Source organism: Notamacropus eugenii, chromosome 3 (assembly GCF_028372415.1).
Source record: "Notamacropus eugenii isolate mMacEug1 chromosome 3, mMacEug1.pri_v2, whole genome shotgun sequence".
Taxonomy (NCBI): Eukaryota; Metazoa; Chordata; class Mammalia; order Diprotodontia; family Macropodidae; genus Notamacropus; species Notamacropus eugenii.
Window position 1 is genome coordinate 369,769,213 of NC_092874.1, and position 452,834 is coordinate 370,222,046.

Below are 452,834 nucleotides of genomic sequence, written 5' to 3' on the forward strand. Positions count from 1 at the left end.
ACTCTGGTGAATAGAGTTTAAGAAAAACCGTGACACTATGAATAGGTCCACTACACATCTGTTAACTAATTTCAACTGGGTCTTCTCTTGTTGCAAGGCAATCCTTTCACATCTTCATACTGTCTCACTACAGCACCTTTTCTGAACTTTTTCATCCCTTCTCAAACCTCCTATGGTTCTTTTGCCCCTTATCTCCACTAAGAACTTCATCTCAAATATTTCACAGGAAAAAATGATTTCATTTTCCAGGAGCTCTAATTTGAAAAGATATATGAACTGATTTGGAATGGCATGAGCAGAATGAGTAAAACAAGATGTATGATTGCTTTGTTCAGTCATATCAGACTCTTCGTGACCTCATGGTCACATGACCCCACTCTTCATGAATTCTCCAAAGTGTTTTCTTGACAGAGATATGGGAGTGGTTTGCCATTTCCTTCTCCAGTGTGCCCCCATTTTACAGGAATAAGGACAAATAAGGGTTAATTGAATTTCTCAAGTCACACAGCTGGTAAGTATCTGAAGCAGAATTTTAACTCAGATCTTCCCAATTCCAGGCTCAGTGCTCTATCCACTGTACAAATACAGTGACCACACCAATGTAAATGGAAAGAATAATCAAACGAAACTGAATTCTGTGAAATTGTAATGACCAAGCTTGATCCTGGATAATAGTTGAGGAAATACACTTCACCCTCTTTCCAGAGGTGGAGAGTAATGGGGATATTGCATGTATTTTCAGAGACTGACAACATTTAGACTAGTTTTATTTTTCCTTTCTTTTTTTTTGATCTTTGTTGAAAGGGAAAATTCAATGGCTAGAGGAGGAAGGAGGGATATTTATTCAGAAATGAATGCCATGTGAAAACAAAAAGTATCATTAATAAAATAAGATTTTTTAAAATGAGAGAAGAAGCAAAACTATGAAATGGGCACCTCAATTACACTGGGAGTACCAGAAAGAAAGTTAAAATTGCCCATCAAAAATTCCACAGGTAAAAATACTTTGGGGCTTTGCTTTGCTTTCAGGCAAAGTTTGCATTATCATATAATGCCAGAAAAGCAATCTTTGAGTTCAAGATGCTTAACCATTTTATGAGAAGAAAATATACCTTCATTTTTGAAATACACTGCTTTGCTACAAGAAACATTTTTCGGAAATTCTAATAGGGGTTTAAATATCTGGACCTCTTAGTTACAACAAAAAAAGCAATTTATTCATGATATCATAGGATTCAGAAGGGGAAGGAAATTTAAAGATCATCTAATCAAACTCCCCTCTTCCTCATTTTACAAGTATGGAAACTGAGCTTTAGATAGGTTAGGTTACTTGCCCAAGATCGTTAAGAGAACAGATTTGAGATCTGAATCCATGATTTCCTGACTCCAAACCCTCTGTCTCCAGATGTTATGGTTAAGAAACTAAAAAACCTTGGCAAACAAAAAATAATTTAATATTTTAAAAGTAAGGAATATTGCCAAAATGAGGAAAATCTTAATTTATAAGATATCAGAAATTGGAATTCAAATTAAAGATAATAGTTCCTAAAATATCTCTACATTACTTACTGATATTTCAAAAATTATTTCAGAATGTTGCCTAGTAATTTTATCTGAAACGTTCTTCCATAAGAATTAGAAAGTCCTCCTTGTATTCTGAGCAAGCAAAAAAGGGAAGTATAAGCTAAGGAGAAAATTTGTCTTCAATAGGAATCTATCTTAAATATAGGTTAAAAGAAAAATGAAAATGAAGGGGCTAGTTACCCCTTTATAGTCTCTATAAAAGTTGCATTTTGTGCCAGTTAAGTTGAAGAAACATAAACTGCCATAATGAATGAAATGAAACTGGTTCAATTCAAAAAACTATAAATAGGGGACAGTTAACTGGCAGCTGGGTGATGCAGCAGACAGAGCACTATCCCTGGAGTCAGGAAGACCTTGAGTTCAAAAAACTAGCCTCAGACACTTATGAGATGTGTGATCCTGGGCAAGTCACTTAGTCCTGACTGCCTCAAAAAAAACCCTAAAAGCTATAAATATAGTCAAACATTGCATATTACATATAAATTTTAAAATACAATCATATAAGTGAATGGAAAGCAAAACATTTATACAACATTTATACTGATGCCTTGCCACTTCTTTTTCTATAAAAATAGAAACTGACAAAATAGATTTTTATATAAAAAAATTTGAATTTTTTCACTTTATCATGTTCATAACTCTTTCAGTGGATCAGTAAATAATCACTTATTAATCACCTATTATGTGCCACACATTACACTGGGGTGCAAAGAAAAGGTTTTTTCAAATAGTACTTACCCTCAAGAATATCACCACCTAATGGGGAAACAACATGCAAATAACTAGGTTCAAATAAGCAATACACAGAATAAATTTGAAATGATCAACAGAACTAATAGAATTAAGAGGAATGGAGAAAGGTTTTCTGTAGAAGATTAATTTTAGCTGGCACTTGGAAGCCAGGAGACAGAGATGAGGAGGGTGAACCATTCCATGCATGGGGAATAGTAAGTGAAAATGCTTCAAGTCGGGAGATGGCTAGTGTTATCAGATTTGTTTTTTACCATCTTTTTTTTGAAACAGATATATGATTTTCAATCCAACTAAGACAATTTTAGTATAAATACTACATTTCTCAAGAGAAAATTAGGAAACTTTCATTTCCATATTATTTCTATCTTTGCTAATACACAACATATTATGGCAGGCAATTAGTTGCCTATTTCAGTATGTAAATTTAACTGTTTTTCCTTTCATAGTGTGATTATCCTCTTCAAAGTATGTGCACTATTGAGGTCCACATCAATATTTGAAACAAAACTAAATTATTCAAAATCTACAAATTAAAAATTATAAAAATAGTAGATCAATTTGAATGTCTCAAAAATCACCCACTCAGTTTGTAAAACTTTAGTCCTGATTTATTTTCATTTTCATTTAGGATTGCTGTTGCTTCAAAATTAAGTCTGCATTCTAGGAGCCAGTTGAACTATGATTATGGAAATGGAGGTCTGAATTTATAGGGTTAACTTTCTGAGTCGTGACTGCTTGTAACTGTCAAATTCTCTCCAAGATAAATAATGAAAGCTTTAGGAAGAAAAAGCACCCACGAAGCTGTGAAGAATGGTTGAACGTAGGTGTTGAGGGCATTCATTTTTCTCCAATAGCTGAATAAGAGCACAATATTCATGCAATCTTGTTCATTCACTGCTACGTGATCTGCACCATGATGGAGGACTGCAGCAGACCTTTGAAAGATGGTGCTTTTAAAGCTGAGCAAAAGGCAGAGCTGTAACAGTAATCAGCACTATATTTCAGAAACAAAAACAAAAACAAAATTCAGCCTTGAAGATGTATACATATCCTGTGGTTAATATTATCCACTGAGACAAGCTGTGCTGCTCATGGATTACACTTGAAATACTTCCGTAAAAAATTATATTCATTTGTTTTATTCAGCAGATAGATTTTCAATTCTTCTATCTTTCTTAAACAATACCTGTGGTTAAATGTACTATTATAATCTCTAAAAAAAAGTCCAGTATATAATAATTAGCCTTAGAAAAGATGAATGTGATCTATCCATACCATAGCAAGAGCTCCACTGTACATTAAAATTACACATGTCCAATTGTAAAACATTTACCAAATTAAAAAAAAGGTAATAGTCTAATAAGGCTTACTTTGAAATAATGAACTGTTACAAGGGATTCTTATCTGTAGAGGATGAAAAATAAAATCTATTATTTTTAAATAGAAAAGGGAGAAAAGAAAAAGAGAATGGTGGAAAGAAAAGAAGATATCAAGAAAGAAAGACTTTCCTTTCTTTAAATAAATTTCAGTCTTTTCTATTCCTCTTGGGACACTTACCATTTTCATAATAAGCACACCTAGAATCATAATTGTCTTTACAGTTCATCTTTGTTCAGTGTCCTTATGGGACCCTTCCAATGTCATTGTTCATTTAAATGCTATTTTTTAAACAAACAACTTTTAAAACCCACAAAATAATTACAATTTCTTTGCGGCATGAATAAAATAATAACAGTTTCATCATGGCAAGAAAGCAAAGCGTGACTAAAAATAATGAAGTTAATTTCTTCTGCTTTATGAACTTAAATCTCAAGAATTTATAAATTATGTTATGTATACCTATGTCATCTTACTCACTAATTTATATTAAGACAAGTGAGTTGTCAATCAACAAGCATTTTTTAAGAACTTCCTATATGTCAAACGCAGTACAAGGCACTGAGCATAAAAAAAAAAATAAAATTATACCTGTCTTCAAAGAGCTTGCATTCTGTTATATGCATTTATATATTAAGAAAGGGTAAGGGTTAACAGAGCTACTCAGCATCCCCCAAGTTCCAGTAGTCTGATTCCTGACATTGGACTTGAAAGGCCTTGTGAGAGGAAGAATTTGGAGGAGTCTTTGAGCACAGCTTCTGTGGAGCTAACCAGTGGCTAACAAGAAACTGAGAAGTCTGGACTGGGTACCTTTCAGGTTTTGTTCTGAAACCTTAAATACATTACGCATGGATGAATTTGGCTTCACTCATGAGCTCCCCCTTGGGTTCGGATTTGATTTTTTTTTCTTTATTTCATTTACTTGTCCTTAACGGAATGAATCATTGACTACACAAGGGTTCTCTTATAATGAAGATAAAATAATAAAAATCCTTTTTTCTTAGATTGAATAGAATTTTAGTCTGACATTTCTGGATAGTTTTTAAAGGAAATTTCCCTTACATTACCTTTTTAAAAGATGTTCATATTTAATATTTTTTAAAAAACACATGCTTATTCATTAAATTTTTGTCATGAATTTTTTCCTAAGAAATTATTTTCTATTTTTTAAATTTTGCTTTTGTTTCACTTTATATACTTTTTGATCTTTTATATCCTGTTTTAAAATATTCTGCCTTATGTTTTACTTTAGTCTCACCTAAGAATGAGGGCAGCTAGTTAACACAGTGGATAAAGTACTGAGCCTGGATTCAGGAAGACTTGTTTTCCTGATTTCAAATCTGGCCTCAGACACCTACTAGCTATGTGATCCTGGACAAATCACTTAACTCTGTTCACTTCAGTTCCTCTATAAAATGAGCTGAAGAAGGAAATAGCAAAGCACTCCAGTATCTTTGCCAAGAAAACCTCAAATTGGGTCACAAAGTTGGACATGACTGAAAATTGAACAATGAATGGGTGAGCTCCTTTCTCATTATCAATCTGCTACATTCATAATGAATATGTTCCTGTTCCTACACTATGTTCCTCTATGATGCTGCTAATTATTGTTTTAAGTATGTATTGATGAGGTAACATGAATATGAAATCAATCTTTGTTTTTTGGGTGTTGTCTGGTTACATACATATTACTGGTATGTCAGCATAGTTGCTGTTGATACTTTCTTGGGATCCTATGCATGTCAAGTAACATCACTAATTTGTGTCCTCACTTTGTTTTATCTGCTATATATTGTGATTAAAGCATTGCCTCATTATATTTAAATATAAATCTAACATTTGCTTAGTTGCTTTTCAGTTATATCCAGCTGTTCCTGACCCCATTTGGAGTTTTCTTGGTAAAGATACTAGAGTGGTGTGCAATTTCCTTCACCAGCTCATTTTACAGATGAGGAAACTGAGGCAAACAGGGTGAAGTGACTCTCTAAAGGTCATATAGCTATTAAGTGGTGTGAGGTCATATTTGAACTCAGTTCTTGACTCCAGACCCAGCACTCCAAGCACTTCTCCATCTAGCTGTCCTATGTGCTAACATATTTGGTGTTAATTTATTTCCATTGATTTTCTGAATGCTGTAAGCATGGAACAAACTCTGGAAAAACATGAGGAGGCTAATTTTGTTGAAACAAATTGTCATATTATAGATGTTGAAACTGACATAAGTCTTCTGCTATTAGGAAAGACATAAAGAGTAACAATAAGGACATTAGAAGAGTATTGAGAAGAAAAGTGAAAGATTTGGGGAATAACAAGATAAATTATAGTAAAGTTAAGATTGAGGAGAGCATTCAGTAAGTGTTTTATGAATAACCCAAAGATAGTAGCTGACAACTAATTTTCAAGCTTGTTCTCCACCACCACCCCGGGAAGGAGAAATTGGTCAATAAAATAAAAGTTATAATGACCAAAGGCGACTTGCCAACAGAGAGATAAAGAAAATTATTTAAGTCAGAAAAAGAAAGTTCACCTGTACAAAGTTCACCTGGAAAAGTACACTTCTCTGTGTATAAGTCTAAAGACCTTCCTCCATTTGAACTTTGTAGAAAACATCCTCCATAACAGTAGTGGCAAACTACCCAACTAAATATACATCTTTCATCTTATCCCTCATTTGTTCCCAATAATAAATGTACTATTTAATAAAGTTATTTTGTGGTTTGCCTCTATCAAGAGCTTATATCTGATATGTATATGCATGAGAGATTCTTGTTAGTGGAAAGTTTTAAATGCTATTTGGTTTCATTGAGTCAACATTTTTCCCATAATAACCAGATAAAAATTCTCTATACCTCTTAGTCAATTGTGTCATTAAAATTTTCGTCTGTTGTAGAGTATCATCTGCAAAAGTCTTCTGGGGGAGGGGGTGGGGGGTGAAGTCAAGATGACAGAGTAAAAGATAGGATTTGATTGAACTCTTCCCCAAACCCCTCCAAACAGCTGTTTAAAAAATGACTCTAACCAAATTTTAGAGCTGCAAAACCCACAAAATGATGGAATGAAACAAATCTCTAGCCCAAGACAGCCTGGAAGGTCAACAAGGAGGGTTTATCGCACTGGGCTGGAAGTGGAAAGCAGTCCATGCTGGCACAGACAGGGCCAGAGCAGGCTTCAGGGGACTGAATCACTGGCAGCTATGGCAGTTTCCAAACTTTTCATCCCACATATTCCAAAAACAGCATAGAAATCAGTGGGAAAACAATATCAGACCTGGGTGAGAGAGGAGTGTGGTCTGGTACCAGCCCTGGAGAAGTAGAGATTGTGACGGCAGGGGCTGCTTTTGAAACTCCTGGGTCACCGACTGTGTGGGGATTGAAGGGCTGATCAGAAGATGATTGCAAGGATCTATTTGCTGGAACTGAGGCAGGATTCTGTTACTTTGCCCTGCTTGGATCAGGGTGGTGGTCCTGGGATGAGGAAGAGTACTGATATGGTGGACCTTGTGGTGCAGTGGAAAGGGAATCCTCCCCACAGTTCCAACACAGAAGAGAATGCTTGTCATTCACAGACCAGAACACAGTCCAAGAAAGGAGTAAACACCTCTCCTTTGATCATACTACCTTGGAAGAACTGAAAATTTACAGGTCCCTAGAAGTATCTCTGAAAATAGCTGCACAAAACCCCTGAAATTAGGGACAGCAAACCACCCCTCCCCCACTGGAAACAGAGTTCTACCTTGACAACGAATTAGAAAGTCAAGTATTTGGATGGGGAAATGAGCAGACAGTGAAAAAAAAACTCAGACCATAGACTCTTACTTTGGTGACAAAGAATATCAAAACACACAACCAGAAGAAGACAACAAAGTCAAAGCTCCTAAATCCAAAGCTTCCAAGAAAAATATGAATTGGTCTTAGGCCATGGAAGAGCTCAAAAAGGATTTTGAAAATCTTGTAAGAAAAGTAGAGAAAAAATTGGGAAGAGAAATGAGAGTGACATAAGAAAATCATGAAAAATCAAGTCAACAGCTTGCTAAACGAGACCCAAAAAAACAGTGAAGAAAATAACACCTTAAAAATACACTAACACACATAGCAAAAGAGGTCCAAAAGGGCAATGAGGAGAAGAAAGCCTTAAAAGGCAGAATTGGCCAAATGAAAAATGAGGTCCAAAAGCTCACTGAAGAAGATAATTCTTTAAAAATTAGAATGGAGCAAATACAAGCTAATGACTGTATGAGGAATTAAGAAATTATAAAACATAACCAAAAAGTGAAAAAATAGAAGACAATGTGAAATATCTCATTGGAAAAGCAACTGACCTGGAAAATGGATCCAGAAAAGATAATTTTAAAATAATTGGACTATCTCAAAGCCACAATCAAAAAAAGAGCCTAGAAATCATCTTTCAAGAAATTATCATGAAAAACTGCCCTGATATTCTAGAAACAGAGGGCAAAACAAATATTGAAAGAATCAACTGATCACCTCCTGAAAGAGATACAAAAAGAGAAACTCCTAGGAATACTGTAGCCAAATTCTAGAGTTCCCAGGTCAAGAAGAAAATATTGCAAGCAGCTAGAAAGAAACAATTCGAGTATTGTGGAAATACAATCAGGATAACACAAGATCTGGCAGCTTCCACATTAAGGGATGGAAGGGCTTGGAATACGATATTCCAGAACTAGGATTAAAACTAAGAATCACCTACCCAGCAAAACTGAGTATAATACTTCAGGGCAAAAATGGTCATTCGATGATATAGAGGACTTTCAAGCACTCTTGATGAAAAGACCAGAACTGAATAGAAAATCTGATTTTGAAACACAAGAATCAAGAGAAGCATGAAGAGGTAAACAGGAAAGAGAAATCATAAGGTACTTTCTAAAGCTGAACTCATTTCTACATGGAAAGAAAACATTTATAACTCTTGAGATTTTTCTCAGTATTTGGGTAGTTGGAGGGATTATACACACACACACATGTATATATAGACAGAGAGCAGAGGGTGAGTTGAATAAGAAAGGAGGATATCTAAAAAATAAAATTAAGGGTAAGAGAGGAATATATTGGGAGGAGAAAGGGAAAAATGGAATGGGGCAAATTATCTCTCATAAAAGAGGCAAGAAAAAGCTTTTGCAATGGAGGAGACAAGGGAGGAGGTGAGAGAAAAAGTGAAGCTTACTCTCTTCACATTTGCCTTAAGGAGGGAATAACATGCTCACTCAATTTGGTATGAAAAATCTATCTTATACTACAGGAAAGTGGGGGAGAAGGGGACAAGTGGGGTGGGGAACAATAGAAGGGAGGGCAAATGGGAGGAGGGAATAATTAGAAGTAAACACTTTGGGAGAGGGATAAGGTCAAAAGAGAGAATAGAATAAATGAGGGGCAGGATAGGATGGAGGGAAATAGTTAGTCTTACACAACAGGACTATTATGGAAGTTCTTTGCAAAACTACACATATATAACCTATATTGAATTGTTTGCCTTCTCAGTGGGGATGGGGTGGGGGAGGAAGAGAAAGAAGTTGGAACTCAAAGTATTAGGAAGGAATGTTGAGAAATGTTTTTCCATACAACTGGGAAATAAGAAATATAGATTATGGGATATAGAAATCTATCTTGCCCTACAAGAAAAAAGAGAAGATGGGGATAAGGGAAGGGAGAGGTGTGATAGAAGGGAGGGCATATTGAGGGGAGGGGTAATCAGAATGCAAGGGGGAGGGGGAGGGGAGAGATAGGGAGAAAATTTGGAATTCAAAATTTTGTGGAAATGAATGTTGAAAACTAAAAATAAATTTAAAAATTTTTTATCAACAAAGAAAAAAGAGAGAAGTGATGAAAAACGAAACATGCATTTTTGGACATGGCCAGTACAAGATTTCGTTTTCCTTGAATAGACTTAATTGTTATAAAGTTTCTATTTTTTCTTTTATTTTTTCCAGGGGATGTGGTTCGTTAAAAAAGAAAAAAATGTTTGGCAATTGAAAAAGATTAATTTTAAAAAGAAATTGGGGTCCTGTGGTCAGAGGACCTGGGTTCAAATATCCAAGTGTCAGCTAGTTGGTACAGTAAACAGAGTACTGAACCTAGAGGCAGGAAGAGCTGAGTTCAAATCTAGCCCAAGATACTTATTAGCTATGCAAGCATAAGCAATTCACTTAGCCTCTAACTCAGTTTCCTCATCTTTAAAATCAGATAATAGCATCCTCCTCCCAAAGTTATTGTGAGGATAAAATGAGATAATATTTGTAAAGTGCTTCACAAACCTTAAGTCATTAAATAAATGCTAACCATTATACCGAGCATATTTCCTTTGGCACTTAAAAAAAAAGATATTCCAGAACCAGAGAGGAAAATTGATACTGAAAGAATCTCTCAATCACCTCCTGAAGGAAATTCCAAAACTGGAAACACAATCAGAATAACACAAACAACTTCTACATTAAGAGATTGCAGGGCATGGAATATGATACTCCAGAGGTCAATGGAGCTAGGATTAAAACCAAGAATCACCTACCCAGCAAAACTGAGCACATTGTATATTCAATGAAATAAAGAACTTTCAAGCATTCTTGATGAAAGGTCCAGAGCTGAATAGAAAACTTGACTTTCAAATACAAAAATCAAGAGAAGCACGAAAAGGTACACAGGAAAGAGAAATCATAAGGGATTTATTTAAGTAAAACTGTGTGTGTATGTATGTATGTGTATGTATTTATGCATGTGTATATATACATATATATGTATATATACATACATACACATATGTATGTATATATGTATATAGACAGAGAGCACAAGGTAAGTTGAATATGAAGGGATGATATTTGAAAATATAATTAAGGGGTGAGAGAGGAATATATTGGGAGAGGGAGAAAGGGAGAGATAGAAATTATCTCACATAAAAGAGGCAAGAAAAAGCATTTACAATGGAGGAGAAGAGGGGTGAGGTGAGAGGGAATGAGTGAACCTTAGTCTCATCATATTTGGCTTAAGGAGGGAATGACATACACACTCAATTGGGTATCTTACCCTGCAGGAAAGTAGGGGGAAGGTGATAGGAGGGGAGGATGATAGGAGGACAGATTGGGGGAGGGAGTAGTCAGAAGCAAGCACTGTTGAAAAGAGACAGGGTCAAAGAAGAGAACAGAATAAATGGGGGTGGGATACGATGGAAGAAAATATAGTTACTCTTTCATAACATGACTTATTATGGAAGTGTTTTGTAGAACTACACATGTATAACCTATATTGAATTGCTTACCTTCTCAGTGAAGGTGGCTGGAAAAGGAAAAAGGGAGAGAATTTAGAACTCAAAGTTTTAAAAACAAATGTTAAAAATTGTTTTTACATGCAACTGGGAAGCAAAATGTACAGGCAATGGAGTATAGAAATCTATCCTGCTCCACAAGACAGTAAGGGAGAGGGAGATAAGAAGTGGGGTGGGGTGATAGAGGGGAGGGCAGACTGGGGGAAGGGGTAATCAGAATGCAATTCATCTTGGGGTGAGGGTAAGGGGAGAAATGGGGGAAAATTTGGAGCTCCAAGTCTTATGTTGACAAATAAATAAACTAATACAAAAAAACTTATTGTCCTTTTCTCATATTTTCATCAATATTACCTTAAGTATACACATAACTCATTCATACAAGCACTTTATAGGAGAAAGGAAAAAAGGAGCATGAATATATAATTAATTAACATCTTTCCAGTCATATTTTTTGGTATTGCTACTACCTATGGCCTTTTTCATTCTTTTAGATGCTTCCCCTCTCTCTTCAAGATATCTTAAAAATTAATCCCTAAGTGCCTTTGAAGTTATGTTGCCTTCAGTATGGTTTTCTTATATACATATATATATATATACATGTATATGGAGAGAGAGAGAGAGAAATACACAAACACATACAAACATAAATACAAATGCATAGTCTTGTCAATGACTTTTGCCATTTTTATTTTCTTGAATTTCATGTCCATTTCTACTGATAGCACAACTGCTATTGAGGTATAAGAATTAAATATTTCCTGTTTATTAATAGTAAAAATAGAACACTACAAAAATTCTAGCAAACCTGTTCCATTTCATATCTACCTGTTATCTTTCCAGTTTCATCTTACAAATGTTTTCAATATTGTCTGGCTTAGCTGGGTCATGTGCTGAATACTCTTAAGGTTCAATTTCACCTTTGCTGCTTTTTGCTAATATATGAGACAATATTGTTCATAATCTCTCATCATCATTCCCATAATATTTTGCAAATCAACTTGTATTCTAAATAAGTTTTGTCCTCGGCTCCTTGCCATAAAAGGCAAAGTGCTTGCTGAATAAAGCAGTTTCTTGGTTTTAATAACCTCTTCTTTGTGGTGCTTATTTTACATACATTTAGCTTCCTTGAGAAATAGCAATAATAAGAGTCAATGTCTTTACATGGCTACTATACCAACACTAACAACCAGTGACACTGTATTTCTAAAGATCATCTTAAATGGGTTAATATAGCACTGGAGCCACAACACCTTACCAAAGGAAAGAAGTCTTAGCGATTTGTTGCATTGCTTAAATGAGATAGGTATAAAAAGCAATCAATCAATTAATTTAAAAAATTATTATGTTCTAGGCAATGAGAATATAAAGAAAAAAAGTAAAGGTTCTTCATTCAAGGAATTTACATTCTACAAAGGAAATCAACATTTACAGTATGTAAACATATAAGTATTTATAAAGTAAAACAGAAATACACACATGTATATTGATGAAGTTATAATGTCACAGTATAGTTGTTAGATTCAAGTTGCACTGGGGTTATAATCTTCATCTAGTTTAATTTAATTCCACTTAACTGAACCTTTAGTGAAAAGAGAAAGATTAGATATTAATGCCCATAATTACCAATTTCAGATATAATACACAGGCAAAAGAGAAGGAAAAGATACTGGAGGAGGAGAATTGGGTGACAAATGAAGGGAGAGAAAAAAGAGAAAAAATAGAGGAGGAAAAAAGAAACATGGTAGGGAATCCAATTCACTTCAACCAAGTTACTAAGTACTTGCTTCATGCAGAACATAGGACTAAGCAGAAGCAAGAAGCTTAGATAAGATGTGGTACCTACCTTCATAAGAGCTTAGAGACTAGCAGAAGATTATGACTCACAAAAAAACTAATACCACTTGCTAATACATGGCAGGTACCATGTACTTGAAAGTATTTATATACTTATAAAGGGCTATAATAACGATTTACATGAAATTTTATGACATACAAAACACTTTACATATATTATTAGCTCACTTGATCCTCATAACACTTCTGTAATGTAAGTAGAGTATTATTTTATAACTTTGTAGACATGGAAACTCAGAGTTGAAATTACTTGCCCAAGTATACTATTCATAAGTAGCAGATCCATTTCTCTAGAATCTATTTCTGGTTTTCTTTGCATTATACCATGCTGCCATAATGGTCTGAAGAGTTAAATGATATTACCACCTGGTAGAACCAAAGGGATGATATTCCAGGGATAAAGGCAAGTATATGTAAAGACATAGAACCAGGCATTCACACTGCGATCAGCAAGTAAAGTTGTCCAGTTTGGTTTAAGCATAAAGTACATGGAGAGAAAATTTGAGTAAGCCTGGCTTGGTAGATTTTGAAAGACCCTGAGTGTGAAGCAAAGGAAAATGGACTTTACTCAGCAAACAATAAAGAACCCCTGAATATTTTTAGCATAAGGAAGATAACTCTGACAGTGTTAAACCACAAGCATGACTAAAGAGAGGAATGAGTGGAGGCGAAAAGTCTGTTAGGAAGATATTTCAAAAGTTCAATTTGGCAGTAATGGAGGCCTACAATAGGACAGTGGCATTTAGAATAGAAAGGAAGAAATAGACCCCAGAAACATACCAGTGGTAAAACTAACAGAACTTGATAACTGAATGAGTATGAGTGGAAAGAAAAGGGAAGAGAGTTAAAGACAGTTCTAAACTTACAATCATGAGAGACCAGCTGAATTTTGCTTCCACAGAAAAATGCAAAAACATAAAACATGTTATAAGGAAAAGCAAATAAATCCATTGGATAGGTAGGTGAGACCTAAGAGGTCAACTAGCCTAAACTCTGCGTTTTGTAGGTGAGGAGACAGGGGCAAAAAAAGGTTAAATAGTTTGCCTAGTATCATACAGGCTATAAACAACAGTCCTAGGATTCACACTCAGAACTTGGAATGGCAAATAAATTTCCTCATGCTGCAGTTAATGATTTTTCCTAAGGTCATAAAAGTAATAAGAAAGAGAGTTCAAATTCATTCTGAAACCCAATGCGCTTTCCATTATATTTCTTCTTTCAATATATGCTCAGCTAGATTATGGTTAAAGATATAGATAGATAGATAGATAGACAGACAGACACACAGACAGACAGACAGACAGACAGACAGATAGATAGATAGATAGATAGATAGATAGATAGATAGATAGATAGATATTTTTGTACTCGTCCTTGAAACATCACAAAAAGAAGTTGGATGGACTAGAGAAATAAGCAGGTGATATTTTCTTCAGATATTGATTGAGATTCTCATAGCTCAATTTGGGGCATATTGAATTTGAGATGGCAGGTGAACATCCAAGTAGAGATATAATGTAGATAATTAGAGATGTAAGCTGAGGTTAGGAATTGAAGAGTCAATTAGCACAACTGTCATTAAGATACAAGAATAAAATATTTCCTGTTTATTAATAATGAAAATAGAACACCACAAAAATTCTAGTAAATCTGTTCTACTTCACATCTATCTGTTATCCTTCCAGTTTCATCTATAAATGTTCTTGGGGTATAAGGTATATTCAGGGGGAACTAGTATGTCTTCTGTGAGGGTTACCAAAGCCTTTTCGGCACTGTTTTCCAACTTTTGTGTCCACCTGATTCACCCAACTCTCATCTGTGACTCTAAGAAGCTGTAGCATGTACAGTATCCACAGACCAGTAAACCATTTTAGCAGATAGGCTAAACTGGTTTGAGAGTAACTGAGGGGTCTCAAACCCTTCAGTGAGCTAGGGGGGTATCTACCCCAGGTAAGCAAAGACTTCCTCTGGTGGAATAGGTAGAGGAGAACAATTTTTTCCAATAGGTGGCTGAAGCAGGCCACAACTTAGAGCTTGGTTGGATATCAAAGACACCAAAGTCATCCACTCCATCTCAAGCCACCACCTGTTGTCTTAACTTTGTCTTGCTACTGGACTCTGATGACTCTGGAAGAGAGAGTAAGGCCAAAAAATTCCCACAACTCTGCCTCACTTGAGTCCAATTTATGCACAAATCAAAAGATAACACCCATATCATTTTGTTGCCAAAGTCCTTTGGTAAACAGGCAAATTATGAAGCTGAAAGTGCAGATACACTGAGAGCTGTAGTCACAACTCTGCGCACAGGCAGCCCAGGTTACAGGGTCATCTCGCTGGAAGCAGCAGTGGGATTTGGCATCCCTCTGAGTATCTAAGCAGCCTTTTAGGGGCTACACTGCTCATCTCCTGGTGGGAAGAAGGGAATAGAAAAGGTGACCTAAAAATTATCTGCTTCACCCAATCCTGGGCTGCTTATCACAGCAGGCAGAGATCCCTTCCTGGGGTCAAAGCACAAAAAAAAAATGTACAATAAATTTTGCAAAGATGATTCCACTCAGCGTTAGGTAATAGAATATGGGCATACATATAGAAAACACAGAATTTAGCAGATCTGAAAGATAAACAGCTCTTGTTGTAAGAGAAATCAGCAGGTATCACATCCAAATAACAGACCTGAGTGAAACAAAGTTGGTAAATGAAGGCCTGTTTACCAAAGTCAAAGCTGGATGCATGTTTTTCTGGAGTGGCCACAGTGAAGGAGAGTGCCATGAAACTGGTGTAGCTTTTGCAGTCAAAATTAATCTATTCAACAAGCTTCTATGCCTACCAAGAGGAGTGAATAGACTCATGACAAAGAAATTGCCATTTGCAGAAAAGTGCCATGCCACCATCATCAGTGCATATGTTCCCACCATGAAGAGCCCTGATAAAGTCAAAGAAAATTTTTATGAAGACCTGGAGATCCTCATCATCAATGTGCCAAAAGAGGACAAGCTTATAATTCTGGGTGACTTTTATGCAAAAGTAGGCACAGACAACAAGACATGGTAGTGAGTCCTTGAGAGAAATGGAGTCAGAAACAGGAACAATAATCACTTACTACTGAAGACTTAGTAGCTTATGATCTCTTCATTATCAACACTGTTTTCTGTTTGCCTAAATGCAATAAGACTTTATGGATGCCTCATTGTAGCAAACATTAACATTTAATAGACTATGCCATTGTAAGGAGAAGAGACAGACAGGATGTAAGAGTGATGAAGACAATGTGTGGCACAAAGTGATGTACTGGCCATAGACTTATCCCCTCCAAGTTAAATATTTGCATTCAAAAGTGCTGGCGCCAAGGAAAGATAACTACTGGAAGACAATGTCAACAGATTAAAGTGCTTCTCTGAGTGGGAAAAAGTTCATTGCTAACTTGGAGGGAAAGTTGAGTCAACATATGGTTGGCAACAGTGGAGTAGAAAAAGGGTAGGCACCTTTCAGAGATTTGGTATACAGCACTGCATTTACTCATCTGGGCCAGAACACTTACAAACATCAAGATTGGTTTGATAAAAATGATGGAGAAATTCAGAAACTCCTAAATGAAAAATGAGAACTCTACAGGGTCTACCAGCAAGATAGTTCATCCATCTCTAAAAAAGAACTATTTAGCTCTATCTAAAGTAAAGTACAAGCAAAGCTTGGAGAGATGCAGGATTCTTGGCTTTGTAAGAAGGCAGATGAAAGTCAGTTTTATACTGATAGTAACAATCCAAAGTGCATTTGTGATGCCCTAAAGGCTATTCATGGGCCAAAGACATATGGTGCTTCTCAACAACTCAGTGCTGATGGAGCTATATTGATTACTGATAAGTACATGATCCTGGAGAGATAGGTTAAACATAGCGTTCTCAGCAGAATGTCATCAATCAATGCTGAGCCCATTGACCACAGATATCTCAGGTAGAAATCAACCCCAGCTCTACAAAGGTAAAAGAAACACATTGAGCTGTGACAAACTGGATGGGGAAGGGGTGGGATAGTTCTCTCAGCCACTGCTGGCAAGCTATTTAACTTGAAAAGGCTACAAGCCAAAACTAAAGTGGAAGAGAATTGGTGAGCAACTCTTTGTTCACAAATGCATTCAATGTAGCCTCTGACACTGAGATACTACAAAGTATGGATGAGAGCAGCTAGGTGGTACAGTGAATAAAAGCCCTGGAATCAGGAGGACCTGAGTTTAAATCTAGCCTCAGATACTTGACACTTACTAGCTGTGTGACCCTGGGCAAGTCACTTAACTCTGATTGCCTTGCCAAAATATATCAATTCTCTGCTTCTTGTGCTAATTTTGGTTTAACAGCCCAAAGAAAACAAAGGTTCTCCACCAACTAGCACCACACCATCTATACCCTTTGTCAGCAAAATTCTTAGGGGAAAATATGCACAGTGGAAGTATATTTTAAAATTTCTTTTTAGTTTTTCTAGAAACACTGAGAAATAATATTTCTACAATCTAAAACTTTTCTAACCTTTCCCTTCAGGAAAATGGGAGGAACAAAGGCTAGGGACTTCCTTTGAAATGGAGTAATAGTAATAATCAAATTTAAATCTTGTCTCAGATTATTATTGCCTTCACACACACCTGAATGATTGGCACTGGGACCCAACCTAGAGACAGTATTTTCTCTTTTGAAATTCAAGATTAAGATATTAATCACAGGAAGAAATTTTTAGTGGGAAGTTGTCCAGGAAGAAATTGAATGGTGACTATTCTGGAATGTTAACCCCAAAATGTATTTTAATATATTATGATCTTATCATTGTTCAAGACTCCTAAAAATACTATAATACAAACCTTTATGCCCTATGTACTATTTGATCCAGTGACACTGGTTTCTTTGCTATTCCACAAACAGGGCACTCCATATCTCGGCTCTGGGCATTTTCTATGTTAGCACCCCATGTTTGCAATGCTCTCCTCCTTCATCTCCACCTCTTGACTTCCCTGGCTTCCTTCAGATCTCAGCTAAAATCTCACCTTCTATAAGAAACTTTTTGCAACCTCTCCTAATCCTATCACCTTCCCTCTTCTATTATTTCCTATTTATCCTATAAATAGTTTGTACAGAATTCCTTGTGTGTTGTCTTCCCTCTTAGATTGTGAGCTCCTCAAGGGCAGGGAATATCATTTACATCTCTGTATCCCTAGTCCTTAGCACAGTGTCTCACACATAATAGGGGCTTAACTGGTTGGTTGGTTGATTGGCTGATTAGGACTAAATAAATATTTATTGACTGACTAACATCTAACCTGATCTGTTTATAACTTCTCACAGATGACACCCAGCTATCTGCACGCCTTTTTACCAGTTGTGCCCAGTGTCTGGAATGCATCCCCTCTTTACCTTGATCCTTTAGAATACCTAGCTTCCACCAAAACTGAAGCAAAGTGCCCCCTTCTATGCCATGTGAAGCCTTTCCTGATCTTCCCAGTTGCTACTCAGAAAACTACATTGTATTTATTCTGCATCTATTTTGTACATAGGTATATATTACCTGTTTTCTCCCCTGATAGAATGTTGAGGCAGATACTAATTTATTCATTTTTTCTTTGTATCCTCATTGCCTGACACACTATGATGGAGTCAAGGTACAGTGTATCTGACTGTGGTTGATCAGACAAATATAAGCTTGCAACATTCTACCATGGGTTGGGGACAAATAGTCCTTATGAACATTTGGAGAGAAGATGTCTCTATATTTTCATATCTCACATTTCTTTTGAGCTACTGCAATTACTCATAGAGCACAGTGCCTTCTTTGATGAGGGCACAGATGATCATACCAGATGATCCTTTTTAAGTATCTCCCATGTCTTACAACTGATCTCCAAGTTCTTCAGAGAGACCTTGAGAGTGTCCTGGTATCACCTCTTATGATCACCATATAAGCACCTCCCTTGCATGAGTTCCCTGTAAAATAATCTTTTAGGCAAGTGGACATTTGGGATTCAAACAACATGGCTAGCTCATTGGAGTTGCTCTTTGTAGCAGAGTTTAAATGGTTGGCAGTTTATTTCCACAATACTCAAATTGTTTCTTTCTAGCTGCTTGCACTGTTTTCTCCTTGACCTGGAGATTTGGCTATAATATTCCTAGGAGTTTTTCTTTTTGTATCTCTTTCAAGAGGTAATTAGTGGATTCTTTCAATATTTATTTTACCCTCTGGTTCTAGAACATCAGGGCAGTTTTCCTTGATAATTTCATGCAAGATGATGTCTAGGCACTTTTTTTGATCAAGGCTTTCAGACAGTCCCATAATTTTCAAATTGTCTCTCCTGGATCTATTTTCCAGGTTAATTGTTTTTCCAATGAGATATTTCACATTGTCTTCAATTTTTTCATTCTTTTTGGTTTTGCTTTGTAATTTCTTGGTTTCTCATAAAGTCATTAGCTTCCATCTGCTCTATTCTAATTTTTAAAGAACTGTTTTCTTCAGTGAGTTTTTGAACCTCCTTTTCCATTTGGCTAATTCTGCTTTTTAAAGCATTCTTCTCCTCATTGGCTTTTTGGATCTCTTTTGCCATTTAGCTTAGTCTACTTTTAAAGATGTTGTTTTCTTCCACATTTTTTGGGTCTCCTTTAGCAAGCTGTTGACTTGCTTTTCATGATTATCTTGCATTGCTCTCATTTCTCTTCTCAATTTTTCCTCCACCTCTCTAACTTGATTTTCAAAATCCTTTTTGAGCTCTTCCATGGCCTGAGATCATTGAATATTTGGGGGGGGGGGGGTTGGATGTAGAAGCTTTGACTTTTATGTCTTCCTCTGATGATATGCTTTGTTCTTCCTCATCTGAAAGGATGGAAGAAAATACCTGTTCACCAAAAAAGTAACCTTCTACAGTTTTATTTTTTCCCCTTTTTTGGGCATTTTCCCAGTCAGTTATTTGACTTTTGAGTCCTTTGTCAAGAGGAGGGTACACTCTAGGGACCTGTAAGTTCTCAGTTCCTCCAAGGTGGCACAATCAAGGAAGATACTCCTCTCCTGGCCTGTGCACTGGTCTGGGAGCAACCAAAACCTTTTCTGCCCAGGATCTGCAAGCAGAATTCCCTCTCCACAACCACCTCCAGCTCTACCATGCCAGCACTCCTCCTCACCCCAGGGCCATCACTCAGGGCTGAGATCCAGATCAACAGATCAATTTCCCCAGGATCTTTAGGTGGAGGGTTCCAAAAATGGCCACTACAGTGGCTGCTGCTGGCAGGGCCAGACCATGTTCTCTTCTCACCCAGGTGAAAGAGCTTTCTCACTGACCTCTGAAGCTGTCTTTGGCGTTTGTGGGGTGAGCAATCTGGGAACCATGACTGCTGCCAAGGATTCCGCGCCCTGAAGCCTGCTCTGGTCCTGTACCTACTACATCACATGGCCCACACTGGGCTGGGCTCCACTCCAAGCCTGTTTGGATAGACCTTTCCTGTCAGTCTTCCAGTCTGTCTTGGGCTGGAAATCTCTTTCACTCTGTCATTTTGTGGCCTTCTGCTGCTCTAGAATTTGTTTAATCATTTTTTACAGGTATTTTATGGGCTATGGGGAAGAGCTTTTAGAGGTCCATCCTTCTACTCCGCCATCTTGGCTCTCCCCATGGTTGACAGTTTAGCTAGAGAAAGTACCCCATTGTGTTACCTTATTTTGCCAGCTGATCTTCAGAATCTTCCTAAGACAATTCAAATGCAAGTAATTCATTTTCCTGGCATGGTGCTGGTAGATGGTCCAGGTTTCATAGGCATAAAACAATGAGGACAGCACAGTAGCTCTGTAGTCCTTCAGTTTGGTGGGCAATCTAATATCTCTTCTCTCGCACATTTTCCTTCAGAGCCTCCCAAATAATGAACTAGCTCTGGCAATGTGTGCATCCACCTCATCATCTATGTGCATCCCTGGAAAGTATACTGCCAAGGTAAGTGAACTTATCTACAGCATTCAAAATTTCTCCATTTGCTATAACCGATGATTCTGAGTATAGATGGTGTGGTGCTAGCTGGTGGAGAACCTTTGTTTTCTTGGTGTTGTTAGACCAAAATTAGCACAAGAAGCAGAAAATTGATATTTGTTGGCAAGGCAATCAGAATTAAGTGACTTGCCCAGGGTCACACAGAAAGTAAGTGTCAAGTGTCTGAGGCTAGATTTAAACTCAGGTCCTCCTGATTCCAGGGCTTTTATTCACTGTACCACCTAGGTACTCTCATCCATATTTTGTTGCATCTCAGTGTCAGAGGCTATATTGAATGCATTTGCTCACCAATTCTCTTCCACTTTAATTTTGGCTTTAGTTTGCCAGCAGTGGCTGAGTGAACTATCCCACCTCCTCCCCATCCAGATTGTCACAGCTCAATGTATTTCCTTTACCTTTGTAGAGCTGGGGGGGAGAGAATTGAGGGAGTGGTAGGATACAATGAAGATTTTTTAAAGAAAAGTAAAACTTGGACATGTTTGTAAATCGCTTGGGGAGGACCAGTAGATAGGAAAATATTGAAGGTTGGGATAGTGGGGAATGATCAAGAAGGCAATCTGGTAGGGAAGATGGGAGGAAATTAAATCGAGGCTACAAAAGAAAGTTTTGGTCTTAAAGAGAAGGACCACCTCTTCAACAGACAGGGAGTATGGGGGGAGGGGGAAGGAGAGAATAGAGGATGATGTCAAGGGCTTGTAAGACATAAAAAAGATAAGTGACCAAGAATGGCTTTTATTCCTCAGTAAAACATGAATCAAGGTACTCTACTGGAAGTGATGGGTGAAGAGATGCTGTGGGATGCTTGAAGAGAGGCTTGAAAAAGTTGCTGTAAGAATAGGATCAGTTAAGGAGAGATGCAAGGATGATCTTGATCCAATGAGGATCCAATTAAGATTAGATTACATAAATTTGTATTGTACTCAGCACTTTGTGAATTCACTTTGTGAATTCCTCCATCTCCATTCAGCTATGACTGGTACAGTAGAGAGAGCATAGGGCTTGGAGTCAGATTTGAATTCAGGCCTTAAAAACTTACTAGCTGTGTGACTTTGTCAGTTAAATGTCTGCCTCAGTTTCCTCAAGTATAAAATAGGGGTAATAATATTACCTACCTTCCAGTGTTGGTGTGAGGATTAAATGAGATAATATTTGTAAAGCTTTTAATACAATGCCTAGCACATAATAGGCATTTAATAAATGCTTTGTTTGCATATTTCATTAATCACCACAGGATCAGGAACTTGTCTTGAGACCTCTGACACACAAAGAGAAGACCTCTGCCCTGCTCCAACCACCCACCTGTGTTTCAAACTCCCCCCCTCTATCATCCATTTTTCTGCACTTGAGTAACACATATCTGTCCCTGGCTTTGCATGTCACCTGTCTTCTACGTCTGGTCCTCACATGTCTGTCCCCGACATGTTCTTCCTCTTGGTTCTGGCCAGGCCTCCACATGGAGGCCCCTGAATGTTCCTTCTCTTGCTCTGCTTTCTGTCCCTTCCCCCCATATGTCCTTGAACTGTATACTGGCCCCCTCCCTCCATGGGCACTTGGTCCCCTTCCTGCCTCCCTTCCCCACTTCCCCAGGTCTACAGAATGGTACACTTATATATAGCAAAAACTATCTGTATAGGGAATGCAGGCAAGGAGTTGGATACAAGTAGTTTGAAATTCTGACTCTTACAAGCTATGGTGGAATCATTAAATTATATATATTGAAAATATACTATTTTCTAATTCAGCAAAGGAAATAGATGTCCAGTTGGGTTTTTACTGTATGAAAGGAGAAAAAGAACCCCTGAGTCAAGAGGGTTAACCATCCCTTCCATATACCTGAAAATCACCTATAGCAACCCTGGTGGGTTGCAGAATGATCTCAGTCTCCATAATGGGAAGAATCATCCATGGGTCATAGTACCCCTGACGTATATGATGGCAAACCCAACACCTGGGAGGATCGATAGTTTTGAGGTGATATAAAGCATAACCTACCTCACCATGACGATTACTCACAACATTGAGACTTTTCCAGTCCTCATATGAGGAGTGGACAAGAGAAGCCTAACTTGAATAGAATACAGAAGAGCAGTGATGACAGGGTGAATATTGTATCATGGTCAATACTTAGTCCTTAGTATAAAAGGCAAACTTCATGTGGGAACAATGTATCAAGGACTCCTTTTCCCCAATCTTGATTGCTGTTAGAGTGGTCAGTAGCACTTGGAACAGGCCTTCCCAAATTGGCTAGGTTCCATTGGTTTAAAAGAAAAGAAAGGAAAACAAAAGACCCTGTAACTGTGTTCTGAGTGAAGGAAAGAAAGGAGGAGCATAAGAACAGAGACAGACTATATCAAACCTGGAATACTGGAATGTTCTTTCCCTACTTCTTCCTTATAAAGTGGGAGTAAAAAAAGAGAAAGAAAGAAAAAGGTAAAAAAAAAATAGAACAGAGGATATTACAGAAAATAAAAATAATAAATGTGGAAGGGATGTGGGAAAAATAGGACACTAATGCAATATTGGTGGAGTTGTGAACTGATCCAACAATTCTGGAAAGTAATATGAAACTATGCCCAAAGGGAAATCAAATTGTGATCCAGCAATGTATCCCAAAGAGATTTAAAAAGAAGAAGGACCTATTTGCATACAAATATCTATAGCAGCTCTTTTTTGTGGTAGCAAAGAATTGGAAATTGAGGGAATGCCTATCCATTGGGGAATGGCTGGACAAGTTGTGGTATGGATGCAATATAATATTATGGTGCTATAAGAAATTATAAGCAGGCAGATTTCAGAAAAACCTGAAAAGACTTACATGAACTGATGCAAAGTGAAGTGAGCAGAACCAAGAGAAGAAAGTATACAGTAACCACAACGTTGTATAAAGATCAACTATGAATGATTTAGCTTTTCTCAGCAATATAACGATCCATAACAATTCTAGAGAAATTATAAGGAAAAATGCTATTCACCTCCAGAGAAAGAACTGATGGAGTCTGAATGCAGATCAAAGCATACTATATTTCAAATTCTTTATTTTTTCCATGTTTTTTTTTCCTTTTGGTCTATTTCTTCTTTCACAACATGAGTAATATGGGAATGTTTTACATGATTGCACACATATAACCTCTATTAATTTACTTATCAGCTCAGGGAGGGAAGGAGAAAATTTAGAACTCAAAAAAATTTTAAATGAACGTTAAAAATTGTCTTTACATATAATTGGAGGGGAAAATAAAATACTTTTTAAAAAGAAAGCAAATGGGGGGGGCAGAGCCAAGATGGCGAAGTAGAAACACACAAATACGCTAGCTCCGAACCCACAGCCCATGAAATATCTGTAGTAAAGAGCCACCAATAAATTCAGGAGCAAGAGAAGCCACCTAATAGTGGAGCGGATAAGATTTCTGTTCCAGAGGGACCTGCAAACCTCTTGCAAAAGGTCCTTCGCACTACGGCCGTGGAGCCCAGCCCAGCCCTGAACCGGCCCCAGCACCGAGAGGAACAGATCCGAGCAGACTTCAGGGACTGGATCTCCAGCGGCCGCGCGGGTCCCTCCACCCACAGGTGATGGGGGTCGGTGAGAAGATCTCTTTGGTGGGTCGAGAGGGGAGTGGGGTGCCCCCATACTCAGGCCCCCTCGGGAGGCAACAGCGGAGGCGGGAGCAGACCAGGGCTCCCCAAGCAGGCAGGAGCCCAGATCCATTGTTGAAGGTCTCTGCATAAACCCCCTGAGGGAACTGAGCCCCGTGTGGCGACCCTGCCCCCACCTGAGCACCTGAACATAATCTCACACTGAATAGCAGCCCTGCCCCTGACCAAAGCCCTGAGACTGGGAAGCAGCATTTGAGTCTCAGACCTCAAACACTGGCTGGGAGGATCAGGAGGCAAGGTGGGTGTGAGGAGAATATTCAGAGCTCAAGTCACTGGCTGGGAAAATGCCCAGAAAAGGGAAAAAAACCAAGACTATAGAGGGTTACTTTCTTGGTGAGCAGGTTTCTCCTCCCCTCCCTTCTGATGAGGAAGAGTGATGCTCACCATCGGGGGAAGACACGGAAGTCAGTGCTTCTACATCCCAGCCCACTCAATGGGATCAGTTCTGGGAAAAGGTCTTAAAGAGCCCAAAAAATTTTCAAAATCATGTTAGAGAGGTGGAGGAAAAACTGGGAAGAGCAATAAAAGACTTGCAAGCAAAGTATGAACAACAGATCAGCACCCTGCTAAAGGAGACCTGAAAAAATGCAGAAGAAAATAACACCCTGAAAAATAGGCTAACTCAATTGGCAAAGGAGGTTCAAGAAGCCAATGAGGAGAAGAATGCTTTCAAAAGCAGAATTAGTCAAATGGAAAAGGAGATTCAAAAGCTCACTGAAGAAAATAGTTCTTTCAAAATTAGAATGGAACAGATGGAGGCTAATGACTTTATGAGAAACCAAGAAATCACAAAACAAAACCAAAAGAATGACAAAATGGAAGATAATGTGAAATATCTCATTGGAAAAACAACTGACCTGGAAAACAGATCCAGGAGAGACAATTTAAAAATTATGGGCCTACCTGAAAGCCATGATCAAAAAAAGAGCATAGACATCATCTTTCATGAAATTATCAAGGAAAACTGCCCTGATATTCTAGAACCAGAAGGCAAAATAAATATTGAAAGAATCCACCAATCACAACCTGAAAAAGATCCAAAAAGAGAAATTCCTAGGAATATTGTGGCCAAATTCCAGAATTCCCAGGTCAAGGAGAAAATATTGCAAGCAGCTAGAAAGAAACAATTCAAGTACTGTGGAAATACAATCAGGATAACACAAGATCTAGCAGCTTCTACATGAAGGGATCGAAGGGCATGGAATAGGATATTCCAGAAGTCAGAGGAACTAAGACTAAAACCAAGAATCACCTACCCAGCAAAACTGAGTATAATACTTCAGGGGAAAAATTGGTCTTTCAATGAAATAGAGGACTTTCAAGCATTCTTGATGAAAAGACCAGAGCTGAAAAGAAAATTTGACTTTCAAACACAAGAATGAAGAGAAGCATGAGAAGGTAAACAGCAAGGAGAAGTCATAAGGGACTTATAAAAGTTGAACTGTTTACATTCCTACATGGAAAGACAATATTAGTAACTCTTGAAACTATTCAGTATCTGGGTACTTGGTGGGATTACACACACACACATGCACACGCACACACTCATAGAGACAGAGTGCGCAGAGTGAATTGAATAGGATGGGATCATATCTTAAAAAAAAAATGAAATCAAGCAGTGAGAGAGAAATATATGGGAGGAGAAAGGGAGAAATGGAATGGGGCAAATTATCTCTCATAAAAAGAGGCAAGCAAAAGATTTTTTAGTGGAGGGAAAAAGAGGGGAGGTGAGAGAAAAACATGAAGTTTACTCTCATCACATTCCACTAAAGGAAGGAATAAAATGCACACTCATTTTGGTATGAAAACCTATCTTACAATACAGGAAGGTGGGGGACAAGGGGATAAACAGGGTGGGGGGGACGATGGAAGGGAGGGCATGGGGAGGAGGGTACAATTTGAGGTCGACACTCACAGGGAGGGACAGGATCAAAACAGAGAATAGAAGTAATTGGAAGCAGGATAGGATGGAGGGAAATATAGTTAGTCTTATATAACATGACTATTATGGAAGTCATTTGCAAAACTACACAGATTTGGCCGATATTGAATTGTTTGCCTTCCAAAGGGAGGGGGAGGGGAGGGAGGGAGGGAAAGAAGTTGCAGTTTTAGGAATAACTGTCAAGTACTCTTCTTGCCGCTAGGAAATAAGAAATACAGGTAAAGGGGGATAGAAAGTTATTTGGCCCAACAGGACAGAGGAAAGGATAGAGACAAGGGCAGAGAGGAATGATGGAGAAGAGAGCGGAGTGGAAATGGGGGCAATTAGAATGCTCGGTGTTTTGGGGTGGGGGGAGGGGACAAGGGGGGAGAAAATTTGGAACCCAAAATTCTGTGAAAATGAATGTTAAAAGTGTAATAAATAAAAAGAAAAAAAAAGAAAGCAAATAGGATAGAGGGAAATACACAACTAGTGATAACTATGAATAGGAATGGGATGAACTCACCAACAAAAGGATTATAGAATGGATTAGAAAGCAGAACTCAACAATATTTTGTTTATAAAAAATATACTTGAAGCAGAAATATGCACAGAGTTAAAAGAAAGGGTAAAGTGGATCATGTTTTAGTTCTTGAAGTAAAAAAGGCAGTGGTAGCAATCTCAGTCAAAACATCAGCAAAAGTTAACTTGATCAAAAGAGATTAAACAGAAAAAACTACATTTTACTGAAAGGTTACATAAGCAATGAATTACTATTAATACTAAATATAGCACACCAAATAGCATAGCAAAAGAAAAGTTGAATTATGGGAAGAAATGGACAGTAAAACTATAATAATGAGAGATTTAAATTTATTCCTTTCTGATCTAAATGAATCTAGGCTAATTAATTAGCCTAGAGAAATAAATGAATAAATATATAAATAAGAAGTTAAGGACTTGAACAGAATTTTAGAAAAATTGGAAAGAAAGAAAAATTTAGAAAGACTTCTAGAGATTACTGAATGAGAAAGAAAGGAGTATGCATATTTTGCAGGCATACATGAAATATTTACAAAATTTGACCATGAATTTGTGTATAAAAACCTAAAATAACTGTAGAAAAGCAGAAATATTAAATGTATCTTTCACGGACCACAATACTAAAAACTACATTCCATAGTGAAATACTGGAGAAATTATTAAAATTAATTGCAGATTGAATAACAATGCCAAAGAATGGGTGGATCCCAAAACAAAGCATAGAGTCAATCAATAATTTCATTGAAGTTAATGACAACCACAAGAAAACATAGCAAAATTTGAAGGATACAGTTCTAGGGGAAATTTTATATCTCTAAACACTTTCAGCAACAAGAAAGAGAAAAATCCAATCATGAAAATGGGCATGTAACTAAACAACCTAGAAAATCAACAAATTAATAACCCTCAATTAAAGACCAAAATAAAAATAATGAAAATCAATGAAGTGAATAAAAACTTAAAAGAAAAAAATACTGAATTAAAATTATGAGTCATTTTTCAATGAACAATAAAATAGATGAACCACTAGATAATGATTAAAAAGAAGGAAAACTAAATGGCCAGTAGGAAAAATTAAAAGGTAAATTTACAACCAATGAAGAAAAAGAAAATATTAGAAACTATTTTACCCAAACATATGCCAATAAAATTGATCATCTTTGTGAAACGGATGAGTATTTATAAAAAACATGAAATACCCACCAGCTTAACAAAATAAGAAATAGAAGATTTAAATGTCCAATCTCATAAAACAAAATTCAATAAGTCATAAATGAACTTCAAGTGGAAAAAAACCTATAACCTATAATGGCTTTATCAAACACTGCAAAAAGTTAATTCCAATATTATATGAACTGAAATAAAGGAAAAGGTCCTACAAAATGCCTAGTGATAGCAATATAGATTGATACAGAGAGTCAAAACAGAAGAAAACTGTAGATCAATATCCCTGATAAATATCTATATAATTTTCAAATATTTAAATAAGTTGTTATTGATGTCGTCTGTTTTTATATCAGTATAATTTCTCCTGTTTCCCCTCCCAGACAACCATCTCATATAACAAATACTATTTCTAAGACAAAAAAAAAATAAAGTGCAAAGAATCAGCATAACTAATTAGTACATAAAAAGACCAAAAATATGGGCAATGCACAATGTAGAGTTCTCATATCATCAGAGGAGTGGAGTATGGGTTTTTTCAAATGAATATGTATTCATTTGAAACATGTTTGCTCTTTATATTTTTTCAACATTAACTCTGAATTTTTTTTTGCAACTGTTCTTTTCATGTTTTAGTTTTTATGGGGGAAGGGGTGCTGGTCTGCTTATTTGACTCTAATATATTTCCATGTTTCTCTGATTTTATCACATTTGTCATTTCTTATAGTAAAATAATATTCTATTACATTCATAAACCATAATCAATTTAGCCATTCTCCAGTCAATGGGTATCTACTTTGTTTACAATTCTTTGCTAACACAAAAAGTGCTACTATAAATATCCCAGTAAAGCAGGGGGAAGAGGATAAGAGAAAGGGGGGAATAATAGAAGGGATGGCAGATTGGGGGAAGGGATAATCAGAAGCAAAAGCTTTGGTAGAGGGACAAAGATAGGCTAAATTGGTCTGAGTAACTGAGGGGTTTCAAACCCTTCGGTGAGTTGGGGGGTAATTACCCCCAGGTAAGCAAAGACTTCCTCTGATGGAATAGGCAGAAGAGAATAATTTGTTCCAATGGCCACAAAGGTGGCTGAAGCAGGCTACAACTTAGAGCTTGGTTGGCCATCAAAGACACCAAAGTAATCCACTGTATCCCAAGCCACCACCAGTTGTCTTAACTTTGTCTTACTCCTGGACTCTGATGAGTCTGGAAGAGAGAGTAAAGCCAACAAATTCCCACAACTCTGCCTCACTTGAATTCAATTTATGCACAAATCAAAGGATAACACCCATACCATTTTGTTACCTTTGGCAAACAGGCAAGTTATGAAGGGAGGAGATGGGGAGAAAATTTGAAATCCAAAATTTTGTGGAAGTGAATGTTGAAAACTAAAAATATATAAATTTAGTTAGAAAACAAGTACATATCCTGGTGCATATGGGGACTTTCCTCTTAGAAAGTAATCTAGCAAAAACTAGCTATAGACTAACACCTCACTGTTGACCAAAATAAGTTCTAAATGGATACATGATGAACATAAAGATTGACATCATAAACAAATTAGAGGAATAAGGAAAAATTACTCGTTAGATTTCTAGAAAGAGGAAGAGTTCATGAACAAACAAGAGACAGAGAAAATCCCAGAAATTAAAATGAACAATTTTGATTACATAAAATTTATAAAGGTTGTGCACAAACAAAACCAATGCAGCTAAAATTAGAAGAGGAGCAGGCAACTGGGAGAAAAAAATCTTTGCAGCAAGTTTCTCAGATAAAAGTCTCATTTCTAGGATATATAAAAAGAACTAATTCAAATGTATAATAATCAGAACTATCCTCCAATTGATCAATGGATATTAAAAAAAGTACTTTTGAGAGGAAGAAACCCAAGATATCAAGTTATTTTATATTTCCATTTACCCTTTCACCCTGTCCCTCCTCAAAAATATTTTGCTTCTGACCACCACCTCCTAATCCACCCAGCTCCTTCTTCTCTTATCCCTTTTCCCTCCTATTTCCCTGTAGGGTAAAATAGATTTCTATAGCCAACTGAGTGCATATGTTATTCCCTCTTTGAGCCAATTCCAGTGAGAATAAGATTCAAGTATTTTGTGGCACCCCTATCTTCCCTTCCACTGTAAAAGCTCTTTTGCACCTTTTTTATGTGAAATAATTTACTCCATTCTACCTCTCCCTTCTCCTTTCTTCCAGTGCATCTCTCTCAGTCCTCAATTTAATTTTTTTCAAATATCATCCCATCATAATCAACTCACATCTGTACTCTCTATATATGTATATGCTTTCTAAGTGCCTTAATAATGAAAAAGTTCTTAGGAGTTACAAGGATCATCTTCCCATGTAGGAATTTAAACCATTTAACATTATGAGTTTTCTTCCCTGTTTTTCGTTTTATGCTTCTCTTGAGTCTCGTATTTGAAAGTTAGATTTTGTATCCAGCTCTCATCTTTTCATCAGGAATGCTTGAAAATCCTCTGTTTCATTAAATATTCCTTTTTCCCACAAAGCAATTATACTCAGTTTTACTGGATAGATGACTGAAGTATTTTTTCCTTGACCTGGGAGCTCTGGAATTTGGCTAGAATATTCCTGAGAGTTTTCATTTTGCAATCTCATTCAGGATTCATTCTGTAGATTCTTTCCATTTCTATTTTACCTCTGGTTCTAGGATGTCAGGGCAGTTTTCTGTGATAATTTCTTGAAACATAATGTCTAGGCAATTTTTTTGACCATGGTTTTCAGGTAATCCAAAAATTCTTAAATTATTTCTCCTAAATCTATTTTTCAAATCAATTGGTTTTCCAATGACATATTTCACATTTTCTTATTTTTTCATTCTTTTGATTTTGTTTTATTGTTTCTTGATGTCCCATGAAATCATCAGCTTCTACTTGCCCAATTCTAACTTTTAAGGAATGATTTTCTTTGGTGTACCTCCTTTTCCATTTGGCCAATTCTAATTTTTAAGGAGTTTTCTTCAATGGATCTTTGTGCCTCTTATTCCATTTGGCCTATTATTTTTTAAGGTGTTAGTTTCAGTATTTTTTGTGTCTTTAATTAAGTAAACCTAATTCTCTTACTTAATTACCACCTCTTTGGTCTCCCCCAACTCAAATCATGTTGCTTTCCAGGGGCTGATTATTCCAGGTTCAAGGTACTTGTAACGGTAATTTAAATGGGAAGATCTTTCCCATTCATTAACAGACCTGATGACAGATAGAAAGACAAAGGAACCCCAGGTCTGGAGTTACCTGCCTGGATCACTTGGAAAAGAATTCATGGACTCAAGCATTCTTGAAGTCAAGGTGGTAAAGATTTATTACACTTTTCAGCAGGCAAGAGTTCTTAGGGTACCTGCAACCTTAGAGGGGTACAGCTAAAGTTTATATAGGATATTCTATATAGTAAAACACATGCCAAAAATGCTATCTAGGTGATTCAGAGTGGTATCAGGGAATGGTTAAGGAGTGATCAGTTCTTAAAGTATCTACTTTAGTATCTACTACACAGATATTGTACCCAGAGTTCATTGGGAAATAGACCAAGGGGAGGCTACATGGAGTTGTGGTTTTAGACCTGAAACCTCACTAAGTTAACTAACAGTCAGGACTGACTAAGTAATAGCCAGACTGCTCTCATCAATGTCTCATTAGACATAATATGTATGCCTAAGTTTAGGATACATATGATTGGTCAGTGAGTAGTAAATGTCATTATCATCCAGTACACAGTCAGTTCAGGCAGTACACAGCTGGTTCACACTAATAAATTCTATAGATGCAGCTGGTTACTGTATCAGGAAGGGAGATCTAGGGCAGGCTGTGTCCTTGGGCTGGGGAGAAACTGCCTAGGATAGCATTTTGAGGCTAGGAAGAAATGTTACTTTTAAAGAGAAATGTGATTTTAGAATTGGGGTCCAAGCACAAGCCCCTAAACACCCCATCAGGCCATGTGACCTGCCTGGGTCACACGGAAGTCTGAGTCACATGGAACCTCTGGCGGGAGGAGTTTGCCAGATGGATAGAACAGAAAGAGGCAGAGCTAAAGCAAAGTTGAGAGGAAGTTATTCAGAGAGCAGTCAGAGCCAGGAAGGATGCCATCAAATAGGCTGCTGACTAGCGTGAGTGAAAGCGATTGTGATTTGTTTAAAGGAGCTGGTCTGTGGGAAGCCTAACAGGGAGAAGGCTTAGGGATGGTGTTGCTTCTGCATTGTTATTGTGTATAGATTTTTGTTACTTTGACAGATTTGGCTTTCTGGTGCCTGAACAAATGTTTTGATTCTGTCTTCCATGTGGAGAGTCTATTGTATTTCATGATTCAGAATTGCTCAGGCTTATCCATGGCCGCCATAGGTGCTATGAACATCACATTGGTGCTACAGCACTCTATATATCAGTATTCCTAACTATAGCTCATGAGCCTCTACCTTAAATTATCAGTCAGTTCATTCAATTATCTCAAAACAGAGGAATTTACTTAAATGGAATAGTGAATGAATTTTTAACTTGATGTCTATGAACTTGTCTTTTTTATTACTTTGAGTGATAGGGCCCAAATCATCTAACACAGAGGAAACTTGCTTCTTTCTTTCCCAATCACACCCCTGAAAGCTGGTTAAGCAGTTCAATTGACTAAAGCCCACAAAAGCATAATGAGAAGACTTCAAACTAAGAAATCAGAAAATTGAAACTGGAAAAATGAAACATTTTTTTCTGTGAGCATTTAACAAAGGTATATGAACAGTTATATACCTGTTTGCCTGGGGTGTTCTCTCTACTCATAACCCCCACTAAACCTGACCACTCAAAGTAAGAGAAAATCTAGATAAAGCATTTTTATAAAGGCTTAACATGTTCCAGACACTCTACTAAGCACTGAGGATACAAATACAAGAAGCAAGATAGGAACTTACATTCTAATGGGTGAGGACAACATGTAATAGGGATCTGGAAAGTGAGGAAGGACATGGTGGCCAGGAAGTGGAAGAGGCCTAATTCTTTGCAAGATAAGTAGAAAGCTCATTTGTCAGAGTCTGGTGTCCTGTGGGGCAGAGTCCAAGGTTAGAGGGTGGGGAAGGTACAGGAAATAAGGCTGATGAACAGAGTATAGGTTGCATAATTTCAAAATGATAGCCCACAAGTGATGTGGAGACCTGCAAAGACACAAATTGCTATATTGTATAGCCGAAAACTTCTATACTTACCTACCTGCCTTGGCTATTCCATATCCTAGCTGATTTATATGTAGCAGAGGAAGTGTGTGAAAATTTTTAATCTGCCTCAATTATGAAACTCCTCATACAAATACTACAGAATAAAACAGTTTACTGGTTCATTTGCATGTATTTTAAATATTAGTTTTCAACAAAAATGACACAAGTAATTATAATAGCAGAGTAGGAAAGAGAATTTTCATTTCAGAGCAACAGACTTAGATTGTCTTCCTTTGGGAAAATATTGTCCATTTATTTCTTTCATGAAAAATTTTATGCTTATTCCTAAATGAAGGTACTTACTGTTCTTTTACATAGAAAACACTAGTGAGCTCATTTATCTATAAGGAACAGAAATTTCTGTATTCTTATTTTTAGTTACTTAAAATTTTTCCTTTCCTCTGCTAACTTGCTACCTAAACACACACACACACACACACACACACACACACACACACACACACACACACACTTGGGTACAGAAATACATTTCACTTAATAGAGAAGAAACAGGAGAGAAAGAGGAGAAAGGGGGACAGAATTTAGAGGGATGATAGATTAAAAGAAGGACTAGTCCTAAGCAAAACAAACTCTATGCATGTACAAAAACATTTATAACTCTTTTTGATGTGTCAAAGAATGGGCATTTGTGGGGGGCAACCATAAATTGAGAAACTCATGGTATACAAATGAGATAGAAAACTATTATGGTATAACAAATGATGAAGAGAATGGTTTCAAAGAAACCTGGGAAGATTTATATGAACTTCGGAGTGAAATGAATAGAACCAGAAGAACAATTCCTATAATGACAATAATATGGTAAAGACAAACTTCAAAAGAATTAGGAACTCTGATTAATATGAGGGACCAATCAAGATTTCAGAGAACTAAAGATGAGATATGCCACTCACCTACTGATAGAGAAATCAAGAACTGACTGAGCACAATGAGGCTTACTTTTTGAGATGACCAACATGGAATATATTTTGCTTGACTATACGTTTGCGACAGGGGTTTTGCCTTTCTTTCATTCTCAATTAGGGGTGAGGTTGAGGTGGGTGGGAGAGAAGGTGAATTTCTGTTTAAAAAAATATCCATAATTACAAAAAGAAAAAATACTCTTGAAAATAAGTATTATACTTTCAATACTTCTTAAAAAATAAAGTGAAGAGGTATTATAAATAGGAAAGTCACCATATATACTCTAGAGATCCTTATCCTAACTCATACTCATATTGGCAAGTAAGATCCCCAGAGTACAGTCTCACTTGTTCCCCTCACTTACCCACCTCACGATTCTAAGAGTACATCCCTGAAGTGTAAGAGTATCTTTCTGATATTATAGGCTTGAGGCCTCATTCCCATGTGCTGAAGTCAATATCAAACACTAGTTATCTATTGAAAATTATCTAAGCAGTGCCAGTTATTATCTCCTCAATATCTTTAATACTATGAATTAGTGACTCTGCATCTAACATTTAACCAATTGACAGCAATTAATTTTTATAGTAGGGTTATTTGCTCAGAAGATATAGCAAGAATATAAGTACAAGTACCACACTCTCCCCAGAACAACTGGAGACACTGTGTCCCCTAAACTTGATACCTGGATAAAGTGAGCTCAGACTTAAAAGTATTTGCTACAAAGCATTTGCCCCACCAAATTCACTTCTAAATTCAGCATAGCTGATGAATGAAGTTACTCACTTATTTGAAGAAATTAGGGTTTCAATAGTGATTCACAGCTAGGCAGGTTCCATCCAAAAAAGAAATGTAACTCTTGTCCCGTAGCCTTGGAACCAGCTAGTCATACTGCTGGTAAAGATTCTGAGGCCCAAAAGGGTAAAGGGACTTGACCAAACACACATCTTGTAAGCAGACAGAGCCTCTGAGTCTACAGCCGATTAAATTTCCCGCTTTACCTCAGATACAGTGCAACCATGACTCATGGTCCCAAGAAGCATCTGAAGCATACTCCAAAAGTATCGGATGCCAGATAAGTTAACAGGAGTTTTTGCTCCAAGACCATCCACAGGTTCCTACAAGGATACTGAAGGAGTATCTCTCACTCATCATCTTCCTGAGAAACAAACTCAAGTATGCCCTGACTAGAGATGAAGTAAAGATCTGCATGTAGCGATTCATCAAGATTGATGGCAAAGTCCACACTGATGTTACATACTCTTCTGGCTTTATGGATGTCATTAGCATTGAGAATACGGGTGAACATTTCCATCTAGTTTAAGACACAAAGGGATGCTTTGCTGTTCATCATATTACAGCAGAGGAAGCTAAATATAAATTGTGCAAAATGAGAAAAATCTTTGTGGGTACAAAAGATATTCCCCATCTGGTGACTCATGATGACTATCCATTACCCAAATCTCTCATCAAAGTGAGTGATACAGTTCAGATTGATTTAGAAGCTGGCAAGATCACTGATTTTTATCAAGTTTGATACAGGTAACCTATGTATGGTGATCAGTGGAGGTAAATTAGGTTGAATTGGTGTGATCACAAACAGGGAGAAACACCCTGGCTCTTTTGATACTGTCCATGCAAAAGATACCAATGGCAATAGCTTTGCCACTAGGCTCTCAAACATTTTTGTTACTGGCAAAGGTAATACGCCTTGGATCTCTCTTCCCCAAGGAAAGGATATCTGCCTTACAACTGCTGAAGAAAGAGACAAGAGATTGGCAGCTAAGCACAACAGTGGCTAAATGATCGCAGATAAGAATTTGTAGAGTTTCAATCAAATTGAGATGTTACAGTTTTTAACAAAAAATGTGATTACCCTACAAAAGTATAGAATACACAAAATAAGAAATAGGTAGCTTAAACAGCTTGGTCTTATCAAGTGAAATTGAACAAGCCATAAATGCCTTTCTCTTCTTTCCCTGGATTAAGGTACTATGGGTATGAATGTTGCACAAAATGTTAGAAGATGTAGCTATATTGGTTTGGCTTAACTGCTTTTCTTTGTTACATAGGACAGCTCACTGATTGGAGGATGGGGAGAGGACATATCCCAAAATGGCTGATGTGAAAACAAAAGATATCAATAAAACTTCAGGAAAAAAAAATTTAACTACCTGAGTATACAAGTGACAGCTAGCAAAGTAGCCCCAGAGCATATACTGTCATGGACTCAAGGCTCTTGTCCAACCTGGTAGCCCTCCTCTGGAAGTTCTTCAACTTCGTAACATTCAGCTTAAACTGTGGTGCACAGAGCTGAACACAATACTCAGAGGAAGTCTGATGGGACAGAATACAGTGAGACTTCTCTAATCTCTATTCCCTCTTTTTTTAATTTTATTTTTAATTTCTGGAATAGAACAAGCATTTCTATGACATAGTAAAATAAAAAAGATGATTGCATATAAAACTACTATGCACAACTTTCATTTCCCATATATGTGTCTTGTAAATTCTTTTTCTTACCTCCCCCTAAAGACAGCTACCATTAGACACAAAAAGGTACATATATATACATATACACACATATATATGAATGTATGTGTGTAAAATTATTCTATACATCCTACTTTTTATCAGTTCTTTCTCTAGATATAGATAGCATTTTTCTTCATATGTCCTTTATAGTTAATTTAGGTATTTATAACATTCAAAGCAAATTAGTTGCTCAAAGTCATTCTTAAAACAATAGTGTTCTCTTGGTTCTTCTCATTTCACTCTTCATTATTTCATGCAAATCCTTCTATGTGTTTCTAAAATCACTGAGCTCATCATTTCTTATAGTACAATAGTATTCCATCACAGTCATATACCACAATTTGTTTAGCCATTCCCCAACTGATTGGCATCCAGTTCTTTGTCACCACAAAGACAGCTGCTATAAACACTTTAGAATACATAGGTTTTTTCCTTTTTTCCCTAATTATCTTTGGAAATAGATCAAGTAGTGATATTGCTGGGCCAAAGGGTATAGGTAGTTTAATAACTCTTTGGGAATAATTCCAGATTGCTCTCCAAAATGGCTGGATCATTTCAAAGTTCCACCAACAATTTCTTCTTAATGTAGACCAAGATTAAATTAGGCTTTTTTTGGCTTCCACATCACACTCTTGATATACCTTGTGATCGCCTAATTTTCTAAATATTTACAGTAATAATTTACATCTTTATAAGAATGTCAATTGTATTTACTTATTGATAATTCCTCATTATATAGTCATCATAATATTCAAATTGTTAATAACTACTCAAAAATACTAAATTTGTACCCTTAATTTCAATTTTCTCTTCTTTGTCAAATCTTCTAAAGATTAATAAAGTAGCCCTGTGTTTTAACATTTTCATTATCATTGAATTTCCTAACATAAGAAAAAATAAATGGTTAATAATTAATGCTATATAATACAGTAACTAATACACTGTTGTATTGTTGGCAAGAATTCATTGTCAGCCTTAATTAAATGACAAGCGTTTTTGAAATTTGTTTCATTCTCGAATTAATTCTATTCCAAATTTCTGTACCAGCAAGATCATTTCCTCTATATAGTTCCATCTGTTCAGTGAAAATTTGTTACAAGGAACCATAGTAACGCCTATTATTTCATAACACATTGAAGGAATGGGTTTCAAATGTCTCTGACAAAGACAAGGCACATACAAAAAGGAGATGCTATAATCCACTGGAAGAGATAATTCTCAGAGAAACTCAATGGATATTTCATGACAGTGACTGATGGAATGTCATAATAGGAAATTAGGAAGTTAAGAAATCATTGGAATGTCTTTTAAAAGAGAGATTTTCAAAACTATACTGAATCTTATTATTTTTTGCACTTTAATAATCTTCTCTTTCCTTATTCTAAACTTTAAAAGATATCAATAAACATGAGCATTTCCAAGAACAGAAAAAAGAGGATTGAAGATAAAACCATGAATCTCTTTTATGTACAGCTTGAGTTTGGGGGTTTGTGTAGATTTGGGGGTTTGGGGACTTTGGGTATATAAACAATTCAACATGGTAGTTTCAAAGCTGTGCTGTTTGTCTATATCTCCCTCTGAATTGTCTTCGTCCTCTTTTGTGCATTTTAAGTGCTTCAATGACTATCTTTTTTCTTTCCTTGTTTGTTCAGGTTTTGGAAGAAATCACAATCATTAGTCCCTCTAACTTACCCAAATCCTCTTCCCAAATTTAAGGGGGAAAACCCTCCGATACGACAAATAACCATACTGATAAGCAAAACAAACCCACACATTGTCCAAGACTGAAGATCTCTTCCTTATTCGACAACTAACAATCCATCATCTCTTGTTAGGAGGTGGAAAGCATGTACACTTCATCATCAGGCCTTTACAATCATAGTTAGTCTTTGCGTTGATTAAAGTTCATAAGTCTTTCACCGCTGTTTTTCTTTACATTATCATAGCCATGATATAAATTGTTTTGCTGCTTCTGCTCACCTCAGTTTGGATCAATTCCCACAAGATTTCACTCAGTCCACCCCTTTCTTCATTTCTTATAGTAAAATATCATTCCATCACATTCACATACCATTATGTGTTCAATCATTCACCAGTTTATGAGCATCTCCTTAGTTTCCAGTGCTTTGACGTAAGAAAATGTGCTGCTATAAATATATTTGTTCATATGGATCATTTAACTCTTTCTTTGAACTCTTTGGGACATATTCCTAGTAGCGACATTGCTAGATCAAAGTATATATAAAGTTTAGGGACTTCTGGAATATAGTTCCAAAATGTTTATCAAAATGACTGGACCAATTCAAAGCTGCAATAGTACATTATTGTGCCTGTCTTCCTACAATCCCTTGAAAAATTATCATTCTCCTTTTTTGTCTGATACTGTGAAGTAAAACATCAGAGTTATTTTAATTTGGATTTCTCTTATTACTAATAACATGGAACATTTTTTTCACATAGTTGATGGCAGTTTGGATTTCTTCCCTTGAAAAATGTTTATTTATATCCTTTGACCATCTACCAACTGGGAAATATCTCTTGCTCTTATATATTTGTATCAATTCCCTATATATCTTGGATATCAGACTTTTATCAGAGAAATTTTCTGCAAAGATTTCTCCCCTAATTTCCTGCTTTCCTTCTCATTTTAACAGGACTGCTTTTGTGCAAAAACTTATCAATTTTATTTTATCAAAATGCACAATTTTTCTCTACTCTGAAACTCTCTGTCCCTTGTTTTATCCATCTCTCCTCCCTATCCAGGGCTGAGAAAGGTATCTCCTTACCTATTTTTCTAATTTGTTTATGATGTGACCTTTTATATGTAGATCATACATCTCTTTGGAGCTTATTGTGGAATATCATACAAAATATTAATCTAAATCTATTTCTGCAAGACTGCTCTCCAGATTTCCCAACAATTTTTTTGTAGAATAGTATGAACTTACTCCTAAATTTTGTGACTACGTTCACTTGCTTCCTTACGCTATGTATCTGTTCCACTATCAACATTTCTATTTTTAACCAGCACCAAATATTTTGATGATTACTGCTTTATTATATAGTTTGAAATCTGATAATGCTAGAACTAATTGCTCCTTTTTTCATTATTTCCCTTAAGATTCCTGACCTTTTGTTCCACCAGATGACTACTTGCTATCATTTTTTTCTAGCTTTGTGATGGGAGCAATATTTCCTTGAGCCTGGGCTCAGCATGTAGCCTGGGCTAACTATTCCTAAGGCCCTACCAAATGCAAGTTAACCTAGTTCTTTTCCTTAAGAGGTATCAAAACTTTCTTTAATGTTTGATTGGCTCAAGGCACTGGCTCAGGTTCTTGGTGTAGCTTCCTGTTAAAGTATCAAAGGCCACAAGCCCTATGAATCTTCTGACAACGGACTAACAGTATCATTAACACTGAAAAGCTCTGCTAGGTTGAATTCTTGGTGAATGTACTTCAAATAAATCTTTTCCTAATTGTTAAATGACAAAGATCTCTTAATTGCCAAATCCAATGGCTTTTACTCAGGCTTTATCCTCCTCCACCTCTCTGAAATTGAGCACATTCTCCTCCTTCATAATCTCTTCTGATTCTCCTCCAACCTATCTGACCTCTCTTCAGTATCCTTTCCTGGTCCCTCATCTAGATTACACCCTCTAACCATAGGTTTCTCTCAGGGTTGTGTCCTGGGCCCTCTTCTCTTCTTTCTCTATACCTACTTCAGTTGATGATCTCATCTGCCCCATGGATTTAATTATCATCTTTATGTTGCTGATACCTTTCCTGGTACCTTTGCTGGTACCTTTCCTGCCCCAATTTCTCTCTTGAACTCCAATCTCACTTCTCTGCCTTTCTGACATCTCAAACTGGATGGACAGATATCACAAACTCAGTATGTCCAAAAGAGAACTCATACAGCTTTCCCCCTAAATCCTCCTCACTTCTAACTTCTCTATTAATGGAGAGGGCAACACTATCCTCCCAGTCCGTCGAGCTTGCATTCTAGGAGTCATACCTGACTGCTCACTATCTTATCCTCTCCACACCCACACCCGCACCCACACCCATCCAAGCTATAGCCAAGGCCTATTGATTTCTCCTTTGCAATTTCTCTCCTCTGACACTGCCATTACTATGGTACAAGCCCTTACCACCTCATGCCTAGACTATTGTAATAGCCTGCTGATGAGTCTGCCTGCCTCAAGTCTTTTCACACTCCAGTCCATTCTCCATTCAGCCACCAAAGTGGTTTTCCTAAAGTATAGGTATGACCATGTCACCTCCCTACTCAATGAACTCCAGGGACTTCTTATTGCCTCCAGGATCAAATACAAAATCCTCTATTTGACATTCAGAGCCCTTCCTTTCCAGTTTCTTTATATCTTACTCCCCACCAAGTACTCTTCCAATTCAAAGACAGTGGCCTCCTGAATGTTCCATGAATAAGACACTATCTCTGAGCTCTGGGCATTTTCTTTGGCTGCCCCATGCCTGGAATACTCTCCTACCTCATCTTTGCCTACTGCCTTCCCTGGCTTCTTTTAAATCCCAACTAAAGTCTCCACTAGGGCAGTTAGGAGGCACAGCAGATAGAGTTACCAGACCTGGAGTCAGGAAGACCCACGTTCAAATCCAGTCTCTGGCTGTGGGCAAATCCCTTAATCCCATTTTGCCTCAATTTCCTCCTCTGTAAAATGAACTGGAGAAGGGAATGGGAAGGGAACCACTCCAGTATCTTTGCCAAGAAAACCCCAAATGAGGTCATGAAGAGTAAGAACATGACTGAACAACAACAAAATCTTAACCTCTGCAGGAAGCCTTTCCTAACCTCTTTTAATTCTAGTACCTTTCCTCTCTTATTTTCCATTTATTCTGTATATAGCTTATCTGTAAATAATCATTTGCTTTTTGTCTCCCCCATCAGATCAAGACTATGTTTTGCCTCTTTTTGTATTCTAACATTTAGCAGAGTATCTGGAATACAGTAGGTGTTTAATAAATGTTTACTGCCTAATTGAGATTCCAACATCAAACCTAAAGTATCAAAGGGCCTAAATCAGGCCCAGCCCACAAGTTTTATAAAGTTAACTCTTCAGTGGTTTAATTGGCATGGCACTAAATAAATTAATGTAAGATTGCCATGTTTTATCATATTTTATGGGTCAACCATGAGCAATTATAATCTCTCCATTTTAGTATATCCTTATTTTTGTAGACTGTTTTGTAACCTTAATCCTATAACTTTTATAAACCTATAACTGTATTTGTATAATTCCTATGTATGAGTATATAGATTCAAATGTTTTATACATTCCATTGTTGTTTTGAATGGAATGTCTCTTCTCTTTTGATATTCATAATTTGGTTTTCCTTTTTTAAAATAAGACTAGCTAACAGTTTATGTTTGTTATTATGGCTCTGTATCCACCCCCGAATCCCTCTCCCCTCCCCCCCCAAAAAAACAGAAACAATTTTAATTTTTCATTTCATTGGATTTTGAGGTTTGTTTTTTGCTTGCAATGTTGTTAATCTATTCTCTGATTTTCAGACTGTCCCTTTTGATGTTTATTTAGAGTTTTTAGATTTTTTTTCTTTTCTAATTCTTTCAATTGCATGCTCAATTTATCGACCTGTTCTTTCTCATTTTTTTATTACAATGTTTAGAGGAAGAAATTTTCTCCTAAGCATTGCTTTGGCTGCATCCCAAAAACTGTTAAACACTGTATTGTTGTCATTTTATTTAATGACATTATTGTAATAATTTGTTCTTTCACCAATTTTTCAGAATAAACTATATAGTCTCCATCTCAGTTTGAATCATTTCTTTAAAGGATCCTTAATGGTTTTATTGGAATTATGGTCAGTAAAGAATGTGTTTAACATGTCAGCTTTTTTGCATTTGTTTGTGAAGTTCTGATGCCTCACCATGTGATAATGTGAACCAGAACTAACCCAATTTTTTGGATACTCAGATCAATGATGTTTTAAATTTGGGCTAACACATACCTTATGGCTTGACCCTGTTCTACTCAGTCCCAGAGAAATGGTTAATTCTTTGTGGACAGGGATCATAACCTCTAAGATTCTAAGGACAATACTGTTCATCTGTCTATAGCTGTCTTGTTGTTAGACTGCTAAATAGTACCAGGGTTTGGAAAAGGCATAATTTCAGCTTGGCCAAAGTTATTTATACCGAACAGTATTGTTCTATGTCCACTATAAATTTATAGTATACAACTTCAACTGGGCCCTCACTGCTATTAGGCAATTTTTCTATGAGTCCCTAATTAATTCACTATTCCATTCACCAGTGTTGCTTCCTAACCTTTTTATCCTTCCTCAAACTTCTTAAGGTTCCTTCTCCCCTCACTCTCTCAGCTGAGAACCTTGCCTTATATTTTACTGAAAAAATTGAGACCTTTCACCAAGAACTTCCTCTTCTCCCCTTCTACTTAATTCTCATCATTCAGATACCTTCTACCACTATCTGCTCCTTTACTTCTGTCTCAAATAAAGAAGAGGCCCTTCTCCTTGCCAAGTCAAACTTTACCTAAACAATAGATCCCATTCCATCATCTCTTCCAATAGACTTCCCCCTCTGTCATCCCCCAATCTTTCATTTATCTTTAATCTCTCCCTATCTACATGCTGTTTTCCTACTGTACTCTCTATAAACATACTCATGTCTGCCCATCCTCCAAAAAACCCTTACTTGACTCTTCTATCCCCACTAAAATCCCAAGTCTCTCCTCTATTTTTTGGCCAAACTTCAGAAGGCTGTTTATCAGATGTGCTTCCATTGCATTTCCTCTCACTTTCTTCTTGACCCTCTACAGTTTGAATTTCAGCTTCATCATTCACCTGAACCTGCTCTCTCCAAAATTACCAATGATCTCATAAATGCCATATCCAACGTCCTTTTTGTCATCCTTCTTGATTTTTCTGCAGACTTTGATATTATCAGTCATGCTCTTCTCCTTGATACTCTCTTCTAAGCTTTCAGGACACTATTTTCCTGGTTCTCCTCCTACCTATCTGATCCCTCCCTCTTGGTCTCCTTTTTTTGCATCTTCATTCAGGTCACCGCTGTTATCCATGGGGTTCTGTACTGTTTCACTTGGTGATCTCATAAGTTCCCAAGGATTCAATTATCATCTCTATGCTGATGATTCACAAATTTACTTATGCAGCTTTAACCACTCTGCTGACCACCCATCTTACATCTCCAACTGCTTATTCAACAGAATGAGAATTGGATGCCCTGTAGATATTTTAAACTCAACATGTCCAAAATGTAACTCATTAACTTTCCAAAAAAACATATCTATTCCAAACTTCCCTATTACTGTTGAGGACACCACCATCCTCCCAGTCCCCAGGCTCACAATCTAGATGTCATTCTCTATTCTCCACTATCTTTCACACCCCACAAATGCAGCCATCTGTTGCCAAGGTGTGTCAGTTTCACTTTGCCACAGCTTTTGAATGCCATCAGCTTGAAGTAGAACCACATCTCATATCTGAACTACTACAATAGCCTACCAGTTGGTCAACTTGCCACAAGTCTCTCCCCACTCCAATACACTCTCTATTCAGTCACCAAAGTTATTTTCCTAAAGCACAAGTTTGACCATGTCGCCTTTATACTCAATAAACACCAGTGACTCCCTATCACCCAAGCCACCAAAGTTATTTTCTTAAAGCACAAGCTTGACCATGTCACCCTTACACGCAATAAACACCAGTGGTTTCCTATTGCCTCCAGGATCAAATATAAAATATTCAGTTTATTATTCAAAGCCTTTCATAATCTACACCCACCTTTCCAGGCTTCTTACACCTTACCACTCCCACCTCCATCCCATGCATTTCTTCAATCCAGTGACACTGGTTTTCTTGTTTTTCCACAGACAAAACACACCATCTCTCAAATCTAGGCATGGCTAGGACATGCTAGGACAGCTAGGACTGGCCGTCCCCCATGACTAAAATGCTCTTTCTCCTAATGTCCACCTTCTAGCTTCCCTGGCTCCCTTCAAGTCCCAGCTAAAATCTCACCTTCTATAAGAAGTCTTTCACACTCCCTCTTAATTCTAGTACCTTCCCTTTGTTGATTATTGCTTTGTTTATATGTAATTTCTTGCATGTTATCTCCCTAAATCTATTGTGAGCTCTTAGAAAACAGGGACTTTCTTTTTGCCTTTCTTTGTATTCCTAGCACTTAGCATAGTACCTTGCACATAGTAGGCATTTAATAAATGCTTATTGACTAACTGCATAAGATATTGTATTAGTTACTGTTCTATTATTCTAGAAATAATAAATTCTTTATTATTTATTCAGAGAGATATCTTTTGGGGGGATTTGAAGATATTCATATGTTACTTTTGACATTAGAAATTAAAATAAGAAATCCAAAATGATCCCAGATCATCTCCTCCTTCAGAATTATTTTAAGGAATCCAGTTGTTCAAATAAAGAAATATGCTGAGACTACTTTCAGAGATTTTTGTAGGATATCCAATAATATACATACATATTGTAGTGTGACAACAGTTACCTGAATAATTGAGAAAGGAGACCGTGAATATGAGGAGATGGGTTCTGATAGAAAAGATTTTTGAATTGAATTAGTCATTATAACTCTGAAGTAACTAAAATATTGAGCTGAAGTTTAAAAAATCAGCACATCTGCAAATTGATAAAACCTGAACCTGTCTCAGTAACTATGGCAACTCCACCAAATGTTGATAAAAAGGAAGCAAAGCATTAACTTTTAATACTTATATAAGACAGCTGAAACAGTTTTTGCCTGAATGACTTTTGGACCCCTTCCCCCACACACACACATATGTATGCATATACGTGTATGTATATACGTATACATACACATACATATATATGTATATTTCCTTAAATACCTTTTAAAGGAGTAATGAATTATTTCATTCTCAGGCCAGAAGAAAGCAAGAAAAAGAGGACAGAAAGACAAAACACAAAGCAGAGAACAGGACAAAGAGGGGAGAGGAATTAGATAAGGAAAGATCCATCATCTGATTGATGTAAAACACCAGCCTTCACCTTTGTCAAACAAACCTAAACTAGTCTCTAACCTGGGGTGGCTGGAACTGAACAAAGCAGGTTACAGATGGGAGAGTCATGGATCAAAGGGACGTTTAATTTCAAAGTGAGAAAAACACCTGTAAGCAGAAGTTCACCTGCTTGCAAGAAAAAGGGGCTTGAGGCTTATGGCAGGGGTAGGGTATTTAACTGAAAACCGCTAGAAGTGGGATCCAACACAGTCTTTCTTAGGTCTTGAACAAACAGTTCCCATGGCAAGCCCATGTGTGCAGGCATCTTTGGGACAATACAGGCATTCCTGGGTCCTGTGAGAACAGTCTCCAAGTTATTAGAATCCTGGAGCCTGGTAATTGTCTCAGGTCTTTAGGGTCATTGAGCCTTGTGAACATTCAGAGGAGTACAGAACCAGGGTTAGCATGGTGGTAACAGGAGTGCAGCCCCTAGTTCTGTTTGTTTAGTGGTTGCAAGCATAGGAAATGTTAGAGTGTCAGGAGATTTGACTGACAAGTTTCTGTTGCAGTATGTTGGCTTCTTCAGGCTCTCAGGTCCCTGAGAAATAGACAAGCTAGTAAAATCATAAATCCCTCAGGTCAAATCAATACATTTTGCCACAGGGTGGGATGATCCAAAGGGTGGGTGTAAAGGATTGTTGTTATGGCAAGTTCAGGGCACAGCTTGCTTGCTGGGCCTTACCTCTGGAAAGTAGGATGACCCCTTAAATAGATGAGAATTTAATACCAGAAAGTGGTAAAGTCCATAAGCATTTATGAAGCATTTACTATGTGTCAGGAGTTGTGCTAAGTAAGCTCTGGAGATACAAGGAAAGGTATGTTTAGGCCCTGCCCTCAAAAATCTCACATTCTAACTGGGGAAAAAACATTGCAAACAACTATTTACCGAGAAGATATATAGAGGGTAATTTGGAGGCAATCTTCGACAGACGGCACTAGTATGGAGAGAGTGGACACTAGGAAAGGCTCTTTGCAGAAAGTTAAGATTTGAGTTGAGTCTTGAAGCAAGCCAGGAAGCAGACTTAAGGAGGAAGAGCATTCCAGACATGGGGGACAGCCAGGGAAAAGGCATGGAGTCAAAAATGCAATGTCATGTGCAAGGAAAAGCAATGTTAGAGTTACTGGATACAATGTATGTGAAAGCTGGTATAAGAAGGTTGGAGAGAGAAGAAGGGATTAAGTCATAAAAGGCCTTAAAAACTAATCAAAAGATTTTGTATTTGATTCTGGAGGTAAAAAGGAGACATTTTATTTATTGTCTTACCTTTTGTTCTAGGAAGATCAATTCAGCAATTGAGTGGAGGATAACCTGGAATGAGAAGAGATTTGAGGAGTGATACCATGTTAGTTTGAGAGCTGAAAGGACAGAAAGTTTTTTATCCCCATGGCTCTCTCTGACAGGTGAGACCAAGCACTTAATTGACAATCACAGGCCTGGAAAAGTGATCACTAACTATGGTCATATTATTCCCTATGGTTTCACAAAATCATTTTTAAAAATGTGTTAGATGATATTTCAACTAGAACAAGTGAAATTCAGGCTTCATACATCTAAACTATCAACAGTCATATTTTAAAAAAAATACTACAAGCTGTGAGCTGATCCAACCGTTCTGGAGAACAATTTAGAACTATGCCGAAAGGGCCACAAAAAATGTGCAAACCCTTTGACTCAGCAATATCATTTCTAGGGTTGTATTCCAAAGAAATCATAAAAATGGGAAAAGGTCCCACATGTACAAAAATATTTATAGCAGCTCTTTTTGTGGTGGCCAAGAACTAGAAATCAAGGGAATATTCATCAATTGGGGAATGACTGAAAAAGTTGTGGTATATGAATGTAATGAAATACTATTGTGCTATAAGAAATGATGAACAGTCAGACATCAGAAAAACCTGACAAGACTTATATGAACTGATGCTGATTGAAATGAGCAGAACCAGGAGAACATTATACATAGTAACAGCCGCAGTGAGTGAGGACTGTTTCTGATAGACTAAGCCCTTCACAGCAATGCAAGGACCTAAAACATTCCCAAAAGACTCGAGGCAAAATGTCATCCACATCCAGAGAAAGAACTATGGAATGAGAACGCAGAATGAAGCAGACTATTTCACTTATGTTATGTTTTGTTTTGGTTTTTCTCACAGTTTCTCCCATTCGTTTTAATTCTCCTATGCAACATGACTAATGTGAAAATGTGTTTAATAAGAATGTATACGTAGAACCCATATAAGATTGCATGCATATAAGATTATCCTCAGGGAGGAAGGGTAGAGGGAGGAGGAGAAAATTTGCAACTTATGGAATTGATTGCTGAAAACTGAAAACAAATTAATTAAATTTTTTTTAAAAAATGCTCCAAAACACTAATAATTAAAGAAATGCAAATCAAAGGTGATTAAAAAAAGGACAAGTGACAAATATTGTAGACTGTGAGAAAATAGGTATATTAATATGAATTGGTTTAGCCATTCTGGAAAACAATCTAGAATTGAGCAACTTGGAATATGCCCCCAAAGTCACTAAACTGTGCATACTTTACCAAGTAATACTTCTTCTAGGCCTATCCCTCAAAGTGAACAAAGAATGAGGAAAAGGACCCATAGTGTGAAAATATTTACATGGCTTCCTTTCTGTAGAGGCAAAGAACTGGACACTATTGACTCAACAAATAGTAGTATACCAATGTAATGGAGCAGTATTATGCAGAAACTATCAAAGGGATGGGTATAGGGAAATCTGGAAAGATTTGACAGTAAATTATATTAGCCATCTCCTGACAGAGATATGATGGATTCAAGATGCAAAATAAGACAGATATTTTTGGACATGAAAAATGTGGGAATTTTTTTTTTTTTTGCTTTACTATGAATATCTGTTACAAGTTTATTTTTTTCCTTCTAACCTTGGGTCTAAGGAAGGGAGAGAAAATAAATGCTTGGTAATTGTAAAAATGAAATTTTTCTAAAAAGCTATTTAAGGTTCCTGTTCACACTCTAGTACTTGACATCTTTAATATGATAAAATTTGGCAAAGGGTTTCATTTGGCGGCATGCTGGAACCAGCTTATACCAGCTCCTGAGAGCTAACTGTTAAATTTTCAGTGTGTGCATTTATGTATTAAAAATCAGCAAATGCTACAAATCAGGATTTGATTTATTTTGTTGGTTGTCTAGACTTCAGAAAGTAATGGAGAAAATGTTAATAATTCACATTAAACTTAAAGGTGATTTCTGCCTACATTTTTTTCCTCAGAGAGTTCAGTATTTACCAATTGAGGGTAACATGCAGGCCTCAACCATGTGAAGACTACTCCCAGCAGAAAGGGTGGATGAGAACAATTTGTTCTAATGGCCATGAAAGCTACTGAGGCAGACACCGTGTAGCACTTAGAGCTTGGTAAGACATTAAAGATGTCAAAGTCATCCAATGCATCCCAGGCGATCATCAGTCATCTAGACTTTTGTCTTGCCACTGGAAGAGACTGGCAGAGAAAGTAAGGTTCATGACTCTGTGAAACTCTGCATCACTTAAATCCAATTCATTTGCAAGTCAAGACATCACCCTATGATGTCAATAGTCCTCTTGGAAATAAAGGATAAACAACAACCACCACCAATTTGTTCACTTTGTGTCCTTGAATTTCTGCTATAAATTCAACTATTAGCTACAGCAGAAACTTTAAGTGGAATATCTAAGTCTAACCTTAAGGTTATGGACAAGTTTTTAAAGGCTTAATTTTATACATATTTTCAGTATTTTTAATCTAAGCAACAATTACTTGATTTTTGGGCTAAAAAATTAGAAAAAAAATCTGCAGTTAATCAATCAAAAAGCATTTATTAAGCACTTGCAATAGAAAAAAATAAAGGTAAATAAAAATGTAGGAGTTACACAAATAGAAAAAGAAACTGTCTGCAAAACCATGAATATCTGATGTATAACTTTCATAAAAGTACATTGCCAATTCAACATCAGAGTTTCAAAGCTGTGCTGATTATGTCTCTCTGTGAATTTCCTTTTGTTTTCTTACATGATTTTTAAAAAATGTTTCAATGACTCTCTTTTCTTTCTTTTCTTTTTTTGGTATAACTATTACTAGCTCCCATCTTCCCTTCAAACTCACTCCATTGTAACAAATAAGTATCATCAAGCAAATCAAACTCACACATTGGTTTTGCAAGGTGAAAAAGTTTTGTCTCATTCTGCTTCTTGAGTTCATCACCTTTCTGTAAGGTTATGAGCAGCATGCTTCATCATTGGTCCTCTGGAGTAGTGCTTGATCATTGCACTGACTAGATTTTTTTAAGTCTTTTAAAGTTGTTTTCTTTACAATGTGGCTATTTTAGTACCGATTGTTCTCCTGGTTCTGCCCACCTCACTTCGCATCAGTTCATACACATCTTTCCAGGTTTCACTGAATCCATCACTTCAATTTTTATAGCAAAATTATACTGTATTAGTTTCATATACCATAATTTGTTCTGCCATTCTCCAATTGATGGGCATCCCCTTAGTTCCTAATTCTTTCTTACATCAAAAGTGCTATCACTAATATTAATAAATATATGGGTTCTTTTCATCTTCAATTTCTTTAAGGTAAACACCTAGTACTGGTAGAACTAGGTCAAAAGATATTAACATTAATAATAATAGCTAACATTTATATAGCACTTGCTATGTGCCAAGTACAGTGCTTTACAACTGCTATTTCATTTGATCCTCACAGCAACTTTCAAAGGAAGATGCTATTATTATCTCTATTTTACAGCTGAAGAAACTGAGGCACACATGGGTTATGTGATTTGCCCAAAGTTATGCAGCTATTATCTGCAGTCATATTTGAACTCAGGTCTCCCTAACTTAGGCCCAGTGCTTGGTCCATTGAGCCACCTGGCTGACTTTAGGTATATAGTTCCAAAGTGCTCTAGACAATGGTATAACTCCAGCAAACATGCATAGTGTGCTTGTCCTCCGACAGCTTCTCTCCCAATTGTCATCTTCGATAATATGATGGCTATATGGTATTTTTTACATATCTTTCTAACACCTGCAAGCCAAAATATAAATAAATTATTGATTTCTAAAAGTCTACAACTATTTAAAAGTGAACCAGTGAGCCTTTCATTGGCTCTTTTAGGTATTGACAGATAAGGAAAAATGTTATATAGATTGATACTTAACTTTAGCAATATTTTAGAAAAACATGCATTTGGCATTTGAACGATGTGGCCAGCCCATCTGAGTTGGGCTCTCTACAACAGAGTTTGAATGCTTGGCAGTTCAGCTCCAGAAAAGACCTCAAGTGTCCAGAAACTTATCTTAACAGCTGATCTTGAAGATCTTCATAAAACAATTCAAATGGAAGTGATTCCGTTTCCTGGCATGACAATGGTATACTGTCAAAGTTTCACAGGCATACAACAGTTGCAGTCAGCACAATAGCTCTGCAGACTGGAATAGAATTAGCACTAGGCACTTTGCCACCTGAGGGGAGTCTAATGGCATTCAGTTATAAGTTCAGTTAGAGAGGGATTGACTTCAACCAGAGGCATATGGTCAATGGCTTCAATATTGATTGAGGACTGTCTCTTAAGGACACTGAAAATATTAAGCGCATCTCTCCAGGATCCTGTCTTTATCACTAATCAATGTGGCTTCATCAGCACTAAGTAGTTGAAATGCACCATAGGTTTTTAGCCCATAGATAGCCTTTAGGGCATTGTAAAAATAAGGGATTGTTATTATCAATGTAAAACCGAATTTCACCTGCTTTCTTACTGAGCCAAGAATCCTGCATCTCCCTAAGCTTTGCTTGCACTTCACTTTTGATGGAGTTAAACACTGCTTTCTTTTTTTTAATTTATTTTTTTTGCGTTGTTTTTTGTTTTTTTAATTTTATTTTTCACTTTTTGACACAGTTCCTATCACATAAAACAATTCCAACTTTTGGTCAGGTGATACTTCTTTTTAAAGCATTTACAATATAGACCACAAAAGAATTTTTTTTAAACGTTAACCAACTGAGACACAAATAATATTTATGTATCCTAATTTCACAAGCCCTTGACCTAATTGTCTCCACAGTATTACTAAGAATTAAAGGACCCTAACTTATTGTTGTTGTTCTAAAGTCCTAAGCCTAATAGCTTAATTTTAGCTTTAACCTTGCATGTTCCCTTACCAACAATCTATAATTTAACAGATCTTATATTAAGCTTACAAACTTTTTGACTATAGGAAATTGCCACTAAGAGCAGGGACATTGCAGGCAACCAATATCTCTCCAACTTCATGTCAATTCCAGGTAGGAGTAGACTGTCAACCTGCATTCAGTCAGGCTTAAAGTCTACCAGGTGTCAGTGGGGAAACTGAGTCAAGAGAATCCTACCTACTGAGATAGTTTTAGCAGGGTATGACCAAAAGGCATGCTACAGCTTTTTGGAGCTACAGGTGAGAGTTTGGTAAATCATTAAGAAGGATACCAAAGGCAGAAAGTAGCCCTGAAAAGGCTTTGGCAGCCCTCATACCAGAAGTGCTAGTCTTCTCTGAACACTCCCACACCCCTACTCTGGTGTCCTTACAGGCTTCATAGGACCTATAAACCTTTCAAATTCACAAAGTTAAAGGGCCAACCAGAGATCCAGGCTCAAGTTCACACCATTGCAGCCCAGAAACTAGCTACCATATGGATATAATCTTCATGATATTACGGTAGAAAAGAGTCTCACCACTTCCTGGAGTCACATTTTGCCACCTGGAGAGCCAAAGTAGAGGGCCAGCCAGAATTTGTTTCTTCTTTTAAGAGATGCTGCACCCCTCCCCAACTGCCATCATGAGGAGGGTGGAATGGGGGTGTGTGTCCAAGGAAACATTCAAGATTTTTCATGCTATATCAAAATGCCAAGACTTTTCAGCAATAAGTCATCATGTTGCCAGTAGAAGCCCCAAAGTTCTAACTAGTTATCCAGAACTAGGCAGAGAATAACTACATGTTCTATGAAATGGCACTCCTTTCAACTATATTCAAGAACTACAAAATAAGTGCTATATTAAGTCCTTGGAGGCAAAGTTGGTACTGAAAGGGAAGTTGAGGAAAGAAATACTACAAAAGATAGCACCTGAAATGAGATTTTTAAAAGATGAGTGGGAATTCAATAGGCAAAGAGTATCCAAGTATAGGAGACATCATGAGGAAAGGCAGAAGACAAGAAAGCATGAATTGTTTCTCAAGACAGAAAGTAGTACAGTTGGGCTAAAGGACAGTGGAGAAGGGAGAAGGGGAAGGGGAAGAATATTCTGGAAGAAATCTGGAAAGATAAGTTATCAGTGGATTATTGAGGATCCTTGAATGCTAGGCAGAGGACTTTGGCCTTTACTTAGTAGTCAATAGTATATTTGTGAGCAGAGTAGTGACACTGCAAGATCTATGCAACAAGAAGATAATTATAGTTGTTGTATGAATTAGGAGGAAATTGGAATACCTCTTAACAATATTCCAAGCAGGAAGTCTGTACAGGTTAGTAATGGAAACAGAGAAGATGAAGTAAGAGATTTTACAGATGTAAAATGGTCAGGATGAAATAACTGATTAGATATTAAAAGTAAGAGAAAAGAGGCAAAGTTAACATCAAAACTTTAACTATAGTAGTGTCACTGATAGTTTAAGAGAAAGGGTAATAAGTTTGGATTTGAGGTACTGGTGGGTGATCCAGATGAAAATATCTTAGTAGTTGGAGATATGGGTCTGGACTTCAGAGAAGTCAAGGCTAGAGATACATATTTGGGAATCATCTTAATAAAGGCAGTATTTAAATTCTGGGGAACAAATGAGATTTCCATGGAACTTGGGATAATATTCACCATAAAAGATTCAGGAAGAGTACCAGGAGACACTGAAGGATACAAAGAAGTAGTGTTTAGAGAAGTATAAGAAGACCAAGGAGTAACTGCTGTCTCTGAAGCCTAAGAAAAAAAAAGAGAAACCAAGAAGAAGAAATAATGGTTGAAAGCGTCAAAAATTACAACCAGAAAATGGAGTAGATAAGGCAAGTTAGCTGATATTGCTGGACCAAAGAAGGGACAGGAAAGAAAAGTAAAACATAAGAAGCTAGGGCAGCTAGCTGGTGCAGTGGATAGAGCACCAGTGCAGGAGTCAGGAGGACCTGAGTTCAAATCTTACCTCAGACACTTGACACTCACTAGCTATGTGAGCTTGGGCAAGTCACTTACCCCCAATTTTCCTTATCCTGGGTCATCTTCAGTCATCTTGATGAATATCTGGTCACTGGATTCAGATGGCTCTGGAGGAGAAATGAGGCTGATGACCTGCACAGCCCTCCCTCACTCAAAACAAAGTCAAGTGCAAGTCATGTCATTATTTCTCTGATGGCATGGTCTTCTTCAGCTATGAAGGATGAACACACACTAGTGACATCAGTCAAGGTCTTCTGCTCTCAGATACTTATAGAGCTAGGGGATCTCTTCAATATATCTCTTCTATGACAAAGCTTCATTTCATCTTTTACTCCTTTCACTAATTACCCTGGAGCTACTGATTCTTGATTTACTTCGGTGTAATCCTGCTCCTTTATGTTCACTTCCTGATTCTGTGAATCTCTGATTTTGAAATGTCTCCTTCCTTCTATAGTCATATTGCTAGAGTTAAAAGCTTTGCAGTGTCTCTCACACAATGGCTTTGATTGATTCAGGAAGGTGTAGAGGCCATGTACCCATTCAGTTCTTCAACCAAGAAATATTCTTACCTAATAAAGGCGATTATTTTTAAATGAGTAGGATAATAAATGGAGCCCACCCTAATAATGATTTTTTTTTAAAGAGCCACTGGAATTAGTGTTTGTGGTGAAGGGTAGAGTGGAGCCATTGATTTTTGAGAAAACAATTTCAGTAGAACCTCTCTTATACTATATTTATACTTACTTTGGTGAATCCTCTGTTCAATGTGTTCACTGTTTTGCCTGATCATTCCTGCTATGTATGTACTAATCAATCATTCTGAACAAGCTCCAAGATTATATTAGAGCTCTGAGTTTATTCAGGCCAAGTTCATTCTTTTCAATAATCATCTCTTTTTGACTTATGACTCATCCAGGGATTCCCCTAAGAACATCAGATTTTAGATCTCATCTAGGTCACTACAAAAAAAGAGAGAGTTCTCAGCAACCATGAAAGCACCCAGGTCAACGAAGCATAAAATACAGAATAAGCTTTAACTGCATAGCAAACAGAAAAGACTTGAACTCAAAACCATATACAGTCAAAACAACTCCCATTTCTGGTAGACCCCCACCTCCTAGAGCTATATAGTGTTCTAATTTATAGTATTCTCTGACTGAATTTCCTCTTCCCTTTCTTGTCAAAAAGAGGAAATAACACAGAGATGAATATATATATATATACATATATATATATATATATATACAACTCCCTTCTTGTGAGCCATATTTCACAAGACTTATGAAATCTTATAGACTCATAATACACATGTTGTGTGCTCAAGAAAAGCATTCAGGATATCTAAAGTCAAGAAATAAACTTAAAAGAAATAGGAAATGGGAAGGCAGGAAGGGGAAGAAGGGAGAGGAACCAAGGATCTTGAGTGTCATGTCTCTGGGAGGAAAGTAGTCCTATAACTATTTAGGATCAAACGAGATTTTCTATATATGCAAAGTACCTTGTAAACCTTTAAAGCACTATATAAATGTTAGCTGTTGTTGTTGTTATAGGTCATGGTATGGGTCTTTAAAAAAAGTTCATCATCTAGCCAATGAATTGTTAATCAGTGAACTTGCATAGGAGCTGCGGGTGCTTTACTATCTTTTTTTTTTTTGTGGAGAACTAATCTGAAACCAAAATCTGATGTTCCCTGAGGAAAACCTAGGAGAAAGTATGAATTTAAAAGAGTAATATTACTAAGAACCTGCAAATTGAAAGTAGTTCATATGAATCCTGAAGTTTTGTAAATCCCAGATCTGTTGCTATGTTTGAATTTTCAAGGTCTACAATAGCAAAGCATGAGTTGGGACAGATTTCAAAATTGTATCAGAGTTGGGTCACAATTGGGAAGAGGTGATCATCTGGGACTTCCCCCTTTCTTTTCCCATAACAATTCTTGACTTGTTGATCAGAGCTATAGTACCACAATCAATGTCATCTCTGGCTCATCTTCTTACCCCTTCATGGTCATAAAACTACAGTTACCACACTTCTTTACAATTTAATCCTGGCATTCTCAAGGTAATCAAGCACATTCTAGGAAACTAACTTTACTTAGATAAGCCTCATACACCAATGTACACATAGCATATAGTATTTTATGTGTATATAATTATACATAGATATTATAAAAGATTTTTTAAAATATTCTGTTTTACTCAGGTGGTTTTTTTTTCAAATGTATCATTAATAAAATCATATATCATAAAAACATGCATATGAACTATCTTAAAAGAGGGTGAGGTATGCTTACTTCAGCAGCACTATACTAAAATTGGAATGATACAGAGAGGATAGTAAAAGAGGATGAGGCAACTGGCATTGTATAACATTGAATTGTTTCTACTGGGGACGTCTTTAATTCTTTGTCTAATTTCTTCCTTATCTAATCAATCAATCAACACTGCATAGGAGCTAAGGTAGAAAGTAAATACCTATTATATGTCAAGAGTTGTACTGAACACAGTGTATACAAAGATAAAAGTGAAGCAATCCTTGACCTCAAAGAGCTTATATCTTCATGAAAAAATGGGTACATAAATAGATATACACAAAGTAGATACAAGATAACGTTAGAGGCATTCCAGTAAGGCTAGACCATCGTATTGGTGAAGGGAGTAATGTCAGTCACATACTCAAAAAGCATGAATTAAGTGTTAATATGTGTCAAGCACTGAGCTAACCTTTGGGGATACAAAAAGTAAATTATTCATGCCCTCAAGAAACTTCTATATCAGTTGGAGAGACAACATGTAAATAAATGCATAGGAGTAACATAGAGAGTAAATAGAAAATAACCTTAGAAGAAAAGGCTCCACAAGTTAGGAAAATTAGAAGCTTCCTGGAGAAAATTCTCCTTAGCATTATTTGAGCTATATCTTGAGATTAGCCAGGGAATCTAAGAAGCAGAAGTGAAGGACAGTATTCCTGGCATTGGGGAATGATGAATACAACAAGCAGACTAGTATGACCTTACCAGAACGTAGAGAGAATAGTAGTGTATGAGAAGACTGGAAAGGTTTAGGTTATTAAGAGCTTTAAGTGTCAAACAGAGAATTTTCTATTTGATCTAAATGATAACAGGAAACCACTGGAATTTACTCATTAGAGGGTGAAATAGTAAAACCTGAACTTCAGAAAAATCAATTTTTTTCACCTAAGTAGAAGATGGATTGGAGTGGGGACATACTGGAAGAAGGAGAACCAATTAGGAAGCAATTACAAATAGTCCAGATAAGATACATACATGTAAGGTGCTAGTAACTAGAGAGAATAGAAAAGGTCTCGTACAAAAAATGGCATTTGAGCTAAGTCATGAAAAATATCAGGGCCAATGCAAAATATGGTGATGAGAAAATGGAATAGATAAGGCAAGTTAGCTGATATTGATGGACCAAAGAAGGGACAGGAAAGAAAAGTAAAACATAAGAAGCTAGGGCAGTTAGGTGGTGCAATGGATAGAGCACCAGTGCAGGTATCAAATCTGAGTTCAAATCTCACCTCAGACACTTGACATTCACTAGCTGTGTGACCTTGGGCAAGTCACTTAACCTCAGCTGCCTCATCCTGGGTCATCTCCAGCCATCCTGATGAATATCTGGTCACTGGATTCAGATGGCTCTGGAGGAGAAGTGAGGCTGGTGACCTGCACAGCCCTCCTTCACTCAAAACAAAGTCAAGTGCAAGTCATGTCATTATTTCTCTGATGGCGTGGTCTTCTTCAGCTATGATGAACACACACACATACACATACACACACACACACACACACACACACACACACACACACACACACACACAAAGGTAGACATTTGAGAGAGGCCAAGTTGTGAAAAATCTTATATTTGATCCTGGAGCCAAGAGAAAGTCACTGGAATTACTGAGCTGGGGAGGGGAAACAGAGAGGGTGACATGATCAGACTTGTCCTTTAGAAAAATAAAAAGAAATGTGGAAAATAGATTAGGCTAGGGAGACTTGAAACAATGAGACCAATTAGAAAGCTATTATAATAGACCAGGTATAAGGTGATACAGGTCTCGACTAGGATGGCAGCTATATGAATAGAAAGAAAGGGACCTTTGAGAGACACTGGGAAGGTAGAAACAAGATTCTTATTGAATATGTAGGTGACTGAAAATGAGTCAGTCATCAAGAAGGCTTAAGCCGCAAATCTGGAAGAGTGGGAAGGTTCTCTACTCCAAAGTAACAGAAAAGTTCAGGTGAGAAAGGTTTTGGGGGAGAAATATTCTTTGGGACATTTTAAATTTGAAATGCCTAAGGGATATCCAGTTCTAAATATCTAATAGAGAATTGGAAATGTGAGAATGGAGCTTAGGAGGGATATTAAGCCTGATTATATAAACCTCGGAATTATCTGGAGTCACAAGACCTAGATTCAAATCTCACTCAGATACCTACCAGCTATGTGACCTGTGACAAGTCACTGCTAAGTTTCCTCAAATGTAAAATGGTGATAACAATATCACTTACATCCCCGGATTGCTATGAGGATCAAAGAAGATAACTGTACAGAGCTTAGTACAGCACCTGGCACATAGCAGATACTATGTCGTAATGATGGAATCCTAATAAGTTGGAATATATAATCATTGGGCCACCAGTCCCAATATTCTAACTCCTTATAGGCCCCAGAGAACAGCAGGCCCACTGCACCTACCTAGCTACCACACCCCATTCAATATCCTACTTCTTCATACATGTCTCACTGCTCACCAGAACAATAGGTCTGTCCATGAACCTCATTATTTCTCACAGAACAGCAGGAGTGTACATGTGACGGGATCCCAGTCACTACCCCCAGACCCATTCCTCATATTTCCCACGGAAACAGCAGGTGTGTCCATGCACTCAACCACAGCCACATCCTTCTAGTCTCACACAGGACCAAAATGGCCAGTCAATCAGAAAGCAGCACCATCAGGATGCTCAAGAGGATGTTGACCCCAGAACAATAGAAGGGACTTTCCCTAAATAGGCATCTGTGCAGTAATAGTAAAGAATTGACGTAGAATGAACTTATGATTTAGAGAAGCTTATTATAATATCATTATTATACATGCATAACCCCCCAAATGGGTTTTTCTGTATCCATTGTAGGTAATCACATGCACAGTTCCATTGTGGCTGGAACCCCTTCCCTATTACCTAATTCCTTAACAAACCACTCCTGCCTTTTTAATATTGATAATTTGTGTTATGTAATTGCATCTTTACCCTATAAAGAACCAGCTGAGTTACTGGTTCCTCTTGGAATTTAGGCCACTTTTTTAGAAGCATCAATCTCAATAAATGCCTGTACTTGGATTAGAGGTGGTCTGACCCTGAATTCTTTGAGATGGTTCCACCACAAAGCATCTTGAAACCACAACAGTTTTTGGCATTTCTAGGTGGATAGAATCTAAACTGCAATAGTAGTATGTAGGTATTATTACTATTAGCACAGAAATAACTGAATCCATGAGAACTGATGAGATCACTGATGGAGAGAGCATAGAGAATAAAAGAGAAAAGTGCCCAAGGGATAAAACTTGGGGGGGGGGCAAGAATTAGATAGAATGATAAGGACAAAGATCAATCAAAGAAAACTAAGGAAAGGTCTGACAGGTAGGAGAAGAGCAGGAGAGATTAGAAATCATGAAAACCCAGAGAGAAGAAAGCATCCAGTAGCAGAAGAAAGTGATCAACAGTGGCAAATGCTGCAGAGAGGTCAAGAATAAGGATTGAGAAACCATCTGCAGAGACCATGGGGAGGAGAAATAGGAATAACGATCATTTCACTACAATCTGACAGACCAAAAATGTAGAAATCCATCAGTTACCTGATGGCCTAATATTAGAAAGTCTCCAACTCTTAAAGTGGATGGTCTCATCCACTGTTGTAACAACTGTTTGCTGTCCTTGGAAAAAAGACACTAAAGTTTTGTCTAAAAAGACTGCATTTAAAATTATAAAAGTACTCAGTCTTTTCCCCTTGCCTTCTGCCCTTGAACAGGGAATATTTTCTTATCCAAATCATAAATCCTGTCATTTGCATTCTAAATACTTCTATTTTCTCCCTTGACTGACAATCCCCTTCCCCCTTCTCTTATCTCTCACTTTCTGGTGAGATACCTTACTTTCCTATCCTGAATTGCCACAGAATGCTACTGATTGGCTACTCCAAGCAGACCTGAAAGATTCTAAAAACCAAATTTGTAATCCAGTAATTTGAATATGCTATTAGTGACAGCAAATTCCTTAGCTCCCTAATAAAACAGTCTACTTTCAGTTTGGCCTCCTATATTGGACCCATAGTCCTTGGACCCCTACTGACAAAGTATGCCTCTCACAGGAGACTGAGAGAATTTCCTGACAAGACCTTATATACACAACTCTAGAAAGCCACATTTTGAGATTCTAAGGGGAAGTCTTATGAGGAGGAAAAAAGCCATAGAGAATGATTTCTGAGAAATTCCTAAGATTGAGCCTGGTCTATGTAAACCCATGGATTACATTTTGTTTCACAGATAACATACAGGAGGCACTGGAATTTTCAGATTCCAGCTTCTAACAGGTTCCCTCTTGATATGGTCAGACAGGCAGACAACTTTGGAGGGGTTAATATTGTTTTATTCTAGTCTAGTCTTCTCAAAGGGTTGTGAGAGAACCAGCTCCTACAGCATTCCCTAATCACTATTCTCAAAGGTCAAGGAAGAAGGTGGGGAACACCTCTTGATGGGTTCAATGTGGACAGGCACACTTGTGCACTTCCCTAAATCTCCTCAAGCCTCAATGGAGACCAGTTGAGGCACACACAGGTTCCCCTATGGGTTCTCCATAGGTTTCCCCCTACTCACTGACCAGTGCCCACTTACTTTTATAGGGCAACAGCAAAGAAGGCATCTTGCCAACATTAAGTTCACAGTAAACTTTAGCAATATCATCATTTTGTGCAAGTGTAGCAAATATAAATTAAATTATTCTCATATCTCATGGTGGAGCCTTAATAGGACTGTCTGTCACTATGATTCTAAGAACTACTAACCTTGGAACTATGTATTCTGGGAGTTATCAAACACCTGGAAATTAGTCATTTCCAAGGCCATGGATCCTGGGAAATTAACTCTAAGAAGGATAACAAAATCCTCCTTACATATACAACTCCATTACCAAAATGTCACAAATTTCAGACATTTATCTATAGATTTGTTATGCTCAATAATCACTCCTGAAGAGTAAAATTTAGCTCTACAGTAGTCACAGAAATAAAAAGAGAAGACTTCTTTATAGGCATAAGGCCAAGGTCGAATGAGAGATGGAACAATTCACAAAATATTATTCTGAGAGAGTTAAGAGGACCAAGGGAATAGACAACATTTATACATACAAGAACATTTCCCTTAAGTAATAATTAGAGTAACATATTCCATGTTAGAATTGTGGCTCCAAGGGCCACATACATGTTGAATGTTCCAGAGTAAGAAATGAAAAGTTAATTGTATAAAAGCTGATGTATTCTTTATCAGCATAAAAGAAACTAAGGCAAGGTCAGGCAAAAAGGTCAAGTGGGGCTTGACCTCATCACCACTAGTTCCATTCCAACTATACTTGTGCCAATATATTAGGAGACACCCTGTTTTCCAGAGCTAAGGCCCTGTGCCACAGATAAGCAAGCTTGGCATAAACACAATCTTTTGCACTCACCCTTTGGATGATCCTCAACCTCAGCAAAATCACATAATTATTGTATTGCTTTGACCAGCACCAGGTGTTCTCTGAGCTCAGATAAGCCCCAGACAAGCTCAGACAAGCAGCCATGTTCTGATCATGAAGCCCTGCTAAGAATCAAATGTGTCTCCTTGTTGCTATTATCCCCTCATTGTCAGTACTACAACTCACTGAGTAGCCATTAGTATAAGCACTGAGATCTCCCCACAGTGCCTCAGGATCCCCTCTAGGGGCAGAGCCTTGGCACGTGTCTAATTTGCCTCTTGGCTGGCAAGCCATTTCCCTCACTTTGAAATTAAACTTCTGCTTGATTCCTGACTCTTCTTTCTCTAGCCTGCTCTGTTCAGCTCCAGCCAACCACAGGTTAGAGACTGGTGCAATCCAGTTGACATTTATAGAAAAGCTTATGTTTTCTAGATGGTAAAGTGGATAGAGCACTAGGCCTGGAGTCAGGGAGATTCAGCTCAAATTTGGTCTCAGATACTTACTTAGTTGTGTGACACTGGGCAAGTCACCACACTTTGCCTCAGTTTGCTCAACTATAAAATGGAGATAATAATAGCACCTCCTTCCCAGGGCTGTTGTGAGGATCAAAGGAGATAATAATTGTAAAATGTTTACACAGTGCCTGACACACAAGTACTATATAACTGTTAGCTATTATTATCAGCATAAGGGAAACTGAGGCAGCGGTGGGGGGAGCCAGGGAGGGCAACTGGGGCCTGACCTCATCACCTATTCCAGCTAGACTCATAGGATCTCCTATAGAGGTAAAGACTGAGAAGTTAGAGTGCAACAAGGTCCAGGATAGGTTCTCAATTTACCAGTATTTTCCAATCTTTTTATGATATCTGAGGATACCTTTAAACCTGACAGAACTCAGGTTTGGTGGTTTGAGTGATAAAGACTAACAATACCTGAGATACTCTATCAAGGTGAGCCTGAGACTCCCTAAGGAAGTTGTCCATATATAAACCGGAAAATGGTCACTCTGGCTCTGTCTAGTCAACACTCATGGGAGAGCACTGATTGGAACTAATTCCAGCCTCTTCAAGATTCTAGCAGGATACATGCTAACCTGTACACTTTGACCATTCATGAAGAATGTGTAGGGATCTAGAGAGAACAGAGGCATCAGTGAATATTAACTTTTGAGCACTAACTTCTCAACCTCTAGACTAGATCCTGAGGTATTCTACTTTGATGATTCCCTGGTACCAGAAGAATAGAAAGAGATTAAAGCTGAAACTCAAGAAGAGTACCGGCATATTCTCACTTCATGAGTGGGTTGCAGGATGTGCTCAACATTAAGTCCAAAGAATACCAGTTTAGGACAGTGCATGGCACATAGTAAGTATTTAAAAAATACTTGTTATAATAAATAAATGTCAGGCTATTGCTAAGAAAATCAAAGATAATATACATGGAAAAGAAGTGCAAGTATGTACTGATAACAATACACTGACATATTTGACAAGTGCCACTTTGGATCCTGTCTATCAGAGATGTGTAGCAGAACTGGCCAGTTATTTCAGCATACATGACAGGCCGGGAAAGAATAACTGGATGCAGATGCTTTGTCCAGATTGCCATTTGACACAGGAGCTGCATTAATGCCAAAAAGTTTGAGAGCTATCTATGATACCCAAGGACCTGGAATAGAACCAAGCAGAAACATAGTTGATATCACTTCTAGGCCCATACCCCAAAAAGATAAAAGAAAAAGATATGTACAATTTAGAGCAGTTCTTTTTTTTTGCAATAGTCCAAAACTGTAAACTAAGGGTGTATCAAGCTATGAGGAATGCCTAATGACCAAAAACTAGATCAATTTGTGTCAGGTAAACCAGAATAAATAGCTACACACGTATCCAAGTGACAACACTAGAGATTGGCCATGTACAATGTGTCTTGTGTCTCTTGCTGTCCATTAATTACCGAATATGTATTATTTTGCTTTTATGTTCATTTGACTGCATGCTGCATTGTGTTCAAATTATAGTAACATTTGCTTTGTTCATTTTTTGTATACATGCCAATATATAGCTAAACTTTTTTTTATATAGACCTATTGATAGTGTTATTTTACAGCCATCTAGCCTTGCTTTGTTAGTCATGTTTTGTTGTTATTTATGGTGAATTGCAGAATAATCAGAATATATATGTACTTTGGGGCTTTGTATGCATGTACTGTGTCTGTATATAACTTAGGCCACCCTCATCAGGTGCTCCATATGGTCACATCTATCGTATGTATGGTCAACGTATGCTTATTTTTTGTTTTCAACAGCAACGGTGGTTACATGGGACACACCAGGAAAATCACCCTTGTTTTTAAAGCGCTGATATTTATTTTTATGCTAGTTTCAGGGGTCAAGTTTATCCCTAGCTCCAACATGTCACTACAGCCTGGTTATTAATCTTTCACTCTACAATGAAACCAAATTGTCTTTGCTACTGTTTCTCACACAACTAAAATACAAAAAACATAATAAAGCATAACACCATCCATTAAGCAGAGAGGAACAGATTTATGCTGAAAACTTCCTTCTGTATTGAAATAGAGACAAGTTTACTTTTATTTTGCACTGTGCCTGAAAACTTGTTTGCCAACTCTATTCAATTGTTGTACTGTATCTTTCCATGAAAAGGCATTTTGAAAATTTCACCCCTTCAATTAATGAAATTAAAGTAACTACTAAGAAACAATTATTTAAAAATCCTCATGACATGCAAGGATTTTTTTTAAAATAATGACACTCATTTAATCACATTGCTCAAGAGCAAAAAGGTTTTTTGAATCTTAATAGAATTCTAAGATATTCTTTATTCCATTTTCATCTTTTTAAAATTAATATTTTCGTGAACGTCTCCTCATTTGCCCAATGATTTGTAACTGCATGTCATTAAAATAATTTTATAATTAGGTTGTATTCTGTTCACTATAATTATTCCCAATTTTATCATTAAAATTAATGCTTTCAGTATATGCCCGTACAATAGTACAGTTATGTAACTTGGGGGCGAGGGGAGGTTCGTGCTCCACAACGTTTCATGGGTAGAGGTACTGGATTAAAAATAACCTGGATACTCCATTACATCATCACCGCCCTCCAGTCTCCAAGGTAGCAAAACGGCCCCACAGCACCTCCAGAGGAGGAAGTTCAGGAAACGGCGGCGTTGGACATTCCACACCGCCCCCACCGGCCTCAACGGTTCCTCTCGCCGCTAACGTTCCACCACGCACGCGCACGCCCTCGCCTAGCTGACGAGAAAACGGCGTCTCCTAAAGGGAACCGCCCCAAAGTCTAGCCCCGCCTTGTCCCCGCCCACTCCCACTTAACCGACATGCTCCTCCCAGTCCAACCCCTGACCCTAGTCTAGGGTACGTCATAGTTCCTCCCCCCTCCCGCAACTTGCTTCCCTACGGGCCTGGTAGCTTCGCAACAGGCCTCTGATTGGTCAATTGTGAGGAGCCGGGAGAGCGGATGAGGATATGAGTGTTAGGGGTTGGGCAAAGCTTGGAAACCTCCAGTGGGTTCCACCCCTTCCGGACAGAGCGCGTGATGAGTGGTTGTTGCTCGTGTCCAATCAACGCCCGGTTATTGGATTCAAATCAAGAGCCCTGGGGGAAGGGAGCTGCTAGCAGTTACTTGTCGCTTCCTCCGCTGCTTGGGTTCCTCTGGTGTCTGCCGAGGTGCTGCTGCTTGCCTCCAGCTTATCTCTCGGGGACCCTGCGCTGCCGTCAGCATGGCCCACAAGCAGATCTACTACTCAGACAAGTATTTCGATGAGCACTATGAGTACCGGTGAGGAGCCCCTTGGCGAAGGCTGGCGGGCGGGGCGGGGGCGCGTGCAGAGCGGGGATGGAGGGCCTCGCCCGGCCGGCCCCTCCACTTTCTTTTCCTCTCGGCGCTTCCCTCCTTTGTCTGGAAGTCGCCTGTTCAGACAGGGCGCTGGGAGCGTCCGGAGCAGCCCGGCTCCCGCGTGCTCGGCCCGGCCTGTGAGACGGGCTTCAACGGACGCTGAGGGCCCGAGGAGGAATCCCTGCCCGGCCGAGTTAACCTGGGGAGATGGGGGTGGGGCAGGCCGAGGAGAGAGGACGGGCGCCGCAGGTGTGCTGGCCCAGAGGCCTGGCGGGTGAACTCTAAAGTTGGGAGAGAAGGAAAGTGCGGCCCTAGCCAGGCCTTTTAACCTCCAGTTCTAATTCACGTGATTTTTAATCAGTTGTATCGATTACCACTGGAACGTCGATTCCCACTTTACACGCCTCTGAGAAGCGTGTCATAGGACTATAGAACTATAGGTCTGGGGCTGGAAGAGAACTTGGAGATTAAAGAATCCATTCATTTTACAAATTGGGAAATTGAGGCCAAGAGATGACTGTCTTATTGTGCTCTGTAAACTAGGCGACTGGGAGGGGGGAGGAGAAAGGGGGAGGACACCTCCCTCTCTTGAACAATAGAAGTACTTTTGAGCGTTAAAGCCATTTTAGTGTGGGTAGTGGGTAGGAAGGACCTCAGAAAAACTTGAGTCCAAATCCTCCTTCAGACATGCTTTTTGAGCCTAAGTTTCTTCATTTTTAAAATGCGGGAGTTGGACTCGTTTGCCTCCTAGATCTGTTCCAGCTCTGAATCTGTTTCCCTGGGAACTGAATTAAGCTATGGCAGTTTGGGCTACAGCTTCTATTTTATAGTTTTTCTCATCTTAACCCAAATCAAGATAAGCTCTACTAGTTTGTCATGAGTTGAATTAGGAGTTTCTTTACGTTTTGTTTGAATTACTTGATTTTTACTGAAATAATCAACCAGCATTTCCTAAGAACCTACTTTGTGCCAGGGAAAACTGGCCCTGCCCTTAAAAGAACCTACTTTCTTCGAGGAGCTTTCAAACTGGGCTCCCCGAAGGCAACATGTACATAAATGGATGTAATCAAGATTAGATACAAGGTAATTTTTGAGGGCATTAGGAAAGATTTCATGTAAAAAGGGATCTTTTAAGGAAACTAAAAATTCTGAGGAATTTTAATGAGGGGAACATCCAGGTAGGAAGGAAAATCTTAATCTCCTGATATTTACAAAAATCGCTCTGCCATGTTTCAGGGGTTGCTATAACAGGTACCTCAGAAAAATTACTAGTGACTGGTCTGTAAATTCATAACTAATGTGAAAGAAATCAGGGTCATGCTTTCTGCTGACCCAGAAAGCCTTTGCATTTTCACCTCCTTCACACCTAACTCAAATCAATCGATCAGGCAGCTCTATTATTCAGAAACATGACAGACATGTTGCCTGGAGAATAGCTACTACCTTTCATTCAAACTTTGTAAATCTAAGTAAAAAAGCAGAAATTAAAAACTTTTTAAAAGGTCTAAGTTAAATTCTATGTTCTCATGATTATTGAGTTTTAACTAACAGGAGCTACTGAGCCTTCACAGCTTCTAATATCAGTATATAGCAATATAATGACACATTGAAAAGAAGTAATTCTACCAAGAACTTTACTTTTTTTTTGGTCCCCGTCAGTGATTTCATTGGTGTAGGGAACTTCCTGGCAAGGAATTTTCTACTAATGCATATTAGTGATTCTAGTAACTTTGTGTTTTAGAGAGTTAACTGGGCTATTTCCCTAAAGGAGCTCACATGTTATTTCTTCCCGTAATAAACATAACAATAGGTCATTTTAACTTGCAAGAATATTGTATTTAGTTTCCATTATCACTCCTGGTGAATTGGGACTTAGATCTTAAATTGGTGGAAACTGCCTTGTTTATTTTGTAGACTAATCCAGAGTACTGTTGAGTACTGTTTTTGTTCTATTTAAATTTTAGTTTGAATTTTGCCTATGTGCCTGCAACTGCTAAGGCTACAAATGTCCATGCCAAAAACTTCTTGAAATACTTAGTAAAATTATCATTTTGTTAAATTAGCATTAGGTGACTTGAAACTGGTTACCAAAGAGGTTCATACCCAGTATAAATTACTTAGGTGTTCTCAAAGTACTTTGATCAAGTATTTGCAGAAGTTTCCGAGTTTGGTGTATTTGCATACATGCATACACAGACACCTGTAAAATTTTACTATGCATCTGTGATGATGTGTATATACAGTCAAACCCTAAATTTTTAAGGAAATAGCTACTGAAATTTAAAATCTGTAAACTAGGGTTTCAGCCTTGTATTTATTAGTCAGACTTTTTGTTAAGTACCTACTATGAACTAGTCAAAATTACTTTTCCAAACAAAGGGAAAACTGACATCTAAGGACTGCTAACATACCACTGATTAGTAGACATTGCTAAGCATTTATGGTTCTCAACTATACTAAAAATAGTTTATTCCTGTTAGACTAGTTAGGTAAATGAGTTAGCAAAACATGTATTATTAGGATTGCAGATTGAAAATTGTAAAGGCTACTGATGATTATCAGTGCTGACTTTATTATGATGATCTTATAGTTAGATATTTCTTTTGGGAGAATGACTTCAGAAGCTAGTCAGAATATTCTGTGGAAACTGGAATTCCCCTTAAAAGTTCAACCTGACTTTTGCATTCTGGGAAATTGATATTATGAAAGATAACAAAAGACTTCGTTTTATTCTAGAGCAAATAAAAAGTAATCATCATGGCTGCCACATGACTAGGCAGAGCCAGGTACTTAGGGACTCTCAGAATAAATAGTCTTTCTGATTAAAGTGGCAACAGAGAGTGAACAGCAGAAGGAAAGTATGGTTTGCTTAAAAGTATTTTATTTTATGATTACTATGATTACTCATGGTATATTAGAAAAGCACAGGAATTGAGTCTGATCCACTGTAACAAGATACTTTTCCAACTGTGTAAATCTTAAAGGCTAGTACTTGGCTTAGAAGAATTGTAAAAGGGACTGAAAAGTAATGGGTAAAATAAGAGTAAAGTATTTTCTTCTTCCTACCTGGTCTTACCCTTCCCTCCCCATTAATTCTGAACCCCTGGTTGTCATTATTCAAACCCCATTCTCTCCCCTACCCCTCACTACCTTCTCTCTTATTCCTAACTCCTCCCTCTTTCTAAATCCCCCACCCTTCCCCCAAGTGCCACTTTAAAGCTATCCATGCCTTCCTACATTAGTGCTGGAATGTCTACCCCATAAGTAACCAACATACCTTCATCTTAAATCTTTCCCTTCACCACATCATCGATTTTCTTGCTCTCAGTGGCTTCTTCTTGATGACAAAGCCTTCCCTGGCCATCCTTTCCAACATTCTCACTTATTTCCTCCACATACTGGTCAAGATAAGGGGAGTTGGAATACTCCTGGCTGCCACTTCAAGGCACTCCCTCTACCATTATCATTCAGTAACTTCTCTGAGATTCACAAAATCAATATCAGCCAGTTAAAATTCTGGTGGCTGCTGTCAGCTGAACTCCAGCATACTTCCCTTCTTTCCCCAGTGAGTCTAGAGCCTGGTGCATAGTCTTTCTCTCATATCCAGCTCCTACACTATTATTAGGATCAGCATACATGTTTGTGCTCCCTCAAACACGCTAACCTCCCAGTTTCTAAACTTGGTCATTTCCTAAGACCTACTCCTACTTCAGGTATACATAGAGATAATCATATGCTTAATCTTGCTATTATCATACATTCCATGTTCATGAACTCTGAAATTCTCTCTCTGATCACAATCTTTTGTTATTTCATCTCTGACTTTTTCTTGGAGTCCCAAACCCTGTCTTTGTTTTCACCATGACCCCCAATCCCTTGACCCCTCAATTCTTTATTTATTTTTAATTTTCAACATTTTCTCCCCCTCCCCAAGATGGTATGCAGTCTGATATAGGCTCCACACATACATTCCTATGAAACACTTTTTCACATTAATCATGTTGCATAGAAGAATTAAAACGAATCACCCCTCATTTCTTTCCTAGACCTTCACCTCTGCACTGAAGTTCTCTGCCCCCTGTTTCTCTCACTGGTCTTGCTCCTCTTCAGTCTTATCAGTCTAATATTCAAGCATCCTGAAATATAAATCCCAGTGTTAGTCACTTCTGCGATATAAGCAGTATTGGAATATTATTGCCTCAGTCACTTGTTGAATTGAGCAATGTGTAATTACTAAGTAGCCATGTTCAAGGTACGGTATGTGTTGTTTTAATAATACAAGTTCATCAGACACTCAAGTCTTGGTATGAAACCAGAAGTTTTGGTGAAGACTTCTATTTCTTTCCCTGTGTCTTTCAGATGCCATGAGAGCCTAAAGTTAGACTTAGTCCAACCTCTTCATTTTGTAGATAAGACTGTGGGTCCCCACTCCAAAATTGCTTCCTAGCAGTACCTCCCCAAACTTTTATCTATGAAGTTGATTGTTTCAATACGCATTTAAGATTTTACATTCTCCCTTTTTAAATGTTATTAGCTTCAAATCTGTGTCCTGTTACGTCAGGTTCATTTTGGTTTTGGATCTTAACTCTGGCTTCCAGTATAGTATGTTAGCTATTCCTCCTGAGTTCAATATCATATGCAAGTCTGCTAATGCTACTTTAAACCTTTATCCAGGGCATTGATTAAAAAAATGTTAAGCAGCACAAGGACTAAGCATAGACCTACTCCCTGGGGCATTCTTTTGGAGACCTATTTTCATGTTTACCTTAATGATTTCTTGACCTGAGCCATTCACCACAAGTTCTATAGTTATTTAAATTTACTATCATCTAGCTCATATGTCTTGGTATTTTCTTATAATTCTAAATCACAGGGTACTACTTTATATCCTCTTAAGAACTGAGTGGCAGTGTGAAACAGTAGAAAGATCAATGGGTTTGGGATAAGACTAGTTCAAAACCCAACTTTGCTATTTATCATATCTGATCGAGCCACTTAATTTCTTTGGGTCTAAGTTTCTTCACATGTAAAATGAGAGCAGAACACTTCTGGGCTCCCTTTTAATTCTTAAAATTATAATCCTATGTTCTTAGATTGCTTATGAAGATGATAAGGAATTTTCCAGTCCCTACCTCAAATATCCTATAAATTGTTGATTAAGTCACAACCTGAATTAATTGAATTATATTTCTTTAAAATACTTGGAATCACTTGGACACATCTTAAACAAGAGGTCTGAATTTTATTTTTGTTCTTTTACTCTTAATCTGTGACTTTGGTTAAAATTCATGTGATTTTTTGTACCTTAGTTACCCAACTAAGCTTCCAACTCAGAAAATGGTTATTACACATATTTATTGTTTTTCTTTAATAGGCATGTTATGTTACCTAGAGAACTTTCTAAACAAGTACCAAAAACCCATCTGATGTCTGAAGAGGAGTGGAGGAGACTGGGTGTCCAGCAGAGTCTTGGATGGGTTCATTATATGATTCATGAGCCAGGTATGTTTTGTCATTGAAATACAAACTTTAAATGTTCTCAGTTTTGCTTAGCAGTCAGCATCTTTTATTCATCAACTAGAATAATAGTGAATACATTTATTTGGAATAATTTATCCCCTTATTATCAGAATTGCCTTCTGGAGTTTTAGTCAGGAACAATGAGGAACCAAAAAGAAGAACTTCAGAGTTCATTTATGTTAAAAGGCATTGCTCTTCTTGACCAATAAAATAGTACACATAAATTTTATTCTTTAGGGAATAAAAGAGCTAGGATGTGCCAGTAGGGCTGTCATGCTGTTTTCCTCTTGTAATAAGCATTTAGTACTGTAGACAGGAAGCAGCTCAGTTAATAGAGCAATGGGCCTAGAGTCAGGTTGAGTTCAAATCCAACCTCATACACTTTTAATCTCTATTTACCTGAATCGTGAATCTCCCTGCCTTGTTGTGACAAAAGGAGATGCACTGGAGAAGGAAATGGCAAACCACTCCGGTATCTTTGCCAATAATGGACAGTATGGTCTGTGAGGTCACAAAAGAGTCAGACACAACTGAACAACAACTAGTAGACAAGTTTTTTCTATATCTAGAAGTTTTTTTTCCCCAGTAGATAAATATCCTTTTCATTTTAAATCATACATTTTAAGTTGATGATTTATGTTTTATAATAGAGAAGATGACATTTAACCTATGAACATTTTTTTAATTGTTTCTATATTAAGATTTTTTTTATTTTAAAACAAGTTTTAAGAGTTAAGTTCTTTACTCTTAAGACATATTAGCAATATGTTGGAACTAGAATGGGTGTTGTGTACATGTACATGTACACACATGTTTGTATTGTAAGGGGAAAAATAGCTCAGTGTGAGACTCAAAGAAATCTACCCTTGACCATATGCTGTTCTCATTTTCTCTCAGTTCTTTTATTTTGAAATATATGTGGGTGTGTGCATTTCATGAATACTTAGAATAATTATTGAACTGTAATTAACAAAAATCCCTCCTTTGTAGTCTTTTCAGTGCTTATAAATATTAGATTTAAAATGTATAACTTAGTGTATATTGTGAACCCTGAATCGTACATTTCAAAAAAAAGTGATAAAGTGTAGTAGAAAGACTTGGTTTACCTTGAAGGGTATACTACTTCTATTCCCTGTTCTTTTAGTGACGTAAGTAACAGCATCAACTAGAACAGAACTGCCATGTATCAACACTGTATGACCCATATTTAACTTTCTTTGTTCTGTAGAGAAATGTTTTTTAAAGAAAATTGATTTCTAAATTATGAATTCTTTATTTAGCTTTACATGGGTTTGAGGAACCAAAAAAGTTATTGCTGTTGACTCTTTACCTTCTAGGTATGAATTAGTCCAGGCAGGGAATGTCTTTATTTTGGTACTTCATTTAGGAAATAGAAAGTAAATACAAGTAGAAGGGTCATGATAAAGGAACTAGACAGTTCCATCCCCCAAATTTTCCTACTTCCATATATAATGTAGCTAGCTGAAACAGCTGCAGATAGACTGCCTTCCTTCTATGAAAGACAGTGGAGTATTGTCCTTTTTCCTTCTGAGTCGCTAGAATGGAATAGGTAGTATGGTATAGCAGAAAGAATAGCATGTCTGGAGTAAAAAAAAAAAATGAGTGATTTTTACTACTTTTTGACTTGTCTGTGCTTCAGGTTCTTTATCTCTCAAATGAAAGGATTGGATGGACTAGATAATTCCTTAAGCTGACTTCTGCTCTAAATCCTATAATCTAACACTCTCTGCTTGAGGGCACAATCAGACCAAACTGTTTCCTAACATGGTTTCTTGGTTGTCCTACCTTTTTACCCTCAGATAACTGAAATAACACTTGGGAATCATGTTTCTTAAGTTAAGCCTCAGAAAAACAACTTTTATCCCTTTTTCTGTTGTCATTCCATAATGAATTTTGAGAAGAATTTGATCACTCAGACATTTTGTAAAGTTCATTTAATGATCCTATGGAGTGCATAATTGTGTTATTGATAGGTTTTTAAAAATAATTTTGCTTTTCTGTTTAGCCCATATTCCAGTGATGATGATGAAAATTGACTGTGCTTCCTATACACTTTGACAATAATCTTGTTATTTTTTCCTCCACAGAGCCACATATTCTGCTTTTTAGAAGACCTCTACCAAAAGAACAACAAAAATGAAGTTTATTTGGGTTCTTCAACTTAAATTTTTTTCAAACTATGTATATGTGTATATATGGTAGTATTCAGTGAATACTTGAAAAAATGTACAAATCATTCATCCATACCTGTGCATGAGCTGTATTCTTCACAGCAACAGAGCTCAGTTAAACGCCACTGCAAGTAGGCCGCTTTAAGATGTTTAAGATACAATTTTTCTCTAGTCAATTTTCTCTTTAATATAAGTGCCTATTTGACTTCTCCTTGAATTACATTTGTTTAATAAAGTTCATATGTTACATATATGTCTGAGTACTTGGTAATTGGGGTAGGTGTTTATGTTCAAATTTTCCATTGTTAATTTATAAATATGATGTACAGTTCTTTCAGTTGTTTCAGAAATTTATAATTCAAGGAAATAAACTCTTTAAAAACAATGTAGAAAAAAGTTAAATGAATGTTAAACTGCATGATACAGTAGAACTAGCATTAATTTGAACAATTAGTAACATCTATTAAAACTGCCACAGAGGCTAGTTGTTTTTTTTCCCCTAAAAGGCAGTGAAACAGTCCTCAAGACAGAATTAGCCTGGTGGGGGAGTAAAGGTCAAATGACACAGTTTCCCAATTGCCTAAATGTAAAACCATAGCACGGGAATAAAGGCTTCTCGGGCTTGTTGAACTTCTGTGGGAATTTTGTGACTGAGCATGCTGCTGTGATACATAAAGGTCGTGGGTTTAGCAGGGATGTAGAGGGGAAGTTGCCATCAATTGAATCCACATCTTAACTAATTATTCTTTCCATGGTATTGTTAAAGTAAACTTTTGTTAAATATCAAATGGTCTACAGTGTCTCTTTTCATTCCATTCCTAAACTTGAACCAACTGACTATCTTGGAGTCAGGCTTGGCCTAGAACATTGGTTCTGGTAACATTAGATCAGAGTAACCTCATGGATAAAGGGAAAAGGATATGCTGCAACTGATGAGAAAGCTATGAATCTTCTCAATGGACTAAGGAGATTCCCCTCCATTGACTTGTAATTTAGCCCATTATAAAATAATAATGTCCACTGTCAGGACATTTGTGTTACTTAAAAGAGCTGGATCATACCATCCTAAGGAGAAAGAAAGTAAACTGGGAAGTAAACTGGAGACCAATGTAAGTGTTCCCTTATCCTTTAAAGATTGCCATGAAGGCAAAGGGGCAGTATTAATGAGGGTGGAGCATGTAATCTGACCCAAAGTCCTACTGGAAAGTTAAGCCACAGTGAAGAGCTATGAGGGGCCAGACCAAAGCTTACTATCCCTTTCCCTTCACAAGGAGCGACTTTCTGGATAGGGGTGTTAATTGGGTAGGCTAGACTGGCTTTCATCACCAAGGAACTTTCAGGGTTTCAGGATAACTTTAACTTGATGAATAAGACTAGGAAAATGGTGAAGGTATGCTCTGATGAGGTCAATTTAGATCTCTAGTATACTATTAGCTTGGTTATCTCACAAATGACTTGAAAAACCAATAAAAAAGGTTCTAGATAATTATCTTTTTTGTTTCAGGGAATTGGGCATGTTCAGTCATTTTTCAGTTACACCTGACTACATCCCTTTCTGGGGTTTTCTTGGCAAAAACAGTGGCGTGGTTTGCCATTTCCTTCCACCTCTCATTTTACAGATAAGGAACTGAGGCAAACAAGGCCAAGTGACTTGCCCAAGGTCACAGTGTCAGTCCAGATTTTAAGATTAGTCTTCCTGATTGCAAACGCAGTGTTCCATCCCCTTTGCCACCTAACTGCCACTGATTTGGGCATACCTGACATCATAAACAATTATCTTGCCAGCCAGTTCCTCTGTGACAATTAGCAATGGAGAGAAATCCCTAATAGAGATGGATTTGATGAACTGATTCCCCCTACCCTATGACCAAACGGGGTCAGACACGATTTGATTCCATCTTCTGGGTAAAGTCTCACCCAGTAAGCTTTTAGTCTTGGGCTCCCCATCATCCTACCACATAGATATGGGGTGAGCCAACAGATTTAAGTGAAGGATCAGGACAGCTAAAGTGACTATAAGCAGATGTCAGGGCAAAATAAGATAAAGAGCTCAGGATATGGCTCTAGAAATAGGAGGTTGAAAAAGAAAAATGACCAGTCTGTGGAGGTGTTAATACTACTTGAAACATCCAGGATGGCACAGTAAGGGCCTTTCAATCCTACCCCAAGTCAAGGGCATCCCCCAAACTCCTGGTCCCTTTATTGAAAATCAGCTAGGTTACAATGTTATGCCAGAAGGTACCACCCTCCTTGTCCCTCCCTGCCACCTTCACCCCAAACAGGTCCATTGGCTTTTCATAGGGTAACAGACCATGGAGGAAAGGGACAAACTTGGATACCTGTATGGTTGGTTAAAACAGCTTCTGCTAGTTGTAGATGGGGCCAAAATGAAAACTGAGGTTTCTTGGAACGTACAAAATAAGGACCTGAGTGAAAACTCCCTACTGACTGAGATGGAAGCCATAGTACACAATGGAGAAAACACAGCATCACAAGGATGAGATCTACATAATGTGCTGAATACACTTATTTAATGGCAAGAAGCCATATGTCTCACAAGTAAATTTTCGTTGCTTGCCTTTTGATAACTGCAGCCTATTGCTACAGTCATTTGGGTACTTTTCCCCCCTTTTCCATTCCCCTTTATTCCATAAAGTTACACACACACACACACACGGAGAAGGATGCAGAGACAGACTGTGTATGTGTGTGCACACATAGATAGTAGGCACAAGAGGGCATGAAGTTAGACAAGAGGAAATCCTTGCTTTACTACACTCATGTGTCTAACAAAGAAGGCAGCACTTCTCAGTTTAGTGTACAGAAAACTGGCGTGAACAGAAGCCAAAAAACTTTTGCAGAGATACAATAGCTATTCCTGCCAAAAACATGAGAAAACATAGGAATAATTGGATCTTTCATTAATATAGGTAATATCTATCTTTTAAAAAAGCCAGCACTGTCCCTCCTTATTTACTATTTATTGATTTGATTTTCTATCTTCTTTTTAATCAAATTAGCTAAAAATTCATTTAGTTTTTTCATGAACCAACTTTTAGTTTTATTTATTATTTCTTTGGGTTTTTTGTTTCCAATTCATCTATTTCCCCTCTAATTTTTTAATATCTCTTCTCATGCTTATTTTAGGTTTATCTATTTGTCGACTCTGTAATTTTAAGAATATGATTTCCCCCCAACAACTGTTTTAGCTCTATCCCAGAAAATTTGGTAATGTTGCTTCATTATCATTTTTCACATAGTTATTCATTGTACGATTTGTTCTTTGACCCACTCATTTAAAGGTTACAATGTTAATTTTCCATTTTGGTCTGTATCTCTTGTTTGTGGTCCTTAAATCAATTTCTATTTTTATTGCTATAAGGTCTATAAAGAATGTATTAACTATTTCTCCCTTTTTATGCTTGTTTGCAATAGCTCTGTGCCTCTGAACATGGTCAACTTTTGTACAAGTTTCATGTGGTGTTAAGAAATATGCATATTCTTTTAACCCTAGTTTCTCTAGCAATTTGTTCAGTTCCTTCTGACACCTTTTTGTTACTTTCTATATCTTCTTGAAGCTGAGATAATGTTTCCCTTGTGAATTTAGATACTAAGGTATTTGGAGTGCATAAATTTATTATTACTATTTGTCTGTGGTTCCTTTTGACATAATATAGTTTCTTTGTTTATTGAATGTTTGGTTTTGCTTTGTCAGATAGCATGGTTGCAATTCCTACCTTTTTGGATTCACTTGATGCATAATATGTTTTTTTCTATCCTCTCAGTTTTATTTTGTGTATGTCTTTGGGTTTTTTTTTTAATGTTTCTTGTAAGTACCCATATGGTTTTGTTTTTTTATCCCATCTGTCACCTTGTTTTCATTTTACTAGATTGTTTAATCCACACATTCAAAGTTATGAGTTAGGTTTATATTTTCTTTCATCTTTAATATCAGTGTATTTTTTTAAGTTGTGATTTTTCTCCTTTTCTGAGGTAGAGACAGTATTATGTTCCTTTAGTTATTTAATTTTAATCTTTTTTTTTTTAATGTAGCCCTGTTCCCATTGGCAGTCTTCCCTTCATCCCTGATCCCTTCCTCTCATTTGTTATATCTTTTTCCCTGGTATTTTGTTTATTAGTTTGTTTTTTTCTCTCTCCTATTTTTATCTGATTATATAATTCACACACACACACACACACACACACACACACACACACATTTTTCTCCCTCTACTTAGTCAAGTAGATGCCTCTTTCTTTTCCCCTTCAACTAGTTCTGTTCATTACAAATGCTGTCTTTGAGATCAGTGTTTTGCTTGCATAGTAAGTATATTTTCTTTTAATGTTACTGGGTTTTTGCTTCTCTTCTAGATTTTTCTCTACTTCTGTGTATTCCCAATTTATCATCTCTCTTTTGTTTTTTTGGTGAGACTTGCAATCGCAGATTCCAGTTTTTCTTTTTACCCATTATTTTTGCTGTGTAGGCTATAAATTCTGCTCTCATAATTCTCATTTCTCTTTTGAACCACTCAGGAACAGTGTGTTGTGGTTCCGTGTTCTCAAATTCCACAAGTCCTCTGTCTCATCAAGTATTAGATCTTTTTGCTTTATTTTGCAGTGTTTATTTGTAGATGCCTTAACTCATTTACTAGATCTAGAGGCCACATTTCCTTCTGTTGTTATGTTTATTTCTGTCTTGGAGTTGTCTTTTTCTGAAATCTTTAGCAATTTTAATCTCTTTTTTTTCCTCCTTATTTTTTCTACTACTCCCTTTAGGATTCCCTCCCCTCTGATTGTGGTTTCCTTGGGGGGGTGGTTTCCTTGAGGACTGGATCTCAAAGTGTCTCAGCCTCCTCTCATGATTGGCAATTCAATGTTCAGCCAAGATCTCTGCTCCAACTAACTTTTGATGGTCAGAAGTAACCCTGGCTAGATGCTGTGCTCTTTCCCTTCAGTTTGGTGGAATATTTTACTACTAATAATAATAATCTCTGGGAGATCCAGCACAGAGCAAGCACTCTATATATATACATATAATGAGAGTGTTTTGATTTACTTTTTTTCCCCAGCCCATATATATATATATATATATATATATATATATATATATATATATATATATATATATATATATATATATACATATAATGAGAGCGTTTTGATTTACGTTTTTTCCCCAGCCTTGCTCTCTTCACCCAGCCTATATCCTGATTACTAGGTCTTAACTTTTTAAAAATCTCCTTTCTAATGATCAGCCTTTCCTATTTAAAGGTTGTTTTGCATGTGATTCTTCTTTTTCCACCTCTATCCTTCCTCTCAGCACTCAACCCTCTTTAGGTTCCCTTTGCCTTTCCTTGTCTCTATTTCTCTGTTGAATAATATATATTTCTTTTATAAATAACATTTATTGGTATCTTTTTTTACATCCCCTACCTTTCTCAACATATCTTCTCCCCAATACCTCTCAGATATCTAGCTCTTATAATAAGTTGAGCAAAATTTAATAATATATTGAAAAAGTAGCATTATATGTATGCACTGTTCCACATTTTTATTCCCTCAATGCTATTCTTATTCTCATTACTTCTTATATAATAATAATGTTTAATTACATTTATTTACCATAATGTTGTTTAGTCATTCCTCAATTGATGGGCATCTCCTTTGTTGCCAGCTCTTTGCTAGCAGGGCTCTGTTTCTCCTAACTCTGTGTCTCAGTTTCAGCCTTTTAGCTGGCTTGTGTCAAAATCTCACACAGTCCAGTTAAAACCTCAAAATACTTAACAGAAAAAATTCATGCTCCTAGAATTCTCATTGAGGGTCCAGATCACTCTTCCAGCCTTTAGAGGAAACAGAATCTGTCCCAGAAAGGGCTATTACAACTGTATTACGAAGTTTTGGGTTTTTTCCCTATTGATTCATATCTCTAAGCTCATTTCCTGGCTTGGTACTTTTTGCCAGACTCTTCCATCTATCCTCCACCCCATCCCCATGCTCTTGATTGGACTGACCAGAACATGGTGGCCATCTGGATTCTGCTTCTCCCACTCTCTCAGCTGAAAACTTTATCTTATATTTTACAGAAAACATTGAGATTATTCTCCATGACCTCCCTTTTCTCTCCTTTTCTTCTCTCTTATCATTCATATGTCTTTGACCACTATTTCCTTCTCTCTGGTCTCACATGATGAGGCAACCTTACTCCTTACCAAGCAAGTCTAACACCTACCTGCCCAGATGATCCTATCTATCCCATCCCCTCCAACAGATTGCCCCTCTATCACTTATTTATATCACTTATTTTATCTCTCCTTGTTTACTATTTCTCTACTGCCTATAAACATGCCCATGTCTCCTCCATCCTCAAAAAACCTTCATTTAATTCATACATCCCCACTATCATCCTATTCCTCTTGTGAGTGTTGGAGATAAAATACACTGTCATGAACACCTCTCAGTCTGAAAGAAGGGAACTGCAGATGTGGCAGATGTTGCTGCCCTGGTTACTCTGTCTCTATGGAACTAGCTCTCCCTTCTCTCTTTGTTCTTGAGAGCCCTTCAATTCTAATGATGTTGTCTGAGGTGAAAAGTTCTGCCCCATTGCTGTTGGGGGTGGAGAAGGAGGGAAGAAATTTAAATCACAGGGAACTTTATGACCAGTCAATTGATTGTTAGTTCTTCATAACTTTAATGCTATCCAAAAGTGGACTTGGCTGCCTCCACAGAGCAGAGGTAGTAAGTTCCCACCAGGAAAAGACAACCGCTTTTCAGTTGTGTTGTTCAGGGAATTTGAGGAAATTCTATGGTATTTAGAGTATGGCTGGTTCCATGCAACTGAAATTTTGTGGCATGATTCTGAGTTTTTTAAGGCAGATGGAAGTTAAGTAATTTCCTAAGTCACAGACAGAGTCAGAGGTGAATCTGACCCCAGATTGAGCCTAACACTATTCAGTGGACTGCTCAGCTTTTATTAGTACTCTCATGGATTTGTGATTCTGTGATTTGACTTTTGCCTCAGAGATGCTATTGGTGACCCATTCATTTCTGCCTGGTCAGTGGGAACTGTATTTTTCATCATTATTAGTGATAGTGATTGGACCTATGGTTTAATTGATACAGGAAACTCTCAAGTGAAAAAATTTCCTCTACTAATGAAAGTTCTAACCTTTTCTGCAACTTCTTTAGCCTTATAGTTGACTGAGGCATTGAGAGATTAAGTGATGTAACTAGGTAACTAGGGTCACACAACCAGTATGTGTCAGAGGTGGGACTTGGATTCAGGTCTTCTTGGGGTGATTCTTATTCACTGCTCCATGCTACCTGTTATTATGATGAACAATAAGTAAAAATTCGATTGCTACATAAGACTAAAGGATTAAAACTGCTGCATTTCCCCTATGATCCCGCATTATGCAAAGAAGACATGATCGATTAACACTTGCTTTTCAAAAATCTGTGTCCTGATGTCTTCTCTCTTTTAAGTTCTAATTCTGCGAGAGACAGCAAAAGTTAAATTTCCACAGAAACTATAGTTAGTTGATGAAGTCATTAAAAATAAGTCACATAATAAGGCCAGCAGACTGCAGGGGGACTCAACCAATTGGGAGACAGACAGTGGTTTTCATAAAGTTTTTGATAAAAGGAACCAAGTCTACAGCTAGCTGGAACTGACCAAGAAAAATGATCTAGAATAACCTGGAGAAAGCTTTTCTGAAGAAAAGCACTTGCTTAGTGAACCTCATGCATATAATGCATAAAATTATCCCTCCATTTTCTGATCATGGGTCCTATGTTAAAGCATATTTGGAAGGGGGGATCATACCAAGGGTGGTTACATAATGGCCATGTAGAAAAGATGGTGACCTAATGGAGACCAGACCAATCTGTCTCCTGGTGGGAGGATCTGTCTTGAACTAAAATATAGTTCATCTCATTCTGTATTCAGTGGTCTTCCTTACTAAGGAGAAGGTTGAACCCTGGCCAAAGGTGTTCAATTCATCCGAACTCTGCTGCAATAAATTTTCCTTGATACCTTATCGGTGTCAAGCATGTCTCTAACAATTCTAACTGATGAAGGAACATTCTGATTTCCTTTGTGTAATGCTGTCTGACACAGTTGATGTGTTGTATCAAATTTTGCTGAAAGGTTTTCCCCTTCTTTCTTTTTTGTCACATGGAATAGGTTGCTAAGTAGGGGAGGGATATAGTGTCCCAAAAATCTTGGTGCAATTTAAGCTTTAATAGCAATTTTAAAGCTTTAATAACTTCAAAATGGCATTTTTAAATTAATTACCATAATTGTTAAATAAATAACATTTTTAAGCTTTAAAAGCTTAAAATGGTAATGTTTTACTATTAAACTATCACTAATAAGTAATAATACTTTAAAACCACTTTCTACTTAAGCTTTAATAGCTCAAAACTATAAATATATAATATATATAAAACATCCCCAAACCTTGGACACTTTGGACACCCTGCATTTGGAAAATGATGGGAAAGTAAAAATAAAATGATCAATATTTTTTAAAAAATTGATTTCTGAGGTCAAAGAAACCTCCGCGGTTTTTAAAGTGGGTGAGCAGCACTAGCCAGGGGTCCGTGGTTCTTACGAAGTAACTACTCTGTAAGTGACAAACGGCAAAGGGCCCACGTGAGCCCAGCCCACGTGCGCCCAGCCTCTGGAGGAGGGCGCATGCGCACAGAGAGCCGGGGGAAAGAGAAGCGCGGCGTCGAGGCGTGAGTCGCGCTTCTGTGACGCACTTTCCTCGCGTCGGTGGAGAAAAGGGAAGCACAGGCGGAGGAGGAGGAAGGAGGAGGAGGGAAGGTGTCTTTGCTCCTCTGCGGGTTCCCCTGGGGAGCAGCCTTCCCACACCCCTCCTCCGCCATGGCCTCGGAGGGGAAAAGGGAGCCCGATGACGAGGTAAGGGTGGCCGAGAGGGCATTTGGCTGCCCGTTAGCCCCGGGAGCCCGGGCCTCCCGAGAGAGCTGACGCTCGGCAGGCTTGGGTCCCAACGTTCCGCTTGTCCGGCCCCGCCAGGGCTGCCTGCCGGGCAGGAGGAAGCGGCCTGCGCCCTCCCGCTGCGGCCCTCGCCCCCCACGGCTTCTCGAGCCCGGCCCCCTGGGGTGCGGGGCTGACGCCGGTCTCTCTGCTGCCCCACGGGGTGGGCGTTTCTGTTTCTCCCCCGGACCTAGAGGTACTCTTTGGCTCCTACGCGGCTTTATTTCCTTACTTATGTTTATTCTCAATTAAAAACAAAAACTTCGAAGTAGCCGTGGCCCTAAGTCTTGTAAGGGCGTGCTGAGGCTGTCCCCGGCCCTTTAACAATCTTATATTTTTGACCGATAAGAACCTGAATCGGTGACGCATCTGAATACTTAGCTGTGTCATCCTAATGACTTTATTCGAAGACCGGGATGATAACAGTAAACGTCAGGTACGTTACATACAGCCTGAGGCCGGGAGTCGACCCCAAATGGAACGCCTTCCCCATGGATCGTAGCAGAAAGAACAGTCATGGCTGGGCCCTGCCTGGTGCATGGAGAGCTGGCCCTCGGTCCAAAGGTGTTGTAACTGTTACGTGGCCAGATCGTTTAACCTTCCAGTGCTCCGACCCACTCTGATCCAGAGCAGAAGTTCAGGGGAGGGGACAACCCACCGTGGGTAGATGGACTGTGCTCATTAAGGGGAAATGAAGTCAGACATTTCCTAAGAACGAGCGAATTCTACAAGGATTTGGAGCCTCAGAGAGAAAAAAATCATTAATTTAGAAAAATTCCCCAAAGTTGTCTTTTTTCAGCCTTGAAAAATGTGCTTGAGAGGAACTCTAACCACCAGTTGGAGCTCTGGATTTTGTGTTTTGTTGGTGTGGTTTTTTTGGGGGGAAGGGGGGTATAGCTTAGCTAAAAGATGATTAAATTGATTAAAATATTTTCCCTATAATGATATTTATAGAACTCAGCAACAACCGTTGTAGAAAAACTCTTGGAACAAGGAAATAAGCAATCCTAGAAGTTGTACTGTTTATGGAATTGCATAGGAGATTATCGTGCTAGAATAGGAATTTTAATGGTTCAGATACGTCCATATTTAAGGGAAAAACGTTAATTTAGAGTTCTCACAAGCATGCCACTTATATTCAGCCGATATTGTGATCCTTTATTAAAGGACATTAACAAATCATTAAGCAGAAAGTTAATATTTTGCTTTATTTACAACATTATGTTTTAAATTTTTACATGTGTTTTTTATTAATTTGTCATGTGTACTTTTAACTTTCAGAGTGAACTATCATTCCTTCTTAGTCATTCTTTACAACCCAAAATGAGAGATGAATATGTCTTTCCCCAGATTTGAAAATGAAATATAGAGAAAGTCCTGGCTGATCAAGTCATAGCAGATTGAAAACAAGTCTTTTAAGTTGCATTTCCCTGATCCTTCTTCTCTCACTTTATTGAATCACAATCAAAATGTTAACTTTTTTCCCATGAACTCTTAACTGATACTGATATTTCAAAATTATACTTAAAAAGTACAGGAGGGGGAAAACTTTGGTCACTAGTGTGTTTTAATTGTTTCAAAAATATGAGAAACTTCTTCTTTAGCAACGCAGTGAGCGTCAACGGTACCTTTGCGGTGTTTGATCTCTTTGAGGGTTTTTTGTATGTGTGTTTTTTTCAGTTGATTTCAGAATGCATGTAGCCAAAACCCCCTTTTTTTCCTCAGGGCAGCATCAAGTTATCAGCAGATGTCAAACCGTTTGTCCCAAAATATGCTGTGCTAAATGTGGCATGGTCAGAATCCTCAGACGCATGTGTCTTCCCTAACTTCGCAACTACATGCTATCCATTTGTTCAGGAACTACCTGTGACTGAGTATGTATCTTTCTAAATGTCATGCCTTATAGAGGAAATTTTATATCTTGACTTCTATTAAGCTTCCAAATTTGCTTCCAATAACTTAGTGATAGGCTTTGTGTGAGGGTAGATTGAAACAGATCTGGGATATATTACAATACCATGTCGTTATGTGTGGTGTGACATTACAGTGTTATACCCTGAAGGACTAAGGCTTCAGCTGTGTATTTTGTTTCAGTGGAACAGTGAGCTGTGATTTTAACTGCAGTGGAGAAGAGAAGGAAGGCAAGCAGAAGAGACCCTTGAGATTAGCCAGTTCTTGGGATGTTTTGGTTGCAGAATAACTCAATTCTGCATAGTCTTTAAAAGTGATCACATGTAATGGAGAGACCTAATGTTTCATGGGATGTTGAAGAACCTCAGAGTATTTTCATGATTTATTTTCACATCTTGTTGCTGAGTAGTTTTTACTTAGCACTTCACCAAAATCTAGTTGTATGAGAATTTAATGCTATCTCCTTGGGTTTCATTAGTGAAAGAGATGTTCTATTTTGGTTTTAATTCAGTGGGTATTGGTTTTAGATGTCCTTCTGGTCTTTATCCCTCCTATCCCTTTACTTTGTTGAGAATTTCCTTATCATACAGATAAGTATCAGAAGTATCATAAAAATATCTTTTTTCACTTAAATTTCTTCATCTTTCAAATGGATTGATAAATTAAAACTCAGTACAGTTAAATGGTTTATCCCAAGATTATACATCTAGTTTTTGCCAGCACTGAAATTATCCTTACTAAGTTCAGTGTGTGTTGCCAATTAAACAGCCACTTTGGGCAAGTTAATTAGCCTTAGACTTTTGATTTTCTTCTAAGAGAATACGGTTAATGAACTCCCAAGATTTGGAGATTTTCGTCAGTACAGTAATCCCTAGTTTAGAAAGAGTATTTTATTCTTGAAGATCAGAATGCATTAGAAATAATGTTCTTATTTTGCTGAATAGAATGGACCACAAAAACCTATAATATAGCTAATGTAGTTGTAGTGTTAATGTAATTGTAAAGCTAATATAATACCAGTTAAATAGTAGGAATTTTTTCTACCATGAGAGTTGTGGGGCAGGGGTAGGTGTAATTTTTCTGGGAGCCCCTGCAGAGAACTCTTTCTGAGTCAAGTGGAGGCAGTAGTGAGTTTTTTTGTTGGGGATTACCAGTAGTTGTGAGAAGAAACTTAGAAAATTTTTTGCATTGTTAAACTATAATACATATTTTGATTTTAAAATATTTTGTTGTTTATAGTTACACAAATTTAGAATGAATAGAAAAGAAGCTACAGTCCTTTAAAACTACTTTTTAAAAACTTATAAGATAGGCTTATACAACTTTAATCACCCAGATTGACTGTGGCACTTAAATTCAATAAAATAATTGCCAACTTCTCTCTTAATGCTAGATTTATAAGGTTATTGTCTGGGTCAGTTTTTAATATATGACTCATTCATGTTCATTGATTGCTCTGCTCTGTTGTGGACCCATGCAATGTATGAATCATTTTTCCTCTATTCTCTCCACTCTGATCATTGTTACAGTGGAAAGGGCAGAATTTTTTATCTAAAAATACAGATTTTTCAAAATTTTTATCTTGTTTGAAATTTTCCTTTCATTAAGATCATATTCAAATATATCCTTGTGGTAAAGAGGTGTTCCTTAAGCCTTGAAGACAATGCCAGTGGTCCACATGCTCTGACTGGTTCTACCAAACTGAAGTCAGTGAGTACAGGCCTGCATTCTAAGACCAGCCTAGCTAAGTTTGGAGAGGTTTGTTGCTAGATTGGCTATAGGATGGGGAATTTTCCAGCCATAGCATTTCTTGAAAAAGATCTCTGAGCTTGCAAAGGGATTGTTATCCGTGCCAGTGAAGTAAATACCAACACCCAACAAAATCAGTTTCAAAGTACTGATATCAGAACTTTGTATTTGAAGATTTGAAATAATAGGATAAAAGTTAATATATTTAATAATGGAATAATATTAAAAGCTGTGTATTTGCCAAATTACCTGTAAAGAAATTGAAATCATTTCTGTTTGTGCATTTATTGATGTGATGTCATCTCATGGGGGGTTTGGTATAGGATTGGTCTCAGTTTTAAGTTCATGTGGGGACTATTCTATGTTATAGAGGTCTGAGGCAATGTGTATTGAGGTTCCCATCTGAACTATTGTGGAGGAGGGAAGCATCTATTTAAACAAAGCATAACATTCAGCAGAGCATCTAAGTCTGAGAAATCAAATGGATGAGTCCATATGTGGGACACAGTGAACTTGAGCACTATTTTCTCCTTATTCACTTTACCTCTTATTATTAGTTCAAGGTCTCTCTCTCTCCCTCTTCCACTCTTCCTCTCCTCTCCCTTTCAAATTAACTAACAAAAGAAAGGTTTTTAGAAAGACAACCTTAACCAGCAAAAAGGAACATAGACTGAAAACACTAAATCAAAGAGTTAGACAGGAACCTTACCTCCTCCTTTTCTTCCACTTCCCACTCCATTTGAGGACAAAGGGGAACAAACAACAGTGTTTTGAAAAATGCCTCATTGCAGTCAAGTATGTCATCAGTAAGTTGAGTGCAACTCATATCACATCAGCCACTGTGTGGGAATACAGAGATGAGCGTTAGTGTACCTACTCTTGTAGGTAATTTTAATGATAAAATTATCATTGAGACTCAATTAACAACGTGTAACTGTTAAAACCCACAGTGTCTGCAATGAAACCATTTTCTGTGGGCCAGGGCATGGAAATAACCACCATATGTAGAACCGGATTTTGAAAGTGGTATTTATTAAAATGGGATTCTAATTGTGTTTTGATAATAATCAATAACATCATTAAAAAATATGCTATAAATAATTTTCATCTTCCAGACCATGGCTTTGTTGATCTAGTCACAGAATCTCAGAACTGAGAAGTCAGGTGTCTTGGAGGTCATTTTTGCTTGAACAGGAAGTCTCTAATTTCTGAGAATTAGTCATCTCATTTTTTGCTTGAAGACTTCCAGTGATGGGGAACCTATCTCCCACCTTGAGAAAGTTCTAATTGATGTAAAGTTTTTGCTTGCATTAAACCTAGATCTATTTAAAAACCATTCCATTGCTTCGAGTTCTGCTCTGTGTGGCCAAGTAAAACAATTTAATCTCTCTCTTCCATATAACAGCTTTTCAAATACTTTGATACATTTGTCATAACAAAGCTTCTTGCCTTCTGGAACTCATCCTGTGGATTAACTGGCTATCCTAGCTTTGTGTCATTTTTGAATTTAATCAGTTTACTTTAAGTCTTCATCCAAGTCATTGTTACAAATGCTGAACAACAACTTAGGGCCAAGAAACATATTCCTGGGACGTTCTAAGTTGATATCAGCATATTAATGACCACTTTTGAATCTAATTATTTGGACACAAAAATAGCATGTGGAACTTTGTCAGAATATGGCATTCTCCCTGAACATATCTCCCTTCCTTTAGTAAGTCTGTCTATAGAGGGAATTATGTTGATTTTGAATGATCTGTTCTTAAATCATTGGCGTACTGTAATTACCACTTCCCTTTCTCAATACGTTAAGTATTGAGACCTTAAAATTGTCTTCTCCATCTTTCACGTGTACCATTTCTTTCAAGTTTTTTTTTTCTTTTTGCATTCATCCTGTTATCTTCATCTTTTTACTTAATCTATTCCTGGCCCTCATCAACACTTGGTTTTATTTTATTTTATTATTTTTTTTTTTTTTACCAAACTTGAGTACAATGTATAATTTATATAAGCACAAATGTAGCTTTCCTCATCCAGGACTTAGTATGAGAGTTATTTCCACTTTAGAATTGTCAATGTTAGGATTGCAGCAGAACTATTAACCATTTTAGAGTATGGACTTTGATTTTGAGAAATATATTTGAGATTTTAAGTAATTTGAAAGGATGAGTTTTGATAAGGAAAGAGAAGAGTTAAGAACAGAACCTTAGGGAATATATTGAGGGGTCAAGAAGTGGGGGCTTTCACAATAAAATTTTCATAGTTTGGTGTTGGGAAGTATTAGGGTTTGAAGAAATTGGGAGTGGAAATTAGATTGTCAGGAAGGCAGTGGATGTAGGAAAATGGGAACAGCTTAGTTAAATGATGAATTTTTGAAAGTTGTGTAAAAGCAGAAACTAAGTAGTCTCTAGAGGAAAAGGATGGTGTGTGTGTATTATCAAACTTTTTATTCCTTTCAAAATCTGTTGTGTGTTTGAATGGATGGAATCTAACAGATAGTTGGAGTTTTTTAATTTTAAAGAAGAGATATCACTTCCTCTAAGACTGGAGAGATAGAGCTAGAATGCAACTTAGAAATCTGGCACAGATAAATAAATGTTAAGAGTCTAAACTGCATAGGTCTGACAGGTCATTGTCCTTCCCACTATATGGTTGTGACCAAATTCTTTTTGTTCTTTTGTCCTTTTCTCATATATTCAGCTTTTTCTCATCTTCAGAACACCCCACTCTAACCTGAACTTTTTTTTTAAACTTCATAATATCTACCAAAACTAAACCAGGACATATAAAAGTGAAAGATTTCGGTAAAGGAATGCCTGTGATACTTTCCTTTTCTCCTAAACAAGCAGCACTTCTTTTTGATTCATGTGTTGAATTCATGTTGAAACTCTTAGTAGGTTATCAGTTTGGGTAGGGAAGAGGATGAATTGCAAAAGAAGTGGACCTTACCCTTAAAGAGTGCTTTAAAGTATGTTAAGAAGTGTTTTAAAAGACCTCAAATAAGCATGTCACATTATAGGGCGACATGATTAAGTGCCAAAATGAATGGTTCATACTGTAAGTAGTTTTTGTTAATTCACTCATTTTAGGAAGACTCAGTCACAGCTCTCTTCTTTGTCCATCTCTTGCAAACCGTTTACAGTTTCTAGCCATGTATTTATAATAGTATTGTTAAACTACCAAAAAATGACTTGTAGAGCTTTTGAACTTTATTATGGAATTTTTACTTGGGTTTCTAATAAATTCCTGGCTAATGATAATATTATTTTATTGATTTGTTTTCAGAAATCCTCTGCTATGGTTAACTCATAGGAATTTTTTTTTTTTGCACCTGTCTATATGATTGTCACTTACTATAAAGAAAAATTATAATCTTGGCATCTAAATGATGTGTTTTACTCACCTGCTTGCCAGATTTAGTTTGCTTGTTTATTCTGCTGTAACTTTTGACTCATTTTGGCCAAATTTGCTCTATTACTAAAAGGTAGGTATTGATATATAAATTGAAAGTGTCATTTAGTCTATCATCTTGAGACAAAAATGGCATCCAGGGAAAATTTTCAGTGACTTTTCTTCTACTGGCTCTCAGTGAAGTATCCGTAAGATACTGTCATGTGTGTAGAGCACCTACTGGGTGAAGGTTAGTCAACCATTTTAAAACAAATGGTTAGTGTTGACTTGTACTAAGTGCTAGTGTTCCTTTTTGGCAAAAATAGCCCTTTTGCATGTTGCTTGGTGTTGTTTTGTTTCTATACACATTACAGTCCGTAGTTCACACACCATATATGTATAGTACAATATAGAGTTGGAGCAGGAGAGGGTTATGTGAAGGAGTGGATAATTTAGGAGAGCCCTCAACTCTCATATTTACTGTTAAAAAAGAAAACTCAGGAGAACCATAGAGCTGGGATATTTGGGGGAGTCCGTGGTGGATACTTGTTCTTGCACCTTAGATTTGCCCCTCTTTTCTTGGTAGCAAACCTTGGGCTTCCAGCGTTTCTCCCATACTCAATATGACATACCTGGACATTTTCCTGGCTAAAGCAGAATTTATTATAGCAAAATCTTGTTTTGAGACAACTATGATTCTCATAGAATCGTATAATAATGATGATTGTGTGCTAATATAATCTTTTGTGGAATATTAAATATGCCTCTATTTAATGGTGTTTTTTATTTCATAATTTATTAGAATCTATGAAATAGTTGCATAATTTATTAAGGTGCCTTGCTCCCCTGAAAAATATTCCAAGAACAGATCTGTCATTTAAAAGCACATAATGTCTAAAGAGAATTATGAGTTAAGTAATTTTTTTTGGTAAGTTCATTTGAAAGAAAAACATTTCCTCCATAGGAAAATGTTGCATATGTGGAATTGACTAAATATATACAGTATACAGGAAAAGAATGATTCTTTGCAAAATAAGAAATACTAAAATGTTTATGAAGCAGTTAGCATGTTGACTAGGACTATTTAACTGCTGGAATTTAAAATTTTCTAGAGATTTCAGAAATTTAGAACTCTTAAATAAAAAGATCATAATTATTTCCTGTTTATTAAGTATTCATCTCTGCTTGCTTTATTATGTAAAATCTTCAATTAAAGTATACAATTTTTATTTAGACAGAAGGCATATACCGAAGATGTCTCTCTTGGATCTTCTTCACCTTTCTCACCTCAGTATTCATCTCCTGAAATTGCTGTTGATCACCAGTGCACCTCTTCTCATTCATCTGTGTCTTCACAAAGTATTTGTTCAGTACCTGGCTCACAGTATGATTATAACCAACCTAAATGTTATAGTAATGTGCGAATAGTTAAATCCAGAAATGAACAAATTTGTTCTCTCCCACAAGAAATTAAAAGCCTGTTTAAGGTTAGTAGAGGCTGTATTTTTATTATGTTTTTTTAGTTTGTAATTATAGTATTTATAAATAATTATCTGGTAAGTACTACTTATAACACATGCATTGTTTATCCCTTTTTTTGAGTATTTTAAATTGGGCATTAGGTTAATCTTTAATTTTCTTAAAAACAATTTATTGCAATCTTTTAAAATGACTTTTCTTGATAGTGTATAGTTTTAAATATTTTTATAGAAGCATTTTTCTGATTTCATGTCACTTTATTCTTTCCTGCAGAAAAGAACTACATGTGATGAGCAAAAATTAAACAATAAAGGGACTGAAGGAAATTCATCCTCTGATATAAAACCAGCTAAAGGCTTCCATCAGATTTCTACCCACACTGAAGGTGGTTCAAAGTCAGGTAAAAGTAATTGCTTTGGGACCACCAATATTAAGCCAAAATACAAGTACCAGAATAACAAATAACAAAGAATAACCTAGACTAATGGCCCTTGCTCCTTGAAGGTGTGTGAAGTTTGGTAGTTCTTTTTCAGTTGAGCAGTGTCATGCTTCTTTCCTTTCCTGATGCCATTTCCTGTTACAGGGACTGTACTGGAGTGAATGACAGAACTTACTGTTTGTCATACTAGTAAGTAATATGAGGAAGCATTCTCGGTCATCCTCGCAATTACTGATGGAAGAGTTGTTGCTGTAACTGTTTTCGTGACTGATTTGGCTGGTGTAGAGCACTCTGGACTGAACTGCATTGCAGATTTGACCATGGGACCAAAGTATCACATTTCCTAATTTTCCAGCTAGATAATGGGACTTTGGAAAGTATGGCAAAGAATGTAGGTAGTGATTGAAAGTAATGTTTTAGTTGTTTTATTTGAATTCTCAAGTCTATTAGAAACTAGATGGTTTTAGGAATATACATATGCTTACAGACTAGCATTTTGTCTGACTTGTGATTTCATTGGAATAGGAAGTTTCTGGGGAAGAATTTCTTTGCCATAAATCAAATCTGCATTTTTTTCTTCACCTTATTGTCTTAAGAGAGTTGCCTGCTGCACTGAGAGTGGCTTGTCTGCAGTCATCTAATCCTTGTGTGGCTGAGGGGAGATTTCCATCAAGGTCTGCCTGACTCAGGGACCAGACCTTCTTCAGTCCCCAACTCTTTGCCTTTCAGTAAACTTTACCTTCTGTTCAGTATGAAATATATTCTAGAATTTCCTATGTGAGAAGTAAAGATTTCATAAAGAACCTTATTCCATTCACAACATTTTTTAAATCGTTAAGCTTTTTATTTACCTGGCACATAGTAGATACTTAATAAATACTTGTTCCATTCCCCCTACAGTACTTAAATATAAAATTTATAAAATGAAAGGCTTATATTATGAAGTTATTAGATGTCTTTCAGAACATAGTCAAATTAGTTAGAATATCCATTCTTTTCAACTAATAATTTTATTCTTAATATGGTTTTTGAAAAAGAAATACTTGCATATCATGATCAGCCTCTACTTTGTTTATTGCTTTGGGTTTGACTGATAATCCTAATTCAAAGAGTTAAGTTGTGAATGAAATTAAAGTCTTGTGAGCATAGTAAAGAAGGGATATTTTTCTCCAGTTGTTTAAAAAAAAAAAACAACTTGATTGGTAGGGAATTAATTTGGATTTTCTGTCTATTATGGAGATTGGTGAGCTCATTTCCCACTTTGTTAAAGCTGATTTTTCTAGCTCACTATGAAGAAGATTTCATATCTAAACCTTAATCATTTAATTTCAATCATTGAGAATTATTCCTCCAAATTGCAGTTTTTTCAGATGCCTCAAAACCTCCCTTTCCCACTATAACCTTGTATCATCACTATTCTGTGAAGATATAATGAGCTCACTTTTGAGGGTTAAGTTTAATTTGATAAACATTCCATCTCTGCCTTTAGAAATAGCTATCATAGGAGAGGCAGAGCCAAGGTTGCAAAGGCAGGAGCTCGTTTTAGCTCTCCCAAATTCCCTTCAAATAACTTTATAGTAACACTTCAAAACAAATTCTGGAGTAGCAGAACTAACAAAAACTTGGGGTGAAACAATTTTCCAGCCCAAGACAACTTAGAAGGTCAGTAGGAAAGATCTGTCTTACCTAGGTGACAGTAGAGTGCAGTGTAGTACAGTGCAGGATGTGTCCCCAAAAGCCAGCAGCAGGTCTGAGAGGCGGTGACTGCATCAGGAGCAGTTCCTTCTGAAACTCTCAGCCCTTAGGTGGTAAGGGGGTGGGGTGGGACATCTGATTGGTTGGGAGATTAGGTAGGACTCTTTGCTGGCCCTGGATGCAGGACTCTGCTGCAGTGCTCATACACAGTTCTGGGGAAGTGGGGACCTGGTCACAGTTGCAGGCTGGAAAAGAGTGATTATAGTCACTCACAGACCTGTGCACAGGCCAGTAAAGCAGTGACCACACCTCATTACATCATACTACCTTGGAAGAACCAAAAATTTGTCAACCCCCAGAACTAACTCTGAAAACAGCAGCATGAAAAACCTGAAGCTTGTGATAGTGCCCCTCTACCCCAAGAGCAGAGTTGAGCTTTAACTTAAAAATCAGGAAATAGGCTGAGAAAAAGAAAGCAAACAACAAAAAGGAACTTGGCCATAGAAAGTTACTACGATGACAGGAAAGATCTCTTCACAAATTCAGAAGAAGACAAGTCAAAACAGCTGCATGCAAAGCCCTAAAGGAAAAATGTGAATTTGTTATAGACCCAAAAAGAATTTCTGGAAGAGCTCAAAAAAGAATTTTCAGAATAAGAGAAGTAATGAAAAAATTGGGAGGAAGAATGAGAAAGGTACAAGAAAATTATGACAAAGGAATCAACAGCTTAGTAACGGAAGCGCAAAAAAATACTGAAGAAAACAACACTAAAAAATAGAATTGATCAGATGGTAAAAGAGGCACAAAAAAAATCTACTGAAGAGAAGAGCCCCTCTGTTAAAAAGTAGAATTGGCCAAATGGAAAAAGAGAAAAAAGCTCATTCCGGATTCACCAGGATATAGAAAGATTTGAAGGTACTAAATGTTTCATTAAGGATAGTTATTTATGAGGCCTAGTCATGATGGGAATAGTGTAAGGGGAACAAAGAGAGAAAGAAAGACCGACACATCGACAGAAACCTTTGGGTTTGTTCTCTAAAGCGAGCAAGCCTTACAGAGAAAACAGCACATGGGAAATGAGAGAGAAAGGGTGAACATCCAGTCTCTTTCTTAGTAACCCATTCCCAATATCCATTTTACTTGCACATCATATCTTAGGGCTAAGATGTCTCATGCAGTTGTCTGGTTTCTCAAATCATCTTTTAATACAGTCATCTAGTTTCTGAAACCCTCTCCTCTTGGGCATTCTGAAAATGGCCTTTTCTCTTTTTTCAGAGTAGCTTTTCCTAGCAGAGCTACTTCTTTGGTTCATGTTCCTTACAGAGATTCTTGGATGTTTCTGTTAAAATCTTTTGCAAAACAGATCTCAGTGTGATTCAATGCAGCCACTTAAATTTTGCTTTGCCATTAACTAGATCGTGTATTGAAAACTAGCTCAAACCTTATGGTTCTAATTCTATTAACCCATAGGTAACTAGAAACTTTGGAGAATTTAAGTTTTTAAGTTCCCCCTTTTTATCTAGTTTTATCTATGCTTTATCTAAATCTTTTCATAGGCTGAAGGAAGAATCTAAAAAAAAAAAAAAAATCTGAGGATCTGACTTGCAAATGAGCCCTTCTGGTTAAAGAGTTGATGTTTATTTGTTTACCAGAGTAAAGATGAAGGAAGAAAGGTAGCCTAACAGTACCAGATCTCAAATTGTATTACAAAGTGGTAATCATCAAAACAGTTTGTTACTGGCTAAGAAATAAAATGTCTGATTAGTGGAATACATTGTGCTGTGACATGTAAGGAGTGTAACTTCAGTATTACGAAAATTAATCAGAATTGTTTGAAGAAGCTGTAGTTTTCAAATCTTTGCTACTTTAATATTGAATTTTGACTGAACATAATTAAATCTTTTTTGAACCGATTTTAGACTTAATTTTAGTCCTATAATTACAGAGGTTTATCATAAACGTGCAGAAAGGAAACCTAAAACCAGCCGGAAAAATGTGTCTTCTTCCATACCTGAATTTGAACTTAAACTGTTGGATTTTCCTAAACTGCAAGGCTCTGAGAACAGTGATATGCCAGAAGTACAAAAGCAACCCAAGTGGGGACCTTTGAGCCCCTCTGCTAGTGATATATCCCTCATTAGAGAAGTGGTGAAACCTACATTATCAAAGGTTAGTTAAGGTTTTGTTGTTCATGCTTTTAAGTTTGTTGTCAAAATGTCTTATATCGTTGATGTGAACATAAACCTTTTTCAAGTTAATCATCTCCTAAAACTTATTACTGCAACTTTAAGAAGCTGAAAAAATAGAAAATTCAAATTGTTCCCCTCATTTTTAGCCTCTGTATCATTTTAGGATTCCTCCCCCCCCCCCCCATTATTGTTGTTTAAAATATAAAAATTCAGAGATACTGTTTATAGGCTTATTTATGGCATTGAACATTTTTTTTTGTATAAGAATGTTCATACTGACAAAGGTTGGGAACTACTGTTTTAGAATATACATGCTATAATCTTATTTGAGATAATGAATTATTTCTCTGTTTACCTTTTGTGGAAATAAAAAGTTAGTTATGCTTCCTTGTTCAGCATTTGCAATCCAAAGGTAAAGCTGATCCTTAAAAAGAATGCTAGCAATAAAGTTGACCACTTTACATTACAGAAACTAAATATTCAAGCTTAGTCATTGTAAATTACAAAGCACTCAGTTTCTTTTTTTGTTATTTGTGTTTGAATCCTTGTAGCTATGTGTATGGTTTGCATCATTATAGTTATGTATATTGCTAGCTTCACTCAGCAGTATCACAACCCAAGAGTGTGATTTAATTGATTTTCTGTCTCTCATAATAAGAAAAATACCCTTGTTTGCTTTTTAGGAAGAATTAATTGTGAAAGCTGAAGCAGGTATATCTGAGCCTGAGAATGACACCAATTCCCCCTCTTCTACAAGAGGTAAGAGCGCCTATAGAGTATTTTAAAAGATTTGAGTGATAAAAGTCCAGATTTAAGTTGCTAATCAGCTAACTTTGATTATTTTCCAGAGTACTTAAAGGGTACTGAGGAATTTTTAAACAGTTGTTAAGAGTATAATAAAAAATGATAAAGCATGAAAATGATTTCCTGGGCTTAAGTGAGCAAAGGAAATGTTGCAAACATAGGGATTTGTAGCAGGAGAGAAGAGGGGAAACTTGAAAAATGAAATATTTTGAAATTATGTGTGAGATTGAATGGAATAAAATGCTATTTTATTAATCCTGACTGGATTCTTATGTAGGAATAAAACATTCTGAGAGGAGTTTAATATAATTATTTTCTGTATGTAGAATGAGAATAAAATTTAATATTTCTTAAAAGAGCAAAAATAAGAGTATTCAAAATACGTTGCATTTTCAAATTAGTCTTTTTATAACTGAACATTAAAATTACCCTTATTTTAGATTTGTTAGACTTTAAAAGAAAAACTATTCACTTAAATGATAATTTAAGGTGAAAAGTACAAGAATACTGCCAGCATACTTTTAAATAACGTAAAACAATCTGTCTTTTGCCTTGTGCGGTAGCCACAAGCATCTGACAGATGTTGGCTTATAAAGGTCACCTGCTGATATTTTGACGGATGTCCTTTTGTTTTGTCTGTACGTAGAGTTTCACAGGTACCTAAGAAGTAGTATTGCTGTATTTATACCTGTGTTCTGAAAAGAGATAAATGACCAGTTATTGTGATAGCTGAGGTTTAGTGATCTTTGGCTTCTCGTGTTAAAGGTACACATCAAGATTAGTAGGGACCCAATTTGATCTTTAGCTTTTCAATTTTGTGCCTTTGCTGTGTGGATTTATGGGCTATTATTTTGTAATTGAGTCCATTGTTTGTCCTTTTTTCCTGAAGAGAAAAGCATTGTACCACTGGTAAGTTTGATATGCATGCAATAAGGAGGAAAAAAGTTTAGTGAAGGCTTGGTTTCTAAGGACAGATTTTGAATAGCAGCCCAAATTTGATTATGTTTTGAGGAATTATTTTATGTATTGCATGTTGAACAAACAACTAGAAGTTTTTTTTATTTAGGATTTTATTTTTCCCCAGTTACATGTAAAAACCATTTTTAATATTCATCTTCAAAACTTTGAGTTCCAAATTCTCTCCCTTCTTCCCTCTCCACCCCCATCATTGAGAAGGCAAGCAACTTGATATAGCTTATACATGTGTAGTCACGCAAAACATATTTCCATATTAGTCATGTTGTGAAAGAAAACGTAGGCCAAAAAATCCTCAAGAAAAATAAAGTAAAAAATATGCTTCAATCTGTATTCAGACACCATCAGTTTTGTCTCTGGGGACAGATGGCATTTTTCATTATATGTCCTTCAGACTTGTCTTAGATCATTGTATTGTTGAGAATAGGTAATAACTAAAGGGTGTGTGTGCATGGTTTTATAGCCCTTTGGACATAGCTCCAAATTGCTCCCCAGAATGGTTGAATCAACTCCACCAACAGTGCATTAATGACCCGTTTTTCACACATCCCCCTCCACCTTTTCCTTTTCTGCCCTATTAGCCAATCTAGTATCTCAGAATTGTTTTTAAGTTGCATTTCTCCAATCAGTAGTGGGGAGTTGGATCACTTTTTTACATGGCTGTAGATAGTTTTGATTACTTCGTCTGAAAACTTTATACCTTTTGAGTATTTATCAATTGGGGAATGGCTCTTATTTTTATAAATTTGACTCATTTCTCTGTATCTTTGAGAAATGAGACCCTTATTAGGTAAGCTTCAGAATTTTTTTCACAGTTATCATTGCTAACTGTATTTCCCTCCATCCTATTCCCCTCCTTGCCTCCCCTATTTATTCTGTTCTTTCTCCTTTCACCCTGTCCCTCCTCAAAACTGTTTTGCTTCTGACTGCCCCCTCCCTACCCTGCCCTCCCTTTAACCCTACATACAACCCTTTCCTTCTTCCCTTCCTCACCTGTTTTCCTGTAGGGTAAGAAATTTCTCTACCCAATTGAGTGTTTGTGTTATTCCCTCTTTGAGCCAGTTCTGATGAGAGTAAGGTTCACTCACTCCTTCCTCCCCACTTTCCCCCTCAGAACATTGTAAAAGTTTTTTCTTGCCTCTTTTATGAGAGAAATTTTACCCCATTCTGTCTCTCCCTTTCTACCAATATATTCCTCTTTCTCATCCCTTAATTTTATTTTTTTAGATACCATCCCTTCATATTCAACTTAGATCTGTCCCCTCTGTCTGTATATACTCCTAACTGCTCCAGTAATGAGAAAGTTTTTATGAATTACAAGTATCATCTTTGCATGTAGGAATATAAACTGTTTAACCTTATTAAGTCCCTTATGATTTCCCTTTTCTGTTTCCCTTTTTATGTTTCTCTTAAGTCTTGTATCTGAAAGTCAGATTTTGTGTTCAGCTCTGGTCTTTTCATCAGGAGTGCTTCAAAGTCTTCTGTTTCACTAAATGTCCATTTTTCCCCCTGAAAGATTATATTCAGTTTTGCTGGGTAGGTGATTCTTGGTTGTAATCCTACCTCCTTTGCCCTCTGGAATGTAATATTCCAAGCCCTCTCATCCTTCAATGTAGAAGCTGCTAAATCTTGTGTTATCCTGACTGTGACTCCACCATACTTGAATTATTTCTTTCTGGCTGCTTGCAGGATTTTCTCCTTGACCTAGGAGCTCTGGAATTTGACTATAATATTCTTGGGAGTTTTTATTTTGGGATCTCTTTCAGGGGGTGATCAGTGGATTCTTTCAATTTTACCCTCTGATTCTAGAACATCAGGGCAGTTTTCTGCAATAATTTCTTAATGATGATATCTAGGCTATTTTTTTGGTATCATTTTTTTCAGGTAGTCCAGTAATTTTTAAATTTTTCTCTCCTGGATCTATTTTTCGAGTCACTTTTTCCAGTGAGATATTTCACATTGTCTGCTATTTTTTCATTCTTTTGGTTTTGTTTTATTGTTTCTTATTTTCTCATAAAGTCATTAGCTTCCATTTGTTCAGTTCTAATTTTTGAAGCATTATTTCCTTTGGTGAGCTTCCGTACCTCCTTTTCCGTCTGTCCAGTCCTACTTTTTAAGGAGTTTTTCCTTCCCTAAATGTTTGTACCTCTTTTTCCAATTGGCAAATCAGTTAGAACATTCAAACATTGTTGTTTCAAATTTTTCAATAATTAAAATTATTTTTGAGCAGAGCTGTCTTGGACACCAATGGGTTATGTTGTTCGGTCAGCAACCACTGAAGCATCAGCCCTTAAAAATGTTACTTCACTGACAAACACAAAGAAAAGTGATTCATCTGTAACCCCTAAGAAGATTACTGCATCACTATCGTCACCTGAAGTTCTAACTGCCAATGCTTACAACAAAGGAAAACAAATAGCTCGGAATCCTAAAAAGGTATGCAAAATATGTTCCCATTCCTTCTTCGTTGATTCTGTCCATAAATATTCCCTAATGAATCTTTATTGAAAAATTGCTTATAATTCTTATATTAAATGATGTTGCTTAACATGTAAATGCTTTGGATCTGTATATAATCCATTAAGTAACTACTAACAGTTAAAAACTTATAGAACATAGGGCGTTTTTAAGGCATGTGTCTTAAACACTACATTATCAGGGAATTCCACAGTATTTTTGCTTTTAGTGTGGGAAAGGTTTACTGTGTTGTACTTTGGAAAATCTATAGAATTTTTGGAAAATCAATAAAATTTTATTTAGACGTTATAGCTTTATGAAGTGGCAACTTTATATGGGTGAGACTAATACCACCAATAGTAAAGAGTGATGATTCACCAGCACCTATGGAATCAAGAAAAAGCTATCAGTTTGTCGTTCTTTTCCACGTCTTGGCCCAGAGTCCTGTTGTGTCAGATTATTTCAGAGTCTCCACTCCTGCTGGTGTTCTTCCACCAATTTCTTTAAGTTTCAGCTTTGCAACTGCAGTTTTTTCTGAACCCTAGAGGCTTTCTAATGGATCATGGAAATAACATTGCTGAATTTCTAGTTGGCGTTATTTATGGTTGGAACTATAGTCCTGGGATATCTTGTATTAGCTCTTCTCTCTAAAAAGCAAAAATTCTTCTCTATAACAGATAGATAAAGTCAAAGTGATAGGATCAATTTCTGCTGAGGTTCCCCCTCCTGCTGTGTAGATTAAGCTAGTTCTTTTCCTAAGAGACAAGGAAGCTGTCTCTAGGATTTGGTTGACCTAAGAGATGAAGGCTCAAGCAGAGTTACTGCTGATGGAAGTTCCTGGAATCCTCAGGCTGTGTCCATGTGACTTCCTGTTTACCTAAGGGCACAAAAGTTAAAGGCCTTCAGGCTTATGATTATCCTAAAGCATCTTAATACACAGAAAAGTTCATAATTTTTGTGGGTTTTACTTTATATCCTGCTTCTTTATGAAAGCTATTGTTTCAATTAATTCTTCAATTGAATCACTACAGTTCTCTGAGTGAAATTTGCAAAAGACAGTAATTTGGTTTTCTTTTTGCCTTTATGTGTACCCTTAATTTGTTATTGTAGTTGTTTTTTATTTAATTTAATAAATGAAATTTAATTTAATAACTAACATTTATATAGCTATATCAAATTATAGTGGGCCATTTTACCCATGATCTTATTGAAAAGTTCACTAGCATTTCTCCCTTACATATAATGCTAACTGAGTTTTTACCACTTTTTGGAGAGGTCCATTTTTTATACTATTTAATTTTTTTTTTTGGCATAGATAGGTATATATTATTGAAAGCTTTTTTTCTCTATCTCTTGATAAAAGCATATTTGCAGTTATAGTTTTACTGATATTGAACTAACTCTGCAGTATTGGTATAAATCCAACGCAGTCATTGTGTATAATCTTTTTAATGTTTCTGTAATCTTTTTTTGCTAACATTTAATTATTTTCCATTGATAATTTATTAGAGATATTGGTGTATAATTTTCTTTCCCTGCTTTATTGCTCCCTGACTTAGGTGTCAGAACCATATTTGTCTCATAAAAGGAACTTGGTAGAATTCCTTTTTTTCCTAGGTTTGCAGGCTGTTTATGTAACATTAGCATGAATCATTCTTTGAATATTTTATTTAATTCATCTGTAAATTCATCTGCTACTGGATTTTTCCTTTTTGGAAGTTCATTGACAGCTTGTTCAATTTCTTTATCACAGATCAAGTTATTTAAATTCCTTTAGTCTGTTAATGTGGATATTTTGTATTTTTGTTAATATTAATGCATTTCATTTAAGTTACTAGTTTTGTTGGCATATATTATGTAAAGTTAAATAAAAATAATTTTTAGTAATTTCTTTTACTTTCCCTTCATTTGTTGTGAATTATTTTCATTTTTGATACTAATTTGGTTTCATTCTCTTTTAAATCAAATTAGCTGTGTTTTAATCAGATTAGCTAAGGTTTATATTTTGTTAATATTATTAAGAAACTGCTAGGTTTTTTTTCTACTTTTTTATCTCTGATTTACAGAATTTTTATTATTGTGTTTAATTTGAATTTTTTCTTTGTTGGTTTGTTTAGATGTAGGTCGGGTTAGTCACTGTGTTCTTTCTCTCATTTGTCAGTAAAAGTGTTGAGATATAATCTTTCCCTTAAGGACTGCTTTGACTGAATCCCAAATGTTTTTTGTTGTCTTGTGATTTTCTTTGATGAAACTATTCTTTGTATTATTTATTCTCTTATGCATCAGTTCTTTAAGATTAAATTTAGACTTAATTTGTTATAATCCTTTCTTCAAATGATATTTATTGTTTATAATTTTTATTGTATTGTGGTTAAAGATTTCTGCTTCATTCATTTTTATGAGCTTTTTATGACCTACCACATGGTCCGATTTTATGAAGATCCTTGCACAGCTGTATATTTCATTTCCAGAAGTTATCCTCTACTCACTGTTTTCCCTCCCCCATATCCAAGCTATTACTAACATCTGTCGATTTTATCTCTACCACATCTCTCATATATGCCCCCTTCTCCCTTCTGACACTGCCCACCACTCTAGCTAATTCAAGCCCTCATCACCTCCTACCTGGACTATTGCAGTGGCCTGCTGGTCAGTCTGCCTGCTTAAGTCTTCCCCCACTCCTTCATTTAGCCAACAAAGTGATTTTTGTAAAGCATATGTTTGACCATTGATTGGCTTCCTATTGCCTCCAAGATCAAATAAAAAGTTCTTTCTAGCATTCACAGCCCCTTTACAACCCAGCCTCTTACTACCTTTCCAGTCTTTTTATATTTCTCTCCCCACCATGTACTTTTCAATCCAGTGACACTGGCTTCCTGGCTTTCATAAGAAATAGAGCATCTCTTGGCTCCTGACATTTTCTCATATTGTATCCACCGTGAAGGGGGAATGCTCTTTCCTCCTAAACTCTACTTAAATACTTATGAAGAAATGTTTTCTGTCCTGGGAGATTGTTAGTTCCTCGAGTACTAGCTAGGGCTTTCTTTTGCTTCTATTTATATCCCTAGTGCTTAGCACAGTGCCTAGCACACATCAGGCATTTAATAATTGTTTGTTGATTGATCGAATAATTAATTGCCATTGTTTTATTGTACTTGATTTTTCCAAGATTCTACTTGGATTCTTCTTTCTTATTTATCTTTTTGTTGGATTCCTCTGTTTCTGAAAGGGGTTCATTATGGTCTCCACTTCTAAAATGCTGTTTCATCACTTAATTAACTTTTCCTTTAAATTAGGAGTTCTTCATCTTTTTTTGAGTCACAGATTGCTTTGGCAGTCTGAATTGAGATTTAGCAGTAGATCGTGGCTATCCACTTGTGTACTCTTGAAGTAGGCAGGCTTTATTTGGTCTTGTACCCTCTGTAGAATGGATACCACTGGTATTGAAGTTCTGGAGGATGTGGTGGGGTCTAAGCCTTGCAGGCTCTGACATAAGCTTCCTCTTCTGGTGGCCTTATATATTGGCTCAGTAGTGTCTTTATTTTGGACGTAGGGAGAGGCAGTTGGGTTCAAGTGACTTGCCCAGGGTCACAGAGCTAGTACTTACCTGAGGTCGCATTTGAACTCAGGTCCTCCTAAGTCCAGGATTGGTGCTCTATCTGCTGTGCCTCAGCATTATTTCTTACCCCTAAATAATCCTCAACTGAGTTTTGAATCTGTTGTTGATGTGACCTAGACAGACATCTGTTGAATGTTGGTTATTGTTATTCTCAGGCTTTCTTCAAAGCCCCCATCCCCACTCCACTCCCACCCCTGCCTCATATGCTCCCAGGCACTGGGTTGACTCTTGCCAGCCTTGTACCTTCTTATCTCCTAGTGCTCTAAAGTATTCCCGGCTCTGCTTCTTTATCTCAAGGCATAGTGACCCATCCAGGATGGCCCAGTCTTCTTCCCTTCTCAGTTCCAGGCCAACATCCAGATGTGGCTTCAGGTCTTGGATATAAAAATTCACATCAGCTTTTCTGTCTCTTGCCTTGCCCCACTCAACGGAGTACCTGTAAACTTCAGTCCCCTTTTAGCAGAAGTTGGGCTAGCTTCTGATCCTCCTAAAGTATTCTCACTCAGATTTCAGACCTCCTTACCAGCCTAGGTGCTATGAACTTGGTTGATGATTCTTAGATATGTTCATCTCCTGAACTACAAACCTTCATCACTAACTGTCTTTTAGACATTTCCAATTGGATGTGCCATAAGTATTTCAAATTCAGTGTCTCCAAAACAGAACTAGTAATCTTTTCTCCCTAAACCAGGGCTCTTAACCTAGAATCTCTGAAAATTTTTTTAATTTGATAAATATTTCAATTTAATTGGTTTACTTTGTAATCTTATGTATTTTATAAACAATATTCTGAGACGGGAACCATTGACTTCACCAGACTGCCACCTAAGTCTATTACATGAAAAAATTTAAAAGCTTTGTATTAAAGTCACTTGTTCTCTAAATTTTGCTATTTCCATTAAGGGAACCAATATCTTTCCAATTACTCATGTTTATACCTTTGTTCTCATCCTCAGGTCCTCATTCTTACTCATCCCACATATCTAACCAATTACCAAATTATGTAATTTCTGTATCTACAACCTCTCCCAAATCCTACTTTCCACTAACATGGCTACTTAATCAATTATTTCATGTACCTTTAGAATGACCTCAAAAATGGTGGAATAAAAAGCAAGGACTTGCTTGAGCTGTCCCCCAAACTTCTCCAAATACCTGTAAAAAATGACTAAATAAATTCTAGAGGAGCAGAACCCACAAAAGGACAGAGAGATACAAATTTCCAGCTCAAGACAACCTGGAAGTTCAGCAGTAAAGGTCTGTTTCACCATATGAGACAGGAGTTCAGTCTAGCTCAAAATGTGCCAGCATAGACCTGGCCCCAGCAGGCCTTAGGGGACTGAATCACTGACTGCTGTGATAGTTTCCAGACTTCTCAACCCACAAATACCAAAGACAACTTAGAAGATCAGTAGGAAAGGTCTGTCAGGCCTGGTTGAGAGAAGAGTGTGGTCTGGCCCCAGCCTTGAGGAGGCAGAAGCAGAAACAGGGGCTGCTCTTGGAGTTCCTGCCCCAGACGGTATGGGAATTGAGGGGATGATCAAAGAGTTAGTACAGAGATCTCTTTGCTGGTACTGAGGCAGGATTCTCTTGCTTTGCCCTGCTTGGATCTGGGTCACAGTTCTGGGTGGTGGTTCTAGGGTAAGGAGGAGCATTGGCATGGTGGAGCTTGTGGCTGCAGTAGAAATGAAATCCCCCTCACAGTTGCAAGGCAGAAAAGAATGTGATCACTCACAGACCAGAGCACAGGCCAGGAGAGGAGTAGACACCTCAATTTTGATCATACCACCTTGGAAGAACTGAAAATTTATAGATCCATAAAAGTATCTCAGAAAACAGTTGCACAAAACTCCTGAAGTTTGGGATAACTTACACACTGGAAACAGAATCCTACCTTAACAAAAGTCAGGTAATTGGCTGAGAAAATGAGAAATGAGTACACAGCAGGGGGAATAGGGGAAATGAGACTATAGAATTTTACTTTGGTGGCAAAGAAGATCAAAACATACAACTAGAAGAGGACAGTAAAGTCAAAGCTTCTACATCCAAAGCCTCCAGGAAAAATAGAAATTGTTCATAGGCCATAGAAGAGCCCTAAAAGGATATGAAAATCAAGTAAGAGAAGTAGAGCAAAAGTTGGGAAGAGAAATGAGAGTGATGCAAGAAAATCATGAAAAACAGTCAACAGTTTGCTAAATGAGATGCAAAAGAATGCTGAAGAAAATAACACCTTAAAAAATAGACTACCGAAGAGGTCCAAAAAGCCAATGAGTTAGATGAATGCTTTAAAAAGCAGAATTAGCCAAATGGAAAAGGAGGTCCAAAAGCTCACTGAAGAAAATAATTCTTTAAAAATTAGAATGGAGCAAATGGAAGCTAATGACTCCATGAAAAATGAAGAAATTATGAAACAGAACCAAAAGAATGAAAATATAAATGACAGTGTGGAATATCTCATTGGAAAAACAACTGACTTGGAAAATACATTCAGGAGAGACAATTTTAAAATTATTGGACTACTTTGAAAACTATGATCAAAAAAAAAGAGCATAGGCATCATCTTTCAAGAAATTATCAAGTAAAACTGCCCTGATATTCTAGAACCAGAGTAGAAAATAAATGTTGAAGAAATCTACTAATTACCTCTTGAAAGAGATCCCAAAAGGAAAACTCCTAGGAATATTGTAGCAAAATTCCAGAGTTACCAGGTCAAGAAGAAAATACTGCAAGCAGCCAGAAATATACAATTCAAGTATTGTGGAAAGGGCTTGGAATATGGTATTCCAGAGGCCAAAGGAGCTAAGGTTAAAACCACGAATCACCTACCCAGCAAAACTGAGAGTAATTCTTCAGGGGGGGGGAAATATGGATATTCAATGAAATAGAGGACTTTTAAGCATTCTTGATGAAAAGACCAGAGCTGAATAGAAAATAGGATTTTCAAATATAAGACTCAAGAAGCATGAAAAGGTAAACAAGAAAGAGAAATCATGGGAACTTATTAAAGTTGAACTGTTTACATTCTTACATGGAAAGATGATATTTGTAACATGAGACCATTCTCAGTATTAGGGTAGTTCGAAGGAAAGCGCACATACACACGACAGAGTGAATTGAATATGAAAAAATGATACTTAAAAAATAAAATTAGGGGGTGAGAGAGAAGAATGTACTAGGAGAAAGACAAAGGGAGAAGTAGAATGGGGTAAATTATCACATAAAAGAGGCAAGAAAAAGCTTTTACAGTGGAGGGAAAGAGGAAGGATGTGAGAGGGAATGAGTGAAATTTAGTTTCACTGGATTTGGCTTAAGGAGAGGATAACATACACACTCAATTGGGTATGAAAATCCATCTTACCCTACAGGAAAGTAGGGGGAGAAGGGAATGGGAAGGAGGAATGACAGAAGGGAGGGTGAATGGGAGGAGGGGATAATTACAAGCAAACCCTTTTGAGGAGGAACAGGATCAAAGGAGAGAACCCGAATAAATGGGAGGTAAGATAGGATGGAGGGAAATAAAATATAGGCTTTCACAGCATGACTATTAGAAAAGTGTTTTTGCATGACTACACATGTATAATCTATATTGAATTGCTTGCCTTCTCAATGAGGGTGGGTGGGAAAGCAGGAAGGGAGAGAATTTGGAGCTTAAAAGTTTTAAAAATGAATGTTAAAAATTGTTTTTACATGCAACTGGGAAATAAGAAAAACAGGCAATGTGGTACAGAAATCTGTCTTGCCCTACAGGAAAATGGAAGGGAAGGAGATAAGAAAACGGAGAGAAGGGTGATAGAAGGGAGGACAGATGAGGAAAGGGGTAATCAGAATGCATGCTCTCTTAGGGTGGGGGGAGGAGAAAGATGGAGAGAAAATTTGGAACTCAAAATCTTATGGAAGTATATGTTGAAAACTAAAAATAAATGAATATAAATTTTTTTAAAAAGTGACCTAATTGGTTTCCCTGCCTCAGTTGTCTTACCATTTAAATCCATCCTCTGTATAACTGCCAAAGCAAATCTAAAATATAGATATGACTTTGTCACCCTTACTTGGTATGCTCCAGTGGCTTTTCTCTTTTAGGATCAATTATAAACTTGATTTGGAATTTTAAATGCTTTACAGCTTAGGCCCATCATAGCTTTCCAGTCTTATTTCACATTATTCCCCTCTACACTTTCTGTGGTCTAGTTGCTATTCTTCTCACAAAGTATTTCCAGTTTTGTCTCTGTGATTGTCCCCATGCTTACAATGCTCTTTTTCCTCCCCTCTTTCCTTCAAAACTCAACTTAGACATCACTTTTCATAAGAAATCTTACATGATTGCCCCTCTAAGATTGCCTTGTATCTAATTTTCTTGTTCGTCTTCCTATATGGACAAGTTATCTTCTGTTGTATATAGTTAGTGTAAACTCTTTGAAGGCAGGGGCCACGTTGCTTTTGTTCTTCTATCTGAGTGCCTAGCACAATTTCTGGTGCACAACAGAGCTTAATAGATGGTTATTCTCTTGACTTGACAGTGTGTGCAACATTCCATAACTCAGTAGAAATTGCCATCTTTTTTTCCAAAGCCACAATTATTAAAATTGAGAATTTGACTGCTGTTTTAGTTTTTTGTTTATATTTTTATAGTCATCGTGTATTTTTTGTCCCATTTTATATAGAACATTCCATATTTTCCAGAATTCCTCATTTTCACTATTTCTTGTAGCAGAAGAATATCATATTTTATTCTTATAGTACTATTTATTCAGCTATTTCCCCAATTGATGAATTTTGCTACCACAAAAGTGCTGTTATGGTGAGACCATTCTATACAAGATATTCAAAGAGTTCTCAGTACACATTTTAGGCTTAAGCCACACTAAGATTTTTGGGACACGTGGTATTTGACCTTTTTAGGTATATTCCTGCTAACAGGATTTTTTCATCTTTACAGTTCACCAGTTGTGAAGTGAAACCTGATAGTTGCTTTTTATACTTATTTCTCTTGTTTTTAGTGGTTTGTGGCAGTCTTTTATATGATAGTTGAAAGTTTTTCAGTTTTTGTAAATTATTCATGTCATTTGATAGATTTTCTAGATATATTCTTTATATACTTAAATTTTTTTTACATCAAGAACTAAGTAAATTTATTTAATGCATTTTTAGTATTCTGATCTTTATTAATTTTCTCCATATCTTATTAGTCTTAATTTTAACATATTTCCCAATGAAAAATCTGGAGAATCAATACCGAAGTACCTTTGAAATTTTATATTTTCTCCAGAATGAGGTTGATTTTTGTTTATGCTTGATCAGATCTAGCCATTAATCTTAAGTGCCATTTCCATTCCTTCTTGTAACATATGGTGCATAAAGGCAATAGAGTCCAGATGAGGTTTTGCAATTACTTAATGGCAGTGGAAGTAAACTGCTATAAAAACTTGAGCAAATATGTTTTGTGTATCTACAGATTCTCTTGAAATAGTCCAGTTACCTGATCTCATGGCAGATCCTCTTGAGAACTGTATTTTGCTGTTTTGATAAAGCCCAGTCTTGTTCTTGTGTGCTATACCATTTTGCTTTGCAAGGTGGAGTAACTCTTATATAATTGCTTATCATCTCTAAAATTTTCACCGACCTTGTCTTTGAATGCATTGATGACATCCTTGATAAAAACTTGAGAACAAGCAGGTCAGTTTTTATGTAGCAAAACATATTATTTTGACCCTCTGAATGTCTGATAGTTGTGTCGTTATTTTCAGTCGTGTCCAATTTTTTGTGACCTTACTGGGTTTTCTTGGCAAAGATAGAGGAGGAGTTTGCCATTTCCTTCTACAGCTCATTTTACAGATGAGGAAACTGAGGCAAACTGTTAAGTGACTTGCCCAAGGTCATACTGCTAATACGTGTCTAAGGGTAGATTTGAACTCAGGAAGAGAAGTCTTCCTTACTCCCAAGCTCAGTCCTCTATTTACTGTGTCACCTAGCTGACTCAGTTAATAGTTGTAGAAAAAAATAAAATTCTGGAATATTTAATGTTTTGGTTTTAAGAAAAGCAGGTGGGTTGAGTAGACCAAAACAGCTTTGAAGGCTGTCCTTAAGTTGTCTTCTTGTTTATCAAAATAATTCTTTTGTGAAAAGGAAACAAATTACTATTGATTGATTGATTTTTTGGTTTGATTATAGGATTAAACTCCCTTCTTTAGGAAAAGCTAGTCCTAAGGTAAGCTAGTCTAGGTTACCTGTAGATTTCGTGAGTAGATAGATTGATAAGACCTTCTCATTCAGTAGCAGATAATTTAGAGGAGCAAAATAATTGTAGGATCATAAGGTTTCAGCTTTTTAAAAGCTAAATTCCTGTTTCTGATTTCTAGTAGAAAGGGGGGTTGACCAGAGAACTAAGTTCTCCTTTCTGTTAGCTGAAAAAAGGTTAGCAGAGGTTAAGCTTCTTTTAGTAGTTAACCTCCCTTTTTTTCTTGAGCTAGAGTCTAAAATGAGTAATGAAATATTCTAAGGAAGATGAGAGAGTGGAATGTGTAACTGCTAACTACTGACCACATTGCAAAAAGGCATTGTCTATAAGGCAAGGACTTCTGGGATAGAATTAAGAAAACCTGGGAGAAGCTAACTAGTCAGGTGACCTGCCTTGTCCAATTGAATTATGTTCAAAATAAGTGTCATTTTTTATTTTTCTCTTTTTTTGTTATAAATATCAGCTCTGCAAATCACTCCTTGTCACTGATACCTGAAGAGTAAGGTAACTTGGTTTGATATGCAAATGCTAGGCTCAGTAACTGTACTCAGTTTCCTTCTTATTTGAGGTAATTAATTTTAACCATCTTATGATATATACTAGAATTTTACCTGGATTAAACATCAGACACATTGGTTCACAAGCTCTATTTGTACATGTGTGGGGAGAGGGGGCAAGGAAGAAGATAGTATGGAAAGAGGAGTAGTAAAAAAAAAATGGATATTTTTAGTATATGTCTTTAATTTCTGAATTTACCCCTCCTCAGTGAACTATACCTATAATTTAAAAAAAAAAAAAAAAGAAGTGGTCTTTTAAAATTGACTACATCAACCAATGTTTCACACCCTTGGATCTCTGCCTTTGTTACTGTTGTTGTTTTTAAAGGAAGAAGCATTAATGGAAAAAATGCTGGCCTTGAGTTAGGATGACTTGAGTTCAAATACAACTTGAGATACTTTCCAGCTCTATAACAATGGGCAAAGACACTGAGCCTCTTTTTGCCTCAATTTTTCTTATCTGTAAAGTGAGCATAATAATAGCCCCTACTTTGCAGGATTGTCTGCCTTGCTGACCAGTTCTCCTTTTCTTTGTTTCTCATGTACAACACTCCATTTCCCTTCTTACCTTGAGGAGGGGTGGAAAGGAGAAGGGACATTTCCAGTCATCCTGATCTGTATCTTGCCACTGGATGAAGATGACTCTGGAAGAGAAAGTGAGGCTGGTGACTTTGCACAGTCCTCCTTCAATTAAATCCAATTCATTTGCAAGTCATGGCTTCACCTTCCTGAGGTCATGGTCCTCTTCTAGAACAAAGGACAAATAGCAACCTGTGAATGTCATAAACTGCCCCACTGGGGATCCAACTGACCAGTTCCAGTTGGACAACATAGCTATTCCTTCCTTCATTCCACCTTATTTCCCCTCCTTCCGTCCACCCTTTTAGGTTCTCTGTCCAAAGGAATGTAAATTTTGATCGCTGAAATCTCACAAGATATCTTGGGGTTTACAGGCTAGGTTTCTTTCTTAAGGACTGTGCCTTAAATCCAAACCACTCTGGCTCTCAATTGATTGGCCAGCAGTAGGTCCCAGCCCAAGCCTCACTTGTTTGTTTGGCTCTGATTGCTCAGAGTGAATGTAAATAGCAAATGTTTCTGTCTTGGTCAGGAACCCTGATGGTCTTCCACCCAAATTGATTTTTTTTTTTTAACTGGGTTAAAGAGGCTATTCTTTGTCTCATTTCTTACCTAGCCTTCGTCACTGAATGGGCATTGCCTCAGTCAAACTAATACCTGGGAAAAGACCTTAACTTAAAAAGGCCAAGGTCTCCAGCTGCATCCAGGACCATCTTCAGTCAGATGGCTCCAGAGGAAAAAGTGAGACGGGTGACTTTGCACAGTACTCCCTCACTTAAATTCAATTCACTTGCAAGTCATGGCATCACCCTACTGATGTCATGGTCTTCTTCGAGAATGAAAGACAAACAACAACAATCTTACTGTTGTACTGGCTGTTCCATATGTAATAAAGGTACTCCTTCCTCTTCTTTACCTCCACTTCGTAGATTTCCTCCCTTCCTTTCAGACACAGCTCTGTTTTGCATAAAATTTTTCTTGATTCCATCAGCTTCTAGTGCCCTTCTGCTTAAATTTTCTATTTTTTTTGTTTTTTAAATGTTCATTTATTTATTTTTAGTTTTCAACATTCATTTCCACAAAATGTTGAGTTCCAAATTTTCTCCCCATCTCTCCCCTCCCCTAACCAGTAACGCCTTGCATTCTGATTACCCCTCCCCTCAATATGCCCTCCCTTCTATCATACCCCCTCCCTTTCCTTATCCCCATCTTCTTTCTTTTCTTGTAGGGCAGAATAAATTTCTATACCCCATTACCCGTATTTGTTATTTCCCAGTTGTATGGAAAAACGTTTCTCAACATTCCTTCCTAGTACTTTGAATTCCAACTTCTCTCCCTTCCTCCCTCCCCACCCATCTCCACTGAGAAGGCAAGCAATTCAATACTTGCTATATATGTGTCATTTTGCAAAAGACTTCCATAATAAGCATGTTGTGTTAGACTAGCTATATTTCCCTCCATCCTACCTTGTCCCCCCCTTTATTCTGTTCTCTCATTTGACCTTGTCCCTTCCCAAAAGTGTTTACTTACTCCCTTCTCCCATTTGTCATCACTTCTATCATCCCCCTCACCCTATTTGTACCTTTCTCCCCTACTTTACTGCTTATTCTTACCTCTTTTATGAGCGATAATTTCCCAATATATTCCTCTCCCTTAATTTTATTTTTTTAAATATCCATTTTTATTCAACTCATTCTGTGCTTTGTCTATATGTGTGTATATATATAAGTGTGTGTGTGTAGGTGTTTCAAGAGTTACAAATGTTATCTTTCCATATAGGAATGTAAGCAGTTCAACTTTAGAAAGTCCTTTATGATTTCTCTTCCTTGTTTACCTTTCATGTTTCTCTTGATTCTTGTGTTTGAAAGTCATATTTTCTATTCAGTTCTGGTCTTTTCATTAAGGATGCTTGAAAGTCCTCTATATCATTGAATGACCATTTTTTTCCTTGAAGTATTATACTCAGTCTTGCTGGGTAGGTGATTCTTGGTTTCAGTTCCAGTTCCTTTGACTTCTGGAAGATCCTGTTCCAAGCCCTTCAGTTCCTTAATGTAGAAGCTGCCAGATCCTGTGTTATCCTGATTGTATGTCCACAATATTCAAATTGTTCCTTTCTAGCTGCTTGCAATGTTTTCTCCTTGACCTGGAAACCCGGAAATTTGACCACAATTATTCCTACGAATTTCTCTTTTCGGGTCTCTTTCAGGAGGTAATCAGTGGATTCTTTCAATATTTATTTTGCTCTCTCATTTCTAGAATGTCAGGGCAGTTTTCCTTGATAATTTCATGAAAGATAATGTGTAGGCTCTTTTTTTGATCATGGTTTTCAGGTAGTCCCATAATTTTTAAATTATCTCTCCTGGATCTATTTTCCAGGTCAGTTGTTTTTCCAATGAGATATTTCACATTATCTTCTATTTTTTTATTCTTTGGTTTTGTTTTGTAATTTCTTGATTGATCATAAAATCATTAGCTTCTCTCAGCTCCACTCTCATTTTTTGAAGAACAATTTTCTTCACTGAGCTTTTGAACCTCCTTTTCCATTTGGCTAATTCTGCTTTTTAAAGCCTTCTTCTCCTCATTGGCTTTATAGACCTCTTTTTCCAATTGAGTTAGCCTCTTTTTAAAGGTGTTATTTTCTTCAGCATTTTTTTGGGTCCCCTTTAGCAAACCATTGACTCGCTTTTCAAGCTCTTCCATGGCCTGAGCCCATTGCATATTCATTTTGGAGGTAATAGATGCAGAAGCCTTGACTTCCTGTGACAGTATGCCTTGTTCTTCCTTATCAGAAAGGATGGAAGGAAATACCTGTTCACCAAGAAAATAACCTTTTATGGTCTTATTTTTTTCCCCTTTTTTGGGCATTTTCTCAGCCAGTTACTTGACTTTTGAATCCTTTGTCAAGAGGAGGGTCTTAGTGCTTCCTCACCCTCACCCTAGGAGGGTGCTCAGGGCTGAGATTCAGATCAGCTCCTCAGTACCCCCAGGGGCTTTAGGTGGGGGCAGGGCTGCCACTCAGGGCTGAGGTTCTGATCAGGTGCTCAATTCCTCCAGGGTCTTTAGGCAAAATGCTTCACAGATTAATGCTGCTGGTACCACTGCAGCCTGGGGCTTGTGCTTGTGGGGGTCAGGGGACCCTGCTCCCCTCTTGTCCAGTTGGGAAAGCCTTCTCACTGACCTTTGAAGCTTTCTTTGGCACTTGTGTGTTGAGGGATCTGAGACCCTTCCTGCTGGGGATTCTGCCTGCGAGGCCTGTTTTCGTCTTGTTCCTCCCAGTGCCACATGGCCAGGGCTAGGCTCCACTCTGCTCAGTGTCCTGTGGAATAGACCTTTCCTGTCGGCCTTCCAGGTTACCTTTGACTGGAAATCTCTTTCTGTGGCTTCTGCTGCTCTCGAATTTGTTGAGAGTCATTTTTTACAGGTATTTTATGGACTGTGGGGGAAGAGCTAGAGTATGTGCATCTTTCTACTCTGCCATCTTGGCCTGCTGAGTTTTCTAAAAAGCAATATTTTTTCCACTTATTTTGTTTTTCATAGACAAAAACCAACAATGTATGTGAAATTGACCAGGAAGAAATGAGAAAGAACAAGAAAAAGAAAAAGAAGCCTAAAGCAAATTATGAAACAGCTGTGGTCCAAGAGCCACCAAGGATTGAAGTATGTTTTTTATTATTAAGTTTCTATATTGTCTTTAAATATATTTATGTTTGTAGAAACTGAGGTTTATATTTATTTCGTAATTGAAGTTGTTTTTCTTTGATTTTCTAGTTTCAAAGTAAATAGAATTATGTGTATTTTTTCTTTAAACAAAACTACTTATATTAACACTTAATCATCATTTACTCAGTTACAACCTTTTTCAGGTACTGTATAATCTTCTTGATTATCCATGCAGTTTTTTTGCTATTTACCTATTCATACTTTCCAGATTACTTAAAATAGAAAGCCAACTATAGAGAATGAATTTAGCATAAAGTTCTGTTGTCATTGGTTGTCCCTGAGGGGATTCAGGAAAAGACTTTGCTTACTGTGCCTTGTGACAGTTGGAGCGCTTGTTTGTATAGATTATACTGATGTTTTTAAGGACAGTGGAGGTTATTTAATGTCTTTGTTTCCTGAGGCTTAAGAAGCCCAACCCATGAAGAATTGGTGTGGGAGGATTTAGTTTAATTCCTACTAACCTTATAGGAAAGCCTTTCTGACCTAGCTTGCCTGCTGTTGCCATGGTGAATGTGGAAGTGGAATGTTGTGGAGCTTTTATCTGAACTAGTATGTTTTTAAGTTTAGGAATTGTATCCTGCTTATCCTTGGTCACTAGTAGGGTTGTTTTTATTGCATTTTATAGTCTTTAAGTTCCTCATATTCTTACCCCAAAGTTGATTCCATAGACCTGAGTTAATCTTAGGTTAGGTCAGTGGTTCCCATGTAGTAGAACAGATTTGTGAATATAGACCAAGAGGTTCATACTAAAACTTCTTTAATGATGTCTTAATCACTAAATAATTGCCCAGTCCTGTTACAAAAATATTTTCCCCTACAACCTTTGTAAAATGTGTTTTATATGGAAAGCTTTGCATTAGTGTCAGCTTCTAATTGTTCTGACAGTAGGGGATGAGAAGTGACCAGCTCTTGAGGAGAAGTTTTGTGGTCCAGGTGCCGCCTGTCTCTCCAGGCATTCCTTTTGCCATGCTTAGTCTTTCAAGCTTTTCCCTTGAGGTATAAAGAGGGATCTCTACAAAATCCAATGGAGTCTACCATCTTGAAACTTGCAAGACTAAGCATGGTAGAAGGAATGCCTGGAGAGACAGGTGGCACCTGGACCACAGAAGCTTAGGAGGCAGAATTTCCAAGAAGGCAAACCCCAGCTAGCCAAGCTGAAGTGCTTGTCAGAGCCAACACCTGAAGAAGGGACAGGATCTAAATTTTCCATGACTTGAGAGTAGTAAATGCCGGCACTGTAATCTAGTCAGACATTTGAGAAAAAAGCAACTTTATGGTTGACAGCTTTGGAGTTTCCTTAATGGCCTTGCCAAAGACTTGACATTTTGGTTGTCCACACATGCCCAGGCTCCTAAGACTCTTTGCTTCCATCCAACCCTAAAATTAACCCCTCCCTTCTTCAGTGTATAGGATATGACTCAAAAGCCCTAGAAAGAAAAGGGACTATAAGAGGATTTATTTTTTTCTCCACGGGTGGTTTAGGAAAGAGGTTGGCTGACACTAATTCACAAATTTGTTCTACTACATGGAAACCACTGATCTAAGCTAATATTAACTCAGGTCTGTGGAATCAACTTTGGGGTAAGACTGAGGAACTGACTAGAACACATGCTGGCATTTACTACCTTCAAGTTACGGAAAATGCTTTCTTTCTAAGCTTGGGTGCATTGGTTAGTGAAAAAAAATTTAATGTAATCAAAAGAGATGTGCTGATAGAGGAGTGCCTGCAGTTTTTTCAAGACATTGGTCTGATATCAGCCCAATTTCAGATTTCCCAGTAAGAGGGTGATTGAGGATTTCTCTAGTACCTGTGGCTCTCCTTATCTTGGGGTTCCCTCAGTGACTGGAATGGGAGAGAGTGAGGAGAGGGTCAGCTTGCCTAAGGAGGCAAGGTAGCATCTAAGAAACTATTTCTCCATAACTGTTTCACTTCTGTGCCATGACATACAAATTCTTCCCCATTGGTGTAGTTATGGCCTAGCCAATTTGCACCGTTTTTAATCTATGCTCTTAAAATGATATTTTTTTGATGAGGGTCTGAATATCCAGGTAGGTATATTTCTTACTTTCCTGAGCCTTTGGTTTCTCCCCTCCCCAAGTTACCATAAAAGTTTTATGGGGGAAGCCTTGAGGAGTCCCTTTTTTCTGCCATGTTCAACCACCCTTTGTTACTGGATGGCTAGCTGTAATGAGGAATTCAAGTAGCTTATTGTGGCCATCAAAACCCTCAGGGTTAATAGGGAGTGAGAAGTTAAAACAACTGCAGCTTTTGAAGTATCATTTAGTTCATGTCATATCTTAGCAAGTCTTATTTGGGAAGGCCAACTAGGTGTCAGGGTCAAAAAGCATTTTAAAGTCTTTGAAGTCTCACCACATAGACTGAGAAGGAATGGTCAGGCTGATAGGAAGGGAACCAAGAGAAGTCAGTGTTACCAAAATCCAGAGAGACTGTCCAGAAGAGAAGGTGATCAGCAGTGTCAGATGCTGCAAAAGTCAGGAAGGACCAGAATTGAGAAAAAGGTCATTGAAATTGGCAATTAAGAGATCAGAAAGGCAATAGCAAGCCAGTGAGAGTTTTTCATTGGTGGTTTTGAGGTTAGGGGTTCTGCAGACCTCGAAATACCGATATGCCGGTCCTACTCGAATGAATTTGACATGAGCCTTCTTAAAGCCAAAGAAAAACAATGTTTATTAAAGATTTGCCACATTGGATTGACTCTTAAGGAGCCTAAGCATTTGTAACGCTTATATTAACAAGGGGCCAGATAGAATCTCAGCTAGACAGAATCTGAGCACCTTCATGGAGGTGAGATGGAACTTAAATACAGAAAAGACTGTGGGAAGAATCCTGGTGCCACCAAGCAGTCTTAGGTCCCAGGGATGGTCTAGAGAGGGGAGGTAGATCAAAGCCAGGGAGGATCCTGATGGGAGTGGCTGGTAGTCCAGACAGTCCACAATCCTGGTTGGTTGACCTGGACCTCGAAAGAATGCTAAGTAAGTAGCCAGTAATAGGATCAAAGGGAAGAATATCAAAAGAAGGCTAAATTGAGTAAGGGGAATCCAAGGAGCCCCCAACGCCAGGCTTTGGATAGGGGCCTGTCAGACAAATGGGACCAAAACCCTCCCTGTCCAAGGGACAAAGGTCTTCATTTGGGCTTTTATACGCCGTCAGTTTGACATGTTCATTCTTTGTTTGGGTGCCTTGTGTGGGGGATGGATAGAAGAAGTAAAAAGACTGAAGGGAGCAAGACTAGTGAGGAGGTTTTTATAGTAAGTAGCACACAGGAGGTGATAAAAGTCTGAATTAGGGTATTGACTGTGTGAGGAAGGAAAGATGGAGCTCTGGGTACCATATTCATTAATGAATGATCAGAATGTTGGCTGATGATCACAATAGGGATCTAAAATGGAGCAGTATTGTAGTGGAAAGATTTCTTTGAAAATAAGCTTTTATTTAAAAAAATTTTTTTTTAAATTAGCTTTTATTAATATCTTTTGTTTTCTTTATATCACCATAGTTTCCCAGTATCCTCCTCCATCCCTAGGGCCATCCCGTATAACAAATAGTGTTTTTAAGACAAAAAAAAAAAGAAGAGGAAGAAGTCAGAAAAACTGATCAGTACATCAAAAACATCTGAAAATACATGTAATACACACATTCTGGTTCTTTCCATTTACATTGTTGTAGTCATTGTGCATTTTGTTTCCTTGATTCTGTTTACTTTCCTCTGCATCATTTGATGTGGATCTTTCTATGTTTCTCCATATTCATGACGTTAATCATTTCTCACAGCACAATGATATTCCGTTATATTCACGTACCACAATTTCTTTAGCCTTTGTTTCCAAATTTTAGCTGTCACAAACAGTGCTGCTATAAATATTTTGGCATGTATGGGTGCTTTCTTCTTATCAGGCTTCCTATCGCAGCCCTTGATATATTAACCTATTAGTGGAATTGCTGAGTTAAATAGTATGGACGTTTTAGGCACTTCATTTGAGTAATTCCAGATTGCTTTCTGAAATAGTCCTCGTGATTCACAGCTCTACAAACAGTGCACTAATGTACTTAATCTTACCACAGACCCACCAACATTTCTCGTAATTTGCAAAATCAGAAACCTAGGTTGAAAAGTCACTTCTAGGACTGCTAGCTATATGACCTTGGGTTTAATATCTGAATTTGAGTTTCTTTATCTCCAAAGTGGTGACATTATCTATAGGGTTTGCCTTGTGGGTATGATGAGTAGATCAAATGAGATGACATTTAAAATGCCATTCAAAACTTAAAACCCTATATAAATATCAGCGATTTTGTGGACAAGGTGAAGTAATCTGATGTGAGCTTCAAAGGTAGAAAGGTTTACTTAGTGATGGTATCAGAGGGAGAGTTTAGAAATTGATAGTATGTAAACTCATGTTCCTATTTTTGCGAGTCATAGGAAGTGAGAGAAGTAGCTGACATTGGATTAGGTAGCAAGGGAAGTCGTATTTTCAGGGGAAAGCCAATTTTAGTTAGTATCAGAAGATTGAAAGTGTATGAGAACTAGAGATAGAGAGTGAAGGCAAATTTGATAAATATAGGTTTATCGTAAAAGGTACAATGAAAGAAGGTAGGATAAGAACTAGAGAGAAGAAAGGCAGGGGTTAAGTCAAACGGAAATAAGAATACAACGAAAGGCTCTAGTTGGAAAGACTTCAGCTTGTGGTTCTAAATCGCAGGGATTAAATGAGTAAGAGAAAGACATGTGCTATCCCTTGGATACATGAAGCGCAAGTACTAAATGAGAAGAAACCTGTAGACTCTATAAGCCTCAAAGTTCTCACTGTAATATTAACTTAATGATGCACCATTGATGATGTCCCAGTGGTGGCAGTTCCTCTATTGAACCACATAAGGGAAGGAGGGAGGAGGTCTAGGCTGGGCAAAGACTGAAGCAAGCTTTGTTTTTTAAATAGGTATCTCTGGTATTTTCCTATAAATTCCTCTCACATTTTAACATGCTTACATTTAGATTTGAACCAAGTTTTATATGATAGAAATAAATATGGTTTTTAAAAGTATTTTTGAATATGCTTCTTGCCAAGAGTAAAAACTAATCTCACTCACATACTAGTATTCTTGATGGTGTGAATTATCTTGTTGCACTTCAGTAAAATTACTTACAATTTTTCTTCTAAAATTAACATTAAAGCATTTTGTATTTCTATATATGGTTTATGCCTTTATTGTATAGCACTGTAGATTTGGAATAATTTTAACCTTAGTATAAAAACCATTGAGAACTGCTGTTAGTTGAGTAAAGGAAAGAAAACATGGCAAAGAAAATGATTTATTTCTGAATATGTACATTGTATTTTTAAAAATTTTTCTACAAATAGATAAAATTCTATGTGATTTATTTAGGATATTGAAGAGTTTCCTAATCTGGCAGTTGCTTCTGAAAGAAAAAACAAATTGGAGCCATCAAAATGTGTATTTAAACACCAACCAGAGGTAATATTTTAAAAGAGGTAAAATGTAATTCCTGCTGGTATGCCTTTTGTGGTTTAAGTAAACACTTCAGTGGAACAGCTTAGAAATTTTAGTATTGGACTTTGTCTCTTAAAACATTTTTGTCCACTTCTTAATGAGGATAAGTTGGTTGGAAAATCAAATTCTTTGTCACGTTTTATTTTATTTTTCTAATTAAAGCACTTTGTCTATTTTGTAATATCCCATCAACCAAAGTTTCTAGGAAACTTTAATTTAAAAGCATGTTATACATTGTAAATGAAAGAATCATCAAAATGAAACCAAACTGAGTAATTGAAAAACAAGTGGTGATCTTGGAGAACTGATGAAATATACCTCCCTCTTCATTGCAGAAGAGGTGGAATGTGTTAATTTTGTCAGATGCAGTCGCTGTCTTAGGTGTTGTTGCTTAATCTTTTCTGTCAAAAGAAGAGAGAGGGGTCAGTTGAGAGGTATAAGTAGAGTGGTCCTCTGCTTCTGCTTCCCTCCCTTCCCCTGCCTGTAATATAATGACTAAAGGCATCAACAAAATGTTTATTATACATAACATTTCAAAAGCTATTGAAGTTTGAGGGTAAGCTTTGATAGCTTAGAAAGCCATTCAGAGCAAAAGAAATTTAGGTAAACTAAAGAGAGATTTGGTTTTGTCCAGGAGTCTGAAGAACTTGTTAACCATACACTGAGTTCTGAAAGAAGAAATGGTCCACAGTCATCAAAATTTTACTCTAAACAGCAGCCAGAGGTGAGCTTAACAACCACAAAATCTCTTCAATAGGTTAATTTGTTTTCTGGAATGAAGTTGAGCCCTTCCCATGTTTGTTTGGTTTTTTTTTAATTTGAATTTACATTTTAATTGGGTAGATTTATTTATATTTACATGTATCTTTATACCATTTCAGTATTACTCTGCTTATTGAGGTAGAATTCCTCACATTTGTTGCATTCAGTATGGTATTCTAGACAGCTTTGCGTTTTTATGGACTTTCTTGCAAATAAAACCTTTTGGGTGTCATTTTGCAGTCTTATCAGTTAGTCAGCCCACGTTTATTAACTGTCTGCCAGACAATGAAGTATGCTAGGTTCCGGGGATACAAAGGAAAAATGAAGCTGTCTCTTCTCTTTAACGAGTTTGCATTCTTTTAGAGGAGACAACATACATACAGAATAAATATAAAGTAGTTGGAGGGGAATCCCTAATACTTAGAGAAGAGGAAAATCAGGAATGGTTTCATGTAAAAGGTGGGAGTGGAGCAGCAATGTAAAAGAAGTGCAGGATTCTATTGGGGTAAGGAGGAGGTGTTTTTCCAGCATGGAGGATGACCAGTGCAAAGGCATGAAGACAGTGGCATATGAGAAAAGGCCTGTTTATCTTAAAGGAGAATCAGCTTGGCAGCTATGTGGAGAATGGCTTTGAATAGGGAGAGACTTGAGGCTGGGTATCTATTAAAAGGCTGTTTGAATTATTTAGTTGACAGATAATGAGTGCCTGACCTAAGGCTGTATGAACCAGAGAGGGTGTTGGATGAAAGAAGGAGTACAGATGTAGAAAGGGCAAATTTGGCTGAAGGGAAAGTAGAGTCAAAGATAATGACATGGTTAGGAACTTAAAAGACTCAAAGAATGGTGGTGCCCTCAACAAAAAAAGAAGTTTGGTTGAGGGGGGTAGGTTATGGGGAAATCAGTTAATTTTTTAGATACATTGAGTTTGAAATTGAAATATCCAGTTTGAAATATTTGATAGGCAGTTGGTGAGTTGGAACTGGCACTCAGAAGACAGGCAGAAAACTGCCACAAACTTGCTATGTTATTTTGTAGTCATTTTAACATCTCTTTGCCTCAGTTTCCTCATCTGTAGAAGTAGTGGGATTGAATTTTCTAGCTTTTAACTTTCAGTCATTCTGTGATTATATATAAGGATTACAAGTTTTGGTTAGTAGGTTGCAGAAGTGGCCCAAAATATTACTTAAAATGTTTTAATAGCATTAAGATTATGGTTAAAACTTTCAGTAGAGAGATATCTGAATGTATTATACTTGATATGTATGAATACGTACATATATCTATGTATATATTTATATATACATACACATAAATGTTGTTTTTATGTAGGCTGTGTATACATGTATGCATAAAGAAAATACCTATTTTTACTTTATTTTTAGACTTCTACAAAAAAGTTTGGGAAGAAGAGTCAGGTTCCAGTGAAGTTGGATTTGGGAGGAATGCTGGCTGCATTGGAAAAAAAGCAGCATTCACAGAATTCAAAACAGTCTTCCAAACCTGTTGTGGTTTCTGGTAAGATAAGTCAGTTATCTTCCTTTTTCTTCATTATCTGTTTGCTTCAGAAAGGAAAGGTTGAAAACAATTTAATGTTATGTTTTGTGGGCAATTTGTTTTTTATAATAAATTAATTAATTAGGATTATTTGAATAATGGTTTTCAAGGAGTCCTAAAAGAAACTGATTTTATTATATGTAAAGGAATAAAGTCATTAACTCAATCAAGTCATAAATGGTGAAGCTGGAAATATTTATATTTATACAAATCCCTCTTATGAGTAAAGGGAATTTTGAAAGAAGTATTTTTAGGAGAAGCATAATGAATTCAGTTTGGGACATGTTCAATTTGAGATGCCTCTACAGTTCCAGATGTCAGAAAGGCAGTTTAAGATACACTGGAGGTCACATTAGCATTGGATAAATAGATTCAAGAACCTTTACATGGAAATGTTAAATGAACCCACTGAAGTTGATGATAAGCAAAATAGTTTAGGGGGAGAAAAGAGATCCTAGGACAGTCATAAGGGAAACCCATGGTAGTGTGTTTGACCTGGATGAAGATCCAATAAAGAAGAGTGAGGAAGAGCTATTAGACAGGTGGGAGGAGAACCGGGAAAGAACCATGTCACAAAAATCTAGAGAGGAGAGAGTATTGAGAAGAGTTGCAGAAAGAAGATTGAAAAAAGGCCAGTAGATTAGATGATTAAGAGATCATTGGTAATTTTGGAGAGAAGAGAGCTGTTTCAGTTGAATGATGTGGTCAGAAACCCCATTGCAAAGGGTTTAGAAGAGAGTGAGAGGAGAGGAAGACAAGCACTGGTTGTAGAGAGCTTTCTCAGGTGGTTTAGCTGAGATGGGGAAGAAAGGTAGAGGATAATAGCAAAGAGGGCTGAATCAGGTGAGGGTTGTTTGAGGATGAGGAAGACATGGTCTAATTTGTAGGCTGCAGGGAAACAACTAGTACCTAGAAAGAGATTGAACATAAGTGAGAGAGTGGGAACAATCTTTTGGAAAAGAAGGATAAAATGGGATCAAGGGTGTATATAGAGGGGTTTGTCTTTGCAAGGAGACATGCCACTTTTTCATATGAGGTTAGAGTCAAGGAGGCGATAGGGAAGGCATCTGAGTAGTGTGAGATGAGGGCAGAAGAGTGAGGTCTTCCTTGAATGGCCTCATTTTTTTAGGTGAATTATGAGGTAGGGTCCCCAGCTGAGGAGGGGAGGGATATGTGAAATGGGAGATTTCAGAATGTTTGGAATAGCTGTTGTGATAAGTTCAATAGTGAATTGAATTGATTAAGAAGGTATAAGAGGATTGCCTTTCTACAGTGAGGGCCCCATTGAGATTATGTAACATTTGTGGCAGTCCCAGTTAAGATGGCCTCATGATTTTCTCCACTTCTGTTCAGTTGATTAGGAGGCAAGGCTGCAGATGGTGGGAGACCCTTACAAGGTCTTCCATATCAGAAATGACATTAGCATCCTCTAGCATTTAGGTAGTACACTGGATTGAGTGCCTGGCCTGGAGGCAGGAAGATGCAGCTTCATGTACTTATTAGCTGTGTGTTCCTGGGCAATGCACTTAACCATTCTTTGCCTCAGTTTCCTTATCTCTAAAATGGGATTAGTAATAGTACCTACCTCATAGAGTTGATATGAAGATCAAATGACGTAACAATTGTAGAGTGATTAGCCCAGTGCCTGGCACATATAAAGTGCTAGATAAATGTTAGCTGTTAGCTCATAATTTTGTGCCTCTTTTGAAAGGGTAAGAAGAAAAGAAGGGCAGGCGAATGACTTAAAACTGTTTACACAGAGCATTAATGTCAGGCACAGTCATGTTCTTTGCTCTTCTTTGAAAAGAGGGGAGCAGGGACCAAAGAAAGGAAAAAGTATAAGAGAAAAAATGGACAGAAAAATAATTAAAAATCATAATTGTGAAAGGGATTGAAGAGACATATAATAGAATGGATTAGAAAAAGAATCAGAAGATAACACCTGAGAGAGATTTCTCATAGAGTTGAAATGAGTGGCTATAGGAGCAAGTAATCATGATTTCACTTAAGGCAACAATATTTCTAAGATAAAAAGATATAACCAAAGAAATTACATTACGCTTAAAAGTACTTAACTTACATACACCTAAAAATATAGTATCTAAATACTAAATTGAATTGGAAGTGAAACTATAATAGCAGAGGGCTAGGGAACCTTAATGTACCCCTTTCAGATCTAACCAAAAGATTAACAGGAAAGGACTGTATTACAATTTTAGAAAAGTTAAGGATGATAAGTCTATTTTTGTTATTGGGGCAGCTAGGGGTCACAGTGGATAGAGCACAGGACATGGAGTCTGGAAGACTCACGTTTGTGAGTTCTAATCTGGCCTCAGACACTTACTAGCTGTGTGACCCTGGTCAAGTCACTTCATCCTGTTTGCCTCAGTTTCCTCATCTGTAAAATGAGCTGGAGGAAGAAATGGCAAACCACTCTAGTATCTTTGCCAAGAAAATCCCAGTTGGGGTTCATAAAGAATTGAATACAACTGAAATGACTTACAGAATAAAGAACTTAAAAGTAACTGGAGACTCAGTGATATATTTCTAAAGAACCACTGGGTCAAAGATCAAATTATAGGAATACTAGAAAATTTCATCAAAGAAAATTATTATAATGAGACAAAATATAAAAACTTTTACGGTATGTAGCTAAAGGAGTTTTGACTGGAATTTTTTTCTCTCTTAACACTTTCCTTAAAAGAAAGAAAGAATAAGTCATTTGAACAACAAATCAAAAATCCTTTACTCAATTAAAAAAATAAACAAGAAGAGATCAGAAACTCTTTTCCAGTTAAGTGCTAATAAAACTAATAACTGAGGGAAAATACTTAGAAAATATGAAATACTCAAATTGACAAAAGGTGAAATAGGCTATTAAGGAATCCAGTTTCACAAACAGTAATTGAATACGCCATAAAGGAAATCCTAAAGGGGAAAAGCCACAGACACAAGATGGATTTACGAATTAATTCTGTCATCCAAAGAACAATTAATTACAATGTTAGATAAACGGTTTGCAATGAGACTAGAAGACATTCTTCCAAATGTGTTACAGATATGGTCTCAAGAGCCAGCTAGGTGGTGCAGTGGATAGAACACACCAGCCCTGGAGTCAGGAGTGCCTGAGTCCAAATCCAGCCTCATACACTTAACAAGTCACTTAATCCTGATTGTCTTGCAAAACAAATATACTAGTTGTCACACACAGCAGAGAAAATGCCATACATGTTACAACCCTCTCAGTACCAGAACTTCCTTCCTAGTACCTGCACTCCTGATTGGTGAATGCCTCTTCTGCACCTATGTTTTAGGAAATCCCCAGACACATTATAGTCTTTAGCTTCTTCAACCACAGCATGCACTTGGCCATCATACCCATAAGTGTATGCATGTATGTGTGTTTATATCTCTTTCTTCTTCCTTCTCCCCTCCAGTTCAAGATCCAGGAATCTTGAACAAATGAACTTTGAACAAATGAACTTCAATGGGATGCATCAATCTAATCCTCTCTCATCCCTTTCAATATGCCTATAAGTAGATACGTGTGCACATGTGTATAAATTATATCTCTAACTGTCTGTCTCTGCCTGCATATATAATAGAAGAGATCACATTTGTTGTTAGACATTCAGAGCATTTATTAAGTGTTTAATATGAGCCAAGAACTTTACTAAGAGCTGGGAATACAAGTATGACCCGTTACGATAATCCCTACCTTCAAATTAATTATGATGACACTTACAGGGTTACTGGAAGCAGGGGAGAATTCATTTAAGAGCAAGACTGGAGAAGTCCAGAGAGTGAGTAGAGTCAGAAATGAAATAAACATTGTTGAGTATACACACATACATGTACAATCTAATACATATAAACATGTATAAATGTTATTTGACATTGGCATATGAACATACACACATACATGTCATTACACACATGCAAAATAAACCATGTGGGATGTAAGCTATATGTCTATAATATACATGTAGATGTGTAATAAGGCCTTACATGTTTATAGGAATGTGTTCAGCTATGTATATGTATGTGTACTATGCAGATATGTGCATGTGCGTTGTTTAAGCATGTATAGATATGCGTTGTATACAGATATGCATATAAACACATATGTATGGAAGTTACTTGAGTGCAAAAAATACCTTTGCTCTTGTATTTTAATACCCAGTACTTAACATAGTGGTGCTTACTGAGAACTTAATAAGTGCTTTTCAGTTCATTCACAAAACAAACAAACAAATATAGTCTCCATACCTAAAGCAAGGAGAGAGAACTCAGAGAAAGAAAATTGCAGATCAGTATCTTAGTGAACAGTGATGCAGACTTTTTAAATAGGATCCTCACAAAGAGGCTATGGCAACATATTTAAAAGATTATACAGTATGAACAGACTGGAGTTATACCAGAAGTGCAGGATTGATTCAACATGATAAACAAGTAGTCCAAAAGAATGAAGATGAAATAAACCATTCCTCTCCTGATAGAGAATGAAATGAAGAAAGGGACATTAATTTTCACAGATGTCAGATAAGGACTTTTTTTTTCTGTTCTGGTCTATAATGGTATATGTTGAGGGCTTTATTTTTCATGTTTTTGTTTTGTTTTTTAATTTGCTCACTGACATTGGGTAGTAAGAAGATAGATTAATTTTTAAGTGATTTTTAAAGAAAATTTATGGGCTCTTATAGTTAAAATTGGAAAAACGGATTAATCATCAAAGTATACTTACAATCTAATGTCACCAATGTGATTTCATAATAAAGAAAAAGTTTTGTTTTTTTTCCTAAAGCAGTGTTTTGAATTATTTATGTGAAGGCTAGAACTTTTTAAAAGTCTTATGGTCTCCGGCACTTACTATTGAAATAATGTATACTACTCTTTCATGTAAATTTCCATTAAGTTGGTGCAGTACCAGTACTTTCCAAAGAATTAGCTACATCAGTGAAAAATCACCGGTTAAATCAAGTGATGTCTCCTCATAATCCATTGGATTCCAGTTCTCCATTAATAAAGAAAGGCAAGCAAAGGGAAGTCCCAAAGCCCAAAAAGCCGACATCCCTGAAGAAGGTATGTTATGTATTTTACTTGATGCAAAACATTAAAAATTGGGGAAAGATTTTCCAACTCATCTGTTTAAATGTCTTCACTATTTCATTCTTGTTTACCATTCTTATTTGGTAGGGATTCAGTTTTAAGGACATCATCTTTTAATAACTCAAATATGTTAATTGGCAATCCAAAAGAATTTATCATGTGAGTTCAAAGTACTTCCTCAATATATAAAATTATATGTATAGGGGAAATTATTTCACCTACTTAAGGGGAAAATTCTTAGAACTATTTTTGATTGAAATATCCTGATCTGTATCTTGCCACTGAACGGAGATGAGGAAAAGAAAGTGAGGCTGGTGACTTTGCACAGACTTCTCGCACTTAAATCCAGTTCACTTGCAATTCATGGCATCACTTTCCCCTGATGTCATGGTCTTCTTTGAGAACAAAGGACAAACAGCAAGACCATACCAGTGATTGTGCCTTAAATATACTTTTCTGGCATAGAAAATAGAAGTAGAAAACATTTATTTTTTTATTTGTTTTGTTTTACATTCCCTCTTTAATGCTCTCTTAACATTACTCTTTAGTTGAAAGCTGGCTCATTTTCATATACTCCAGTAATAATAATGACTACTATTTATATAAATCTTTAAGGCTTACAAAATGCTTTACAAATATTATTTTACCTTCTCCTTACAATAACCATGGAAAATTGTTATTACCCCATTTTGTAAATAGGTCAATCAACAGTTGGTGACTTGCCAAAGGTCACAGCTAGGAAGTGTTTGGGGCCAGATTTGAACTCAAGTCTTTCTGGCCTTAGAACCAGCTTTCTATCTATTGCATCACCTAGCTGCTTAAGTAGAATGGAATGCTGACAACTACCAGAAATATCAGTAGGCGTGAACAGTGGATACATATGTTATATCTACTGGGTACAGTATGAAATACGTTATGAATTATGTAATTGAACAGCAAAAGCATATAATTTGTTTCTTTGTGTATTGGCAGCATTATTACTTTGGCAGCTGTTTTCCCCATGGGAACTATTCTTTTTGAAAAACTATTCCATGTATGTATGTCACCAACTATTGTTGAATTTTATTTTAAAGATCATTTTGAAAGAGCGAGAAGAGAGAAAACAGAAACATCTATTAGAACAGCTTTCAGTTTCAGCATTTACTCAGAAGATTGAGCAAGATTTGGCGAATAATGTTAATAATAAATCACCTGACCAGGTTGCCCAGCCAGGTACTGATTTCTCCTTGTTTGGGTTTGTTAAATCTTAAAAATAAATAACAGTAACAGTAATGATAGATGGGATGTGGCCTTTGCTTGATACTGTTATGGACAAATAATAAAGCTAACACACGTGTAGCTCTTACATATGTGCCAGACGCTGTGCTAAGTGTTTTATTCATTTTGTCTTCACAGCCTCCTTGGGAAATGGTTAAAATTCATCCATTACTCTAAAATATGAGTGCCATAAAAAGAATTAGAAGTATAATTTGAACTTCCTTCAGTTCAAGACAGTATAATTTTTTTTTTAAGACCCAAACATTCTAGATCCTGTGTTACTTATGAAAAGTGATTATTTTAGTGTATTCAGCTTAGTGTTGATAATTTTCAAATGTCAGTATTTCTGTTCCTGTAAGTATCCCGTGAGAGGGTTTTATTAATGCTTGACTTAGGATTCCTCTCTATTCAGATAGTCACCACCTTAGTTTAGGTCCCCATCACCTCTCACCTGGACTATTAAAAATGGCTTGCTAATTGATCTCTTAACTTCAGATCTCTCCCTATTCCAGTTCATCATCTTCACAGCCACCAAAGTGAAATTCCATATGCAGAGGTTTGATTGTCGCTTCACTTCTCACCAGTGGTTCTCTATTGTCTCTCATGAGATCAAATAGAAACCCATATTTGACTTTTAAAGTTCCTCACAGCTCTACGTCTCTACACTTTATGGATAGTCCCACTGATTTTCTCTCTCCATTCCTCTCACATGACACTTCATCTCCTGTCTTTGTGCTGACTGTTCCCCACGTCTTAATTGCACTTCATATAACTCCTCTCTTCCTTTAAGATATAGCTTCAGGTCCACCTTCTCCTCAAAGCCTTTCCTGATTTCCCTAACTGCTAAACAGGTCAAGTCAAGCATTTATTAATGCTTCTCTATACCAGGCACTGTGCTAAAAACTTATCCCCTGTCTCCCTAATTAACTTGTATTTGTATTTATTCTACACATATATGTATATATACACACACACTCACACACATACACACTCACACTCACACTCACTCTCTCTCGTTCCTTCCAACAATTGAATATAAACTCCTTGACATCGAGTTGTCTTTTTTTGTGTGTTTGTTTCCCTAGTCTATCACAATACCTGGCATATTGTAGGAATTTAATATATGTTTGTTGATTGTTTGACTCCGTTAATTGTAATTGATATGTGGAATTTTCTCTTGTCTCTTAAGCATCCTAATGGAGATAGAGACTACACTTATTATTTCATTGATGTTAGTATTATTTGGTTAGTATTATTTTAGGACAAATTATAATTTGGATATTATAAAATAACACCAGCACCACAACAGTGATGATGGTGATGATGATAGATAACTTTTTTATAGTATTTTAAGAGTTTCAAATGCATATCTTAATTTGGTTTTCACAGTCCTATTTTATAGTTAAAGATACTAAGGCTTACAGAATAATTCTTTTAGTGTCACACAGTAAGTATGTGTCTAAAACATGATTCAAACTCATATTTTCCTGATTTTAGATGAGAAAATTCTCTCTGTCAGAGAAGACTAACATCTTCTCTCTAGTCACTTACGCATACATTTAGTGACTTAACCAGGGTCACACAGGCAGTATGTATCAGAAGGGAGACTTGAACCTCTATCTTCCTGGCTCTAAGACCACATCTCTATCCATAAGTCCTGCTGCCACTCAGAGTCCAAACAAGACAAAAGTTGACCTTAAAGTCAGTTTAGAATTTTAGAAATAAGACATGGTAAATTAAATCTTAAGCCAAAATATTCTCCCTTGTGAGGAATATATGTTGCTTCCAAACCCTTATTATTTCTGTTGTTGTTATTGATAACAGTCCAGACCTGTGGTCTCATTGGTGTCCAGTGATCCAGATTGGCACCTTGTCTATGATTTAAAGTTCTGGAGGTGCCGAGAAGTTATGTGATCTGTCTGTAATCACGTTGGCTAGGATCTGTCACAGACAGAGCTTGAACTTAGGACTTTCTGACTTAAGCTTAGCTCTCTATCCATTACTCAATGGCAATTGTAAGGGTTACAAAGCATTATATACATAATTTGATTTGATTCTTAAAAAATCCTATGAGGAAGATCTGTTTCAGCTTTTATAATCCTCATGTCACAAGTAAGAAACTGAAGCTCAGAAAGGTTAATGCTAGTCAAGTGCTAACATGTAGGAGGCAGGATCCAGATGTTAGCCTTATCACTAAATGATTATTATTCTAGTTTTTCCAGAACATTGATTAGCTATTTGAGTTAGAGTATATTTATGTTTTAGAAGTGTGTACTGTATAAGGTAACAAAAGTAAACCAACTGAAGTATAATGTATAATATAACCGTCTATCTTGGAGGTAGGTGGTTTTTGGAATTATTTAGGGCTTTATGATTTACAAGGCATCACAACAACCCTGTAAGGTAGGTCATACTTTATCCCCATTTTACATCAGTGAGTAAACAGAAGCTCAGAAAGTTAAAACATAGTATATTTCATATATTTAAGGAAGTTGGGTTTTGAAGAAGGGCGTTTGAGCATATTAAATTGCACAAAACTTTTGTTTTAGATTTTGAGCAGCTAGAAGAAACAGAAGAATCAGTCCCTGACTCTTCTACTGTTGAAGTGGAAAAAACATCAGAAGAATCCCTAAATGAAATCCGACAGGATGTGGAAGTTTGCCGGGTTGTTACACAACCAGTTTCTCCTTTCCCAAAGATCCATAGTAGGAGATTTAGAGAGTGAGTATATGGAAGCCTACGTACTACCATTAATTTATATTGAGGTCTCTATAGAAGCATTTAACATAGTGGAAATTCCACATTACCATGTGGAAACGAAATTAACTGTAATATATCTCTTCAGGTTTTATCTGCCATTGTAAATGATTGCCTTTTTGTAATACTCTGATGTTATAAACAGCTATAGTTAAATGCAAATGCTGTTTTGCCATGATACAAGTTAGCTTTTTGGCACAAGAACTTAGCTAATTTGCTATTTTGACAAACGTTATTATAATATGTGTTGAGGGAAAGGCTTAGCTGTCTTGTCTCCATTTGTGTAAACTAAAACTTACATCCTGTAATAGGATATATCCTATATATCCTGCTATTTCTTTGGTGTGGGGATTCTGTGGTGAAGAAACTTACATTAGAGTTGGCTAGAGTGGTGAGAAATTTAGTGACTTCCCCAGGGTCACCTAGTCACTTTGTGTCAGAGGCAGGCTTTGAACACAGATCTTATGTTTTTGAGGGCTCCTCTCTGCAGATGCTTAATAGTTTATGGTAAAGATGTCCTTTAGCCAGACTTGAGGGTGAGGATGGGGGTGACACAGAATGATACATGAGTCCTAATGAGAGTGGCGTTGAGTCTTTTCCAATATTTCTTAGATGAAAAAGCTTCTGTGGCATCATTCTTCTCAATCTTCGCTTCCTCTCTATAAACTTGACTTGCTATGGAACAAGACATCTATTAGGATATACAGGGGTTTCAAAGTCTAGAAGTTAAGTCTTGACACCTAAAGCAGGAAATAATCTGAGAGGATGGTGATGAAAGACAGAGGAAGTTATAGTTGGAGGAGAGGGAGAGCGCCTTAATCAGCAGGAATACTAAATTTCTAATTAATACTTACTGAAGTACAATTTTCTGAACAACCTGCATGTATATAATCCAGTCAAAGTTTAATTTTTAAAATCATGTGATACTTCTTTTAGTTACTGCAGTCAAATACTTAGTAAAGAAGTTGATGATTGTGTGATGGATCTTCTAAAAGAACTTGTTCGTTTTCAAGATCGTATGTATCAGAAAGATCCAGTAAAGGCAAAGACCAAACGCCGACTTGTGATGGGACTCAGAGAAGTGCTCAAACATCTGAAACTCAAAAAACTAAAGTGTGTTATTATTTCTCCAAACTGTGAAAAGAGCAAATCAAAAGGTATGTACTGCTGCCCATTTTAACAAACTTAGAAACATGAATTCCTTGTACCTGTGGTTGTCTGTGTGGCTCCAGTATTAACTGTGGTCACATAATGAATCTTCTTTTATATAAATCAGATTTACTCAGCTGGGCCCAGGTTTCCTAGAGCGCTCAGCAATAGGCAAGAGACTATAGGTATAGCCACTGACAAATTTCCAGCCTCATGTAGTTTTGACCCAAGGTTCCCCTTGTCCTTTTTTTAACATTCGTTTAAAAAAAAAATTAATAGATTTTATTTTTTCCCCAATTTGCATGTTGAAACAATTTTTAAACTTTTTTTTTAAGTTTTGAGTTTCAGATTCTATCCATCCCTCTTTCCCTACCCTCCCCCCTCCATGATACAGTAAACAGTTATATGTGGGTACACATGCAATTATGTAAAAACATTTCTGTATTAGTCATTTTGTACAAGAAGACTCAAATGAAAGAAAAAGTGGAAAATAGCATGCTTCAGTCTATTCAAACAATAACAGTTCTTTTTCTGGAGGCAGATAGTATGCTTCATCATTAGTTCTTTACAACTATCTTAGATCATTGTGTTGCTGAGCATAGCTAACTCATTTACAGTTCTTCATTGAACAGTATTGCTGTTACTGTGTACCTTCTCCTAGTTTGGCTCACTTTACATCAGTTTATGTAAGTCTTTCCAGGTTTTTCTGAAATCATCCTGCTTGTCATTTTTTAAGACATTCCAACAATATTCAGTTACAATCATATACCACAACTTGTTTAGCCATTCCCCAATTGATGGGCATCCCTTCAATTTCCAATTCTTATCTACCACAAAAAGAGCTGCTATAAATATTTTTATAAAAGGAGGTTTTTCCCTTTAAAAAAAAATGTCTTTGGGATACAGACTTTGCAATGGTGTTGCTGAATCTATGCCTTTTGGGCATAGTTCCAAATTGCTCTCCAGAATGATTGAATCAGTTCACAACCCCACCAACAGTTTAGTGTTCCAGATTTCCCACATTCCCTCCAACATTTATCATTTTCCTTTTTTTTTTTTTGGTCACATCAGCCAATCTGATGGAGTTATTTTAAATACAGTTTCTTTCCCCATTCTCTTCTTGTAGGATTTTGTTCGGAGTATATAGAAATGTTGATGGTTTATATGGATTCATTTTATTCTTCAACCTTGCTGAAGTTACTATTTTAGTTATCTGCAGAAACCAATGGTTTTAATTCCTCTTTATCTACGGTTGCTCTTTTGACTTCTTTTTCTGATGTTATTGCCATACATAGCATTTCTACTACAATATAAAGTAGTGGTGATAATGGACATTCTGGCTTTAACCCCACATTTTAATAGAAAGGTGTCTATTTCCCTATTACATATAATGCTGGCTCTTAGTATAGATAGGTATTACTTAACATATTAATGAAAAGTTCACTTATTCCTGTGTTAACTATTTGTCCACACATATACTATCCCCAGCCCCCAAGAATGAGTGTTGTATTTTGTAAAAAAAAAAAAAAAAAAAATCTGTATCTTTTGATGTGGTGTTCTTGTTATTGATAATTGTGATGATAGTATTCTTACTGAACATTTAGTCCAGTGCTGTCAAACTCAAATAGAAACAGATCCTAGCAGGTCAGATTTTGACTTAGAAAACCATAAATTAACATTATCTTTGTTGTATTGTGAGGCAACTAGTGGCTCATTGTCCCTTTGACTATTTGACAGGATGTTTGATAGAAATTTGATAGAATGAAACTATGGCAATATATCTAGTCCTAGGTTTGTTTTTTTTCTCCTTTGAATGATCATTTATAGCTTGTTTAGAGTCCCTTTTCTGAGATTGGGTTATTTCAATCCTCTTATTTCTTGTGTTTTATTAATATGAGCATTTTTTAAAAATGCATTTATTTCATTTATACATATAATTGGGTAAAATAATTTCTTTTACTGCTTCTTTGTTGTGAATTCATCTTTTCATTATTAATAGTGATTTGGTTTTTCCTTTGTCCTTTTTTAAAAATCAAATTAGCAAACGATTTATTTTTTTTATTAGTTTTATTATTATTTATTATTAGTATCTGGGTTGTTTTTAAAACAACTTGTAGTTTTATTAATTCAACTTTTTTTGCCTTAAATTTTGTGTTAATTTCTTCAATTTTCAAAATTCCCATTTTGAGAAATAGTTGCAGTTTCAAAATTTGTTACTATCCAGTTTTTGTTGCATTACCAGTTGTTCCTTCTCTTTTTTATTGATGAAAATATTTGAAGATACAAATACTAACCTAAGGAATGCTTTGGGTACACCCTCCAAAATTTTGTTATTATATCTTATTGTCATTATTAAGCACAATCAGCATTCAAACCTGTAATTATTCTGAAGACCTGCATTCATTTGTTCAGGATGGCTTAAGTTCTTGACTTAAACTTCACAGTATAGAATAAAATATTTTTTACTCTGATGGCAGAATATGTTAGTAAATCCCCACTACACTTCAACTATAATAATTTCTTTATTCCAAATTAGCAATAACTCGCTTCATTTTAAAAACACTCAAAAAGGCCATGATTTTTTACTGAGCTTCCTAGCACTGGAGATGTTAAAATAAACATCCATGTTTTAAATGGCTTAGATACAGTGGATTTTTTGGAATCTTTATATATCAAGTATTTGTAGTGGAAGCATAGTTGCAGAGGAGGTATAGAAATTCTTTTGGTGAAATAACCGGGCTAGTTTTATTCCCCTTACTAAATATTGGGTATTTAGGTATACCTAAATATTGCCATAATAGCAATATTCTTCCCCTGAATAAGTGGAGAATATTCTAATTTTTAGTTGTTCCTATTCCCTGCGCTGTCCGCATTCCCTCAGGCACCCATACCTACTACAATGGCTATGTAGAATGATTCTGTTTTATTATAATAAAAATTCCTAAGTGGGAAGAGGTCACAGGACCTCCCATACCTCACATAAGTATGCAACATAACAACTTCAGTTTTTCTTCCTTTGAAGTAAATTTATATCTACTAAGCTCGCCTAATCTCAGAAGAAATAGGATAATCTGATCAAATCTTATAATACCTTCTAAGAGGCGCTATCCAATTGTTTTCTGGAACTAAAATTTGATTATTCAGACCACTGTTATTCCAAAGGCTGTATGACCTGCTTCCAAGGGACGGGATATGCGATCAGGCTATCAGAACATGGAGTGATGGGTTACATGTCTTTTCCTTTGAAATCCATCCCTCTTTTAAACTTTTAAACTTAATTATTTCTATCCAAGGCACCAGCATCTTTAAGTACACTCAAGTTTACAACCTCAGTATGATTTTAACTATTCACCTTCCTTTATCCCACATATTCACTTGTCAAGTCTTGCTGCCTACCTCCAGAATATTTGACCATCTGTTTGTTTCTTTCTGCTCATTCAGTCACCACTCTGGTTCAGATTTTTATCACCTCTTGCTTAGGTTATTGTGATTGTCTCCTAATTTGTGTTACTGCATCCGATCTCTTCTCTTTCCAGTTCCATCCTTCACATAGCTTGCCAATTGATTTTCTTATGTAACGAGTCTCACTATGTCACTCCCCTACTCAGTAAATTCCCTTGGCTCACAGTTGATTTGAGGCTCAAATATGACTTCAAATTTATATCATCCTTTTAGATTGTATAGTTTTGATATAAATTTTGGAATGTATATAATTATTAGTACAGTAGTTTATGCACACAATTTATAAGTTAAATTTATATATTTTGGGGACAGTGTAGAAAAAATTTTTTTTACTAAGTTTCATCATCAAAAAAGGTTAGTGTAAAATCTCAGAATCATGAACTTTCTTATCTTATATGTAAATTTAAAAGACTTGCTATTATTACCTCATGCCTGGACTGTTACAGTGACCTGGTTAGTCTCCTTGTCTCACTTGTCTCAAGTCTGTCTTTACTCCAGTTTAATCCTCCACTCAGTTGTCAGATTAATATTCCAAAAACACAGGTCTGATCACAGTACACCCACCCACACCCACACACACACACAATCCTCATTAAATCAACTCCACTGGCTCTATGTTACCTCCAGGATCAAATACAGAATCCTATATTTTGCCTTTAAATCCTTTCATAACTAACCCCTTTCTACCTGGTTTGCTCTACCATGTCCTGCAATCTAGTAGCACTGGCCTTCTTGCTCTTCTTGCAAATGACACTCCATCTCCTAACTCCTTGTCTTTTTACTGACCATCCCCTTGCCTGGAATTATCTTCCTCAGATCTATCTCCTGGCTTCCTTCAAGTCTCTCAGCTAAAGTCCCAGTTTCTGCAAGAACTCTTTCTCAGCCTTCCTTAGTTTCTTCCCTATGAGACTGTCCCCAGTTCAGTTTAGTAAACATTAAGCATCTACTATGTGCCAGGAACTATGCCACACATTGGGGATACAAATAAGAACAAGAAAGATAATCTCTGCCCTCAAGGAGATGAAGACCACACACAAAAAGAAGCTGAAAGTGGGGAGGTTATTGGGAGGGGTGGAGGGCATGTTGTTCCATGGAGTTGAAACCGAGTAGAGTGGCAGGTGGAAAGTGGACTGAGCTGAAAGTCCCAAATGCTGCCCTCTGTAAAGGAAAGCTCTAGGAGGAAGTGAGTGCTCTGCCCTCCCCGATTCATCTCATATATCTTGTTTGCATACTCCATTAAACTGTGAGCTCCTTGAGAGCAGGGAATATTTTTTGCCCTTTTTTCTCCATTGTTTGGCATAGTGTCTGACACATAGTAGGCATTTAATAAAGGCCAGTTAACTGACTCATTATAGGATATGAGTAGGTCAATAACGTTCCAACTTTTTGTAGTTTTATCTGGGACTTGGAAGACTTTTTTGGTTTGTTTTTTGACTGAATTAAAGTGAATAGATTTATAAAGCATACCTCTCCTTCTAAATAGAAATGAATAACATTAAGCCATAAAATTTTTAAAGGATACTGGTTGATTTGGTGTAATGTGTGTTTAGATGACATAAATTTGAAAATTATTGCTATTTTCGTTTCATTTTCACTTAATACAAAAATTGATTGGCTTGAAGAGTATTTTTTGTTACCAAATCTTATTACATTTTAATACTTCTCCACCACTTCTACATTCTTTTCTCTAGGTGGGTTGGATGAGACATTGCATACCATTATTGACTATGCCTGTGAACAGAATGTCCCATTTGTGTTTGCTCTCAACCGAAAAGCTCTAGGGCGGAGTGTAAACAAAGTAGTACCGGTCAGTGTGGTGGGAATTTTCAGCTATGATGGTGCACAGGTGAGCTGAACTGAGCGTGTGCTCTAGTTTTCTTTTCTTCTTTGTCTTAACACTGTAATCAGCCATCTCTTTACACAGCTTATTCTCACTTTAGAACAAGGATTCTTAACCCTTTTAGTGACATGAATCTTTTTGGTGAAGCCTATAGATCCTTCTCAGAATAATGTTTTTAAGTAATTGTTGAAAATGTTCAACTTTAGTTAGAGGTTAGTGGAAATAAGTTCATGGACCTCCTGAAATTAATTCATGGGCTCCAAGTTTATAAGCCTTGTAAAGATTCTAGTCTTTCTGAAATTTAATATTAATTCATTTGATTTATAAAGTACTCACCATTTTTTTTTTCAAACTTCTTCTCATTTGTTTTTATTATCTCCAAAAGGTAGCTAGGGAGCATGTGTTAATCATTTGTAAATGATAATGGAGAAACTTGGAGAAACAGCAGTAAAGGGGAGTGAGGCTCTTCCAAGTCTGATCTTACCTAATAGGCTGGTGGGTAAGCCAAAATTGGCATCACCTTCCTTCTTCTACTCCCTTTAAGTTAGTTATTGTATTATTTACTGTTACTAGAGGGGCTTACGTATGTAGTGTTTTGCAAACCTCAGTGTTCTGTAAATCTGTTAGGTGCAGCAGCTGCTACTACTACTCTTCTTCTTCTTACTACTCTTTTAAACAAAAGAACTTGAATATCCTTTTATCTTTGAGAAAAGGTACACTTTATTATTTGTTTTGGTGGAAAATACTTTTTAAAAGATTTCATTGACAGCTTTGCAAATGAAGTTTGGAGTGTGTAGTATAGAATTTTTGGTTAATTTAGGGTGATATTTTTGGTAAGTCTCTAGTTGAATTTTCCAGGGATGTGTCCTTTCCTCATTATTGTTTAACATTTTTAACAGTGACTTGGTTAAATGATTCACTTACAAACTTTGCTAATGACTTAAAGTCAAGAGGGGTCAGGCCAGTTCAATAAGACAGCTTCTGTTTACTAAGTGATAATGCAATAATACTGAAATAAGGTGAAGAAGGACTGGACCAGGGTGGTGGCAGTGTCAGGAAAAGGAGCATTTATAAGAGATGTTAAGAAAGAAGAGATGACAAAACTCGACAGCTGATTGAATACGGGATTTGGAGTAGTGAGAGAGAATGAAGAATTAGGGATGACATATTTAGGATAATAAATCTGGCAGGCTGGTGATGCCTTTGTCCATAATAAGAAAAGTTGAAGAAGGGGTGGTTTGAGGGGGTTGGGAATTATAATGAGTATACTGTTGAACATTAGTTTAAGATGTTTATGAGATGTCCAGTTTGAGATATCCAATAGGCAGTTGGAAATGTGATATTAGAAGTCAGGACAGAGGTTAGGGCTGAATAAATAGATCTGGGTTCATCTGAATAGAGAAGATAACTAAGTCCATGAAGGTTGACTAGATTACTCAGTGAAGTAGTATATTGAGAAGAGGGCCCAGGACAGAGACTTGGTGGATGCCTATAGGTTAGTGCAGGGATGGGAAATCTGCTTGAGACCTTCCATGTTCTGGGGTGCGACCTTTTGACTAAGTCCAAGTTTTATAGAGCAAATCCTTTTATTAAGGGGATTTGCTCTGTGAAGTTTAGATTTGATCAAAGGGCCACATGTGACCTCCAGGCCGCAGGTTCTCCACTCCTGGTAGTGAATGTTCTATGGATGAAGATCCAGCAGTAAAGGAGACTAAGAAGACGTAGTCAGTCAGGTAAGAGGAGAACCAGAAGAGAAGAGCAATGTCAAAAAAACCTGCTGAGAAGAGAATATCAAGGAGAAGAATTATTAACTGTCAAAAGCTACAGACAAGTCAAGAAGGATGAAGATTGAGAAAATACCATTAGGTGTGGCAATTAAGAGGCCACTGGTAACTTTAGAGGGAGGAGTTTTATTGGAAAGGTGAAATTGGAAGCCAAATTACAGTCTAGAAGAGAGAGAGAAAAGGAATGGAGACATCATTGCATATGACCTTTTCAAGGAGTTTAGTCAAAAAGGAGAGGTGAAATAGAGATATAACTCATGAGGGTGGATGGTTTTTTTAGGAAAAAGATATGGTTGTGTTCATAGGCAGCAGAGAAGTAGCCAGTAGACAGGGAGAAACTGAATATTGTTGAGAAAATGATTTGTTGTTGTTGAGAGGGTGTTAGAGGGGATGATCTGCTAAGGAAGACAGCATGGAATGAGTATATGTAGAGGAACTTGCCTTGACAATAAGAACCACCATGTGAGTCATTGGTGAAGGATGGGATAGTCAGGAAAGGTATCTGAATAATGAAAGATAAAGAAGAGGAGAGATGAGGGAGCTCCTGGTTAAATGACCTCAACTTTTCGGTAAAATACGAGTCATTGTTCTCAACTGAGAGGGTGGGGGATAGCAGAGCTTTGAGATCTTAGAGGAGGAATATGAAAGTTGGGAAAAGCTGCCATGGGGAGTTGAGATAGTGAATAGATTAAGGGTATGTGAAAAGATTGCCTTGCTACATGTCATGGGCCCAGTTGAGATTATGTGAGAAATTAGGAGGGCCTTGTTGAGATCATGTTGAGATTATATAGATGATAGGAGTAATCCAAGTCTATCACTTGACAGTGCAAGACTGGTAGGATAAGGGGACAAAGGACTAGAGAAAGAGGATTGTATACAGTTGAACTGATCACCAAGGAGTTAAGATGGGAAAGGAAAGAAAGTGTTCTTAGTGTAGGGATAATGACTTGGAAACTTAGAGGTGGGGGGGATTGGCAATCATAGCGAGGATGAAGAATAGGTTTGCTAAGCAAAGGGAAAGAGGAAGTGACAAAAGATATCGGATACAGAAATTCCCGAGTTCTTGAAAATGGAAGACAGAACACTTAATACTGATGGCTAGATCAAAGGTATTACTTTGTGTAGCTGTGCTAGGTTAGAGGAGCTCATGAGAAATGAGTAAGTCAAGGAACTGAGAAGTTAGTGTTTGAGGGAATGTCAACATGCATGTTTGCTTTTCACTACTCAGGCCTCTTCTACCTTAGGTCAGATGCTCTCTCTGCTCACCTACCTGGATGACTGGAATTGTTTCCTAATTGGTCTCTCTAATGCACATATTTCCCCATTCCAGTTAATCCTCCACAGAGCTACCAAAATGATATTCTTTTAAACTCAGATCTGTGTTTCCCTATTTTTTTCTAGGATCAAATAGAAACTCTTCCATTTGACTTTTGAAGCCCTTCGCAACCTGGCCCCATCCTATCTTCCCAGCCTCATATATCGCATTCCCCTTCCCTCACTACATTCCATACAGACCAGCCTTCTGTGTTTTTACTCACACTTTATACTGTTACCTCCCTTCTCTATTCTTTTGTTCTGTGTCCTATACCTGAAAAGTATTTCCTCACCTTTCTTTCCCTCATACAATTTCTCATTTCAGGATGATGGTCACACATTATTATCTACATAAATCCTTTGCCGATTCTCCTGAACTACCAGTACCCTCCCTCCCTAAATACTTTATATTTATTTGGAATATATATACCTTGCTGGTTGTCTCTTCCAATAAAATATAAGCTCCTTGCAGGCAGAGATTGTTTTTTCTTTATCTTTTTAACCCCAACACTTTACACAATGACTGGCATATACTAGGCATTTCATAAATAAATTAAATCGAGCCAGAATGGTAATGGTCCTATACATTTATAAAGATTAATTTAAGGAACTGGAAGTGATTCTCCTGAAAAAGAGAACACTCTGTTTGCACATGACAATATTCAAGCATCTCAAGGCCTATTACAAAAGATGGATTAGGCTTGTTCTGCTTTGTTCCCAGAAGGCAGAATGAGGAACATTTCATAGAGGTTGCAGAGAGGCAGATTTAGACTTTGATATGAGGAAAAATGTATATAAATTAGAAAGGGCTACCTGAGGAGCTCATTAGCTGCTCTTCACTAGATGTCTTCAAGCAAAAGCTAGATAGAAATGACCTCTTAACAGTTTTGCTGTAAAGGAGATGCTTGCTCAGGTACAGATTGGAATTGACCAGTGAGGTTCCTTTGAACACTAATTGTGTATTTTAAATTAAATTTTTGCTGTATCTGTGACTAATAAAGTTTGCCTTGGTCAAGAGAAAGGCCACCTCTTCATCTGAGAACAGTAATGGAGGAGGAGAGAGTGGGGGAAGGAAGATGCATGAATGGCATGAGATAAGGAGGAAGAGAAAAGAGCTTGTAACCGGTGGCCTCAGTGAAGTATGAGGTCAAAGAATTGGTTACATGAACTCTTATTGATAATAATTGGAACCTCAGGTAGTCAGTCAACAAACATTGATAAAGTACTAGGCAGTGTGCTGAGTTCAGGGGTTACAAAGAAAGGCAAAAACTCTGCCTGCTCTCTAAAATCTTATGTTTGAATAAAGTAAACAGCATGTAAATAACCAGGTACACACCTCATATCTTCAGATAGAAGGTTATCCCAAGAGGGAAGGCACTGGCAACTGGGGAGACAAGTAAAAGTCTGAAGAATGGGATCTGAGCAGAATCTTAAAGGTTGACAAGGAAACTAAGGCAGAATTGAGGAGAGCATTCAGATACGGAGAGGTGGTGCAGATACAGCAGGTGGAGTGGCAAGTAGTTGAGAGGAGTGAAGTGTAAGAAAACTGAAAAGGCAGGAAAGGGCCAAGTTGTAAAGAACTTTAAATGCCAGATGAAGATTTTAAATACCTCCTTCTAGGATCAGATATAGATCGTCATTGGAACTAAATAGGTAGGGAAAAGGCATGGTTAGAACTACACTGAGGAAAATCACTTTGGCATCTAAGAGGAGAATGGACCACAGTAGCAACAGACCTAAGTCAGGGAGATCAGTTAATTACAAAGCTATTTCAGTTGTCCTACTGAGAAATGAAGAGGGCCTGAACTAAAGTGGTATCTGTGTATGTAGTGAGAAGGGAACATTCATGTGTGAGAGATATTCAGGTCACAGCAACACAATTTGGCGTTTGATTAGATATGTATTATGACAGTCGTTGAGGTGTTGAAGATGACACTGAAATTTCAAGACTTGCTAGCTGGGAAGATGGTAATACCATTAATTAGGTAACTTCAGAAGAAACGATGGTTTGGAGGGAATGATAATGAATTCTGTCTTGGACATGATGAATTTGAGATGCCAACAGGCCATCCAGTTCCAAATGTTCAAAAGGTGCAATTGTTAATTCAGGACTGTAGCTCAGGAGAGGAGACTAGGCCTGGATATAGAAATAAGGGCATCATCCACCTAGAAATGATAATTGAAAGCCTTGAGAACAGGTGAGATTACCACATGAGATAGTATAGATTAGAAGGCCCAGGACAGAGTGTTGGAAGACATCTGCAGTTAGTGGACCTGATGTGGGAATATCCATCAAAAGAGACTGAGAAGGAATGGTCAGACCTATAGGAGGAAGATCATGAGAATAGTAATGAAAACTATTTTCATTAGGAGGCTAAAGTAATCAACATCAGAAGCCTCAGAGAGGTCAAGAAGAATTAGAACTCAGAAAAGTTCTTTAGACTTGGTTATCTAAGATGATTGATCATTTGAGAGAACAGCTTCCATTGAATGATGTCAGAAGCCAGACTGCAGAAGGTTGATGACATTCTCAGGCAGTTTCACCAAAAATGAAGAGAGAGAGAGAGAGAGAGATAGAAGGGTAACTAGTGATTGGGTCATATAAGTGTTTTGTAAGGATTAGAGAGACACAAACATGTTTGTAGGTTGCAGGAAAGGAATCATAAGATTAGGAGTGTTTGAAGGTGATGGAATCATAGTGAGGGGAGCTTGTAGAAGAGAGAGGGATGGAATCAAGAGCTGATGTAAAAGGATTTGCCTTGGTCAAGAGAGGGGCCACCTCTTCATCTGAGACAGGAAGGAAAGAGAAGATAGTGGGGGAAGATGCATGAGTGGCATGAGATAAGGAGGATAAGAGAAGAAAGCTTGTAGCCAGTGGCCTCAGTGTTTTCAGTGAAGTATGAGGAAAATTCCTTCTAGGAAGGGGATGCTGTGGGAGGATGGAGGAGAGACGATCTAAAACAGCCACTGTGAAGAATGGGATAGCAAACTGATTATTAAAGGCTTGCTTTGCTGTGGTGATTGTGATGGGATGATTCAGTTGTGATTAAGTAACATAAATCAACAGGTTTTCTTGATTTCTTCCTTCTCTAGTAAGCTGCATGTGAGTAGGAGTGAAAGCTGGATGATGGCAACAGTCCAGAAAGTGTTTTTCAGCAAAATATAATAGGGTGCAAAGGATCCAAGAGTAAAAGAGAATGTAGCAGTTCAGGAGTGATGGGACATTTGGTCTCCATGAACAGGTTGCATTTAAACCACCTGAATTTTACTTTATCATAAAACTGGATCTATAAATAAAATTGTTTGACTTCTTTATCCTCATCACTGCCTCATTACTGCCAGTCCACCCATTTTTAACAAATTTATTAAGATAATTATTTCTTTCATTTGTTATTTGTCTACTTTTTGTTCTAGTGCTGACATCCTTCTAAAATGTTAAGATAAAAAGATTTTAAGAAAAAAAGTGATTAGACCAGCGTACTGTTGAATGTTTAGGAGTCACTCATTTGCTTTTTCTTCTGTCCCAGGATCAGTTTCGCAAAATGATAGAGCTTACGATGGAAGCCAGACAGGCATATAAGGTTATGTTAGCAACTTTAAAAGAAGGAGCTGGAGCGGTAGAGACGGAGAGTCCTCTACCCTCTTCCCTTACTCTGCAGAGCTCTTCAGGTTGCTCTTCAGAACTTAGTAAAAGAACTGACGCAACAAAAGAGGAAGAACCAAATTACAGTAAGTGGTACACACATTGACTTTTGTTTGACATTCATAACGATGGTGTTTTTTCTATTTTAACCAGCGCTCCTGATACCAGCATAACAGGAATCATTACAATGTGATTTGTGGCCAAATGTTTATCGAAGTTCATGGAACATCAAAGCTAAAAGGGATCCTTTTAAAAGGGTCTTTTAAAAAAGTTTTATTGATGATCTTTTAAAATTATGACTTCCCAGTGACTTTCCACATTCATCTCCAATACAGCCTTCCCACATAACAAATTAGTACAGTCTGTTAAAACAGATCCTCTCACTGACAGTGTCTGGAAATGTATGCTTCATTGTGTAGTACTATCTATCTGCCTAGAGGTAGGCTTCACCATCAGTCCTCTGGTCACATGAGGTCACTACAGTGACCAAATTCCAAATTCTAATGCTGTTTTCCTTTCCATTATTGATAGCTTCCTTTACTTAACTGATGAAGAAACTGAAACCCCAAACATTGTTGCTTTCTTAAGAGCAAGTAGTTACTACACAAACTTAGAGCCAGAAGAAATTTGACAGGCTCTCTAGTCTAATTTGTATCTGAACAAAATGTCCTCCATGGCTTACCTCATCATCCAGCTTTTGCTTGAAGGCTCCAGTGAGTGACTCGCCTCTCCTTCCTAACAGTTCCAGTCTATTTTGGGATGGCTCTGGTTGTTAGGAACTTGTTTCTTTATCTCACATCTCACTCTGATTTTCCATAATGTTCTGTTACCATTGCTCCGAATTCCTCCCTCTGGGACCAAATAGAACAAATGTAATGTCTTTTCCACGTGACAGCCCTTTATATGCTTCAGGTTAGCTGTCATGTTTACCCTAAGTTGCTTCTTCAGGCTAATGTCTTTAGTTCCTTCAAATAATGCACAAGTAGCATAATTTAGAGACCCTCCATCTTGTTTTCACTGTTTGTTGTGAGTGTCATTCCTATAATGGAGCTTTCTAGAATTATTGAATCAATTATAGAGCTGAAAACTGCATTAGGTCTTTTACTTCCTGGTCTTACTACCTTTTTCCACTTTGTTGAATGTATGAATGTCATCTTCATCAGACTTTATAAACTAAATGGGACTGAGCTCACTAAGTTCTTGACAGTGTTCTATAAGAAGTGACATTGTAGAGAACTGCCATACCCACAAATCCCTAATGAATTTGTGTACTCTGATGCAGATTTCTCATTACTTTTTCAGTTAAGATTATAAACTTAAAATCCCACATTTTGTTGAGTAGTCACACTAGATAACTTTATTTTCTCTGTGAATGTTCTTGTAGCTTAAACTGGATCCTTTGTCAGTTTTCTGTACGTTCTTACATGTGTTAAAACATGGCCAAATTTGAGCGATTAAAAGAAGACATTCCTTTGTTAAAGATAAACAATTTAATAAAAATTTTAAAAATGTTATCCAATAAGTCAAGTTAGTGTCCTAAAATAGGCAGCCTTTATTTTCTGAAGCCTTAAATAGTTCAGTAAGCTGATTACAGCTAAGATACTTATGGTTTGAATGTGGCATTGTTAACATCATGTGTTAAATTGTAATGTTTTCCTTTACTTCTAGTTAAAATCTGGAAGAAAAATCTTGAAGAGTATAACCCATATGCACTGGAACTAGAGCAGACTTCAACCACTGAAATGCTGAACTTGAATTTATGAGAAAAGAATACTTGTTTGGGGATGGGGGAGGTAGGGAACAGATGATCATTTTGTGTTCTCTCTCCCCTTTTCTCAATTCTTTATGAATGTTTAAAAATATTTTGTATGAATATTTAATTTCAAAATTAACTGATGGTTTAATACATTATCTGTTGATAAATTATATAATCACTAAGCTATTAATACTTTACAGTGAACAGTAAGTTAACAGTTGCTAATACTTTTTTCCAAAACCTTTTCATATAAAATAGGATTTATTGATTTGAGAATTGTGGGGTATACTATAGATCTGAGAAATACCAGAAAACAAAAGACTTATTAATCCTCAGCTGCTGAAGCAGTTTGTTTTTTTACTTTCCAAAGACAGATTTATAGATGAGTAGACCAAGTTATTTAGTTCTCAGAGAACTGGCTATTTTGTGAACAGACATGCTAATCATGATAATTTTTAGCAGGAAGAAAAAAAAGACCACCCCAAATCTTACCTCTCTGATATGAAACTTCATTTCATCCCTGTCCTTTACTAGGAACCAGTGCAACTAAGGTTTTTTCCTCCTTCTATTATTGTTGTTGGTTTTCCAGTGGAGCATATTGTACTGAAGAGCTCAAGAGATAATGAAAAATTAAGTATTCCATGTGGGTCCTGGGAATTTACCAGTTTAAATGTAAAAACTGTTGCAGATATTTAGAAAAGTTGCTGTGGAGAGCTTCAGAAGGAATAATGCTTTTTTAACCCATTGTCTTATGTAAATTTTACAACTTTAGTCTTTTTTTAAGCAACATAGAGGGTATGAAAGAAATTTAAATTAGAAGTTCAAATTGGCTTGATAATTTCATCTAAATAGTTTTTAAGAGCCAGAGAGAAAAGATGAAAATTAACTTCCTTTAAGTCTTTGAGTTTGAAGAGGAACGTGTTGCTTTTTCTTAATTTCTCATTCTGTCTGGAGATTATTTAACCTGCATTTGGGAGGAGAGGGTAGGGGAAATAACATAATCTCAGAGAAGATGGAGTTTGCTCCTATACTATTTTGAAGGAGGGAATAGTTTTGAGTAACAGAACATTTTTAGCTTTGAAAATATGTTTAGTTGAAATAGATCATGCCATAGGGAAATAGTTCGCATGAAGAGCTAATTTTTTAAAAGAAAAAATGAAACTAAAATGGGTTCTTCTTTGGGCACTATCTGTGCTGAGATCAGCAGTTATGTATGGTGCTGTACTTTGTGCTCTAACCTTTAGAAAGTTATTCCTAGAATATTGGACAATATTTAAAGATAAAACAAGTCAGTCTGCTGTTCACAGGCTCAATAGATGGGCATTAGAGTTTCCCTCTTTTTCTTTCTTATTTTGGCTGATCACAATGTATAGAGAAGTTTCTTTCAGTTTTTTCCCCCTCTCATCAGTGTGGCAGAAGAATAAGTCTTACTAGCCTTAAAAGAGATTAAATATAGAAGATAATTCTGAAATACTAGATGGTAAACATAATTTATTTTAATATAAGGAAGATTTATCATCTAATAATCATTTCCCAAATAATCATAGCATGTTTGCCATACTTTCAGTCACATTATTCCTTGAAACCCAATACTTTATAATTTAAAAACTACAATGATAATTTAAAACATATTTACTGTTCTCTACAAACAAGCTGCTTCCATTAACTCCCTTTTTTTTAAGTTTCTAGGCCCCATACTATTAGCTGCTATTATAGTATTTTTTTAAAACCTCAGACTTAGAAGTAATAAATTTTAATGTTTGCAAGACTCAACAAACACACTTTCCCACTTAATTCTCAACTCAAAACAAACTCCATTCAAATAGGGTTGTCCCTTTCGATTTCATGGCAGTATTAGGAAAAATAGTTGAGGAATGGACCACAATTTTGCCAGGAATCAACATAAAATAATTTACCATGTACATGGTGTTAATTACTCTAAGGTATATAATGGGTGCAGCTTTTCTACATAAAGTAAATGCATGTAACAAAAGGTGATTTGATATTTGTTTTTACTCTTTAACAGTGCAGCATACCAAAAGATCATCTTTACGAATGAAACTTCAGAGCAGATAGATGTGTGTGTGTGTGTGTGTGTGTGTGTGTGTGTGTGTGTGTGTGTATAATTCAGTAAGCTAAATGCTGGTTTTCATGATCTGGAAGTACACTATAGACAATTCTATCAAGATGAATTTTATAGCTAACAAAAAAGCCAATTCCTTACAGAAAACCATTAATTCATTTATCATGTATTATAGATATAGATATCATGCTCCATATCCATAGTAAAAACTACAGAAACCACTATAGAAGCTTTAGAAATCTTTTGACAGAATGCCAAAAAGAGCCACAACGTGAGCCTCTTAAATAGTTCCTCCTGGAGTAAACAAGTCATTAAATCTTGATTAAGTCAGGGCTGGTAGTGTGAAGATCAGAGCACAGTGATACTCTGGGGCACATACTACAGGTGGCTAACCTAGAGTTAAATCATGATTTACTTTGGATAAAAATACTTAATCCTGTTATGTAAGGTGGTATGTTCTGGTACAGTTCTCTGTTCGTTACTGGACATGCTAAATGTCTTAGTGAGCTAAAGCTAATCAACAGAAAATAAGGTTATGCAGTTATATTAAAAATGCTTTTGAAACGTACTATTCTGAATTTACATAAAACTAAAGCAAAACAGTACAGAAATAGTAAGAACTGTAATTAAGCATTAGTTTGAATATTTGAATTACATGGTGAAAATACCTTTGATTTAACACAAACACAGGTTCTATACTAGACTTGTTTAAAAATGTCCTAATACCAAGCAAAAAATGGACGATTTAAGATTAAATTGGTATCCTAATACAATATATAAAATTTAAGTATAAACACCTTGTCACTTTTATCTTTTCAAAGTATGTGCATAGGCTATATCCATAAATGATTCACTAGAAATTGAAATATAAGAAAACATTAACTGTCACAAGACCGCTATGAAAACCAGTAAAAGATTTCCATGTTTAAAAATAATACCAAGGAGAGCATAGACTTTATGAAAGCATAAACCACCATCTATTACAAAATAGTATAGACAGAGACCAAAGGTAACTCAGTTATTCATGGTAATGGGAACAAGGATACCTTGAGTGAATAAATCAGAATCCTTTTCCTCTGTTCATCCACTAACCTCAACCAGAGATTTTGTTTGACCAGAAATACTAATTATATAGAATTTTACCTTTTCCAGCTCTAGGAGAATTGTATGAGTAAAAAGTATAGCAGTCAGAATGGAAGATATAAAAATAGCAAGCCCTGGGATGAACCACAAGCCTGGTCATCAGAAATAGGCTATCATAATAGCATCTTATTCTTTGGGGTCATTACTTTTTTTCCCTTGCCCTAGTTCCTTTGTTCAGACATAATAATAAGGTATAGAGTACGTTTAAGGTTTACGTGGTGTTGTATATGTATTATCCCAGCTGACCCCTGTGAGGCAGGTGGCATTATTATCTACATTTTACAGATGAGAAAGATGAGGCTGAGAGATTGAAATGATTTACCTAGGATCACACAACTAGTAAATGGGATGGGATTTCAGCTTTCTGATTACCACATCCTCTAGCTGCTTCTGAGCTGACAAGAAAAAGAAATGCTTTTCAAAACAAATTAAGGATTACTTCTGTGGGACAAAAACATCTCTAGTCACTTATTAAAATATCTTTAGACAGTTGATGTTTATTTTTCAGCCTTAACTACAGAAAGATGGCCTTAATCAACTTAACTTAGAGCTTGCAGTAAAAGATCACGTTGTTGACTCTCTGTGGCTTATGTGCAAGTAGTTGCATTGTCCACCTTCATTTTCCAAGATCATTATGGGATTATATATGTTCCTGCATTAGTGAACACAACATGGATTTTCATGCCTTAAGAGAAAACAATGTTCAAATTGTGAATATCTCATTAGTAGTGGGGTTTTTTTTTTAAGAAATTTCAGAATAGTGACAAAAATCTTGCTCTAATTTCTCCATTCTCATCAGCTGCTTTTGAAGAACTGATTTCCAGCTTTAAGCTGTGTGGAATCTTCTTCGAAGTATGGTTGGAATAGAAGAAGCATTAACTTCCATAGTTGTGCATCAGTTTTTCTCCAGCATCTTGTTTAAATAGGTGTCCTCATTACAGCTTTCCTGAAAGAAAATCAGTCTTAATTTTCCCCTTGAATCTGTACTCAAGCTGATTTTTTGTGAAGAAACTGGTATTTTATAATGGGATTTAGGGCTTACTGCTTAGATCTGGTTCTCGCTCAGGAGATAAAAGTAGAAATTAATACAAAGAAAAAGATTTCTATACATCAAGTGATACATGAGATTATTCTCGAAGAAAGTCACTGTTGGTTACTGCCAGAAATATGGACCATTGGAGAAGGTAGTATACTTCCTGTCTTATTATTGCTACTTTTAAAGATGAACTTTCTCCAGACCTGAAGGTATTATTTCATATTTGCCCAATTGGGAATTTTTTTTTTTTTTTACTGGCTTTGGTGCAGCTCCAAGCGGAATAGGGGACAAGGCATTTGTGCACCATGGGTAGTGTTTGAAAATTATGTTCCATTTGTGTTTCCAGCCACCAGCTTTGAATCATAGAATTTGAAGTTTTAGCTCCAAAAGGGACATTTTGAGATAATCTAGACTAACCCCCTTCATTTAATATGGGAAGAATCTTCACTCTGTGCAGTTTAGCATTACAAAAATCATATGCCCATCTAAAGAGGAATTAATGTGCATGTATATTGTTCTTTTAGCTACCTAATTAGCATTTCCACAATCTCTTAAGAAATGTGTGTAGTTCTTCCAGCCAGTAGGGGCATTTCTCATACTAGATAAACAGGCAAAGTAACATTTGCCTTGATGTCACTCAGTAGTAGCTGAGTGGAAGGAAAAAAAAAGAACTTGAATAAAAAAACTAAAGATATGACATAAATCCTGAAAAGCAGAGACCTATTGTCTCAGGCTCTTGTTGCCGCATAGGCTTTAAAGTGAAGCTGAACAAATGACCCAAAGATCCTCCTACCCAGGCTTTTTTCCAGTTCTGCATCATTTGGTCATGTTCATTAACCACACTCTTCCAATTATTGAACTCTCTAGTCCAGCTTTCTTGATGAGTGGCCTCTGAAAAATACAAACAGTTCCACAAAGTGAAAAAAAATCTAAGACACAAGACACAGCCTTGTAATGTATTGGTTGAGTTGTCAATCTCAAGTAGGAGAGGATGTCTCCCTCAAAGACATTGAAGGGTAGGAGTAGTTGGATAGGTGTTGAAGAAATGCTGGGGGGTATCAGACTGGTGCTCTGAAAATCCTCCACCGCAACCTGTAAGCTCTCTACTTTCCTGTCCATCAGTGTGTTTTCACATCTTTTTTGCCTTTTCTACTTTTGTGCAAGGTGGTTGTCAGTTTATTCTTAGCATGAAAAAAATATTCTAAGAGATAGCAGATGACTAGTGGGATGGGCCTGCCACTGATGAGACTTCTTTTCACTTGATCTGTCTTTAGTGCCTGTGATTGAAATCTAGAATATGACTTTGGTAGCATAGAAGTTAATGTGAACTACAATTCATACTATTTCAAGAAGCTTAACTTCATTTAATTTATTATATTAGCTCCCTTAAAAACTTGTCATGGTCCCCTTCTTTTCATAAGCATAAAGCCTTAACTACCTCATTTCTTTGCAGTAGTGCTCATGAGGATTTACTGCATGACATTTTAGGAACCATAAAACATTTTAGTTATGGAAAACAGAACAATTAAACTTAGGTACAAATGAAGGCCATGAGACAAATGTTTATGGTTTATGTTTATAGCCATCAAAATGGCTTTTCAGCCTGGCAAATGTTAGCACAGAAGCTTTCTAAAATCCAATAGTGAACCAAATTGGGAATTGGTGTGTATACGTTGTCCTCTTTCACAAATAACTAGTAGTCTGCGTTTAATAATTACAGGAAAGGAGCTCCCAAGTAAAAAAGTAAGAAAATGAACACTTCAATTAAACATAAAACTGTTATTTGTTTTCCTTTCATTCTGTTGCTCTTCTGCCTGCTTTCATTAAAAATCATTATGTAGGGAAACAGGAAAGGATCCTAGCATCTTTGGGCCACCCTTTCATTTTACAAATGTGGGCTGACGTGCAGAAATGTCAAATGACTTGCCCAAGGTGAAGAACTTGGGTTTGAGCTGAGCGTCTCTGATTCTGAATCAGATGCAGGGCTCCAATCTGAGAAGTATAGGCTGGAAATGGGATAGAGATCATCTTGTCTATTCCCTCATTTCAACAAAGGAAAAGTTAGATCCAGAGAAGAAATTTACCAAGGTCATGAAGTGAGTTAGTAGTAAATTCAAGATTAGAACCCAGATCACTTGATTCTCTTTCCAGCATTCTATGCTACTATATCACTTTTGCTGAGGGTTGGACCTTGGCCTCCACTGATAAAATTTATTAAGTAGTGAGATAGAAACATTTAATATCTGTGACAAAGCCTGGTGAAAAAAAGGTTAGTGCTGTACACTGAAACGAAGCTTTTGGTTTATCTCAGGATATGTAAGTTATTTAGACTACCGTTACCTCAGAGTCAGCGATAGCTGCCTTTCAGTGATTCTAGCCAGCTTTCAAAAGTCCCTACTCTTCTTCTCTGAAAGGAGGCACCCTCTTTTAAGAAAAAGGTGAAGTGGTCTCTTTTCATTGTTTTTGATTGTTTACCATTGGCCCCCTGTTCACAATAACATGATGTCTTAAAGAATTTGTTTTTAGCTAAGCGAATAGGTTATCTTTTAACAGAAAGAATACAACCTTACAGAAAACCAGTGTTAGCATGCCCTGATTGTTCTCAGCTCAAGATAAGAGAAGACAGCCCACCTACCTTGTCTGTCCACGGTGATCCATGCTTTGGAGGCCTTATTTCCTGTCTTGGAGAGAAAAGAACAACAATACTCCGCACTTTCTCTTAGTGTGTCTTTGACCCAACTAAATAAGTATACTTTGCCATCAGGCAATACGTGAGTCTGGACAGAGACACACGCATCTATTTTTTGTCCATTCTTCTCCCAAATAACATGCACATCACTGGGACCTAGGAAGAATACACAGATCCCTTCATTAATAAAGGAACCAATAATGTTGGCCAACAAGGAAATTTAGCAAGTGTGACCTAGTGACTACATTCTGAAGGGAAAGAGATATCTTGATTGCATGTGTCTGTTTTCTAGCTAGCAGGAACCAACTTCTACTTTTTGAATTTCTCCACTTGATAGGTTGTTGTGGTCATTCTAACAGCGTTATTTCCAGCATTATAACTTCATTTCCCTTTTTTGACAGGATTATTAGATCGGTAAATAAGAAGAATATTATTTGTACGGTTAGGTCTTTAGTAAGTCATTTGTCAAAGTCTGTCCTGATGTTCTGTCATGATGGAAAAGATTGAAAGATATATAGGCTGTTTCATTGGATATGGAATTGGTTGAATGACTGAACAAAGTAATGGTTAGATATTAGCTTGGAGGGAGGTCTGCCTTTAGAATATTCTAGGGATCCATGTTGTTTAATATTTTTGATCATGACTTAGATAAGGGTTAAAGGACAGCCTCCTCAAATTTGCATAGATACCAAACACTGGTTCATAAGTCAGAATTCAAAAAAATCTTGACAAGACTGTCATTGGTTTGATTCGAGATAAAATGAAGCTAATGCACATAGATATAAGATTTTACGCTCCGTAGTTTATTCTGGAAGCTACAAGTCTTTGCTTCCCAAATACATGTAACTCTGAAAGATGTGCCACAGTAGGAATTCAGCATTATGTCAGTCTTTTCCTCTTTTCACTCCTGGTTTCTACCTGAAGCTTGAAAGATCATTATTAAGAAATAAAACAGTATTTACTTAAGAATACTTTAAGAAGAAACATTTTTAAAAATTAATAGTAATGTAAGGAAATGTGAGCAGACAGTGCAAAAGGGTAGCGAAAGATAAGGGGAAAATATGAGTGAAAGAGTCTTGTACACTATAATAGGCCTTTGAATCAGTTTATCAAAATTAGGTTAGTTTAACCCCAGGAAAGGATTTGGAAGGGAAGTGAAGGTCGCAGGCTGGAAAATGTCATTAACAGATTGAGTATTCATCAGTCAATGACAGTGAGATGGAGCTGAGCACAGCTGGAGGATGGCTACTGGGGTTATTCTTACTGCCTTGACACAAGAAGCTGTCATTTTCCTTAGCCATGGGAAGTTCTGTGTGGATTACATGTGAAAACTCAGCCAAAGTTCCTTAGTTGTAGAATGATTCCAGGTGAGCTCTGAACCCCCCTCCCCCCCCCCCGCCATTTTGGATGAAAACAGCAAACAGAAGGAACACATTCTGTGCTTTTTACTGCCTCTTATCACTGATGAATCACAAAAGATTCATGTGATGAGATGCCAGTGGGAATTATTAGTGTCAGTGAACCTATCATTATAGTTCTTCCTCTCTCAAACACCAAAAAAAGAAAGGCTGACACTAGAAGGTTCTAACTATTCCAAGAGCTAACCAAAGCTTGTTTTTTTCCTATTTGCATGTTTTTTTGAATTGATGTAAAAAATTACTAGGCATTATTTTAATTTTCAAATTTCTCTTTAAAAAAATTGAGGTCAGGATTTCTTAGAGATGTCATGCCAGTAACAGTGACTTCCAAGGACAGTCCCAAGGTTACATAGCCTTCACATGTCAGCTTGGTAGGGAGCGTGAGAAACGACTGGTTTTCTGTCATTGCAACAAGCAGGTATTCAAGGCTTTCCATGGTTAGACTTTTCATTTGCCTTCAGAGAAAGGTTAATTCCAGACCAGAATAAAACTGTCATAGCTGAATTTTACTGTTTTCCAGTAGGAGTGTAAAAGTGTGAATCCTTATAAAGAGCTGAGCCAAGGCATATAAGTAGGTAATTACTATACCACACACCTCTTATTGAGGAGAAAAATGCAGAGAACTTTAGAGCTGGACATAAAATAGAAAGCATATGACATAAGAAGTGATGTTTTGTAGAACTGCAGAATCTTAGAAGGGCTCTCACTGTCTAGGTTCTAGACTAATCCATACTTGATTAGAAGTTCTCTCTACACCTCTTATACATGTTCTTCTCAAAGCTTCCTAGTAATTGAAAATTTACTGCCTTCCTGAAGCAGTCCATTCCACTTGAGTTGTTTCAGTTGTTAGGAAGTTTTCCTTACATCAAGGTAAAATCCACCTCCGCAACTTTGATCTACTGCTCCTAATTCTGTCCTTTGGGGCCAAGCACAATAAATCTAGAACCCTTTTCAACTATTTGATGAACATCTCTCTCCCTTGAGTCTGTTCCCGGTACCGGCAACACATGTTGTTATAGCATGGTTTCCTTGTCAGGCTTGTCATTCTTCTTCCTAAATGTGGTGTCCAGAACCATACTCCTGCCTTACCAGGATAGAGTAGTTTCCTTCTTCTGGACACTGTCTTATCAGTAACAAAACCTGAGACTAAATTTGATTTTTTAACTGACTTACATACCTTGTAACTCCCAGGTCTTTTTCACACAAATTGTCTAGCCTTACCTCCCTGGTTCTGTATTTATATGTTTAAATTTCCTAAGTTGTATGTAGATAGAGATCCAAACCTCAAAAATAGGAAGACCTTGCTAATGTCTTACTTACATATTAGCTTTTTTGATCCTAGCCAAGTCACTTAACTTCTCAGTGTTCAAGTCTGCATTCTAAGACTAAGTTGTGAGGAGTGTGCTGACGTGCAGTGGTAGACCCTTTCCTCCCCTAGGAGTTCCCAATATTGGTGAAATCACAGGTCTAGTACCTGTCCTGCATTTGACATGTTATTCTAGCTTAGATATTTTTGGATCCCACTTTTGTCATTCAGTGTGTTAGCCATCTCTCACCACTTGGAATCATTTCCAGATCTGATAAGCATGAAGTCTCTACCTTCAGCAGAGTTGCTGACAAAAAATTTAAAACAACAGAATCAGGGACAGAGTCCTTGGAGCACTTCACTGAAGACTGCTGAAGACAGCTGGTAAATAGAGAGCACTAGGCTTGCAATCAGGAACTGAGTTCAAATTCACCTCAGAAATTTAATATTTGTATGCAGGTCAATCTCTGCCTCAGTCTCCTCAGCTATAAAATGGAGATAATAACACTTTGCAGGGTTATTGTCAGGACAAAATAAGGTAATATTTGTACAAAGCACCTAACACAATTGTCTGGCACGTGGTAAGCTCTATATAAATGCTTTATTACTATCCCCTCTTCTTTCTGAATGGTCCTCTATTAATCACTACTATTTTGGGTTCAGTTGTTTAACCTGTTGGAAATCTATTTAACCACTATCATCTAGTTCACGTTTCTTCATTTTATCCACAAAATATCATGAGAAACTTTGACAAATGCCTTGGTGAAATATAGATGCATTGCCTGCAAAATTTCCTGTTTAAAAAGGTCAGATTGGCAAACCCAATTTTTGATGACACCTGCACTTTTGGTGATAACCACCTACCATTTTAAGTGCTCACAAATCATTTCATTAATAATTTGTTCCAGAGTTTTGGCAGGAATTGGAAGTCCAATCCACTAGTCTAAAGTGTGACGAACCCACCATGCCACTGGTTGCCTGACAACACAGGTCTAGAGTATGGAATGAGCACACTCTCCTAAGACTAGATAACTTTTTCCCTAGAAACAATGTAGTCACCTTAAACAAGGTATAATAGGGTAAAAGAAAAGTTCCTTATTTTTAAACCAATTTAATTATTTTAGGAGAGTAGCGTGAGTGACACTGTTGGAAGTAGGCTTTAGAACAAGGGTTAACTTGGGGAGTCTGTAAAATTTTTCAGAAATATATTTTGATAATTGCACAGCTAAATTCTGATTAGTACAAATAATGTATCCCCTGAAATGGTCACATGTATTCAGTTTTGTACTATTCAAATTTATAATTATGTGAAATATTAACCTAATAGAAATAAGCTAGGGGAATACCAATAATGCAAATATTTGATGGGATTTTCTTATTCATCTAATTGGGATTTATCTGTATTTCAGTATAATTGCCTTCCTTTGTTTAATGTATTTAAAAACATTCTGAAATATTTAAGACATGTAAAAATATGGCCATGACACAAAAGAGTTTAAGAACCCCTGCTATAATAAGAGTTATGAGACGTGGATTCATGGAACCTCAAAAGTTCAAAGGAGTGAGAAATATCATCTAGTCCAACCTATGCCTGACCAAGAATCCCCTCAATCATCCCCATCAAGTTTCGTCCAACCTTCACTCAAAGACCTTCAGTGATGGGAACCTCATGAGGTTGCCATTCAATTTTTGGACAGATCTAATTGTTAAGAAAATTTTCCAGCCCAAATAGGTTTTCTCTACAATTTTGATAATTGTTGCTAGCGTTGCTTTTTGGGGCCAAGCAGAATAAATCTAATCCCTTTCCCATGTAATACATTTTGAAATATTTGGAGACTGCTATTATCTTCTACATCTCACCCTTGGTATCTTTCCAGGTTAGACATTTCTAAGTGTTCCAACAACACATTGTGTAATTTTTCTCTTTTTTAAGCAGAAAACTGAATTTCTTATAGGGTGGAGTTTTTTGGGGGAGTGCGTATTGATTTCCACACAACAGCCACAAAACTGCTGCTCTTATCTGTACCTTCTTCTGAACTTCCTTCTTTCATCATCTGTGTGTGTGTATATTTGTTTCGTAGTTGCTTTTTCAAAATCACTGTCACTACTTACCAACTCTCCTCCCATAGAGTCCCTCTTTTGTGACAAATTAGTTGAACAAAATGAATTTACATGCTTTCTGTGTCCGAAAATTTATGTCTTGTATATTTGAAAACTGGTGTTCCTCAAAGTGTGGTCCAGGGACCCTTGGCAGGTCTTGGGGGAGGGGAAGTTTTTGAGGCCAAAACTGTTTTTATAACATTACTAAGACATTTTAACTTCTAATATAGTAAAACAGATATAGCCTTCAGAAAGACATTCTCTTTGGAGAAGGATCCTCAACGGTTTTTAAGACTATAAAGAGATATTGAGACCCAGAAAGCCTGACAACCACTATTTTACTCTGTCACCTCTGCCAAGAGGTAGGAGGTGTTCTCCATCATGAGTCTTCTGGAATCATGATTAGTTATTATACCGATCAGAGCATGAAATGTTTTCTAGTCCTGTCACCATCTTGGATCTTCTGGTTATACTCCAGTTTGTTAATGCACTCAACACAGAAGACTAAATTAGACTTAGATTGAATAAAACATTTATTAAGTGCATACCATGTCCCAGACTTTGTAAAGGTATCACTTACTCTCAGAGTTTTGCATTCAGATGGGGGAAGATAACACTTAAAAGAGAGCTGAAAAGAGGGCAGGGTAGGAAAAGGGCTTAAGTGTAAAATTCAAAGAAGTAGAGCCAGGTTAAAAGAGAATATGGTAGGCCTGGGTACTTAATGCAAGTCCTAGACAGGAATTCTGAGCCATTATGGTGAAGGTTATCTCCAGGTTGAGAAAGACTTCTGGGTAGAGTTTCAAGAGTGGTTAGTATTGTTATTTCCCTGAATCTAAAAATTAGCTTAATACAGGTCTTGTTAGCTGTTTTGGCTACCTTGTTACTCTTTAGTTATACTATACGGTCCACTAAAACTTCTAGGCCTTTATCATAGAGGTATTCTTTAACCTTATCTCCTCACATCCTATAATTGTATTTTACATTAATTCTTATTAAATTTCATTTTAGCAGATAAAACAGATTATATTATGCTATCAAGCTAATTATCTCTCCTAGCTCATGACATTTACAGATTTGATAAGCATTCCGGGGACTTGTCTAGTTTTGCCTGTAACTGTTGTAACCCCAGGGAAGTTACTTCACTTCTAAAAGTTGGATCTTCATTTCTAAAGATTGGATTTTTAGATTCTCTTCCAGCTAGACAATTCAGACATTCAGTGAAGAAAGTGGATCTGTTGAGTTTTTGACTCATTTTGTCCTCAGGCACATCATTGACCCAACTGGAAGGAAGGCATTCTATTTGAGCCACTATTATCCCTTCAATTTCCATTTTAAAATAAATGTGGGTGTGAGTGGGTGTGGATGTGTTTAATGGAATGAGAACACTGAGGATCCAGTGCCTTTTCGCACTGGCAAATTTATCTACCTCATTTGTCTTCTGTGCCCGTCCGTATCCCAAACCAATTTGAAAATTTTAAAAGTTCCCACAGATGAGTCCAAGGAAATTATCCCCAAAATCCTTCAACTTTAATGGGAAGATAAAAGGAATACTTTGTCCTCCCAGTTTCTTCCTGACCCTAGTTTTCCTGCCAGGGCTATCACAAGGTCAATATAAGGCTCTGCTATTGAGTGTATTTATGAAACTCCTACTGGTCCATTGTCTTTCCACGTAGACATCATTTGTCTGTTCCATCTCCAGATCCTCCACTTTGTTGTTAAAGACAATGAGGATTTCAGTGGAATAACTTAAGCCTGCTATTGGCACAAAATCTTATCAAGACTGAAGATATTCATTAACTCTTGTTGCCCTGCTGGCTTCAGCTATTGTAGGACAGGCTCTGCTTTGTTGGTATGTAGTTCTCTCTTTGTCCAACATTTGAGTGTTGTGCACAGTGAGCATATTCAGAAGTTTCCATCCCAGTAAGGATTATATAGACTCAGCTTCTACTACCATAACAGAATCATCAGAACAAACTCTGGTACCTTCTTAAACTTGGAGTAAAAACATGTCATGGTTGACCTTTTTGCCTCTATTACAGATGAAACCCCTAGTTTGTTGTGTGATGATCTGGACTGGCTTACAATCAAGAGTTATTATCTTGATCAAGATAGTAACTCATTCCTATTTTCCTCCTAATCATGAAAAGGTGAAAAATGCTTGCTATTCCATCTTTGATAACCTATAGACAGTCAACTTGGCAGTGTGACTGGGATTGTGAAATTTTAGATGGTGAGTTTTTCAAGAGTAGACATTTTGCCTTTCTTTGTAGCCCTACCTCTTAACATAGTGCTTGGCATATAGTAAGCACTTAATAAGTGCTTATTGACTGCTTTATTGGAGTTAAGAACTCCTGGCATAGTAACTCCCTCCACTAGTGCAAATGGTCAACTTTCTTTGTAATTTGAGTTTTGAATAATTGCCTGTGACCCTGAAACGGTTAAGTGACTTGTTCATAGTCACATAGCCCAATTTGAATACAGGTCTTACTAAATCCAGAGCCAGTGGCCCTCTATAGACTGTAATACTGCTTCATAAAACAAAACAAGAAACCATCACACTAGCACTTAAATGTGTTAAGATAACTCCTTTATAGTAATTCCTTGAGGCTGAAAACATTGCCACCATTCAACACATCTTTGGAACTCTTTCTGTAGTGGTCTTAAAAGTCAGTTTATAAAGCATATTAGAAAGTCACATTACTCTCATTACTTCCATTACACATCTTTTGTAATACCATCACCCCCTTTCCCTTCCCTAATGTGTTACTCATAGATTGATCATCCACCTTTTTTCACAAGACTTTTTCTCAAATGATCTGAATTCTCCACAAATCAAGCCTTTGTCCAAGGTGAGGGTAAGTGTTGCAACTCAACCTCTGAAGGCAATTCTTACAGAAGAATTCCAGAAACTATTTGAGCAATGGTAATACTGTGGGATAAGTATACAGCCCCTAAAGGGGATGCCATTCATTTAGATGTTTTAAGGTTGTTTTTAGCAGTCTCATACTTGATGTTTTATGTTCACTTGGCGCATTATTGTATTATATATTAGTCTGGATCTAAATAAGTAAAAAGTGCCGTGCAGATGGAATGTTAAGGTCTTCCTAAGCTAACGAGCTTCTCAGAGAAGCTTACAACTTAGCTAGGCTTATTGGAGCAATGGCTGACTGAGCAAATCCACAATTTTTGTTGAATTGTAAATATAGGGATGAAAAATTGAAACAAACATAAAAAAATTGGCCACAAAATTTAGAGAGGTCTGCATGATGTGGAGGATAGTGTTAGATAGTCATCAAGATCTGGGTTCAGACGTTGACCCTGTCCCTGTGTAACCTTAAGAAAAATCACTAAAAGTTTTTGGGGTTCAGTTTGCTCATCAGTAAGTCGAGGATAATAATACATGTAGCACTTGCCTCAGGGTGGTTTTGAGGCTCAAATAGGATAATGGATGTGAAGTACTACATAAAAAGGGATGGAGAATAGACCCATGATTACTCTGACATAGGGAACTCCCAAGTGAGGCAGATCAATCTAACATTACAAATTGGCACCTTAGAGATCAAAGGATTACCTGAAGCACTGAGAAATTAAGGGCCTTGTCCAGGATCACAACCAGTATGCTATATAAATGCCAGTTTTTATTAAATGCAGTTTCTAAGCATTGAATCGATGAAATTGAAGCAGTTGGTTGCCAAATACTTTAGATCCAACCACAGATACACCAAGGCATTTTTAAAAGAGCCCATTTCAATTTATGTTAGTCATTCTGAATACTTGTGAAATTAAAGAGAAGGAAGTAATAAATGTTAAAATTGTCAGGGTCTGAATATTAAGCATCATTTTTTAACAATATCCATAAAAACATGAATTAAAATGAGACCAACCAAAGCCCATGCTCCACATAATAGTTCCACCAAACCCCCTAGTGCTGAAGGTAATTGATAGGTTGAGCTCTTGAAAAATCACATGGAGCTCTCTACTTCTGGGAATCTGAGGTAAATCCCACCTGGGGCAGATTGGAGAAGTACACAACTGTAATCTTTTGCAATTAAAGGAAGTATTGCAGTTAATGCTGTTTTCCACCTATTGAGTAAAATAAGGGCATAGTTTGGCAGCCTACTGGCAAGCAAATGGCCCAGTTCAATTCTTAATACCATGGTGCTCATTGTTTAACATGATTATTTCAGGAAAAGGGATCATAGGAACTATTTTGTCATTTAACATAGAAATGCTCCCTCCTATCAGATGCTGAGGAATTACGTAGGGCATCTTCTGACTTACCTATGCTTATCCCTAGAAAAAATATTGTATTTCTGAATCACTCTAATAACCACTTACATGTCAGACCTAAAAGAGGATCAGAAATTGGGTACAAATTAAGGCTCCAGCTTTCCCTCTGAAAGAGAAGAAATTCAGAGAAAAGGCTATCTAGACTATTGACTAATCAACTTCCACATAGGGACTATCATGGAGAGTAAGAGCAGTTTCGTTACTCTCTCTATACTCAACCCACCCATTTGTGCTTCCCTAAGGTACTTGTATACTTTGGTGGATCTATGGTTTCATTAATGTGGATCCTCCCTCCACAAGTCCATATTGCAATCCATCCATCTTCTTTCATGTGTCATACTTATCCATGTCATTTTAAATCATTCAGTAGAGGACAATGAGTGCTATAATGGCAGTTGACTATTATTACTGACCACGTTCTTTCAGAAGAATGATGTATGATGTTTGCAAAGTAGAGTGTGGACCCAGCTGACCAAACTTGGAAAAAAAAATCTACATGTGTGCTCAGACCTGGAAAGCAAAATATGATAAAGTGCTTTAGAAATGTTTTCTCAGTTATAATATTTGAGTAATCCAGTCCCTTCAGAAACAGTAAAGAAATGTAAATTTCTTTCTCCAAATTCACCATAAAGAAATGTAAATTCATCTGAGAAAGGGGAGCATACTACTGAATGCTTCCATACTTGCAAAGATAAAGTCTCATTTTTCACAATTGACTTTTGGGAGATAGGGGTGGGGCTACACAGGTAAGGATGAGAGGATAAAGATTATTTTGAGATTGTATTAAGTAGTTTTTATGGGATTGGGAGGTAAGGGTAAGAAATGGATATTAATTGTGAGTCTCTGGGTTTAAATGAAGGTGAAACAAAATGAAATGAGGTCTTGCTCTAAGTTGATAAAACTAAATCAGATCTGTAGTCAAAAGACAGATAAGCCTTTGGCCAATAGGACTTGCCATGGAGTCATCATCAAAGATAGAATTACTTACTTCTTCAGTCATCTTTGTACACAAAAAGGTAGAAAACACACCCATAAAAAGAGAAGGTTTTAGCAATACAATGAAAAGTGATGGTGAAGCATCTGAGGTGAAATGTTTCATGTGGTCTTCAGCAATATTTAAAATAAGTTATCATGACTCATTCTTGATTCTTTCTTCAGTTGTGTGTGTGGGGGGGAATATTAGAGGGTCAGTAAAAAAAGGTTTTCTCTAACACATATCTTTCCTACAATAACAAGAAGTCATACAGTGCAAGAAGAAAACAAAACTGATGGTTCCTTCCAAGTCTCTTATTAATTAAAATGCAGAGTTGGTTTACTTAGGATTATAGTTTTGGAGAAACTATCCACAATGTCCCCTTCATTTTATAGGTGAGGAAATAGGACTGGGGAAGTTAAATAGTCCGTTGCACTTGGTGTAAGTAGTAAGCAGCAGAAGTGAGATTTAAACCTAGGTCCTCTAAATCTACAACTAGTGCTCTTTCCACTGTACCACACTTCTTTTTGGAAATTTAAACAGTCCTGTGACCCAAGCTTTTTCATAACATGTAGCTAAATCTCTGAAATTACATGGAATGATGGGATTACATATTTTGTCACTGAAAAACATAATCTGGCCATAGCCTTGTCAAAACAAAACACCTTAAACTTTTCTATGTGTTTCAGTCATCCCATTTTTGTTGGTTCCAAGCAGGAAAGAGGAGCTAGGCCTAGTGATATCAATGACAAGATAGCTTTTGCGGTGGTAATGGCAGAATCTTGCATTAAGGCCTTGCATAGAGTGGTCCACCAGAAAAGTTCATTGGATGAAATAGCAAAAAAGTGAAAGAGCAAATTTTGAGTTCCACAGAATCTAGGTTGGGGTCCCTAACAATGAAAAAAACCACATTTTTGTTTTCTTACAAGGTCCAGTCTGAATTTTAAATCCTTTGCCAGAGAGCAAGAAATAGTGTCAGGGATGTCACAAGTAGAAATAGAAGGACATCTACAATTAACAAATAGTTTAGGAAAGATCCAGTTCCACACAAATTCAACAGAGGACTCCATCTCACTGGTAGCTACTATAGATCTGCCATATTCTTTTAGAAAGCAAGCACATATTCACAGAGTGATACCTACTATGATGCTTTTGGGTAGAACACCTAAAGTTAGCCTATTGCTTTCAGTTTAAGATGGCAATGTGAGAGATTGTTGAAGAGCTCAGCTCAAAGGGATCAGATGGAACAAGGATTAAGACCAAAGTGAAGTGACTGAAAGCTCCTCCATATAGTCCTGAACTGCCTAAGACAGCCAGAAGCCTTTCACAGTTGTGAGTAAGGACTTTCCACGTAGGCCTATACCCAACCCAATCTCACAGAGCTTTAAAAGTTCAGGTGATTTGGTGAAGGACCAGGGAAGTATAAGCCAGCAGAAGCTCTGGTAATTAGGAATCTAGTAGGACCTTAATCTCAGGCCATCAGAACAGCTTAAGAGCTTTGGTCACTTCATAGGAAAACAGGAGGAAACAAGTCCAGCCAGCTCATTGGGGTTGTACTTGCCAAACGAAGAATCAGACACAACTGAAAATGACTGAACAGCAACAAAGAATGGGACCCCAAGTAATTACACTTTATTAAAAAATAAATTTTTATTGATATTTTTAAAACATTTACTTTCCCCCATATATATGATGTCTGCCAGAGGGACTTTTGGGAGAAGCTCCTGAGACATGGTAATGATAAGGAGGCAATTCATTGCCAGCCTTTGGGGATACTGTTAAACTGTACCAGGGCAATAAGGGCCCTTCAGCTCCTTTGCATCCTAAGGAGCTGTTCCCTATACAGGCTCTTTTGAGAACCTCTGTGCCAGTTGTTGTCAGCTGAATCAAACGGAAATTGTTGGAGTTGCCAGGACCATCTCATGTATTTAGTACAAAACCGTATCAAGATTTCAGGAGCCATAGCAGCAAGGCATAAAAAGACTTTACTTCCTACTGATGGAGATGAAGAGCCCAGTACTTTGCTACAAGAAATCCCCTTACTGTGGCCTGTGAAGATGGGGCACCTAGTGGCTTACAGGAAAGTGAACAACATTGTCATACCAGGTAGCCGAGGCCTGGATGAGTGTTATGGAGTTATTAATCTTACCAGTGCTTTTTTTCTCTTTTCCTCTGGCTGAGGCTAGTCAGAAGTAGCTTCCTTGCTCTGGAAAGAGGTCTAGTACACTTTCACCATACTTCCCCAAAGCTACCAAATCCTCCGTCATCACTGTCAAACCTTAATGAGGCCCCTCTTCCTGAGGCCACTATTGTTCACCACGACGTTTATGACATGATGTTGATTGGGCCAAGTAAGACCATGGTGGGTAGGTGCCCCATGTTGGATAATGGCACATATGAATGAAGTATAAGGGTTTGGGGATCAACCATAAGAAGATCCAGGGTCTAGGCCACTCATTTAAGGTTTGGAGGATACCAAGGATGGGGAAATCTAAATGATTCTGGACACAGTTCAGAATAAGTTACTGATATCTTTCACTTTTTAAAAAGAAGCCCAGATACTCTGAGTTTAGGAGAATTCCATTTTCACCCAGATATCCTGATGGTCCTCATTTAATAGAGAACTCTAGAGTCTGCTTCTTTTGAGAGGCAACAGGAAGCATCCAGAAGACATACATTGGGCTGTCCAGCAGTCCTACTGGCCCCTTAGAACTTAAAATGGCCATGGGTTTTCAAGTCTCGGGGGGCGGAGCCAAGATGGCGGAGTAGAAACACAAATACGCTAGCTCCGAACCCACAGCCCATGAAATATCTGTAGTAAAGAGCTGCCAATAAATTCGGGAACAGGAGAAGCCACATAACAGCAGAGCGGATAAGATTCCTGTTCCAGAGGGACCTGCAAACCTCTCACAAAGGGTCTGTCGCGCTGCGGACGCAGAGCCCAGCCCAACCCGGCCCCGGCACCAAGAGGAGAAGATCTGAGTGGACTTCAGGGATGGGATCTCCAGCGGCCGCGCGGGTCCCTCCACCCACAGGTGACGGGGGTCGGTGAGAAGGTCTCTTTGGTGGGTCGAGAGGGGAGTAGGGTGCCCCCATACTCAGGCCCCCTCGGGAGGCAACAGCGGAGGCGGAAGCAGACCAGGGCTCCCCAAGCAGGCAGGAGCCCAGATCCATTGTTGAAGGTCTCTGCATAAACCCCCTGAGGGAACTGAGCCCCATGTGGCGGCCCTGCCCCCACCTGAGCACCTGAAAGTAATCTCACAATGAATAGCAGCCCTGCCCCCGCCCAAAGCCCTGAGGCTGGGAAGAAGCATTTGATTCTCAGACCCCAAATGCTGGCTGGGAGGATCAGGAGGCGAGGTGGGTGTGAGGAGAATATTCAGAGCTCAAGTCACTGGCTGGGAAAATGCCCAGAAAATGGAAAAAAACCAAGACTATAGAGGGTTACTTTCTTGGTGAGCAGGTTTCTCCTCCCCTCCCTTCTGATGAGGAAGAGTGGTGCTCACTATCAGGGGAAGACACGGAAGTCAGTGCTTCTACATCCCAGCCCACTCAATGGGATCAGTTCTGGGAAAAGGTCTTAAAGAGCTCAAAAAATTTTCAAAATTATGTTAGAGAGGTGGAGGAAAAACTGGGAAGAGCAATTAAAAGACTTGCAAGCAAAGTATGAACAACAGATCAGCTCCCTGCTAAAGGAGACCCAAAAAAATGCTGAAGAAAGTAACACCCTGAAAAATAGGCTAACTCAATTGGCAAAGGAGGTTCAAGAAGCCAATGAGGAGAAGAATGCTTTCAAAAGCAGAATTAGCCAAATGGAAAAGGAGATTCAAAAGCTCACTGAAGAAAATAGTTCTTTCAAAGTTAGAATGGAACAGATGGAGGCTAATGACTTTATGAGAAACCAAGAAATCACAAAACAAAACCAAAAGAATGAAAAAATGGAAGATAATGTGAAATATCTCATTGGAAAAACAACTGATCTGGAAAATAGATCCAGGAGAGAGAATTTAAAAATTATGGGCCTACCTGAAAGCCATGATCAAAAAAAGAGCCTAGACATCATCTTTCATGAAATTATCAAGGAAAACTGCCCTGATATTCTAGAACCAGAGGGCAAAATAAATATTGAAAGAATCCACCGAGCACCACCTGAAAAAGATCCAAAAAGAGAAACTCCTAGGAATATTGTGGCCAAATTCCAGAATTCCCAGGTCAAGGTTTTCAAGTCTCCAACCATAAAGACCAAGCTGAGTGGAGCTTTTTGCTGGCATCAAGGTAATTGGTTACTAGTGTTTTAGAGCCACAAGCTCCTGAAGCAGCCATTCACAATGGCACTTCTGAAGAGCAGCTACCTGCCTGTTACTGGATTGTGGCTGCTACTGAATAGATGATGCTGTCATAAAGTCTGGGCCTTTTGTCCAGAGTTGCCTGTTATGAGGTTGGTGATAAAAGATTTAAGATTCTGTAACAAGATGGATCAGATATGAGACTATTATTAAATGGAAATGCTTGAGTCTTTCAGGTGTTAAATGTTCTTCCTAAACAGGTAGCAACTCCTTTAGAGAGGCTGAGGCATCTAGTCCCTAACCTCAACATCTTTCACTAGCCCAAATGGCCCAAATATGGCTCCTGAGGAATCAGTTTCTCAACTTCACTTCTACTTACGTCCACTGTAAGAATAGCATGTGCCTCTAGACTTCAGAGGCAATTTATCTGATAATGGGAGATATGTTGAGAGACAGAGATCCTGGCAAGTCTTCTCAGTGGATTGAGCTGTAGACTACATCACTGTTGTATAAAAAAGCCTTGAAGGTTGGAGCCAGATAAAATCTTAATCTATACTTACCCCTAGTCATGGAATTATTATTAACTTATTCCTAGCTGAGTGGTCCAAAGGACGCAAAGGAAACAGTACTAGACAATCAGAACCAATGCAGAATTTAATTTTTTGTTTCATTCTGAACTTTTACACTAAAAACATCTCTATATGTAGCAGAACACGACTTTTTTTCTAGGTGAAACTCCAAGTCTCCATTTCATCTCTTGCTTTTAAAAAAAGTAATATTTTCAACACATTTTTATGACTATACTAGTTGTGTTTCCTTCTTAATTTCCTTCTGTCCTCTTGTGTTTGTTTTAAAAAGTCTTACAATGGCCCTCTTTTTTTGTATAATTATGATGTACCATCCTCTACCACTTAATCAACTGGGGGAAATAAGCATAATCAAGCAAAACAAATCCACACAGTAACTGGTAATTGCTTTGGTCGTATTTCTTGAATCTTTCAAATTTTTATTCTTTAAAATGTTATTGTATAACTTGTTCTGGTTCTGCTTACTTCACTGTCAGTTAATAGTACCCAGGATTCTCTGAAGCCCTCTCATCATTTTACATGATATATATATATATGTGTATATATATGTATATGTATATATATATGTATGTATATATGTATATGTACCTACATATACTACACATAAATATGAAAAAATAAGCAGTTGCTTAATAAATATGTCTTAATAATATAACTTATAATTAACAAATATATATGTCAATAAGCATTTATTAAGCATCTGCTGAGTGCCAGGCACTGTGCTGAATGCTTTGTTGTTGTTCAGCCATTCTCCCACTGTCTAGTTGCTTCCTTTCTTTTCCCTCAGGTTCCCTTTCAATCCCGTATTCAAGATCAGAAAGTTCGTTGTTTTTTTTGTGACTGTCTTCTCCCCATATTATCTTTAATCTCCCACCTCCTTATGCCTACATAGAAATGATAAGCCTTAACAACCAATTAGATCTGGGAGGATAGATGGAGGGAGGAATCAAAGATGACACCTAAATTGTGAGCCTGGATGAGGAGTCATGAGTGGTTATAAAGACAGGAGAGATTGGAAGGTGGAGAAGATAAGTTCAGTTTTGGACATCTTGAAATTAAGATGGCTTTGGGACACTCAGTTTAAGAAGTCTAAAAGGCAGAGGCAACACTGGAAATTGGGGGAGAGGTTAGTGCTAGACAAGTGAATCTAAGTCATGTGCATGGAGATAGGAATTGAAACCATGGGAGCTGACAAGATCACCCAGTGAAATAGGAAAGACAGAGAAGAGAAGAGGGCCTAAGTCGAAGCCTATCTTCACATATTCCTCACCTTGAGTAACCTATTTTCTCTTATCATATAATTCCATGATGTCATTTTATTCCTATTTTTGAAAGTAACTCATTCATTATATATTGCAATCAGGCCTATTATGTGATACTCATTTTTAATTCTTTGGAGACTATTGTGTTGTGTGTTTCACTGCTATATAGCAATGCCAGTAGAATGTGGATAATAAAAGAAAAAAATAAGCCTTTCATTTCATACCAAGTAGAGAGTTATTAAAGGAGCTTTGCAGTTTCCTGGGAAAAAATTTAGCCCACTGTCCCTTTTGTTCAATTCTGGGCCTGCTGTCCACACATACTGTAAACACCAGTCTTTGGTTGGCAGGTCGGGTTGTATAAAATTTAAAAAGCTGTGAAACAGCCTGTTTTCAGAGGGTGTCTGTGGGTGGCAGACTTATACCACCTTATACAACAGTAGGAAAGACAAAGAAAACATCAGAGAAGCGTGAAACAACTTAAAGATGCTGAAGTGAAAGGCAAGTTCTCCCCTTGCTTCTAGCTTAGTGGTAGACAGTTTTTTAAAAAGTGGAAGAATCTCAGCCAAGATAGAGTCTATATTTTTCTCTTGGGCATTACAATCAGCAGTGAGGAAGGTCATATGAAAAGTGATAGTGGCCTGTTAAAAGTGATGGCAGACCCCTTCATTGGGAAAAGGAGGCCTTGGAGGACCAGCTTCTCTATTTTGCAAAGACAGTGATCCAGGACCAAGAGTTCTACTTAGAGAAACTATCCCCAAGAGCTATACTCAAGGCTGAAGGTAGTTTTTATTAGTCTCAAGGAGACTGAACTCATTGACTTATATGCAAGAACATTAAATCCTTTCCCCTTCCCCAAGCCTGTCCTAGTTTTGTTCTGCCAGGAGAAAGATAAGGACAGTGTGGCTGTGAGAGTGACCTTTTGCAAGGCTGTTAGCTTTGTCCTAAAGGCCTCTGTAAAGGATGAGTGAAAGGTAGAGAACTCAAGAGATCATAGAGTTACACAATACATGGGGGAGGATTGGAAGAGCCATTTGGAAAACTGCCTCCATGGACCACTTGGGGTCTACACTGACTACTGCCTGGAAATGGGTAGACATACAAGGGGCGCTATAAAGTATAGAACTATGGTCACTTGCATTTTATTTCATAAATATGAATGGTGGCTGATCCCCTTACTCCAGGGTATAATCCCCTTTCCCACCCTGATTCATGCTACCAAATGAGTTTTTGGTCCCATATCCCCATAGAGTTCTTCAATCCTTTATACAGTTCTTTATGGAATCACAGGTAAGAGATAATGCAGTGATATGGCATGTACTGGCTAGAGGAATTTACTGTTAGAAGGGATATCCAATGATAATAGAAACTTCTACCAGATCTATATCTGAAAATTGTAGACTGACCTCATGAAGCAAATTGAAACAAAATTTTCTCAGTTCTATTCTGGTCCTAGGCCAGAAAATAATTTGGATCATCCAATTTATAACTCACAATTCCACATTACCAAAGAGATATAAGAAGCAGATCATGATGTCACAGGTGGGGAAAAAATAAGGGAATAAATCCTGATGGTCCTGTCACTGTTTTCCTGGTCCCCAACTCTAATCTCCTCAGTAATCTACACTCACCAGAAGCTGATTTGATACATTGGTGGTGCTAGGTAGTACACCATATAGGGGCATTTGGCATTTTCCCTTTGCACGATGGACTGCTGACATGTGAGCTGAAATACTTTGACCTGGATCAAAGTGAGTACAGAATCCAGATTTACAAATCCAAGTGACTGTACTTCTCACTGTAAATTTCAATGCTTACCATTTACAGCAGGTAGAGTTGTTACTGTGCTAGCACTAATAACACAAATTATCAGTACTGTTTTATAATTGTAACACAATAAATACATGGTAATGCAGTATCAGGAACATCTTTTGCATGTGTCTCACCCTCACTCCTCCCCATTAGAATGTCAGCTCAGGTGACACTGTGAAGGAAGGGATCCTTCCATTCTTTATATGTATGTCTCCAGCACCTGGCACCGTGTCTGGCATAGTAGGCATTTAATAGATGTGTGTTAATTGATTACATCTACTGAGCTCAATGATACTAGCAGTACCTTGAATTCATATCATATACGAGTAATTCATAATACATTTCAGAGCAAAATTCAAGTATAATATTTAAAATCACAAAAATAAAATGATAACATGAGATTTTGCAAAGAAATAATAAGTCTCAGTAGAAACATACAAGTGAAGATGAGCAAAGTGGTCAATACTTCTAAGGTTACAGATTGCATTTTTTTTTCACTCTTTGACTTTTCAGGCTGGGAAGGTTATCAGACCAAATGCTTTTCTCCTCTGTTATAATCTTAACCTTTAGTCTTTAGAATGGAATTTATGAATCCAAAGTTGAAGGTCTTTGCTAACCTAATGAAGCCTTTGCCCAGCAAATTTCCAGGCAATCTTCCACCTTCATGTCTTCAAGTAAAGATTCTAGTCCTTAATACAGGACTAGACTAGACTGGACTTAATTCTAGTCCTGTCAATGTCTAACAGGAATTTTTTAAAAACCACAATTATACAATATTTCATTATTTTACCTGACTTCTCAACATCAGGTAATAACAAATGAGACAGTAAGGAAAGTTAAAGTTTGTAAACTAGCCAAAATTTGCATTGTAGCATAAGGAAAATACAGGGCAGCTAGCAGGCACAGCAGACAAACTGCTGGTCCTGAAATCAGAAAGACTTCTTCCTGAGTTCAAATCTGGCCTCAAACACTTACTAGCTGAGTGACCCTGGGCAAGTCATTTATCTCTGTTTGCCTCAATTCCTCATCTGTAAAATGAGCTGGAGAAGGAAATGGCAAACCACTCCAGTATCTCTTCCAAGGAAACCCTGGATGAGGTCAGGAAGAGTCAGACATGATTTGAACAGTAACAAAATAAGGAAAATAATTTGTACAACCTAAATATCCTCTAATTGTGAAGTTATTAACCAAAGATTCCTTAATCCATTCTCTACTCTCAGACATGTCCTTATATCAGCAACACATATGGACAAATAAAGAGGGAACGATTTGCGTGGCAGTGCCTGGAACCTTTGAATGGATGTTTTGATCATATGAGTGTCATAAATGTCATGCAGCTAAAATAACAATCAATAATGTGTCAAACTTCAAAAGTACCAAGTTCATTTCTTCTTTTCCAGACCATTTGACCTGGAAAAGGTAATGTCGTGCAATTATCATTACTGTACAAATTTCTAGTACAGCAAGTAATGTATAAGCAAACTAAATCAAGCATCTCAAACAAAACCAAATAACAAAAAACAGAATTGTTTAAAAACATTTTCAGTGATTAATAAAGTTAGATTGCTTTATTAATATACTTTGTGAGAGAGCAAGCATATCTTCAGGTTGACCAAGATGTGTGTATGTGTCTGTATGTCTATACATATATACATATATACATATATACATATATAAATATATGTGTGTATATGTTTACATATACATATGCCTACACGCATGCACACACACACACTCTCCTCCTAGTTAAGAAGGGCATGTTCTTTATATGTCAGTGCACAGTGCAGTTTTGCTAGAACATGGCCAAATAAACATTGAATATAAATTGAATATATCTCCATCTGGTGTTTAATGTAGTTTGCTTACACAAGCAAAAATCAAAATGTGTAGTCATAACGTACAAATGTTAACTCCAGAAATGTCTACCAAATTAATGGGAACCTTATAGTTTTATTGTGCATATATTCCTGTAGTATTATTTTCATATTTAGATAGACTGAAGATTATATTTGATATCCCAGTTATATGCCAGATAAGCATTTTTCACATTATAGACCACTTTATAAACTTCTAAATAATCAAGTCAATAAACATAACCTCCTGCATGAAATTGAAGATTTTGTCTCAAATGCCTCTGAAGAGCCAGGTTTGTCATAGCTAAAGAAAAACCTGACAACATAGATGAGCTAGAACTTGCAAGGCCTTGGTGAGGGAACTTTATCAGATACAATTTGGAGAGCACATAGAATGAAGCCACTTTTCACAAGCCTGTGCTAGCACTGAATGGCCAATACTTTTCAGTGACAGGAAGGGAAAGGACCCAGTTATCTTAGCTTTCTATTCTGAGATGAAGGGTTCTAACAGGCCCATATTTAAGTATGCAATTATATAGAGTTCATTTTGCCTTTTGTAATACACATATATAACAAATTCTTAATGTTATATGTTGTGTAATATACAATGTACACATTAATTTGAGCTCAGATGAAAAACAACGAACATTCTTGGAGAAGCTGACAAGTTTTTGTTCCTGTTTTTCTTTTCAAAGTCAACTGTTCCTCAATTTAACATTATATTTTAAGCATCTCAAACCACAATATTCAGGATTTTTTTTTTTTTTGCTGTGCCTCTTCCCACCCACCACATACACAGTTTATATTCATATAGGCAGAGAAGAAAAAAAATTAAATAACCAAGTACAAACTTTTTCCAAATCCCTATGTACTTCAGTCAGAAAGAAAGAGTTATCTTAAAATAGCTTTTGATTCTGGTAATAAGTCATCTTGGCATCTTCTTTGGCCTCAAAGCCTTCCCAGAAAGCTCTGAATGAACTCTGGAGCCATACTATTTGCCTTCTGACATGTCTTTACTCCAGGGCCTTCTTCAATGTTCTAAAGGATATTCCCAGACCAGACCTTCCCCCCCCCCCCCCTTGAAATGACAGCTCCTGACTCCTGTCCTTCTGTGAGGGGCCAGGATATTGTATCCTGGCCCAACGGGGTAATCACCAGCTCTCTCAGGGAACCTGTCTCCAGCCACTGATAATCTGCCTTCCCGTAACCTCAATGGTAAGCATATTCCATCCTTGGTCGCACAAACCCCATTATTTATTCATCCCCTCACTGTCAACTCTCTTGCTCTTATCCTCCTTGACCCTACCTCCCAAGTGTCCCATTCTAAAGCTACTCACCCCCTTTCCCCTGTGCTAGAGAGCATTCTCGATCATTAAGAAACTTGCTTTCGCATTAACCTTCCCTCTATCTTCTGGCCGTCACTGAGACCAAGGTCCCTTCTGAGGGCACTGCGTCCCTGGCAAGCTTTCTCAGTAATGTTTGCAGTCACTCTTAGACTTCCTGCACTTATTCATTTGTACTGATGCAGACGTTGTACTATTCCTTGCTCCTCACTGTTACTCTCAGACACTTCCTCTACCACCCCCACTAAGTAACCTCTCCTCCTTTGAGGTTTGTTCGGTTCAAATTTATGACCCAATCAAGATTCTGATAGCTGGTACTTGCTGACCTCCAGGGCCCTCACCTTCCTCTGAATTCAGTGCCTGGTTCTTTCAAGCCTGATTCCCGTCTTCATACCAGACTTCAACATACACCCACATTCTCCTACTAACCCCAACTTCCATGTCCGTAGGCTAGTCAATTCCCATGAACGACTGTTCCATTCCTCCTCCGCCAGAATTCATTAACTTTGACTTTCCTTTATCCGGTCATAATTTTATCATTCCATCTTTCTCTCTGCTTTATGATCCCTAACTAGTCTTCATTGTGACCTCCAGTCTCTCCATCCCCTCTTAGGGAAGATTCCACCATCCTCTCAGTTACTTAGGCTTGGAACTTAGATGTCATTCTTTATTCTTGCTCTCTCACTGCCCATACCCTATCGATGCCAGGTCATGTTGTTTCTATTTTCACAATATCTCATACATGCCCCCTTCTCTCCTCTGACACTTCTACCAACATTCAATTTCCTGACTGGGTATTTTCACTAGCTGACCCCCATGCCTGCAGTTCTATTTTCTCACCTCTGCTTCCTGGTTTCCCTCAGGTCCAACTGCAATCCCACCTTCTTTCTTTGTCTTGGTTAACAAGTAATATATCCCTTTCTCTCATCTTCTTTGTTTTGTTATTGTATTTCATTTTCTATACCTTTTCCTAAAAATTATTTCTTTCCTTTGTTCTGTTAATTATTTCTCTTCCCTTTCTATTTTAGACTTTTATCTTTGATTCATGGCCCATACACTTAATTATTCCTTTTTTAGTCTGAGAATTCCTCATGTAATTAAAGCTTCTAAGTCATCTTTTTTGTTGATGTTGCCCTATCATAATATAGTGGCTGGTGTGAGTGAGTCAGGGATTGGGCATTAGCCTTCTCTTGCTTCTGGTTCACTGGGTTGTTACCTCATTAAGGTTCTTAGTGTCTTAGATCATGGTGACAGCTTTATTTCTTACATATATTTCCCATTTTTAAGAGATTTGAGAGGTGCTAAAGATTGGAGAATCCTCAGTTTTATCTTACATGCTTTTGGAATTATTTTGATTAGTTGGGTCTCTCACAATGGTTTCTTTGTTTTAAATAAGTGTTTTTGATGCATTTTGCTATTTTTTTTAACAGTGATTTCTGAACGTATTCTTTCCCTTCCGCTCACTTAGTGAGCTTTCCCTTTGTAATAAATAAAAAGATTTAGCCCAATCAACCAGTATATCAGCTCTGTCCGAAAGCATATGTAGCATACCACGGCTATAGTCTTCCACCTTTCCAATGAAAGGAGGGAGGTGCATTTCTTCATCTCTTTCTCCAAGGCCATCATAATTGATAAGTTAGTCATTATAATTACACAGCACTCAGTTTTATTTTATTGTTCTTTTTTAGGGGGCATTGTTGAAATAAATGTGGACATTTTTCTTGGTTTTGTTTAGTTTGTGTGCCAATTTTTCTTTAAATTTTTCTTTGCAACCTCTGAAACCAGCAGGTTACGTGTACCAAATGTATAAAATATACGTAGCAATGTGAACTATGAAAACTTAAAAAATAAGATAAAACAATACATCCATTCTATAGCTTTTACTGTAGCCTTCTACCTGTGCATCATTATGGATGCTGGCCAATAGGCTAGACATCATACAAAGACAATAGAATGACCTTGAAGGAGCCCTTGTTTCTTTACATCTGGAGACAACAGTTTTTACTTCTACCTGACTTTTTTCTCTTCTTTGGAAGTATTTTGATCTTTGAAGTTCACTGGGATGGACTTTGATCTTAATGAATGCAGACACTATGTCTTATTATGTCTGTCTCCGTTTTTTAGCTGAGGATCCATATAGGCCTTATGCAGAATAAATGTTTGTTCAATTTTTTTTAAAAATTTTGTTAAATTTGAACACCAGAAAAAAGAACAATTTTGAAAAGTAGGCAGATATGACGATCCAAAACTGGATATTAATTTGTTTTTTTTCCCAACCTGCAGATGATCAGAAGAATATAGTAAATAGATCAGTCGATACATTAAATATTCTCCTCTACCTGAGGCTGATTTAAACTTATGCCATTAATTCAAGCACACCTTTTAGTCACTTAATACCCTGAAACTCAGGGCAAGTTATTCTCACTTTGAGACTGCAAAAGGAGGGAGGGAACACATTAAGCTAGACTTCTCTGTATCACTATGTCTTTAGCCTCTCAGTATTGTCTACTGATACTTACTGTATATTGATAATTAAAACAAGTCACAGCAAAGAGGACAGAGATGTGTACAGGCAAAAACTGAGGTTTATAATCTGGATACTCTATTACAGATCTGTTAAGCCTCCAAATTCACAAGATAAGATAAGGAGGCCTGAAACTCTAGGCTTAAATAGCTTTAGTGGCCAATGGAAGAATGTGTTAATTTCAGCTGCACCCTCCCACAGGTTTGAAATTAACATGTATAGATAAGAATATCTACCTATCTGATCCTCATTTGGAGATCTATAAAAAAGCCAGTGAAACTTTAAGAATGTAGCCTTATGTATCATAAATATGTATTTAGTAGTTTCCCATTCAACAGTTTTTATTTTTCACAAAATTAGCATTAAACACATACTACACAGATATATGTATATGTTTGTATATATGTACATATGTATGTATATACGCACACACATATCACCTTGAAACACACAAAACTGTTCTTTGCTCATTCAGATGACAGAACACCCCAAAGGCTGGGATTCAAATTGAGGTCTTCTACTTCACCATAGAGCTTAAATTTGACTTATCTACCCTATTGTGATCTGACTCAGATTCCATATCTGATTGGTTCTCCTAACTTTGGCTTCAGACTCAGACCCTGGCTTTGGATATCTTTAATTCTACTCTGTTGGCAACATGCTGGTTCTCAGCATTGATCTTGAATTTTCTGAACCAGGGACTATATGCATCTTCTTTTTTGCTCCTTTCCTTCCAAGAGTGTCTTTAAATACTGTTGTCTTTAGTATTTTTCCTTTTTACTGTGTCCCTGCCTTGTTATTTGATGTCTCAGAACAGACCTTCACTTCTACCATGCATAGCTCAAGGGTCCTTTGTCTTTCCTGAAATCATCTGCTCAGTACTGTTTTCAGTTACTCTAGTCTTGCCCTCTCCCAGCTGAATGAACTGAAGATTGACACTTTATCTAGGCTACAAATAGTTGCCTGGAATAGACAGGTTGCTTCTGAGTTAGAACATGCGTTTAAATTTTGACATATGAGAAATGCAATAGAGAGAAAATGGCTCAACTTGCAAAAAAGAAAGAAATTTTAACACAAAAATTTTCAGTTAAAAAATCATCATCATAGAGGATCATTGTTCTCAGTTTTAGATTTCTGCCATATTTACCATTTCAGTTTCATCAGGATCATAAAGTTTCAAGTAGTAGAGTGCTGTGGGGTAAAGAGCACTGCTCTTGGAATCAGGGATCAAGTGCTGATTCTGGCAGTTAGTTGTGTGACCATGGGCAAGTTACTTTACTGTTTTGTGAGCCTTAGTTTTCTCATTTGCAAACTGGGGATAATGCTTGTACTACCTACTTTACATATTTATTGTGAGGAAAATGATTTGTAAACATTAATGCTCTCTCTAAAAAAAAAAAATTAGCTTCTTGATAAAATAAAAAGCAACCCCAACAGAAACCCCAGGTAATAATCTAAACTTTGTATTTCTTCCAGTACCTAGCAGAATATAGTAACTGCTTAATATACAGTGAATGAACTAAAGGGAAAAAAATTACAAATTATTTGAATTCAAGCTCTGAATCATAAAAAAAAAAACAAACAAAATAGCATAACCATTAAAATGCTACTTCACATAAGGTTTTAAAAATCATCAAGTACTATCCTTTGTACAACCATATGAGATAGCTAGCACACTATCCTCATTTTTATAGATAAAGAAAATGAGAAGATGACAGAGTAGAAAGACGCATATACCCTAGTACTTCTCCCACAGCCCATAAAAATACCTGTGAAAAATGACCCTCAACAAATTCTAGAGCAGCAGAAGCCACAGAACAACAGAGCGAAAGAGGTTTCCAGCCAAAGGTAACCTGGAAGGATGACAGGAAAGGTCTATCACATGGAATGCTGAGCAGAGCAGAGCAGAGCCTAGCCCTGGCCACGTGGCATTGGGAGGAACAGGACCTGAACAGATCTCTGGGGCAGAGTTCCCAGCAGGTAAGGTCCCAGATCCTTCAACCCACAAGCAAAAAAGAAAGCTCCAAAGGTCAGTGTGGGAGGGCTTTCCCAGCTGGGCAAGGAGGGAATGGGGTTCCTCCAGCAATAGCCCCAGATGATGTTGGCAGCAGCAGACTGAAGGCAGCTATGGTGGCTGGGAAGCAACCTGGGTTCATTGTCCAGACAACTCAGCTTAAAGCCTCTGGTGGTAGGAAGCAGCTGATCTAAACCTTAGGCTTGAGTGACGGCCCACCCCCACCCAAAAGCCCAGGGAATTGAGCAGCTGAGTTGACTCTCAGCCTTGAACATGGAACTGGGGAGAGGAGGGGCAATAGGACCATCCTCTTGACAAAGGATTCAGAAGTCAAATAACTGACTGGGAAAATGCCAAAAAAAGGGAAAAACAATAAGACCATAGAAGGTTTCTTGGTGAACAGGTGTCTCCTCCCATCCTTTCAGACAAAGAACAAGGCATACTGTCACAGGAAGTCAAGGCCCCTGCCTCCAGTGCCTCCAAAGTGAACTTAAACTGAGCTCAGGCAACAGAAGAGCTTGAAAAGCGAGTTAGCAGCTTGCTAAGGGAGAACAAAAAAATGCTGAGGAAAATAACACCTTTAAAAAGAGGCTAACTCAATTGGAAAAAGAGGTCCAAAAAGCCAATGAGGAGAAGAAGGCTTTAAAAAGAATTAGCCTAATGGAGGAGAAGGCTCAAAAGCTCACTGAACAAAATACTTCTTTGAAATAGAGAATTGAGTTCAGGGAACTGAATGACTATGAGATAAACCAAACAGTTAAAAAATGAAACCAAAAGTTTGAAAAAATAGAAGATAATGTGAAACATCTCATTGGAAAAACAACTGACCTGGAAAATAGATCCAGGAGAGATAATTTAAAAATTATGGGACTATCTGAAAACAATGATCAAAAAAAGAGCCTAGACATTATCTTCCATAAAATTATCAAGGAAAACTGTCCTGATACTCTACAACCAGAGGGCAAAATAAATATTGAAAGAATCCACAGATCACCTCCTGAAAGAGACCCAAAAAGAGAAACTCATAGGAATATTGTGGCCAAATTTCAGAGTTCCCAGGTCAAGGAGAAAATACTGCAAGCAGCTAAAAAGAAACAATTCAAGTATTGTGGAAATACAATCAGGATAACACAGGATATGGCAGCTTCAACATTAAGGGATTGAAGGGCTTAGAAGAGGATCTTCCAGAAGTCAAAGGAACTGGGATTAAAACTAAGAATCACCTACCCAGGAAAACTGAGTATAATACTTTAAGGGAAAAAATGGTCATTCAATGATATAGAGGACTTTCAAGCATTCATGATGAAAAGACCAGAACTGAAGAGATAATTTGACTTTCAAACACAAGAATCAAGAGAGGCATGAAAAGGTAAACAGGAAAGAGAAATCATAAAAGACTTTCTAAAGCTGAACTGTTTACATTCCTACATGGAAAGATAATATTTGTAACTCTTGAGACTTTTCTCAGTATTTGGGTAGGTGGAGGGATTGTATACACACACACACACACACACACACACACACACATATACACACAGAGTACAGGTTGAGTTGAATCAGAAGAGATGATATCCACAAAAAATTAAAATTAAAATTAAGGGGTGAGGGAGGAAAATACTGGGAGGAGAAAGGGAGAAATGGAATGGGGCAGGCCATAACTCATAAAAGAGATAAGAAAAATCTTGTTCAATGAAGGAGAAAAGGGAGAAGGGGAGAGGGGAAGAGTGAAGCTTACTCTCTTCACATATGGCTCAAAGAAGGAATAACATGCTCACTAAATTTGGTATGAAAATCTATCTTACACTACAGGAAAGTAGGGGAGAAGGGGACAAGTGGGGCGAGGGGGATTATAGAAGGGAGGGCAAATGGAAGAAGGGAGTAACTAGAAGTAAACACTTTTGGGAAGGGACAAGGTCAAATGAGAGAATAGAATAAAGGGCGGGACAAGGTAGGATGGAGGGAAATACAGCTAGTCTTACACAACATACTTATTATGCAAGTCTTTAGCAAAATGACACATTTAGTCTGTATTCAATTGCTTGCCTTCTCAGTGGGATGGGTAAGGAGGGAGGGAGGGAGAGAAGTTGGAATTCAAAGTATTAGAAACGAGTGTTGAGAATTATTATTGCATATAACTGGGAAATAAGAAACACAGGTAATGAGGTATAGAAATTTATCCTGTCCTACAAGAAAAGAGAGAAGATGGAGATAAGGGAAGGGTGGGGTGTGATAGAATGGAGAGTACATTGAGGGAAGGGGTAATCAGAATGCAAGGTATTAGGGGGTGGGGGGAGGGGAGAGATGGGGAGAAAATTGGACATGTTATAAAGTGATGTAAAAGCAATTAGTATTAAAACAACTGACTGAATTTAAAAAAAATGAGGCCAAGAAGGAAAATGGCTTGTCATTTCACTAATGGGAACTCAAGTTTGCATTCATAAGATTTAGACTTGAAAGGGACCTTAGAGATCACATAGCCTATCACCTTATTTAAATGATCAAGAAGGACACTGAAGTCTATGGAGCAGAAATGTTTGGCTCAGTGTTAAATAGGTATTAAGTGGTGTGCCAGCATCTGAACCTGGATCTGGCACTCTTGCCACTGCTCCATGCTGTTTTCCTCCCTGCACTGTCCTGAGTTAGGACTAAAAGAAAACCAGGATGGGCCTCTATAAATCATAGTAGGCATAATTTGGTTCTGTGACTATTTTAATACTATCTTATTTAGATTTTCATAGGACTATATCTGAGGGTATGGAGGGAAAACTGATAGACCATATATTTTCTGCAAGTGGATGCTTAAGAAATAGGGAAGACACTGTTGGAAAAGGATCTATAAACCCAGGCAAGGTCAATGCAAACCTCTTGAGCCAAACAAGCAAGCACTTAGGAATGGAATGATTTTTAAAACCTATTTTCAAGGCTATAATCAATCAATGGCATTGGTTCAGAAATATTATCAGTGAAGCCAAAGGTGTTAAATGGCTAAAAGGTGAGTTTATCTGGTACTTGTAAAGTCCAAACCATTATATTTATTTGATAAAATCTGGGTGAATAAGATGAATGAGCATTAGCAGTTGCTGTAAAACAGCATTCAACTTTACTTAAGCATAGTGGATGGAGCCCTGGATTTAGCGGGGGGGTGCCTAGCTTCAAATTCTACCTCAGTCACTTAGTTGTTTGACCCTGGATAAATTACTTAAGCTCTCCTAAGTTTTCTTATTTGCAAAATGTTGGGTTTAGAATCAATGACCTCTAAGGTCCCTTTCAGCACTACATCTATGATCCTATGGAGTCTAATCGAGATGTGATTGGGCTTATTGATCATTATATAGAAGTCCTGTGATGCTAGTATATTGCATATTTATAGAGTGAATACATAATACATGCATACGTACATATATATATATATATATAGACACACACACACACCCTTACACACATCTAAATACATACAACTACAGCTGTTCAGTAGTTTAATGATAAAAGTTAAACTGTTCAGATATCTCTAATATATGTTCCTTACAAGGATTCACAAAATGTATAACGTCATATTCAAAATGCATTGTTATGGGATAGGATTCAGAACTGGAATGGATCTTGGATGTTAGCACTAGTCTAACCATCTTATTTACAAATAAGAAAATTTAAAGACAAAAAGGCTGAGATTCAAACCATCTCACTCCAAATATAGCCAGGGCTCTTTCTACTCACTATATGACACTGCTTATAGTCATTCTACAGACTCATCCCATGTGCTTTTACACACTGGCATTTCTCATGGTAAGGAGCAATAAATTTTAGCTTTCTTGTGTGAGCTATGTAAAAGAATATGATAGATCAAAAGGGAACCTTTTTTTCTCTTCACAGAGCTTTCCAGGCTTCTTTATCTCTTACCAAGATAAGTCTCATTTTTAGTGACCATATGCTACATGAAGACTTTGCCAGAATTCTTGGGGTCCCATCTGCTTAATTCCTTTCAAGTTGGTCTTAGATAAGGAAACACATGCATAGTAATTTCAGGTAGATCAAGTACTAGCAAGATGAGGAAACCAGGGAATGCTATAAATAAAAGGTTGCATTTGAGTTGTGTTTTGAAGAAAATTGGGTTTTGTTTTGTTTTTTTAAAGAGAAGTTGAGAAGGGAGTGAATTCCAACATCAGGGATGACTTGCAATGAGGCATGGAAGTGGGAGACAGAGCATGATATATGGGTAAGGTAGGTAGGGAGCCAGATTGGAAGAATTTTAAATTTTAAATGCTAGGCTGAGAAATTTTTATTTTATCTGAGAAGAAACAGGAAATTACTAAAGTTTTTGGATTGGTGGGTGTAGTGATCACATGGAAAGATCTGCACTTTAAGAATATTCACCAAACATTTATGCTAAGCACTGAAGTATCACTTTGATGGTTATATGGAAGATAGTGAACATTATCCCAAACTACCTCTTGCTACTACAAAGATGAGGAAAGTCCAATTAGTGGTTCCCACAACTTATTGCTCAGTGCTGCTAGATTTCAAGGCTTTTGGTCTGTGCAGGAATGGGGAACCTGTGGCCTTCTAGGTCTTTGAGTGTGGTTGACTGAGTCCAAGTTTTATAGAACAAGTCCTTTTATTAAGGGGATTTGTGATCTCGAGGCCACAGGTTCCCCCCCCCTGGCCTATATGCTAACAAACCTTCAGCTAGTTGAAAAAACCTAAACCTAAGATGGTGAAAATCTCTAAGGTAGTTGTACCTTTGTTAAGGAGAGTCCTGAAAGATTTCAATTCAATCTGTTTTCCCCTAGGAGTGCTATAAAACAATTCAAAACTTTTTGGGGAGAAGACCAGGGCAGCTTTCTCCCTGGGGATCCTTCTGGAATAGTCTATGGGTGGGTGATTCATGTAGCTTTCCTTGATCTTGACCTAATAATAACATCTAGCATATATACACAGCACTTTTAAGGTTTGCAAAGTACCTACTATCTCATTTTATCTTTACAACATCTTTGGGAGGAAGGTGCTATTATTCCCATTTTTACAGATGAGGAACATATGGGAGGCACAGGTTAAGTGACTTGAACAGCATCACACAGCTAATAAATGTTGGATATTAACTCAGGTTGCCCTGAATCCAGGTCCTGAGCTCTCTCTCCTAGTTACCTACTCTAAAAGGACACATTCCATAAAATAGGCAACAGAAAAAGTGGTTCAATCTCTTTACTGATCTATGTTGAAAAATAAGACACCAGGTCTACCTGAAAGAATATAAATCCAATGTAAGCCAACATGTATTTACAGACAACATGTATTTCCTATTTCCCATTCATTAATCACATTAAATTACCTAAAATTACCTCAACTAGCCCCAAGTGAAAAGGGAGGGGACAGAAATAGGGAGTGCATAGAGAAAAGGAACTAGAAGGGAAAGGCTACAGTCAGCTCCAAAGTTTTGTGCCTTTATTTTTCAGTCAGATAGCAATTGAAGGCAACTAATTAATACGCACAAATTATTACAGCCTCCATTCTCACCTGGTACAACACACTCCTTTGCTGACAACTGTCTTTTTTTGCTTTACGCTCCCCAGCACACCTTATATCTTGATAGTCATAGCAGACTCCCTATATGTGTTTATAGTCCCATTAGTTATAAACTGAATGATTTTTAACTATTTAAGCAAGAGAAACTGGGCATGTAAGGGAAGGTCATATTTACTTAACAAACCTTTTTTTAAAACATAATATAGAATGAGGAAAATCAGAGAATAATAGAATTCATAGTTAACTCATTGCAATGATATTCTGAGCCAGTCCTTGACACTGAATAGATAACAAAAGCCAAAGGAGCCCATTGATTGGTCCTGATTGACAAAAAGCTAAATGTCATCTTTTTAGCTTAGGAAAAAAAATAATGCCAAATGTGAACTTTTGTGACACCTCCTCTGTTTCCCTAGTTATAATTCATCATCATCAGGGAACTTGGTGTTAAGGTTAGTCTCTGCAGAAGCCCAAATTTGATGTACTCTCATTGTTTTCCCTCCAAATAATGGCAAAAAATTAAGCCAGATGCAAACACATATGATGAGTCTACTACAAAAGCTAGTGTTATAAAAAGTCACACAATTTATTTTTAAAAGAGAAGCAAGTAGCAACATAAAAATACTAGTTGTTTTAACAGTTGCTTTATAGATTGAATAAATTTAAGATTTTTTTTCTGCCATTCAATTTCATTTTTGTTTCGCAGTCTTGCTATCTATAGTGTAATGAGATATCTAATGCTGCCTCTCTCTTTCCCCACTGCACTGTTGTTGAATTCAGTTACCACAAACAAGGAGGATAGAGCCTTGGAGAATATAGCATGTTCAATGACAAGGCTATGGGGTAGCAAGGAAGATTCCTAAGCCATATCTGGGGCTTCCCGGGGACAGTACTCTGATACTCACTAGCTGTATGACCATGGTCAAGTCACTTAATCTTGCTTAGCCTCTGTTTCCTCACCTGTAAAAATAGGGACACTGTTGTGTGGATCAAATGAGAATGGATGTAAAAGCACATGGTAATTACACAAATATCAGCTAGTATCACTCCACTTTGGTGACAGTGAAACATCTGTCAAGGTTCAGACAGGTCACTTATGAGTTGATGCTCTATCAGAGCACTGATAGGAAAAGTCAGAGATTTCTTACATCAAACCAAGAGTATATTCAAATTCATCTGTTCTTCCTTCAAAAATTAATAAAAACACCCAATATTTAGAATCAATTTAGTCTTCCTTCATTAAGCCTTGAGGTGAATTCTTTTTTATTAAATTTCAAAACTAGATAAATACCACTCCTATATATAGCAGGGCAGAAGGCAATAGGAAAATGTGGTTTTAAGCTAACTGTTATACTCACATGAAATTTCAAAAAAAAAAAAAGGTGTTAAAAACAGAATGGTTTTTATCTGAGGGATCTAGATATGAAAGTCAATAGATACCAATCATACTTGAGAAAGAATCTAAGTAAATGTTCGTTAATAAAGTAGTCTACATGATATAAGTATGTCAATCTCTGAACCATGTTGCAGCACCAGCTTGCATGGACACAGACAGACAGACAGACAAGGGCACTGTTGGCATAGGGAGGCTCCTCCTACTCACCAGTTGCCTGACAGATGAGATGAAAGATCCCATGGGCGTTAACATGCTGTGACTGGTCACTTAGGAAAGGCGGCAACAAGGTGACCGCTGAGCTTTCTGTGCCAGAGCCCACATCAAACTGGGTGCTGGTGGATGAAGGTGAGCGAGTCCCCACACAGGACAAAAAGGAGGTACCAGTAGGAGGGAAAGGTATAGGAGATGAGGCTGTGACAGAAGAGGACAGAAAAGAAAAAGGGCACTGAGGAAAAGGTTGTAAGAAATGTATCACATGCCAAAGAAATATGAAGAAAATCAGGAAATGAATATGGGAATGATTAAGAAAGTAATGCTAGGTTCTTGGTCCTTGCCTCCACTTGTAGTTCTCTATCCCACCCCTGCACACTGAAATGGTGAGCGGGGAAGCCCTTCAGAAACCATCCCCTGAGTCTTCTGCCTCTGGCCCATGGGTGCAAAATGTTTAACAGATTCTGCTACAAGAAGTTTCACCCAAACAAAGAATACAACAGTTTATTATTTATTCTGTCACTTCTCATACATACACAATTCAAAATAAAAAAATAAAAACTGAATCTTATAAAATATACACTGTTCACACTCAGAGGATCCAAATTATATTAAACTGGAAAATGAGTTCAAATGTGCACACACACAGCAGGGTTTATTGCTCCTTGCTATGAAAAATGCCTACTTCTGAAAGGTATTTACAGAAAGGAGGAAGTGTAAAGCAAACAATGATTAAAACACTACTGAACAATAAAACTGTACAAAGAGCTGGGGTGAAACACTTTTGGAATGAATTAATAGTTCTGTTCACAGGCATTTTTTACTGGACAGTTCAGCCACTCAGTTCATTGGTCAATTCCCAACTTGTTTTCAGGGAGGGAAAGGACTGACTGACAAGTCATTTGAAAAATCTAGGATGGGTGAGATTTAAGTAAAAAGAGACTTTTCCACTCAAAAAACCCTTATTTTCTTTCTTTTATTTTTTATTTCATTGTTTCAGTCATCTGATGGCTCCAGTCTCTAGAATGAATCCTCAGCATCAGTCCTTCTGCATCACTTCCACAGTGTTGGTTGCCTAAGGCAAAACTTGGGAACAGAGGCTGGACTGGAACATTCTTTTCATTCTTGCTCAAAATCCACAAATGTCACAGTCTTCTGAATTTTTCAATTTGTTTTTGTTGAAAAACATTTTTAAATGAAGAAAGAAAAACCTTTCTTAATACCATGTTCCCCTCATAGAAAGCAAAAAACAGTTATTTTTGCTCAAGAGGCTTTCTGTGCCTAAATATCTAAAAGCAAAATAAAGATAAAATGAAAGATTTTTTAGTAAGCAAGTTTCCCTGAGACTCTTATGCAAACCAAACCAGATTTTACCCCAGATTTGATCTACAATAAAATCTAGGAGAGTCAGCAGCATCTAAAAATTAAATTACTAGCTTTGTGACAACTGTCAAGTTACTGAATCTCTCTGAGCCTCCGTTTCCTCATGTGTAAAATAGAGATAACATTGTTATGAGGATCAAATGAGAGACTATACGTAACTAAATTAAAACACTATTTAACTAATTTAAGATGACCTGATATACTAACAAATAAAACTAAAACATAAACACAATCAATGAAAGCAAAGTTAAGTCCCAAATTGGACAATAACCTATAATTTACCAATCTGATAAACTAAAATTTCATTTCCAATCTGGAATTAAATTATTTGTTTTTAAAAGGCTGCTACAATGAGGGGAAGCTAAAGGTAAATCTGTTCTCATGTAGACTGAAGTAAGTCAATCTTTTTTGTTTCTTTCCCTTTGTTAGGAAAATACTGAAATAAATCAGTAACACAATCTATAGCTCTCCAAGATCATTTGATTTGACAATGACAATTTTCCTAAAAAGGAAAAGAGGTAGAAAGGGAAGGAATTGGGGCGAGGCAGGGGCAAAGGAGGAAAGTGGGGGAGAGTGTGAGAGATGGATAGATGAGATGAGAGACCCAGTTAAATAGAAATATTATGACAAATGATTTTCTGAAGAATATGCATTCTGTCCTAGGAACTAGGTTTTAGATGAAATTGCATCACTGTGTCTAGTGGAAAGCCCTCTGGCACAGGAACTGACAACCCAAAGACTTCTGTGCCGTGAAAAACCACAGCTACCTTCATTACAGAAAGAAGAATTTCTCCTTCAGTCACCATCGGCATCTGAGTCAGCGTATTTCAGTTCACACTTCACATCAAAAGGCTTGTCTTTGATAGGAAGATCATCTATTTTCTGAGAGTCCTCTCTGTCTGTTTGCATTTTGCTTGTTATGGTATCTTGTTCGGTCTCATAGCCTGTATCCAAGGCCAGTTTAGGTTGCTCTCCATTTTGATGTGAAAAACTCCCTTGTTCCACCAAAGTTTCCTTCACACTCTGCTCACAATCAGAAAAATCAGACTTCGTCTTTTTCCTACCCAGTAACATAACTGAACGAAATTTTAAACACTGTTCTGGAAGGTAGCCCTTATAGCAGTTGTAGGAGAAGAGACAAAGAAACAGAACAAAAAAAAATAAAAAGAAAAACATTAAAAAGCGATTATCATTTGACTTTAGGTACAGGGTCTTCTCTGAATGGACTTCAGGGACAGACTGGATGATGATTTTTGGTTCAGAGACTGTGCTTGTTAAGACATGGTTGGAAGGCTGTGTTACTACACTTGAAGTTGTTACCCACATAACTGACATGGCTGAAGTCTGAGCAGTAGGCCCTTTCGTTGTCATGCCTGACATTTTTGGGGCAATCCCTTTACCTTCTGTTTGTGCTGCTGTCAAGGCAGGGCTCACAGTAGTAGTGTGGAAGATCTTTTTCACCTCCAAAACATGCTTAGCAATCACTTGAGAGAATTTCTTATTCTTCACCTTTTCTTCAGATAAACACTGATAAACCCCACTGTCCCCTTCTGATAAGTTGAATATGAGCAAGGCCTTCCCCACAAGGCGGTACTTAGGGCTCTCCACTTTTAGCACACCATTCTGGAACTTCCAAATTACTTGGGCCAAGTTGGACTTTTGAGAACACTTTAGTTCTGCTGTGCCTCCAAAATGCAGCAGGTAATTTTCTTTTACTTTTTCATCTTTATCTGGAATATCAAAATAAATGTGCAGAATGTCAGTTTCTTCCCCTAAGTTTTTAATATTCCATTATATACAAAATGACATTTTAAGTTACAATGGCTACATGTATTCTTCCAAAATAACTAAGGAATTATTGTAATTTGGAGCTTTCCACTGATGGACTTGTTCCCTGTTTGACTGTACAATGCTGAAATTTTTCTCACTACTTTAAGCCGCTAAGAGTATCAGCTTGTTTGACTAGTCAATCATGAGGTTCCTTTACTAAGCCAATTAGAGAGGAGTTCCCACCTGCTAAAGTGACCAAAGGACATAAACAAATTTGTTTACACGTTTTAAAACCTAATCACATTTATTAATCAACTGGAATGAGAGTGTCAAACCCCATCCCTGACATATGCATATGAAGTCAAGGAAAAGCTGGGCCTTTGCTAATAATTTACCAGTACAAATACACAGAAACTCCAGGCAATCTGTAGAAACAGGAACTCAAATTTCAAATTTTTTTCCAGGTAATAATTCCAGTATCAGGGAATGAATCAGCCAATAAATAGTTTTAATTGTTTTGTTGGTCAGCATTTTGGGTCAGCAGAATAAACGTTAGGCCATGCTTCTTTGTTTTAAAACTGCTTTTGATTTTTTCATAAAATAACAGATTTAGAGCTGAAAGTGATCACTGAGTTGAAAACCTCATGTTGTGATAAGACCTTTTTTCATGAACCCCATAATATGTAAAAATGGGATAGCTATATCTTAAAAGTAGGTGTCATACTTTAGGGCAGAAAACTTTTTATTTTTACAAATTAATAAATTGTAAAGCGTTTTATGCTTACACTTTTTTTTTCGTGTCAGAGAAATAGTAGACATTTTTGTTTGCAGGCCTTATTATACATGCACTGTCTAGACAAACTGATGGTAAAATATATGAAAACAAAAACATAAGCAAATAACTCCAATTCATCATGAAACTGAAAACATCATTTTGCAAAAAATGCTAACGTTGAAAAACTTACCAGTACAAGAGGATGCATCACCGTTCATTCTTTGAATCAAACTGCTGAAAAGATAATCAGATTGGAAGTTATACACATATCTTTGGTGAAAGACTGGAAATGAAAATATACAGTTCATCCTTACTGACGTTCTATGTTTACCTGTTGCTGCCATGTTCTTTGAAGATATCAACACAAGAGGCTTTTCGTGGATTCCATGCACAGTAGGGATCCCTGGCTAACACACAATCTACACATGTGCTGTGTTTTTCACAGAAAGCAACAGGAGACTGAACCACACCAGAGTTGGAACCAGCATAGATAAACCTTTTGCCCTGTAAACAGGAAAGGAAGAGGAGCTTAATCATTTGGGAATATGCATATTACTTGATCATAAAAAATCATTACAAACATTCATTTATCAAGCATGATACTAAAACATGGCAACTCTTAATAAAAGCTTGATGCATTAGAAGCACCCACTGAGGTAGTGCGGTATGACTGAAAAGGTACTGGATCTGCAGCCAGGAAGCCTAAACTTGAACCCCAGCTCTGTCACTTATTAGCTGGGTTATCTCTTGAGACCTCAGCTCCATATCTGTCAAAGGGGCATAAAAACACTACAGAAAGTCACTCTGATAATCACATCAAATGAATTGTTTTGTAACCATGAAATACTAGATCTGCCTCTTCAGGCCTAACCTCTTTTCTGACTTCCAGTCTCAAATCTCCAACTGCCTATTGGATAACTAGAACCAGATATCTCCAATGTCTCCTACACATCTCAATATTTCCCCTTAAGCTCTCCCCTCTTTCTACCTTACTAATAACTATTGGGAGCACCACCATCCTCCCAAGTTACCCAGGCTTGCAGCTAGGTGTTGGACTAGACATTTTCATTTCATTCCCCACAGCTCCCTTCCCTACTCCCACCTCCCACCCCCTAAGCAATATCTGATCTGTTACAAATTACTGGCAAAATCTTTCCTGTATGCCTCCTTCTGTTCTCTGACACTGCCACCATCTGGTATAGGCTTTCATCACCTCATGCCTGGATTACTGCAGTTATTTGCAGTTATTTAGTCTTCTTGTCTTAAGTCTCTTCCCACTACAATCCATCCTCATTCACCTGTCAAACTGATCTTCCAGAAGCACACATCTGATCATGTTACCTCCCTATTCAATACACTCTAATAGTTCCCTGCCGTATTCAGTATCAAATATAAAATCTTCTGTTTGGCTTTTAAAACCCTTCATAACCTTGTCCCCTCCTCCCTTTCCAGACCTCTTACACTTACTCCCCTCCACATATTCTAGAATTCAGTCACACTGGCCTCCTTACTGCCCTTAAAAAAAGAGTCTCCATCTCCTGACTCTAGATATTTTAACTCGCTGTCTGACATGTCTGGAATTCTCTCCTTCTTTATCTCCATCTCCTGGCCTCCTTGAGGTCCTAGCTAAAATCTCATCCTTTATAAGAAGCTTTTCCTGATCCCCTTTAATGCTAGTGTCTTTTCTCTAAGATTATCTCTAAATTGGGGCAGTTAGGTGGTGCAGTGGAGCACCAGTGCAGGAGTCAGGAGGACCTGAGTTCAAATCTCTCCTCAGACACTTGACGCTCACTAGCTGTGTGAACTTGGGCAAGTCACTTAACCCCAACTGCCTCATCCTGGGTCATCTCCAGTCATCCTGATGAATATCTGGTCATTGGATTCAGATGGCTGTGGAGGAGAAGTGAGGCTGGTGACCTGCACAGCCCTCCTTCACTCAAAACAAAGTCAAGTGCAAGTCATGTCATCATTTCTCTGATGGCATAGTCTTCTTCGGCAACGAAGGACGAACACACATTATCTCTAAATTATCATACATACACACACACACACACACGTATACCTTATTTTGTTTGCATGTAGTTTCCACTATTAGACCGTGAAGTGCTAATAAATGCTTGTTGACTTGACGTGATGACTTTGATAGGAAACCACTATACAACACTATCACCAACAGCTAAAGACCATCTCTGCTTAAAGATCTTTAGTAAAAGGGAACCTACTGCTTCTCAAGACAGTCCATTCCACTTTAGGATAACTGTGTTAGGAAGTTTTTCCTCCTATCTCCCTCTCTGCAACTTCCACTCATTATTCTAGTTTTGTCCTCTGAGCATCACCCTCTCTTACCTGCCCATGGTTGCTTCCATCTTCCCTCTCTTTTCCCCCATACACATATGTGTATACATACACACACATACAACACATATACACACATATAATGTCTTTTCTCTCTTTTTAAGTTTTATTGATGCCTTTTGTTTTTTTAAGCCACTGATATTTTCTGATATAGTTCTTGCTCACTGAACCCTCTTGTTAACAGAGACATACTTAAGCAAAATCAACCAACACAGTGCCTAGAGTATACACTGTTCTGTATCTGTGACTCCCCTTTCTATCAAGAGGGAATGTGTCAATTTTAAGTTGCTCAATTCCTTATGCATCAGATCAGTTTCTTTAGGATGACTTTCCCTTTTCCTCTTCAATGGAATTTTTTTTTGAGTGTCTTCAGAATTTCATTATTGAGAGCTTCTCACATTTCCTGTATTGACATCCTCTGTAGGATTTCAGACCAAGGCCTGTTCACTCTCTGAAGCTTTTGAAATCTGCCCCTCCCTAAGTCTAACATGCATTTTAGACAATTATTTGCCACATTCCACTAATTCTCTATCACAGATTACAGGATGGAACACTTAGCAGGGCCTGGATCTCAGAATTCCTAGAGAAAATTTATGTAATTCTGAACTCTGTGGCTCCTACCTTTTAGGAGCCATTTAATGAGGGTTACATCGCTGAATCCAGAACTTAAGAGGATGACAGAAAAAAACACTTCTGTTCTGAGACTCCCCTTGATTCACTTAGAAAATATCTGTACACACGAACTTCTACTGTACTCCAGTGCAAAGTAGATTATTCTTTTTTAACCTGTTCTTTCATTTTTAAATTCAATTTTATTTTCAGTTGATTCCTTTCCTCCTCTCTCCCACTTCCACCAATTGAGAAGGCAAGAAACAAGAAAATCCATTACAAATGTGTAGAGATATACAAAACAAATTCACACGAGTCATATTTTTAAAAAAAAGAAAGAGAAGACATATTACAGTTTGCACACTGAGCCTATCCAGTCTATCTAGGAATGGGTAGCTTTTTTTATTATGAATCCTTTGGAATTGTAGTTGGTCATTGTGTTGATCAGTCACTAAGTCATAAAGGTAACATTCACAATATTGCAGTTGTGTATAAAATTTCCCCTGGGTCTGCTTGCTTCACTTTGTATCAGTTCATACAAGTCTTCCCAGGCTTTTTTGAAACCCTCCTCTTCATCACATCTTAAAACATAACAGTGTTCCATCACACTCACATACCATACCTAGTTTAACCATTCCCAACTGATAAGCATCCCCTCAGTTTGAAAATCTTTGCCTTCACAAAAAGAGTTGCTATAAATACTTTTGTATATGTGAGTTCTTTTTTTCTTTCTTTGATTTCTTTGGAGTGTAGGTCTAGTAGTAGTAGTATTACTGAGTCAAAGAGTATACACAGTTTAATAGCTTTTGGGGAATGGTTTCAAATTTGTTTCCAGAATGGTTAAACTAGTGACTACTCCCCTTAGTAGTTGGGATAAGAAAACTCTTGGGAAAAATTTAGGAAGAGACAGAAAAAATATCTTTCATGGATTTGGGTAAATAGAGTAAGGAAATGATAAGTCATTCCCCTATCTTCTTTCAGAACATGGAAGCCATCAGTGCATGCTTTAATCTCCCAAACCCTCTGAGCTTGGCTCTGCAGTTAGCAGTATTCTGTTAGTATTTCAAAGTTTAGGGATGCTATGATACTACAACACCATACACTCCCCCTCATTTCTCCATGATTTAACTGTAGTCCAGAGCTTGCTGGAGAATACATCAGTGGCTGGTGAACTATGGTGGAGTGAGGATATGGTTTTGGTTCAGTCTCATCAAGGTTCATGACTTTAATTCCACGGATACATTATACACTCTAGTCTTTGCTTGTTTATTTCTTAAGTGTTTGATGGTGGTCAGAAGGGGACCTGGGAAAGGCTATGAGAAAATCTGAATCCATTCCTGCTATTATTACTGTAAAAGCAACGCAAAGCAGAAGCTTTAGAGACTGAGTCAACAGTATCAGTATCACATGCAAAGGGAAGATATTTTTCTTCCCTAAAGCAAGCAATAGTAATCAGAATTCTATTTCTCAGAAGAAACAATATTGCCTTGATTTTCACAATGTTTACAATGTAGTATATGATATAAACTAAAGAAGACAAGGATTTACAAGGATTTTATAGAAATTTTGGTTCTAAGGAAGGAATCAGCTTCTACACAGATCACTAGAAATAAAATCTAACCTAGTTATGACCAAATCTGTGGTACTACACTGCTTTAAAAATAACTCAGGATTGTATACTGCACTCCAAACCTTGCTTCTTAATATTAAAAAATGATCAGCTTCAAAGAAAATTTTAATAGAAACCTGTTTCACAAGGATTAATTTCCCCCTTTTTACATATATAGTACTCAAAATTCCAAGAATTGTTAATAATTATAAAAATTTTAAAGCTAGAAGCAACCATAAGGCTCATCTAGACTAGAGATGTCAAGCTTGTGGTACACTGGGTTACAAAACTCTTTTAAGTGTGACTGGGAACCAGATTAGAATATGATGGGGGAATGTTTAACAAAATAAATTAAACTATAACACAGATAATGTTAACTTGTAGTTTTCTATGTCAATATTCAGCCCACATTGATCTGTTTCTATTTGAGTTTGTCACCATTGATCAAGACCAACCTTTCATTTTAAAACCCTTTCATTCCTCTCTAGGTTATATTTTTGTCTCATCTCCACAGGACTAGAAATTTCCTCACCTCAAAAGCTCATTTTACCCCTGGACTACATCTCACAATGGAAGTATCCTCCATCCCTGAGGTTTCACCTTCTGATTGGCTATTTCCTCCCAGAACCTCCAGTTTAAAATGGAGGCCTAAGTCAAAGATGTCTTCATTCTCTGAGATGAGATGCTGACTCATCTGAGCAGGACTTTCTCTATCATACCCCAAACTGGGTTACTTTACCCCTTTGCCCCTCCTCTTTTCAGCTCCCTTCTGTATCTTAACCTATTAGAATGTAACTCCTCGAAGGTAGGGGCTGTCTTTCTTTTTGTTTGCAATAATTACTCAGCACTTAGTATGGTGTCTGGCACATAGGAACCACTTAATAAATGCTTGTTGACTGACTCAGGGATCTATAGATGAAGAAAATGAGTCCCAGGAGAATAACACTAGGAAGAGATTTCAGGTCTTAACAATTCTAAACATCTGTTCTTCTATATCACCACTATAAGAAAGACATGAACTAAAACAGGGTTCTGACCCAGTTCTACCTTTTGTCCTTACCTTCTTAGAGGAGAGCAGAAGGGTCTGAACTGGCTCAAAATCTTGGAAAAGTTGAGTTTCCTCAATGATGTGCATCCCATTTTCAGAGCTGACTGCTTTATGCAAAGCTCCTGTGTCTGAAATAGCCAAAGCCAACAATATCTCAGCGCCATCATTCCAACAGAAGATATAAAGTATGATAATGCTTAAATGAATTATGGCTCGACAGAAGATTCAAAGAAATAATTTAACATAGTATTATTATTTTTCTCAACAGCATTGACAGCAAACCCTTCTCCCCCTAAAAAAGTCCAATTTCTTCACCTCAACTGAGGCTCGTTAAAAAAGACACAAATATATGAAGAAATCAATTGGCAAAAAGAACTATATTTTTAAAAGATAAGGACAGCTGGAAACACAAGCATGCTGCCTGCTTCAGTTATTTTAAAATATGGCTCATCTTTTAAAAATAGGCGAATTTTAAATACTGTTGCTGACATAATATTACCTAAGTGTAAAATGTTTTCCTTGAAGTTATTTATAAGTTTATGATGAAATATTTTTACAATAGAGTTCAATTCAATTCAATTCAGCAAAAATTTATTACACACTCACTAGGTGCTGGGGAATAAAGAGTGAAAAACAGAATGATCTCTGGCCTCAAGGAGCATGCATGTTCCTAAGTTATTTCTGATTTTGGGGCCAAATGTGATTCTTAAAAATGTTGGTGTTTTGACCCCAAAAAGAAAAATGTGTTCTAAGTTAAGACTAATTTACAGAATGATCCTATGAACAAAATCTGCATGGAAATAACCCAACTGATGCTTTGGCAACAACAAAATTTCAAGTCATTTTTGTTGCAGAAAAAGGATAGTAATCTGTTAAAGAGTTAGGTTTTTCTTTCAATATAAAACTTGTTCTTCACTTTGTAAAGTGAATACATTGTGTTTGCTTTCCAGAGGAAGGATCTCAAACACAGAAATCAATAAATAGAGATGCCACTAAGTTTATCATATTTAATAGGTGCTAAAGCAGCATTATTTATGAAATACTGCTGTGGGAGCTAGCAACTTGTGCTGTCTATGGCTATTAGGAATATTTTCAAATTTCAACATAGCCTATTTTTTCATTGTATGGGCTATATTTTCATCAAAGACTTTGTGTAATCAATAAATAAATCTTAACTTTTTATCGAACTCTTCTAACTTTTTTCCTCAAGAATTTCATTGGTCTAAGGATGAACTAACGATATTTGAATAGCATCTTGCAAACCCACCTGTGCTAATGAACATGACATCATATACCGTCTTATCAAGTGCATGGATCCTATCAACCACAATTTGTGTGTAATTCACATCTCTTTTTATTAGTCTGGGTCTGTTTGTTATTGGAAACACAGAGTCATCCATTAAAGGGTGATCTTTCACAAACTGGAGTGTTTTGTCTGGCAAGTTCAAGGAGCTACTGTAGTTAGCTGCTCTTGCTTCATTGTTGATGCACTGTAAAAAGAAAATCCAGGAGAACAATCACAATTTGTTGATATTGAGACATTTCAGTCCTGTTCGATCCTTTGTGACCCCATTTGGGATTTTCTTAGCAGAGATGCTGAAGTGGTTTACCATTTCCTTCTCCAACTCATTTTTCAGATGAAAAAACTGAGGCAAACATAATTAAGTGACTTGCCCAGCGTTATGTAGTTCAGCACTTCTTAAACTGTGGGTTACAGCCCCATATGACCCATAGTTTAAGAAGCACTGAAGGAGTGGTGAATGGAAAATGTTTAAGAAGCCCTGACTAGCTGTAAATGTCTGAGGGCAGAATTGAACACAGGAAAATGAGTCTTCCTGATTTCATACCCAGCACTCTATCCACTGGGGCAGCACACCTAGATACCCTAATGATCACAATATTATCAGTCTTTTCATTAGCCTTTTGATAACAGCTTTCTAAAAGTTATTTATTAGGGATTAAAATATTATAGTTATATGCTTTGTATGTTTTAGGAACATTCTTTAAAAAAAACAACCACCTTACATCTTGAGAAAGAAGTAACAGTATTTTTAAAAATCCACAAAATTTATCTTCAAGTAATCAAAAAGCATGAAAAAACCCTTAGAAAATGCTTTTTTTAAAAAAATTGTGTATATGAAATTTACTTTTGTTTCTGTAAATGTCTGTGTATCTAGGTCATTTTCTTTTATGTAAGAAAAAAAGTGTTTTAGGCTTTTAAAAACACATCAAAACTCAATCAACATTTAAATGAGCCTCATATTTCTCATTTAATTTCTACTCAGCAATTTAAGAATACTGTTCCTAAAAAACTTTGACACAGTAATGCACATGTTAAGTATTTTTAAAATTTAGATGAACTGTTGGGGATTTTTATATTAGAATACAAGATAAACTAATACAGTAAAAGGTGTCAATGACAAGAAACACAGTTTTCTCTTCTTATTTCTGTAGCCCACTGATTTATAGGAAAACCAAAACATGTGACTATAAGTAGGTAATGAATATATTGGGAAAGGTAACTTTCTATTTAATACACTTTGATGGCTCAGCGATGTCAGTGAAGCTTGGAGCGTCCTTCAGTGATAAATATTGCAACACAGCTAGTCACATATTCCAGTGCCTTTTGGGTGAACTTCAATTTCTTCAGAGAAGAAAATTCCATAAATTTGCAGTTATATACCATCACCAACCATTACTTGAGTTTCAAAAAAATAAGTTTTTGTTGCAAGAAGTTTGGGTAGGTCATTAAAAATACTGCGCAAGTTTACAAAGGTAATTTTCCTCCCTTTAGTCAATTCTGGTACTAGTTCACTGTTAATCTACAGTTTCTTTCCAAGATATATTTACTGATGCACTAGCTCTACAGGCTGTCCATTAATTTATTACTCCATTTGTTTTTTCCTATGTGGAATGCTAGATCACAACTTTCTGGAGTAATTATGCCTCAGTGAGAATGCTTTCGAGTTCTGCAGGGCTTGATTTAATCATTACAGAAGTATATATCCAAAGAATACTTCTTCCATTTGAACTGTTTAAAAATGGTAAATATCTTTGGCAAGCACACATTTTATTCTTTGCTTGATATTAATAGACAATTAACAAAATTCTCTGTTATTATACTTCAAGGACTCCTGTATACAACTTTAACACATGAATAGAAGGTGACATGTGATAAGGGGAACTTTAAAAAGAAGTGTTTTGTTTTATGGAATCAGATGCTTTTTATCATCTAGCACTGTGGGATCTCTATACCTTTTAGTCAGTTATGCGACTGTAAAGATGAGGTCAATTATTGTCAAATGTAATTTGTCAAATTATGATTGTTCTCTTTTCATCAAGGATGCCCTCAATACATATGTAGATTATTATAATACATATTACAATTATTATCAGCGATTTTGAAGCAATGGAAAAGTAGACATATGGATGATTAGTCGCCAATTATTTTCTTCCTCACTTTTTTGAGTCATAAAGATGTCAGGAAAATTTTCTAAGAGTTTGATAATCCTTACATTCTTTCATATTATCTTTAGAATCAATCTCTTAACATCTGCAAATTATTTCCCCTCTAGCATAGACCATTCTATATATCTTTGTTGTAGCCCTGCTGCTTTTTCCATCTTTGCTCTATTTAGTGCTGTCTCTACTTCTTCATGCAGCACACTGAGGCTGGAGTGGTTTCACCATCATTAATGGAGAAAAGAGTTTATTATAAAAAATCTTGACACATCTATTTGTTCTTCTGATTTTGTCCTTAAAGCCTCCTGATATGATCTCAAAAAATATAGAAGGAGTGAGAAAGGAGGATGCACTGGGAGAAGGGAAAGGTAAAATGAAAAAGATTATTTCACAAAAAGAGGCAAGCAAGGAAGAGCTTTTTATAGTGGAGGGAAAAATGGGGGTGGTTGGGCAATACTTGAACTTCACTCATATGGGAATTGCTTCAAAGGAAGAATACTTAAACAAACACACAGACACACACTCAGTTGGGTATAGAAATCTATCTTACTAACATGGAAATAGGAGGGAAAGGGGATAAGGCAAAGGATAGGGGAATGATAGAAGGAAGAGCAGACTAAGGGAAGCAGTGGTCAGAAATAAAACAGACTTTTGAGGAAGGGAAGGATAAAAAGAGAGAGAAGAGTAAATGGAAGAAAATAGGATGGAGGAAAATATACAGTTAGTAATCATAACCATGAATGTGAATGGGATAAAGTTACTCATAAAATGGAAGCAGATGATAGCACAATGCATTAGAAACCAGGGTCAAACAATATGCTGTTTACAAAAGACACTTGAAATAGAAAGACACACACAAAGTCAGAATAAGAAAGAGGAGAATCTATTATGCTTCAGATGAAAAAAAAAAAAGCCAGGGTAGCAATCATGATCTTAGATAGAGCAAAGGCAACGATAGACCTAATTAAAAGAGACAATCAGGGAAACTACATTTTGATAGAAGGCATCATAGACAATAAAGTAATATAAAAATTTTTTACAGCAAGTTTCTCTGACAAAGGCCCTTTTAATTTATAAAAATAAGAGCTATTCCCCAATTGACAAACTGTCAAGAGAAAAGAACAGGTAGTTTTCAGAAGAAGATGTCAAAGCTATCTATAATCATACAAAAATGCTTTAAATCAATATTGATTAGAGAAAATTGAGTTGGAGATGGGAGGTACCATTTTATACCTGTTAGAAATGACAATTACTGCAAATGCTGAAGGAAAATAGGTATACTAATGAACTGTTAGAAGAGTTATGAACTAATCCAACCATTCTTAGAGAAAAATTTGCAAGTATGCTTAGAGGACAATAAAATTGTACATATCTTTTGACTCAGCAATACCGCTACTACTTGATCTGTTCACCAAAGAGATACAAAAAACCCTCTATGTACAAAAATATTTATAACAAGTCTTCTTTTGTGGTGGTAAAGAATTGAAAATGGAGAGGATGTTCATCAGTTGGGGAATGGATGAATAAATTGTGGCATATTATTGTGATGGAGTAGTACTGTGCTATAAGAAATGGCAAGCAGGATGGTTTCAGAAAAACATGGGAAGATCTACATGAACTGATCAGAGTGAAGTGAGCTGAACCAGATCATTGTACACAGAAACAGAAATATTATAATGATGATCAACTGTGAAAGACTTAGCTATTCTGATCAATACAGTGCTCCATGAAAATGCCAAAGGATTCATGATTAAAAAGGCTATCACCTCCAGAGAAAGAATAAAGATGAACTCTGAGTAGAAATTGAAATACTGTTTTCTCACTTTATTTTCCTTGATTTATTTGTATGATATGGTTAATATGTAAAGATATTTTGCATGATTTCACATGTATAATTGATATATTGATTGTCTTCTCAATGGGTGATGGATGGGTATAATGGAGGGAAAGAATTTAAAATTTAAAATTTAAAAAAGAATTTAAAAAAGTAATAAATAGTTTTAAATAAAAGAGTCAGGAAGTACTAGACATTCTGAACACTGTTTAATACCACAAAAAAATTTTTTAAATACTTTTTTAAAAGGCCTCCTAAGACGATGTGGCTTGGGGATCTTCCCAATCGTACCACAAATTTATTTTCCTTCCACTGCTTCTCTGTTTTATGAGATAACACTACTTGTAATCTTTCATTACCCTTCCCTACAAGATTTTACAAACAAGATTATATTCTAAATAGTATTGCTTTAGTTGCCATTTTTCTGTACTTGACAAGGAGACCAAAAGTTTGCTGGCTATGGCGGCTTCTTGGTTGCTTGATTTCTTCATTGCATGACAGGCAAAGCTGTGGAGTTAGATGAAGTCAGGAAGACCTGACCTCAAGTCCTGCCCCTGACCTTTACTAGCTGTTTTATCCTGGGAAAGATATTTAATTGTATTTTAGTTTCCTCGTCTCTAATATGGGGATAATAATACCTGCCTGACAGGGTTGTTGTGAGGACCAAAGGAATTAACATAAGTAAAATATTTTGCAAACTCTAAAGCTCTATAAAAATACTAGTTTTTATTGTCAATCATATTTCCTTAGTAAATGCTGATATTCTTTGATGATTTGTTTTCATCCATTTTAATTTTTTTTAGCAACAAGGTTAGGTAAATAAATCAGGTTAGATTTCTTTAAATTTTATACCATAACTTGAACTTTAATTTAGCAAACTGATATTCTAACTATACACAGAAGGATTATCTAGAAATGATTTCCACATTGGTAACCAGTTTTTTCATATTAAGATGTAAGCATTTCATTTTTAAGATGTTGGACATATTCAGTGCTTACTGACTTATACAAAACACATTCATGATATACAGGCATAAGGATCCCATATAGTCCACAACCTCTTTCATTTCTTATGTTTTTTCATTTTTTCATTTTTCATTTCATTTTCTTATTCTTAAAATATGAAAATATTCATATTTTCAAAGTTAATTTCAACTCTTTCCAACCTCCTCACTATTTGCAATAAATCTTGGTACATAAGCCACAATCATCTTCAGGTGGCAGTTATTGTTTTGCACCACGCAAATTAGAATGCAAAACACTGAAAAGATGTTAACAGAAAAACTAAGAATCATAAATTCATCAGTCCCTCCAGTCACAATCCACTTCTTCACTCTAGGAACCAATCCACAAGCTGACAGGGAAATTAAAAATTACCTAATCAATCAAATAGGCAATCATCGGATTTTTCATGTTGGTATCACCTTTGCAAGGGGTGTTCTACTTTGCCTCTTATAAAAAGAGAAGAAAGCTTAATCTATGTTCATCCTGACTGTTTCTCTACTCACTGCGCCTGGTCGAGGTTTGGGAATCTCTCCGCTGTAACGGACCCATTTTGTATGGGACTGTTCCACAGTGGCACTCTGCATGTATTTTCCTTTGGAGAATACTTCTTCCACCAGGGACATGTTGTATGCACACACTGCTGACAGTCCCACATTATTCCTAGGTAACAAAGAAGAAATTGTTTTTTTCTTGATGATAGTAACTTATTTCAGAAAAAGAAAACTGAAAAATCTATCTCATGGCACTTACAATTGTGGAGTGAAAACTGCATAAAACACAGGTTCTTTTAAATCTGGAGATTTGAGAACAAAGACATCATTGATCACATTGAAGATAAAGTTGCTTTCTGGTATGGAACAGATTAATCTGGCTTTCAGGAAGGAGGTCCATTTCTTCTGTAAAGTCCTTAAACCTCCTTGGTCCCCCTAAAATCCCAAGGAGAAAAGAGGATATAAACACATTTTCCATCATGATTAGACAGCTGTAAGGCATCTCCAAGAATTTAGATGTTATATTCCAAGAGAGGCAATGGAGTCAATCTATTGCAATGATATTCATTGTAGCCACAAATAAGTAGCATTGGTCTAAGTTAGGTTAAGCCAAAAAGAAATAACGTTCTAGGAAATTAAAAATTCAAATAAAAACTGAAAATCATTTACATATAGCAGTAGTATTGCCAATCTGGACCATGAATACATAGAGTAAATGTGACTTATGACTCTTAGGTTGGTAGACATTTAATTACCCATCAAAAAAAGGAAAAACAAAGTAAAGAAAGTGTAAGGAATAAACTACAGTTAAAAGTTACTGAGATTTCCTAGGCTTCATCAAAGCTTAAGTAGGTTGTTAAGTTTCTTGGTTATTATCAACAAAACTCTATTCCTAATTATCAACAGGATTTTTGCAAAATTCTCATGCACACATGAGAAAGTCTGCTACTAGCCCTAAGAGAGAGGATTCCCAGCAGTTGGTGGATAAGTATACTTAAAGTGATTAATCAGGTGTGCTGTCTTCCTGAGAGCTGTACCTGATATATATGCCTAAAAAAACCCCAAAAGTGTTAAGATTTAGAATCATTTTGAATTCTTGTCTCTGCTACTGCCTGAATGACCACAGGTTAAGTTCCTTCACCTATATGGACCTCAGTTCTTCTTCTATAAAATGAGGGGATGACTTCTACTGTTCATTCAAACTCTATATGTATCCTATCTATTCTATATCTATAGCTAATCTAGTCCTATGATTTAGAGTTTAGAGATGATCAGTTCTACACCCTCACTTCTCAAGTAAAGAAACTGAGGCCCATAGAGGTTAAATCATACACTCAAGGTTACACAGGTAAGTGGCAGAACTGAGAATGAACCCAGGTCCTTTAGCTCCATAGCCACTGCTCTTGATGATACACTACAGATTTAAAGTGTGGGTATCTTCTTCTCTACTGTAATATAAGCTTTGGAGGTACTGTCCCAATGTCAAAAGTATATAGGCACTAATAATTACTTATAAAACTCATAGAAGAGACAAGAGAAGACTTGGCTAAAGTTCCAAAGCTAGTCGAAACACAGGTCCTCTAAGTCTGAATACAATTATATTTTCCATGACAGGATGATAGAGTACAGAGAGCTCAGTGGAAATGGCAGTGAGAAAAGGATGAGGATGGGGGAGATGTAGTGTTGAGTTTAATATGGAGGCTGGCTGGGAAAGAAGAATCACAAGAAGTGGCTAGTGTCCTCCCATATTTTGCTGATCCTAAGCATCTCGGTCTCCAGGATGAGCAGGCTTATGGGAAGATAGAGGGATAAGAGTCTGCCCCTTCCTCACTCTAGTGCCAGAGCACCAGGATTGAGGATCCTTTAGCCCTAAAGTTTAGCGTATTAACTCAGAGGCCAAATAAAGGGTAGAGGCACTAAGGTAAAAAGCACATCCCCTCTTCCCAGAGGGAGGAATTGTCATTTCTTTAGGATGTTGGTATCTAGAATGGACCCTGCTCCCTTCATGCTAGTTCTGTCTCTGCTAGTTGACTATTATCTACTCTTTTAATTCCTTACTTTCTCACGTTACAGAGTCATAACTCAGAACTCACAAACGTCAACTCTTCCTACATAAAATCTTCTTTGATAACACTGGTCACTAATCTTTCCCTTCACAGAGCACTTTATTTTGCACTTCTCTAATAAACTTATAGAGTGCAATACTGTATATTATAGTTATCCCAATACTAGACTATATGATTCAAATGTTAAGGGACAATGTTTTATCTAAACTTTGAATATCTACCAGGGCCTAGCAAGGCGCTCTGTGTAAAGAAAGTGCTTGACAAGTATTTGATGAATGAATGAATGCTTTGATGTATTCTCAAAACTTTTGGTCGGTCTTCCCTGAAGAAATCCTTTCTATTCTTAAAGATAGCCAAGTTGGGTTTCTTAGCTGCTTTTTTCTTAGTTTAAATTGACCCTGGTTCCTTTTCCTTTGGAGGGTATTTTTAAAAATTAATTTAATAAACTGTCATTGTTTCCTTTTTAAACACAATCTGCATTGTCCCTAAAAATTTGTACACCAAAATATCACAGAATCATATAACTTGAGAGCTGGAAGAGGTCACTCTTTTTGAGGGATCCTTTTCCACTTTTGCTCAGGTCTAAGAAAGCTGCAGGGCAGCTAAGTGGCTCAGTGGATAGAGTGCTGGAGTCAGAAGGACTCATCTTGCTGAGTTCCAATCTGGCTTCTGGTGCTTCTCAGCTGTGTGACCCTGAGCAAATCACTTAACCCTGTTTGCCTCGGTTCCTCATGTGTAAAATGAACATGTGTAGAAGGAAATGATAAATCACTCCAGCTTCTTTAATATGAAAACCCCAAATGGAGTCATGAAGAGTCAGAGAAGACTGAAACGACTTAACAAAGAATTAAGAAGTTTTTCCTGACATCATGCTTAAAAGGGCCTTTTTCCAACTTACATTCACTATTCTCTGTTCTGCACTCTGGGACCAAACAGAACAAGTCTAATCATATGTCTGCTCTTCCTCCTGACCAGGTGTATCAGAGAACATCAGAGAAACACTTCCCAGTACAAATGTATAGCCAGGATGACTGTATTTTCTCCAGGGAGCTAGATATCCATTAGAATATGGAACTGGTTGAGGTACTTCAGGCAAGTGACTTAACTTCAGGTCCTTTCTTTTCTCATCTTTAAGAGGAGGCATTGAGTCATATCATTTCTGTAGTTCCTTCTACATCTGGAAGTCTGTGATCTTAAAAATATTCACTGAGAACAGATTGCACATCACCTTTTAATCCTCTCTTCCCAATGTGAAACCTGACCAATTCCTTCAACTGAACCTTATATAGCATGAACTTGATATCCTTTGTCATCCTGGTTTTCCTCCCCTGGACACTTGCTAGTTCATCAACACCTATCATAAACCCTGGTGTTAGAACTGAACACAATAAGCAACATGAGGTCTGGTAAGGGCAGAGTACAATGGGATTATCACTTTCCTATTTCTGGAAGTTATGACCCTCTTAGTGCAGCCCCAAATCACATCAGCCTTTTTGTCTGTAGTATTGCTGCTGCCTCATATGTAGTTTGCAACCACTGAAACTCCAAAATCTCTTTTAGAACAACTGTCTAACCATGAGTCTCCCATATTATATTTGTGAAACTGGCTTCTGTATCCATTTCAAGATTTTATACTTATCCCCATTTAACTTTATCCTATAAGATTTAGCACAACACAGGAGTCTTTTGGATGCCAACTCTGTCATCCAGTATTTTAGCTAGCCCTCTTCATTAGGCATCTGAAAATTTGATGACTATCACACACACACACATACAATCCAGATAAGATACAATGGTTAAATCACAATTTGATTATAATTTAGGTATTATATTAAAACAGAAAGTCTGATTCCTTGGTCACTTACTATGGAATACATTATAGCAGTTTGATATTTATTTATTTTTTACCAGCTAGTCAAGAGAAAGTAGACATATTCTGACTTTAGGGAAAACCATTCTGTAAAAGTCTGTAAGCTAAGGAAACTTCAAGAAAGAAGAAAACGAATGCATCAAAAGTTTAACAAATTAATCCTGAGAAATGGAGTTCAAGTCAATAATCATGCTAGGCAAGCATTCTCTCATTCTCACAGGAAATCACTAGATTGTCCCAAGATCAGTTATGTCCATTGAAGATCAACTGAAAAATCTCAGTGGTTAAGATCATAGCTTTCCAGGTAGATCTTCTTGCAGAAGTAAAAAGAAGTTATTTATGTGTCCCACCTTGCACACTCTGGCTATCCTGGGAATCATCAATTTTCCAAAAAATTCATACTCCACAGACACTTCCGTGAAAAAGAAGTAGATTTTGTCATCTTCTCCATCTGTGTTATTTGGATTTTTTCTAATCACATCAGCAAAGACAAAACTAGGTTCTGTAAATTCAAAGCAAAAATTAATACACACAGTGTATAAATTAATTATATTCAACACCTTACAGAATTTTTTCTGATTCCCTGGGAAAGAGGGAGGGGTGACATGGTCCAAGATTGTCTGACTGATTTGAGAATGGAAATCTTGGATTCAGGGAGCAGCCACAGTGTTAAAAGGGAGGGGTGTCTTAGGGGCAGGAGGAGTTATTGGGAAATAAAAGTGATAAAAAATACATCAAATAGGAGGGGAAGCAAAAATCAAGAACCCAGTGGAAGTTGGTCTCTTCTAGAAGTCCTAAAAGAAATAATGCAGTAAAACTCATTCTGTGTTAAGTTTCTTCAATATTTTCTTACCGTTAAGCCAAGGTATCGCATATTCTGTTCTCAGGGGACTTTGAGGAGAATTTCGAGAAATGATAGGTTCACTTCCCAAGAAATTGTAAGATGTTCCAGAGTAAAGCTCTCCATCTTTTATGTGTTAGAAAAAAAAAGAAACAAACATTTCAAACCCAATAAATGGCTCACAATAATGAAAAAAAAGTTCTTTATCATAACAGTATAAATTTTTTCTCCTTGGGGAATAAACAAACAAACAAACAAATTTCTCCAAGCTGAAGGAGGTCTGTTTCTATTGCTTATTTCTATCTCTTGTTACTTCTCTTTGAGGCTGATTTTACTTTGCTTTATGTTTTTTAGACTATACTGCACTAAATTCGGAAACAACAACTAAACATATACATGTAATTCCAACACACCTATACAACTACGTACATTATCTTGTATGCAGTATAATTACAGTGGACACATCACACACTCATGTTGGTGCATACACAGGTATGGCCTCAGAAAGCCAAGGTGGAACTCAAAAAGACTATACAAACAGGAGAGTCTACTTTTTACCCAAAAGAAATCTATCTGCATAAGTATGCTTTCTATATAATGCATACAAAATTAGGTTTAAAAAAAGTAAATTTGATTTCTGATGCCAATTCATACATATCTGAAGGGCTTGAATGACTTATTATGATTCCTATTTAAATTATATGGATATTCTTAAAGAGTATCTAGTATTAAATTGAGGTAAAACAGATAAATTTTACTGTTATTTTTATCATTTTATTTACTTAAATATTTAATTTAAATATTAAATATTATTATATTTATTTATTTTATATTTTATTTAAAATTTTTAAAATGAAATCAAAATTTTAAAAATACCTGCTGCAGTAACAATAGACAACACTTACCAACCATAACAGATGTGTAGCTTTGTGCTGGATCAAATGGACACCGTCCTTTACCATCTTCATTTTTACCAACAAATTCAAATGTTTTTAAAAGCTACAGCGACAAGAGAGTTTAAGAGAAGGATAAACAAAATAAATTTGATCAAAAGCTAATAAAAATAATAGCTACCATTTATATAGTACCTACTATATGCCAGGCATTTTACAAATATTCTCTCATTTGATCCTCACAACAACCGTGGGAGGTGGGTGCTATTATGATCTTGATTTTGGAGTTGATTTTACAAGGCAGGCAAAAGTAAAGTGACTTGCCCAAGATCATACAACTATTAAGTGCCTAAGATCAGAACATCTAACATCTAATTAATTAATCATTAGTAACATCTAATTCATAAGAATTTTAAATTTGTATAGTAAAATTGCATTTAAAATAGTATTTTCTGGAATCATCTTAAGCAAAGCAAAAAGGCTCAATTATGAGATAACTAGAAAATGTTTTTAATACTTAAGAGGAAAAAGTATAAACAGGAAAGCTCCCCTTACCAGAAAAAGAATGAATAACACAGACAAGATCTATATATCAGTGAAAAATATATGCTACCAATAAAATTTCAATAAATTGTAATGCTTGAAGAATTCTAATTAATTTATCTAGATCAATCCATTTGCATTTATTAAGTCCTCATTGTAGGCACTGTGCTAAGTATGGCAGGCACAAAGAAAAAGTGAAAATAGTCTCTGCTCTCAAGTTGCTTATAAACAACATATACTTAAATTGATACATAGAAGACAATACAGAATAGTTAGAAGGCAGCCTTAGAAGGGAAGTACTAGCATCTGGGGAACTAGGAAAGGTCTCTTAGAGGAGATGGTGCTTGAATTGAGCCTTAAAGGTTACAATTACAATTAGAAGATTTTTGCCATATTCTAGATAAGAGGTAATGGAGATCTGAAATAGGGTCAGGACTGTATAGGTGGAGAGAAGAAGAAATATGTGAATGATACTACTGAGAAAAAAAAAATTACAAGATTTGAAATGCACCTGACTAGATACGTGGACAAGTGAGAGAAGCTGAGGATGACATGGAGAAATACTGAGGTTGATTTGAAGGATGGCAGTGCCCTAGACTATAAGAGGGAAGTTTGAAAAGGGATAATGAGTGTTGTTTTAGACATGCTGAGCTTGAGACCTGCAGGAATCATTTGAAATCTCCAACAGGCAGTTGTTGATATGGTACTGAAACATACAAGAAAGACTAAAGTTGGATAGATAGATTTGGAAATCATCAGCATGGAGATCATAACTGAACCCATGGAGTTGACAATATCAACAAATTAATTAGACAATATAGAGAGAAAACAGAAGAGGACCTAAGACAGACTTTGCAGACACTCATGTAGGGTGTGGTGTGGAAGAAGATGATGCAAAAGAGGCTGAGCAGTCAGACAGGTAGAAGGTGATAGAAGTGTCACAAAACTCTAGAGTCTTCAGAAGGAGGTCGTCAACAGTGTCAAGAAAGACGAGAATTCATTAGATCTGTCAATCAACAGATCACATGTAACTTTAGAGAAAACAATTTCACTTGAATGATCAGGTCAGAAGTCAGTCTGCAGAGGGTTTAGAAAGAGTGAGAAGAAAGGAAGTATGTACATTAAACATAGATGACTTTTTTCAACTAATTTAGCTGAGAAGGGGAAGAGAGATATGCGACAGGTGAATCATACTAGGATCTAATGAGGATTTTTTTTAGGATGGGGAGGCTTGGGTGTGTTTGTAGTCAGCAAGGAAGAAACCAGTGGGTTGAAGAGATTGAAGATTAGAGAACATGGGGATGATGGGAGATAATAAATCATGTATTTTATGGTTTGTAAAGTTATTTATAGCCATAATCTTATTTGATCCTCACAAAAACCCTGGGAAGTAGTCACTATAGGTACTATCATCCTCATTTTACGGATGAAAACTGAGGGTTAGAGAAATTAAGTGAGTTGTTCACGGTTAATGCCAGAGATGGGATCTGAACCCAAATTTCTTTTGACTCCAAGTCCATTATTCCAAATTCATCCTTTAATTAAAATATTTCTAAAATGATTTAGTGTACTTTTCTGCCTTGGCATGTTGAATATACTGAACATAGAAAAATCTTTCTTTAATTACAAAGTACTTGAACATCTATTCAAATTGTAAAATAATACTAAAGATGTGGGTCGTGTGGAGACTGTATTGAACGTATAATGGCTCTAGAAATCTGTTCCAAATAGATTCCTGATCTACGATCCTCTCATTATTTGATTCATCCTTATAAAATAAGGATAAATATTATGAAAAAATTAGATGTGAGAAAGAAGAGAGAAGTTTAATTTTCCTCTTTTAGACCTCTGTCACCAGTTCAGGTCAATTAAATAAATATGATATGCATGGATTCAAAGATGTATGTATGTATGTGTACAAAATATTCTTTTTTCCTTAATATTGCTTTTCCTTCATTCTCAAAAAAAACCAAATTAACCTCAACATTGAACATTTCATGTTAGGGGCCCTAAAAGTCTAAGAAAACTCCCTGATCAGGGGTTAGTTAGTTAGTTAGTTCTTAACTAATTTACCTAGACATTAGAAATGTGAAATAAAATAATAAAGATACAGTATGAACGGTTGGGGAGATTTTTGAGAAAAGGATTAAATAACAGAAGTTCGCAGTTCCATCTGCAATCCTCTTTTTGGTGCTTTGTATACTTGAATGTGTTTTCTGACATTTAAGTTCAAAATTTTTAAGAGTTTCCATAAAAAAAGGATTAATAAGTCTGTCAAAAGTAAGAAATTTTGAGAATTTAAGGATTCTCAAAACAAAGGAGATTCTAACAAATACTGCAGGAATAGACAAAAAGCTAATCAAAGGGAAAGAACGTGAATTCTGCTTCTGAAAATAACTAAGTAAATACCCTCTGCTTCAACACTGTCCTTCAGGAGCCCAAAAGAAGAGGAAAGAATTTCAGAAGCAGAAGACAATTTACATATAAAATGGCTGTTAAGACATTTTAGCTCTAGCAGGGTCAAGGTCAGCATAAAAAATGGTGACATTCCAAGGTCAGAAGTAGCAGAAATTCAAGTCAAATGACACATGAGAATTCCTTAATGTGCCTTCAAGTTTTACTAGCTTTGGTTGCAAGATAAAGTCACTCAGAAAGAAGAGTCTGTGGACGGAAGAGGATTTTAGTATTTGAAACACACTGAAGCAAAAATTGACATCATAGCTAAGGCTACCTACCAAAATTAAGAAAAGTTAAAATTTTAGGGAAGAGGACACAGCAAGGAGAAGGGTGGAACACAGAGCACTGAGAACTGACATTTTTTTCAGCACTATCCTAAGTCACATTCAGAACAAAGCATATTCTTGTTCTTAAGATCTAGTAGATGCAGATAGGCAACTTGTCTAGAAATTATCATCTGGGGCTCTGAGAGGTTAAGTGACACACTGATGGTCATAATGCCAGTATATATCAGACCCTAGATGTGACAGTAGCAATATCTACCAGAATCCCTGTCTTACAGATCAGCTCTTTTTTCCATATAAGGCAGGGAAGCTTTTTTCCACACTAGGCACATCCCTGAGATGTGACTGGTTCCAGGGTCTAGGCTTGAGCTGTTGATGAAGCTTCTTGGTCTCCTACTGCCTAAAAAGTCTTGCAATAAGGAGTCAAAGTTCCCAAGACTGAAGACATATCTCACTGTTGTGGAAGTCAAACAAGTGTCCTGATCAGATGAGTTTCTGTATAGAAATAAGAGTGGCTGAAACCTTGACAAATATTTTTTGTGGGTTATTGTAAATTTCTTATTTATTATATGTAAGAGAGTTTAGTTTCATGGTGTTTTACATTCTGATTGTATTTTCTTAATGTAAAGTTTGATAAACCTTACCAGATGATCACAAGTTGGCTGAAATGCATTAGTACCACACACATAGAGGACAGTATCATTAAGGAGTTGTAAGACTCGGATATAGTTGAGGCACTCGGTCTGTAAGGAATAAAAAAGAGGCAGATAAAAAATTACCTTCTAATTAATGATAATTTCTTTTATCTCTCTATATTATTATATATTATTATCTCTTTATTTACTTATTACGCAGGAGCTTTAGAAGATGCATTACCACATTTAATTTTATTATAAAGTCAATCAAGACCCTAAAGCTGACCCAACTCATTCCATCATTACAATTGTCAGACTGTTGTTCAAGTGCAAAACTGACTTCAGTTTAGATACAAATTTACACTTGAAAAAAGAGTGATGACAAATGAAACAAAAAAGGTCGTCTATAATTTTGGCTCAGAAAGCACAGATAGAAAATAACTCAAGACTCTTATAGAAACACCTAAACCATTCAATCTATTGCCTGAATTGTTGTCAGGTTCACTCCAACTGGCATGCTAGCAAGAATACAGAGATGTCTCTTGGATTTCCTTCTCCTGAACTTTGCTCCTCCTTCCTTCAAATGTATTTAAAAGAGCATACAGTTTCTTTCAGAGCAGGTCAAATAGCTAGGTGAAATTCCTGAACTATGCCAAAAGAATGAAACATAAACAGAGTGAAAGTGGCATATGTATGATGCATATCCAAACAAGTATTCACAAGCACAGAAAATGGGAGAGCTAGCAGGGGGCTCAACAGCTGGCCTGTCCAACTGGAAAAGGAGATGTTCAAGGTTAACTAAGACAACAACAATTAAGAAGAATAAAGATCTCCTAACTAGAGAAACAAAAGCATTTAGGAATCCATTAGTACTATATAGCCAGGTGGACAATAAACTCAGCTAATAAAAATATATGTATTTTTAAACAGGCTAGAAGTAACTCATAGCTACAAAAACACCCCAACAAGGGTGAAAGAATCTCTGGGGAGGTATAGGCACCAAAGGTCAATGTTTGTTAACTGGGGGAATTTGATGAGGGAACAATCTAGCTTAGTTGAACCTGGCACAAAAAATTAATTAAGGTCAAAACTAGAACTAACTTTAGACTTCTAGGATGGGCTCGACCACAGTGGCCCAATTCTAAGTTAATGTGTAATATAAAACATACCTTTGCCTTGTTTTTAAATAACTCTTAAAGAACTAAAAACTATCTTGTTTCCTGAGGCCTGCCACTTATAGGGAATATTTTAATTTCATAGTCTAAGAATCTAAACTGTAAATTAGGAACGTTATTTTAGACATTGTTCAGAAAAAGGGCAGTGCGCTGGCTTTAAATAGAGAAAAAAGAGGAAGTAGGTCATGACATTAGTAGACTAAAAACAGGTTCCAGCTAGAATACCTAGAAACCACCTTCCAACTTAGGCTGGCCTGCTTTGGGAAGCCCCAAACAAGCAAGCATGACAAACAATGCAATTACCACAGGTCCAAAATAACTTTCTGCCCTGGGTTCCAGGCCACCATTAGGAGCTACTCTCTCTAGCTCACAAGTAACCAATAAGTGACAACAGCTTGAAGGAGAGTTGCAAAGTCCTTGAAACTTATCATCATTTGAAACAACTAAGTTATTGGCCAAAATTTCAGAACAGCAGCCTTTGGGGGTTAAAATATTCAGATTATTTTTTGTGACAAGCTGAATGAAAACAAGTTACCTGTTTAGATTTGCCCTTTTCAGAACATTTTGCTTTTTTATCTTCAGTAACTTTCCAGTATACCTTATGGGAGGGAAAAAAAGCCAATTTCAATAGATGTTAACCTTTTTTAAAGCCTAGTGGCAGTATAATGAACAACTCCAAAAGTATATACTATGAACAAAGGCACAGACAACTGCTATCAACCTCCAGAATACTGCCTTGGGAAAACTGAATTTGAAAATGTCAAGTTCATGCCCATCCTTGTGAGTAATCCTGGGGTTGGATAAAGCTAATAATCATGATCTCTGTCTTCAAACCACTTTCTTTTGATGGTGGGGGTAGGAACAATGAAATTTCATTTAAAATTTTCTGTGTTTTATTAAACACAATAACAGCTAAATTAGAAAGAATACTTGGCTTTATAGTATTGAAAAAATAAAATTTCTCTCAAATTTTTAAGAATTCTCATATCAAACTTCTCCCTGCTCTCTTAATAAACCAAAAAACAATGCAAATGAAACAGTAATAATGGCAACTGAAATAAGATTAAATGCAATGACCATCCTAGATCTTGTGGAGCAGATCATAAAACATATCTCCCTCAGAATGGCAGAGAGATGGAGTACTAAATACATACTGTCACATGTGATTGGTTTTGCTGAACTCTTTTTGTTTTATTTTTGTGGTTGTTTTTGCTACAAGAGATTCAATGAAGAAAGACTTTATCAGAAAAAGAATATAATAATAAAAGAAATCAATGAAATTTTTTAAACCATCAAAATTTCTCAGTAGCATAGAAACAGAAAACAAAGGTTTTTATTTTGAATATCTGTCAGCTGTGGTTTGTCCTTTGTCCTCAAAGGGGACCATGACATTAGGAAGATAATGCCATGACTTGCAAGTGAATTGGACTGAAGTGAGGGAGGGCTGTGCAAAGTCACCAACCTCACTTTCTCCTCTGGAGCCGTCTGAGTCCAGTCATACAGATGAGGACAACTGGATGCAGTGGGAGACCTTGGCCTTTTTTCCTCTGTTAGGCGAAATGCCATGAATTAACTTTGCCTTGAAAACAGTTCATTGAATTTTTCTCTGAACATGAATTTTTTGGCTTTGTTATTGTTCAGTCTTGTCTGACTCTTCATGACCCCATGTGGGATCTCCTTGGTAAAGATACTGAAGTGGTTTGCCATTTTCTTCTCCAACTCATTTTACAGACAAAAGAACTGAGGTAAGCAGGGTTAACTTCGCCCAGGGCCACATAACCAGGTGTCTGAGGCCAAATCTGAAGTCAGGAAGTTGAGTCTGGCGCTACAATCACTGTACCTCGCTACCTCCAGAATATGAACTGAGCTTTGCAACTGCTTACTTCTGAGAGGCAAAAATTCTTTCAGGTGCAGGGGAGCCCAGTTTTAGACATAAGCCAAAGTGAGGATGAAGATGACCACAAGAATTTCTTTATACATGCTGAGAACTGAATCTTAGAAGAATAAGTCTATAATATTGTGGTACAAAAAGGAAAGACTTCCTTTACATTATATGTAGTTTCTACTGGATATCTGGTGAACTTTAATCACTGCATCTGATTTAGGTAGACAAAAATCAACTTGTAGAAGACAAAAGCTTATGTTTGTTGCCTTCCAAATTATCTTACTGGGAGACACAGAACAGAAGAAAAGTAAGATATGCTATTTGAAATAGCTGACTTGTCTTTGCAATATTTTGTAACTGATGAAAAAATGATTTTTTTCTCCCAGTTTTATGAAAAGAGTAAAGAAAGAAGGTTGGATTGGATGACTTCTAAGGTCTCTTCTTCTAATTCTAAAATCCTAGAATTCAATACTTTCAGAGGTATGTTTTGTACTTCATAGGAAGTACAAAGATCTACAGACCATTAGTTATTAAGTATTTTTCTCCCCACCAAAAATCTTATCATCACTAAGCAAAAGCAGATGGTTTCTACATCATGCCTTAATGTCCTGGTGTGGTGGCAAATGTTTGTAATCCTTGTGAGCAGGGAGGCTGAGGCTGGTAGATCTCTTGAGTGTGGGAGTTTTGAAACGCAGTGAGTTAATCTGATTAAGTATCTGCACTAAATCCAGCACCAATATGGAAAGCTCCTGGGAACAGGGAGCTAAGAGCCTAAAGGTCAGAAATGAAGCTGTTCAAAAATTCCCCGACTATCAACAGTGGGATTACACTCATGAGTAGCCACTGAATTTCTAGTCTGAGTGAGAGAGGGATATTCAATCTTAAGGATTTAAAAAAAAAAGTCTTATGATCCTTATGGAAAATAGGTTCAGTTCTTTAAAGTTTCTTCAAAGTTTTAAAGCCATATTTATTACAAAATTTTCATTATTGAGACATACTGAAGCCAATCTCAAATACAATTAGATCACATAAAAGTCTAGATGGTCATGAAGACAGAAATAATTCCCATCCAAGATAAGTATCTTCTTTCTGGCATTAAAACTCATGATTAGGTGGTATTATAAAATACATGTGAGTTTTAAAATGAAGGGATTTTTCATTATTGCCTTGCGAATTTCCCTTTAATATTCCTTCTTCCTTAATTCAAAGAGGATCATGATCTTAGGAATGTCATTCACCTAACCCCTAAGCCATACCATCATTATAATAACCACTCTAACTATAACTGGACCAAAAAACATGACTGGGGATTGTAAAAAGAGGTGGGCTGGTCACACAACTAGAATATGAGATAAGAGATGGACAATCAGGGTGGTATGGTACATTGATATACTTGAGAGGGGTCATCTACTAGTATAATGAATAATCTATTCTCTTTGGAAAATCTATGGCCAATCATAGATGAGAAGAGTTATTAATGCATTCTTCCTCTTCAAATCACCTGGTATTTACTTATCTGTGCACATATCCTAGACTCCTTGGAAAATGCAATTTCCTTGGGGGCAGGTACTGTCTAATTTATGTCGTTTTTCCAGCGCATTAGGTACTTAATATTTATTTGTTGAATAGATCTTAAGTGAATTGAAATATATGCATTTCGTTAGTAGAATGTGGAAAGAAAACTAAAATGGTAAATAAAAATGTGTCCATACCTCATGCTGTTTTTCAGCAATGTTAAGTGAATTCACAGCAAAAATCACTTCTCTGGCTCCTATGTATAAAGTGTCATTTGTTTTGCTTAGCAACAAAGTTGAATAATTTGAGATTCCTGGCTCCTGAAAATGTGTAAGACGTACTTCTGTGAAGGAGAAAAAAAATAAAAAGTTACACAACTCTGAGTCAATAATGAGAATATTTTCAACACAGATAATAATTTATTTTGGGCATTTTACTGATGCTATCTCAAAAGCAACATCACAGTCTAATTAAGACACTATGAAAAAGCAACCAAAGAACTACACTGGATTTATCTCAGGATTAGGTCACTAATATAGAATGCTAAAAAGGTTAATTGCTAAGTAACAGGTAATTCTTATATCTTGATAGGAGAGACTTGACTCACTTTCATGGCTAATATATTTGACCCAATTCTGTTTTCTTGGGTACCAGGTTACAGTAAAAAATTCACAACCCAACTTCATAGGATTATAGGATAATAGTTTAGAAGGTAATAGAATGGAATTTGGATTTTAACTCCAGGATTTTAGAGGTTATCTTGTTCAATTTCTTTTTGTACAAATGAGGAAAAGGAGGCCCAGAGTGATTAAATTATTTGCCAAGGTAACACTGGTAGGAGGTGGCAGAACCTGGATTACAAATTAAGTGCTTTGACTCCAAATCTAACTTTCTTTCCACTATACCAAACTGTCTCCATTGAATCTCTTTAAGAACTTACTTGTAAACCGTTAACTGAAAAAGCCCATTATATTAGGGTAGTTTAGAACCAAAATACCACCCTTTTATCTGGGAAGCTTCATAATAACAATTATCCATTTAAATTTTGTCTAGCTAAGGTTTTTTGTTTGTTTTAAGGGACAACAAGACTAGGGTACCAAGAGCTTCACTCTGAGGATCTGCATATCCATATGATAATAGGATTATGTATCTACTGCTAAAAAAGACTAGAGAGGCTTCCTCCTTTTTTACAAACGAGAGAACTGAGGTCCAGAGAGGTTAAATACTTTACAGAGGTAGTAAGAATCAGAAAAAGGGTTTTAATGCATGCCATCCAAGACTTGAGGGCCAGTGTTCTTTTTATTGTATCATGTAATCACTTAAACATTTTATGTCAGTACTTTAAAAACCAATAAAATAGATACCATTTATTTTCCATCTATATTTACTGCCAAAGACAACAGTAACAGTTATATAAAAAATAGTATATTTTTCAAAGAAGGGCGAGTGCCATTTTCCCTCCTGAGCTACTGGCCTCAAGTAGTCAATGTCTCTTGGATTTCCACATAGTAAGAGTTTAATAAATACAGCCTATTTTTTCAAATTTTGTCAGTTAGGAGAGATATGTAATGATTTCCTTACTGAATGAAGTATCCCTTCTTTCAAAATATCTTTTAGTGCTGAGATAACTGTGAACACAGCTTCTAAAAACAGTTTTTAAGGGGGCATAGAGATTCATGTCATTGCACTGTTATCTAGACAGCATTACTCCATCTTCTCCACAAGCATGGTGTGAGATACTTTAAATCTACTCTATCATGAAATAGTACACTCTTAGGTTTCTTTTTGTTGTTTAAAAATCAGACCAATGGCTACACAGTTCTGGTCACAAACCAAGATACAGATAAATTTTTACTCGGTTTAAAAAATAACAATAAATAAGATCTTATAGAGAAAGACCTTTAGGAGCATATCTTTATTCCTAAGTATGAAAATTAACTTCAATAACTTAGTTTTTAAAGCATAATACATCGTAACAGATCTATGACATGTAAAATTACAATTATTAGTAATAAGTTTTTAAATGGTATTCTTCTAATCATGATTTCTTACAATGATAAATTTGAAATACAGCAGGAGATTGACCTTGCAATTAATTCTAACTGAATGCTTAATGGCTAGCAGCTTAAATGATCTTAATAGCTTTTTAGTTGAAGGCTTAAAGTTTAAGTAAATAAGCACTCAAGTGAAAACCCATCATTATGTACATAAAAACCCAGTAAAAATTCTAAACATCTCTGTCCAAGTTTTATTCTTACCTCTCTGCTCCCAAGTGATTCTAGGTATTGGACCAAAAGAAATTGTTGTTCCAAATGACAAAACCAAAACTATAAAGAGTCCGTTTAAAGCCATCTTCTTGGAGTAGTAGCTGTTAAGCAGCTGCAGGAGCAAATGTCTTCAATTTATTGTATATCACAGGGAAATATTGTTGAATGCAACAAAGTAAGAATTAATAACATGCAAATAAACTCATAAGTAGAGGTATCCAAAAGGTTATTTCTCTGAAGGAATACTCCTTTTCCAGCATGACAGATGAAGAGAAACTCCACATATGGGGTTTTTCTTAAATATTATGTTGTCTTTGAAGAACATTCTTCTCCACGGTCTTGACAGGAAATATAACTGTAGAGGAATGAAAATGAAAGTGGTTAAAAGACTAAAATCATAAAAATCATTTCTGCTTTTCAGGTTTTTTGTTTGCCCTGTCTTTGAAAACCTTGAAATGTTCTCTGATGGTTTCTTTTTGTGAAGTCTGTTGTAAAAAATTTAGCAGGTACAAGGAGAGGGATACTTACAGTGTAATATACTTAGATCCATATCAGTGCTCACAATGAAAAAATTGAGAATCCCTGAACTAGAAGAGTATGAGAAAAGAAATTCTTTGTCCAACATAGAGAGATTCTCTGCTGCCAGACTCTGAGAGAAGAAAAATCCAAGATTTTAATGCCTTCCTGACTTCACTAATCCAATACCTCAGTGCAGTGGAGACCTATAGAAAGAGGCTTATGAGTGATCAATAAAAGGATTTCCCTAATTCTCTACGTGGCAGTGAAATTAAAAGTTGTAGAAATCAATTCGGTTATTTGTTTCTCTTTTGAAACATTCTCTTTTCTATTCTATTAACATCACTGATGTCAGAGAGAACATATCAGTCCTAGTCAAAAGAAGGGCAAATACCAGTGGACAGTTATAAAGAAATATAAATTGGTAAGTCATAAGCAGCCAAAGATTTTGCATTTGACCAGGCTTTTTATACATTCTATCTACAGGAAGGCCATGTGGGTAGATAGTGCTGCTTATCTACTCTTCTGTCATAGATTACTAAAAGCTGAGTCAGAAAAAATAAAAATTACAATTTCAGAGATGTTGGAGGATGAAGGGTGTATGGTTCCCATTTCTCTTCTCTATTTCCTCGGTAATCAAATTAAACAGGTAACACTGTAGTTTTCTCTCCTCTCATTCAGTTTACAAATATTCCTTAAGAGTAAATTAATATCCAGGGATATACTATATTTTTGACAAGAAGCTTCAAAATGAGTAAAGGGAAAAAAATAACCCAGTTATGCTGTGAAATTAGTCTCAAACAACTGTCATGTAATTTATCTTTTACATAATCATAGAATTTGACAGTTAGAAGGGAATATAATAATCACCCAGTCTAATTGATACTCAAAAGGAATTCCCAATACAATAATATCTTCACCAGGGGATCATTCAGGACTGCTTCAAGACCTCCAATAAGGGGAAACCAACCACCTTTTGAGGCAGTCCATTTCACTTTTGGACAGTTCTAGTTGTTGAGAATTTTTTCTTAACATCAAGACTAAATTTGCTTCTTGAAGACTTCCATCCTTTGCCTTTAGTTCTGCCCTCTTGGGCCAAATGAAACAATTGTAATCCCTATTCCATACTGTAGCCCTTTAAGTACCTAAATATAGTTATCATGTTTCCCTCTTAGTCTTCTCTTCTTTTGGCTAAACATGTCTAATTCCTTTCAATTGATCCTCATATGACACGGACTCAAGGTCCTTCACTTTTCTGGTTGTCCTTATCTGGACACTCTTTGGCTTATCGATACCCTTCTTTAACTGTAGTGCCCAGAACTGAACATAGTACTTCAAATGAGTTTTGAGAAGGGCAGAATACAGAGAGACAATCACCATCTGGAAGCTATGCCTTTCTTAATGAAGCCAAAGATATTGTTGAGTCATTTCAGTTGTATCTGACTCTTTGTGACGGAATTTGGTTTTGCTTGGCAAAGATAATGAAGTAGTTTGCCATTTCCTTCTCCCACTCATTTTACAGATAAACTTTATGAGGCAAACAGGATTAAGTGACTTGCCCAGGGTAACACTGCTAGTAAGTGTCTGAGGCTGAATTTGAACTGAGGTATTCTGGACATTCTATCCACTGCAGAGCCTAGCAGCCTGGAAGCCAAAGATAGCAGTAGTGTTTTTTTGGCCACCACATTAAGCTGTTAACTCATACGGAGTTTTGTTTTTTGTTTTTTTTTCAAAGAAAAATACATTTACTTCAGCATGAGACTCCAAAGCCTCTTTCTTTGCCTGCATCATCCCTCCTCCCCACCAGGGACAACTGCTTGGTCTTGTGGCTATGACTTTGGAATATAGCTCTAAACCCACGTTACCTACTCCCCATCTCCCCCCATATCATCATGTAGCAGTCTTCATAACAGTAGCATGCTCTCAAGCCAGTCTTACTGAATACAACAGAACCTTGTTCTTAGGGATTTGAGGCATTTGTGGTAGCAGGAATGGACATCTAACTCCACTATCTGAGGACTGTCTGGGTGCCCACCCATTTGGACCAGCTGACACCTGCGGGGTAACATCCTTCAAAGAGCCTCTATCCCATCCCCCTTTGCTGGGCAGTCTTCAGAACACTCTTGATTCTTGGCCACTTGTGTGCCACCAGCCCTGATGAAATGGACACACTTCTTTGATACCGCTCCGGCTGCTCTTCTGTTTTGCTGGGCTGGCTATAAGAACTGCAGTACTCAGGTTCATGTCCCATTCCCTGAGCTGGGAGAAGAAGGACATCATTTGCTCCAGAGAATCTCCTCAGTCCTGATCCAGAACTTCCTGCTTTTCTGTCCAGGTCTGCAGTCTGCAGCTCTGACATTTGTCTATTTTTTCTAGAAGGATGTAAAAGTTTTGGGCATCACTGACATTCCCAGTTTTTTGGCTGGCTTCCACATGTGTATCCTGCCTTATGCACTGGAATGTCCTGTAGGGGCTATATTTCTGGATCAGACACCTGAGCCTGGTGATATCTGTGTGGAATATTTAATTATCAGCTTCTTGGCCAGGCTGTGAAGGTGAGCAGGAAGGACAGAGTTCTCAGCAGCCTCATTTGAGATCAACAAATTCTTTCTCTAACCCTGCACAGCCACTCTGTACTTCTCCTTCAGTAGAGAGGTCAGTCTTCTGATTGTCACATTAAATTATTGATTCATATTGAGTTTAAAGTCCACTAAAATCCCAAGACCTTTTTCAGAACCATTGCTGTCTACTCAGAAGATTGTTTTCTTGCATTCCAGTTTAGACTAAACCATATTTAATTTCATTTTACTAGATTCAGACAAATATTCTTGACCAGTGGCATTAAACCTAAAGGGAAACAGATCCCTTCAGGCCATACATTCACCTCCTTTCAACAGTTATTGGGGGGGAAAATGAAACAGTGCAGGGCCAAGAACATATTCTTGGGATATTCCATTGGAGACCTCCTACCTTGGCAGCACTGAGTCTGGCTACCCAACCAGTTCTGAATCCAAAATATTAATTGTCTAGGCAACATCACTTCATCTTCTTCACAAGCAGAGCATGAGATACTTTATTAAAACCTTTGTTAAATCCAAATAAGCCATAAACACACACACAGTGTATTTCTCATCAAATAGCTCAGTAACCCGGCAAAAAAATGGAAAAAAGGTGAGTTTGGCATAATCTGTTCTAGCTGAATTCGTACTAGCTTTTTATATATGAATAAGTTGCTATAGTTGAGCAAGCTTGATGGAGTCTGTTCATATGTGAGAACCCAGTTACACTGTAATTACCAAAAGCACCTAATATTTAAAAATTTTAAGATATCATATGAAATATAACACTAGACTAGTCTTGAGTTTTCCTAAAATTATGTACAGACATTTTAAACTCCATTTAATATACTTTATTTAACCAAGCTTTTTGTCTTTTCAAGCTATTAATCTTTGATAAAGACTGAGTATTTAAGAGAGATTAGATAATTGTTTGGTTATATAATTGGGACTGGGTTAATCTACAGATAGCCCCTATTTCTGTTGAGTGGTTATTAGATTTCATTTGAATGATTCTCAGCTTCCTTGATTTTTGTTTTTCATTTTATCCTATATAGCAGAGGTTCTTTTTTTTTGCTACAGTTTTATTTTATTTTATTTTTCATCTTTATCCTTTTTAATTTCTATTTTTAAAAGTTTTGCAAAATAACCTTTATGTACTATAGTAGTATGTATATACTTTAAATTGTATATTTACATTTAGGCACACCTCATTTTATTGCATTTTGATTTACTGAGCTTTGCAATATCGTATTCTTACAAATCGAAAGTTTGTGACAACCCTGTGTGGAGCAAGTCTATCACCATTTTTCCAATAGCATGTACCTCACATCCTGTCTGTGTCACATTTTGGTAATTCTTGTAATATTGCAAACTTGTTCATTATATCTGTTATGGTGATCTGTGATCAGTGATCTTTTGTTTTTATTTTAAGTTTTCAACATTTATTTGCACAAAATTTTGAGTTCCAAATTTTCTCCCCATCTCTCCCCTCTCCCCACCCCAAACACCTTGCATTCTGATTGCCCCTTCCACCAATGCACCTCCCTTCTAACACCCCTCCCCCCTTCCCTTATCCCCATCTTCTCTCTTGACCTGTAGGGCAAGATAAATTTCTATACCCCATATAGCAGAGGTTCTTAACTTAGGGTCCATGAATTTAAAAAAAAAAAAATATATATATATGTATACAATGATAATTGTATTCTGATATATTTTGCTATATGCATTATTCAGAGAAGAAGTTTCACAGGTTTTATCAGGCTCCCAAAGGAGTCCATGACACAGAAACGTTCAAGGAATCCTTCCTTTAGGTGTGCTTAATTAACTACTTTGTATTTTTCACTATTTCGTGGTTTTATTCATAAAGTTTCTATGTATAGCTTAGTAGTTAGACTCTCAAGTATTTTGTCTATTCTGTAGTTATTTCAAATGGAATTTCTCTTTTGATATCATCCCAATAAGTTCTTTTGGTAAAATAGAGAAATGCTGTAGGTTTATTTTATATCCTACAATTTTGATAATAATTGTTTCAATTAATATTTTAGTTGACTCTGTGGGGTTTTCTTAAGTATACTATCATAATACCTGCAAAAAAAAGTGGTAATTTGTTTCTTCTTTGTCTGTGCTTATTCCCTTAATTCCTTTTTTAAATCTTATTGCCATACCACTATATAAAATTTCTAGCACTGTATCAAAAAAATGACAATGAATATCCTTACTTTGTCCTTATTCTTACTAGAAATGGCTCTAGTTTATCCCCATTTCATATAAAGATGATTTTTGGTTCTAGGTATACACTATTTACCATATTAAGGATTAATTTACTGCTATATTTTTTAGTTTTTCCCCCCAACAGAAATGGGTTTTACATTTTGTTGAAAGCTCTTTTTGCATCTACTGATATAACCACATAATTTTTGTTCTTGTTAATAATACAGTCACTTAAATTTATAATTTTACTAAAATTAAACCAACTATGGATTCCTAGTATAAATCCATAGTGCAAAATCTTTATGATGAATTGTTATAGCCTCCCTGCTTATTTTGACCCTCTTTGGTTTAGGTAACAAGACCATATCTATAACACTGAAAGAAGTAGGTAAAATACTTTCTTCTTCTATATTTATAAATAGTTTATTTAATACTGGAATTATTATTTTTTAAATATTTGATGGAAGACAACTGTAAGTCTATCTGGTCCTTTTCTTTCAGAGATATTTTATATCTTTTCAATTTCTCTTTCTAAGATTAGGCAGTTAAAATTGTCTATTTCTTGTTCTGTTACTCTAGGGTGTTTTCTATTTTTGTAAACATTTATCCTTTTCATTTAAGTTGTCAGTCTTATTGGCATATAGTTGAACAAAATAGTCTCTAATAATATCCTTTATTTCTCCTTTGCTTGTTTTTCACTGTTTCTTTTTTGAAACTGCTATTTTTAAAAATAAAATGTCAGTGGTTTATTTATTTCATTGGTTTAAAAAAATAGTTTTATGTATTAATTCAATAGGTTTTTAACCCAATCTTATTATTCTTCTTTTTACTGATTTTTATTTTGGTGTTTAAGTGAGTTTTCTTGGTTTATTATATTTTTAGTTCATTTATTTTTTATATTACTTATTGGTTTATTATATTTTTAGTAATATACTAAATTCACTGATTGTTCTTTCTTTTATTGATGAACTCATTTAGAGATATAAAATTTTCTCCTAAGGACTGTTATGGCTCCATCCCCAAAATTTTGTAATTTTTTAATTATTGTTGCCATCTTTAATGAAATTAGCTATTACTTCTATGATTTGTTCTTTGACTAATCAGTTCTTTAGGGTTAAATTGTTTGGTGTCTAGATTATCTTAATACTTTCTTCAATGGCCATTTATAATTTTTATTTCATTAAGTTCAATAGAGGATGTGCTCAAATATTTCTGCTTTTCTGCAGTTGAGGTTTTTAATGTCCTAATAAAGGGCAAATTACTGTAAAGATATTTTCTGATCAAACATTTTAAGTTTCACTTTATTCTTAGTTTATTTTCTCTTTACTCCTATTTTGAAATTTCTACTCAGCTCTGATCTTTCCATCAGCAATGCTCAGAAATCTTCAGTTTCATTAAAGGTTCATTTCTTTCCCCTAGTCTTCCAAGTCATGTGATCAACAAGATGGGGGGCTAGAAATTTCCTCCAGTTTTCATGACTTTCTTAACCTCTCCAAAATTAGAATTATGTACAAGAAATAAGCAATTGCAGGTATCTCCACAGTCTAAACAAGATCTTTAACAAGGAACTCACAGCAGAGAAAACTAATCCCTAAAATGTACATCCTATCTAACCAGCTCCCATACAACCTTCCCCATGGATGTGTGCTTCAGCAATTCCCTTTCTGCTACTGCAGTATCCATTGTGCCTCTATGGATAGAATCTTGCCTCAGGAATATGGGAATCAGAGTCCCTAGAAGTAATTTCATCAAGAACAGTGGAAGATATGGACCCAGAGAAGAGATATGATAGCTGACAGGAACAAAAATTATGTGGAGGGCAAGGGGCATTAATGAATTAAATAATCAGGGGCACAGGACAATTTTTATCATGGAACAGTATTTCTATCCTTCCTATCCTCCTACAGGAATTGATACTTCTAAGAATGAGGCATAGCAGAGGGAAAATGGCAAGACTTATAAAAAGCAGTAAATGGAAACTTTAGAAGAAAGAACAAAAAATAGGTGCCTCAGAAGTTTTATTCTATAAGGAACATAGAGATTAAAGAAGAAATAATTAAATATAAAGGCTATGAATCTGAAAATAAAGACCCAAAACAGAAGTAGAAGAGAAATAATGAGAAGTAGAGAAAAAATCCTTTTTAAAAAAGGTATAGAAAAGGACTTTTAAAACTCAAACAAATCAAACTGACGGGAAGGATAAAAGGGATTTTACTTGACTGCTTAAATGGAGGAGGAGGAGAGGAAAACTTAGGTAACTAGATACAAGAAAGAAAAAGGAATTAATAAGTGAAATAAGATGCCAAAATTTGGGGAAAGGGTGGCAATCAAGAAGAGAGATGCTTTAGGGTGAGGAAAAGAAACCATGTAGAAATATAGTTTCCTTAAAAGTAGATTAATCTAAAAATAACTGAAAAGAAAAACTACTTTCTTTGCAGAAGAAGAACAAAAAAAATCCTACTTAAACACCTCCCCCACAATATGAGAGATAAATGAAGGAAAATATAAGACTCTAATAAATGTAAATGTTAATGGATTAAACAACTTTAACAATGAATGGATTAATAAAACCAATAAAATGAAAAAAGAGTGACATACTGAAAAAGAAAATAAAAATCCACAATCTGTTTTTTATAAGAAACACATCTAAAAAGTAAATAAAAACAGAGAATAAAAATGAGAGACAAAAACAAAATAGACTATGCAACAAATGATTTCAAAAAAGCAGGACTTGCAATACTATCAAACAAAGCAAAAAAAAAATCATACCATAAAAATGCTAGCAATAGCAGTAAAGCAAAAGAAAAAAATTGAAGTAGTAAGTATAGGTAATGAGGAAGTAAAACTACCCCTGTTTACTGATGACATGATATTTTACTTAGAAACTCTTATGGAATCAGCAAAGATCATCATTAAAACAATTAACAGTTTCAGCAAAGTTGTAGGGTACAACATAAATCCTCAAAAATCAACAGCATTTTTCTATAATAAAATGAGGCAAAAAGAAAAGGAAATCCAATCCAAAATAATTATTGATAGGTAGATTTAAGAATCATCAGCACAGAGATGGTAATTAAATCCATGGGAGCTGATGAGATCACTAAGTGAAGTAGCATAAAAGGAGAGAAAAGAGCCAGTGAGACACCCATGGTTAATGGGTGTGACCTGGATGAAGATCCAAGTGAAGGAAACTGAGGAGAGGTCAGATGGGTAGGAGGAGAATCAGGAGAAAGCAGTATCCCAAAAATCCAGAAAGAGAGTATCAAGGAGAAGGGGGTGATGGGCAGTATCAAAGGTTGAAGAGAAGAATGAGAACTGAGAAAAGGCCATTAAATTTGGCAATTAAGAGTTCACTGATAACTTCGGACACAGAAATTTTGGTGGAATGATGAAATTGGAAGCCAGATGGGGAACTAAAGGAGATTAAAAGAATTAAGAAGAGACTGAGAGAAAAGGAAGTAGAGATACACACTGTAGGTGTCGTTCTCAAGTTTAGTCACCAAAGGCAGAAGATGATACAGGATGATAGTAGGGAAGGAAGATCATATGAAGGTTCTTGAGTATGGAGGAAACATGGGCAGGTTGGTAAGCAATAGGGAATGAGTGAGTAGACAGGGAGAGATTGAAGACAAGTAAACAGTGGGGATAACAGAGGGAGTAATCTTTTGAAGGAGATGCAGTGGGATCACTTGTACAGGTGGAGGAGTTTGCCTTGACAAGGAGTAGGACCATCTCTTCATGTGAGACAGAGGTAAAATAGTAGACAGTGGCAGAAGGCATCTGAATGAAATAAGATTAAGAGGAAGAGAAGAGAGAGCTGTTGGTAAATGATCTCAATTTCTTCAGTAAAATATAAGGCAAGATTCTCAACTGATAGGATGTGGGGATGGGGAGAAATGGGAGGTTTAAAGAAGAGATATGCTATTTTGTCTAGTTCTAAAAAGTAACTCCTAGACAATTTGACTTGAATGACATTGTATCTTTAAAATTAAGTATAAATGCTATTTTCATTACACTGGCACAGCCCAATGAATATCTCTCCAATTATGTGAGTCTGAGTTTATTTTTGCAAAGTGTTTTAAAAAGGTATATTCATGTAGTTCTTGTGTTTTGGAAGGTGGGCTTCCAAATATTTGATATAATTTGGAGTTATTTCGAATAGAATTTTTTTCTATAAATTCCTGCTGGGTTTTCTTGGTAATATACAGAAAGTTGATGGTTCATGTGGGTTTATTTCATATCCTTCAACTTTAGTTGCTAATTGTTTATATTAATTTTAATAGGCTCTCCAGACTCTTTGGGTAAAACATCTATCATCCTGACTCTGCTTATTACCTCAATTTCTCTTTCTTGTCTTATTGCTAGAGGTAGAATTTCTGTCTAAGAAGAATGGTGAAACTGGACATCCCTGCTTTGCATCGACTGGGATTGAATGAGGCACAGTGTCTGACATATAATAGGTTGTGAGGGGCGCTCTGGACCTGGGCCCCCCTGAGAGGATAGGAGACACCCAAGGGTCTGGACCTGCTGACGTGGCTTTGCCACGGTGGCACTGCTGACGCGGCATTGCCACCTCAGCACTGGGGCGGCTCTATGCTGGGCTGGGCTGGGCTCCGCCCTCAGGGAGGAACTGGGGAGGGGCTTACCCAGAATAGGAGGGCGAGTTCTGGGGGATATAAGGCACAACACGGAAGGGGACGGGGGGACTTCTGGCTGACTATCATGTAATAAAGGTGCTCTTATCCACCTCCGGAGTTCTGCCTGGTAATTTCTCCCCCTGATCCCCAAGGGGGGAGCCAGAGACGTCTGAAGACCCCTGGGCAGGGTGAGTTGATGCGGTGATCAGGGTTCCGCCCCTGGCAGCTGGTGCCCGAAACAGGGACCGCCGTAGAAGACCGCTAGCCCCCCAGACCGCAGGCGGGTGGGGGAAGATCAGGCAGCCCTAGAGTCGGAGGACTTTAGGAAGGATGGGACAGAAGCAGATAAAAGCCCGCATTGATCCGGAGGATAAAGGCGTTCTCGCCTGTCAGATTTACAAAGTCTGTAAAGAACAAGGTATCAGGATTCACATCAGAGACTGCCGAGAATGGGTGAATAAGATCTGGATAGTCAGCCCTTGGATAGAGCACGCAGGAATAGATCCGGGCAAATGGGCGGTGGTGGGCCAACAGATGGCCTCCTACCATAAGGATAATCCTTCGCTCCTAACGCCCAAGGATTTTGTAGTATACTCGGCAATTGGCGCGGCATTTAACCCCGTGCCGCCTCCCATTTCTGGAAATCAGAGTACTCAGGTGGGAGATTCTATTATGGGGTCGGACAGCGAGGACGAGGGAGAGAAACTGTACCCCTGGGAAGAGATGAGGCGAAGTGAGAATACTGACGCCCCTAAATGGGACTTTCCTCCGCCTCCCGATTGGGACCAGCTAGAAAAAAAGGAACAGTGGGAAGCTCCAAAGGGAGCTCAGGCTGCTCAGAAAACGCCTAAAAGCCCCTTAGCGGCGACTGGGGTAACAACCCACAGAGGAGCAGGACAAAAGGAAGAGGGCGGGGAAGGAGAAGTTACCGCTCTTATGGCCCAATTATCCACCGGGCCCCCAGTGAACTTTCAGTATAAGTCTGAGCAGACTGGTAAGAATGCAGGGTTTGAATATCGCCCGCCCTCGCAGACAGCCCCCCCGCCAATGAGCCTCCTCACTCGTAGCCTCCAGCAAGCTGCGAGAGACGGGGAAGATGTAGAATGGGCGGAGTGGGGGACAGGCTTTTACCCGGTCTTAGTTGAGAATCCCAGCCAGGAAAATGAAACTAGACATCATCGGCCAGTTCCCTTTAAGTTTATGAAGGAATTGAAAGAGGCCGTGTCCAAGTATGGCCCAGGCTCAGTATTCGTACAGAAGGCATTGGCTTCCTCAGTGGCAGCCTTTCCTTGGCTTCCATATGACTTCCTAGAGGTGATGCAGGCGATCCTTGACCCAGCCACCTTCATAGCCTATAAAGCCTATGTGCGTCGCGCTGCTAAAGCCTATATAGAGGAAGCCGGAATAGCCAACACCGAAGAAGCCCTGAAGATGATTATCGGGTCGGGAACTTGGTCCATGCTACAGAGGCAGTTAGACTTTGATGGGAACGTCAGGCATGCCGTGAATGTGGTCTATCTCAGGGCTCTGGAGAGGTTAGGTACCCCTGGGGCAGGGACCATGTTGTCCTCCCTAAAACAGAGAAAGAACGAGAGCCCCCTGGACTTTGTAAGCAGGGTAAAGGAAACTGTCCATGCCACGTTTGGAAGTAACCGGGGAGCAGCCCCCCATCTAGTGGTGCAATTAATCAAAGAAGGGCTCAAGCCAGAATTTGGCACCGTCTTTTCCTCACTCCCATATCCACCCACTCTAGAGCAAATAGTTGAGAAGTTAATGGACCTCCCCCAGAAAGACCCCTTTACAGCCATAGCCGAGACTTTGGAGGGCCAACAGCACCTCCTAGCGGCAGTATTGGACAAGAAGGGAGGCAGGCCAACATGCTTTAATTGTGGCAGAGAAGGGCATTTCAAGGCCGCCTGCCGAAAAACCCCCAAAGGAGTTCAGTGCTTTTCTTGCGGAAAGCCCGGGCACATAGCTAAATATTGTAGATCCAACCCACAGGGGTCGGGAAACAGAAAGAGGGGGTCCCCAGGGGGAGGGGGCCCCCGAAACTCATCTCAGAGGACTCAGCAACACCCCTGAAACTAATGGAGGTTTTAATGGTAGACCAAAAGAATAAATGCCCATTAGAAATCCCTCCCTGGACCACCGTGTCGGTCTCAGTCCTGAGCCGTAATTTCCCCCGCTTGGTAATTGGATCAGAACATTGTCCCTCCGTGGTGGTCCACAGCCAACTCCTCTCCCCCCAGGAAAGAGAGATATGGGTCACCAACCCTCACTCCTGGTCAGTGACGCTGACTCCCGAAACTGAAATAGCAAAGGTCATCAATCTACCTTGGCTCGATAAGGATCACTGTCCACAGGGCCCACGAAGCTTTCTTTATTGGACACAACAAATTCTGTCAGAGAGGCCCACAATCACCTTAATGGTGGATGGGCACCCCCTGGAGGGAATGGTAGATACCGGGGCAGACGTCTCGGTGATCAAAGACTCAGATTGGGACTCCCAATGGCCTACCCAGCGAGCTTCGCAAACTGTGGCCGGGGTAGGGGGAACCCAATTAGCTCGAAAGTCAGAGCGCTTTCTGGCGTGGCAATATGAGGATACCCAAGGGAAATTCAAACCGCTCTGCGTGCCTGGTCTCCCCGTTAACTTATGGGGAAGGGACGTTCTGAGCGCTATGGGTGCCCACCTTTGCACAGAGAGCCATTTAAACTAGTTGGGGTCACTCCTCCAGTGAGGGCCATTCGAATGCAGTGGAAAGATAACACCCCTATATGGGTTGAGCAGTGGCCCCTTACAATGGAAAAACTAACGGCCCTCCGAGAGATTGTTAGTGATTTGTTGAAAAAGGGGCAAATTGAGCCATCCTTTAGCCCCTATAACTCCCCAGTATTTGTGATTAAAAAGAAAAGTGGCAAATGGCGTATGCTTATTGATCTGAGAAGAGTCAATGCGGCGCTCCTACCTTTCGGCGTGCTGCAACCTGGCCTCCCTACGCCAACCGCAATTCCCAGACATTGGTCTATGGCAATAATAGACATTAAGGATTGCTTTTATTCAATACCACTGCACCCCAGAGATAAAGAGAAATTTGCCTTTTCGATACCCTCTATCAATTTGGCCGCCCCCGCAGAGAGGTATCAATTCAGAGTCCTCCCTCAAGGGATGGCAAACAGCCCAACAATGTGCCAGGCGTATGTAGCCACCATCCTACAACCAGTCAGAAAGAAACATTCAGAGGCCATGATAATACATTACATGGATGACATCCTGGTATCATGCGCCACCGAGAAACAAACCCAACGGGTTTTACAGGAGGTCATCGACACCCTTAAGGCCTACCAACTATACATAGCTCCTGAAAAGATTCAGATCACCCCCCCCCTTATCAATATCTTGGTCATCACATTGATGGGGACAGGATCACTCGCTCCGTCCCACATATACGAACTGATGAAATAAAAACCCTCAATGATTTTCAGAAGCTTATAGGATCCATTCAATGGCTCCGGTCAGTCATTCCCCTCACCGACCAACAGATGGAGCCCCTATATCGTATTCTGCGGGGTGACTCTAACCTTATGTCCCCTCGTCAATGGACGGAAGAGGCCTGTCGTGTTATAGAACTCATTCATCAAAAAGCCTCATCCTCCTTGGTTCGCATTGATCCCGATAAACCTGTTCAATTGGCCTTACTACAGGACTTGGGAGGCATCGCAGCCCTTTACCAATCCCATGGAATTCTAGAGTGGATTTACAGCCCTAAGCAGAAGAAGGTTCTGCCTAATGAGTGGGAGGTACGCGCACTTTTCCTTTTACGAGCTAGCGAAAAGTGCGTGCAGAACTTTGGGGTCCGGCCTATCATAAACCTGTCAGCCTCTCCCGAGGCCCTGCGTGCCCTTGCGCAGGCCTCCTTGCCGTGGGCTGCACTTTATGTCAACCATGACTTCTCAAATACTCCACTACCACTCCCTTTACGCAGATGGCACACCTTACCCCTCTCCAGGCCACCGCCAATTGTAGCATCACAGCCAGTAAAAGGACCCAATGTATTCACAGATGCTACTAAGGCTGGGAGGGCTTCAGTCTACGCTCCGCAGAGGAAAATTTTGCATGTGTTTTCTACTCCATACTCATCAGCACAAAAGAATGAAATGGCCGCCATCATTTGTGCTCTTGAGATGTTCTCCGCAGAATCTTTTAATCTTATTACTGATAGTCTTTATTGTGCTAATGCTATTCTCCAGCTGCAAGAAGCTATTGTGGTGCCATCTCGCTCTACTATTGCTAACTTACTCTCCAAGGCTAAGAGTCTTCTTCAATGTCGCTTGCACCCTATCTATGTGCTTCATGTTCGTTCTCACGTTTCTCGTGAAGGCCCTATCTTTCATGGTAATCATGTTGTTGACTCTTCCCTCTACTCCCCAGCCTCATACATTTTCTATGTCACCGCCACAGAGGCGCATAACAGATTCCACCTTTCTGTGCGCTCCCTTAGGATGCTCTATGGCATCCCACGTGACGAGGCTAGAAAGATTGTAAAGCACTGTACTGCGTGTGTTCCTTTCCGTCCACCCCCTCGTGATCAGGTCGTTAATCCCAAAGGGGAACATCCCAATGATCTTTGGCAAATGGACGTTACCCACTACCATACGTCTCTCCTCCATGTGTGTGTAGATACCGCCTCAGGGTTCATTATGGCCACCTTACAACCCCGAGAGACAACCTCAGCCGTTATTGCCCATCTCCTTGAATGCTTTGCCATCGCTGGCGTCCCTAAGGTCCTTAAGACCGATAATGGCTCTGCCTACACCTCTAACGGCTTTGCCACCTTCCTTGCCGAATTTGGCATAAGCCATGTTGCTGGGATCCCTTATAACCCCACCGGACAGGCCATTGTTGAGTGAGCACACCAGACCTTAAAAAACATGCTCAAAAAACAAAAAGGGAGAGTTGCGGGACAGCTGACACGCGCACAGCTAACCCACGCTGTCTATACCTTAAATTTTCTGCAATTCCGGGACGATGGCCTCACCCCAGCCATGAGGTTCTACGGGCACTGTAAAAGCATGAGCCCCCAAAGTCCCGAATGCAATAAAGCACCCCCTTGTCCGGTAGGAAGTAAAGTCTGGGGGAAAGACGACCAGGGAGAATGGCAGGGTCCCAACGAGGTCATTGTGAGGGGGAAAGGGTATCTTTGTGTCTCCACAGGCAACAAAGAACCTGGAGTCTGGGTCCCCCTCCGAAGGACGAGAGAGGCACCACCCGCCACAGAAGAGCAAGAGACGGCGCACAGGAAAGAGGGGGAAGAGGAAATCTCGGAGTCGGCAAAAGATGCAGATGGCTAGGATGCTGCAGCTCCTGACGCTAGTTCAGGCAGTTTCCCTGACGCCTGGGATTCACTTTAACGAGACCCTTCTAGCGCCCGCACGGTCGCAGCCACCTACACATTGGGCTGTCACTCCCCATCTCCCAGTGTTTCAGCTAGTGACCTGGCACCATGAGGCAATTCCGCTCATAGTGACGGGGAATGCCACCCTCATTGCAGGGGGAGCAAGGGCCCCCTTGCCAGCTGCCCTGAAAAGATACAACACCACCCTGTCCTGGCATTCATGGACCATGCCCATATGCCTGCGGCTGAATGACACCACGTCGCACTCCACCCATGGCCCCGGGGATATTTGCTTTCCATTGCAGACACAAATCGCAGATCAGGCACCACACCCAGTTAAGCACCCTGGGGCCTTACGGGTCCACATGGCGGCCATCCCCCACACAGGCAAGGGGAACCGCAGCCCAGTCGACCCGTCTCCCTTGCCGCCGTGCCACCCCACCCCGTGGGTCTTTAGTCCCATGCAGGCCTGCTCCACCAGCATCCACCAGCAGGGGCCTGCCAAGAATGGAACATGAGAATGCCCTGCCATTATAGGTATTATCCTGTCTGTGTAACACCTGTTCCGTATAATAATACCCTGTACAAAGAGCTTGAGGACATATTGAAAACTGCCACTACGGTGACTAACTTTACCTCTGAGTTAGCGGCACTAGATTTGGTGATTAGAGCCATGGAGAATGCAACAATACAATTCCATGAGGACTGGGAGAAAAACTGTAATGATGCAAGGGATTGGTGGGACGGGTTGAACCTGCACCAGCTGCTCCAGTGGGTGTCCTTAGGGGGCGTCATGTTGATTCTTGGGTTTCTTGTCTGCTTATGCTTACCGTGCCTCATCTCATGTTTGTTTAGAGCTGTCCGTGAGTCCCTTGAGTCCATAAAGGCAGAACTTGCCCGCCCCTATCATTAAAACAAAAAGGGGGAGTTGTGAGGGGCGCTCTGGACCTGGGCCCCCCTGAGAGGATAGGAGACGCCCAAGGGTCTGGACCTGCTGACGTGGCTTTGCCACGGTGGCACTGCTGACGCGGCATTGCCACCTCAGCACTGGGGCGGCTCTATGCTGGGCTGGGCTGGGCTCCGCCCTCAGGGAGGAACTGGGGAGGGGCTTACCCAGAATAGGAGGGCGAGTTCTGGGGGATATAAGGCACAACACGGAAGGGGACGGGGGGACTTCTGGCTGACTATCATGTAATAAAGGTGCTCTTATCCACCTCCGGAGTTCTGCCTGGTAATTTCTCCCCCTGATCCCCAAGGGGGGAGCCAGAGACGTCTGAAGACCCCTGGGCAGGGTGAGTTGATGCGGTGATCAGGGTTCCGCCCCTGGCAGTAGGTGCTATATAAATGCTTATTCTCTTCCCTTCCATTCCTTCCCCCCAAAACTTTTGTTCTTTTAGGAAGACCACTAAATTTCAGCCTATTTCTTTAACATTAATTCCTTTGGTTGCCAAATAGCTAGAAAACATGGAATTATGGATTTCCATGTATTCTACACATAGTAGTTATAAGTAGGATAAAATATATTGATAACAATATCTTGCAATATTAACCAGTCAAGAACAGCATAAAACATCATCAATGACATGCAAGACTGGAAGAATAGGTGGCCCTGTCATCTAGCAAGAATGAGAAGCAACAGATACACAGTATAAGGGCCGTCCTAGGATTTTCAAGATACCAAAAGTAACAGAGAAAGACCTTCAGTACATCAGGTATATCCTCAATAAAGACTTTCTGGAAAGACAAGAACAAGAATAAGAGAGGATGAGAAGGTGCAGCAGGAGCACAATCTGCTCTCATGGAGGAGAGTACCTACAGAGATGAGACCAGAGATCCAGCTGAGCATTGCTGTGCTTTATGATGTGTTATTAAATTCTGATTCTGTAAATTTCCATTACCTAAAACTGAAACACTGTGAGTGAGCAATGATTTTCAGATGGTGGACGCTTCCCAAAACCATTCTCACCTTGACACTCCTCACCCCAGAACATATTCTCACTTTTTTTTCTGTGACTGTGCTTCATTTATAAATTGGGAAGATGGAAAACGACAGAAATTGGGGAGATGGGTAGATGATTTCAAAAATCAATCTGGCTTAATTTTAGTGGTATAGTTTTGGAGACACTTATTTTAGAAATGGGTAATAATACATGGTGTTACAAAACGCTGTTAAACCAACATGTCCATTTATATAATAGATAGTTTGAAATGTTATACAAAACACTGAAATGTTATGTAAAAATAAACATGAATCATTATACATACCCATTCATTTCTTATACCTTCAAAGATACCTCATCTTAGTTTTTGGTTGATTGCCAATTAGCAATGGCTCCTGACACCATTATGCTTCTCTGTTTCTAAGCCTACCCCTATCAAGTTAATCTAAAAATAAGCACTTAAATGTACAAGGGACTCTACTATTTAAAGGAACCATGCAATAATCATTCTGTAAAGCAGGCAAATCAGACAGTGATCTGAGTTTTCATAAATTGTTACACATCATAGTTAGTTTCTCTTTAATTTAAATATAATAATGGGAGATGTACTGGAGAAAGGGAGACGTATTAGGAGGCAACTGCAATGTCCAGGTGGCAGTGATAAGGGTCTGAATTAGGGTAGTGGCTGTATAAAAGGAGAGAAGATGGAAGGTGAAAGTGGTATTGATAGAACTGACAAGACTTGGCAAATAACTGAATATAAGGCGTGAGGAAAAGTAAAGAGTCTGGACTCAATCAAGTAATCAAAAGTACTTATTAAGTGCGTACTATGTACTAAATATTGTGCTAAATTCTTGGGGGCACAAAAGAAAGAAAAACCAAAATGAATTCTAGGTTAATGGAAGGATTCATCTTTTTATATTCCAAAGCAATTTACAGCACTTTCTGCATAGTAGATACAATAAATGTGAAGAGGTTGTGCCTCTTCGGCATACCCAAAGAGCCTCTCTTTCTTCTACTAAAATGTGCACTCTCAGAGGGCACAAATAAGATCTTCGCCTTTCTTTTTATCCTCAATGCTCAGCAAAGAGCCTGGCACATAGTCTTTAATAAATGTTTCTGACTGAATGCTAACAACTGTGAATCTTGAAAACAAGTGGAAGTAAGCCTTTGTTCTGGTACTGATTCTGGCCAGTCACACACCTGAGCTTTGCCTTTCAAAGAGGAGGACCACGGAAGAGTCAGAAAGGGCTAATACAGAAACAGACTAACCATTGTTATTGTTTATTATGTGTCATTAAATTCTGAGTCTGGAAACTTATATTACCTAAAATTGAGCTGCTCACTAGTAAGCAAGTCATGATTTTCAATGGATGCTTCCTAAAACTACCACACTCTCCTTCCTAGAATACACTCTTCCTTTTTCTGTAATTATGTTTCATTTATAAATTGGCCAGATAGGAAAAAAAATTGAGGAGATGGACAGGTAAATATAATTAAAATCAATCTGGCTAAATTATTGTTGCAAAGTTTCAGAGAGCCTAGAGAGTGTCCTGTTCATTGGCATGGATAATTTAGATAGAGGCTCCTCAAGGCAAACAAATACACCTAGATGTGGCTCCAGTTAGACTACGGATATTCAGGAGGACCTGAGGGAAGGCAATAACATCACTGCAGCGAAGCAGAAGAGAAGGTACTTATAGCAGCACAATGATTACTGTTTTAGAGTATAATTAGAGGTCTGGAAAAGTTATTCTTCCCTTTATTCATACTTTTCCCCCAGTATTCCCCTTGAGATTTTAAAACTTTTGTTAATTAACATTATTATTTTGTCTAGCTTTATAAAGCATACCTTTGTTAGTTTGACTGGTATCTATCTATAATCTATAACTATAAGTTATTTTCAAGTATCATTGTTTTTATTATATTGATGCAGCCCAACCATGAACACTATCCCTCCAGCTATTTAAGCTGTTCTTTATTTCTTTAAAGAGCAGTTTAAATTTATATATATGCAGTCAGTAAGTCAACAAGAATTTATTAAGTGCTTACTATGTGCCAAGCACAAGGCTAAGTGCTAAGGATACAAGGAAAGGCAAAAACATTCCCTGCCCTTAAGGAGCTCACAATTTATTGGGGGGAGGAGACAACATGACAACACCTATGTACAACATACATCCATCCATCCATCATCCATTCATTCATCACCCATCCATCCATCCATCCATCGTATAAATCAGAAGGAAGTGAGACTTTAGCTAAGACTTGAAGGATGAAGAAGGAGAGTATTATTCCAGGCATGGGAGACAGTCCATGAAGAGGCATAAAACTGGGAGATGTATGTTGACCAGGAACAAGGGGGCCAGTGCCATTAGGTTGAAGAATATGTGGAAGGTCATAAAGTATAAGAAGAGTGGCAATGTAGAAAGAATCCAGGTTATGAAGAGCTTTAAAATCCCAACAGTATTTTATATTAGATCATGAAGGTAACAAGGAGCCAGTGGGGTTTCTTGACTATTGTGGTACTTGATCAGACTTTCACTTTGGTAAGATCATTTTGAAAACTAAGTAGAAAATGTGCCTTGGTAGACTGACTCCCAAGTGTTTTATGCATTTAGTAAAACTCTAAAAGATAATGCTGTTAAAGTGCTGTACTTAATATGCCAGAAAACTCAACAGTGGCCACAGGATTGGAAAAGATCAGTTTATATCCCTATCTTAAAGAAGGGCAAAGCCATGGAATGTTCAAATTGCCAAAAAATTGTGCTCATATCACATACCAGCAAGGTTATGCTTAAGATTCTGCAAGCTAGGCTTCAGCACTATGTGAACCAATAATTTACCAGAAGAGCAGGCTGGTTTTCAAAGAGGCAAAGGAACTAGAGTCCAAGTTGCTAACATTTGCTGGATTATAGAGATTATAGAGAAACAAAGGAATTCCAGAAAAATATCTACTTCTGCTTCATTGACTACAGTAAAGCCTTTGTGTGGTTCACAATAAAATGCGGCAAGTCTTCAAAGAGATGGGGGTACCAGATCATCTTACTTGTCTCCTAAGGAACCTATATGTGGGTCAAGAAGCAACAGCTGGAATTGAACATGGAACAACTGATTGCTTTAAGATTGAGAAAGGAGTGTGACAAAGCTGTATATTGTCACCTTATTTATTTAACTTATATGCAGAGTATATCATGTGAAATGCCAGGATCAAAATCCAATCAAAAGCTGGAATTAAGGGTAATAGGGGAAATAGCAACAATCTCAGATATGGAGATGATACCACTTTGATGGCAGAAAGTGAAGAGGAATTAAGAAGCTTCTTGATGAGGGTGAAAGAGGAGAGTGTAAAAGCTGGCTTGAAGCTTAACATTAAAAAAACTAAGATTATGGCAACTGGTCCCATCACTTCCTGGCAAATAAAGGAAGAAGAAATGGAAGCAGTGTCAGATTTTATATTCTTAGACTCAGAGTTGATGACTGCAGCCAAGAAATTAAATGGCAACTCTGGATAGCATGATAAAAAGTAGAGACTTCACCTTGCAGACCAACGTTCATATAGTTAAAACTATGTTTTTTTCCAATAGTAATATATGGCTGTAAGAGTTATATTAAGAGGAAAGGTGAGCGTTGCAGAATCAAAGCTTTTGAATTGTGGTATTAGAGAAGAAGTGTGAGAGTCCCCTGGATAGCAAGAGGATCACATCAGTCAATACTTAATTAAAGAAATTAATTCAGACTATTCATTGAAAGGACAAATATTTTCCAAAATAAGAGGACAGGACTCATTGGAAAAGATCTTGGTACTGGAAAAGACTGAAGGCAAAAGGAAAAGGGGACAGCAGAGAATGAGGATGAGATTGATAAACAGTGTCATAGGGGCAATGAACATGAGCTTGGACAGATTTCAGGAAACAGTGGAGGATAGAAAGGCCTCCAGACATGACTGAACAATTGAACAAGAAGAAGTTATTGTGAATGGGGCTTCCTTTTCTATTTTTAATTCCTAGACTTTTCTATTGTTATACGGAAATGCTTTGGTTTTGGTGGATTTATTTTATATCCTGCTACTTTGCTCAAGTTATTCATTGTCTCAGTTTTTTGCTGATTCTTAAAGATTTTCGTCATGCCATAAATGAATAAAGATAGTTTTGTTCCTTCTTTGTTATACTACTTATGGATTTAATTTTGCTATTGTCTTATTGCCATTGGTAGCATTCACTTGCATTCTTCTTTTATACTGAAAAGGAAAGCTAAGTCATACTGACTAGTGCCGTTCATAAGCCTTAGCATAATTTTTTAAAAAATAGAATTAAACTAGGAGAATTGATAGACAAAAAGAAAACTGGAGGTGAGAAGAGAAGAGGTATAAAGAGAGAGGAAAAGATGAGAGAAAAAAAGTGCAAATATGGAAGAATGGTGGACTAACACTGACTTTAGGTGTTACCACTAGTCTAAATAGAATCCTTCCTCCAACAAAGAGAAAATTTTTAAAAAGAGAAGAGTTATTTACCTTCAGTGGTTTCATTTATAAAGACTACCTCCTCACCAAGCGTTTATTGAAAAATATAGAGATTTTGCAGAATTTAATGGAAGTGAGAGTATAAAACATAAAATGAAATAATCTTTAATAGTACCTTGCAGTATTTCAAACTTTCAAGTTATTTCTTGGAAACAGGATACAACTTAAGATATCTTCTTATCTGAAACAAATGGCAAATAAAATCCATTTAAGCACTTAAAAATATTTAAGCATGATAGTACTACTTCTAAAACAGTAGTTAGGGAAAAATTATATAACATCAGATTTTATGTATATAACTTAGGTGTATGTATAAAATAAGAGGCTTGAGATAGGCTGTGTTAAAAATACACATAATTATGGAATGAGGACCTCAGAGATTAGTTAATTTAACTTGTACATGACACATAATCATGGAGTTTCCATTTAAAGACTTCTAGTTAGGTACTACCTCCCAAAACAGTCTATTCCATGTTTTTATTAGTTCTCAAACTCTTAGAAAGCTTTACTATCTATATGGCTTTGGACAAATCATTTAACTTCAGGCCTCAGGTTCCTCCTATGTAAAATGAAGGGAGAAGATATCTAAAACCCATTTATATTTTATGAAACTTTATATTCAAATGAAATCAACCACCCTGCAATTTTTGCTCCCTGCTTCTAGCTGTCTCCTCAGAAGCTAAGCAGAAGAATCTGATTACTCCAACAGTGGTAGGGAGTAGAGGTTTGGCTGAGAAGGCTAGCTGGCTTCTGTCTCTGTCCTGGTCCTCACCCTCAGGTGGGCAGAGCCCTTCCTTCACATCTCTTGTCTTTAGGCATCTCTAGGTCACCACCCTAAAGGGTCCCTGAGGATTGGGGGGTGGAGGGTTGGATGGGAAAGATAGGAAGATAATAGAGGGAAACTTGCTTGAGGCCACAGCCTCATTCTCTCTTACTCACCAAGCTTTGGAAGAGAAAACCACTGTAGTTCATTCTGTTAAGATGATTCAATCCAAATTTATTTAAACTTTTCCAGGCTTTGAAAAGCTATAATAACATGTACCAATAAAATCTTTTGTTTTATGAGCCTAGGGCTGAGGAAAAAGCCTAGTGACACAAAAGAGAAGTTCTCTTAGCTGGGTACTTGGGTGACTGTAATCCCACTCTGCTCCTTTTATGCCTCCCAAATACACATATACACAATCAACCATACCTTAGGGAAACCAGTTTCTTTTGAGAATACGGTTAAAATACAGAAAGAAAATAAACTTGTAAAGAAATGAGGAATGGAGCAATTACTGAAAGCAGGTAAACCAGCCATAATCACAGCAGCAAACCATGAATTCACATCAGACTGAGGGAACAATGAATTCCAATGAAAAACTACAATGACTTCTTCCACTACAGAATAGCACAGAAGCCCATTAGCTTTAGAAAGAGGGCCTGGCCCTTCCAGCAAAGTGAGAGCTAGGGATTATAAAGACAGGATAAGTATAGCCTGCAATGCTCTTGGTCCAAAGGCAAGAAGAACAGAGGGCTGCTACAGGAATGCCCCCAGAGAGTGGCTAGGAGGTAGACTAGCGCTCAAAATGGGAAAACCCAGGCCCAAAGGCTCTGAGATCCTTAAAAAATACTCTGTCCTCAGATACCAGAGAAGGCCCTGAAGATCAAGCACTCTGAACCTCCCAAATCCAAGGAGACATAAAAGCCTAGGGGATCCAGAGCAAGGTGAAACAGGGCCACTATCCCACCAAAAGTGCAGCAGGGGACAGAGACAAGCTTTGGCACAAAGCTCCAATTAAAAAACTAAAGCTGGAGAGATGAGCAGAAAAAAAATCCAACAACAAAATCCAAACCAGTATCATAAATTATCTATAATAATTGCAAACAATGACTCAAATGTAAATATGCATTTTTCCATATGGACAACAAAAGATTTTTAAAAAATTAAATAAAATCTCTGGAGGAAAAGAACTGGAAAAATAAGTAGAAAAGAAGAAAATGATCAATGTAGACTATCACTAAAAACTAGAATAGATCAAACAGAAACTAATAATTTCATGAGACAGCAAGAAATATTAGAACTAAATAAAAAAATTTAAAAAAAGAAAAAAGTAAGGTATCTACTATCAAAAACAGCGGATTTACAAAATGGAGCAAGAGTTTACAAACCACTGAATTCTCTGAAAACAAGAATTTAAACACAAAACAAAAGCAAGACTGGACACTATATTTCAAGAAATAATAAATGAAAACTTCCCATATGTATTAGAATCGGAGACCAAAGTGAAAATAGGGACACTCCAACCAATCACTTCCTGAAAAAGAAATCCCCAAAAGAACAGTACCTGACAGGACAGAGCTTCCACGTTATGTACATAAGCATCCAGAAAGCAGTTCAAATATCAAGGAGTCACCCAAGTCAGAGTCACCCAAGACTGCGAAGCTTCTTATAAAAATGAAAGAAATACTTAGAATGTTATGTTCCAAAAGACAAAACAAAAAGGCTTATAGCTAAAAATAGCTTACCCTGAAAAACTGAATTATGTTCCTTCAGAGGAAAAAAAAAGACCTTTAATGTCATAAGAAAATATCTCTTCACAGAGTATTTTTCAAACATTTCTGCTTCAGAGACAAGTAGAAACTTTGAAATCAAACACAAATCCAGATAAACCAAGAAAGTCAAATTTATCTGAGCATTTTCAAGGATACATAGGATGATGTAGTTCTAATATTCTAATAAGGGGTGAAGAAACAAGTATCCCTTCAGAATCGTAAGGTCTTCAAAACACTGAGGAAGTTAAATAAGAAAAACAGAAATGTTAAAGGTGAATTGTCTTTTCACTGAGAGTTTTAAAAAGGTGAAAGAGAAAGGAGGCTAAAAGAAGAATATACTAATGTATTAAGGAGGAAGAAGGTAGGAGAATTTCTTATAATTGGGGTATGGCTGGAAGAGGAAGAAAACAAACAAACAAACAAAAATAAAAATGAATTGCAAACTGAATAACTTAATCCTAAAGAATGGGTGGGTCATCAATAGTTTCATTAAAGATAATGACAATAGTGAAACAACATATCAAAATTTGGGAGAGTGAGTATTCAGTAGAAAACATTTCTCTAAACACCTTCGTTAACAAAAGAGGGGAAAAGCAGATCAATGAAGTGGGCATCCAACTTTTTAAAAAACCCTAGAAAATCAACAAATTAAAACACTCTAATTAAACACCAAAATAGAAATCCTGAAAAATCAAAGATTAATAAGATTGAGAGGAAAAAAACAAACTAAAACAAAGAATTAATAAATAAAACTAGGAACTGTTTTAAAAAACACAATAAAATAGACAAGGTGTTAGCCAACTTGATTAAGAAAAAGGAAATTAAACTGCCAGTATAAAAAAAAATGAAAAAGGTGAATTCAGAACCAATGAAGAAGGGAATAAAAGTAATTATTAAGAGCTGAATTATGGAGAAAGCAAGGAAGTTCCAGAAAAACATCTACTTCTGCTTCATTAACTACTAGTAAAGCCTTTGATTGTGTGGTTCACAACAAAATGTGGCAAGTCTTCAAAGAGATGGGAGTACCAGATCATCTTACTTGTCTCCTAAGGAACCTGTATGTGGGTCAAGAAGCAACAGTTAGAACTGAACATGGAACAATTGATTGCTTTAAGACTGGGAAAAGAGTATGACAAGGCTGTATGTCATCACCTTATTTATTTAATTTATATGCAGAGTACATCATGCGAAATGCCAAGATCAAAATCCAATCAAAAGACGGAATTAAGGGTAATGGGAGAGACAGCAACAATATCAGATACAGAGATGATACCACTTTGATGGCAGAAAGTGAAGAGGAATTAAAAAGCCTCTTGATGAGGGTGAAAGAGGAGAGTGTAAAAGCTGGCTTGAAGCTTAACAATACAACAAACTAAGATTATGGCAACTGGTCCCATCACTTCCTGGCAAATAGAGGAAGAAGAAATGGAAGCAGTGTCAGATTTTATATTCTTAGACTCAGAGATCACTGCAGTTGATGACTGCAGCCATGAAATTAAAAGACCTTGCTCTTAGAAAGGAAAGCTATAGCAAATCTGGACAGCATACTAAAAAGCAGAGACATCATGTTATAGTCAAAAGCTATGATTTTTCCAGTAGCAATGTATGGCTGACTATGAGAGTTGAACTCTAAGAAAAACTGAGCACTGCAGAATCAAAGCTTTTGAATTCTGGTGCTAGAGAAAAAAAAACTAATCAAAATAATTAACAACTTCAGCCATGGTATAAGATATAAAATAAATTCACATAAATCACCTTCATTTCTGTATATTACCAACAAAATGCAGTAGGAAGAAATTCTATTTAAAATAACTATAGACAGTTTAAGATACTTGGGAGTCAACTTGTCAAGACACACAAAGGCATATCTAAATATTCAGAGAAATATTAACTGCTCATGGATAGGCTAAGCCAATATAATAAAAATTACAATACTATTTATACAATTAATTTACCGATTTAGTGCCAAACCAGACTACCAAATGATTACTTTAAAGAGCTAGAAAAAAACAGTAACAAAATTAAGTGGAAGAACAAAAGGTCAAGAATATTCAAGGAATTAATGGAAAAAATGGGAAGGGAATTAATGAAAAAATGGGAAGCAATATATCACATCTCAATTAAAGCTATAATCATCAATACAATTTGGTGCTGGATAATAAACAGGGAGATTCATCAATAGAAGAGATTAGATACACAATATACGGAAGTAAAATACTACAGAAATAACATTGATGAATCCAAAGATCCCTGCTATTGGGGTAAGAACGTACATGAACTGACGCTGAGTGAAATGAGCAGAACCATGAGAACACTGTACACAGTAATAGCAACACTGTGCAAGGATCAACTTTGATAGGCTTAGCTCTTGTCAGCAATACAATGATCTAAGACGATTCTAAAAGACTCACAATGGAAACTGCATCCACATCCAGAGAAAGAACTAGAGTCTGAATGCAGATTGAAGCATATTGTTTTTCACTCTCTTTTTTCTTTCTCCCATGATTTTTCCCTTTTGTTCTGATTCTTCTTTCACAACATGACTAATGCGGAAATATTTTTAATATGATTGTACATGTATAGACTATATCAGATTGCTTGCAGTCTTGGAGAGGTGGGAGGGGAGGGAGAGAGAAAAAAAATTGGAACTTAAAGTCTTATAAAAAAGTGAATGTTGAAAACTAAAAACTTAAATAAAAATTTTAAAAGTTAACTGTTAACTTTGGAGAGAATAGTTTGAATTAAGGATGCCAGACTGCAAAGGACTGATATGAGTAAGAGGAGGAAAAACAGAAATAATGAGTAAAGGCAATCTTTTCTTTTCTTTTCTTTTTATTTTATTTGTTTTCAGTGTTCTACAATCACTTCCATATATCTTAGATTTTTTTCCCCTTCTTCCCCCCTCCCTCCCCACTCCCTCCCTGAGATGACATATGATTTAAATAAGTTCTACACATACATTACTATTAAATACATTTTCACCTTAGTCATGTCGCACAGAAGAATTGAAATAGGAGAAATCATAAAACAAACCAAAGCGTAATAAAAAAGAATATGATCTGCTACATTCTGCAGTCAAATTCCATAGTTCTTTCTCTGGAAGGACAACCTTTTCTATGAGTTGCTGATAATGTCTTTGCCTTACATGTACTGGATAGGATTTTTGTTTGTTTTATAGCTCTCACTATAAAATGAGATTTTCAAACGGAAAAGCCAGAATCAAATATTACATATAAGCAGAACTGTAGCAGTTCTTTCCCTCCATGCTTTTATCACTCACCTGATATTCAACAGTGATGACAGAATCAGTCGGTAAGTATTTATTAGGGACCTACTACACAGCAGGCACTATTCTAGGCATTGAGGATTCAAAGATGAAAATTAAATAGTCCGTTCCCTTAAGGAATTTATATTATATTCTGGAAAATCCAAACCTCACACGCAAATACATAATTCCCCTAACATCAAACAATAGCAAATAGAACTAGTCTTTGTCCTGCTGTTGGGAATAGCTTAATTTCTCACATCCTCCCCAGTTTCTTTTGGTAAGACATTTATCTTTCTCTAGAAAACAAAGACCTGCCAAATCACAGGTTCTACTTCTTTTAGACCTTGTTGCTAAGAAACTTTTCATTCTCCAGGTTTCAATATATTTATCATCTGTAAATTGGGAACATTGCAATCATTTTATGTCAATTTCCTTCATATTGCAATGGCTCTGTAAGAATACAAATAAGCTTCAAAGCCAGCAGTTTCTCTTTTAAATTAACCTCTGAGTTAGAAATAAAGTCTAAATGACAAAAAGCTTATAGTGCTAGGAGACTGAAAACCTCATATGGCCTAAGAATTTTATTAACCATAAAGGGGAGTTTAAATAAAATAATTTAAATCCATCTTCAGCAGAAGCTTGCCTTATGTAAAAAATGGAGCCGTATTTTTTGAGTCAGATTCCATTACCAACTCCTCCCTCCACACCAAAGAGATGAGATCACACAAAGTGCAACACAACAGAAGCTTGCTAATTGCTAAAAGTAGTAAGCTACTGCATTTAGAACAATCTGTTTCTCAGTATTTTCAGTGGAACCCAAGGTTCAACTCGGTTTCCATAAAGATATTTTTTCTATAAAGATTAGTAAGTTCCTAATGTGAAATTGCATGAAGTACGGAATAAACAAGGAATTTTTTACTAGAACTGAATTATTTAGATTCACAAGGGTCTGCAATTGTGGCTTTAAAATCATAAGCTGGGAAAAAACCAAAACAGTGTGTGTTGAGTCAGAAGTTCTGATAATAAGAGTGATTTATTATTAGAAGCAGCCTAATTACAAAGCTCTCTGCAAGACAGCACCTAAGGTTTGGGACGGGAATACTGTGCTCTCTATTTGCTGAAGCAACAGCACATTAATAGGACCAGCGTATGTTTATAGCAACAAGAAAAGTGATCAGTCTTAAGTCAGAATATAAAATCATAGAATGTGAGGGCAAGACAAAAAGACTCAAGAGACTGTCTAGTGGAACTCTTTCATTCTGCAAACAAAACCTCATAATTACAACAACCTGTCCTCATGCAGTTATTTTTATCCCCATTTTACAGATATGGAAAATGAAAACTCATACAAATTTACTTACCCAATCGTACAGCTAAAAGAACTGGGACTTCTGATGGCCTTTTCTGGTTGCCTTCCCCTACATTCAGGAAGGTGTTTCCAGTACAGTTTTGCTATTTTTTCTCCAGTTCCCTAATTTTATGTAGGGCAAATGAGATTTGCAGAATATTATTTGACTATATATCACGGTCTCATGCTCTTTTCACCATACCATATTGTTTCTCCAGGAACTAGCAAAATGATAAGTCAAAAGGGAAATGAATCTTTGTTTACCATCATATTTTCTGAAATATATCAATTTTATTCATTGAGGTACCCCCATACATTTCTGTTGAGTCTGAAAAACCAACTCAGCTTTAGAACAAGGTTTGTCTATAGCCCCTGAAATCATCCTGAGAAACTCAGCCCCCTGGACAAAGGGCAGACTTGAATGAGCAGCCACGTTAAGGAACTTTGGACAGCCAAAGGGCAGCATGAGAGCAACAGGTGCCAAGGGAGGCAGAAAGAAAGTAGGGGGAAGTACTGTTGGAAGAGAGATGTCGAGAGGAGCCAAATGAAAATTCCACTGGGTTCTCCAATTTGGTGAGGCTTATGGGAGCATTTAAAATTTCTCTACTGACAACACCTCTATAGTACTTGGATCAGTTTTTGCCAGTACCAGCACTACAGAGAATTACTTCTCAGAAGTGATAGTGGGTGTCTACAGAAGTGATACAAAATACGCTGTTCAATGTGGCAAAAGGCTCCTAGAAACAGAGTTCAAAGGGTCTCAGAAGCAATCTAAGTTCACCTCTTTCTTCTCCTTCTCCATTTTACAGATAAGGAAACTAAAGGCAAAGAGTTGTTAAGTGACATGTCCAAGGTTACACGCATAAGCTTCAGAGACCAGATTTGAGCCCATTCTTTGACTGTAGCATTAGTGTGCTCTCCCCTGTGTTATTGGCATTCAATACTTATACTATTACGAAGTTTATGTATGAACTTCAAGCTAAAAAAGGTGCCATGAAAGGTTCTAGTCAAGCTTAGCTCTCCTGAGATATATCTGTTAGCAAGGAAGGAATGTCAAGTGAAACAAAACAACCAAAGCAAAACAAACACCTCTAACGGAGGCCTCCTGGTAGATGAAAATGCAAGGAAACAAGCTGCTGGTATAACCTCCTTGGGGTTGCTTCAGAGCCCACAATCTGAAGTTATGGATCCTGGAATAAGTGACTGAGCAAGGAAATGTTCTAAGCCCATCACTAGTAGTCTGAGGATATCCTAAGAAACTAGACTGAAGTTGGCATAATCTGAGTAAGGTCACTGCACAGTATGAAATCTGAAGCTCTATGATAGGTAATTAAATTTTTTTTAAATATTTATTTATTTTTAGTTTTCAACATTCATGTTGATAGGATATTTGCACTAAATTCCACATCATTATGGTAAACCCCTGGGAGTGGGGGCCCACCAAGTTTCCTAAAGAGAGGTTAATATCTGTTAGTAACCCCTTTATTTGCAGCTTGAGCAAGATGGGGAGATCAAATCTTTAAAAAATAAAAGGATGAAAGTGTTTTACACAAATAAGATTAGTACAGTAGAAATTAGAAAGGAAAGAGTTAACTGGGGAAAATCTTTGCAGTAAATTTATCAGATTTCTCTCATATATCAAAGATACATAGAGAATTAATATAAATGTGTAAGAATAAGAGCCAGTAGATCAATGGCCAAAGGATAACAACAGGCAATTCTCAAAAGAAGAAAGGCAAATTATCAACAACGTCATTGAAAAATGTTCTGAATCACTAACAACAAGGGAAATGCAATTTAAAACAACTCTGAGATTATACCTCTTATTCTCCATGTTAGGAAAGATGGCAAAAAAGGAAAATAACAACTGGAAGGACTACAAGAGGATCTTAATACACTGTTGGTTAAGCTATGAATTAGCTTACATTCTGAAAAGTAATTTGGAATCTATCCATCAAGTCATAAATCGTATATAACCTTAGACCCCAAAATACCACTACTAGAAAAGAGATCAAAGAGAGAAAAGATAGATACTTTTATTTCCTCTTCTCCTTTTCACTCCTCAACTATTTGTTACCTATCTTTGGACCTCATCATTCAACTGAAATACACTGAAACTCTCTTAATGTCCAAACCTGATGGTCTTTTTTCAGTCTTCATTCTTTTTAATGGATAACACTGCATTTGACACTCATGACCACCCTCTTCACCTGAATATTTAACTCTCTCTTCTCTGAGCTTTCCTGACATTACCCTCTCTTGGTAATCCTCCCACCTGCCCTGGAAAGATGGGGCATCATGTACAAAGAACATAAAAAAGGTCAATTTGGCTATATAACAGAATTTAGGAGAACTAATTTCTATCCCCCATTGCAAGAATGTACTCCTCTTCACCTATACCTCAAAGAATTTCTCTCCTCTTCAAAATATAGTTAAAGCATCTTCTGTATGAAAGCTTTACAATTTTACTCTGCTAGGGCCTAACTACCTGACATTTAACAGCTTTATATTTATTCTCCTTATTCTGTATACACTTAAATATATCTTTATTGTCTTTTTCCTTATAGCTCCTTGTGAATAGATATTGTTTCATTCATTGTATTTATATTCCTAATACTTCCCCCAGTGCCTGGCACATAACAGGCACTAAATAAATACTTATTAATATATTGATACAGTCATATATCATAATTTTTCAACTCTCCCAAACTTATGTGCAGCTCTTTAGTTACCAGTTCTTTGCTAAAGTGCTGCTATGAAAGTCTTTATTTGTATAATTACTTTCCCTCTACGTTTTATTTCCTTGGCCATAATCCTAGAACATAGCAAGAGATTAAAACATATGTATTGATTGACTGTGATATAAAAATAAAACATGGAAAAAAAGTACCAATACAGCCTTAAAATACATGGAAGAGAGCAAAAGAAAGTTCAGGAGACACAAACAGGTAAGGTAGTGTAGCTGTGTCAAATTTAATGTATACTTACACAAGAAGCTATACTTTATGTATGTATATATATATATTCATAGTATCATGTGAAATTCTTTTTTGTATGAGAAAATACAAGTTTGTTAAGTTCATAATAATAAAAGAGAAACTTTTAAAAAATAAAGAGAAAGGATGTAATTGATGAAGGAATAGTTACAAACAAAACAAACTGGAGATTCATAGTGTTGATCATAAAGAAGGGGTAAAAAAGAGAAAAGAAAGATAAGAACTAGCACTTAGTTTTGATCTTGGTGAAGAGGAGAAAGATAATGGAATATGATCAAAGATGGCTAGTGGTGATCAAACTCTCTTTTGTCACTTTCTTCTGTGTAAAAGATGAGTGTAAGGGAGAAAATATTACAAGAGGTTTGATTGAGTAAAAACAATTAAGAAGCATAAATGAAAAGGTGAATAGAATGAAGTCATAAAACTCAAGGGGGTAGCAGAATGGATTAGAAAGCAGTTTTGACAATATGCTGTTAACAAAAATTAGACAACTGAAAACATAAACATTTACACAGATTTTAAACAAAAAGTTGGAGTAGAATTTATAATGTCCCCAGGCAGGTTGAAAAATCATGATCTCAGACAAGGCCATGGCAAAAACAGACATGGTTAAAAGGAGTAAGAAAGAAAACTACACTATGCTTAAAGGCATCATAAATAATTAAGTAATGTCAATAATTAATGTATATGCACCATATGGCATGGCATTTAAGTACTTAAAGGGAAAATTAATGGACAACTAAATTATAATAGTCTAGGACCATAATGTGCCCTTTTCAGACCTAGACATATCTTTAAAAAAGTAAATAAATTAGGAAGAAGTTAAGGATTTTAAAAGCTACATATAACAGATTTCTAGGAATACTGAATTTGAATCAAAAGGAGTATACATATTTCTCGGTTATTTATGGTACCTTTACAAAAGCTGTATATTTTAAGGGCAAGAAAACTTCATAATTAGATGCAAAAAAATTATTAAACATTTTTTACTACCCAAAATATCACAAAAAGTATAATTAATAAATATCATTTGAATAAAAGACTCAAACCTTAATAGAGGCTAAATAATTTATGCCTACAGAATATGACAGCCATAGAACAATTTGTGGAAATAGTAGATACTTTCATAAATAAAAATGACAACAGCAAGACAGCATACCAAAACTTTTGGGATCCAGTTAAAGCATTCCTTTTAGGAAAATTTAGGTTTCTAAACACTTTCACCAACAGATAATAAAAATAACAGATCAATTGTTGGGCAAGTAACTAAAAAAGTAGAAATGTGGTATTTTTAAGCACACAAATACAAAATAGAAATTCATCAAATCAAAACAATAAATAATTTCTAATAATTTCATAATGAAAAAAAGAATTAAGAGCAGATAAAGAAGAAATTTTGAAAGTCAGAAATTGTGCTGCTATTTATGACAACCAAACTGTTAACTTAAATGAAATGGAGGAATGTTTACAAAATAACAAAATACTGAGATTAACATTAGAAATAAAGGGCTGAAATAACTCAATCTCACAAAAAGAGCTCAAACAAGCTATATAATAGAACTAAAAAGAAAACAAAGATGAGATGGACTTACTCAGTTCTATCAAATATTAAAACAATTCAAATAGTCACAAATTGTTTACAAAAAGCAAGAAACAATTTATTCTACCAAAATCCTAATTACATCACAGATAGAAGCAAAACAGCATATTATAGTTGAGGGAAAGAGGGGAGGGAGATGAGCATTGCTTGAACTTTATTCTCATCAATTTGGTTCAAGGAGGGAACAATATACTCAGTTAAGTATAGAAATCTAACTTGCCCTGCAGGCAATAGGAGGGGAAAGGGGAAAGAAAATGGAGCAGGGCTGATAGTAGGGATTGAGGGAAGTGGTGGTCAAAAATAAAATTCTATTAAGGAGGGGAAGGGAGAAGGGAGAAATAAAAACATAAATGAGGGTGGGGAAATAGGATGGAAAGAAAGACTCAGAGAGTAATCATAACTGTGAATGTGAGTAGGATAAACTCTCCATAAAACAGAGGCAGATAGCAGAATGGATGAAAAACCATAATCCTACAATATGTTGTTTACAAGAAACACATCTGAAACAGGGGGATACACACAGGGTACAGGTAAAAGGTTGGAGCAGAAAATATTATGCTTCAGCTGATATAAAAAAAAGCAGGGGTAGCAATCCTAATCTCAGACAAAGCAAAAGCAGAAATAGATCTAATCAAAAGAGATAAGGAAGGAAACTATATCCTGCTAAAAGGCATCATATATAATGAAATAATACCATTACCAAACATATACGCACCAAGTGGTTTAGCATCCAAATTCTTAGAGGAGAAGTTAAGGGAGTTACAGGAAGAAATAGACAGCAAAACTATACCAGTGGGGGACCTCAACCTCCCCCTCTCTGAATAGATAAATCTAACCTCAAAATAAACAAGAAAAACGTTAAGGAGGTGAATAGAATTCTGGCTAAGCTAGATATGATAGGCCTCTGGAGAAAACTGAATGGGGATAGAAAGGAATATACTTTTTCTCAGTGGTACATGGCACATACACAAAAACTAACCATGTACTAAGGCATAAAAAACCTCACAATCCAGTAGAGAAAGGCAGATATAGTCAATGATCCTTTTCAGATCATGATGCAATAAAAATTAAATGTAATAAAAGGCCATGGAAAGACAGACCAAAAATTAATTGAAAACTAAATAATCTAATCCCCAAAAATGAGTGGGTCAAATAAATCACAGAAACAATCAATAATTTCATTTAAGAGAATGACAATGAGACAACCTACCAAAACATGTGGGATGCAGCAAAAGCAGTTCTTAGGGAAGTTTTATATCGTTGAATGCTTACATGAATAAAATAGAGAAAGAGGAGGTCAATGAATTAGGCATGAAACTCAGAAAGCTAGAAAAAGAACAAACTGAATTTATTCTACCAAAATCCTGAGACAATACTTAAGCCAGAAAGTGATAAACCAGAAAAAGAAAATGATATACCACCATCTCTAATGAACACAGATGCAAAAGTATTGAATAAAATATGAACAAAGAGGTTATAATAACATATAAGATTATCTACTATGAGCAGGTTGAGTGCATACCGGGAATGAAGGTTTGATTTAACATTAGAAAAACCATAAAAATAGACCATTTTAGTAGAAACAGACAAAAAATCCCACCCCAAATTTTATTACTAGATATAACAAAAATCTGACAAAAGAACCCAATTTATATTTTAAAAAAACACATTAAAAAGCATAGGAATAAATAGACTTTTCCTTAACATTGTAAACCATTTCTACTTTAAAACCAAGAGCTAGCATTATCTATAGTTGAAAAATGTTTTTCCAAGAAGCTGAAGAATAAAGCAAAGATGTCTAATGTCACCACTGTTATTTGATATAATTCTAGAAACTTTAGCTATAGAAATAAAACAAGATAAAGAAATTGTGGTAATAAGCATAAGCCATAGAAAAGAAAGCAGTGAGTAAAACTCCCAATTCTTGCCAGAGAATTTTGAAGGCAATGAAGCAGCTGTAATGACTTTCAAGTACCATACTTTAGACAAAGTATCTTGAAAATGTTTCATTTATCTCTCCCCTCTCTTCTATCTTAGTGACAGTTCCTTCCTCAAATGATTTACTTTTTTATTTACTTTTCAGTTTATCTGTTGTAGAACGATGGTTTCTAGAAGGCAATAAATGAACAAATACTTATTAAGAACCACTTGTGCCGGGCATTCAACTACAAAAACAAAAGCAAAACAATGGCTACCCTCAAAATGCTCAGTTCTTATTGTGGAAGGGAAGGGAGGGAAAGAGGGATGCACATATAAAAGGAGAGACAAAACAGGTGCAGAAAAAGTAGGTGCAAGGTCACCTTGCTGCATAGGCATCAGCACCTAGGGGGACCAGGGAAAGATTCATGTAAAAGATGATACTTAAGCTAAATCTGAAAGGAAACTAGGAATTGATTCCTAGAGGTAGGCCAGTAAAAAAACACTAAAGAGAGGATGAAAGGAAGAAGGGCAAGAACGCCTATTTGGCTAGACCACAGAAAGCGTAAATTAAAATAAGGTAGAATAAGGCTAGAAAGGTAGAATGGGGCTAGGTAATGAAGAGTGTTAAATTATAAATGAAGGAATTTATATTTCATGCTAATAGTAACAGGAAACCACTGGAGTTGATTATGTGTGTGCCTCAGTCAGAACTGTGCTTCCCCCAAAGCACTGGCATTTGTGTAGAACATGGACTATAGTGGGGTGCAACTTGGAGGGAGATCAATCAGGGTAATATTGCAATACATGTGTGAGGTGATGAGGGCAGTGGCAGAGGAGAGCAAATGGTATGCATATGTGAGATGTTACAAAGGTAGAATTGACAGAACTTGGTAAGGGAGTAGATATGTGTGAAGTGAGTGAGTGGGGTGAATGAAAAGCCAAGATGACACCTAGGTTTTGAGTTTGTGTGACTGAAAGGACAGTGATGTTCTCAACAGTTAGAGGGTAATTAGGAAGGGATGGGCTTGATATGGAGACACAGTGTGTTTGTAAGGGAAATAATGAGCTTTTTGACGTGTTGAGTTTAAGATGTCTATGGTACATCCAATTTGAGATATCCAAAAGACAGCTGGAGATCAGGTGAGAGGCTAGAGTGAATAAATATATCTGAAAACCATATGCGTAGAGAAGATAACTGAATCCATGGGATCTAATAAGCTTACTGAATGAAATAGCATAGAGAGAAAAGAAAGCTCAGGTCAGGGCCTTTGTGGGGTATGCACAGTGAGTACACATGACCTGGATGAAGATCCAGCAAAGGAGACTGAGAAAGAATAACTGTACAGGTAGATGAAGAAGCAGTAGAGAACAATGTTACAAAATCCTAATGAGAAGAGACTATCAAGGAGAAGACAGTGATCTACAGTGTCAAAGGCTGAAGGAAAATACAAGTTTTTTCACAGTTATATACCTCAAGCAACCCATTTGTGTTCTCTGAAAACTGGCCTTGTACTGATCAATCAGTTATTGTTTTCACGTTCCTTTGATTGTTCACAGACACTTGGTTGAAGAGATCTCTTTTTCTGATTTCAGAGAACTGTATCTGTTCACTCTCCCTCTCCCAACTTGCAAAGTCTGCAATTATTTCTCTTCAAATTTCTTACAGTGCTTTCTTGGACCTTTCCTTTGCTCTTACTCTCCCTTATAGTTTGATCATTTATGTACATGCTGTCTTCTTCCCACCTTCACCATCCTTAGATTATATAAAGTCTGAGAGACTTGGGACTATGTCAGCTCTGTCTTTCTAGCTTCACTGACTAGTGCAATGCTATATACATAGTAGGCAATTTAAAATGTTTTCTGAATTCTGAATTTCTGAGTTCTCAGGGGAACGGAGATGATAAGATAGATCTGTGCCTGGTTCGCATTCATGACTTCATCAGTGGACCTAAATTTGCTAACAGTTATATATTCTTAGCCCCTGGGAAGACAATGGCTAGAAAATATAAGTGGTCCTTGTGGGATTTTCTATCACAACCATCTACATTCTTATGGGGCTAGCTTTATGTGATTCATTCTCTCACAATACCGTATTTGTTTCAAATAATTTATGATAAGCCTAATAAACAGCATGTAAAGAATAGAGAAGCATCTTATCAGCAATTGTCTGTCAGAAACATAAAATGTCATTAAAGCAGATCAATGGAAATGCTATAAAAAGATCGCTTTTTCATCCATTTGTTTCAACAATATCATACATTTCTGTTCTAATCTTGTGAAACCTAATTTGAATTTAAAGGAATAGAGATTCTGGGAGTCAGAACCACGTAAACAATCTTTTTTTCTTTTTCCTCATTCTCAGACCTCTCCACCACCCCCTTTTTTAAATAAGAGAAATGTTTGTTGTAGTGTAGGTAGACCCAAATGTTTTAATGACTAGGCCAATTCACCAGGGTAGAATGGTGCAAGGGAATGTCTTCTACTTTTTTCTCCTCTGAAAAAAGAATAAGGAACTATTATGTACATGAGGAGAATGCCTGTATTAAAAACTGTAAGAGGAAAGGGAAAAAGAAAATTGAAAGCATCTCCTATGTGAAAATGAGACTTTCATGAGCACAATTATGCTAATTACTGCTAGAGCTATTGATCTTTTTAAACAAAATTTAATCAATATTAGGAGTGAAGGAACCCAGAGGCAGGATAAATACAAAGGGCAAATGCTTTGAACTTAATGACACTGATCACATTTGGCTATAACAAGGTTCTCTGCATATTAATGTGTCTGGAAAAATGCACATAGGACATGGTAATAGCCTCTCCAAATTTATTGTGTATTCATTGTGCAATATAGAAGGTGCTAAGTATGGAGTCAGAGGACTTGAGTTTAAATGCTGGGCTATCTATAAAATAAGAGCAGTAGATAATTTATAAGGTCCCTTTTAGCTCTAAATATATGATATTACACTAAATACCTCTTCTATACAACAGAATAACAAATGTAAATGTGTTCTGCTGTCTTTTCTCCACTCCCTTCTGATTATTCTAAATGTTCTTCATTCTGTAGTGCAAAGAAAGGAAGCAAGCAGAACACACCATCAGAAATTATAACATGTAGAGTCAAATATGTTTTAACACTTTTGAGAAAAATGGGTGGAAACATTAAACTTGCTGAGGAAAATATAATGCAAAATATGTCTCAGATACATAGTTAAGCATACTATATTTGGGAAATGCAAATCAAGCTTTTTATTTTCCACATCAGGTCATGGAAAGATAAAATTTTTAAGTAATAAGAAATGAGTAGTATGTGGGCTTCCACTGTTGGTTTTGAAAAACTTTAGATTCATGCATTTATTACATTTTTCACCTAATCTTTTGCCATAAGTTTTACCATATCATAATTTTTTTTAACTCAGAAAATTCAAGTTTTACCAGCTGGTTAAGATTATGCTTTTCAATGCATTCCAAGAAGGAAGTTGGATGAAATAGACACAGAAGAAGGAAAAAATTGCCTACCCCAGGTATTGCATTAAAGAGCAGAATAGTTGAAAGGGCATTTAATGTCATCATAAAGTTTCTTCATCAGTAAAATAAGGATAAAAACACTTATACTCTCTATTTGTTGTGAGAATTAAATGAGGTAATGTAGGTGAAAGTCCTGTCTTTCAGTGAAACTGTAAATGCTATGTAGATGATATTATTATATTATCATTTTCCATCTTTATCAGTCAGTCAAAGATGGTTTTTTCAGTCATTAAGCAAAGTCAATAAGCTTTTATTAAGTTATACTATGTGTCAGGCACTGTGTTAAGCAAAGGGAATACAAATGGAAGCAGAAAGAAAGAAAGAAAAATGCTACCCTAAAGGAGTTTACATTCTAATGGAAGAAGACAACATATAAAAGGGAGATGAAAAACTGGATGGGGAGGGGAGAGATTAAAGGGTACCTGGCAGGAGGGCGTGGTAAAGTCTGGAGTGCAGCCTGAAGAGGAATGAGGACATGGCTGGCTTGGACATCCTTCTTAAATGGAGGTTCTGGGAGAAACCATCTAATCAGAAAGAGAGAAAATCACAAAGATGGAGGTTGATTCCAATGTGTGAATTCTACGGCAGAATGAGCTTCCAGGATGAAGAGGTTTCTGGGGCATCACCTTATTCTTTCCTTCACTTTTCCCCCAATGCTCAAGGCTTCTCACTTTGAAATAGTAATTTATGAAAATGCAGACCTCCAGTGAGCAAATTAGATGTAATGAGGGAGGATAGTTGAAAATTATAAACTATGACTGAATATCATCTTCCCTCTCTAAAGCTCCATCTGAGCTGCTTCCCGAATCTGGCACTCATGTTCCCAGAGGGCAGTTGCTTCTCCATATTCTAGTCTATGGATCTACACTTCTAACATTATAGCTCATGAGCTTCAATCAGCTGTGTTTTCTAATAAAAGTCAGATAGCAATCACAGTTAGCTGGTACAAAAGGCATTTACTAAGATGAAGATGGAAGAATAGTAGGTATACACAATATTCCCCTCATAAGCTAGGTATTCTCCCCCACAAATACAATGGCATTAGTAGGAAGACTTAACATAAACTTAAGAAACACAGACAATGGTAATAAGGTTCATATGTAAGGAACACGTGTCCAGGAACAACTCATAACTCCTGAAATGCAGTTACTTATGTCCTTTTCATTCTTGCGCAGTCTTCTCTTAAGCTCAGTTCTTAATTAACAGAATCAGGAATTCATAGCTGGGTCTCCTTTTCTGACTTCAGGTGACTGCCTCTCTGTATGCATGTCTATCTGGAGTATGCATCTCTGCTTTCCCAAGTGTGCTATGAATTCCTTCAACTTGATTTTACAGCTGCTCAATGGGGAGTCTCCCTCTGGTATTCTGTAGCTAGATATCACAATAGATGAGAGCTGAAAGAAGAGAGGGAAGGAAATACCCTCTTACCATCTAAGAGGTGAAGAGTTGAATTCATTTTGCCTTCAGCATCTCCAGCTTTCGAACAGAATGGATTGAGTTGTTTAAAGGAATCCTGAGACATGTCTAATAATTTGTTGTCCAATGGTATTGTTCCCCTCTGATTCACTCAAAGGGCTTGTTCAAATCTCATAAAAAGTTCACCTCAAGTGGTTACATTTTTATACTTTGTTTAAGTTCTGATTATGGGCCCCTTTTCTATGATTAAGACCTGGGATTTCAAAGACCAATTCCTTTACACCTAGCTGATAGCTTGAATACCATAATATATTTGTCAATGAAATATATTTTTCAATGAAATTTGAAAGCAGTAAGCATTGAACACTTTCCTAAAAGTCTTCCTTGAAAGATTTAAAGATTTATTCTTAATTGTAACCATTTAGAGATTTATTCTTATCACCTAAAATATAAAGCATAATACATTCCTTTTTATTTTTCTACTCTCTTAGTCTGAGCTATAAAATGTTCTTAGTAAAAAAAAGTGAGAAAAATAGCAATGAACCTTGTAGATCCAATTTAATTTGAATGAAATTGAATTTATTTTAATTGAAAGTTGTTCTTATCTAACAGAATTTTATATTCCATATTAAAAGAATGTTTTATTCCAGCCATCAAATGAAATACCATTAAAGACAATATTTAAAAAGTCTACTTTAAAACTAATATATGTCTATATCACAAAACATTTATAGAAGATTCTATTTTTCTTCATTCCTAATGACATATTAATATAACACAAGTATTTTATCTTAATATATCACTATTAGTAGGCTAGAATCACTCAGTTGACAAATGGTACACAGAGTCAATTAAATTCAAAAGCTATTTTCCTTAAATACAACAATAAAAGAAACAAGGGCACTCATTTAAAAATGGGGGGGGAGATTCATTTTCAAAATTTGAGTCACAAAATATTAAGGTAATAGGATTAATGGTCTCAAAAATGCTCATGTTTTTTTTTCATTTTCTCATGCAATTCTCTAAACAATTAAAAGCAGACTGAAAGAGAAGATGGGTTAATTTCATGGTAAGAGGTAGGGATGACAGACAACTTATACATAACACTGCTCTCCTTGCAATCAATCTCAAGACAGGGAGGAAGGCTGTAGCACCCTGGTTTCATTCTACAGTGATCATTAACAACAGTTGCACACAGTTAAACAGTAAGTCATGCTAAGATGTGAACCTGAGTTTTCTGAATGAACATTCAAGGGTAGTTCTTTCCTTTATGCCAAGGAGAAGAGGCAATAGCTTTGTTAATGTGGTATGATTTAAGAAATGTTTACGAAGCCATTTACCACATGCCTGAAATTCCTACCATTAGAGATTCATTTCTTTATGTCAAAGAAATGTAAAAGTGTCCTTGCTTCAGCAACACTTAAAAGTACAAATAACTCTGATAGTGATGACATTAAGTAAATTTCACTAAACTACTAACACTTTAGCATGCATTACAAGTATTATTTAACAGGCAGAGAGGGGACATCTGATGAAAATAAAGGGGGTATACTTAGAGTCAGGAAGACCTGGGTTCAAGTTCTGCCTTTGACTGGTCCAACTGTGTGATCATTTCATCTCTCAGCGTTAATCTCTTAAGACTATAAATTAGGGGGGGGTGGAGTCAAGATGGCAGAGTTGAAAGATGCATATACTCTAGTGCTTCCCCACAGCCCACAAAATACCTGTAAAAAGTGACTTTCAACAAATTCTAGAGCAGCAGAAGCCACAGAACAATAAAGTGAAAGAGGTTTCCAGTCAAAGGTAACTTGGAAGGCTGACAGGAAAGGTCTATCTCATGGGATGCTGAGCAGAACAGAGCCTAGCCCTGGCCATGCAGCACTGGGAGGAACAGGACCTGAACAGATCTCTGGGGCAGAATTCCCAGCAGGGAGGGTCCCAGATCCCTCAACCCACAAGCAACAAAGAAAGCTCCAAAGGTCAGTGTGGGAGGGCTTTTCCAGCTGGGAGAGAAAGGAACAGAGTTCTCCCAGCACTGGCCCCGGGTGGCAGTTACGGTGGCCACACAAGCAGCCTGGGTCCATTATCCAGAGAGCTCAGCTTAAAGCCTCTGGGGAAACTGAGCAGCTGATCTGAACCTCAGCCCTCAGTGGCAGCCCCATCCCCACCCAAAGCCCCTGGAGGAGTTGAGCAGCTGATGTGAATCTCAGCCTTGAGCAAGGCACTGGGGAAAGAAGGAGCACTAGGACTCTCCTCTTGACAAAGGATTCAGAAGTCAAGTAACTGGCTGGGAAAATGCCCAAAAAAGGGAAAAAAAAAATAAGACTAGAGAAGGTTACTTTCTTGGTGAACAGTTGTCTCTTTCCATCCTTTCAGATGAGGAAGAACAAGGCATATTGTCAGAGGAAGTCAAGTCCTCTGCCTCCAGTATCTCCAAAATGAATATGAAATGTGCTCAGGCCATAGAAGAGCTTGAAAAGCATATCAGCAGCCTGCTAAAGGAGAAAGAAAAAAATGCTGAGGAAAATAATACCTTTAAAAAGAGGCTAACTCAATTGGAAAAAGAGGTCCAAAAAGCCAATGAGGAGAAGTAGGCTTTAAAAACAGAATTAGCCAAATGGAAAAGAAGGTTCAAAAGCTCACTGAACAAAATAGTTCTTTAAAAGAGACAGTGGAGTTCAGGGAAGCTAATGACTATAAGATAAACCAAAAAGTTTGAAAAAATAGAAGATAATGTGAAACATCTCACTGGAAAAACAACTGACCTGGAAAACAGATCCAGGAGAGACAATTTAAAAATTATGCGACTACCTGAAAGCCATGATCCAAAAAAAGACCCTAGATATTATCTTCCATGAAGTTGTCAAGAAAAACTACCCTGACATTTTAGAACCAAAGGGCAAAATAAATATTGGAAGAATCCACTGATCACCTCCCGAAAGAGACCCAAACAGAGAAACTCATAGGAATATTGTGGCCAAATTTCAGAGTTCCCAAGTCAAGGAGAAAATATTGCAAGCAGCTAGAAACAATTCAAGTATTGTGGAAATACAATCAGGATAACACAAGATCTGGCAGCTTCTACATTAAGGGATTGAAGGGCTTGGAATAGGATCTTCCAGAAGTCAAAGAAACTAGGATTAAAACCAAGAATCAACTACCCAGCAAAACAGTATAATACTTCAAGGGCATAAATGATCATTCAATGATATAGAGGACTTTCAAGCATTCATGACGAAAAGACCAAAACTGAATAGAAAATTTGACTTTCAAACACAAGAATCAAGAGAAGCATGAAAAGGTAAACAGGAAAGAGAAATCATAAAAGACTTTCTAAAGCTGAACTGTTTACATTCCTACATGGAAAGATAATATTTGTAACTCTTGAGACTTTTCTCAGTATTTGGGTAGGTGGAGGGTTTATACACATATACACACACATACACACACACACACACAAACACACACACACACATAGACAGAGAGTACAGGTTGAGTTGAATCAGAAGAGATGATATCCATAAAAAAAGCAAAATAAAAATTAAGGGGTGAGAGAGGAAAATACTGGGAGGAGAAAGGGAGAAATGCAATGGGGAAGGCTATAACTCATAAAAGAGATAAGGCAAATCTGGTTCAATGGAAGAAAAAAAGGAGAAGATGAGAGGGGAAAAGTGAAGCTGACTCTCTTTACATATAGCTTAAGGAGGGAATAACATGCTCACTAAATTTGTTATGAAAATCTCTCTTACACTACAGGAAAGTAGGGGAAAAGGGGACAAGTGGGGTGAGAGGGATGATAGAAGGGAGGGCAAATGGAAGAAGGGAGTAACTAGAAGTAAACATTTTTGGGAAAGGACAAGGTCAAATGGGAGACTAGAATAAAGGGGGGGGACAAGGTAAGATGGAGAGAAATACAGCTAGTCTTACACATTATGATTATTATGGAAGTCTTTAGCAAAATGACACATTTAGTCTGTATTCAATTGCTTGCCTTCTCAGTGGGGATGGGTAAGGAGGGAGGGAGGGGGAGAAGTTGGAATTCAAAAAATTATTATTGCATATAACTGGGAAATAAGAAACAAAGGTAATGGGGTATAGAAATTTATCTTGCCCTACAAGAAAAGAAAGAAAATGGGGATAAGGAAAGGGTGGGGTGTGATAGAAGGGAGGGTACATTGAGGGAAGGGGTAATCAGAATGCAAGGTATTATAGGGCGAGGGGAGGGGAGAGATGGGGACAAAAATTAGAACTCAAAATTTTGTGGAAATGAATGTCAAAATCTAAAAATAAGTAAATAAATACAGTAAAAAATACTATATAGATAAGTTCCTAATCTGCCTTGGTGGGAGAAACTGTCACACCAGAAGTTCCTACACAGATTAAATTAAAGATCCAGACTTTCATCCTTCTCTCCCTGCTCAAAAAATAGGTAGTCCACCAAGAGGGTATTGAGGTAATGAGATATAAGATGGATTAAGTTTTGATGGTGTTATTAAGAAGGCAGACATCCCTTGATTCTGGTCTTATTCCCTTCCTTCCTCTTTCCTTCATACTGTGATGGCAAGCGAAGTAGGATCTTTTGCTGTTTTTGTTTTAGTATAATCAAGTGCCTATGAATCTTGCCTTTATCAGCTTACTAGGAATACAGTACAGAAACAAGAGTTTCTTTAACTAGAAACAGCATATGTATTTACACTGTTAATTATTTTAATGTGATTAAAGATCTTCCCTTCCCATTAATGGGCCTGGAAAGATTTGTAGGAAGGCCCACAACTTTTGTTAATGAGGCTCTGGTTCTTAAGGATTGTAATGCTCTCTAGTTCTAAAAAGTGTATAAAGACTCTGAGGGTAAGGTTTTACTTTGGGGCTTACTGACTGGAAGTGCTTGTTTGGCCAGATGAGACTCTGGGAAGCAGCTAAGGAGCCCTGCAGCCTTGAAAACCTAGATGTTGGTGCTTCCCTCTCTGGTAACTATCATCAGACAGTTGGATCTGTCTGTTGATCTGTCAGACATTTGGAAGCATATCTGTTGACCTTGGATTTCCCTGTATTTTCTCTGAAGTTCAGGTTGCTGACTTTTTCCCGTGAACTAAGTGAATGATACATGTGCTTGATTAAAGTGATTGTTGACCTCTCAAAAGTGGCCTTTCCTTTTATAAATGCAGATCTAAGAACCTGTGACAGCAGACCTCCCCCTCTCTATGTCAGGGTGCTTATTGATATATACATTCCCAGAAAAAATAGACACTGGGGCTTTAAATATCTGAGATAGCAAAAGGCATGCAGCAGACAGGAAACCAAAAGGAAATGAGCAGTAGAGGACAGTGTGAAATATAGAATGAAACCTAGATAAAAATATACTGTTTGGCTAACCACTGATAAATGCAAAATTCACAGTAAAACTGAAGATACAAATTTAGTTTCATTTCTCTTAGTGACAATAATTTGTATGAAAAAATCTAGTTGTCACAATATTTTTTTCTCTTGAAAAATATGTATGTCGATTCTCCCTTGCAATGTAGACTGTGGACAAATTGGACACCATTTTCTTGCTAGGTTAATGACAGATTAATTATAACCTAATTATACCCATTTTATTTTTGAGTTCTTCACTGAACTTACAAGCTTCATCATACACAAATCCCTCTCTCTCCAAATACAAAACTAAATATTTCCTTCCACAGTCAGACACTGAAACTGAAATTTAACTATCTATGTTAAAAACAGATCCAAAGGGAATTGAGAAAAGCCTCGTCTATGATTTCTACAAAATCAGCATAGTCATGCAATTAATAAGACCTTTAATGAAAGTTTCTTCCTCTAAAATAACACTAATACATTAACCAAAAATTTTCAACAGCAAATAAAATGCAAACCTAGACAGATCAGAGGTGATCCTATAGCCCTGTCCTTCTAACAGAAGAGTGGGATTTCAGATTCAAACCCAGGGTATAGACCAGGGGTGGGCTAGCAGTTTTCTAGCTCCAATCTTGGAGTTGCAAACATGGTTTTAGGATTGTATCTAGGGTATAAACTAAGGGACCAGGTGTCATTCTAGACATCTGTCACTCTGAACCTGCATAGCTTTTGAGCTAGTTGACAAAGACTGGGGCTAGCAATTGTCTACTAAAGCCTCACTCAGGGTTAAATCTACAGTTGTGTTGTTTAGTCTAAAACCAAGTTCTGAGGTTAGAAAAGCTCAGTCTAGGAGGGCAATGATCACACTGTGCCCTTGATCTGCCCAGCACTCACCAAAAGTTTGTAGAAACCTTGCTCAAGCCACCTCTGTGATCCCTGAAGAACAAAGAAATCAATATTTAAAGAAGATAGCACCAGGATCCCAGACAAGACAGGTCAGGATCAGATAAACCCACAAGCCTACAAGAAGTCGAGAAGCCTGGCCCTTACACAAAATCCCAATCTGAGAATCAAGGCTAGAAAAAAGAGTTTAAAAAAAGATAAAGAGCTGTCATGATGCCAGAGATACACAAGACACAAACCCAAAAGAGAATCACTCCAAAATATCCATAAGTAGAAACAATTAGAAGAATTAGAAGAAATGAAGCAAGAGTTTTAAAAAGAGTTAAAATATAAATTAAATAAGCATTTGGAAAAAACACTTGAAGAGAAAATTAACAGCTCAGTACAAAAGGTACCTTACAGAAAGAACACTCCCTGAATATCAGAATGGCCCAAAGATAAAGTAATGATTATATGAGACAAGAAATATTAAAATAAAGTGAAAAGCCTGAAAATGTTATCTCATATCTTATCAACTGACCTAGAAAACAGATCAAGGATTAATTAATTAAATCATTTAAAATTATTTAAGTACCTGAAAGTCAGGACCCAAAAAAGAACCTATATATCATGTTTCAAGAAAGCATGAAAAAAATTTAGAAGACATATTAGAATAAGAAGGCAAAATGAAAATAAAAAGAATGCACCAGTTACCTCCTGACAGAAACCCCAAAATGAAAAATTCCAGGACTATCATACCTAAAATATAGAGTTTCTAGGTCAAAGGAAAAATACTGTAAGCATCCAAGAAGAAAAAATTCAAGTACCAAGGAGTCATAGTCAAGATTACAAATTTGGCTACAACCACTATAAAGGAACAGAAGACTGGAATAAGATATTATGAAAAGCAGAAAGGCCTACAATCAAGAATAACTTACTCAGAAAAACTGATTATAATAATCCTATGGGGAAAATGGAGCTTTATTGAAATAGAGGCTTTTCTCTTGAAAAGACCAGAATTAAGTAGAAGCTTTGAAATACAAAATAGTCAAGAGAAAAATAAAAAGGGAACTACAAGTGAACATCAAAAGGGAAAATATAAATATGAAGTGTTTACATTATAATAGGGGGAGATGATATAACTATATCCTCAGAACCCTAAAATCATCAGGGGTCACAAAAGTTAGGACAGAGAGCCTGTAGTTCTCTTCTGTTTTGATTATCTTAGAGGAAGGAAGAAAAAGGAAAAAAGAGGGGAAAAGCCTGAGCAAACTATTATTTCACATAATCAGTGTGTCCGAGTAGAATACAACATGAACAAGAAGGAAAGCGTAGTGTGAATGCTTAAACCTTTCTGTCACTGGAACTTCAGTTACTTCTGAACTGGTCAAAAAGACTTAAACACACGCAAGAATCTGATACAGAAATACATTCAACTCAATAGGCAAACAGAAAAGAATTATTCATCTCAACAGAGAAATAAGAAAGAATAAGGAGGGGGTGAATAAGACAAAATAAATTCAAGGAGGGATTAGTCATACGCATATTTGAAGAATGGAGTAAAAAGGGATATAAAAGAAAATAAGGAAGGGTAAGCATCTATGATTGGAGCCTAGATAGAGCCCCTGTAAATAAAGGAGAAGGGAAGAACTGATTTCATCAAGTACAGATCACTGGAGCTGAGCACACTTCTCTTTCACTATCTTCCTTTCTGTAAAGCAGGGACAGGGAGTAATGAGAGGAAATGCATAAGAAAATGGAATGGAGATAAGTATATAATTAATGTATTAGAAAGCAGAATCTTATAATATGTTGTTTATACGTTTATGACTACCACTTGTTATTGTATATAGCCCATCAACTAAGAATGGATTTTTGTACATTTTTAAATAATTGCCCCCCAAAATAAAAAAATCATATTTTGTTACACGTGAAAATTATATGAAAATCAAATGCCAGCATCCATACAGTTTTATTGGAGCACAGCCATACTCATTCATTTACATATTGTGTAAGGATGCTTTCATGTTACAAAAGGCATAGTTGAATAGTTGTGACAGAGATCAAATGGGGCACTTTTCTTGCTTCTCACTAATTCTAGGAGCATTATAAATCACAATAACATAGCTGTAACTTGACAGCATATTGTTGTATTGTGACATTTTTTATTACTATTGCAAACCTATTGTGCCAAAAATAAGAAAAAAAGTAAACTGGATATTACATTTTTAAGGCACAGTACGGTATGGATTATTTTGTTTTCAAATTAAACGTCAAAGCATGTGTTTATTATGCAATAACACTTGTCTATGCTAACAGAATGCAATGTGCATTAATATTACTTGATAAAGTACTTATCACAATATTCCAAACTTACAGGGAAACATAATCAGAAAAATTAGAAAATTTAAAGCAGCAGAATTTCTTGTTAAAAATAAAAAATGGAAATAAGGCTGAAACCAAAGTAAGTTTCCAAGTAGCTTATTTGTTGGCCAAGCAAGGAAAGACATCTACCCATTGTGAGTTAATTAAATCATGTTTGATGGCAGCAGCCAAAGAAATATATTCAGAGAAAATAAAATTGTTTAACACTATTAGCCTTTCAATTCAACTAAAATCATATGCTTGTTAATTGATTGCTATTTGGCAGTATTTGGCAGTACCTATCTTAGTGAACATTTTAAAATATATGTAAAATCTCATTATACATTATTAACAGATAAACATTTGCAATTAATTTTGAAGTTAGAGAACACTAACTTTGAGCCCTGTGAGAAAGATAAGGAATTCTCTCTGTACAGGATTAAAACTACTCCCAGCTTTGAGTGAAAACAGGATGTAAGTCAGAGTTTACTGGTTCTAATCAGAGTTATGACATAGCAGAACCAGGACTCTGATTAAATAAAAGGTCAGAAGCTTGTATGCATGTTTAATGAGCTGTTTGAGAGGAAAGATATAAAGGAAGAGAACATGAAGTAAGTGGCTTAGGAGGTTGCATCTAGCCAATGGAGAGCAAAGGGGAAATTCAAATTGGGAATAAAGCATAAATAGTTTTTTTTTCATTTGTCTGAGCAAGTGTACTCTACTGGGAGTTACCCATTCACAATAAATGTAAAATCAATGTAATGATAACTTACCTGGCTTCACAACAAGTATTTTCTTTCTAAAGCAAGTACACTTCTCACAGCCCTAATTAAAGTGAAATGTTATCCTCCAAAAATAATTCCATTATTCTCATTAGTAGATCTGTATTACAAAATATATATATGCTCAATTATTATTAGATTTTGGATTTCACTATTAAAATTTGTGGAAATTTGTTTTCTCTCATGTTATAGAAGAGACTACATAATATCTTGATTTTGACTCTTGGCTCACAAAACTTAGAATATATACTATCTAGTCCTTTACAGAAAAAATTTGCCAATCCCTGTATTAGGGCACAGAACCCTCACAAATAAATACAAACACGTAGAAATGATAAACACATCTTCTAACTACCACACAATAAACTATTTAAAAAAGAGCCATTGAAGAAAGGATTAAAAATTATCTTGAAACTAAATAATTACAACCCTAAAGAACTGATCCAAAGTACAAACTATAGAAACAATAAATAATTGCCTTTAAAAAATGACAATAAGAAAATATATCAAAATTTGTGGAATATAGTCAAAACAATCCCTAGTGGAAAATCTAAATATCGAAACACTTAAAGCAACAAAAGAGAGAGAAAACAAATAAAAGTATTGGTCATACAACTAAAATGCTAACAAATCAAAATACCTAAACTAAAAATTGAAATAGAAATCCCAAAAATCAAATAAGAGATTAACAAAATTGAAAGCATAAAAAACTTCCACTAAAATAAATGAAACTAAGATCTTAAAAAAATAAATTAATAGATTTGACTTTTACAAAAGGACAACAAAACTATCAGGATAAAAATGAAATGGGAGAATTCACAACAAATGAAAAGTAAAAGAAATTATTTAAAACTATTTTGTTTAACTATTTTGCCTATAAAACCAACAACTGAAATGAAATTCATCAATATTTACAAAAATTGAAAATAATCAGGCTAACAAAGGAAGAAATAGAGAGTCTAACTAACCCAATTTTGGAAAAAGAAATTAAATAAGCTATAAACTCCAAAAGGAAAAAAAAGAGCAAAAAGTATTTACAAGCAAATTCTACCAAATATTCAAAAATAATTCAACTTCCAGGTCACATAAACAAGATAGAGGATTAAACATTTTCTCCAGCCTAAAAGCTTCCCAAAGAGCAGCTGTCCCTGTAAGTTAAGACACCAAAAACACTTAACAAGGTAACAACCTAATTAATTAACAGCAGAGAAGGGCAATCCCAAATCCCTAATATGCTAAGGCAGCACACTGCCTCCATGGTCTGGCACCCCAGCACAAGTCAAACCACCAACTTGTTCACTGGGATCACTTTAACATTTCCTTATTTGTGCTGCAATCTCAGATAGCACACCTTGTTCCTGCCCAAGACTTCACTATTCTGTGGCAACAAGCAGAAGAATTCACCTCTATTCATTTTCTTTCAGAGGAGGAGGAAATATAGGAAAGGAGAAGCACAGAGAGAAGTAGAGACTGCAGAGAACTGGGACAGGGTGATGCAGCTGCACTCAGCAAGAGTGCTAAAGAACTGGAGGAATTAGGGCACTGAAGGAACTAGTGTACGGAACTGTACCAGGCCTGAAGGAAAAAGGACTGGCATCCAGGAGGGCCCAGTTCTGTTTCCCCAAAAAGACACAATATGAAGTAAGGTACTCAGTTGAGATGATGTGGGGAGAGGAAATCATGGGACAGATGGATGGGAGGAAGGATGAAACAATCTGGAAAAGCTTCTGTGGAGAGTGGAATAGTGAATCAATTAGGGAGGTGAAAAAGGACTGCCTTACTGAACTGTGGACACAATTGAGAGTATGTAACAAAAATCTGTAGTGAACCAGTACAGTTATGTGATTTTCTCCAGCATCATTCAGCAGCATATGAGTAGGAGCAAAGGCAGTAATCCTGGGCTGAGATTTGGCAGGGCAAGATTGTAGACAGGATATGGGGGCATGGAATTCAAGGGAAGAGGAGTATAGAGTTGAACTAATTCACAAAGAGGTCAAGATGGGGATGTGAAGAGAGGGTAGCTGGTGTAGCCAGGGAAAGAACTGAGGGGTCAAATAATTTGAAGATCATAGTGACTATGAAAAAGCAGGGTCTGGGGTTGCAAAGCTGAAGGAAAGGCAATGACAACAGACTGAGACAAGATAAGGGGCTTCAGAGTTCATGAAGATTGAAGTGGAACATTTGTGATTGATAGCAACAACAAGAACATAACCATCTTTGTGTAGCTGAAGAGGGAAGAAAATGGAAGAGTAGGTAAGGGGAAAAGAGAGAAGTGAGGAACTGGTTTGTAACGGCGTTTTTTTAAAGAGTATAAATATGTACATGTTGAAATACCCTAGAATAAGGAGTTGGAGAGGAGAGAAAGTCAGAGCCAGGCACTGAACTCACTGAAGAAAGTCAGAATTCTAGAGGTCAGTAGAAAACAACTACCAGAAATTTGACTGGGTGGTAAATATGGATTGAAATTGGAAGTGACAATGAAAAGCAAGGAAATTGCAACCAGTGCTGGAAAGAGAGGCCAGGAAAGCTGTGGCATCAGGAGGAAGCCAGGTCTAACTAAGTAAGAGTCAGAAGATAAAAGGAATGGAAAAGGAAAAGATTTAAGATGAGAGTAAATTTTTAACCTATGAAGCATATATTCCAGAGAGCACAATGGGAAGAGAAAGGTAACTTTAGAAGGAAACACTGAGGGGCTGGACTGAAGAGGGTGGGAATAAGGGATGAGACAGTAGGGGATCAAAAATGGGGTTTGAATAACAATCGGGTTCAGAAACACCGGGATGGGACAGTATGACTCTGTTGTGTGTATGACCAAAAGCCATCCTCAATAGAGATGTTCAATAGATGTGAACAGTTTTCAAAAGAACTGCAAAATTATTAACAGCCACATCAAAGAAGATTCCAAATTACTGATAATGAGATCTACACAAATCAAAACGACTCTGAGACTTTATCTCACATCTAGCAAGTTGGCAACGATGACAAAAGGTGGGAATAGTCAATGTTGGAGGAGGAATGTAAAGACAGGTACGCTAGGGTACAGTCGTGACCCTGTGAATCTATACAATCATTTTGTAAAACTATTTGGAATTGTGCAAATAAAATGTTCATACTCCTTGACCCCAAAGAAATCAATGATAACCCAGCAATATCGCTACTAGGACTGTATCCCCAAGAGATCATAAAAATGGGAAAGGGTCCCACATGTACAAAAATATTTATAGCAGCACTTTTTGTAGTTGCCAAAAACTGGAAGTCAAGGTGACGTCCATCAATTGGGGAATGGCTGAATAAATTATGGTATATGAATGTAATGGAGTACTATTGTGCCATAAGAAATGATGAACAAGAAGACTTCAGAGAGGCCTGGAAGGACTTATATGACCTGATGCTGAGTGAAAGGAGCAGAACCAGGAGAACTTTGTGCACAGCAACGACCACAGTGTGCGAGAGTTTTTTCTGGTAGACTTGGAATTTCGTAATAACGCAAGAACTTCTTAAAAAAAAAAAAATCCCAATGGTGGTTCTCAAGGCAAAATGCCTTCCACACTCAGAGAAAGAAATATGGAAGTCATTCGCAAAATGTAGCAGATCATGTTTGTGTATGTGTAAGTTTTTGTGTATCATGTTTTGATTTGTTATATGATTTCTTTCATTTATTTTAGTCTGACTACATAGCATGACTATAGTGAAAATACACTCAATAGGAAAGTATAGGTAGAACCTATACAGAATTGTATGCAGTCGTGGGGAGGAAGGGGGGTAGTGGGGGGTAGGTGTGGGGGGATAAAATCTCAATTGTATGGCAGTGACTGTTAAACATTAAAAAATAAAAAAATAAAAAAAAATAAAAAGAGGAAGGTGCACTCTTAAAAAAATAAAAAAAAAAGAAATCAATGATAAAAATAAAATCTCCATATAAATCAAAATATTTACACAGCACTTTTTGTGTTAGTAAAGAATTAGAAACAAAGTAAATCTTTATTGGTTGGGTAACAGCTAAATAAATTTAGGAACATTAATATAATGGAATATTACTCCACTGTAAGAAACAAAGAATATGATGAAAACAGAAACATGGAAAATTTTACATGATCTAATGGACAGTGAAATAAGCAGAGCCAAGAAAGCAATATACACAATGATGACAAGCTAAATGGAAAGAACAACAAGATAATAATAAAAACTTAATGTTGCAAAATTACAAAGAACAAGCATAGCTCCAAAGAAGAGATATACAAAGGTATTTTCACCCCTCTCTTTACAGAGGTGATAGTACCATAAGATGTGATATATTGTATATATTTTCAGACCCTTTGAATATATTGATCAATTTTGCTGATTATTTTCCTCCCTTTTTTTCTCTAAAAATGTTTGTTATGTGGAATGGTAAGGGGGGTAAATTGGGAGAATTTTTGAATTAAAAAAAGATACTTTTTTTAAAAAAAGAAATGAATGTGATTCAAAAATCAACGATCTCAACAAAGGTGTTTTAAAGAACCTGAAGCAAAAGAGAAGTACACATGTAGGGAAGGTATTCTGCTCTTTTTGGTTTGATGAGGTGCAAAAGTGGTGATGGGATATTATCATAGAAGGTTGACATTTGGTCCACGGAATTTAAATCTGGAAGTGGTCCCAGGAATCAATTGTACCTATTTCATCATTTACAGAAGAAGAAACTGAGAGTTAGAAAAATTAATTGACCAGTTCAAAATTATCCAGGTAGGAGTTTACTCTCATGAATGAGTTCCTCTGGAACCTCCATTCTAAATATGGATCCAAATCAGCCATTCTTTACTCCCTGGACTTTTCCCCACCCAGGTTCCACCCCACTCCCACCCTTCTTGTGTGTAGTCTTCCCTTTCTACAAGTCCCTCGAGGGCAGGGACTTGATTTTTGTCCCTATTTGTATCCCTAGCACTTAGCACAGTGCCTGGCACATAGTAACTCTTAATAAATGCTTGTTGATTAATAAGTAAGAGAAGCAGAATTCAAAGCCAAGTCCTCTGCCTCCACGTCCAACAGGAATTTCCACTACATAATGCTGTCTGTCTCCCATGTAGATTCATAATTAGCAATATCATTAAGACGATCAATTCAGGGACAGAAGAGACCTAGAAAGGAATGGTCTCCAATCCAATTTCCAAAGATGGTTTCTAGTCAAGCTAGTTTTAACAATAATAAAATACTTCATAAAGATTCCTGTGTCATTTCCAGGCAGAGACTGGCTAGGTTAAGTTCATGGGCAGTATATAACACACCTTGGGGACAATGTCCATCCCAGGCATGCTGATTAGTCCAAAGATTAACTGAAGGATAGGAGAAAATTTAGACTAAGTAATCTTTAAAAATCTTCCAAATATGAGACATGATTCATATAATCACATAAATAGAAGTTATTCCAGCCATTGTGTGAATAAGGCATGTAATTCAAAAACTGTGAACCAAAAAGCACTTGTTTTTTCTGAGGCAAAATTATTAATTTTATAATTATCTGGGCCTTTTGCTACTTTTCCTTTTTCCCAGTTTTTGCTTACTTCACTGTTTGCAGGCAAACAATTTAATTCCTCTGAGCTTCATTTTCCATTCTGATAAAATATTATAATACTTATGATATCTGCCACCTACCTCGTAGATATAAAAACAAAAGCAGTTAGGTTTATTAAAATATAAGTCAGCATTCAAGACCTTGGTTTAACTGATTGAGAGAGGCTGATAATGAAGGTAACAGAGTTAGTTCCTCCTCTGGGAGGGACTTGTTTATATTTATATTGCTTATAATAACAATACTTTGCTATTTAAGGTGCTATCACCTTCACTACTTTATCTGATGTTGGTAACAACCAAGTCAGGTAGAAAGAGCAGGTATCCACATTTTACAGATAATGAAAGTGGCTGAAGATCATTTTATGAGACTATGACAGGACTAGGATTAGAATCTAATTGCCTCTCTACATGAAACCAGAGTCAATGATTTCCAGTAATCCACAAAACAATACTCCATTCTAGCTAGGCTAGCTTATTCACTGTCACCTTCAATTCCTACCTTATAAACTTGGCTGCGCGTTTGTTCAAATTGAAAGTAAGAAAATCACTGAACTAATAAATAAATCTAACAGCTGGTTTTATGAAAAAAAAAAACCCCTAACAATAATGAAATTGAAAAAAATGGTCAATTTGATTTAAAAAAGAAAACTAATTTACCAGTACAAAAAATTAAAAGGTAAATTCACTAACAATGAAGATGAAATTGAAGCAAGAATTGGCAGCTATTTTGCCCAACTGTATTCCAATAAATCTGAACAGTGTAAGTGAAATGGATGAATATTTACAAAAATATAAATTGCCCAGATTAGCAGAAGTGAAAATATAATACTCAAATTACATCCTTTCCAACTGCATCATATAATGCAAAATATGCTTGAAGTAAAAGGATCTGTGTTCTACCCATTTATAATTTGTGGGACTTTTAACAAGTCATTTAATCTTTCTGGGCTTCCATTTCCTCTAGTGCCAGGGCTGGAGGGAGGAAGACTCATCTTCCTGAGTTCAAATATGGCCTCAGATACTTACTAGCTGTACAACCCTGGGCAAGTCATTTTGCCCTGTTGGCCTCAGTTTCTCATCTGTAAAATGACTGGAGAAGAAAATGGCAAACCACTCAAGTATCTCTGTCAAGAAAACCCCAAATGAGATCACAAAGACAGAACATGACTGAAGATGACAAAGTAACAACCTACATTAGAATGTGAGCTCCCTTTATCTCCCTTTTAGAGGGCAGCTAGGTGATACAATGGATAAAGCACTAGGCTTGGAGTGAGGAAGACTCATCTTCATGAATTCAAATCCAGCCCCAGACATTTAACTGTGTGACCCTTGGCAAGTCACTTAACCCTGTTTGCATCAGTTTCCTCACCTGTAACGTGAGCTGAAGAAGGAAATGGCAAACCACTTTAGGATCCTGGACAAGCAAATCTCAAAATGGGGGCATAGAGAGTCTGACATGACTGAACAACCAAAGAAGTGGTTTGATTAAATGGCCTCTGTGGTTCCTTCTAGCTCTAAATCTCTGATCCTATGCAGTAGATAGACTTTATAACCTGGAGTCAGGAAGATCGATTGAAATCCAGACTCTAATACATGCTAGTGGTTTCTTCATCTGTAAAATGGTGATAGTAATAATATCCAACCTACAGTACTGGTATGAGTCGCTGAGTTAACAGATATACAAACCTTGGCAAAGCTAAAAGTGAACATCTTCTCCCTTTCTACACATATAAATCAAAATGACCCTCCTCCATAAATCCTCACCTCCGCTACTCTACTCCATCATTTTATTTACTGTCTATACCACTTAATTATACTCTACAAACAAACATTCCTTACAACTTTACTATGTGAAATGTGCAATGCTAAGTGCTGGGGAGATACAAAGATAAAACCTACCTTCAACTATACAGAATCAAGATTTACAAATAGGAAGTATTATAAAAGTTTGTGTTTTTGGAACAAACAAGTTTCCCCAAAGAAATTAGACATGCTAGTTCAAAATATAGTTGAACTCATGTCAGAATGCACAGGCATAAGATGAACTTCAAACTGTACCACTGAACAGAATACCCATGTTGATGAGGTCACTGAACCATGGTACCAAAAGCCATACAGTTTCCCATTTTTTCTAGGGGAGAAATGAGTTCCAATTAAAAAGAGGAACTTCACTAGTATGAAAATGTATTTAATATGAATATATATGTACAGCCTATATCAGATTGCTGGCCATCTTAAGGAAAGGGGAAGGGAAGGAGGAGGAAAAAATTTAAAATGCAAAAGTTTATGGAATTGAATGTGGAAAACTAAAAATAAATAATTAAAAAATATAAATACAGTTCTAAAAATAAATAAATAAATAGGGGAACTCATACCATCAGGAACACATTTGTCCAGCCCCTCTTTCTAGAAATGAATCCTAGTTTGCCCTTTCCCCACCTCTTATTATATATTCATTGATGGGGTCTCCTTTCCTCCTCTCACTAATGTAGCAGCAAGCAACTGAAAGATCCTTCATCTCAGTAGAAAGCAGAGAATTCTAGGGAGATGACTTCAATTAAGATTTCAATTCAATAAGTATTTATCGAGCACCTATTATGTATCAAATATTACTTTAGGCCCCAGGAATACAAAAACAAAAATGAAAGCAGTCCCTTGAGTAACTTATATTCCATTGGGAGGAACAACATGTACATAGATAAGTACATAAAAATATATATACTGACTAAAACCAAAATAGGGTTCAGTGAAAGTACTAACAACTGGGTAATCAGGAAAGGCACCCTGAAGGACGGAACTGTACTTCAAAGGAAACTGGGGATTCAAAGGTGGTACAGTGGATAGAGTGCTGGGCCTGGAGTCAGGAAAACCTCAGTTCATATCCAGCTTCAGATATTATTAGTGGTGTGAGACTGCGTAAGTCGCTTAACCCAGACTGGCTCAGTTTCCTCACCCATAAAATGAGCTGGAGGAGGAAAAGTCAAACCACTACAGGTTTACGCTACACTTTACCAGGAAAATCCCAAACTGGGTCACAAATAGTCAGACGTAACTGAATGACTAAACAATTACAAAAGGGATTGTATTAGGCAGAATTCTAGCAGAAGGGGTTCTACAAAACTGGCAACATAAGTGTTTCATAATGGTACCTTGTGGGACTGTAACAATAAATGTAGTTCAGCAGGCATGGGATTTTTTTTTTACTCCAGTGTATAAGTCATTCCAGGAACATCAGCTTGGTAAAAAGTAATGAGGAGCCTAAAGTTTGAAAAAAAGCAATCCCATGACCACTGGCAGCAGGGAGGGAAAATGAGTTTCTACATGCATAGGGCCATTCACTTAAGGCACACTGAGTGGTAAACAAAGATTGCCTAAACTTCACCAATTTTGATTTTCCGATTAGCAACTCCATCACATAAATATATGTTGTGCAACTGTTGTTTGTTGATAAGATTCAACTTCTAATTAGAAATTAGCCACATTTCCTATGCAATTATGAGGATTCAACAGGGATAGGAATATTAATAATTTTATACAGGTTCTCTAATTCCAGGACGAAGAGAGTTAACACAAGAATAGCTTTATCAATACTTTTTGTAAATAATCAGTCTAGATTATTTAAAGTAATTAAGAAAATACTTTTCTGTTTTGGAGCCATAGTATGAGGTATGGAGTCTAATAATTCTTAATTAGATCTTTCCCAGTGACATAAAGATTATAGAATTTTTTGATCATTTTACATCTTTGTGGAAAATTGTTAGATTTCTTTTTTTCTTCCTTTTTTTGGTAAAACAATCGAGATCAATGTCTGCTGGTTGATATTAGTTCTCCATTGTCCACTTACTTAAGCACCTTATGACCATGAGACTGTGAATGATATGATGAGGCAGACAGGACTTCTGCAATTCCTATGAAGGAAGGAGAGAACAAAATCTCAAGAGAGGTTAGAGTATGTGAGCATGCTCAGGGGGGTATCAACAATATTTCAGGGAAAATCTTCAGGACTACTACAAAACTAGAATGAGAAATCAGGGGAAATGGTATGAAATGGTAGGGACTGCTCACGTAGCTTTAGCCACTATGGTATGCAAAGAAAGGAGAGGAGGATGCTGTTATTTCAAAATTGGGACTATGTAAGTAGAGGCGAGTTTAAGCCAGAGCAATGGAAAGTGTTATGTAGATGATGCTATGGCGTTAGAATATGGTCATCCTACGCTTCATTCTCTGCACCTTCCTTTCACTTTCCTGCTGTTACCCTAGGACAGAGGTTCTCACCCTCAGATTCACAATTTCAGAGGGTCCATGAATTTGGATGGAAAAAAAAAACCCAAACGCAGCTTTGTTTTCACTAACGTAACTAAAATTTAACATTTCCTTCAATTGTTTAAAAGCACTATCCTGAGAAAGGGCTTCACTAGACTGCTGAAGGGATCTATGACACACACAAAAAGGTTCAGAAATTCTGCTCTGGTAAGAGTTGAATCTTATTTACCAATCCTAGTTCATTAAGAGTTGGTCGGCTTTCTTTCTTTTTTTTTGCTACATGCTTAAAAGAAACCTATTTCTCTAAGACCATGTGGTCATTTGTTACTGAACTGATTCATGTATACCCTTGGGGGTTAAACCCAGATGAGAGGGAATCAAATGAGTGACAACGTGCCCAGGAAGGATTACTAGAATATATTGATGCTGGTAGGTATTCTCTAGCAAAATTTGGGATATTTTTGCTTATACTTTATTATATATGTTATATGTCTCTTTGAGAGATATTTTAGGCTTATACTTTATAACTTCCCCAAAGCAGAGAAAGAACAGGTGAATCTGCTCCAACACTAGCCACAACTGAGCACAGAACAGTACTTTTTTGAGGAAAGGTCTGGAGTAGCTCTACCGAGGCCATGCTTTAGGTACCTGTGGTCTCTGTTCTTCTCTTTTAGATTTAAAAGAAACCCATCCCAGAATGGAGGGTAATGACTAAGGAAAAAGCATGTGTACAAGAAAGGTTCTTTCTAAAGTCAAATTATTTAAGCCTCAAGGTCACTAAAATTTTCTTCTATAATTAAAAAAAATTAACACTAAATTCTTAGCTGTGTTTTTATATAATCAACTTAGCAACTCTTTGTGGTGGTATTACATAAATGATTCTTCCTGCATGTTTGTCTTAATGAGTAAATGGTTAATGAATCTAACTATGTATCTATATTAACTAAACACAGTGCTCAAGAAAATGCTAATTCCCCTTGAATTAGTTTTCAGAGTCTCTAAAATAACTTTCATTCTATATTTTGATACAGCCTTATTTGTGCAAATATGATACAAAATCACTTTTAAATATAGAAATAAACTGATCTTTCTAAATAAAAGGTTAAGGAATCTTTAAACTTTGTTCATCTGAAGTTGACAATTCTTTGCCTTCATTTTTCTAAAAAAGTCTGAATACATAAAATTTCCCCAAATCATGTAGAACTATTCATACAATGCTATTTTCAATTAACTAAACCATCAAGTTTAGTAGATAGCTGTGCCAGAGGATTTTATAGTTGATCCTAGAGGTAAGCCACTGGAATTTATTGAATATTGGAATGACATGGTCAGACCTGCACGTTAGGAAAATAAATTTGACAGCTATGTAGATTGGAGTAGGGAGACTTGAGACAAGATTATTCTAATATTCCAGGCATAATGTGATGAAAGCCTGCACTGCAAAGTCAGTGTCAGGAAGAGACAGCATATCCTGCAAAGACAGAATTAACTGGATATGGTAAGAGACTGGGTATGTGAATTGAGGACAAGGGAGGAACTGAGGATGACAACTAGGTAGTGAACCTGGGTGACTGAGAGGATGGTAATGCCATGGATGATAATAATAAAGTGAGGAAGAGAGGAAGACTTGCAGGAAAGATGAGATCAGTAGTAGACATGAATGAATTAAAAAGCATTTATTAAGAGCTTACTATGTACAAAGCATTGTTGTAGGTGTTATTTATAAAAACAAAAAAGACAGTCCGTTATTTCAAAGAGCTCACATTCTAATGGAGAAATTAAGACCTGAAAAATGTTTCAGGGGCAGGTCAGGTGGAAAGATCCCCTGATCCTTAAGGTTCAGTGGCAAAGCAGAAAGTAATGCCTCTTCTTTAATGCCATTTCCACTAATAAAATCATATCAGTTTCTAATCTTGAATCATATGACAGTGCCAAAGGGTTACATGGCAAAAACTTTCTTGTCTTCAATAGCTGTGGCTATAACACTTGCAGGAGCAGGTACCAGAATGTCTCTCCATAGGAGTTGCTTCCCAGGATGACGGCTACAGGCACAGTGTAGGAAGCACTGTCATTCCCAAGACTCTTGAGTCATGGACTGGCTCCATCAAGGGTCTGAAGGGAGATGGAGGTCAAAGTGGTTGTGTCAGTTTAACTTGAGTTGTACAAGGTGCCCCTTGTCTCTCTCTTGGCATATCTTGCTGCTTAAGCTAGGCTGGTTTGCTTGTCCTCTAGCAGTTGATCAGCAGTTACTACTGGTAGTAGTAAGGAAGTCTGACTCTTCCACAATGATTTTTTCTCACAATGGTTGCTAAATGGGGCTAGGTTTGATGCAGGTCTGGTATTGTTGGCTTAGAGGGAGGCACTGCTATTCACAAAGCTCTGGGTTCAGAGTACTAGGTTGTCTGCACCAGAATGAGAGGAAAAATGGTGGTCAAGGTGGCAGTTTGACTTCTGGGGCACAAGCTGATTCCTCTAGCTTGCTAAGATGTATAAAGAATATCCGGTTTGAAATATCTAATAGGCAAAGCTGGAAGGAGGTACAATGCTAGATAGAGGTCAGGAGATAGATTAAAGCTGGATAAGCAGATTTGAGAATCAGCAGCATTGAGATGACATTTAAATCCATGGAAACTAATGAGCTCACCAAACAAAATAGCACAGAGGGAGAAGACCCAGGATGGAATGCTGGAGAATACCCAGTTAATATGACCTGGATGAAGGTCCAGGAAAGGATGCTGAGGAAGTAGTAAATAAGTAGTCAGACAGGAAGGAGAGAACCAGGAGAGTACAATGTTACAGAGAGAAGAGAATACCAAGAAGAAAGAGGTGACTGATAGTATCAAAGGCAGTAGAGAAGTGAAGAGGGATAAAGATTGAGAAAAGATCATTAGACTGGGCAATTAAGAGCTCATTAGTAACCCTGGAGACTAGTTTCAGTTGAAGGATAAGGTCAGAAGCCGTGCCGCATAGAGATAAAGAGTGAGAGGAAAGAATGCAGAAGTACCAAATGTGCATGGCTTTCTCAAGGAGTTTAGCAAGGAAAAATAAAAGCTTAAAGCTATTAAAAATGAATCGATCAAGTAATGGTTTTTTGAGGATGAAGGAGGATGGGGGCATGTTTATAGATAGTAGACAAATGACTCAAAAACAGGAAGAAACTGAAGTTTGGCGAGAGTGGAGATGATGAAAAGGGCAGTCTGCTAGAGAAGAGGATGGGATGGAAGAGGATCACTTGTGCATGTAGAGGGGTTTGCCTTGGGAAGGAAAAGGGCCCCCTTTTCATGTGAGACAAGAGTGAAGGAGAAAATAGTGGGGAAGACATCTGAGGATCTAAGATGAGGAGAGAGGGGAGAAAAGAGAGCTCTCAGTGAATGGCCTCATTTTTTTTCAGTGAAATATGAGGCAAGATACTTAACTGAGAGGGTGTGAGGAGAGGCATCTATGAGAGGTTTGAGGAGGGATGAGAAGGGTTGTAAAAACTTCTGTAGTGAGTAGGATAGTGAGTCAATTAGTAAGGTGAAAAAGTATTGTCTTGTTGCAGTGAAAGCACAGTTGACACAAATTTATTGTGGAACAGAACAGTTATGTGATTTTCTCTGGCTTTGTTCAAAAGCATATGAGTAGGATATTGTAGGAGACTTGGCAGGTGAAGAGAGTGTTAAGATAAAGGGAAATGGGCTCAAGAGGACCACAGTTGAACTGGTTTGCTAAGGGGTCAAGATGGGAACAGAAGACAAGTATAGCTGGTGCAGGGACGATAGCCTGGGAAAGAACTGAGCTGAGAGATCAAGGGATCAGAAGTCATGGTGAATACAAAGAACAGGATTTGGGGTCGCAAGGCAGAAAGAGAGGTTGAATGGCAACAGGATATGATAAGAGAATTTCAGAGTTCATAAAGATAGAAGTGAAGTCATTGAGGGTGATGGCAATATCAGCAGCATGACCATCTCTGTGTGTAGCTAAGGTGGAATGGAGGAGGTCACATGACATGAGCAAGATAAAGAACTGAGAGAGAACATCAATATATATGCTGAAGTCTGTGAGTCCTAGTCAGACTTCAGGATCCTGATTGTGTGTTTGGTCATTCAAAATGGCAGTTATTGATTTTCCAGCTGATTTGGCTTCCTGTAATGAAAGCAGGATCATCACCCTTGAGATTTGGTTGGGCATGGGAGTTAGAGCTCAGAAGAATGGTTTGGTTCCCTTGCCCAGGAAGCACAAAAGTTTTAGCCTATGATGAGATGGGACTGGGAATGTGTTAGTGGAGTTCCTGCACAGGAGACCTTCTGATCAAACATTGCTGATTACTATGTTGAATGTGAAAGTGGAAGGGAGTGGCATTTTATTTGAATAAACATCTTTTTTTAATCTTGTAAATTATATTCTTTTTATCCTTTGTCATTAGTAAAGTAATTTTTATTGTCTCTTATGGTCCATGAGTATCTCACTGCATTCCAATCCTGGACCTGAATTACTAGACTGGTCATCCTAAATTAGGCTTAGTATATTTGGCCTTACTCAGGAGGAAGTGTTGGAATGATGCTGTGGCTAATAGTTTTGTTAAAGTGTGGGAAGAGTGGTGAAGAAGAAAGGGAGATTCATGAGATTGGATGGGCTGATACAGAAGCCTGGTATCCTATGGCAACAGCAATTTAAGGTATGTGGGAAGAATACTCTCAATGGGATAAGGATGAAGTCCCCACTGATTCTAAAGAATTATCCCTAATTATACCTAATGAACTTGACATGGAAAGCAGAAGTATTATGAGGTTGACTACTCCTAGAAAAGATGAACACTCAACAAAAGGAAAATAAAATGTGTAATGTAAATGAAAATAAACTGTGTGTTGAGCAATTAGAAGCAGAGATAAATGTGCTTTTCATTTTTAAGTACCATGTATTGAAGGCAGAAGATCAGTTTATGCACCTAGTAACAGCATGGTTGAAAAGGAAAATGCTAACGGGATTAAATGGATATGCTAAATGGATATGCTAATGGGAATTAAAAGGATACAAATGACGAGCATGATTTCTGATCAAGAGGTTTCACTGGAGATGTATTAAAATTTTGTGATTAGGGTACAAAGGGGAAAAAAATACAGTAGTGAAGATAAACACTTGGCTCACCAATGGTAGAAAGAAGACAGACCTATCCTATTACTACTTCCTGGGATACTATCTCCCTGGGAATGGTTTCCTCCATGGGGGAATGTGAAGTTGGGTGGGCTTTCACCACCAATGAACTTGGCAGATTTGAGGAGAAAATTAAACAGCAAGTTAATGAGTCATTAGAACAAAGGCTATTTAATAAGAGCACGGTTTAATTATGGGCATCACACAGTTTTTTTTTTCAGTTACAAAGTTCCATCTGCTTGGACTGTTTACAGAGGATTTATTCTTGTAGTCATCCGATCCAGTTAGTTTTCTTTTTCTCTATTTAAATAGCAAAAAAAGAAATCTGCATTGTATTCGTCCTTCGTTGCCAAAGGATACCATGCCATCAGAGAAATGATGATATGACTTGCACTTGACATTGTTTTGAGTGAGTGAGGGCTGTGTAGGTCACCAGCCTTCTCCTCCATAGCCATGTGAATCCAGTGACCAGATATTCATCAGGATGACTGGAGATGACCCAGGATGCACTGGGAGACCTGAGGCCCTTTAGACCAAGGTCTTTGCAGGTACTCCCTTAGGGTGAGGTAATGCCCATTCATTGAATAAGACTGTTTAAGCAGTAGCCAGGGCATGGCCCCTTGAATGAGGCCAAGAAAAAGAAAGATATCAGGCTAGGAAGGAAACAGCAACAGTTACTACTGATAATCACTGCAAAGCCAGGAGGGCCCAGAAGCGCCCTTAAGCAGAATTCACTCTGCAGCAGGTTTCCTAGTGAGGAACAATAAGGAAGATGGTAAAATTTTAGAAAGATATGGATTTAGTCAACTGGATTTATGTCCCTTCCCTTAGTACCCCTGCCTTTTTGATTCTTTATAATCCACCTGCTTCAGGGGAATTGAATACAAACTTTTGGTCAGACTCCTACCTGAACTGCACCTAACTTTAGCTATTGGTGTTTCCCAGCAGACCTGAGTAAATCAGGTTGAAATATTTGTGTAAGATTAGAGCAGCTTCAACAGTCAAGACAAATAATGCTATCCATACAAATGGGTACGCTGAGTATGTAGAGAGGAGGCACTGTGTCCTTTCCACCATGCTCCATGGGTGAAAGGTGGCACTATTCTTTCCCCCAAAGAGCTTTAAGTATGGTTTTTGAAGCATGGAATCATTGCATCATAGATTCTAGAGCTAGAAAGAACTTTAGGAACCAACAAATCTAATTCAGTGCTTTACAGTTGATAAAATTGCCCACAATCACAAAGGGAGACACAAAATGTATGAGGCATAATATGAACCCAGGTCTTCTTGACTCTATGTCCAATGCCCTATTAAATCCAATTTACTTGTAAGTCATGGCATCACCTTCCTTATGTCATGGTCCTCTTTGAGAATGAAGGACAAACAACTTTTGCCTCCAAGAAGCCATATCTTTGATAAGACAGTACTACCCTCAGAAGGAGGAGGGCTCCCTAGCCCTCCAATGATTTCTTGGATCCAGCATCCAAGAAGATTTACCTGATAAGGATCGATATTTAGAATTAGTCCTGGTTGATTCTGTGGCCTTTCTTTATTTCATTTCCTACATGAAGTCACCTGAGCTTGAAGGTTTCTAGCCTAATAACTGGCAAGTCTTATTTGTGCTACTTTTAATCCCTTCCCAAAGGATTTGGACACCTCCTTTCTAGAATGAGTTTGAGGGACTAAGGAGGAATTATTGAAAAGTACTATGAGTTTTGATTGGTTGTTGTCCTTCATTCTCCAAGAGGACCAAAATGACATCACTTTGTTGGAGTCAAGGCTTAGGGTATTCGACTGTGGCTAATCAGACCAGTATGAGCTCAGAACACTTTCTCATAGGGTGGGCACAAATAGTCCATATGCTTTCTAATGATACAGGGAGATGAAATTGTTTCTACAAAGTTAGGGAAAAGGTAAACTCATCTACTTCCCTCCCCCCACCCAGTATATGTCAAGGATGATGGAGTTCATTTTAATGAGGGTCCAACATCATCATCACTGTTGTAGAACCAATGTTTCCCATTTTTAAAATAGGGTTAGAATTCTCTAAAAGTCCACAAAGCTGTCCCTGGGACTTGATTGGCTCCTGCCTCCCTTGACACAGCTTCATGGTCACCTAAAGGCACAAAAAGTCTCACCCACATTGCCAACTTTGTAGATTTCTGCAGACCATTAGTCGTTATATTCTGCCAAGATGACCAAGCATATTTCCTTATCAAGAGCAGTGTGTCCAGAATATCCAAGTGCCACTATATCTTTGTTGCATATCCTTTCTGTGTTGGTTTCTTTACAGAGTCCAAAAAAAAAAAAAGTCAAGGGGTCCGTTCTTATTTGCTGAGTAGCACTAATCCAGTTTGCTTTCAGTATTATTATGCAGTAAGTCTACTTCATTCAGAACACTCAACAAACAACCAGAAAATTCTGGACTCAGCACTTTCTTTACCATTCCAAGCAGTTTCCTCCATCACTCACTGAGATAATTGCTTTGCCTGGATAGGAACCTGCTCCCTGATCCATACAGAAGACTCTCCATACAGAATTACAATGACTCTTCCAACCATGCTGTTTTGACATCATCTTGTCACACACACCCCCCTCTGTATTTTCACCTTTTTTCTCTCAACTTGACTAAGATGTGAGCTGTGAGGCTATCTCATCTGGTCCTAACCTGCCAGCTAATGTTGGGATGAAATGGGAAGCACTTACACATCACTGAATAGTTCTAAAAGGGGGCTCTGTAAAGAAAGTCAAGGAGAAGCTAGTGAAATTTCTCCTGCTTTCACTGTTCTCTAACCTGTGAAACAAAGAGTCTGAAAAATACAATTCATCAGTAATTTCTATAGAGTCTTGTTGCTATCAAGTATCATTTTATAAGTATTATCATATTTATAAGACTTATTTTATAAGTGTTCCCAACAAGACTGTAAACTTCACTATATTGGGTGGGTAAATTTTTTTCCATTGCTCTCCAGCTTATCAGATCTTCTGTTACTACAATTTATTTTAAAAAATCAACAGTACCTTTCAAGTTTTATATTAGGTGTACTTCAAAATATATTCCTCAGTGTCATACCAATCAAATTACCAAAGAATTACTTCATAGTTAGAAAAAGTGACAAAGTTCATCTGAAGCAATAGAATTTCAAGAATCACAAGGGAAGTAATGAAAAAAAGTGGGAAGGAAGGTGTCTTAGTAATACTAGACCTCAAACTATACAGCAAAAACAGTGGTCATCAAGACAACCTAGTAATGGTTAAGAAAGAGAGGTTGATCAGTGAAAAAGATTAGGAATATCATATTCAGAAGCAAAAGAGCACAGTAACCTAATGTTTAATAAACTCAAAGACCAGCTATTGGGATAAGGACTCACTATCAACAAAAACTACTGGAAAAAGTGGAAAGCAGGCTGGTAAAAATTGGGTACAGACCAACATTTCACATTGTTTACCAATGTTAGCTCCAAGTAGGAACCTGACCGAAATATGAAGGGTGACATCATAAATAAATTAGGAGGATAGGGAAGAAATTACCTTATAGATCTATGGATACGGGAAGAGTTCATAACTAAAAGATAGAGAGGATCACAGAAGATAAAAAGGACAATTTAGATTATGTAAAATTAAAGTTTCTGCACAAACAAAACACTAATGCAGCTAAAATTAGAAGAGAAGCATGTAACTGGGGGGAAAAATCTGTGGCAAGTTTCTCTGATAAAGGTCTCTTTTCCAAGCTATATAAGCAAGGGATTAAAATATGTAAGAATAAGAGCCATTCCTCAACTGAATAATGTCAAAGGATATGAAGAAGTAGTTTTCACTGGAAGAAATCCAAAATACTCATAGCCACAGGAAAAAAGTTCCAAATCACTAATAATTGTTGCTGTTCTTGTTTTTCAGTAATTGTCATTCATGTTTGACTCTTTGTGAACACTTTCAGGAGTTTCTCAGCAAAGGTACTGGAGAAATTTGCCATTTCTTTCATTTTACAGATGAGGAAACTGAGGCAAACAGGGTTAAATGATTTGCCCAGCGTCACACAGCTAGTAAGTGTCTAAAGCTGAATTTGAATTCAAATCTCCTTAATTCCAGGTTTAGCACTCTATACACTGTGCCATTTGGCTATCTCCACTAATAATAAGAAAAATACAAAGTGAAACAACTCTTAGGTTATACCTAAGATTGGTACAGTTGACAAAAGAGGAACATGACAAATGTTGGCTAAGGGAAAACAGAGTATTGATGCCCTGTTGGTAAGGCTGCGAACTGGTCTAGCCATTTTGAAAAGCAGTTTGGAACTATGCCCTCAACATTATTAAATTGTTCATCCCCTTTGGCCCAGTGATGTCACTACTAGATGCATATCTCAAAAAGATCAGGGAAAGAGGAAAAGGAGCCATGTGTACAAAAATATTTATAGCTGTTCTTTGTAGTGGCAAAGAACTGGAAACTGAGGAGGTACCTATGAACTGGGAAATGGCTTAACAAATTATGGTATATGAATAGTATATGAATAACATTTTGTTGTAAGAAACGATAAAGATGATGGTTTTCTGAGAAACCTAGGAAAACTCATATAAATGGACGTAGAACGAAGTGAGCAGAGCCAGGAAAACAATTGATACAATAACAACAACATTGTTTAGAGATGACAGCTAACTCTGAAAGTTTTCATTTTACTAGCTTGTTTTTAAAAGTGTTGATGATCTCTCCCTCCCACTCCCCCAATCCTGCCCAACAGAACAATAAAAGACAAAAATAACGAAACAACACCCTGATGTTAAACACAGTCTAGTAGAACAAATTCTATACCATCTATGTCCAAATATACATGTTTCTTTCTAGAGTTTAAGTTTGTCACCTGTCTGGAAGGAGATTGTTCGTATGATTCATCTTTAGTCCTTTAAACTCTGGAAGACTTAAGAACATTGAGGAATACAATAACTAACCATACTTCCAGAGGATCCAGGATGAACTATGGTACCCACCTCCTGCCAGAAAAGTGGATTCAAAGTGCAGATTTTTGAAACGTTTTTTGGACATGGCCAATGTAGGGATTTGCTTCATTTTGCTTGACTAAGCATGTTTGGAGGGTTTTGTTTCTTTTTTTTATTTTTTTTGAATGGAGGAAGTGAGAGGGTGAGAAAATAGATTTTTTTTTGTTAATTTTAAACATTTTAATTGAATATATTATGTATACATGTATACCTGTGCATATATATACATATATATATATGTGTGTACCTGTATGTATGTATTTATTTCTCCACTCTCCAGAGAATGATTCCATGTAAAAAATTAAAAAGAGAAAGAAAAGCAATTCATCAAAATTAACTACATATACTCCAAGTCTGATAGTATATTCAGTGCTCCATACCCACAGTACCTGGCTTCTGCAAAGAAGGGAAGAAGATGCATTTTTGTATCTCTTTTGTGGGGCCAGCACTGCTATGTGTTCTCACTTCCATACAGTTTGGCCAAAGTACACCTTACACACTCATTCAGAGAACAGCACCTAATACCAGAAATTCAGATGACTGACTGATGTTGCCCCACCAAGAATGTTCTACTAATGTTCTACATACACAGTGTTAACAGATGAGTAAAATGCAATATTTAGAGAGATTACTTGAGTGTTGTCTCCAAGAGAACATTAAGAAGTTAATAACAGCCTAGTAAAACCATTCAGCTGGTAGTCACTGACTTTTGCAGCATATGTCCTTAACAACTTTACTAGTGCAAAGGTGAATTTACTCTAGATAAAGGACAAATGGATAATGCCAAGGGCTGTCCAAGGAACCACTTCTCTGGACTCAAGAGCACTGGTACCTTGGCAATGCCACAGAGAAGATAGTTCACATTGTTTTCCTGTAAAACGACTTTGTTATATCTTACAACAAGTGAGGTGTGTGTGTATATGTGTGTCCACATGTGCATGTGTATACATGTTATATCCATGTATGTGCATGTGTGGGTATGAGTGTGACATATACATCTCTTTTCAAGTATCCAATGAATACTTTTTTGACTCAAAGGTAGACCCACCTGTTACTTTTCATATAAGAAATGTAAATAAGAGCTAATAATATCATTTCTTCAATTATATAGCATATATAAGTATGTCTAGAACAATCCTCACGTACTTATTAGCCCTGTGACCCTGGACAAGTCACTTAACCCTTTTTGCCTTAGTTTCCTCATCTGTAAAATGATCTGGAGAAGAAAATGACAAACCATTCCAGTATCTTTGCCAAGAAAAGCCCAAATGGGGTCATGAAGAATCGGCCACAACTGAAAACGACTGAACAACAACAAAGGAACACCTAAATATTTGCTGATTATTTGGTCAAATAATGATTGAGATATTGAGAAAGTTAACAGCTGATTTCTAAACAAACCAAAACACATAATTTTACAGGTTTATTTCTTTACTCACCAAATGATCCAATGTTTTCAAATAACTTGATGTCACATTCCAGATATATGGATATAATTCTTCTTACTATCTAGAATCAGTAGAATCTGAAATAATAATAGAAAAATGGAATTTCATTTTTGAAATAATGATACTGGGGATAAAAGATGTATAATCACCACTATGTAATAGCAAGGATGATAAGACTTTTTATATTACTTTTACATTAAGTACATTTCTGAAAAGGAAGCTTTCAATCAAGGGCATTGTAGATGAGATGAGATGATATCAACACATTATGTCCATTACTAAATACATTATAAATAGATAAATACATTATAAATAGATAAATACATTAATTGGACCTGACAATTGAGCCTCAGAAAGACTCAATAACTCTCACTAAAACAGAGATCAATCCCATTTTCCAGAGGACCAATGATGAGGCACGCTACATAACCAGAAAGAAAGGTGATGCACTAAAAGGGTAGAAAGAGACATATATTTTCAGGAAAAGTTAATTCAGGAAATTTTTAAAAATTTTGTTTGATTATGCATCTTTCTTCCAAGGATTTTGTTTTTCTATTTTTTTCCAATGGTAGGGGGAAGAGGTGGGGAAAGCATATTTTTGTTAATTAAAGCAAATTAAAATTTTAAAATGATAGGTATGTGGTTCCTATTTTTAGAATTCATTTGATAACATTTAAAGAGAGTGTAATTTCTGGAAAGCAGTCTAGAGAAACTAGGCTTACACCAAAATTTCAAACAGTACTTGGCCTTTTGGCTAAGGCCAAGTGTTTTTGAAGCTATAATCAAGGTCAACTGAACAAATGATCAAGTCACAGGTTGATCATAGATGAAAATATTTCTCTCTCTTCTTTCAGGTACGTCATAGCTTGAACATGTAACGTTAATTGAAAAATGTTTTCCCTTCTCTTTTTGGCCTTGTAATATTAACTGATAAACTTGTCATCCAAAATCTCCAACAGTATATAGCACAGTAATCTCCAAATGGATACATGCCTAATATGTAAAGGTCAAATAAACAAATTAGAAAAGCAGAGTACATACATTTTTGCTACTACAAGCAGGAGAAATAGAGAATATTACAAAAGATAAAATAGATAATTTTGATTATATAAAATTTAAAAGCTTTTACATAAACAAGATAAATCAAATCAGAATTAGAAAACAGTAAATTGGGAAAACGACACTTTTCAACAAAATTTCTCTGATATGGGTCTAATAACCAAGATATACATATATAAATGGAATTGATAAATACATATATAAACAAAAGTTAGTGCCCAATAGCTAAGTTCTGAAAGCTGAATTCTTAAAAGATATGCAAGGTATCAACAATCATATGAAAAAATGCTATAAATCACTATTAAAACAACTGATTTTTTTATTTTATACGTATTAGATTGGCAGAGATGACAAGGGAAAAGACAGTTGTTGGCAGGATAATGGGAGACAGGCACAATGATGTACTACTGGCAGACCTGTAGAGTAATACAGATGTTCTGGAAGACAATTTGGAATTATAACCAAAGAGTCACTGATCTGTACAAATCCTTTGACCTAGAGATACCTCTATTCCAAAGAGATCAAAGGCAAATGGAAAATAACTAGCATGTATATAAATACCTACAGCAGCACTCTTTTTGTTTTAGTAAAGAAATGGAAGCAAAGTGAATGCCCATCAATTGGAGGATGGCTGAACATATGAGGATGAACATAACAGAATATAATTGTGCCATAAAAATTATGAAAGGGCCCAGATTCACAGAAACCTTTGAAAACTTGCATGAATTGAGACAGAGTAAAGTAAGCAAAACCAGGACAATAATTTATATACTGATTACAACTTTGAAAGACTTAAGAACTCTGATCAATGCAATGACTAACTCAGAAGACAGATAATGAACCATGTTGCTCACAGGTTGGAAGAGAGGTGAAGCAACTGGAGGATTAAACTGAAGACAGTTTCAGATACAACATAAATGTATTTTTCTTGATTATCCCTTCTGTTATAAGAGAGGGCTTATAACCCTCTGGGGGAAATTGGGGATACAGATAGAAATGCAAAAAAAAGGTACCAATGAAACACACAAATATATAAAGAAGAGAACAAAAACAAGTTCAGAAGGGGAAACAGAAATGAAAGATAGTCCTGGTAACATCTAGTTAAAATTGATGTACACTTTAAAAAAGAGCCTAAGCTACACATGGGAGATTCGTATACAATCCTCTTTTTCTACCCTTTGCATTTTGAAGTGTTCATTTTCTTTTGATGATTGTCAAGTTCATAATAAAAATATATATATTTAAAAAAGAAGATAATGTCTACTTCTGTTTCATTCATCTCTTCTCAATCTCTACTTTCTATCATTTGGTCATGGAGTGCATCAGGAGAGGTTCTGTCTTGATGAGTACAAATAAATTATACGATCATAGATCTCAAGCTGGAAGGGACTTCAGAAGCCATGTAATATAATTCCTTCATTTTACAATGAGGAAACTGAGGTCCACTGAGATTACGTGATTTGACTAAGCTCGCATACATAATAATCATCAGAGTTAAGATTTAAACTCATGTCCTTTGACTATAGTCAGGGTTCTTTTCCACTGTTCTACCACATCTCTATATTTAAGAATATGTATGAAAAGGAATTATGTAAATACTATTATTACCATTAAATTTTACTTTCAACAAATGACTCAAAATGTAAACTAAGGAAAATTTCACCAAAAACATTTTAACAAGGTCCCTCATTTAGAAGTATAAATTAACAAAATAATGGTAAAGTTAATAACATTAAGATTATAGATTCTCATGGTTGTTAACTGAAACCAGTTTCATGCAATAATATACTAGAGTGCCCTGCTTAAAGAAAAAAAATCTAAGCATAAAATCTCAAAACTTATAGATTTATTAAGGGATGATTACTTACTAACCAGGAATAAATTTGTCGCAATGCTTTTCAAAGACATTTTGCCACTACTGTTTGCAATTGTGGATCTACCAGGTTCGTTTAGCTGTCCACACCTAAATCAATCTCAGCTGCTTAGATGTTAGATGTAAAACTAACACACAAACGAGCAGCAGGACTTTGAAGGTAGCTGTTAGTACCTAAGGTAGTTCTCCAAACTGTGCAGTGTGCCTCCTTTTTTAGGCTGGGGCAAAGTGGTGGTGGGGAGGAGAGGATGCAAGATACTGAGAAGCAGGCAGCAATGGCTAGAACTGTTGAATATTTCTTAGTACAGCTCCCACATAAATACGTGCATTGTTTTCAATGAAAACAAAGCTCAAATCAAAGACAACAAAAATGAGATTAACACTGGGAATTTGTTCTGACAGTGAATGCAGTGCAGTGATTATTTAATATGGTATTTGCAAACAAGGTCAAATATGAGCAAGGGGAGGAGACACAATCTGTCACTATCAAAATCTGTCAGCATATGCTCATGACAAATGAACTGTTTGCTGTCCTTGAATGTGAGGGATATAAATTCAAAAATCAAGCCCTCTTTGTGTGGAAGTTTGAAGTACCACAATATCTACATCATCGCTCATTTTTATAAGTACAATACGATAACCTGGTCTCAAAAAAAAAAAACAACACTAAGTTTAAAAATGGGAAATAAATCAAGAATGAGAATATATTTAATCATTTGGAATTTTCAACAATTAAATTATTGCCTATAATTGTTCTTAAGGAGAAATAATAGCTCTTTGTGATAGACAAATACATAACCAACTTGAAAAAGACCACTGAAATAGCTAAAACAGGTACAAAGCAAACAGAGACCATTTAAGTGGGGAAATACAGAAACATAAAGTGTATGTGTAGATTAAGATAGGAAGAGAATTTTTCCATAGAAAATTAGATGCTTTTAACAAGTAAAACAAACATTTTCAAAAGCCACCTCAGTGACATCGAAAGGATTCCTCACATCACATAAGGCTTCCTATAGAAGTGCTAAGTATAAAAAAGTCTCATTCCTTGGGAGCAATGTTGGTTATTACTTGTAACCATTGACACAGTCAAACTGATGCTTAGTGAATCCTACACAAAACAGCTTTGAATGGTTCCATGTGTAGATTAACGTGATAGGAAAGAAAATTGTGTCTGATGACTTTATAATCAATTAAGAAATTAAAATCTTTATATTTTCTACTACAAGTAGTTAAAGAAACTGCTGACATACTTAAAATGCAAACCTATTGAGTACAGTATGGTATAATGGACAGCATACTGGGATTAGGGTCAGGAAGACTTTGGACAAGTTACTTAAGTCCTCTATGCCTCAGTTTCCTCATGTGTAATGAAAGGGTAAAACTACATGTCCTCTGAGGTACTTTCAAAATACTGTCTCTTTGAGACCCGTTTCATAACGAACAGTTCATGAAAAAGGCAGAATATGTGTTGTTGTTATTTCTACAAAGGGAAAATATTTAAATTGTCAAAGGTTGCAAGCCAGTTTAACACTGCCACTGTTATGGATGGTTGTGCAAATAGAAAAAAAATTTTGACAGAGGCTCAAGAAATAGAGTAGTAAGTAATGGCTATTAATTTCCCCTAACAGGATTGCCTTTAGGACCCTACGAAAATTTGAATGTAACTGTGTGGTGGTGGTATCTCTGGGAATTTCAGATATGCTAGTGTGACAGCAGGTTGAACAAGTGAGCCAAATGCTAGAGAAGTGGAGTGTCTCACATACCTAAGAGTGAGAGTTCTTAAGTGTGACATTGTGTGAGGTGTTCACATCCCACTTTATCTGTAAGCTCCACTTAAACATACATTTGTCAGTTACATTTGGAGAGCATTGGAGGATATCAACCCATTTTTTTTCCATTACACTATAATGTTTGTATAATCTATGGCAATACCATACCAAGAGAAAACTTTAATATAAATGACAGATTTTTTAAAATGATGTCAGATGGGAGAACTGTATTTGACCCTGTATTTGACTCTCTTAATAAGAGCTCAGACAATTTCAGGACAAATCACACGTCTAAAAACATTACTTAAAAATAGTACAGTTGTACATTTTGGACACACAGAAAGCAAAACAATCTTGTAATGAGAAATATGACTAAAGAGGAACATAGGTTTTCAAACTGTTATAAGAGTAATCGATTTTATTTAAGATGATCCATTAAAAGAAAGGCTCTTTGCAAAATTATGTGAAGATACTGGAGCAGAGCAGAGGACACTGTCATATTTGTGGAACACTTGCTGGCTTTCTCCTGTTGTACTGGGCTAACAGCCAGGCCCTGCTGTGAACCCCTCTAAGCCCAGTTGTTTACATAGAATTAAGATCCGGAAGTACCCCTAGGCCAGCAGCACCATGGAAAATTAATTATGTAAAAGAAAATAGATTGTAAAATAGGGGAGACTCCAGAGACATCATACCCCAAATCAAAGACTATGTTTTTGACAACTGCCTGAGCAATCTCTTAACTGATGTGGCATCTAGCATTTAGGAGACAAAAGCGATCTTGGAGGATGTGGAAGTTGTTGACTTGTCAAAACCCTCACAATTTTATACACGCCATTGCAATAGAAACAAAGTACCAGGATGAAGACAGTAGGACACCATGAACTGAACCAATAAATGAGAAAGGGCTTATTTCTTCCCCTGTCTCTTCCGGGTCCATGGCACTGAGAAATAAACCTGGGTTCTGTTTAGTTTGTCAGGACAGGAAACCGTTTGGACCTCAGAGCTAGGATTCCAGGCAGAATATTGCAGCCAGCCAGCTCAGCAGAGAAGCCAAGAGGATACCTGGGATTTGAGCCCAAGGAAGGGTTTTGGACGTGGAGCTTGGGACTAAGTTATTCCCTTGCCTTCCCCAGAATATGAGATGGTACGGGGGGAATTATGCCTCCCCCTCCCACTGTGTGACAGTATGTTTTTAGATTTATTATACCGTTGAAGCAAATATTACTTTGATGATAGTGGTTAAATAGAACTGGAGAGTAGAGGAACAATTAGGGGAATACCACTGGTGAGGGCTGGAGCCAAGGGCAGAGCCTAGACATATCAAACAGCCTTGAGGGTATCAAAGAACCCCAGGGATGGGGTGAAATGTAACATACCCAGTCTTCAGACGATGGGGTCAGAGTAGTCAGTGTTCCAACTAGATAAGTTCTTATAGTTCTTGATACATCATTCTATGTGTCTTTCCTGATAAAATCTCAGCTCATTGAGAAAAAGTTGTTTTTTTTTTTTTATTTGTATCCCCAGCACCTTGCACTATGCCTAACACACACGAGAAGTTTAATAAATGCTTGTCAGTTGATGGTACTCAACTTCAGAATTTTGGGAGATTTAGAAGAAGCCCCCCTGCTGTGATGGGTGGATGTGTTGACAATTTAGAAGAGACTGTAAACCAAAGGGAACATGGGGAACATGGGGAGCAAGTCCCAGATTGTTAGTTCTGAAAGAGCAGATAGCCTGCCTTTAGCAACTCCAGGAAGCCGAGTATTTTGCAAGAGAGCTTGGATAGCTTAGAATCATTCAAGAGATTTAGTAATTACCCAGTTAAAAGATGTCTAGGGGTTGTAAGCAGCCTCAGTCAGCTCCAGAGGCATTAATCTCCCCATAAGAAGTGATCCAGACCTTTAAAGATAAAAAAGGGGAGTGGGAAGAAAAGAGAGTAGGGGGCTAAACCCTTATGGGACCCAATCTGAAGAAGAGCTCTACTAAGCCGTTGGGAAGGCAACCTGGGAATGTCTATCCCTGTTCTCAGGTGAAGAGAATCTACTTCCTCCCCCTCTTAAATCTGGCCTTCAGTGCTTGTAACATCTTCAACCCCAGAGAAGTTACAACCTAATTGGACTCAGCAGCATAGGCAAATTCCATGCTGATGCCCATCATTCCCATACCCTGTCCCTCCATTATACAGTAGTGACCTCTTAGCTACTGTAGTAACTGCTGCAGTGAATAATCCCCTTCCCACGCCACCTCTTTCATTTTCCAGTGAAGAACATAGTGAAGTAGCACAGGATGAACAGAAATGCATGAGGAGTAATTACATTACCTCCCACACACCTCCCACCAAATTTACCCGACCCCTTCCAAACTTTCCAACTGTCGTGTTAGGTGGTAGAGGACCACTGACCAGCCTCCTTAGCCTGGATGACACTCAACTAAAACTGACTCTTCAACGTTATCAATAATCCCTTCCTTGCCACAACTAGTGGCCTTTTCTCAACCTTCATCCTTCTTGACTTCTCTGTAACATTTGACACTAATGACCACCCTCTTCTACTGGATATCTACCTTCTCCTCTCTGGGTTGTCTTAATACTGTTCAGTCTTGGCTCTCCTCCTACCTGTCTGAACACTTCTTCTTAGTCTCCTTTGCTGGATCATTCTCCATTTTATGATGCAACACCGCTACCGTCTACCTATGAGTGTAGCCCAAGGCTGTATTAAAACCCTTTTTTGATTCTCTCTGTACAGTTTCACCCGATGATTTCCTGAGCTCCCATGGAGTCATTATTATTATTTACAATAACAACAAAACCCCTAGCATTTATATAGCACCTACGATGGGCAGGGCACTGTGCTGAGGCCTTTACAAATATTACTTCAGTTGATTGTACATTTAGCTTGAGAGGTAGGTGCCATTATTATCCCCATTTTATGAGATGGGGAAAATGAGGCAATAAATAACCTGCCCAATGTCACACAGCTATTAAGTGTCTGAAGCTGGATTTACACTTAGATCTTTCTGTCTCTAGGCCCAGCATTCTACCTACTGCATCACCTAGCTGCCTCAATCATCTCTACCTAGATGATTCCATTCAAATCAATTGCCAAATCTGAGTATTTCTAACCCTCAGCATCTCTCAATTTTCTTCTTTCCACTTGAATAGCCTTAATTCTAGCCCAAGGCCTCATTGCCTGGATCATTGCAATATCTTACTATTGGTCTCCCTGCTTCAAGTTTCTCCCCTGTCCAATCTATCCTTCAAAAAGTGCCCCTGATTTTTCTAAAATGCAGGTCTATCATGTCACTTTCCTATTTGATAAGCTCCAGTGGCTCCATATCAGCTCCAAAATTAAACAGTATTTTATCTTTATCTCATCATTTTAAAATTTCTGTTTCTGTGTCTTATAATACATATAATTATTAGTATAATAGTACACACTTAATGGGGCAGCTAGGTGGTAGAGTGGACAGTGTTGGACTTGGACTCAGGAAAACTTATCTTCCTGAGTTTAAATCCAGACCCACACACTTACTATTTGTGTGACTATGGGCAAATCACTTAACCCTATTTGCCTCAGTTTCCTCATCTGTAAAATGAGCTGGAGAAGGAAAAGGCAAGCTACTCTTAGCATCTTTGCCAAGAAAACCCTAAATGGGGTCATAAAGATTCAGAAACAATTGAAAGTGAATGAACAACAACAAATATGCACAATGGGAGGAGAGAATAAATAGTAGGGTGTCCCCTCCCTCCCTCCCTCCCTTACCCCCTGCCAAATCTGCTCTAGCTAGAATACATCCCATGAGTACTAAATATGTATGTTATTTGCTTCCAGGGAAATGTGGTTCAATGTTGAAAGGATTTGGCTCTCTGTGATGAAACAGCAAACTGTGGATAGTCCTCTAGTCTTCTTCCCACATTATCTTATGACAGGAGGCTAGAGTGCTGCATGAGTTAAAAAGGAGAGAAAGCTTCTTAACTTTCTTCCTTCAAGAATTTGTGTCAAATAACTTTCCGATGAGGAGTTAATGGCAAAACAGCAGAAATATACTTTGCAAAAAACAAACAAACAAACAAAACAAACCAAGGTTGCAAAATGAAGGAGATTCCACGCACACAAAATCCAAAATCATGCTGACCGTGCTTTTAATAATTCCCCAAGCAATCCCCAGGCTGACAAGGCAAACAACATTTGGGAGATAAAGGAATAGTGGGGTGGGAGAGGAAATGTCTTCTAATGTGGAGAAATTCACACTGTTTGCACAGGCTGCTATCAGAATCTGTGACCAAATTCTGTGAGGAACAAAAAGGGACATGGAAAGTCATGTTAAACTGTCACCAAATCTACCTATCATCAGATTCAATCACTACTGTATCTAACTTTCACTGTATATACTTAATCAATAGTGTTCCTATAGCTTTTGATAACAGGCATAGTTAGCACTACAGTAATCTGAGTGGTCATTTGAGCCAAATCTAGCACATGAGACCCCTCAGGGATAATACATGTGCCAGAGTAATTTGAAGGCTTTTTAACTAAAAGAAAAAACTGCCATTTTTTTCTAGTGTTTAAAAGAAATACAATTTCACCTTATAACAAAATTTCCTCCTGAAGTTTTCATATTTTGGGGGGGAAATTTAATATTCTAAATAAAACAGTCCCTCAAATTCAACCTCATACTTTGATCTACAAAGATAAAGTAATTGAATTGAGTGGGGAAGAGGGGTATCAATAAATTTACAACTTACTGATAACTGTGGTTCCTTGATACTTGAACTCTTTCTTGCTGCTTGAAGCATTTTTTTTCTTTATCTCAAAATTTTGATTTTAACATTCCTGGGTGTTTTCATTTTGAGATTTCTTCCAGGACATGACTGGTAGATTCTTTCTTTTTTTTACTTTGCTTTCTGGTTCCATCATGCCCATGACCTATAGTGTTATTTCTTCTCTTTTTAAGCCAAACTCCTTGAAAAACTGATCTACACTCCAGGCCTCCACCTCCTTTCCTCACTAATTGCTTTCTCCAGAGTTAGCAATGATCTCTTTCATCGACAGATCTGATGGTGTTTTCTTAGTTGTCATTCTTTTCTACCTATGTGCTGAATTTAATGCTGTTAACAACCATTCCTACTGGACAGCCTCTCCTGTCTGGGTTTTTGTGACACATTTCTCCTGGATTACTGGTTACTGGTCTGTCTACCCTCTTAGCAGTCTCTTTTGGTTGTTCATCTTCCACATTCCTAACTATGCAGGTTCTAGTCTCCCTTTATAGTTTATTAGTAACTTCATCCGTTCCCATGAATTTAACTATTATCTCTACACAGAGAAAGATATTCTACCTACTGTATGTTTCAAAATGGGATGTCCCTGATATATCTCAAACTCAACATATCCAAAACCAACCTCATCATCTTTCTCCCTAATTCTTCCTCTCTTTCAAAATCCCCTATTTCTGTCAAAAGGTAACACCATAAATCCAATCCCTAAATCTTCACTCTCCCTCACCCTACATATCTAATCAGTTACTAAATATTATCATTTCTACCTTCACATCTCCCATATCTGAGGCCTTAATCACACAGCTAACACCTTAGTTCAAGGCCTCCTCATCTCTCTCTTAATTGGCCTTCCTGCTTCAAAACTCTCCCTGCTCCAGTCTATACCCTAAATTGCTGCAAAGTGATTTTCCTTAAGCACAGACTGCCCATGTCACTACTCTATTATGATTCCACTGGAATAAACTCCTCCATGCAGTTTTTAAAGGACTTTACAATTTAACCCCAACTTATCTCTCTGGCTCTCACACACCCTGAAATGCAGTTGAATTGGTCATCTCTTTGTTTCTCATTAGCTGTCTGCCTAGAATGAAATCCCTTCTTGCCTCCACCCCACAGAGTCTCTCTCTCTTCCTTTAAGATACCACTCAAGCATCATCTTCTCAACGAAGCCATGCCTAATCCTTCAACTGCTAGTGTGCTTCCTCTCAAACTACCTAGTGGTTAACTTCTCTGTATATGTTTGTATCTATTACACTACATTTATGTTATATATAATTAATATGCACTTGTCTTCCCATAAGCTCAGTGGGAGTGCAGACTGTTTAATTTTTTTTCCTATATACCCCCTCCACCCCACCCCATCTGGCACACCGGAGATGATTAATAATTACTTATTGATTGATATCATCAGCTAAATTTTAAAAGGAGATATGGGCTATTTTTTCAATTTTCACAAAATCAGAAATACCTTTTGTACCGAAAATTATCCTTTTATGTATTTTCTAAAACTATATTTATGTAGCAATATAGCTGCAATCTGAAAATGTAGTCAAAAGCAACCTAAACTACCTAAATTAATACACAGATCTAGCAATTAGGTCCTCTTACCCAGAGAAGTTACTTTAATAAAGAAAAATAATTTCTAAGGTCAAGATGCTTAAACTATGTACTTACAAAAATCCTTTTTCATTTATTTCATTAGCTGCTACAATTTGCAAACCATCTCTTTTAAAGCAAACATAAAATCATGATGCTTCCCACTTTCTTTTTAAAACTTTTAAGTTTATAGGGGAAAAAAATCAGCAACTTCACTGAAATTTAAGTCAGATGACTTTACTCTTGTCCAGAAAAGACCAAAAATTATGTCTATCAGTTAACTTTTTTCTTTTCATGTCAATTTTCTAGTCAATCTGTTCCATCATTTAACTGAACTGACTACATAGATTATTGGATTTTTGAGTGGTTGGAAGGACTTCAAAAGACATCCAGTATAATTCCTTTCTTTTATAAATGAAGAAACTGAAGTCCAAAAAAGATTAAGTATTCAGTAACTACGTGACTTTGACTAAATTGGATGTCCCAGAGACATCTCAAACTCATTATGTACAAAACATTCTTTCCCCCCTAAACCCTTCCTTATTTCAAAATTCACTATTTCAGTCTCACAGGCTCATAGCTCTCCTTCACCTCACAGATTTAATCCCTTTCCAAATCTTGACAGTTTTACCTCCACATTTCTCAAATCTGTCCCTTTTCTCTTTATTCACAAAGAATATTACTTCTTTTCTCATACTGAGATACAGCCCAAAGGGCCTTCTCTCTGTTCCTCACATAGGATATTTCATCTCTGTCTTTGTTCTAGTTTATCTTATATACGATCCCATACCTAGAACACCTCCTTACCTCTGCCTCATAAAATCCCTTCTCCTTCAAGATGCAGCTCATGCATCTACTTCTAGATAAAGTCTTTTCAGATCCCTCCTATCTGCTAGTACCCTTGGTCATTCTTTATATACTTACATATATACTTGCTGTCTCCTCCACAAGAATCTAAGTTGCTTTTGAACGGGGATTAATTCTTTGCATTTGTATCCCCAGAGCCTAGTACAGTTCCCGGAACACAGAAGGTGTTTAATAAATAATGCTTGGACCAATTTGAGCAAGAAGCTTTCTCTCTGTGCTCCCAGTTCTAAGGAGAATAACAAGAGTTCTAGTTTACTACCCAATTCAAATAAGATCATACGATGCTTTTAACACACAATGAGGTAAGTAAGCATAATACATTAATATATACCATTCTTGCTCAAGTCCCCTAGCTATTTAAAAAAACAACCAGAGAATTAGAATCTGGTCTCCCAAGTAGGCTAGGTCATTATAGAATATTGGCTCCATTAGAACACAGAAACATATTTGTAGAGTAATCATTTATTTAAACTGCATTTTAGAAGTGTAGCTCCATCAGGCTTTTAAACTCCATTAACCTTCAGAGAAACAAAAAAAGAGTAAAATCTGATTTACCTCATCTCTTAGGGAATGACTCCTTTTGTGTAAAGTTTTGTAACTAGCAGCAGAACTTTTCTGGATAGATCTTTCAAAAATATACTATGCACAAAACCCCAAACTGCAGGCTCATTTTGCTAGACAATTACCTGAAGATATTATCCATGATATTTAATATCTACTAGAATATGTTTGATGTTATACTGGAGTTACCAGGGTGGAACAGTTTTGAGTGTGTCAGGTGTCCCCAAAGTCTGAATTAAAGCTCTGACAGCTTAGAATGGCAGGCCCCCTGCACCTGGGTGGCTGCTCTTTGGCACCTGTGTTCGTGTTCTGCGCACAGTGTCCATGGAAGAGGAGGCTGGTTTTGGGGGCCAGGTCTCTGGGCCTGGGCTGGGGTCGGGAGGAAGGCAGACAGGGGTGAGCTCCTGTTGGGAGCTACTGTCCCAGGGGCTGGGAGACACGGTGCGATGCCTGGCAGGGCACAAACCAGGCACCCAAGCAGTGCGGTCAGGGGGCGAGCCCCCCAGGTAACGCAGCTCAGACAAGGAGCCCGATGTAAAGGGGAATAACACGATTCCCGAAATACCCGCAATAACCCTCCTTCACTGCGAGATTCGTCTCCGAACGAGTCTCGAGGGCGGGCCTTGCAAACCTGGTGGGTAATTCGTCGAGCGTACCTACGGCAGGTGTCAGAGGGTTTAAACACCGCTGACAACTTCTCGGAGAGGAGGGGGCGGGGCCTGCACCCTGGGGCCTGGAGCGACCGAAGCTGAGGCCCCGGAGGCGACACTGCGCAAGCGCCAGGTTCTCTCTCCTTCCGGGAAAAGGAGCCCCGGGGGTCTCCCGACAGTCACCGAGGGAGCGGAGGCCGCCGCCCCGGGCTCCTCGGGCTGAGGAGGGCGAAAGGTGGGGACCCCCAACCCTGGGTCAGGTCCGTGCTACTTGTGGGATCAGGGACAGGAAAAAAAAAGCTGTCCCGAAGGGGAGCTTGAAGGATCTGGGTCCCGGCTCTGCCCTGCTTTCCCGCCGGTCCTGGGGGAGAGCAGAGGACGGAGAGCCACTTGTCCCAAAGCTGCCGAAGACCCCGGTAGGGCCCGAGTGAAGGAGGGGGCGGGGCAGGCTGACGGGCTAGCCTGCCTGCGCAGGCGCAAGTGTACTGTAGGAAGGCAGGGGGCGGTCGGACCACCTCCGGCGAGGAGGCGGGTTGGTTCGTAGCCCCTCCCCGGCCAGGCCTCGGTCGCGGCTGCGCAGTGAGCAGGAGGCTCCCCCGCCTTCCCCATCTTCCCCACGCAGGTGGGAACGCGCACTGTCAATTTCTCTCCCGCCATTACTTCCACTTTTTATGCGTTCGTCGGCGCCCTCCCTTTAGAGACGTCCTTCTTCGAGGCGGGGGGCGGGGATAGGGATGAGATAGGGGTTTGCGTTCAGGGTCCGGCAGACCCGAGGAGAGGGAGCCCCGGGAGAACCCTGCACCTCCCGCGTCGGTGTGCGTGGTCAGGACCTAGGCCCCAGGGGTGGCACAGGATTCAGGAGCTCCGGGGTGGAGGTGGGGGAGGGGGAGGGAGTGGAGGAGGGGGCGCCTTCCCTTTGCCATCCTGTCAGTCATCCCTCTCGGCAGAACGAAGGTGGGCAGCCCCGAGGCCTGGTTCATTGGGCACTCTGCTCCCCTGCCAAGGGCTGGGGTGGCAACCTGGCCCAGGAGAGAGCCCCTCCAAGTGACAGCCTGAGGCAGCCAATACGAGCGCCTCCTCATCTTTCCTAAATTTGGGGTTTATTAGCATTAAACTTCTTTTAAACATGTAAACTGCCTTGGCATACCCAGTTTAGGGTGTGGCCAAGCTGAAGCAAAGGGAGTCTAGAGTTTTGGGGATTTTTTGGTGAGGAGGAGTTGTCTGGGGCTAGGAATTCTAGGATTTGGGTAAAGGGAAGGGGACCAAAACGCAAAGTATTTCTGGTAATACTTGTGCTTCAAACAGTGGAACCAGCATCCTTGATTAACCAGACCAAATTACCAAAAAAATATTTTATAGATCTAAAAAAAAAATTAAAAAATCTGGAAGAACAAAAGGTGAAAAAGATCAAGGGAATCAACAACAAAAAAATGTAAAGGAAGGTGGCCTTCCTGGACCAGACCTCACACTGCGTTATAAAGTGATAATCATAACAATCTGGTACTGGCTAAGAAATATATTAGGTAAACAATAAGCAGTAGTAAATGACCATCATGGGACAAGAATTCATTTATTTGACTAAAACTGGGGAAACTGGAAAACAGTTTGGTAGAAACTACATAGACCAGCATGTCACACCATATATCAAGAAACGGTCAAAATGATTTAGACATAAAGGGTGATACCATAAGCAAATTAATGGAGCATAGAACAGTTTACTTAGACCTTATAGATAAGGGGAAAATTTATGACCAAAGAAGAAATAGAGCACATTTTGCAATATAAGATGGATATATTACATTAAGAGGTTTTACACAAATAAAACCAATGCAGCCAACACTAGAAAGATAAAAGGGGGGGGGGAATTTACAGCAAATTTCTCTGATGAAGACCTCATTTCTCAAGAACTGAGTCAAATTTATAAGAATACAAGTCATTCCCCAATTGATAAATGGTGAAAGGATACGGATAGGAAGTTTTCAGAAGAAGAAATGAAAGTTATCAATTGTTATTCAGTCATTTCTGATTATTTGTGACCCCATTTGGGATTTTCTTGGCAGAGAGATACTGAAATGGTTTGCCATTTCCTTCATCAGCTCATTTTACAGATGATGAAACCAAGACAAATAGGGTTAAGTGACTTGCCCAGGATCGTACAAACTAGTAAATATCTGAGGCTGGATTTGAATTTAGGAGGTAGGTTTTCTGGACTTGAGGCCCTGTGGTCTTATCTATAGTTATATATATTAAAAAAAAAATGCTATTGAATAGAGAAATGCAAATTAAAACAAATCTGAGATACCATCTCCCAACTATATGATTGATAATATCACAGGAAAGGAAATTGACAGATGTTGGAAGGGATGCTGGAAAATTGGAACACTAATGCACTGTTGGAGGAGTTGTAAACTGATCCAGCCATTATGGAAAGCAGTTTGAAACTATATCCAAAGGGCTGTAAAACTGCATATCCTTTGGCCCAGAAATAACACGACTATATTTATATCCCAAAGAGATTAGAAAAGGAAAAAGACCTATATGTACAAAAATATTTATAGCAACTCTTTTTGTGGTGGCAAAAAATAGGACATTGAGGGGAGGCCCATCAGTTGGGGAATGGTTGAACAAGTTGTGATATACGATTGTGATGGAATACTATTGTTAGAAGAAACAATGAACAAGATGCTTTCAGAAAAACCTGGAAAGACTTACATGAACTGATACAAAACGAAGTAAGGAAAATCAGGAGAACAGTATATACCGTATACCGTAACAGCAATATTGTATAATGGTCAGTTGGGAATGAGCTATTCTCATCAATACAAGATAATTCCAAAGGACTTATGATGAAAAATGCTACCCACCTCCAAAGAAAGAACTGATGGAGTCTGAATGCAGATCAAAGCATTTTTTTTAAAAAAACTTTATTGTTCTTGGTTTTTTTTTAATCTATGTTTTCTTTCACAATATGACTTATACAGAAATATTTTTGCCTTCTCAATGAGGGAGGAGGGGAGAGAGAGAAGAGAAAATTTGGAGCTCAGAATTTTAAAAAATGAATGTCAAAACTGTTTTATATGCAACTGGATAAAATATTAAAAATAAAATTATGAAGCTATAAAAAAGCAAGAATACATTCACTTCCCTAAAACTGTTCCCTAATATCAAAATGAATTCTAAAGATTTTCAAAGCAGAGAACCACATTTTTGTAAGTGAACATTAGAGCAAAAATTTTTTTAAATCATTCCAAAAGGATTTATTAACTATTTACCATCGTGCTAAGCTCTAGGGATACAAAGATAGGCAAAATGTAGTAACCAGCCCTGAAGAAACTCAGACACCATGTAAATAGGTAGTGACATGATATACTAGGTGTCCCAAAAGTCAGTGCAATTAAAAATTATGAAATTCTAAAAAACCGCATTAAGACTCTTGGGATATCTCATACACCAAGATGAAAGGTAATCTTAGAGAAGTCACTAGCATTTGATAGAGGAAAACCTCCTGCAGGTCAGATTTGAGCTATCTTAAAGAAGGCAAGGGAAATTAAGAGGCAGAGGTGAGGAGGCAGAACATTTTAGGCAACAGGAAAGAGCAAATAAAAATGCCCAGAAAGATGAAATGTCCTGTGAAAGAAGTAGCTCCCAAGCTATACTAAGCCAGTATAGCTGGAGCAGGCATGAAGGGGGCAAATTTATGAAGACTTAAAAGGTATGAAGGGACCAGGCCAAGATCCACAGGAATAGCTATGGAGCAAATGTATACAAGTAGTTCAAATAAATTAGTAAAAAGACTTTCTTTAAGTGACTAGATGAAAGTATAGCAAAACAACCTTCCCAACCTTTCTTTGACCCTGTACAAACTTCTGAACGATATATAGCACACTCTTCTAGTTTATTTGTTTGCCCTTATTAGGAAAAGTCAGTATCCATAAGCATCTCTTTCCTCAATATGCCAGAAACTTAGAAAATTACTGGATTTTTTAAAAAATATTTTTATGAGGTTGGTGTTTCATTTGGAAAAGATTACACTCCTCCAAAGAACTTTTATTTGGCCAACATCCTTCCTGAACAAATTATATTCATGAATGTCCTCACTCCCTTTCATCTAACTAATGATGGTAGGTACTTAAAAAGTACAAAGGATAGAATAATTTTTAGAGTTTTGTAGAGATTAAATATAACCAGTGATTTTAAACCTTTTTTTTTTAAACATCATGACCTTTGAGGTTCCTTCACACTCTAGATTATGTCATTCTGATTCTATGTGTTTTTTGTTGCAACTTGGCTTCCCTGAAGTTAAGCACTACCAAGAAGCTTTTGATTCAGTATTATAAGGCTTCTCTGACTATTCTGACCATAACACATATTCAATACCATCTAATTTTCACAGTAATTTCACAATTATATTTATAATGTCTCATGCCCCCTAACTCTAAGCTTCTTGAGAACAAGTATTTTCTGTATCTAAGAGTACATAAACTGGAAAGGTTTGAGTATAGGGGACAGATTGTGTCTGAAATGTAGTTGAACTAAGTTTTGAGTGACTCAGCCATCATAAAGTTTACCACCAATTGATTTTTTGGAGCCATAGTAACTCATCAATACTTGCTGCTAATGAATGGAGGGTTTGTGATGTAATTTGGTGGAAAAAGCCCCCACATTGATAAAATCACAGATCATTCAAGAATTAGAGTTAGGCACAATAATTCTGTTCTCTAGCTTAAGGGTTATTAGAAAATCAAATAAAATAATGCATATAACTCACTTTGTACCACAACGCACTATAAACTATTACTATTACTAATAAAGCTCTATTAGGATGCCTTTGAATTTGATCTGACCAACAAGGAGGCATGGGAAAAAGTTCCATATTATACAGAAGATATATATAAAATATATATATATATACATATATATATCACTATAGCATTTATATGTAAACTATGTCTATACCATGCTTCTTTGATAGGGTCAGGAGGGAACAAGGGAATGAGTAAGCACATGAACCAATAGCAGTTAAAGAAAGCAGTGACCACCACACCTAGGCTATCACTGAGGTAATTATCTTTAAGAGCTCTTAGACTACATTAGGTAAAAAGAAGTTAATTGAAAATCCCAAGTTTAAACAAAAAAGAAACATAATAAAGTTTAATTCAAATGTAATAGGAACACAATTAAAAGAAATTATTGGTTTTTAAATCAAGTACAGAGATTTTTTCTTAAGGGAGATCATAAAAAAACAACAAAGAAGTCTAAGATATACCAGAATTTGGTTGATACTTTATAACAAAAACAGTGTCTGGAATGGTTATTCATTAAAAATCGAAAGAAAACTGAAAGTTAGCACTAACAACAAACATTGATTGGATCCATGGGAGAAAATTAATTTACTGTGCTTGGTTTTCGAGGTTTGAATGTACTTTCATGGTTATGTTGTTGCTTTTAATGAATTTGTTTCTCTTTCTTGGGGAGAGGTTAGCATTTGCTGATTCTTTTTCTTTTTTAATTTTTACTTTTTAAAAATTTTTTTCTACAGCAGACTTTATTCTTTTTCTCCAATTCCAAATTCTCCCCCACCCCTACCCTTTTCCCCCGCTGATTAAGAAGACAAGAAAAAGAAAACCCATTACAGATATGTAGAATCATGCAAAGTGAATTAGCTTTGTTCAAGAGAAAAGAATTAGCCTTCAGTCTGCATTCTGGGTCTGTCAGTTCTCTATAGAGAGGTATGTAGAATGTTTCCTTATAAGTCCTTTGGAATTGTGATGGGTAATTGCAATGATCACAGGTACTAAGTCTTTCAAAGTTGATTGTCTTTTACAATATTGCTGTTACTGAGTACATTGTTTTCCTGGTTCTGCTCACTTCACTTTGCATCAGTTCACATAGGTTTTTCAGAAACCATTCCCTAGCATAATAGTATTCCGTTACATTCATAAAACATCACTTATTCAGCCATTCCCCAGTTGATGGGCTTGCCCTCAATTAGGGATTATTTTCCAAGAATTTATTTCAGAATTATTCTTTGTCTCAAGGAATGAAATATTTGTCTCAATAAATATTCTCCCCACTCTTCCCAATATACACTTAAACAAAATACACAGCCTACCCACTTCTTGACCCTTTTTCAAAGACTGGTGCTAATGGAGCTTCTTGTCCCAAAATCTATAAAATAGGAGGTGCCAAAACGTAAGTATGAAAGTTAGCTCCTAAATATCCTACAAGCAATTCATAAGTATAAAAGTTAGCACCTAAATATCCTATGAACAATTCTTTCTTTTGCTTTTCCACCTCCTCCCCTTGCCCTAACTGAAAAATCTCTAGAAATAAAAAAGTCCTCAAGAAATAGATTGTTGTATTTTTTAAAAGCAATAAAAGAAAAGCAAATCCTTTAATATAGTTATTCTTTCTGTCTGAACAATAATCTAAGTAGTGTTCAGTTCAAAGTCCATGTCCCTGGGCTTTTTAGTTCAACTGGCATATGAAAGCAAATATTCACATAACTGTCACCTTTCTGAAGCAAATAAATATCAATGTATACGTGTGTGTCCATCCATCCATCCATCTATCTGTATCTATCTGTCTGTCTATCTATCTATCTATCTATCTATCTATCTATCTATCTATCTATCTGTTTATCTCAAAGCTAGGAGAGGTGACCTTGAAAGAATATAGGTTAAAACAATCAGCTACTCATGGGCCTTCAGTTAATACATCTATTAGCTATTTTGCAGCTGTAAGCTTTGCCTGTATTTACAAAATAAACACTTGACATGAAAATAATATCTTTTGGGGGGAAGGGAGCTACTTGTTTTCTAAATACAATGAGGCTTCACTTATATGGTTACAAATAGCAGGAACCCAGTACAATGACATTATGCATATTTGGTTATATATGGCATATGTTGACCATAAAGCTTTATTTGTAGTGCCATGTAATTTTCAGTTGGAATTTTGTTCTAGTATGAAGCAAACATATGAAACAGATGTAGCTTGGTTTACTAGAAAGAGTGCTAGGCTTAAAGTAAGAAAGTCCAAGATTCAAATCCCATTTCCTAGCACTCTGGCCCTGTCACTGATAATTCTCTTTCCAAAGTTACAAGTGATCTCTTAATTGCCATATCTAATGGCCATTTCATAATTCTCATCCTTCTTGATCTCTCTGCAGCCTCTTCTCCCTCTACACTATTTCTCTTGATGATCTCATCAGCTTCTATGGATTTAATTATTATCTATATGCAGATTATTCTCAGATCTATTTATTGTCTGACCTCTAGTCTTTAATCTCCAACAAGAAGGGAGAAACAAGCATTTATTAGCTACATACTACATGTCAAGCACTTTAGAAATATTAACTCATTTGATGCTCACAACAACCCTGAGAGGTAAGTGCTACTATTATCCCCATTTTACAGCTGAGGAAAGTCAGGTGGTTAATTGACTTATCCAGATTCACACGGCTAGTAGGTACCGAAGGCCAGATTTGAACTCAAGCCTTCCCGACTATAAACCCAGTGCTCTATCCACTGGGTCACTTGGCTGCCTCAAGCTATTAGACATCTTGAGCAGGATGTCCTGTTGGCATCTTAAACTGAACCTGTCCACAGATGAATTCCTCTCAGTCTCTTCTCAACTCTCTACAGACCAGCCTCTGACCTCACCATTCAACTAAAACTGATTCTCCAAAGTTACTAACAATCTCCTAATTGCCAAACCTAATGGCCTTTTTCTAAATTCTAATCCTTTCAGACTCTCTCTACCCTTTGACATTGTCAATCACCTTTTCCCCTGACTTTTCTCTCTAGGTTTTTACAAAACCTGCCTCATGGCTCTCTCTGAAATTAACTTTGATTTGTCCTAAATGTATTTTGTTTGTACATAGTTTGTTGTTGCTGCTGTGCATGAGTAGGGGATTTCTCATTCTCCTCAGTGCTTAGCACTGTGCCAGGCACATAGTAGGCCCTTAATAAATCCATACCCTTGCTTGTTGTGAACTTTTTATCTCCTTTATGCCAAGTCTTATTACCTAAAGTTTACACAAACTTTGATGTTTACCTTAACAGCTCTTTATAAATACATTATTATATTTGATCTTTACAACAATTCTGTGAGGTAGTTGCTTTTATCTCTATAGGTGAAAAAACAGGCATGAGGAGATGAAGTGATCAGAATCACACTGTAGTATGATCACATAGTATGATGGAGGATTCAAATCCAGTTATTTCTAAGATCAGCACTCTTATCTACTAAGGCAAATGCTTCTCTATTATTTTATCTATTTCAGTAAAGACAAAATCACCCAAGGTCACACAATTAACAAATAATATAGACCAGTCTTGAACTTAGATCTTCAAACTCAATCCTATATCTTTCTACTGCATTACACTGACCCTGGATCTTATATTAAGAGTGAATGTTTTTCTTGTATTGTTCTGTTATTGGGTTTTTCCCTGCAGTCACAGAAAAAACTAAAATGTGTCATGTTTATTAAAAATGGTAAACTAGAAAAGAATAATTTCTATGAATCTATGTAGACTCTATTTGTGGGGTTAATATTCCTTTAATGTTCTTAACATTCAACAATTCACCAAACATTGATCAACCATCTTTTATGTAAAAGGTACTTTGCTAGGTTTGGAGGGTTAAAAAAAACAAAGACAGAATAATCTTAAAATGAGAAAACTTCAGATGAATGGAAATTGGAATAACTTTTCATCATCTACAACCAGTTTGAATAAAGTAGGAGATAACAAGTCTTAACTTTTGTTGCACATTGATAGCCACATTCATTTATTACTGGTCTGTGATCTTGTGAAAATCAAACAAAAAATGTGAAAGAATTTTCTTTATAGTAGAACTAAAAACCCCTGGTTACCCATCTTTTCCGAAATTCCAGCAATTTGAATAGTCACATAATTTTAAATTAACCATACAATGAATGTGAAAATGGGAGGACTCATTAAGCTATATATGAATTAATAATTCCTCACAGAGGTAACACAGCATAATAAAATAAAGAAATTGACTTAAGAGTTCAATTCTGGGTCCTACCACTCACCTAGGGTCACTTTGCCCCTCTGAGCCTCAACAATGTATCAGTGATTCAAAAAAATAATAATATTCAATCACATTCATCTACCACAATTTGTTTAGTCATTCCCACGTCAATGGACATCTGTTTCCAATTTCTTGATAATGAAAAAAAAAGTGCTCATCTAGATATTTTGCTTTATAAGGAGCCTTTCCCTTTTTGACCTCCTTAGAATATATGCCTCATTGCAGCATCTCTGCAGAAAATGTACAGACCTTTTTGTCATTTTCTTAGAGTAATTCAAAACTGCTGTCCAAAATAGTCTTATAATTTCTAATACAATATAAAGGCGTACATGTGAAAAATGCTATAAAAAAGTTACATCCATTTTTCTAATTTATAGAAATAAAAGGGGGCAACCAGGTAGCACAGTGGATAGAGCACTAGTCCTGGAGTCACAAGGACCTGAGTTTAAATCCATCCTCAGACATGTACTAGTTTTGTGACCCTGGGCAAATCACTTAAGCCAGATTGCCTCCAAAAGAAAAAGGTAACTAAAGGATCAAATAAGAAAAAGTATGAGAGAAGTGTATTCAAGGGATAAGGGATGGCCAGTGCAAAAAAACAGAGAGAGACAGCTGGATCACAGAATGTGAAAGGGGGAGTAATGTCCAATGAGACAAGAATGATAGGTTGGGGCCAAATTGTGAAAGGCTTTAAAAGTTAGAGTTTTTATTTATCCTTGAGACAATAGGAATCCATCAGCATTCACTGAGTAGAGGAGTGTCATGGTTAGATCCATGCTTAAGGAAAATCACTTAGGCAAAAGTGTGTGTGAGAGATGGACTTGAGCAGTAAGAGATATGGCAGGGAGATAATCACAAAGCTGGCGCAATAATCTATGTGAGAGATGATGAACCTGATCTACAGTTGTAACTGTGTGAGTAGAGAAAAAGGGTGAAATTCAAGAAATGTGGAAATAGAAATGGCAAATTCTGACTGCTAATTGGGTATAAGGGATAAGTGAGAGTGGGGAATGAAGGATAATGCTAACGTTACAAACCTAGTAGACTGGAAATATGAAAGCACTTTATAAATATTTAATAGATTCAGGATGTCATCAATGTGGGCACTCCATATACTTTTGTAGATTATAACTCATCTTGTGGGATTTTTGTCTATATCCTTCCATCAACCTAAGGCACTGGGGACCTTCATTCTATAGATCTTTTAACATTTTGTGGATAACAGTACGACCCTCAGGCTGTCCATTCTATTACCTTCTCTCCCTACATGACAAACACATTTACTTTTCTAGGTATACCTTATGCCACTTCTTATACCTCTTCTACTTTCAAATCCACTAAAGGAAGCTAGATGCTGCAATGGATAGAACACTGGGCCTGGAGTCAGGAAGACTAGCCTCAGATACTAGCTGTGTGACCCTGGGCAAGTCACTTAATCCTGTTTGCCTCAGTTTCCTCATCTGTAAAATGAGCTGGGGAAGGAAATAGCAAACCACTCTAGTATCTTTGCCAAGAAAACCCCAACAAGGGTCATGAAGAGTTACATTACTGAAACGACTCAACAACAAAGTGGCACGCTTAAATCTATTATGATTTTCTACTCCTTTCTGAGTCACCGAGAATTTTGATTCTTCTATATAGCTCCAGTGGGAGGATGTTGGTTTAAATTATGGGCTCTGAGGGCAATGAACATCTTTAAGATCCTTGAGAATACATTGCTGTAAGTTTCAGGATAAAAAATAAGCCCACAGAAATAACATTTCTGCATATTGCCAATAAAATTCAGCAGGAGGAAACAGGAAAAAGAAATTCCATTTTAAAAAACCATGAACAGTCTAAAGGGTAAAAAAGAGAAAAGAGCCTTCCTGCCAAGATACACACAAGAATTGTCCGGACAAAGGACTGTGACTTTTTTTCCTGAATTTCCCATCAGGATTCATGCTGGTCCATTTTCTACATCATTAGAGAAGTTTATGGTAGGGAACTCATCACACTGCTTCCTTCCTTTTTCTCCATTATCATGGCTCTTCCCCTTATAAAGTCTTTCAAAGTTTAATTCTGGAATGTTGTTATGATTGTATAAATTGTTCCCCGGTTGTGCCCCCTTCATTCTGCCATTAATTCCTAAAGACTTTCCTAGTCTTCTCTGAAATTGTCCATCCCAGCATTTTTTTTATGGCACAATAATATTCCATTATATTCATATACCACAATTTAGCCATTTGTGAAGATATTCCCCTGCCCATCCCCACAGTTTCCAATTTTTGACTATGAGGAAAAGAGTAATATAGTAGTATAAATGATTTTGTACATTACTCCCCCTTCCACAAATATTTCATCTTTTTTTTTTATTTCATTGGTAGTATAGGTCTAGTAGTAGTATAATTAGGTCAGAAGACATGCAGAGTTTGGAACATTTCTGGGAATAGTTCCAAATTGCTTTTAGAATGACTGGATCAATTCACATCTCTAACAACAATGCACCAGTGTAGTTTCAAAATTTGTCAATTTTCTCCTTTTGCTATCTTCACAAGTCTGAAAGGCATGAGGTAGAACCCCAGAGTTGTTTTTCTGTAATTATTGTTACATTGTTACATTTCTCTAACTATTAATTATTTAGAGCATTTTTATGATTGCTGAGAGCTTAGAGTTCTTCCTTTGAAAGTTGCCTCTTCATATCATTTGACAATTTATCATATGGAGAATGATTCTTATTTTTATAAATTTGAATTGTAAGTTTTTCATTTTTAAAATGAACAATTTGGTTTCCCTTTATCTTTTTTTAATCAGGTTAACTATTTTATTATTTTTGTTAAAGCAGCTCCTTATTTTATCAATGAAATGGTCTTTTGCTTTCAATTTTATTAATCTCTTCTTTAATTTTCAAAGTTCTGCTTTGTCATTTTGTTGGGAATTTTTGATTTGTTGATCAATTTTTTTAAATTGCATGCCCAATTCTTTTTCTTTTTTGTTGATGAGAATATTTGGAAATGAAGATTTGTTTCCGCTCAAAACTACTTTAACTGAATCTCATAAGTTTTGGTAAATTGTCTCATTGTCATTTCCTTTGATGAAATTTTCTAAAGTTTCTCTTATTTATTCTTTGACCCACCAGTTCTTCAGAATGATGTTATTTAGTCTCCAATTACTTTTAAATCCTTGCCCTTTAATGAATAAATTTTATTGAATCATGATCAACAAATGATCTGTTTAGTATTTACTCAGTGCCTATCACATAGTAGGTGTTTAATAAATATTTATTGATTACCTACTGTGTGTCAGGCACTGCACTAAGTACTGTTTTTTAAACAGATGATCTCATTTGATCCTTACAACAACCCTGTGAGGTAGGTCCTATCATTATTATCCCTACTTTACTGTTGAGAAAACTGGGGCAAACAGAGGTTAAGTGATTTGCAGAGAGTTCTGTCCTGATTTCTCTTCTCTCTCTATACTACTTCACTTGGTAGTTTCATCAACTCCCATGGTTTTAATTACTCTCTCTTTGCTGATAATTTTCAAATCTAACTATACTACCCTAAACTCTCTGCTGACCTTCAATCTTCCATCCCAACTGCCTTTCAGACTGGATGTCCAACGGATATCTTAAACTCAACATACCCCAAACAGAATTCATTATCTTTCTCCTCAAACCCTTTTCCCCTCTTCCTACATTCCCAATGACTGTAGAGGGCATTACTATCCCCCAAGTCCCTCAGGCTTGCAACCTGGCAGTTATCCTAGATTCCTCACTATCTCTCAACACTCTCCCTCTCTCCCCCATCCAATCAGTTGCCAAGGCCTGTCTATTTCATCTTTGCAAATACAAAATCCTCTCTCTGGCACTTAAATCCCTTCATAACCTAGCACCTTCCTAACTTTCCAATTTTTTTATACCTTACTCCCCAATATGCACTTTTTGATCCAGAGACACTGGCCTCCTAGCTGTTCCACAAACAAGATACTCCATCTTTCAGATGTGGGCATTCTCCTTAGCTGTCTTCCATGCCTACAGTGCTCTCCCTCCCCAGCTCCAAGTACCGATCTTCCTGGCTTCTTTTAAATCCTAACTAAAGTCTCACCTTCTACAGGAAATCTTCCCCAACCCTTCTTAATTCCAGTGCCTTCTGTCTATTAATAATTTCCTGTTTATCCTGTATATACCTTATTTGTGTCCCACTAGATTGTAAATTCCTCAAGGGCAGTGATTGTCTTTTGCCTGTTTATGTGGCCCTGGCACATAGGCACTTAATAAACATTTATTGGTTGATTAATTTTTGTTGTTTTACATTTTGATGAGACGTTTATTCTCCAATACATGGTCAGTTTTTGTAAGATGCTAATGTATACTTGAGAAGTATGTAGATTCTTTACTGTTCTCATTCAGCAATCACCAGAGGTCTATTGTCTGTAACCTTTCTAAAATTCTCTTTAAATCCTTAACTTCTTTCTTGTTTATCTTTTGGCTATATTTGTCTAAATCAGAGAGGAATACATTAAGCTTCTCAACTATTACAGTTTATATGCTATCTTATTAGGTGCATCTATATTAAATACTAATATTGATTCTTTTTGGTGCCTTGAAGCATAAAATAATTTTCCTACTCAATACTTTTTATCTTCTCTATGTTTACCACAGCCTTGTCTGAAATCATAACTCTTACCCCTGCCTTTTTAAGCTCATCTGAAGTTTAGTAGATTTTGTTCCTTCCTTTTAACCTCATGTGAATCTTTGTTCACACACGGGGCTGGGGGGGGGGGGGTGGGGAGAGCGAGAATCCTCTTAAATCCTTACAGGTCTGTTATACTTAGCTTTGCCAGATCTTTTGTTGTAAACCTTTACCTCTTACTTTTTGGAAGCCTTTTCTCATCAGTATTTGATCTGATGCATTTTCTAGATGTGTTTGGAGGACTATTTGTAGAAGGGAGGAGCTTAACTACACACTTTTACCTACTTAGTCTTCCATCTTGGCTCTTGTGATATTACATTTTTTTTAAAACAGTATAGTTTAACTGACTTTCCCAGAGAGTCACGGGAGCTAGTAAGTGTGTGAGGCCAGATTTAGACTCAGGTCCTCCTGACTCCAGGGCTGGTGTTGTATCTACTGTGCCCTATCTGCCCCCATATTATATTTCTTAAGTTTTTTCTTCATTTCTTTTTAGTTTTGTTGTGATATTTTTTGTTGTATTGTTGAGTCACTGTTTTCTGTCCAGCTCATTCTAATTTTCAGGGCATTCGGTTTTTAAGTGATGTTTTTCACTATCTGTTACAAGGCATCAATTTTCCCTGTCATTCTTTCCTCTCCGGTTTTTCCATTCTGTATCTCATTTCATTTTTTCCATGTACTCCTGTAGTCTCTGTGAGCAGAGCACTTTTTTCTCTGAGGCTTTACGTGGACTTATTGTGAGGTCACTGTCTTCTGAGGCCATTCCCTAGGCCTCTCTCAATCCAAGAAGTATTTCCTTATGGTGTTTGTAGTTTTTCTTGGTTTGATCATTTGGGGGCCTGCACTTGAATGAAGCTCTGCAAGTGATTGATGTGGACAGGGCCTGCTGATCCTCAGTATAGTGGGTCAGACTAAGCCCCTCTCCTTCAAGGTCTCTGGAGCTGTTCAGATACTGGGCTAGTTGGGGTGGGGAGGGGATAACTCTCCTTCTTGTCATATGGCTCTGGGACCTCTCCATGCTGTAAACTTCCCTGTGTTGCTGAGCTCAGCGGCTATTTCTATGCTACGCTCCCACCACAGGCTTCAGGGACTTCTTGGGCTGAATTTTGCCCAGGGTCTTTCTCCCACAGTGGCATAGGCCACTGGTGCCATGCTGGACCCTAAATAGAATGCCCCAAGGCTGCTTTATCTGCCAGGCTAAAGTGGGGTTTGAGCTCTGTTGGGACTGGGCTGGCCTTACCAGAAGTGCTTAAATGCGCCCCCCACCCCCACCCCCACTAGGATATTCTGAGACTGCTTTCATGCTCAGGCATGGACCAACAGGTTTGGGAAAGTCTCAGGCTGCCTGACTTGTGCAGGGAGTGCCACAAGTCAGACCTGCCCAGAAGTCCCCAAAGTTGATCTCCTGTAGCCCTGGCCGCCTCATAAAAGGTTAGGGCATGGCAAGGCTTGAATGCTGCAGAGTTCAGGTAAGGAGAACTGAAACTGCCCAAAGGTACTGGGGACAACTGCCTGTGCCTTCACTTTGCTATTGGCCTGCCTCTTCAGTCTTTCTACCCCAGTATCTATGTAGGACTCCCAGGGTTACCCAGGGGAGTCTAGGGATGATTTTTTTCCCCCTTATTACTCATTAGAGTAGTCCATTTCTAAGTCCCAGGGGAATGTTTGCAGGAAATTTGGTATCCTCTGCATTCTAGCATGACATCATCCCACAATTCCCTGGATCAGCACCCTTAAAACTATAGCACATTAGCCCCTATGATTAAAATTGTCTATTTTGTCCTTTATAATACCCTCTGTCATGTTCCTGCTTATAAATTTTTTTCTCTAGCTAAGTTATAACAGAAATTTCTATCAGTCAACAAACTTTTAGATGCCTACTATGTGACAAGTACTTTGAACTTATTGTGTCTATAGGCGAATACATAAATTTTTATCCGAAGAGTCCCCTTTTGGCCATTGCCCCTTTAGGTATGTTATTTCCCTCTGTACTAGAATGTAAACTCTTTTAGGATAAGGACAGACTTTACTTTTGTATTTGTATCCCCAGAGTCTCACAAATAGTAAGCTTTATTGATAAATATAATAAATAATAATAATGATATGGGAATATTAATATGTAATATTGTAGTGGTGGTATATTAATATAATAATAACAAAGAGTAATGAATGCTTTATTATTCATTCATTCGTGGCTGATCCACAAATCTAATCAATCTGTCAACAGCTAGCCACCCTTTAATTCTATGAAGCTTAAAGAAGTTTCCATACCTTGTAAGGGGTAACAAAACTGTCATCTAATTCCATCAAATTTTCCTGACAATTTCTTTGCTCTTCACTTTCTGGAATTACATGAAATAGTATGGAGGGAAATCAATTGATTGAGATTCCCTCATCAACTTCACCCCTTCACCACACCTAGCTCTCAAAAACTGTTAACCTCTCCCATGTGAGAACTTTCCTGATCCCTTCAGGTCCTATTAGCCCTACTCCCCAAATTAGCCTTTATCTCTTTTCTAAATATGCTTTCTCCTCTGGCTAGATTGTAAACTCTTTGAAACCAGGGACTATGTTTGATGCTTCTCTGTATTCTCAGAACTTAGTACAACGCCTGGAGAATAGTAGGCACTTAAATGCCTGTTGCTAGAATGATGAAAAGTTTTTTCTTTCACAGGTTAGCTAGGTAAAGAATTTGTGAACAGGCACAGGATAAAGGAGATAATGAAAGACAAAAAAGATATTTTCAATTATATAAAACTGAAAAGCTTTTGCAGAAATGAAATCAATGAAGCTCACATTAAAAGAAAATATGTGGATTCAGACAAATTTTTGCTTCATTAATCCAAATCTAAAACATTAAGAGCCATTCCTTACTTGAAATTTTCAAAAGAAGAAATATAAACTATCACCAATCTCAAAAATTGTTTTTAATCACTAATAAAGCAAATTTAAACAACTTTGAAGTCTCATGTCATATTCAAATTTACTGTTTGAGGGACTGTAGAAGACAGGCATTCTTACTCACTACTGGCTGGGCTACAAAAATTGGTCTAACCCTCCCAAAAAACAATTTGGAATCATGTAAGAAAGGTTCACTAAAATTTTCATACCCTCTGACCTAGAAATCCCACTAATAGATTAATGTCATAAGGAGATTAACAACAGCAAGAAAACTACATGTACAAAAATATTAATTATTGCATTATTTGTAGAAACAAAATATGTTTGTAAATGACTGGAATATAGCCAATGATTGAAAATAGCCAAATAAATTACAAATATGAATATAACAGGATATCATTATGCCTTTAAGGAAGAACAAATGCGATGAACTCAAAGAAACATAGGAAGGCTAAAATGAATTGATTTACAACAAAGAACAAGATCAGCAAAACAGTCATAGTAACATTTATTTTCTACCTTATAACTTGTATTTTAAAATTAATTTTTTAAAATTAATTTTATATATGCATATGTATGTATATATGCACACACAGACTTATGTATGTATGTAGTTTCTTCCATGCTGGAATATAAATTCCCTGAGAATAAGGATTGTTCCATTTTTTGTTTCTTTATCTCCAGCATCTCTCACACTGCCGACACATGATAAATGCTTGTGGACTGACTGACTGCAGCAGCAAGAATAGAGATAATACCACAGGCAACAAAACTCCAGTGAAAAATAATGGATAATAATTTCAAAAGGATTAAAAGCTAACTACGAAGGCTTTTCTAATAACACATTTTGAGCAGCATGACTTTTGTTTAACTATTTTAAGGATGCATTTTGTGGTGAAGCAGAATTGGGAAGTACCTGTTGTTTACATACTAATATTTTTAAAAATTAAATATTCTACAAGCTTTTTTGACCACCACATTCCACTGTTGGTGTATTAAACTTGTAGTCACTAAAGCCCTCATATTATTTTTTTAATCCCAAATTATGTACAACAACATATTTTTCACTATCCTTTATGATCGTGAATTGCACGAAAGTCACCCAGTATAAAGATGTGGTGGGCTGGCTTTTCTTTAGAAAGTATTGAAATCATCCTCAAAGCTTAACTGACTCAGGTGACTAAATGCCAGCATTGCTGACATCACTTCCTGGTAAGATGAGCAAAAATAGGCAAAAGGTGCTTTGGGAGCTAGTTCTCTGACTGGCATGATGACTGGGCACGCTGAAAGGCAGGGGGACTTGGAGCACTTAAATCATCTCCAAGTGTTCTTGATGTTCCTTCACTACTGCCGGGTTAAATCTTTTGCTGATTGTTGAATGGCCTACAGGTGTCTTGTTTTGTTCCAGTATTAGAATTAAACCACTTGATGACTGGCCTGAATCAGGCCCAACTCAGAACACCCCCATTGGGAAGGACATTTCTTGTTGCCTTTAGGCTGCAAAATGAAACCAACCCTTGTATTTGCTTCTGAGATAATAGCCTATAACTTCCTTTGCTGCAACTACTTTATATTTTATGTGAAAATCTGCTTTCTTTCTAATTTATAGATGAGGAAATGAAGGCCCAGAGAAGCAGTGGGATCTCTGCAAAGTCAAACAGGCAGTAAGCAACAGTGCTAGAACCTGAGATCATTTAGGGTCCTTCAACAGTTTTTCAAATCACTGATCACTGCACATAGATCTATTTCAAGTATTTACCTCAAATTATTATTTGAAGATGGTCTAAAAACTAGCTGTAGTCCCCCACTACTTTTTCCTCCATTCAGCAGCCATTCCTCAAGGTTAAATAATAAGGGGGAACTCTGAACTGAAGGCCATTTTGTATTGTCTTGGTTCTTTTTTTTATTTCATGAACTATCATGGTCAAAGAATTCTTCAGCTCATAATGACCAGCCTACTCCTCATAATTTGCTCTCTACTTACCTAGACTGGTCCTCAGAGAGCCGAAACATTCTGAAGTTAAAACGTACTCAAAGCCTTTCTAATTTGGTTGAAGTTGCCAGTGTTTTTTCTCTGTTGGCAAAGCCTTTGAGAACACTGTCAGTTACCTTCCAAACTTTGATAAAACACTGAAATGATAATAGGTAGCATTTATATAGCACTTAAAATTTGCAAAGTACTTTACAAATATCATCTTATTTTATCTTCACAAAACCCTTGGGAGGTAGGTGTTATTAGTATTGTCCTCATTTTGTAGACGGGGAAGCTGAGGCAGACAAGCATTAAGTGACTTGCTCAGGGTCACACAGGTAGCAAATGACTGAGGCCATATTTGAACTCAGGTCTCTGAATCCAGGTCCAGCTCTCTATTCATTGTGCCTCCAAGCTATCTCATAACTTCTACAAATGACTTTGCAGATAAAAATATTTCACTTATCACTAAAGCATTTTCCTTCTAATCATCCTCATGAGAAGAGAATATTAAATTTTCAGAGTGAGCATTTACACCTCAGAAATCAACAACACTTGTTTAAAGGTTTGGGTTTTATTGTATGGTTGATGATCTGAACTTTAGAAAGCGCTGGAGAAAATACTAATCATACAGATTAAACTGAAAAATGTGTCATGTACACTTTTTGGTGTGGAACTGGTTGTGAAACATTGACCACACACCCACAAGTAGTATAAATGTTGTTTTTTAAGGAAGGTATTATATATGATATTAAACTCATTTAAAGGTGAATAAACTGAGTTTCAGAAAGGGTAGAGTGATTTGCACACAGCTGCTAAATCAGAGCTGGAACATCTAATTATATAGTGCAAACAATCCTGGAGTTGGAATCAAAACAGCTGGGGTTAAGTGCCTGCTCTGCCCATCACTAGCCTAAACAAGTCATTTAATGTCTCCATTTCCTTTCAAAAATCATAACTCTATCACCTACCACATGAAGTTGTTGAGAAGATCAATTATATAAGGTATATGAAATTTTGTGAATTTAAAATATTCCTTCTTCATTATGATAGGTAAGACATTACAATAGAAATCAGGAAATACCATGTTGTGAAACATTAAATGTTTCAATCATCTAGCTACTCTGCCTATGCTAATTATAGCCACCAAAATGGATATAATAAAATCCATATTACTGTTCATGCATCTACTCATAGAAGAGTCCCTTAAGTTTTGCCTAAGAGACCATTTATTCTTTGTTTAATCCAATTCTCACAGAAATGGATGTGAATTCCAAGCCCATACACAGATTAAAAACAGAATATTAGTAATTTCTTCAGCCACCCACACTGACAGCTATGTGCATTGAAAAGTGAGAAACTTCTCATTTCCACAAGAGAAACTCTGGGATATAACAGAAAAACTGTGAAAGTCAGAGAAGCACTAAATAAACACAGTAAGGAGTCTGGCCCTGCCCTATATACCTCTAACATGTTCAGGGAAATAGGAACTTGTTGGGAGGGTTCCCACAGGGATACAGGTTTTGTACAGGAAAAGAAATTGAGTTGGCTAGAAAAACCTGCTAAGAACAATGTAAGGCAAGGCCCTGAAAGGGCTGGGGGTGGGGAATATATGTCAGCCTAGGCCTCATGGTCTTTGATGCCAATTTAGGACAACAGGTAAAACCAGAAACTTCATAAAATGGGAAGAATAAGTAGCCAGCTAATTTGATTTAAGAAAACTAACTGGAACCTATACTGTATTCAGTATTGTGTTTAGCTGAACAGCAGGATTTACAAAGGGCATTGATAAACTGAAACATGTCCAGAAAAGGGCAACAAGAATGATGAAAACCCTAAAGATCATATTAAGATCTGGTAAAGGAATTAGGATCTTTTAGCCTGAAGAAGAGAGATGATTCAGGGAGAAACATAATATCTTTTAAGACTTTGAAGTACTGCTGTGTAAAAGAGTGAATTACACTTGTTCTACTTGACTGCAGAGGTCAAAGTAAGGGACAGCGGGTGGGATTTGCAAAAAGAAAGATTTAGGCTTGACGTCTGGAAAAATTTCTAGATAGTCAGTTTTCCAAAGGTAGAACAGATTGCCTTGGTAGGCAGTGGATTACTTCTCACTAGAGGTCTTCAAGAAAAAGGACCAGATGACCACTTGGCTACACTGTAGAAGGGATTCTTTTTAAGGTTTGAGTTAGACTATGTGGCCTCTGAGGTCCCTTCAAAAACCAAAATTCTGTAAATAGTAAAAATGACCCCCCCCAATTTCAGCACTTAGATCTCTGTTGATGCTCCCCTGTCAGACAGAAAGAGACAGACAGACAGCAGAGAGTAAAAGGTAAGAGAGGACTTACTAGGTCCTAAGCCATGAAAACCAAAAAGAAAAGTAGAAGAGGTGGTATCCTCGTCACAGAAACACATCTCAAAGTCTAAAGAAGAAATATTTAGGTAAAAGACAGGGGAAATTCTTTCTTATTCAGGGAACAAAGACTTTCAGGACCCAACAGCTATTGATATCGAGAATGAAAAGAGGCAACTCTAAAGACCTTGCAGAATGGCCTGAAACCTAGAAGAGATCCTTGTGGAGTGAGAGTGGACTAAAAGAAAAAAATCTTTTCATAGCTAAATTTGGGAAGCCTAAGTTTGAGGGCTGACACCCATAGCACGTAATTGAACAAACCTCGCTGAGCTAGCAAATTTATTTGCCTGACTCAACAACTAGCTCAGAGACAAATTAAGTGGGGGAAACTGGAGAAGATATGGAAGGAAAATGGCAACAAGGAAAAGACTAAGAAAAACCAGGCCTAGTTCCCTGTAAACCTTATTTACAAAGAAGACCAGAGTTAGTAACAGTTTTTTTCAAATCATTCTATTTTTGTTTCCCTCTAACCATTAGCAAATTTGAAAAGGCAATTCTGTGCTGATGTCAAGGCAGGAGAGAAAGGGAAAGTGAGATTCTTTCATCTGGTCAGAAATTCAGGTCAGGAAGATGGCTAGTAGCTGGGATAAAATAGTAGGGGAAGAATTGGGACTTGCTTCTAGAAATGAAGCAATAATTACTTGGGTCCAGCAAGATAAGAATACATAAAAACATTGCTATTTTTAAAAATTAAGTGAATTACAATAAAATTTGTTTTTTATAATTCCTTTAAATAATGGAATATTACAAAATTAGCACTGGAAATTATGACTTTCATTTCCATTTCACCAGTTTCAGGGGGGAAGCTATACATACAAAAGAAAGCAAAATGAATGGTATTGAATAATTAAAATTAATTTAGTGACTTATGTACTGTATTATCTGATCACAACACTACAAGGCAAGTGCTACAAGTAGTGTTAGCCCATTTTATAAAAACTGAGGCTAAGAGCAATTAAATGATTTGCTCAAGAGGATCACACTGCTAGCAAGTTTCTGAGGCATTCTGCTCCAGTTCTCTAACCACTATACCATAACTACCTATAAAATGACTTATTTGAGAAAAGTCTATTCAGGTTTTTCTAACAGAAAATACTGCTTAGATATGAAGTTTAAATATACCACTCAGAAAAACAATCTTAAACACATATGATAGGGTAAAAACATTTTTTTTCTATTCTTTAAAAAGAATCTTCAAGTTACTCTGTCCTTTCAGGGAAAAAAAAAATATCAGCCATATTCTTCCAGTGCATGAACTGTTCCCTGGTAATAAGTCCTACACTTCATGAGACACATGAACTCTTTCAGGCCACTAGGGAATTATTTATTAAAATGGCACATACTAAAAGGTACCCTAGTGGCTTAGGAATTAATTCCCCTCAGGACTTGACTAATTTATTACCCAGAGAGTCCCACATACAGTAGGTGAATCAGGGTTAATGAATATTTTAAATACCTTGAGGTATTATTCTGTTTCCAAACAAAGAGTACATATGAACCTTTTTGGATATGGGGCATGCTTACATTAAAAGATTCTGTGAAAGAAATATTTAGCCTCTAGCATAGGTACAGATGGTAGCATTTATAGTTTAATTGAAAGGTGAAGCATTTTTAATTAAAGGACAAAGAAGTCACTTATAATATCCTACTTCTGAGACTTTTCAGACATTTCCCCAAACCTTTCAATTGGACACATCCGAGCAATTGTTTGAATGAGTCATAACAAATCTGGTTTTTCATCTTTTGTAGTATGAGTATTACTATTAAATAGTTACATGATGGCTCAGTTTCTCAACTTCTCTCCTATTGTGTGGTCCAACATGGTTAGATCCAGGGGTGTTCTTTTTAATGTTTAACAACCAGATGCTTTCTAAAGGAGGTGAAAATAAATGCTCACAGGAAGATTCAGCAATCACATTTCACTAACCCTACCAGCAAGCTCCAATAGATAATCCCACCTGAAGCAGTTCTGAGAGTGAGATGAGTTGTTAGAATCCCAGCTGACATAAGTGTTACTCTGTAAAGCAAGTACAAGTCTCTAAAGTTTAAGTTTCCTCATAAATTGTTGTTCTTCAGTCCTTTTTCAGTCATATCCAATTCTTTGTGACCCCATTTGGGGTTTACTTGGCAGAGATACTGGAGTGGTTTTCCAGTTCCTTCTCAGGCTCATTTTACCGATGAGGAACCTGAGGCAAACAGGGTTAAGTTACTTTCCCAGAATCACACAGCTATGAAGTGTCAGGTCAGATTTGAACTCAGGAATATGAGGCTTCCTGATTTCAGGCCTGGCACTCTGCGCCACCTAGCTACCCTTCCTTATCAAAAGGATAGGGATAATACCCATACTACCTATTACAAGATTGTTGTGAGGAAAGTGCTTTGTAAACCTATATAAATGGGAGCTATTTGTTGTTATTATAAGCTTTATTGCACGCAGACCTTTTGGCTCAGCCAGGCCTACCCCATCCCATTGCTATCCTGAGTTTCTAGTTCCTAACCACTCAGTCATATTGTCATTTCTACAATGCTAACCAGTTTTTTTTTGGGTCTATCATAAATACTTTTCCAATCTTACCTTGGATTCCTGGTGATTGGCAACTGCTGTGGCAGAGCAGTGGTTGCCTAGCTGCCTAAAGTAGGAAAGGGAGAGTTCAAGGAGTGGGTGCTAAGAAGGGAATGTTTTTTAAATGTGAGCATGTATACCAAAGAGTACAACAGGTCACCTATAAACTATAATCACCAATAGGTTAAGACAAGCTAACAGATTTTACTAAGGACCCGCTCTGAGCAAGGCCTAACCTAGAGAGACCAAAACACTTAGAAAGAGTCCCTGCCTTTAAAGAGTCTACACTCTAAATTTTAATGTCCCTCTATCCCCCCCCCCACCACTCCAACACTATAAAGAAACTGGAGGTTCAGAGAAATTAACCTTTCCCAGTCCTTTGTTTCCAAAGCTAGGAAATAAATACTCTTCCCACAGTACCAAACTACAAATTTATTAAGCACCTGTTTTATGTTCTGGAAGACAGAAAGGATGAAAATAGAGTCTTGTTGATGGAAAAAATATATAGTTAAAGGGTTCAAGATAAGTGCTGGCATTCTATTCAGGGAATCACATGCAAATTTAATCATTCAGATGATAAGAAAATTTCCCTGCCACTGCAGTTTCATTATATTCTTACACATAGGAAATGTTCAGAAAATATTTATTGAAAGAAAGAATGAATAAATGGCTTTGTATCTGCCTTTTTTTTAACTGCCAAGTTTTTCTACTAAGAGAACTCAGTATCTCCTGCAATAAACTATTTTTAAGTGGGCATATCAAAACTATGCATTGTTTCCTCCTAATAAATTAGATTAAAACTGTGTCTAATTTTATTCATGGTGTCATCCTTCACTACTAAAAAGACTTTTTTCCCCCCCTGGGATATTTTTACCTAGTGCACCTACTAATAAAACTTTGATTTTATGCCTGTCATTCCCTTTGTTTTCATTTTACTTTTGCCTTCATCATCTCTTGCATAAATTGTTTTAAAAATAAAATTTATCTTTTAATTTAACAAAAATCTTTTTTTTCCCTTTTGCCTTCCATTTAGAAAAGGAAAACCTAGTAACAAATATGCATAGTCGAGCAAAACAAATTTATGCATCAGCCATGTCTAAAAAGTGTATGTCTCATTTTGTACCGTCAGTCCATCACCTCACTATCAGGAAATGGATAGCAAGCTTCATCATCACCAGTCATCTGGAATTACGTTTGGTTACTGCAGTCAACAGAATTTATGTCTTTCAAAGTTGTTTGTCCAGTGTTACTGTATAAATCATTCTTCCTGTTCCTCTCCCTTCCCTTTCCATCAGTTCATACAAGATTTTCCAGGTCTCACTGAAACCTTCTCTTTCATCATTTCTTTTAGCACAATAGTATTTCATTACATCCATGTCATAATTTGTTCAGCCATTTCCCTTCCAATTGATGTTTTTCCTGCCTCATCTTTCCCTATTCCAATCCATAGTAAATACTATTTCTGTATTAATTTCCCTTAAGTATGGATCTGATCAGCACTTAATCAACTTCAATGGCTCCCTATTGCCTCTAGACCCTCTGCTTAGCTTTAAAAGCCTTCATAACCTGTCAAATTGATCATTTTTTTTTCTCTCTCAGACTCTTCAGCCTGGCCAAGCTGGTCTTCCCTCTCTTTCTCACCCACAACTCTCCATCTCCTGTCTCTGCCTTTGCAATAGCCATCTCCTATGCATGTAATGTACCCTCTTCTTATGTCCACCTTAAAGCCCCCTCTCTCCCTTTAAGATTTGACTCAAGTACCATTTTTTTCCATGAAGCCTTTCTTAATCCCCCCAAATCCTCCCACACTACTTTGTATTTAACTGCTTTGAATATATGAGTATATATTTGCCTTTTGAAGACTGTAAATATTTGTATATGTACTTGTCATCTCCCTTATTAGAATGTTAGCTCACTGCAAGTAAAGATTACTTCATTCTTTGAACATCCATCCCCAGTGACTAGCACAGTGACTGACTGATTTGGGAAGTTGTAAAAGGCAGCATGGGCAGTGGGTAGACTCCAGCCTTCTTCTGTTTCCAAGAGCCAGAACTAGAATCAGCTTGACAAACCAAACCATTCCAACAGACAGCTTTTCACTTCTTCTACACTAATAGAATCATTCTAGTTTCCTGTAATTTTTCTTTGTTCACTTCAAATCATCCCATTAAATGAAAAAGAAACAGAAAAGGAGAGAATATAGGTCAGAAAGGATAAGTAAACTATCCTTTATTAAGATGAATTTATATCCTATTTAATAGTTATAGCCAATATAGATTTTTCCAGCTTTTATCTATGCCTTTCTCTCTCAAGGCCAAAAAGAGACATGTAGGCCTTTAAAGCCTACTACCAATTCTGCAGCAAAAACAAAACACACAAAAACAAAAAACAAACAAAAACCTCCCAAACAATTTTGCTCTTTCCTCTCCCTCCTTATGAGAATACTATACCTTTAAATTACAAATGCAGTACAAAAGTTAGCTATTTGCATATAATTCAAAATACCCAGGCTGACAGGTTGACATCTTCTTCATCTTCACCCACCTCTGAGTCTTTCTACCTCTCAGAAGTCTTCCAGCCCATCATCTCTACTCTGGCTTCACTTTCTTCCCTTCCCTTTCTAGACCATACAGTTAAATAGTTCAGTGTCACACTGTCCTCTCTTCTTGAACCCTTTGCCTCCCCCCTATCCTGACATTACCAAATGCAAACCTAGAACACTTCTGCCCTTCCAACATTTGCTTTCTCTGCTTCCACTCACAAGTAGAAATCAGACAACTTTGCTGACTGGATCCACTATAAAATTATTCTGTCTAATCTCAGCTAGGCCTGACTTCAATAACTACTTCCTCAACTAGTCCTCCCTAATAGATTTTCTATCGGACTCCCACAGCAGATGCTCTACTTCCCACAACACTCTCAACAGAAGAACTAGCCTCAAGTTTTGCTGAGAAAATAAAGGTAAAGGGGATTACAGGGAACCTTTGTGGGACTGGGCCTATAAAATCCATCCCAGGGAGCATGCCCTGCAGCTCTCTGACAACTTCCAGAGACTCAGAGCTGAAGGTGTTGGAATTTAAGATAGCAAAGAAATTCCCTAATTGATCACTGAGCAGGAAGAGTCTCTGACTCCAAGGATCTTTAAAAGAGTATGACCTGTAGTGTGCTGGTAAATGTTTAACAACCAGCTCTCTTAAAAAGCATTACAAACTTTAAGTTTAATCTGCATTATTAACAGGGACTTCTGTCAAATACAGAAATGTAAGAGGCCAAGATAAGCCTAGATCCCACACTCTGAAACACTCCAATAAAGGTTTAAAACTGCTTGAGAAGGAACAGTGATAAAGAAAACCAAAGGGAAAAGGTATACACTCCTTCATGAAGTGCAAAGCTGCACATGACGACTGAAAGAAACCTGGGGAATTTCATAGGGGAGACAAGCCAAGGTCGGTGGAAGGCATAGCACACAAGCACCCTGGAGTCACACCGGTAGATAGAGCCAAACCAGCACTGAGTACAGGGCTACAGCAAGAGATAGGGCCAGACCAATCCCCAGCACAGGGCCCAGGCAGCACATGACCCAGGCAGTCTGAATATCACATTTCAAGAAATCATAAAACTACCCGAACTTTTGAACCAGAAGGTCACCCCCTGGAAAAAAAAACAGTGAAAACTCCCAGGACATCTGAGAGTAGGGGGTGGTTGACACTATTGAAAGCTTCAGAGTTTAAAAGAAAAAAGGATAATTAGATCAGTGAAACAAATTAGCTAAGTGAGAATTGTGAATTATCAAACTCAATCCAGTGATGATGACTCAAAAAACGTACACTACTTGGGGAAGAGCTTCTTCAACAAAACTGGAAATAAGCCTTAGTGAGGTTCATGAACTAGAGTAGCAGGAATTTAATACTGTAGACTATATTCTCCTGGATTCTTTCTCCTTCCTGGGTTTTTAATGATACTACTACTTTCTCTTAGTTTTCTTCCTATTTGTCTGTTCTTTCTCACTTGCCTTTGCTGAGTCATTATCCATATCCGGCTACCTAAATGTGAGTGTGCTCCAAGGCTTCATACTAGACCCTTTTCTCTTCCCTTCCATGGTGAGCTCATCAGCTTCCCTGGGTTCTATTATCATCTAAGGTCATTTGGTATTTACAGTCCTTTAGAACCTGGTTCTATCCTACCTTTCTAGGATTATTACACATCAATTCCCTTTTACGTACCTTTCACCCAGTTAACTCACCTCCTTGATGTTTGTCATACATACAGTGCACATCTTTCCCATCTGCCTTTTTCACAGGTTGCACTTTCCTAGAAGGCACTTTTTTCTTCAATAATGCCTTTTAGAATCCCTAATTTACTTTAAAGCACTGCTCAAATTCTGCCTTCTGTATGAGACCTTTCCTGATCTTTCCAGCGGCTAGTGCCTCTCTTCAAATTACCTTGTATATATTTTTTATATTTTACTACAGTGAAAATTTGAATAATGAGGACACTTTGAAGGAGACATTATTCAAATGAATCAAGACTTGATTATATATGTATTCTTATTATATATTCTATTCTCCTATATATAGGGTGTAAACTATTCCTTGCTCTACCAATGTTTATGGTATGAACCTTTATGTGTAAATCATGTACGCATTTTGATCTTATCTTGTTTTATGGTGTAGGATGTTGGTTTATACCTAGTTTCTGCCATACTGTTTTCCAGTTTTCCCAGCAGTTTTTGTCACATAGTGAGTTCTTGTCCCAGAAACTGTGGTCTGTGGGTTTATCAAACACTAGATTACTATGGTCATTTACTACTATGTCTTGTGTACCACCTGTTTCTTAGCCAGTACCAGATAGTTTTGATGGCTACCACTTCATAATATAGTTTAAGACCTGGTATGGCTAATCTACCTTCTTTTGTATTTTTTCCCCTTTTTTCCCTTGATATTCCTGATTTTTTGTTCTTTCAGATGAATATTATTATTTTTTCTAGCTCTACAAAATATTTTTTGGTAGTTTGGTATGGCACTGAATAAGTAAATTAATTTATGTAGAATTATCATTTTTATTATATTGGTTTGGCCTATCCATAAGCAATTGACATTTTTCCAAATGTTTAGATTTGCCTTTATTTGAGTGAAAAGTATTTTGCAATTGTGTTCATATAGTTCCTAGGTTTGTCTTGCTAGGTAGACTTCTATGTACTTTATATTGTTTGTAACAGGGCTCCTTAAACTTTTTCCACTTGTGATCCCTTTTCACATTTTAACAGTGTTCATTAGCATTGTGTGGCATGACAGCATGCACAGTGCAAAGTGTGAGTGCTTTGTATTCAGAACCAAGGCTGCAATGAAGTTGCATGACACAATGTGGACAAGCACTGCCAGAACCACCTCAGATTCATTATGCATTTGATTTTTAATTAATTTTTGGTCATTGTGTGTTGAGAAACCTTTTACTATAGCCAAATTTTTGCTGGCCTATAGTAATTTTCAATGGAATTTATCTTTTGCTGCTGATTTTTGTTGGTAATATATACATATAATATATGATAATTTATGTGGGTTTATTCTATATCTGACAACCTTGCTAAAATTGTTAATTATTTCAACTGGCTTTTTAGTTGATTCTCTAGGATTCTCTAGGTATACCATCATATCATCTGCAAAGAGTGATAGTTTTGTTTTCTATTTTGATTCTTTCAATTTCTTTTTCTTCTCGTTGCTACAGCTAACATTTCTAGTACAATACTGAATAATAGTGGTGATAATATAATGGGCATCTTTGCTTCACTGTGATCTTCCTGGGAAGGTTCCTAACTCATTTGCATTACAGATGTGATTGCTGATGGTTTTAGACAGATATTATTTATCATTTTAGGGAAAGCTCTACTTATTCCTATGCTCACTAGTGTTTTTTTTAAATAGGAATGGGTCCTGTATTTTGTCAAAAGCTTTTCTGCATCTATTGAGATAATCATATTATTTCTGTTGGTTTTGTTATTGATATGGTCAATTATGCTGAGAGTTTTCCTAATATTGAACCCTGCATTCCTGGGATAAATCTCACCTATTCATAGAGTATGACCACTGTGATATATTGCTGTAGTCTCCTTGCTAGCATTTTATTTAAAATATTTTTGCATCAGTATTCACTAGGGAAATTGATTTGTAGCTTTCTTTCTCTGTTTTAGCTCTTTCTGGCTTAGTTGTCAGCAACATATTTGTGTCACAAAAGGAATTTGGTAGGGCACTGTCTTTGCCTATTTTTTCAAATGTTTATATAGTATTGGAATTATTCTTTAGACGTTTGGTAGAATTAACTTTTGAACCCATGTGGCCCTGGGGATTTTCTCAGGGAGCTCACTGGTGGCTTGTTCAATTTCTTTTTCCAAGATAGAGTTATTTAAATATTCTGTTTCTTCTTCTGTTAATCCGAGCAATTTATATTTTTGTAAATATTCATCCATTTTGCTTAGTTTGTCACATTGATTGGGACATAATTGGGTAAAATAGTTCCTAATAATTGCTTTAATTTCCTCTTAATTTGGTGGTGAATTCTCCTTTTTCATTCTTGATACTGGTAATTTGGTTTTATTCTTTTTTTAAAAATCAAATTAACTAATGGTTTATCTGTCTTCTTGGTTTTTTCTTCTTCATAAAACAAGCTCCTAGTTTTATTTATTAGCTCAATAGTCTTCTTACTCTCAATCTTATTAATCTCACCCTTGGTTTTCAGGATTTCCAATTTGGTATTTAATTGGGGATTTTTAATTTGATCTTTTTCTAGATTTTTTTAGTTATATGCCCAATTCATTGATCTGCTCTTTCTCTATTTTGTTGTTGTAAGAATTTAGAGATATAAATTTTCCCTTAAATACTGTTGTAGCTATATCCCATAAAGTGTGGCATGTTGTTTCAGTGTTGTCATTCTCTTTAATGAAATCATTCATTTTTTAATGATTTGTCCTTTGACTCACTCATTTTTAGGATTAGATTATTTAGTTTTCAACTAATTTTCAATCTATCTTTCCACCACCCTTTATTGAATATAATTTTTATTGCATTATGATTTGAAAATGATGCATTTAATATTTTTTCCCTTTCTATATTTATGCCCTCATACACGGCCAATTTTTGTGTAGGTACCATGTACTAAAGTACATTCTTTTTTTGTCCCCCATCAGTTTTCTCCAGAGGTCTATCATATCTAACTTTTGTAAAATTCTATTTACATCCTTAGTTTCTTTCTCATTTATTTTGTGGCTAGATTTATTTAGTTCTGACAGGGGAAAGTTGAGGTCCCCTACTAGTATAGTTTTACTGTCTATTTCCTCCTGTAACTCACCTAAGTTATCTTAAATTCTTTAAGAATTTGAATGCTATGCCACTTGGTCCACATATATGTTTAGTATTATAATTAATTCATTGTCTATAGTACCTTTTAGCAAGATATATTTTCCTCCCTTATCTCTCTTAGATCTATTTTTGCTTTTGCTTTGTCTGAGATCATAATTGCTCCCCCAAGCTGAAGTATATTAGATTCTACTCCATCCCCTTACCTTTATTCTATGTGTCTCTCTACTTCAAGTTAGTTGTAAACAATATATTGTAGAATTCTGATTTTTAATTCATTCTGCTTTGTTTCTGTTTTATGGGTGAGTTCATCCCATTCACATTCAAAGTTATGATTATTGTATATTTCCCTCCATTCTCTTTTTCCTCCTATTTTTCTCTTTCTCTCCTTCCCTCCTCCACCAGTGTTTTGCTTCTGACCACCATCTCCCCCAATCTGCCCTCCCTTCTGTCAGTCCCCCTCACCTTTTCTTTATCTCCTCCCCTCCTATTTCCCCATAGGGTAAGATAGATTTCTATAATCAACAATGTGTATTTTATTCCCTCTTTGAGCTAATTTCAATAAATGTAAGGTTCAAGCAATGCCCACTGCTCCACCTCCCATCTTCCTCTCCACTACAATATGTTTTTTGTGTCTCTTCATGTGAGATAATTTACCTCATTCTGCCTCTCCCTTATTTCTGTTCCCAGTGTAATATTCTTTCTCACCCCTTAATTTCTTTTTATATTATCCCATCAGAGTCACCATATACCCACATCCTCTGTCTATATATACTCCTAGCTGCACTAATAGTGATACAGTTCTTAAGAGTTACAAGTTTCATCTTTCCATGAAAACAGTTTAGCCTTACTGAATGAAGCCCCTATGTTTTCTCTTTTTACCTTTTTATGCTTCTCTTGAGTCTTGTATTGGAAGATAAATTTCTTGTTCAACTCTGGTCTTTTCATCAAGAAAACTTTAAAGTTCACTATTTTATTGAATGACCATTCCACCCCCCACCACCCGAAGAATTATATGGTCAGTTTCACTGGGTTAGTGATTCTTAGTTGTCATCCAAGCTCCTTTGCCTTCTGGAATATCATATTCCATGCCCTCTGATCCTTTAATATGTGCCTCCATAATATGTGAATTGTTTCTTTCTGGTCAATTGCAATATTTTCTCCGTGACCTGGGAGTTCTGGGCAGTTTTCTTTGATAATTTTTTGAAGTATAATGTCTATGTCTTTTTTTTGATCAGTGTTTTCAAGTAGTCCAATAATTCTTAAATTTCTCTCCTGGAGCTATTTTCCAGGTCAGCTGTTTTTCCAACGAGATATTTTGGATTTTCTTCTATTTTTTTTCATTCTTTAGATTTTCTTTGATTGAATGTTGATCTGATGAGTCCTTAGCTTCTGCTTCATCAATTCTAATTTTTAAGAAGTTATTTTCTTCAGGTAGCTTTTTCCAAACTCATTTTCCATTTGGCCAATTTAACTTTTAAGGAGTTATTGTCTTCAGTAAATTTTGTACATCTTTTCCCTTCTTTTGTGCTTTCTTTATTAAGCTGTTGACTCTTTTTTCATGATTCTCTTGCATCATTCTCATTTCTTTTCCCAAATTTTCTTCTACCTTTCTTATTTGATTTTTAAAGTCCTTTTTGAGCTCTCCCAGGAGTTATTTTGGGGCCTGAGACCGATTCTCATTTTTCTTTGAGGGTTTGAATGTAGACATTTTAACAATATTGTCTTCTTCTGAGTTTGTGTTTTGACCTTCCCTTTCACCATATAACATTCTATGGTCAAGTTCCTTTCTCTCTCTCTCTCTCTCTCCTCATTTTCTCTAGCCTATTTTGTTACTTTTAAAGCTGAGCTCTGCCTCTGGGGTACAGAAGGAACTGTCCAAAGTGTCTGATGCCAGTGACTACAGGTCCTGGCTGTTAGGCTAGTGTTGCACAAGGGCTCAAGCATTGTGCTCATGGGAGGCAGGGGAAAGTGGAGAGGCCTGGTCACTTGGCTGGTGCTGCATTAGGAACCACAGGTGTTCTTGGATTTGTGCTGTTTTACATATTTTTATGTATGTTTATATTTTTAATCATCTATCTGAATTTTTATTTCCTATCATCAAATCTGAAAATGGCACCAGTTGGCAGGAATAACTAACCTCCTGGAGAGGAGTCAGGATCCAAAATGATACTGATAGCCTAGAGCAGTGGTTTCCAAACTGATTTGACTTCACACTCAGAACTTTTATTTGCTGAGATCAGAAGATTGTATGCTGATATTTTAAGAACACACCCATAAAATATGTATATTTACTTATCTATATATTGTACACAGATATATACTACCACACTAATAATTATACATACTAAAAAACATGGAAACAAATTAAAAGAAGATGAGGTAATATTTAATATTAGAGTCAAGAAGGAATCACAACCATTTATTTACTGAATTGGCAAGTGAGTCACAAGAATAGACTTACACTTCTGGAAAATCTTGGCAAATGTGTGAACAGATTGATGAAGAGAAACTGTAGAAGGAAAACTAATTAGGCAAGGTCTGTCAATTGTTTAGATAAGATGAGTAAGGGACACTGAAGAATTCAAGATGATACTTAAGTTGTAAACCTGGATGACTGGAAGGATGGTAGTGCCTTCAACAATAATAGAGAAGTCTGGAAATGGAATGGGTTTGGGTAGAAAGATAATATAATGAGATTTGAGATGCAAATTACAACTCACCTATGCCCATTCACCTTGTGATGGATAATGTAATTAGATCTGTGACACAGATTGCAACCCTTCCATACTTGTCCATCCCGTGCTATTCAAAATGAAAGGGGGGGGATACTTTGCTATAGGTCATTGCCCTAAATTTCAGAGCTTACACTCCAGCTACAGTCTCAAAGTGACATGGGTAGGATATGCTGAAAACAATGGGAATTTTCCTAATGCTGCCCACTGAGCTGTTGCTGATTGCCTAAGGAGCAGTTAAGTTTTAGCTGCTGAGAGATCATCACCCAGTTTAGAATGTGTTAGGTTAGAAGGGAAGCAAAAGAGTAAAAGGGTATTAGGGGATACCTGTAGGTGTGGTTGTGTCGGAGATAAGCTCCAACAAAGAGTAGGATGTACCCCATCTTCCTACCCTCTAACTGGTGAGTCCCACAGGGCTGAAGTTACAAATTTCTTGGGATCTGGCCAAAGTACCCCTGTACACACACACACACACACACACACACACACACACACACACACACACACACAGGCTGCAGCACTGGAATGAAAGATGAAATTCAATGGGGTTAAATTTTATGTATTATACTTATGTTCAAGAAAATCAACCTGACAAGATGGAAACGCATGGTTAGATAGCAATTTGGCTGACAAAGATCAGGGCTGAAGTGAAGTCGAGGGAAGGTTAATGGAATGCAATCTACATATAAATCAGCAGTGTGTGACCTGCCAACCTAAAGAAAACTGAGGTGAACTTGGGATGCGTTAAGAGAAGTCTAGTTATCAATAGTAAGAAAGTGATATTCCCTGTCTTCTGAGCCCTAGTCAGACCACATCTTGAGTACTTAGTGAGAAATTATTTCAAAATAAAACCCAAATATGGGAAATAAACAAAAAACAAACTTTAGAGCACTATGTAAATGTTGTTATGATTAAGTATTTAACACTATTAGTATTCACAACTTGGCTGTAGCCTGTCTTTCCAGATTTATTATACATTCCTTCCTTCATAAACTCTATACTATGGTCTAGCCAAACTGGTCTATTTCCACCTTCCATCTCTGTTCCTTTGCATAGGCTGTCTCCCATGCCTAGATTGTCATCACCTCCAACTCTTAGAATCCCTAGCTTCTTTCAAAGTTCAACTCAAGGGCCATTTCATACTTTCCTGATATCTTCCAGATACAAGAGTGTAATGGTAATTTAAGGTTAATGGTGGGTGGGGAGAAGAGTTAAAGATCTTCCCCTCCCTAATAAGCCTCAATACCTTTTGTTAATTTCTATTGAGGCACTGGGTCAGGGTCCTGCCCTCCAGCTCTGAAAAGTGTATAAATACTCTGAAGTGAGGTTTTACTTTGGGCCTTACTGATTGGAAGTGTTTTTGTTTGGCCAGATGAGACTCTGGCTAGCCTTTAAGGAGCCCCTCAGCTTTGAAAACCTAGATGTTGGTGCTTCTCTTTCTGGTAACTATGTATGTATGGTCAGACAACTGGATCTGTCTGTGGATCTGTGATGTATGTGTTGTTTATGGTCAGACAGTTGGAAACCCTGTCTGTTGCTCTTTATTTCTCTGTATTTTCTCTGAAATTCAGGATGCTGACTTTTCCCCCTGAACTAAGTGAATGATCTATGTGCTTGATTAAAGCTGATCGCTGACCCCTCAAAAGTCACTTTCCTTTTAGAAAAGCAGATCTAAGAACCTGTACAGCAGGCCCGGCTGTGTATGCTGGAGTCCTTGCTATTACAAGTCTGTCTCCTTCAACCAAAATTACGTGTTTACTTTGTATGTATTCTATATATACTTAAAAGATAATAGAATAATGGATTTAGAGTTAGAAGACCTTGGAAATCATCAAATACAACTTCCACATCTGTAAAATGAGAAAGCCTAAAGAGGTTGTGTCTGAGACAGAATTCAAAGGTCTTTGAGTCAGGTCTTCCTGACTCAAGTCCAGAACACTATCCACTACACTTAAATGAGTATATGTCATTTACTTAGATAGAATAAGCTTCTTGATGCTAGGAACAATTTCATTTTTGTCCTTGTATCCTTGGCACCTAGCATGGTTCCAATTCCATCGTGAACTTTTGTAAATGCTTACGATCAAAGACATTTTCTTTAGATCATTTAAAATTTAGCCAGTGTGTATCCTTGGGACTCATCTCTATTAAGTGCTCTGACATCACTTATCTCAATTTTTGGCAATGCATTATATTCCATTGTGTTATGACTTATCATTATGATCAGTTAATACATTAGGTGTTTATATCTAGTCTCTACTCCAAGATCCTAAGATCCCCGTGGTCAGGGAACTACATTTTTTATGTTCCGCATCCCTGATGCAAGTCCAAACTGGTAGGTTTTGCAACACTTTGTGTTGGCCAATTGTCTTACTTTACCCAATGTTTTGGGGGTCAGAAGGAAGGGAAGATTAACTTTTCCTCAGAAATAACAATGTAACATGAAAAGGCCTCAATAAAACATTTTTTAAAATAATTTCACTCTTTCTCTTGGGTTGGACTTAACCTATGAGGTTTCTTTCATCAAGGTTAAAAGATACAAATTTAAGTGGTTAAAAGTAACAAGTTTTTTTTTTTTTATGTCTGCAGCAACAGTATTTAAACTCTGTATTCATCCTATATCCCTCTTCCCTTTTGTAGCCAAACTTATCCAGAAAGCCAAAACCACTTCCTCTCTTCTCAGCTCTTCTAAACCTTCTGTAACCTTGCTTCAGACCTCATCATAAAACATCTGACAGTTACTCCTGGAAAGTTACAAATGATTTCTTAATTGCCAAAGCTAATATCATTTTCTCAGTCCTAATCCTTTTTCGATTCTCTGGAACACTAGACATTGTTCATTGACTCTTGATCACTTCTTTTTTTTTTTTTTAAGTACCCACCTTCCAGGGTTGTGAGGAGCAAATAAGATAATTTATAAAGAATGTAGGGGGGGGGGCGGAGCCAAGATGGCGGAGTAGAAAGACGCACATACACATAGCTCTGAACCCACAACCCATAGAATGGCTACAGGGAAGTAACTCACGGCGAATTCCGCACCCAGAGGCCACGGAACATTGGAGCGAGGGAGATTTCTGTTCCAGAGAGACCTGCAAACCTCTCGCGGGGGGGTCCTTCGCGCTGCGGACTGGGCGCCGGGACTGGGAGCTGAGACTGGGAGCTGAGTGCAGCCCTGCCGCGGCCGCGGCACCGAGAGGAAAAGATCCGAGCAGGCTTCACAGACAGGATCTCCAGCGGCCACGTGGGTCCCTCCACCCACAGAGAGATCTGCAAACCTCTTGCAAAAGGTCCGTCGCGCTGCAGACACAAAGACCAGCCCAGACCTGCTGCGGCCACGGCTGCGGCACCGAGAGAAACAGATCCGAGCAGGCTTCAGGGACGGGATCTCCAGCGGCCGCACAAGTCCCTCCACCCACAGGTGACAGGGGTGGGTGAGAGAGTCTCTTTGGCGGGTCGAGAGGGGAGTGGGGTGCCCCCATAATTCAGGCCCCCCCCCGGGAGGTAGAAGCTGAGAGGTGGCTGCAGACAGGGGCTCCCCAAGCGGGCGGGAGCCTGAATCCATTGCGGAAGGTCTGTGCATAAACCCCCTGAGGGAACTGAGCCTGAGAGGTGGCCCTGCCCCGATCTCAGCACCAGATCATAATCTCATACTGAATAGCAGCCCTGCCCCCGCCAAAACCCCTGAGGCTGGAAGCAGCATTTGAATCTCAGACCACAAACACGGGCTGTGAGGATCAGGAGGTGAGGTGGGTGTGAGGAAAATATTCAGAGGTCAAGTCACTGGCTGGGAAAATGCCCAGAAAAGGGAAAAGAAATAAGACTATAGAAGGTTACTTTCTTGGCGAACAGGCATTTCCTCCCTTCCTTTCTGATGAGGAAGAACAATGCTTACCATCAGGCAAAGACACAGAAATCAAGGCTTCTGTGTCCCAGCCCACCCAATGGGCTCAGGCCATGGAAGAGCTCAAAAAGAATTTTGAAAATCAAGTTAGAGAGGTGGAGGAAAAGCTGGGAAGAGAAATGAGAGACATGAAGTCAAAGCATGAACAGCAGATCAGCTCCCTGCTAAGGGAGACCCAAAAAAATGTTGAAGAAATTAACACCTTGAAAACTAGCCTAACTCAATTGGCAAAAGAGGTTCAAAAAGCCAATGAGGAGAAGAATGCTTTCAAAAGCAGAATTAGCCAAATGGAAAAGGAGATTCAAAAGCTCACTGAAGAAAATAGTTCTTTCAAAATTAGAATGGCACAGATGGAGGCTAATGACTTTATGCAAAACCAAGAAATCACAGAACAAAGAGAGAAGAATGGAAAAATGGAAGATAATGTGAAATATCTCATTGGAAAAACAACAGACCTGGAAAATAGATCCAGGAGAGACAATTTAAAAATTATGGGACTACCTGAAAGCCATGATCAAAAGAAGAGCCTAGACATCATCTTTCATGAAATTATCAAGGAAAACTGCCCTGAGATTCTAGAACCAGAGGGCAAAATAAATATTCAAGGAATCCACAGAACACCGCCTGAAAGAGATCCAAAAAGAGAAACTCCTAGGAACATTGTGGCCAAATTCCAGAGTTCCCAGGTCAAGGAGAAAATACTGCAGGCAGCTAGAAAGAAACAATTCAAGTATTGTGGAAATACAATCAGGATAACACAAGATCTAGCAGCCTCTACATTAAGGGATCGAAGGGCATGGAACAGTATATTCCAGAAGTCAAAGGAACTAGGACTAAAACCAAGAATCACCTACCCAGCAAAACTGACTATAATACTTCAGGGGAAAAAATGGTCTTTCAATGAAATAGAGGATTTTCAAGTATTCTTGATGAAAAGACCAGAGCTGAAAAGAAAATTTGACTTTCAAACACAAGAATGAAGAGAACCATGAAAAGGTGAACAGCAAAGTGAAGTCATAAGGGACTTACTAAAGCTGAACTATTTACATTCCTACATGGAAAGACAATATTTGTAACTCTTGAAACATTTCAGTATCTGGGTACTGGGTGGGATTACACATGCACACACGCTCACATACATAGAGACAGAGTGCACAGAGTGAATTGAATAGGATGGGATCATATCTTTAAAACAAAATGAAATCAAGCAGTGAGAGAGAAATATATTGGGAAGAGAAAGGGAGAAATTGAATGGGGCAAATTATCTCTCATAAAAGAGGCAATCAAAAGACTCATTGGTGGAGGGATAAAGAGGGGAGGTGAGAGAAAAACATGAAGTCTACTCTCATCACATTCCACTAAAGAAAAGAATAAAGTGCACACTCATTTTGGTAGGAAAACCTATCTCACAATACAGGAAAGTGGGGGATAAGGGGACAAGCAGGGTGGGGGGGATGATAGAAGGGAGGGCATGAGGAGGAGAGTGCAATTCGAGGTCGACACTCATGGGGAGGGATAGGATCAAAGGAGAATAGAAGTAATGGGGGACAGGATAGGATGGAGGGAAATATAGTTAGTCCTATACAACACAACTATTATGGAGGTCATTTGCAAAACTACACGGATATGGCCTATATTGAATTGCTTGCCTTCCAAGGGGAGGGGGTGGGGAGGGAGGGAGGAAGAGAAGTTGGAACTCAAAGTGTTAGGATCAACTGTCGAGTAATGTTCTTGCCACTAGGAAATGGGAAAGACAGGTAAAGGGGTATAGAAGGCTATCTGCCCCTACAGGACAGGGGAGAAGATGGAGACAAGGGCAGAGAGGGATGATAGAAGAGAGAGCAGATTGGTCACAGGGGCAATTAGAATGCTTGGTGTTTGGGGGGGGAGGGGATAAAAGGGGAGAAAATTTGTAACCCAAAATTTTGTGAAAATGAATGTTAAAAGTTAAATAAATAAATTTAATAATAAAAAAAAAAAAAAAAAAAAAAGAATGTAGGGGGGGCGGAGCCAAGATGGCGAAGTAGAAAGACGCACATACACATAGCTCCGAACCCACAAACCACAGAACGGCAGAGAGGACTAACCCAGGGCGAATTCTGCACCCAGAGACCACGGAATATTGGAGCGAGGGAGATTTCTGTTCCAGAGAGACCTGCAAATCTCTCGGGGGGGACCTTCGCGCCGGGGACTGGGCGCCAGGGCAGGAAGAGGAGAGCAGCCCTACCGCGGCAGCGACACCGTGGGAAAGAGATCCGAGAGGGCTGCGGAACGGAGTCTCCAGTGGCCACGCGGGTCCCCACACCCACAGAGGGACCGGCAAACCTCTCGCAAAAGGTCCGTCCCGCTGCAGACACGGTACCCAGCCCGGACCTGCGGTGGCGACGGCGGCCGCGGCTCCGAGAGACAAAGTTCTGAGAGGGATCCGGAGGCGGGATCTTCACCAGCTGCACGGGCCCCCCACCAACAGGTGACTGACGGGGGTAGGTGAGAGAGTCTCTTTGGCGGGTTGAGAGGGGAGTGAGGTGCCCCCATAGCTCGGGCCCCCCCGGGAGGTGGGGGCTGAGAGGCGGCTGCGGACGGGGGCTCCCCAAACAGAAGGGAGCCTGGATCCATTGTGGAAGGTCTGTGCATAAACCCCCTGAGGGAATTGAGCCAGAGAGGCGGCCCTGCCCCTGACCTCAGCACCTGAACTAAATTTAACACTGAATAACAGCCCTGCCCCCGCCAAAAATCCTAAGGCGGGAAGCAGCATTTGAATCTCAGTCCCCAAACGCTGGCTGGGAGGACCAGGAGGCGAGGTGGGTGTGAGGAGAACATTCAGAGGTCAGGCCACTAGGTGGAGACAATGCCAAGAAAAGGGAAAAGAAATAAAACTATTGAAGGGTACTTTATCAGAGAAAAAAAACTTCCTCCCTTCCTTTCTGATGGGGAGGAACAATGCTTGCCATCAGGCAAAGACACAGAAATCGAGGATCCTGTGTCCCAGCCCACCCAGTGGGCTCGGGCCATGGAAGAGCTCAAGAGGAATTTTGAAAATCAAGTTAGAGAGATGGAGGAAAGACTGGGAAGGGAAATGAGAGGGATAAGGGAGAAGCATGAAAAACAGATCAGCTCCCTGCTAAAGGAGAACCAAAAAAATCTTGAAGAAATTGGCACCTTGAGAACTAGCCTAACTCAGCTGGCAAGGGAGGTGCAAGGGGCCAATGAGGAGAAGAATGCTTTCAAATGCAGAATTAACCAAATGGAAAAGGAGATTCAAAAGCTTACTGAAGAAAATAGATCTCTCAAATCTGGAATGGTACAGATGGAAGCTTTGGACTTTTCGAGAAAGACAGATATCTCAGAATATACCGCGCAGATTCGAAAAATGGAAGATAACGTGAAATATCTTATTGGAAAAACAACTGACCTGGAAAATAGAATCAGGAGAGACAATGTAAAAATTCTGGGACTACCTGAAAACCATGATCAAAAGAAGAGCCTAGACATCATCCTCCACGAAATTATCAAGGAAAACTGCCCTGAGATTCTAGAACCAGAAGGCAAAATAAATATTCAAGGAATCTGCAGAACACCGCATGAAAGAGATCCAAAAAGAGAAACTCCTAGGAGCATTGTGGCCAAATTCCAGAATTCCCAGGTGAAGGAGAAAATACTACAAGCAGCTAGAAAGAAACAATTCAAGTATTGTGGAAATACAATCAGGATAGTACAAGATCTGGCACCTTCTACATTGAGGGATAGAAGGGAATGGAATAGGATATTCCAGAAGTCAAAGGAACTAGGACTGAAGCCAAGAATCACCTACCCAGCAAAACTGAGTATAATACTTCAGGAGAAAAAATGGTCTTTCAATGAAATAGAAGACTTTCAAATTTTCCTGATGAAAAGACCAGAGCTGGAAAGAAAATTTGACTTTCTAACACAAGAATGAAGAGAACCATAAAAAGGCGAACAGCAAAGAGAAATCATAAGGGACTTACTAAAGTTGAACTGTTTACATTCCTACATGGAAAGACAATATTTGTAACTCTTGACACATTTCAGTATTTGAGCACTGGGTGGGAGTACACACACACACACATGCACACACGCACACATACATAGAGACAGAGTGCACAGAGTGAATTGAGGAGGATGGGATCATATACTAAAAAAAAAAAAATGAAATCAAGCAGTGAGAGAGAAATATTGGGAGGAGAAAGGGAGAAGTTATATGGGGCAAATTATCTCTCATAAAAGAGGCAAGCAAAAGACTTATTAGTGGTGGGATAAAGAGGGGAGGCAAGAGAAAAACATGAGATCTACTCTCATCACATTCCACTAAAGGAAAGAATATAATGCACACTCATTCTGATAGGAAAACCTATCTCATAATACAGGAGAGTGGGGGACAGGGGCACAAGCAGGAAGGGGGGGAGGATAGAGGGGAGGGCATAGGGAGGAGAATGCAATATGAGGTCGACACTCATGGGGAGGGAAAGGACCATAAGAAAATAGAAGTAATGGGGGACAGGACAGGATGGAGGGAAATATAGTTAGTCTTATACAACACAACTAGTATGGAAATCATTTGCAAAACTAAACAGATATGGCCTATATTGAACTGCCTGTCTTCCAAGGGGAAGGGGTAGAGAGGGAGGGAGCTAAAGAAGTTGGAACTCAAAGTGTTAGGACCAAATGTAATGTTCTTACCACTGGGTAACAAGAAACACAGGTTAAGGGGTCAAGAAAGCTATCCGGCCCTACAGGACAAAAGAGAAGACGGAGACAAGGGCAGGGAGGGAGGATAGAGGAGAGAGCAGATAGGTCACAGGGGCAATTAGAAAACTTGGGTCTGGGGGGGGAGGGGGAAAAAAGGGGAGAAAATTTGTAACCCAAAATTGTGTGAAAATAAATGTTAAAAGTTTAATAAAAAAAAAAAAAAAAAGAATGTAGGGCCTGGCACACAGGAGACATTTAATACATGTTTACTTCCTTTACTCCTTCTGGATATTCTCTCCTCACTAGATTTTCTTGACACTGTTCTCTCCTCCTGGTTTTCCCCCTACCTGTATGACCAACCATTTCTCAGTCTCCTTAGCAAATTCTTCATCTTAGTCATGGGTCCCAAGGTTCTACCTTGGGCACTCCTCTCTTCTCACTCAGTATTATCTCTTGATGATCTCATCTCCTCCCATGGGTTCATCTCTTGAAGAAGATTTCCAGATCTATATATCCAACTCAAACCTCTCTCCTTAGCTCCAAGCCCACATCACCAATTGCCTATTGGACACCTCAAACTGGATGTATCATAAGCATCTCAAACTCACCACATTCAAAACAGAACTCATTATCTTTTCCCCAAACCCTATTACTGTCAGGGCAGCACCATCCTCCCAAGTCACCAGAATTGTAACTTCAGTGTCATCCTCAACTCCTCACACTCACCCAACATAACCAAAATGTTGCTGTATCTTGTCATTTCTTCCTCTGTAGTATTTGTCCTATATGTTGCCTTCTCTCCACTCACAGAGCCACAACTCCATTTCAGGCCTCTCTCTACGGATCAGTAGCTTTCTAACCAGTATCTCTATTTTAAGTCTCTTTCCATTCCAATCTATCCTCCACTAGGCTACCAAGGTGATTTTTTTTTCCAAGATAAAGTTTGACCATGTCATCTCCCTGTTCAATGGATTTCACTCTTACCTCTAGGTTTGGCACGTGAGGATCTTCATAATCTAGCTTTTTTCTAATTATAATAACAAGCATTTATCTGACCTTTATGTTTGCAAAGCACTTTCCATATGTTAATTCATTTGATCTTCACTACAGTCTTGTGGTGGATGAATAAGCATTCCCTTTCTGCAGATGAGAAAAATTGAGACTCATAGATTAAGTGACTTGCTCAGAGTTGCACAACTACTAAGAGTCTGAGAAAGAATATGAACTCAGATCTTCCTGATTCAAAGTCCCATGCTCTATCCACTATATTGCTTACCTGCTTCTGCCATTCCAGTCTTCTTAAACTTTATTCTCTTTCACAAATTTTACATTTCAACAATACTGGCCTACGTGCAGTTACTCAGGCTAAACAATCTGTCACCATTCCTGTACCTTTGCATTTTTTGTCCTGGATGCTTGGAATGTTCTACTCCCTGAACTCCTCCTCTTAGTCTCCAGGAGGCCTTCCACTCCTCTCTTTTCCCCTCTCCCATTTACTAATACTTTACCTTCTCAGGATGTTTTCCATTCTCTCTCTCTCTCTCTCTCTCTCTCTCTCTCTCTCTCTCTCTCTCTCTCTCTCTCTCTCTCTCTCTCCCCCCCCCCTCTGTGTATGTATGTGTATATTGCATTTACCTAGTTCTTCATGTTTTCTCCCCTATTAGAAAGTAAGCTCCTTGAGAACAAGGATTGTGTTTTGCCTTTTTTTTGTAGCACAGTGCCTGGCACATAGAAAGCATTTAATAAATGTTTGTTGGCTGACTAAAGTATTCAAAGGACATAGAACAGAAATATATAACATTTTAAAAACCAAAACAACCTGATCTGATCAACTAGTGGGGTAGCAGATAGAGTGCTGGACCTGGAGTCAGGAAAACTTGACTTCAAATCCAGACTCAAGATTCTAGTTATCTGACCCTGGGCATGTCACTTAACTTTTGTTTGCCTCAGTTTCCTCATCTGCAAAATGGGAGTAATAATAGCCCCTACCTCCTAGGATTGTTATATGGATCAAGTAAAGTGCTTGGCTTCTAAAAAGCATTATATAAATGCTAATTATCATTACTGGTGTTGATCATATCCCCATTAGACAAAACAACCACATCTCCCAGATTTTCTAATTTCATGAAGTATGTTTTAATGATATTTTTCAAAAGGAATATGCACCAATAAGCTAAGATTTTGGTTGAAAAAAAAGATTATTATCTAACACAATCCGATTCAGCCAACATTAAACACCTACTATTGTGCCAGGCTCTACTGATACAAAGTCAAAGCTAAACACCATCACAGAATGACAGAATTTTAGAACTGGAAGAGACTTTAGTGGTAATCCATACAACCCTCATTCCTCTCCAAACTGTACTCCAGATTTCCTCCCTTCCTCCCCCACATATCTTCCCATCCCTTTTCAATTTGCTTTAGTAAGTCTTCCTTCATTAGAATGTAAATTCCATGAAGAAAGGGATTGTCTTTCTGCTTGCATATGTATTCTCAGTCTTCCCTTGGTCCATGGCACTTAGTAAGAGCTTAATAGATGCTTAAGAAAAAGATCCCTACTATAATATTTCCTGCTCTCAATGACCTTACATTCTCCTGAAAACACAAATATATTTCACAGAAATGCAGATATTTAGTACACATGTGTTGTGTATACAGTACAAAGAAAGAGAGAGGCAAGAATTTGGGAAAGGACACTGAGGTCAAAGGAGCTGCTCGTTAACAGCTGTGAGTCAGTCTGTGTGTTTCACCCCACCCAAAAGGAGAGAATAAATGCCAGTGTGGCCTATACCCAATTGCCTCCTACCAGAGTCAACAAGATTCATAACGACATGGTGCTTTTAAATGGCAGAGAAGGTAATCTGCCCAGCACTGGCATCTAACCAGGTACATTTAAATGAGTAAAGAATCAAACTCTTAAAGAGTTGAGCCACACAAAGTAAACAAGCTAATTCTCTAATCTCGAAGATCATTGTAATTGGCTTGCTTTTAAAATAAAATAAAGACTATTAGTTACTTTCCACCCAATATTCCTCCAAAGTTCAACACCATCAAGAGATAGTTTCTTTAATAACTTATATCTCCTCTTTGTCTTAAAAAACAAAACAAAACAAAACCAGAACAAGCCAAAAGAGAGGCAGGGAAATAACTGAAAGTTAAGTAAAGTCCACAGGCAAACTTTTCTCCACCACCAAAGCAAGAGAAGCGGTAAAACCAGTTATACAAGTCTGAGACAAGTCTGTACATCAAGCAAGCACTGGACTGATATATTTCATTCTTTCTTAGCTGAACACACATTTTCCTGCTTCACAAAAATAATGATGGGTGTAGTTTTGAGAGGTGCTTCAAATGTACCCTGATGGGTATCAGTGCAAAGAAGTAACTGAGTAGGTGTTTTAAGTTGCAGGTTTTTTCTTGATATTCTAAGAGTTGGTATAAATTGTTGAATGTAGAGGTCTTATATATGATAATGAAAAAAACAAGAATAAAATTTCAGACTGTTAATCATCTTTCTCTTCCTTTTCTGATATTTGTCTGGTTTTCTTTATTTTTTTTATTTTCTATGTTTGCTTCTTAGATTACAATAATTTTTTCTTTTTTAAATTAAAAAGTAAAGAACTATGTCTCAAAATACAAAATTCATCTTTGCATTATTTTGGAACTCTCCTTTTCATTACAATCAGCTTTCACCTAAGATTTCACATATGTCTCATAATTAAAGTAATTAGCTGAATTTTAAAGAGACTGTGACAAATTAACTTTTGTGAGTCTGATATGAAACATCATGACAGCTAACCATGTTTAACATTAAACTACAGTAAATATGGTTATCTGTTCATCTCACAAATTTCAGAAGAGCAACAAAATTTTATACCATAGAACACTTAGCAGGATCCTTTCTGCTCTCAGAAGGATAATGTTCACTGATCTAGGGATATGTTAGTTGCAGGAAAATCCAAGGATCCTTGGTGTCATTTCAAGGAATGAAACAAGAGAAGGTTTATTTTAATTTCTATTCCTCACAGAATGACATTCTCCTGATTCTTCTTTCTAAGAATAGTTTTTAACCACACATATTTTTGGTCTTAAATAAGTTCAATGTAAATGAGAAAACAACTTATTTCTAAATTATTTTTAAAAATTATCACAACATGTTTGAGTGATGCCTCACCATAAAGGGAGAAGAAGAAAAAAATCTAGATTGGGTCTTCACTTTCCTTTCAGCCTTCCTTAAACCCTACCTCTAGCATACAAGGAAAACAGTAATTGAAGGTACAGGAATAATTCAGTTATTTCTCAATTATCCATATGAATGAGGGTAATGAAAGAGAAGTAACAATACCATAGATAATTCAGAACAGTAAGATCATAAGTTTAGACCTGCAAAGTACCTGAGAGGTCATTTAGTCCAACATCTCATTTTTACCCCCACATTTGATGAAATGATTGAGTACATGATAAGTAAATACACAGATTAAGTAACTTGCCCAAGGTCACAGCAGACAGTGTTAGAGGCATTACTTGAACTCACCTCCTCTGATTAACAATCCAGAACCTATTCCATTACATTCCATGCTGCCTAGTCTGCATTTGGAAAAGTGTACTTTAAATGACACCAAACTTTCCTTTAGGAAAAAAGAGCTCCCTCTTTTAAAAATACCAATATTCATCTTACATAATGCTATACTGAGAGAGAGGCAATCTGGCTTAGTGATTAAAAGACTATCCTTGGAAATCAGAAGACCTGGGTTCCAAGTTCTTCCTCTGACACACATTGGTTGCATGGCCCTGGTTAAGTTTCTTATTTTTCATTTCCCCTAGACAACTTCCTAAGAATATAGGTTGGGGAATTGATTGGTACAGTTACAAGTAGTTTTCTCACTAGGATGTTTCCTATGCTAATACAATAGCAGGACTGAGGAGCAGTAGGTAGTACAGTGGATAGAGCACCAGCCCTGGAGTCAGGAGGACATGAGTTCAAATACAGTCTCAGATAGTTGTGTGACCCTGGGCAAGTCAATTAACCCCACTGCCTCCAAAAGAAAAGAAAAGAAATTGCCGGGATGCTCCTCTCCCTCCCAATATTGTTATGTGGCTATGAATCATGAAATAAATATACACCATAATCTCTTAGCCACATGGTAGGTATGAGGATAAACAGGGTTTAGTATCATATCAAAGGTGAATTATACACAAAAAACAAAGTAAAATATAACATCTAAGAAATGTATCAACTGAAAACAAAGTGGGCCAGTAATAGAGCAAGATGGAGGAATGGACGGCACCAGGATGTACTTTTAAAGAATGACAAGAGACCTAAATGGAAAGCTCCCAAAAGGTTGGATGGATACTTTATAGTATTCAAAGTCATGAATGGATCATGATGCATATAGTTGAAGAGTGTGACATCAATGAGAATACAAATTCAGTGAAATATCAACATCACTATAAACAGAATGGCAAAGTAAAATGAGTTTTAAAAACTACTATATAATCAAAAGGCTATTATGATTATAGTCTCTCCTTCTATAACTTTATTCCAGAAAAAAATTAATGACACACATAAATAGCAGAAATAGGCCAATAGATAGAGAAAAAACCACCCCCTCAAAAAATATATATGTATGTATATATGTGTGTACATATATGTGCATGCAGGCTATATATGCACATACATGTACATACATACACAGTGAAGGTAGAATGGAAATGGTCAGACAGGGATCCTCTGAGCTCATGACTCAAAACAGGTCTACAGATCTATGCTTATGGTAACATTTCCGGGTGATTTACCACCACCACCCCCTCATCTGTATGTGCCTCACTAAGAAAAAATTCAGGAATAACTGGTAGTATTTTAGTAGTCTCAAAACTTACAGTAATTCTGTTCAAACTAATTTAAGTATAACCTTACTGCACCAAAGACATAAACAAACAGCATTCTTCAGGAACAGAACGATTTTTTCCAACCTGTGAACACCTTACCACTAATAGGCTTGAGGTCAGCTTAATGTTAAATTGAGGTTTTAGGAAGGAACCTTGATTTAATGGGTCCATAGTTAAAATTGACAGTATCTAAAATAAGAGAGGACAGGTCTCTTTTTAAATGAACAAAAGTTTTACAGATTTACATATAATCCCAAAAGGAGCTGGGGAAGTAGGGAAACAACACACCAGTTCAAATATCCTTTACATGTTTTTATTGGCAAAACACCAGTAGGTTTAGCTCAGTCTGCCAGCCTGCTGCAACAGGTGCATCTCTTAGTTAAAAACAAGGTCTACTCTCTTACTTTTTGGAATAACAATTTAAAAAACAAACAAACCTGAACTTGTCAGCACTGGGAGAAAAATTAAGCAATATTTTTTTTTTTGATGTAACCTACTTCACCTATCTGTATATATTACTGGTTTTTTGTCCAAGGTTACCAAAATAGCTGTATCCAATTTTTCTAGCCTGTTGAAAAAGAAGTTGAGGTAAGAAAGGATGAGAGAGTAAGTAGCTCATCAGGTTCAGAGCGGTATTGGCAAAAGCAAGTAGTAGGTCAGATAACTCAAATAAGAATCCATCACAAAGGAAAATGACAATCACATATAAAATGGGAATGATTTTCTAAAATATGAGGAAGCTTCTACCACAAAAAGTCTAGTGCTCCATTTTTCCAGAGTCCCTTTAATCTTTATGCCAAAAGAAATCCAAGACAATGGTTATCACTAATACAAAATGTTATGTCTTCTCCCCAACTCATTACCAAAATAAGTTCAGATAACCAGAGAAGCTAAACCTGGATAAATATACCACCTTCTTGCAAATGATTTGACATCCAATTCAACAATTCACACAAATATTAAATGCTACGTGCAAGACATTGTACTAGTAGCTGAGGATAATAAAAGACAAAATCTAAATGATCGCTTCCTACCAGGAGCTCATATTTTGGGGGAGCGGGGGAATGGACAGGGTTATTTTACTTTCATCCGGGTAGCAGGTACATTATGTAAAAATGTGTGGCACGGGAGCCCATAGTCAGAGGCCTGAACGAAAGGGAATACATGGGTTGATAAGTATATGAGAATGGAAGTGGAGACAAGGGACAACAATCTTTTTCAGGTCTGAGCTGGATTTTTTTTTGCAATAAAACAGCTAAAACAGTGCAATCTTCTGGGTGGGCAGTGATAGTAGGCCATCCTCTTCGAAAAGGGTAAAAAACACAACCTCCCTAAGAAACCAAAATACTCTCCCCTCACTCTGCACAATCTACACCAATATCCACTTTTCCCCCATTCGCAACTTTTCCCCCAGTCAACGACATCCCCATGCTAAGCCTTTTCTAGTCCCCTCCTCACCTGCAATTTTACAACTAGAATCAACACCTCAGTCCTCTACTCCTCCTCCTTTCCCCAGCAAATCTTTCTCTGAAAATACCTTTCGACCTGTCCTTTCCCTCCCAACTACGCGCCGCTCCCCCACCCCCCGCAGAAAGAAAAGAAAGAAAAGAAAAATAGCCCGACAACCTCAAACGCTAACGCTGCGCAGCCGGATCGCCGCCTCTCCACCCACCCCAGGCCTCCCCACAGACCTAAGCACCGGCACAGATGAGTCACGGAGCCCCGAATACACCGAACAGTTCTTGCAGGAGCTGTGGGTGAGACCCGCAAAGCCACCCTGTCAACACGCGAGCCCAGACGTTCCTAGACACGACAGTTTCCTGGCAGCTTTGCAAGCATTTGCAAGACGGCAGGGGAAGCATGGAACGTGCAAGGCTGGGGAAGCTCGTTACCTGCTGCTTGAGAAGAAGAAACTTCCTCTTCGTCTGAGCCCTCCTCCTCGCCACAATTTTGCTTTTACACTGCCCACTCTCTCCTTCCTTCAGTCCCCTTTAGCATCTAGTTTCTCCCAGTCCCTAACGTAGACGAGGGCTACTGCAGCAGGTTTAATTCCTCGGTGTGTGGCTGGAGCTAGAAATAGGGGCGGTTACAGCAGCAAGAGGAGGAGGAGGAGGAGTTGGTGCCAGTATGTAGCAAGTTTGGGTTGCCCCCAGTATGGCCGCTGCAGGAAAGTGGAGTAGAGAAGGCTCCGTGCAGCGGCAGCTCCAGCCAGAACCAGACTGCCTAGCGCTGAACAGCTCCAGGGGAAAGGGGAGGAGTAGAATGATGCTTCGATCAGAGCTACTGGAGGGTGGGAGCGGGAGCATTGCGCGCGCGCGTACACACACACGTACAAAATGTGTTGGTGGGCATCTCTAGACTCACTTTAATGTCTTCTGAAAATGGTGTTTTATGTCTTTTTTCAAGTTTGTGTTTTTAACTAGAAATTAGCTGATTTGTAAAACTAAATTTGTCATCTTTTAGATTCAAATTAAAATTTTATGATTAATCAATAGTGATCTTTATGACCAAGTATTTAATAAAAGTTCAGCTTTTAAAAAAAGTAAATACCCAGGGTGCACACACGATGAAGAGGAAAACTAGTCTCTTTGTCAAGAGACTAGTTTTTTCTTTTGGACTAGTTTGTGTGTAGTAAGCACTACATTTTCAAATGCAACTGGTATTGCTGGGTGATAGTGTAGAGAACCAGCATCTTATGCCTTAACTTTACCTTCAAAATATCAGGACTGGAGCTGGAAGGTGTTTTTTCTACTGTCTTCTTCAACATCATTCCCCAATTACTATGCCCTAATCTTTGATTCCCTCTCCCCTCCCATGATTGTACTTTGGGGCAATCTATACTCTAAATTGATTTAGTTTACCTCTTCTCAGAGCCTTAAATGGCCTTTACAGCTTCTTCAACACCCACATAATCCTATCCTATAACCACTTGAAGGCAAACACTCAATAATTCCCAACTAGGGCAAGAAAATTTCAATTTGTTCTTTTTATTTTTCCAGAGGAGAGATACAAAGTTTACCTAATTGTCTGCTTCAGGGAATTTACAGAGTATGTGATACAAAAACAGCAACTGTAGTACAAAATGATACATTGAAAGTGTATAAGATCTTTTGACAATTACTAATGCTTATCTTGCTTTTAGACACCACAGACCACAACCGTTATCCCCACAACCAGGGAGGGGCAAAAAAAGGTCAAAGATTTGACCATATTTAAAGAACACGAAAGGCCCTGGTCATTGGCCACATTAAAAGACCTTGAAAAGCTAAAAATGAGCTTAAGGGAGAGAAAACTCCGAATGTATTTTTTTAAATCACCTAAAATAAAGCCTCCTACTATGGCTTAAAGATAAATACAGCAGGATTGATACATAGTCTGCAAACAACCAGCTGAAAATAAAATAGTCAAAAGAGCATAAGGACAGCTACTAAATTTCTTTCCAATTTCAAAATGTAATTTGAAAAAAAAGATTGTGCACCTGTACATTCAAGTTTCTCCAATAAACTTCAATCTACCTCAAAAAAATGTATAAAATGCAAAAGCAACATCATGATAATTTATATTTACTAGGTCATTCTTCCTTCCTCAAAGAGTTCAGTATCTGACTCACAAATTTTCTTTCTCCTCCAATTCCTGTCTATTTGTTTCCCCCCTCTCCCTCTGCCTTCCCGTACAAAACTTATTTTTGTCCACACCGTGACTTCCAACCTCTCAACCCCTCAGCGTTCTCCCAGTTTCCTTCTAAGTTTTCTGTGCTACATCCTTAATGACCATATGGTACACTGGCAGCAATGTGGAAGTATCCTCTCCTCCAATCAGTTCCAGAATAAGGTCATCAACAGGTTATACTGGACCAGCGATTGCCCACACTCATGGAGCCCACATTGCTATCTACCCTGCTCTTTCTAAGCTGATCTAGCTGTGCTACATGAGACTGTTAAAAGTCACTGAGAAGGCACTTAAAAAAGACGATATTCAATCCTCCTCAGCGACCCAGAGACCTTTCAGGAATTGAAAGATAAGGACAAATGTGCCATAATCACCCCAATTAATTTACTGAAGACTAGATGGGACTGTATCAGTTTAGAAAGTTTAAAAGGAGAACTGACTTTGACTCTCTTGTGAACTGTAATTTTCCATCTTATAACTCTTATAGGTGGGTAAGGGACACCTGTAGAGTGAACCCCAATGTAGGTTCCAGAATAGGTATCAGCAGCAGCACTTACTTGGAAGAGGAGGGCATCCCCTTTTAGGGAGACATTGAGAGGTACTGCTAGAATCCAAAATTGGGAGATGATAGAGCGGGGTGGTAACTTTTGCAGGCCAGCAGTGCCAACACCCGTGGCAGCCCTCTTAGCAGGGTGTTAGTGGTAGTACTTGTTATACTACAAAGAGGTAGTGTTTGGTTCCAGGAACAAGGGACATTGCCAAAACTTGTGGGTGGGTAGGGGAGCACTTAGCCTAGAAGTGTAGAGGGGTAATTTAGTAGAAGTGGGTGTGGAACCCAGCATCAGGAGGCAGTGGGATCAGGTTGTGAGATTTCTAATGCTGAATGAAACCTCTATACATTTACATTATATAATGTGATTTCATGAGGTTTTTACCTTGAAGTTTGTTTCCATATTTTATTTTTCAATTTTTATACTATATCTGGTGCATCATTTCTTCCCTACCCTACCCTTTGTTTCCTAAGTTTGTGACTCTGCTATATTACCAGGCACTTAACAATTCTTCCTGATGGATTTTTGTAAGGCAGTTCATTAAAAGTACTCTTAGACTTCTCCTTTTGAGTTTTGTCTAATTAGGATGTCCATTTCTTGTTTTGTTAGATTAGTTATTTTATATGTAATCATTGATGGAATGAAAGCAATTGTCATTCCTTTCAGTTTCTCAAATTTATTAGCATAGAGTTGTAAATGGTGAAGTTTGGTCATTGTCCATATTCTTTTGCCTTATTGTCATTTCTCATTTCTTACTGCAGATTTTGGTGATTTGGATTTGCTTTCTTCTTTTCTGGAATAATTGCTTATCAATGCTGAAGGAATTTCTCATGGGACATTTTGGGAGGTTTTGTTCAGCATTAGAAATCTCACAACCTACCCTGAGCTCAAGGAACCTGAGAATCCCTCCATATCTATGACTCAGTCTGAATCCACCCTTGTACCACAAGAGACTGATTTGCTAACCTCTTGAAGGAAAAGGAGAAGGATGGGGAAAGGAGTGTGGTCTATGTAGAAGACACAGCATAAATAGCACAACACAGGACCACAAGACAAGGGTAAAAAAAGGGGGGGTTTGTGACTGAAGAAAATGGGACAAACAAATACATACTTGATAGAGAATAACTTCAAAGGAGACCCTGGGCTAGCCAACCTCTATAATCTTCAAACGCTTAGTAAAAGGATTTGTTCTGTAAAACCTGGATTTAGTCAAAAGGCCATATCCAAGGACCTCAAAGGCCACATGTGGCCTTGAGGCTGTAAGTTTCCCACCCCTAGATCCTAGCAGGATCATCTTCCAGCAACTAGGCATTAATAGAAGGGAAGAGAGGCCAAAGAATTTCAAGGAAAATAAGAGGCAAATGATTAGCTATATATGATGTCATGGTACAATTCCAAAAGACTCATGATGGAAAATGCTGAGCAAAGAACTATGGAGTTTGAATATGTATCACCCCCTCTCCCCCAAAAATGTTCTCATGGTAGAACAAACAAAATATTTCCTAATTTAGAGAAGTACTTTCCAAAGTAGGGGTGGGATACCTCAGAGTGAAACTTAAACTGAAGTGGGGTGGGTGATTAACCAATAAAAGTGTGAGAAGATGAGCTACATCCTATATCTCTCCCTTCCCCTTCCTCATAGCTTAATATGAATTTATTTCTGATATAACTGCTACCCCTTGACCACTTGCCCATTACAACCCCTCTCACAGATGGTTTTCAGTGGATACATAGTGCTTCCATCTTTCAAAGCTGTTCTAACCTATCCCAATTCAGACACCTGTAGTAGTTGAACAGGCAGATTTCCATAGCCATTACATCTCCAACTGCTGTATCCCCACCTTGAGATGCTCTGGACTACATTAGCCTACTCTGCACTCTTGGGCAGTGAATGAGGAAGTCCCACCCCTTTCTCACACATATACACTTTTCATTGTCAGTGAGGAATAGTGAGTATCATACACACAAATATGTTGCAATTATGTCATTTTTTCCCCCAAACTCACTCTTTTCCAAACTTCCCTATTACTATGGAGGGCACCGCTATCCTTCCAGTCACTTAGGTTCTCAACTTTCTCTTTATCCTTGACTTCTCACTCAAGTGAATTTATCTCTTGAAAGTTACTAATGAGCTCTAATTAATACATATCCGATGGTCTTCTTTGAGCTCCATCTTTGTTGATCTTTCAATATCATTTGGCATTATTCAACTCCCTCTGCTACTAAATATTTAATTTCTATACTCTTTGTTGTAATACTGTGTTTTCTTGGTTCACCTTCTACCCTTCTGACCACTCCTTCATCTCCTTTGCTTCATCATACCAACCCTTCTGATTTTGGGTTTTTTCCCAAGCCCTTGTTCTGGGCTATTTTCTTTCTACATTTTTATTTGATGAATTCATCAGTTTCTCATGGGTTTAATTATAGCCTTTGGGACTATGACCAGGAGAGTAAAGATCATTACTACCCGTAGGGCTAGACTGCCTCACGTACACCTACAAACCTCAATCGTTGCCCTGAAAAATACAACATTTATTATCCAGACACCAGATAATACAGATAAGTACCATAGAAAGCTTTACCACATTTTCCAGAAGTGCACAGAACTTGCCCCATCACAAAGTTCAAATTCAGAAAGTAAGATGAAAAAAATAGCAAACACAAGGAAACATTGATGATGATGATGATGATGATGCTAGTTACAATTTATATAGTGCTTTAAGGTCTGCAAAATGTTTTACAGATATTAATGATTAAAACATTATGAAGTGAGGGTAGCTTCAAGACATAAACCAAGAAGAGGATAATAACTTCATATAATTTACAAATAAAGATGCAAAGAAAAATCACATTGTCACAAGCTCTATTAGAATTCATAGAATAAATAAGTAAAAAGGTGTTTTTTTTAAAATGGTCATGTGGAAAATATCTGTAAAAAATGACTCTAAGCAAATTCTAGAGCTATAGAATGCACAGAATGATGAAGCGAAGCAAATGACAAGCCCAAGACAGCCTGGAAAGTCCTGGGAAGTGTCTATCACATCACTATCACTGGGAATAGAGCACAGGCCATCATGGACTGCCCTGGCACAGACAGGTCCTGAGCAGACCTTGGGGAGACTGAATCTCTCACACCTATGGCAGTTTCCAGACTTCAGGACCCCAAAACGATAGAGGACAAATTGAAACATCAGTGGAAAATGCCTATGAGACCAGTGTGGGAGAGTGGGGTGGTCCAGCCCCAGCCCCCCGGTGGCAGAGGGTGAAAGGGTGGGGAGCAACCCACAGCAGCCACAGCAGCAGCAGGAGCAGAGACAGTGACTGTTTCTGGTGTTCTAGGCCCACAGATTGTGGGGGAATTGAGTGACTGACAGTACACTCCCCACCTCCACTGGAAGCAGAGATCTACCTTGACAAAGAGCTCAAAAGTCAAGTAAATGGATGGGGAAATAAGCAAAAACCAAAAAAAGAATCAAACTATAGAATCTTACTTTGGTGACAAGGAAGACCAAAACATGCAAACAGAAGAAAACTAAGTCAAATCTCTTCCATTCAAAGCCTCCAAGAAAAATATGAATTGGTCTCAGGTCATGAAAGAGCTCAAAAAAGATTTTGAAAATCAAGTAAGAGAAGTAGAGCAAAAATTGGGAAGTGAAATGTGAGTGATACAAGAAAATTATGAAAAATGAGTCAACTGCTTGCTAAAGGAGACTCAAAAAAATGCTGAAGAAAATAACACTGTAAAAAAAATAGACTAACCTAAATGACAATAGAGATCTAAAAGACCAATGAAGAGAAGAATGCCCTAAAAAACAGAATTGGCCAGATGGAAAAAGAGGTCCAAAAGCTCACTGAAGAAAATAATTCCTTAAAGATTAGAATAGAGCAGATGGAAGCTAATGACTTTATGAAAAATCAAGAAATGATCAAACAAAACCAAAGGAATGACAAAAAGCAGATAATGTGAAATAGCCTATTAGAAAAAGAACAGACCTGGAAATAGATCCAGGAGAGACAATTTAAAAATTATTAAACTACCTGAAAGCCATGATCAAAAAAAGAGCCTAGACATCATATTTCAAGAAATAATCAAGGAAAACTGCCTTAATATTCTAGAATCAGAGGGTAAAATAAATATTGAAAGAATCTACCAACTGCCTCCTGAAAGAAATCCCAAAAGAAAAACTCCTAGGAGTATTGTAGCCAAATTCCAGAGCTCCTAGGTCAAGGAGAAAATATTGCAAGCAGTCAAAAAGAAAGAATTTGAGTATTGTGGAAATACAATCAGGATAACACAAGATCTGGCAGTTTCTACATTAAGGGATTGCAGAGCTTGGAATATGATATTCCAGAAGTCAAAGGAACTAGAATTAAAACCAAGAATCACCTACCCAGCAAAACTGAGTATAATACTTCAGGGGAAAAATTGGTCATTCAATGAAATACAGGACTTTCAAGCATTCTTGATGAAAAGACCAGAGCTGAATAAAAAATTTAATTTTCAAACATAAGAATCAAGATAAGCATGAAAAGGTAAACAGCAAAGAGAAATCATAAGGGATTTACTACAGTTGAACAGTTTACATTCCTACATGGGAAGATAATATTTATAACTCTTGAGACTTTTCTCAGTACGAGGGTAGTTGAAGGGATAATATACATGTAGACAGAAGGCACAGGGTGAGTTGAATAGGAAGGGAAGATATCTAAAAAAATAAAATCAAGGGGTGAGAGAGGAATATATTGGGAGGAGAAAGGGAAAATAGAAAGGGGCAAATTATCTCTCACATGAAAGAGGCAAGAAAAAGCTTTTTCAATGGAAGGGAAGAGAGGGGAGATGAGAGGGGAAAAAGTGAACCTTGATCTCATCACATTTGGCTTAAGGAGGGAATAATATGCACACTCAATTTGCTATGAAAATCTATCTTACACTACAGGAAAGTAGGGGAGAAGCAGGGGATTGAGAAATGATAGAAGGGAGGGCAAATGAGAGGAGGGCATAATTAGAAGTAAATATTTTTGAGAAGAGATAGGGTGAAAAGAGAGAATGAAATAAATGGGGGGCAGAATAGGAAGGAGGGAAATATAGTTAGCCTTCCACAACATGACTTTTATGGAAGTCTTTTGCATAACTACACATGTATAGAATATATCAAATTGTTTGCCTTCTGAGTGGGGATGGGTAAGGAGGGAGGAAAGGAGAGAAGTTGAAACTCAAAGTTTTAAAAATGAATGTTAAAAATTGTTTTTACATGCAACTGGGAAATAAAATATATAGGCAATGGGGTATAGAAATCTATTTGTCTTCCAAGAAAATAGAGAGGCTGGTGATAAGAGAAGGGAGGTGTGTGATAGGAGGGCAGATTGGGGAAAAGGGTAATCAGAATGCATGCTCTCTTGGGGTGGGCAGAGGGGAGAGATGGAGAGAAAATTTGGAACTAAAAATCTTGTGGAAATGAATGTTGCAAACTAAAAATAAATTAATTAAAAATAAATTAATAAAATTTTAAAATGGGCATATGAATAAAAAATGAAATCTCTAGAAGAAATGATGGGAATGGAAATGAGAGATGAAAGAGCTGGGAGATGAATTGGTATAGGAGGAGTAAAACCTTAATCTAGTAACAAACTCCTTGAAAATTAGATGAGACCATTCTGAGATCAGAATTTATCAGTCATTTGATGAAAAAAAGAAAATTCCCAGGAATGTCATAGTCAAAATCCAGAGCCTCTAGTTTAGAAGGAAAAACAAATTATTCAAATAGCCCAGGAAGAAAGGTTTCAGGTATCAAGGAGCCACAGGTAGGGTGACATAAAACCTATATCACACATCACTATAAAGAAGAGGAAATCTTACAATATATTATTTAGAAAGCAAGAGATAAATGTCTATACCTAGTAACAACTTAAGTGGAAAAACAAAGTAAATTTCTACAGGGAAAAATGAAACTTCAATCAAAAAGATTTCCAAGTGTTCTACATGAAAAGAATACAGCTGAGTAGCAAATTTAAAATGCAAATAGAGGAATTAAGAGAAAGCTAAAAAATAAATGTACAAGTGAACTCCCAAAAGAATAAAAAAACCCAGGACCAGATGGATTTTCAAGTGAATTCTATCAAATATTCAAAGAACATTTAATTCCAATATTAAATGAGCAATTTTCAGAATAGGAAAAGAAAGGATTTTATCAAAATCCTACTTTTATACAAATAATACCTGGATACTTAAACCAAGGAAAAACTAAATAGGGAAATAAAATTGTAGACCAATATCTCTAATGACTATCAATGCAAAATATTTTTCTGTTTATTTTCCTTTTAGTTTAATATAATAATAATAACAATAATAATTAAATTCATTATCCTACCATGTGCTAAGCATTGTTCTAAGCATTTTACAAATATTGCTTCATTTGTTCTTCACAACAACCCTGGCAGGTAAGGGCTGTTATTACCCTTATTTTACATTTGAGAAACCTAACTTGTCCTGCCCTCAAGGAGTTTACAATCTAAAGTGTAAGATAATACACCAAAGGAGGCAGTAAAGATGGGGGAGAGGAAACCAGGGGGTGCCTAGCATGGGGCATCTTGTTCCCTGGAGTTGAAACCAGCCAGGGCAACAGACTTCTTGATGGGTCCTCTTCAAGAAAGAAGGATGAAGGGAGTAAAGATGGCCAAGTAGAAAGTTGCACATATGCTAGCTCTTACCCTACAGCCCATAAAATACTTGTAAAGAAAACTCTCAACAAACTCTCAACAAATTCTAGAGCAGCAGAAGCCACACAACAATTCAGTGGAGGAGATTTCCATCCTAAAGTAACCTGAAAGACTGCTGGGAAAGGTCTGTAATGCACGTGGACCAGAGCCTAGCCCTGCCTTGGCCATGTGGCATTGAAAGGAGCAGATCTGAGCAGACTTCAGGGACACAGAATCTCTAGTGGAAGCACAGATCCCTCAACCCACAGGCACCAAAGGTCAGTGAGAGGGTTTTTTTGGCTGGACAAGAAGGGGGCAGGGTGTCCCCATAGCTCAGGCCTTCTCAGGTGGCAGCAGTAGAGGCAGCAACAGACAGGGCTCCCAAAGCAGGTAGTAGCCCACATCCATTGTTGAAGGTCTAATTGTAAAGTCCCTGAGGGTACTGAGCCCTGTGTGGTGGCCCTCCTGAGCAACTTATCTTAATCTTACACTGAATAGCAGCCCTGCACCCACCTAAAGCCCCTGAAGCTTTGGAGCAGCTCATCTGAATCTCAGCCCCCAGTACTGGCTTGGTGGAACTGGAGGCTAGGTAGTTGTGGAGAGAAAACTCAGAAGTCAAGTAACTGACTGGGAAAATGCCCAAAAAAGGGGAAAAAATAAGACCATAGAAGCTTACTTTCTTGGGGAACAGGAGTCTCCCCCCATCTTTTCAGATGAGGAAGAACAAGGCATATTGTCAGAGGAAGTCATCAAAGCTTCTGCTTCCAAGGCCTCCAAAGGGAATTTAAACTGGGCTCAGGCAATAGAAGACCTTAAAAAACAAGTTAGCAGCTGACTAAAGGAGAACCAAAAAAATGCTGAGGAAAATAACAACTTTAAAAAGAGGCTAACTCAACTGGAAAAAGAGATCCAAACAGCCAAAGAGGAGAAGGAGGTTTTAAAAAGCAGAATTAGTCAAATGGAGGAGAAGGTTCAAAAGCTCACTGAACAAAGTAATTCATTGAAAGAGAGAACTGAGTTCAGGGAAATGAATGACTATGAGTTAAACCAAGCAGTTAGTAAACAAAACCAAAAATTTGAAAAAATAGAAGTTAATGTGAAACATCTCATTGGAAAAACAACTGACCTAGAAAATAGATCCAGGAGAAACAATTTAAAAGTTATGGGACTACCTGAAAGCCATGATCAAAAAAAGAGCCTAGACATTATCTTTCATGAAATTATCAAGGAAAACCGCCTTGATATTCTAGAACCAGGGGGCAATATAAATATTGAAAGAATCCACCAATCACCTCCTGAAAAAGACTCGAACAGAGAAACTCCTAGGAGTATTGTGGCCAAATTCCAGAGTTCCCTGGTCAAGGAGAAAATACTGCAAGCAGCTAGAAAGAAACAATTTGAGTATTGTGGAAATGCAATCAGGATAACACAAGATCTGGCAGCTTCAACGTTAAGGGATCAAGGGACTTGGAATGAGATATTCCAGAGGTCAAAGAAACTAGAAATGAAACCAAGAATCACCTACCCAGTAAATCTGAGTATAATACTTCAAGGGAATATATGATCATTCAATGATATAGAGGACTTTCAATCATTCATATTGAGGAAAAGACCAGATGTGTGTAGAAAATTTGACTTCCCAAGACAAGAAACAAGAGAAACATGAAAAGGTAAACAGGAAGGAAAAATCATAAAAGACTCTCTAAAGCAGGATGGTTTTCATTACTACATGGAAAGAAAATCTTTATAACTCTTGAATCTTTTCTCAGTATTTGGGTAGATGGAGGGACTGTACATACACATACACACACACATACACATATATAGATAGAGAGTACAGGGTGTGTTGAATCAGAAGAGATGATATCCACACACACACACAAAATAAAATAAAAATTAAGGGGTGAAGGAGGAAAATACCAGGGAAGAGAAAGGGAGAAATGGAATGGGGCAGGCTACAACTCATAAAAGAGATAAGAAAAGTCTTGTTCAATGGAGGAGAAAAGGGAGAAGGGGAGAGGGGAAAAATGAAGCTACTCTCTCCACATGTGGCTGAAGGAGGGAATAACATGCTCACTAAATTTGATATGAAAATTTATATCACACCACAGGAAAGTAGGAGAGGAGGAGACAAGTGGGGTGAGGGGAATATTAGAAGGGAAGGCAAATGGGAGAAGGGAGTCACTAGAAATAAAGACTTTTGAGAAGGGCAAGGTCAATTGTGGGGGCAAAAATAAGGGGGGATAGAGTAGGACCGAGGGCAATATAATTAGTATTACACAACATGATTATTATGGAAGTCTTTTGCAAAACAACACATATTAAATCTGTATTGAATTGCCTGCCTTCTCAGTGGGGCTGGAGAAGGAGAGGGGAGGGAGAGAAGTTGGAATTGAAAGTATTAACAATGAATGTTGAGAATTTTTATTGCATATAATCAGGAAATAAGAAATACAGGAAATGGGATGCAGAAATTTATCTTGCCCTACAAGAAAAAAGAGAAGATGGGGATAAGGGAAGGGTGGGGTGTGATAGAAGGGAGGGTACATTGAGGGAAGGAGTAATCCAAATGCAAAGTATTAGGAAGCAGGGGGAAGGGAGTGATGGGGGCAAAAATTGGACATGTTACAAAGTGAGGTAAAAGCAATTAGTATTAAAACAGTTGACTGAATTAATTACTGATAATAAATCAAAGACATCTTTAGTTTGGGGAAAAGAATTTTAGTCTAAATTTCCTAGAGGAAGGTAACCTCGGGTAAAATTTGGCATTGATGGAAAAGTTAAGGATTTAATGATAAATTTGATTTTATGATTGCCATTTAATCTGGAACTAGAACATATATAGAAAGGCATGTAAGCCGCTTAGGACTTGCCTCAAAAGATGTTCCTTAGCCAAAGTAAAATTATAATCATATTTGAAACCTGGTTATTGGAACTTGCCATTTTTAGATGCTATGGGACTATTAAGTGACTGTTCTTCTGAATCTAACTCCGGGTATGGATAGCAAGAAAGGCAGTCTGAGCCTCCAATCCATGATGCCAGTAGGCCGGTGAGATGCTGGTATGAACTGCAAAAGGTGATCTCATGGGAAGGGTGGGAGAGTGGCTGTTTAGCCTGGACTGAGGTAGGATTCTCCTGACTCAATTTCCCCACTGACACCTGGCAGACTTTAAGCCAGACTGAATGCAAGTGGACAATCTAATCCTGCCTGGAATTGACATGAAGTTGGGGAGATATCGTATCCCTGCAACGTCCCTACTCTTGGTGGCAATGTCCTATAGTCAAAAGGTTTGTAAGCTTAATACCAGATCTATTCAATTATAGATTATTGGTAGAGGAACATCCGAGATTAAGCTATTAGGCATAGGACTTTGGACCAACAACAATAAATTAAGGTCCTTTAATTCTTAATAATACTGTGGAGACAATTAGGTCAATAGCTTGTGAAGTTAGCAATATAAATATTATTTGTGTCTCAGTTGGTTAATGTTTAAAAAAAAATTCTTTTTTTTTACACTTTCTCTAATTTTAATTTAATGAATCATTAATTCTTTTTTTAAAATTATTTTATTTAACTTTTAACATTCATTTTGACAAAATTTGGGGTTCCAAATTTTTTCCCCTTTTGTCCCCTCCCCCCACCCCAAAACACCCATCATTCTAATTGCCCCTATCACCAATCTGCCCTCTCTTCTATCATTCCTCCCTTACCTTGTCCCCCATCTTCTCTTTTGTCCTGTAGGGCCAGATAAATTTCTATACCCCTTTACCTGTATTTCTTATTTCCTAGTAGCAAGAAGAGTACTCGAGAGTTGTTCCTAAAACTTTGAGTTCCAACTTCTCTTCATCCCTCCCTCCCCACCCATTCCCTTTGGAAGGCAAGCAATTCAACATAGGCCATATCTGTGTAGTTTTGCAATTGACTTCCATAATGGTTGTGTTGTATAAAACCAACTGTATTTCCCTCCCTCCTATCCTGCCCCCCATTACTTCTATTCTCTCTTTTGAACCTGTCCCTCCCCATGAATGTTGACCTCAAATTGCTCCCTCCTCCCATTGCCCTTCCTTCCATCCTCCCCTCCACCCTGCTTATCCCTTTCTCCCCCACTTTCCTGTATTGTAAGATAGGTTTTCATACCAAAATGAGTGTGCATTTATTCCCTTCATTAGTGGAATGTGATGAGAGTAAACTTCATATTTTTATCTCACCTCCCTTCTTTTTCCCTCCACTAAAAAGTCTTTTGCTTGCCTCTTTTATGAGAGATAATTTGCCCCATTCCATTTCTCCCTTTCTCCTCTCAATATATTTCTCTCTCACTGCTTAATTTCATTTTTTAAAGATACGATCCCATCCTATTCAATCCACTCTGTGCTGTGTGTGTGTGTGTGTGTGTGTGTGTGTGTGTGTAATCCCACCCACTACCCAGATACTGAAAAGTTTCAAGAGTTACAAATATTGTCTTTCCATGTAGGAATGTAAACAGTTCAACTTTAGTAAGTCCCTTATGATATCTCTTTGCTGTTCACTTTTTCATGCTTCTCTTCATTCTTGTGTTTGAAAGTCAAATTTTCTTTTCACCTGTGGTCTTTTCATCAAGAATGCTTGAAAGTCCATGATTTCATTGAAAGACCAATTTTTCCCCTGAAGTATTATACTCAGTTTTGCTGGGTAGGTGATTCTTGGTTTTAGTCCTAGTTCCTTTGACTTCTGGAATATGATATTCCATGCCCTTCGATCCCTTAATGTAGAAGCTGCTAGATCTTGTGTTATCCTGATTGTATTTCCACAGTACTTGAATTGTTTCTTTCTAGCTGCTTGCAATATTTTCTCCTTGACCAGGGAACTCTGGAATTTGGCCACAATATTCCTAGGAGTTTCTCTTTTTGGATCTCTTTCAGGAGGTGATTGGTGGATTCTTTCAATATATATTTTGCCCCCTGATTCTAGAATATCAGGGCAGTTTTCCTTGATAATTTCATGAAAGATGATGTCTAGGCTCTTTTTTTGATGAAGGCTTTCAGGTAGGCTCATCATTTTTATATTGTCTCTCCTGGATCTGTTTTCCAGGTCAGTTGTTTTTCCAATGAGATATTTCACGTTATCTTCCATTTTGTCATTCTTTTAGTTTTGTTTTGTGATTTCTTGGTTTTTCATAAAGTCATTAACCTCCATCTGTTCCATTCTAATTTTGAAAGAACTATTTTCTTCAGTGAGCTTTTGAACCTCCTTTTCCATTTGGCTAATTCTGCTTTTGAAAGCATTCTTCTCCTCATTGGCTTTTTGAACCTCTTTTGCCAATTGAGTTAGCCTATTTTTCAAGGTGTTGTTTTCTTCAGCATTTTTTTGGGTCTCCTTTAGCAAGGTTTTCCTTTAGCATGCTTTTCATGCTTTTCTTTCATCTCTCTCATTTCTCTTCCCAGTTTTTCCTCCACCTCTCTTACTTGATTTTCAAAATCCTTTTTGAGCTCTTCCATGGCCTGAGCCCATGGTATATTTATTTTGGATGTGTGGGATACATAAGCCTTGACTTCTATTTCTTTCCCTGATGGTAAGCATTGTTCTTTCTCATCAGAAAGGAAGGGAGGAGATATCTGTTCACCAAGAAAGTAACCTTCTATGGTCTTACTTTTTTTTCCCTTTTCTGGGCATTTTCCCAGCCAGTGACTTGGCTTCTGAGTATTCTCTTCACACCTACTTTACCTCCAGATCCACCCAGCCAGAGCTTGGGGTCTGAGATTCAAATGCTGCTTTCCAGCCTCAGGGCTTTTGGCAAGGGCAGGGCTGCTATTCAGTGTGAGATTAAGTTCAGGTGCTCGATGGGGGCAGGCCCACCACACGGGGCTCAGTTCCCTCAGGGGGTTTACGCAGAGACCTTCAACAATGGATCCAGGCTCCTGCCTGCTTTGGGAGTCCATGTCCACCACTGCCCCCCTGGGGCTGCCTCCCGAGGGGTCCGAGACACAGGGACACCCCACTCCCCTTTTGACCAGCCAAAGAGACCCTCTCACTGACCCTTGTCACCTGTGGATGGAGGGAGCTGCATGGCCACTGGAGATTCTGTCCCTGAAGCCTGCTTGGATCTGCTCCTCTCGGTGCTGCGTGGCCAAGGCAGGGCTGGGCTCTGCTCTGGGTCCAGTGCACAATGTAGCTTTTGCGTCAGGTTTTCAAGTCTCTCTGGAACAGAAATCTTGTCTGCTCCATTGTTCTGTGGCTTCTGCTGCTCCAGAATTTGTTGGGAGTTCTTCTTTACAGATATTTTATGGGCTGTGGGTTTGGAGCTAGCATATGTGTGTCTTTCTACTCCACCATCTTGGCTCCTCCCCTAAAAAAAAAATTATTTTGTGGTCCATATTGTAAATGCTTTAAAAAGGAGTTTGAACCAAATGTTTGAATTGTTTTATCTGTTATAAACTGTGTTAAAAATGAAAAATAAAATTAAAAAAAAGAAAGATGAATAACACACAATCCATTTTCTAATCAATCATTCACTGTAATGTTTTCTCTTTTCTGGTCATTCAGCTACATTCAGCTATTCTCCACATGAACTCTATCCTCTGGATTCACTCTTTTTTTTCTAGGGGAAAAAGTTCCCTTGATCTAAATTAACACTTGGCCTGAGGGAGCAGGTAAAATTTTTTGTCCTGTCCCTACTTTCTCCTCCTTAATCCTGTGGCTCCTCTATGAGAGCTGGAGTTAAAATTTAGATCTGTGTTTTTCTGTCCCTTCTCAAGATGGAAACAAAAAGAATTTTCAGTGAACCACATTCTGACTCCCAGAGGAGTGCTCTATTTATTAATTTATATGGTCAAATTGGTTTTTTAAGGAAAATTACTTTTAAAAATAGATTATTTTGAATAATTTCTTATTTTTATGGAACAAGATTCTTTGTATATTCTATCCTATTCTTTCCCCTTCCCATGTATCTATCACTTATAAGAAACACTTTTTTAAATGAAGAGGAGAAAAAAATCAGCAGAATGAATCACACTGAAAAATACCTAATATTCTATGCAGAATTCCACACTCATTAAACCTGATCTTTGCAAAGGAGCAGAGGAAAATGTCTTCTCAGATTTCTTTTTTGGGGCCAAGTGTGTCTCCTGTAATTTGATGATATTAGGTCTGGATTGTTTTATGGTTGTTATTTACTTTTACAGTGTTGTCATGGTAGATATTGTTTTCTAGGCTCTGCTTAATTTACTTTGCATCAATTCATGTCAGTTTTTCCACACTTTTCTGAGTTCATAATTTTTTTGTTTGTTTCTTAGAATGCTGTAATATAGAATTCTACATATCAACCTACAAAATAAAATGCTTTTTAAACTCATCTTTCCCTTCTTTCTATCATGTGGAGATAGGAATGTGAGGTGGAAGTAGAGTTTCGAAGAATGCTGTTGAAAAAGAAGTGCTCTGATACACTTTTTTTTTTTTTGAGTGGAGAAGACGAGTTTAAAAAATCTTGGCTTGATTTTTCTAAGGAGCAGTTAGGCAGCACAGTGGATAGAACTACAGATTTTGAGTCAGGGAGACCTAAGTTGAATCCAGCCTCAGACACTTACTAGCAGATTGACCCTGGGTAATTCACTTAACCTTTGTTTGCCACAATTGTTTTGTCTAGGTATAATAATAATACCTATTTTCCAGGATTGTTGTGAGTATCAAATGAGAGAATAATTATGAAGGGCTTAGCATAATGCCTGACACATAGTAATTGCTGTGTTAATGTTAGCTATTATTATCTATTATTATCAATATTAAAAACAGATTAATTTGGCTTGGTAATATATCAGTTTGTAGATATGAGTTATGGGATTTGATTATTTTAAAAGTCTGCTCTAATGATTCATCTGTTCATGTTCTAAGCTTTTTCATCTTTTAAAATTTTATTTATTTTATTCTGAATTTAGAAATAAAACAAGCATTTCTATAACATAGTAGAATAAAAAAGATGATTGTACATGAAACAACAAATCTATTATATACAGCTTTCTATTCCTTTTAAATATATAATGAAGTTATGATATAGCTATCTTTTTTTCCTTTTTTTGCTCCTCTGCCCCCTACCCTAGGGATGGCTACCATTAGGCACAAATAGGTATATATTAAAACCATTCTATACTTACTTCTATTTATCAGATGTCTTCCTTCATATGTCTTTTGTAGTTAATTTGAGTACTTATAGTAGTCAAAATTACATAGTACCTCAAAATTTTTCTTACAACAATATTGTTATTACTGTATACAATGTTTTCTTGGTTGTACTCATTTTGCTTTTCATTATTATATTCAAGTCTATCCATGTTTTTGTAAGATCATCAAGCTCATCATTTCTTATATCACAGTACTTTTCTATTACAATCATATGCTACAACGTGTTCAACCATTCCCCAATTGATGGGTATCCCCACAATGTCTAGTTCTTTGCCAACACAAAGAGAGTTGCTATAAATATTTTAAAACATATAGGTTTTTTGCCTTTTCCCCTAATCATCTTTAGAAACAGACCTAGCAGTGGTATTGCTGGGTCAAAAGGTATAGGCAGTTTAATAACTTTTTTTTTTTTATCAGATAGTAATCAGCTATGTTTATTCTGTTTTTTTTGTTTTTTTTTAAAATTTATTTATTTATTTCACTTTTAACATTCATTTTCACAGAATTTTTGGGCTCCAAATTTTCTCCCCCCGTGTCCCCTCCCCCCACCCCAAAACACCGAGCATTCCAATTGCCCCCATCACCACTCCACTCTCTCCTCCATCATTCCTCTCTGCCCTTGTCTCCATCCTCTCCTCTGTCCTGTTGTGCCAAATAACTTTCTATACCCCTTTACCTGTATTTCTTATTTCCTAGCAGCAAGAACAGTATTTGACAGTTATTCCTAAAACTTTGAGTTCCAACTTCTTTTCCTCCCTCCCTCCCCTCCCCCTCCCTTTGGAAGGCAAGCAATTCAATATAGGCCAAATCTGTGTAGTTTTGCAAATGACTTCCATAATAGTCGTGTTGTATGAGACTAACTATATTTCCCTCCATCCTATCCTGCTTCCAATTACTTCTATTCTCTCTTTTGATCCTGTCCCTCCCTATGAGTGTTGACCTCAAATTGTACCCTCCTCCTCATGCCCTCCCTTCCATCGTCCCCCACCACCCTGTTTATCCCCTTGTCCCCCACCTTCCTGTATTGTTAGACAGGTTTTCATACCAAAATGAGTGTGCATTTTATTCCTTCCTTTAGTGGAATGTGATGAGAGTAAACTTCATGTTTTTCTCTCACCTCCCCTCTTTTTCCGCAAACTAAAAAACTCTTTTGCTTGCCTCTTTTATGAGAGATAATTTGCCCCAATCAGTTTCTCCCTTTCTCCTCCCATATATTTCTCTCTCACTGCTTGATTTCATTTTTTTTTTAAGATATGATCCCATCCTATTCAATTCACTCTGTGCACTCTGTCTCTATGAGTGTGTGTGTGTGCATGTATGGGTGTGTAATCCCACCAAGTACCCGGATACTGAATAGTTTCAAGTTACTAATATTGTCTTTCCATGTAGGGATGTAAACAGTTCAACTTTTATAAGTCCCTTATGGCTTCTCTTTGCTGTTTACCTTTTCATGGTTCTCTTCATTCTTGTGTTTGAAAGTCAAATTTTCTTTTTAGCTCTGGTCTTTTCATCAAGAATGCTTGAAAGTCCTCTATTTCATTGAAAGACCAATTTTTCCCCTGAAGTATTATACTCAGTTTTGCTGGGTAGGTGATTCTTGGTTTTAGTCCTAGTTCCTTTGACTTCTGGAATATGATATTCCATGCCCTTCGATCCCTTAATGTAGAAGCTGCTAGATCTTGTGTTATCCTGATTGTATTTCCACAGTACTTGAATTGTTTCTTTCTAGCTGCTTGCAATATTTTCTCCTTGACCTGGGAATTCTGGAATTTGGCCACAATATTCCTAGGAGTTTCTCTTTTTGGATCTTTTTCAGGTAGTGATCAGTGGATTCTTTCAATATTTATTTTGCCCTCTGGTTCTAGAATATCAGGGCAGTTTTCCTTGATAATTTCATGAAAGATGATGTCTAGGCTCTTTTTTTGATCATGGCTTTCAGGTAGGCCCATAATTTTTAAATTGTCTCTCCTGGATCTGTTTTCCAGGTCAGTTGTTTTTCCAATGAGATATTTCACATTATCTTCCATTTTGTCATTCTTTTGGTTTTGTTTTGTTATTTCTTGGTTTCTCATAAAGTCATTAGCCTCCATCTGTTCCATTCTAATTTTGAAAGAACTATTTTCTTCAGTGAGCTTTTGAATCTCCTTTTCCATTTGACTAATTCTGCTTTTGAAAGCATTCTTCTCCTCATTGGCTTCTTGAACCTCCTTTGCCAATTGAGTTAGCCTATTTTTCAGGGTGTTATTTTCTTCAGCATTTTTTGGGGTCTCCTTTAGCAGGGAGCTGATCTGTTGTTCATACTTTGCTTGCAAGTCTTTTATTGCTTTTCCCAGTTTTTCCTCCACCTCTCTAACATAATTTTGAAAATTTTTTGAGCTCTTTATGGCCTTTTCCCAGAACTGATCCCATTGCGTGGGCTGGGATGTAGAAGCACTGACTTCCGTGTCTTCCCCTGATGGTGAGCACCACTCTTCCTCATCAGAAGGGAGGGGAGGAGAAACCTGCTCACCAAGAAAGTAACCCTCTATAGTCTTGGTTTTTTTCCATTTTCTGGGCATTTTCCCAGCCAGTGACTTGAGCTCAGAATATTCTCCTCACACCCACCTCGCCTCCTGATCCTCCCAGCCAGCGTTTGGGGTCTGAGAATCAAATGCTTCTTCCCAGCCTCAGGGCTTTGGGCGGGGGCAGGGCTGCTATTCATTGTGAGATTACGTTCAGGTGCTCAGGTGGGGGCAGGGCCGCCACACGGGACTCAGTTCCCTCAGGGGGTTTATGCAGAGACCTTCAACAATGGATCCGGGCTCCTGCCTGCTTGGGGAGCCCCGGTCTGCTTCCGCCTCCACTGTTGCCTCCCGAGGGGGCCTGAGTATGGGGGCACCCCACTCCCCTCTCGACCCACCAAAGAGACCTTCTCACCGACCCCCGTCACCTGTGGGTGGAGGGACCCGCGCGGCCGCTGGAGATCCCGTCCCTGAAGTCCACTCAGATCTTCTCCTCTCGGTACCGGGGCCGGGGCAGGGCTGGGCTGGGCTCCACGTCTGCAGTGCAACCGACCTTTTGCAAGAGGTTTGCAGGTCCCTCTGGAACAGAAATCTTATCCGCTCTGCTGTTATGTGGCTTCTCCTGTTCCCGAATTTATTGGTAGCTCTTTACTACAGATATTTCATGGGCTGTGGGTTCGGAGCTAGCGTGTTTGTGTGTTTCTACTCCGCCATCTTGGCTCCGCCCCCCCCCCCCAGTTTAATAACTCTTGAGGCATGAATCCAGATTGCTCTCCAAAATGGTTGAATTAGTTCATAATTCCCCTAACAGTGAATTGGTGTACCAATTTTTCCACATCCCATCTAATATTTGTTGCTTTCCCCTTCAGTCATTAGCCAATTTGATAGGTGTAAAATGCTGCATTTCTCTAATCAATTTTTCATATAAATATGCATTGTCTAGATTTTTTTCATTGGAAAGCTACCTTTTCATATCCTTTAACTATTCATCAGTTGGGGAATGACTCATATTCTTATAGACTTCACAAAATTCTTTATACATTTGAGCTATGAGACCTTGTCCTGAGAATATGTCTGTAAAAATTTCCCCCAATTTTCTGCTTTCTTTCTGATGTTGGCTACATTTGTTTTATTTTTACAAAACCTTTTTAATTTAGTGTAATTGAAATTATCCATTTTACACTTTATGCTGCTTTCTACCACTTATTTGTTCATAAATTACTTGTCTGTTCATAAGTCTGATAGGTAATATATTCCATGTTGTTCAAATTTCTTTGTAATCTCTTTATATCTAGGTCATGTATCCATTTTGATCTTATCTTGGTAAGTAATGTAAGATATTGGTCTATGACCAATTTCTGCCGGACTGCTTTTCAGTTTTCCCAACAATTTTCACCAAATAATGAATTTTTATTCCTAAAACTTGTTTTTACACTTTTCAAATACAAGGTTATTTATTTATTTGCTGATGTAAATTCTATGTCTACTTTGTACCATGGATGTACCCTTCTAATTCTTAGCCAGTACCAGATACTTTTGATAATTATGGCCTTTTAATATAGTTTAAGATCTGGTGCTGCTAAACCTCTTCCTTTACATTTTTTTCATTAGTTCCTTAGATATTCTTGACTTTTTGTTCTTCCAAATGTATTTTTTTTTCTAATTTAGTAAAATAACTTTTTGGTAATTTAGTTGGGATGGCATTGAATATATAAAATAGTTTAGGTAAAATTGTCATTTTTGTTATTTTAACCCTGCATACCCATGAACAATCAGTATTTCTCCAATTATTTAAATATAATTTTATTTGTATAAAATATTTTAAAATATAGTTTTGTTCATATGGTTCCTAGGTTTCTTTTGTTAGGTGTACCCCTAGGTATTTTATACTGTTTAGAGTTATTTAAATGAGCTATTGCTTACTATCTCTTCCTTCAGGTTTTTGTTGGCGATATATGAGAATGATGATGACTTAAATAGATTTATTTTATATCCTGCTTCCTTGCTTAAAATTGTTCATTGTGGAGCCAAGATGGTGGAATAGAAGCAGGACCCTTCTTGAACTCTCCCCGCAAATCCTCCCTGTAAAAAGTAACCCTAATAAATTCTAGGGTAGCAGAAGTCACAAAATGACAGACTGAAGCAAATTTCCAGCCCAAGACAATCTGGAAGGTCAACAGGAAGGGTCTATTGCACCAGGCTAGGCATAGAATGCAGTTTGTTTGGGCTGCATCAGCCTGGACAGAGCTGGAGAAGGACTGAATTGCTAGTAGCTGCTGCAGTTTCCAGACTTCCCAATCCACAAATATCAAAGACAGCTTCAAAGATCAGTGGAAAGAGTCTCTCACCTGGCTGAGAGGGGAGTGTGGTCCAGCCCCAGCCTCAACTGCCACCCCAGCCCTAGGGTGGCAGCAGCCACTACTGAGAAGAAAGCTGCTTCTGGAGCTACCACTTAACAAAGAACTCAGAAGTTAAGGAATTGGCTGGGAACATAAGCAAATGGGGGGAAAAGAAACAGACTATAGATTTTATTTTCTCAGTGAGGAGGTATTTCCTTATGTCATTGGTGACAAGGAAGATCAAAAAATACAAACAGGAGAAAACAACAAAGTTCCCACATCCAAAGCCTCCAAGAAATATATGAATTGGTCACAAGCCATGGAAGAGCTCAAAAAGGATTTTGAAAATAAGTAAAAGAAGTAGAAGAAAAATGAGAGTGATACAAGAAAATTATGAAAAAGCACTCAACAGCTTGCTAAAGGAAAACTAAAAAAAGTAATGAAGAAAATAACAGTTTTAAAATTAGACTAACCTAAATGACAAAGAGGTCCAAAAAACCAGTGAAGAGAATGCCTTAAAAAGCAGAATGGACCAAATAGAATAAGAGCTCTAAAAACTCACTGAAGAAAACAATTCCTTAAAAATTAGAATGGAGTAAATGGAAGCTAATGACTTTATGAAAAATCAAGAAATTATAAAACAAAGCTAAAAGAATGAAAAACAGAAGACAAAGTGAAATAGCTCATTGGAAAAACAACTGATAATCTAAAACAAGAGATAATCTAAAAATTATTGGACTACCTGAAAGCCATGATCAAAAAAAAAGAGCCTAGACATCAACTTTCCATAAATTATCAAGGAAAACTGCCCTGATATTCTAGAACCAGAGGGTAAAAAAGAAATGGAAACAATCCACCAATCACCTCCGGAAAGATCCTAAAAGGAAAATTCCCAGGAATATTGTAGCCAAATTCCAGAGTTCCCAGGTCAAGGAGAAATATTGCAAGCAACCAGAAAAAAACAATTGAAGTATTGTGGAAATACAATCAGGATAACACAAGATCTGACAGCTTCTACATTAATTGATCAAAGGGCTTGTACTATTCTGGAGTTCAGAGGAGCTAGGATTAAAATCAAAAGTCACCTACCCAGCAAAACTGAGCATAATACTTCAGGGGAAAAAAATAGAATTTCAATGAAATACAAGACTTTCAAGCATTCTTGCTGAAATGACCAGTGCTAATATTTCCAGTACAATATTGAATAATATTGGTGACAGTGGGCATCCTTGTTTCAAACCTAATCTTACTGCAGTCTTTTGCTCATCCTCATTGCAAATAATGCTTGCTAATGGTTTCAAGTAAATACTTTTTATCAATTTAAGGAAGAATCCACTTATACCTATACTTTCAAGAATTTTTTAACAGAAACAATTGTTATATTTTATTAAAAACTTTTTTCTGTATCTATTGATAAAATAATATAGTGTAAAAAAGTCTTTTTTTACTGATGTAGTCAATTACATCAATAATTCTCCTTATGTTAAACCCTCCCTGCATTACTGGCATAAATCCTGATGGGTCATTCTGTATAATCTTTGTAATATGTTGTGATCTTTTTTTGCATCCATATTCATTAATGAAATTGGTCTATAATTTGCTTTCTCTGATTTTACTCTTTCTGTTTTAAGTATCAGTGTCATATTGGTTTCATAAAAGAAGTTTGGTAGTAACCTTTCTGTTTTCTGACTATTATTCCAAATTATTTATTTGATATTAGAATTAGTTGGTCTTTAAATGTTTGATAAAATTCACTAGCAAATTCATCTGGTCTTGGTGTTTTTTTCTTAAAAAGCTCATTAATGGTCTGTTCAATTTCTTATTCTAACTGGAAAGTAGTATTGCAAAAACTAGAGATAAGCAAACATCTTACACTATATGCCAAGCTAAAGTCAAATTGGGTACATGATTAAGACATAAAGGGTGATCCTATAAGCAATTTAGGAGAGTAAGGAATAGTTTGCCTGTAAGATCTATGGAGAATGGATCTACGGCCAAATAAGAGATAGAAAACGTTATGAATTGCAAAATGAATAATTTTGATTACATTAAATTAAAAAGTTTTTGCACAACCAAAGCCAAAGCAACCAAGATTAGAGGAGAAGCAGAAAGCTGGGAAACAATTTTTATAGCTAGTGTCTCTGATAAAGTCCTCATTTCTAAAAAATATATGAGAACTGAGTCAAATTTATAAGAACACAAGTCATTCCCCAATTGATAAATAGTCAAAGGATATGAACAGGCAGTTTTCAGATGAAGAAATTAAAACGATCTGTAGTCATATAAAAATGCTCTAAATCACTATTGACTAGGGAAATGCAAATTAAAACAACTCTGAGGTACCACCTCACACCTATCAGATGGCTAATATGATAAACCAGGAAAATGATAAATGTTGGAGAAAATGTGGGCAAATTGGATCACTAATGCATTGCTGGTGGATTTGTAAACTGATCCAAACATTCTGGAGAGCAATTTGAAACCAGGCCCAAAGGGCTATAAAACTGTGCATACCCTTTCACCCAGCAATACCACTTCTTGATCTGTATTCCAAAGAAATTATTAAAATTGGAAAAGGACTGACTTGGTCAAAAATATTTATAGTAGCTCTTTTTGTGGTGATCAAGAATTGGAAATTGAGGGGATGCCCATCAGCTGAGGAATGGCTGAACAAGTTGTGGTATTTTAATGTGATGGAATACTATGGAATATGGAATATTATTGTTCCATAAGAAAAGTCTAGGAAAACTTAAATGAACTGGTGCTGAATGAAATGAGCAAAACCAGGAGAGCATTTTACACAGTAACAGCAGACTTAGCTCTTCTCAGCAATACAATGATCTAAGACAATTCCAGAAGACACATGATGGAAAATGCTATACAGAGAAAGAACTATGAAGTCTAAATGCAAATGAAAGCATACTATTTTCACTTTTTTTAGTTTGTTCTTTCCTGTGATTTTTCCCTTTGGTTCTTACTCTTTACAACATGACTAATGTGGAAATAAGTTAACTATTTTCTTTTTCTAAAATAGGTCTATTTAGCTATTATGTTCCCTCTTCTGTTAATCCAGATGGTTTATATATTTTTAAACATTCTTCCATTTCACTTAAATTGTTAAATTTATTGGCATGAAGTCGGCAAAATACTTCCTTATAATTGTTTTAATTTTGGCATTGTTAATGGTGTATTGACCCTTTTCATTTTTAATATTAGTGATTTGGTTTTTTCTCTATAAAATCATTTATCTATAAAAAAAATAAAACCAGCTCTTAGTTGTCTATCTAAAATTATTCATTTATATTATTTATTCATATTTTTTTAACATTGAATTTTATCAATCTCATCTTTAATTTTTAAGATTTCCAATTTAGTGTTTAAATGAGTATTTTTAGTTTGTTCTTTTTCTAGTTTTTAATTGCATACCCAATTAATTGGTCTGCTCTTTCTCTATTTTATTGATTTAAGCATTCAGAGATATGAATTTTCCTCTGACTACTGCTTTTGCTGTATCTCATAGGTTTTGGGATACTTATTATTGTCATTCTCCTTAATGAAATTATTTTTTATTTGATTTGTCCTTTAACCTCCTCATTCTTTAAGATTAGATTGTTTAATCTCCAATTACTTTTTAATCGGTGTTTTTGTTGTTTCTTATTAATAATAATTTTTATTGCATTGTGATCTGAAAAGGAAACATTCAATATTTCTGTTTTTAACTAAAAGTTTTTTATATATAGTCAATCTTTGTAAAGGTACCATGAACCACTGAGAAAAGGACATATTTTGTTCTATTCCTGTTCAATTCTCTCCGTAAAGCTGTCACATCTAGTTTATCTAAAATTCTATTCACTTTATTGACTTCTTTCTTGTTTATTTTTTGGTTAGATTATCTAGTTCTGAGAGGGGAAGATTAAATTCCTCCACTATTATGTTAATACTATATATCTCTGCCTGTACTTCTTTTAACTTTTCTTTTAAAAATTTAAAAACCAAATTTGGTGCATATAGATTCAGTATTGATATTGTTTCATTGTCTGTGGCACCTTTTGTCAAAATGTAGTTGCCCTCTGTATCTCTTTTAACTGGACCTATTTTATCTTTAACTTTGTCTGAGGTCAGAATTGCTACCCTTTCCTTTTTCTCTCTAAGGCAATTGGGGTTAAGTGATTTGCCCAGGGTCACACAGCTAGTAAGTGTCAAGTGTCTGAATCTGTATTTGAATTCAGATCCTTGTGACTTGGGGGAGTGCATGGTGCCACCTACCTGCCTGAACTCCTGCCTTTTTTTGCATCAGCTGAAGCATAATAAATTCTACTCCAAACCCTCCATTTTAACTCCGTGTATATCTCTTATTCTAGAATAAGTTTCTTGTAAACAACATATTGTTGGATTCTGATTTTTAATCCATTCTGATATTCATCCATTTTATGGGTGAGTTTATTTCCATTCACATTCAGTTACAATTAGTATTTGTGAATTTCCTTCCATCTTAGTTTTGCTCAATATTGTCCTTCTCAACCTTTCTTTTTACCTTATTCCTATTACCTTATCCTCTCCCCTTAATGTTCTACTCCTTATTCTACTTACTCTTCTAAAAGTTCCTTTTTTATCTTCTCCCCTAGTTCTTTTATTTCTTTATACGTTTAGAGGACTTTTATACCTTTTTGGATGTGTATGTTGTTTCCTCTTTACCTCAGATCCAATGAGAGTAAAGTTCTTACATTATCAGCCCTCCACCTTCATCTGCTACCTCTGTATCAATTCTTCCTTTCATGCCCCCATCTTTACGAGACAATTCCTCCTTTCTACCTTTTCCTACACAATTTTGTTTTTTTAGAATCACCCCATCTCAGTCCCAACTTCCTTCCTTCCTTCCTTCCTTCCTTCCTTCCTTCCTTCCTTCCTTCCTTCCTTCCTTCCTTCCTTCCTTCCTTCCTTCCTTCCTTCCTTCCTTCCTTCCTTCTTCTTCTTCTTCTTCTTCTTCTTCTTCTTCTTCTTCTTCTTCTTCTTCTTCTTCTTCCTTCTCCTCCTCCTCCTCCTCCTCCTCCTCCTCCTCCTCCTCCTCCTCCTCCTCCTCCTCCTCCTCCTCTTCTTCTTCTTCTTCTTCTTCTTCTTCTTCTTCTTCTTCTTCTTCTTCTTCTTCTTCTTCTTCTTCTTCTTCTTCTTCTTCTTCTTCTTCTTGCATTTTTGATGTCCCAAAGGAGACCCAGGTAACTTTAACAATATAGGAAATACAAATTTCTTTATTATGTCATCAAGAAAAAATTCCCTTCATGTATTCTCACAATTTTGGCAATATTCATATAATACACCCATAGTGTCAATGACTGATTTCCACAAAAGCCAAGTAAGCATAAAGAGTCGGGTCAAAGGCATTGTTTTAAACTTCAAAGGGTTAATAGCTACTTAGTGTCCCATCTGACCCCCTATATAATTCCTGTAAGAGGTAAATTGGGAATTGAAGACACCTAATTAAAATGAGGGAAGTACTTAGTATCAAGTATTATCAAATATCAAATATTCTCATTTGAGTTTTCACTCTTTAATAGTTTTTTATTTTTGAAAATTTTTTAAGGTTTAGAAAAATTTTATTTATGTTATTTCATTTGATTGCTTCACCTTCTTTTCTTTTGCCTTTGCAACCCTGCTAATAGTCAACCCTGGTCAATGTCTTCCTAGAATATCACTTTGAATTAATCAATTAACCTCTATGGACCACATATATAAAATAAAGGGGTTGGACTATTTGACCTCTAAGGGCCCCTTTAACTCTAAATTTTTATCTACAATGAATCATTTAGAACTGAAATGAGACACTTCAAATATGATCTTACCAAGATAGATAGAACAAGAAGATTATTAGGTTGCCATTAGCATAATTTCATTTGATGTATCTGTTTGATTCTCTTCATCATTCTTTTTAATCCTTATTAGCTATGAGAACTGCATGTCACACCTGGATATAAGAATTAAATTCACTAAACATTTATTAATCATACACTATGTGGTGGTCACTGTACTAGGAACCAGGAGTATGATAAATCAGTCCCTGATCTTTTTTTAGGGGGAGGAAGAGTTTCTTATTTTAATTTATTTATTTTTCGGTTTTCAACATTCATTTCCACAAGAATTAGAATTGAAAATTTTCTCTTCATCTCCCCCCACCCCCACCCTAGGACAGCATGCACCCCATGCACCTCTTCCTCCAGTCTGTCCTCCCTTCTATCACCCTCCTTCTTCCATTCCCCTTCCTTCTGTTTTCCTGTAGGGCAAAATAGATTTCTATATCTCATTGACTGTACATCTTATTTCCCAGTTGCATGCTAAAACAATTTTAAACATTCATTATTAAAGCTTTGAGTTCTATATTCTCTCCCTTCCTCCATCCCCACCCACCCTCATTGAGAAAGCAAGCAATTCAATATAGGATGTACATATGTACTCACAAAAAACACTTCCCTAATAGTTGTATTATGAAAGACTAACCGCATTTCTTTCTGTCCTAACCTTGGCTCCATTTATTTTATTCTCCTCCTTGACCTGTCCTCCCACAATAGTGCTTGCTTCTGATTATCCCTTCCCACAATTTGCCATCCTTCTATTATCTTCCCTCTCCTAACCTCTTCCCTCCTGCCTTTCTGCAGGGGAAAATAGATTTCCATATCCAATTGAGTGTGTTATTCCCTCCTTAAGCCAAATCCTGTGAGAGTAAGGCTCACTTATTTCCTTTCATCTCTGCCCTCTTCCCCCCCCCCCCCCCATGGCAAAAACTCTTTCTTTCCTCTTTTATGTGAGATGATTGGCTACATTCTACCAGTACTTTTCTCTTACTCCTAGTACATTCCACTCAACAGTAAATTTTATTTTTTAGATATTCTCCCTTCATATTCAGCTCACCCTGTGCCCTCTGTCTATGTATGTATGTATATATACACACACACACACACAAACATACATACAACATACACATGCACACATTTAAAATGTATTCCCTCTAGCTACCATAATACTGAGAAAGGTCTCATGAGTTACAGATATCACCTTTCCATGTAGGAATGTGAACAGTTCAACTTTAGTGAGTTCCTTAGGGCTCCTCTTTCCTGTTTACCTTTTCCTATTTCTCTTTTTTCTTGTATTTGAAAGTCAAATTTTCTATTCAGCACTGATCTTTTCAACAAAAATGCTTGTAAGTCCTCTATTTTATTGAAATTCCATTTTTTTCCCTTGATGTATTATATTCAGTTTTGCTGGGTAGGTGATTCTTGGTTTTATTCGTATCTCCTTTGACCTCTGGAATATCATATTCCAAGCCCTCTGATCCCTTAATATAGAAGTTGCTAAATCTTGTATTATCCTGATTATGTTTCTACAATACTTGAATTGTTTCTTTCTGGCTATTTGTAATATTTTCTCCTTGACCTTGGAACTCTGGAATTTGGTTACAATATTCCTAGGAGTTTTCCTTTTGGGGTCCCTTTCAGGAGGTGATTGGTGGATTCTTTTCATTTTTTTTTTTACCCTCTGGTTCTAGAATATCAGGACAGTTTTCCTTGATAATTTATTGCAAGATGATGTCTAGGCTCTTTTTTGATCATGGTTTTCAGGTAGATCAATAATTTTTCAGTTATCTCTCTTGGATCTGTTTTCTAGCTCAGTTGTTTTTCCAATGAGTTGTCTTCTATTTTTTCATTCTCTTGGTTTTATTTTATAATTTCTTGATTTTTCATAAAGTCATTAGCTTTTATCTGCTCCATTCTAATTTTTAAGGAACTTTTTTCTTCATTGAACTTTTGGTCCTCCTTTTTCCACTTGTCCAGTTGTGCTTTTAAGGCATTCTTCTTCTCATTGACTTTTTGGACTTCTTTGGCCATTTGAGTTAGTGTATTTTTAAAGGTGTTAATTTTTTCAGCATTTTGGGGGAATCTCCTTTAGCAAGTTGTTGACTCGTTTCTCATGATTTTCTTGCATCACTCTCATTTCTCTTTCCAATTTTTCCTCCACCTCTCTTACTTGATTTTCAAAATACCTTTTGAGCTCTTCCATGGCTTGAGACCATTGCATATATTTTTGGAGGCTTTGGATGTAGGAATTTTGACCTTGTTTTCTTCCTCCAGTTCTATGCTTTTGTTTTCCTCTGATTGTATGCTTTTCTCTTTCTCATCCAAAAGAATGTAAGAAAATACCTTTTCACCAAGAAAGCAATCTTCTATAGTCTTATTTTCCCCCATTTCTGGGCATTTTCCCAGTCAACTACCTGATTTTTGAGTCCTTTGTCAAGTGGAGGGTATACTACCCTGGGCTTCAGAGATTTTGTGCAGCTGTTCTCTGAGATATTTTTAGGGATCTGTAAGTTTTCAGTTCCTCCAAAATGGCGTAGTCAAGGGAGAGGTATTTACTCCTTTCCTGGCCTGCACTCTGGTCTATGGACAACCAAAAGCACTCTTTCCTGCCCTGAAACTGCTAGTAGTATTCCCTCTCCACAGCCACCACCAGCTCTGCCACACCAGCACTCCTCACTCCAGGACCGCCATTGAGGACTGAGACCCATATCAGCCACTTGATTCTCCCAGTGTCTGTAGGCCAAGAGCTCCAGAAGCAGACACTGCTGTCACAGTGGCTGCAGCTGCCCTGGGGCTGGGGCCCAACCAAGCTCTCCTCTCACCAGGGTGAAAGAACTTTCTTACTGACCTTTGAAGCTGTCTTTGGTGTTTATGGGTTGAGAAATCTGAAAATTGCAGCAGCTATCTGTGATTCAGCACCCTGAAGCCTGCTCCAGTCTTGTCTGTGTCTTGTGGCCCACATTGCACCCTGTATGATAGACCCTTCCTGTCAGCCTTCCAGGCTGTCTTGGGCTGGAAATCTGTTTCACTCTATCATTTTGTGGCTTCTGTTGCTCTAGAATTTGTTTAGAGTCACTTTTTAACAAGTATTTTAATGGCTTTGGGGGAGAGCTCGAGTAGGTCCACCATCTTGTCTCTCCCCCATGCCCCTTAATCCCAACTTTTCTTCCAAACTACCCTAGTAAGGATGACAGTCTTAAGAATACTGATAACATTTTCATATATAAGAAGTAAACAGATTGACTTTAGTCCCTTAGAATTAGTCTTTGATGTTTTCTTTGTATTTCTTCTGGATCTTTTATATAAAGATTTCCATTGAATTCTGGTCTTTTATATCACAAATATAGGGAAGTCAAATGTCCAATTTTTTTCATTCAGGATTACATTTAACTTTTTGGGTAAGTTGTTTTTGGTTGCAACCCCAGCTTTTTTGCTCTTCAAAGTATAATGTTCCAGTATGCCCAAGGTGCTACAAAAATGTGCATACCCTTTGATCCAGCAATATAGCTTCTAGGACTGTATCCCAAAGAGATCATAAAAATGGGAAAGGGTCCCACATGTACAAAAATATTTACAGCATCTCTCTTTGTGGTGGCCAAGAACTGGAAATCTAGGGGATGCCCATCAGTTGGGGAATGACTGAACAAGTTGCAGTATATGAATGTAATGGAATACTATTGTGCTATAAAATGATGAACAGGAAGACTTCAGAGAGGCCCTGAAGGACTTATATGAACTGATGCTAAGTGAAAGGAGCAGAACCAGGAGAGCATTGTACACAGTAACAACCACAGTGCGCGAGGAATTTTTCTGGTAGACTTAGCCCTTCACAGCAATGCAAGGACCTAAAGCATTCCCAAAGAACTCTTGAAGCAAAATCCCTTCCATATCCAGAGAAAGAACTATGGAATTGGATCACAGAATGAAGCAGAATATTTTCTCTTGTGTTATATTTTATTTTGTTTTTCTCATGATTTCTCCCATTCATTTGAATTCTTCTATGCAACATGACCAATGTGAAAATGTGTTTAATAAGATAGTATGTGTAGAACCCACATAAGATTGCACAATGTCTTGGGGATGGAGGAGTGGGAGAGGGAGAAGGGAAGAGGAGAAAATTAAAAAAAACTTATATAATGTCCCAAGATCTACAGTCTTTTAGCATAGAAGCTGCTAGGTCTTGCAAATATCCTTACTGTATCTTTGCAGAATTTTTTTTGTTGTTGTTGCTGTTGCTTGCAATATTTTCTCCTTAACCTGGGAGCTTTGAAACTTGACTATGACATTCCTCTAAGTTTTCCTCCTGGAATCTCTGTCAGGTAGTGAATGGTAATTTTTTTCCCTTTTTCTACTTTACCCTCTTATTCTACAATTTCAGATCAATTTTCCTTAATAATTTCTTATAATATTGCATCAAGATTCTTTTTTATATAATATATTTGCAGTAATCCAACAATTCTTATATTGTCTCACCTTAATCTGTTCTCCAGATCAATTGTTTTTCTAATGAGATGTTTTAGATTCTTTTCTATTTTTCTGGTTTTATTACTTCTTGGTATCTTTTAATGCCATTCAATTCCTTTTGTCCAATTCTAGTTTTCAAGGAATTATTTTCTTCCTTAAGATTTTGGACCTCTTTTCACAATTTGTTAACTTTCTTTGCAAATTGTTTTTGGATTGCTTTTATTTTTTCCTAATTTTTCTTCAGTCTCTCTTATTTTATTTTTGAATTCCTTTCTAAGTCCTTTCAAGAATTGTTGTTGGGGTTGTGATCATTTGATGCTACTCTTTGGCGTAAGAGTAGCTTTTTTAAACTATACTACCTTTCTATGAATATGAACCTAGGTTTTCCTTTACACCATAGTAGTTCTCTATGGTCAGGTTCTTTTCCATTTGCTTACTAATTTTTTTAAATTTTAATTTATTTTCATAGCTTATTACTGTAATCAGGTTTTAATTCTGAGTTGTGGGTAATGGTGCCCCAGCCCTTACATCTTCCTTACTGTTATTTTCTGAATTCTTTCTGGGGGCTCAACCTCAGGCACTCCTCCCCTAAGCCACAGTTAAGGTTCCCAGCCATGGTATCCTGGGAATGCCCTTGTTCCCAGTAAGAAGGGAGAGCATCATAGTTCTATCTGATTATGGAGGAAGTTTGGAGAGCCTGGAATTTTCTGACCAACTCTGTTATCTTTCCAGAATTCTCCCTGTTCTTAGCTTCTTTATGATTTTTATGAGCTTTTGTAGATATAATACTGACATGCTTTTCCTGTTTTGTGCTCAAGGTGAAAAAAAATAGCACTAACAATTCACAACTCATGGAATTTGTTTGTTGAATTTGCCTGGAGCCTGTGATTTATTTATAATGATCAGACTATAATTAAAAAAACAAACAACTCTAGGAAACATATCTGAGACCCATGCAGTATCTTCGAATCTTAATTTCCCTAAAAACAAGAAAGAACATCCTTTCCTTAAAAGCAAACGTAGAAATCTGAGATACAGATATGCTCTCTGCTGCCCAGAAGCTGAATCAATGCCAGTTAAGTGCTTAGTCTCATTATCTCTTTTTGGCCATCTAAAAGTAATAATGCATTAATAAATAGGGCCAGTTCAGCATTCCTGTTGCATCAGACTCCAAAGTAGAGAGTAAGGACTTTCTCTGTTCAGAATTCAGCACCAAAACAACTAGGCTTTGCTGCTCACAGTGAGGCATAAGAAAATCAAGAATTGGGGTCAGAGGGGTAGAGAACAAAGACCTTGTTTCCCTAGCTTGCCTTTTGTCCTTATTTAATTGTATTTGCATACTAAACCAGAAGAGTTCTTGGAAATATCTAACCATAAATTAGATTATTGTTTGGACTCTGATCACATTGAGGCACAGGAGTGGAAAACAGCAAACAATGGCAGCAGCAGCCACAACCTGGAGCTTTTGTTAGCTGGCTGTAATGATCCTAAAAAATGTCAGACTGCCGATGGCAGAAATTCTACTGCTAGGCTCATGAAGCCAAGAGAGCCAAGCAGGTAGCCCTGGAGAAATTAGCCCAGAAAGTAGCAGCTGAGAGCAAGGGCTACTAACACTACTTCCCCCAATGCCAAATACTAAACTAGTAGAGTAACCTCCCTGTTTGGTGGACAGTGGTAGTGAATACTATTAATATAATACTAAAAAAAATAATATTAGTAGTAGTATCCACTACCAATGTGGTTTTTTTTTGACTAAAAACTTCCTACCAAACACTTTTGCAAATATTTACCATATGTTTAGAAAATACTGTTATTCTTAGTTCAAGTTCCATCTTTTACATAAGGCCTCCCCAAGCTATTAGTGTCTTCTCCCCTAAATGACCTTGTGTGTATTTTCTATTTTGTTTTTATGTATGTTTTGTCTCCCTGGAAAGAGTAAAATCTCCTTGAGGGCAGAAACTTTCATTTCTTTCTTTTCATTTCTGTTTTTGAATTTCCAGCACCTAGCACATAATAGGTATATGATAAATGCTTATTAATTGTTTAATGTCTGTGCACAAAAAAGAGTTACTTAACATTCATTTTTGTGCTCCTTTTTCACAGAAGTTATACCTTACTAGCAAATTCACTCTGGCTCTGAGTAGGCAGAGTGAGTTGTCATCTATACAATGTTAATTGTTACCTACTCAAACCATATTGTGATGCCTGGTAGGGTTATCCTAAATTGCATCAGAAAGATTAATTTCTCTAGGACATGAAGGCTTTTTAGTCTTTAAATTTCTCTTTTGAAGTGTCAGGACTCCTCAGAGGGATAATATTTTAAGCCTTATCAGCTAGTATTGTTGAGGTCTGGGAACCATAATGATGAGGTTTGGGTTGCTCAGGACCCTGAAATACCAACGTTCTAGGTCCTGCCAAATGAATTCAACCCAAGTCTTCTTTCAGTCAAAATAAAACAAAGTTTATTAAAAGTATTGGGTTGACTCTTAAGGAGCGTTGCCATTTGTGACACTTGTAGTAACTAGCAGGCCAGAGAGAATCTCAGCTAGACAGTCAGAACTGGATTGAATCGGAGTGCCTTCATGGAGGTGAGATGGAACTTATATACAGAAAGTTCTTGGGAAAGATGTAGAGGTGGTCTAGTAGAATGGGACAAGGGACTAAGGAGGATCTTGATGAGACTGGGGTAACTAGTGATGTAATCAAGGGCTGGGAAACAGTTGGAGGCAATTGGGAGGTATCAGGCAATGGAGGACTTGGGTGGGAAGTAATCAAGGATGGGCCAGGCTAGGTTAAGGATAACAGATTTGGGTATGAAAAGCCAGATTAGGTGGGAAGATTTAAGCAGAGTTCAAGGAGTTTCCCAGAGTCTGAACCCCATCGGTATTTTATAAGGGATTAGTTACCCAGATAGTTTCAAGAAAAAAAACTACCTGAAATGAAGTGGAGTGGAGAGCAGGAAACCAAAAGGGTCACTGAGGCATCTGTACAAGAGGTATCGTTCTGAAGAAATTGGACTTTGTCAGAGAAAAAACTACATTCCAGTTTTGTTGTGGGCTAGTCCCCAGACCTGATTATTAATGTCATTTTTCTATAAAAAGAAAAATATGCTCAGTTTAAGGAAACACAGACAGCTGAATTCAATTCAGTAAATATTTCTTATGAGCTTACAATGTACAAGATGCTAGAAGTCAAACCCCCTCCAAACAAAGTACTTCCTTGCCCTCAAGAGAGCTTAAATTTTATGAGTGTGGGTGTGGGAGGGGGGCAGAGAGTGTGCAGAAGGAAGGAATTTTGATGGAGTGTGTAACAGAAAATGCAACAGACTCCTCAGAACTGTATGCTGTACGTCCTTGATAATCAGGGCTATGATGATAAAGCTTCTGTTTCAAAAGTTCATTCCAGCTTTCAACAATGCCAGCTGCCTGTAGATATGACAGATGGAAAACTAAATGAATGTAAGAGCAGCGGGCTTGATGTCAAAACTGCTTCACAGTAAAACTTGCTGTTGTGTTGCTTGTCCTTCATTCTCAAAGAGGACCATGACATTAGGAAGGTGATGCCATGACTCAAAACCAAAGTCACAGCCTCACTTTCTCCTTAAGAGCCATCTGGGTCCAGTGACAGGAAATCAGAATGACTAGAGATGACCCTGGATGCAGTTGGAAGCCTTGGCCTTTTTAAACTGAAGTCTTTTCTAGTTTCTCAGTTTGACTGAAGTAACCCCCATTTGGTGATTAATGCTAGAGAAGAAATGAGACAAAGAATGGCCTCTTTTACCTACTCAAAAAAAAAAAAAAAAAAGAAAAAAAAAAGGCTGTTAGGGGAAGACCCTCAAGGTTTTTGGCCAAAACAGAAAAAATTAAAATTTACTTTCACTCTGAGCAATCAAGGCCCAAGCAATGACTCCATGGGTTTGGGCTGAGACCTATTGTTGGCCAACCAGTGAGAGCCAGAGAGATTTAGGTTTTATGGCATATGAACATGAGGGCAGTGGGTCTTATGTCTAAACTGCCTCACAGTAAAATGGGTACCTTAATTGGAATGCAAAGTACAGGGAGACCCATAAGGAGGAAGGATATGCTTTTTAAGAGGTATGACAGTGGTTGCCACGGTGTTAGACATAAAACTAGTTTTGTAAAGGTATGTCCTGAGCATGTATCTAGTGAAGTAAAGGCAAACTTCTTGACCTGATATGGTAAAAGATGAAGGGACAGAACAAACCTACAATGAGAGTACTTTAAATCAGGGATGGGGAACCTGTGGCCCTTTATGTCCTCATGTGCAGCCCTTTGACTAAATCCAAGCTTCACAGAATAAATCTCATTTGTACTAAACGCTTTTACAGATATAGCCTCATATGATTTCAGAATTCATATGTCTCAATACATCTCAATATAATCTCAGAAGATCAAGATAATCAGTTTTCTGGTCAGAGGCACAAATAGAATCTAATGGTTCCAAGTTCTCTGATTGGCCTTAAGGGCACCTTTGAATAGAAGTAGTTGCCTTATTATTAGTTAAGATGTCCACGTTGCTGACAAATCTAGTCTTCAATCTCCACCATTTTCCTAAAGACTTCAATGGCTTGTTCAACTCAACAGAGGGCAATACTATTATATTTCCTTACACGACACATCCATCCATCCATTTTCTTGCTGTCTCTCCCATTAGGTTGTAAGCTCTTGAAGGCAAGAACTATCTTTTGCTTTTGTGTCCCCAGCTTTTAGCAAAGTGCCTGGCACATAGTAAATGCTTAACAAACATTTATTGATTATTTATATTAATCAATTTTATTAAACTTTTCAAAGGACTAGATATTTGTTTCATTGATTATTTTCATTTTTTGTTTCCAGTTTATCTGTTTCTCCTCTAATTTTTAATACCTCCTCTTTTGTGCTTACCTCAAATTTGTTTTCTTTCTAGAATTTTAAAGTACATATTCAGTTTATTAATCATTGTAAAACTGACTTGATTAGAGTACCTCACGCATTTTTCACTCTATCTTTCTCTCCTCTCCTCTTTTATCCACCCTGCCTCTCTGTAATTTAGTTGCACAAAAACATTGATTCACCTGTAAATTGAATGTTGTGTAGTTGAATCCATATTGTTTCAGGCCCATTTCTCCACCATCACTATTATTTTATTTCTGTTTTCAGTCTATCTTCTTATGAACATTTAGAAAGAAACCTCTTAATGGTATCTCCATTGTGATTTTCTTGTTGTTTTTTGTTCTTGGTTGCTGTATTTATTTTCCTTTATGTATCTTGTGTCTGTTGTCTGGGGTGTTCAAAAAGCAAATAATTTCTTCCAATCTAGTTTTCTTTCTAGGAATGTTTTGAATACTTCTTTTCATTGAATTTCTAGCTTTTTCAATTTATGATTAAGTTCAGTTTTGCAGGGTAGGTCACCTTGGTTTCATCTTTAACTTCTTTGTTCTTTTGATCCCATTCTTTCTTTCCCTTCTGTGGTTTCTTTTAGGTGCAGATTAGTGTGACAAATGATTATTTCTTTCTTGTATTTAATGACTAATTACTGGGTTAGGACCCTCAGATTTTTCCCTTTCTACTTCTTCATCCAGAAACAAGCCAGGGTGGGAAATCTTTCTAAAAGATTCACCCAGTGAGAATCATTGAGATGTAATCAAAGAAATTCTAAATGAATGGATTCCTCCTCATTGTGTTTATTCAGACAGACCTGGGAAAATGTGGATTCTTCCTTTCGTCAGGCAGGTGATATGGAAATTGATGTCTCTTTAAGTCAAGATTTGAGTGATCCAAGTCCTGTACCCCAAAGACCTTCATTTTAATAGAGCCCACCTCTCATCATAATGTTCATTCTCTTGTTGAACAATCAGAATTTATTTTCACCCTTATATGCACACCTTTCTAAGCTCAAAGATCCAAGAAAGAAATACTGCATTGTGTATTTTGGGGAAAGGGAAAGAAGTTAGGGGGAATGAAAAGCAAGGAGCAACTTTTTTATTGCTTCAGCAGAACAGGATGAAAGTAGCATTGGGAGGGGCTAAAACAGGAAAAGCTTGTATTTCTGTTGTCCTGGCTAAAGGTACTCATTTTTCATAGCTTGACATTTCAGAAACTCCTATGGATAGTATTTTCTCATAAAAATTTGGAGAAATATTTAGTCTAACCCATCTACCTATCTCTCTCACTCCCTTCCCCCCGAAAAATAACCACCACAAAAATAGCAACAGTAAAACTTGACCCAGAGAGGTTATGTTTTTCTACTTCTAACTTCTACTTCTAACTATGTTAGCTCACTGGGAATGTTGAGGTGAATCATCTATGAAGTCTCCCACCCTCTAATTTTTAAGTGCCTGAATCCTTTTCTGTCCCCAAAGAATGAGAAAGGTCCTTCCTCTTCTTTTTTTATCCAACTGGCTCTTTATTGAATGCTTCATAACATTAGTGTTAATCTTGACTGAAACCCTCCCAACTAAATCTGCTTCCATAGAGCTTTGGATTTTAGCAACTAGGATGGAAAACTGAATTTTGTCTTTAGCTCAATGATTCCTGGTCCTGATTTACCTGATTTACCAATCTATCCTGCAAGTATGACTCTGGGATCAAGCCTGGAACCTTTCCATAAGACTCTTCTGATTGGTGGAGAGCATGATAACTCCATGGGGTGGAGTTAGTATGAGAGCTTGGTAAGGGAGAGACCACCCTTTTCCTTCCCTCTTCAAGAGAGGACACATGCTATGTGTCTTCTAGAACTAGACTCTCTTTTGAAGGAATTCAGAGAGAAAGATGGTAGACTTTGGATGACAGACATGTAGGAGAAAGCTAGCTTCCCAACATGTCCCTGATTTCCAGCTTGTCTCCTTAGAGACTTTGGAAAATTTCTCCATGGGTAAGACTAGAAACTATCTTGGTTGAGTTGAGAAAGCTTACTTCTAGGAGGACAGTACATATCATATGCTTTGTGGATTGTCTGTTATATTCTAATCTGTATAGCTTCTTTGATTCTGTTTGCTATATGCTTGGATAAGTGGGTTTACTTACTATTCACTCTTTGTAATGGTCTTTTGAAGAACTAGCATTTGGATGGGATGAGGTCAAGCTTTCAGAAGCTTACGACACTCTTCCTCTTTAAGTTATAGAGACCAGGAAAGTGACCTGGACCTAAGAAAAATCAATTTCCTCTAGGCCAGAAATATTTAGTGGGGTAGATAACTATAATTCTAATCTCAATCTCCCTCTTTTTTCCTCCTCTCCTCTATCACCCTGCCCTATTTGAAGAGAGTAGAGTGGCTAGCCTTGTCGACCTTTCTCTTAGTCTCCTCTGGCAGAAATCAAAATCTCCCTTGGAGAAGGGTGAGAGAAGTTTCTTGAGATATTTATCCAAGCTTCCCTAGAAGAGTTTAGATCAGGGATGGGGAACCTGTAGCCTTAAGGCCATGTGTGACCCCAGAACAAGCATTCTGTGAAGTTTGGATTCAATCAAAGGGCTGCTCTTGAGTACCTAAAGACCACACATGGCCTTGAGGACACAGGTTTCTCATCCCTGATTTAGACAAACCAAAGTGGATGTAATTATAACCTACTACAACCTACATGAGCTTTCTTTGGTTTTCATAGTGTAAAATAATTATAGGTTTAGAACTAGAGGTCATCTAGTTCAACATTTCCAAATTCACACAAGGAAACTTAGGCCCAGAGAGGTTTAACAATTAGCCTAAGAGGTCTTCAAGGTTTATATTTCTACTCAACAAAGCTGCAAAAGAGATCTTGGGTGAGTCAGGATTCTTATCCAGGTCCTCTGCATCAAAATCTAACTCTCATTCTTGTGCATCATGCTCCTTCTCATGCAATTTTTTTTGCATTATGCATTTTTTTTTGCATTACATATATGTTCTTAGTTAAAGAGTTGACCTTGAAACCAGGAAGATCTTGAAAGTCCCATCTCTCACAAAATACTGACTTTGTGACCCTTGGCAAGCCACTAAACTGAACATCTCAGTTCTCTATACTAAGAAGTTATCAAAGTATGACTTGGAAACCACTGGCTGCTTCCAAGACCCTTTCAGGGGATCTGCAAGGTCAAAACTTTTTGTAATAATAATACTAAGATATATTTATAAAACAGTAAATATTTATAGGTGTGGACCATATAAACAAAAGTTCTATAAAGAATCTTCAATAATTTTAAGATATCAAAGGGTCCTGAGGCCACAAAATTGGAGAACCTCTGCTTTAGGCAATATTGTAAGCTGCAGATGACCTACATCAAAAATTCTCACCTGGGAGTTCCCTATTCCAGTGATATTATAGGTCTAATCCCTATCCCTATCTTATCTGAGCAACAGTTCCTTGACAGCACTCCCCCCTCCCTGTTAGTCACTCTAAGGAATTATCCATTCTCTTTTGTAGAATATTTTGAAGTTCCTTGTTTTTCTATTGGTCAAATCACTGATGTTCTTTGATACTGTCTCACCATAGTCTAATACTACTCTAAAAGAATCTGTAGAAAAATGTCCCAGGTGACCGAGACAAAAGGGTAGTGTTTAACTCTGCAGGCCTTATTTATTATTACCTAGGACCTTGTGGGAAAGAGAAAGCCAGTCATAAATGGGTCAACAAGTTTTTAATTATAGGAGAGAAATTTGAACTAGAATTAGAATAAGCTTTTTATACTATGATGGCCTTAAGCAAATGAATGTTCTCCTTTAATAACCTCCTGCTGAGATGAATCAGATACTTTGAGGAACATAACGGGGTTATAAACTAGGAACTAGAAGAGACCCCAGAGGCCAGCTAGACCAACCTTCTCATTTCATAGGTGATGACATTGAAGATGAAGAAGGTTAAGGGATTTGCTCAAGACACATAGGCTACATCCTCTGGTTTCAGAGTCAGTATTCTTCAAGTGACAAACTAGATTAGTTGAAGGTTAAGTTATCTATTGTCTTATATATCAAGTATTCAATGAACTTCAAAGGATTGTCCAAATTCTTCCTCATGGAATTTTGATGCATTGATTAAGTCACAATAAAAATGGCTGCCCATCCATAACTTGGTAAGTGATTTGGAGAGGTTAAGTCATTGGCTATTGTCCCACAGGTAGTGATAGATGTAGAAGATGAATTGAGGTTTTCCTACCTCTAGTTTCCTTCATTCTTTCCACTTTGCCATACTGCCTCTTATTGTATTGAACATGGAGGTGAGAGAGAGGGGGGAGGCAGAGATAGTTATCTCAAAAGTAAATAAATATTTAATCCATTTTAATAGAAAAATCACAGTGAAAATATCTGTTTCTTTTAAAAAGTTTAATAAACCATTCATCCAGTTTTTTTTTATTGTCATGAAATTTAACACATGCCTTTAAAAAACCCCAGTATTTTGGAAGCTTTATTGAAAGGGAAGGAGCAAATGTGTGGCAAATTCTGTTTACTTTTCTTTTGGCTATCTTTGGATAAACTGAAAAGTTAATGGAGGAAGAAGGATGCAGGAATTAGGTCGTGCAGGTCCTGTTTCTAGCATAAATATTAGATTGCTATATAAATTGCCTTCAGGAAGTTATTCTTTGGCTCTCTGCCTCCTTTCCCCACAAATCATTACAATTTATACAAAGTTTCAGAGTCTAAATGCAAGAGCCTATATAGAGTAAATATTATTAACCAATGTCAAAAGAAATTAATTTGAAAACTTATGGGATCCAGGATATAGTTCTAGTTTCCTAACCTTCTATTCCCGATTCTTAGGAACAAATAATTACTTAACATTGTCAGCCTCCACAGAGTTTATTCTAAGAAGAGACAAACAAAATTAGGTTGTATCCAGGTTTTTAATTTCTTTCAGGCTGGTGACATACATACATTGCATGAGAGTTACAGTATAGAACTGTGCCTCCTAAGAGGGTCAGTCCAGAATGGGCCCAGTTTGGGCTTTGGGGTACAGAGTTACATGTCCTTCTAAGAGTAGGTGTTTCGAAGGGGTGCCAATCAACTCTGATTGATCAACGTACTGGGAGGTAGGATATATTAAAATGAGAGTCTTGGGGTACATGATTTAGGTCACTTAATCTTGGTCAAAGAGACATCAATTTCCATATTACCCATCTTGACAACATTTTTTCAGACCTGTCTGGCAGCACAGTGATCAGGAATAGTCATTATATTAGATAATGGAAGATAAGGGAAGCTCTGAGTCTCCAAAACAATGATTACTACGAAAAATAATTTTTTTACTACATTAACCCTTAACTGTTTTTCTTATGAAATAATTTAAAAAATACTAACAACCTTAGAATGCATATAATAACTAAATATAGTCATTTATTTTGAACAACTCTGAAGATGAAAAAACAAAGCAGTTGTCACTCTCCTGTAGACATAGAGTGAAACATTTCCCAAATTTGAGAAGTAATTCACATACAGCCACTTAATAAAGCCAGATATACCAATACTTTTATAGTATTTGAACTTTCTTCACACATGGGTCCCATTTTAATGTGATCACAGGTTTGTGGCACTTTGTAAGTATGAATCAGCATGAATTAGTATGAATCTAATCAAATTCATAGCTCAATTAACCCTCATTTGTATGGCTTTTTTTAAAGTGTATGTGTGGAGGCAATTAGGGTTAAGTGACTTGCCCAGGGTCACACAGCTAGTAAGTGTTTGAGTCCAGATCTGAATTCAGTCATCCTGACTCCAGGGTCAGTGCTCAATCCACTGTGACTCCTAGCTGTCTGAATGGGGTTTTATTTATTTATTTTTAACCAGTCCAACTGAGTACAAATCAGTTAAAAGTAAAATGTGTTTTTATTAAGTAGCACCAAAAGATAAGTAATGAAAAAATTCTCTTAATATACCCAAAAGGTACGTTTTTCCATAAGTTGCAGCACCACCAGTAGTGGAGGGGACACACTAGTAATACACATGACTAGGAAACACTTCAGATAGGGGCTATAGATAGTGAGCACATGTCTATGATTCATATATGTCTGTAACAGGACATACTTCTGATGCTGAAACTTGGTGAGGTTCTCGAGCAAGCTGCTTTCTTCACTAAGCTCTGTTTTGCTCTCTCTGCTATGCTGGTTTATGGTAGACTCATCTACTGCTGGATGCCTCAGCTGTTATTGTTGTCTTGTAAAGGCAGACATGTGCCATTTTTTGTCCACATTGATCTGCCTTGTTATAACTCTCAGAGAGGCATTAATCTCTATAGTCCTATACACTCGTCCTTCCCCAAGGAAGTCTTTGATTTCTGCCAGGAAATTATATCTATCCACTCCTTTAAATATTCTGAGTCTAAGGGAAATTTTTTTAGGTTGTCACGATCCCTATGCCAAGACCTCCCCTCTCTTTTTACTATGAGAGACACCTTGTCTTCCAGAGCTAAGGCCCAGCAAGCAAGTTATACTCTGAGTTGGGCATAATAACAATCCTTCGCATTCACCCTCTGGATGAACTCTGCCACAGCAAAATCCCAGAATTGTTTCACACTGGCCCCATGTAGTCACAGAGCTCAGACCCACACCTGCACTACCCATGTTCTGTTCATGAAGTCCTGCTATGAATCAAACTTGTCTCATGGCTACTGTCATCCCTCATTGTCACTGCAGAGCCATTGGCATAATTACTGAGATTTGCCCACACTAAACTAGGTTTTCTGCTAGAGGAGACCTGACACATGTATCCAGTTTTTTTTCTCCAATGGAATAAAGGAAGCTTTTTGTTTGTGACAACTGTTAGCTTTTGTTTTTTAATTTTATTTCTTAGAGTTAACTGAGATTGTGATGACCTGTGTGAGCTCTTCGGTATTTTTAGAGTTAACAGCAGTTGTATAACCTCTGTGACTCTTTGGTCATTTGTTTTCAGAGTTGACAAGGTTCAAGCTGAATTCCTCCTGATGGTTCTTAATGGACAAGGCATACCCTGAGCTCTATATCCATTCCATCCCACTAAAGGCCACTTCCACAAAGAAACCACATAGCAAATAATAAATGGAAATCAGAAAAGGTTTATTGATGAGAATGGACACCATACAATTTGCAGAATAAAATAAATTTTCTATTTACAGACAGAAAAATCTTACCTCAACCAAGAAAGAGAGTTCCAGATTGCACCAAGGAGAAATTCCTCAAAGGCTCTCATGTTGTAATCAGAGAATAAGGACATGATTGAAGTGCTGGTTCCTTCACACGCTGGCTTCTTCCTAGTGTCTTTCTCTTCCTTCAAGGACCTGAAAAGAGACTGGAACTTCATGTCTTCTCTCTTGCTGCAAGAAGTTCAAAGACCAGAATCTCCCTTCTCTCAAGCTCTCCCCAACTCTATCCCTCATGCAAGTGCAGAGCATTGAATAATCAATCTTTTCCAATAAGAAGAGTCCCATGCAAATGGACTTTGAAGTATAGGTTACACTTTCCTAACATCTGCTGCTCTTAACTACTATGTAGTCACAAAGAAGGAATCTATTAACTCTTTATACTGATAACTCCATGATCCATCTTTAGCTATTTTTTTTGGTGCAAATTCCCAGCTAGTTACCCCAGTCAGCTAGCTAGAGAAGGCTTAGTCATTTTCAGTCTTTTTTTTAAAAACTGAACTCTTACCTGACTTGGTGTTAAAAAGTCCCTTTCAACTCCTGAATTACTCTTGTCATTAGCCCCTGTTTAATATTTATAATGCCCCTCACATTTCCTTTGTTAATTATCCATATTTTAACCTGTCAATATCTTGTTTGTACATAGTCATTTATATGTTGCATCTCCTTTCAAGCAGGGCCTTCTTTTGTATCTCAGCCACTTAGCACAGTGGCTGGCACATAGCAGGCATTTATTGATTGACTTATTGGCTACCATTATTAAATAGGAATGTGATTTATTCAAATAATTTATAATTAGAGTGATCTGCTTTTGCTCCTCTCTCAATTTGTCCTTCCACTTGCTCAGACTTGATCACTAGTTCTTTTACTCTCTCTCCCTCTTCTTAAGGTCTCTACAATTCACTCTTTTAAAGCTGAGGATTGTTTTGTCTGTGACTCATCTCTTTCCATTACAACCCTTCCTCTTAAACCATCTTCTCTAATCTCTGTCTCTGTTTATTTGCCTCTTGAATTTAATATATTTCTACACCAAATTCCTCTGTGTGTGTGAGTGTGTGAGTGTTCAGTCCTTATTTGTATGGTTAAGATTCAAGTGAAGCTCATCTGATGCCTGTTTTCCCTACCTATTCCTTCATGTTTGTATATTCTCATCATCCTTGCCAAGTGATTATGAGAAATATTCAATACTCCTTTTCCTTCCTTTAATCCATTTCTCTCCCCTTTCTTTCCTCTCTTATAACCCTCAAAACAAAACCAATCCATACTCAGGCATTGTCTTTTTATTACTTAGCTCCTCTGTGACTCTTAGAGACAAGATTTTAAAGGGACGTTATGTCTTCCTCCTTGATTACAATGTGAGTAGCTCATCATGATATACACACACACACACACACACACACATACGTATATATGTATATGTATGTATAGTCCCTTGCATTCACTAAAATGTATTTACATTCTAGGTTTGTTTTGATTTTGATTTTTGCATTTCAAAGCTTTTACTCAACGCTGGACTTTTTATCATGTATGCTTGGAAGTTTTTCTGGGTAAGTTATTCTTGCTTGTAAACCTTTATCTTTTACCTGTTATTATATTTCAAGATTTTTTCTCCTGCATAATAGCAGCTGTCACATCTTGTGTGATTTTGACCATGGTTCCCTGGTTCTTGAACTCTTTTTTTCTTACTGCTTGTAGTACTTTTCTTGTAGCATTTCTTACTGCTCGTAGGATTTTGTCTATAATTTTCCTGAGAATTGTCATTTTGGACTTTCAGAAGGTGACTGATGGATTATTTCTGTTTCCCTTTCACCTTCTGGTTCTAATGGATAAGTAAAGCTTTTATTTTATGAATTCTTGAAATATGAATGTTTTTTTGTCATGGTTTTCAAGTAGTCAGATGATTCTTAGATTATCTCTTCTTTATCTTGATCTGTTTCCCACATCAGTTGTTTCAGATAATAGTTACCTTTAATTTAAAAAAATTTTTTTTCCTTAATATTCTGATTTTATTCTAATATTTTTCTTGTCTCAGGGAGTCATTGATTTCTCTTTTATCCATTCTAATATGGTACCTTTTTGTTCAGATGACCAGGGAGCTTAATATAGGCTCCCTGTTAAGAGTAAGGCAATAAGTTTCAGCATTGCTTTTGACCTTGACTTCCTTTCTAGATCCATTCTTTCAGAGCAAACATTTGTTCAAAATTTAAAAAAAAATACAACCCAAAACATCAAAACACACCAAAAAACCCAACCAAAGAACCCAGCTTATCTTTATCTAGAGAGAAAATCCCTTATAAAAATAGAGGTATAAAACAAGTGAAGTATTAAATAGAACAGAGGAAACCCCCAAGTATAGAATACCTGCTTGCTAGGCATTTATGAGTCAAGAGAGAGTGAAGGGATAATTTCATGATGTCCAGCAGTGTGGCAAAAGATGCATACAGGCAAATAGCAAAAGCTGTGCAAATAGAATGCTCATTAAGTGAGTCATTGCGTAGAATAGGTTCCAACAACTCATGATTATATTTAGTTAAATGAGGGAAGCTTTTTCTTTCCTTTCTCACTGTTTGCCTATATATGCTCTCTACTTTCTCCTTTCCACAAAAAGCAAAAATTCCCAGGGCTCTTCTGTCACACTAGGCTTCCATCTTCCATTATGGTTCACTCCATCCTTCCAACTAAGAAGAAACTATACTTATGGGAAGTATGATGATAAAACCTCTAGTAATTTTCAAGGAGTCATTTTTTAAAGGGGCAAAGTTTACCATTTTCTGTTCTAAATGATTAATTCTCCTTCCAATTCTTTCTTTTTTAACCCTCATTTTATTTAACATCATTCAAAAGTATGGGCAGTTAGGAGGTGCAATAGATAAAGTACCAGGCGTTGAGTCAGGAAGACTCATTTTCCTGAGTTCAAATCTGGCCTTACACACTTACTACCTGTGGGATCTGGGGCAAGGCATTTAACCCTGTTTGCCACCATTTCCTCATCTGTAAAATAACCTGGAGAAGGAAATGGCAAACCATTTCAGCATCTTTGCCAAGAAAACCCCAAATGGGGACACAGAAAGTCAAACACAACAGAAAATGACTGAACAACAACAAAGAATGGGATTTCATTGATTATCCCACTCACCCCAAAATAACAACATTTTATAAAAAATAAATTTTTATTGATTTTTAATAACACCATTTATTCTCCCCCTCTCCCCATGTATCTGGCTTCTACCTATTCTCAGAGAATGATGGCTTGTAGCAAAAAAAAATTTTAAAGAAAAAGAGGAAGAAGAGTAAAAAACAACAAAAATCAATCAATATATTGAAAAAAATCTAATAGCATATACCATGATCCATAACTATATTTCTACCTGTTCCCTTACTCCCAACTTGGCAAAGGGGTGAGATATTTTGATATATTTCTTCTGTGATGTCAAGCTATTTCCCTCTTCAATCTTTGCTTGTTCTAGATAAGAACACTTCTTTACTGAATAAATAAATCAATCAGAACAGAGCATGAATAGGACTTGTGCACTTCCTTCATTGTGTGAATCGCTTGGACAAACTTTAAAGACTTTCTATAAAAGCTATCTAAAAGCTGGAGATTCAGAGGGTCTGAAGGGTCAGATTGGCTTGATCTAAGACCCAGCAGTTCCAGGGCAACCAGGAGAAAGAGAGGATAGTTTTAAACTGTGGCAGAGAAAGGAGAAGACAATCAGGAGAGCCATTAACTCTATGGGCATCTCAGAGCACAAGAACTAGGCTAACCCTATCACTTCCCTCAACTGCTCAAGGACTGAGAAAAGTACTGGGGAAAGGTTTGTTTTTTCTTCAAACTCCACTCCTAGGCATAGACACCAATAATTGCTGTTTTCTCACCTAAATGTATCAAAGAGGCCAGGGTTTAACTAGACATATATACATTTAAATTTAGTCAGAGTCTAACTTCTGACTAAATGTTTAGAAATTTCCTTCCTAGAGACTTATGTTATGACTGAACTAATGCTTTTCATCTAAATTATACTGTCTAAAGCCACAGAGGGGAGAATGACATGGACTTTACGGTCTTTTATATTGTTCCTCCTTCCCTCTCTCCTTCCCTTCTCTCTTTTTCTTTCTTCTTTCCTTTTTTCCTCCCTTTCTTACTTCTTTCAGTGGGTGGAGAAAGTGGGAGAGAAGAAAAAGAAATACTTGATAATTGAAAGATTATTTAAAAAATAATAAGCGTAATATAGCTTTAGGTCTGGAATTGTTATTGTCCCTTCATCCCTACCCTTTTTCCACTATAACCCTTATTTTTCTGGGTTGTATTTTATCCCCTCCAAATGAATTTTATTATAATTTTAACCAGATCTGTAAAGTATTACTTTGATAGTTTTATGTGTATAGTGTTATGAATGCTAAATTAATTTTGATAGTATTATCATTTTTGCTATGTTGGCACAGCCTGGTCATGAGCAATGGATATTCTTCCAGTTAGTTGTTCTTTATTTCTTTAAGGAGCATTTTGTAATCAAATCTATACTAGTATTTTCTGTGTTTTGGTAGATTGATTCCCACATGTTTGAAGTGTTTTGTCATAATTTTGGATGACATTTCCCCTTCTATTTTTGCCATTTGGATTTTGTACTTATATAGAAATACCATTTATTTTGTATTCCACAACTTTGTTGAAGCTATCAATTGTCTCAAATAACACATTTACTGATTCCTTAGGATTTTCTAAATAAATCATCATGTCACCAGCAGATAGGAATAGTTTTTATTTTCTTATGGTCTGCTTGTATGACTGTGATTTATTTTTCTTGTTCCATTTCTATTGCTAGCATTACTAGAACCAAGTGAAATAATTGTAGGGAAAATGCTGTGCCCATTTTGGGCTTTACTTGAGTGTACTCTTGGGCTTGGCATTGCATTATTCTTGTATCACATTGAATAACAGTGGTAATAATGGACATCCTAGTTTCATCCTTTATCTTACTGGGAATGCTTCTAGCTTATCCCCATTACATATAGTGCTTGTTAATGGTTTTAGATAGATACTACTTATCATTTTAAGGAAAAGTCCATTTATGACTATGCTCTCTACTGTTTCTAATAGGAATATGGGTGCTTTTTTTGGTCAAAATCTTTATCAGCATGTATTGAGATAATCATGATTTCTGCTAACTTTGTCATTGATATGGTCAATCATGCTGATAGTTTTCCTAATATTGATCATAAAAATTGTTTTCTGAAGCCATCATATGCAATGAGGATACACTAGAAGTTTTCTCCAACCAATTCAAGAATAATGCAATATCTGGTGCTGTGCTGAGGTGGTTCGTTGTGGGGTAACTGGTGCTACTGGAGGTTATAAGGGTCTGGCAACTTATCTGGTACTGGTATGTACTGAGACTGGTGGGGGTGTTCCTGTGTTTTCCCTGAAGCTACACTGAAGTATGTGGAGGTCTGGCCACTGAAGATTGCTTGTTTGCCTGGGGCTACATTGAAGTACATGGTGGTTCTTGGAACTGGAATCTGCCAGTTCCCCAGCTATGCTGAGGCATGGCAGGTGGGTGGGGTGGAGGTCCTGATGCTTGCATTTGCCTGCTCCACTCAGCTGGGGCTCAGGATCTCCTGCTGGTTTGCTGAGGTGGGGCTTGCTGATGGCTTGTTGGAGCACTTCCTGTCTTGAACTACATTCCCTTTTACTTGAATGAGACCGACCTTTCTTGTTGCTTTTCCAAGTTTCTTGGGCTAGAAGATTGTTTTGCCCCATCTTTTTGGTGGTTGCTCCAGGATTCCTTTTGGAGTGCTACTTTATGGTTGTTTGGAAGTGTATATCAAAGAGTTACAATGATTTACTGTTTACTCTACCATCTTGGCTCCCAGAAGTCTCCCCTATTTGCTTCTAAATTCTACCTCCCCCCTCTAAAAAATTAGGATCTCTTTTGTTTCTCTTTCTCCAGAGAGACAATAAATTGTATCCTCATTAGTTTTTTTCTAGGCTACTTTTCCACCCTTTACTCTCTCTTCCCTTAACCCTTAAGCCTTCCCTCCCATGTGTCACCAATTTCCCTACTTTTGGAGTTTTACTTAATTTAATACTTCCTCTTACTTTCTTCCTTTAATTTTCTAATTCTTCTCTTTTCCCTTCTTTAATGAAAAAGTTAAATGAAATCCCCCCTCCTATCCTTCTCTTTAACTTCTTTTGTTTATTAAAGTTCTTTTGTTTTCTATGACTTTTTCTAAAAGAATTTCTTTGTTCTCAAAAATTTTCTTCCTTTTTATCTATTTCTGACTTTTATTCTTTAATTCATGGTCCTTACAATTATTTACTTCTACTTTATTCCTCGAACTCTTTATGGAATTAATTAATCAAGGAACTTGTTTTGATTTCTCACTTGCAAACTGTTCCATGTCATTATCTTTTCTTCTTCTCTTTTTCCTTTTTCTGTTTTACCTCACTGTTTCTAAGTATCACTTTCTGTAAGAGACAGGGAGAATGGAATTACTGCCTCATGGTAGCAATTTTACTGTTTCCTTGATTATGTGGTTCATTACTATCCTATAACCTGTCCCTTTTTATGTTTCCTTCATTTGCCATGAAATCTCTTTGAGACCATGCCCTTGCTCAATCTTATTGTCTGTTGCCTTCAGGAGATATGATTCCCTTCTCAAAAGAGGTGGTTTCTCTCATCAAATCCCTGTCTTGTAAGGTCCTCATCTCCTATGACAGAATTTTTCTCTCCTCCAAGAAAATATTTTTCAGAGCAGTCTTCTCCCCTTCTGAATTAATATCCCACTCTTTCTTTTCCTCTGGTTCAATACCTCTTTTTTTTAATCAGCTCTCTTATCCTCCTATTGACCCTGTTCTTCCAGAGATACTACAGAAGTTATTTTTCCTTCATTGTGCATCTTTGACTTGATAAGGATACATCACGTATTCTCCTCTATCTCTTCCTTTTCCTCTTCCATTTTATTGCTCTGATACCAATCAGTTTAGTGGCAACAAAAACCATTATTTGACCTGTATGGAGGGTGTTATGAGACTAAGTTTGTGGTATTTCAAGTCAATTCTTTCACTATTATCTCTTCAACTTAGTTTTACTTTTACCTATGTCTTCTTGTGTACTTTCAGAAAGAAATCTCTTAATGCTTCCCATGTTATTGTTGTGGTCATTTTAATCTCTTGATGTTTTTTCTCTCTTTTTCATATTTTTTTCCTGGGATAATTTATTTAGTTACTTATGCCTTTCCTGCTTGCTCTATTTGTTTAGTTTTCTTATATTTCTGTTGCCTAGGGTTTTTGTAAAATAAACAATTTATCTTTTAAAAAACTGAGCATTCATCTTTTTCTATTGATGCTCAGGCTGAGGTTTGTAGGATATATCACTTTGGGTTGCATTTTGAGCTCCTTTTTGGAACATATTATTCCATTTCCCTCTGCAGTTTCTGGTGAGTACATAGTCTTGTGTTATTCAGATTTTTTTCTTCTATATTTGAAGTTCTTCTGATCATTTCCCTAATTTATTATTTGTCATTGTTAAATTTAACCACTATGTAAAAACAATGTGTAGTATCTGGGGTTTTTTAATGGAAATTTATTGTTTTATATTGAATCCCCTCTTATGTTTTGCTGTATCTATGGATATGTTCTTTTTATTTTTTTCTCATTTTGTACGTAAGTTTAAAATGAATAAAAGAATTAACAAAAAAAGTTAATTGCTTTGTGTCTTGGAGTTTGAGGTATAAATGTTTGTTATTTGTTTTGTTCTAGAATTGATCTGTGAATTTTTTCAATGGATATTGTTTTCTCTGTTCAGAGGCTCTGGCTAATTTTCTCAAATTATTTCTTGCCTTATGATCTTGAGTTTTTTTTAATTTGTCATGTTCTTCTGGAAGAGTTATGATCCTTAAGAGATCTATAATCTCAATGTATCTGACTGACCATCATGATTCAAAGTTTTCTATCCTGCCAGTTCTTTTTGCTGTTTAAGCCATAAACTGTGCTTTCATGATTCTTATTTTTCTCTTTAACTATTTGGTAACATCTTGTTGTGGTTCCATGCTTCTCTTGGAAATCTGCAGGGTCCTTTGCCTTGATCAGGTGCTGATTTTTTTTTCTTGATCTTGCAACATTTATTCAAAGATGTTTAGATTTGTTTGGTCACTCTGGTGGTTATCTTTGTTTATGTTATTTAAATCTTCCCAATTGATTTATCTTCCTGTGCTCTAATTTTTCAACTGAATTTTCATCCTTCGAACTTTAATAGTTTTCATCTCCCATTTTCTTAAATTCCCCTATTGTTCACGTTTTTACTTCTTCCTCTTTTAGGGTAGTCCTGTTGTACAGCCTGTAGGTTAAAGTTATCCTTCTCTGCTGTTAATTCATTTGATTATTACCTCATTAAGGATTTATGTGTCTTACTCTGTGGAAAGAGCTGAAATCGCTCATTTTGCATAACTCATTTTGAAGAGTTTTGATGATTGGAGAAAATATCTAGTACTCCATTGTATTGATCATGTGACCTCACAATTCTTTTCATTATTTTACTATTATATTTTTACCTTGTCCATTTAAAAATTTTTTTAATTTTATTTTTTCTCTCTTTTTAAAAATCAGTTTGGCTTAAAGGTTTCCAATTTTGTTAATCTTTTCAAAGAATCAACTTTTAGTTGTGTTTATCACTTCTATAGTCTTTTTGATGTTGAAAAAATGTAATATTTTGTGTTTTAGTCACATGTGATAAAACCATTTTTATTAATTTATCATTATTCTTAATCCAAGCATTTATATGGGAAACAGAGTCAGAGAGACATAGATTGAGAGAGGAGGAAGAAAGATTTAAACAGAGAAAAGGAGAGAATGAGGGGTGCTCAAAATGGAAGAAATACTCTCAGATGCATTCCTTTCACAACACATTTTGAAGTAACATTTATAGGAATAACTCCAATATCTTAATTAGATATCTCATTTTTTTGTTCTTTTTCCTTCTCTCTGAAAGGATTAGATTTATGACCCAGTTAAGAGCAGTACTTTCTTTCCTCATTTCCTGAAGGGATTAGAGCATTGATCATAGGGAAAATGCCCTTGTTCTTTCTTCACTTATGACCATCTTGGGGAGAGCCCTTAAGGAGAGTACTCAAATACTGATAAGTGGTCCAGGAGAATGATTCTCTAGGGACCTTCCTGAAAGATTAAGTGACTATTGTTCTATTAGATGGAATAGAATGTTAACCCTAAACTCTGTGACAATGGGTTATCATAATGTGTCATTTTCCTTGTTTAAGACTTTTTTCAGGTAAGTTTAGAAAGAGCTTTAGAACAAAGAAACATTTATTATTTTCAGCCAAGCTAAAAGAAATTGTTTTTTTTAAAGGTGCTTTCATATTGGTTTCCAATCTATCAATTTTTCTGTTTTTATTTATTCCTCTAATTTTTATGTTTTGTGCACATTTGAGTTTTCTGTGTAGTTTTAAAAACTGCATATCCCATTCATTAAACTTATTTGAAAAAATTGTTAATATATATTTTAAAGAATATTATCAGTGATGTTCTGATAATTGCTTACCATCTTGTTCTTAAAAAATGTACTGTATACTTTTAAGTTCAATTTGAATTATTATTTTCTTCAACACTTTCTTAAATCTAGATAATCAACAAAAAAATAAACCAAGCTTTGAATTGTAGTGTTTGCGTATTTCTGAGATGTAAATGTTCACATTGAAAATTTGTTCTTGAAAGCAGGTTTGAACTGACTCCTGCATAATATTTGTCTCGAGTATTGCTTTAGCTGCATCCCAGAAATTTTGGTATGTTGCCATTCATGTCATGATTGTTTCTAGTATTTCTGATATAGTATTCATTTTTAAATCCATCTAGGTCTTCACTTTTTGCCTGTGCTCTCTGAATCATTTACTAAAAGTGAGACTGTATACGTACATACAAATATATATATATAGATATAAATAGATATAGATATATCTATATCTATCTATCTACCTAGTCATTTTATTGGCCCTTACTTTTTTGAGACATTTAATTACATTTTGATGGTAACCATTGGGGTAAGAGGTAGAGGCAACTTTTAGATAACAGATGGTAAAAATAATATTCTAAGATGTATTCAATGTCCATTATGCAGGACTCTTCAGTCTTAGCATCAGACACTGTTTAGTGCCATTAGTACTTCTTCAGGGCACGGACAGATATCTATCGCCACCTAATGGTTTAATGCAAGAAAAAAGAAAAGTATCTTGGCAATCCCTAGTGCCTTCAGTTTGAAAGCACTCTCTATAGGAAAGGTTTTTGGTAATATTTTCCCTTGGATATCTCTGCAAAACACCCAAACCCAAAGTAAACCCACCTGCTTTGGGTAGTGGACAGAGCAAAATTGGTTTTGAATGTTAAGGTAAACAATGGACGTGGAAATCAGAAGGCTTGGATCTGTATTCCTGGCGTTAATACTAGATATAAGTGTTCCTGGCATTAATACTAGATATAAGTGGCCCTGAGCAAACTACTTAGTTCTTGTGAACCCTAGTTTCCTTTTCTGCAAAATGTGGATAATAATACTTATAATGACATAGCCTTTGAGTCAGGAAAACCTAGATTCAAATCCCATTTCCAGTACATACCGTCTGAATAGGTCTGGGGAAGTTACTTAATTCACTTGTGTTCCAAGGCTATCAATTACAAAACTGATGTGGATTAGTGGAAAGAATTTCCTTACATCACTGAAATCACAGGTCCATAATGACACTATTGTTGCTAGGCAAAAAATATTTATTAAAGACATCCAATGTGACAAATGCGGTGCTAAGTCCTAGAGATACAAATGCCAAGCAACATAATAAAAATAGTTCCTCAGGGAGCTTTCTTTCTTTTCTTTTTCTTTTTTGTTTTTTTTTCTATTAAAAATATTTCCAAATTAATCATGTTGCAAAGAAGAATCAGAACCAAAGGGAAAAACTACAAGGAAAAAACACACAAAAAAGAGAAAACATTGTGCTTCAATTTTTGTTCAGACTCCATAGTTCTTTCCCATCTTTAGTCTTTTGGAATTGTTTGAGATCACTGAATTGCTGAGAAGAGCTAAGTCTATCAAAGCTGGTCATTGCACAATGTTGCTGTCACCATGTACAATGTTCTCCTGGTTCTGCTCACTTTACTCAGCATCCGTTCATGTAAGTCTTCCCGGGTTTTTCCGAAGTTCACTTGCTAATCATTTGTTATAGCATTTCTTACATTATTTCTTATAGTATTCCATCACATTCATATACCACAACTTGTTCAGTCATTCCTCAATTGATAGGCATTCCCTTAACTTCCAGTTCTTTGAGGGATCTTACTTTATAATGGAGGAAGATAATACACAAAAGGGAGCTGATGAAGGAAGGTCTCCACTTAGAAGCAACATATTGAAGTCTAGAAAGTCAGAAGCACAGCTCTGATGTGATCTGGGAGATTCAGCTCTGGTCTTCCTAAGAGAGTGAAGTGGGATAGAAAGGAGGGAATTTTAGCCAGCCAACTTTCCTTTCCATAGTACCTCCTGCAGAGGAACATGTTAGTTAGTAATTTTATCCCAAAACTCAATTTTTTTCCTCTCTTTTTCTCTGTTTAGGAGTGCCAATACCATTCTGGTCCTTGGCATTTGCTTTTTTTTAGCAGAATTTTTTAATTTAATTTTTATTTTCTTCTCTGAATTTTAATTTTAAAAATATGTTTTATATGAAATTTTTGACATTTTAAGTTTTAAGTTGACTTAAATCCTGTGAGTTACTTTTGAGGAAATTTACTGTATATTGTTTAGGGTAGTGAGATTAATTTACTATTTTTTCAATCTTCACTCTCCCAGTGAATTAGTACTGGGGAATGATTGAATTCTCACCTCTATCTAAGAGTGTGGAGAGATGTATGGAGTAGTTTTTGAGCTTCTAGACTCATGAAAAAATGCTGATATGGACTGGAAACACATTGCCCAGCTGCCTGAGTAAGAAAACAAATTAGGTTTTTAAATAACCATATCTCAATATGGTATTAATGGTTACAGCCAACATGGAGATGAGAAAGCTGGGAAGTAGTGGGAGAGATAAAGTATTATACTGGGCAGAGGCAACACAGTGTAGTGTCAGCAAAACCTAGGTTTGAATTCCACTGCTGATACCTATTAGCTATGTAACCTGGACAAGTTACTTAAACTCTCTGTAATTCACTTTTTTTCATATATAAAATGGGGATAATAGCATACATTGATCAACTAGAATGATCTATAATTATTAAGTATTCCAGATTTCTGGGTAGACTTCTTTGTCAAGCTAGAGGTGGGGAGGAGCAGTAGCCTAAGGGAGAAAAGGTCACTATCCTAAACTGGTCACTGTGTTTGAGCTGCGAGACCATCACAACAGGGAAATTCTGAAATATTCTTCTCTGTTGGACTATGATAGAAGTTATTAATGAAGAGGTAAAAGGGCAACCCCTAGCCCTGCTTGGATCTGCAGAGAACTGAAGGTAGAGAGCCGTATGGAGGAAGAAGACCAAATAAACAATGGTCAATGACATTTCCTGGAAATTATGGGTAGCTATTGTAGGATCAATGACATTTACTGGGAACTGTGGGCAACTATTGTAGGAGGAGCACAGAAAAATTATGAGAGGCACCACTTACCATGAGCCCTACCTAGTGCATGAATATAAACTTTCCCTCACTGGAGATCTTAAGTAAAGGTTGAGTTAGCATGTATTGGTGTGTTGTAAGGTGCATTCTAGTGCAGGTAAATTGACCTTTTGATTCAAGTTCTATGATTCTATGATTATGACTGAGGATGTTGCTCACTTTTTCTGTTAGCTCCGAAAGAAGTCCTTTCTTTGACCCGTAATTACATTTTGTCTTTGAGTTTCATTATATGAAAACTCACAAGAAAAGTTAGTGATAACACACTGAGTGGCATCATATAATGAAATACCTATATTTTCTGTGTAGGGGCAATGAGCTAGAGAGATGGGAAAAACCCCTAGATGTACCCGGATTCTTCTTTTCAAGAAAGAGTCCTTGGCATAAATTATACTAATAAAAAGCCAAGTCCTTTATACACTTTTAACTTTTTGTTATTGCTGGAGCAGGCATAGAATACTGGAACTTGTTGCTGAGATCAATAGCAGACCAGAGTGACAGAGTTCTCATTGAGAAGGATAATTAACAAATGGGTCAATAGAATTAGTCTTGAAAAACATTAGGATTGACAATATAGGAAAATGGAATTTAATAGAAATGATGCATAATTATAAACTTCTATATTTGTTTTTTAAATTAGCTATATAAGCATGGCTAGACAACTTTTTTATTTCTTAAAAAGAATGTTTTTATTTTCTCAATTACATGTAAAAATAATTTTTCACATTCATTTAAAAATAATTTCTGAGTTCCAAATTCTCTCTCTCCCCTCCCCCTTCCTTGAGAAGGTGAGTAATTAGACATAGATTAGACATGTGCAGTCATGAAAAACATATGTCTATACTAGCCACATGCAAAAGAGAGTGTGGGCAATGCATGGATGCTTAAAAAAGCTTGGCACAAGGTAGGGTAGTGTGGATATCTCTAATAAGTTTATTCAGTATCAGAATTTTGTTTGTTTCTCTTTTTGCAGGTGAATTGATAATACACTTTTGCTTATTGTTAATATAATTTTGCTTCTTAATGATATTAAAGATTTTCCCCACCCATTATTGGACCTGCCCATCAAAGGGAGTTTGATTAGGGAAGACTTGTAGGAAGGCCCACACCTTTTGTTAATAAGGCACTGGTTCTCAAGGGCTGTGATTCCCTCTGGTTCTGAAAAATGTATAAATACTCTGAGGTGAGAATTTTACTTTGGGGCTTACTCATTGGAAGTGTTTGTCCAGACTAGACTCTGGGAAGCCACTAAGGATCCCCCCAGCTTTGAAAACCCAGATGTTGGTGCCTCTTTTTCTGGTAACTACGAATATATGGAATAGTCAGACAGTTGGATCTGTCTGTTGATGTAATGTATGTATTGCTTATGTCACACAGTTGGAAGACATGTCTGTTGACCTGTATTTCTCTGTATTTTCTTCAAAGTTCAGGGTGCTGACTTTTCCCCCTGAGCTACATGAATGATACATGTGCTTAAGTAAAGTGATTGTTGACCCCCTCAAAAGTTGCTTTTCCTTATAGAAATGCAGATCTAAGAACATTTGATAGCAGGCCCTCCTGTGTATGCTGAGGTCTTTGCTTTTATAGCAGGACTTGGCAAAACTCTTGAATCCATATATAAATCAATTGGCATGGGGCAGTTAGTTGGTGACAGTACATCCAGATTCATCAACTAGAACAGTGTATTGGCTATTGAATACAAAGCCTTAAAATTACAAGGCAGTTGCTGAATAATAGGAATCACAATATTCAGCTCACAATAATGGCTCTACTAAATGGCACTGATATCAGAGGATGGGCCAAGTCATTTAGCAAAGCATGGTGATTTCTGTTACTGTAGGTGAGCCTGAATTGGATCCAGCCAAGGATTATGGGGTACTGCTCTAGTCTGCCTAAGTGGGGACAATTTTCTGTCAGTTTCACTTGGAATAAGGATCCCACTTATCATTTTACTTAGACCATTTATTTCCCAACTTTCAACCCTAGCAGTAAAGGAAACTAGGCAAGATTTCATGTCCTCATGTAGGCATCTATTTACTGGTTCTGTGTTTGGGTGTCATTCTTATTTTATCTTAGTGAAAGTTTGTCTCCCAAGGTTATTCTGGGGGAGTTGAGTGGGGTTAGTGATATTCATCTTTTCTCCCTCTATCAGTTTAGATTAACCATAAGCAACTTTTGGGGGCAGCTAGGTGGTGCAGTGGATAGAGCACCAGTGTAGGAGTCAGAAGGACTTGAGTTCAAATCTCACCTCAGACCCTAGCTGTGTGACCTTGGGCAAGTCACTTAACCCCAATTGCTTCATTCTGGTTCATCTCTAGTCATTCTGATGAATATCTAGTCACTGGATTCAGATGGCTCTGGAGGAGAAATGAGGCTGGAGACCTGGAGACCAGCCCTCCTTCACTCAAAAACAAAGTCAAATGCAAGTCATGTCATTATTTCTCTGATGGCATAGTCTTCTTCTGCAACGAAGGACGAACACACAAGCAACTTTTGAAATGTGCAAAGTCAACGTTTCAACTCTTTCTTTTCTTTTCTGGCCTATCTGTGGCAAGGAGGAGAAAGCAAGGGAGGGGGCAAATAGTTCATACTGGCCATCAGCTATTGTGAGGGTTGTGTTCTGCTTATTGATTTTCCCAGTAAGGCAGCCAACTTTATTGACTCTAAGACAATCAGTGGAGGAAAATTGGCGGGATCCAAAATACCATGTTCCATTTCTGGTTCATACATTGAGAGGCAGCATGGGGTAGCAGATAGAGAACTAAACATTGAAACAAGAAAACCTCCCTCAGATGCTTGCTGGCTATGTGACCTTGGGTAAGTCATATGACCTTCCTGGGATTCAGTATCCTCATCTATAGACTGCAAGGTTTGGATTGGAAAAACTCTAAGGTCCCTTTAAACTCTAAATTCATAATCCTTACAAGCCTATAAGCTTGTCATTGGACGCTTGCTCTCAAGTAAATATGTTATCCTCATATGAAAAGGATGCTGTTGGCTCATTATCAGTAAGATGTGGGCTGTTTCTATTTTTTAAAATTTTCCCAAGTCATGATAGATTTTCTGTGAGCCAATAGCTCTCTTATAAGAATAACTTTTTGTGAGTGATTTGTTAGGGTTAGGGACACATACTGTGCCCACAGAGCTGAGTTTTACTTGGTATGAAGATAACAGGTCTGTTCTTTGACTATTGTGGTTGCCTAGCAACAGGGGACATCGGTGGTGGCAGGAATTCTGAAACTCCAGGGAATGGGTTAGTCAGTGCTTGCCCAATCGAGGAGGGCCCTCAGTGCAGCCAGGCTTGAGATGGGGTTATGCTATAGCAGGAAAATTGGGTCTGTGACCCCGCAGTCTGAGAATGTCATGTCTGACACAACAGACAAGAGGAGGTGAGTTCCTAGTTTGTTGAATCCCCTGTATACAGTAGAAATGATAGAATGGACCAAGCAGGCTACTCAGTGATGCAGATAAAATACTTAACTTTGGTCTCTGAGAAAGGGGAGCATGTTCATTATCCTTCCTAGGAACTTTTGACAAGTATCTTCTCCTCTGTTCCCTACAAAAAGCAACTGTGTTTACATCCAATTACCTATTATGATTCCACAGCTTTCCACTGGTGCTTTTGGTGGTCAGCAAGCTCAGTATGAGTTGAGTTTGATATGACAGCCAAGAAAGCTAATGCTTTCTCAGGCATCATTAGCATAGGCAAGGTGTCCAGCCTTAGGGAGACAAGAGGATAGAGTATTGGTGAGATTACATCTAGAACATTGAATTAGGATATAGTTACCACTTTACAGGAGACAACTGATCAGCTGGACAGCATCCAGAAGATGTTGACCAGGGTGTGAAGGAGCTGTGCTCATGCCATATGAGCATTAGTCAAAGGTCTCAGGGATGTGTGGTATGTGAAAAAGAAGACTTCGGGAGGACAGTGAAGTGGTTTTCAAGCATTACCAGAGACGTCATATGAAAGAGAGATTTGTTCTGCTTGACTTTAGCTGTATAGTACAGTCAATAGAACACTGGGCCTTGAGTCAGGAAGACCTGAGTTCAACTCCAGCCTCAGACACATACTAGGTATGTGGGTAAATCACTTAACCTCTGTCTGCCTCAGTCTCCTCAACTATGAAATGGAAATAATAATAGCACCTGCCTGCCAAGCCTAGAGGCCTGTATTGGGCTACCCGAGTCTTTCTTACCTGTCCAGGTCTTCGGCTGGCCACGCCGGATGCACGTATGAGAGAAAGGACGTTCCAGAGTCAAACAGGGGTTGAGCTTTATTACAGGGTTTCGGTTACAAGTGCAGGGGGTCTTCTTTCTTAGGACGAAGAGGGGGAGATTTCCTAAGAAGGCTAAGCTTAAGGGAATGGAAGTAGAAGTACAAGCGGGGGAGAGAGGGGGAGGGGAGAGAGGAAAGAAAAGAAGCGGAGCCCTACTTTTCTCTTTGGCTCCACACGTGCTAAGAGCGCTTTTAGGCTTCCTCAATCCTACTTAATCTTCAGCCACACAGTTTGCATCTCAATACCATGCTGTTAGGTAACTAGGTGTGCTCCAATCCGGGACGACCTCGAGGGCAGGGAGACTCCACCCATCAGGTATCTCCGGGGGAGAGGCGGAGATACCCGAGCTAGCCGAGCTAGCTCGGTCTGACCTTCTCGAACCCCCGCTGTTCATGGAGGGCCTCCTAAGACTCTAAGATTTAGAAGTCCCACTTTTACCTGCCCGAGACTGTCCACACGGAATTGAGCTTCCAGTCCCAACACCTGCCTTACAAGGTTGTTGTGAGGATCAAATGAGGGAACATTTATAAAGTATTTAGCACAGTGCCTGGAACATAGTGAGTGCTATATCAATGAGTATTTCCTTATCCTCTCCTCCCTCCAAAAACCTGAACTAGGAGTAATGGGTAAAAGTTGCAATGATGAAAATTTGGCATTGATTTAAGAAAAAATCTTCTTGACAATTAGAGCTATCCTACGGTGAAATCACCTACCATGGGACATAGTTCATTTCCCCTCACTGGAGGTCTTCAGAGAAAAGCTGGATTACTATTTGTTAGTTCTGTTGTAGAGCAGACTATTTTTCAGTTTGGATAGATTGGACTAGCTGAGATTCTGTGACGGAGAAAAGGAAAATTTCAGAACCTTCTCTGCACCATTAAAGTGACTTCATATTGAGATGAGGAAGCCAGACAAAGAGATGACTGATTCCTTTTCTACTCTCGATAGCTAAAATCCCAAATCAAATCAAAACAAACATATAGGTAAAATTAAGTCTACAAATGTTCAGTAGCTAAATACAGGATAATTTAGAGGTTCTGCATTTGGGGCACAAAAATGCCACGTGACTTTTGGTTAGTCATCTAACATTTTTTAGTTTCTCATTCATAAAGAGGTATCCAGAGGGAGGAATTTTGTGATTTGTGGGAGAATGTAGACAAGAATCAAGCAGGGTGAGAAGATCTAGCTACATTGTAATTTGTGCCATTGGAAGAAGTACCTATAGAGATGATACCATGGATACCACGGATATCATGGATGCTATCATATCAAGCACTGAAGTATAACAAATGAGGAAGTTAAACTTGAACTAGATTACTATTAAGATCCATTTCAGGCCAAAAGTTCTTTGATCTTCAAATTGGGCCATATTCAAGTACTGGAGAAGTCAATTGAAAAACAGTACTTTGGTTTAATTGTAACATTGTAATGAGACTCCATGTCCATATGGTCTGAATTTGCATTATGGTCTTGGTGGTGAGAGCTGTGCTTGAGGAAGGAGAAAGAGCATGAAGAGAAATAATTCCTTGATTCCTTACATTTATTTATATTTATTAGTATATGAGTCTGTTTACAGTGATTCTAAATCTTTACTCAAAAGTGAACAAGATAGAAGAAAAATATTTACATAGGCAACCTGTCTTCTTAAGGCTTTAGTTCTGCTTACCAACTTTCTTAAAAAAACAAACAAAAACTGAACACTTCTTTTCTTTCCCTCTCACCTCTTCTCACTCCTGCAAACTGAAAAAAAGAAAAAAAACCCCAAACTCTTGTAACAAATATGCAAAATTAAGCAAACAAATTCCTCCAGTGGGTATCTCAAAAAATATATGTCTTCTTATATAATATCAGTCCATGACCTATCTGGCAGGAGGTGGGTAGCACGCTTCCTTGGATTGGTTTCTACTACTCTGCCTCTGTAGTTGTGATTGATCACTGAATTACAGAGTTTTTAAGTTTTTCAGTTGTTTTTATACTATTGTTGTATTGTATAAATTGTTTTCCTACTTCAGCTCACTTCTCCCTGAATCAATTCATAACATGCTTCCTAAATTTTCATGAAACTGTCCCTTTCTTCACTTCACAATAGTATTCCATTATATATATGTACCATCATTTATTGAGCCATTCCTCATTAATGGGCAACCACCTCCCTTAGTTTTAGTTCTTTGGAACAACAACAAATAAAAGAAGCTGTAAACATTTTTTGAACTATGAATCCTTTCCTTCTTTCTTCGATTTCTTTGAGGGTATAGGTTTAGCAGTGATTTAAGTGGGTCTAAGATTAAGATAAGGTTGTATTTTGGTAACTTTTTAGCCTTATTTTCAGAGTCTAGAATGACTGGACCAATTCACAGCTTCATCAGGTTTGCATCAATGTACCTGTTTGCCAACAACTTTCCCATCATTTGTAATTTTCCTTTTTGGTTAACTTTGACAATTGATGGTATGAGGTAGAACCTATAAGTTGTTTGAATCTGGGTTTCTCTAGTTAGTGATTTGGAGCATTTTTTTTTTATATGACTACTAATAACTTCGAGTTTCTTCCTCTGAAAATTGCATTTTCATAACATTTGGCCATTTAAAAAATGGGAATGTCTCTTTTGTTAGATTTTGGCCTTTTGTTACTCCAGATAAATTTTCTTACTCTTTTTAGTTTTATTAAGTAAATCTTAGTTTAATTTTTTGATTGGCATGGTACTGAATGAGCAAATTAATATGAGTAGAATTATAATTTTCATTGTATTATTATAGCCTGCCCATTAACAAGTAACATTTCTCCAGTTGTTTAGGTCTATATTTCTATATTTCATACACATTTGATATGTAAAGTACATTTAAATTGCATTCATGTAGCTCCTATGTGTGTCTTTGAAGACAGACTACTTTAGTGCACCAATTTTTAGGGCTAAGATATTTAATTTCCAACCGATTTTTAATACTTTCTCCAGTAACCCTTTAGAAAAGAGTTCTAAGAGGCAGTCAGGTGATGCAGAGTTTAGAATGCTGGGCTTGGAGTCAGGAAGCCCCAAGTTTAAATCTGACCTCAGACATTATCTAACTCAATGACCCTGAACAAATCACTTTGCTTCTTTTAGTTTCAATTTTCTCACCTGTAAAATGTGAATAATAATAGCACCTACCTAAAGGGATTGCTGTGAAGATCAAATGTGATTGTGTGTGTGTGTGTGTGTGTGTGTGTGCGCACATGCATGTGTGTATGGGATTTGCAAATCTTAAAGCATTATATAGATATTAGGTGTTATCATCATCATCATCATCATCATCATTGTTGTTAGTTTTGTTGCATTGTGACCAGCAAAAGATGTTTTAAATATATCTGTTCTTCTGCATTTGTTTGTGAGGTTTTTATGCCCATTTTCTGGCCAATTTTTATAAAGGTACCATGCAGTTCAGAAATTATATGTTCTCCTTTCTATTTGCATTCAGAAATGACCAGGCGGCTATCATATCTACCTTTTCTTTTCTTTTTAAAATTGATTTATTTTTAGTTTTCAACATTCACTTCCACAATATTTTGTGTTAGACGTTTTCTCCCTGTCTCTCCCCTCCCCTCACCCCAAGACAGCATGCATTCTGATTACCTCTTCTCCCAATCTGTCACCCCTTCTAACACCCACTTCCCCTTATCCCCTTCCCTTTTATTTTCCTATAGGGCAAGATAGATTTTTATACATATTGCCCATATATCTTATCTCCCAGTTGTATGTAAAAATAATTCTTAACATTTGTTTTTAAAACTTTGAACTCCACATTCTCTCCCTACCTACCCTCATTGAGAAGGCAAGTGATTTGATATAGGTTATACATGTGTAGTCATACAAAACACTTCCATAACAGTCATATTTTAAAAGGTTAACTATATTTCCCTGCATCCTATCCCACTCCCATTTATTCTATTCTCTCCTTTGACTCTGTCTCTGCTCAAAAGTGTTTGTTTCTGATTACCCCTCCTCCCATTTGCCCTGTCTTTTATCATCCCTCCTTATACCCTTCCCCCCTGCTTTCCTGTAGGATAAGATAGATTTCCATACTCAATTGAGTGTGTATGTTATTCCCTTCTTAAGCCAAATCTAATGAAAGGAAGGTTCATTCCCTCTCACCTTTCTCCCCCTTCCCTTCCAATATAAAAGCTTTTTCTTGCCTCTTCTTTGTGAAATAATCAACCCCATTCTACCTTTCCCTTTCTCCTTCTCCCAGTACACTTCTTTCTCATCCCTTAATTTTATTTTTTAGATATCATACCTTCATATTCAACTCACCCTGTGTCTATGTATGCACACATACATGCATATATGTATGTGTGTGTATATATATATATTCCCTCCAACTACCTTAATACTGAGAAAGGTCTCATGAGTTGCAAATATCATCTTTTCATGTAGGAATATAAACAGTTCTACTTTAATCAGTTCCTTATGATTTCTCTTTCCTGTTTACCTTTTCATTCTTCTCTTGATTTTTGTATTTGAAAGTCAAATTTTCTATTCCACTCTGGTCTTTTCAACAAGAATGCTCTGTTTCATTAAATGACCATTTCCCCCCCCTGAAGTATTGTACTCAATTTTTCTGAGTAGGTGATTCTCGGTTTTAATCCTAGCCATTTTGACCTCCAAAATGACATATTCCAAGCCCTCCCATCCCTTAATGTAGAAGCTGCTAAATCTTGTGTTATCCTGATTGTGTTTTCACAATACTTGAATTGTTTATTTCTGGATGCTTGCAATATTTTCTCCTTGACCTGGGAATTCTGAAATTTGGCTGCAATATTTCTAGGAGTTTTCCTTTTGGAATCTCTTTCAGGAGGTGATCAGTGGATTCTTTCAACATATATTTTCCTCTCTGGTTCTAGAATATCAGGGCAGTTTTTCTTGATAATTTCTTGAAGGATGATGTCTAGGCTCTTTTTTTGATCATGGTTTTCAGGTAGTCCCATAATTTTTATATTGTCTCTCCTGGATCTATTTTACAAGTCACTTGTTTCTCCAATGAGATATTTCACATTGTCTGCTGTTTTTTCATTCCTTTGGTTTTGTTTTATAATTCCTTGATTTTTCATAAAGTAATTAGCATCCATCTGCTCCATTCCAATCTTAAAGGAATTATTTTCTTCAGTGAGCTTTTGGAAATCCTTTTCCATTTGGCCAGTTCCACTTTTTAAGGCATTTTTCTCCTCATTGGCTTTTTGGATCTCTTTTGCCATTTGAGTCAGTCTATTTTTTAAGATATTATTTTCTTCAGCATTTTTTGGAGTTCCCTTTAGCAAGCAGTTGAATTGATTTTCATGATTTTCTTGCATCACTCTCATTTCTCTTCCTCAATTTTTCCTCTACTTCTCTTACTTGATTTTTAAAATCCTTTTTGAGCTCTTCTATGGATTGAGATCAATTCATGTTTTTCTTGGAGACTTTGGATGTAGGAGCTTTGACTTTATTTTCTTTTTCTGTTTTTTATGTTTTGATCTTCCTTTCCACTAAAGTAAGATTCTATGGTCTGATTCCCCTGTCCCCTGCTATTTGCTCATTTTCCTATACCAAGAACTTTTTAGCTCTTTGTTAAGTTAGGTCTCTGTTTTCAGTGTGGAGGGGGTACTGTTCCAAGCTTCAGGGATTTTGTGCAGCTGTTTTCAGAGATATTTCTACAAGCATATACATTTTCAATTCTTCCAAGTTTGTATGATGAAAGGAGAGGTGTTTTTTCCTCTCCTGGTCTGTGCTCTGGTCTGTGAGTGACCACAAGCACTTTTTTCTTCCTTGGAACTGTGAGGAGGATTCCCTCTCCACCACCACCACAAACTCCACATGCTAGCACTCCTCCTCACCCCAGGACTGGCACCCAGAACTGTGACCCAGATCCAAACATGATTAAAGCAAGAGAATTCTGCCTCAGTGTCAGCAAAGAGATCCCTGCAGTCCCCCTTTGTTCAGTCCCCACCACTGTCTGTAAGCTGAGAGCTCTGGAAGCAGCCACTGCTGTTGCCTCCACTACATGCCTTGGGCCTATGGCAGGGGTCAGACCTTGCTCCTCTCTCACCCAGATCCAATGGAACTTTCCTATTGATATTCTAAGTCATCTTTGGCATTTGTGGGCTGATAAGTCACAGAAGTCACAGCTGCCAGTGACTCAGTCCCCTGAGACCTGCTCTGGCCCTGTCTGTGCCTGAAAAGCCCATATTAAACTGTGCTCTTCTCTCAGACTGGTACTACAGACATTTCCTGTTGACTTCTAGGTTGTCTTGGGCTGGAAATTTGCTTCATTCTGTCATTTTATGGGTTCTTTTGCTCTAGAATTTGTCGAGTCATTTTTTACAGGTATTTGGAGGGGTTTAGGGGAGAGCTCAAGCAAATCCCTGCTTTTACTTTGCCATATTGACTCCACTCCCCCCATATCTATTTTTTCTTAAATTCTATTCAGGTGCTTAACTTTTTTTTTTATTAGATTTTTTTTCTACATCTGACAAAGATTCATAAAGGTTGCCCCACTATTATAGCTTTATCATCTGTTTTCCTTTGTAACTCATTTAACTCATCCTTTAAGTATTTAGATAGTATGCTATATTGAGGGATATGCATTAAGTACTAATGTAAATTAATTATCTATAGTTCCTTCAAGCAAAATGTAGTTTCCTTATTGATTTCTTTTAATGAAATCTAATTTTAGTTTTTATCTCATCCAAAGTCATGACTGTTCCTCTTGCTTTTTTTTACTTTAGTTGAAGAAGAATAGATTTTGCTTCAGTCTTTTATTTTAACTCTATGTTTATCTTTCATGTCACATGCATTTTTTGTAAACAACATACTGTTAGGTTCCTTTTCTTTTATCCATTCTCCTATCTATTATTTTTTTGGATGAGTTCATTCCATTCATGTGTACAGTTATGACTATTAATTATGTATTTCTCAACACTTTAATTTCTTATCCTTTTCATCCTTTTTTATTCCTGTCCTCTTCATAAGGAGGAATGGTAAAGTAAAACCATCTATGCTTCATGCAGTTAGCTTCCACTCCCCTTCCTTTCTTTTCTTCACTTTACTCAAACATCAAAATAGATTCTTATTCTTTCTTTCTTTTCTTTGTAACACCATTCTGCATGTATTAACCCATGAGATTAGATTTTGTTTAATTTAGGAGTAACCCTTCCTGGATTTTACCCTCCCTCTAATTATTTCCTCCTCTTCTTTCTTTCCTTTTAGTTTCCCTTTTGTATATGTAAAAAAATGTATTTCCATATAAAACTCTTTGTGTGTGGAAATGTTCTACTATCCTTTGATTAGTTCAGATAAAAGTAAGGTTCCAGTGACACTTTGCATGCCTCACTCCTATCTGTTTGTTTTATAGTCTTTGACTTGTCCTCTCTGATTATGATAGTCAGAGAGTGAGAAAGTGGTCCTGGCAGGCCAAAGCAAAGGGCTGGGATGGGTGGGGTGGGGTGGAGTTATAAGCCATGATGGGGAAGTGGGAAAAGAGGAGGAGCAGATTAGTTATCCTTAGTTCACAGCTCCAAATGCACCAGAAGATATAAAATAAATATGGCGCTTTATCTTGAAAAACACCTGGTTTGCTTGTGGAATTGGATGTTGGAAAGGATTCAACTTATCTGTTATTAGAAAGTGGTGCAATTTTCTATGTTCTCTCACCATTTCTCTTGAATGCAATTTCACATAAGTAAATATAAAAATTGATATACTCAAATTGTTCCCTAATAAATCAGTTGTATTTGAGCAAATTTGTGTTTCCAAAACAACTAGTTAGTAAAATTGACTGAACTCATGTATTTTTAGCTTTTTTACATTTCTTTTGATTCATATGTTTGCATTTCATTGTTTTTACTCATTACAGCTCTTTTCATCAGCAATTCTTGGAAGTCTTCTATTTCATTAAAAATCCCTATTATGTTTTGTAATTTAATACTCAGTCTTGTTTGGTAAATTAGTTTTGGTTGTAATCCTATGTCTTTTGGAATATATTTCAAGCCCTCTTCTTTATAGTAGCTGTTGTCAAATTTTGTGTGTTTCTCACTATTACCCTTCGGTATTCTTTCTTTTCCTCTTGGAGGCTTGTAGGGTGTTTTTTTTTTTTTAATTTGATCTGAAAGTTCTGGATTTTAGCTTTGCTAGTCCTTGGAATTTTCATTTTTGAGTTTCAGGAAGTGAACAGTAGTAGATTCATTCTATTTTCTCTTTACCAAAATTCTAATTCTAACAGATCTGGGGACTTTTAATTTATGATTTCTTAAAATATGGCATCCAGACTCTTTTTTTGGTCTTGACTTTTTAAGGAATCCAATGACTCTTTGATTTTCCTCTTTGACCTGTTATCCAGGTCATTTAAAAAATATGAGAGGTATTGTATTTTTTTTTTAAGTCTCTTGATGCTGTTTTAATACTTTTTGTTGTCTTATAGAACCATTAACTTTTGTATGCTCTATTCTAATTTTTAAGACACTTACTTGGGTCAAGTTTTTGTACTTTTAATAAATTACTAATTTACTTTGGTGCTCTCATTTCTTTTTCAATTCTTTCCTCAATAATAATAATAGCATTTATATAGCACTTTAGGCACTTCATAAAGATTATCTCGTTTTATCCTTATAGTAGTTCAATTCCTATTTTACTGATGGAGAAATTGGGGGAAACAGAGGTTAAGTGACTTGCCCAGGATCATATAGTTAGTAAGTATCTGAGACAGCATTTGAACTCAGGGCTCCCTGACTCCAAGACCAATGTTCTATTCATTGAACTATTTAACTGCCTGTGCAAGAGATCTCATTTAATTTGTAATATGATTTTTAAACTCTTATTTCATCTCTTCCAGGAATTCTAGTTGATCTTGTGACTAGTTGTGTTTTAAATCAGAGGCTATGTTTGTAAATGTTATAGAGCTGTACTATTTTTCTAGGTTTGTTTCAGGAGTACCTTTGGCTCCATAATATCATGGGTGTAATATTCCACCTGTTAGTCTTACAGCCTAAATTAGGACTTTGTGTTAGTCCTAAGTCTATGAATTTCTGGAGGGAATGTTGGGTCTTGCTTGGCCCTCACCTGTATTTTCTAGGGTTCTGCTGCTTTTTCCTTTGAGATTGAGTGCTTTGTTCATCAAGGATCCCAGGAGCTGCTCAGTCTGTGAATCTTCAAACTTTCAGTGTTCCCTAAGAACTTTTGTCTAAAGCCTTACTAGTCTAACCTTTGCAAACTCTAGATCTTGTTTGCTTTTGGGTGACACTCCAGTAGACCTGGACCTGTTTGGAACTTCCATAGATTGCTTCTGGCTCTATACTCTGCCAACCAGCTAGAAGGCTTTCCAGTTTTAGAGTGACAGAGCTCTTGAACTGATCTCCTTTCCTTCCTCAGCTGCAAGCCCTAGCCCAGGTTTCTGGACTAAATCTACACATCCTGATCTAGGGTCAGGGTCTAATCTCTCAGACCCAGTCCATGTTCCATAAACTGGAGGCCTTCTTCTGGGACCAAAAGGAATTAGGAAATAGTTTCAACAATTCTTTTATTAAGAATTCTAACTGTATATGTGACCAGGCTTCTAAGTCTGGTATGTTTTGCATACTTGCATAGGAAGATGATCCCAGACATTCATTTCTTCAGAAGAGACAGGTGGACCAAGGATACTCCAGAGAGACTTGGAAATAGCAGATATACATGGAAAACTGGCCGCATCATATCTCTGAACTTACTAGCTTCCTTAGAGATTGCTAGAATAGACTTCCTTGGTGATGTTGGATCCTCTTTCTTGATTTGGTATATTCTAATCTGCTGACTTCTCTGAATTCTGTTTCCTGTTTGCTTGAATAAATGAGTTTGCTCACAATTCATTATTTGTGACAGTCTTTTTTTTTTCATTTCATTTAATTTTTTTATATATTTTTTTTTCTGAAATAGTGTTTGGTGGGAAAGAACTAAAGGCTACTCCTTCAGAGTGACCAGATAAGTGACTTTCCTCTTGAAATGTATCTTCACCTCTCTACCAATATCTGGGAGAGTAGATGAAGATAATTCTAACCTGATACTTCTCTTGTAGGTAGGTGAGGAAGGAGCAAGTACCCAGAGATGACCTTTCTTCTGCTCCCTCTTAAGGCAAAAATCACAATGTCCCTTGAAGAAGGGTTGCTTTAGATCCATCCCACCCATGCTCTGCATCAATATATTTAGGTAGCCTATTTGGATATATTTATCTTACATATGTACTTATACTGTAAATATTGCACTTCATTATTTATATTATTGCTATATGCATAGGGAATTCCAAGTCTTATATTCTTTCCAGGGTCACTATATATTTTTTTCAGCTTTCAAATTCCATTGTAGAAATGGCTCAAAAATGACTTTTAACAATTTATTTTGTTAAGTCTAATTTGTTTTTTCTGCAAGGCTAATAGGTCTTCAAAGATCTATATTTTTTTTATTATCTTATTGCATAGTTTTCACTTATGTATGCTTAATTATCATGATTTGCAGCCAACCTCCAGTTTTTTTCAGATTATTATTTCCTTCTCAGGAATTATTAAGATAAAGCCTTAAAGATGACTTCCTTTGATATGTTTATGTTGCATATATGAGTACTTCTTAAATGTATCCTTGAACATTTATTATGTTGCCATGTAAATCTGAATTTATTATAGAGATCTCTTTACTAATGGGTTGTTTTCCACTTCCTGAAAAGGGAAGCTGATCGTGCCAAATTGCATTTCAAGGCATCCCTGGTTCTATTGCTGACTGATTCGAGGAAAATTACTCACTGTTTCAGGGGTACTTAACTTGGGTCTAGGAATGTGGATGGGACAAAAATTACATCTTTATTTCAATAAAGGATTGGATTTCCCTTCTAATTTTATGTATCTTATTTCATGCTTTTAAAAATATTATTTAGAAAAGGAATTCATAGGATTTACCATAGTGCCAAAGGAGCTCATCTCTCTCTCTCTCTCTCTCTCTCTCTCTCTCTCTCTCTCTCACGCACACACACACACACACACACACACACACACACACACACACACACACACACACACACACGGTTAACCCCTGTGCTGGACAATTTCTCCATACTTTAAATAACAATTTAATAGTTACTGATTTTGTAACCAATGGCCAGGACCCTGCAAAGGACTCTAGGCTTACTGGGACTTCATTCAAATGTCTTATTTCCTTCACCTGGAGTTGCTCTATAAAAATCTTCTAGTATATTCATGGTATAACAATTTATTTCTAGGCTTCTCCAAATGCATGACAGAGTCCCTTAGTCCCACATAGACACTCAAGGTGTTAATGTGTACTGAGTATAAGGAAGCCTTTATTATTTTTTTATCAGAACACTATAGCAGCCTTATTTTTTAAAATAAAAAAAATTATTAACAAAAATCTATTTTCTCTCCTTCCTAGCTTCCCTCTTTGGGAAAAAAAAAAAGAAATACAACTCTTGTAAATATAACAAACTATCATAATGGATTTGCGTAACCAAGCAAACAAATTCCGTTATTGGTCATGTCCAAAAAATGTGTCTCAGTTTATATAATGAATCCTTCCTTTTCTGTCAGGAAAAAGTACTTTTTGTCATGAGTCTTCTGTGATTGTGGTTGGTCATTAGATTGATCAGAATTCTTAAGTTTTTCTAACTTTTTCTTTATAATATTGTTGTTATATAAATTCTTCTCCTAATTCTGCTCTCTTTACTCTGTTTCAGTTCTTATAAGCTTTTCCAGGATTCATTGAAACTACCCTTCATCATTTTTTTCATCATAATAGCATTCCATCACACATAACAATATATTGAGCTATTCCACAATTGATAGGCATTCCCTCCCCCTAGCATCTAGTCTTTGCCACCATAAAAGGAGAGCTGCTATAAATATTTGTGTACTATTGTTCCTTTCCTTCTTTATTTGATTTCTTTGTGGATATAAAGTTAATACATGGGTTAAAGAGTATTTATTCACAATTTAGTGACCTTTAGACATAGTTCTGAATTGCTGTCCAGAATGGTCAGATCAATTCATAGCTCTACCAAGCCCTAGCTCTGACTTATAAAAAGAGCAATTATTAAATTTCTATTTAAAATATATACCACAACATATGTCATTCTCTTTTTTGTCAACTTTGCTAATCTGATGGGTGTGAGATAAAACCTCAAAGTTGTTTTAATTTTCATTTCTCTAATTGTTAGTGATTTGTTTTTTTAAATATGAATACTGAAAATTTTAACATTTTTCCTGTGAAAACTACTTTTTCAAATACTTTGACCATTTATTTTTCGAAGAATTGATCTTGGTCTTATAAACTTGAATCTGTTTCTTATATATCTTGGAAATAAGACCTTTATTAAAGAAACTTGTTGTAAAGGATTCTTTTCTCTCCAGTCACTTCCCTTCTAATTTTAGCTCCACTGGTTTTGCTTAGGCAAAAAGTTATAAATTTTCTATGATTAAAGCTGTCTATTTAATCTAATGGGATCTTCTCTATCACTTATTAATGAACTCTTCCTTTACCTATAGATATAAAACACAATTTCTTCCTTGCTCCTCTAATTTATCATGTAGCCTTTAATATGTAAGTCCTGTATTCATTTGATGCTTGTCTTGGTATATGATCAATCAATAAACATTTATTAAATCCTACTATATGCCAGGAATTGTGCTAAGTGCTGGGGATACAGTAAGACAAAATACCATCCTTGCTCTTCAGGAGCTTACAATCCAATGGAGGAAACAATGTACAAACAAATACATACAAAGCAAACTATATAGAGGATTAAATAGGAAATAATGAACCGAGGGAATGGAGGGGAATTAAGAGGTGTTGGGAAAGGTTACCTGTAAAAAGTGAGATTTTAGTTGGAATTTAAAGGAATCCAGGGAGATCTATAGTTGGAGCTGAGGGAGAGAGTTCCAGGCATGGAGAATAGCCTGGGAAATGCTCTGAGGTGAGGGATGGATTATCTTGTTTGTGGAATAGCTAGGAGACCAGTGTCACTGGTGTAAGAAGACTGGAAAAGTAGGAGGGGGCCAGGTTATTGAGGGCTTTGAATGCCAAAGAATATTTTGTATTTGCATGTGGAGGCAATTTATTGAGTAGTGAGCAGACATGATGGGACCTGCACTTTAGAAAATCACTTTAGTGGCTGAGTGGAGGATGGATTGGAGTGGGGAGAGATTTGAGGCAGGCAGATTCATCATTATTTCAATAATCAAGGCATGAGGCAATGAGGGCTTACATTAGAGTGGTGGCAATGTCCGAGGAGAATAGGGAGTATGTCTGAGAGATGTTGCAAAGGTGAGATCTACAGGACTTTTTAGTAATATTCTTATAAAGTGGAGGTGGCAGTGGGACAGTGAGAGATTGTAAGGAATCCAGGATGATTGCTCAATTGTGAGCCCAAGGGACTGGTAGGGGGATGTAATACAGTAATAGGGAAGGTAGGGGAAGAGGAGAAGTAAGGGGGAAAGATAATGAGTTTGGTTTTGAACATGCTTAGTTTAAGATGTCTACTAGACATCTAGTTTGAGATGGTCTGAAAGGCAGTTGAAAATGTCAGATTGAAGATCAACAGAGAGTTTGGGGAAGCTAGGTAAATGTGAGAATCATTGGCATGGAGATGGCAATTACATCTCTGGGAACTGAGTAGGGGGAGAAGAGAAGAGGGTCGAGAATAGAACATTGAGGGATTACTACAGTTAGAGGTTGGGATCCAGAAGAGAATTCAGCAAAGGAGACAGAGAAGGAGCAGTCAGAAAGGTAGAAGGACCAGCAGACAACAGTGTCCAGAAAACCTAGAGAGAAGAAATTATCCAGGAGGGAAAAGTCAACAATGTCAGAGGCTGCAGACAGGTCAAAGAGAATGAGGACTGAGAAAAGACCATTAGATTTGGCTATAAGAGATGAATGGGAACTTTGGAGAAAGCAGTTTCGATGGAATGATAAGGCTGGAAACCAATTTATAAGGAGTTAAGAAGACAGCAAGAGGAGTCAAAGTGAAAGCACTTATAGATTGGTTTTTCAAGGAGCAAAGCTATAAAAAGGAGAAGTGACATAGGATGATAGTAGGGATGGAAGGATTAAGTAAGGATTTTTTTCAGGATAGGGAAGACATAGACATGTGCAGGCAGTAGGAAATAAACCCGTTCAGAGGGAGAGATTGAAAATAAGTAAATGAATGGGGATGACAGAGGGGGCAATCTCTTGGAGGTGATGAGATGGAATGGGATCACCTGGACAGGAATAAGGCTACTTCATTTGAGACAGGGGTGAAGGAAAGGAGAGTGACAGAAGGCATCTTGAGTCCTAGGAGTTGAGAAAGAGGGAAGAAAATGGAGCTCATGGTGAATGGCCTCAATTTTTTCTATACAATAGAAGACAAGGATCCCAGCTGAGAGAGTAGGGGGAGGAGGAGCCATGGGAGGTTTGAAGAGGGATGAAAAGGTTTGAAAGAGTCATTGTGGAGAGTGGGATAGTGAGCTGATAAGACAAGTATAGTAGGATTGTCTTACTGTAGTGAGGGCCCAGTTGAGGTTGTGTAATATAAATTTGTAGTGGACCCAGTCAGAATGATTGCATTATTTTCTCCACCTTTATTTAGCAGCATGGGAGTGATTCAAGGCTGAGTTGTCTGGGCACAGACAATGTTAGGGATTTGACAAGGCAAGGTGGAGTTGAATTGGTTTACGAAGGAGTCAAGGGGGGAAGAAGAGGAGACAGTGGCTAATTCAGGGGTGATGGCCTGGGAGAGAAATACAGAGTCAAAGGTCAATATGTGGATAAAGGGTATTGTTTTGTAAGGGAAGAAAGAAGGGAGAGGAGGTATTGGTCTGCACCTAATTTCTGGCAGACTGCTTTCTAGTTTTCCTAGCATTTGTAGCATTTTTGTCAGTCCTCCCATTAACTGTGGTCTCTGGGTTTATCAAATACCAGGTGACTTTCTTTGTTTGCTTCTGTATGTGGTGTATTTGATTTCTTTCACTGATCAAAATCTTTTTATTAACCAGTACCAATTTTTTGAGGATTACTGCTTTGTAGTAAAGTTCTTCTAACTTTTACCATAATTTTTCTTGAGATTCTTGGCTTTTGAGGGAAAGCCATTATTTAATCCTCCCAGAAAAGTGATGAGATGAAAAAACTTGCAGAAGTGCATGCACAGGTACACACACTTAAATAGCCAATTAGACTTCTAGATAGAAAGTAAGGATACTTTGGGGACTCCACAAGAAATAGTAGCTGTGTCTGAACAACTAAAGTCAATAGCAGGGAGAGGCTACAAGGTTCAGACCTCCTGCTGCCTCATGATATGGTTCATTTCCATGTTTTGCCATGTCATGAGTCCAGTTCTCCAGTTTCAGAAACCATGTTGCTGATGTTTCTCCTCTGAGAAAGGAGAAAATCTCCTTCCAAAAGCCTAGCATCCAAACTCTCAAACTTGGAATTATTTCATAAAGTATCCTCAAATGTTGGTGCTTTCCAGGAAATCTATATTCTTTGGATAAAAAGAGAGTGAAGAGAGAAGAAAAGAGAGATCATGAGATGAACCTTGTGGTTCATCACTTTAGTGGGTAAGATTACATACATATATATGCATATATATATGTGTGTGTATCTGTATCTACATATAGATATGGATATATCTATATATACACATTTCTCTCTCTCTATACATATGTTTATATATATATGTATGTATCTAATCTACATATTGATATGGATATATCAATATATAGATAGATATTGATATATACATATAGATAAACATCTCTCTCTATACAGACACATGTTTATATATGTATGTATCTATATCTATATATTGATATGGATATATCGATATATGGACAGATATTGATATATACATATAGATCTCTATATACACACATGTGTATATATATGTATGTATCTATGTCTACATATTGATATGGACATACCAATATATAGATAGATATTGATATATACATATACATAAACATCTCTACATATACACATATATTTATATATGTATGTATCTATATCTATATGTTGATATGAATATATCGACATATAGATATTGACATATACATATAGATCTCTATATATACATATATAGACACACATATATACTGTGTGTGTCTATATATGTATGTACATATATAGATACTCACAAACACACATATATGTATATGCCAAAAATGGAGAATGAGAATAAGCAGTTGAGGGTGGGAAGAGATCCAAAACAGTGCCATCGTGAAATCAGACTGGAAAATTAATCAACAATATTAAATGCTGATGAGATCTATGAAATACTTCATAGAGCTAGATATTGAAAATGTTTGGGTTTGAACTAATGTTTCTCTAAAGAACATTTTCCAGGTTATTTTAAAACTGTTTTAAAACAATTTCTATTCCATTTTGTTTTCAGTGCAGTGAAAAGTTTTGATTTGGAGTCAGAGGACTCAGATTCAGATCTTGCCTCTGTAACAAATTATTTGTGTTTCTTTGGACAATTAACTTCTCTTGGCATCAGTTTCCCATTATGCAAAATTATGAAGTTAGACTAGATATCTTCTGAGGTTCATTCCCATGAATTTATCATCCCATAGTTTTGCTTTATGATATCATAAAATTGACATTTAGAAGTTTTTTTATATTTATGAATTTCATTTGCAAATGTGACAATATATGGAAATATTTGGTGTATATATGTTTTGGAACTTTATCTCAGGATACTAAATTCTAACTTTGTTTCAGCCTCATGTCTGGTGAAAGTTCAGTGATGGATTCGCCACAAAGAAACAGAATAACGGTAAGAAATGGTACTTATAAAAGCCTTTTAAAATGACTTCAATGAACATATATCTCAATTTATTGAGCATTGAAACCACTCCAATATATCCGAATTTTAAATTAATTATTAATAAAGGTTTTATTTTTATTTTCTGTTATTTATTTTTTAAAATTAATCAGTTTCCTACAGTCACTTCCATATATCTTAGACTTTTACCTCTCCCTCCCCTTCCTTCTCCCTTTCCTCCCCACTCCCTCCCCAAGATGGCATGTAGTATTGTATAGGTTCTAGACATGCATTCTTATTAAATACATTTTTACCTTAGTCATGTCGCATAGAAGAATGAAAATGAATGGGAGAAACCATGAAAACAAAACACAACACAATAAAACATAATATAAGAGAAAATGGTCTGGTTCATTCTGCAATCCAATTCCATAGTTCTTTCTCTGGATGTAGAAGGAATTTTGTCTCAAGAGTTCATTGGGAATTTTTTAGGTCTTTGCATTGCTATGAAGGGCTAAGTCTTGCACAATGTGGTTGTTGCTGTGTACAAAGCTCCTGGTTCTGCTTCTTTCACTCAGCATCAGTTCATGTAAGTCCTTCTGGGCCTCTCTGAAGTCTTCCTGTTCATCGTTTTATAGCCCAATAGTATTCCATTACATTCATATACCACAACTTGTTCAGTCATTCCCCGACTGATGGGCATCCCCTAGATTTCCAGTTCTTGGCCACCACAAAGAGAGATGCTGTAAATATTTTTGTACATGTGGGACCCTTTCCCATTTTTATGATCTCTTTGGGATACAGTCCTAGAAGCTATATTGCTGGGTCAAAGGGTATGCACATTTTTGTAGCCCTTTGGACTTAGTTTCAAATTGTTCTTCAGAATTTAGATCAGCTCGCAGCTCCACCAACAATGAATTAGTGTTTCAACTCTCCCATATCTTCCCTAACATTTATCATCCTGCTTTGTCATGTTAGCCAATCTGATAGGTGTGATGTGGTACCTCAGAATTGTTTTGATTTGCATCTCTCTAATCAATAGTGATTTAGAGCATTTTTTCATATGACTATAGATAGCTTTAATTTCTTCCTCTAATAAAGATTTTCTAACCAGAAGGTAGAATACTTACTTGAGCAAGTTAGAATGAAGAGATTGTTGAGGAATGAGAATGAAAGAAACTTTTATGAAACTTGAATTTTCCTGGTTAGTGCTGAGACCCTAACCTTACTACTTTTTTGAGTGTCCTTATAAACCTCCCAGTTCTCTATGAGCTCCCAATTTCTTCATAATTATATCCTCATCCCAAGGCTGTTTATCAGTGGTCACTATAATAGTTCAGAGCCGTTATTTCCTACTAGAACACTTTAGAAGGTCCATTAACACCTCAACATGTCAATTATATTTAAATTGCTCTGATCCCACTCGCCCAGGGCTCACTCCTAAATCCATAGTTATGCAGGTAGAAGGGTTTTTTGCCTGAAAGGTGCATTTTAGAGTTAAAAAATTTAATTTTAATTAGAAATTTGTTTTTAATCTCTTGGCAGTCATTTAGTCTAATTTTTTGAGTCTTTTTTTTTTTCAGATTAACAAAGTAAAATCCAATGTTTTTAAAGAGAGAATTTGCTTAAATTTCCTCAGTTTATGCATTCTTTTTCTTTTCCCTTTGTGATAATCACAGATAGATACTTGTATGATCAGCTGGTATCCTCAGACCACTGGGTAAGATGCAATTTCAGTGGTGGAGTACAAATTGCACATTCAGAGCAACCCTTCTATTGGTTTTCCTAAACCAGGGAAAAATGCTAATTATAACATTCAGAATTTCTGCCCAGGGCTCCAATTTACTTCCTGGAATTTAGTGTTTTATCCCTACCAGTTTATGTTTCAAATTGCCATTAACCTTAAGGCTTGATGTAACTTCGCTTCTTTAGTTCCTGTCTTTTTTCTGTTTCTGAAATAAACAGTTTGGACAAATGTTAGGACTTGAGAGGGCTTGGGGCCATATCAACCTAAAATTACTACTTCCTCACATACTTCTTCCTACTGTTTGAATCATAAATTGGGATTTTGAATATTTATCTTCACCTTTACCCCTTTTTGATGATTGTGTGCTTTTGAAAACAACCCTATTCATACACAGAAAGAAAGAAAATTACATTTCATTCTGTGTATGGTAGAGGTTGAAAAAATTTCAAGAAGGTGAACTCATAGGAAACTCATTTAGATCTACCTCCTCGACAAGCCTCTATTTTATTTTTAGTTGTCTAAGAGCAAGCAACATATTGTGACAAAGGGGAGATAGATAATAGTCGACCTGGAGTCTAGAGCTTTTCATCTTGTATTCACCATTACCTAGCTATATGATCTTAAGTAAGTCTCCTAATTTTCCTGGGCTACAGACTTCTCATTTTTAAAATGAGGAGATTGTACCAAGTACTTTTAATGTTATCGCTAGCTCTAAAATCCTATGGGCATTAGAGACTTTTTTGTACTTTATCAGGTGTTTATATTGCCATTATGTGTTAGACAACAGTTGACGACCAGAAACAGTATTCATCTAAATTTGCTTCGGAAATTTTAAATTTATTTTATTTTTTATATTATTTTAAATTTATTATTATTTTTAATTTTATTTATATTTATATTATCATTAACAACAACAACAACAATATATTATTTAAAATTTTTTTCTTTTAAAAAGTTTGTTATTTTTATTTTTTTAACTAACTAGCTTTGGGAAACAAATCTGTCACTCCCACTATGTCCCCCAATTCACGTTGGAAAAAACAAACAGAAAAACAAATCACTCAATACATAGCTATGTGGTTTGACTGAACAAACTCTTACATTATTCATGTTCAAATATATAACATATGTATATATGTGTGTATGTATATGTACGTATATATAAAGTACATATGTATTTTTCTGCATTTTAAATTCATCATCTCTCTCAAGAAGTGAGTAGCATGTTCCAGTTTCATTCTTTTGAAATTATTGCTTATTGTTATTGATCAGAATCCTAAAGTCTTTTAAAGCTGTTTTTCTCTGTTATTCTAGAAATTGTTTTCCTAGTTCTACTCACTTTACTTTCTATCAGTTCTTAGAGATCTTCCTAAATGCCTCTGATGTTTTCTGTTTCATTATTTCTATGGTGCAATACCATTCCATTATATTCTCTTATTATTTTTCACATAATTTTTGATAGCTTGGATTTCTTCCATTGAAAACAGCCTATTCATATCCATAATTTATTGGGGAAAGTTTCTTAGTCTTATAAATTTAAGTTTCTTGTTTATATATCTTGGAAATGAAATCTTTATAGCTTCATTGGTTTTGTTTAAGCAAAATTTTTAAAATTTTATATAATCAACGTTTTCTATATGCTCTTGTGTGAGCCTCTCTGTTACTTGCTATTCAAGAACTCTTCCTTATCTTTAGATCAACATGGCAATTTCTTTCTTGCTCTGATGAGGTTAAAGGGTGATTGGGGACCCCAAAATAGCGACGGTCCGGGTCGTGCTCGAATGAATTCGACTCAAGCCTTCTTAAAGCCAAAGAAAACAAAGTTTATTAAGGATTCACCTAATTGGGTTGCCTCTTAAGGAGCCTAAGTATTTGTAACGCCTGTATTCACAAGCGGGCCAGATACAATCCCAGCTAGACAGTCTGAGCTGGATTGCATCTGAGCACCTTCATGGAGGCAGGATGGAACTTAAATACAGAAAAGAGTATAGCAGGGATGGGGGGGGTGGGGGTGGGAGGGGGGGGAGGGTCTGGTAGTCCAGGGTGATGGGAGGAGGGGTTTAGGAAGGGTCTTGAGGAGAATCAACAAATATCAGACTTGGGGGCGCCTAGGTGGGAAGCAGGTAGGGCAATCAAGGGATAACAGACAATGATCACAGATCTATGTATGAAAGGCCAGATTCTGTGAGGAGATACAGGAAGAGATCAATTTGAGTATGAAAGGTCAGATTCTGTGAGGAGAAACAGAGAGCACAATTTGAGTATGCAAAGCCAGGTTAAGTGAGGAAATTCCAGGGGAGCTCAAGGAAGTTCCTAGAGTCTGAACCTCATCAGCTCCTCTAATTTATTTATTTATATTTGAGTCCTGTACCAGTTTGGAGCTTATTTTGGTGTGAGAGGTGTTATTCTTTACCTAATTTCTGCCAGATGGCTTTCTAGCTTTACTAGAAGTTTTAGTTGAATAGTGAGTTCTTTCCCAGTAACTGGGATCTGTGGGATTAGCAAACACTAGGTTATTGTATTTGTTGGCTTTCTAAAAATTGTTTTTGTAGTAAAATTTGAGATCTGATACTTCTCGGTCCCCTTCTTATCTCTTTTTTCATCATTATCCTTGAGATTCCAGACCTTTTTGTTCCTCTAGATGAATATCATTATTATTTTTTCTAGCTCTATAAAATATTCTTTTGGGAGTTTGGAATGGCACTAAGTAAATTAATATATGTAGATTGTCATTTTTATCATATTGTTGGGACCTTATCCATGAGCAATGAATTATTTGCTATTTTTATTTCTGTGAAGAGTGTTTTATAGCTATATTTATATAATCCCTGGGTAAATCTTAATAAGTATACTCCCAGATATTTTATAGATTCTGCAGTTATTTTGGATGGAATTTTTTCCCCTAACTATTCCTGCCAGTTTTTTTTTGCTTATATGTAGAAATACTAATGATTTATGTGGATTGAATGCTGAACTGAGAGGTTAGAAGAGCTGTGTTCATGCCTACCTCAGAAGCCTACTTAGTTGAGTGATCATGGGCATGCCATTTAACTTAGCCTCAGTTTCCTTATCTGTAAAATGGGGATAATAATAGCACCGACCTCACAGAATTGATGTGAGGTCAGATGAGATGACATGTAAAACACTTTGCAAACCTTAAAGTAATATGTAAGTGCTACTTATTATCTTGCTACTTTATTGAAATTATTTAATTGGTTTTTATGCATTTTCTAAGAACATCATTGCATTACCTGCAAAAGTGATCATTTTGTTTTCTCCTTGCCTGTGCTTTCCTCTTCAAATTCTTTTTCGTCTTTTTGTAAGAGATAGAATTTTTTAACACTCTGATATTGGTTGTTGTCCTTCATTCTCTAAGGGGACCAAAATGACATCACTACGCCAGTCAAGTTTCAGTGTCTGACTGTGGCTGATTAGACCAATGCAAGCTTGGAACGTTCTGCCACAGGTTGGGCACAAACAGTCCGTGTAAGCATTAGGGGTGGATTCTCTAGATTCAAAGATCTTGTGCTTCTTCTGAGCTATTTCAATTCTGCTTTGCTGATGTGGGTACACCATGCCGAGCAGTCCTGTGCCAACATATCCCATGTCGTGTAATCAATTCCAAAGTTCTTAAGAGAGACCTTGAGAGTGTCCTTGTATCGCCTCTTCTGACCACCATGAGAATGCTTGCCCTATGTGAGTTCTCCAAAAAATAGTCTTTTTAGCAAGTGTACATTTTATATTCAAACAACATGGCCAGTCAGAATGGTGCTCTCTGAAGCAGAGCTTGGCAGTTTAGTTTGAGAAAGGACCTCAGTATCTGGTACCTTATCCTGCCAGGTGATCTTTAGAATCTTCCTAAGACAATTCAGATAGAAGCAATTCAGTTTCCTGGCATGGCGCTGATAGACTGTCCATGTTTCACATGCACACTACAATGAGGTCAGCACAACCTCAGTTTGGTAGTCAGTCTAATGCTACTCTTCTCTCCTAGACTTTCTTTTGGACCCTCCCAAACACTGAACTAGCTCTGGCAATGTATGTGTCAACCTCACTATCAATATGTACATCTCTGGAAAGTACACTACTAAGGTAAGTGAACTTATCCACAGTATTCAAAACTTTTCCATTTTCTGTAGCTGATGGTTCCATGTATGGAAGAATATGGGGGTGGCTGATGGAGCTTCTGTGTTTTCTTGGTGTTAATTGTGAGGCCAAAATTAGCACAAACTGCAGAGAATCAATCCATACTTTGTTGCATCTCAACTTCAGAGTCTACACTGAGTGCACAATCATCTGCTAACAGAAAATCATGCACCAACATTCTCTTCACTTTGGTTTTGACTTGTAGCCTTTTCAAGTTGAAGAATTTATCATCGGTGCGATAGTTGACCTTGATTGCTTGATGATTCAATCCTTATTGAAAACATTTGACAACATGGCTGAAAACATCATGCTAAAAAGCATGGGAGCAAGCATATAAACTTGTTTCACTCCATTGGTGATTGGGAAAGCACAAGAGCATTGTCCATTATTGAGAACCTGGACAAACGTGCCATCATGAAATTGAAGTACGGTGCTGATGAACTTCTCCAGGCAACCAAATTTTCACATAATTTTCCATAAGCCCTCAAGACTGACAGTACAAAGGCCTTGGTCAGATCTACAAAGGTTGTGTACAGACTTCTGTTCTGCTCCTGATGTTTCTCCTGGCATTGTCAGGCAGCAAACACAATATGGACCATTCCTTAGCACTTTCTGAAGCCATACTGGCTCTCAGGTAGATGACCATCTTGCAGGTGAAGAATCAACCTATTAAGGAGGACTCTGGCAAGAATGTTGCCAGAAATGACAGAGAGACGCCCCTGTGATTGTCATAGTACAATCTATTTCCTTTACCCTTATAGAGATGGATAATGGATGCATCCTTGAATTCCTGGGGGATAACCTCCTCTTGCTATATAACCAGGAAAATTTCAGTCAACTTTTGTATGAGTAATGGACCCCCCTACCTTGTAAATCTCAGCTGGAATAGAATCAGCACCAGGTGCTTTGCCACATAAAAGGAGCCTATTGGCCCTCAAAACCTCTTCTTCAGTTGGAACTTCAGCTAGGGAGGGACTGACTTCAACATGAGGTAAATGGTCAATAGCCTCAGCGTTGATTGATGATGGTCTAGAGAGAACACTATGAAAGTGTTTAGCTCATCTTTCTAGGATCATGTACTTATCACTACTCAATGCAGCTCCATCAGCACTAAACAGTTGGGATACACCATAGGTCTTTGGCCCATAAATAGCCTTCAGGGCATCATAAAAGCTCTGGGTTGTTACTATCAGCATAAAACTGAGCCAAGAATGTGGCATCTCTTTAAGCTTTGCTTGTACTTTACTTTTGATGGAATTAAATGCTGCCCTTTTGGAGACGGATGAACTATCCTACTATTAACACCTGTGGAGTTCTTATTTGTCATTTAGCAGCTTCTGAATTTCCCCATCATTTTCATCAAACCAGTTTTGATGTTTGCAAGTGTTCTGACCCAGATGAGCAAATGCAACGCTATACATCAAATCTCTGAAAGATGCCCACTCCTTTTCTGCTCCACTGTTGCCAACTGTGTCTTGGCTCCATTTTCTCTCCAAGTTATCAACAAACTGCTGTTTATATTAATTCTTCTGCTAGTCATTTTGCCTTGGGAACACTGCTTTTGTTGAATGTGAGTATTTATCTTGGAGAAGACAAGTCTATGATCAGTCCAGAACTCTGTGTCATGCATTGCCTTCCTCACTCTCACATCCTGAATGTCTCTTCTTACAATCACATAGTCTATTAAATGTCAATGTTTGTTGTGAGGGTGCATCCATGCAATTTTATTGTGTTTAGGTAAATAGAAGATAGTGTTGGTGATGAGAAGGTCATGAGATACATGAGTCTTTAATAGTTACTGACCACTGCTGTTGCTATTTCCAACTCCATTCCTCCCTAGGACTCCCTGCAAAGTCTTGTAGTCTGAGCCTACTCTAGCATTAAAGTCAACCAGAATTACAAGTTTGTCCTCTTTTGGAATATTGATGATAAGGGTCTCCAGGTCTTCATGAAATTTTTCTTTGACCTCATCAGGGTTTGTCATGGTGGGAGCACAGGCAATGATGATGGTGGAATGTCGTTTTCCTGCAATAACAATCTCATTGTTATGAGACTGTTCATTTCTTTTGGTAGACTTTCAAGCTTATTGACTAGATTTGTTTTGACTGCAAAACCTGCACCAGCTTCAGGGTACTCCCCTTCACTGCAGCCAATCCAGAAAAAAGTATATCCAGCTCCAACTTCAGTAAGTTGGCCTTCATTTGCTAGCCTTCTTTCACTCAGGGCTACTATTTGGATGTGATACCTGCTGAGTTCTCTTGCAACAAGAACTCTTATCTTTCAGGTCTACTGGATTATTAGGTGAACATATATTAAGTATCAAAACATATATTAAGTATTAGGTGAACATATATTAAGGATTTGTTGTCTTTGGTGTCTTTAAACATAATGTAATCTCCTTGTTTATCTTTTTTTCATCTTATCTCTATTTCTTTCTTTGCTTCAGTCTCTAACTTTACAAAGAAGAGGGTAGTAGAAGAGAAGGAGTTTGCCTGACACTAGTGACTTTATAAGTGAAATAGCTTGTTTCCTCTTCATTACAGCTCTTCTCTCGCCCTTGTCCTGCTTCCAATCCAAGATTTTTGCTCTTTTTACTTTAGTTTCCTTTCCTTTTAATTCTCTTTTCATGTTCTTCCCCCAGCATTTGACTTTGTTTTGCTTCTAATTTTCCTTTATTTTGTCCTCTCTCTTAGACTTTTCTCTACTCCTTCCTTGTCCCTGTCCCCTCCTACTTTCCCCTTTGAGTTTAATGTATTTCTATACAAAATCTCTCCATGTATATGTGTGTGTCCATGTGTATGTGTAGGGTTGGGTCACTGTATTTAATTTTCTTTTATCAGGTTCAGGTGAAAGTGAAATTCACAAGATGTCATTTCTCCTAGCTCCTGTTTTCCTTTGCTATATGATCTCTATCTTATGCACATCTATTATGCAGTAGTGATTTCCCTTTTTTTCTTTCTCTCCTCCCTGATAATCCTCTGTCCCTACCATTTTTGTCTTCTAATATTTTTGAAATAAAATAAAACCACCCATACACCCTCTGTCATTTTAACTATTCTCTATGACTCTTTAGGGTTTTAGGGCTTTGAGATGAGATTTAGTTACTTATCTTGCCATTAACTGTTAAACAATTCATTGACACATTGCTTTTTCAATTAAACAAATAGATGTAACTTTCTATGTTTTTCTTGATGCCTGCATTTCCATTTCAAAATGTATGCTCAATTTTCATCAGGAGTACTTAGTACTCCATATTCCATTAAAGATCTATTTTCCTCTTTGTAAAGATTGTATTTATAGAAAGTATCATATTTCTTGCCTTTTGGAGTATTGCAAACTTTACTCTTCCTTATAATGGCAGCTGTTAAGTCTTGTGTAATACTTGTTGTGGCTTTTTGATATATGACCTCATTCTTTTGGCTGGTTGATATACACACATGTATACACATATACTTATACAGATGCATATATATACACACATATAATTTTATAATTACATGTTTATGTATATTATCTATAATTTTTTTCTATGTAATTTTATTTTTGCAGGGAGGCCAGGAAGGAAGGTAACATTAGAACCATTGGAGTTTGGCCATTTCTATCCCTGTTAGATGTTATCCTATAACTCTCCTCATTTCATATCTATACTCTTTGAGAAAGCTTTTTAACAATTTGTATGTCCACTTCCTTTCTGCTTCATGCTCTACAGTCTGGCTTCCTCATCATTCAAATGAAACTGTTCCCTCCAAAGTTACCTATGATATCTTAATTGCCAAATTGAATGACTTTTTCTCAATTCTTATCCTTTCTGACCTCCCTGCAGCCTTGACACTGTCAATCTCCTTCTCCTTCATACTATCTTCTAAGTTTTCCCAACATAGCTTTCTCCTGATTCTCTTCCTATGTGTCTGACTATTTCTTCTCTCCTTTTCTGGATCTTCATTTAGATCTCTCTCATTAACTGTGAGGATCCCCCAAAGCTTCATCCTGAATATTGTTTTCTTCACCTCTTTACTCTTTCACTTGTTAATCTCATTAGCTCCCTTGGATTCAATTATCATTTCTATGCAGATGATTCTCAAATCTATTTTTCCAACTTTAGCCTTTCTCCTGACCTCCGTTCTCCCATATCCAACTTAACTACTGGATATCTCCAACAGGATGTTGCATAGGTATCTTAAACTCAACATGTCCAAAACTGAACTCATTATATCCTGTCCTCTTCCTAATTTCCCTGTTACTGTTGAGGAGTCTGCCATGTCATTTTTGAGATCTCATTCTCCTTCTTTCTTTCCATGCTTTCGTGCCTCTCCCCTCCCCACCCCCCATATCGAATCTACTGGCAAGATGTGCTCTCTTCTCTCCTTTGACCCTATCTCCATCCTAATGCAGGCCCTTAACACCTCATGCCTGGACTAATATAACAGTATTCTGGTTGGTTTTCCTGCACAGTTTTGTCTGTTCTAGTCTATCAAAGTGACCTTAAACTCAGATATAGCCATGTCACCTGCCTCTACTCAGTAGACTCCAAGGGCTTTCTGTCACTTTCAGGTTGAAATATAAAAGCTTTTGTTTAGCTTTTGAAGCACTTAATAACCTTTCTAATCTTCTTCCTTTTAAATCTCCTTCACAAACTCTGTGATCCAGTGCCACTGGCCTTCTTGCTGTTCCTCAAAGGTCACATACCATCTCCCCACTGTGCTAAAATTTTCACTGGCTGTCCCCCATGCCTGGAATGCTTTTCTTTCTCATCTCTGTTTCCTGAGTTTCCTATTTTCTTTCTAATTGCTGCAAAAATCCCACATTTTCCAAGAAGCTTTTCCCCATCCATCTTAATGCCTCAATTTATCATGCATATACTTCATATGTAAATAATTGTTTTCATGCTGTTTCCTACATTAGAATGGAAGTTTTTGGGGGCAGGCAATATTTTGCCTTTCTTTATATCCAGTGTTTAGTACAGTGCCTGGCACATAGCAAACACATAATAAATGCTTGTTGACTGACTGTATGAAGTATTTTACCTCATCATATAGATCTAAGCTTATAAAAAATCTTATTAGTTGGTAAGCTGCAATCTGGCATTTCAGTAATATTATCCCCCCAAAATCTCACAATTGTAAGTACTATAGATATGAAAAATATTTTTGGGATTTAAAGTGTCAAGGGAATGCTATAATGTATAAAAGATGGGAGTAACCAGAGTGTTTCTGTAGAGTTTAAATTTAATATACATTTCTTTTCTTTTTTTATGAAATTCTCTTTCTGAATTTGACTAATACCAACAATTATGAACATGTGAATATAGAAAGAAAATAAAAAAGGATTCCATATGAATCTGCAAATCTCATTACATACTTTTTTTTTTTTTTAAAAAGCATGTACTCAATTCATGTTAGACCAAAGATCAGTGTTCTGAAGTCTTTCAAATCTTTTCAATTGTTTTCCTTTACAATTCTATAGTCATTGCATATTGTCTGGTTCTGCTCACTCCATTCTGTATAAGTTGGTAGAAGTTGTCCCATGTTCCTCTAATGCCCTTTTCAAATGAATTCCCCTTGATCATTTCTTATAGAACAATATATCATAATTTGTTTGGCCATCCTCTCACTGATAAACATACACTTTGTTTCTACTTCTTTGCTACAAGATAAAGTACTGGTAGAAATACATTTTGTATGGATCCTTTTTGTTGTTCTTTGATCTCTTTGAGGCATAAATGTAGGAGTGGATCACTAGATCAAAGGATACGCCCAGCTCAGTACCTTTTGGGGTATAGTTCCATATCCCTTTTCAGAATGGTCACATCAATCCACAGCTCCACCAAATGTATTGATATCAGTATGTCTGTCCTCCAATAATTGGCAGTCTTTTTTAGTAGATTCTTTTTTTTATTTTTTTTTTATTTTTTTTTTTATTTAGCTTTTAACATTCATTTTCACAAAATTTTGGGTTACAAATTTTCTCCCCTTTTCTCCCCTCCCCCCCCAAATGCCAAGCATTCTAATTGCCCCTATGACCAATCTGCTCTCTCTTCTATCATCCCTCTCTGCCCTTGTCTCTGTCTTCTCTTTTGTCCTGTAGGGCCAGATAGCTTTCTATACCCCTTTACCTGTATTTCTTATTTCCTAGTGGTAAGAACATTACAGTTGATCCTAACACTTTGAGTTCCAACTTCTTTACCTCCCTCCCTCTCCACCCCTTCCCTTTGGAAGGCAAGCAATTCAATATAGGCCAAATCTGTGTAGTTTTGCAAATGACTTCCATAATAGTTGTGTTGTATAGGACTAACTATATTTCCCTCCATCCTATCCTGTCCCCCATTACTTCTATTCTCTTTTGATCCTATCCCTCCCCATGAGTGTTGACCTCAAATTGCACTCTCCTCCCCATGCCCTCCCTTCTATCATCCCCCCCCCACTCTGCTTATCCCCTTATCCTCCACTTTCCTGTATTGTAAGATAGGTTTTCATACCAAAATGAGTAGGCATTTTATTCTTTCCTTTAGTGGAATGTGATGAGAGTAGACTTCATGTTTTTCTCTCACCTCCCCTCTTTATCCCTCCACTAATGAGTCTTTTGCTTGCCTCTTTTATGAGAGATAATTTGCCCCATTCAATTCTCCCTTTCTCCTCCCAATATCTTTCTCTCTCACTGCTTGATTTCATTTTTTTTTTTAAGATATGATCCCATCCTCTTCAATTCACTCTGTGCACTCTGTCTCTATGTGTATGTGCGTGTGTGCATGTGTGTGTGTGTACTCCCACCCAGTACCCAGATACTGAAATGTTTCAAGAGTTACAAATATTGTCTTTCCATGTAGGAATGTAAATAGTTCAACTTTAGTAAGTCCCTTATGACTTCTCTTTGCTGTTCACCTTTTCATGGTTCTCTTCATTCTTGTGTTTGGAAGTCGAATTTTCTTTTCAGCTCTGGTCTTTTCATCAAGAATGCTTGAAAATCCTCTATTTCATTGAAAGACCAATTTTTCCCCTGAAGTATTATACTCAGTTTTGCTGGGTAGGTGATTCTTGGTTTTAGTCCTAGTTCCTTTGACTTCTGGAATATCCTATTCCATGCCCTTCCATCCCTTAATGTAGAAGCTGCTAGATCTTGTGTTATCCTGATTGTATTTCCACAATACTTGAATTGTTTCTTTCTAGCTGCTTGCAATATTTTCTCTTTCACCTGGGAGTTCTGGAATTTGGCCACAATGTTCCTAGGAGTTTCTCTTTTTGGATCTCTTTCATGTGGTGTTCTGTGGATTCCTTGAATATTTATTTTGCCCTCTGGTTCTAGAATCTCAGGGCAGTTTTCATTGATAATTTCATGAAAGATGATGTCTAGGCTCTTCTTTTGATCATGGCTTTCAGGTAGTCCCATAATTTTTAAATTGTCTCTCCTGGATCTATTTTCAAGGTCAGTTGTTTTTCCAATGAGATATTTCACATTATCTTCCATTTTTCCATTCCTCTGGCTTTGTTCTGTGATTTCTTGCTTTCTCATAGAGTCCTTAGCCTCCATCTGTGCCATTCTAATTTTGAAAGAACTATTTTGTTCAGTGAGCTTTTGAATCTCCTTTTCCATTTGGCTAATTCTGCTTTTGAAAGCATTCTTCTCCTCATTGGCTTTTTGAACCTCTTTTGCCAATTGAGTTAGGCTAGTTTTCAAGGTGTTATTTTCTTCAACATTTTTTTGGGTCTCCTTTAGCAGGGAGCTGATTTGCTGTTCATGCTTTGACTTCATGTCTCTCATTTCTCTTCCCAGCTTTTCCTCCACCTCTCTAACTTGATTTTCAAAATTCTTTTTGAGCTCTTCCATGGCCTGAGCCCATTGAGTGGGCTGGGACACAGAAGCCTTGATTTCTGTGTCTTTGCCTGATGGTAAGCATTGTTCTTCCTCACCAGAAAGGAAGGGAGGAAATGCCTGTTCCCCAAGAAAGTAACCTTCTATAGTCTTATTTCTTTTCCCTTTTCTGGGCATTTTCCCAGCCAGTGACTTGACCTCTGAATATTTTCCTCACACCCACCTCACCTCCTGATCCTCCCAGCCAGTGTTTGGGGTCTGAGATTCAAATGCTGCTTCCAGCCTCAGGGCTTTGGGCGGGGGCAGGGCTGCTATTCAGTGTGAGATTAAATTCAGATGCTCAGGTGAGGGCAGGGCTGCCTCTCAAGCTCAGTTCCCTCAGGGAGTTTATGCACAGACCTTCAACAATGGATCCAGGCTCCTGCCTGCTTGGAGAGCCCTGGTCTGCCGCTGCCCCTCAGCTTCTGTCTCCCGAGGGGGCCCGAGCCATGGGGGCACCCCACTCCCCCCTCGACCCGCCAAAGGGACTCTCTCACCGACCCCCGTCACCTGTGGGTGGAGGTACTTGTGCGGCCGCTGGAGATCCCGTCCCTGAAGCCCGCTCGGATCTGTTCCTCTCGGTGCCGCGGCCACGGCAGGGCTGTACTCAGCTCCCAGTCCCGGCGCCCAGTCCACAGCACGAAGGACCTTTTACGAGAGGTTTGCAGGTCTCTCCGGAACAGAAATCTCCCTCGCTCCAATGTTCTGTGGCCTCTGGGTGCAGAATTCGCTGTGAGTTACTTCTTTGTAGTTGTTCTATGGGTTGTGGGTTCGGAGCTATGTGTATGTGCGTCTTTCTACTACGCCATCTTGGCTCCGCCCCCTTTTTTAGTAGATTCAAAGGAAGTTTGGGATTTTGTTTTTGTTTTGTAGGTTGGGGGTGGTCTGGTTGGTAAGTGGTTGAGGATACAGTGAATAATGAGAAATTGAAAATTAAGTGGGATAGAAGGGATGATGGAAGGGGCAATCTTCTAGAGAAAGAAATAGGACCAAGAATACAAGTAGAGGGGTTTCAGTTGTCATGGCCACATCTTCCTTTGAGGAGAGTTCAGGAAATGACATTGAATTAATTTGAAGCTCAGAATTGGGAAGGAGATGAACTAGCATGGAATGGGATGTTATGTAATATAAAATATAATAACATAAAATATAAGATTTTATTCTACCTATAACTCATTTTTTTTTGAAGTGACATTCTCTACTGAGAAAAGACAGAGAAGATTGCTTGAGGTACTTGGTTACTTGAGGAGGTTTGAGACAAATTCTATGGTGAAGGAAATAGAGAATCAATCTGGAAAGAGTAAAAGTGAGGGCTCAAATGAGATTACAAAATATAAATTTAGAACCTACCTTCTCAGCGCCATTGTGTAATTTACTACATTGGTGGATCGCAGGGAGCAAGTAGATGACAAGATTAATCTCAGGCTGGTGTTTGATAAGAGATGGAACAGTAATAGAAAATACACTCTACACTGATTCCTGGAGTCTGAACAGATGGAGATCATTTTCCTATACTTTACAAATCGAATTCTTTTTCATTAAGCATAATTTAACTACCACTTGCTATCAGTTATTCAGAAGACAAGGTCTGGATTTTTTAAAAACACATTTAAAATCTGGAATTGCTGGACTGAAAACAAGTTTGTGTTAGGTGTAAAAATAGCCCCAAACTAAGCAGAGGGAAGGGGAAAACATTTTTTAACTTGTATATGTTATTCTGTTGTTCAACAGCTGCTCCTCGAGAGCTGTGTAAAAGGGAGAGGGATTGTTATAGGCAATAACTTGACACAATTGCACGAGAATAGTATGTCTCCAGACCAACAATGGGAGCAGTTCTCTGCTCCATGAAGATATATGCTTGATAAATGCTTCTTTATTTTTCTTGACTTGATAAGTTATCTTTGACTACAGAAGATCAGAAATCCCTATTAGTGACTAGACAGTTGAGCTGGAGAGAAATATTAACCCTACCAACCAGTGGTGTACTGGTAAATGTATAACAACCAGCTCTCTGTAAAGTTCTAATAGGGTAAAGTCACAAATTCATATGCTCCTTAAGAGTAACTCAGCATGATCTATATAGAAAGGATTAGAATTGAAGGATAAAGGACTCTCTGGGAACAATGGACAGCATAGCACTAAGTCTGCAATTCCACCCCCAGTAGGCCATGTACAAACCTTCAGGGTGATTATGGGATTCTCTCCAGTGAGTGACTATTAATACCATCTAAAGGTTAAAAATGAATTTGATGTAATTTTTAGGTTGTTTCTCTATCTACTATGTCATGCTATCTCTTAAATATAATGTTTTAGAATTTATTTTAAGATACCACTTTCATAGTGTAGTGGATTTACTTGTCAAAGTTATAGATTATTCACATATCAGTTTTTTAAAAAAAATAATTTATTTATTTTTAGTTTTCAAGATTCACTTCCATAAGTTTTAAATTTTCTCCTCCTTCCTTCCCTCCCCCCCCCCGCAGACGGCATGCAATCTGATGTAGGCTCTACATATACATTCTTATTAAACATATTTACACATTAGTCATGTTGTGTAGAAGAATTAGAATGAATGGGAGGAAACATCAAACGTCAGTTTTGATAAGGGGTCTTAGAAGCCTTTAAGCCCCATCTGTACTTGAACAAAACTTTCTTCTATGACTTACTGGACAATTGTCAAACCAGCATTTACTCCACAGGCAGTATTTTCTCCTTTTGTTACTTAGTATATTTTGTTCTGTGAATCTTTTCAACAACAACCACAAAAGTATGTTGTGAACTCTTTTCGAAAACAAAAATAAATATGTTGTGAACCTGCAGAATAATATACCACTCATAATTTTCCTTCAAATTTATTAAGGTTTTATCATATCTACAATAATAACTTTTGCTCCAGGAAGTTCCAAATTAAAATTCATGTTATATAATATAAAACATAACAAAACACAAGATTTTTATTCTACCTATAACTATAGAACTTTAAATATAAAAGTATAAAACTCCATGATGTAATGACAAGTAATTTATATGGGACATTCTGCAACAACTGAAACAATCCAACAATCCAACCTCATATACTCTCTATTATTTGCAAGACTTCATATCAAATTTCCTCAGTTAAAAAACTGTGCTGAACATAAGTAACATTTTAATGAAATAGGTTACAATTTTGAAGATATTAACATAACATTTAACTTGTACAAACTTAATTATAATGTCAAACTTTATATTTTAACAAATTTTTGCAATATTTGGCTCAATATCAGACATTCTTCACTGTGGTTCAATATCAAATTTATGCCTGTATTTTGATTGAAAACAAGAATAAAATGAAAATGCTCTCTTACATACATGTGTGGTAGAAAATGGTAGGAGAATTTTACAGACTTTCTTGATGAGAGTTGGAAATTCATTTTTAATATTTTTTGCCACAGAGCCAATTGATGAAAATGACAAGTCAGTTACAATATAAAATATGCACTTTTCTATTGGCCAATGAAAAACATTGTATTTAATGATAAATGTACTTAAAATTAAATTGCATATATTGCTTAATTTTAAATAGTGTCTATATGTAAACTAACCTTTGTAAAGAAAGAATCTCTTCAGACATGACTTTCTGTCTTCTACCACTGGCCTATCAGCTACACTCTCATAGAAACTTACTGACCAGTGTTGCCAATGAGTTCCCTTGAAAATCTGAAAAACAATAACATAAGTGGAGGTTAATTTTGAATCCTGAAATAGCTTTAAATACCATGATGAGAGGCAAAACAAGGTTTGTTTCTATATAACATCTGTGATAGTCTATGAAGTTTTCAAAATAGCTTGTAATGCACATTCCCAGAGATTATGATTTTTAAACAGCCTAATATTTGTACTGGAAGAACTCAAATGTTCATAATATTTTGATTATAACATTATGAATACATAGCTGATGAGGGCTACAGATTAACAAAGGGGAAGGAGGGAGCTACTCTGCACTCTGGTACAGGATATAAATGAGTATATGCATGTTAGGAAAATCCTTGTAGATACTTGGAAAAAATTTGATTACAGGTTGAGAAATTGCAATAGCACATTGTACTTAGTCAAAAGTGGTTAGAATTTGATGGAGAAGAAAATTGTATTTGTAACATAATTAGGCAATTATTTACTCTTCAAAGTGCCATTAAAAAATTTTCCCTTTGAAATCCTTGCATCACTGTTGTGAGTATAAAGGGGTCATCAAGGCACTAATGGGAACCACTGACATATTTCTCAATCTTAAGTTTTTCTTTGAGCATTGAGCCGAAATTTCCATTAACATCTTTCACCTATTCTTTCTGGTTCTTTCCTCTGGGGGGAAAAAAGAAAAGCTTTTTAAATATTATTTAGGTAGCTAAAGTCAACTTTTGTGTCTTCTCAAGTGAAGCTTAGATATTTTACCTGTTCCATTTGAGGATTGATTATTATTTTCTTTTTCTGGCTCATTCTACTCTGATAACAATTGATCTTTTCCATTAATTGGAGTGATTGGTTTTCCCTTGTCTAATGCCTTCTGTTGATTCACCACTTCATATACTACATCTCCAGCATTGGCATGGGCTTTTCCCTCAGACTGTTTAAACTTCATGAAAAAAGTCTCAATGAATGTCTTTCTGTTATAATACCAAAAGTTCTCATTGCCAGAGTGCATATAAAGCCCTATTTTTTTTTTTTAGCGGGAACTAGGTAAAACTTTACCACCTCAGAGAGTACCATATCCACAACAAAAATAAACACTTCTGTATCTAGAGATTTCTTCACTAAGTGCCAATAATGTGGGTATATTGGGGCTCTGTATTCCAGAAATAACATAAGCTCTCTCCTCATTTATTCTTCACGTTTTGACCTGAGCTTAGTAACATTTTAAAGCATCTTTCAATGGCTAGTTCCTTGTTAAACAGTTGTTGCACTATGATAACAAGCTTGTTTTCTTAGTAAGCGGAGGAGTAACATGGTTAGAGCTGTGTTTTAGAAATATCCCTTTGGCAGCTATATAAAGGATAAATTGAAGGGAAAAAAGAGACTGTGAATTAGGTATGTGAAGTAGGAGACTATTGCAAGAGTCCAGGAAAAAGTTGCTAAATGTCTGAATTAGATTGATGACTTGGAAATTTTGACTGATGTGAGAAATTTTGTAAAGATAGAATTGATGAGGTTTAACAAATGATTGAAGATACAGGATCAACAAGAGGGAGAAGTCAAGAATGATATAGATAGATAGACAGATAGATAGATAGATAAGACATTTATTAATCACTTAATATGTTCCAGAAATTGTGCTAAATGTTGGGGAATAGAAATATAAGATAATATTTAAGATAATACCTAACCATAAATAGCTGATATTGTAATAGGAAAAGACAACACAGAAGAGGAAGCTAGAAAAGTGGGAGTAGAAGAGTCAGGAGTGGGTAAGGGTGCCTGCACTGGAGAAAGGTTGCTAGAGAGGTGGTAGAAAACTTTGGAGAGTTAGGAGTGGAACTGGGAGTGAAATGAGTATAGATTGCCTGGCCATCTTAAAAAATGATATTCCAGGACAGGGACTCACTAATTATAGGAGAGGGTCCCAGAGGCAAAGGCATCACTGGGGTGAGAAAATTGCAGTGGAAAAGTACAGGAAAACAGTGGTTGAGCCAGCAGTGGTAACCATGGATTACCTGGGCACCTTACAGAATGGTGATCTGGGGGACTTCAAGAATAGGCATATATTTAGGGTGAAAATTCTGCTAGTGAGGAGGTAGAAAAGCCCAAAGTGCCAGGAGCAGAACTAGGAGTTCAGAAGAGAGATGAATTCTGTTTTGGACATATTGATTTTGAGATGCCTGCAGCATAATTCTTTTGAAATATTTAATAGGCAGTTGGCAAGGTGGAACTGGAGATCAGGAGAGATGCTAAGATTGGATATATAGACCTGGGATTTTGTGTGTGGTGATGAAAGACTGCTTGGGTCTTAGTTATTGGTGGGCTCTGCATATGACAGTGTAGTAGCTATGAAAGTGTAACACACAAACCTCTCACAAATTGCAAGGTTATAAAGTGTGGGATCTAAGCACATTCACTTGTATGTCACCAAACCTCAGCTTGCCACTTCCCTTGTTGCTATAAGTTAAATGTTATTCTGATCTCTACATCAATATAGGGATATGCTGTGATAAGTTATTTTCTTTAATAACATAATCTCTTTTCATTAATTAATTAGCTCAACTTCCTACCCCAATTCATCAAATATTATTCAGTGAATTGGAGAAACTTTTCCAATAGTAATTACTTTTATTTATTTATACCTAAATATATATTGAAATTACCAAATATATACAACTTATTTATGAATGAAAGCAATAATAAACATAAACATATGTAACCATTTTCAATATTTTCATTATGACCAATGTCACAGTCTGAAGTCAGTTCAATATAGTAGTAGACGATACTTCTTCACTTGTCTAGAGACACTGCCTCCATTCAGTTCTCTCAAGATACTGATTAAAATCTTTTAAGAATCTTTTTAATATTTCTACATTTCAGACTAGTCCTTTCTTTTTTTGACTTGTATTCAGTAATTATAAATAACAGATACACTATATTTTATAAGGTCTTTTATTTTATAGAGCTTCTATATGATTAAAATGATTAGTTCCAGGAATGAAGGAATTTCTCCTTGTCTCCTCCTTATTTATCTCCTCCACAGATTATTCATAGATTCTTGTGTTTTATACATACCTTACTCTGACGCTATTGAGAGGAATAATTCACATTAAGCCATTTTCTTTTCTGACTTTAAAATTCTAGAACAAACTACTTTTTCTCAGCATTTCATTTGTCTCTTAAAGCTACAATATCCATATTCTTCCTCTTTGAAGTCAATATCTAAAACAAGGGTTATACTAATGTAACAGGACTTTGCTGTGCATGCCCAAATCACTCAAGATGGAGAGCTCATGTGAGAGATGGCAGGGATCTGCTTCTGGGAGAAAGATATCCTGCATTTCCCTATCATATGGGTGGGAGTAGTTTCATTTGTCTATATAGTCAAAACAGATTAAATCTTTTAGAACTACCAGTCTTGCTCTCTTTCTGGGTGCCTCCAGAGGCGAAGGTTCTGTTCACATAAAGAATGGGTACCATGCACTGTCCTAGGTATAGAGAAAGGGCTACCTTCTCTATTTTCCTTTTAGGTCCTGTGGCCCCAAGATTTAAAAGCTTTGGGTTTTGGTCTGTTTTGTTTGTCCTTAGCAGTTTTAGAGACAGATGCAAAGTCCCCATGACTCAGTGGAGTCAGTATTCAAGGCTGAATGTTGCTGCCAGTGTAGCAGGAAAGTCCCAGGAATCCAGTGCCAAGAGGCAGGAATCCCATGAAGGATTTGGACTTCAAATTTGGTAGGACCATGTTTTATAGAAATTAAGCTGAGCTGTGGAACTAATCCTCCTCTACTCCATAAAAGCTGAAATGACATAAGGGGAGATCATGCCTTTTAGGTTTTGGAAGGGGATGTTTGTATATTTGTTCTTGTTAATACCTTTGAAGTAAATATTGACTTGTAAAAGTTACTCTGACTGCTAAGTGGTTAAATGGAACTGAGGTATGGGAACCCCAAAATTGTAGAAACACAGTTTGTGGGGGCTAAAGTCAATGCAAAGAGACAAGACACCCTTTAACCCTTGTAAGGTTACTGGAGAACCAGGGAAAGGGGTGAAATACCTGGCCTTTAGACAGTGAAGGCCAGAAGAGTCACCATTACACTAGCAATATAATAGAAGAGGAAGAGATAGACAAGGCAAGACCCTTACAAAAACCAGAGAAAAGATATAATTGGGTAGCTAGGTGGTACAG

The 452,834-nt window shown here is 37.2% G+C and overlaps 4 protein-coding genes, 1 long non-coding RNA gene and 1 pseudogene across 21 annotated transcripts in view; 5 read left to right on the top strand and 1 right to left on the bottom strand.

Moving 5' to 3' along the window:
- Positions 1 to 35,297: 35,297 nt before the first annotated feature.
- Positions 35,298 to 36,080, top strand: LOC140496972 (small ribosomal subunit protein eS4-like; annotated as a pseudogene).
- Positions 36,081 to 65,110: 29,030 nt separating this feature from the next.
- Positions 65,111 to 74,238, top strand: CKS2 (CDC28 protein kinase regulatory subunit 2). Its single transcript, XM_072597398.1, has 3 exons — positions 65,111 to 65,681; positions 71,113 to 71,240; positions 73,367 to 74,238. The coding sequence occupies exons 1-3, from the start codon at positions 65,623 to 65,625 to the stop codon at positions 73,417 to 73,419; spliced, it is 240 nt and encodes a 79-aa protein (XP_072453499.1). The 5' UTR covers positions 65,111 to 65,622; the 3' UTR covers positions 73,420 to 74,238.
- A 7,857-nt stretch (positions 74,239 to 82,095) lies between these two features.
- Positions 82,096 to 196,738, top strand: SECISBP2 (SECIS binding protein 2). Of its 4 annotated transcripts, XM_072597401.1 has the most exons (19): positions 82,096 to 82,373; positions 84,177 to 84,325; positions 90,736 to 90,988; positions 91,254 to 91,380; positions 95,060 to 95,283; positions 95,987 to 96,062; positions 99,313 to 99,518; positions 114,064 to 114,183; positions 119,654 to 119,743; positions 120,414 to 120,503; positions 121,924 to 122,056; positions 127,011 to 127,177; positions 128,278 to 128,416; positions 131,011 to 131,182; positions 132,155 to 132,375; positions 137,521 to 137,675; positions 144,295 to 144,496; positions 146,079 to 146,203; positions 194,995 to 196,738. In XM_072597401.1, the coding sequence occupies exons 1-18, from the start codon at positions 82,338 to 82,340 to the stop codon at positions 146,171 to 146,173; spliced, it is 2,655 nt and encodes an 884-aa protein (XP_072453502.1). In that variant the 5' UTR covers positions 82,096 to 82,337; the 3' UTR covers positions 146,174 to 146,203; positions 194,995 to 196,738. The 4 variants fall into 4 exon arrangements, with proteins under 4 accessions (XP_072453502.1, XP_072453501.1, XP_072453503.1 ...); XM_072597400.1 differs by lacking the exon at positions 194,995 to 196,738 and having other exon boundaries at positions 146,079 to 146,376; XM_072597402.1 differs by lacking the exons at positions 120,414 to 120,503; positions 194,995 to 196,738 and having other exon boundaries at positions 146,079 to 146,376.
- Positions 149,919 to 353,470, bottom strand: SEMA4D (semaphorin 4D). Of its 14 annotated transcripts, none has more exons than XM_072597418.1 (22): positions 353,132 to 353,469; positions 289,925 to 290,010; positions 258,169 to 258,270; positions 240,670 to 240,735; positions 218,769 to 219,132; positions 216,708 to 216,853; positions 213,646 to 213,708; positions 211,945 to 212,043; positions 208,029 to 208,122; positions 207,136 to 207,249; positions 206,633 to 206,784; positions 202,606 to 202,781; positions 202,359 to 202,515; positions 196,822 to 197,044; positions 195,567 to 195,682; positions 190,265 to 190,437; positions 190,124 to 190,167; positions 188,789 to 189,118; positions 186,003 to 186,206; positions 153,064 to 153,273; positions 151,222 to 151,319; positions 149,919 to 150,338 (listed from the first exon to the last, which is right to left on the bottom strand). In XM_072597418.1, the coding sequence occupies exons 5-22, from the start codon at positions 218,860 to 218,862 to the stop codon at positions 150,288 to 150,290; spliced, it is 2,544 nt and encodes an 847-aa protein (XP_072453519.1). In that variant the 5' UTR covers positions 218,863 to 219,132; positions 240,670 to 240,735; positions 258,169 to 258,270; positions 289,925 to 290,010; positions 353,132 to 353,469; the 3' UTR covers positions 149,919 to 150,287. The 14 variants fall into 14 exon arrangements, with proteins under 14 accessions (XP_072453519.1, XP_072453510.1, XP_072453513.1 ...); XM_072597409.1 differs by lacking the exon at positions 149,919 to 150,338 and adding an exon at positions 234,926 to 234,998 and having other exon boundaries at positions 150,651 to 151,319; positions 353,132 to 353,470; XM_072597412.1 differs by lacking the exons at positions 149,919 to 150,338; positions 258,169 to 258,270 and adding an exon at positions 234,926 to 234,998 and having other exon boundaries at positions 150,651 to 151,319; positions 353,132 to 353,470.
- Positions 303,141 to 320,692, top strand: LOC140496980 (uncharacterized). Its single transcript, XR_011964484.1, has 2 exons — positions 303,141 to 303,320; positions 320,398 to 320,692. It is a non-coding gene; the product is annotated as an uncharacterized lncRNA (long non-coding RNA).
- A 59,925-nt stretch (positions 353,471 to 413,395) lies between the features above and the next one.
- Positions 413,396 to 452,834, top strand: part of CCDC192 (coiled-coil domain containing 192) — a 352,874-nt gene continuing 313,435 nt past the window's right edge. Inside the window, exons 1-2 of the mRNA XM_072597419.1 lie at positions 413,396 to 413,574; positions 431,196 to 431,250. Coding sequence (XP_072453520.1) covers positions 413,492 to 413,574; positions 431,196 to 431,250 — 138 coding nt within the window. The 5' untranslated portion in view covers positions 413,396 to 413,491. The remainder of the gene's footprint in view (positions 413,575 to 431,195; positions 431,251 to 452,834) is intronic.

What these genes read in the sequence shown, in the direction of transcription:
- SECISBP2 (XM_072597401.1), top strand. Translation starts at nt 82,338, where the DNA reads ATGGCCTCGGAGGGGAAAAGGGAGCCCGATGACGAG. An exon ending in ACTCTAAACAGCAGCCAGAG is followed by an intron (nt 120,504 to 121,923) that starts GTGAGCTTAACA and finishes CTTTATTTTTAG; the next exon opens with ACTTCTACAAAAAAGTTTGG. An exon ending in CATAGTAGGAGATTTAGAGA is followed by an intron (nt 131,183 to 132,154) that starts GTGAGTATATGG and finishes TACTTCTTTTAG; the next exon opens with TTACTGCAGTCAAATACTTA.
- CKS2 (XM_072597398.1), top strand. Translation starts at nt 65,623, where the DNA reads ATGGCCCACAAGCAGATCTACTACTCAGACAAGTATTTCGATGAGCAC. An exon ending in GATGAGCACTATGAGTACCG is followed by an intron (nt 65,682 to 71,112) that starts GTGAGGAGCCCC and finishes TTTCTTTAATAG; the next exon opens with GCATGTTATGTTACCTAGAG. An exon ending in TTATATGATTCATGAGCCAG is followed by an intron (nt 71,241 to 73,366) that starts GTATGTTTTGTC and finishes TTTCCTCCACAG; the next exon opens with AGCCACATATTCTGCTTTTT.
- SEMA4D (XM_072597413.1), bottom strand. Translation starts at nt 218,862, where the DNA reads ATGGCTTTAAACGGACTCTTTATAGTTTTGGTTTTGTCATTTGGAACA. An exon ending in TGCGATACCTTGGCTTAACG is followed by an intron (nt 206,785 to 207,135) that starts GTAAGAAAATAT and finishes TTGAATTTACAG; the next exon opens with AACCTAGTTTTGTCTTTGCT. An exon ending in GGATAGCCAGAGTGTGCAAG is followed by an intron (nt 202,782 to 206,632) that starts GTGGGACACATA and finishes TTGGGATTTTAG; the next exon opens with GGGGACCAAGGAGGTTTAAG.